At 41.0% G+C, this 566,668-nt stretch overlaps 2 protein-coding genes across 2 annotated transcripts; one reads left to right on the forward strand and one right to left on the reverse strand.

Annotated features, from left to right (window-relative positions):
• The first annotated feature begins 29,097 nt into the window (after window positions 1–29,097).
• GMDS (GDP-mannose 4,6-dehydratase) lies at window positions 29,098–462,845 on the forward strand. Its single transcript, XM_050891480.1, has 11 exons — window positions 29,098–29,406; window positions 101,815–101,859; window positions 105,539–105,626; window positions 110,205–110,314; window positions 202,971–203,163; window positions 204,014–204,118; window positions 232,499–232,626; window positions 379,636–379,754; window positions 389,045–389,141; window positions 461,964–462,032; window positions 462,418–462,845. Exons 1-11 carry the CDS (start codon window positions 29,299–29,301, stop codon window positions 462,478–462,480), a joined length of 1,125 nt encoding a protein of 374 aa, XP_050747437.1. The 5' UTR covers window positions 29,098–29,298; the 3' UTR covers window positions 462,481–462,845.
• Window positions 462,846–475,110: 12,265 nt separating this feature from the next.
• FOXC1 (forkhead box C1) lies at window positions 475,111–476,817 on the reverse strand. Its single transcript, XM_050892436.1, is given in 4 exon segments — window positions 475,111–475,207; window positions 475,267–475,972; window positions 475,975–476,085; window positions 476,088–476,817. Coding segments are annotated over 4 exon segments (1,644 nt in total).
• Window positions 476,818–566,668: the final 89,851 nt, after the last annotated feature.

Below are 566,668 nucleotides of genomic sequence, written 5' to 3' on the forward strand. Positions count from 1 at the left end.
CAGCCAAACCACACCAAATGGAAATGTACTAAAAGAGATGGGTAAAGTGAAGTACTTTTTTAAAAACAGAAAAATGACTCATGCTCATAAAATATAATTACTGTAGTAATTCTTTAAATATACTGACCAATGATTGGGGGAAATTTCAATTGACCGTTCATTAGAGTAATTTCCAGCCCCCCGCCCGCAAATTTCTACAGCCGTAATTGCTTCAGCCTACCAGCAGGCTGCAACTAGAAAGATGAAAAGGACCTATACATCCATGAACGAGGGGAGCACAGCCTGTAGCAGAGCACTTCAGGTACACTCTACATGTTGCCACGTCACGCACCAAGTTTGCAATCACCTTTGAGCAGCAACAGGCTGGGATCGAACTTTCTTTCACTAGATACACTTCAGGAAGTTGTGGTGTTTACCGTTCAGTCATGAGATGCTCAGAAAGACCAATACGTTATGAAATAAGGACAGTGGAAATTCCCAGATTTTATAAATATCTACTAAGTATACATGGATGACATGCTTTCAGTTTTGCTGGCATCACAAGCAGCTACGTAATTTTTTTCCAGTATCTTGTAATGGTTCATAATTCCCTGAGCTATTTTTGGGAAACTACCTAAGAAGACATGGGACGTAAGTCCTAAATACTGAAATGTAACTTTGTTATTTTTCACTACTCTAGGCATCATTCGCCACTGCACTGTGGACTTTGTCTGCCCCATTTACTTGAGCATAGAGCAGGTACAAAGCAAGTGTAGAAAATGCAACTAGACAGAAATGCAAAGGTATTTAATGAAGCAAGTGTGAGCAATCGATAGAAGTTGAGATACCTTCATGTCTTACATGTATGCATGCATATATGAGCACACACAGGCTGCCTGTGTTATGCCAGGCTTTTGAAAGAGCCCAGGGTCCAATAGTTGTTGTCGAGCCTCCAGAGAGCAGTATGTGTGTGTTTGTGGTTGTGTTTGAGAAGAAGAAGTGCGGACACAGTAGAGTGTGTATGTGTTATATTTCTTGCTACGAAAAATTATATTTTTAGAGTGTTGTCTACTCAATAAATAGTTCCAGAACCAAACTTCAGCTTGGCAGGCACCGGGTGGCAGATCTGTTTTCTTACTTTTCAAAATAAGTGCAGAGAAAGCCATTAGGAAACTGTCTTATTCCTGTGCTTTTTAAGTAACATAAAGAATTTAATATCAAGAGAAGACAACTGAGAAAATAGTAGTGCACAAGACTGATAGATCCAGAAGAGAAAGACTAGTGTTCTGTATTTGGCTCCCTGTGCCTGTACACTTAAGAGGTCAAAAACACAGGTATCCAGAAGACACAGCCTGCAGATTTGTACAGTCTGTACACCTAGCTGAAGCAAGATCCATTGATTTTTTAAATTTTTTATTTTTTTTTCCATTACTGGCTTTATTGGATGCCCAAGTTCCCAGTCTCAAGAGAAACCTCCCTAGCTGACCTCGATTTATTCAACTTTTGTTCCTAAGCCATGACATTTTGTGTAGGAGGTTTTGGACTATTTCTGTAAATGGTGTCATTCTCCATAGCACAAGTGAGCTCTTTCAGGTGACTCTGAAGAGGGTTTGGGAATCTAAATTCACACCACCAACACCAGTAGGAATTTTTAAAAGTGACTTTAACAGCACGGGGATCCATCCCATTCTGACAATGGGATTTTATCTTATTATGAGGTATAGGGCTTTGTAATTAGAGAGGTCATACAATGATGTTCATATTTAAATCTGGTAAGAGTCTAAAGAAATAATCCAGATTTACAAATCTTTCTTATTTAGATTCTGCACTATAAATAAGCCATAGAGGGAAATGACTAGTGAATTTCTGTGTCCTCTAACCAACTTGACCTTCAGAGTATGGAGACAGAATGCTCTCTTAAAATTGAGCCTTGTTACATTGTCTGGCCAGTTATGTGAAAACTGCTACTGTTTAAAAGCTGAGCCAAATGTACTTTAACTAAAAATAAAAAACATCAGAATGACCTAATTTCTGAAGGCATTATAAATCTTTGGGAAGCAACCTGTATTGCCTTTAGGCAATTCATATAATTACATGAGACATCTGAAAGTGTTTGGGTTATAACAATACAAAATGAATAGAATTACTTACTTTCAATTAAATTTTGGTAAAAATACAAACTCTTCTGCTGGATAGTCCAGAATGGGCAGAAACCACAGATGGTGCAAATAGGACTTGAGGGAAAAGGCTTTGCAACGAAACAATGACAAAATGGCAAACACTACACCCACACCATAGAACTATAATAAAGTGATTTGACAGTGTGCGCTGATGAAGTTGACATTTTGTGGCAAAGAACAACAGCTTCGTTCCACCCTTTCTGGCACCCTTTTTTTTTCTGTTGGTTTTTGCAAGTGTAGCTGCGTGGGAAGAAGGTCCCTTTGGTTCCAATTTTTAAAACGCTGTAACTTTCATAAACATAGCAGAACCAAGTAAACACCAGATCTTTTCAAAAATCACCTCAGGAGACCAGCATTGAGGTGTTATAAATACCTAGTAGACACACCATGTTGCAGGAATTGCCATGTCTTCTGAGTATTTACAAAATTGCACACACTTTGCTGCCTCTGGTAAGGGCAGCCTTGCAGCCTAACATAAAACTCTCAGCAGTTTTGTTCCATTTGGGGTTCTTTAATGAGCCTAAGCATTGATAACATTTCAACTGAAACATGAGATGTAAAACCAAACAACAAATAATTGCATTTTATTTTCCTAATTTCATCCACACTGTTATTTTCATAAGCTCTTAAATACACTCTGCTTAAAACAAGCAAACAAAACCTGAGTAACAGAAGCCATATCAAAGAGTTATCCTCTAAAAAATTTCCATTTGGCAGTCCTTCTGAAAGCAAAATCATTCTTATTTGTGGTAGTTTGGGCCTGGTTTTTCCACACATACCATAAATGGTGCTTGAGGTTGCCTTACCACACTGATGTTACACCAGAGGGGAAGGTCTGATCCATATGCAGCTTCACTAGGACCAAGAGGTCTGTGTTCACTGCTGTGCAACCACAGGCACGGCGGCGATGGGACACATCCGCACATGGCTTTACCCAGCACCTCGGTGTCCTGTCTGTAAAACGGGAACCTCCCGATGTGAGGAAGGTGCTGTGAGGACAACAATCCACCAGCGTTCCTCAGATGTGGTAACGACAGATGACATTTAGGCAACTATGGATGAACACCACCATTAAAGTCGCCGAGCATTTCAGCAGTTTCCATTTAAGCTGGTGCTGCAACTGAATTTTCTTTAGCAGGTGAAATCTCTCTTTCTACACTGTCAAAGGCATGGGTGAATTTTGTAGGGACAAGTTAATGACACCCCTCCACAGAGACTCACTCAGGTGGAAGATCCTGCTTCGGTTTTATGGACCTTGGTTATCTCACAAAGGATCTTTCTTCTCCGAGGGGTTGCAGTAGGTGTGGGGTTTCAAATGGCATTGCCTGCATATCAGGTTTTCACTTGCTTATTTTCTCAAACGCTTGACAAACGTCTGTAGAGCTGCCATCTTAGAAGAACCTATTTTGCATTGCCTTTACCATGGCAGAGTGGCAAATTCAGCTGCTGCAGTAATAAAGAAACAAAGGAGGATGGAAGAGAATTTTAAATGGGGGAGGGGGAAATGAGGAGCCCAGAAGACAGAGGTGAGCAAAAGCCCAACTATTCCAAATTGGACGAGTGACCTCTGCACTGTAGTCACTGCCTTTGGGAGCTGCTTACCCTCTTGGCAAATACCTCCTTGGCCTGGGTCAACTGGGTGAGGAAAAACACATGCTAAGATGGCTGAGACCCCTTGCAAAAAGAAGCGGGGGGGGACGGGACCAAAAAACCAACCTCCTTTTTGGACAGCTTTTTGGAAAGCCATAAAATCAAATGCAGTTCATAACACATGCTGTGTGATCAAGCAGAGCTTCCCCTTGCCTGCCAGAACTCTGCCCAGGGACCAAGAGGTCTTTTAAAAACTGCCTGTGGTATTCTAATGTTTGCTTTCCTATGCATTGGAATAGATTATTCTGAGGAAATGAACCCAAAACATGTATGTGATTTAATGTATCGTATTCCTGATTACTGGTATTTACACTAGATTGCTAAGAAGATTCTCCCCCCTCTTTTATTTACCAGACACTTTATTTAAAATTCTGTATTTTTTCAATGACCTGTTTCCTCAACAAAACCTTGAAAGTCTCAGATCATTACAGCATCCCAGCCTTCTCAAACAAAGCTGCCTGCCAACACAGCAATTAATTAACCTTGTTGACCAGCCATGCCCTTTTAAATGTTTCTTCCATTCAAAAGCTATCTTATATATAAAATAAATAGTTGACGATATATTGTGGAAATGGAAATTTGCATTATTGCCTGTTTTAGTCAGCAACTTTTAAGCCTTACTGCTTTACTCGTAGGGCAAAGCAATAAAACAAATGTAAGCTCATATCTAAATAAATAAATCAACCTTGTGTCTGCGAGGTAGGTAGTAGCAATGAGGGTCAGTTGAACAACTAATTGACGCCTTTTCCACAAGGAGCACTTCCTCTGGTAGAACATCCTGTCCAGACAGCAAATACAATGGGAAAACAAGACCACTGTAAAAGATGCAGAGGCTCAGGAAAACCAAAGCCTAATATGTCCATGAACAAACACTGCTGACCTGTACTGCCCTGACAAGAAAGTGTTGTGATATATATAGCTCGCTCTGCTCCAGGGTCCACCAGTGATTATCATTCAGTCTGATCTATGATTGTTTACAATACAAGTGAACCTGCTTATTTGGGTGACTGACCTTGGAAGGCATCCCACCATGACAGCCAGAGAAGGAGATTTAGGAGGTCATTAAAACCTTTTACACCTTCGCCAATTTGATGAATGAGCCCTCGCAGACGCCCGCATGCATAAAACTTGACATATTCTGTCTAGAAATAATACCCACCATGTTTGTTTACCAAAAACTGATGGACATCCTTGTCAGACTCAAGACTAAACAATTTCATATGTGTCAGTTCCAGCAATTAACTTCACTGTCTCTAGTCTTCTTTATTTAATTTAACATTTCTAAAAGAATATAGGCAATCAAAGTTGCTGGTTTTAGAACTGGGCAGATTTAAAATAAAGAATAATATTTTCAAATGTGTTTTTTTTCCTTCTAGGTTGCTTTAGCATTTCAATGGCAACTGACTTCCTACCTCAAGATAGCCCCAGTAGTTATACCTAAAATCCATAAGTAAAAATGTAGAGATATAGATTCACTGAAACCAAGAGGGATATGAAAAAAAAATGCATGTCTTTCTTTAAAAATCGCTATATTTCATCTAGAACCGCAAGTATGGTAGTGCATCAATTATTCCAAAAAGTCAATGAAAGACTAAGTCAAAGTTGTTTGTGACCCATATCTATGCATGCTTGTATTGTAAAGTCTGGATTTCCTTGAACCAGGAAACTTTTTCCTGGGTTTTGGCAGTTAAATGCAAAAAACCTTGTGGTTTCACAAAGAAAGGTTTGCGGTGGAATATGCACATCTCAATATATATTTCTTTCACAAAGTACTGAGTTAAAAGCTTGTTGTACAGCAGAAGAGTAGGGAGGCCAACTGTACAGTAATAGTCCATGCTTAGGGCTTTTAATGCGTTTCTTTGAATGAGAGAACATTGCTGGGCAAGCTTCTTTCTTTTGAAAAGGGCCAGGGGTTCCCTTTCAATTGGGCCAGAAATACTGGAGTTTTGCACAGCACCAAAAAACTAGTTGATGATGCTGAGCCTCGAATTGGCATCAGGGCTAAGTTTGAAGGACATTTCTGGTTAAGAAATGTGTGTTTCCAGGGGGCTGTCTGGTTCAGAAGAAAAAGTGCTAGGAAACAAATTTGGATTGACAGCATGACTGATTTCTCTTCATTTTCTTGCACAATAAATCTAAGTTTGGAATCAATCTTACCATGATAAATCTTATATGTATAAACATTGCTAACCAATATTTTATTAATACAGCTGGAGGACTATCCAATAAAACAAAATATTTTGCCTTTAAGATACCTTTCATCCTGGAGCACTTTACAACCCACATGCTATTTCTACAACCTCCCTGCTCTTGGGTGTGCTCAGCAGACTGAACCCACAGCACCCAGTAGGGATGCAGAGTTACACACACTTCATACGTACTGGAGGACTTACTGACACCAACAGAGGTAAAGAAAGTCTTGCTTGTCAAGAAGGTTGATCACTTACTTACTTATTTTACTGATATTTTTAATGTTCACCCAGGTCAGAGATTTTTGGTGGGACCATTGGACCACGTGTATTGGGCCACTAAAAGACTGGTGCCCAAACAGTTACTAAAGGCAGCAAGGATATGAAAGAACCGTTCACATCACTGTTGCATCAGAACAAAACTAATACTTCAGCAAGAAGAAGCCGTACTATCACAGCATAGACAATGGTGGGCTGATATCTCTTTTCTTGTAGAAGTGGGACTGAGAGGGTAAAAGTCCATGTGAGTCTGTGACATGGTACCTGCATGAGCATTGTCACCAAAGGCACTTGCATTTCAACAAGAACTGTGGGAGCCTGCGCATCCCAGAGCACTCCCTGCAGGGCACGCGTGTCTTCAGTTCCTACAGCTGGCAGTGGGAAGCAAGGATGGATGGATGCCACATCCCGCTTGTAGCATTTATTCAGGCCATTAAAAACCAAACCAGGACTTTGGAGGAGATGGGAGCAAAGCAGCCTGCCTGTTCCATCCAACGAGTCAGTGCTGTTCCATGGGGAACAGCAGGTTAGAAAATGGGCATCACAAATTTCAAAGCACATCAGAAAAGCCCACACATAGTGAATTGTAGACAGCATAACCTGGTCAAAATATGGATCTTCACAATTCTAGCAGAGTCGAAGCTAGCATTTAGGGCAGCCACAAAGGTAAAGGAGATGGGGAGGTATGCAGAAGCCCCACCATCCCTTTGCACTGGGTGTAAACCATACTTGTGATATGGAGGCCTCCTTTTCACTCTCTTCCCAGTAAAAACTCCAGTCAGGCTATGAAAAGCACTGAGCTGCCCAAACTCGCTGAATGAATGTCCCAGAGGAGTGAAACAGGGAGGTACTTCTGAAAATCCCAGTCAATGGTCTTTTGTGCATTTAGATGCTTAAATAACTTTGGAAATCTGGCTCTTAGGTGATTAAACCACCTTCTACAGGCAGTTAAGTATTCTAAATGAAACAGTTTATTAGGCATCAGCACTCTGCTCTGAGTTCATGTTCATTAACCAAAGCGTGGCTGGTTTCATGCAACCGGCTATTAAGGCCAATGGAAATGTGCTTCTTGGCTGGGAGGGGAGCGGCACCGTCCAAAGGTTCGGCCATAAGTCTGAGACTGAGCTGTGGGTTCGGTCGCTGGTTTGGCTCTGGTTGCAGTGCAAATCTGGGCAAGTCATTTCATCCCTATGTGCTTCCTGGTTGGAGCCCATAGGCACTAATGTAACACAAATAATAATAGAGAGCCATTTATAGTAGTTACTATTAAATTATAAACAAGTGATTAGGAGGTTTTTTTAAACAGTGTTTCTGTTTCTCCTCTCACATTTCTAAAAATAATCTGTAATCTTGTAAGAGTTACAAAAATGAGGAAATAAAAGAGTGAAAATAGTTGAAGTGCTTTGAGGTAAAATACTGTGTTTCCCTCATGTAAAGAGTATCTCAGTATTTTTACTGGCTTTCAGACCAAAAGTGAAGAAAATCAAGACACAGAAGAACTACTGTATGCAAAAAATAAGAACAGTACATAGGAAGGTGTGTGGGAGATATCCTGCATATGTAAGGATTACTTGGCAAAATGGATTTCTGCTGAGCTGAGCTTCTTAGTAAGAATTACTCATTGTCTTGCAGCTGGGACAACTAGGACCATTATGAACGTGCAAGTATGCATAACAGATGACTCTGAGGTAACTGGAGCAAATAATTTCTGAGGGGCCTTACAGTCTTTATAGCCCACATTTACATGAGATGTGTCTGCTTGCAAAAGAAAACAAAGTCACTGGGGTCAACTAAGTGGTCAATTAAGTAAATAAGATTGCTTGGAGTCAGCGTTCTGCCACCCTCCCTCAGGCAGGGTGTGTTACTCAGAGTTGTAAATGGTCCTTAGGAACAAATGAGAGCCACCGTGGAATCACGAACTAGGAAACATGGGGGATCCTGACTGTCACTGAATAATAATAAATAAATTCCCCAAATTATATCATTTATCTTACTTACAGTGAGTGGCAAGAAGGATTTTCAGTACAATGGAGTGACTTCTTTGAAAAAATGAGCCAAAGGGTGATTTGTCTTATTTTGAAGACATTGTCAGTTCTGTGTTATTACTTGTTCTATCAGAATGCAGCGATTGGATGAAAGTTGCTCCACTCACAACAGCAAGGCACCCGTAAGTTATTTCACAAGTGTCAGAAAAGAACAAATCGGTCATTCTGAGGATGTGCATTTTCCAGTACTATGCCTTTGCTGGGGCAGTTATTTCTACCTCTGTGAATCTGCAGAACCTTTGATGGAAAATAGGAACTTCAATCTGAAGAGGGAAAAGAAAAAAGGAAAAGCAAAACGTAAAGGAAAAGAGAAAAACAGAAACAGAGAAAGGCAAAGAAACAGAAAAAGAAACACAAAAAGAAAAAGATAAAAAGGGAAAAGAGAAAATTTTAAAAAGAGGAAAAAAGGTAAAAAAGAGAGAAAAAGAGGAAAAAAGATAAAACTTTCTTAGATGAGACCAGTAGGTGGGAGTGTTGACTTTATCCCAGAGCACTCACAAACCTTAACATGAACTTTTCTTTTCCATGAAGGTAATTCCCAAGAAATGAGCAAATTAATCTTATCTGTGTTTTGCTGCTTTTAAAGATACTGTCCTTCGTGTCACATACCAAAGTGAGCCCTCTTTCAGAAGTACTGCATTGTCTATATATTGCTTTTGGCATCATGTCTTGTTTGGGAGATAAAAGGAAACTCTCTGATTTGTCAGAGTTTCATTAAGCCAGCTTAGATAGTCACCATTCCCTTAGGTGATGGGGAAACTACTGTTCACCCTGGCAAATGCCCTTTCTTTACAAGAAATCAGAATGGTGGTAGAAAAGGGAAAAACATGAAAACACCTGTATTTACACAGAGGAAGCTGGGGAGGAAAAATGGGAGCTTTAGAAGTAAATATGTTCATATTGGTTTTGAGACTTAGGTATATTTTTGGAAGCTCGGGTCCATTTCAAATGGGGTAACAGAATGAAAGTGGGGAAGAAACATGGGAAGGAGAGCTATTTCTATGCCAGAATGGGAAAGTGGGGCTGAGTACTCTGTAATGTCAATGTCTCTAGTTCACCCTTCCTTTGGTCGAGAAGACATCTAGCACCAAGGTTTGCCACTGTGGCCATTAGTTTGGTGTACCTCTGTATTTGGGGTGCCCGTGTTTAGGTAGCTGTGAGCTGCAGTGGGATTACGTGAAAGTTGAATCCTGCCTACTGTGACTCTGCAAGCTGGAATTTAGCCATTACCTCACTGTTGCAAAGCATGGCGTATCCTAGCTCTGTCCCCCTGCCAGGGCACCAACAAGCCTTAACAGCCCTGGCCGGCTCCACCTGGGATCTCCACCCACACCTCTGCCCATGGCACAGGAGACACATTTCCGCTCTGGCCTGAGCACCGAGACCCTGCCTGAGCAGCATCATGGGTGTGTCAGGCTCCAGTCCTGCCTCTGGATGTCTCCTGGCTGGACCTCAGACCTTTGCTGTAGGCAGCCTGCCTTCTGGATGGATCTCTCAGACCCACGTTGTAGCTTGTCTCCAGCTCTCTCTCTCTGGCCCTGTCTCCTACTGCTTTTGACTGGACCTTCAGGATGGACCCAGGATCTGATCCATTACTGTCCACTGAGGTAGTGTGGACATCCACAGCTGCTATTACATCTTTGGGTGCAGCATACACTGCCCCAGGGTTGAGCACCACATGGCTGGCTGGTGACAAACTGAGGGTACAGTCCCTCCTTTAACCGCTGAACTCCTGCTTGTGTATAAATTTTAGCGCTGGCCAAGCCCCTGTCCACTCAAAATTAAACTGTGTTACAAGACTGAACTGTTTTCTGGGAAGGCAAGGGGCAGGAATATATCTAGCTCTCCATGAAGGACTGCAAGGAGGGAACACAGGAATGTATGCACACTCAAACTTGTATTTGGATGGCACAAGATGAAAGGATATAGGTAATGAAAGCAAATAATTACAGCAGTATACAAAACATAGAAAGGAAATACAAACTAAAACTTGAAATATCACCTCAAATTCCTCCACATTAGTAGAGGTTTGAATGGCTCTGGTTTTAGGGGTTTTTTTAGTTTGGGTTTTTTTCTGAGGTTACTCTACAGAGGAGACCTACTCATGGTACTAATGTCACCAGCACCAAGAACTGAAACAAAATATAAAATGGTAATTTACACTACTGAGAGAGAGCAGAACTCTACCATAATTCTGTCAATACAGGTCCTCTCTTCTGTACTAGCTAAACTCCCATTACATCCAGCCCTGCAAAGAGAGGTCTGCACAAATCTGTCGCATGTCGTGGCACCCCTTGAAACTGAACAACAAAAGGATGTTTCCCTCTGGGAAAAGAGAAGAACTTCTTTTAATACCTGCAAACAACATCTCCTACCAACACTGCATCTTTAGAGCAAGAGGGATACAGATGTCACACTAAAGTATGAGGAGACAGAATCTTTCTTCCTGCCATGAAAGCACTTCAGATATTACCTCTGTAATCTGTCTACTTCTAAGAGCGAAGGATCTGTAGTTTGACACGATGGCAGTTATGAACCTGTAAATCTCTTATGTCTCCTACTTGCTGAGTGGGACAAGTTCTTCCTTGGCAATTGCGCTTTGCAGTCTTGTCTTCCTCTGGGGTGGCTGATGGGTGCAGTACCTGCAGGGAGCAGAGAAATCAGAACTCCTGAAGAGCAGAAAGAGGCATATCCTGGCTACTTCGTAATTTCAGTCTCATCTTTAATGTTGCTCTACCAGAAATCTTAAAATAACAAGATTTAGTGTATAACATTTCCATTTGCACTAAAGGCATAAAAAGAAATAAATACCAAGATTTGCGGGGCAGGAAGAGGAGGAGAGCAGAGAGCTGAAGTGAGAAGTTCTGTGAGCAATGAACCATGGTGGCAGTTTTGTACAATAAACAACAGGAGCCTTCAAAGGACTACCTTTTTCCTCTGGAAGCCTCTCACTAGTAAGGACAATCCAACTTCTTTTTGAAATCTAATCCCTCTACCTCTTCAAAGCAGTGGACTTCAGCATTTCCACTGGCATTCACTGGTGCCAGGATTCCTGAAGCGCCTGTGCATTGCATGCCCATCGCCTACTGCAATTCCAAGGAAGCTGGGGGCTGGTAACACCTCTGCATACCATTGAAGAGCTAAGCTTTATTCCTTAAAGCCTTGGGAAGGGAACTACAGGAGCAGAAATCAACCCATATCCTCTGTATAAAACAGTTCAAACCTTTGCTACAAATCACTACATATTCCACAGTCAGCCTTTTAGATAAAACATAAAGTAAAAACATTTCAGTATGTAGGAAAGACTGTTGCTGTTTTGAAAAGAAAACGGAGCTGGTACTTCTTCTTGTCTATCTTTATTCAAGTATTTGTTTAGGCCCAAGTCTATTTATGTTTTAAATAAGTGTGTAGTACTTTTAAAAAGTATCTAAGTGATTTCCATTTCCAAAAGTCATTTAGGACTCTAAGACCACTAACCTTACAGCTGCTGGCCTTGCAAGGAGCTATTTTACTGAAGAACATTGAACATATGCTCCTAATTAATTTACACCATTCAGAAGATGCTGATACAAAATCTCTCTGTCTAGGGTAAGGCTTTATTGGTCACCATAGCATCTCAGTACTTCCCAGCTAACCTGCTTCACAGAAGAAGGACTGCTGGAGTCTTCAGATGAAGATGATCTATTCAGTCCAGCTGGACCATCTGTTTTTTCCCAATCTTCTTTCCAGTGGAGTTTACTTTGACTCCTAAAAAAATTATTAAACCCATTTTTCATGCTTGCATCTGCAGTATTATTATTCCACTTTGCTACTCCATTCACTTTAATGTTTTTCAAACTGTCTGTAGATGAAAAATTGGAAAATGGTAAGGGCTGATATTGCTGGAAAATGGTTCTTAACAGGCAATGCATATTGTGAGGGGGAAAAAATCTAGTTATGAAAGTTTTAAGTTTGACACATTGTTTTGTAATGAAATTCTGATTCAAACAGAATATATTGTCTTCAGTAATATTCACAAACGTGAATAGAAAGGGCTATGCACAACAACATGTGGTTTTTAAATCAAGGATAAAATATGTTTCCGCACATATATCAAGAGTTATTTTGTAGTGTACATAGAAGCTGCTACATATTTCTTCCAAATGTTATGAGTACTAGTCTATTAATGTCTAACTACACTGTGAGTTTGATTTTTAACAGAATATAGGTCTTTTATTTTTGCATTTTTTTCAGTCTCAGTTGTAATCTTGAAAATCAGGTCTCTAGCTTATCCTCTGAGCACTCTTAAAAATGAAATCATTAGTCACATGTTATTTATCCATATTGCAAATTACAGATATGTCACTTCTTGTAGATCAGTAACCCTTCAGTGATCCTCTGAGGCTCCACAACAGCTTGACCAAATAGCAACTGAAGTTAAATTGGTATTCATTTAAATATTTAATGTATTATCAGTTAGCTTTGAAGGCTGGGTATTCTTGGCAGCTTCTTGAAATTAAAGACAAGTCTTGCTTTTGGAGTAAAAGTGCAATTATAGTTGTCTCAAATATCTGTCAAAATGACCTGTAAAGATCAGTAGCCTAGCACAGAAGATTCACTCATAGAAAACTACACTTGGAGAGTAGTTTTCAGTAGTTGACTGTCAAAACTAGAAAGATGTACTGAGTGGGCTTTGACAGGGATCAGCCCTGGAACCAGAACTATTCAAGACGGTCCTAAGCAGTTTGCAAGACTAAAAAGTATGTGTTCAAGTGAAAGCAGGATGTGGGGGTGGGGGCAGAGGATGTATGCTACTGGGGATGATAATAATTCAGAACAATTCCAACAAACTGCAGAAATGGTCTGGAAAAAATGGGATGATATTCAGTGGGGCAAGTGCAAGATGGGATGTTATGCAGGATTTATCAGACGCATACATGCAGGATAAAGAGCAACTGACAAGTACCATTTCTCTAGAAAAGGGACGCAGAGTACCTGTGGATGATAAACCAAGTGAGAATTGACATTTCATGCTGTTGCAAAGCAGGAAAACATGGTGCTGGGTTGCAGAAATACAGGTACAATTTGTAATATACATAGAGTAATCCTTTGCTCTGCTCAGCGTTAAGAAAGCCTGCTGTGAGTTTAGTTTTGGATGTTACTACAATGTGGTTCACACTGATTGTTGTTCCCTGAACTATCTCCAGTGAAAATCTTCAAGACTCTAGAAAACATGACCTGTAAGCAAAGCTTGAAAGAACTGAAGCAAAGCTTGAAAGAACTGAGGCTGTTCAGCCTAAAAGCAAGAAGACTGGGAGGGAACATGATAAGAGTCTGAGGACATAACAGGTTGCTGCAATGAGGAAGGGAATAATCTCTTCCCTCCATCCATGGCGATTAGAATGGGAAACACTGAGCTTAAACAGCAAGGAGCATTCAGATTGTACATTAGGAAAACCTTCTCTTCTGACAGCAGTAGAGTAGCACTGGAGAGCACAGCACGGAATGGGATGCAAATCCTCTATCCACAAACAGGTGAGGTAGTCATGGCAGGGATGATGTATCTGCCCTGGGCGATGAAGACGGATTTAATGAACAATAAAAGCAGTACTGTTAAGACAGATTTTCTCACAAATAGGGTTTTGTAGTCACTTAAAAGGGGAACTGCAAATATGGGTATCCCAAATCAGTAGTGGGCAGGCTGCAGAACAAGGTAGGTGCCTCATTCCTGACATGGGAGGAAGAGTGTGGGCATGGGGACATGCCAGTTGCTTGCACAGAAGGAGATGTCAGTGCAAAAAGGAAGGGAAGATAGTCTGGAGATTAAAATCAGGGTATGGAATATTTCCTACTTGCTGCTACTCAATGTTAGCAGTGAAGGAGATAATGAACTGGCTTGCATCCAGCTTTACACCCAGCTAATTCACCAATTGGTATGCCACAGCCAGGATGCAAACATGTTTCCAGTCCACTAATTTTCGCAAGTGGTAGAAATTTCTAAGCTTCCAAAACCTTAATTTTACTATGCCGGGGCTTCCAGCTCTTTTCCTCTACGACTTTATAATATTACTCAGAACACTGAAAGTTTTAGCAAGCTCTTGTTAAAAATTGCAGCTGCCCTATCTCTCTGGCAGGTCTTGTATGTTTTCCAATTGCTTTTTGTTTCTGCCTAGAAAAAAGCAAAGAGTAAATGCGAGATATTCTGTTTGAATCACAGAGCTCAGTCCTGAAGAGCGTCCTGATAATTTCAGGGGAGATTTTTAAAATATGACCTGATGTTGATTTTAGAATGAAGTCCACACTGAAGGAAGCATTAGGTGTTGCTTATGGCATCCTCAATATGCTATGGTAGTAGTTTTAACACAGAAGTTTTCGGAGAAGAGTATTCTGTAGAGAACATGTATTGGCATGAGCAGCAGATAACAAGTCTTCAAACATTTTTCTTCACTTGCTAAGTAGGTGGAACTGTCATGAATGAACTGCTCCACGAATAAAGTATCCCATTAACTTCTGAGCAGGCTTTGTATCAGGGAAATTCTGCCTTATGGCCAAGTTAGATGCTTAATGATTGTCATATAGTAAGTCCTTCTCAGTCTTTGAGCAAAGTAATTGGAAATAAGATTTCAAGAGCTGACTAGACCCAGCTAAGAAGCTGAATTCTGATGGCTACTTAAAAAGCCAAGTTCATTATTGCCAGGGTTTCTGCTGTGTCAGTTTGACCTGGAAGCTACATTTGGAACTAATGCAGTGTGTATTTCAATATCTGCTTTCATCTATTTTCATGTTCTTCTCTGCAGGGATCTTCTCTGAAATGCCTCTCAGGTCTCACTCCTGAGTCAGCATATAAGCAATTAAGCAATTGCAGAGCTCTCTGGCAAAAGTTACTTGGAAATAATTATTAACTTTCTTGACTGGAGGTATTGAGTCAGATTAATATCCCAAAGAATTTCTGGATGCATCTTGCATGCTCCTTATGTACCGTGCTCTTTGGTTAGTGAATGGCCTTGCAGACCCTGGTCACAAAGCCAGGAGCTCTGCAAGCTGAATCCCAGTTTTTATTTGTTTCAGCAAAAGGAAGGATAGGAAGTGGAAACTAATCCTGGGCCAATTTCTACTTGGACTGGATATCCAGCCACCTCAAAAATGAAGCCAAATACAATGCAAAAGGGCAGTCTTTTACCCAACGAAAATACAGCCAGCCAGCCATCCACACCTACGCGCAGCTGAAGCTAGATAGGCCCCTCCAGTCTCACCAATGTTCTAATTAAAAAAAAAAAAAAACCACAGGGCTTAAATTCCATTTAGGTTTGTAGAATTGGAGGCCAAAAGGGACTAGATCATATGGTGTAACCTGTAAGTCACAGGCCATTAAATTTTACTCAGTTGCCCTGTTGAGCTCAATAACTTTTATTTGACTAAAGCACAGTTTGTTTTGTGGCTTCCAGTAAGGCAAGCAATCTTTATTTGAATGATAAAGAGGCAGAAAACTGTTATTTTTGTTTACGTGATTGAATGCATTGGTACATATATGTTCTTTTTTAGCATCTGAGAACAAGGTTTTCGCTCAGAGGATATGATCCCACAAGCAAGCAAGAATGTAACCTGTCACCCAGCAGACGAGACTCACAACATGATCCGTATCTTGCTGAAGGAGAAGAGTAGGGGAAAGAGGAGGGAGAGGAATGCACAGGCAGACACACCAGTCCTGGTTCAGCTGTCTCACGCACGCACACTCCTTTCAAGGTTTCCATTTTAAAAAAAAGAAAACAGGTCTTGTTATTAATCCTCTAATTTGCACAAATACCTCAGATGTGTAATGTTTTCCAAACCACAGTTTAAAGGCTCACATAATTAACACAGCAATATAAACCACTGCTATTCTAGCTGAAAAAAAGACGTGGCTGGTATTAAAACGAGATTCAAAACCAACAGACTGAAAGAGTGAATCACTCACATATTGTGTAAGTTGATTTGAATGCTTTGTGTTTTATTAACACAATAAATTAATTATGTTATTTGATAAATTAACTAAAAATAAATTATATGTACTGATATCCAGATTCAAAAGTACAAACAACATCTTTTTGGCAGGCCAATTGACTGCTCTTAAAAAAGATAAAAAAATAAAGACTCTCCTTTTAACAGAAATGGGATGCCTTATGCTTCATGCTTTATACTTTAAATCTCTTTAGAACTCCAGCCATAATTTGCTATTTTACCAATACCCCACCTAGGATTCATTTTACGTTATTTTTAGAAAACACTACGAACCCTGCAGAACTTCCATGCACAGTTATGAATCAGTACAGCTGAACAGCCACTGGAGAGCAGTCTCCAAGCTACAGTTAAGCATACTGATCATACTTCAGCTATATACCAACGAGATTTTAACTCGTGCTGTATTTCAATTGCCCATATTTATGTATCTTCTGCTGGTCTGGCCAGCTATTGTTTCCTAGTTTCCTTCCCTACAGCTTGGATAGTCTAAAATAGCCTGCAGAACTTCTGGAGGAAATATTTTAGAGCTCTATCCAGTAAAAGCTTGATACGAAGCCATTTAGCTTAATGAATGTCTTTCCATTGACTGGACTAGTTTGCTTCCAACCTCATGGTTCACAGGCTCACTGTTCTAAATGACTACACTGAAGTTTGGGTTGATGAAATGAGGTGCCTATGTTATTTATTCCTTTTTATTCAACTTGCCAAGCGGTATTTTGGTTACTGTAGTTTTTGTTGATCACTTCTCTGATGAACTTGAGAGAGAATCTGATTCAAAGCTCATGGAGCTCAGGAAGTGACAAATCTGGACCGTTGTGTTTGCTACACCAGGTGCGATATGGAGTCCAGGCCTGCAATTCTTCCCTAAGCATGTACAGCCACCAGAACCCAAAGAGCAAGCCTGACTGTGCCAGCTGTGTTGAGGAGTGAGACACTCGGAGAATTAATCTAAAGGAAGACACCTTGCTCTCTTATAATGAAAAAGATGATACACGTAACCTCATTATTTATAGCCAATAATTTAATTCCTAATTTTTAAATGAGGTCTGTGTTTCCCTGGGTCGAGTTTGCACCTGCCAGAAATTTCCCAAAAGAAAAACATGGTAAAAATACGGGTGTAAAATCCTGTTTGGAAAAATGGAGACCCCCCAAAAATCTAAATATCCTTTTCTGTAGAGATCCTGTCCTTTACACTGTGCATTGCTGGCCATCTCATCCTAGTCAATGGGAAGTTTGGTTGGATATCAGGATAAGGCCTTTACTAGAAGAATAGTGCAGGCTAACAGTAAAAGTCCAACGACTTAGAAATATAATAACGATTTGGTTAAAAGTTCCAGGAGTCTCCTACGGGCTTTGTCAGACCTCTGTGGTTTCTGTTTAAAATTACAGCAGATTTTTTCCAGTGGAGCGTAGCAGCCGAATGTGCTAGCCCCGTGTGCAGAGTGGGAGGTTTCTCACATTTCCACCTTGCAGTCAAAAAGTTTTCTGGCGGCAAGAAGTGCTAATTTAACAAATTTCTTTCCAGTGTCGTTTTGCCAGCAGGCAACCAGAAACATCCCCAGGTATTCAAAGCAGAGGTGATGTCGGGAACGGAAAAAAGCAAACTTTATCCTGAGTAGCTTGAGGCCGCTGCAGAGGCTCTGTCCTGGGAGCCCCTGCCCAATTCCGCAGAAAGCCAGTATCTGACCTGATACAGGTTTGCATTTAAATGAGTGTTGGTTCAGTTGCCAGCAGGGAGAATAAAGCATATGTATCATTTTGGATGAGGTCTCTGCATGTGTGACATAGAAAATCCACCCTGGTTAATCAGTTTTCTCCTGTATATCTGCTTCCTTTTCCTTCTTTCTGTCCCTCAGTTCTTGTTCTCCCAATGGCCAAAACAGTGCTCATCCCGAAGTGGTGACAGGAACTTTCTGTAAGTCTGATGAAATATCTTTCCCTGTTTGACTCAGTGAGTTTAATATCCTGGTGTGAAAGGCAGAGCACGATTACAAAAGCATGCCCTTCTATCCAAGCCATAGGAATTTTGTACAACTGCTGTTTGCCTGGCCAGAAGAGACAGCTCTTCAGAAACATCCTTGAAGGAAAGGAAAACAGGCTGGACGATGAGCAGGGTGGGATTCAAAGAGATTAACCACCAGAATTAAGCAGATGCTTCTGCTAACCATCTGGCTCAGCCACCCCAATGGCTAATTTGATCCAGAAAGCAGAGACACTACCTCATAGTCTATAACCCATGAGTCAGTGAAAGCATCTGATAAAGATGATCAAGTAATTATAGTCTCCAAAATTGTCAGACTTGTTGGTAGGGTCAGTGGTGGGACAGGCTTAGCTGATGCTGTCACTTCCTTGCACACATGGGCCAATTGTGTCACCAAGGCTATAGTCAAACACTTCAGCATGATGGCTCAAGTGCTGCCAAACAAATCTTTCCTCACAGTTAACCAAGAAAAATTTTTTGTTTCAATAGTCATGTAGACACTGTAAAACACAAATAAAAATACTGAACATTTTGGGCCAGATTCTCTGGTGGTCCTTTGCTGCTGGAGAGTCTAATGGGGGCAGGGGGCTGCAGCAATGAAAAGTGGTAACAACCTCAGTTACACTTAGGGATGTTATGGGTGTAGCACTGGAGCCTACAATACAGAAAATGTGTCAGAAAGAGAGTTGTGGTTAGCAGATCTGGTCTCTGGAGCCTACGGAAGCCAGAAATGAGGGTATCAGAAATGTCACTGCTAATCTGCCCTTTAAAACAAAACAAAAAAATCCCAACATACCCTCATTTCTTATGGCAATAGCCTTGAGAGTATGAGTTGGTTAAAACCAGTCACTGAGGTTGAAAATAAGCATTTGGGATTTTTTTTCCTGAGGCTGTGGCTTATCAGTGGCCTTTCTTACATCAGCACATGCCTGTCCTTTAAAATGCAATATGGGTCTGTCATTCCGGGGGAGTGCTGGGGAATTTGCTCTTTTGGCGCTGTGGCAAATGAGCAACAGATGCTTTCATCTGGATTGTAAAGGCACTGCCCTCCTCAGCGGTTTGGCAGTTGGTGCTTGAGGCCAGCTCAGATCTGGTGCCGTTGCAGGACCTTGGATCACTGCTGGGGAAAGAGATGGGTGAGAAAAAGCTGTGGGAATTGGGGGCCTGGTCCCCGTCATTCAGGAGCTCTGTTCAAGCTGAGGCACTCACCCTTGGTCCCTGTGCCTGGCCACATGCCTCGTTGATCTGGATACTGGCTCTGACTTGCAGACTTGACATCCTGGCTTGACCTTGGCTCTGCCTCACCGCTACAGAACTGTCTGGTGAACTAGACTTGGCTAGCCCTGGTTACTGTCACAGGACCTGCTCTGCTCTTCATTTTTGGGTGCTGTAGTATTGTACCCCTTGTCAGTGAGGCTGCTGCCTGGCCAGCCTGGGTGTCGCCCTCAGCTCCCTGCCTCACCCCTGCTGCTCCCTGAAACTGGGGTTGTCACAAGTGTTTGTTCAGCCATCAGCTTCATTGCTGAAAAAACAGTGTGGTGTCAAGCAACAGGGAAGTGGCAAAATGGGTGAGGCAAGAGTAATCTATGGGATTCAGTCTCCTACTCTCTGATTGCAGTTCTGCTACCTATATGTAACCCTGTCCTCCCAAAATAAAGAGAGTCCTCTAAGAGCAGAATAAACCTTTGGCTGCAGTAGAATTAGCTAGTGCCATTTATGAGAGCTTGCCTGGCACTTGAAGAGTTGTGGGAAGTCAGTGGGACTCTTCGGTATTGACTCTGGGGAGGTTAAGATCCCACTCCTATCAAAATAGTGTAAGGCTGGAGGCAACCTTGAAGCATAAAGTAGAATGCCACTCATCCAGGGCAAGGTCAACTGCAGCAGGTCATTCCTGATGAATATTCATCTAGTCTGTTATCAGAGAACTAAATTATGGAGCTGCCACAACTTCCCTATGCAAATCTGTTCCAGTGCTGTAGATCCTTAACATTAAAATTATTTTTCCCATGTTTAAATCTACTATGTCTTGCCCTATCCATAACGAGCACAGAGAATAGATTTCTCCCCAACTCTTTGTAGCAGCCTTTTATGTATTTGAGGACTGTCCTGGTCCTTCCTTCCTGGACAATATCATCCTCTCTTATGCTAAAAGACCCCACTTTTTTCCTATCTTTGTTTCCATGTCATGTTTTCTAGAGTTCTGATAATTTTCATGGCTCTTCTCCAGCCTCTCAACACCCAGCACCAAACACAGTGCCCCAATTGAGACCCTAACACTAAACAACGCATAAGGATTACTTCATCTATTTACAGATTATACACCTGTATCTGTACTGTTTGCCCATTTCAGCAACAATATGCTATTGTTGATTCCATTATAAACTTTATAATTCTTTCTACATCAGTGTTCCTTATCCTGTGTTTTTGAAACTGATGAGTCCCCCACAAATGCAGTATTTTGCATTTGTCCCTGTTGAATTAATCTGCTTTTTCCCACAGACCATTTCTTTATTTTATCAAGATCACCTTTGGAGATAGTTTTGATTTCTAATCTAACTTATTTGCATTCCTCCTCAGCTTCACGAAGTTCCTCTATTCCATCTTCTAGATTGTTAAAGAAAACACCACCTCATATAGACCCATTCCTTTGCTATTGATCTTAATTGTCAGCCACTTTTTAGCAAAAAGTACTAAATAAGTTGTCTTTCAACGTCATCTGTTAATAGACTTACTCTTCCATTGACTAGTTCACTAACCCTGTTTTTCCTATTATTAATGCACTGATAGAATGATTTCACAAGCAATGGTCTCTAGGACTAACATCTCGTTGGCCTTTCTGATGTTGCTCCTGTGTGCTGTTGAAAATCCGTCTTTAGTATTCTGATATAGTTTCTACTTCCCATATAATTTCCTCTTGTGTTTGGGATCAAAGGGACCTAACTAAGTTGATCGCTTGCTCTGCTTCCTGACCACCTTCTGCCCCTGGAAAGTTTGCAGTTGCACCTTTAATACCATTTCTTTCATGTTACATAATTTCTTTTTAAATTCCCTTTTTTCCTTGGATCAGCCTTCCAGGAAATGTTACCTAATGACCCTCTCGATAACTGAAATCGGTCCTCCTGAAATCCCGTTTGCTTTTGCTGTAGTGTTGCCTCTTTCCAGTCCCAAGGAAATGTGAATTCTGTCATTTCCCCGTCACTGGCACCCAAGTTCCACTTTGACCAGCTCCATGACGTTCCTCTGTTTGTTGGTCTGAAGCCAGCACTCTTTGTGACAAACCAAAAGAAGGGCCGCAGGGGCCTGACTCTGTCAGCACCTAGCAAACAGTTAATGCATTGTAATAGGGGTAATAAAGAAGTAATTTTATGTATCATTCTTCTGGGTTTGGTCACAACTAATCACAGAACAATTTATCCCAGGCACACAAGACTGTGAGACAGCTTTTACCCACTTGAAATATGCACATTAAAAATAACAGCATTAATTCCTACCTTACCACTTAGCTACAAATAAAATGCAAGGGAATATATAAAGAGTGTGAATAGCATATATCTAGCCAAATACATGTGTTGTTACAAAAAACATAGTTCCAGCAATGTTAAGAGTCCCCTCTGGTCCATATCTTGGGTCTCTCTTATGTTCTGCTACTGATTCGTTCTACGACTGGAGAGACAACTTGGAAAAACAACCACTGATATTTTGACCCACCTTCTAAGAGAATAATCCAGACTAGGGGACAGTGAAGTGATTTTTTTATTTCCCTGCTAAAAATTTTTATAACTTACGTCTTTCTCTGCTCTCTGCTATAGCCCAGAGTTCAGTGACAAGGAACAGATGCTCACTTACTGCCCTGTTTCAGTTAATTCTTTGAATAGCTAACGCTTGCTTAATGTGAACTCTCTTAACAGACACCATACCACCCTGTGACTGCATTGTTCTTTTCCCAAGGTGGTCTTTTTTATAGTGTGAGAAATACAGGGTTGTTGTTTTCTTTCCTGATTAGAAGTCTTTTGGACAAGATTTACGTAAAGATTTGGGTGTATATTAGACTATATTTGTGTAAGGTCAGAAGAAAGAAGAGAACTCCTGTACTATATTCTGATGGCTTTCAGAGAAGCAGTCTTTGATGTCCTCATTCATGTTAGTGAGTGAACTGAATAGTTTCAACAGGAGTACAAACTCTGCTTTGTTCAAACTTACTCCCAATAAAGAAAATGTCACTAATAAAAAGATGAATCTTGGCACACGTGTGAGGGCCACAGATGGAGATACACAAGTGTGACTCTGTGCCTGTAGTGCGAGTGGTGGCATTTGTGAAAAACCTGGCCTTCCAGTAGTTACTCTTTTCTCTTTCTTCAGGTAGACTTTCAAGGCTTATCACATAACTTTTAGTTCATTCTCTGATACCCTCTTCAGGGAAAAAGAAACCAAGTCCAACAAATAAGGATTTGACCAGCCACATTTTTATATTGAGGTTTCTCATTCCAGTCAGGCCCAGTGATTTCTTGTTGTTTTTCAAACCTATTAATTAAATTTTGACAGCATTCGTTCTGTAAGGTATGTTTTTGTATCACTGCTATCCTGCTGGAAGCACTGGATGTGAAGACCCTCATGGGGAGTGGGATGTTTGGGATTCAGCTTCCCTCTTTGGGACCTTCTCTAAAATATGCAAAGATGCTTGTCAGCTCTAGCAAAATTATGCTTTTATAGTTTTCTAAATTTCGACTGCTAGACTTCTTCTCAAAGAGCTGCCAACATCTCCCTTAAAAGTCTCGTGACTCCTTGTACATACTGAAATAATCATGTTGGGTAAAAATGTTTCTTATCAGTCATGCACAGAGAATTCTCCTTCTCCTTCCAGTTAGGAACCTGTTTCTTCTCTCAGATGTTTTAACTGCATTGGCTCCAGTCCAGTTAGCACCGACTTATAAAGCTGTAAGGGACAATTGCATACACTAACATATCGCTGGGCCTGATGCTTTTTGTACTCATGGCTCTTTACCCCCTTCTGGGAATGAAAAGGGACATTTATTTGGTGTTTCTTACAGGAACAATGCCCATAATCAGGTACCTCCAGTGCTGGCTGAGAAACAAAGGAACAATTGTTAATTATTTCCGTGTGCTTGAGGAACACGTTGCACCGAGGGCTGGCTTGCTTGCAGACCACAAGCAGCGAGGTACTAGAGTGTCACTGCCATGCTCTTTTTTAACAAAACAATATTTCTTCTTGAGTCAGGGCTTGGCTTGGATCCCTCGCGGCTCTGCCCAAGCCCCGAGGGCACCCCCAGGCCTGGCTGTCCCCGCCTGCCGCTGGGCTCCCCCCACCCTGCTCATGGCCCAGGACCCCATGTCAGCCCCTGGGGCCACCAGCTCCTGCCCCAGCGATGCTGCAGAAGGGCCAGTCTCCAGCTCCCCACAGCCCTGCCTGTGTGCCTGAGGCTACCAAACGTAGCCCACCACTGCTGCAAGGCTCCTCTTGACCACACAGAAAATGTAATCAAGGCTGAGAGGAGGAGGCCTGCCCCAGCCTTCCCTTGTGAAACGGTGAACATGGGCAGGCTCCTTCCCTTCTGCTGGGCTGGAGCGCGGCCTTTTCAGTGGGCCAGAAGTACAAAGCCTGCACAAAGCTCTGCCAACATGCCCACTTCTTCACGCTCATGTTGTTTCTGCACCAAGCACAGGAGGGATCGAGATTCGTGTGCCCGGTCATGGTGCTGTTGCAATCTTGAGTAAAACTTCCAGGTGCAAAACTTTAGGATGGAAACGAATGGTGGCACAAAGCTCAGCCTGGATCCTCCTCTTCCATCGTTTTTACTGCAGGGTAGCACCATCTCACTGTAGTGTTGGAGACACATGTGAGAGAGGAATGTGGCACTGGCACTGCCTTTGCCTTTGAAACACTATGCTGCGCAGAGTGCAGCAGAAATCACATCGTGACAGCACCAACAGGAACTGGGTCTCTGCCTTTCAAAGGATGCATCTTTTTGCCAAGAAGTTAGCAAATCTGGCCAATCTTACCCACCCCTTCAAAAGTAAGCAGGCAAGCGTTTGTGAAGAGGAAAAGGAGACTGCAAGTACTTTGTGGGCTGGGCACAAGCCACAAACGCTGAACACAAAGAGCTCCAGCTGGGATCCAGTACTGCCAGGAATTTTTCCACCCGCCTTTGTAATGCTGAGTCGCAGCACTGATGTCTGAGCTTCTCACGACTTCATTTGCCACTGAGAAGGTCTTATTTGAAAGAAATATGACAGCCTGTGGGGAGAGATCTGAAATGCAAGATTTGTCAGATGCACAAGAACCACCTGAGAGGCGAGGGATGCCAAAGCGCTGCTTATCTCCAGGCCCTGGCCTCGAGGCTCACTGTCCAGAACCATCCCCTGAATCCTCCTGTTTCTGCTCCACCTGCCAGTAGCCATGGCAGGGCATTGAGGTTGTGGGTCACTCCACATGCCCTCAAATATTCAAGCCAACAGTTAGAAAAACAATTATGAGACTTCTCCATTCATCCTCTTGTCTCTGCCCACTCTTCACTTCTCTTTATTTCCTCATAAGGTCTGGTGCTCTTCCCTCTGCGACTGCTTACTCTCACTCCAACATGTGCACCTTCTTTCACATCGTGATGGATCTCCCCTGGACTCCCCCTTCCCTCCTCTTCCACATCCCTTTCCACAGCTCTCTAGCTCCGTGAAGTCAATGAATACTATCATTTTCTGCCATTACTTTAGAACAGCAAAGTAGAAAAAGAAAAAGAAAAAAACCTCTTTCCGTAGTACCTTCTTCTGGGCCTTCTGGGACCACAGTCCCCTCACTTGCCTTGCCTATATAAACTAAAAGCTCCTCAGGAAGGAAAGTGCGCTCAGATGCACTATCCATCCTCCACTGGCTCCCCTTCTGCAGCCACGAAACCAGCCCTCGTGGGGTTTTGAACAATCCCTCGATACCACCATGGACTTCACAGCTGGGGACAGGATCCAAAGTATTTGGTACCTTAAGGTAAGAAAAGTGCAATGTATTCTGGCCAGGGTTCTTCTTTGATCACTGGACACTGCTTTGATGGAGTTCATGGCAGCATGACGCAGAAGTTGCTTAAACTATTGGATGTGGATCATTCAGAAGAGCCTCAGTAAAAGAGAAATAACCAGTTTTCCCCTTTTTGCACTGAATGATGCAGAGAAAGAGGGCTCCACTTGGTCCAATGACAACTTCTAACTCCTGTATCGAACAGGATACAGTGGTATCACATCAACTTTTACCACAGTTCTAGTATGGGTGACACTATTAATGAAATAATACTAGGGATACCTTTGTCCCACAGTGAATAACACCAGTGTTTTAAATCAGTAATTTCTACTTCTGAAGTTAAAGTAAGGTTACTTCTTTCCTGCAAGCACTTACAATGGATTCACATGAGATTCTTAAACCTCACATAGCTACCTTTCCAAATCCCAGTCAGCAATGCGGCCACATCTCCATTCAAACACTGAGATCATCAGGATTGCAATGCATGTGGTATTCAAGTGTAACAAAATTTCAGTGTGTGGGTATTCTCCCTCCTTTTACCTTTCCCTTAACATTTAAGATGATATTTTTTGTAACCTAATACACTTCAGTCTTTTCCTCCTACTATTCCTTTCTTCCTTACTCTCAGTAACATATTTTCTCTTTAATTTTCCCTCTCTGCTTCCTCCTTGCTCATTTCCCATCATTTCCTAGTTTAACCAGTTTGACTTCAGTCAGCTGTGCTCTCCATCCTTCTTTCCCTGTGATACTTGCTTTTATCCACCACCACCAAGCAAATTTCTTCACATCTGTGCTGTCTCTTTTTTCCCCAGTTCTTGGGGTGGCAGCTTTCAAGTTAACGCCACACATGCTGTTCTTTTTGTCTCCTCAGAGCTTGTCAGTCTGTTTACTCTCTGGGCATAAAACTTTTACTGGACACCCATGCTCACACAAGCGTCTCCTCTTACAGGGGTTCAAGGGGGCTGGAGGCGCAGATGTGTGTCATTCTGCTGTCTCCTCTTCACATGAGGGCCTTGCCAGTTTTAGAGGCCAGAGTCAGATCCACACAGATGCATGAAAAAGTGATTATGGTGTGGGCAGACATAGCTTTAAGTTAGGTATAACTTGCATTGGTATGCAATGGTACAGGTGCTGGAGGCAGCAAGAAGACAACAGTGCAGGCCAGCGCTCAGAGTGAATATTAATCTCTGGGTCCCTGGGGGCTGCTGGTCCAGTTTTCAGCTGCAGTCGGTCATAAATTGCTGTCGACACCAGAGCAACTTAGGTAAAATCTAGTACCTGTGCCACAATCGAGCCTTCAGTCTCTTCTGCAAATGTACCTTGGAAGACTTTGGTGACAGAACGGTCTTTGTGCATTAAACCTGGAATGTGCCCCAGTGCATGCCAGGGGCAGACCTAGCAGGATTATGGTAGCTGGCTAACGGCGTCTGCAACTACCACTGCCAGACTTATAAATGGAACAGAAATTTAAACAAGTTAAAGGCTTTTTTTTTTTTTCTTCAGTCAGCTGGAACCTGAACTGGGCTACATCCTGTCTGGCTTCATCTGCCTGTTTCTAGTATTAGTATTGACCAAAAATACAAGTATGAACCCTGCTAAAGCGTTCTCAGCACAGTCTGGCTGAGACGCTCCCCTTGCAAAAGTGACACAGACTGCAGAGTCTTTTGTTCTGAATCACTCTGGAGTGCACATGCTGAGTAGGAAGGAAAGCTATTGCCCTGAACAGGGGAAGAGCCCAAGGTGCCTGTCACCTGAAAGTACAATCATAGGACAAGGCAGTCATTCAACTGATGTACTTGATTCATCAGGCGAGTTATGAAAGGTGTGAACTGGCTTCCCCCCTCGGGTGGAGTGCCTTTGGGAATAACGGTGAAGGAAAATGCTACATCTGAAAAATAGTTCTTGTGGGATATTGGACAACTGGGGTAGGAGAAATTCTGTTTGGAGAAAGTGACCAGAAAAATCCTCTTAACTGCCTGTGGAGGCCCCAGTGATGGGGGCTCTTCTTCTAGCCCAGGTTCAGGACTTGCACTGTCAGCCCTACTTACTGCTTTCTTGAGCAGAACACAGAAAGAAGGCAAGCTTTACTTTGGAGTACATTTAATGGACTGCCAGAGAAAGCTAGAAATGACAAGCTTATCTGGCCACGAAAAGGACAATTTTTAATGTTGTAGCTCATGCATTGCTTTATGCAGCACTGATCTAGCAGGAGAGCAAATTATCTGTATAAATAAAGAGAACTTTCTCCTAACTCCTTGTAATCCCAAATCCTAAGTGTTTAAATAAAAATATGTTTTGTGCCTTATTTCTGGTGTACGGAGTCCTGAAACTCTCAGAATTTTATGTCTTTTTATGTCTCCAGTGTCATTTTAAACCTGAGAGGGTGGCATTCATATTATTTGTGGTGTCACTCCTCTTTCAAATCTGAGATTGTACACCCATAAAGCAATCACTAGTGGAATGAAATCAGTTTGCAGAAGTAGTAGCCAATGTTGCCAACTTCATAAAACTTCATGTGCCTGGGAAAAGGCTTCAGAAACAAGATGCAGAAATGGTACGATTGGGATGACGTCTTGCAACTGAGTAATTGTGACATAATACGGTTTCTCTGTTCCATCACAGATTATGAGGCTGCAACAAGGGGATTTAAACTGGGAGCATGGGGAGCAGTGTGCAAAAAAGCATTCAGGATTTCAGAGTACAGTTCCACGTGAAAGGCAGTATGCTCCCAGACTCCGCAGCTTTTTTGGGTTTTTTTAATATATTATGGGCTTTCAATGACACAGAGTACTTTCTGACCACACGCTGTAATGAGCCATAATAATAGTGAAATTGTAGTAATACGATTGTCTGCATATGCAGAGGTCCCACCATCCAAGCACACAACGAGGAAACCTTGGTGTGTCAGCCTTCGGGGATTAAAATATGGGCAGGCCCTTCTTGTAGATCCAGCGACACGCTGCCTCAGTAGAAGAGCGTGCAGATTCAGTGTTTTATGAGGAGAAGAACTACTTATTACAAACCCCTTTTCCAGAAGCCTTTGGGTCCCTTGTAAACAAGTATTTCGACAAGGGGGAAAGCCCAGGAGGGCCAGCTTCGCCCAGCTTTGTCTCCCTGACGGCTGGAGGACCCTGCGCCGCATAGGCCGTCAGTTTTGATCTGGAGCTGCCTGCTGCAGCTGGGGCACTCCCGGCTTTGCTCTCTGATGCCTAACACAGCCGGTAGGCCCCGGGGGCTGGGCAGCAGGGCGGCGACGGGCCCAGGGGCTGCGGGGGCCTACGGTGCCCCGCCGGCCGCCGGGGCGTTAATCCGCGCTACTCGGTGCCTCCCGCGCCGCCGCCACGCTCCTCCACGCCGCAGGGGGCGCTGTGCGCTCCGTGCCGCCGGCGCCCGGGGGGGGGGCGGGGCCGCGGCCCGCTCTGCTCTTCTCACATGGTGCCGCTGCCACCGTCTCCTCCTCCCCGACACGCGGTCAGGAAGTCGGTGGCTCCGCGCCTCCGACACGCCCCGCCCCCCCCCGCTGCCCGCTCTCAACCAATCACCGCGCCCGCTTTCGGCCCCGGCGCGCCGGCGCTACCGGGCGGCGAGCTGCGTCTCCTGTCCCTTTAAGGAAGTGCCGGTGCTCCTGATTGGCTGCGGGGCCGAGCGGGGCGGGGCGAGACGAGGGGAGGGGTGGCTAAAGCGGAGCGCGAGCTCGGGCCGCCCGGCGGGTGCGCGCCTGCGCGGGGGCTGGGCCGGCGGCGGCGGGGCTGCACCTGCGGCCGCCGCGGGGCGGGGCGGGAGCGCCGGCGGGCAGCGAGCGCGGAAATGCCGCGGCAGGCGGAGCAGCAGAGGTAGCCCCCGGGTGGCGGCAGCCCATGTGCGAGTCGCGCTCGGGGCGGCAGGCGTCCTCCCCTCCGTGCACCGCCCCCAGCGCCGTGAGCCTGCCCCCGGCGGCCGCGCCTCCGCCCGGGGCTATCTCCGCACCTGGGCCGCTCCCGCAGCCGCCGCCGGGAGGATGGCGGCACAGCCGGCGGAGGCGTGTGCCTGCGCCGCGGCACCGGGAGACGACGGCGAAGAGATGAACGGCAGGAAGGTGGCTCTCATCACCGGCATCACTGGGCAGGTAACGGTGGGGGCTCCCCTCGTTACCGGGCTTTCCCCGTGCGGGAGGCCGGGTCTCGCGGGGCTCCCGGCGGCGGAGGGGTGGGGGGGAGACCCGCCGTGAGGCGCCCTGTAGGCAGCCGTGGCTGAGGCCGTGCGTGGGAGCGGTGGCGGCGGAGGGCTTGGCGTGGGGCTGCCGGCCGCGTTGGCGTTTGCGGGCAGCGGCGACCCACCCTCCCTCCATCCCGGGCCCCCGGGGGCGCATCCTCGCGGGTGCGTTCCTAGCCCCTAAAGCCCGTTGTAATGGGGCGGCTGTCCCCGTGCCCGGTGCCCGCTTCCCCTCACAGTTCGTGCCGGCAGCCCTGCGGCATGCAGAAGCTCCCTCTGACAGCCCCCAGCTGGTTCAGAGACGGACAGACCGCCCCGGGGTAAAAGGCTTCTCTGGCCTCATCCACGTGTGGCTAGGGCTTGTTTGCCGGGGGGGCTGAAGTGGTTTTCAGTAGGTGCCTATGAGAGGGGTGCATCACTTGTGTATCTCGGCTTTGGGACTGTCTTATTGTAACCTTTATCAGGAATTCCTAAGAAGTCAGCTAAACCTGTACTGAGATGAGGCGCGAAGTGAGCATCGATGAGAAAGGAGCCGCACCTAGAAAAGACAGTACGAGGAGCCAGTGTTGGGACTCTTCATCGTGATGGTCTGAAGTGGTGAAGGTTGCAGTGCAGTGGTACCAGTGCAGGTGTGAGGCAGCCTGCCAGCCGGTTTGATCTGAACAGGCTTGTCACTCAGAGGGGCTCTTTGTCACCTGTCTCTTTGACGTACTGGGCAGCCGTGCGTTTACAGTCAGTACCTGCTTTATACCCCAACCTGAATGGATGACAAAAGCATCTCCCCAGGCTGCTTGTTTTGTATTCATGTGTGTTCATTGCAGTCTCCAATTCTTTTGACTGTATTACTCATAGGGGTAATGATGCTCTCAGAGTCCTGGTGCTTTGAGCAGAAGGTGCAGGAGAAAGGTGGCATGGAAAGAAAAATCAGTTTCCCTTGGAGCAACTTCTGCACTGTGAAAAAAAGATGTGCCGGTGGTGAGTTTTAACCTGGTGAGACCTGCAGGAGTGTTGATGTATGCAGTTTGTAGTTTTTGCTGCTACACTCTCAACAGGCAGCTTGGATATTTGGTTGGATTGTTTGTCCGCACAGAGGTCTGCATTGTTGTGTCTTTGCTGGCAAGTGGGTGCTAAATGAAAGCTGTCCTGGACATGCTTAGTCATATTTCAGGAACACCTTATTTGCAATGTAGATGTTGCCCACTGCCTGGAAAAAAACTGCTCTGCTTGCACATTGCTTATCTCCTGGAACGTGCTGAATGACTTCTGCTTGGAAGGTGTATCTTCTGTGATTGGAATAACCTGTTAAGTAGATAATGTTGTATAGTAAGTATTAATGCTCATCTTAAAATCCCAGTGGAACAGCTTTTTTCCTTTATGGCTTTCATTTAATCAGTGACAGCTTCATACATGGAAGAACATCTTCCCCTTCAACTGTGACTTGTCCTGGTATGCTTGTAGATCCGCTTCTGAGGTGCTGGTGTGGATTGTTTAGAGGGCCATGAGCATTGTGGAAAAGTACATGTCAAAACAAACATGTTGCTCTTTCACTCTGAGGCAATGTTAGTCAATGTTTTTTTTATGGTAGAAGACCCACCTGACCTTTTGTGAGGGAGTAAATCCAGAGACAATGTAGTGCCATAGGAGCTTTCAACTGTTATCCAAGAGAACCTGCGCCATGCTTTGAATGTTCACCTGCTGTTCGTATTTTACCTCATTATGTCTGTTCTCGTGTGTTCTTACAACACTTTTTGGTGCACACTCTTCCCATGGGTTAGCAGCTGTCTGCCAATAGCGGGCTGAGAAAATTCCTCCAAGTGGCTGTCTGACAAGGAGATATAACTATGTCTGAGAAGAGGAAAAGCTAATAATCTGTGTATACTAACATTTTTGCTTGATGTTTATTTTTAGCAAGAGCACAGTCAGAGCTTTCCCAAGGACTACTTTGGTGCTGTGTGAACAGTCTTCCAATTTGTTCACAGAAGTACATTTCTCTTCATCAAAGATAGTAAGTTAGAGGCCTGTAGCTACAATGCCCTGATTCTTTCAGTACTGTGTTCTCTCTGTTATTCTTCTCTATTTTCAAAGCAGCTCTTCCATCTTAATTTAACCTTTGTTAGGCATATTTAGCATTAGAATGTGTGGAGAAGCAGAGCTAGTAAAGGCCTGGGATACCTGAAAGTTAGCCAGTGAGGTTGGGTGCCTTAGTGACAAGACTGTACCAACCCTTGGCTTAGGATGGAAGTTTTATGTTGAGGGGGGCCTCTTTTGGGGTCCTTTAGTCCTCCATCATTTTGAGATCTGCTGCTAGGTATCCTGTCCCTCTTTTCTTAGATGCACTTTAAAGAAAGTCACCATAGTACTTGTTCCTTGCCCCTCTTTCACTCCCTTTCTTTGTTTTTACGTAATAGCTTTTGTTTTATTTGGAGAGGCCTCACCCAGAAATGGGAGACCTGGATTCTGTTTCTTGTCTGAGGATAGGCAGGTTTGCATGTCCCACCTCCCGGGAGAAAGTCCTAGTGCCATCTGGTTTTAAACTTAATTACCACGTGTAAAATGTACAAATATGCTGAAGTGGAAGCTAGAGCTCGGGCTTTGTCTTTCCCAGGTAGTTACTTCAATTACTGGGCTAAAGAGGGTTGGTCTGTTTCACATTCTTCCTTGGAACTGGAGCTCTTTCAAGGTGGGAGATAAAGGCTTGGATCCCTTCAGACTGAGGAAGGCATGGAACAGAATTCGATGGTAAACTCCCCTTATTTAAACTGGGCCCCTTCTGCTACAGCAAATTGCTTTTAGAAGCGGGTTGGCACAGTTGCATTGTGTAAGAAACCTGCTTTTGTTTGCGTTCGGCCGGTGTAGTCTGAGAGTACGTGCTGAACTAAGGCCCTGTAGTGCCTGGTTCCTGGAACAAGGGTAGGTGGGAGATAAGCATTGAGCTAACTGGGCCGTGACAGTTTTACGCAAATGTAGAGTTGTGCTTTTGTCTTTAGAGTACTCTTAGGCCAAGCAAGGTGCTGCTTGGACTGTAGCAGCCCTTCCTGAGTTGAGATGATGCCACAGCAAGTGTGCTTAATCATAGCGTTGAAATCAGACAACTCATTTTATTTTTCAGAACTTCTGTATAGCTGTGAACATCTGGATTGTCCATCTTTTCCACTGACAAAAGATGGGATTTTCTTTCTGCTATGATGGAGAAAGAGTTGAGCTCAGGTAGGGCTATATTTTGACAATGGGCAATTGACTGATGATGCAGCTTTTAACTGAAATATACCATGGAGATGTGGCACAGCTGTAACTTCTGATTTATGGGCTTCTAGTGGGATTCATAAGACTTTACAGGATGCCAGAAGAGAATGGGCTGTCTGCACAAGTTCTTCTGTATCGTGCGTGACTAAAGGCTTGTGCCGTGTGCTAGCTTACTGCACCAGTTCACAAGCCTTGCTTCTCTTCTAGATACAAGATGTTAAAAGGACAGGTCTCTGCAAGGGTGAATGTGTTACTGATAGGAAGGTGATTTTGTGACCTTTGGCCAAATAACAGAAGGAGTTTGTAATATGCATGGTGAAGCCACAAAGGAAAACAAATTCCATAATCGTATGGTCAGGACTCAAACGGCATTCTGGCTGCAAGGGCTGGACCTTAGTCTCTATGAAATCAGAGCAGATAAAGGAACCTCTACAAATTCTGCATTTACCTGTGGGGTTAGAGTGAAATCAGTATCATTCTACCACTTGCATTACTGGTAAGAGACTCTAAGCGTGTAGCCAGTGGTGGTGTATACTCCTTTTGCAGTATTGAGATTTCCCCTGTCTCCTTTCTTGCACCACAGCAGTGGGACAAACCACACTTCACTGTTTTGCTAAAATGACTTCCAGAGCAAGGCAATTGCTGTGATTGGATGGACAGAACATTTCTGAAGTGTCATGTAGGTATTGGTCTGCTGGTAGGCTACTTGTGAGCAATGCATAGCACTTTTTTCTTCCTTTGAGGAAAAGTATTTCAAATAAAACAGGCCTGTTGTGTGTATTAAAATGAAAGTATTTTTTTACAGAACTAGAATGTGATTCTTATTGGAAGAGTGTTTTCACAAAGCAAAATAGATGTGCTGGACTTTTCAAACTTTGATATCTTGAAGAATTTCTCTGTAAAAATGGGAGTTTTGAATCAAATACCGGTATAACAAATTTAATTGTAGATAGGCAGGTATGTTTTGTCTCCTAATTGGGGAAGCTACTAAAGTGGTACTTTGACACATTGTTTTCTAGGCACTGTGACTAAATATCTGCTAAAGTTGCATTTAAATATCTTTCTGGAAAGTCTGATTGCACTGCAATCAATCTGATTGTCTTTCTGTATGCTGATGCTTGTAAGAGTATTTAGGTATTTGACTTCTTGGAGAAATACCAAGAAATACTCTGGCTGAGTCTAACTACGAGGTTATATGTTGGTGTTTCTGCTTTTCCCCCTCAGTCACTGGATTATGAGCAGTGAATAATGTCTATCTTGTGTCTGGTGCTGTCCTGCTTTACTTGGAGAGACAGTAAGCTAAGAGTTTGTAGACCAAGATCATTCGACAGGCACTTATAAAGCTCAGTTTTGAATGAATCAGTGCACTAGAACTTGAGTGTCAATACGTGGCCAGAGGCTATTGCAAATTGTAGATGAAGAAAGCAGTTGTGTTTCTACCTTGTGAGAGCTATTACAGCAGCAGTACTAGCACCAGCTTCTGCTCCCTTGCTTGCAGTTCTGTCAAATTCAACTGCCACTTGGCAAAACTTAAAGTAGCAGCCTCAGAAGCTTCAACCAAACCCTGAGATAGTGTAAATACGACTGACAAGTGAGTGTGCATGCAGAAATGCAAGAACATTTTCATTAACTGGTTGATGTAGGTAGACTATGGTCTGTCTTTCTGGTATCAGAAGTTCAATCAGTTGCTTATGGTCTTTGCTATTCCTGTAACACACCAAACCCCTATACATGTGTACTGTAAGTTTTATGCAGGTGTTACAGTTTGTAGTTTGAGAAAGGCAAACTGTATTGAGGGGCGGGGGAAAGATACTGAGAAAGCAAGATTTGCTGTTGTGAATTCAGGTTAAGTTGTTTTTTTAAATCTGGCTGTTGAGAATGAAACCAAGCAAGACAAACTGTGGGGCAAACTACCAGTAATAAGAGAACATGACTCATTGCTTAGTATTTAAAAAAAAAAGTAACAAATAGCCAGTATGGAGTGTGACTAAAAACTCTTTGATACTCTGTGGCTAAAAGAACTTTGTTTCTTGGAGAAGAGCTGTAAAGGAAACAGTTAAACAACTTTTTAGAAATGCCTCTTTTTTTAAGTATCCTGATCGAGTGGTGAGGTGGGAATCTCTGTCACTGGGGAGTGTGTGTGTACCTGGAAGGCAGATGTAGAGAAACATTATAGCCTGTTGTACCAGACAGAGGACGTTGGTTTGCCGGGTGAAGGATAAAATCCAAAGGATTGCTTTTCTGCATAGAAACAGGAGGATAGTTTTTGCCGAAACTGGCTAAAGCTAAATATTAGCATTGCTGCCTTTTCAGGAAGACAAATATTGTCTTGGTTTCTGGCTAAAGCTGTTGGAGTGAGTCCAGAGGAGGGCCATGAAGATGATGAGGGGGCTGGAGCACCTCTCCTATGAAGACAGGCTGAGAGAGTTGGGGTTGTTCAGCCCGGAGAAGAGAAGGCTCTGGGGAGACCTTATGGCAGCCTTCCAGTACCTAAAGGGGGCCGACAAGAAAGCTGGAGAAGGACTTTTTACAAGGGCATGTAGTGATAGGACAGGGGGTAATGGCTTTAAACTGAAAGAGGGTAGATTTAGATTAGATGTAAGGAAGAAGTTCTTGACTGTGAGGGTGGTGAGGCACTGGAACAGGTTGCCCAGAGAGGTTGTGGATGCCCCCTCCCTGGAAGTGTTCAAGGCCAGGTTGGATGGGGCTTTGAGCAGCCTGGTCTAGTGGAAGGTGTCCCCACCCATGGCAGGGGCATTGGAACTAGATGATCTTAAAGGTCCCTTCCAACCCAAACCATTCTATGATTAGTATTGCTGCCTTTTCATTTAAACAAATATTGTCTTGGTTGAAATCAGGTACTCTATTTCAGTTGCTGTTTCTGAGTAGCCAAGGGTTGTCTTGAGTGAGATTTTCAGATGTGTTGAACATCCTTATCTTAGTTTGAGGATGCAGAGATGTAGGAACACTAATTTGGGCACAAACTGAAATACAAGAAACTTCATTAAACTTGAGAGGGTGTGTGTTGTTTTAGGTTTTTTTGGGTTGTTTTGTTTTAAATGATGAGGGTGGTCAAGCACTGGAACAGACTGCCCAGAGAAGTTGTGGAGTGTCTGTCCCTGAAGGTATTCAGAACTGAACTGGACGTGGCCCTGAGCAACCTGCTGTAGCCGACCCTGGCTTGAGCAAGGGTCTTGGACTGGGTGATCCACAGAGGTCCCTTCCAACATAAACTTGTATGATTCTGTGAATCCTCGACAGTATCAGAAGTTGAACACCTGCAATTTGTGACAAGATGGCATAAGTGGCTTGTTGAAAACTGCAGCAAATGAATAGTGGCTGTGGCACGAAACCCAAGTTTGCCTAAAATATAATACCAGGTCTTTCCCTTTTACAGGATATAAATAAGAAGCATTGCTGTTGAGTTTCATCCAAAACTCTTGAGAAAAAGGTATTTTATTGAAAAGTAGTATAACAAATACTGAAATGGGAGACTAGAATATTATCTGAAAACAGAGGTCCTATTTTTAGAAAGATGCCTGAATTTTGATTGTCTTGGCTCCCACTTTGAAGGGAGGAGGGTTACCAGATAGTCTAATTCAACTAAGGCATTGACCTCTTACCAAAGGAATCTAAGTATGTGGACCAATGCTTTACTCTTTCATCTGTTTTATACGCTACAACAATATGTGCAGACTGGTGGGGCTTTTGTCTTCTCCAAGAACTAGGAGTCCAGGACACTGGCTGCTCTCTGCCTGCCTGCAGTTAGTGGTGGTGGTCGAACATAAGTGAGCTGGAAGATACTCATGGTAAAAAGTATGGCTGATACAGTATTAGTTCATGTGTGTCTTGATGTATTAATTTCCCTTTTTTCTTTCCATCTTTGTACAGCTTTGCTCAGTGTTTGTGACTCCCAGTGAAGTCTATTCTCTAGTTGCTTACTGGAGAGGGAAGTTCTGGTAGCCTGGCTCAGCTAGCAGGTATTAACTCAAGGACCAGTGCAGGCAATCTGATTCCTTGTGTTTGAACAGGATATTTACAGGATGTGGATTGAAAAACATTGTGAACAGCAAGTGAATTATAAGGTACTGTATACTGTGATGTGTACCTGCTGTGAAAGTAGATAAAATACTGAAAATGTTTCAGGAAAAATAAAATTATAAAGTTCATGTTAACGGTGCTAAGATATGAAACAGAAGCATGGTACCCAATTTGGGTTTGGGAAGCTGACTTCCCCCAAGCAACACTTCTCATGAAAGTTTCTGATGCTGTGGATAGTCACAGGGGGCTATTAGCACTGCTGCCCAGACTGACAAGGAGAGCAGAATATCCCACTGCCAGCAGCATGCTACTTGCTTAGTCTTGGGTTTTTTTGGTTTGTGAGTTTTTTAATTTAATGAAGATTGGTGACTGTCAGTGTAGACAGAACCTGTATTTCTCTATTTCTGAAGTTTTTAAAGAGTTGAAGTGTCCTCTTCTCTATGTACCTACAGCCAATCTAAACTGAAGAGAAAACTCCTGTGAAAACCTTTCCTGTGACTTCATCCTCTCTCACTAAGTTTTGGTCTCTTTTTCTCCTCTGATTTGTCTCTTTCAGATCCTTTTGGCTGTTGAGCTTTCTGCACAAGGGAGTCAGTTTCTTAGAAAATAGATAGCTATGCAGAAGGACAAGGAAAATGGAGTACTTAAACCTGCTGATGGCCTGTGTGAAGAACACATCAAAGGTTACCACTCTGATCCCTGTAATCCAAGGAAGCTGAATAAAAGGTTTTTCAGTGCAGTTGTGATACTGGTATTCATCCTAGTGGTGCTTCCTGTTGCCCACACCTTATTTCTCTGAGGAGTCCTGAGACTGAGTTTCTTTGCACTTACCTACGCTTTCATTTAGTCTGGGAGGCAGGAAGTACTTTCTCTCTTGACAACTTCTAGCAATTTTATACCAGCTTCTTCAGACTTTTGGGTCTGGAGTAGAGGCCTGATTAAGTACCTGTTCTTACAAACTTGTCAGCTCTGCTTCTCCTACACTGTTGCAGCACAACTCAGGCTTATTTTGCAAAGTATGGTTTCCTTGAAGCACTAGGTGAACAACAACACAACAGCAAGTCAGCGGTGTTGTAGAGGTCTAATTCCTCTCACAGGTGTGTGCTTTCTTGCTCTAAATCTTTGTGCTACTTTGGTTGCTTTTTAGCCAAATAAGCAAAATAAAAGATTTTTTCATAATATTTTTGTCACCTCCTGCTTCTTTCATACGAATTCACTGATTGTTTTTTCAGGACTTCAGCTAAGGAATTCCTTTGGGTCATATGTATATGAACTGGGGGATGCAGTTATGTCCAAAATTTTCAATTAAGCAAAGGTATAGGAGGTGAGTGAAAGAGTGGAATTCTCTCCAGTCTCCTCTATTACTGGAAAGTCTCTATAGCTTGTTCCGTTTCTAGGGTGTGCACAGACTTCACAATCTAAATCCGTAATGAAGCTTTTGTAAAGCCTGCCAAACAAGTTGATGTAAACTAGCTTATCTGTTGTAACGTGTGCTTTTTACATGTGTCATTAAGCAACTGAACTTCCTCATATGCAATGTAAATGTTGCAACATTTTTTCTTTTCATTTATTCACAAATACACATGAAGTAGTATACCTAAGGCAGGCTTTCTTCTTCAGGAGTATTTCTTGTTAAAGTCTTTTTTTAATGGGAAACAGGAATTTTGCTTTGTAACTCAATGTCATCTGACAGTAAGCAAATTAGACTTAAGGACATGGCCATTGACTTTATGATCTGGTTGCAGTTAGTTCAGTGATAAATACCATTGAAAAGCATGTGATACTGTACCCTGAGACAACTCTATTGCATTGAATAATGGTACAGCTTGCATCGTGCAGTCAAACTGGTCAGCTAAAAGTTGACAATCACAACACCTTTGTAGTGATGCTCAGCTAAGTACAGTGATCCAACAGGTATGTCAGCCACAAAAATGTACTTGCCTTGGGTGTGGGATGCCACAGATCCTGGCTTTTTGCAAAGAGTTTCCAAGTAGATAAACTAGCTTGTGCTGCATTTGCTATGCTTGAACACCTTTGAAATAACAGGAAGAAAATATGCTTGCTCTAGAAAAATCTGACTGACTGTATCTTACTATATTTAATAGTTAAATTTTATGTAAGGTTTCTGCAGGGCTTTGCTTTAGCTGTCATTTGACCCATTTATTGCTGCTTGGAAATTCTTCTCAGCCTGTAGTGAAATCTAATGCAGAAGGAAAAAATTTGCCATGTTGAATGTCTAGTTGAGTGCTTTTGCTGTAATAAGAAACCTTGTCTCTGCTGCATATCTGACACCTGCATAGCTATTAAGTATGTGCCTCTTGGCTTTTTTTCCTCTTACAAGTTCCTGAGGAGATGATGTTCTTTGAATATGTTATGTATATCACATACGAATCTCTAAAGCTCCACCTTCCAGGATAGTGCTGAAGCATGTGGTAATAGATATGCTGTCAGGTCTACTGTAACTGTTCTTGTGTATTCATAGGCACTTTGAGGTAGCATGTCACCGTACTGCGATGGAGGCCTTAAACCACCCCACCCTCCACCCACCCTAAAATCAGAAAACACGTAGCAACTTGAAAAGAGTAGACAATTCTTATTTGTATCCTGTAATGTCTGCACACATTCCAGAAGTAGCTTGAACATATTTACCATTTTATGAATGGAAATAAGCCTTTCCCAAGGTGTGTAGAATGGTATATGTGTCTAGAAGGAAATAAAACCCGAAGTCAGGCAGGGAATACTGCTGGCTGCTCCTATACATACCCTGTTTCTGATTTTTATGCTTCTAGTTTGATATGCTGTGGTCCCTTCTGACTGCTACTGTAGTCCCTACCTGTACACTTCTGTTGGTGCTATTCTGGAGCTGGGAAACAACATCTGACTGTTTAGGCTGCTACTTGTCAAATTGGAGGCATGCTGTCATGGGGTCTGGTTATTTTGTTTGCTTTTTTCCTAACATTTGTTTTATGCATGCAGGATCTCTTCAGGTGCATTAGCAATGGCTGGCTTCATCAGTGATACTGGTGGTGACTTGTAGCTTCCTCTTGGTTGTGATTTCTCTTTTAGAAAGATGAGGAACAACCACTCTATCTTTGACTGCTGGTTGGTACCTTCTTTAGCAGTGATGTTGCTCTCTAAAAGCATAAACATTACTGTGGAGCAGGTTTGTTTTTGAAATGCTGAAATTTCTGGCTATGCTTTCTGGATTTCATGCAACTAAATAATTGTGGGTTTGATGTCAGTATAACTTTCCCATGATTACACAGTAGTAGTCTGTCAACATATTCCTGTCAAAATTTAGCATGCTGTTTGCCTCTGAAATTAAAATACTATTAAAATCCTACAAGACATACAGTATAAAAGGTATACAGAGCTCTTCAGACCTGCATGCAAAATATTATATTCTTCCATCTTCTAGGTGGCTTTGTGAGGTATCTGTGTTCCATGGGAAGGCTTAAGAAGACACAGCCCAGAAGCTTCTTCACTGGTGCTGATTTGGCTGTTACTGGTCAAGTTTTGCTCTGCTGAAGCCCAAGCCTGGTCTGTACCAGCAGAACTTCCCAGCCTCTTTGTTTCCAAGTTGTTGGGTTTTTTACTTCAATGATTGCAGTGATGCTGGAAGCCGTATCAGAATCTGGCTGGCCTTTGAACAGCAGCAGGGGCTCTGTGGTTGTAGGTCTGCAGGCTCAGCAGCGTACATCATTTTATTTTTGAAGGTGAAATAAAGTTGGAGAACTATTCTTGAAGATGTGAAGGCAAGGAAGTCATAAAGACTAAGAGTTAAACTTCAGTTTATGCCCTTGCCAGCCTGTTTTAGGGAAATAGTCATACTTGCAGCTGATCTGAGACTGAAAACGTAACTGTGTGGTTTTGCTTCATGTATTTGATTTCTTAAAATTCTGAAGGTCACCTGATAAGCATTAAATGTTCCTATGTTCTTATTGCAGCCCTTTATAGTTGAATACATAGTGCAACTGTTTCAGTCCTTTTTCTGCATTTTAAAATAAGAGGATTTTTTCACTGAGTTCTTCGTTGTTCAAGAATGAAATAGGAGTCTTAATACTGACTGTGTCTCCCAAATGACACTTGCTGCATTTCTGTTGGTAGTATCTTTCTACTTTCATACTCTTGCTGTTATGCTGGATCACTATTTAGTAACGTTATACAAAACACCTTTGTGGAAATACATTATTATGCTGTGATTTTTGATTTGTGAAGTGTAGGCAGAATTTCAAATCATTACATTGTCTGTTGCTTTTCTTGTTTAAAAAGTATGAGAGATCAGACTTTCTTAAAATTGGAAAGTAACTCAGATGGGGAAATACTGACTGCTAATTCCTTTTACAGTGCAATTTGGCTCTGTCACACACAAACTGTCAGTTTTAATCATATCCCAGGATCTCACATCTATCTGTTGTCTTGATCAATTAAAGGGAAGTGTTACACAGACTTGGCAAATTGAAAACAAACGGAACATTAAGATTACTAAAATTCCTGTGCTGGTTTTGGCTGGGATAGTGTTAATTTTCTTCATAGCCCCATAGTAGCTACTATGTTTTGGATTTGTGCTGAAAACAGTGTTGACCACACAGGGATGTTTTCGTTATTGCTGAGCAGTGCTTACACAGAGTCAAGGCCTTTTCTGCTTCTCACCCCACCCCACCAGAGAGTGGGCTGGGGGTGCACAAGAAGTTGGGAGGGGACACAGCTGGGACAGCTGATGCCAACTGACCAAAGGGATATTCCATACCATATGATGTCATGCTCAGAATATAAAGCTGGGGGAAGAAGAAGGAAGAGAGGGACGTTCAGAGTGATGGCGTTTGTCTTCCCAAGTAACCGTTACGTGTGATGGAGCCCTGCTTTCCTGGAGATGGCTGAACACCTGCCTGCCCATGGGAAGTGGTGAATGAATTCCTTCTTTTGCTTTGCTTGTGTGCGTGGCTCTTGCTTTATCTATTAAACTGTCTTTACCTCAACCCACGAGTTTTCTCACTTTTATTCTTCTGATTCTCTCCCCTATCCCACCATGGGGGAGTGAGTGAGCAGCTGTGTGGTGCTTGGTTGCTGGCTGGGGTTAAACCATGTTAGGTCTTTTCTTATTCCATACCATTTACATCATGCTCAGGTAGCACACTATGCAATACAACCTCATTAACCACTACCACCCTTCCCATCCTTTGATACAGTACACAGATGTCATTCCCTTAGTCTATGGACTACCCCTGTAAAACATCTTTAAAATGTCCACAAAACATCTATTGAGTTCATTTAGTCCCTGACTTTGGGTTCCATCTGTTATGGTGGTCACTCAGGACAGGAGAGGTGGTGTGTTGCGTGGAGTTACTGGGCACCAAAGCCAGGTCAGGTCACTGCTGCACTTGCACTGCTTCTTGTAAGGTTTGTCCTCCATTGGTTCAGGTGGTTCATGCTATAGTAATTCCTGTAACATGCAACTCAAATCCTGGGTTACAACAATTTAAAGGTATTTCCATTACAGTCTCCACCCCTGGTGCCTTTGGACCAGACCATCGGGTTTAACATTGCAATGAACTCATTCCCTTGCCCCTGCTCTGGCTTGGACTTATCCACAGACTGCAGTCCCTTAGGGGAGTACCTGCTCCAAGTGGAGCCTTATCTATGAGCCACAGCCTCTTCAGGGGCATACATGCTGTGGCATAGACTTATCCACAGCTGCAGTTGCTGTGAGGTGCACCTGTTCCAGAGTGGCCTTCTCCATGGGCCACAATGCCTTCAGAGATATACCTGCTCCAGTATGGCCCTACCTACAGCCACAGTCCCTTCAGAACTAAACCTGCTCCAGCATAGCCTTACCCATGGCTGCAGTCCCTCCAGGGGTGTACCTGCTTTGTCGTGGGCTTATCCATGGCCACACGCTTTGAGGTGCTCCAGCATGACCTCATGCACAGCCACTGATGCTTCAAGGTGTACCTGCTGCAGCATGGACTTATCCACAGCCACAGATGCTTTGAGGTGTACCTTCTCCAGCATGGACTTATCCTTGGGCCACAATCCCTTCAAGAGGTATAACTGCTGCAGCACAGGCATAACCATGGCCACAGATGCTTCGAGATGTACCTGCTGTGGCATGGGCTTATCCACAGCCACAGACGCTTTGGGGTGTCCTGCTCCTACATGGAATCATCCACAGGTCAGAGTCCCTTCAACTCGAGCTCACACTGGAGTTCTAGCCTGTCCAGTACAGCAGCACAGAAACAGCAGCGATGCCATGGCCATCTGCCAGCCCAGGTGCGTGGCCATTGCTGTTATCAAAATGTTCCCAGGCACAGCAGAGTAAGATGATAAGTAGTACAGCAAGCAGCGAAAGCAAAAAGCAGCCCCTAACAAGCACTAGACTCTAATATACAGTGAGGCAAGCAAGCCCCATGGCAAGCACAGGAACCTATCAATTAATAGCTAAACAGCAATAACAGCTATAAATTTGATCTAGCGCATTCCAATCAAACCTGTCATTATCTCAAACCCTTCAAGCCTCACGATGGGTGCCAAAAAGGACTGTCATGGTTTAACCCCAGCCAACAACTAAGCACTGCACAGCCACTTGCTCACTCCCCCATGGTGGGATAGGGGAGAGAATCAGAAGAATAAAAGTGAGAAAACTCGTGGGTTGAGGTAAAGACAGTTTAATCGGTAAAGCAAGAGCCACGCACACAAGCAAAGCAAAAGAAGGAATTCATTCACCACTTCCCATGGGCAGGCAGGTGTTCGGCCATCTCCAGGAAAGCAGGGCTCCATCACACGTAACGGTTACTTGGGAAGACAAACGCCATCACTCTGAACGTCCCTCTCTTCCTTCTTCTTCCCCCAGCTTTATATTCTGAGCATGACATCATATGGTATGGAATATCCCTTTGGTCAGTTGGCATCAGCTGTCCCGGCTGTGTCCCCTCCCAACTTCTTGTGCACCCCCAGCCCACTCTCTGGTGGGGTGGTGTGAGAAGCAGAAAAGGCCTTGACTCTGTGTAAGCACTGCTCAGCAATAACGAAAACATCCCTGTGTGGTCAACACTGTTTTCAGCACAAATCCAAAACATAGCCCCATAGTAGCTACTATGAAGAAAATTAACGCTATCCCAGCCAAAACCAGCACAATTCCCTAACCAATAATGCTGTGATTTTGATTTTGATTAATTGAATGAACTGTAAAATGATGGTTTAATTTATTTTTAATTAACATGAAGGTGTGTAAATCAGGGAATGAGAGTGCACACAGGCATTTGAAATACAGAACTTCCCCATCAGTTAATGTTTTAACTAGTAGTTGCAGTGTGGTGGACATACAGCTTACTCTTGACACTGCTTAAGTAGGCTGAGTTTCTCTCAGAATTACTTGGTGTGACTTCAAAATGTGATGGTGAATTTTTACTAATTAATTGAAGCCATTTCATTTCCTTTGTACAAGCCTGTGTTACTGGTGATGGATTCTGTCATGTCAGGTGGGAATGTTCTTGCTTAACTGTTTCTACACTTGAGCAAGTTGTCTAGGCAGCTGTTTCACTGAGAGCCCTCTAGCTGATGGAGAGCCCGGGCTTGTTTGGGCAAATGCAGGTGCATACCTTGGGATAAGAAGACTGGCACTGTGAATTGTACTGGTTGTACGCATATCTGCTCTGCTGACTGTGAAAGGTGCTTAGGGTGGCTGCCTGATGGGGCTTATGCTTGTGTTGTCCTGAGTAGCACTTCATCTTGCAATGAGGAAGCATTTATTTTATCTGAAGCACTCTATAGGATAAGCAAAGGTGACAAAATTTGATTACTTGTGTTGTTTCTTCTAGTAAGAAGAGCATATTGTGCAGTAAATGTGTGTATATGCAATTAAAGAAATGGGGACTGAGTGATTTTACAGGTACTGCTCCTGTGAGACTGCTGCTTTGGAGTTGATCTGAAGAGGAACAGTGCTCCCAAATCACTGCCTGCCTCCTGAGCACCCTCCGCATACAACTGCAGCTACATTGTCACTGCTGTCCTCTCCATCCCTGACCCTCTAGTCTTTCTGTTTGAGGGACTGACTGGCATGTTTGATTTCCACCTTTCTTAGCCTCAGTGGTGTGTCTTACATTGCTCTCTATCACGTGTGTACTGTGACTTTGATGTTAAACCATGCTTCCAGCCAAAAATGTAATGGTTTTGCTTCCAAAACTCTCTGGAGAGTTCAGGTATTTTTGTCTATTAGTTCACTGAGACTGTGGCATTTCAGTGTAAGCTAATGACTGTCCACGTTCCCCTTGTAAAACCTCCCTATAATTACTTACAAATGTTGGCACCTACTGTACGGCGTGTGTGTGTTGAAGGACAGGATGGGGCCAGTTTATAGCCCCGGATGGTAGGAAAAGGGGAAGGGTGGCCAAAAATCAATTAAAGAGAGATTCTTTTGAAGGAAGTACAAGCCCACGTTCCTAATGAAGGTCTGAAATCTTGTGAGCGATTCAATATGCTGAGTGAAATAATGTCACCAGTTTGATCCTGACCAGTTCTTGACTTTCAGTGGGGGTGGTTTTGATTTTTTTTTTTTTTAATTGCTTTCACTAAGAAATAATTTGAACTTATGGGAATGGCATTGGCTAGTTATGAACTCAAATCTCTCTTTAAAAAAAAAACCAAACACCTCTCAATAAGGCTTAAAAGATTACTCTTAACAGTTCAGATAGGGGTTTTTCCCTTCAGTTTAACTGTGTGTGTGTGTGTGTGTGTGTGTGTGCGCGCGCACGCGCGCGCATGCGCGCACTTTCCCTCTGGCATGTTTGGGACTGAGGGAAAGATGAAGGAGGGAAGGGTTTATAAATCTACAGAATTTGTCAGGTGCATTGCCTTTAAGTCTTTCTAGTTCCACATGTTCCTCTGATTATCTTAATGAGGAGGCTTCATTTTAATGTGGAATAAGGGGAAAAGATGTAGGAAAGGCCAGGAGGAAAAACTACTCATTTCTATCTTTACAGTAGGACTGTACTGCCTTTGACATTATGTATGTGGAAGAAACATAGCTCTGTTTATATATTAGTGTGTCTGGGAATCAGATTATTAAAATTTAGTGTTTAATTAAATAATCTTACTAAATATTACTACTAAGAGACATTACAGCTTTTCCACACTGAGGCAGTCAAGGGTGCTAGCCTTCTAAGCTAGTCTGTAATGTTTGTTGTAATTAAACTTAATAGCTAAATAGAATAAAATCCAGAAGCTCTGCAGTATGCCTGATGCATCAGAACACACTGGGAAGTTCTTTTGGATTCTGGTTGCATTCTGTTTGTGGTTTGACTCTGCCTTTTATTTAAAAGATGTTCTTTTATTGCAGCACCTCTTCAGTATTATATCCCTAACACATGTTTGAAATGCTGCATTTTTCATGCTTGTTTGGGACAGATGTGGGTCCTGTGTCAGCATAAGTAGGGCTTTTAATTTTGTGCATGCACAGGGCTAATCAGTCACTGCTTATTATTCGGTTACAGATTTCCTTGCTTGAAGAACCTCAAGTGCTGCCTTTTCAAACATAAATCTGTTAATGCCATTCTGTGTTTAAGCAAATGGTGGCCAAGTTACAAAATCTATAGCTGTGAACTGTGTATTAGCACACAGTTTCTTTGGTATACCTCTAATTCTTGAAGAACGTATGCCAAAATAGAAAATCACACACTCTTATTTCTCAGTTTCTTGCATTCTACCAAGTTTCTGTCTTGCAGTATTTACCAAACTGTCTTTTAAGGTGTAGACCTATTTGGCAATGATTATATCCAAAAACGACTTGCAAATTCTGGATCTTACTATTCAGAGATTATGTATTAAAATATAGTTGACTCTTGCATTTTACCCAGTGAAAACAGAAACCGTGCTCCCTATGGAAACAGGCGCAATATGCTTGCTTCTACTGAAGGTCGTTTTTACAGCTGGGTGTTAAAGTCATGAAAATCAAACTGCTGACACAGCCTTAATCATAGTGCCACAAGTAGCACTTCTTTGTTTTTGTATGACAGTTTCATTGGTACTATTAATAGCTGGCTCCTTACAGGTGTTCGTGTATAATAACTCTTATAAGACAACACTTGGTAAGTTTTCAAATGAATCACGTTAATTCCAGGATTAATTTTTGCAGAGAGACCTTTTGACTCTTTTTCCTTTTGAGGTTTTTGGTCATAAAAATCCATATGTTGAAAATGTTCATTACTTTTAATTCTTCAAGTGCAGCTTTGTGTTAGGGGGGAAAAGCAGAAAGAGAAACTGTCTTGCCTGTAATAGCGGGCAGCCTCACTCGATCTGATGTTTCCGTTGTCAGTCTCCTTGGAAAAAATACTGATCTCTCTGTTTTACTCGTCTGCCATTGCTGCTCGGCTGGCAGGACAGCATAGGAGGTGCAGCTGCAGCATTACCCTCTTCAAGGGAATACCAGGTGTAGCAAAACTGTGAAGAAAAGCCTGTATGCTTCTGTTTCAGACACCAGCAAGGAAAAGTGAATACAGTAGTAAAGGCTTTCCTCAGCTGTTGCTGGGTGTATATGTGGATGTCTCACGCTTTTAGCAGAGCAGATGACAGAAGGCAGAGTTCCTCTTGCAGGGCTTTCTGTTGCTCCCCCTTGGGTCTGGTGTACGTGGCGGGGTTAGGAGGACAAAGGAGTGACTGTGTACAGAATGTGAATCTGGAACAGCTTAGGTGGCTATAGTCACTCCTCAGACAGCTTGGAGAAACACCCTCTACGGAGTGAACTGTAAAACCTGTTGTTCTCTCATACGGTTATCATTGAGACCCATTTTAAAGCAGCTGAGGACTGGTGAATTGCCTCTACCAGGTAGTGCTGGTTAATGCAATAATACACCAGGCCATAATTATCTTGACCTCTGGAGAAACCGAACTGAGAGCAACTTGTTTCAGAAGTGAGCAATTTTCTGTGTGTGGCTCCTGGCATCTATAAAGCAAACAAGTCTTTGTTCAACTCCAGTTATAACCTCTTTGGGACTGCTGTTGAAACATGGCTAGCAGACGTGGTATGGTACCGATACACTTCTCTCTCTCCCTGGTCTGTACCTGAGCTTGTTGACATCTGAAAAATGCATGTGAGGTTTATTTGCAAATGATAATGTTTTAATATGGATTTCAGAGATGTATCAGATACTGTAGCATGCATGTGTATATCGTTGCACCTTTAACAAGTTTAGGTAATGAAGTATTTGATCTGGATTTAGCTGAAAGTTGTTATTAGGCTTTTAAGAGATTTCGTAGGAGGTATGGCTTAATTAGCATGGAGACCAGCCTTGCAGAACAAACACTCCTAACACACTGCTATCTTTGTTAGTACATTTAGCCACACTTAGTTCATTAATTACATGGAAAAAGGCTGACTAATCCAGTGGAAATGTTGGGAAGGTGGGGGGACTAGAGAGTGAGGAGGAGAAATCATAAAGGGAAAGTTTCTGGTTTTGCTGCCTTCTGGTGCAGGTTGTTCCAATGGCTCTATCAGCATGGCTGCTATCAAGCCCAGCCAAATCAAAATTCTCAGCTGATGAGAGATAGACGATGCAAGAGCATGTCTAGGGTAGAGAATGGAAGATTATTTGTGTTTAATGCTGGAGGTTGCTATTAAACTAAGAGCCAGGAAGAGATGAGGACTGCTAAAATCTGCTCCAGCTGAAAACCTTCTTTCAGGGTTTTTTGGTTGGTCTTCAGCTGTGGTTGACCTTGGTTGGCCATACAGGTACTACTACTGGGAGAATGGCAGGAATATATAGCTGGCAGTGGGAATGGAGGATAAAGGTAGGATGGCCCCTTTCAGTGGAAGCATGCAAGAGTGAAACTGCATGCTGTTCATGAACAGAATAAGTCTTTTTCAAGAAAGCTTGCTTATGGGCTTAAATAAACGAATTGCTTTGTCTAGGCATTGCAGTATGTTGTGAATAAACTTGATACTCCTGAAGTAATGGTTAAAGGTGAAAGACGAGAAGCTGCTTGAAGGTAAATATTATTACTATGCATCATCAGTTCTATATCAGTGGTTATTAAATCAAATTCTGACTCGATTCCTTGGTCGCTTTGCTACCATGATTTGGTTGTCATTCTCAGTACCTCAGCTGTACCTGACTTTTCTTAGGCTTCCACTTTTAAACTATTTCCTGTGAATTCCTCATGACAAGATATGAACGTTGGTAGTTGAGCTTTGTAGTGAGTAATATTTACTGCTTTAGTAAGTAATGAGACGTTATATAGAGAGAAGGTGCTTTGGGTCTCTTCCTTAAACACTTTCAAGGAGTGCCGCTGTTCTGGACACCTACGAGAGGACCTTGTTGCATGCCCAGGCCTCTTGGGAGTGGAGTTTGAAGACGAGTGAGTCAGCTCCATACTTCTTTCTCCATTATTTGAAACTGATGTCAAAAGCAGTGAAGCTTGAGATGGGCATGGAAACTTTTGTCAAGTTTCCATCACGTCTTTGTGATGGGAAAAGAAACTTCGTGTGTGTGGTGATATGAGCAAGAGGAGAAATTGTTGCTGGGGAGGGGGAGGGCAAAATGGTTTGGGGGGAAGCAGAAAGTCCAAGTCCAAAATCTGAAAGCAGAGCACTGTTTGGAGCAGGACTGGGGCACTGTTTCCCTTTTTTCCCTGCCAGGGTCAGGAGGCTTATGACCCAGAAGTGCCATAATGGCTGTTCTCCTTTTGTAAAACTTCATTTCATGTTGGTGTGAAGATTAGCAGAGAGTACCCTCCATTTCTCTATCTTGATTTTTCTCTGTAGCATGGGCCAGCACAGATACTTACTGGAGATTGTACTCTTGTTCTCTGAGAGACGGATGATGCGGTAGCAGTGCGCTCTCCCTCTTCCCCAGTTGCCTGCGGGGCTGTGGCACAGTAAAGCCCTCCACCTAGAGGGAGGAGACAGAAAGGCTGCCTGCAGCCACCGCAGCAAGGCTGGCTGGGCTGCCGTGGCTTGGAAGGTCAGCACTTTGCGTGAAGGAGGTATTGATGGTGAAGGGTTTTTTAATAAGGAGGGAAATCAAGTAACTGATAACTTTCTTGGTTAGTATTTTATTTCCAATAAACCCCCAGGACTCTCCTAGTCAATAAGGGAGGATACAATATATACAAACCTGATCATATACAAACCTCGTGTTTTTCAGGCCTCTGTATGCTTTGAAAGAAATCACTTGCTTAGAGCTACTGTCTTTGTTTTGTCCATTCCTTGATTTGAAAGCAGGCTTTTAAAGAGCAGCTGCACACCTTACTCTGGCTGAAGACAATACTTGGATAAGTGTGTTTCCCAACACACTCTGAATGCATGGCTGTGCTTGCAGAACAGACCTGGTCGTGCCTAAACCTGAACTTTTTATCACAAGTGAAAGGATGTATTTGTAAGCAGCAAGAAATTGTGTCCCTCCAGTATATTAGCTTTCTCCACCTTTTCCTTGAATCTCTTCTCCCATTGGGTCTTTCTGGTTTTGGGCTTTATTTTTTATATGACAATTAGCTGCCCACCTCCTGTGCTGTTGGGTTTTGGTTATTAGGAAAACTGCTGCCAGAATCACTGTCATCAAGCAGCTGTGGCTGCCCCCATTTCCCCCCTCCCTTTCTGAGCTTTCAGAGAAACTGATGGCTAACTTCAGAGCTGACGTCAGCCCCTCAGCTTCCCAGTTTGAGCGGGAAGGGAGAAAAACTCCTCAATGAGCAGTCTTCTCTCCAGATATGGAGTTATGAAGTATATGTCTTTCTAAACAGAGTTTCACTGTGTCACAGCTGGCATCCTATGCGGTGATGTAGCGCTGGGTAACGAGCAAAGTAATTCATGATACTTCTATCTGTCCTACTGTGGGACTTGAGAAGTTGCCAGTTTATTCCCAGACTTGAGTTTTTCACATGCTTGAAGAAAGCCACAAAGTTAGCCAACAACAATTTCGTTCTTTTCTATCAACGATTTAGTGTTGTCCAGATGTGCAGAGATTTACATACTACTTCCATGCGTGAGGAGCTGTGGAACTGTTGCATCCAAGTGTAGTTTCAAGAGGTGATAAGGTTTCTGTTCAAGCAGAAAATTGTTCTTACCTTCTTGAAAGAATATTTCAAGTCATTTGCTGAATGTTACCTTTTGAAAATTTTATATATATCTTGTTCATCTGGATACAAAATAGGTTGTTGCAGAAGGTATGTATTGCTTTGGTGCAGTGGCAGCCTTTTTTAAAAATCTTGGACCCTGATGAAGAATGGAAGTATGTGTTTCTGTTTTTTGGCAAAAAGTATATTCACATTGGATCTTATGGAAAATACATGTTATAAAGATTCTAGCTATGTTGTCTTGACAAAGAGAGAAAACTTAGTTTCATTCCTTTTTTCTTTTTCTAAAGAAGGAAATTAACTTTAATGGGAGTAGGATGAAATCCTTGTGTTCTTACATATGCCTGGAGTATTTTCAGTTTTCTTGTGTGTTCAATTTCTTCAAGTTTTGCAGCACTGGCATATGGACTTTCAGATTCCTCATATGAACTAGGCTATTTTTCTGTTCCAGCCACAGTGAGAAAAGTTTGCTTGCGGATAACTGGCGTGACAATCGAGGACAGGGAAAACAAAATGTAGTACTTTATAATATGGCAGATCGAGAGGGAACTGCTGGAGCGTATGTGGTATTTGTTAACAAGAGTTACTGCTTAAAGTTAGCTATTGCTATTTTGTATGGTCTTTGTTTCTTACAGTGTTTCACTGAATCAGTTTGAATTGCTGATGTCTGAATTAATCCTTCAGGGAGGAAAGCCGCAAGTGAGTTAATGCAGGTTAGATTTGATGACACAATGTAGTGTTGATGCAGAGCACTGGGGATCTTCTGTAGGGTTCTGCTACTGCCTTGGTGGGTGAGTTTAGTAGCACTGTTTCCTGGATTTGCAGAAACTTCCTGTTGTAAGACTGTCCCGTTTTGCCTTCTTCGTGTCTTTTGCCAGGCTTTTACAGCTGATCCTAAAATTTCCTACGTTGGCTGTCTGTTTCACAACATTTCAATCCAAATGAGCCAACTATAAGAGAAAACAAAGTGTGAGGAAGGGAGAGGATGTTTTAGTGTTGCATAATCTTTGTACCACTTTGGGGTGGGGTGAGTGGTTTGGAGCATGGTCTCAAGATCTTTTTTGCGACAAGCGATTTTGTCTCCAGTTGGGCTATATTCATAAACTCTTGAAAAAGTCTGTTCTTGGAGTCAGATAGGGACTTTGTGGTGTTGCCTGTCTGACTTCTGAGAAGGTTTCCGTGCTGACCGTGTTCCAGTCCTTACAGCTTTTTCTTCTGCCAGACTCAGCATCCCTGTGGGCCTGTGAAGTATTTTCCAGACTATAATAGCTGAGACTTGACAGGTCTTCTCTTCCTCAGTGAGCTAGGATGAGACTGGGAAACAGGAGTGAAATCCGAGAGCATCTCTCTTCTGGTTTTGGTGTTCTAGGTAGTCTGGATCAGAAGGCAGAAGAACTGTGCTGTAGTATAAATGAGGGCTGTTAGAAGTGGATCAGCATCGTGTAGGAGAAGAGAAACGGGGACTGGAAGTTTTGAAATAAAACTGAGGTAGAGGTCATCTACTGAAGTGGATGATTAAAACCCCATTGAGGATCTAGCTGAACAAGAGGCTGGGCAAGCAGGTTGGTGCTGGATGTTGGCTAAGTGGAAGTGGTAGTCAGGGAGAGAGGGCAGAGGATAGCTGTGGTGAGGGACAGTACAGCTGAGTTTGGCTGAGCAGTGAAATTGGAGCAAGAATTTAGGACCCTTTTTGTGGTGCTAGTGAAATCATTAAATTACGTGGGGGAGCAAACGGCAGCCCTTGCCCAGACATTTGGCTTCTGCTGCAGGCATGGTATGAGAGAAGAGACTTCTCCTGTAGAGAGAAGTCAGATAGACAAACTGACCCCCTAAGGCAAGGGGGAAAAGGTTTTCACTGGACTGTTGAGCTGATCTGACTTGCCTTGTAGCCACAGGCCTTCTTGTATGGGATGGAGAGGGAGAGTGGAGGGCAGCCCTTCCCTGTGTTGAAAGTGTGGCTCCACACTGAGGTTTTTGAACCTCACTCACCAGAAGTTAATGGCTTGCTCGTGGGCTTTTCAAAGATGTTTGGTACATGAGGAGCAAGGTTCCTTTAGCTGTTGCTTTGGCATGTTCAGAACATCTCCCAGTTGACCCCGAAGATGTCGCCTTAATGCCCTTGGAAAATGAGGAATGCATCATTAATGACCATAGCTCAGTCTCACATGTTATTTGCACAGTATAGGAATTTGGTGGCAGAGATGAGGACTGTTTGTTGGAGAAGGGTACCTTTCTGCATTGCACACCCAGGTCTTCCATAGCTACCACTTTCTTTCGGAGCTTATACTTTTCTGTAAGGAAAAACATAGTTAAGCAAAATTCCAGCCATTTTTTATTCCAACACTAATTTCTTTTAAAGCAACTTGTCCTTAAGCACAAGCTTTCTTTCTACAAAACTTATGTAGAAGTAATTGTAGAATCATAGAACTGTTTGAGTTGGAAGGGACCTTAAAGATCATTTAGTTCCAACCCCCCTGCCATGGGCAGGGACACCTTGCACTAGATCAGGTTGCTCAAAGCCTCATCCAACCTGGCCTTGAACACTTCCAGGGAGGGGGCATCCACAACTCTGGGCAACCTGTTCCAGTGCCTCACCACTTGCACAGTAAAGAATTTCTTCCTAATATCTAATCTAAATCTACCCTCTTTCATTTTAAAACCATTACCTCTTGTCCTATCACTATACTCCCTGATAAAGAGTCCCTCCCCATCTTTCCTGTAGGCCCCCTTTAGGTACTGGAAGGCTGCTATAAGGTCTCCCCGGAGCCTTCTCTTCTCCAGGCTGAACAATGCCAACTCTCTTAGTCTGTCCTCACAGTGGAGGTGCTCCAGCCCCCTGATCATCTTCGTGGCCCTCCTCTGGACCTGCTCGAGCTTGTCCATAGGTTTTTATTCATCCTTGTTGAGTGCTTTTACAGTATGCCAGATAAATTTGTTGCCCTATGCGGAATAGTGCTAGAGATGATCCTTTTATTCAATTTAAAAGTCTGGTTTGCTGCTGCTTGTGACCTGAGGTATCATAGCACGAGGTGTCATTACAGCTGTGGCAGTTGGTGAGGCAAGTGGGGCAGCACCTTGTTCTTAGGAATTGGGGTAATGCTTAACTTAAATAGTAACTTTAAGTATTGAGTTGTATGGAATATATGGCATACAGAAGGATTCCAGGCGTGTTTTCCCATGCTGCTTTGTGAAGGTTTCCTAGTTTTTACTTGCAGTGCGTCCTGTAGTCTGGATTCCTTATGGACAAATACATTCAATTTGAAGTACTGTGCTCTTGCTACTGATGTGCAGCTATGCACAAGAAGTGATTGTGCGATTACCAGTCTTCTTCATAACCTTAGATTCACTGCAGGCAACTTTCTTCATGGAATTGGAGTTAAATTCTTGACTGTAGAGAAATGCTGGCACCCTTACTGTTCTGGAAGCTGATGGAGGTACAAATATAATTGTTTTGCTTCCTTTTTCTGTATGTGAAGAAAATGAAATTTTGGTCTTTTAGAGGAGATTAGCCTGCAGAATGCTAATTCTGATATTGAAAGAGTAGAGTTTTATACTTGAAATGAGTTAGTGTTTTGTTGCCATTTGGATTTGACAGTATAAGGACACCTTGTTAGTTATTAATTTCAAAAACAAAACTCTCAAATTCTATATGGCTTATCACTGTGGAGACATATATGTCTATCAAGTGGATAGCCTATATATTTATATTCATCCTTTAAAAAACTTTTTGATATGCCACGACTGACTGAAGCTATCTAATGCTCTGTTTTGACTGAAGTTTAAAATGGAGCAGCAGTCTTTGCATCAGACAGCTGCCTGGGATAGGCTGTTCATGACTTGTTGATTTCTGAATAACAGCTTGTGACAATTCTTTTTTATTGCTAAAAAACAATGACTTACTGCTATTTCTGAACTAGTTAAAAAATGAAACAGACGTTGTTTGTCACAGTTCAAGTATAGAGGCTCTGTAAGTACCACGTGTGCTACAGTGATAACCTTCCTTCTGTTCTGTGTTGGTGTATTATGCCAAATACAGTCTTTGTGCTGTAGTACAATGACCGTCATCTTATGCGTTAGGGTTCTTAGTAGTGACCTTTTCAGTTTTGAACATAAATGTAATGGAAATGTTGGATTTCTCCCAAGTGTAATAAATGTATGCTACTGTTCCTGAGTGTCTTCACTTGATATCTTTGAACTTTGAGAATGCAAAATCACTCATTCTTACGTATCACAAACATGAAGCATAGCAAAAGTCTTCAGTTTTGATGTAATTAAATCTGGAAGTGACTCTAAAATACTTGATAAATAGCAACAGTGAGTGCCTGTTCAATAAGTATTTTAAAGCCACTTGTATATAATTATCAAAAGAAAAAAATATTCTGTGCAAAATAAGATACCTACAAATTAAGTTATGCTTAATAGGCTGCTGCTTATGTGGTGTGTTGGCTTATGTGCTTATGTGCTTATATTGGCCAGATTCAGTCCTCTAATCACTGTCTACCCTATTCATTAATGAGAGAGAAGAAAAGGTGTGGAAGAACCAGGTGAGAAGCAGGGCCTGAAGCAGCAGGAGTGCTTTGACTGTAGAGGGTGCTGGGGCCACTGTACTTGGTGCTAGTGGTGGATGAGGAGCTGAGAAGGGGCCCTTTGGGAAGAAATGTGAGAAGAGTAGAAAGACACTGCGATTTCCTTTTGTCTGTCTGTCTCCAGAAGTTGAGGACCCTCTTCTGGCAGCCTCCAACTAAGGTGGAAAGGAAAGAAAGGGAGAGAGGAAGGACTTCTTCCTCCATAAGGTGGATATTGAATCCAGCTGAGATTCTCTCCCTCAGCTTGCCTGTTCCTTTATTCTTCTCATCCTCTCAGCCATGACGGAGGCATTAAATGTGTCTCGGTGCATGCACTTTCTTCTTTTGTTTTCTGGGAAAAGAAATCATAGCCTCTGTCAAACATCAAGGTGCCTGGAGAGCCTTGGTCAGGGAGACAGTCCTAGTTTGGGGGAGTGATCTGCAGGGTCTTTCTCCCTTGCATGTCATCTTCTGATATCTGTTTCCCATGAGGTTGTAGCCCACAGTGTTATTGGGGTTGCAAATGCAATGCTCTGCTCCAGAGCACTATGATAGGACAAATGCCCACTGCAAAAGTTTGTCTGAAACTTTCCCTGCCAGAAGTGGATGGAGCTGTGTTGCTCTATTTTGGCTACTGGGCCAATGTAAAGTGGGAGGTTGGAGGGAGCCCACAGGGATCAGCCTCAGCTAAGCATGAGGTATCGACTTGGGCATACTTGTGGGTGATGCTAACTGCCAGTTGAAGCATTGAGCTGTCAGCTTAGTAACAAAATCTTACTTTTCTAGGTTAAATTTGGCATGTGTGGTGGCCATTGGTTCTTTCACTGTAACTGTGTGCAGATGGAGGCTGGGATTTGAACCCCTCTCAGCAATCGCTGCAAGCTGACAAATGTGAAGTAGAGAACTCATATGCTAATCAAAAAGGTGTCAGTCAAGAACTATCTTGTTTTAAATGAGCGCAGATTTTTAGCCGCACAAATATTTGAGGGCTCTGGACTGCTACAGGCATTTGTACCCTAAATGAAATGAGGTGTGCGTACAGGTGTCTAATCAGTTTTGATACTGTTCAGAAACTTCCTGTAGATTTATAATGTTGAATCAAGTGACTGCAGTATGTTGAATGTGAGTACGACTTTGTTTAACCACAGAAAATGCCTTTGCTCTAAATCTTGATTCTCAGTTTAAGATTGCGGGTGAAAACTCCCCCCTAAACTAATAAACTTGAACAGATTTTTCATAGGAAATGATCTCAGTGCTTTAATTGTAATGAAGATGACATCTTTAATACCAAAACTTATGTACATATTAAAATTACTGATTATTTTTCCACTTTTAGTAGGAATCAAAATTCTAGATATTTAGATTTATAGCAAGTCTTTTTTTTGTGAGGATGGAGCCTCATGTAAAGGCTTTCTTAATTCAGGTCTTAAGTGATTCTTACACATATGGTATACAAACAGTGAGCTATGTATTAGTGCTTCCTTAACAATACGTTTTTTTCCCCATGAATGTTATAGGATTCCTCTCAAAAGCCAATAAACTGATGAATCTGCTTTATGAACCATGTGAAAACACATTTAAGAGTTAAAAAGGAATAAGAATATTAGAGACAAAATGTTAAGAAGATATTACCTTTTTATAGTAGTAATATCTTTAGGCTAATGGAAAACTGCCTGTTTTCAGTTTTTTTCTAATTTGAAAGGCTAGTAATTTTCAAAATCAGTTAAATATGTTCATGTTAGCGTGGTAACTTGCACCAGATATGTGGTGGTCTAAGTATGAGGACTCTTAGCAGAAGAGCTGTGTCTTCAATAAGTTAATATTGAGAGAAACAGGAGTATTTTTTTTTGCTTTAACAAAGAAATAACTCTGGCTTTATTAAAAACAAACAAAAAACTTTTGACCTTCTCCGGTGGACTTTTCTGCCAGCTGTTATTGAAACTGGTGTGCCCCTGGCTCATTAGGCTGCGCAGCTGAGGCTGCAGCGCTCGCCGGAAAGCAGGGCATTTATGATCAAGTTCCTGTTATTGACTGGCTCTAGAGAAAAATGCCAAATTCCACCAGACATAATACAGTAGGTCCACTGTGGGAGACTTGTGCGAATGCTGTTTTGACATTTTTAGACTGAGATTTTTATTTTTCTATTTCTAGGGTTATTTTCTTGACAATTTTTTTCCAGGCTTTTAAGCAAGTTTTGCAAGCAGTTAAGAAAATGACCAACCTTAACACAATGTCTTAACAGGCCTGGGTAACGTGGAACAAGAAAAGTATTTGCAAATCTTTTTGCAATTGTATTATGGGATATGTGAGCTCTCATCCTTTTTTTTATACACTGAAGATGTGTGTGTCAAATGAGTGGCTTATTAGTTGTTTGGGCTTGGTTTTGGGAATACCGGTGCAGTTTTAAAAAGGTGATATGCAGTATAATCAAAATGCATTAGAAAAGCAAAGTACATTTGCTGCGGCTTTGTGACTAATTTATTTGCCACAGTTTATAAGAATCATTTAAACACTAATTCATGGATGGGCAAAACCACATTTTTTTTAACTTTAAAGATAAAATCTGTGGCTTTTCAGAAAGTGTTGAAGGCTTCCTTAATTTGAATACTTTCCCACAATATAGCATTAACATGAATTTACTGTAGTTTTTTCCTATATTGGGTGTTATATAGCGCATCATGCAGAAAGTGTTTAATTCTTCTTTGAATACTACTTTGAAATCCCTTAGAGCTGGAATTGTTCCTGAGTGATCTAAATATGTGTTTCATTTAAAGCTTCTCCATGTGAGAACAATTTATAGTTGTGGTGAACTAGAAGTCCTGTTATAGACAAAAGTGGCTCTGTTCATGGACATGCTGTCTTCCAAATATAAATGCCAACAGGTCCTTCTGTGCTGTCTGTACCTTACTTTCTCCTTATCCACACAGTGGGTATTTGGGAGGTAAATTGGAATATCTGTTCCTTAAAAGCTGGGGTGTATATTGACCTGAATCACAGTTGCAATCATGCAATTAGGAGGCCTTGATTTTTAAGTCAGATACTGAATCTTCTTGGCTTTTGTTGGTATTTCTGTATTCTTCAGTCCTTTAGAAAATGAGTTAATTTTCAAAGCCTGCACACTGTGAAACATGCTGACTATTAGATACGGGTTGTAGTCTACCTTTGATATTACTGTTCTTAACCAGGAGAATATGTTACTCTTTTTGAACACAATGTTAATATATATATAATAGGTTCTATGCTTTTTAGTATTATGAATTAATAGTCCTTTGCTTGTTTACTGCATGATAATATTTTCCTGTGGCTGGGGCCAACCTGGACTCAGTTAAAATGAATGAAGCACTAACAGTTGGAAACCCTTTTACTTAGAGCAGTTTTAACTCTCCTGGGGGAGAGGAGTGAAGACACGATTTCCAGCTCGGGAGCTGGGCTACAACCAAAAACAACAGAAAGGAAAGGTACCACCTATCAGGCAATCACCAGTGGTTTTAAGGGCGATGGGCAGGGGCTTCTTCCATGGCTTGCTTCCTTCTCTGCTCCTTTTAAAGGTGTTCAGAGTGGAAATCTTCCTGCCATCAAGTGTAAGAAGATCTCTTTAGTCATGTTTTATAGATTGGAAAGCTTGTTTTTCTTCCAGATTTTCTATTTAAAGTCACTCTCGGCTTTGAAAGAACTTGTTATTCAATTTAACAAGTTGAATAAATTCAAGTGAAGAAAATATTCTCTGTGCACCTGCCAAAGAAGCTGCTGTTGTGGGAGATTTCAATAAGTCATCCTAGGTGTCTAGCCAGCAGCTTCCTCCAGTTCGGGGATTTCTTAGTCTTTCAAATATGTAGCAATCATGTACTGCTTTAATTTTTGCAAACTTTAGTCTGGGGTAGTGCAACTAATTTTTAAGGGCTTTAATTGTATAGAAAGACTTCGGTATATATGTTTAAATTGTGTTAAAATCCAGCTTGGAAAAAAACTAAAAATGTGTCTGCCTTGGATAAAATGTGAAATCTAGCACATGGGTTTTTTATTCTTCAGAAAAATTGATTTTTAAATTAGATGCAAGGTATGTGCATTTGAGGGGGAGGAATTAAGGCAGTAAATGGTTAGTTTTACCCTCAGCTGTACAGGTCAGTTAATCGACCTTAACCAGACTCTGCACTTTGTTTTCCTGCTGTCCACGGCTTGCACTCCAATGAGAGGTGGAGGGTGTCCTACAGCCAGTAGCCTGCAGGAATTCAAGCAAATTAGTTATTCAAGCAGGTTCATCTTTGAAGCTGGATCCTCACACCAGAGCTGTTAAGAATATCTTTACAGACACTAAACAACATCTCCCCCTTCCCTTTTTTTCCTTGGAAATAGTAAATTCCCACCCCTTCCCTCAATAGAGGCAAACAAAACTTAGTGTAGAAAATGTCACCATGAGCTCTTGAAGCTTAGCTAGCTTATCTGTAACTCAAGAGAAGTCTTTTTTTAATGGCAGGTGTGTGCCACTCTTAATGATAGTCTTGTTCACAGCTTACTTCAACGGTTTCCAAATATACAGCAAATGGAAACAAAATTAGGGGTTCAACCACCTGTTCAGTCTTATGGGAGGAAGGCTGTAGGTCCAGAGGGTTGGGTAACACTTTCCTCAAAAAAGAGGAGAGAGGCTCAGTCATTATAATTAAACAGTTATAGTGATAGCAGATATTTTAGGGTAAAAGTTTTAGTATAAATGTGCACATCTTTCAAAAAGTATACATAACTTCTTGCTTTTTTTAGAAGACATTTATTAAATAAAAATACTTTGATTTAAGGAAGCATCTCAGCTAAGACATTGACTAAACTGTTGAAGTCAGATTGCTAAGACTGGGGATGTACAACACCCAAAGCTCACAGGTCAGTTTACTAGAGCTATGAGATCATCAGAAATATAATAGCTGGGCTACTGAAATAGTAATAACTTCATTTCCCTGGGGAAAAAAACAGCTGAATTCCAGATTGTCATTTAATCAAATGACCTGAAAATTGTAATAGTTTTTTTTAATCTTGCAATTTTGACAAAAGCAGAGAAACTTGCTATTGAAAATTTGTGAAATGTCCTAGAAAATGTCATCAGTGCTAGAAAGCATTTTAAAAAAGTTCATAAAAACTAATTTCAAGTTTGACTCTTACACTCTCAATAAGAAGCAGGAGTTTTAAGACTTGCAAAGGTGTAATTTTTATGTAAATAACTCCTAGTTTAGAAACAAAAGTACTTCTGAAAACCGTTCTGTTGTCTGAAAGGAATACTAGACCCATTTGAAAATGAGACCTTCCAGTTCTACTTGAATGTATTGCCTTCCTCATAATAAAAGATTGGTGTAACAGAACAAGGGAATACTGATAAATACAGAGAAAAATACTGTTGTGTAAAACTTGTGACAGGAGAGTAATAGTCAATTTGTTTCCTGCAGTGAGGTTTCTTGCTTTGCACAATAAAGAACCTTTTCCAAGATTTGATTTGGGTCACAATCATTCATTAAACCAACTTGCAGCCTTTAATCTAGAGATTGGAAAGGGGGATTTGAGGACTTTGTCCTTCTTTCCTGTTATTTGCTTTGACAGTAAGACTTTTGAATAGTTTTGGTAAGATAAAATATAAAATGGTAATAAAATAGCAGAATGCATGTAATGTGTTGGGTGTATTATAAAGACTTGTAAATTACAGCTAGGTGGCTCCAACTTTAAAAAGAGATTTAGTCTTGTATTCTCTGGAAGTACTAGCTGTGCGGACTGTTTTTCTGTTATGAGTTGTTAGCAGAACCATGCACTACTTATTTAAGTAGATGCCAGTATGGCATAAGGAGTATGATTTCAGTCAGAACTTCTGTATAGAAACAGAAGAGACAGGAAGATATAGGCAGGTGTTCACAGAGGAACTTTTAGTTAACTTCTAGATGCAAACTGTATCTTACAACAACTCAAGAATATAACATGGTGGATTTTTACAGTACGATCAAGCATCAGATGAACAGTCTGTGTTCATTGCTTTGCCACTATTAACTGTTATCTTTGCAGCCTTACCTGGGAATGAATGTCCTGCTATGCTGGTTACTGTTATCTGATTGGTTTCCATTATTTTTGCTCTCAATTGATATGGCTAGGGCAAGACAACACAGACTGTAGCTGATAAATTTATTTAATGTAGAAGTCTGGCAGAATTATAAATTGCAAGCTCTTAATTAGGCAAAGCATGGGACAGGATCCTAATGAACTAGTATAGGTAATACTTAAAAACTGACTCAAATCATGTAACTTTAAGATTTTTTTCTGATTTAAATTGGATCCTATAATTCAAGAATTCAGCTGATATCTTGATTACTGCTTTGACTAGTCATACAATATAAAACTTGAACCTCATTGCATAAGTTGAACCATGTAAGTTTTATTTTTATTCAAATAATATCAAACTCCTGTCTTGTGTTGAAATCATGTCTTGAAAGGAGTTATCGACAGCATTTTATAAAATACAGCACTGGAAGATAAAGAGTTTTGAAAAGCTGATGGTAGTTTCACGGTAAGGCTCACTTGTGTGTGTTAAAAGGAAAGCAAACTTGCAGAATGAAATATGAGATAGGCTTCTACAGTCTTACATTTTCTTAAAATTTTTTGTAAGCACAATTTCTTTTGTGTTTGTCCATTAAGGTTTTTAACAAGTTGTGTATTTGTCACTATAATGGGATGAGAAATTGAGTGATGTGACATTATTCAGATTCCCACATCTTTTTTCATTTTACTTTATCCCAGAGGTCTATTTTCAACTTGGAAACACTTCATACTGAATTGAGGACATAGTGAAGGTATTATTTTCAGTTTCACAGATGTTGAAAGACTCTAGTTAGGGAGAAAAATTGATGGGGGATTGAGGCCACCTTTGGAAACACATCAGAAGTCTAATATTTTTTCTGTATTTTTGTCTTTTCTCTTGCTTGTGTGTGTATGCAGGGGAATTATGGAAAGAGAACTCCGTCCCTTACTAGTGGGTGTGAGTCCTCTGAGCATCAGAACTGCTAAGAGCAGTGATCAGCACGAACTGCTCTGTAGTTTTATCCACATTTCTTCTTTAATTTGGGTATTGTACCACTATGCATCATCACTTTGGTTCATGCATATATGTGTAATATACTGGACTCTGGAATTTTGTCACAGTTAAAGTACAGATAATGTGAAGCTATTATTAGTAAAGACCTGTCACAGAAGAGTTTCACCTTTCTCTTTTACTCCCTCAATCCAGGAAAAATTAGGCATCGTGAGCATCTTCAAGTTCATCCTGCTGAACTCATTGATTTGTTCCCATCCTCTATGGGGGAATGCACTCCCTGCCCCGAACCCCCACAAAGATGGGAGATCTCTTTGGCTCTAAACAGTTACTGACTTGTTAGGAGCTATTTCCTCTTGGTAACTGATCATTTAGCAGTTTCTGAGGTAACAGGTAGTCTGAAGTTAAAGCAGCAGAAGTGGTGTTTTCTCTTTCAAGTGTTTGGAGAGATTTGTGGTCTTTGAATGAAAGCACTTAGGATAAACTCATCGTAGTCAAATATTCTCTGTGCTGAGAAGGCAAACCTCGTGTAATTAAAAAAAAAAAAGCTTTTTTTCTTTTCTTGTATGGAACAATTTTTTTATAGACCTTGATCTTCAGCACTGTTGCAGTCACCTTCCATATGCTTACATTTACAGGCCTTTAAATAAAAACCTTAGCTTCTGAATTTGAGCTCGATGGTGGATATGAAGATCTTTAAGATTGCTCTCCATACTGTTCCTGTTATGTTTAAAATGTATACCCAGCACCCGTTACTCGATTTGGCAGCACATCCGTTTTGGTATGGCTTTTTCTATATGCCTGAGAAATTCCTGTGAACTATGGGAATGTAGAGCCTGCTACAGCAGGGAATGTTGAGGCTTCAAGCAGATTGAGTTGGCTGAGTGTCATCAGGAAGGATGGGACTTTGGCAACCTGCACAGTCTGCAAGGTCAATTTGCTCACAGACCTATACAGAAGAAATTTATAATTATATATTACAGAAGATCTATACAGAAGGAACGTATAATTATATATTAGACACACAGCACTGCAATAAAAATACTTTTTTGTGGTAATTGAGATCTCTAGCTGGTAGTCTAAAAAGACAAGCTCCTCTATCTGCTTGAGGCTAGTTGTTCCATTTAGCCTTTAAATGCTATCACAGTGTGTTCATCTGAGAAAGTTCGTCTAAGAAATGCCCACTTTAAATCACAGAAACATCTGTTATAGTGTGTCATTAGTCTGTGATTATGTATACACAAGGACTCAGGTTAAAGCTGAAGAGTAAACATGAAACAAACTTGATTAAACCATGAAGAATGATGTGGGTGGTAACATCAGCTCTATGCTGAAATGTTTTTGCTTGTGTTGTGATATAGCTTGTATGGAGTCTGCAAACTGGAATTTGGCAGCTCCTGGCTGCTGAAGTGGGGGCAACCCACTTTAAGGTCAGGTAATCAACTTGGTAACAATTAGTTCTCTTGTTTTGGTTTTTTTTTTCCTTTGCAGGCATCTAAAATTGTAAGATATATCTAGCCATTTACTTCTTGTCTGCTCAGTGAAACTTGCAATTTGATCCTCATCTCTAACCAAAGCATCTCTGAAACAAGTTTTCACATAATCATCCAAGTTATTTTTCTTGTACTAGTTGCTCTGATTAAACAAGTAAATATTGTGTTTAGTGGTTGTCTGTAAAGGCCATATACAAATGTGTTGATAACCATAGTGGGTTGTATAGCTTTGAAACTTAGTCCTTCAAGGGAAAATTTCTTGGAGAGAGTTATTCATTATTAAACTTCTTTAGGAGTAAACTAAACTTGGGTTATTTGTATATTCTGAGACAGGGAAAAATAATCTTGCTGCCCACTGATTAGAGTACCCACCTGAGCCGTTACGGGTGATAGTTTGTATTCTCAGTTCAGATCATATATGTACACTTCAGTAATTCCACGTCTTGTATAGAAGCTGTGATGCTCGCTCCAGAATAGCAGATAACCTGTGGCTTTCGTTGTCACCTAGTAAGGTTCAGGTCTAGATTGAAGACTGCTTTGATTTGGTAGACACTGTTGTCTGTCAGACTAGAGATGTTGCTCTTTATGAAATGCTACTCCAAAGATTTGGGAGGAGTGGACACTCAAAACAAAAACCCATGTGCTCAACAAAACCACAATATTTTTCCTGGTGAAAGTTTTCTCTAGTATGTTCCCATGAAAAGTTTAGCTGGAGTTTTCCTTTTAAAATCCCTCTGCTTCGTCAGAAAACTAACTAGCTCAAGGGTAGAGCTGTTTCTATGCCAAGTAATAATCCCAGTAGTATTACAGAGACGCCATGATAAATGGTACTTTTTCACAGAAGCGGGAGATCATTTTTACCATTTTTAAAATCTCAGAGGTTTTTCTGCCTGAATACAATAACCACTTAAACTAAATTACTATCTCAAGGCTGGAAGCTATGGACAACTTCAATTAAGAGAAAATTTTTTTCCTGTGCAGTTATCTCTGCCAATAAATGTAACTGCTCAGTATTCTTACCTTATATGGCTCCTATTAAATATAGGAAGAGGCTGGACAGCCCTTTTAACCAAATTTTCTAAACCATTTGGTTTTGGATTGATTGTTTTGTTGGGTTTTGGTTTTTTTTTACAGTTAAACATTTCTGAAGTTAGACTCTAAAAGTGGCTGTATTACAAGAACTTTTGAATAATATTTGATACATCAGGGAGAATATAAACTCTGGCAAGTATAGGGATAAAACAGAGTAATTCTAACATGCATTCTGTATTGGGAGGGGTGATGGTTGTGAGGGTTTTTGGTTTTTTCTCTCCTCTCACTCTAACTGATTTATTGCCTGTATTTCTAGCAGCAAAGAATACCTTAGGCCTTATTCAATTCTGCCAATAAGATCCATCTCTGTGGCCAGAATTATATTAGTCTGAGCGGTATTTTTCATTCTTACCACAAAGAGCCTCCTAAATTGTCATTTTTAACAGTCCATGAGCTCTTAGCATGTTACTTGTGCTGCGTCTTGAAGATACTCATCTGGTAAGCATACTGTTTCAGTACTCCAGCAGTGTAACAGATACGACATAATGTTGCACCCAAGCATGGTCTTAATAATAAAATGGGTAGTTTAAATGCCATATATAGTTTTAGAAACAGTTAAGGCACTTTAGAAGTAATTACAGGTCCCTTGTGGGCAGATTTCACTTTGCTAAAATGTATCCTACCATTCATATTTTATAAAACAGTTTGTCTCTAGTTTGAGCTTTATCAGATTTATTGGCAAAACATTTTTATGAAGACAAAACTGTTGTAATAAATGTGCTCAATGAGTTGCTCTTAAATGCACTGACTTGGGACTATACCACAGCTCCCTTGCTGAGCACTTATATATCAGTTGTATATGGATAATCTGCTAAAGGGAAAACTTGTTTCTAGACTCCTGTATTCCCTACTATAGAATAAAACTATTTTTCAGTGTTAATACACTTCAGTTGAAAGTAAATATACTTTCAGCCAGCCTAGCTGACTTCTCTCAAATTACACTTGGAAAATAGAAATTAAGAATATTTCTTTTTTCATTGAACTTTGCCTCAATTCAGTACATATGTTAAAATGAAAAATAAGTGTGATATAAAAAACTTAAAGGTGCTGCTCAAAGCCACAATAATAAAGAAAACTTTCTTGAAAGTTGATCTATGGTCATGTCATGATCTAGCACTGTTGGAATATCTTCTGGTTGATGGAGAAATCAGTATATTACTTTGGTCCAATTATTCATGTTACTTTTCTGAAGCATGCATGTGAAGAAACCGTGCTGGTATGTCACATTCTTACTTCTGTGCTTTAAAAAAAAAAAGAGCACTAAATGCACAAACACATGTGTAGCTTCCCCCTGCTCCCCTGAGTTTAGTGATTTGATTGATCATAATCTTGATCAGGTTGCTTAATTTAGTGAATGTCATTATCAACTAGATTTTCATTGCCATGGGAATGTACAGTTCAGGATAATTTCAGACTATAGGTTTCCTGTTTTGTTCTTTTCTGTAAAAAAAAAAAATAATCTAAATTCTTCTGATAAGGTCAATAGCTTTTTTTTGTCAACCTCGTGTTGCTTGTGCCCCTCCGCAGCTACAGCAAAGTCACGGTTAAAAGCACAGCCATACGAATTGCCATATGAATTGCTGGTTTTCAGGTAGTCCCTTCCCAATGCCTACTTTTTGCCGTATATAACCCTTCAGAGCTGAGTGTTCATATTTCTCGACCCAAGTGCAAATGCATGCCGGTATTAACACTTCAGCCTTGAGGAAACCCATACTGCTGCCAGCAGAGGGTTGAAGTCCAGAACTGTTGTTGTACGCAAGTAGCATTGCAGAGAATTGCCCAGTTTTGAAATGCTCTTTGTAAAATTATGCCTTTCCATCAAACGGGTTCTAGGAAAATCTCAGTTCTGGAACAAAAGTAATAATTTTAAGTAACGTGTACAAAAAAGTTAACAACACACAGTAAATTAATCAGGATAAATATTTACGTAACTATGAACAGCAAAAGCCTACAATATAGGATTATGTGGCATTTTTACATGAGACAGGTCATTAAACTTACTATACTATTGCAGTTGAGGGGGAAATAAATAGTTGGTTTGTATTTACAGGTTTGGTTTCATGAATAAAACTACTGTATGAGTTTCAAAAATGTTAGATAAAAGAAGTTTCTGGCATATGTGTTCTTTAATTGAAATTGAAAAAGTGTTGCTCTCTTTAAATTGGATGTCTAGACAGGGGAGATGCATTTCCTTTTACTGAAGAGAGCTGAATATTCTCTAAATCTAGATTAGAGACTTTACAGGCAGATGAGATGTGAATCAGCTGTTTTAGAAAAGTTAACAGGCGTTTTTGTGTTGTGTAATTACTTGTGTGCAGAGGGCCCTGTGTGTATGAGCCCTTTCCTTCCTGAGCAATAGTACTATCTGAGTTACAGATTCAAAAACAAGTTTCTCGCTTTGCCTGAAAGCAGCCTTCACAATGCCTGCCTGTGGCTTGCTTATGGGAAGCATGGATATGTTTTGCAAGAAGCTGGTTAAACCTAATCCTATTTTTCGGTGATGGTTACGCAGATGGATGAGTATATTTTATGTTGATTAAATCCTGCTCTGGGATTCAAAGTCTGGCTGCTGAAGGGTTTTAACTGGGGGGTAGTCTGCCAACATTTCAGGATTTTCTTTTTCTGTGTTGTTATTGAATATTCCTTACTCCTTTTGACACAGACCTCATTCAATGCATTTCATACCATTATTTCAATAGTTAACTGAAGGACAGACAAGTGGTTTGAAAATAATGAGTGATAGTCTAATGTTCTAACATTTTAATACTCATTTTTTAGAAACATGCCTTCTATCAGTAATCATTGATTTTTATTATTTTAGGAGCAAGACCAGTGCAGAATCCCATGATGATATATTTTACAATGTTTACTTAAATTAACATGCATCGCCATTTTTAAAATATTCTTGGGTTATTTAGATTTGGTCTTAAACATCAGCAGAAAGCTCTTAAAGCTTTCTGCTCACATGAGAAAAGTTAGCAGATTCAGGTTTAACTTAAACATTAAAATCCAAAGTTGACTAATTGTTGTAATGCCATTTGCAGCTTTGCAAAACTTGGATCTTCAGAAACACCTCAACTTGTTCACTGCTTAAAGTGTGTGTGATCCTGTTTGTACAAATTTTGAATTGTTGGCACCAAGGCTATTTAACTTCTATTAAATGTGAATTGACTGTGTTAGTATCGACTGTAGTCTTTAGCCTGAATCCTTATAAGCAAGTAGAGATTTTTCATGAAATACAGCAGACAGCTACCTATCCTTAAGATTTATTGTTATTGTTGTGATTAATTCTTCTTCTTTGCATCTTTAACTTATACAGTGTCTCATCACTACTCAAATTCTTTTGCTTTATTACTTTGTCTATCATGTTATGTAAATCAAAGAAGCCAAAGAAAGGTTGTTATTTTTCTTAGCTGTTATTTTTTTGCCCTTTAACTAGTTTGCATTTTGCCAAGTTCCCATAGGGCATCCTGTCTTCCAAGCCAAGTAATTGTGGAGATGTAAAATGTCTGTGATTTCCACACAAACTCCCCACTCCAGAACTCTTGAGGGAAGATAAAGTGCAAAGTTGATCTTAAGAAAACAGTATTTTTTTAAAGTTGTAATTGTGTGGATATTGCTGTGGATACTTGGCATGAGGAAATGGTGCATCAGTTCGTGAATATGTGAATGGCAATGGTCATGGCATGTATCTTTAAAACCGCATTGATTCAGGATGTTGATGATAATTGGCATGGTGCAGATTGAAAATGTAGAAGCATGTGTTTTCTAGCCTTAGGAAAAAGTGGTTCTTTGATAATACTGTAGTTAAAGCCTTAATCCACAAACCTACTACAGATGCTTCCCTCCTATTGAAACACGGCGCGTAAAGTGATTAAATAGCTTGGTGGGTTTTGTCCTGAGTGGTTTCAGCCCAGTTTTAGATATTTAGATATCTGTATCATGGGATGATATGAATTTTCCAAATTGTTTACCTCAAGTGAGGTTATGATGCAAATAGAGACATTTTGAAGAATTCCACTGCTGTAAATCGAGTTTATGTGAAAAGCTTTTGGAAGCTATGGGAATGGGGCTGGATGAGATTTTGAGACTGAGGCGTGTCTTGGACTGCCCTCAAGCCCACTCAAAGACCTGTCCCTATTTTTTCTTTTTAACTATTTTTCACTTAACAGCTTTCAAGCCATCACTTCAGAGAAAAACTTTTTTAGATTGGGCTAGTTATTCTGTTCTCTTCAGTTGTGTGCTTTAAGTCAATGTGCATTGCAGCTTCCAATTATGTATCTTCTTGCCAGTGCCAACCCTACTTTCCTTTTGCTGCAAAAGTGGGGAAGCCTGAAACTTTAAAGGTTATAGGAAGTTTTCTGGTAAGGGAGGGAAGGAAGTGAGCAAAATGAAGATGGTGGTAGGAAATGGGCAAGAGCATGTGTTAGAGTGTCTCTATATTTGTCCTGTGGTTATCTACGTTCCACTTTTCTCAAGACTATTAAGGAACTAGAGTCAAGATTAGGACTTGTGGTTTCATGACTTCAGTAAAGGATAGAGTGGGAAACAATTAAGGCAGTAAATAAATCTTGTTTTTACTGTTCTGTCCACCACTAGAACTTCGGTGTTCCAGCGAAGTATCTGGTGTGCCTTATCCCAACAATGCTACTTATTAGTACTTTCCTAATGTCTGTGAAAAGACTATAAAACCAGTTAAGGCCTTGTAAATCTTCTCCATTACTCTGAAACTTTTGGGGCTGATGGAAAGAACATGACTTGTTGGTACTGTGTTGAGATTGTCTATATCATTTGTTTGTCCAGAAGTGGTCTGTGTGTTGTGTCCTGCCAGGATCTTGTCTGATGGCTTTTCCTGTGTTTTGAGGCTTGGAACTCATTTTAAAATGTTTGTAGTTAGCATGTTGGTATTTCTTTATACCTCATATGTAATATGTGTACAGAAGAAATTTATGAACAGTATGGATAGTATATAGTGGTAAACAAGGATCTAAAATGTCTTTAAGTGTGTGTGTTGTTGGGTTTGTTGTGGGTTTTTTAACTCTTAAAAGCTGCTGGCTTTCCATGGTGTCAGAAGGGGCAACAATGGAAAACTATAATTATTCCAAAAAGGATCTCTTGAAGTAATGGTTATAGTGGAGTGGTGAGAAGATTACATTGCCACTGGTCACACAATACTCACTTTGTATAGAAACCAGCTTCGTGTTTTGGTACTGTCTTAAGGTTTAGAAGTGGAAATAAATCCCTGTGGAATAAAATAGGTTGTTACGTGAGGGCTGACCTGCAGTAACCAATGCTGCGCCTGCCCTGGCAGTAACCTGGTTAGTTATCCCATGTGTGCAGAGAGTTTGGAGAGTTCATATGTATGTATTCCATGGATTCACTAATGCCTAGGGATCCTCTGCAGCAGCAATGCTGTCCTTTTTATCTGAGGCCTCAGAAGGCCCACATTTATTATTTTCTGGCTTTGCTTCACTTTTTGTTAAATTACATTAACCTGACAATTTAACAATTTCACAGCAAACCTTGGATTGTAGGACTTTGTTTCGAAGATATTTCATGGAAGTGTATGAAAACTATTGCATGTGAAAATATTTTATAGTCAGTGTTCAGAAAATGTAAGAATGCCTCTTCTTGAACTTCTTTTGGGGAGGAATTTATTAATCTTGCTGAGTATTTTTCCAGCTGATAACATAGACCACAATTGTCTCATCCATAAGGAGTTCTGTATGCACAGCCTGAATGTGGTTTTTAAGAAGTTGCATAGCAGGTTGCTTTGTAAGGAGCTATTGGTTGGAATAACCAAGGGCTTAAAAAAATTTGATTGACACTAGCAGTTGGCTGGTCTTACGTAGCTTAACTTCCAAAATTCATGTTTTCCTTACTAAGGGAGTGCTGCTTCATGAGCATGCTACAGTTGAACTTATGTGCTGTTTTCTTGCCCAAATTTGAACAGACCCAGCAAATCGCAGCCCTGTTGTCCTCTGGTGTGTAGCACTGTAATGCAACAAATATGCCACAAGGTGGCTCAACAATATAGCACCTCAAGCATTTCTTAAGTTTTTGGTTCACTTCACACCACAGTGTTTCACTACAGTTTAGCACTAATGTGAAAACCCTTGTTCCGCATAGTGCTGTAACCTGCTATCAAGTTTCGAGGAATACACAGTGAGTTCAGTGCATCACTGCGTGGTCTGTGTTGCACAAGTGTAGAGACAGCAAGGCGTCCTCTACACGCTCTTACAGTGTGGTATTACAGCAGATTTGTATTTCAGTCGGACTTTTTGGAATTGATTCATCTGAAGGCAATTTGTTATTCACTTTTGAAGCTTTAATTGAAACTTTGTTCTTAAGCCTTTCAAAGTAGGGGTTGGCCTACTGTTTGTAGGGAGAGAAAATGGAAATAATAGTATTTTTATGATACTGAAATGTGAGCTCTTTCCAAAAATTTAAAATACAAGTGACCATGCAGCTGCAGAAAGAAACATGATACTTGGGCTCCTAATCTTCTTAATATGACTGGGACCAAAAAGTAACTATAAAAGTGTCACCTTGTTTTGAAATAAAAATGGGAAGTTCTCAGGGAACAAGATGATCTTTCAGCCCACGCAATTTCCTCTTTGACCTAGTAAAACTTTTTTTTAATTCTGGCTTGGATACCAATAGGAGTGCTAAAACAGAAATGGCAGTGGTGCCTGAGCTAGAATGGATGCATGTTCATCTTCGGTTGATAGCAGCTAATGCTTCCTAATGCTGCTAGCGTGGGGCAGGGGGAGGTAGGTTTGCCACTGAGTTACAGAAGAGAGAATGCTGAAGATTCAGGAAAAAACGAATGTTTCCAGTATTAAAATGCAGCTCTTGTGAAAATACAGACTTATGCTGGGGAGTCCTGGGTTCCATTACCTCTCCTGTTTCTCCATGTTGCGACCACATCTTGTCAGCACCTAAGTAGTAAGTATATGATGATCTGACTGTCACCAGGTGCTGATCTTTCTGGGACTGGGAATGCAGGCCAGAACAAGTCTGGCTGAAAGAGATGGGTATCATACAGTTACCCCCTAAATCTTGAACTATTCTGATCTGTAGTTAGTTGTTTAAGCTTCACAGCCTGTAGAAAATGAAACTAATGTTTTTCCTGTAGCTGTGGAAAATGACCAGTATAATGAAATGATCATATCTTATATTGACTACCACATTACGGGCTAAAACCCATGTGATTAAAATCAAGAAGAGAAAAGGAACAGCAAAGGCATCTTGGATACTGAAAGTACTGTGCTGTTATTCTAGTATAAGTTGATGATGGACATGTTTCACTAATCACACTGACGTGGCATGCTTAGAAGTAAGAGTCAGAGACAAGTGCTTACTAATCTGTTTTAACTTCTGGTACTGAATGCACATGTAGTGTATATCTGGAGTTCATCCAGCAGTAGTGAGAAGTATTTTTAAATAGAAGTCTTCCTGCTGTAGTCAGAACTTAAGTAAGATGAAGTTCACCCAATTCTTCTAGTTTAATTTTGCATCTGGAAATAAATAATAAAGTTTTTGAACTATGAAAAGATTAAAAAATACCGGGAGGACGGCACAGAAGGCGGCAGAGCTCACGTAGCCCTGTACCAGCTTGCTGGCAGGTAGCTGCAGTACGTGCAGCCCGGCAGCTCAGGGTGGTTCAGGACAGCAGTCCCTCGCAGAGCACGTTACGGTAATCTTTCCTCCCATCAGTAAGGTTTTGTCCAGGACAGTGCCTGCATTTAAAGAATGGTTGTGGTGCCTCAGCCGAATCCAGGCTGTACAAATTGCTCTGGCACCCATGATGTCTGAATGGCCAAGAAACAGGGGTGGACCTTAAAGGAACTGGAAGCTGAGAGCAGTTTTGTAGAACTGGAGCCCTTGAGGTGGAACTTGTTTGGTTAAACATGCATGCTTGTCTGCCCTTCGTAATGGACTAGTTAACATTGATCTCAAATAGCAGAACTTTGTAAGGGGAGGATCCAGGATGCTTAGTGGTACCTTTCTAAGCATACACAAAACCTCAAGAAGGGAAATTTGGTGAATACTAAACTGTACCACAGCTGCTTTGCTCATAGCTTTATTCTGAGATCTTCCTTTTTGAACTAGCATGTTTGTTGGTTTTTTTTTCTTTCACAGCCCTGTGCTCTTGAATCTCCTCTGCGTAGCATACTGACTAAAGGATCTTTGCTGGAAGCAGGACCATGGTAAAGGAAAGGGGAAATACTGTGTCTAGACTAAACCACAGCTCTTCCTCCTCTGATGTGGCCAGTTCTACCCAACCCAAGCCTGTAATGGAGGGACTGATGAGACAGTTAAAAGCTTAGGCTATTTTAGATGCTCACTTGGGAAGCAGGCAAGGAAGGTCAAGTCTTGTACTTGCCCCCATGTAACCACATTTGTCCCACAATGAGTGGGGTTTGTGTTACTTGCCCAGGCAAGAGCAAAATACAGACTCTAATGGGGGTAAAGGGAAGTGGTATCTCAACATAAGTTTACAAACTTGGCAAGAAGCTTCAGCTGAAACGTATGAAAGGTAAATGGTTTTATATTTGAGTCTGATACGGTAGAAAGTGTTTCCTTCCCCACCCCTCCTTCCCCACTAACGTGAAGTCTCTTTAGGTGAAAGTTGCTTGGCAATACTAATGGTTACACATCCGACAAAGCCAAAAATCACTGTTTCTTCCTATTACATTACATTAGAGCAAATTCTAATATGGCTTTACTCCATGTAATTTAAACTAAAAAGTCATCCTTCTCTTCTGCTCCCTCCCTTCCTTTTTTTTCCTCTTGGTTACTATGGCCTCTGTGTACAATCTTGAACAGGCTGCTGCTAGTCAGGCTACTTGAAATTCATCACAGGGTTGGATGAAAACATTAATGATATTAATGTATCACTTTAATTCATTGATCTGCAGTGTATCAATATACTCCGTAATCATTGGTTGGAGATTCTGGATTCAGAAGAGATTTGGGGCTTTGATACGAATAAGGAGATATATTTGCATTAAGTGAACCAATTTTTCTAAGAAAAAGTGGCAGAAGCAAAACCTAAAACTTCAAACAACAAATAGTTTCAAGATCCCTAACTTGTAAGCACACCAGAATATTCTGTTGAAGGCCACTGGTATCTCCAGGCAAAAGGCAATATTGTTGTGGTGGCATTTTATATTGTTCCCGTACCTGTCCCCTTACTGGGTAATATGCAAACATCTCCTCCAGTGTTGCAGATGGAAATGACCTAGAATTGGAATCAGATACAACCTCTTATTAACTTGTAACTGGGGTAGACAGAAAATAATACTCCAATAAACAAATTATGACCAAAAATTTTCGTGCCATTTATGGAGAAAGGCCCTGGATCAGTGAATACAGAGTGTCTATCTCCTTTGGTGCCTTCATTCATTGTGCTTTAATTGCAAGTGAAAACATGCTTTTATTCTCACATTTAAGCAAGGTGTACATCTATTTTTAGTAATACTATCGGACTTTTTTGCGATAAGATATATATGTGTGTAAATGTTTGGGCATATATGTATACATGCACTATTTAGTTGTTTTTCTTTCGTAAAGCAAAAACTTGAATGTATTAGGGCCAGGATGGTGGTGGGGTTTATAAGGTGCGCTTAGTTTGTATGCTGGCTCCTGGAACGAGAAAGGAAATGGTTGAAGTCTTCTGGCAAAGTAATTTTAAAATGACTTGAGCTTTTTTCTTACCCACAGAGCCTCATACTTGTGTTCTGTGTTATAATAGAATAGTTGCCTTTTTCTTTCTCTATTTTTTAAGAGAAAATAGAAAACGCATCTCATGCATAGGCGACTGCTTAATCATGCCTTCCTGCCTTGTTATGGAAACCTGAAATCTTTCATCTCTGTTCTATTTTCTTAGACTGAAGACTGAAAAAGGTGGCAGGAATAGTTGGAATCTGCTTTCTTCTAAAACTGAAACGTCCTATTTGGGTTTTAGTTTACTGTGTTAGATTTGACTGGTTTTTGTAGCTCCTAAACAGGTTTGGTAGGTTCAAAGCTCATGTGAGTGTGGTAAGTATGTTCTGTCGCAAGTATGTAGGAAGGAATATTTTTCCAGCCTCTACTCTGTGCACTAAAGGAGAACAAGTCTTTTGGCAAAAAGAGAAAGGAAAAACTGGCATTGAAAAGAGCCAATATTAAAATGATGAGACTTGAAAGGATGCTGCAGGAAAAGCTGGAGTGAGGGAGGGAATGGGGATTCCCCTTCCCCTCCTACAAGGAAATGTTCACTATTTATTTAGTAGTAAAGGTGTTTCTCATTTTGGATAAGCAGGTTAACAGTAGTGTCCTGGTAGGAAAACCTGGCTGACACACATGTGTTGCTGTTGTTTTGTATAATACTAACTTGGATCACCACTATGGTGTGTCTGTAGTCAAATAGCAGATGTTTGTAGTCATTGTGCTTTCCTGAGAGAGGTGGGGAGAAGAGGAGAAACTAAAAGATCAGGCATATCACCTGGAGTACAAGGTCTCCTTATAAACTAGCTTGAGAGCCTGAGAAGTATTCATCACTGGATAAATATTTATGATGTATGATCTGATACAGCGGAGTTAAGTTGTGTTATATCATCTTTTTCTGGCTAAAAGGGTAGTCCTCTGAAACAGCGCTCTTCTACTTGTGTGTGTTTAAAAATAAAATACAGAAAAGTGTTTGTGTCTGCAGGATCAGGTGGTTCTGTCTGGTCTCTAAAGACAAATTAAACATACTTCGCTGTTTGAAAATAATGATGCTATAGATGTGAAGCAGTTAACCTTACAAGCAAAAATGTTATGCTTTACTGTTCCTGGTTGTAAGGTACCACAAAAAATTAAAATATATGTTAAGTACAGATTTCTGTGCCAAGATCTAGAAGTAACCAGACTTCAGTTTTGACAAGGGTAGGTTGGTTGGTTTTGTCTTGTTTTTTTAATGAAATGTTTAAAATAAAATAACTTTTATCCAGTTTTCTCCTATGGAAAACTCATACCCTGTAGTCACCAATTTCATTAAGCTTTGAATCAGGCTCTGGACATTAGCTGGCGTCCTGACACATCTTGCATGTGACACTCCACTCACAAGTACCACGGGTCTTGGAGATTCTTTGTGTTTGTGCTGTTTCATTCTGGGAAGAGAGGGTAAACAGTCTAACCTAGTTTTGGAGTAAATTATGGGAAATGATATAATTTTCTTTGACCGTTTACCTTTAAACCTGTAATCCTACTTGACAGAGTTTGGGTAAAACCAAAAAAACTAAATGCTATTGATATTAGGGGATTGGAATTTTACAATTTCCTTTTTTTTGTCAATGTGGACTTTTTGTTAGGATGGCTTTTTTTGTGTGCTTGAGACATGAAACAATATAAGATGGATGTTAATTTTGATGTTTCTACCCAAGTTGTTCCACTACAAGGACTTCTCATATGTACCCTGAAAAGAGGTGACATCAAGAGGGCTTTAACGGGGATTGTGGCTGGTTCTCTAATTCTCAAGTTTAAGTTTTATCAAAAGGCTGGTTAGTATAACAAAATAGGATAACTATAGCTTATGCTGAAATTTAAATATCACTGTCTAAGTTACGCTTAGATTAAGTCATTCTCTTTGATCTGGCTTCTTGAAGGGCAGAGGAAGAGAGGAATGATCCTTGGTACACCTATATAGGTAATTATATATAAATGCCTTATCAGACATTTTGACACCATTGAAAGAACATCAACTATCTGCCTACAGTTTATGGCTCTTAATCTCTTTTTAATCTATGTTAGGAAAACCAAAGTGCTGAAGGCTTCTATAGAAGATACTGTAATAAACTATTTCTGTTGAAGGATTTTTTTTCTTGTTTCCTCTAATGCAATAACTAGTTAAGGTGATGTAACATGCAAATTATGTTGACAATAATACTGTGGACAATAGAAAAGACAAAGGAAGAACATAGATTCTGATTTTTGCCTACTTAAAAAATCACAAATCTTCATGTATACTAGATAAAAGTAAGATGAAAAGGTAAGTTTGATAGGTGGTATTTGCATCACTAACAAAGCGATGCCTGCAAACTTCTCTAACAGTGATTTTTTGTGAAAGATTGATACCTTAATATCGTTTTAACAAAAAAGGCAATCTCAAATTTATCTGTCAAAAATCAAGTCAGTTAATAAGAGTAATGATGCTAAATAATGGTTGTGGCTTATGCTTGATCCCTGTAACACTTTAGTTAAGCAGATAATGATTTATTTGTTACATTTGTAAGTCAGAAATATACTGCTCTGACTTGTGTAGATCAGCGTGCTTATCAGGAGAATGATTCTAGTACAAGCACCAGAGGAGTACAGGCTTATTGTATACCACCAGTAAAAAATGATAGGTTGAACTGTAATAGAGTATTTTCCATCTGGTATCACTTTGGCATCTGTGGTTGTCAAGCAGTAGCACATGCCGTTAGCACTTTGCACATTCCTATGCGTACTGTGTGTGACGTATGTGCTGATGAATGAAGGAAATCAAGGAAGGTCTGTCCTCACACGTGGCTGGTAAGGAGGGGAGTTGGCTGCCACCATCTCTGTCCAAGAGCCAAAACTGGGGCTTGGGGCTTGCTGCCTCTGGTGCCTGTACACGGTTCAGTACAGTATGGGAAGCTGGTGCTGCTGCAGCACAAAGCAGTTCCTAAGCTGCAGTAGCAGTACCTGAGGAGGCCAACATGAGGAACACCTGGGCTGCTGAGCAGGGGGATCTGTCAGGTGGGTGTTTGCAGGGAGGGCTTGGATTTCAGGTTTGAGAGAATAAGGAAAAGTAATGGTGGCAACTCTGACAGCAGTGGAGGAGATCAAAGAGCTGATCCTGCAAATAGGTGGATGTAATTTCTCCTAGCACAGCTTCCTGATGCAGCTGTATGTTCCTGAAGAGCTCCAAGAAAATTAAGACCCCAAGCTTGGAAATGTTGCTGAAAATAGTGATGTTCAGACAGGATTTGGTCTGTGATGGTGGTGAAGGTGATGGAAGAGAGCAGTGGGGACAGTGTTGTAAAACTAGAAGTTGCATGTACTTGGTAAACATGAAGATTTAGAGGTCAAGTCTTGACCCTGGTAGCAGGTTGCAGTCCTGGGAACACTAAAAATTCTATGGGAGTGGTCAGTATGAAAAGGGCAGCCAGCCTCAGGAGGAAGAATGGGTGAGAGTTGATTGATTGACCATAATTCAAGGAAGATAGAGATGAAGAGAGAACAGAAGACAAATTCATTTTAAACGCAAAGGAATTATGAAGCAGAAGACTGTAGACTGGAAGTAGTAGTCCTGGAAAAGATTGGTCTGGAATACTAAAGAGCTATTAAAAAAATTTGCCTCACCAGGAACAAAGATGAATTGATGTAGACTTCAGAGTAATTAGAATCCTAGAGGCTTTCCATAAGAGGCAGGGATGTTCGGGCCTGGAATAAAAGGGTCAAGGTTGGTGTGCCTAGCAGAAAAGCTTTAAACTTGGAAACTAGAGAACAGTTTGGGGATGATACTGATATGACCTGCACATTGGGCTACTCAGGTGTAGCCCTCATCAGTAATCTTCTCGAGGAAAGCCCTCAGTCCTGGAATGCCTGGACGCACGTGACTGGTGGTCATGTGCTGCAAAACCTATTAACCCCAATTTCTGATCCATGATCTTGTCTTCAAAATGCTGTATAATCTTCACCTCCCTGCAATTCATGTCTTAGCATGGTATGAAATGATTGCATAAATTCAGATTCAGCAGAATGTAAGTGTTTAAGTTCTTTGGTTGAAGAAAGTTTTCAAAAACAGCAAAAAAATTATAGGGATAGTTCTGGGATCTGTTATTGATGTATAGCTATACTTTTAAATCTCCCATATTCATGAAACAGATTCTGACTAGAGAAGGATAACAATTAAAGGTTTGAGTGGCTATGAAGTGGTCACAAGAACACTTATGTTTGTGGGGAGAAAGGAGGACATTGATAACTATCAGAGGAGTTCTGTAATGACCTTCCTCCTGTAGGAACCAGAAATAGTCTTCTACTTTTCTTTAGCTGAAGCTGTGGGGAAAGGATTTCTTTTCTACTGCAGCACTAGAGAATGGTGTAACATTGGGTGAGGTTTGCTGATGCTGTTGATAAACCTCGTAGGGACCTTACTGAAGCTGTGAGCATGGATGCTTTGGAAATCAGGGTAATGTTTTCCTTGCAATTGGGTTGGCAGACACCATAGCAGATTCTTTTTTCCAAAAGTATGTTTTCTGTGATCTGTATTCTCCAAAATAAGCTGGGAAATGATTCATTCAACATTGCCTGACACAGGGCCACAGCAATGTCAGTGCTCTATCTTATTATCACAGGAAGAATTTGGGGAATTACACTTGTGTTAGGAACATGAGAAGGAAGGGAAGGAGGGTGCAAGGTAGCTATTTTTGTGTGCTCTTCTAGAGTTTGCAGGTCATTGCATGATGAACACCAGCTGAAGCAACTTGAATCTGTGACTCATGTGGCTTCTTCCATTCTTTTCATGCAGAAACACAGTTTCAGCTTCTTTAGAGTTCTCTAATTTAGAAACAGAAATTCAAGGTGGCTTTCACTAACATTCAGGATTTCTAAGGATAGTCTTCTTCCAGAATTTCTTTGCAATTGCAACCCATCTTTTGCTGATTTCTAACCAAGATTAGCCAGCCTCTGCTTCTTGTTTTTTTTTTCCCTTCATTCTTTCCATTTTGAGAAATGGGTCAGTTCCCTCGTGCTCCTCTGGGTGTCTTTTGACTGCCTGCATTAATAGGTAGCACTGACTTGAGTTTTGTGCTGCTGGACCTCAGCCCATTCAGTTTTGAAGGGCCAGCTCTTGGGCTGTGTGTGTATGTGTTGTGACTCTTCCTCCAGCCTGGGAGAGAAGAAGCTCCACTTGCATTATGACTTGCAGAAAAGGATCAACAGCACAGGATAAACTTATCTGCTTCCATCTGTCCCAAGTACCCATTCACACTTTAAGGTGACTGTGCTTACCATGACGGCTGTCTTTGCCCATTGGTGCTGGATGAGAATTAGCAACTTCTTTAATAATACCTTAAGTAGACCTGTTGCTGGGGGGGAAGTTTCTTGTTTCCTAATTCGAGTTCACAAATGTGTCTGACTACTGAATGAGGTGGGGTGGGAGAGAAGGAAAAGCAAAATATTTGCTTGTGGTTACAAACCTAAACAACCCTGCTTTGGCTGCCTCTTCTCTGGTGGGTTTGGGCAGTGGTTCTCTCCTCGCTTCCTCCTGAACTGACTCATTCCTAAGCCTCATCGTCTTGCAGTGTGCCACACTGGAAACCGCCCCCTGAAAAGATGAGATGGAAAGTGTAAGCTACAGTAGAATTAAATGCTGTCAAGTAGCCAGGCTAGTTGTGTTTTTTCTACAGTAATTACTGTAAACCTAGTAATTAAAGTTGAGAATAGTACAGATTCTTTTATGAAGTCTCTTTATCTGACAATTTTTGTGAGGATTTGCTGTCTCATTTTTTAAAGTCTGTACTGAACTACGAAATCTGATACTAATGACTACGAGTCACTGAAGAGTTGGTTGTTTCTGTTTTGGAGCGTACGTGTAGGTTCTTGGTATTGCAATGTAACTTAAACTCTGGTCACTTAAAAAAAGTGAAGTGTTTGATCTTTCATATTGAGTATAATAGACTTCTACAAATAAGTGCTTTTAAAAGAAGTTATTCATCTGTTGATGTGTTTGAGAATAGTCGTTCAGACAATACTGTTCCATGAAGACTGTTATGTTATTGAATATGAATCTTATTCTGCTTGATTAGATGGGTGTGCTTCCTTCTCTCTGGCATCTCCACCTTGGTGAAAGTTTAACTAATAATATTTATATTAGTCTTTTATCAAGATGTGGGATCAGTAGCTTCAGAAACAATCCCTCTCTTTGTAAAACATGTTCTTTTATGTAGAGATAAAAAAAAATTAATTTGGTACATAAGTTTCTTTAGTAAGATTTAAGTCTCCTTATTAAACATATTTTTTTGGCCTTGCAAGGCATAGGTGCATTTAAATTTCCATCTAAAGCTGTGTCTACAATCTGCATTTAGTCTTCTGGAAGCTATTTTCTGGAAGCTGCTGCTGATTATTTTTTTCTAATATTCTTAGCATATACCTTCAAAGCAGTCTGATAGTTTAGTTAAATTTCATCAAGATAAACTAGTAGTTCAGCAGATTGAGAGTTATGCCAGTGCTGGCTTCCCCTTCCGATATTCAAACAATGGCTACAGTGTGAGCTGTGGTTTTTTTCTCCTCTCTTTTTATTCCAGTTCCAGTGGGGAGATACGCTTTATACCATTCATAGAATAGTTAGAATACTTGCTTAGGATTAGCAACGTGGAAGTCATTTGGAAGCTTATGTTCTCAAGTAGTTCAATAGTAAACTCATTGGAAGAAAATTGTTCTCATTTCACTTTCTTCACAGGATAGCCCAGCTTATTTCAGCTAGTGAATGTTTTAATATTTAATGTGCCTCCATTAACTTTTAAGTGCTGAAAGTTTTGCTCTGATAATATGGTTTTGAAGCTGGCTGTGAAGTCAGCTTAAAGGAAAAAAAAAACAATCAGTTTTGTGAAACCTTTTGCACCCGAGTGGGCATAAAATTATACAGACCCTCTTTCCTGGAGGTAAACAGGTACTGTAATTGCTAATAAATTGTTAATAAATAATTATGCTAATTAATAAACTAATTAGCTTTTCTGAACATCAGATTTTTTTCAAAACATACCAAGCTTTGTCTGAAGGGAAGAACAGTCTGAGGGAAGAAAGTTGGATGGTGTGAGCACCTCCAGTATGTGAACCTTGGTGTTTTAGGGAGTCCTGGGAAGAAGAATAGGGAGGAATCAGCTTCCTGCGTGGTGAAAGCTGAAGCTTCTTTATAACTTCACTTGGTGTGTGCATGTTAGATAAATTAATGCAACAGCCTGATATTCAGCTTCTGAAATAACTTACGGCAGGCCCCGTACAGTATCAAAAACAAAAGAAAAAGTGGCACCCCCCTCACCCCCAAAGGCCCAGAAGTTCAAATGGAGAATAAAAACATGGTGTATTTTTAATGTAGCAGCTACAGTTGTTTGACTAGTTCAGGCTATTCACTCTTCAAACAATTAGCAAGTGTCTTTCATTCTCAGTTTTGTTCTCAAGGGAATTTTTCGAGCACCCCTTTATTGAAAAAGCATTTCCTTCTAGCATTCGTTTCTGCCGCGGTGGCTTTACATTTAAACGTAACTGTATGCTTCCCATCTAGTCCAGTATGAAAGCTGAAATCTAGTGTGTATGGGTTTTGGGCATATTCTCAGGAATCTCTAGCTGCCTTTGAAGGAACTAAACCTGGGATTTTAGGAAGTTTTTAGCCTCCTCCTAACTGTGGCTAGCTTTTTGTTATTTTTATACTCTGCTTCTCTTGTTCTTCTTAACTTACTAAGAATCAGACTTGGCATCGCCTTTCCCTTTTTGCAACCTTCAAGTACAGAGGAAGATCAGAGAACTCCTGGTGTTTTCATGTTTGGCCTCACAGAGGACATGGAAGAAAGAAGCAGAACATAATGGGTGGTGCATGGTGAAAAACATTTATACATCTTTCTTCTCTGTCCCGTTGGCTTGCTTTTGTGTGCTCTCTCTGCATACATATACATTCTCAGTTCCTATTTCAGTATCTTCACTGAAATCTTCGGGGACAGATTAACGCACTTTAGGACAACCAAACTCCAATTTGTGCAGTAACATTTGTTTCTCAGTATTGAGTTCCTGTCACTCTTCTTTGAATCCTATCCCTTCTTTAGGGGAAAGGGTAGGTTCTTTTTTACCTTGGAGGCTATCAGGCACCTATAATTATATGACCCGATATTGTGGTAGTTAATAAGCAGAAAAACTAAAGAGCATATTATTGTATGGCATGTTGAGTGCTTTAAGCAATATTTGCTGTCAATACGTTTGAAGATGCCTTAAGAAGATAGTCACTAATGTGAATTTGATGTTTACTTGCAACATACTAAAAAAAAAAAATGGTGTGCCATAAAATGTAGGTTCTGAATAATATATATAAGGACCAAGTACAGTTACATGCCATCAAGTTTGTCTAGGATATCAATCTGTTGACTTTAGTATTTATGAAACAGGACCAAATCTGGCATAGGTTTTTGATATCAAAATGAGCTTTTTTTTCTGCAAAGTTAGTCATAAAAGCGAAGTAGTAACTAAGGCATGCTGTTTCTGAATCTCTCTCACCAAGTAAAATAAGCACCTTCCAGCAACTTACTTGGAACAGGATCTTGACAGTATGTTTTGACTTGCCTTACACCTGCATTCAAAGGGGTATTGGAAAAACCTGTTTTGAGAAGGGGTAGGGGGAAAGAAGTGATGGCTCAATTTCAGGCAGGACCAACCCCGAGTCAGTTGATCCGATTTTGAATATTTCTGTATCAGTGTTTTTACTTGCTTATTTTAATAATTTCCAGGCTGAACAAGCAGACTGGCAATTTCTGTAATGTTCCTTAAATCTTCAAACTTTCATTCTGTAGTGAACTACTTTCAGAGCTCAGTATTGTTCTTCAGTTCTTTACTAAATCTTGGTCTCTAGACTACTGTTAATGATGGCCAAGGGCAAATTTGTAAATTATATTAACTTCCCTTCAGAAGGACTTGTTTAATACCATAGGAATAATTGCTGCATCAGAGTATTATGCATACTGCACTGGCGTGTGGCTAAGTAGTAGAGCAAGTGATTCAATCATTATTTTTTAAAACATTGCATAAAGAAGGCAACTCTTGCCTAACAGATAAACCTTTTAGCATACGTTTCTAATAAAACCATTAGCTTGTTTGCAACAAAACAGTTGCTTTCATAGATCCTTCTTATAAGAATCCTTTGCTTCCTAATAATAAGATATCAAACACTAAAGAGGATTAGTTTGTTGGCATGTTTGCCGGAACATTTCCATTAGGCTTTGCTTGGACTGTATTTTTCTGCTGCCTCCCTGTCTTTCCATTTGTCTCTGCCTTTTAATTCTGCAGTGCAACTGGGTATCAGGTTGATGTATTTTCCTGTGCTTTAGTTATCTGTAAAATTTACAGGGTTCAAGTGCATTGCGGGAACACTAGATGGCCTGCCTTCTGAAAAAAATTTGAGATTTACTTGAAAATACTGATGCGTATGCTATATATACTAAATACTATGGAAGTAGACCATACGCTAAAGATGATAGTGCAGATGGTTGAAAGAACTGTAAGTTTTCTTAGAGAAACTGTAAGAGGATATTATACTCAGGTAATCCTAATCAGTAATCTAAATTGAATGCTTATAAAAAAAATTGGCCTGGCATCCCTAGTTTGCAGATTTCCAACAACTGTTGCTAAGAGGTGGTATGTTTGGCAGCTTCTGTGTGTTAACCTTTTAATCTCATTTACAGTGGGATTAAATGCAATTATAATTTTTACGTTTTCTTGGAAATGAAATCCCCAAATGCAGAAGGTTATAATGACGCCATCTGAAGTCTATGGATGGAGACCTTTTTTATCCTGCTGCTGCTTTTTGGCTTTCCAAAGCATGAAAGCTCTGTGCGACAGACATGGCTGCCAGTTTTGTGAGTAGGGGCGTAGGTGCCTAGGATGGGCTCATCGGGGCAGTACTGAACCTGATTAAACTACTCCTGCCATTGCTGCCTGTGAAAGTGGGACATATAATCAAGCTTTTAGTTTGGGGAATAGGATTGAACTAGGGAAAACTAGCAGTTTTCAAATACTTCTGGTACCTTTAGAATTAAAAAGGAGTAGCTAGAAATGGGTTTAATATCTGCCTGATACTTTTTCCCCATTTGGATGATTATTTTGGAATTAATGATTTCAAACGAATACCCTGTTGTTCTGCACCATGCAAGCTTGCTTTGAACCATGCATTGGAGAGTGGAAGCTGAAAATGTCAGAGTTTACTTGTGGCTAAGTCTTTAGTTTAAGGGGTGAGCGTTTGGAACCAGAGAACCATGACATGTAAAATGATATAAGGGCTTGGAAAGAAAAGGAAGATACTAGTGACTGAGAGCCTGTGAACCTTTGTCTGTATTTTAAAAATTGCTTGTTTCCTTTAGAATTTCTCTTCCTTAAGTCCTAGATTCAAAAATTTTAAGATTTGAAGAAGCTTTTGCAAACACATTCTTCTAGCAAATGCCAGTGACAGTAACCTGAGCAATTTTTGGTTCCTCCTTTCCCTTTGTGGAAATGGAATGGTTATTTTAAGTCCTACTGAAGCTCATTGACTTTATTTAGAGGTAGGGGCCAAAAAAAAAAAAAAGTCCTCAATGCAGTGCAAATCTGATTACAATAACCAGAACGCTATTTTTTTTACATTGTAAAAATGATAGCTGAGTCAAACAGCTTATTTACCAGAGCAAATAACTTTGCTCTATTAAGGTTGAAGGGAGCATTTGGTATGACATGTACTCCATTAACACCTCATTTTTCTTAAGGATGGATTGTCCCTGAGGTGGTATGTTAATTGAAAAACCAGTGGTATTGCATAGGGTTTTCTTAATTTAAAAAAAACAAAAAGCAAACAAAACCCACACGACAAAATCCTAAAACCCTTTTACTGTAAGACCAACCTTTGCTGCCAGTCTGGGTTCAGGTAGGTTGAAAAGTCAGTCAATCTTCTGTAGGAATTGAGGAAACAAGAGGCTTTCTTTTAAATGCTGATGAGTTTTTTACCAGGAACATCCAGCATGAGCTGTGGACTCCTTCTCACTGGTTTCTAACACAAGCTATCCACCCAGCTTTTAATTACTGTCAGTTACAAACTGTGGAAGTTCAGCTCCCTTTGGAACCGATCCAGTATTTTGATTTCCTTGATCGATTGCCAAATTAGTGAAAAGGTTTTGCACCAGGTTAGAGCTCCTTTGCTCCTTCAGTGTTCTTGTCTCATACTGTAATTGCAGCAGAACCATATCAAGGTTTTCAGACCTGTTTTGTTGTGCAAGTTTGATTCCTTTATATTTACATACATGCCATCACAACCAAACATTTAGAAAAGATATGAGTGTAATAAGTTGCAGCAGAGTGACGGTGTGTAAGTTTTCCTGTAGAAACTCAATATTTCAGTTGGGGTGGGGGAGGATGGAGTTAGTCCTCTTTCTCCAACATCTGTTGTGTATTTTATATTTGCAGGTGTGAGAAGATGTCTACAAAAGAGTAGCTTAGATGATGTCATTATTTTAAAATTATTTTTTATTAAAGTGAGTGTTAATTTACAGCTAAACTTTGACTTGCACATTGTTTTTCTGTAATTTCAAACAGTGACTGAAAGATTGTTATATTGTGCCAAAACCAAAGGTGTCACATCAAGTTGTAGCCAAACATTTTCTGCTCTGGGGACACATCAGTGAAGAATTGCTGTTTCTCATGGTCTAGTGATACCTTTTCCAGCCTGGGCTCTACCACTGGTGAAGGAAACAAGCTTAAAATAAAAAGGAAAAAAACCAAACAAACAAAAAAAACCCCCAAAACCCCAAACAACAAAACAAACATTATTCACATGAGATGAAGGAAGATATAGCTGTCTGATTACCTGCAGATGAATCATCATGTTGGTGCATTATTCCATTAATCCTGAGTATAAAGATAGGAACTAACTGTAGAACAGTATGAAGGTAACTGGTTAAATTGGGATCTTGAAGAAAGTTTCTCTGCTTTCAAAATGGAATGATGTGGCCTTCATATGCATCTTTTAAATGAGAACACCTATTTTTTAATGCAGTGGATTATCTGGGAAGCGTTTTAAGGATCTGTGATCTGACATTGGTTCTGAAGTCTGTCTTGCTCTCCATGGTATGTGAGATAATCTTTTGTCAAGTCTATTCAAGTTTTAAAATAGACTAATGACTTCAGATGTCTTGATGAAAGCCTTGCAGGAAGGTACTTGCAGCCTCTGCTACAGACCTGTTAAACTGTGCTGTGCTCTGCGTTTCCATCCCTGGATCTTGATGATGTCTGTGATACCCAATGCTGTGCGCTCTGCCATTCAGCTGCAAGTTGCAAGTGGTGTTGATATTTTAATTCTAGATTATTTCAGAGGTGGAACCCTATGTCTGTATAAATAATTCAACCTACCATGGTACTGAAGGATCCAGTGTTACGCTAGCATTGCATTATACTTTGAAATACAAAGGAAAGATTCGATTACTTTATCTAAAAGTAATTTGTTCTGCTTGCAGTATTAACCTGCTGTGACTAAGTTTTGATCTTAGTCTTTGGTCTGCCTGCTGATGACTGCCTCTAATTTGAGGGAATGTGTTCCCTCTGAGCTAGAAATGGATAGACACATTTTAATTATTCTGGACAGAAATGTTTCTGGGGAAGTACAAAGTAATGTCCTCAAGTTAGCCAATATTGCTGGTGAGCATTGAAAAATTACTGGTCTTCAGTCTGAAGGATTGTATTTGTGCTACACTGTGTGGTTCTTAACTAGTTCATGGGATTTGGGGATAAAAGCCTTTTTGTATGCTGTTAAAAAACAAAGCGAAGGTCCCCTTCCTTTTTTCCTTCCATTAGTCTCTTTTCAGGTTGTGCTTTTCATGAGTATGAAGGCTGGTATCCTTCAGAGACCCAGCCAATTTGTACCAGTTTGGAACACTGGAATGCTTAAAACTGTTCTCATTTGTTTAACAGCAACTGAGAAGGTTAAAATACTTTTCTTGCACTTACATTCAGTTTGTTGAAGTGAAATGATCATTCAAGGACTAATAACATACAAGCCCCCTGCTTCAAGCAACTGGGAGTATTTTTGATTGAGTTGCAGTAAATATAGAAAACGTGTTTAAAGTAGTTATCTCGCGTATAGAATTTTCTGTAGTAGAGATCACATTTGTGCATCTGCCATTCATGGATCAGTAAAAACTTGGTTGTGGTTCTAGAATTTAGTAATTCTAAAGGATTCTTGAGCTGTTTTCTACCCTTCAGCAGATCCCATCTTTGGGAGGCATAACTGAATTAAAGCACCTTGGATCATTTTCTTTCCCAAAACAGGAAATGTGTGGCTGGGCTTATATAGCCTTTCTCTTGTTCAAGCCCTGCAAAGAATTTCGATGGGTCTGAAATTTTAAGAACAGTTCAGGATAGTTATGTAAAAGAGACATGTTCGTTTTAAATACATTCTAAACTTTCTCCTTACTTCTGTGTTGTCTTTTTCTTGTAAATTATGCAATGTATGGAAAGTAAAATGAAACTGAATAGTTCATACCATAACATTTTTTCCCCATAATTCACTGTAAAGTATTACACAACTCTTTCTGTGAACGCAAAATATGGCACTCTGAATCTTGGAGAACTAGAACAGTTCTAAGAATAAGGCATTCCTGTTCAGCATCTAGCATACTTAAACTTCTCTCTATTCCCCCTCCCCTTTTTGTAATAGCTTGTAGCGGTTTTGTGTGTGATAAGCTAGGCCCTTAACAAGTTTATTTTTACTGGCATAAGAAATGTAACGTACAATGGTATACATAGCAGTAGAGCTATATAAATTCTAGCTGGTTTATTTTAATAAAGTATTCCCAATTCATGGGTATTGACAATTTGCTCATAAGAGTTAAAAAGAAGCTTCTTCTCTTAAGAAATAATGATGAAAACCCTCCAGAAATGTTGCAATATTCCTGTACAGGCTTGAACTCCAGATGGAGAAAAGAGGTGGGAGGATTGCTTTAGATGGCAAGCTTTATTTTTTAGCCCAGTTGTTGTGTGTCTGTTGATATCAAGAGGAAATAGTTTTATAAAAGAGAAGGCCAGAGAAAGAAGTGATGAGATGCAATAGAAGGTCTTGCCAGCTGTTCTACAATGTACTTGATGATTGCTGACAGGGAAGCTAGAGGTTTCTTTCTGAGCCTTTCAGTTGATTTAGTACTGCTCCCTGACTCGGTTATGCTATAGGTCTGTCTGTGTTTCCATGCTCTATCTATAAAATATTATTAGTGTCAGTAAAATAATCCATTAAAATTGTGACTTAATTAAAAATTGTCCCACAAAACACCGTCAAGGGTCAGTTAGCTGAATAATTCTTGAATGAGCCACGGACAGTGGATCCAGTAGAGGCTGGTAAGGTTTATATTACCTTAATAGCCTTTTCATTTTTTAGTCAAGCTTTTCTGCTGAATTTCAGCAAATCTGTTCAATTCAAAATGTGTTGATGCAGCTACCATACTGCTTCCAGCAATCTTATCAGTTTGTTCATTCCTGTTCTGTAAAAACACATTTCAATGTGCCACTTATTAATATTTCTGCAGTTAAAAAACCCTTCCCTTCTTTCCCCCTTCTAACAACAGGGTAAGTTTGCATAAGAATTTTTGCTGGGACATGTGCTTATATACACATTTTAATCAGTTTTCATTCCTGATACCTGTTTTCAGGACTGTTTGCATATGTTGCTATAGTATTTGAGGGTGTTTTATAAGCAATGTTATGCATAATCATTCATCTTATGCTTATGGCAAAAAAAGGCTTAAAACCAAATTTAGGTTGCTTCGGTGAGATCAAACACAAATCATGCCAGAGGCAAAAGTCGAGGCCCCATAGGACTGTTCTTTGCATGTTTTAAACTAGGAGGGACAGTGCCACTAAATCTTTACCTCTTGTTACAACAACATCTTCAGAGCTTTAGTTCTTTTCAGGAGAATGACACAAAAATTGACTTTGCAATTTGCACTTTAACTGCATGGCATCAGCAAGAGTAATTTGTTTTATTCAGCCTTACTATGCATTAAAAAGGGAAGAAAGAGGATTCCTTTTAGTATCTTGCACTACTAGTCTAGCCAGTTGCATTGTAGGTTGCATTTTTATTAGGATTTTCCTCAAGCTGTAAATAAACATAGGCAAAGTGAGGAACTATCTTACAAAGATGTTATTAACCTTGTTATTAACTTCTAAGACTTTAAGAAAGCATAAATACTTGGAGATGGAGAAGATTGTAAAATAGAGTGCGTAAGATACTGGTCTTCTGTTTGTTTTTCCTGTGGACATCTGGGACTGCCAGTCCCTGTGCTGCTTCTTGGTTCCTGACCAACTTCCACAAAATGTCATTAGGACCATTGAGTTTCAACATGGTGAATTTCTCCCTGTTTGATGTGAAAAGTTAAATATAAATGAAGTGAGTGTTTACAAATTACTAGCTTTCATGAAAGGGGGAAGGAAGCAGCATGATGCTGTGCAATCATTGGGATTCTGCATCAATGAAGCATAAAACTAAGCTGTCGAGGGTATGGGGTGATCCAGTGAGAAATATATCCATTTGTTTCTGTGCGTCCTTGAATTAAAACTGAATTGTCGTAGATCAGAAATGCATTTGACTCCATGCATGAAATGTTTGTGCACAAATGATTCCTGATGCTGTTCAAGAGCTGGTGCTGTACCTAGCTACTGCTTTTATGTAAACGAACTACTAAGAAAACCATTCTTAGCAAGATAACATGAAATGCTTTTTACTGACTAGATACAAGCTTCTTGCATGTACCCTATGCATGTAAGCATGGGTACATGGAGAAAAATTTAGCTTGGCATCCTCATAGCATGAAATGCATTAAGAATGGGTAAATAGATATCTGGCACCAACATCTTTGGGGAAATACTTTCATTTTAAGGAAAGTAGCAGAACAAAATTAAAATGTGACAATAGTTGTGGGAAAACGTAACATGCACTGTCTGAATAGATCTGCACAACAACTTTCACTGCAACTGGCAATTTTACCTTTCCTGCATGTCAGCAGGAGAGTAACAATCTCAACCTTTGCTGGTCCCATCCCAGTAATTTTGGAGAAATTCTTATTTTACACTTCAGCAGGATGAGCACCCCTCCTTGCCTGCCTGTCCTTATAGTTGTTTGCCCCCTCCCTGGGACCCCTGCTGTTTACCTTCTGATGCAAACTTTAGTCACTTGTTGGCTAAATTAGTTTGCCAGGCTGAGATTGCCCTACAGAAGTACATGAGAATACCTGGAATCATTTTCTTTCAAGTTTGAACATCCCTTCACGTAAACCACTGTCTCGAGTAAAATAGAAATACCTGGAAAAAACTGGAATATTCTCCCTATGGATCTAGAACTGTTGTCATCTTTAGAAACCAGCAAACTTTCTAAAAGATCTAGAAAAGTTCGTATTCCCATCACAGGTCATCCAGATACGCACAGAGTGCTTGAATTGCATCATGTGGCCAACTGGTGCGTAGGCATCCAGCCGAAAAGAGCAGCTTTGCACTAGCTGGCTAGCCTGTCAGTTTGCCAAGTTGTTCTTGGAGAAACAAAGCAATATTGACAAACAAGATGTGCAAACATGAAGCCGCAGTTTTTATTTGGAATTCTGCCATGGGAGCAGCATGTGTGTGGCTGGAGGACTGCCTGTGTCTATGGATGGTCTGTACACAGCGGATGGCATAGATGACTGCAGTACTAATCACAACTCTGAGTGAATGAGACATATTGCTGTGAGTCAGGCAGCGTGACTGGCCTCTGAGAGGGAGGGAAGGGGTGTAGCTGTGATGCCATAGATCCTGAAGGTGGAGTTTTACCATCATCTCAAAGCAGCTTGTTGTAGACTTCTTTCTGGGTTGCAATAAATCAAATAACTTTCTCCAAAATGCCTGCTGGTGCAATGTCATGTAAGCAGAATTTTCTGTGAGGATAGAGTACAGTAGTTAAGCTAGCTGTCTGGTTGTATACACCTACTGGTTGTCAGCATGTTCACTAGTACAAAAACATTCACTAATACTCTTGAAACATTGTTCAGTGTATTTCCAGATGCCCTAAATAAATGCAATCAGCCCCTAAAGAGTAAGGATGCTCATCTAAAGGGTACCATGTAGTATAGTTTGATCAGGGCACAGGTCATATAAGCAGGTGCCTAAATAACAGTCCTGTTCTGATGCCTCTTCAAGCTTTCTAAATAATGGATAACCCTCAAGGGGAGGGATGGGAGGAAAATGGATGATGCCCCTTCTCTTGGAATGAGGCAGAGGGAGAAGACGGATGGTTTGATGCCGAGTAGCTTAGTTGATACAGTGATGAAGAACTCCTTAAAGGCTGCTCAAATTAGTTTTCCATGTGTGATGTAGTTCAGTATTGGAACTTCCTTTTTCTGTCTACTTTGAGCATATTGTAGTGACTCAGTGCATAAGCACTTAAGAAGATTCATAAGGTATAAGGTGCAATTGCTTGACTTCTATCTGTTGTCCTTCTTTGCTAGAGGTGTTGGCTCAGGCCGGGCAAAAGCCAGATGGCAGGTGAACCTGCAAATACGAAGCATGAAGACTATTCCAAATAGTCAGCTGCATGGTGGTGTTAATCTGTAATTCTTAATAGCATTAAAAGGAGGACCCATGTGCTTAATTTTAAGAACTGCTTATGTATACACATATCTGATAATCTTCTCCTAGGGAGCTTAGTGTATTGTTCAAAGAAAAGGGTTGTTTTCAGTCCCTATGTTTCTGAAAATGAGGCCCTCTTGCACTTTGCTGTTATGTTTACATTTGATGTTGAACAAAACCAAGAGTTCTCTTCCTGTGCCTGCTATAGAAATTTTAAGTGTTTCTTAAAAAAGATAGGATGTTGCCATTATTAAGTGCCAGTGACGTTTGTAATAAAAACTAGATATTATTTTCTTCACATTTGCCTTTTTGCAAGAACTGCTGTGTTTGTTCAGTTAAAGTGTACCCTCATAGCCCTTGGCAATTAAATTAAAGAATTTATGAATATTAAACAAGTAACATTGTGATACTGTGTTGTTTGGCTTTGGTAGGTTGTTATTAAGGTAACCAGGAATAAATGTAACAGAACACTTTGCAAAATAAGTGAGACAGGGAGGTTTCTGTAGTATTTCCTGTAGTTCCTAGGGTGCAAAGCGATTCAGCAAACTGCAAAGAAACCTTGAGATTAGAGGAAATTACTTTGAATACAGACAAAAATTACTAAAATGTGTCCTATGTACTCAGTCTCTCCAAAGCTTGTAAAGTCAGTTAAATTTAACTAGTTTCAGGTTTTGTGGAACAGCAAATGAAAGAAGTTAAAGAAAGAAATGTTTGTGACAAGCTCTTTAAAGTAATTTGTTTTGATGCTTCTTAAAAGCTTCTTTGTGAACGTTTTAAATAGTTCTTCTGTTTTCAGAGATCTGTGCAAAACTGCATAATTCATTGGAACAAAACTGATGTGGAAATATTTAAACTATACAGTTGCTTTACCTTGACATAGCTCTGTCCTAATCTTAATTAGGAAGCTGTTCATGAAAGCTAGCTAGCTGAAAGAATTCTTTTGATGACTGCACTTGAAGATGATAAAAGGGGTTATTGCTAACTTAAACTGCAGGTGATTTTTAATACTATATGAATTGAAGGAATGGGTATTTTGCTGGCGGTTTTGTAGTAGTTGTCTATTCCAAATCCTGTTCCTGACAGATAGGATAAGCAAACATGATTGCTCGCTTTCCCTTTCTAGTTCCCCTTAGACAAGAACCTTGGCAATTAATGAAACTGGGTGGGTTTTTTTCCCCTTTCGAAGCTGACAAGGGAAAGCTGTGAAGTTGGGTACACAAGGCATTGTACGGTATCTGTAAATATAAGGATGACCTTCTGCAACCTTCTCTGAAAAAACACTGCATCCTTTTGCTATCGCCTAGATAATCCTTATCCTGCTTGGCTTCTCGCCACCAGGAAGCTCAGTCCATGTGGCATCAGAGCGCTTGATTAGCAAGAGCGGCCACGTGGAACAGAGGTATCTGGTCTAATGTCCAATTTCAATCAATCTATACTTAAATGTTTTGAATATGGGTGCATTTATTATATCGTTAAGCATGTTCACTAACAGTTTTTGCTTACAGAGGAAGGTAGGGACTGTCTGAATGAATGAACAGAACTATTAATTCAGGTTTTACCACAGAGTCCATCTATTTAATTTATTTACAGTTATACTATAGAACATATATTGTGTATTTAAAAAAAAAAAAATCCTAGACTGTAAAAAAATACTTTTGAAGAATATTTACTCTTGCTTAAAAATATCCAACAAAATGTGAAGCTGCTTCTGGGCATAATAAAAACGTGTTGCAGAACATGGAATTCTGGCAAGTGTTATCTTTGGAAAAACTGGTTAAAAGCATTGTATTCAAATCTTTATAGACTGTGCGTCTTTCACTTTGCTAATTGTTTCTCTAGATTTTTTTTTTTTTTGTGAGGACAGTGTTTTGGAAAGCATAAGAAGAACATCTTAAGATTCCTATATTTTTTTTTTTCCCCCCAATGAATTGAAGTGTAGCTTTATGTACTTAGGACTCAAAATACATAACATACCCCTGTTAGGGGGAAGGAGAGAATGTATGTAGAGTGAACATTAGGGAACAACTCTTAAGAGCTCTCCTGTTACATTTCTCTCCTGTTACTGTTTCTTCAGTTTCTCCTGAAGAAAAGGTGACACAAATAGCCAAGTAAAGAGAGTCATTTAAAATGTAACATTTTGGTCCAAATATTGATGTTCTTTCACAAGCGTTTAGCTTTGGGATTTCTGTGGGTTTTTTCTTATTTTTTTGTTTTGAAATTGCAATTGGATATTTCCTTTTCTATTCCATGGCAAAAGTATCAGGAAGTTTATTGCTGTGATAGGGGCATTTCTGATTCTTATTTTATCCCTTCCTGGTGTAAAGAGAAATCAGAGCTGCGCTGAAAAGTGGAAAGTGTTGGGGGCCACCTTTTAAAGACCTCTGCTATTGAAAATTGGGAAGTGTGAGAACCTTGAAATGAAAAGGTGGGAATTGCATAAACAAGCGGAGTTCCTGAAAAATCTATTTGTGCTTCAGTAGATGCCAGACCAGTAAAAACTGGGCTCCCACCATGCTGACTGGGAGAGGCAATACCTAAGAGAGTAATAATCAGTTGCAACACAAGCTGTCTTGTCCTAGAACTTCAAATGTCTGGGAAACAGAGTGGTTGCTCCCATGACTTGCAGACCATATCATTGTAGGAGCAGTGCTTTTCTTCCACCCAAGCAAATATTGCAAGACTGAGAGCTGTTAAAGCTCTGACATACCAATCAAGCGTTCCTGAATACATTTTCAAATTTCTAACCGTGCAAACATTTAGGAAAATAAAAGTTGTCTTACTGTGCATTGATTCTCTACTCCAATTGGAACATGCTTTCTTTCTGGTTTTGTGTTCCTCTGTAAATAAATCATATTTCAGACTAAATTGCTATGGCCATATGTAAAGCCAAGTACAGAAGAGTGAATTAAAAACCTTTTTCCCTGTCTACACTCATTTACCTCTCCTTCATTAGGCTTTGGTCTCAAGCAAACAAGATAGCAAGTGCGATGTTTATTTTGGTTTCTCTCAAATAACTGACCTTGCACCCTGTTAGGAAACAATGTCTTGGGCTAAACTTAAAGTAACATAAACTTAGGCAGTGAGCAGCAGTGGTAGAAAGCCTGCTGAGCATCAGTGTGAGAAGCTGGTGCTGCAATGGCGAAAGCAGCTTTAACCTCAGCAGCTGTAGTAGGCTGCTGCAGCAAGAAAAATACAGGTAGCTCTGTCTGGGAGTGAGGTGGGTCCATTATTTCTGGTAGGATGTGTTGAGCTATGGTCATAAGTTCAGGTGGCCTCCCCAGTTACAGTATTAGCCATGTTACTGCTTTTGTTTTGGTTTTCCTCTGTAGGATGTTAAAGGTAAAGATGGCATGCTAAGATTTCATATTTTCCTCCTGGTGTCACTTCACAAAATTACTCGTCGGTCTTAAACATAACAGACACTGTATTTCTTCCAAAACCGTTTCTGGGCTTTATGGTTTGTTACTGGGACAACTGTGAACTTTCAAATTTTGACGTCAAAATTACTCTTTTGCGAATGTGTCCTGCAGCTTAGTCCTGGGTTTCCTGGTTTCTTTGCTCTGTGCAACTAGGTTCTGCGTGTTTGGCTTTCCACTGGGTAGTGTTTGGGGTTGGTTTGCATTTGTTGCAGCTTGAGGGGTTTCCCCCTGAGTCGGCTGCAGCAGTGTTAGTCACCGAATGGGGCTGCTGGGTTAGTCTGAGTACTCGAGGATGGGCATGTCCAAAGTGTTCATAGCTGCTGCTGAGTGGAGCTGCTGTTACTATTTTGGAAAGGTGAAAGACCATCTGATACCAGTAGCTTTTTGCAAAGCAGGAGGAAATAGGGATGGGCAAAACAATCATCTTGTGGGTTTTAAAACTGTTATGGATTTCCCATTACAAACACTATAAGTAGAGGTTTTAATTTTCTTGTGGACTGTTGTCCATATGATTTGCATTTCCATGTTTATAGACACATTCCTTCAATCCCTGTGGTTTCACTAGTGAGACAGAAAAATATAGCTAGGTTTCTCTCAAATTCGGAGTTCATAACTGGTTTGTTTGATATTAGTATACTGCAGACATTCATGTTTGAAGAAAAAAGTAATGTATTAATGGCTTATAACATGCATTCAGAAAAAGCTTGTTCTTTAAAGTCTTCAAAAGGCTCTCTACTGATACTTTTCCTCTTTATAAAAATGGTTCTTCAGACACATCTGAAAACTAGTAGTTATTTTGAGTATCTGAATGTTTGAACACATAGCCTGAGAGTTTAGGGGCATGATTTTTAATGTTTTCTAAAAAGCTATCAAGCACCTAACTGTTGTCACTGGGAAATTTGTGGTAAGTGTAGTTGGAAATAACACATTAAGTGTCACAGGTTCCTGCAGTCAGGAAAAAAACTTAGTATACTCAGTTTGATGGTGTCACTTGTTTTTCCCAAGCTGAGATGTTGGGGTATTTTGTGATAGACACAAGCTGTTTGATTAATGTAGAAGATCATATGTGTTTTAGACTGAAGATTTTATATTTTTAAATATCAACACTTTAAAAAAATCAGCAGCATCGCACTGACATACCTTACTCTTGTTGGCTTAAGTTAAGCCAAAACTCATAACTGGTTGCCTCTCCTAATGGTAAGAGGCAAATTTGAATTACACAAGTTTATTCTGTTCGTGTTGGTTTTAGAGTGGTGCAGAGGTTTGTTCTTTAGACAAAGTGTCTGTGCTGAGGTTCACAGTAGAGTAGCTATGCATATTGATGTGAATAATGTTGTTTTGGATAAACATAACTGGAGGGAGGAAGGAAGAAAAACTTGTTGCTGTTGTCTGTAACTGCAGTTGCAGCTCTTAATATAACTTAATAGTTTACCAGTGGAATAGTCTGTGAGGTCAGATGGAGCTCAGACTAGGAAATAACAGGGTGATTCACTTTTCCAAAGCAACTTTGCTTTTCTTTTACTTTTAAACAACTCTTAATTGAAAAAGAACAGAGTAATGTAATTAGAATGTTTTTGTTGTTGTTGCTAATGATAACTTTTCCTCCTGCTTAATTTTTTTATTGTACTGCAGTTAATGCATTACAAAACCCCTTCAATTAAGTGGGGAATGTTTTAAAACAAAGAAAGATTTTTTTTTAACATTTATTGCCTTTTGACTTTTTCTTTTGACCACAGGAACAAAAGGACACTTGTTTTCCTATTCTGACTTGGCCAGAATACAAATCAAAATAGCAAAATAACCACTGCATTTGGAGGGTGGCAGCTTTAATAAATCAGTTAAATACTTCAGAGTTCATAATTCTTCCTTTTTTCAGTATGGAGAATTTTTTATGAACACTTTAATGCTTTACCTAGAGTATTGCCTTGAAGACTTGAGACAAAGTGCAGCACTGTTCTGTTTATAGTAGCTGCAAAAAATTACTGATTTCCTCCATAAATCACTGGAAATGATTAGAAGTATGCATTTTTCAGCAAAAATAACATTACACTGTATTACTCTCTTGGATTTTTCTTTTTTTAAGGAAGGCTGTTTTGGAGTGCTACAAACAAATGAATAGTTTTTATTATGGATTGTTATCAAAATCATTTAGATGTTGCTTTAGAGTCGTGTGTGTTCCCTGCTCCAAAGTATCTGTCACTGTACTCCAGCTTAATAAGTCACTGAAATAGCATTAGCTTATAGCTATGCAAAAGTTTAAAATTTGATGAAACAACAATTTATTGTGCAAGGCTACTAGTGGCACTGGTTCAGCATATTTTAATGGAAGTATAGGTTATTCATTCAAACAAGGCTAAATGAAAATGATGACAATGCACTGTTGATGATGTTACTGCAGAAAGATCGCTTTAAGAAATAAAAACCATGTCCTATGGCTGAAAGTGTGCCTCTTCTCTCCACACACCGTCCCCCAAACAGATTAATTGAACCTATCAAAATTTAACTTCAGCAGAGCACAACTATAGTTTGTAGTTCAAAAGAAATTTAGAACCACTATGAATGACCTTGATAATTGACACAATCTATAGGTTGAACTTCTGTGAACTCACCTTTGTAGTGTTACTCCTAAGGGCATGGCACCAGCCTTACTCAATTTTGAATTTTATAGGTATAACTAACTTTGGTCTTGCACGTGATATGTGGAAAATTATGGCACTTTTTTCCAAAGGAATAATGAAGTCTGAAAACCTGGTATTTGTGACACACAGAAATGCAGAGCAGAACTATAAGCATGTAGCAAAGAGACAGATATTTCATCATACATGCCCATCATAGAAATACCGAAAACCCAATGCCTCCCTCAAACAGTGCATCTGACAGCGGGTGTGTTGCATTTTTATGTTGTCAGGCTTTATTGCTAATCCATTTGCAAATGGGCAGGCACGAGGAGTATGGGCGATGGCACAGTAGTCAGGCTCTCTTCCCTGCTGCGTTATCCAATGAAGTGGTGCTTTTTGAGCGACCATGTCTCTTGTGGCTGGGAGTCAGGTTTGGGAGTCAGGTTGATATTAGCAGCTCCGTTGTTTCAGAAAGTAGAGAGCTGGGCTGTTGGTGGACAGTTTCTTTAGGGATCTTGCAGCAGAATTTCTCACAATCCTTTGCATGTCTTTGGGATTTCCTAACATTGCATGTTTGTAAGGAATGTAATTTTTACCACCGTATTGTGGGGATGTTTCTTCTCAAATGTTTATACTATCCCCCTGCAATGGGAGCCCTTTCTCCTCCGTGTTACGGCCCTAATACACTTGCATCACTTGTGTTAGGTTTTTAATTCCTTTTCCCTCCTTCTGAAAAAGCACTCCATATACTTCTCCTGCAGTTCTAGGAGTAGTAATAAAAAGAACCCTATTCCTCCTGCTCTTGGTCTCTTTTCCCTTGTTTCTTCATCCATCCAGTACTTTCTTCCACTCCTCTTTATTAGTAGAGAGGAGCTGAATCCCGATTCCTGAATCTTGAAAGCTCTCTTTGTAGTATAAATGGAAATCAATAGCTTTGATAATAGAATTTATATGCATAATGCAGTCTCATATGGATAAAGGTTTAAATCACTTAATAGAGCTTACTTAATATTACTTCTTCACCTCATTAGGAAAAGATGGGAACTGTACTATCCTTACAAGCTGCGAACTCTTTGACACTTTGATTGCTGTTCTGATTGCCGTTTGCATTGACAGCTGCTGTACTTAAAAGAAAAGGAAGGGAAACGTGAAACCTGGGGGCCATGTGTGATACGGTATCGCAATGCAGGACAGCATGAATCCGCATTGTGTGCGATTACCAGACAGTAAATCAGCTGTGCTGTGCTAGAGCCAGAAACCAGTAGCTTTCACACTTGCTGCCTGTTTCCCACTCATTGTAAAGCCCTGCCCTATCACTTGATAGACCTGGAAAGGAAGCGCAGAGGAAGCGAGTGCCACTGCTGGTTCAAAATGTTCCAGGGCGACTGGAAAGTTTGAGCAATGGCTGGGGTGAGAAGAACAAGACCTTATTGACAGGGTTCAATCCTAGTCAAGTCTGTTTCCCATCAACTTCCTAAGTAATCACAGCCTTTCTTTTTTCATCTCCTTTGCACTCTCTGGGTCTCCCACTTTCACCTCCTTTTTATTTTATATATTTATTTATTTTAGTGGACTGAGCAATCAAGGAGAATTGGGAAGTTGTCTTCCCTCTGATCCACCTCTGCTAAATGCTGGAGGAATTACTAATGAAAAAGATGACAACTACATTAAAGGTAGTTGTCATCCCCCCCTTTCCCCCCATGTTTCTCCAGAGTTTCCATTGCATATTCTTTGAATTTCTCCTTTCAATAGGGTCTTGTTCTTCTCATTTGATGTACAGAAATACATACTGTTCCAGTGATGTCATGGCACACGTGGTTTGTCATGTTCCAGATCAACCGATGTCATAGACTGATGGCTCTTGGGTTATGGCACTGTGAAGTTATGTGAACACCCACATATACATGTAGTGGGAGAAGTATGTAAGCTGAGACTTTCTTTCTTGCTTTCAAGCTCTTCTAGACTGTGTAAGACTTTATGAAACATTCATACCATAAAGTCACTCATTTTTTCTAATGCTGCAGTTTTAAACATACAGCAACATGCCCCTTGTACGCTGCACTATGCCATTTTGCATAGACTCATGCATGATTTTGCCATCAATGCAGTAAGAAGTCCCCACTGGCAGTCCTGCTGCTCTAGGGCCTCCTAGTGCATCTCAAATTTCTTACTTCAATATGTTATTCTCCTTAGGCTATGAGACAAGGAAAGTTCATTTAATCTGAGGTGAGAGAGGTTTTTCTCTGGAGAAACATGCTTTTAAAAAGAGGACCAAAGAGATGTCTGTTTAGTTTTGCACTTAAATGTCTCTGGCCATGATCACGGCAGAGCAGATCCACATAATAGAGTTTAAGCATGTAAGCATAGGTGGCATCTCATGCTTTTATGATCTTTCCGTAGCAAATCAGTTGACTCTGGTGGAATACTCTCGCATATTAAAGGAACAACCAGTTCAAAAAGTCAGTGAAAAGACACAGACTCTTTGGGCATGGGTAATATTGACTGAGCTGGTTAGTGAGCACTCTTCTGGAGGGATAAACTTTGCTGCGTTTGTGATGGTGTGTACACATTTATAAGGATAATATGACTTATTGTATTTGGTAATCCTGGCAATAGTGATGCCAGGAAAATCATCTAATTTCAGGAAAACTTGCACTAGCATGTGTTCTGAAGTATTTGCTTTTCGGGAGTTTAATGATTTAAGTTTGACAATAATTTAAAAAGAAGGAAAAAAAAAAGAAAAAAAAAGAAAAAACCCCTAAACCAAAACAGCCCAAACTCTCAACCCTCAATGATTTATAAAATGTGAAAATGGCTTGTATTCTGTAGTATAAATATAGGGTGTGCTAGGGGTGTTTTTGAAAACTCAATTGGTCAGGCAGGCAGAATTATTGCTGCCTTCAGAAGGCTGGTGTAAGGAGCACATGTGTAAGGGAGACGCGAGCGTGATACTGCTACAGAGGCACATCGGTTTGCAGAGTGTGCCAAGCTTGCACCAATTTTTCTAGAATGTTTTTCCTTCCCTATCTCCAAAATAGTTCAAATTCAATAACTGTGGTTACGATATTTTGGAAAGACGTCCCCAGGCACTTTATAATGGAACTTGGGAAGAGATTCAAGAGACGGGAGTTCTCAACCAGCATTTGTAAGCAAGTTATCTTAAAATATACTGCTTCTTAATCTAAAATTAACCAAAACCCGTCTATAGTATTTTTAGGTCAGTGTATAAATCTGGAGAAATGAAAGTATATGCTTGTTACCTGGTCAACTCACTGCAAATTTTTTTTTCTTCCCCTTTTTGAGACCTTAACCAGTTCAAATCTCCCAGGCCCATTCACTGTGTTTCTAACATTTTCCTATATCTTACTCTTCCCAGGATGGATCGTACTTGGCAGAGTTCCTGCTGGAAAAAGGCTACGAGGTGAGTGACTCGGTGACCTGCTGCGGGCTGATGGAGTCGTTTGGATGCTGCAGCTCCAGCTTCCTCTGCTTCTGTCCTTCTCTGTGTATGTTTTCCACTCCAGCCCTAGATAACAAATCAAAACTCTGGAGAGGAATGTGCAACATTGCCTGTAATCATGCCAGCTTATTGTACTATTTATCATCTAATGTCCACTGGTGGATTCCCTCTTCTCCTCAGGGTATAGCGGCTTTGCATGTTTCCCGCCAACTCAGATAAGCAGTGACCTGTGTAAGCCAAAACTGTAAGGAATTAGGGAATAATTTATGATGCAATGTACCACATAAAGGAATAAGAATCTCTTGTTTGTTCTCTTTCCCTCTCTCTCTCTCTCTCCACACTAAAGGCCCTTTTATTTTGGCAGTTATACTTCAGCAATGAAAACCTTGCATTTTGCTTTCTCTGTTTAAAAAGCAAAAAAACCCACCCCAAACCCCAAAATATACCTTGGTAGTGTTACTTTCCACCCGTTCTCTTGGATTAATTATATTCTTGCTTAGGACATGATTTTCATTTACCTTTTCCTTAAAATAAAGGGAGTCTGACTCCTTACTTATTGCTGCATAATTTTCCCTGGCAAAATTGTCTTTTTTGTGGCCCAGCAAAGCAACAATCACATTATTATGGTATGATTTGATGGTTTTGAACTGTTACGGGCATATATGTGAGAATGTTTGCCTTCTCAGTCATGAAAGATGCTTCCAAAATGTATGATAATGGAAGGAAAGGGGTGGTCAAATTAATCTCCCCACAATGTAGTATTTTCTGGGTTTTTAGTAAAAGCTAATGCTCGTTCTAATATTGGATTTTATTACTTCTGTTGTAATACTGCTTCATACTTAGTGAGAAGTCTCTTCTCAGCCAGTTTGTGCTTTCCATGCTTTTGCAAGTGGTTAATCTTGCCTTGCTTATTCCATCCTTTCTCCTGCTGTGTTGATTGATCTGCTTATTGATGTTGGTTTTTTAGTGTTGTAAATTGATTATTTTTACTATTTCTCCATTCGGTTTGGGGAAAAGAGATACCATTGTGGTTGCTTCTGCCACTTTAAAGGCAAAAGCACGTGCTCTCTCCTAGTCCACAATGAAATTGGGAACTGCTAACTGCAACTAAAATGAAATATAACCCTTTCCACAATAGAAAGGTTACAATAATTGGGTAGAGGGTTTTTTCTTCTGTTCCTCAACCCTCCATCTATTTGTTGGAATTTTTTCGTCTGTTCTCAGTTAGAGACCTCTGTTCCTCAATAACTGAACACAAGAGTACACGTGATAACTGATTGCGTCCCTAACTAAGATGGTTCATTTGACTTTTTAAAAATTTCAATCTATTTAAAGATCAAGCCCTAATGACAAAAATCCACTGATCTTACATTCTTAACTAGATTAACCAGTTTGCACACATTTTGGCTTGTCACAAAGTTTTTATTTCACCTGTCCCATGCAGACAAAGGTACCTTTCATCAGTTTTTTTACAGTAATATTGCTGTCATGGATTAAGCATTTGGCAGGTTTTCTTTCTCTTGTATGTGCATACCAGAAAAAGGAGTGGGAGGAAAAAAAAGAAAAGAAAAAAAAGCTGGGTTTGCATGTTTTCTTGTTATCGCTGAATGCAACAGGCTCTCTGGATTTGTTTGTTTGCTGAAACTTTTTGAAGTCCTAGGGTGATTACATTTAGCACATCTCATCGGTCAAATGTTGGTATCACAGTCATTCAGCTGACACAAAGCTCTTGCAAGCACAATCTTTCATCAAGCTTTGAGCTGGCAAGATTTGACTTATTGGTCAATCGTTCGTGTGGACTTTAATTTCAGCATGACTTCATTCAGAGATAGATAATTGAGAGCTCAAGAAGTCTCTCATCAGGACTTTAAGCCAAAATATTTAATTTTTCTAGAAGAGTTGTAGAGCACTTCAGTTAGATTCCTTTAGAAAAATTTGCTTTAAAACTGCAGTCTGATTTTTACTCAGCAAAACAGATGTTCATTTGAGTACTCAAAATATTTCCAGCATCTTTTGCAGATGTGAAATTACTATGGAAGTGGCTTTTTTTGAAAGCATTTCTCTGTAAACCTTATGTCCCTGTAAATTATCCACACATTCTATAAATAATTATTTTGATAGGGCTTTTAACTACATCATTTTGAAAATTTATCTTCATAAATTCATTACTTGATGGAAATTTCTTTTGGGGGGCCATGTTTCTCAGTTCTGCATTGATCCTCAAAATGCAAGTATTGTACTCAGTTGTGGAAAGTTTAGCATTTGAATTGTAGAACAAGGTACGTTGTGAGCCTGTTGTGTGGCTGGGCACACGAGATTTTATGCAAGGAAATTGGGGTCATAAATTTGACTTGCAAGTTGTAAAGATGAAGCTATTCAGTTATTATTAGAGATCTTGCCACCAAAATGTCATTCTTAAAGCAGCAAACTGGTCTCACTGTGTGGTTGTGCATACCTTTTTACTCAGTGAAGTTTCAGACTTAAGACGGAATAAAAGTGTTTTCTCTGTCAATAACCATAGCTTGTGTTATGTGTAAAACAAAAATCCCCAAACAAAACCAAGCCAAACCCCCAAACACTGCCTGTTCCTGCTAGTATATTCTTGCAGGTACAAGTTAACATGAAGTGAGAGTGTGAAGTGATGGCTCAACCCAACGAAGTGTAGGTTGCATCAAAGCGTAAGGGATCGCTTTCAGAAATAAAGGGCAGGGAGAAGTGGAGGACAGTCAGATGCTGAAGCTTGATTTCACTTGTGCAAGCACAACTTCTGCAGCTGGTAACCTAAGCTAACGTGAATTTTGGCAGCAGGCATGGGGCTATCTTACATAAGGAGGAAACAGGATTAGTGTTTGAACAATTTCTCTAATGTATTAGACACAAACGGGCTTTTCTTTAATGTTAGTCAGAACCAGTGGGTTTTTTTCACTGACTTATTTATCGTGGCTGGTTAAAGGAAATTCTCAGCCTGCGTTTCAGCCTTAGGCTTGCCTGTGTGTCTCGTAACCCACCGGAGGACACTGACTCATGAGGTCCACAAAACAGCACTGAGAGTTCTGGCTGTTCTTCCAACACCCCAGAAAGTGAATAACAGCTGTTTTCTAAAATATATTTGGGCCTTGCAGCTGCTGCCCCTTCTTTCCCCTTGTCTTTTTCTTCCCTTCTCTCCTCTCTGCCCCCTCTCTCCTTTCCCTAGCCCCATCTCCTGCTGCTGTTTTTTCCATGCCCATCATCTCTGGCTCCAGAAAGACTTCTATGCAACCAGGGAAAAGTGGTTATCTTGGGATTCACATATTGCTTCTCCAACTCCAGTAACGTTGGCAAGTCTCACTCGGAGATGGTGCTCTAGGGCAATTCAGTGCGTTTTCTGTACTGTGTGTGATGCTTGGGCTGCTAGTGGTGTCAACAAGGGAGAAGATGAAACCACTCAAGGGTACTAAAATAAATATGACAGCATCAGAACTCATCTCCAAGTATTTTGTTACGATTTGGATAATTGTCTGCCCTTACGAATAGAGACAAGCTCTGATTACCTGATATAAGGGTTAGGCCCATGTATATGAAAAGAGCGATGATGATGATGAATGCTTTCCTCTTAATGTTTACCACTTTCCTTTTGTATTTTTCCTTGTTCAATCCCTAGGTGCATGGCATCGTTCGTCGGTCTAGTTCTTTTAATACAGGACGGATTGAACATCTCTATAAGAACCCACAGGCTCACATTGAAGGAAGTAAGACTTTGTTTTTATATTTAAGGCTTTTTTTTTTTAGTCTGTGGTGTGTGTTTGGTGGAGAAAGGTCCCCGGGAGCAGGAAAGGAATCCCAGTTTCCTCTACCTAAATGTTATTAACGAGCAGTTATTTTTAAGCTCTGCTTGACTTAGGATTGGTTATTTAAAACAAAAAACAAACAAACAAAAAACCTTGATAGCTAAGCTTCCCTTTTTCTGCTTGTGTTAGCTAGCTACTCTATCTCAGAAAGAAAACTGACAATTTTTCTCTGATGAAAATGTGACACAAAGTATAGATATTCTTGTTTGTGTGAGTTACCAAGAGGGGAAAATACGAGAGGGGCCCAGGAAGGCACTTTCTGTTGTGTAGAAATGCTGACACAGTTCACACATAGCTAGGCAGTAGCAATTCGAAAATGGCTGGGCCTGCAAAAAGCTATGTGAGGTTGAAAACACTGAGATATCAGAATAGTAAAATGATTTTTTTTGAGGCAGTTATCTTAAGCACTCCACTTCTGTTTCCTCATGAGCTTTTTAGTGCCTGATGGAGGTGAAGGTTTGGGGACAACCTGTATGACAGCATGAATAAGACATGATCAATTCTTACTGATGACAGGAAGAATGAATCTTTGGACCTTCTGAATTTCTGCACCTGAGGAAATGATTACCTGTTTTTCCTGAAGGAAAAGCATTGCTCTTGGAATTTTGCTGACAATTCACTGTATTCTCTGTTACTGATGATAATTTGGAAAGCTGAAATTATTACCTTTAGTGTACACTTTGCAAAAATTGTTTGAGTATTTTATCTTAAAGAAGGTTAACTTGTCACTTAATGAGAAGAAGCTCAAATATTGGATGTCTCCAGTTCAGCAGAAGGATTGAGCATTTTAACAGGCATATAGTTCTCTACACTATGCATATTTTGTAGAGTTGTGCAGGCTGACACTGTCCTAAATAGTCTGATTTAAGGTATTGTTGCCACTAAATATCTCCATGCCATAAATAAATCTCATGTCTTTTGAAGTCTGCTTCCCGCCATGGTTAAACAGAGCCTAATTTTATCAAATTGTAATATATAATGCAACTTTTAGATTTCACTTGATCTTTGCTTGTAATTTTTAAAAAACATTTAATTTCTGACATGACTTCAGTGGTATTTGCTGTGAATAGTTGCTACTTACTGTACATTGCTTCTTAAAATATCTGATTGAGAGAGGGGTAAAATTTAATAAAATGTCTTAATGAAGAATACTGAAACCTGTGCTTCCGTCCAGGACAATGTAAGAACTGTGTTTCCCATGACTTACATTCGTGGCTCACAAGGTAAAATGAAGCAAAAGAAATCAAACAGGAACCTATGCATTGTGAGGACCATCTTGTGAATACGAAAAGTGATTTGAGAAGACAATGTAGATAGTGATGAATATGTATATGAACATTTAAGGAAAGGGATGGAAGAAAGGAAAAAGAAAGCAGACCTTAAATGTTTTTCCCCACTTCTTATCTCATTTTCCTTTAACTGAGGAATGCAGCCATATGAATGGGAGGAGGAGGAGGAATTGGACTTGGAATCTCAGGAAAGGCTGCTCCATGGAAACTGTTTGGAAACAATGGGTTTCCAGGCAGTACTGGAGGAAGCAAAGAAGCAATAGTGGTTGATGTGAGCAAACCCTAATTTTGTCTTTGCCCTATGTGTTCTTCCCATGAGGAATTGATTACACATTGCAAGATGATGATCTTTATAGACAGTGAACTTCTTTATACAAAAAAAAGTAGGGAGAACAAGAAGGAAAACAAGGTGTTTCCTGAAGCGAAGCCCTCCAGCTATTGCTTGCTAAGGAGATTTTTAAATTGGATAATATTACTAAAACCCAAAAGTTTTGACATTTGATCTGTGTTTATAAATCTTTGCACCAAATAAACCTCATTTCTAGTAAGTCTTTCCACTTAGCCTATTACTCTTGAAAGACCTCTTTTTCCTGGGTCAGAAAATGAACAAAGCCTCATGCCCTATTCCCTTCAAAAAAGCCATTTGGACAAGAAGCTTTGAAGACTTGATGGTAGACCAAGACGGGCATTCCCCTTTGAGAGTTTTAAGTTTAAGGTAATCGTGGGAGGGTATCTCTGATCCTCGGCTCAGCCCAGCTGGCAGCCCACCTTCCCCTGGGAAACTCTGAGACTGCTCTCTGGCCTGGGGATGGTGGCAGAACTGGATGTCTTTGGTGTAGGAAGAGGGAGCCTGGCTGTGGCACCTCTTTCCGGCTCAGCTGCTGCTTAGGCTGGAGAGGAACCAGTTGCGCTTTCAGACCCTAAGGCTCCTACAGACCTGCTGCGGCTCCCTGGGCCTCCTCTTGTAGCAGTGTCCTCTGCTCCATCCTCTCTGAAAGGCTGGCTCAGCTGGCAGGGGGATTTTGTTTAACTCCCAGCCAAGGTAAGCAGAGGAAGAAGAGGGATCCCTGTTGCCTAGAGGAAGCTTTCTTTTCTGGTGCAGAAAGGATAGTGCATTGGGGTTCTTCCCTGCTCCCACCAGCCCACAGAGTTGTCCTGAAAAAGGTGGTAACTGCCATCACAGAAATTGGTTAGGTGGTGCTTGCTCTTGGTCACTATTTAGTGTTGCAAGAAAAATGCAGCAATTGTTAAGGTGGTCTGGACACCAACAGTTTTGAGGATTGCAGGTTAACACCAATATCCAAATAGTTTTATCCTATAACCATTTTGGATCTTTTGCATGCTGTGGCCCATAAGCAGAACTGCTTTCATGTGCTGAATGTCATTTGGGAAGCAGGACGATTGCATTCCATACAAGTGGAAACATGGTGTTGTTCCAGCACAGCCTGTATAGAACTGGTGGCAGGAATGAAGGCAGCTCACACCATGGATAATTGATGTGTATGCACAAAAAGGGTCATAAGCTGCTTGCCAGCCCTCATATTTAATCACAGTTATCTCTTTCTTTAAAAAAACAACAAAAAAAAGTTGCATTACCATTCCCTTACCTGTTAGCCACAGCTTCAACTGGGTCTTGAAGTCTCTTCAGAACTGTCCTTTTCAAGTAATGTGGATGTAAAAGCAGACTTCAAGAATATACTGTGACCTGCTGGGCTGTATCACTTTATGAACCTGAAGAGCCTCAAGTACCTGTTAAATAGGAATGTGCAAAGCTGAACACCTGAGAACTGCATGATCTATTACTTCCCTGCTGCCTTAAAGTGTTAAAAAAAAAAAAAAACCAAACACCAAACCAAACCATAAAAAAAACCCAAACCAGCTTAAATGAAAACAAAATTCACATATCTCTACAGCATTTTAAAAAAATGTACTGTAGATTCATATGGTAGTCTCTTGTAATAAACCTTGTATTTCTTGGTTTCAGGATTGGAAAAAAAAAAAAAATCAAGTTGACTATATCTGTAGATGATACAGCCCCAAAAAAGTGGTGACCATTGTCAAATGGGAAGACTGCTGAACTGTACAGAAATAGGAATTTCTTCTTTTTCCTGGAGATAGGGCAATGTAAACATAAATTTATTAATGTCAAAAACATCAAATGAAAATCTATATAAATATGGCAAGTAAATGTAAAAAGCTAATTCATCAATAGTTATAACAAGATTTTTCTTTTTGTTGAATAGATATGTGGATAGTAGTGTGGTAGTGTGATTTTTTTTTTTTATTTTTTTTTTTTAATAAGGAAAATGAGACCTGTTTAATCAGAATGAATTTAATTTCTGGAATAATTTCCTGACAGGTCGGGGTCTGAAACCACGGACAAGTTGATAAGCATTGCAATCTGCTCTTTTAATTTTGACAGGAGCTGGTCTCATGCTCTTACCTACTTTTTCACACACAAATTAGAAAGTAACTCAGTCGGGAAAGGACAGATAACAGCTGTGTGACTGACATATCTAACCACATTTGAGATTTTGTTGTGTAATATCATGAAGCATGTTTCATTGACAGTTACAATGTTCTCTGAAATTCCTTTCCAGGGTGTATCTATATTTTTTAAATGGAAAAACAATAATAATAAATGCAGTGGGTTGTACTGTAATGTTACCAAAATGTTCATCTTGTAGGCAGCTGAAGCATTTTTGTTGTGTTGTGAAATTATTCACAGTGAGGAACTTAAACATGTGCAACATTTTGGGAAGGAGAAGAAAGCTATCGATGTATGCTTAAGGAGTTATTAAAAACCTTTGTGAGTGAAAGATTGGAAGCCTAAACTAAATAATGCTTTTTTATTTTGTGGCTGAAATTCTGTATATGACATTGATTTGATTTAAACAGCCTGGGTTAATGAAGTGTAAACTATTAAACAAATTATGTAAATGTTGCTAGGTAAATCAGATTATTGAAAAGAGAATCTGAAATGGTATTCATTACTCCTGCAGGGAAATATATTTTGTGCTTAAAGCAGGGGGGAAAAAAAAAAGCAAAACCTTGTTCAGCCGGTGATCTCTTAACTATTTCTAATAAATGTTTACTTGGATTTTAAACCTGGAATAGGATTTGGACCAAGAGTGCCATATTATTGTTCTGGGACTAAAGTGTATTAACTCTGTGTTCTTAAACTCTGAAGACATGAAGCTGCACTATGGTGATCTCACGGACAGCACCTGCCTGGTGAAGATCATTAATGAAGTCAAACCCACTGAGATATACAACCTGGGAGCTCAGAGCCATGTCAAGGTGAGTACCTTCTAGCACCGGGAATTGTGAATGTGCGTTGGTGGTGGTATACTGCTTTGATTATTTTGGACTGCAGCGTTTATAGCTGTTTTAACTGCTAACTTTGACAGGTAAATGCTGCCTTAAGTCAAGACAGTTGTGTTTGCTGCAGTGCTGAATTACTGCATGAGTCTTGCTACTGAATATATATTAAGATGTCAGAATAAGTAAGGTTAAATTGTCATTATCAACAAAATCCACAGGTTTCAAAAGCTGATTTTTCTGCCATGTGAAACAACTTTTGCTGTAGAGTTTGCTGCTGATCAGTCCTAGTGGAGAAGTTATTGCAGCGTTGTTAGGCCAAACAGCACTTAGAACCACATTATTCTGTTTGCATTAATATCAATACGTGTATCTGAGTGTGTCACTTCTAGAAAGGCTTTGCCTATACCAGTTTTCATGCAGGTGGTATTCTTCAAAAGATTGACCTACAAATAGAGAAAACAGCTTTGCTACTACTTGCAGTATTATAACATTTCTGGGTTTTTGGTTGGAAAAATCAAGTTATAGAAACTGACACAGAAAGGACTTGTCGAAAATTAGTAACTTGACCCTGGTAAGTACTGCTGCATCATAAGGAAATAAAATGAATAGTAGAGAGGATAACTTTAATTTGTATTTTACATATGTTAAGCTACATTGCTGTATCATGGAGAAGCTCAGTTTACTAACAGGTAACCTCTATTTACTTGCAAAAACCTCATTCATACTTCACTTCATGATTACAAACGGAAATTGATGGCCAGGTAGCAAATTGTCATTAAAATAAATTGTGTGACAGTCACATGTCCTGTCCTTGTTGTGTGCAATGTGAAAGTATCCTTAAGTGGTAATATTCCCTGGCCTCTCTTGAGGTGAGAACCGAAGGAGCCTTTAAGCCTCATGAAAATCAGTTTGGCTTTAGTTTTGTAGGTCAGCCTTCCTACAAAAAGCAATGTGTTGTTCCTATCACTCTGTAAGCCTTGAAACCCAGCAAGAGGAAATAATTTTGAAAGACTGCAGTTATTGACAAGACAAACAGCAGAATATAGAGTTGAAATGAGAATAATTTTGCTTTTAAATTGCTTGCATTATTGAATTATCCAGTTTGCCCTGTGCTAAACATGAGTCTGGTTGGGTTTATTAGCTCAGGTACAACAATATAAGAACAAGGCTACCTGAGTCCAAGGGCAGCTTTGGTCCAGAAGGCAATTTAGCTGCTGCTTTGCAGAGTGAGGCCTGAGCCAGCAAACCTTGCTGGGTATTTGCAGTCCACAGCTAGGTGTTTCAGCATTTGTTTTCTTGAACTAGTGCATTGGATAACAATCTCCATGGAAATTACTTGTGTCCCTTAGGTGGTGTTAGCATGGTACTAACGTTCTAGTCCTAAACTGTCTCCATGTGGCTGCTGCAGCTGCCAACAGCTCAAATCACAGCACTGGGAAGGCATGAAGGGGGGTGGTGGTGGTGATGCTGCTATAAGTTCTTGCATGACACTGCCATGGGCTCTGGGAAAGTTTATTCTTCAAGTATATCACCACATAAATATTTTGAGCCAATGCAGATCTGGCACCAAGTCTTGGCTTTTGGAGATCTAATGTGCCTTGGACAATGAGGAGACATCAAAATGGCTCTCTTAGAAGCTAGCCTGAGTGCAGCAGGCCAATACTTAGGCAATGTTAGAAGTTCTACTGGAAGTCTAGATGGACTTCTTCAGGGTGTGCTTATGATGCTTCCTAGCATCTCCAGTAATACTTCTGTTGTCGCAATTGAGGAGAGAACCTAGGCACCCGAAGTCTGTTGACTGGGATGGTTGGGGGACTTGACTGTAGTATCAATAGGACTTAAAAGCAGTCCAACAGTGCTTACCATTTTAAAACAACTCCCAGTGTTAGAAGAGGGAGTAGAACTTGGCCACGTGTTAGGGGCGAATGTCTTCACCAGAGACCTGAACAACTCTTACCATTAAACTTTGGTTGTGTAAACTTACTGTTTTTGCCTGCATGCATCATGTTTGGGGAAGGAGGGAAAAGCACTTCTAATCTTAGCTTGCTTCACATTCTGGTGACTTTGAACCAGTGACGTCTTCAGTATTTTTTGGTGGTGTTTATGTTGGCTTGTGTTTATGCAGAATAAAGTTTTCTATCACTCTCACTTCCAGTTAGTTTGTGAGCCATGCTGAAATGAAGGAAAATAAAATAATAGGAAGTTGGTCTGGTTTCCTGTAGGAAACCAATGAAGATGAAATTGGTTCTTGGAATGAACCCACAGTAGTCTGGGAAATACTGTCAGAGAAGACGTTTTTCTGAATCATAAATAGTGAGGACTATGACTCATAAAGTAGGTCACTGAGAGGCTGATCTGATCTTGTACAGGGGAGAAAGTGAAAGACTGAAACTTGCTCCTTATTAAAAACAGTAAACTTAACAGAATGATATCATCAGTAGGAACAAATTATCCAGTGTGCATTCCTGTCTGTTTTGGTGAGAAATGGGGATTAGCTCTCAGCACTGTAGCTTCTCCATTGGATGTTCAGAAAACAGTAGCACATTCACTTCGTGTTACTAAGTAAACAGTTTAGCCTCATTTTCTCTATCCAGTCTTTATATGTCCTGCTACTTTGGCTTTTGGTGCTTTGGGAATCCAGTGTGTTGACCATGTTTTGTATTCATTTAATTAGGTTCCATGGGAGTGATTGTTTACAGTATATTAATTCTAAATAATAATCTATTATTGTGTATAGGTAGCATGCAGATGGGTTAATCTAAATTCTGTTATCCATAACTCTATGGATGCTCATATCCCTCTGTCTGTTGAATGTCTTGAAAATCAATTATCCAAATGCTAGGTTGGCTGAAATTATATAAATGTGTCTTCTTGCACAGTGTTTCCGTAGATGCACATACATAGATAGATATGAACTTGTAACTATTTTTTCCTGAAGGACAGTGGTCTCATCAGTATTTGACTGTGCTGTAACATTTTTTGGTTTGAGTTGTATTGAACTGGTGAAGCTGGTAAATTTTTTTTACAAATTTCTGAAGCAAAAAGTCAGTGTCACCTTAGTAAAAGATCTCTTGCTTTCAGCACTTGAAACTTGTTGCACTGAGCAGTTAAACGTAGGACTGAAGAAATGGCTCCGGTTTTATGGCTATTGCTATCCTAGTAGTCATGTATTAAATAGCTTAGTCCAATTTGGCTGTAGTACAGATAGCCACAATTGCTCAGTTTACTTCTTTAAATTGTATTGGGTAGTAGAAGATTATTTTGCCTACTTACTGTTGGCATTTGTTGCCAGAAATTTTATAGTGAATGTGTTTTATGAGATATGAAAATAATGGGTTTACTTTTCTGTGATAGCTGTTCTTACATGTGCAACATGGATGTATTATTGAAGAGTAAAAACTTACTTGCATGTAAGTACATCTAAAAAAGTCAGTAAATGCTCAGTTTGGTTTTTTTCACCTTGCAAGAAGCATACAGGGTTTTTTTGTTCTTTAGTTTAGGGGATATTAAGATTCTATTTAGTTTTTAGTCCTTGCAGACATACGGGTGCTTGGAGTCATGCAGGAATTAATTTTAAGAAGCAAACCCTACCACTGTTAGCTGAAAGGTGAAATGTAAAGATCAAGGGGCTTTTGGCATATAACCCCTCACTTGTGTAAGGATCTCTTTACACGTGTCTATTGAATTCAGCTTTATCTCTAGCTCCTCCATTTTTCCTTCTATATTTTCATGCTCTCCAAAGAGAAGGCCCTCAGTCCTGCGAGGCCTTTAGTCTCCTCTTTCCCCATGCTGGCAAAATTAAAGGACTTCCTCATTTCTGATTATTTTGTGATTTTATCTGCATCAAATACTGACCCCTAACTGCTGTGAACCAAACATGTTATGAACTACTAATTGATTTCAACCCCATGCCTGTTAATGTGACTATGTCTGTTTTCATGCTGCATGGAGGGTAAAGTGGCAGAAGGGACGATGAAGAAACAAAAGAAATAGCAACAAGGTCTTTAGAGCCCGTAGAGGAAAATTCCAGCTTATGTAAAAACCTGTGCTCACCTGTGTCTCTGCATCCTGAAGTTATAGCTTGCATGCTGGGCGGTGGGAAAGTGAGATTACTGCAGGGAAGGGAAACTTGAAGTACACAAGCAAAAGTTTACATCATATAATTTTACAGAATCACAGAGTGCTTGAAGGTTGGAAGGGACCTCTGGAGACAGTCTAGTCCAACCCCCTTACTGAAAGCAGAGTCAGCTAGAGCAGGTTGCAAAGGACCTTGTCCAGTCAAGTTTTGAGTAGGATGGAGACTCCACAACCTCCCTGAGCAACCTGTTCCCTCACCTGTGCAGTTCCATCACCCTCACAGTAAAAAAACAACACCCACCACCACAAACTTTTTCATATTTTTAAATGGCATTTCCTGTGTTTCAGTTTGTGACCATTGCCTCGCCTCCTGTCACTGGATACCACTGAGAAGAGTCTGTCTCAGTCATCTTTACTCTTCCCACCACCCATCAGGTATTTTTATACACATCAGTCAGATCCCCCTCTGAGCCTTCTTCAGGCTAAACAAACCCAGCTCTCTCAGCCTCTCCTCATATGACAGATGCTCCAATCCTTCAGCCCTTTGTGGCCCTTTGCGGTCCATTATGTCTGTACTGGGAGCCCAGAATTCACAGTGGTCTCACCACTCAGCACTGCAGAGGCAAAAGATCACTTCCCTTGACCTTCTGGTGACACTTATCCTAATGCAGCTGAAGATGCTGTTGGCCTTCTTTGCTGGCTCATGGTCAACTTGGTGTCCAGCAGGACCCTCAGGGCCTTTTCTGCCAAGCTCCTTCCCAGCTGGTCGGCCCCCAGCATGTACTGGTGCATGGGGTCATTCATTTGGAGTTGCAGGACTTTGCACTTCCGTTTGTTGAACTTCCTGAAAATCCCTTCTGCCCGTTTCTCCAGCCTGTCGAGGTCCCTCTGGAGGACAGTGTACCCATCTGGCATTATCAACCACTCCTCCCAATTTTGTATCATCTGCAGACTTGCAGAGGATGCACTCTGTCCCATTGTCAAGGTCATTGTGTACCCCTGGGGTACGCAATTAGTGACTGGACTCCAGCTGGACTTTGTACCACTGATCACAACACTCTGAGCGCAGCAGTTCAGCCAGTTTTCAATCCACCTCACCGTCCACTCATCTAGCCTACTCTTCCTTCATTCACCAACCCAGTCATCTCATCATAGAAGTCTATCAGGTTGGTCAGGCATGATTTCACCTTCATAAATCTATGCCTGACTTCTCCCAGTCACCTTCTTGTCCTGCAAACATTTGGAGATGGTTTCCCAGATTAGTTGCCCCATCACCTTCCCAGGGGTCAAGGTGAGGCTGACCAGCCTGTAGTTCCCTGGATCCTCCTTCTTGAAGACAGCAGTGACATCTCCTTTCTTCTAGTTGTCAGGAAACTTCCCTGATTGCCATGACCTTTCTGGAGTGGCTTCGCAATGGCGTCAGCCAACTCCTTCAGCACTCGTGGATGCATCCCACCAGGTCTCATGGTGTGTGTCTGGTTTGTGTAAATGTTCCCCTGATCATGTTCTGCCACGGGTGAGTTTTCATTGCTTCAGACTTTCTCATGGGCCTCAGGGACCTGTGATTTCTTAATGTCAGCCTTACTAGTGAAGACAGAGGTGAAGAGGATGTGGGATACCTGAGCCTTTTCAGTGTCCTTTGTCACCAGGTTGCCTGCCCTGTTCAGCAGCAGGCCCACATTTTCACTGATCGTCTTTTTGCTGCTGATAGACCTGTAGAAGCTCTTCTTGCTGCCCTTCATGTCCCTCACCACATTCAAATCCAGATGGGTTTTGGTTTTTCTACCTCTATACCTGCCTACTTGAACGGTCTATTTGTATTCCTCCTGGGTTGCCTGTCCGTGCTTCCACCTCTTACACATTTCCTTCTTATGCTTGGGTCAGGAGCTCCTTATTCATCATGCAGGCCTCCTGCCACCTTTACTTGATTTCGTACTTGTCAGGATAGACCATTCTTAAGCTTGGAGGAGGAGATCTTTGAAAATCAGCCAGCTCTTGTGGACTTCTCTCCTCTCCAGGGCTGTATCCCATGGTACTCTACCAAGCAGATTCCTGAACAGGCAAAAGTCTGCTCTCTTGAAGTCTAGGATTGTGATCCTGCTTTTTTGTCTTGCTCCCTTCTCTCAGGATCCTGAACTCCACCATCTCATGATCACTGCAGCTAAGGCTGCCTTGACCAGTTCTTCCTTGACTGTAAGAATCGGACGTTCATAGCATTTCCCCTTGTAAGCTGTTCAATCACCCGTGTCAGGAGCTTATCAATGCACTCCAGAAACCTCCTGGATTGCATGTGCCCTGCTGTGTTGTCCCTACAGCAGATGGAAGGATGGTGAAAGTCCGTCATGAGGACCAGCATCTATGAATGTGTGTTTTCTTCCTGTTATCTGAAGAAAGCCTTATCACTACTAAGTCATGTTGTAAAGCCTGTTTGCATTCCTGGACTCCTCCTGATCTGAGGACCATGAACCCTATGGGAAACAGGTTGTCTTTTTCATTTCCCACCATAGTCTTTTATGGGATGCTTCTTCCTGCAGTTAGTTGTAACTCTGGTTATGAACAATTGCTGGGGGAGATGTGCAACTTCATGGTGAGGAAGAAAGTGTTTGGCACATGGCATAGAAGCTGGCATCCTTCTGTTTAGGACACAAATGAATCAAATAATTAAAAATATCTATTGCTGACTTTCTCCTGCAGGTTTTATCAGTGATGTTATAGGTGCAGTCCCCTTTCCTCATCCCCTTTCTATCCATGCAGTTAGTATAGCTGAAAATCGTCTATGAGAAAGTCTGTGTAAGAGAGGATGGTGTCACTCTGAGGCAGTCTCATATGAAAGGAGGTACTTCCACTGCATGTATCCAGTGAGTACTTAGCTGTGAGGAAAGTCAAGGCACAAGCTTAAATAACTTAGCCCAGAACTAAGTCAGAACTGAGAACTGAAGTCTCCTGATTGTTGAGTTCTGGGATTCTTTCAAGGTCTGTCCTCATGCCATTCAATAGCCAGGTTGGGGAACGTGCCCTCCTTACAGAACAGCTCTCTGTTAGGATCCTTGTTTTGAAAACCCATCAGTTTGGTTTGGCTTAGCTTTAACCATCTCAGTAACGCTGAAGTAAAATAGCTTCTAGTGATTGCTGCCATTGCCTATTTGGTAGATTCGTTCTGAAAATAGATCTTTTGCATTGGAGATGTGTTTTGGTATTGTAGTCCATGTCTTAAACAGGAATGTTCCCCGGTAGTTTGTAGGGTTGGTTTTTTTATCACACATAAATACCAATCAGTAATCTTAATGATGCTACTTATGTGCTTATCTGCTAACTGTGTACTTACCCAGTTTGGTTCCAGCCCTGCAATGCTTCCTCATGGTGAAAGTTGGTTTCTTTAATTTAATACAATCTTGCTTATATGAAACTGTAGGCTAAATGATTCAGGGAATTAATTGTAAAGCTTTTCCACTATTGCGTTAGTAACAAGGCTTAGAAATGCACATTACAGCTTGCATAATAAATGTTTTATGTACTGTACCTCATGGTTCTTATTGTTCAGTATGCATTGTTGTGCTGTTATATTATTGCATAGGTTTTAAGCTTGTTATGAATGTCGAAGAAGCTCACAGCTTCTGAGAAAATTAATGTATTTTTTTGTGTGTTTTATAAAACAAGCAGTTTGGCTGTTCAGTGTAACAAGATCTAGTCTAGTTAATTGTAAAGAATATTAGCAGCACTGTTGTAGAGGTGTAATAAGACTTATTCATAGGCAAAAATAAGCCTAACAGACCTTAATTTTATGGAGTTAGAGAATTTTATAGTTATGCTTTATAGAATATTTTATTGTCTCAAGATGATATCAAATTACTTCTAATTTAGCATGTATGGCAGTTCATTTTATTAGCCAAAAAGTGAGTTTCCAAACCTGATTTGTGCTCTAATAAGACTATAAATATAGAACCTACTGCCCCAGGGTACCTCTGATTAGCGTAGGATCCCTGCATGGGCCTGTGGTACCATGTTCTGTGGCGTGCTTGGGTACCTGTCCATCTCCTGTCATTTGTTTAGAGGTGGTGGCAGCTCGTAACACCAGCCTCGTGAACACAACCTTACTAGAAAATTGTTATGCAAACCAGCAAATTCTGTATTTGCACAGTGCTTTACATGATGTGGTCTTGGTCCTTAGCCAGGGCAATTAGGCTCTCTGCCGTAAATACAAAGGAATAAAAATAAGCTGGGCTACCTTCTGTCCTGCAGAATGCTTTACTGCTTTTGCTCATGCTGGTATCATCCAGGGTATGATCCTGTAAGGTGCTGAAGAGTCTTAATGTAGCTCGGCACACCCTTTAACTGCTTTAACTTCAGGCTGTTGGAGTTGCTTGGATGCTTTCCTGGGTTTTGTGCAGGATGCAGTGTCCTTGTGGGATGGAGTGCACCAGAGGGCAGAATAAGCCTCTCAAGTGTTTCTTTCAAATGCTTATATGTGTTGTGCTGCTGTGTGTAGCTTAAACTCTTTAAGTAATCTAATTCCTTTTAAGCAATCAGGTTTTAGGTAATTTTGCACTTGAATTATTCTGGGCAATTTTTTAAATATAATACTTGCAGTACCTGTTCAAACAGATTTTGTGTGTGGCCTAGAAAGAAAGGTAATTCCAGTAATAGCTAGCAATTGGAATTTTGTATGTCTCTTCACTTGGTCCACTAAATATTTATGGCAACTTTACACAATCTTTGTAATTGCAGCTTGTATTGTCAGACTAAATAGATTTAAAACCAAGTGTTACTAAGGAACTTAGTGCAACTATTAATTTTATTAAACAGATTAACTCTAATAGTTAAATATATGTATTATGGCTGCAAATGTTATGAATACATAAAAAGAACAATGGAATAATGCACTCAGTGGTACTAGTATGTATTAGTAAATCTAAGCATGAACAAATTGCTCCCCAAACCAAGTACTATTTGTGTCAATACCAATGAGAAAATTATGGTATTATGTTTATGGGTATGTTTTAATGCCACAGATGATCTCATGACTTCTGCTGCAGGCTGGTATTGCCTCTGTGCCCTCCTATTCCACCTCTCTCATTTTCTCCTTACCTGCCCCCTCCCTCCCTCAACAAAACCCCTCCTTTTCTCCCTACCCTTGCTGTGAGGTAGGGTATGTTTTCCCCCTCTATAGAAAAATATACAAAAGTTCATATGCTTTTTGGATCACAGTGGCCTTATTTATAGTTTGTGTGAATAACTTGCTACGGTTTTGCTTTTTTTAATCTTTCATTTTGTTGTTTTTTCTTATGGGTCATTTCCAGGGTAAATGCTGAAGCACATTTCTACCAATATGTTACTTAAGTGTATCGGGAAAGCAACCATGTAAAAAAATGAAGTATTTGAGTACTTAATCAGGGATGTGAAAAGGACCAGACTGAGCCCTGAAACAGGATTTTTCCATATGGCTTGGTAATTAAAGAGCAGAATGTACGCTGTCATGAATCTGTAACTGAAGATTATAGATTCCTTTTGAGTTTTTTGCAGCTTCGGTGGGTGTCTCTTGTATGATGTTTTACAAATGTAAGTTAGGGACTTTTTTTAGCCGCTGTTCCTGTGTTGTGCAGTTGCATACAAAGCAGGCTGAATGCTGTGATGAATGAAGTGGTGTTTATCTTTGTGACCCCGATGACGGATAAAATACCACCTCCTTCATCTCATGCTTTGTGTGTGGTTTCTGCTTTAAGGCTCCGTAATTTGACTTCCTAACTGACTTCTGAATTTTAAGTCTGGCATAGTGAAGGGGGGTGGCCAGCAAGTCCACGTTCATTCAGTGCCATGGCCCCAGTTAGGTCTGGGTAGCTGTTGAAATCAAGCCCTCAGTGAGCTCTGTTGCTACATAATTAAATTACAAATTTTAAAATAATTGCTTTAAAGCAAACCTTGGAACTGGCCTCTTGTTTGAGGGTATTAATGGAAGAAGGTTGTTAAACTGGATTCCCTTTTTAGAGAAGAGTGGTTTATTATATAATTCTATTTTTATTTTCAATAACCAAATCTCTGCTGTAATTGTAGCTATTTTTAAGTGCAAAGTAATTGCTGAAGTGATTTCTGCGTCTGGGCCTGAGCCGGGAGGAGTGATCAAAAACTTCTCTGATAGTTTTCTTCTAACAGCTGCTGCAGGGGAAGAGAAAGCTGGGGGAAAGGGAAGGCAAAACCAGTTGCGGCATTTGCAGCGTTGTGTTTCTTGTGTCAAATAGATGGCAGCAGAGCGTTGTACACAATGGAGCAGCTCCATCCTGTAATGGGAATGAGAGGGGAATGACACTTCAAGCTGACTTGTATCAACTGCAGCCTTGAACAACTTGTCGTTAGGCATAAAATAGGAAAGAAAGCTACTATTGATAATGCAGGCGCATAGAGGATGAAGAAGGGTATGAGATGCTATAAAGTACTGAATTTCTGGAATAGTCCCAGGTGGCAAAACTTAATCTTTTAAGGTATGTCATCCACTCATGCAACATGATTGAAATCAGCTAACATAATATGCATGTCAAAATAAAGAGACAGAAAGAAAAAGAAAGTATTCACAAGTTGCAACTGAAAGTGATATACAGCTGCCTTGGGGTACTGTAGGAGTTGGCCAGAATGCCTATTTTTCAGTTAAGCGAGTTAGAGAAAGGAAATGTCAGTCCTCAATCAGGCAAACATTCTTTCGTAAAGTTTGCTCAAATGTCAGTGTTTTTAGAAAAAGAGCTGCAGTCTGTTCTGCTCTGATCCCCAAAATTAGATTTGCTATTAAAATGAGTCAAGCTGCAGATCTCTCTCTAGAAGTGTTTGATTAATAAAACTAGTACAGTGTTTGACTTAGTATTTATTAAGTACAAAATTAATGGCTGCAAAATAGCTGCAGTCATCTAGGCATTAACATATTTTGTTGTATGCTCATCTGCATCTAAAATTTTGTAGTAGGACGATCCCAAAATAAAAGGTGGAATTGAAGGCTTTGATGTCAATGATTGCTCAAGCCCTGGGATTTTAAGATATCGTAGTAGGATAGAAAAGAAGTTGAGAAATTATTATTACTATAGTGTGAGTAGAGTAGTCTAGAAATTATGTCAAGGCTGGAAAAGTCAATATGGGGTGCTATCTTAAAGTTATAAAACGTTCTATTTTTGTTACGGCTCTGAGTGCAACCATCCTGGCTGAGCATTGGCTTTACCATTTATATTTCTGATGGACCTCATTAGGGTTTTATTTTCTGTAAACAAATGCTTTTTAACCCAGTTGCCTGAAAAATTGTTACAACAACTTGGTGATATCTGGCAGGTTTCTACTTTGATAACAACTTGTTTCTCATATGATGTTTCTTTTTCTCAGATTTGGTACTTTAGTGATCCATCCACCCCCTTCAGCAGGCTAGCAAGAAAACCAAACCACCATGTAATTTATTTCTTACAGGTTTAAAGAAAAACATATTTGATTCACTTTGAAGTGTTGCAACTCATGCTAGCTGCTACAATTTACTGAGATCAGAGGGTAACGCAGGTCTACAGGAGTGTAGGTGATTTTCAGTATTGTTCATCATACACTACAGAAAGTGCTAATATAATAGCTCTGACTTCTAGAGCTTTTTCAGTATGGTGAAATTACTGCTCATGCAGCTGGATGAGTGGGTCTGCATGTGTTTTGGTTTGGTTTTTTAAAGTTTTATTTAATGTCTTAAAATGAAAGTGACAATTTTAAGAAAAATTTGATATAACAATTATATGCAATATCTGCTATTTGAACACTGGTAAAGCACTGCTATTAAATGAAGGAAATGCATGTGATTTGTTGGATGAGTAATAATATGAAGCTATCTTAATCCATTTTTTCTCTTGCTAAGTATTAAATTAATTTGGTATATCATGTTTTAAAATTCTTATTGTGCCTCTGAACACACTTCCGTGGAGGCATATTAAATTCTTGGAAGAAATAATGTGGTTGTGAAGTTGCTGTTCTAAGCACTAGAAATGAAATCTATGAAAAATCTCTGAATATGCAATAATATGTGCATTGCATTGATTATTCAGATAAATTAGGTTGGCAGAACAAATGCTAACTTTTTGAAATAAGCAGTTCCAAAACTCTCTGTGTAATTCTTCTTGGGGCTAAGTGCTACAGACTCCTATTTAAGCCAAACCTCACTGAAATAAATGTTTGCAAGGGGGTTGGTGGGGAGGGAGGGTTGTTGTTGTCTCTTGCCTCTTTTCCATTGAGGTAAGGATATTAGCTTGAATGACATCATTTAATTTTCTCAATTTTGAAATGGTATATTTGCATAACAAAGCAGTATTTCTTTTTTTCCTTTAGGATTATTAGGACTGCCGGGGTGTATGTGTGCGTGCATGTTTCTAGTTTTCTTGCTGAGTAACGCTAGATTTGTTCTTTGTTCTGTGTAAGTTTGGCTTTGTGGTTTATGCAGCTTTAAAAATGTATGTGTATCCTCTTGACTTCCTTCAGCTGTGGAAGAAATGCACTGTGCGTCTTAAAGCTACTCTGTATGTTTAACAGGCATGCAAAACAAGAGAAATAAAATATTTTCTGTGGTAAAATTGGTTTTGCTTATTTTCTTAGAGCATAAAACAGCATAGAGATAACTTAAAGCACACAAAACATTTCTGTCAAAGAACTGTTGCAGTGAGATGTGCACATTTAAGCTCACAGAACCTATGATTTGGAATGGCTGTGTGGTCAGGAGTGACAGAACACATTTATATCAGCAGGGATTAATTCCACTGTTACAATAGTCCATGGACACAAGTTTCTATTTTTCCTTGAACGTTTTAGAAATTGAAGATGAAACATAATTTGTTTATGAGCTCCAGAACTGTAATGAGATTTTTTTTTGCTACTTCATTAGTGTCAATAAATTTTGTGGATGTTAGGAATACACATAGTTTTTCAATTTATCCATGTTGAAAAATATATATCTGTTAGGAAAAAATGTAAGTTGTCATTTTGGGATGTTTAGGATCACTTGATATTGTGTTCATTTTTCTGTTTATAGCAATGCTCTTGAGGGAATCTGTTTAGAATATTGTGTCTTAACTGAGTGTCTCCTGTGAATAAGATGATTGTTTACTTTGTAAGCAGTGTACATCTGGTATTTATTGATAATCCATCTGAGTTAGGAATCAGATTGGTTTAAATAGTGTTGCTGCAGTTTAATCTTATTGTGATGCTGCTGTGTTATATTTTAGCAGGCAGAAAACTGTTATTCAGGAAATTTCTCAGTTCTCTTCAGAGATGATGAAGAGCTATAGTTTAGGAACAACTGAGCGTTCCCTGCTTGTACGAAACGCTTGGATCTGGAGAGAGGGAACATCTTTATCTGTGTTTGTGCCCTAACATGCAACTTGTTTTGCAGAGAAGTTGGGTATGTTTTACATAGCAGCAGATTGTTTGGAAATTTTTTTTTTTTTTAAATTCAGTACTGTCTGCTGTTGCATGAAAAACTCTTCAACTTCTGTTAGTTTTTATCGCTCTGACTTTTTTGAAGTGGAGCTGTATCGAGCATCTTTGGTGATAGACTCGGACTCCAAAAGTATAGTTAGAGCAACAGGAGGAGCAGTCTGGTGGTTTATCTTCCTATATGGCTATCCATTACTAGCTTTCCATTACCTTATTTTTTCATTAAGTATTTACTGAATATATTGGCTTGCATAATTGCATTATGAATGCCTGAACTGCATTTTTGCTGTAACTATGTGATGCTGAGAAATAGCATTTTAATTTTAGCCAGACATTCTTGCATAATGTTGCTTCATGGTGATGCAATTTCACTGGCATAGCATCAGAACAAAGGATACAGCATCAAACAAGGATGTAAAAGCAAATTAAAGGATGCTAGAAGTTTGAAGCATTGCTTTAAAGATTTTAATATGCTTAATATACTTGAAATTTTTTTAAAGCTTTGTGTGTGTGTTTGTGTAACAAGCTGTGAGTTCTGTGGAGCTTTTCTAATTTTATATTGGTGTAATATTTTTCCTTTGACTAGTCTCTAAAACTCCAGTGTGGCAAAGAACATCCTCCAGAAATGATGTATTTTAATTACAAGGCACATGCAACCTATGTATTTAGCTGAGCAGTAAAATCCAATTGCAAAGCTCTAAAAAATGCTCCTGAAAACATTGCATACATTCAGCACACCTGAGTCTATGGAGCTAGTAAAAGGTTCAGTTAGTTTACTAAAACCACATTGTCTAAAATGCTAATTCCACTGAAAAAACAAAGACTAAAAATTGCATTGAGTAGAGGATAATGTAAGATGCTAATTATTTATGATACTGATCTATTCTATACTGTAATCTCTTCCATGTATAAACTTTAATTATAGTAGCAGTCCTTGCAAGTTTTATCTGAAATAAAACGGTATGTAATTCTTCCTGCAGATTTCAAAAGGTACAACTTAATTGAAACAATATGGTATGTAAATAGCTGATAAATGAGAAATCTTTTCAAATGTACTACACAAGAAATCCTGTAAAACCTTTCAGGTTTTTTTCATGTACTAGATTTTCCTGAAGCTGGTTGCAATAATTTTAATGAAGGAAAATGGGACTGATTGACTTATCATGAGGTCTGATCCGAAGGCCACTCAAGTCACTGAAAGGGATTCTCTACAGTGCTTGGGAGTATTTCATGCTTGCAGGTTTTTGTTACTGTTCTGTGTCTAATACTTCAACTTTGTTCAGATATCAGTATTTCTAGGTGTTGTGCATTTTTTTGTCTTGTCACACTTAGATGTATCAGAGTATCATTACTGAATGTTGCAAATTCCAGTGAGTAATTGCATTTTATAGTGTAGCTATATTTGTTGCTGTGTTATTTTTATTAAATAGCTTACAGTGATGAGAAATATGCGTTAGAAAGTTGGACTGTAAATGCTGGATGCTAACTAAGATTTAAAAGAATGCCATACAAGTCAGCTGAAGACCATAACTTTGGGTAGTTTTTGGAGAATAGCATACTGTTAACCTTGTTTAAATTGTGTAAGTAGTTTATTACTTGTAATTCGTTGCCTTACATTTGTGGTTAAGTTCTTACTGAACTAGAATTCCTCTATAAATATTAGTGTAGGGTATTCTTTATTTATACTAAATAAAGCAAACGACTTGAGCTTTCTCTCCAATGCTTCAACTTAAAATAAATAATTGGAAATCTGATGATTAGCATCAAGTCATATTGAAGTCAAAATTTCACAATAATGACATGCAACTGATCAATAGAAGTAATTTATGATGGTGTCAGTGTAGATTTAGTAATCTAAGAACAGTAATATTGTTGCAATTTAATGGTTGAAAAATACATGTAACACTATCTAGCATGAAAACCTGTTCCCATTCGCAGGGCAATTTTTCCATTGATTCTGTGGTTTCCTTAATAAAGCTGAAATATTTTTAATCCAAAAAAGGTTTGCTTTAAAACAAAACAAAAGAGTAGGGGGAGGGGAAGCAAACGAAAAGTTTAATATAGTGAGACCCATGGATAAAACAGAATTGTCTGCAATATATTATCCTCTCTGTCAGCAAGTGTAGATTGAAGTTGACTTTGCTTCTGTAAGCAAATGTTAACATTTTTATAGGAGGGGTATCCTTCTTAATGACATGTTACATATGCATATTTACTGTTAGATGTTAACATGTTCACAAACTGCACTGTTAACAAAGTGAAACATGTGGCTTTCTAATGCCATGGAGTGTAAATAATTTGAAGATTTAAAGGTCACAAGAACAATATATTGAAAACATAATTACATTTCAAGGCAAAGAAGCAATTGAACCTTAATTAAACGTAGCTTAAATTTTAATTTATGGTTGGATTTTTTTTTTTAAGTAGGCAGGCACTTTTGGTTTTATGTGGGGTGTGGAAGGATGAACATTTTGTCTTTAATATTTGTAGAGGAACTTTTTCCATAATGTAATTAAATGTTGTAATGAATAAAAACTTCACAAATAATTTTTAAACTTTTTGAAGTGGCTTTCATTCACTATGCCTACGAGTTTGAGAAGAACATCCCAAGGTGCACATGGGTGTGTGGAAACCTGGCTGTCACCAGACCTTTGCTTAGGTACCATTCGGTTCATTTGTGTGTTAATCTCTACCTGCTGTATCGAATGTGTTGCAAGACCTCCAGCACAGAGGCTGCTTCTTCATGCATCTTCTAAACCCTAAGTGGGCTCTGCTGTGGTTATAACATCTCTTCTGGACAGCAGTATCATGCTGTAATGTTAGAACATAATTTAAATGAAGCACTTAAGTGGAAATATATCTTTGATTCACTTCCACTAGTACACTGTTGGACACCTTACTTCAGACTAAGCTTTCTAATGTGTTTTTTCTTGGCTTGAATTGGACCGGTGTTTGCACAGCACTGGTGGTCGTTGTTGTAGATTCTTGGTCTTCATGAATTAGTGCTAATTTTTTGCTTTCATTAACTTTCAGCCTACTACAATCTGTACAACCTATTAATTTGCATAAAATCAGAAACTATATACTTGCTAAATTAAATCTGCTCATTTAAGATATCATTTTTGTCAGTATGTTATAAAATTGTAGTTTAAAATGTTTGCTATAAATGCAGGTGGATGCATTTTAAAAACTTAAGCACAGAGGTGATTATTTGTAAGCATAACGTATAAATAAGGGGAAACTTAAATGTCTAGATTTTTTTTTCCTGACAGTCTACACTTTGTTTCCTTTACTGAAATTTTTATTAGTACATGTATTAGTGTTTTTGCCCATTCTGTCACATAACATAGGACTAGTTTTAAAAATTTTGCTTTAGAAATTGTGATTGAAAATGAGAGGGCAATAGGGAAATAGTTATTTTTCTCAATGACTGTGATTTAAAGGATCTTTGTAAAATGGTAGTTCTCCCGCAGGGTTCTAATTATTGTGTTTCTCTTAACATGGAAACATATTGTAATTATTTTTAAAATGCTGTGTTTAAAGTGAGAAATTGCTTGCCTGACAGGCAATGAAATCTGGAGGCTATACTATCTGCACTGTTGTTTTTGACTATTAATCAGATGAATTTTATCTCGTAACTTTTATGTTCTTTCTTTTCCCTGGTTTGTTTCTTTATAGCACTATGTGGGAAACTGTTATACAAAAAACACATGAAATTATTAAGAGATAGGATAGCAGCAAAGAGTGCTCTGTTAACTGTTTATTAAATTGTTTTTATTAGATAACACATTTTATGCATGTTGAACTGCATTGTTATAACAGTTAGTTGCATTGTGTGGCACAGATGAATTACTTGGAATGCCATCAAAGCTATTTTCTGTATATTAGTAATGCTAAAGTTTTCAAGTATTTGTCACGTGCTAAATGTAACGATAATAGTACAAGTGTAGTAGATTGGGTGTTTCATTACTTATTAAAACTTGTCAAGTACAAAAGCCAGACTGAATAAATTTGTCTGTTCCATCTTTTTTCTCCTTTTCTGTCACTTTTTGATTTAAGTTTTTTTTTTCTTCCTTTTTTTTTTACATGGGTGGTAAGTATGGGTAGTATGTGAAAATATTACACTTTGGAACTGATTTAAAAGGCTTTGACTAGAACCATCTGTTCCCACCTCCTAATCTTCAAGTTGCTCTTGAAAAATAGGCGAAACCTTATCCCAGGGGGGTTAGTGGATACAACTATCTACAACAATAATAAGATGCAAAAATACAAAATATACAGATACCGAAAGCTCAGTGATCTGTAGCAGCCTACTCTTGCTTCTGGATAGTTTTGCAGGTCTGACTTCCTTAGTGGGAAGGGGAATATAGGCTACACATGGGAGGGAAGCCACCTATTTGTGTGTTAAACAGTATGACAGTAGTACGATGAAATTTGGAAAAAAACATCATCATCTGCCACATGCATGTGTTTCCACTTTGACAGAGAAACTGATATTCCACACACTGCCTCCTCTCAGACCAAGTTAAGAAAATGTTCCATTATGTCACATTTAGGACTAAAAGTGGGTGTCTGAACATCACCTTTTTAAAAATAATAAATAAATAAATGCCCTGCAAGTATCAGAACAAGGCTCAGTGTAGGGATGATGCTTTGTGAGTGGTGGTTTCATGCACAAACCCCCCATCAACATCCTGCTATACCTTTTCCTTGATATGGCTGATCACTAAATAATTCTGTTGCCAACAAGGTGATTTTAAAGGTAAATGGAGACTCCTCGGGGCTAATGCCTTGTGTCAGTCTTTTTGAATCCAAAGCTCTATTTTAACTGCTATATATACGTAGAGTCCTCCACAACTTAGATTTCTGTCTTTGCCATTTGGCATCCATCTGAATTAGTTGTAGGGGCCAGTGAGATAATACAGGTAGGAATACTACCCCATATGCAAAAAACCACCCCCAAAAACCAACCACAAAACAAAAAACCCCAAAACCAAAACACCAAAAAACCAACAACCCCTAAACCTACCAAACAAAACAGGCAAATGTAAACAGCACCATCCTGCAGCTTTATCTGTCTAGCCAAAATCAGCTTCCAGATAAAGACTGTTGGCAGAAGTAGTATGGTTAAAAGATGATGGAGGATGGAAAATACTTTTTCAGAGTATTTGTCCTCTGTCAGACTGTTTAAAAAAAAAAAAGTGTCTGTTGCATCAGAAAATTGTGCAGCATTTTACAGGCACATACTCTGTTACAGTGATTTGTGACCACAGCTTATTATAACTACACAACCACATAGTATGCAAACACTGAAGCTGGCGTAATTTTTGCCTATGAAGACAGTTATGCTAAGAATTTCTTCACCCTGAGCTAGATCTTCCTTTTTATACCAAGTCAACTGTGAGAATATTTGTCTTGTTTGCTAACAGCATATCTGGGCTTCATCCCAGGTACTGGAGACATGAACGTCACCTTTCACAAGATGAACTACATGACAGCTGTAAGCCTGTAGACCATCAGTGCAGAGGTACAGTACTTAGCAAGAGTCAGATCCTAGGCTATGGTATTTGTTCCTGGAAGAGAAATATTCTCCAGGCAACTTTTAAGAACCAAATTTTTTGAATTAAATTCAATTTTTTAAATGAATAAATTTGTACATCTCTGTCAAACCTAAATAAAAGGTAGCTGTAGGCTAGTGTAGTCCCCTGCTCAGGAAAGTCCAGTTGTATATATGTGTGTAGGTGTGTGCATGGAAAGAAAGCTGGGAAGAGGCTGTTGGTTGTGTATTAAATGAAATCATAGAATCATAGAGTGGTTTGGGTTGGAAGGGACCTTTAAAGGTCATCTAGTCCAACCCCCCTGCAATGAGCAGGGACATCTTCAAATACTCCAGATTTGTTTGAATACTATAGGTGCCACAGAGGAATCTTCTTTTAGCATGCATTGTTAGTGTTGTGGAAGATTATGGAATTTTTTTTCTGTATATTTCTCAGGTGTTGCTCGGAACAGGAAGATCGCAAGCATGCAAAAACTTGTGTGCTATGCCACTGGTCTTGGTACCTGAGTAAATGTTGCTTCAGTCCCTTCTACAGGCTGTAACACAGACTATTTACTGTAATACTACTACTCTGATTTTGGCTTTATATTAAAAAAACCCAAAAAACAAAACAGAAACAACCACCTCCTGTGGAGTGGTACAGGAATAGTATTTTTCTCTTGGGTTTTTTTGTGTTTTTTTTTTTTTAATAAGAAGCTAAATGTAAAGTTATATATTCTTCATTTTGGTTTTTTTGTCTTTAAATAACTTGGTTTTAAAGTTTGTAAGTGGGAAGGTCTACTGCATAATTCCTGGTTAAATACCACTGGATTTAGACTAGCTTTGCCCCATAGCTCGGAGTTCTTCATTCTCTACCTATGAAAAGAATTGTAAAATCTTTAATTAAAAAAAAAAATTGTTACAGTATGTCCCTCAAAGCAGAAAACAAAGTCGAGTGTAAATTGTTTACTTGCCCTCAGGCTGTTTCACTACCTACAAACCACCATCCTGCTTCACCTGTGATGACTTAAGATCTTTACTGAGCAGCTGATAGTGGATACAAACTGCTGTTCTACCCTTTTACCCCCAAACCAGGAGTGTCTTCATGCATAATAATCTTTAAAACCAGAACCTCCTCTCTTCTAATCTATATGTCTAACTTTTTTCAAATCCTTCCTCTAGAGACCCACATTTTTGAGGCATGTTCCAGCACATCTGTAGCTAAGATGCTGCTGTTCCCTGAGCTAGCTCATTTAAAACAAACTTCTGCAGAGGACAGTATCCATCTGCCTCTTAAGAAATGGCTTTATTTCACAGTGAAAAGCAGCAGAGTTTAACTGCATCAACAAGGTAGGATGGTGTGTTGGTTGTCCCTTTGGACGGTGCTGCTAACATATATATGAAGTTCCGTGTAGCAAGGACTGTAGTTCCTCTGTGTTACTGCCTTTCTTGTAAGATCTGTCGTTGTGGCATCCTACGTGCGTTTTGTAAGGACCTTTCATCTTGTACGTGAAGTGAAGAAAGCAACAACTTCCATTTATGGTTTCCTACTTCAAAGCGCGAGCTGCAGTGTAGAGGTTCAAAGATGGGCTGGTCTTAGAAGTGCATATGCTTCCCCGCCAGAATGTATGTGTTACAGCCATTTAGTTGTAATAAGTATTGCATGGGTCACTTTATAAAGTATACTTGCATATTCTAATGACTAGGTTATGTTTATAAAACTGCTCTGGAAAAATAAATGCTTTAGGATTTTTCAAGTGTTGTGTTCTGTGGGAATAATTCAGACTTTGCAATGTGATAACTGTTTTTACTGTGTCAGGCACTATTATTAGCACGCTCCAGTCATGACGTGGCTGTACCCCAAGCTCATGGGGATTGCTGGCTTTTTGGGTTTGTTTTTCAAAAAAATAATTGGATTTTTTTATTGCTCCAACTTCTATGTTGATTTTCTTTTTCCCTAGGACAATAGTATACCTCTCCATTTGTGTTACAGGTGCCTATAGCACTTGATGTATCTGGTTAGATCAGTGCTCAGCTTGGTTTGTTTCTGATCATAGCCAGAGCCTGATCCTTTGACAGGAGGACAGAAGGATGGTTTCTCCCTCCTCCTCTCACTGCAGTGTTAGTAGGAGAACTGGTATATGTTTCTTGAATAGAAAACAAAACATTAGTTGTTTTATTAGGCGGTGACATTGTTTTGTGTAGTGTACCAATAGTAATTGCTAATTCAAGCAGTTAAGATGATAGTGACTCTTCTCAGAAGCATAGACATAAAAATAACGCTTTCAGCTCTAAACACCTCTAATGCAGAGTAGGCATGAGCTTGTTTAAGGCCTCTTTGCACTGAGGGCTCTTATTTCCATTGCACCTTGGAGTAGCGTGCTTATATGCTGTTTAGAAAGAGTTACTGGTTCATGTTTTAATTATTGGCTATTTGTGAATCATACATATCAAAACCATAAGTTACTGCCGTTAAAGCTTTGTTGGTCATCACTTTTGTATAACATTGATATTGCAGATTTCAGGAGGTAATATGTTGCACTCTAATTGAGCTAGTGAACTGTGTTAGGATGTGGGAAGCCTCTAACTCAGTTTATGACAATTAGACTCAGGGATTTTTTAATACATTTTTATTTCAGATTTGATGTCTTATAAGTAAGAATAGAGATTTTTTTTTAAATTATTATTATTTTGATGTAGCATTATTTAAAAAATTAAAAAGAATTTTTTTCCTAACTTGCGCTTCATGATATGCAGTTAGAGGAACTGTCCCTTTTCAGAAGGGGAAGATTGTGCCCATGTTCATAGTAATTATACATTGCTTTAATACAGCCAAGGCTGCAATATTGTTCTTGAAAGATGAAATTAAAAAGTACCTTCTGAATTATGTGACACTGCCCTTCTTAAGTGAGCAAAGCATTTGATACGCATAAAAACATAAATGCGAAGTTTTTACTATGGAAGTGAAGCATTTCTAATACATGTTAAAGTATTTTTAAATATTAGGTGTAAAAATTAGGTGTAAAAATACAGTATTTTGGACTTTCTGTGACCCTGTTGACTTCCTACAGTTAAATAACAGTAGATATAGTAGATGCCCTAGGTAATTTCATCAGTATGCATTAAAAGTAGATAGTGACTACTAAACACTTTCTTGATCTTCTGTACAATAAAACAGGAAACAATTTGGTTGGCGACATAGAGGTGGAATGCGGTACGAAAATGAAATAAGATAAAACTCCCTGTGGAGAAGCAGTCTGCATGTTACACCCTGAAGGGATGAATGCTGATACTGTGCACGAAAGGCTTCTTTAGAGAGTCTTGGAATTTCTAAATATTTATTATGGCAGTATATAATGGCTGAATTACATAATGTGTTGCTGTTTCCTGCTTTCTATATCCTGAAAATACTTGATAATTCAACCTTAAGCTTAAATACTTCTTGTAGTTTCATTAGAGTTCTGCAGATAGGAGCCTTGGAGCAATCAACACTATTGAAAAAAATATTTAGGAGCAAAAAGGAGATTAGTAGGGAACATATTCTAATGGCTAAAATACTAGGCTAAAAGTAGCAGTCCTGGGTTTTAACTCTTCCCTTGCCATTGACTGTTGGGAAGTGAGAGCAAGCTAAGGTTCTGATACTCAGGGTGGTGCAATGCTCACTTGTTAAAATCTTTGCAATTCATGATATAAAGTCCTATCTTTCTGTTATGATTTATTTAGCTGATTTATGGTGTATACAAATAGACTGAAAATTATTTTCAGTGGTTCTTGTGTTGGCAGTATGCAAGCACTTGCTGTTCATCTGCAAAAGCTTATTCAGACTTTGAAGAACAAAGCCTCTGTTCTTTTAATTTTGTTTCTCTTAAATTGTCTTGGAGAATCTTTGAGTGTTCCTTTTCTTGTTATTTGTCAGTAGCAATGGCACGGTAAAGTACAGATGTCAAGCTGTTAACAGAATTCCAAATAGAGTGCTCACTGGAACAGCGTGTAGGCAGCTCTTGAGTTATGAGAACCTGATATGTTATTCTGGTCTTACCTAAATGGTAAGATGTTTACTTAAACCTTAAAATGTTTTGGAGATGTTTGGATCATCAGCAAAGAAAATAAAAAAAAAATATCCTTTTTCTTGAATAATGGGGGATCTTGGTATCCTCAATAACTAAAAGAGGAAAAACAAACTCTGACAATTGTTCCTAAAGTTGAAAAAACTGATATTTACTAAAGATATGGACGTATGCACACATCTATGAGCAGCTACTTCATGCTCCAAAATTCAAGTTCAAAAAAAAGCTGTTTTTTCTCCAATCTCACAAGTCCAGTCTGTGCCATATTGAGGTGCAGGGAGTGATTCTGAAGTTCCTGGAGATTCTCACCATCTCATTCCAGTTGGGTGTGGGCAGACATAGCCGAGGCAGAAGCTGTGCCAGCACTTCCCCGCCTCTGCACTCACTACCAATCTGGCAAAGAACAAACTTATCTTTAACAAGACCCAGCTTGGTTTCCTGGTGTGCCACTGCCACCAAAACTCCCTTTTGTCCTCCTCTTGGAAGCTCTAAAGCCACTAGAGCAAAGATGTGTTAGGAACCTTCTCTCAGCCCATCTGGGACTTAGCCCTAGTATTGTCCTGAGAAGGTGCCACCTGCTGTTGCTTCTAATGTTGTTATGGCTTTGGGATGAGAATGTAGAGAACAGTGGGACTGCAGCCTGAGGTTTGGAATAGGTAGCTGCCTAATGCCACGATTGGATTCAACAAATCAACACAAGAATAGATGCATAAATCCTGCAAGAGGCCTGACCGAGCACGGTAAGGGGCTCTGGTTTCCATTCTCCTAATCTGTGGAAGAGCTAGTGTGACGTCGAGCTTCCCCAGATTAATTCACACATTTTTATTAATTCTTTGGGAAGAGCAGTAGCTAATTGGAAAGTCTGGGGCTAGAAATACCCTTGAATACACTTCTGGTGGTAGGATTTGTGTCCTTGTTTTGGCTAGTAATAAGACTCTTATTGCTCAAAGGATCAGTAGAACAGTTTGGCACTTGGTAGCTCATTGCCTGGAGCTTTAAGGAAGAAAACTCAAACTGTTTTTAAATCTGAAGACATATTTTAATTGAGCAATAGGGAGATGAATTGCAGGACTGCAGTGTTACAGTACCGTTTGGAGGGTACTTTTGTTTTTGTGTTTTTTTGGGGGGAGGGGGAAGTGGGTTGGGTTTTTTTTAGGTGGCAAAACAAAGCTTAAACACTACTGTGAAAAGTCACAGCTCCTGATTTACTCAATTTACCCTTGTTGTAGCTATTCTTAGGAAAGTGGACTGCCTCTTCACTGTCTGTTCTGGTGCCAATTTTGTCCTTTTGTGGACTTCTAGAGAAAAGAGTTGTTGTTATGTATCTCCATGCATGAGGAGGACTTTATTATAGATTATAGATTTTACCTGGCTGTGACACTAAGGCAAAGGTCTTTGAACATAGCAGGCAAAATGTTCTTTTAGTAAGTCAGTTGAGATGGGTTTAATAAACGGATGAGCAAGCATTTTTCTGTTTTATACCTGTGTGGGTGAACTAGAGGCTGTTTTAAAAGTAATGCCCTAGATCTCTTGGGTATAATCTGATTACTTTTGAAATTTTGTGATGAACTGACAGCTGTGGCTTGCTGGATGTTGATTCTCTGACTGAAAGCTAGTGTGCTTGGTTCGATTGCTGCAAAGCTAGCTGAAGGAGAGGGGGCTTGTTATGACTGGGCATCGTTAGTCTCATGAAGTTTTTTTGTGGTGGCCAATAACAAACAGCACAACTTTTCACGCATACCTGGCTTGTTACTGATCACATGTTCCACTGGACCTGAAGAGACTTTGGCAGTATCCAACCATTAGTCTGGTGTACAAGAAACAATCGTGTATTTATTGTTACTAAGGTGGTTTCGAAAGCTAGTCCTGGATATCTGATATAAAGCCCAATCCTTTCTTAAAATTGAAGTGACTAAGATCCTGACATCAGTCTACCAGGTGAAATTTGTAGTGGTATTTATTTTTTCATGGTACCCTGTGACATGCTGGGACAGTGGTTCCCATGGTTTCTGTACCAACAGGCCACTGTTCACCCTTTGCCTTTTTCATGGAGGACTGTATATATTTCTGCTGAGTTTTTAATTAAAAACACTTAAACGAGATCTGGTCCTGTAGACCATTAGCTGTGAGCTTGTGGATCATCAGAGACCTATAAACCAGGGTGTGGAAAGCAGTGTGCTAAGGAATTAATTTAATATAGCTGAGCAGCTATATTTAATAAGCAGCAGCAACTGCTTTGTCTCTCGGCTTCATTTCTTGAAGACGTAATTAAGAGCTTTTTCCACCTCACTGCTGATCTCTCTTTTAACTGTAACACACGGATGTTATATGGTTATCCTAAACTGTAAAGCGTTAAAACTTATGTTTTTCACTAGCAAATGCGAAAGCTTCATTAAAAATTTTGTAAATATTTTCCTTTGTCTTTAATCAAATATAATGACCTGTTGTAATCCCTTAAGATGTAAATTAGACTACCAATTAATTATGATGATATTAATCAAGACTGTAGTTCCTCCCCTGAGCTTTCTGTATTGGCAGAAGCCATCAGTACAGTTCACTCAGCTGCAAAAATCAAAACAAAACACTGCTTACTGTTTAAGGAGCAAGCTGCTACGAAGAAAATACTTCTCTGGGAGCAGATGAGCACATACACCTTCCTTTCATTAGAAAAATGCATTTTTTAGTCTTCTGATATTACTCAGTTTATGTCAGGTTACATATTTTTTTCTCTACAAGTAAGCAGTAAGCTTGTAATACTACTAATGATCTGGTCCACAATTTACTTAAATGTTTGGCACTTCGAGTAAAACCGCAACAGATGCATGGGAAAAGTAAAAACCAACCAGCCAACCAAAAAACCCCCCAAACAAACACTCTCCTCCCTCTCCTGCCAAATTATATATATGGGAAGAGGGAGTAAAGAGAACCTCTGTGTATGTAAAGGGAGATGTGGGAAATTTAAAACAATTTTATGCTTGTGATTTAAAAACAAAACATCACCTTGAAATGTACTGGCGAGTTCATTCATGAAAAAATATGGCCAAGAGAACTAGGAGAGTGTCTGGCAGGTATTTTGGATCATGGCAGATGAACAAGAATATGTAAGCTTCTTAACAGGACAAAATGATACTGAGGCATCAGCCAAAACTGTTGTGTTTAGACAAGTATGATTTTACTATTAATACACCAGACGGAATGCTGCATTAAAACTGCCTTTAACGTGCAAAGTAAAAGTTATAGATGCCAAAGATATTGTAAAGAGGTTTCCATTTTAACATCTGCAAAAGAGTAAATGTGCCATATGACAAAGCACGTTTCTTGATGCTGCTTGGAAGCAACTGTCATTCTGAGTCAATCATACAAGCACAATTAATGCTACTCTGATTAGGTAAATACAGTGTTCTACCTGGTATTATCTGTTCAGTGTATGGATGAGTGAGTTTTGCATTCCCTTGCCTTTCTTTGCTTTTCCCTTAAACAGTAACTTATGTTAGCAATAGTTTTCTTCCTCTTCCATTCCTTTTGTTTTCGGAGGATGGAGGTGTGGGAAAGGGGAAAGGGCACGATGAGGAGAAAACCAATGTTTTTATAGCTTTTATATGGTCCTAGCCCGTCACTGAAGTTCACGCCTCACTGAGATAAAATGGGAATGTTGGAGCACGTATTTAGCTGGTAGTAAAACGTGTGGGACAAGATGGATTTCACACTGTGGTATCCATAGGCTGTTGCCTCAAGGATGGGTAAAAAGGCGGCAGTGCCACATCTGCAGAACAGATGCAGCCAGGAGCAAACTCGTGCCTCTCTTGGGGTTGTTTGGACAGCACTACAGTGAGGATTCAGGAGTGCATTTGCAGGAGGCATTCCATCCACTGAGGCTAAAAAGCTTTCTGCTAGAGAAAATTGGTCATAATTTCAATGCTATGTAAAATGTTTCCATGTTTTAGAGGTATTTTTCATATATACATGCACATCCATGCTCTCAGCTAGCATAGCCGCCTTGTTTCTGCCGTACTCGGGTGAAACCGCTTGCTGTGTTAAGAGTCTTCCCCTTGTACCATATTTTCTTGTAGCTATGTTTAAAACAAAAATTTTAACCACCAGTGTTCTGCTAAGCCAGTGCTCATGTGGGGGAAGTGCCCCTCTTCCGCTTTGTAAGTGCTCCTGCTGGGACTGCTAGAATTTAGCCTATCTATTACGCGTACCTTGAAGTAGTTTTTCTGGTATTAACAATCCAGCTACTCAAAATCACGTGGTTTTAGCCATAGTTGTATTTTGTCTTTTGGTATTTAAGACCTTAGCGTGTTGTGTTCTTTCTTAGAAATCTTCTCTGCGGTCTTGAAGAGTAGACATATTTTTCTGCCTTTTTAAAATGAAGGAATCCCATCTTTTTTGTCATGGGACTCCAGGAACAGGGTGTTTAAAATGCAGTAATCTGCCTCCCCATTCTCTTGCATTTACCCCCTTATTTACTCAAGAGAGTTTGGTGATGGAGTCTTGCACTAAAATTGGGTAAGGATGACTAATCACCTTCTGGTTTTGAGATGTTTCAGTAATGCTCTTCTGCAGACTGTCATAGATAAAAACTCTATTTTTTTGTCAGATTGAGGTGATATTCTACTCACTGTAATGTTAGGAGGAATTAATGTTTCATAAAGATCTGCTAAACTCTTAACAGATGCTCTACGCACAGTCTAACTCAGTTCTCTGCAGCTGGAACACCTTTTTTCCATATATTGTAGCTTCTTTAAAAAGGACTGTCTGTGTTCACAGGTACATGATGAATATGTTTTATTTGTTGCCAAAAATGCTAAGAATTAAATTTTAATCTGTTGAAGTATGTTTTTCCTCACTCTTCTATGCAAAAACACCTGTTGAGTTTCCCCTGATTCTCAAAAACAGCTGAGACCAGTCATGAAAAGGTGTGTCCTTGACAGAAAAATTTTGAGAGCTTTTATTGAGATGAAATAATTAACTGTGGTCACAGCTCTGGTCCTAATTAAACTTTATCAAGCAACTTGTATTACAAGTAAAATAATTTTTTTTAAAAATGAATGTTCATTTGGCTGTTTTAGCATAGCATGCCTTTCAGCTGACTTCCATTAGCTTGCTGGGGTTGTTGTTTGTATTCTCTGGTTATAAATTTAATCCTACAAGCATACTGTAAGATAGTGTACAGTCTCAGAATCCTGACAAAGGAAGTATTAACCTCTCTAGACCAAGAAACAATGAAGACAGACATGTACTTGTTTTGACAGTCACAGCTGGTAAGTCATGAAATTCTTTCTTTAATGAAAGTAGATTTCGTGACATCTTCAATGTTAGAATAGGTCTGTGACTGAAAAATATGTTTCTTTTTTCCTAATTCACTTTCAAGGAAGAAAGCAATAGAATTGAATTGAAAACATACATTAAAACTTGTGACATAGACTTCTGCTATAGAAATAGAATATAAGAAATAGAATATAAGTTAGCCTGTAACAATTGTCATAGTATGGACAGTCTCATGCAGTTGAGCATCATGAATCTGATTAAAAAAAGGCAAACTTTGAAAATCACAAGAGTACAAAATTGGGGGGGGGGGGGGGAGGAAATCATAACTATAACTGAATAAAAATTTGAAGACTTTCATTAGTAACATTTTTCTAATGAGTTTTGAGGATCTCTCTGCCATGAGTGGGAATTTTAAGAAAAGTTGTGAAACCCAGGGGATCTGATAGTATGTAACTCTTCCTGGAAATAAACAGAATGGCATTCTGAAACCAGGTAAGAGCAGTCTCATCTGTACCTGTTATAATATACATATTCCTTAATGTTTTTGGATCCTCTTGTCCTTTGATTGTTTCTTTGAGGACTTACAGGTATATTGTTCTACCAGAGACGGTGCAAAATTTCTGTGTGGTGTAGGCAGAAATTAACTTTGTCACTGCAGATGGGAGTGGGAGATGGCTGCATCTCCTGCTGGAGCCAGGAAAGGCTGCTGCCTCGTCCAGACCTCTCCCTTCGGGGCCATAGCAGCCCACTTGGCTCTCCAGCCATCTGACATAACGCAACGTATGGACACGAATACCCTCACCTGGGGTTTTGTTGCTGCTCCCCAGCAATCTGCAACTCTAGACTACTGCTGCCTTTGCCTGTGCCTAAAGTCAGCCCTAGTTCTGCCCCACTGGGATACCACAGAGACCAAATGTAGCTGGAGATGTTTGAAGAGAGGCCTCCCAGGGAATCCAGGGGTGCAGCAGAGGTGTTCTTGTGAATCCCACACGCATGTGCCATGTGCATAAATTAACAGCAGTGGCTGCAGGTGGGAGTTGTATTCATTTTCTCCATGCACTGACAGCCTAGTGTAAACATTGCAGTGTAAAACCACAACTGTTAGCTAATATTGCAAGATCAGGGAGCCTCTGATAGTAAAAGTACATAAAGAGAACCAATAAAATCTTGGGAAGGCTCATATAAAATATTAAAAAGATGACCAATGAACTGTTCAGTTTTTCACCTAGCTGAGGTAGTTGGGTGTTCACTTGCCAGCTTCTCTTCGTGTCTTTTAGAACGTCTTTGTGAGATGGGGGGAAGTAGATTCAACTTAGTGGTGAGAGGGGAGCAAAGTGAAAATTTTGTTCTCTTCAGCAACTTTTTTTTTTTTTCAGATATTTCAATCTGTTTTCATTTGCAAAAGCCTGATGGAATGATCTTGAAAGAATTATACCTGTTGTTCTTGGCATTTCATGATCTTATTCCATGCGGTGTGAAGGACCTGCTGCTTGTCCCAAAATTATGAAATCAAATGGAGATTGATCTTGGATGTGCTCCAGTGTCATTCCTTAAACCTTACATTTTATGAGCTCTCCCCTTTTTCCTCTGATTTCCTTCCCCTCCCTCCTACCATGCTCCTTTGCAATGACCTTCGTAGGGCCAGGGATTTCACTTTCTCACTTTTTTTACATGAGGTGAATGTATGGCTCCATGTAGACTTAGACAGACTGTTTCAAAGTAGCAGTTTCAAAGTATTTTTACACTATGTTACCAACTGGTCTGCCTCCTGACTCAGCCAGGGTATCAGTACGTTATTCCTTTTTTTTTTTTTTTTGAGAAGTGCGGTCTCCTGTGATGACCAGAACACTGTTTGATTTAGGAGCCTTCTAATTAACGAGCATGTGCTTACATAAGGAAGAGTATGCAAATAAACATGTGACAGTTTATTAAAAAAAAATATATATATTTTTAGTGCAATTTAATTGTGTCTTACCATAGGAGTTACTTCTGATTTGAAGTCTGAATTCCAGAGCAGCTGAACTTTCCTTCTGGCTGAGACCCCCATGAGATGAGATTAATTCCACAAAGGCTACCCTGCCCTGGACATGAATTACATTTTTTTATCAGTCTGTCAAAGTCTTCTAAATCTTTGCAGTTTTCTTTTTGAATAGAGTAAATGCTTTGACTTCCCTTATGAGATAGTTGATGATCTCATTCATTCCTGACACCTTTCATCTAGTTTAGAGATATGAGTGAGTTGCCTACTGATCCTAAATAATAATAATAATAATAAAATAAAACAACTGCAAATTTAGCTCCTATGCAGCAATTATAGGATCAAAGAGCTTTGGCTTTGCTTTTGAGTCTGACTTCTGTGTTAATTCATGTAGAGCATTTTTTTTAGCTTTTTTTTTAAGTAGGTGAAAGCATCTTGAGTAGCCATTTGGTGGCTGCCACTGGATGTAGCTGTCCTGACTTCCCCATGCTGCCTTTCACAGGAGATAAAGTCATGAGATCGGGTATTTGTCACTAAGTTGTTTCCAGAAGTGTTCCTTTGGTTGCCAAACGTCCAGCTAAAAAGGTGAAAGAATTTAGTTTGTTACTGAGCACTATTATTGAACCCATGCTTTCTTGCATAATATTACATAGTATATTATGAATCTTATTTTATACTCTCCAGTGTCCAGGTGTAGCTGCTTTAAGAACTTGCCTAAGCTGTGCCCAGTTATTTTGCAAGGTATGAGGACTTTTTTTCCTTCTGTTAAATTGACATTTTTCTGTGCATGGCTATCTTCGTATTTACAGGATCTAGGATTCTGTCTTTTTTTACTGCATTTTTATCTTTACTCTAACACACCTCAAACGGACTATTTGAGGTAATATTAAATACTATCTCAGATTTGTTTAGTTCTCAGTTTTCTGTTGAATGAAGTCAGTACTCCACAGTTCATTTGATTAGGTATTTTTGTATTTTTTGATTTCCACAAATAAAAAGATTATATTTTTTGGTGAATCTGGTGACTGGAAAGGTTATGGATTTGATCGTGCCAGTTAGCGTGTTTACGAAGCTGCTTAATGCCTACAGGTCTTGCAGAGTAGGATTCTGGATAACGTTTCCATGATAAATTTACAGAATTAGTAAACCAGATTAAGGGTAATTTAAGGTTGCTGCTTCAAAGACAAGAGAGGTTCCTCTTAGAACTTAAGCTGCCCTGCAAACCTGATTACATTGCACATTTTTACAGCCTTACATGCAGCAGGACCTCTGTAGCTGTGTGAGTGGCTTCTCTGCTGGGTCTTGCAGAGGCTTCTTCGACAGGGAGCTGTTAGTCCTTCTCCCCGCTCCTTTGACAGAGGGCTCCAGCCTCAGCTGAAGCTGGAAACTCCCTGAGGCTCATCTGGAAACTTATGGCTGAGATAAAGGAGGCAGAGCAACTGCAGGATTCTTGGTTATTCAAGGATAACCTAAGGGTAGTAAATTTTAGGTAACTTAAAATGCTTTCTCGTAATTCTAAAAATTCTTCTGTATTCTCCTGTGGTTAATTTTTTTCCTTATTGTAAACTAATGCAATGAATTTGGGACGGGGCCTGCTTTTGTTTTCTTATTAGGAATGACTGTCATCATTAAATATTGCTTGTCTCCCACGATGAGGCTTATAATTCACAGCTGTAAAGTTCTTTGACATCCAGGGACAGAATGGTAAAGTATTGCCATCTATCTTTCCATTTACGTTTTCCAACTCTGATTTTTCTTGTCCCCTGAACCAAGCAGTCTGACAGCCTATGCTCTGGAATAAAGTAATTATTGTCATTGCTAGAGACTGTAATAAACCAGGGGTTTTAAAACCAGTGACAGATTGCCAGCTTCCTTAGTAAGGCACCACATCTTGTACTGAGACAAAAGTGATCTGTTATGTGACTGTCCAAGTTAAAAAAAAAAAAAAAAAATTAATAATCAATTTAGTCTGTGAAATTATATTAGGCAATCAAAAGGCAACACTAAATCATGTTGTCCATCCTTTCTGTCCTTCCCCCCTTCCCTGATCATAGGAAAAATATAAATCAGCACACAAAAAAATCCTAGAGAAATGGAAAAAGAGGTACTAACGTACAAACATTTCTCTTTGGATCCCATTTGTAAATTGCAGATAATTTTTTAAGTTGCAGGGTATGTTCCACCCTGTGTTATCTTCCATGCATCAATGATGTCTAAATTTGTTCATTACGTGTGTTTGGAACTATATTTGTAACATCTGGCTGACCAAAATGCTATTTTTGAACATAAACACAAAGGTGGTAAGCATGATTGTTATTTATCAGTTGGGTTTTTCAACCTCTCAGAACTGTCTCAACTCTCCAAAAGCTTTTCTCTTTTTTTTTCTTTTTTTTCCTTTTTGCTCAGAGCACATTTGACACACAAACAAAAGTGACTTTTGTCTTGTAATGGAAACGTGCCAAGCTGTTTGACATACTGACAGGTGGGATATTATTTAGTGCTGCTGAAATTTGGGTTGTATGGGTGCTTTGTTCCTCCTAGATTGTGTTTTGACTTGCATGTTTCTGACTGCCATTGTAGCATTAAACTTCTTTATTGGACTTGGAACATGCCTGCGAGAGTTAGCCTTATAAATGGCATTGAGGGTGTTTTTCCTACATTGTTAACATGTTTCTGAAACAAATTGTACGACAGGAGTTAAAAAGTTTTCCTTTTGTATATTTTTTTCCACAGTAAATTACCCGTTATATTTAGGTGTGCATGCTTTTTTCCCTTTCACCTTTAGTTTGGAATATACAGTCATAAATAAAATATTTAAATTCTGTTTTCTTCAGCAACATTTATTAAAATAGTGCCTCTAAAACTGCAGTCTGACAGTGGGGAAGGGAGTTTAAATTATACAACTTCAACATCTGTTTAATAAGTATTTGGAGTTTTCTTCTCTTTTTGTTGGGGTCAGGCAGTTGATTTTGGTTTTGGTACTGGCAGAGTGCACATTTGTTATATCTGTGCAAGAGTATCCCAGCAGGAAACAAGCTATGATGTTGTGTTTATAACAGTATAAGTAGGAAAGAATTGTTGGCCACCAGGAGATTAAGCAAATACTGTCATTATTTTTATGCATTATGTGGTTCTTTAGACTGTTGGTGTTGCTATACCGAGTTCTCTGTTGCATATCATGATTGAAAAGACATGTCAAAGAGAAGGTCTTCTGTAACTCAGGAATGCCAAAGGTAAGGGACCAGGTTACTTAGTTTTCCCTGAGCACTGAGACAGCTGCTCCTCCATCGGACCCCAGTACAGCCAAAAATCCTGCTTCTGTGAGACCACCGATTGACGTACCTTTAGGCTTGCCCAGGCGCCCAGCATACATTATGGACTGCATGCCATGGGGCTATAGCAAGTCTGTCTAGAAGTACTCTAGGAGCTTCTGGTGAACCTCAGTTTCATGTGAATAAGAATTTGTATGCCCATATTAGGGCTGGGCTCTTGAGTTCCTTGTTTTAGCATTGCATTAAGCACTGTCCCCATTTTTTTTGATAGTCTCAAGTTTTCAGGCAGGTAATACATGGCATAAGGCGAAGAATTACCTGGATAATTCTGGGTATTTTGAAACCTGCAAGGTAATTTGGGGTAGAAAGGGATAAAAATTAGAATCTAGTTTTCTGTTAAAATGAACAAACCATGAAGTTTTAGTTCAGTGATATTAGTGAGGTGTTAATGACCTACTCAGGATGCCTTGTGTTCAGGTTAGGCTACATTGTAATGATATAAACATGAGAAGTAGATTTAAAGAAAAAAGTGCTCAAATGCTGAAGCAGAATGGGCAGCAAGGGGCAGTCTGAGGAGTCGGGTGGATATTGAACTCCTATACTGTAGAAGACTTCTGGGTAAAGTTAGCTTCTTCAGTTTTTCAACTTACAAACAGAAAGAAGGTAAAGCTTAAAATTTGACACTAAGAACCCAGTTTTCTGTGAGTTAAGTAAAAGTCCTGAGTAGGTAAGGCAAACCAGAAACTTCTTGATTTAAAATATGGGAAGTAGACACTAATATAGAAACAGGAAACCCAGTCTCTCCTGGATCTGTGAATGTCAAGACCAAATACTGTGTAATGTTGATACTGTGGACTTAATCCAGGGTTTGTAATTAATTGCTGTATCTGCAGCAAGAAATAAATTAATACAGTATTGAGTTAGCAAGGAATTGGAAAGAGGTCCCAGGCCAGGCAGGTCACTGAATTAAAAAGAAATTGGCAGTGCGTGAATTGGTGATTTACCAAACCTAATGTGGTGTCCAGACTCTCTTTATTTGAATTACCATTGACAAATTTGGCTTTTGTGAAATTGTCTAATCCCTTTATAATCCGTTTTTACTGTTGTCTCACATATCTGTCGTGTAGCTTGTTTTCAACAGTTGCAGCCTAGGATGTGTCTTGCATTGGCTTTCTGATACTTTATTTTTAGGATGGTCACTCTTTGAACCATTTAATAAATCCTGTTTGTCTAAGATTTCAGACTAAATGTAGATAGGTATTTTAGTTATGGAATATCTATTGCTAGGTTCCTGAATATCTTCAAATATCTGGACCTTAGTGGGGTGCATGTGTTGACGTTCTCCTTTCAAGATAAATTTAAAAGGTGTTGCCAAACGTTAACATTCAGAAGTTAACTATAAAGTTTCTCAAAACTGTATAGCTTTGTGACTTGCTCAAAGTAACTTCTGTAATCTGTTAGCAGGAATTCCAGCTTTTAAATTTAATGATGCTAATGATGTTACAATGCCTGAAAAGTGCTTCACCTAGATTTGAAATCTAAGTTGATGTTCAAAACATGGGATTTGTTTTGGTGTTCCTCTGCTGAACATTCAAGTGCTCTTAACACTCTGCTTGTTAGCATTTACTGTTATTAAAATCCACAGATTAGGAGAACGCTCTAAATGGTTTTCAGGATGAATACCACAAATAACTACATCTGATGGTCCTCTCCCTCGATTACCTTTGCCTTTGCATATGTTCTTTTGTAAGTCTTCCTTGCAAAGATGTAGGCAGATGAATGAATTACCATGTAATAAGCCAGTGCATTTCTGAACTGCTGTGTGCTGCCCTTGTATGATTTTAAGTTGCTTGAACTGGCGTGGCATGGAATGAGTTGGAACCAAGCAATTGGTGCATACAGTGATGTGTGAAAAGACCTGATGTAGCAGAAGTTTGTACCTGGTTTATGCCATTGTAACTTGCCTTTTTTTGTCCACGTGCTGTGTAAGCTGGGCAAAGATCTCAGCATATTGCTGTTGTATCAGTTGGTAGAGAAATCTTTTCTGGCTTTCATTGAAATAAATTCAATAAAGAAACAGCGGATTGTAATCTGCAGTGAAAAATAGAATCAAGTGCGGAAAAATTGGCCACTGAAGCTGAATTCAAAAACAAAATTGTTACAAATAAAGTAGTGCAATGAAACAGCTGGGATGTCTGTTCACTCTTCCATGTGATCTGTGTTAAGGGTATAGTACATATGCTATATAGTTATATATGTGGCATATATGTTAGCAATCAAAAGAACATTTGAAGTTACCGTACTAGTATGAAAATCACTAAGTGGAAAGAGAAACATACAAGATGATCATATAAATCTGAAAAAATAAATTATTTCCCTGTGTCAGCAAATGTGTCTAAATGATTCTGCGCAATGCATACAGTGCTGATAAATAAGCTGGAATTAAAAAGTATGAGAAATAGAAATTTAGGTTTCATATTTGCAAACATACAGAACCTCACAATTCTGTTGAATGCAGGAAAAGATACTGACTTAAAGCTGGAGTAATGTATTAAAACCAGATCAGAAATCTTTCCATAAAAACAATTAGGATATGTCTTCTAACATTTGTTTTACAAATTATTTCACTGAGGACCATGCACATATTTAATTTATGGCAGCATGTTTTGGGCAGGAAAGTTGACTTGGAAAGGCCATCATAACAATGGAGTGGGTGGAGATACCTGTTGAGAAGAAATATTTTTTTGTATATTATTTTAATAGTTATATTGAAAACAAGAAAATTACAAGTAATCAAAATATCAAAGCTTCTTTTACACTCATTTTGAGATGATATAAAAGTGTTTTGTGAAACGGTATAATAAATTGCAAATACCATGAGGTATTTGCAATACATTACTAGGTAATACATTATGAAATACATTACTATGAGGTAAGAGAGCAACAAAAATGAAATTTCTTAGTCCATCATGCCCAGTGGCAAGTTTCCTGTTAATTTTAGATTGATGAATTTCTCCAAGGTAAGGTCCTAGACATTGTTTAATATGTATGTAGCACTTTTTAAATTTAACCTGGTTCTCCTCTCAGCAGAGGACTTTCTAAAGAGCATCTAATACCACGTCTGTACTTCCCGAAGTACAGACACTGTTGTGAGTGACACTGTTGTTTTCATGATGTTTTCATGAGACAGCTATGAAAAATGCAGCTTCCAGATCAAAGCACAATGTCAAAATTTGTAGTTTTAGAAGTCTGACGTTTCAAAACTTTGTAGCCACGTTTTAGAGACAGAGGCATTCAGCCATATAGACCTTTACAATATTGAGTAAGACCACTATGTGGCTTAACAAAATAATTGCAATTCTAAATCCTGGACAACTGAATAACTGGAACTGAAAAAGAATCTGTATTATGGCCTTTCTGATTTAAGTAGCCTGAAATTAAGTTCAGCAGTGATAACTGCAAGCAGTAAACACTGAATAGTATCTCCTGTTGAAAAATCAAATCTGAAATCTCTTTGGGCATTTGAAATGAAATATTCCCACTCATATAGATTTGAGTGAAAAAGGGAAAATCCCACTCAATTAGTTAAATAGAACAGCTCTAGTAGGGGCATGATTACTTTCAAAATTAGCCTTCAATCTTTCAGATGTTTAAATTCTTTAGAAAACCTGTCCTAAGTGGGGTTTTTTTGCAGTTGCATTGCAACCATTGCTTGAGAATTTTGTGGAGTGGGGAGTAGCCCTGTTGTTTTGTTGTGGTCATCTAACTTGAGAGTGAATCAAAAGATGCACATTGGGTACCTGAGCTCCGTATGCAGCATGGTTTTGACTACGTTTGGCTGCGAATTGTACTTGCTTTGGAGCTGTTGATTTATCTCCACTTATCTAGTAAATAGGTCAATTTCTAAAAGAAGATGTAACTTTGGAAATCTTAACTATGAATAAACCTTCTTGCTGAAAGAAAAGAACACCCTAATACTAATGAGGAGTATGCAAGGATTCAGAATACACCAACTTTTCTGTCAACTTGATCTTTTGTCTTGTTGCTTGCCTGAAAAGGCAGTTGTCACATTTTATTGCCTACTTTATTTTCCCTTATTTGTGAAAAAAAATGACAGTGTTGTGTGACAAAGTACAGTAATCTGCATGGTAAATCCCCTGACTTATTTTGTTCAAGCAAAAGTCAAAAAGAGAGGTATGCTTTCAAGACCTTGGAATTTCAGACTCAAGTATTTTTTATGCTAGAAATCAATATTTGAAGTTAATTAGGATTTTTTGTTGTGGTGTTCCCCCCCACACACACACACTTCTGATTAGGTTTTTCTCTCTGGAGCAGTCTAATTTCTGATAGAGAGGCAACTTCTTACTACCATCCATGATTTGCAGTCCATAGAGCTTTAGGACAAATACAGGAATCCCTTTGAGTGCTTGATTTGTTCTTTATCACTGGTTTTCATGAAATCTTTTGAAGGAAATTATTGGAAGCTGACTTGATCCTCAAAATGACCTCATTAAATATCCCTATTTAGTAAGAATCTTTACGTAAAGCAGCGATTTACTCATAATTTGAAAATCAGATAAGATTATAATTTTCCTTCTGTATTAGTCTAGTAATGCTAGTCCACTACTAGCCTACTAGTCTAGTCTACACTGCCACTTCTACAGCAGGATTTTGGCCAAATGTGAATCGAGACCGTGAACTTTCTTATAAAAAGTTCTTAGGTTTTTCAGCATGTATTTTTGGCAAGATTATTACCTGCTTGAAGATCCTATTTTCTGTTGCTGTTGGAAAAAAAAAAAAAAATCCTTTGATAATAGTAGCTTTAAAAGGAATTTTGTTTCATATTAAACCCCTGAAACGTTAGCTATTTCTCTGTATTTTTCTTAGAAATATTTTTTTCTCCTCTTTTTGTTGTTTTTATTTTTCCTTGTCTGGTTTGCCTTGTCATTAAACTGTGGGGCTTAAACCAATGGAGAGACAAAGTCTGAATAGAAAACAAACCAATCAGGAAAACTTAAAACCACCTGGTGGCCTATTGCTTCTGAGCATAAAACATACCTTTCAAATTATTCCCAATGGAATTTGAGGAAAACATTTTAGAAATGATGACTAGAAGTACATTTTAATGTAATATTTTAAGTGACTGGCCTTTCACCGAGTCTGGCCCTGTAAATGTGATAGATCAGTTCTGAAACACCTGCATTGAAGTGAACCAGCGATACCTTTCAACACCTTAAACCACTGGCCAGGTCCTGCATCTCAGGTAGCGAATGTAAGTAAAGGTCATGATGTCATCACTCTGCTGTGAGGGTGCCTGGATTAAAATGTCCTGCCATCCAGGGAGGGGGGAAAGAGGAAGGCGGAGGGGGAATCTGTCATCCCTGAGGTAGGATTTTGAACAGTGCAAATACCACAGTCGTCATACCCAGACATGACAGCATGCAGCAAGATTGTTACATGAAATCAGACTTACAATGCACTGTGGACCAAGTGACAATAAGGTAATTGTTGTACACTGAGAGACTAAGAAATGGACTTCTTATGCTTAATACCTACAAAAATTCCCTGTGAGAGAGGCATGTATAAAGGCAACATTATGTACTTGGTTATAGATTATTACTCTGTAGGTGCTGTGAAGTTTTTGTTTGCCAGCGTGCCAGAATGGAGGTTTGTTGTGCTCTCCGCATCTTTTTTGGCACCGTGCGTCAACTGAATTTCCCTGCTAGTCCTTTGGTAACCTTATTCCCAAATTCTGACTAGGGCTGATTTTTAGTTTTGCAGCTACTGGCTATGAATTGGATGTCCTTCTCTGGTATCATGTGCAACATGGATTTGCTGTTAGCCTGTGTGTGTCTATAGGTGGAGGCTTGCACAGACTGAGGTGACAGAAAGTCTTGACCTTTAAAGGAGGCAGATTGGGAAGGGCAAGATGATGTTGTCAGGTAATTATTGAATTTTAAAGTTGTTCATGATATGTGGAGAAAACAGAAAACAACAAGTTTCATTGATCTGTTTTTTCTCCCGATTATATGATATGACACTTGGGAATATGTTTTTGTAATGTAGATATACATGTACTATATCATACATAACAATAATAGTAAAGACTTTCTGTTGGTTGTCCTAGAAGAGAAGTGTTTGTTCTACCTGGTTAAATTCTAAACCGTATTATAAGTCATGCTTACGAACTGTGTAACAAACTCGATGTTTGATGATACACATGTGCACACTTCTAACTAATCAGGTATGCATATGTTCTGAAACTCAAAATATATTTTGCCTGAAATTTGTTAAATAGTTTAACTGATTACTTACTAATTTAATTCAGACTAGTGCTACTTTGTGGTACTACTGAAGCCGTAACCTCAAAAATTATTTTCCATTCCTCCTTACGCAAACTAGTTAAGCCTTTGGCATCCCATATTGAAAATGCAGAATGTACTGATTATTAAATAATGGAATAAACATTGAAGGATTAGATAGAAAATAAAATATAATACCTGTTTAATAACTGCATTAAGATATTTTATGAGCAAAATGAGTCTTTGCTCACTAGTTGTGGCCTTCCTATCATTGTACACCACCACTTGGATTTGGTTGCAAAGATCATGAATGGCTTGAGAGAGCATAGTTTGTTGTTTTTGGTAAGCCTGTGTGTCATTCTTCTTGTGCATAGGGTCACTTTCTCATTTCAGCTACTTCAGCATAATTCCAGAGTGACCAAATTAAATGAATTTTTCTGTGAAATTACACTTATCTATCAGTACTGCAGATTCTGCACTATTTTTTCCTTTAACGTTTGTCTGAAGACACTCTAGAAGTATCCGTACCAATGAGTCAAAAATGTTTTCTTCAGAGAAGCTTTCTTTTTCAGTGCATTACTATGCTATGAATCATTAATGCTAGAAATCTGCTATTAACTGTACGTATTTTTTTTTGCTCTAACTTGTGCTAAGGGTTATCTAATTTGTTATACTGTCAGTGGTTGAAAAGCCATGCTGTGATTTCTAAGCTATAGAGTAAGCTATAGAGATGTGAGTGAACCAAACATAACGTTAACTGAAATAAGCCCTTCTCATATTTAAATTCACCAGCCCAAAAAATACACTCAGTAACACTTTAATATTTTTTTCCCTTTGTATTCCTTGCCCTTTCTAAAAAGTGCATTGAGGGCAGAGTGGAGTTGCTTCAGCTTATTAGGACATTTTCTTCCAAAGGATTACTTTTAAATGCTATGTGGCTTGAAACAAAACTTTCAAAGAATATTTTTTTTGCCTTTGCATAGAAGTCACTCTCCTCTATAGCTTGGAAATTGGATGTTTGCTTGATATTACAAGTTGGGGTTTATTTATTTGTTTGTTATGTTAAAAGGAAAATACAGCTAGCCTTCTGCCAAGAGGAAGATTCTCCATCAACTGATGACCTCCTATCTTTGATCTCCTTGTTTGTTTTGATCTTTTTTTTGGTATGTCCCTTCGTAAATGTTTTATCATATGACTGCCACGTTTTTTTTTATCAACTGGGTATAAGCACAAATATGAATATCACCATAAATATCCCAAGTTATGTGTTTACAGAAATGTTGTTCTCTTTCCCTGGTCTTCTCTATGCTGGAGGAACAGAAAGAGAAGTGCTGAAAATGACTCATGTCTTTCAAGCCTGGCATTGGGTGTTCACACATTTAAAACTCTGGGCCTTTTAGTATGTTTACATTTCCTGAGGAAGCTTAAGAAAATCTGTTTATTTCTGCAAGGCAACCCACATGAAGCAAATTTTTTACTTTCCAATAAAAATCATGGTTCCCATTAGTATGATTTTTGGGAAGATTAAATATGTTTTTGGATGATGCCTTGGTGCAGCTTGCTTGTCAAGTCGTGTTGCTTTCTTCTGTGGAAATGCCTAATTTTTTCAGCATAACACATAGCAATGTTAAAAATAGTAGTAAGATACACAGACTACTCTGAATTAATGGTTATTACCTATACCCACTACTGTTCGCAGCAAAGAAACTTCGTATTCTGTAAAATGATTCAGAAATCACATAAACTGAAATGCAATAGATGAATTTGTATGATGGATTGAATATGTCATTGGTAGTTAATTCTTTTTCTTCTCATGTTGCAGGGCTGTATTTAAAACAATAGGGATGATGTCTTGCAAAACCCTTCCTTGGCTGTCAAAAAAGAAGTCTGTGAGACAGTAAAAAAATCCCATGCATTAATATCAGCATAAATTGTATATTTCGGTTTTGGTAATAGTTAACTCCCTCACTCAAAGAAAATAAGTGAGTAAATGTGCAGACTGAATCTTCTATTTACTGCTCTGCATTTGATTAGAAAGATTTGTTAGTTTACACTTGTAAAAAAAATTCCATATTTTAAAAATAAGCATGATTTTAAAAGCTGCATCATAAACGTAGCTGCCAGACAACTGGTACTGCGTTTTGCAAATGTTCCATTAAAAAAAAAAATCTATTTTGTGTTCTTCTCACTACCTTTTAAATTTGTATTTTATAACCATTTTGCTAGTCCTACAGTAGATGTATAATTTAATAATGTCTTTTTGGGTGTGAAATAGGGAGGAAGGTTTTGCAAATATGCTATATTGAGTTTCTGTAGAGTTATTCTCACTGTGATATGATAATGTTGCTTGGGCTATAAGAATACAAGCACAGATTTCAAATTGAACAGAGCAAATTTTAGAGCAGGGAGCCAGGAGATGTATGTTTTTATATGGATTCTGGCCAATGTCAATTGCATAAGGGCAGTAATCTGGGACGTGACTTGGGTATCAGTTTTGTTACACATTCAAACTACTTCTGAATTTCTTTTTTTTTTTTTTAATCCTTGGAATTTTTCCAAATGTAACAAAAACAAGCAATTTGGGCTCTCTGCGGCATGCCTAGCCAGTAACTGAGGCATGTATCAGAATTAAAAGGCTGGTATAAGGCTGATTTTTTTTTTTTTCTTTTTTTTTTCCTCCCCTTAAAAAGTATTCTGTCTGGGATTTCCCTTGGAAAGGGAGGGGAAATGTCTTTCATGCTTTGGATGCAGTACTGACAATCCATGTTAGTGCTTGGTGGAAAAGCATCTCCCTGCGGTGAGGTAAACTTAGTTTTAAACAGCACAGAGATTAGGGGTCACTGTAAAGTGGCAGCCTAATACTGTTGTATCCAGCAAATATTTTCTTTTCATGACTGAAAATGATAATTTTAGGGCTGTGACTCATTTATTTGCATGTATTTTTCCAACAAGAAATTCTGCTATCTTAATTGAGATAATTACTCAACTTTTTTTGAAATTACAGGATTCCAGTTTTTACAGGCATTTAATATAAATTGCAGGATTTTAATTACTGGAGAAGATTAAGGGTAGTAGAAGGTAAGCAAGGAAATTCTTCTCTTTTCACTAATTTTAAGCTTTGTGAAAGATGTTCCATTCTTCTCCACGCTGCTGCTTTCTATGTAATAGTAATTTTTTGGGGAAGTTTAAATCAACTACTGTATGGATGATAAAAGGAAAAGGCAAAAGAACCTTTGTATTATGATGGCACGTAAGAAGAAGTTGGGAAAAGCAGACCCAACTCCTCTCCTAGCAGCCCTAAGCCCGTTCTGTGCAGCATCTGCATTCCTACTGTGTTCCTGACTGCCAGTCCAGGGCAATAATATTCTCCACATTTCTCCCCTCTCTCTCTGCCTTCTGCATTGCCCTCCAGAGATCTGAGGAAGGTGGGAGTGTGGGAGATGGTGATGATGCTGGAATTCCTGCAGAACAGTGACAACCAGCTTTTGGAAAGCTGAAGGTTGAATGTAAATTTTAATGGAGTGCAGGAAGAAAGTGCCTGCTTCATGACATTGGGACAGTAGAAATTGCATACAGGCATGCCGTGCTCTAAAGACCACCCCTGTGTAGTCAGCTAATCAGCAGTAGGGATGAGGGGAAGAGAAAAATATATGTACAGAGAGGTGGTGATGTGCACGGTGCTCTGGTGCTCTCCAGCTCATCTGTTGATCCCTCATAATCATGTCAAGGTGTGATGACATGTTGTGATGCTAAGGTCCTGCTAAGAGACATCACTTCGGCTAATAAAATTTGCTTTTTCATTAATCCGAAAGAAGAGTTCCCATCTCTTGAAGGTTTGAATGTTTCAGGGACAGTGGTTGAAATAGTTTGAATTAGGAATAGGAGGAGTGGGGATAGCAGCCATCTTCCAAGTGAGGAGAGGTGTAGAGAAGCTAATCTGGTTCTGATAAATTAGACTATCACCAGATCTTCCTCCTTTAATCTAGTCATTCTGCGGGCTTCAACAGACACATTGGTTGGGGTATATTCTCACCTGCTACTTGGGTCTGATGTTTGAGTTTGGGCTTGATTTGATGAGATTTTTGGAAACTGTATTTTTATGGGCCAATGAAATACTCAAGCTTATTAACTGTAAGCAAGTGCTAGTATTTGGGAAGTTTTAAAACTCAGCAAGAATAGATTTTCATAGGGTCAGCAAATCCACATTTCTGACCTGTAACCCACCTAGTCATATCTTGTTGCTGCTACTTGAAATTCTGTAGGCAGTGTAGCTCTTCTAAAATGGCTGTACTTTTGGATTTTAAAAACATTGGCAAAAACCTGTGGTTCTCCTAGCTTCAATTTTGCAAAAATCATGAACTATATCTTAGGGTGAAGTTGAGAAAAACAAAACAAAAAACCCCACAGCCTTAGGCAGAATGCAAATATGGAAAATACTGGCTTCATAAATGGTTAATGTCTGACAAAGAACAGCTGAAAACAAAACCTTACAGTAGAGCATATGAGGCAAACCTGAGACAGGGCAAGCCTGTGCCTTTGTATGAATGAGAGCACACTGGCGGTGTGATAAGAGAAGGTGTGATTTCAAACCAGTTTCTGAGTTTTAGCAGCTAAGACTCGGTTTCAGGAGGAAGTTTGTTTCCCTGGGGCCACATTTGTAAAAATAGTCATATTTCCATGGAAGTTAGGTGTGTGAGTATCCTGGAGAATCTAGGATCTAGACTTGAATAATGAAGTAAGTAATTATGATAGGCTGTAACAGCATTATTAATCTTCAGTCTTTTTTCTCATGAGTAATAAAACTGTTAGCAAGTTTAAGATTTCCACCCCCACCCCCCCACCCCCCACCCCCCCGCTTCTTGGTACCCATTTATTCCTGTGGAAAATGGCTTAAAACAATTGCTTTGGTAGCATTTTCAGCTCAGATTGAGACCAATGTGTTGGACATAATGTTTATTAGACTCAGAGTTCTGAAGTTTCAGAGAAATTTCTGACAGGCGCATGTTGTCGGAGGACCAAAAGCGCTGATGTTCATCAGACTGCGAAGTCAATATTCATTATCTTTAAACTGACCTGGCATCACTGCAAGTTGTGTTGCTTTTATGGTTTGTAGGTACATATCTCTCCTTTTCTTTGTAGCTTACTTTGCATCATTCTCCAGTTCTTGCAAAGACATGAAATAAGATTTATCTCCATTACACAGGTACTCTGTCCTTGGAGATATTCAGAACATATCTGGACAAAGCCGTGGCTGACCTGATAGAAGCTGGTCCTGCTTTCACGGTATTACAGGTCCTTTCCAACCTGTATTATTCTGTCATTGTAAAATATTGATGCAGTTGGGATTTTATACATGAACATGCACATGCCCTTAGTTCTACTTGAAGGATTAAGAGTGTAACAAAGAGCTTAATCATTAATTGTTTGGCTTAAGAAATAGCAAGAGCATGGGCAGTGGGGCTTACTCTATATAGGGTACATAAATGAATCAAACGTACTTGAAATGAGGAGATCTTGGTTCTGCTGATGTCCTCATTTTTTCTAACTTGGCCGAAAAGGACAAATTTATATAAAGTTCAGTGCATAAAACGAAATTAAAAATAGGTCAAAACCAGAAATGAAGCTTGAAGTTAGGAAATCATGTATATTAGTGATATCTTGACAGAGAATGCTATGTATGCAGTTTGCTAGATGATAGAATGAATGCATTCATTTTATTTTTGTCTGTTTTGTGGACTGAATGAGCTTTCTATTGCTCCTTTTGCCTTGCGTGCTCCCTTTTGTGTAAGATCAGGAAGAGACAACTAGAGAAGATCATTTTTCAAAGTGAGATTTACAGGTGTTTCATTTTACTGAGATTTTAATTATATGTAGTTGTGTCTTTGAGACTGCATTTTTCACGTAACCTGTCTGATTTTATGTGTTCTTTAAGAGCATATGATATTTTTTCTGCAAGTCTTAATTCCAGAAATCCCTGCCGACATCCCATCCAGTTATGTCACAATCCTGGCACATAATTTGTTAAAAGTGTCTCTGGGCAGGTCTTTATATCTTTTATACAATCTCTGCACACTATTCTTAAAAGAAATGGTTTCTAATTCCATCTGAATATGTGTAAAGCTGCAACATAGTTTCATGTCATGAAGGTGCTGTGAGAAAATGGACTGAAATCCTTATTCTATCATGTTTGGACTTTGTTTACTACATATTTCTTCTGTAATTATTGCAGCACTAAAACCTATTCTTGTCAGAATAAGCAGGCAAGTAGCTTGTCTTTGGCTGTCGGAGAAGAAAGGTGGGATTGGCGGTAGGGAGGCTTGTTTTGCAAGATGATGTGTAGACAGCAGGTTTCACACCCAAGCATAATATTGTCATCAATGAAAACTTGTCTTGTAACTTCAAAACTAGCAGCTGAAAGATGTGCACTCCACTAGCGTAATGGAAAACCTGCTTTGTAGTATGCCTTACTGGTTTTTTGTAACACAATATAGGCTGACATAGCTATCAGAATATATTTTTACAGAAATATGTTGCCTCTTTGAGAGCTGAAATTTTGCCTGCTTCATTGGTTTATCCCTCAAAATTTATTAAATACTGAGATGGCAAAATATTTAGAGATCCTATTTCCCCTTAATGTTTTCCCATGCAGTTTTCATTTGTGTTAGTAGGAGTTACATTGAGAAGAGGACGCACATTGCAGTTGTGTGGGTTGTCTTTTTTGTTTTTGTTTTTTTTTTAAATCTCCTCTGCTAGCACAGCCATTGAAGAATTATCTGTAGTCCTCTAGTTCTGAGTTATTCCCTATTTTTTTTTAATAATAAAGTGAGCATTTGCATTTTCTGTTTAAGGAAGAGTAGGCCTATGTTGGGTAACTTTTTTTCTTCAGCTCTGTTGAAGGAGCTGAATCAGTTTGATAGCAAAATGATCAGCTGTCCAAGAAAAGAAAAATCTCACGAGAAAGCTGTCCAATAGGAAAAACACATAAAGCTAGTCAAGTGTGTTGCTGGTCACCCTGACTAGTACTCTAAGTTGCAGGACTACCTTTTAAATCTGTGAGTGGCCTCTACTTTGTTCTAGTGTTAATGTGTCCTTGGGGCTGTATTTTTCACAGAATCTAATCCTTGAAGATACAAGTACATACCTAGTGTGCTTCCCTTAGAGTGCCTGGACAACTCTCTGGCATTGCTTTGCGAGTTAGATACCAACATATTCCCCCAAACCATAATGTGCTGTGACTAATCAGTAAATCTAAGTCCAATTCAATGTCTTGGTGAAAATAGGCCTTTAAACTGTGACCTCTTGAAAGGAGATGTAATTTGGGTCTTCTAGGTATTTAACATGTTTGCATTTGTAAGAAGAAATGGAAATTGTCTGTCTTCTGGTTTTGGTCCTGCAATAACTATGGTATTTTACGTTAAAAGCTGAAGTTTTCATGATCAAAAGTAGTTTGATGTGAGTACTTCAGAAGGCTACAGGCATAACCAGCTCACAGGGGCCAGAGAACAGAGTTCCTACAGAAAAGTATGGTTTTGACACCAATAGGTATCTCTGCCCTTCCTTTGTGTTTCCACAAGTGAACATCAGGCTGGAGTAGGACCTTGATGTCCATTCTCCTGCTCAGTCTTCTCCACTCCAGCTCAGTGATACAAATGCATGCTGCATGATAGCAATAACTTTCTTCCTTGAGTAACAGAGTTTGGTGGTTGTCCCTCCCATCTGGTCATCCCACTTCAGCAGTTTCAAGAACAGCACAGCATCTTGCCTGCTAATATGGGCTGTCCTATAAGCAGCTGATGAGGCCCTTCATTATTTGTTATACAGTAATGTATAGGATATCTTGTTAGGCCTTGTTCCCACTTTGCAAAACACATTTACCCTTGACCTAGAATTTGAAATCTAATTCTAACAAGTAACAGGTGGCAGTTGACAAGAAGCCAAAGAGTATGGCTTACGGGCTGGAGGCATAAACATCACACTGCTTGTAGCCTGAACCAGAGCTTTTCATTCAAGCTTAGTACTACCTCATAAAGTACCTACAGAAAAATATATTTTTATATGAGTAAATTGTGTCACTGCAATGAAAAAAAAAAACAACCAGTTACTGGTGTACCTGGTCCTGTTGTGGTTTAACCCCAGCCAGCAACTAAGCACCACGCAGCCACTTCCCACTCCCCCCTCCTGGTGGGGTGGGGAGGAGGAGGGAAAAAAAAAGTAAAACTTGTGGGTTGAGATAAGAACAGTTTAATAACTAAAGTAAAATAAAATATACTACTAATTAATAATAATAATGTAATAATAATAATTGTAATGAAAAGGAATATAACAAAAAAAAGAGAGAAATAACACCCAAGAAAAGACAAGTGATGCACAATGCAATTGTTCACCACCCGCTGACTGATGCCCAAGCAGCAATCTGCCCCTCCCAGCCAACTCCCCCCAGTTTTTATACTGGGCATGACGTTCCATGGTATGGAATACCCCTTTGGCTAGTTCGGGTCAGCTGCCCTGGCTCTGCTCCCTCCCAGCTTCTTGCACACCTGCTTGCTGGCAGAGCATGGGAAACTGAAAAGTCCTTGGCTTAAGATAAGCGCTACTTAGCAACAACTAAAACATCAGAGTGTTATCAACATTATTTTCACACTAAATCCAAAACACAGCACTATACCAGCTACTAAGGAGAAAATTAACTCTATCCCAGCCGAAACCGGGACAGGTCCCCATAGAGAAGTTTGCAAACTCCGGGATGGCTGCACTAAATTTGTCCTCTACTCTGGCTGGTGCCATTCCCTATTATGGGTAAAGGTAGTGCTTGTGATTTTTATTTTCTTTGTCTTATTTAAAAAAAAAAAAAATACAGGACTAGCTGGAGGAAGGTCAGGGAGAATTCACCCCGGCAAGTTTTGTTGTAAAGGCTGAGTCACCTTTCATACCTGAGCATAGGGGATCATCACATCAGTGGGTTTATGATGGGTCAGTGTGGTGGGGACAGGTCTGCAGCTACTGTAACTTTCAGGATATCTTTGCTGCAAAAGAGAGGTGGTGCAGCTTTTTTAGGGCTGACCTAATGAACACAAGCACAGGTAACAACAGAGATGGGATGTTATAGACTTCTGCTTTGGGCTAGCAAGCTTTCCGTCTATCAAAGTCTGCTATCAAGGTTGCTTGTCCAAGGATTTTTGGTGCAAATGTGAGTTTGTAACTTACCTTCAGTGCTTTGTTTTTATCCATACCAGCTCAATCTGAGTATATGTATCCAGGCTACAGTGATACTTCACTTTTGCTCTGGGGACATGCTTTCAGAGCCTTTCTAAACTTCTTTTGAAATGGGAAGTTTCTCTGGACCCTGAAGCACTTGGGAACCAGAAGCACGTGTGTCTCAGATTTGTGCTGTAGCCCTGTAAACATATATAAATTTTTCACTGTATATCTTTGAAACAGATCACGTTCTTCCAAAACAAGATAATGTGCTGAAAAAATAGGGTTATTGGAGTTCACTGGGTGTTGCAAATACTGTAGCTTTTGCGTATGTACTCCAGTAGGTAGATTCTGTGTAAAAACAGCTTCTAAAAGGCTAAATTAATGAAAAGGACACCAACCCTGGCTTTTCAGCAGTCATGTGGGCTATATCTATGTGTGGGTAACACAGAAGAAAGTTCACCAGAAGTTCCTCTGCCTTTGATTATCTCTAGCCTGTTCCCTTTTCTTCTAGGAGCCCTCCTACCTCTTCTAGCTGAAGGCGAAGTTTCAAGTCCTTCTCCATTTTCGAGTCCTTCATTTAAACCATGGGCATTTACAGTGAATTATTTAATGTATTGGTGAATAAGACTTTTGGATGAGGTTTTGAAAGTGGTGTTATTTATTTCTTGTTTCAATTTGGTTTGAGGTTTGGGGGTTTTTTTGCCCTAGTAGACCTTAATATTCTTCCGATCCTTTGCATGGAACTGTAGTTTTTTCGTGACGTCCTTAGCCAAATTGTCCTTTTCCCCTCCATAGATGATCGGAGTATTCAGAACCTTGCGGTATTGCAGGCTGTACAGCGAGACCTCTGTTACTCTGTGCAATATAAAATTGATTCAATTAATTGTCTGGCTTTAGTAATAATAATCTAGTGGGGATTTATTTTGCCTAAATAAACAAAGCGGTTTTAAATTAGGCCTGCACACAATGCAGTCTCTTCAGATTTCTGTTCTGTTGCAAAAGAGAACATTTTCTAGTTTTACTGTACCGTGTTTTTAATGAAGGTAGTTAAGAAAGTTTAGAAAGTAAAATGGTTGACCACTCCCTTTTCTCGGTAAGAACAGAATAAAACAAAAACTGTAAATGTTCTGAAAGTTAGAACAGTATGCTTGTAATTAAAGTATAGGGAGGACTGTTACTACTCTTCATTTACACTTCAACTTAGCTTTCCTGAAAAATTAACATGCTTTATACTAGCAAACAATTCTGGTTAGCTACTTATTGTGAAGAGGATACTTAGAAGGATTTTTCTTTTAAACAATTCCTAATTGGCTTTTCAGAATTATACCTGTATTGCTATATTCCCTGTCTAGTAATCTTTTGATCCCTTTGCAAATGTTCTAAGTGTAGATATGTGGAAATTACTTGTTTCTTTGTTTGCTTAAATGCAGACAGAAAAATGACTTCTGATCAATTTGATCAGGCAGTGGTATGTCAAAATGCTAAGAAAAAATAAATAAAAAAGTATTTCTTATAAACTTGCATCCACAAAACTATTAAAATTTTCTGAAATAGTTCCTGCTGATTTAGCATTAATGTTATCTCTGTAGAATAGTCAGCATTAGCAGTAGAAAATCTAATGTTAAGTTAAAAGGTTTTGTAGTAGCATACATCTGGAGAAGCTTTTATTTTTTTATCTAGGAGTATGTCTTACTCCACATGTAGGCTAACATGCATGTCAATGCAAAGCCAGCTGAATAACTGTATGTTAAGTTACAGCAATAGCGTGGTTCTTTTGGGGTCAAGCAACAATTGCTAGGTAATTTATTTCTTCAATTCTCAAAGGGGGTGAGTGCCAGAACTATAGAGACACCAAGACCAGAACATTGTGGAGGAAAAATATTCAGAGCATGCCAGTACATATCTCCAGTACAGCAAACTTTCCTTATTATGTAGGTAATGATTTATTTGAGAGAGAGAGAGAGAGAGAGTTTGGAATATGCCTACTTCTAACTGAACTGGAATTTTACATTATTGTATCGGAAGGATAGAAACCCTTATATAAATTTGTGTGTGTGTAAGAACTGTTTAAACAACTTAGGTGACATGCTAAGAGAAAAATATCTTTTTATTAGTAGGATTTTTTTACAATAAGTACAGCTTGTGTACATATTTCTAAAATGTAAGATTTGTGAAAAGAGGAATAGGTTTTTTATACATGTCTGCATGACATCTGTACTTAATTAACAAGTTTATTTCCAAAAGTGTTTAGCTGAAGCTCAGAAATTAATCCCAAGAAATCTTTTTTTTTCTTTGAATTACTTTTTGTTAATAAAAAAGCAAAAAAAAAAAAATTATGCCCATGTGTTTCTTGCATGCGGTTAGTCCAGACATGCTTTTTCCAATACAGACCTTTTTTTAATGCTACACCACTAGTAACATTTTGAATTGCAGAAAACACTTTTATAAAACGTTGCAGTAAGGGAGACTTTAGCAGGGTTTTCTGTTTTTATTTTCCATATGTACAGGATATTGCTTTGACGTATCAAAGAATTGGTTCTGCTGCAAACAGAAAGAAGGAGCGTGTACTAAATGTAACTGGGGACGGGTGGGTAAAAAAAACAACTGGAGGAGGCTGTGCAAGAGATTCAGGTTGCTTCCACCAAACAAGTCTTACATTCATTCCTGAAAGTCTCAGCCCTGGCTCTTTTGCTAGCTTTCACCAGCATGGCCTGCTTATCAAAGCACTTTATCAGTGGGGAAGGGATGTGGGTTAACCACTTCACTCAACTCGAACTTCCCAGCTAGCAGTCTGTCACCCAACAGCTGTTTTTCAATACATGCACTATGTGCTGCAGAGCTGATTCAGAGCTCATGACAAGAACGGCATTGTATTATGGGGCTTGTTCAAGTTTGGGGTTAGTTTCCTATAAGCTTTAAGGGAAAAGAATCCAAGCGCAGCTCCAAGGTTCTGCTTAATTTTTTTTAAAAAGGTATTTTCCCCATCACAGTTAAGTGTATGTGTGTACGTTTAAAATATGCAATGGCCAAAATGTGGGTTTCAGAGCACTGGTATGGGGATTTTTGCTTGCTGGTAAACCGCTAGCCCTTGCCGTCTCCCCTTTCTGGAAAGTGTCAGCGTATCTGTTTCAAGTGCTAATATATCAGACCAGATCAATCAGTAATTTTGTGAGCGGTATATCCTTAATATATATACAGGGTGTGAATGTGTGTGCCTATATTTCTATTTATTTCCATTCTATTTTTTCTCTGTGTGTATATAGAAAATAAAAATAGATTCAAAGATAGACTGAGTTTGAACAATTTTTGAGGGGCAGGTTCAGAGCACATTTAGAGTGGGGAAACTAATTCGCCGGTTCCTTCAGTGTTTGCTTTCTTACTTAAATAAAAGTTAAATAACTAGCTTCTATGGGGGTGAACCTAACCCTCTGAAAATGCATAGATTTAGTGCAGATTTGGGGGAAGTGGCAGAGAAAAGCTTAATACCATGCCTGCTCTTCAGAATCCAAGTGCAATGGTGAAACTGCTGAGCTTCCCACAAGCTGCCCCTGGGCCTGGAGACCCCAGAAAACAGAGGTCCAGTGTGGGGGAGGCAGGGGATCAGCAGAGCAAACACAAACCCAAGCAGCTGGGAACCTGTGGGGTGGCAGGGCAGACTAACAGACCACCCAGTAGTTAGGAGGGTCTAGGGTGGATTAAAAAACAGAGGAATAGCAAAGGGGTTTTTTAATTCTGTGCTAGAGGGAGGTGTGTGGGATGGAATTGGGCATTGGATATTTATTAATCACCTCCTGTATTAGCCAAAGGTTAATACAGAAGGATTATTTCCAAGCAAAATTCATGTAACTTGCTGAAAATGCCTTCTTCATTCTCAGCGGGTGCCCACAGCACCTGGGCTCTTCACTAGAGTAAGGACTGAGGTGTTGCCCTGGCCCCTGTTGCTCCACTCCCTGTTCCTCCTCCTTACCTTGTACGCTGGCCTTGAGCTCATAGATGTGCTGTAAAATTTCCAAGCTGCACCAGTCCTCTGGAGATTAATAATCGCAGAAGGAAAACGACAGGAGCAGAATACCATTCTGCCAGGACAAATCCAGCCGGGGCAGTGATGAGGCCAGGTTTGGCTCCAGTGTCTCTCTGAAGCTCGTCAGGCTTTTATGTGTCTCAGCTGGGTGAAGTACACTGACAAACTGCTGATTTTTGGCAGGCTACAGCGTAACGCTTCACCTTGCAGACCACAGGCATCCCAAGAGAAGATTATCCCTGCACCACTGTGAGTGTTACGAATCTCACGATGCTGCAGTCTTCTGAACACCTTCTGTTCGGTCATCTTGATGGCAAAGCTAAGTCTCAGGCTGTGGTTTATGGTTCCTTCTGGAACAGTTTTATGATGACTTTCCAAAACTACCTTTCTATGTGAGGAATGTTGGTCATCAGAAGGCTTTTCCTGGGGATAGAGTAGGAGGAGGGAGTGTTAAATATTCAACTTGTTCAGAATTTCAGCATTTGCATGGGATACAAGTGAAGTCTAGAAACAATTTACTTTGGTTAATTTGACAGAAGTATGACAAATCCTGTTAATGAGTTATATATCAGTCTTTGAACTTGTGCAAATGAATTGTTACCAGATGGTGTTTTCATTCCTTTGCTTAAACATAGCAAATTAATAAGAAATGTGAAAGAGTGGAGAATTTTAATTGTAGTACTGATTATTTGATCCATTTCCTTATAAGTGTAATAAATAACATTCTTCTAACATCTTGGATCCAGAAGACTCAACAAACCTTCTAAAATACTCATTTTATATTCATCCAAGGAACTTACCAGAACTATTTGATCTGATTCTTTATAAACCTTGTATTCTACAAGATGTGGAAGAATGTGCAAATATGCTTACAACAGCTTGAAACAGTGATTGAGGCTATCAGTGACTAAATCTGGACAGGATGAATTTACACAGCTACAATGGAAATACTTTGCTAGAGTTTTACCTAGGATACAGTGCTATACAACCTGTACCCAAAAAAAGGCTCAGGCATCTCTAACTATTGTAATACCTCTTACCTGAAAGATGTTATTTCTGCTGGCAAATTGCTGCCTAGAGACTTCCTGAAACATTGCTTCAGTACAGATTATTTTACCCAGAGTAACTTCTCAAAGTGTTTGTGGATTATACCCTCCCAACGTCCCCCATCCAGCTACTGGTGTTGCATAACTACTGCAGTAGATGTGATTAGACAGCCTTTGTAAGGAAGTGGTCTAAGAAGTACTAGAAAGCAGCTGTGCTGCAGAAAGTTTTTTCTGTCTCTGGCTGATTTAAAGGACTTTCACATGGTTATCAACAACATTAATTAATTTAGTGTGCTTTTATATTTCTGATGAAGGTGGTCAATTTAATTCTTATAAATTGTATGGGCCTTCTTTCATGACCAAGAGAAATAGTTGCCCAGGGTGAGGTGTTAGCAGGCCTCATGCCGAAGGGAGGTCACTTTGGTGGATTGCTCTACTGCTCTTTATTTCAGATTCTCAAATGCATTTTGCAGGTGTGAATCGTACCTCAAAGGCAGGAGGAGGTAAACATGGCAGGTGAGTATTGTCAGTTCTGAGGAACAAAGTGTTAGCGATTTTCAAAGCTCAGCAAAAACAGGCAGAACAAAGAATTTTTTTTTTTTTACTTTCTAATCTGTATGGTCAATGTTCAAGGCAGGTGTGGCTGTTTGAATGTGGGGATTTCCTTTCGCCATTGCACTCTCAAAAATTTATGTCTGTTTTGGTGGTCCATGTATTCGATGAGTTTGTCCAGTGCACATATAACTACCTCTAGCTACTGATTTTAATAAAAATTTAGTTTAGACTAGATACATATATAATACAATTAAAACTGACAGATATCCTAAACTTTGAAATAGAACCATAAAGGACGATATCCCAGTTGGTCACCAAATGGGGAGTCTAGGTGGCCCAGATAAAGGGCATTGAGACAGGACCATCATCAGGTGAGTCACAAGGGTCTTTCCTTCCTATGGTGAGTCCCAGACAGGAAATCAGAAGCAAGAGGGGCAAGGAAAAAGGATTATACACCAGGACTCACCTCAGGAGCCAAACTTGTTTAAGTTAGTTGTTTGACCAACAGCTGTTATTGTTTAATAACGTGAGAAAACAGTGGGCAACTTGCAGCAAGGGAGATTGAGCAGGATTTTTCTTCTGAGGGTCAGACTGGCATAGCCCCATCAGACATTTCTGAGGAATAGAGAGTATGTCAGGAAGGCAAATGTGCTTTTAAATAGCTATACCTTAAAGGAAGAGGGCAAGTCCCAGTGATCAGGGGTCTTGAGTATTTAGATGGCCTAGTGACAACCTTGGGAAGTAAGTGGTATGATAGCAGGTTGGTACACCTTGAGCCATGGCCACTGCAAAAAAATACAGCAATGCAACTTGGTGAACCCTGAGTTTTAGGTAAGTGACCTTTGGATCCAGGAAATCATCTCTTCTACCTCCCTGCCCAGCAGATTGTAAATAGAGGATTTAATTGTTTGCTGATTGTAGGATATAGATGTAACTCGTTTATGCCTGATAGTGGGTACATAAGATAAATAAAATTATAGCCTGCCATTTTTTAGTCCCATGTTAAGTTATCATGTCATCCTTTATGATCTGTGAGCTAATAATTGGGAAGGATTAAATCTGAGAGTAAATCTTACAATTTTTTCCTGATAGATTCATTCCTCTAATTTTGAAACTAATGCTAAATTCCTGCATCTTTGAACACTATTTGTGAGCTATCTAAAGCATGCAGGAGGTGGTTCTCGAGCATTTATAGCACAGTATTAGTCTTCAAGAGGGTTGATTGTCCATGATTCTGCATGCTGTATAAAGATGGCTGTGGTATGGATGGTATAGAATACCCCTTTGGCTAGTTCGGGTCAGCTGCCCCGGCTATGCTCCCTCCCAGCTTCTTGCACACCTGCTTGCTGGCAGAGCATGGGAAACAGAAAAGTCCTTGACTTAGGATAAGCGCTACTGAGCAACAACTAAAACATCAGTATGTTATCAACATTATTTTCACACTAAATCCAAAACACACTGTACCAGCTACCAAGAAGAGAATTAACTCTATCCCAGCTGAAACCAGGACAGTGGTGGTAGATTCCTCTGGAGAGACATGCTTGGATATTGCATCAATACGCCTAGATTTTTATTAACACCTTGTTAACTTAAGAGCTGTCCAGAAAAGGTTAATAAATTTTTCAGAAAGGAAACTTTATAATTTAATTTTGCCCTGCTGATTTTTACTATTGACTAATTGTGGGAGATGGAGGTTGAACTGAAGCTTTTTACACCACAGAGCATGCCCATTAAATTTCTTTTTCAAAAGCTTGTCAAAACACAACAGTCTCATCTTTCTTTTTGCCAGGCAAATATATTAATAAAGTGGTATATTCCCCAATGCATCACCAGTTGTAATTTATTGTAAAATATTAATTATTTTAGCTGCTAAAACATTACCCTCCAGTGTAAAGAAACTGTTAAAAAAATTTGAAATGAAAATAGAGACAAAATTCTCTTTCATCTTCTGTTGAATGTCAAAGATGAGATTTTAATGTTGCTGAAAGAAGTCAAGATTGAATATAAAATTTCCTTTGTATCTGGACCAATGAACAAGCGATGATTTGTCCAGGCCTATTGTTTCAAGAATTATTGTTAACTTAAGAAGCAAAGGGTTGCAAAGTGCCCTTTGGAGAATCTCGTTCATTTTGTCATTCCTGCAGATATGAAAGAAATTCTTTATTCAGCAGGATCCTTTTTGAAAAGAGTAACGATACAAGCTTTGCCACCTTCCCTTTAGGAAGTGCTCTCCAAACAGTCGAAGGGAAACAAGAACGTTTTTGCTGCTGTGACTAAATGTAGGTCTTGTTCAAGTATTTGGCTTGCTTCGATATCTATCCCCTCCTCACCCAACTGTAAAGGTTTACCTGGGCTGCAGGACAAAAATAACACTGAATTCCTTGCCAACCACTGCAGCCTTTCTTTTAGCTGCCTGCTGCTGGTTAAAGTTAGAGCTCTCCTGGAAGTGGAGGCTCTGAGGCTCCATCACCTGTGCTACTTTCATGTAGTCTTCAAGCACAGCACCTTTCCCCACTACAGTCCATCTTTTGGTCATTGCTGCTATTTCAGTTCTTATTAAATTTAGTTGTTGATTGATTCTTCCTGTCAGTCCCAAAGCCACTGTTTTGTAACTTGGTTAATTTTAATTAAGATTTGCCAGTAATGTCATGACTAGACTGTGTTGTCCCTATGTGAGATAAAGGAGTGTTGCATGTTCTTTCATTCCTGTCCTCAGATACTAATGAAAGCATAGTGTAAAATAAGCAGAAATACCTCTATGTTTAAAATGCCCCCAGAAAATGCATATTCAAAGTAGAGGTGGGCCATTAGAGTACTTCTCGAGCTTGGTTTTGCTGTTATACTTGAATTCACTATTTTTGCTCGTTGTTCAACCATGTCTCACAATTCCTGAGGCTTCTGGGAGAGACAAAGGTTTCTCTGGAGAATCTCAGATTCTGAAATGCAGGACATCTTGTTCCACTTCTGTCTTGGTGGTTTTGGGTTGGTTTTTTTTTTGCCTGTGGTCCTTTCATCTTTCCTTTCCTCCTTTGCCTTTTGTCTTTGCCATCAGCTTCTTCCCTTTCAGGTTTTGTTGTTGTTCCTTCCTCCTTGGTGCTCTCTGCACCATCCCTGTGCGTTATCTCCCCTTCCCAAGCATTGGGATTGCTGTTCAGCCTTTCCCAACATCATTAGGTTAATTCTCACGCTTTTGATCGGTGCTTCCCTCCTAGCTTTGCTCACATGCTTCAGCCAAAGCTGAGTGCAAAGTGTGAGGAGATCAGACAGTCCAGAGACAAGCAGCATGATGTGAGAGCAGTGTCCTGGGACATGGTCAGGAAAATGGCTTAATAACAGGATGTCCCATGAAATGCAGACCACTTGAGAAGTGTGACAGCCTTTAGAGCCCTCAAAAGTTTTAACATACTTCTTGTATGCACACAGTTTCAGTAGCTTTTACTTTGATTGTCTGAATATGGGTTTGATTTTTGACAGATATTTCAGACAGCTGTCTGCAAAGATGTTCAGAAAGGGGGAAAATCCCCCTCATCCCTACTAACTTATTTTGGTTTTAGCTGCTGTAAGTCCCTTTTTTCTTGCTCATTGGTTTCCATTAAGCTTCTAAATATGTACAATATTTAGGGGCATCTCTATTCATCTTTCAGTCAGCGTTTAAGTGCATTATTTGTTTAGTTAAACATGTATTTTGCTTCTGTAAATGTATTATTTATCTGATAAATCCTATTGGTTTATTTGGAACCTTTACAGCCTGAAGGGCAAACATATCTTGGCATGGCAGTAGTTTAGAAAACATGTATTATTTACCCATCAGAAAGTAATGGGTCCTGAGGAGCCATTATGGTCCAGCTTGTAAATCCTTCTCAGTTTGCATATTATTGACCCAATAGACAGTAACAACTCTTGGGACCTGTTGTGGTCTATCCATATTCATTTGGTTGCCATACATGTGTTTAAGTCTGCTTGCTGAAAATCCTTACAAATGCTTGATTGAAAAAAATATATACAGAAAGTTATATTTATAAATGAAATTGCTTGGTCAGTTTTAATTTCCCTCTTTCCTTCTCTCCCATAAATACCTAGAGACACTTTTAAGGAAAATTGTTTGTTTTGGAATTACACAAGCACCCAGAAGAGCTTTATCCTAGTAATTATTTCTTTAAAAAAATCCCAAACACTTAAGTAATATAATATGCAGTCTGACTTTCAAGGAATTTTTAAAAAAATGTTTTTATGCCAGGTTTCAGGCTAACAGCAAATTTTTACAGCTGAATAATAAACGTTAAACACATGAGTGTATAATGGAAATGTTGACACCTCCAAGGCTAGTTGAACAAATAATTTTCTTGTAATGAGACTTTTGCTTTTTAGAGCTAGATGTTTTGAAGTTTTATTCAAACCATTTCTTTAAAACCAAAACCTCTTCAGATAGCATGGGAGTGTCGCGTGCGATCCAAAAATGATGTTGCCACCACCAGAACTGTCAGGCTGTGGCACCCAAGAAAAAGCTAGCGGTATTCCAGTGTATTAGTACTCGGTGTGTGTCTGGGTCTACATGCCTGAGTTTCTTACACTTGTTTCTGCAACATGGTGGAAGAGGATAAATAAGGATTATGGCCACTTTGGTATGCAGTTGTTCCTAACTCTGTGCCACAACAATTTCCCTGTGCAGCTTATTACTGTTTAGAAGACTGGCTGGGGAATTTGTCTTAAACGCGTGAAAAAGGCAACCAAAAAAAGGAAAAGGCTGATTTTTGAGGTGTACAGAGTGTAAGCCTTGCTCTGGCCAATTATGCAGAGATGAATTTCTATTTTAGCTAGATCCATTGATGTTCATCTTGGAAACAGGGCGTAGCATTTGTTAAGGAGCTTACTTGGCTCTGAGCTTGGATGTGCTGAGTACCTTGCAGACAAGAACGTGAGCACCACCAAGAACGGGGCCCAGCTGGATGTGATGGTCCAAGCTGCGGTGAACGAGCGTGCCTGCTTCTCTCAATCAGTTGTAAGCCAATACTGTGCAATGTCTGCTAGTGTTTTAAGCCAGCCAGAATTTGTGGTCTTCTTAAAGACTCTGGGGGGAGGGAAGGGGGGAGAAATAGTCCTTTGGAACCCGAAATGTTTTATGAAGTAATAATAATGATGTATGGGAACACTGAATCCTGGAGTTGTTGAAGGGCAATGGGAAACTTGATTGTGTGCATTAACTGGGAATTTTTTTTAAGGCAATGAGCTCCTTTTGAGCTTACCCTTGTACCTGAATCTGAATGTGCATATAAACAGATTTACATATTTATTTAAAGAATGTGTGTGTGTGCATGTGTGTGTGTATGTATATTTTAAACTAATTACATAGTTACTAAAGATTTCTGTACATTGTTACTTATGTGCCTTTTCCAGTCCTAAAGCAATTTGTCTGGGACTATACGCATGATATGCATTCTCTTGAGCTTCAGTGGTCAAATAATATGTACTCACAGAGGAGTGAAATGAGAGTATAGCAAAACAGTCTATACCTTCTATTTTTATTTAAAATTTGTGGTCAAATATTCAATCCTTGCTGCAAAGCAGAATCTGTTTTTTATTACATGTTTAAACAAATGACAAATTTTTAATGGAAAATAATAATCACTTTGTGACGGTTTGTTAAGCTTAAAGAGAGAAATTTGCAAATCCTTAGAAGACCTTAAGTCTGGCTAGTCTCTCTAGTTGTGAAGTTTAGCTTGAAGAAGAAAATGTCAAGTGTTACAACCAGTCATTCCTGCTGCCCCAAACCACTGCTATCACCTCTGGCCTACACGTAAAATCATCAGTCAGTAATTATATCTCTTGCTGCAGAGTATAGTAATCAGTGTTTGTTAATCCCCATTATACATACATAAATCAGTTTTAAAAAAAGGGTAGAGGACATTTATTTGCAGTCTGTTTATTTTAAAGTTCTTTACAGGTAATCCACAAGACGACGCCTTCTGCCAAAGCTGAAGAAGTCTATTGCTTTTTCTGTAGACTTTGCTTATCATTAATAGAAAGCAGCATGTGTACATCCTGCAAACTCATTTCCTTATTTAAAGTGGGCATCCTTCCTTTACTGAGATATGCTTCCTCTTTTAATACAGGAGTAAGGATGAAGCCTTTGTAAGTCCTTAAAGGCACATCCCTTCCAAATGACCTTTTGTCCCGTGCTAGTAAGTTGCATTGTTTAGTCGACTCCCTGTTCAGTGCAGCGACATGAGATGTCTTTGGAAATGAACAAAAAAATTTTTTCTTTGCTAATTAAATTTGGAAACATGTCATATTTTCCGATTATAAAGCATAAATGAAAGCTCAGTCGAGCGTGTTGTGCCTTTTGGTAGCCTGTTGGGGAACTGAATTCCAGGGTGTAACTGAGCAGGGTTTATTCACGCAGCTCTCAAAGGACAGTCGCTACATTTGGGCAGAACTTTGCCCTATAGATTTCTAAATCCTTCCTACAAATAAAATACTGTATTTATTTTCCTTTGACCCATATGACCAAAAGTTGTCCAAATATATTTAACAACATACAAAATTATAGGTCTAGACCTTTTCTGTATGTAAGCACCAACATATAGTCAGGTACTACTACAACATTTCTCTTGAAAGTTCAAATGCATCTTCCAGTACCCGTTTATTTGCATAGGTTTACTTTTTGTTTACTTATTGCTTTTTATGGGATTTAAGTTTAACAGAAAATTATTCTTTCTGTGAACTACTTATGCTTGATTTTCCTGACAGTGTCCCAGATCAGTTGCTGTGCAAGAGATATTAATTTCACAGGCACTGGATTCATAGTATTATTAAATTAATTGGATAGAAGTTAGGTTGTAGGTAGTTTCTCTTTAATGACAGATACAGTATTTCACTAACCAGAGATGAAGGAAAATGAAATGAAAACTTGTTAACTGCATTTGGTCGTTTTCCATAAATTTGGCAGACTGCTACTGGTGTTTTGGTTTGTTGATTTGTTGTGGGGTTTTTTTCAGGTTTTCATACTCTGTTTATCCTATGGAACATATCTGTAGGCAATTAGTAAATGCTTTCTTTAAAAAGCTTTTAAAAGGGTCTCTCCTGAACTGAGCCAGCCAGCACTGGTGTCTGTACTCAGGCCAGGTCCTGTGGAGTTGACTGGGACTGCCAGAGCTTTCCTCTGTGAAATGATGATCCTTTCTGTCCCAGATTTGATGGAATGCATATGTGTGCTTATCATGAGTGATACCATCAATTTCTAGGGGACTGTTCACACCTGTGAAATATTAGAGGGTGATAACATGAATTGGTAAATACCTTCCCCCCTCCTGACTTGAGCCCAGGCAGGGGGTCTCCATAGGTACCTTGTTAGTTACTGGAGAGAGGGATTTTGTTCTAGAGGGTGAATCAGAGGAAGAACTTAATCCCCTCCTTCCACAGCTTATTTTATTGACTATATAGTCATAGCCACTTTTATTCAGATACCTCGCTGAAATAGTCTCCTACTTTTCTGTATAAATCCTGGTGTTTAAGCTACTTGCCCCAGAAGCGGGAAACTCGCATGGTAAAGCTTCCTCATCCTAAAGGGCTTCAAACCCCCACGTTGCCTGTGCTTCACAGGAAATGCACTTACCTGTGAGAGTACACCAAGGTGGGATCCGCTCTCCAGTGTATGCCATCCAGCAGCCAAGAATTCAGGATCTTTGTCACAGGGACAAAGACACTACAAGTGAGATAGGTGAGGTCTAAAAAAGAAGAAAATGAAATACACGATGGTTTCAACCTGCAGTGGAAAGAGAAGCTGGAAGAAAATGAATTCTTCCTATTCTTCAGGGAATATTGAGAACCCAGTGTGATTGAGGGTGAAATCATATACCCACTGCAATCAACTGGAATGTTGTCATTGAATGCAAAACCCTTAACCTGTTGCTTTTAGTGACTTTCCCAAATCTGCAATGGAAGCGCATGACACAGCTGAGTCCTGGTGCCAGCCTTCCAGGACTATGTTTAAAAAAGTGAAAAATGAGAATGGAAAAACATGTATGCCTCCATGAAATCTGTGCAAGTTTTTCTGAGCTCTAGTGAAAAAGGATGCAGTTTTGAAACGTGACTTGCTATAGCCTCAATACAGTGAAGTGTTCACTGGAGTTGTTTTGTGACCAACCTATGTGTGACAAAATATATGGGAGCCTTCTTGAATGACAGTGATGCACCTTTTGGAACAGCTACCTTCTGCATGCGCAGTTTGGAGGGGACCTTTATGACCAGGTGGTTGGTGTGATTAAGTTGTGGGCGAGATCCTTGCTGGATTGCAGGTAGTGCGAATTTGCTGTTTGCAGAAGCAGGGCTGTTTCTTTAACAAGTTTGAGTGAGTGTGTGTTCTGGAGTTAATTAAGATGCTAGTAGCAAAGGAAATTCATGTGCCTTTCTGTCCTTTCTTCACCCCTAAGAAAGATGTTGAGACAGCTATCTTATTAGATCCTGTTTGACTAATGAGTGTACGTGTGCAAGGCAAAAACCAACTGGCTAGTGACCTTAACACTTCTGGCGTCCTTTGCTCTAGTGGAAAAGGAGAATAGGAAAAAAAGGGAGGGGAAGATTTTTTTTTTTTCTCCCCCCAAATCTTAGGACTGTGATATGGGGTCCTTAAGGAAAATGTTCTTTAGAATTCCTTTAAGAGGGACTTATATCTTCCATTGTATGTTAAAGGGGAAAATTTTTTTTAATGTTTTAATCAAACAAATTGCTGTGATTTCTGAAGTTGGATTGCAATAATTTTATCTTTTAGGTTTAATGTAGAAAATATTTTTATTTTTGCTTTCTGGTTCCTGAAGGAAAGAGCCAACTCAGGCCAGCTGATAGCTTGCATGAGTAAAGACTATTAAATTTGACTTAGTGCTTTACTTATTGTAGGCAGTTAGTTCAGTATGGAGAAAACTAGAGCGTGGAATGATACTGTATTTGGATCTCATGTTGTATGTATGTGTAAAAGTACTATTGATTTGTGCAACAATGCAACATTACCGTATGCACTTAGCTGTAAGCATATGAAGGTTTCAGAGGGAATACCCACAGATTTAAAGATAAGAAAATTCATAAGTGTTTTCGGAATACATATCCTTAAAAAAAAAAGTTATTTGAGCTTGTGTAGCTAAGCTTGCCAGTGCTTGCAGCATAAGCTTCAGTTTTTAGAGGCTTGTTCTATGACTGGGAGAGGTGTCGCTTCAGAGAATCAGAAAACAAGAAAGCTCTTCCCATTTAGATCAGGACAGCAGTGAGTAATTGTTCTTGCTGCTGCGTAAAGAATAGGAGCCCTGCTGTAGAGTGTATAGGGCGTTGCACCCATACACTGGACTTGAACTTGACCTAAACTGATGAAAATCAGTACTTTTAGTTTTAAATGCTTTCAGAGTCCTTGTGAACATTTAGCTTAATGCTCTGGGATGTAAAAATGTAGCCAACTGACTATCTTGGCTCACAGAGGCTGTTCATTCTGTTGGTAAAAGAGATTTATAAAAAAACGGTACATTTATGAAATAATGTATTTGTTTACCAAGTGCATTGTGCTGGCTCTGGAGAATACATTCCCTTTGATATGTGTCAGTAAATGTTTTAACCGTTCATTTAATCATGTACAGGCTTGGGGACTTCTTTTGTGAAGAAATACATACCTGCTCTGATGGTTAAATTATGCATTTGTTGAAAAAATATAAACAAAAAAAAAGCCCGCCAAACCTCTTTAAATATACCTTTTAGGACAGGAAAGAAACCTTTAATAAAAAAAAAAAAAAATCTAAATTTGAAAGAATAAGGCTGATAATACATTTTAATTGCAATTTGTATTGTCATGTTAAAAAGAATATAAAGTAGGAAAGGCTTCCCAAATCTATTCTGTTTCAGCCTCCTTGGAAACACTAAGGCCATCACTGCCTCCCTCCCATTCTCAAGGCCCTACCCCAACTGAAAAAGCCCAAGCCCCTGCAGCTCTCCCCTCACCTTGTCATGTTCTTTTTCTGTTCTTACTGGGAGCTTCAGAATGTAAAAAAAAAACAAACCCCAAAACTATCCTGTGATCAGGCACATTTTGAAAGTGAATGGGGATATAATTTGTAATTAAGCTTGATTTTGATATGCACAACAGGACAAGAGTAATTCCTGGGACCAAGAGCTTTTAAATATAGTCTGGATATTGTTTATCTATCAGTTGACTGAAACCAGTTGTAGGATTTGAAATGAGGAAATGTTACTCTTGGAAAAAGAGAAAAATACCAAAATTAAATACCTACTTTATGTAATGAAAATGTAGCATAAACAAATGAACTCAAATGCGAAGTAAATAAAATTAATCTGGTATTCTACTGCTGACCAGCCCTGCATTTGAGCTGAATAAATAGGATTTTTTTAAATGGCAGTGAGCAGCTGTTTGGCTTTCACTGTAATAGAGGGGGGAAGGAAACTTGATATTTTATTTTGAAATTATGTTACTCAGTTTCTTCGAAGTAGACTTTTTAAAGTTTACATACAGGTGGTCTGTACTGGGATTTGATAAAATAGCTTTTATAATTTCATTCCTGATTGAAGACTGGCAGCACTAGCAACCAACCTTCCTTCTAATAGTTGTTCCTTAAACAAAAGAGGGGAGGGGTTGGAAACAGTGCCTACCAGTTATCTTTGTTTCTCATGTAGTAATTTGTGTTAAGGTCCTCATTGCTCCTAAAGTCTGTTTTCTCCAACACATTTCTCCAACAATGAAGCCCTGCAGGAAGATTTTTCTGTACTTTGTTTGTCCCTGCATGTGAAATGGTGGGGACAGACATGATCCAGGTATTGAAAGTTATTTGAGCTTCTCTTTGAAAGACTGCATCACACTGCTTTCCTCTTCGCCCCATGGCATACTTTGAGCCTTTTTAAACATGAAGGACGCAGCTGAGAGTGCAGATCAGGAGCTAGAAAGCTTTCCTACTGCTCGTCATAGTTGCCTCTGTATTGCAGCTGCTTTTCATCAGAAGAGGGCCGCAGCTAAGAGGTCTTAATCTCAGTTTTCTTCCAAGGATTTCTAGGTTAGCAGGTGTTGGCCACTCAGCAACACCAAGTATATCTACTTCTTGGGAGCTGGCTTCTTATGAGGTATCATTGGTTTGTTGAAGGGTAGATATAGTCCTTTTGTCTACTTTTTATTGTACAGAATTGCATTTCATGGTTGAGATCTTGCTAGCAAACACAAGAGCTAGACTTCTGTGTGGCAGGTGACGGTCTGAATTATAAATCATAAAACATATGATTTATGATGAAACTGGGCAGCACCTTGTAACTGGGAGCAGATAAAAACTGAAAACAAAGTACAGTATAGTTGACTTTCAATGCTCCAATGAATTTGAGTAACATATAAAGTAAATCTTTCCAGCAACTTCTTGCTTTGTAGTGAACCCAAACTGATTAGTATCCGAGTCAAATTTGGATACATGTAATTTCTAGAATTCCCTTAATGAATGTGAGTTCTTCCTGAAGAGAAAGATTCTTCTATAAGTGATAAGGGTAATTTTGAAAGTTTATTCCTAAATCTAATACATTTCTGGTCTGGTCGGCATCTTATATATTTATGTTTTTAAAATGAGAGAATGCAAAGCAGAAAGAAAGAAGGAAGAGGAAATCCTGTGCAAGGGTAGGATGGAGTGTCATCCCTTCTTTGGCTGGCTTCTCTCAAGTTAAACCAGGAAGAAAAAGAAATGAAAAATGAAAAGGAGTAGTAGTAAAACATTTATTCCTTTGTCGTTCTTGTTATTTTAAGTGCTAAAGGAGGGAAAATATTTTAGGTGGTCATATAGTTTATTTTCTGTACACTTTTTCTAAGTGTATTTTTGACTGTACTCTCAGTTAGAGAAGCAATTATCTTGCCTTGGACAAAAAGATACTCTTTTTTTAATGGCTTTTGTGCTATCTTTAACTATATCAGCTGATTTAGGAACTATCCCCGAAAGTTAAATGTTTAGAGTTACAGGTTTGCTACTGCTAACAGCATGGGAAAGCAGGCTGTACTCAGTCAGTTAAATTATAACTGCAAAATCTTTGTAAGAAAGGAGTAAAATGAAACGACAGAGAGCATGACTGTAAGATTTGAAGTGAGGTTTGCAAGGTTGATAGTAGGAATAGCTTAAATTGCTTAAGTGTTCTAACTGAGATTTAAAATGGACATTAAAGAGAAGATCATTAACTTCAAAGATACAGCTTCTAAATCACATTTCTGTATGTTTTTGTCAGCATGTTGCAGATTATAGGTGCCTCAGGCCTTTTATCACTGCTCCTTTGTGCCATTGCTTTAACAGGATGGTTCTTTCTGTATGCTAAAGGAGAAGAAAATGCATTCTGCTGAAACTCTTTAGAGCAGTGGTTATAAATAGACTTGGAAATAGCAACAAGCTGGGTCCACTGCCTCTGTAATGGCCCTTTCCAAATACTTTAAAACAAATGATTCATCAAATAAGGAACACTAAAAGAAGAAATCTGCCAATTTGTAGAATTTGACTCCTCCTAATCAGAGCAAGGCAACAGGATGTTGAGTTCCTGCCCTGCACCTGATTAAAGCCAAATGCACTAGGAACAGCTGGGAATAAGAGGAAGCGCCAAGCTCTTCTCAGTTGGGGGTAGGACAGCAAAAGAATTTTTTTAAATCCCTTCCACCTTTGTTGTTCTGTTTTCCTGACTCTTTGACAGATAAGCACTTATTTCCTCTGTTATTTGGACCCCTTAGAAACCACGTACAATGTACAGAACATGGGAAAAAGCTACATGTGTATGTGCCTGGCCTCAGCAGAGTCAATTTTGGTCACGATGTTATTTGACATTCCTCATCACCATAGTATAGCCAAATTGCTAACTTTACAGACTCTAGTCGTGCAGGTGCCAAATTCTCCAAGTTCTGCCCACCCACCTTCAGCAAGTCAAAAGCTATAGGAGCAGCATGGAGACCAAGATGCGTTTTCCATCTGGATCGCCGTGGTAGTTTTCACTGCTGCGTGTTCACGCAGAGCCCCTCAATGAACGTGCTTCTCTTTCTTTTTTTTTATGGAAGCAGAGAAAAAAATGTGAAACTTTTGTCAATGCTTTCTTCCTGTGTTCTAGAAACAATAAAAAACATAGCTTTTTAAAGCTTTGGAGTACACACATGCCCTCAAATAAGCGTTAAGCAGTTATTTTTCCCCATGCAGTTGTAGAATGTGTTGCAGATTACAGCCAAACGCAAAAAATAAGCGTCTTGTAGCATATGCTGTAGATACAGTAACAGTTATACAGTGGTTTACTGCTTAAAATACAGGAATTACTTCAGTGTCAGAATCTTCCAAGAACCTTAAGACAAAGCTCCTTCTTTAACATTTCTTGAAGTAACTTCTTATGTGATTACTCCTGGGCTTTTTGCACTCATATCACAAAGCTACTTTATGCGTGCGCAGCTTCCTTTCTGTACCTTGTGTCAATAGCACAGGCTGTTTGCTCATGCAGTCCCTGGGTCTGATCCAACAAGCGATGAGGTCGGGAGCAAGACTCCTCTTGGCTTCCCTAAACTTTGGATCAGGCCTCCTGCCGCTAGCACTCAGTACCGTGGCATCCACCACTCGGCTCCTTTCTCTCTTGGCATCAGTGCTGCCAGAGGATCAGAGTAACGACCATCACTTTAATGCTTCAGAAAAGCAGGCAATTCAGAAAAAAAAATTTCTTTTTCTTTCTAAAGATGTCCCTGAAACACTTTTCTCACATCTTGAAGGAAAATGTGCCTAAAGAAGTCTCAGTCTGTATCCACTTTTCTTCTCTCATGTCTTTACTGAAGCTTGCCAGACTCTCCATTTCTACGCCTCCGTTTTTTCTTCAAATTTCCAGGTTAATGTTGGTACCGTTTTGTGACAATTGGTGTTAACGGCGTGCCTGACATATGAGTATTGGGGCCATCACTGGCTTACAATGGCACTGTGAGAACAGCTGCAGCCAAATTTTATGACCTATAGGGCTGTGTATTTAAGATCTTAGTATATGTCAACCAAAACAGTGTGTCTTTACATCAAGCAAAGAAGTGATACTTATATAAACACTTGGAAAGCCAAGAGGCTCTGCGGATGTTGAGAGAACAAAAGGACGCTTCCATAAACTTGCACTATAAAATAGAAACCTCAGGTACTTTATGTTCCTCTTTTGACTTTTCTGGGGGATGTGGGATTTTGGCTGAGGCTAGGATGACCTTCGCGTGGTGTTTCAAGGGAAGAACAGTGAGCAGGTGTCTGTCCTGGACCGCTGTGCTGCCTTCTCATGTGTGCAACCAGAGGGCTTTTCCCCTCAGGAGAGGTGAGGTGGGCTCTTTGAGCAAACAGGCATTGCTTGACGAAAACGGCCACGTTTCAGTGTTTAGCAGGTATCGTTCTGTTGTTTATGGCTTTTAGCATCTGTTAGAAAGCAACAAATCACTCTCTTTTTCCTTTGATAGTGTATAGCCTAGCTTGCCTATAAATTCATAATGTGCTTTCCTAATATAGCTTAGGAAACTCTATAAATTATTGTTCACACTATATACGACAATGCAACAAGTTGTGTTTATATAGGCTAAGTTAAAACACTGGAGCAATTAAACTCCTAGTCATCACATAATGTGTTTTTCCTGTCTTGTAGTGCCAAAAAAAGATGCTCGAAAGTATCGAGAGATGTGCTCATTTTCTCTGAGCTAATGGAACTTGCCTGCTGCTATTTTGGAACACACAATCATTATGTATTCTTAGATGTATCTATATTTAAAGCCCAAAGCAGATGTTGGATGTTGAGACAACTTGTGGAAACTTGTATGTCAAGTCTGACTTTTTTTCCCCCCCCTTCGGTTCATTTGTGGAAAGAGATTGCTTTCAGAAGAAAATGCTCTAATAGTTAGAGGTTAATTGCCCTTCACTGAAATAGTATTTTTGAAGAAGGATGTGCAAAATCTGTGAATAAGTTTATTAAAGTTTTCTATTAGATGATGTAGTTTAAATAATTCACTAGATATTCTATGTTTTTCAATGCATATTACGGTTTGAAAACAGTGCTGTTATCATCAAATTTGTTTTCCTGTTTAACTTGGGAAAAGATTTTGAAAAATTGATGGATGATACTATTTAAAAATCCTCAAAATAATTTTTAGCAGATTCACACAGATAAACTCTTTGATTTATGCAGCTGTCAGAATATGACAAGTGGATGTGTTTGAGAGGTGCTAGTGTGCACACATATATATGCAAGTATAAGTGTGTGTGTGTCTGTACATTCTCCCTAGGGTTTATTCTACCAAGTACCCCGAAAGTGGTGTGCTGTTGTTTTCAGTAAATTAGAATGAAGGCCCTCTATGTATAGTCATATATATAAAACAATAACTTTAATGCTTTTTGGCCACATTACAGATATTCCAAAGTTTACTTCATTTGTGTTCTCCAGATCCCTTCATGCCAGAGAGATAAAGCCAACAAGGAGAAAACAAATTTTTTATTATTTCACTCCTACAATGCTTGGTCCCAAAATGAGCCAAAGGAGTGTTTCTTATGACTTATTTTCCTTTTCCCAACAAATGCAGATGGCGCGCTCTGTTTTGGGGGGCTTTTTCCTCCCATTAACTCAGAAAATAAGTGCATCTCGTGATACTTTGAAACGTCTTTTTTTTCCCCTTCTTTTTTTTGTCTTTTGGGGGTGGGTGGTAAATCACTAAACTGTTATAAGTTTAGCAAAAGCGTATCCTGTGATGTTGGTAGAGACATGGTTGCAATAAAACTAATACAAATGAAAGGAGGAACTCATCAGTACATGTGAAAGGTGTCTTGTGCTTGGGAAAACCTTTCATTTGCTTTTAAATTACTGTTAACTCGAATGAAGTGCTTTCACAGTGTAAAAAAGCTATTTCCAATGTGTTCCTCTCTGCAGATGAAATTGGAACAGACACAGCAGAATTGACCTGAACTGTAGTAAAACTTTACTTGCTTAAACAGGATTTGGGGTAGATTTACTGAATATTTTGGTCTTATAAGGCATTGTGACAAATTTAATGAATTTCAGGAGCTCCAGTCCTGTTCAGCTGCGTTTTCTTTCTGCCCCTAGATGGAGGGTTTTTGTGACGTGACTCAGGAGATAAATGCAGGAGTGTAACTTTGAGACACAAACCTGGGAGGGAGGGTCATCTTGTCTGCTTGATCTAGGAGATATTTTTTTTCCCCTGCTTTTATTTTGGATCAATCCGAGTGAGGTCCCTAATTCGATAAAGATGCTGACAAAGGTAAACTGTCTTCATCATTGCAGCTTAATCTGGCAAATCAGCTCCAGAGGTTTGAAAGTGTATCTGCTTGTGAATGGATGATTAGTTGATGCCAGCAGAGCCAGAAAGAGAGGTTAGTCTGATGCAGCTGTCTTTGCTGGGGTCTCATTTCTGTCCACTTTGCCTTTTTGGGAGGCACAGCAAGGGCTTAGCTGTGTCTCACAGCTTTTGTGTGGCACAGCAACAAGGAAAGCTCTGGTGCCTACAGTAACGTGCCTTTGACTTCTGCTCAAGGTCTACGCTATGAGAGGGGTCATGACCACCTGGAAATTGGACTTCCCCTCTGCAGCTGTGTAAGTCACGGCTGCTGTGTTGCACGTGCCTGGGGTCCTGAGCTCAAGGCCCATTTTCTGAGATTTTCCAGGTACCAGTGTAAACCCTTGTCTTTAATGCAGAGTTACAGTGTAGGAACTGCCTTTTAAATGGATCTGCTCTGTACACAAATCTAAAAGACAAATAAGTTTCCCAACATACCATTTAATTTAAAAACCACAAGAAAACACTACTTCCAGTTAGCTAGTTTCCCTTATGGAAACCCCAGAGAAACAACACTCGTAGTTTCTTTAACCAGACCTTCCCACTCCCCATACCCACAACCAGAAAGCCTTATAAAAATTTTTTTTTTTTAAAGGTGAGTGCTGAGGAATCATTAGCTATCTGTCTGATGGTTTCCTGGTGTCATCAAAACTACTACTTATTAGAAGTAAAGCAGAATTATAACATAATACTGAGACATTTCCTATTTCTTCCTTCTCACATACTCTGTTTTTATCTTTCTTTATAATCATGTTATCAGGCTTCCAGATAGGTTTGTCACTCACAAATCTAGTGTTTTGTTCCTTAGTAACTTGCTATAATCTTTGAGTTGCTGTACAGTTTGCAAATAGAATTGATTGCAGTTTCTAAGTTCTTAAGTAAAAAAAGGCTTAATCAAACTAGTTTAATACCTCCTTTAACTGTATTTCACCTTGGGTTGATAAAGGTAAGCGTGCTGGGGTAAGATACAGTGTTTGGTCTAGGAAAAGGCACTGGGGCACTCTGATGTGAGGCACACCGGGGAGCACAAATACAGAGACCCCCAAGGCAGGGGATCAGTGCTACGGAGCCGATGAGCGTCTGCTCTGCGTACCTGAGAAGCTCAGCCGCAGCTTAGCCGTCCTGTGGAATATGGTCTGCGTTGCTTCTGCGGCACGGCGCTCGCTCGCGCAGCCTCCTGGTGTGCTGCGGAGTGGGGTGCAATGACTCCTGCCACCTCCTCTTCTCCTCCTCTTCCCACCAGTACGCCTGCGACCACTGCCAACCTCACCTCTGCCGTTAACAGCTGTACTTGGCCTGGCAGCGCCGGTAGGTACAGCACCGCTGTGGCTTACAGCAGGGTTGTGCGGCTCCGCTCAAGCGGGTGAGTACGGTTGGAGACAGGCTAACTCCATCTAGGGCTTGGCAATGCCCAGTGCCCCTGGTTTTGGGAATATGGAATAGGGATAGCCAAGGTGGCTCTGTGACGAGCCAGCTAGGGTCCAGCGGATGTGTTAGCCAGGCTCCATCCTCTGCAGAAGTGGGCATTTCTGTCTCTGAAAGCAGTTTAGTCACGTAAAAGGCGGGGAAAAGGGTGGTATGCTGGACAGTAGAAACTGTGGAAGAATTTACAGGTTGCAGTAGGTGCTGAACTATACACAGGGCAGTGACAAGGCAGAAAAACAGTGGAGGTGATACACCGACGGGAGACTACTGAGTAGCAATAAGGAGTCAATATTGCTTATATAAACTAAAATGAGAACACCTCAGGTCTTCTGCTTTTCAGAATGTGTTGAGAATAGGAAACGACTCAGAGGAAAGATAAAAGCGATTTTTAGGACTGGAAAACAGCCTTCCCAGTAAATGACATCAGGAGACCACTAAAGTTACCTCATTAAAGTGAATCTGAAGGAGCTATTTGATCCACTTCACACAGGGAATAAGATGTTTGGTATTACAGGGTGCTTAACCTTGCAGGCAATTATGTGGAGATCCAGTGCTGAAAACTGAAGTTAAACAAATTCAAACTAGAGAAGAGGTGCAAATTTTTAACAGTGAAGACAATTAGTATTTGAGCGGCTTACCAAAGGATGTGAAAGATTCTCCATTACTTGCAGTCCTTAAATCAAAATTGGATGCCTGCCTAAGAGATATAAATAACTACTAGCTATTTATACAGCTTGATATAAGAATCACTGAGTGAAGTCATATGGCCTGTGTTATGCAGGACTTTTTTATACTAGAAAAAGGAGAATTGTAAGTATTAGCTATAGGTGTATAATTGTTACTTATGAAGATAATAATTGCAACCAAAAAAATGTGTTCCTTCTCCTTCAGTAATAATTTTCCTTGGATTTATGTATGTATCAGTCAGAATAGCTGATGCTTCTTTCAGTTTTCTTGCCTGCAGACTTAAATAATACCAGCTATGTTTTTTTGTTTTACTGTACATGAAATTAAGCAGTTATTGATGTTTCTGGTTTTGCTTCCAAATTCTTACACTAGCATGCTTCATACTGAAGCATTTGAATTATAAACACTGAAATAGTGTTTAACAAAAAATAAAGAAAAAAAAATACCCTGTCTCCTTTTGAAGTTAAAAGAAAAATGCAAATAATATCTCCAAATTTTGTATGGAAAATCAAAACATAAAACCGATTCTATGTTTTCTTGGATTATCTGGAAGGCCTGAGTTAACTGTGGTGTGTATATGTAGTATGTTAGCCTACAGATTTCACATGCATATATCTACATAAAGAGAAAAACACATCTTAAGATGTTTCAACTGAAAGGACAAGGTAGAGATCACCTGGTTTATTTCCAAGTAATGATGATAGAAATCAAATTCTTCTGAAACTGTAAAAACAGAAAACCTACAGAGGTCTCACTGGTTTTAAAAACCTATTCTAATAATCCCAGAATTGGAAACACAACTTTAAAAGAAAAGAGCTAGCTTGCGTTTTAGTTATAGGCAAAGTAATTCCGTTTGAAATTTATAAAAACCAACTTCTCTAAAACAGGCTTTCAGAAAGTACTTTGCCAAGCCTTAGGTGTCTTCAGCCATCTGTAGTGGATTACTTCCTCTTACTGTATTTCAGCAGCAGGGTGGTGGGAAAGCCTTGGTGACAATGACGCTAATGCAATAGGCGTGATTCTTTTTTCCTTTTCAATTTATTTTGGCAATCTTGCAAGAGGAGGGTAGCAGATCTAAATCAGCTTCTGTAGCAGTGAGTGTGCTGAATGCGCTTTGATGTCCCCTCTATGTTATGTCTTCTGTAAGGTAATAATCAGGTGGGTAATAAAAAGATGATTAGGATCATGCCCAGCTTTTGATGTGCTTTGTTTTTCCAAAATGACTCCATTAGGGGTAGTGGACGTAGTAAAAGTTGGCAGAAACTACAGCTGGGCAATGGAACTCCAGAAGGGATGAGAAGACAGTCACTTTGGCACCCGGCTGTTGTTTAGGGACTGTAAGGCAGGCAGTGTTGCTGGACAGATTATTTGAACCAGCGGCTGCTCAACTCGCAACCAAACACTTCAGCTAATTCATCACAGGGCCCTTGAGCGCTTCAGTTGTGCAAACTTAAAAGGTTAAGGCAGTAAATAGTTTATTGCCACTGAGGCCCGTTGAACATTGATCACTGTTGAATTCCCTCTGGTTAGACGTAACTTCTTTTGAAATATGCTCTGTAGGTTTAGTCTGAGAGCAGGATAATTGCCGTGAGGGCTTAAAATTTGAAAGCAGACACTTCTACAGCCAGAATGCAATAGGCTGCCAAGACGGACTAGTGTGAAACAATACAGTGGTGGTTTGGTTTTTTTTTAATTCTTGGGACTTGAATGAAGCAATAGGAAAGACTGTTTTGTGAGGCATGGATGGGTAAAGTCATGTGGTGTTTGCCCCTTTCATGCCTATTAATAAAACCCTTGCCGTAGTCCTATTTCCAACCTCTCTGGGGTTTATGCTGCGATTCTGAGCAGCTGATGGTACTCCTTAGCCTAGTGTTGGGGAGTTACTTAATCAGCATGCAATTAAGGTTTTTTTCAGTGTGTGCATTGATACAGTGAGGTTACACACAGTCCAGAAAGTATTCCTGCTGCTCATGTAGCTGTACGTCTTTTCCATAGCGCACTTATTTATGTACAGGATTCTTACTCTCACCACTGCGAAGCTCTGTGTTTCTGAAACGTGGTTGGCAGTATCCCGTCAATGCATAGTGCTGGTTGCGTGCCCGACCAACTTTGTGAACATCAAGGTCTGCCAAAACATGATCTAATGGCTCCAGGCTTTGGATCCAGATTTACTAATTTCTCTAACTGGGGGAGAGGGTAATGGGTTTGGGAGGGCAGATTACAGTGGTAGTTTAAAAGTATAGAACCACCCCAAATGTATGTGTTTAAGCTTTTTTGACCATATGTGATATCACCATAGCATAGGTGAACATACCATGGTTTTGGTGATCACATTCTTCCTCCTTAAAAAGGTGAAGTCTCATAAACTTAGACCCTGACCCAACCAACAGCTCCACCAGGATGAAACCCTGAGTCCATGGGGAACTTCTTGACTTTGCTGAATCTGTGTATGCGCTTGAAGTTCAAAATTAGCTCTAGTTAAGCTGAGGTTATTTATATTTACATCATTTATTCGTTTTTTAGTAAAAGCCTGCTGATACAGACACATAAAGAATAAGACACATAAGAAATTTTAGAGGAATTTGAGCCTGTTGATTTATTGTTCTGTAGCATATTACATATGAATGTAAACTTTTAAAGAGGACTTACAGTCTGGACAACATGCTGAACAGATCTGGAGCTAGTTATCAAAGATAATATCTGCAGTCTTTTGTTCCAAAAATAAAAATGTTACTTCAGCTTGCAAAGAAAGGGAGCTGAAATGTATTTTTATACATCATAAATGGAATTTTTGAATAAGTTCAGATAAATACTTTTGTCAAAATATACTGGAATATCATAAGTTAATTCCAAACCCCAATTTTAAATGTATGAATATTTTGATACAGTTTTGAAGAAAAAAAGAAATCAAATAATAAAAATCAAATTCCTGTACTTAACAGGTTTCTATAAAGTTCAAGACCAAAGCAGTAAAGTGAGGGGGAAAAAAAACCTGGTAAGCAGTTTCTCTGTATGTGGCCTTACTCTTTACTGAGAAAACAGTACCTCAGACTTGCCAACTGTGAAATTTTTAGTTCATCTTTACCATGGAGCACATCGCATTTTTTTCCTCTTTTAGACAGAGCTGTGAACAGATGATGGATGAACTGTAGACTCATTGTGTTAGAAATACCTATTTCATTTTAAAAGCTCAGCCCCTCCTTGACAAGGCAGTCATCCCCTCTTGTAACAATAGAAGAAACATCGTGGAGTTATAGTTCAGCTCCAGTGAAAGACTTCATTCAAGGATTTGATGAAGAGCAAAGGGAAATGTGAGAAACATAGTGTGACAGCTAAAAACTTTTTGTTATCCCCTCTTTCACTGTCTTGAACTGTAAATTTTAGGTGAGAATTCCCAATGCAGGCAGCATAATTTTCAGCTGAGAGAGATTTCAAGGATGAACTTGCAGATTTTAAAGAGACAAAGTATTAATCTGAACTAAAGCTTGCACTGTGTAAGACGTGCATTTTAGAGCAACTGTTGCATCTCATCTGTTCTTAAAATAGCTTCAGTTTTGCCATTTCTGGTGGATCAGAAGAAATTAATAAATATTTGTAACAGACTTCTGAGATGCAGTGTATATTTGCTCTACTGTGTGCCGGAATGTCTTTACATACAATTTTATGAGCATACTAGTTTTTCAGATACTGATTATCATACAAATACATTAATTGAATGGGGTTTGCATTTAGAATTTTGTGGGAAGCTATAATTTCAAAAGTGTTAGTGATTGTTAAATGTTGATGAGAACGAAAGTCTTGGGGTAGTGTTGGGGATACACAAGACTCCTAGGATCAGATTGCTATATAATTTTGGCATGGTATCTAATTAGATCTCATACCTGCATATGATAAATTCCTGTGATAAAATGTTGCACAGTGTTACTGTCTACTGGCAGAGAGTGAATATTATGAGTTCAGTAAAGTCAATTAAGTATATGCATTCTCTCACCTGAGGAAGAAAAAACATTGTTTGTTTCCTCGTTCTACAGGATAAAAATTCCCTGTAAATATGTTATTAGGCTGATACATCGCTGACCTTTACAAGCATAATAGCTGTTTTCTCCATAAATTTGGCAAGCTTATAGCATGAAAAAATGTGTCTGCATCTGCATTTCCATACACTAAAGACGTAAGTAGATACCAAATAGTTTGAATTTGATATATATTAGCCAAGTCCATTTACCTGAAACTGAGGTTTATCTGTATAGCCAGTATAGCTCAGAAATTTAAAATGGTTTGATTCTCACTTTTTTTAATAAAACACTTCCTAGCATTATCCACTTAATTTTTTAGGAAGAGTTCAGGCTTTTACAAGAGAATACAGAGAGTATAAAACTTCAGTGCTCTCTAATGATATCTTTTAGCACTACAAGCAGAAAAAAACCGTGTAGTTGTTGTATGCAGGTAGGATTGTCAAACAATGTTGCAGGTTTAAGGGTAGCACAGTTTATTTGAATTTTCTGAGTAACAGCTTTTGCAGAATGAGGTTTAATTGCATTTTGTTTGTTGCATTTATTAATCCCATTACTATATTAACTGAGAGCTACTGAGAAATTTGATCTATGTATATATGTGGCATTTTTTGACTTGTATTGGTCTTACTGGCTTTTCTTTATCTCTGTTTTTTCCTTTATCATACTGACATGAGACATGTTTTACTCATGCTGTTAATTAGGAAAAAATAAGAACTCTGAACAGTTTGAGCTTAAACGGTTCACTAACGTAAACTATCAATCTTCTGTTTTTCATAACCAGAAATACACCTCTTTCCCTTTCCTTTTCCTCCCACCCAACAGAGGAGCAAAAGAGACAGTTCTCGAGGGTGTGGTTATCATGAGATAATAGCAGCCCTGAGGGACTGGAGACACTTGGGTGCATTTCATACCTTGTAGCTGTCCAAGGATGAGATTTTCACACAAAGGCTCCACCCCACTGTATTTTATTTTTTGTTGCATAAATCAGTCTATGTGCTTAGGGATCATTTATCATTTCCCTAATATTCACCAGGGTACAAACAGTACTGTTCTAGTTCATTCAACTTCCTTATTTCTGCCTTCTTCTCCTGCTCAAAAAAAAAAAAAATAGTTGGCAAGATGCTAAAATTATATAATGGCAGTTCTGTATTTAATGCAGAAATTGTACATTATCCTAAAAACCCTTCACCCTTGAGTACTCTTTGTACTTCTGAGAACATGATATATGGCTGAATAGTGCACTTAGCAACCACGACTTCATTTAAATCTTCCAGTTTCTGAGAAAGAGATTACTGCCTAGAACCTAACCGGTCTTAAAAATACATAGTTTCAGATGCAACTGCAGTTAACATCAGCTTAAATTTGTGTGTGGAGAGAGCACTCTTGCAACATGAGAGGTGTTAAAATGTATAGGAGTAGAAAGTGAAACACTTGCTGAGGTTTTGCTTTCATGCCAAAACTTTATAATTTTTTACCAGTTATAGAATTCTTCATCAACATTGACTATTTACATTTCTCAGCCTTCCCAGCACAGCTTCTTTGGTATATACTAGTGATGCAGGATCAAAAATTAACTAATGTTTCCAAACTCCCATATGACACTTTAGCAATTTCCTCTGTTTCTCTGGCTAAGAGGCAGCACCAGTATGTTTCTCCCCATGTTCTTGCGGTTCCTTGACAGAACTTCTTGTATCCCAGGTGAGGATGCTCAGAGCCCCAAAGCAGCCTGAGGTCAGCACTCTGGAAATTAGCTAAAACTCCTACTGCAGCCACAAGACGTAGCGTTCTTAGCTTATGTCAGTGTTGTGTGCAATTACGGATCTTAACTTGTGGTATTTTTTCATCCAGCCGTACTTCACAGCTATTCAGCACGTCTCCCTCATGGACAATCACCATTCATAATGACCTGTGCAGCAGGACGCTCTCAGTGGCGTGTAGAAGTTCTAAAGATTCCCCCTTTTGATATGTGCATTTGCGGGCAAGTTAGTATTATGACCTCTTCTTTGGCTTAATACGGTGTGATAAAACTTGTAGGCTGGACTTGATTTTTTTTTTTTTTTTTCTGCCTGATCGACAAGCTCTGGAAACACAATTTCCTTAGTTTCAATTAAATTCTTGTGAATACTGCTTGCTTGGAAGGACGTGGAAACTGAGTGTGCTGTGTTATAGAGGCTTGCAGGCATGTAGAGAAAACGTGTTTGGAAGGGAAGACAGGTTGAACAAATCCTGAGATAGATTTACATGTTTCGTTCCACATTTATCTCTGAGATAAATGCACCCTGCTGGCATGTGCTTATGATCCTGCCATTTCTTGACTGAGATATCCGTGAGTCATTCAGAAAAGAAAAAGCATGATTGAAAAGTGCTAATTGAAATAAAATATTTGCATACAATAGAGACATGGCATCTGCCTGAGCTATACATTCTTTTAAAACTAAAATGCAGCCGTACACAATTTTACAGACTTCACCTTATTTGTGAAATTTGATGTTCCCACTGATCGTGTCCAATGATTTGTTCACTACATTTTGGCAACTCGGTCTTGTCTTCCACATTGCTTTTCCAACATGCCTCATCCTGAGGCTGCAAAATTCACTTTGAAAGCTGATGGAGCTTTCTATGTGCCAGTCAAGTCTTACTCAAAGCTGCTTGGAGAGGGGTTTACTGGCACGCTGAATGCCACACTCCAGTATAGACGAAGAGGAGCACTGTCTTGTAGGTGTCAATATGGTCTCTTGTCACTTCTAGCACTACAAGAGACGAAGGTTCAATGCTGTCTTAGGGCACAGTCAAGTGGACTATAATATATATATATATATATATATATATATAGTATTTGTTCGTGGAGGAGAGAGGGGAAGCTCCCAAACTTGTTGGTTTTATGCAATTAGTTGACTACCATGTCCCTATTTCCTGAATGGTTTACCTTAATGTTCAAGTGAAAAGCAGCTATTATTCCTAGTCCTTTTCTTTGTGTCAGAACCCAAGAGATAGGTGAAAAACAGGGCTGAGGTTAGTGTGGTGGGTTACAATACACAAATCAATTGCAATGTTCTGCTTTGATTTATGATCACCATGCCTCACGAGTGCCAAAGCTGTCTTTTAAAATTAATGCCTATACATTATTTTCTAAGAATTGCAGTGGAGAGGCTTTAGTAGTCAATAATAAATATAAGAATAAAGTAAAGGCAAAGGGGATGCCAGCAGAAAATCTAACAGACTCATTTCTTTTCTGAGAGTATCATCCTGCTTGTTCAGAAAAGGGAAAAATAATAAAAAAGTTTAACCAGAGGGTCTCATCCCTTTAAGCTCTCTGCCCCTTGGCCTTTTCCCCCTTACCCCACATACCTGTCGAGACACATGTTTTTTTCTGATTCATCCCACAGGTTTCTTTCTAGCTAGCCACCCACATCCTTTTGAGGCAGATGAGTTGATTAAGTAGAACATTTTATGCAGGGGATTGCCTTTGAGTTCAGATTGCTCACTGTCACATAGAAAACAGCAGTGTTCTCCCTGAAAGGATGCAACTGGAGAAGATGTAAGGCTCCTGGTTTCTTAAGTATTATAACCACATTAAAATCTGAGTACTAGCAGTGGTGATAATAGTGTATTCCACTCCTGTAGCTTCCTACACAGGATGAAGAATTATCACAGTCCACTTTGAGGTATGTAATTATTGCTCTCCCCATCTTGCCTGAAATGGAAGGTTAAAATTAGGTGTTACTACAGTGAGTTTACTGAAAGCTGTTTCTACAGGTTTATTTCATCATTCCCAACAAAGCCATCATCAGCTACTGTGTTTGTGGATGCTATTAATACCCTGATTTTAAAATTAATCATATGTAGTGTCTGTACATGCACTACAGGTGAGGGTATTAGTGCTCATCTACTAGGGTTCACCCACTTTAGCATTTCAAGGTGGGGTGGGTTTTTTTTGGTTTGTTGGTTGTAATTTTAATAAATTTAAAGGATTCAGTGGTTTTCTTTCAGGGCAAGTACAAACCTCAGACTATTGTATTTATTTAAAGAATGTTTTTAAATGTCAGGTGTTCTCAAGAACAAGTAAAAGGAAAAGAATGCTGCTGGTTTTGTGGAGAAAAAAAATAGATTGGTTTTGGAATTGTTGGCCTTTCTTTGAGTAAGATTTTGGAGTGAAATTTCACAGAAGATAACTTTACGCATTGGAAGAAAAGGCAAATATTTTCCCTGTTCAAAAAAGACAACTTAAAAAAACCCCTGGTGACTTATTTCTTGACATGCTGTTGCATGTTTATTCATTTTCGCAGTCATTCCTGCTGGAGTACTGGAGCAGGAACTGGGAAGGTGGCAACTGTGGGAGCATGTCTTTTGTCAGTACATATATATCCATCCAAATTTGCCCCATACAATTAGCCATCCCAATTTAATTCTTAATGCACATGCAGTAAAAATGAGCAAAAGCCTCAGAAATTAATTACATAGAAGTCTGAGGTACGCTGAAAACATTCTAGCTAAAGAGGAGCTAGTGTAGTTTTTGGTTGCTTTATGGCAAACCAGAAAGTAGAACTAGGTCTGTGGAGGTGGAACATTACAAAGAATTGTAAGTGATTAGTACACATGGCGAACGAGGGGAGAATATGGACTTGCTGCGAGGAGAGTGAGTGGACCAGGAATAAGTCTGAAGTGATGGCGTTTGTTTAGAAAATGTGTTTTTATAGTACTTTTCTCTAAGGGTGGTATTTTTGTGAAGAACATGACTTTAGTATTTTAAGAATAAACTGAGTGCACGAATGGGGGCAGACATTGTTTGCCTGCTGAGATGGAGTACTTAGCATCTCCTTTGCCACACTGATGCAGGTGTTGGACTCTGAGCTGAGAACTCCCTGGGTACTTCAGGGCAGAGGATGTTCCCTAGATAGTTGTGTCCAAGACAAGAAGTCATGATTTTTTTCTGTGTGTGTGTATGCACATGCTTATTTATTTCCTCAAAACTTCACGTTCTTGTTTGTCTCCCTGAAGTCCTACCTGTTTTGAAAGCTTGGCCACAACTGAAGCACCACAACGTAACAAGCTGCAATGTGCGGTCAGAGCTGAGGTATCTGTCCACTCAGGCTGCGATGAATTAAGTGATTTGATTTTAGAGTAGCTGGCAGTAAAAGAGAGCTAAGATAAGTTGCTTTATCTTACATTTGCTGTGGTTTAAGAGTGCTTCCAGATAGCGTTACCTTGGCTCCACAGAGAAATAGTAACTTGTTTTCTTGCAGTGACTTGGCTGCATCTGCACCCTTAGCTTTCAAATTGAATGGCTGAGTCAGGCATATTTATGGGCAGTCTGCCTAACTGGGTTTATGGTCCCATTAATAAGTAATACATGCACATTCATCTAATTCATTTTTTTCTTGCCATATCCCTGTGAAGTAGGGAAGCTCTTTCAACCCCCAGTTAGCTGTAAGGAAGGAGATAGCAATTCTTGTTGTTGGGAGGAGGAGAAAATGCTTTTAATTTTAGAAAATGAAAAATTACAGAGATTTCGATAGAGTAAGAGGTAAAAGCTTTTGTTAAACGTTATAGAAAGTGGGTTTTTTTATGAAGTATGTGTCGTATCTCTACAGATGCTTCATTCAGAGCGTGTGCAGCTTGGTCAGAATGACTTATAGGACTTAACCAGCAGTCAGCGGTTTTTCTCATCTTTTTATCATGAGCTGTGCTACATCCGTTACTAGGTGGATATAGCACAGAAAGCCAACCCAAAATAATGACAAATATAACTTGGAGAACTGGTCAGACAATTGTCAGTAGATATTGGGGGGGAGGGAGGGGCAGGAAGTAACAAAAAAAAAAAGATTTTTTGTTAAAAAAAGTTTACAATTTTATAGCAAGTTTTAAATTTGTACTTACTTGAATTTGAAAAATTTGAGAAATTATTCTACAAAGGTTCTGCATTTGTTCAGTACATTTTATTTCCAGATTAAATGCCCTTAAGGAAAAAAGACCCTTGTCCATATTCAAATCTGTCAAAAATCTGTATATGAAATATTATTTTAAGTTTAATTCCTTATGGAGGGAGGAGCATTTTTGGTGCTTTGGGGATACCTGAGAAACAGTTGTTTGAACTGCTTCTAAGTTTTCTAAAACAATGCCATTTGGCATGAGGAATTGCAGTCTGGGAAGTAATCTTCTTAAATGGTAAATAATAAATGCTGAAAACATACAATTTTTCTCTGGTCGAAAAAGCAAGACTTCTGGCAGGAACCATAAACCTAGGGAGATTTTACCTTATGCATCAGTAGGAGTTACAAGTGTCATGCAAGGCCATCACTTGCAAAGCATTGGGGTAATTCTAGCTTCTAGGCAACACAGGAGTTGTTATCAACATTTGGGAGGGTCCATTGTGTTAGGTCATGTTCTGCAGTCTCGTTGGCTAGGAGGGCAAAGAGAGGAGAGACTGTTGTCAACAAAGCTGTGCCATAGTAGATTATGGCTTTAGTTCAATATCTATCTTGCCATCCATTGAAAGTCTATTAAAATCATAAAGCAGATAGGCAGCGAAGGTTTGTTGGTGTTTGTGGGGTTTGTTTCTTTTCTCTTTCTTTTTGATTGTGATGATGTTTTTATCACTTCTGTGCAGAGCATCCTTCTACGTTTTCTGATAGCATCAAGGAAGCAAAGATGAAAGTTTTAAAAAAAGCATCAGAAGTAACAAAAACAAAATATATTAATACTATAACTTAGTTGTCATGTTAGAATTTTAAATATCCTGTATGTTTTAAATTCATTTCTTTATATGTGAAAGTGAGTAAAAATGGTGCTATTTCTTTCAAAGTGACTGCATTCCCTGCACGCATTTTATTCATAGCTCTCTATTCCCCTGGTACATATAAAGCGAAATGAATTGGCTATCTTTTTACATCTCCTTTTGAATGTTCTCTAGTGACTCTGCAAGTTGCCCCTTTTTGTCTTTCTGCTAAATAGCATTTAAAGCTTCTGGCACAGCTGGACTTCAGTATGTAAGAAAGCTTTTAGGGTATTAGTGTCACTAGCCATTGAAGCTACAAAATTTGAAACATCGAAACCCATCCTGACTTTGCTGCATGTGCCTTGTGTTTAAAAACTTGGGTAAACATGTATATTGTTGAAACTATCTCTGAACAAAATCATGCTGAAAAGGAATAAAGAATCAATGCTTCTTTTTTAAAAGCTTCTTTTCTAATCTCTGTAATTTGAAACTAAAGACTTTGAACAGTGGGTTGGAGATTGTTCTGCAAGATAAATCCCTTGCATCACATAACCCTGACAACTCCCCAGTTCCATCAAATTAATAACAAATGGATGAGAAGATAAGCAAAACTAATGGGGAGGTTACATTTTTGTGACAAAGGTTTATGGCCATACTGAATCTCATGTTCTGTGATATCCCTCCTCCTTCTCCTCCTCCGCTTTGGTATTTTTTTACTATCAGATCTGAGCATTCCTCTATCTGAAGCTCTTCTGTGGAGGAGATATGATGAATAGCAAGTTGGACTATGTGCCTCCGAAAAGTTGCTGTGAACAGCTCTCTGCTCCCCCAGTAGAAATTGCTGATTTTCTACAAGACCAGGCCTCATTCTTGCACACTGTATGTCCGCTTTCTACTCATTGGATGGTGCTACATGTCTGAACATTGGAACACACTGCTGTAATCCCATCTCCCTGTCTTCTTAAAATTGTGCAATAATTTCGTTTGGGAGCAATCTCTGAATGTCATCTGGACCAGCTCGTTCCATAAAGCAGGGCCAGCTTAGAGCAGGTGGCTCAGGGCTATGTCTGATTGAGTTTTGAGTATCTCCAAGGGTGGAGATGTCACAGCCTCTCTGCACAACCTGTTTCAGTGTTAGACTACCCATATTGTAAACTTTTTATTCCCTAATATCTAATTGCAATTTTTCATGTTTCAACTTGTGTCCATTGCTTTTCACCTGTCTCTGAGCAACTGTCTTTTAATCCAGTCTGTTAAATTCTCTTAATCCACTAAATTAGCTAGTCAATAAGCAGAAGAATAAACAATTTACAAATTACCTCTATTTGGAGATCTGTTCCAAAACACACCTTTCAATGAATAGTCAACAGCCAAGACAACTGTACAGGATATAGGAGACTTTGTTTTATTAAAACGGAGAATTGATATTCCAATTTAAGGATTGTGGCATCAACATTTTGAAAATAATAGGCAACTGGTGATCTGTCTATACCTCTTAACTGGTCAGGCATGTACCAGTGGGCTGCTTTAGAGGCAAAGGTGAACGTGATGACCTCGTGAGCTGGATTTACAACCACACCTGCAGTTTGCTAGGGAGGAGTCACTTTTTAAAGAAACTGAGTAATGAATCCAACTATCAACCCCTACTAGTCTGATAAATATAAAACTGTAACTACTCAGGGAGTATTTCTCCATGCTTATTCCCTGCTTTGTGTTGATTTTTTTTTTCTTTTTCCCCCAACAAAAAGCAATTAGTAGTTTTTACTCATAAGAGGGAAAAAGGAAACCTGTTTTAATAATGCCAAGCTATTTCTCCTTAAAGATTATTTCAGAGAGTTTGCATCAAGAACTTGAAATTAATCAGGAGGAGAGTTATAAGAAAAACTTACCCAAGCCAAATCATGAGAAGTTGCCATATGAATGTACACTGTGGAGTATGTTAGGGGGCCTCTTGCCCCTCATCCTTGAGTATTTCAGCTGCACAAAGAAAGTTGCTGCCCCTTAGGGAAGGCTCTGCTGCAAGGTAGTTCAATTGCAAGATAGTTGGGGACTTCAGGCAGTCTAGCAGCACTCTTGTATCTCGTGTGGGCAATAGCAGTATAACTTAGCTGTTCATGAACTTTTTAGTGCTCATGGAGCTGAAAAGTAATAGCTGCTTTTGGATTCTGCAGTGCCTGACCCTTGGGGATGTAGTGAAAGGTGATGCACGTTTTTGCTGCTGTTGTTATCCTGAGTAACTTTTTCAGACTTAGAAGTACATTTTCGTTGCAAGGCTTCTGCTTCATCCCACCCCTTTTTTCCCCACACACATTTCCCAGATCTCAATATACTTGGAGAAATGAATGGTGGGGAGCCATGAATGAACTCAACTCTGCTTCACCCCTCATTAGTGCTCCTTTTGAGGGTGCAAAGGCATGTGTGTGTGTTTGGGGCAATGAACAGATTTACATTCAAGCTCCTCTTTCTTCTGTCTAATGAAAACTACTTTGGGGTTACTTGTATAAGACTGAGCTGGTCCCTGAGGCAGAGTCTGTTGTGGTTTATGGCGGGTTATAGAACATGAAGATCATGAAGGATCATTTCAGATCCCTAAAGAGCAAATAGCTTATTTTTGCACTTTGGTTTGGGTCTTCGCACTTAGAGGTGAAGGTGAAATACTGTCCCACTGATGTCAAAACCAAACTTCTAACCACTTCAAGAAGTCTCTCCGGTCATTCAGCCTGCAGTCCATAGTATGATAGAGCTGCAGTGGAACTCAATCACTGGGACCTCAATGTAAGCACTGGCAGAGAAGCACATCTTTTATTGGCTGCACTGCTTATTTCTTTGCATCACGAGTAACTTGAAAATCCAAGTTATCCAAGCTGTCTTGCTGCACCAATATTGTGAATGGCTTGGGTTAACATGAATTTTAGGAAAAAATGTTGACTTCTGCTTCCACTTATAAAACTTTTTCCTTGCTAATTCTCTGCTTATAATCATGTTGTCAAATTACTCTAATTTTATACAGATCACTTTTTTGTTGTTGTTGTTTTATTAATGAGAGAACAGGGAAAGAAATAGGAAAGAAGATAAATCTACAAAAGGCATATTCCTTTTATCCAGAATTTCAGTCATTATTTTTTCAGTCAATTTCTGTTTAGCTAAGAAGTTGAATAGGGCTTTAAGATATCAAGAGTGTTGCTTAATAATAAGCAGTTCACAGCTATTGAATTGATTATTTTTCTATATAATAAAAAATACAGAGTTGTTTGGGGGATTTTGGTATCTTTCAACTACTTTTTTATTGGATGAGAGGGCAATGAGTTAAGCATTCATTAAGAGTTAAAGGGTTGGGGGGAAGAGGAATTGTCATATTCTCCTAAAAGGTTACCTGCCTTTTTTGTAGATATATAGGTTCTTCCTCATCCCCTTGACATCACCCAGCTCCCCCCATATTCTTAAATTTCCTAAAATCCCTAGAATTTTTTTTTCCAGTGTGTTAGGACTTTATAGGAATGCTTGGCCCATAGTCTGTATTAGATTTAGCAACTGGAATGTTATGCTTTACATGCCTGTTCCTACGGGTTGAGCAGTTTGTTTACTGAGATGATATAAGTGATCCCAGTGGTTTTTATTGGCAGTAGAAGGCACACTGAATATTCAAAGCAAACAGAATTGAATTTAAAGAACACAAAAAAGTAACCACTGTGAAACTTGTGAGACTTGAAACATTTCTGAGCAGTTTTTCTGCTTTGTGATTTGCTTCTCAGGTGTAAACCTTTCTCAATGCTTAGAGACCTGATACATATCTTCTACTCTGATAAATCTAAAGAATCCACTGTAAGATTTTTCAAGAGAGCCAAGATGCTTATTTTAATGTTATAGTTAGGTTAGCCACCTTTGCTTTTACAGTGAAACAGTAATAACCTACGTTTATATTATCCTATTTCCTCCTGGGGCTTCACATAAGCTTCCCTCTTATAACACCAGCCTTCCAGAAATCCCATCTTCTGAAACTGAGAAGGCTGTAAGAAGGAGATGAAATTTCAAATCGTTATTTGTGTTCTTTAGGTAAAGCATTGAAGCATGTTCTGCTAGCACATGCTATTTTTGGTTGAAAGCTAATAGTTAATATGATTGCTGCCCATGTGTTGGATTGTTCCAAATGACAAAACAGAGATGAAATATCTCACAAAGCCAAACCTGTGTGTGTGATAAATTGATACTTATTTTCAGAATATTACCACTGTTGACAACGCTTTGATCAGAAGCAAGTATTATTAAGTCTTCAGGCTTGTATATAGTACTCATAGACATGATAGGAATGTGTTCTTGTGGAGGGTAAGACCCATATGTTTTCATTTAGATAGTTTTCAGTAAGCTTTTAAATCTTGTTAAAGACCTTGCTAAGCTTGGTTTTGAATGATCAGTTGGGAAACATCATATTTTAAACATTGCTCTATTAAATTCAAATCTCTTATAGAGATTGAATCTGGTGATTATAAAGAAAGAAAGAAATGGGGGGGGAAGCAAGAGTTCAAATTCAAAAGGTAGAAACCAGTTCACAAAACTCATTGTAATTCTTGGAGCTGCGAGAAAGAAGAGACATAATGTGGTCCAGTGTATTTGTATTGTGTGCTGTGATTCCAGGAATGTTATAACTAATGAAACTATGCTTTTCTCAAGAAAATTTTATCATCCTATGGGTGAGCCTTGCTGTGGAAATTTTTACTTGCCCAAGAATGTATTTGAAATGTACTATATTAGGGATGAATCCAGCAGTGAAGATACTCAGTATATAGAAGTGCCATGTACGTAAGGAGTCGGATTCCTTCTTAGTATTCTTTGAGGCAATTCAGCAAGGTGTTCAGGACCTGAAAACCTGGAACTGAAGTACTTTTGACCAAGGATTTAAGTGTCTCCTTATTGTTCTGTCCAGTTCTAATGGCACACTGTTATCACTACCTATTGAAAGGAATAGGCACATCTTAAGCGTATACGTTCACAGTATCTCCAGAGATCAACGATGACAACTACAGAAGCACGGTGTCTCCATTGTACATGGGAAGGGAGTGCCAAGGTCACTCAGACTAACATGTTCCAAGTAGACAATTTCTGTTTTCCTGATATGTCACGCTTTCCCTTTGTCACAAAGTCTGTCCAAAGAGAGCAAAGAAGTATTGGATCCATGCCTTCAATACTCTCTGAGAAAATTTGCAGATTTAAAGTTTCTGCCAGGCAAAGAAGCTTCCTTTTCCTACTCCACAGTCATTGCAAAAACTCCTGGTGTTTTCTTCCAAGAAAGTGGTTAGTTGCATGGCTTGCTTTACACAGTTGACAGTAACTGATAGTTTTGGATTTTTGAGGTTAGAATGGATCATCTATCTTAGGTAGCTAAATTAAAATAATTATTGTGTATATAGTTTCTCCAAAGCATGATCAAGAGCATCTCCGTTAGGCTTTCTGCTCTGACTCACCACTGTCTTTATTGGTGTACAGGGAGACGAGCTTCCTAATTCAGGCACTTAAGATAGTTGTCATAAATTAGGCTGTTTGAAAACTCTCATCTGTAGGTATTACCTAAGCTCTTTTTTCCACTGGATAAATGTTTAATGTTTCAGAAAGTGTGGCTTGTTTTTAGCCTTCATACACCTACCTTTACAATAATTTCCATCAAGTTTTTACTCTCTCGGGTAGTCCCACTGAGCTCAGTGCACCAGCGAAGATTATTTCTATGAGTAACTTCTATTGAATCTGATTCTATATTTGGTTTCTATAACTCAGACCCTGGTCTTTTTTTGTGTTGTGCATGCATGTCAATTCTCTCTTGCAAATCCCTCTTAATGAGGTCCCTGAATTTTTTTTTTTTTTTTTCACTCCAGTCTTCCTGCTGGTCTTGCACAAAATAACGTGTATAAGGAGAGGGAAATAGTGTGGTAATGAATAACTCAGCATCTTTTCCTGCTCTGCCGTGTTTTGATTGTAACTACTTAATCAACCCAGTATTTTATAAAACTCTTTTATGTTGTTGACTTTGAATTAGAATCAAATTAAAATCCGGTGTGCATTTATCTGTATTTGCCATGTTACTGCCCCTACACCGTACAGTGTCTTAACAGTCCAGCATTTTTGGTGTTGGAGGTTTTAGTGGATAAAACCATTTTTTATTTTCATGAATGCCATTCTAGTCTAACCTGCACTCAAAAATGAAATGAGTTTAGTGACCTGAGTCCTGTCCCTGGTGAACAATAGTGCGCATTACAAAACCACCAAACAGGCACAAAGCTGGCAGTTTCTTCTCGGGGACACTCAGACCCGGCCAGAGTGGACACACAATTACCTCACACCCCAGGGAGTGATTTTTCTAGGTGAAGATTGAGGTCATTCATAAGGCAATAGGCAAAAGCATCTCTTGTGAAACTGGTCTCTGCATCAGCCAGGGAGAGCAGTTCCCAGTGCTCCTTCTGCAGGCTCATTGCTCGATCTGGTTAAGAGGTTTTGTAATCTGGGATCTCTGATTTAAGACCACCTCGGTTACATTTGCTGTTTATTTTGTAGTAGAATATGTAAGCACAGATTCGCTTTTTGGGGTGATGTTTTTAGCAGTTATTTGTTGGAAACAATACCTTACTATAGGTAAATTCCTGGTTCTGCTACAATTAGTAAGTGTTTTGCCTTTAGTTAGAGAGCTGGGATGTTACTGTGAATACGTGAAGGTGCTAGCCATATGGTAAACATACTAATTTATGTTCATTAGCGCGTTATTGACTGTATCACCTATTCATTAAGATGTTTTCCCAAGAGTTACTCTGACAGCTGAGAGACCTTAAGTGGCTGCCGTCTTTGTGCCAAATGGATTAAAACAAAAAATGTTCAGCACTTCTCAGTAGATCAGTGCTCAGTTTCAGCTGGGTCATACCGGGTTAACAAGCCAAAGTATCGGGTTTCTTTTTTTTCTTTTGGTTTAAAAAAAAAAGTAAAGTTTGTTTTCATTCATACCATTAGCTATTTCAGATCACAACTATGTGAGAACATTTTTATTTTGGAGCATAGTAACACAATTTAGATTATTTCATACCTGTATTAAATTAACCGTAAGTGCAAATTCAAATTAATCTAATTATTTTTGTTTCATCTGCTGCATAAATAAGCCTTAAACCTCTAGTGATTACTGAATAGGGAAAGTGGCTTAACAGGAGAAATGAATACAGGGCTATCTGTCTGAATCTGCAGAGAGCCTGAAAAAATGCCTGGCAAGTGAGAGGTTTCCCACTGATTTCACTGTGATAGCTCAGCTTGCCCAGCTATGGTCATTTACCCTCTACTCCATTAGTAGTTACCCTGTCACTGAAGACTAATGAAGGGGGGATCATAGATTTGTACTATCTGACTTTGGTAGTGTCTCAGTAACCTCTAGCCCAGACCACATAAAGAGACTGTAACATCGCCATCACTCTAGAGCTCGTTCCTGAAAGTCAGTTGTCAGCCAGAGGGGACATAGGTAGAGTAATTCTTCCTCAGGTCAGGGTGATGGAGGAGTTTGCTCTAAAGTTCCATTCCCCTTTCCTTTTTTATAACATTGCCAGTATAAACAGGGAACATTTTTTTGAAAACTGGCATACAGAAGCAAAATCCCTGGGTTGGAGAGAGGATTTAGAAGGAAGGAGGAACGTGCTTCTGGGATGGGCACCGGTGGGAGAAAATTATTCAGAGTCCAGGAGCTCCGCCAGCATGTCCAAACAACAAACCTATACCCACCAAACAAGCAGAGTGAGCTCCCTTCCAAGCGTTTTTTCTCCTGCCTGCAGATTGGGGTAGTCACAACACATCTCTTTTACCTTCAGCTTACTTTTTCCAGTTTTTAGTTTTCTTGTGTAACTGCAAGGAATAGAATTAATATATTTTTGAAACACTCTGAAAGCTTAGACTCTAACATTGTCTTGTGGCCTATGCCACAGTCAAGCTCATCATAAAGGTAACTGAGAACTACTGGAGCGGGGAGAGAAAGAGGGGAGGCTTGGCCCAGCAGTGTGCATGAGTTTATTATCATACGTTGAAGGATATGTCAGCTGGAGGAGATGTCAGGTTTCTTTTGGATACCTCCACCCTTTGCTCTCCCACTTCATCATCCCCCTAACCTCTGTGCAAAAGCCACAGCTCTGGTACACCTTAGTCAGGTGGCGTTGGGAGTGTCATTTGATAGCAGATATTTCTAGTCTTCTCTCCATTTTGATGTATGTTTAAATTGCAAAACTTTGGACCTTGTTTAAAGTTTGTGGGGTTTTTAAATACATGTTTATGCTGTCGTGTTGTCTGTCTAACCTAATATATTTTTTTAAAACATATTTTGGACAATTTTAACCAAATTCAAGTGTGTCAAAGATATTAAACTCCAGTTAATATTGTGAAAATTGGCAGCTATGGAGATGAGAGAGAGCCTGATAATGCTCCCACTGTGGGGAGGCTTACCCCTTACTTCACATGGGAAAATAATCCTGAGAGAGAGATCAGGGAACACCAGTCTTTTGGTTCTGCTATTTATGGAACCACTTGTTTATTCTTAGAAGTCCTTTGAGGGTACTTTTGTAAACTGAGCATCTACTCTGTACAAATGTGTCTAGATGGTCTGTGACAAGTGATGTATTACTTTGTCTGGTTGTACATGATCACAGCATGTTCTGGTTCCCCTAGTAAAATTGGTGGTTGTTTATTTCTTTCTCTCCCCAAGATTTCTTTCGACCTAGCAGAATATACTGCTGACGTTGATGGGGTTGGCACTTTACGGCTCCTAGATGCTATTAAGACCTGTGGCCTTATCAACTCTGTGAAGTTCTACCAAGCCTCCACCAGTGAACTTTTTGGAAAAGTGCAAGAAATCCCGCAAAAGGAGACCACCCCTTTTTACCCAAGATCGCCTTACGGTGAGGATCGCTGATGGTGTGTGTGTAGTGTCTGTCTGTCTGTTCTCTCCACTCATGTCTCAGGGCTGAAGTCATTTGGGTGTGAGATTAGAATGACGATAGAGCTAAAGTGACTAGACATGTCGAGAGGCATACCTTTATGAATTACTGTATAAGAAGTATTTGCTGCCATTGCCCGGGGGTTGGAAATTAGCATCTCACTTCACAAGACTCTGTTCATTCAGCTCAGAGGCAGAGAGGGGGGAAAGGGTGGCTCTTCCTTCACAAAGAGTTGTGAGATACCGCTGAAGTGATAAGGTTTCATATTTTTTGTTGCCTAAATGAAAAACTCCCAAGAGCTCACTTCTTCCTTCACGAACTCGCAGAAATTTGAAACACTTCTTAAAGCAATGTGCATGGAGGACCTTGGTGATAAAGTTTCAAATCAATTTGAGTGTTAAGGCACCAGATTTTCACTTTTATTCCTCCAAAGTAATCTTTTTTTTTTTTATTAGCAGAGGTCACCACAGTGGCGTATTTCACACGCTCTGGCTGTGTTAATTATATTGTAAAAGAAAAAGTGTACGCTTGAGTGTGCATAAGAAAACAAGTGAGAAAGTGCCCTAAAGCTTCCTGGCCAGTTCAGAGGCTGCTCAGAAAAGGAGTATTTTCCCTTTCAGCTGCTGTTTATTGGGCTGGATATTCTTTCCATATGAAATGTGACACATATAGGGAATGAATCAAATGCTAATGCACTCTGCTGTTGAAATGTGGACTTCACCCTGCGTGTGAGAGAGATGGGTCTGTGTGTCTGTCTGAGCTGTGTACAAGCAGAGCGGATATACGTAACGCTTTAAAATTATTTTTGCAGGGGCAGCAAAACTGTACGCCTACTGGATTGTGGTGAACTTCAGAGAGGCCTACAATCTCTTTGCTGTGAACGGCATCCTCTTCAATCACGAAAGCCCCAGGAGAGGTTAGAAAATCCATGTGAAACTGCTCCCAACTTTGCATACATCTGACCGGAAAAATGAAACAATGCATCCCCAGGTTTCATTTAAACTTGCCAAAATTCTGTAGGGAGGGTGTCATGACTCGCAGCCTGCTCACGGCGTTTAATGCAGCCATCCTGGCAGTCTCAGAGCCTGCAGAACAGCAGCTTTCCCTTTCAAGCATCATATTCCATTTTGTAGCCCTCTGACACTGAAGGGAGGTTTGTTTAACTGATTTTGTGTATCAATGCTCTCGAGAGACTGCAATAACGTTGTAACATCCCTGAGTTTTCTTTCCCTCTTTATAATAAGTTAAGGCTAAATTGTTAAAATAACACACTAGAAGGCAGGTTTTCTAAACATTTAGGTGGGCAACTGCATAACATGCAATTTCAGGTGTGACTTGTACTCAAGATTTTTATTTGCATATAAATGTAAAATTAAAAGGCAGAAATAATAGACCCTCTAAATTCATAAGACTAATGATTACAGCCTGGTATATTTTGAAAAATTTGTGGATTATGGCCCATACCTTCTGACAAAATGGCTTTTAACACATGGCTTTAAAATGCCTTTCTGTTTAATCCTTAATAGCAATGCATCTTAAATTCCACTTAATCATCCCTTTTCCTCTTGCAGTACTTTATGAACAATTAATAGTGGTATTTAGTTTGAGTAAGAGTCCACAGTAGATTAAAAGTCTCTTATAAAATGACAGTTTTTCTCTGCCCTTAAAGTACTGTGACTGTAGAAAATGCTCTAAAATTAAATTTTAAATTAACACAGAAAACTAGATTCTCAGTGCAGAAGCCTTTTATTGCGGTCCGTTTCTAAATGAAAAATAAATTCAAGTTTTACAAGAATGCAATTATATAAATTACAGCCTGGCACAAAATATAATAATTTTAATCATACTTACAAATATAAAATAGACCATAATTGCCACTCTGCTTAAAAAAAAAAAAAAAAAAAAGACAAAAAAGGAGTCAGTATCAATAGGATTTAAATATTGATTTCAGTCTTTGGGAGTCACAGCTGCAAAACCTCATAGTACACTGGGTAGGCAGCATTTACAATAAGTGGTGCATCAAATACTTGGTGGTGCATCACTTCACTGGAGCAGATGATAATACAAGTTCAAAATTAAAAGAGAATCCAATTCACTAGATTGTTTCATTTAGACGCCCTAATGCTTTGCTTTCTTTTAAACAGTTCACTGCCATGTATTCTCGGTACACTGTAAAATGATGTCCAAATTGCTCTGAGTTTTCATTATGCAATTAAAACATTCTGACCAACATAAAGAATGAGGGAATATGCAATGACAAATATTAGCTTGGCATGATTTCTACTAACACTAAGGAGCTACAAGATGAGATGGAAATTATAGGAACACATTTACCATTTGTGCTGCTCCTCTTTATGCTTTTGCCATTTTGAAGGAGGAAAACTTCAGTGCTCGTTGCTGTTTTGATCCCTCTGACATTTGTTCCAGCTTTGACACTGCTGCAAAGGAGCTTCCAATCTGAAGTCTCTTTTCAACACATTTAATGTCCCCATGAAGAACCCAAGTCTGTGGTTTGAAGTCTCAGGCTCTACTTTTGGTTGTATTTATGTCCTGGGTTCAGTTTTAAGCCCCTTATGCCACGAACAGGAATCTTATTTTAGAAATGGTTTCGGTTGGCTCCGTTCACCTTAGTGGGAGTACACGCCATGAAAGCAACTGTAACCACAGCCCAGTGCCATTTGCTTAGGGTTTTTATGGGAGAAAGTCTGAAAATTTATACAGAGAAGAAAATGGAAGAAAAGTAGTTTTGATGTTGTTTCTTGATAGCCATTCATCACTTTCCTAATGTTTTTGAAGACTGCAAAGGCACTTTGGGAGGAAAAGAGGATTTAACTGGGATTTCTAATTCCTATGCGGAGATGGTAACATACACGGAAGTTTTAAAATGCCTTATGGTTTGGACTTTTTTTTTTTTTTATTCTACTGATTTCAGAGATTGGGAAAACCTAAATAAACCAATACATATTTTATTCCAATATTACATACCATTATTCCAGTTGGTTTAGAGTACACTGAATTGATCGAATGCAACATCCCATTGATGGTGATACTAAGTGCATCTTGTCCACACAAACCATAATGCCCAGGAATCAGTAGAGAGCAGAAGGTTGTGGCAGTGCCACTTGCTGAGGTGCAGAGTTGATCTGCCCTGGCAGACAGTGCATATTTTTTCCTGTATCTGAAGTGTTAATCATACTTCTGAAAATTTCTGTAAGCTTCCTACAGTGAATGTATTTATAAGGAAAGATAGTGAAGAGACAAATCCTAGTATTTCTTGTAGGCAGGGATCCATGAGGTATGTTACACTGTAAGGCAATGGTAAGGATGAACAGAACGCATTTTTGTACCTAGCAGCCTGTGTTGTGGACTGTGATCAAATACAGAAGTATTTGTATTTGAAGTACCGGTACTCATGGTGAAGGATGATGAATTGCAGTTGTCTGCCAAGTGGCTGTTAGCAGCTGGTCACTGAGGCTGAATTGAACAGACAATTGTAAAGAGTTTGCTTCACGATCTCTCTTCATATAGTGTTCAGATACTATACTGCTGGGGTAGCGATACACAAACCTAGTGAAAATGAGAACTGTCTAATCTGAAGAGCTGCTTCCCTGAGATAGGAATTTAGGAATATACACCTCTTATTTCAGAATACCAAGTCTTCTCCTCAGCCTTCCTGGTTGTAACTCAGAAAGGAGCACCAGCAGTTAATCTCATGTAGCCTGTATAATAATAGGGAAGTCTACACGGAGTTCATAAGGGTAAAGAGTGCTTAAGTCTAATATGAGAGGTTTCCTATTTCTCGGAATTACCAAGGCTTGAGAGAAGTGCTGGCTTTGAGAGGCTTGTTTGATTTTCTACTTTTCTCTTGCTCTAGAAGAGAAAGTCTGTAACAGGAGTAGTTCTTAAGATGTGACACCATACCGCAAATCTGAACACTTAAGTTCACTGTGTGGGCTTACTTTTAAGTCTGATATTTCATGTTCTGACAGCCACAGTGACTTTACAAAAAACACCAGTGATAAATTACAGGTTGGTTAAACCCACTGTCTGAGCCTTACATCTTAATTTGGGAATAGTACAGCATTATTAAATTGCACAAATACTTGAGTCCATACTCAAGAGATACATGTGTATGTAACAACAGAGAATATTATCTAAAATCTCATATAGAGTAAAATGAGTGGCTATGTTAGACTAATCTTAATAAAACATACATCTACTTTAAGCCTTTCTGTAGTACATTCCTTTCTAATTTTTTCTTTATATTATACGTATTTCCTTTCATTTCTTAGTCACTTTTATAGTTTTATAAGATGAAATAGTCACTTTTTGACCAGTACATGCTTTTCAGCTCACATAAATCAACACAGCTGCACTGAAGTGGATAGGGTCATGTAGATTTATGCCAGCTGAGGGTCTGGCATAGTACTTCCAGTAATGGTCTGGTAATGTAAGATAAGCATAATTTTCTTGCTTTGGGGAAAAGACCTGTATTAGCGGTATACCTTGCTAAAGTTGATTTCTTCAGTTACTTCCGTCAATTTTATCCAGGTATAGCTTGTGTTTCCTGATTTATGACAATGCCAAAGGAGAATGGGATCTTCCATTTCTGAAGCTTATTTATTGTCTAAATATGACACTAGCTGAAAAGCAAAATGCGCTCTACAGTGGTAGTAAGCTACAAGGTGGCCTCTGTGTCCAAAAATGAACAAACAAAAGAAAACCTAAAAAACTTTCCCAGAATGCTGCATCTTTTTTTGTTTGGTTTGGTTTGGTTTGGTTTTCCCCCAAGACAACATTATGGGATACCAAATAGGGGAGGTGGTGGCCACCAAGTTGCTGATGGTGATTGAACATGGCTCCCAGTATTACCAGTGTGGAAATGTTTGCCCTATAGCAATATTGGAAAGGTATTTCTGTTCAGTGAGATGACGGTTTTGACAGTGGAAGAGTGAGGCAATTAGCAAGTCTAGTTTTCAGGAAAGCTGGGGCTCGATCCAAGGCTTTTTTACACCATTGGAAAGATTCCTGTTCTTTTGTTGGGCTCTGGATCTCACTAATACCTTCTTTTCTGAGTGAGAAAGCAAACTACTTGTTGACAGTGTCATTTGTTTCTTCCCAGACAGGCCCTTACTTTTTTTTCTCCTCAGTTCTGTGTAAGAAGTTTTCTCAGGTTTACAAGATGTGCCTTTGGATGTCTGAGATAACTCTGATTTGGTTAACCACTTCATTGCTTGCCTCATCTGATCTTTATCTGCCAAGATGTACAAACATGTACAGCATGTTTCCTGACACAATGCAACAGAAGTTTTGTTTGTTTTTTGTTGGGTTTTTTTTTCCCTTAAGTAATAAATACTTTGCCTCCACACATGACATCATTGTGTAGATCATTCAGTAGGGAATTTTTGTTTGTCTGATACCAACCCTGGTAAAGCAGTTGTCATCAGACCATTGCTGTATAGCCGGAGGGAAAGGATACAACTGCTCATTTCTGTGATCTCTTTCAGCCGGGGAGGAAATGGCTAGGTGTTAGATTGCAGGCTGAATGTTGTCAAAGTACATGTAGTAAGATTAAAATGAAAAGAAATCATGATTTAAAGAGAATGGGGAGTGTTCTTTGCTTTTATTGTGCATCTGGATCACAGGTTTGCCAGGGGGAAGAGGGTAAGAAGTTCCCCTACTCACCGTAAATATGTTTGGGTGTCTTTTGAATTTATGTTTTTTGTTGTTACCTTTTTTTTAACAAGCTTTCAGTCTCCCTTTTGCCTCTATTTCATAGAGAAAGCAGAAGCAGATGGTGACATCTGCTACTGACTTTCACAAGAAATCCCTACAATCCCTACTGTAACAGCTGCTCTTCCGCGTCTCCTATAAAGAGATGTAGGCAACATCTGCCAGATTTCCCTTTCTCATTTCTTTGGTTGAGGAGACTAATTGCTAGTCTCCTTACACACTTTCTGTGCAAGAGGAACTTGGTCAACCTAGTACCATTGGAAATACTAAGGGCTTTTGCTGGTGCTCTTTCTGTAAGTTTAGGCCTGTGAAAGACATAAGTGTGTAAAATTTTCAGTGCAGAGCTATGCCTCTTTCATTCAATACAAAATTTCCCAACCCATGATTATATCTGAACAGCAAAAGTCAGCAGAGTGTTGCTTGTGTCTTTCTGACTCCTTGCTGGATGAGAAGAATGCAGGCTGGCTGGTATCATCAGGGATCGTCTGCCTAGCATATTGAAAAGTTGATGGCAAGGTACCATGGCCAATGTAAAAGGAGTTACTCAGACAGTTGTGTGCTATAGAGCAGCCAAGATCATTTCATGCTTTTTAGTTTGCATGTTTCAACAGAGAAAGCATGCAGTGTCCTGAAGACATGCATTCTTACCGGCTTTTTCTCCCTGCTGTGAGACTGATCCTGCTAAGTGATCCATGCAGGTGTTTTCTTATCTACACATGCAGTCAAACGTCAATGGGGATAAATGTGGGCATTAGGGTCTACTTGTACAGATGGATTTGCAGTAACATTGACTGTAATAATAGAGAATTGCCAGGTAATACCTCTCTGCTAATTTACCTAAATACATGTGTTTTCCCCTTGAAAAAGATCTGACGTTACAAAATAAGTGAATTCAGTTAATTCTGCTGATGTTGAACCTGATACTGACTAATTAGTACTGATCAGAGCGCATTGCAATAAATAGTGATTTTTGTCTAATTTTTATGTTGCTAATAAGTCATCTTAATCTTAAACTTCTAGTGTCACTTTCCTAGTACTAGCCAATACTGATACATGAAGGCAGTGCAGCACACCAAAATACAAGTGGGCTTCCCTCTGTGAGCTTGTGTTTTAAAAGCAGTACCAGACTTCTGAAATAAGAACTGAAGGCTGAGAACATTTCTGCATGCCCTTAGCTTTGGGCATCCAGGTAGTCCAGGTCAGTGCCATGGAACTTGTCATGTATGGCAATGAAACAATTATGTACATGAACTGAATCAGGATATAAAAAGATGTTTTTTTCAAGTGAGTCACTGATGAAGGAAGATGCTGTGTTGAACAGTATAATTACTGAAACCTTTTTGATTCAGTCTTCTCAATGACAGTTTGTGGGAATCCTTACCATCTCTTAATTTTTTTTTTCTTTTCAGTCTCGAAGTAGCCCTGATTCTATACTTCTCTATCTGATGCATTCTTCTGGGGTCTATCACCAGTTTATCTAAGTAGTTATGGATATAGCTTGTACAAAAACTAAGTAATTTCTTGCCTGTGGGTTTAGATTTTTGGAACAGCTGCATTCACAACCCAGTTGTCTCCTTGAGCAAATCATTATCTTATCAGATGCATCTTTTTGTCATTAAATCATGTGCTCCCTTGTGGCTTATAGTGTATTGAGAAGAAAGTAGATTACAGTTTTTGCTACTTTCCATGATTGATTTCAACTTTTTTTTATCTCAGGAAAAAAAAAGAAAGCAGAGCATCCACACAATTTACAAAATGTCAAAACTACTACATTTAGAAAATCTTACCGTGTAATTCTTAACATTTCTCAAGTTATATTAGCAGATATCAGTGTTAGTTTCTCAAACTAAGAATTTGCAGACTTTTTTTCTCTAATGAAATAGCAGCCCAAAACTTTGAAATAAGATGTTATGGAAGGTATGGAATTCAGCAATGGGAAATGGAGTGGTTAGAGCATGTAGCTCACGTGTAGTGTTCTTATGGCTTCCTTAATGCATAAACTTGTAGCAAGGTTTTTAGAAATAATGTGTTTTAGGTGCCTATTTCCCTATTTTTTTCCCTTTGTTACATTTATTTATCCCTGGGCAAAACACAATGGAAAATGTGACCGTTCTGCTTTTTTGCATACGTATAAATGAGAACATGAAGTGAAATACAGGCAAGAATTGGGAGTTTTATATCTTGCATTTTACAAACTAGCTTAAAGTGAATGTGGAGTTTGCAGAAGGTCAGAAGAACAGAACTGCCATAGTGGTTTCAGCTAGAAGTCCATTTAACCCAAGTATCCCATTGCCCTTGCTGGAACATTAGGGGAGAGTATAGGAGATGGTATAGATACAGAGTGGTCATCTCAGACCCTAGTAGCTGGTGGGTAAGAGACCATGCATCAATGACGCACCCCAGTCCACTGCTCCCCCAGACCAGGGCTCTGTTGGAATTCAGTCCAATCTGCTGCACGTGAGATCCTTTCTGAAGGAAACCACTTTAGCTGGGGAATAACATGTCGTTTGAATGCACAGTTAAGTCATAGCTCAGGTGTACCCAGAGTCTAGCACAAGAGAGCATACTGCAGGATACAGTTTCCCCAGATGTGGAGACTCAGCCACAGTCAACCACTTCTGTATTTCTTGGCTTTGTCACTTGAGCTGTTTTTTCTTGCAGTTGCATCTACACGATTATTTTGTTCTGTTGTGATTCACTAAGATTTCCTCCTGCATTTGCTCCTCAAATTTAAATGATGTCATTGTCTTTCTGAAATAGTCAGAGGCAAGAAAGGAAAATAATCACACAAAGAGCAAAGGTCACATCATTACTGCAAGAGGTATGTTGCATAAATGAATCTATCTTACAGTGTTGATATTCTATAAGTAATGAATCTTTAGTATTTTATTCATTGTTATTGTACTAATTATTTCCTAAACTTCTGAAGACTTGTGTCTTACTATGATTGTTCACATAAATTCTCTCAAATATATACATTTCTCGTGTGATATACTAGTGTAATTCTGCTTTGTCTACTTCCTAGTATGTAACCCAACATCAGTGATGCCAGTGTTCCCCTGGGAGTATGAAGTAACGACCATTAGAAATTGCTTACGGCTCATCTTTAGAGTGCTGGGTATCACTGCAGACCTGTTACTGAGTGCGTGAGACTCTGTAGGCCTTATTCTGCAGAATTCAAATTTTGGGCATCATCTACCAGGTGCAGAAACTTGAAAGCAGGTTCATACACACAGCTTGTACATGTACAGTGACTGCCACACTTACCAGGCCCATCTTACTATCTGAAACATTTTCTCAGCAGTGTGCGTCCTGTTTTCCTTAAAATAGCTCTCCCAAAGGTTGACAGTTCCCTCTCGTTAGAACTCTCCTTACTTTGTCTTGCGTAATTTAAATGATTATTTTAAAAGTAGATCCATTAAAAGTGCATGTTTTTCTGAGAAGGTTATTTGAAATTAACTCAGTCATAGAAGATATGGGAACCTGAACAAGAGATACTTTAATTCACAATAAAACAGTTCCACCATTAGCAGTTCAAAAAACACTGCAGAAGGAAATGTCAACTGATTATTCCTCAACAAAGTCTTCAGGATTCATTAAAAACAAATAAATGAGAAATGCAATGTAATCAGATGTCACCTCTGATAAGATTCATCATATAGTGGGATTTTATAGCAGTGTCACAGGAAGGTAAGCTACTTTATCCAAGATCAGAGAGAAGGTTAGTGCATTTGGTCAGAGCTTGGTTTGAATTTAGGAATAAGGTTTTTTTTCTGCCTTGATTGCACTAAGTCTTTACTGAAACTTCCCAGAAAGGTGTGTTTAAAAATACGAAGCAAAACCACACAGACAAACATTGCACAGATAGATAGTTTGATTTCAGACCATTACATGCATTATGTACTTTTTGGGGGTGCATGAAAGCTTTATGTTTATAACCATAACCTGTATCACTTTGAAATAGCTGAAAATCTCAACAGCAGGACAGACCGCTGATTTGTGTCAGTCTTGTTCATCTAACTGCAAGTATTTTTTGAGCAGATTTTAACCTCTATTACAAGGACTCGTTGCAGTGTATACTGTCAGTTATATGTGTTTCCCACACTGTTGGTGTGTACACACCTTGCCAACCATGCTAAAATATTTCCTTTTCAAGGATTTGCCTTTCATACACAATTAAAATTTAATTATATGTTCTACTTAATTGTTAGGCACCAATTGGCAAATGAAAGCTATGTCCAAAAGCATGAGTATTCTCAAACAGTTTACAAGTATTTATTGTAATTAAACCTGATACCACATGCTATTTAGATGTTACACTATCAGTTGCATATTTTGATCTGTATTGTATCTCATCCCTATAGAATGATAGCTGTTAAAACAAAGGTTTGTGGGTCACAGTTAGCAGGTTTCCCATGAAACCCTTCAGGGTTGCTCTTTGGTATGCAAAAACAAATTAAAACCAAGCCAACAGAGAGAATACAATATCATGTTTTCTCTGCTTTCTCTTAATTTTTGCCCTAGGACATGTGAGTTTGAGAACCACTGCTGTAGAAATGCTGCAGGAATGCTGATGGATTTTTATTTTTGATGGCGAGAGCTTTATTTCATGACATTAAATGTGAATGGATTTACAAGTAGTAAAAGAATTGTCCAGGAAAGCAACGCAGACCTCCAGTTTAAATCCTTTTTTTTTCTCATTTATATTAAAAACCTTACATTAACAGAGATTTAGGGTGTTTATTCATTGCATCAATATCCATCAATAGGTGGATTGAGAATATTTACCAGAAACTTTAAAATAAAATCCTATAGTAATCCCAAGTCTAGGCAGTGTGAATCTGGAAAATTCAGAGCTCATTTTGGATTAAAAACAAATCCAGATGACATGAGAAAAACATCAGCAACACACAGAAACATTTTACTTGGCATTTCTTTTTAAAAATTTTTGAAACAGTTGCTTTTAAGTTATAAATCTTCTTTGTGCTTTCTTGCTAACACCTTTCTCTTCTCAGCCCCACCTCATGCCCATATTCTGAGTCATGGGTAGGCATGCGTGCATCTATTAGGGATACTTGAGTTGCCTGGTATGCTATGCGCTCTCATTTACGCTGAGTTTCTATTTGCTGCAGACTGTAAAAAAACCAACAAGATCTTTTGTTAACATTATTGCACTTCTTCAAGATAAATGGAGACATTGTGCACCTTCAAAGATCAGGAACAGTCCTTAAACTTCCCAAACTTTATATAATTCTTGAAAATGGAGTAAATTGAAAATTATCCCTGGTCTTAAGCGCTTTGTTGGTTGGGGATGGTACCAGTGATATACTTTATTTTAAGCATTTATGCTGAAGTGCCATTGAATCTTGAGGAAAGCCAATCCTGTGACCATACCAGGCATTTGAGTTTGCAAATACTCCTTTTTTCCACACTGTTTGCTTGCATGAATATTGCATGCATCTGTCATTGAAAATCAGGCCAGTAATTGCTAATTTTAACATGTGTTTTCCAGCAGGAATGTGACTTCCTTTTCTCAAATCCTTGCATTGATTTTTTTATATCCTCTAGGTATGTTGTAGAGAAAGTAGGACATGGCAGAAGTGTTCTGTCCCTTCTTTAATAGGGGAATGGGATAGACAGGTGCTAGTAGTGTGATTTGCTGTCATGCTCTATTGGGGTAGTCATTCAGGTATCATGGACAAACATCTGCCCTCTGTAAGGTCTAAAACTAGGCAGTGTACGCGCCTCTCCTTCTCTGAGTAGCAGAAAGGTGTGCCGCTGTGTGTCCTGGGCCATAACCTGTCCAGATATGCTGCAGTTTCCAGGTAGTGATTTGAATCATTGGACTTTGGGTGAAAATTACATGTGCTTGTCATGCATCTGGGCTAGAAGGTGGCTCCATGGATCTCCTTTATATTTGATGTGTCCTCACAGAAATGCCGGTGTTCCTACATTTAAGAGAGTGTCTCTGCCTTCAGCTCAGCATGGTCTAGCATCACAGTCCTTGCTGTGTTCTAGTTCATGGTTTCTATTTGCAGTGCTCCTCAAGTTTCAGATACGCTGTTTTCTAACACAGTTTTAATGTTCTCATAGTCTCAAGTCTATATGATTTAAATCATATGCAATGGACACCAGCTAGCTTGTGTTTTGTTTGCATCTTCAGGTGAGGATGCTACTGTGAATGAGTCCATTAACTAGTAAACTGAGCATGTAGTACAAATAATAGGCATTTTTCTTTAAATCTGTTTGAGTTTCGCACAAAAAAAAAGTGTAGCACATATACAATACTTTTATTTTTAGCATATTTAATGGTCCCAACAGACCATGCAATATTTAAGAAAAACAGAGCAAGACTGGTGTAACAGTGACTCAGGCTTGGAACTTGAAAGCTTGATTTCATGTAACAACAGTAGGGAAATGCTACCTTTGCTGCCTAGTTCTGAAAGTGCTGGTGTTACTAAAGAACTGGCAACAGTTTTTGTCGTGCTGGTGAATCCAAGATCTATTGCCAAAATAGTGTTAGAAAAGTAACCGATAAATAATAGGTCATTATTAAATTTTTACTTGTGTCTCATAATGATGCTTTTCTTAAGAAAAGTATAATCTTCAACTGCACTTAAAGGAAAAATAAGCTCTTTGTTTTGAAATCATGGGATGAAGCAATTCTGGGTTTGAGTTCATTAGTATGCTGCAGTTATTGCACAACTTTGGTCTACTTGCAAGTAAGTTAAGTGTCTCCTGTCACTTTGGTTCTACAGGTTCTTTGTGGGTTTGGTGGTGTGGTGATATCATCTGGTTTACCGTCACATTTATAGACAATGATAACCAGGCATCAACACCCATGAAGAAACCCACAGAGTCATCAGGGAATGTTCATTCATTTTTTCCAAAATTATGTATGTGTGTGAGTATGTGGATGATGCTTGAAAATGACTGCCTGTACATGAAAGTCTGATGAAAGAATTAGTATGTTCAGTAAAATTTGCTGTAAAAGCAGAATAAATCAAAATTGTCCAAATTGATAATGTGCATGAGGGTTCATTCAAACTTAATGTTGTTTCTACTGGTTAAAATCAGGTAGTTTAATATTTAATACAAAAGGCTTGGTGTTGAATAAAAGAATTCTGAAAGATTTAACACTTTTAAAAATATGCTTTTCCTCTAGAGGACTAAGAGAGGAAAAATTAGAACATTAATCCTCAGTGGATTAAGGGAAATGCCTGTTATTATTCTGTAGCCTATCTGGAAAGAAATGCTTATGCAGCCCCGTGATGCAGTAAGTTCTGTTTGAATGTTTCTGCCTTTTATTACACACAGTGTTATAGCCGTGATCCTACAAATACTTACAGAGGCATTTTGATGCTTACAGGTTCTGACTCTAAGTCTGGTTCTGTTGATTTTTAAAAAGAAAGTTATTACTGGTAAGTGAATAATAGCTCAGTTGCCTTGATCAGATTTTCAAACCTGCTGTTTAATGAGAAGAGCATTCAGATTTTTCAAAGCACTGGGAGGCTTACGTACTGAAAAGGTGAGCACTTTACAGAAAGATTTCAAGACAGAAGCATAATGCTAATAGTTTTAAGAGGACCTGATAATTCCCTACTTCTAAAACCAGAACTAGTCAACTATGTAATGATGTAGGCGGCAGCTACCTGGAAATGTTAGCTTAGCCTCATTTCCCTTTTACTCTAAAATCATGCTTGTGGGAAAACCTGCTAAGTTTAATATAATTCATTTAAAAATGGAAGAATAATTGTGTTTCCTGTAGTACTAGAACATGGGCTTGTGATGCTTGAGAAATACCAATAATTAAAAAAACAAGTAAAACAGCATGAAGAACCAGTAAATGGTTTGGTTCAGATCTGATTTTTCTTTGACTCTGACTCAAGTCAGTTCAGTTTGGTCAGATCAATAATTATTTATCTGCCTTGGTATTTCTGAATCAGTTCAAGCTGAAAAATACAAAATTTCGAAATGTGAAGTTATGTGATAAGGGAACTTCCTCTGGGAAATTCTCTGTTAAACAATTATTCTGATCCAATATTCAGGTATTTTCTTCTTGGTTCAGTTCTGGATTAGGTTGAGCAAAGACTTTGGTTCAGGTAGCAGTTGTGGTTCAGTTCCCATTTTAGGAAAAAAAAAAAAAGCAGCTAAAACAATTTTCAGTTCAGTTTGACTCTGGGAAGAAAAACTAAACACCGTTTTCATAATTTGGCTCTGCTCAGTTACATTGTGCACTTCACTCTGCTTGGGTAAGCTGCTTTATTTGGTTGTAATATACCCCTGTCTGACGTACACTGTACAGTGCTGCAGTGTTTGACTAACTTTTAATGCCACAGAATATGTGCCTTCAAGGAGGAAGATCTTATTGGGATTAAAATAAATTGTGGGACTAATCTGTATTGATTTGGTATTAGGCTGAAGTAGTTTGGAGAGAGCTTGTGTTTGTGTCTAGATCCACATGACATTGTGCCTTTGAGAAGATCAAGGAAATGTGGGTATTTAAAAAAAAAAAAAGGGAAGAGGGACGATATAGAATCTGAATCTTGAATGTGCATCTTTATAACTTTATCATATAAACTGGGTAAAGAGAGTACTTTTTCATGAATAAAATACTTTTTACTGAATTTCATTGAAATTCTTGAGAATAACTTAAGAATTTAACTTCGTTTTAGTAAGCCGATATGCCTATAGCGCTGGCTACTTTTAAATCCCTCAGCAAATATTTTTATCATGTTTAAGTTTATTATTTCTGTATAATTACTCAGAATTTGATTGTTTTTTCTTTTTCAGCAACCTGTTTTGGGTTTTCTTTTTAATTGGCAGGTGAGATGTTAGGTGACATGAGTGGTTTCTTTAGCAACTTCTTCTGGGCTATGCAGAAACATGACTAAGAAGCATTTTTTCCTGATGTGCTACATTTTAACTATTTTAAAAGAAACAAATGGGTTGAGGGTTTAAAGATTCAATATAATTTTATCCATATGTACTTCCAAAGTGTGGATGATATTGATTGGTATTAATTGATGTGTCGCAGTTCAGCTTCATTAGGCATCTGCAGAGTTGCGACAGCTCAAGAGATGATGTTGCGGAGTTTATACAGTTCCCTTTTCCAGAACAGTGCCGTGACCACTGCTAGCGCTGTGCATGGGCGTAGGAAGAACAAAAACCAGAGCGGGCAGAACCATGCCACAGGGACTGCAAAAGGACACGATGGCCCCTTTTGTTTGAAACTTCTTTTTGAAACCCCACCCAAAGACACCAGTCCTGCATGTGAATTCACATCCCTGTCCTTCGGGCTCAGTTCTGCCCTTTCCTGACTCTGTGGGCTTTAACACATCTGTCTCTGAGGAGGAAAGCCCCTGTTTCCTCAGGAGACTTGGAGAAAACATCACAAGAAGGTCAGTTACCCTCAGCTCATTGTCCCTTTAGGTTTCTTCCATAGGAGGAGACGAGGTTAAATCTATTGTTATTTGCCCACCATGTGACATCAGGCAACTCTGCAGCTGCTTAAATTTGAATTGAAATAGCTGTGGAAAAGATGAGGACTCTCTCTCAGATGAAATAACATGTATGTTCAAGAAAATCATAAATAAGCTGATTTTTTTTTTTAGTAGATCTGTCTTGTATCATAACAATTGCCAAAGTGTTTACTCACAGGCGCAAAATACTTAGAGAGTCTCCTTAATCTCCAATTATTGTTGCCTTCTCGTCTTGACCTCTCTTGAAGTGTTTTATAAACAATTTAAAGAATAAATGAAGTATTAGAAACAGTTATTATAGAGCATTCAAAGTTATTTGCTTTCCTTGAGTGAAGGGATATAATTTATAAAGGACTGATTACTCTCATCTGTTTTCTGGGTAGCCTGTAAGTTTACTTTACCATGGCAAGGCAGAATAACAGAGAAATTGTGTCATGGGAGCCAAGTAAGATATTGTAGCAGTAGGAAATCCAATTGCCTTGTTTTGCAGCCATTTGTCTTGTCCATCGTTTCTGTCAAATGATCGTTTGAATCAAAAGCATTTAAAGAGATTTTCTTCCTTTGCAGTAATGAGAACAACAGAGACTTTTATGCTGCAGGACATTCCTACTAGGTCTTTCCTCCTCTCACATGGCTACCTGCCAGTCCTTGTTATTATTAAAAGTTGCTTCATTTAGTACATTTTATGAAGTGGCTCTGCCTGGCTTCATGGCTGTCACTGAGGTTATGAGTCAAGAAGGAGAGCAGGAGTGGGGAGCTCTGATTCAGTGGAGCTTAGCAGCAGAGAAGCAGTTTAAACTGAGAATGTTAATGGGTACCTTTTTACTTCAAACCTACTCTTTTCAAGCTATGCATTCGTACCAAAAGAAAAATACCGTGGAAAGCGTGTTTGATCTCTTTGCCTTACTGATTTTAACACGTTGCTCCTGCCTTGCCTTTTGTTTACTAAGCTCAGTACTAGCAAAACTCCCTTGCAAGCCACGAGGGTTACCTGGGTGCAGAACCTACAAACGAGAGGTTGGGGTCGAGGTTATTTGACTCTCAGAGAGAAGGGCCATTTCTAGAAGGGAACAGCTTAAGGATTTCAGAAGCTCCCTCTAAGTCTGCAGGCCGTTCCCACCTCTGCTGTGCACTTCTGTCAAGCAGGGATGAAATGAGATGCAAGGGTCCTGGAATCATCAAAACAACGCAGCCTGTTGGCTCCAACACAGCTGGAGCTGGGAAAAAGATGCCTGTTCCTCCTCTCTTACATGGCTTTTTCTATCTCTTTCCCAATCTCCCTGTGAGGCAGACAGAGTGGAGGCAGTAGAGCAGCAGGGAAGAAGAAGGGTGACAGCGACTGTCTATTACATGTCGGAGGACAATTTCGTAGTGTCCCTTTGCAATTAGAAGAACATTTGTCAACCCTGACATCTGCCAACCACAGTTCTACAGCCCCTGGAGAAGCTTATCTTACTGAATTGCCTTTGTTTTCTCAAGCAGATACGAGAGAAGGCACTGTCATTTCCAAGATCAGTATTTGAGTGAAGAAATAGGGCAGGATGTTGTTGCAGACACATATACAATTACTTCTTCATTTCTAGTACTTCTGGCAGAAAGAAGCAGGGAGGATGAGGGACATACGTTAATAACAGGTGGTTGGTATCAGCATGATATGATTCAAAATCCTACAGTAACTCTGTATCCTACGGTAATTTTCTTGCCAGTCTAACCCTTAGAAAATATGCCTTAGCAGCTCTAAGACACTTCTGAAATATTCCTTAGCTTTTACAGTCGTCATTTGGAAATAGTCAGTAAATTCTGTGGGTAAACATTTGGTACTTTATCACTGAAAGGTTTGGGGGCCTTATTCAGAAGAGTGTGGTCAGAGGAAATCAGAGTTTGAGAGCTGATTCTTCGCCTGCTGCATCTGGAGCCTATGGGGGTGCTCTGAGGAACACAAGTAGATTTGGCTCTGGCTCAAGGGAGGTCCCTTGTCATGAGATGACATATGAAGGTTATGCATATGAGTACCAAACCCTCACACTCCCATACTGTGCAGCGTTTCACAGCCGGGAGATAAACAGACTGTAGCTGTTTTAAAATAACAGCTATGTTTTTTCTGTTTATCTCTGTTTGTTGGGCTGTTAGGTCCCTTTTGTTTATTCCTGCCTTGAGTCATCTGCCAGGTCTGTGTGTCCTGTAAATCAGGTACGATACTTTCTGCCAGATATCACTTGTACCTGAAATGCTGGGCACTGTAAACTTTCTTTTAAAAGTCTCATGAATAATTGCCAAAAGGTGGTAGCTACAGTATCCCCAACAAATGCACATTATGAATGGTCCTCTTTTTAAGCCTAGAATTCCTTTAAACATGCCTGTTGGGTTTTGAGTACCTGCAGTTAAATGGTGTTGCTTTTGGCAGGGCTTGGTGAGCAAATGAGGCATAATCTCTCTGATCTCAGTAGTCTGGTCAGCCAGCCATGACATTCTCAGTGTCTTTTCTTTCTACACCCTGTCTGAACAGAGCCATAGCCCAGGCAGCTCTCAGTGGGGTTGCCAAAGATTACCATGTGCAGTGAAGCAGCAGATGGCAGGACAGTGGAAAATATGCAGTCCCAATCCCTGGGTTCACATGGGGTTCAGGGTTAAATTTCAGCTATTTCCCTGCCTGCTCCTCGAGCCCCTCGATAAACTGGCCTTTGAGAGATGAACTCTTCAGTGTACATTGGGTAACTATTTAAAATTCAGTTTTGTCCAGTTTTGGAAGTGGGTTCTAGACTGCAGCAGGAAATTTAAGAATTCTGTGGCCACAGCAGTTACAGTGTTCCTCACCATCCAAAGACGTTAGTGTGGGCATAAGAAATGAGGTAAGTATGAATACATCCTGAAAACTATGAAAGGAGGGGAAAAGGAACATTGCAAACTTGATTAGCTCAAAAATTGTGTAATGACTGAACAAGGGGTGCCATCCACAAAGTCAGACTTGTGCCTATGTGTTCTCATAAAGCCCTGGTTTGCACTTCTGTTTTTTCCCCCCACAGGCTCCCTCTTCCTTATTCCTTGCACAGGATGGAGAGTTCTCACCTGAACGACTAGATGTTCAATCTCGGGGGGGCAGAGAGCAAGAAAGGAGTTCTTTGACAGCAGATTTACTTTGTGCTCCTTTCATGACCACTCTTCAAGCCTTGCACTGAGAGTGATTTCATCCCTTTTTGACTCTTCCAGGGTACTTCTCTCTCATTGTTTCACAAATATAAAGATACTTAGCTTTCTCAAATTCCTGTAAAATGTTGGCATTTTATCCCCATTTTTTGGGTGAGAAACTAAGGCACGAAAAAAAAAGTCTGCATTGATTGATTGGTTGATGTTCAGAATAAAAGTCCCATCTGTTTGCATCTGAGGGCTTGGTAGTTAAGCACACAGAGGAATATGCGGCAGTGACTAAATGAGAACCTTGATTTAAGTGACTTTCTAAGCACCTTTTCAGAATTTGCAGAAGAAACTAGGCTTTTATTCATTTTTCCATAGCAGCATTAATCAGACTGAACTGTGAATCCATCATTTCTTTTTCTGCAGTTCTTTATCTTTGCTTAGCTTCAGACTCCATAGGACCCCCGCCTACTTCATTTCTCACAAGACAGTAGTCTCTGCTCTCAGAGTAAGTCTATTCTCTGCACAGGGGGCAATCCTATTAGGAAAAATATTACAATATGTAATTAATCTAGAGGTGTTTTGTGAAACTGTATCATTGTGCATTCAGAAACAACACTGGCACACATACTCCTAACTTTTAGTGCTAGAATTTACAGCTTTCTTCCTGAACATGTACAGAGTGTGTGTATGCGCATGTGTGTTTTTCTGAGAGCATGCACAGCTACCTTTGGGGATATTAAAATTATGTGAAAGGTCCCACTAAAAATACAAAGCCAGGAAATTCAGAATTGGGCTAACTTTCTGTCCTGGTTTCACCCCATTGTGCTCAAGTATTGTAGGCATCTCAGAACAGCAGGTGATCTGACTGCCTCTTCTGTTCCTAGAGGAAGTGTAAACTAACTTAAATGGGAAATATCACAAAAACAGGAAAACAATGAATTTCAGGAGTCCACAAAGGAAGAAGTGTTCTTAAAAATACTGATATTAAAACAGTAGTAAGCATGACAAGTGGAACGGTGGTAAATGGACATTTTATTTAGATGCTCTGGTTTTTGCCATTTAATCACTTTCCAAATGTTTTGTTTCACATTTTCTTATGCAAAATTTTTGTGGCGATTGGACGTGTTAATGGTGGATTGTTTAAGTTTGGATTCTTCTTTGTAAACTTAAGTAATCTGAGTTCAGTGAGACTGCACCAATTTATCTTGCCAGAAAACTGAGTTCTCTGGGTTTATAGCTGCATATTTATTTTTATTTAATTTATTATTTACACTAGAGAAACATTATTCCCACATGGAAAGAATGCAGGAGTGGGATTCGGTTTCAGTAGCAACGTTAGAAAAAGGGAATATTCATTGAAATGTATGTACATTTTAAAAAGCTGCTATAATTTTACTGTTTTCCTGTGTTCAAGTGATTTTCTCAGTAAATAACAGTGTCCGTTTCTTTGCCTCGGTGCCTTTTTCATTTTAAAGTGAAAATTAGCAACATGCCCAGGGTTTGTCCCAGAGGGGGGTTCACTCTCAGCAATGGCTTTTATGCAATCTCCTGACGTATCTTTTCTGCCTGTGGGAGAGCTGCTGCTCTGCCTGGTGGCATTTCCAGTTCAGGGTTTGGGTGTGGAAGCCATAGCACCCTTGCTTAACTTCAGGGTCCCCCGAGAGCGATCACGGCCTGCTGTGAAATAAGGACATAACTTTTTATGGGAAGTTTAAGCAACTGGCAGTAACTACAGCTAGGTGATATAATGTTTTTATTGGCTCTCTGAATACAGGAGGTCAACACAGCTAGGCCAAACGTGTCCAAGTCTTTCAAGAGCAGAAGGGACATGCTGTCTTTGTTGGCTTGCAGTCTTCCTGGTGTATTGTCAGCTTGTCTCTGCCTTTCCCTCCTATTCTCTTCTTAAACTGTTAGGGTTGGGGGTTTACTGTAGGTTTGGGTCGTGTCCCGTCAGTAGTGTCCCGCCTGTCATGTCCCATCCCCCCCCCCCCCCCCCCCCCCCCCCCCCGCATAATTGTTTTGAAGCTTGTTTCAGGGGAGTTTGTTGTTAAAATACTACATTTGAGGGGTGTTGCTTTGGTTTTATCCAAGATAATGACTTCCAGTGTTGTCCTGTTCTGTCCTCAGCAGCCCCACTTGTCCCTGTGCAGAAGCAGAGCTCGAGAAATGGGGACAGCCGGGGCAGGCAGAGTGGGCTGAAAGCACCGTGAGCTGATCTCATACCCCTGATCACACACCAGCTTGACTGCACGCCACAGCACACACTGTGAAGACTTTTTTTTGACTCTTCTGTCAGAGCCAAGCATTTACTTGATTGGTCTGTTACGAGTCTGAAGGGGTACCTGTAGCTGGAATAATTAATTTGTCCTCGTACTGGTAATCGCAGACCATTGCAATTGATGATTTGTACCTTGAATTGCTGGGATCATCACTGGTGTTGGAGATGTACTTCTCACCGCATCCTAGCTGAGAATCTAATTATTCATAACACAGAAGATGGAAGGAAATGTAACGCCTTGCGTTTTATGTGCCCTGTTCAAGCACTAGAAAAAATATTGCCTCCTATATTTGCAAAAGCTGAGATTTCTGTTTCTCCTTCCCTCCAGCTCTCACTAGTCCCCACCTTGTTACTTCTCAATATGCTCTTTGCCCATGGCTCTTTCCAGCTCCCTGGAAATACAGTTCAACTGTGTTTCAGGACCCCCATTTTTCTCTCTCCAAGAAAGTACCTCAGCACTGACTCAGCAAAGTTGTATGCCAGCGTGATTGGTTTTAAGGCTAGCTCTTATTACACTCTTGCCCCCAGTAGAAGTAAATGAAAGTTCTTTTTACCCCTGACTTGATGTGAAATAACACATTTTTATACTCAGAAATTTGCACGTTAAAACTTAGCACTAATATGGGTGCACAGAAAGACACAGAAGACCTGTGCAAAACTTTGATTACACCGTGACCCACCACAAGCTGATGTCCCAGCCACCTGGAAAGGCTGAGAGACCAACCAGACTTAGTCCCTCAGAGGTCAGAAGGTCCAAGAAACTGTATTAGTCAGTCATGTGTCAGCAGGTAAGATTAAAAGCCTTGCCTGCTTCATCTCAAGGGAGTGCTAGGGTAAAGGCTGAATGTCTCAGCTTGAACTATCAAACAGCACCTTTTTTGATGTGCTACTGGCTGCTGAGAGGATGGAGGAGGGGAAAGACAGGGAGAAAAGGAAAAGGGTGTTAAATTTAAGGGCACACATGTCTGAACTTTGATAGCTATTGAACAAGATAAGGTGAAATCCATTTTTTGTGCAAGTTGCCTTAGACTGCATGATATTTCCATTTTGTACAAGTGCTGGATTTTCCTTTCGGTTGCATACATTTCTAGCTATTGTAGCAGCAGTTCAGCAAAGCATGTACTTAACTCCAAATGTTTACGTATGCTTAAACAATATAAAGAGTCTGTGCTGGTGGGCAAGCACACTCATGCTTACCCATAGCTCATACACGCAAGAGCTTGTCTAATTCTGTGACAGCTTAAATGAGAGGTTTAATTCAATAACATTAGTTGTACAATTTAAAAAACACGGCTTAAATGAGTGTTAACAAATCAGAGTGGCTAAAGACATTTACCTTTGTTTTACAATGTAGTGTATATGAACTGTGATTAAGAAATCAAAGTGAATAGTTTGGAGCAAAAGGTTAAGTTTTCTGTAAGCGAAACGCTGCTCTGTTTATGTAAGTGCCATTAACAGCATAAACTTGGGAACAGGAATAACACTTTTACATATTGTTTTCAGTATTAATGTTTGGTTTTTCCTTTATAAGAATCTTTGATGCCTCACCTTTTCCTGTTCAGTGTACAGTTCCTGAGGGGAAAATATTTTAATTTAAGAAAAATTATATGGAGGAAATATACTAAAATAGCACCTTTTGCCCAGCAGTTGTTGTTGGTATGTCACCCTATCCTTTTACCAAGCCCATATGATAGATCTGAGATGTGTAAGTAGTCCTGAATAAGGGTATTTTGAATGTGAAATCTAATAGCTTTGTGTTACACATTACACATGCAGATTGTCTGCTAATTAAATGTCATTTTTTCACAGTCAATTTAGAGAACTGCTGCTGTGTAGTCATAGAAATCATCCTGTCATTGTTCTTTGGGAGGTGGAAACCTATATCTGTTTGTATGCAAAACAGTCATGAAGAGTTTAAAGCCCTGATGACAGATCCCCGGTGGAGGGTTAGCTCCACTGAATCATAGGTTAGCGCGGCTCGCTGTGCTATGACAAACGTCACCTCTGATTCTCATCCTCTGGTGCTGGTTGGTAGGTCTGTCGCCCTACTTCCATGCGCCTCTTTTATGGGGCTTACTAGTTGTTCCTCCAGGTAAGCTTCGTGCTATCTTTCCACCCACTGGGAAAAAGAAAATTCTCCCTATTTTCTGCGTTCCCTCCCAACTTCTGTACCCTGTTGTTCCTCACTAGATTTTTCTCTCACTCTTGTTTTCCCCTCAGATTATAAAAATCACTAATTTTTGTTTCCTCCATGCCTAGTTCATATGACCTGCTGTTGCCCTCAGCTGTCCAAATGTTCTCAGTGTGCAAGTGGATGTCAGGGGCAGAGGTGCTCTTGGGTTGAAGAGCATCAGCCCCCTCCAGTGTGCTGCCCTCCTGCTGCTGATGCTTCCTACCTCTGCACGCCTTTACCTTTCTGCCTCAATCTCCTCATTTTTAAAATACAGGTAGTAGTATATTTTCCAAAACCCAAGGAATTCCATCAAGAAGTGTGGTGCAAATGGAAAATGTGGCCAAGCAGACTTAGCACATTTTACTTTTGGCATTGGAAAGTTCAAAATGTGTGTCAATATATTATAAAAGAAAGTAATTCAATTGATATGCCAATGAACATCTTTGTTAGCAATATTTAAAGGAATTAATGCCACTTCATTTTATTGAAATCATACATTTTAAAGTAATACCAAATGAGGATCATTTGAATAAGGAGGAGCAATTTTATCCTCATGTTATTGGACCGTTGCTTTCTATCTGTGATCTGTGGATTTTATTGTTATGTGATTATTTCCCAGGGGGTTGATGAAGAATAACCTTTAGAAACAAGCCTGTTATCAGTAGCTTTATCTTTCCTGTTTAGAGATCTTACGCGTCCATTGGAAAACAGTTGGGGGTTAGTAAACTGAAAATGTTTGAAAAACATTGCAAATGTATTAAAAATCTGAGAAACCCACTATCATAAGGTATTACAATTTTAAAGGACAGAGAAAGAGATTGGAAATATTATGAGGAAGCAAAGTATTTCAAGCTCTGCTGTACAGGATTAAAATGTAAGGATTAAAGCACTATATCTTAGTTTCAGGAAATAAAATGATTTATTGCTCAGGTCAGGAAGATACTTCCCATGCAGTGCATGATTTTATAATGAGTTGCTTATGAATCATATCACCCTTATTTCATATATATTTCATTTTGCAAAAATCTGATTGTGGTCTTTCTGGCAAGCTCATCCAAATGTAGCTGTACTTGCTGTGTAAAATTTGCAGGATATTATGAAGAGCTAGGAAGGAAAAAATCACTTTTAACAGTGATTTTTCCTTTGTTTCCGGACAGTGATGTCTCCAATTTGTATAATTGTTGTTGTGAGAAGAACAGTTTGTTATTTGAAGTTGAGAGTGAATTCACAATTGAAATGCATGAGTGTTTAATATATACTAAGAGGCTGCTTTACTAGTTCTAGCAAAATACAGTAGTGTCAGTTGTTTCAATCAAGATACAGTTGAAAATTCCATTTAAACCCAAAATATGGAGGGTTAGTTGAAAGATCTGTAACTTCATTTTTCATCTGGTTTACATTGACATAACTCCATTGACTTCAGAATAATTGTTATTGATTTTCATCAGTATAAGCTAAAGGAGACTCCAGACTTCTTTTCTTAGAAAAACTGGCTATTGCTGTGTTTTTTAATTTCAGCTTGTTACAAAAATGGAAAAGCTTCTCAAAGAATGGAAATTATGAGCAATGTGGATTTTCAGGCAATCAAAACATTTTAATGATCTCATTAAATGTATCATTTACAACATATATATGTTAAAAGAAATATATTCCTTTGGGTTAGTAGAAGCACTGGATACACAATGTGTTTGAACATGTTAGGCTTCCACTAGAATCTATGCCAGAACTGTTGAGACTTGGAGAAAAAAAAAAACCACCCTTTTTCTTGTGCCAGCATCTTTAGAGACAGAAACCTTTTTATCATATTTTATGCAAAATGAAGAAAAAGATGTTATGGCAACTTGATAGACTGTGCTAGGACTGCATCTCAGCTGATAGATAAATATTGCTATTAAATGCTATCGGATTGACTGTTATTCTATGATATTTCTAGGATTAATGATGGATTTTCTTATGCATGAAACAACTAGTGTTATACAGGGATAACAGGCTTCCTAAGACCACAGTTTTGTCATCTGTTGAGTTTTGTATCTAGCCTTGAGAGCTTGGAAAATGAGGGTTCTTGAAAAGAAACAGTTACTGTAACAGTGGCTCTTAAAGTTGCTCCATCCATTTGGCTGCCTCTTATAAACCACAGATTCTAAAGAAAAACACCTACTTCAAACAGCCAGTTTCCTGATGATACACAAAGGGTGAAACCCCAGCGCTGATAAAAGGAATAGGGTACTGATGCAGAGACCCAGATTTTTTTTTCTCGGGGCATCCAACTTTGGAAATGTAGATGCATTGAGAGAGTGCTTCCTAAAGCAATAGTTTTAAATATGTGTTAATGAGAGACATGTCCAGCTTTCAAAACTATCTTTGCCAGATGTAGGCACTGTCCTTCTTAGAGGGATGAGCTGCGCGAGCTGTTTTCCACCCTGAGCCAGGCGGCGCTGCGGGCAACAGGCCTGGGCTGGAGAGCCAAAGCTATTGCATTATACCTCTGCTATTTCTTTTTATTGTAGTATTGTTCCTATAGTGGTTTGTCGACAAGTTATATGTTTTACAGATCAGGTCTTCTTGATGAGGAATCCTTGCGTAAAATCATATCTAGGATAAGCTGGGTTTGTAAATCAGACCTTATGGTTCCTATTGGAATGCTAATGATCTCAGAGGGAGGGCTTGGGTTTTGAAAACAAATCTAAGCTAATGCCCAGGGTTCCTGAAAAAGCTGTTAATATCATGAAAACTCATGTTTAAGGCCTCTTTTAAAATGTAAAAACTTGTCAGGCACTGCTTAACCACGGCTATTTGGAACTGCTGAAATGTGCAGACACACCAAAGCATCCTTTGCAACATCTGGCCAGATCTCTGCTGTTGTGGTACAGCAATTCCAGCGCTGTCAGTAGCGACGCAAACCAGAGTATAATGTGGTCCATCATGGTTTGGATGTATTTGCTGCATAGATAACTATGCAAGGCAGTTAGCCCAGCATGCTTGGCCCTACCGAGGGAGCAAGAATGACTCTTCTCTTAGTTACTGCAGGATAGTGAGCTTCCAGAACAGTGCCACATTCACACATTTTTAAAAAGTGCTCAAGCAAGTCAAACGACATCACACATTTAATAGTTTTGAGCACCCCATGTTCATTCGTACGAGGTGTGAGCAGGGGCGTGTTTTCCAAAACCTCTCTGAACTGAGGAAGCAGTACAAAGCCAGGAGACAAATGTGGGACTCAAACATCTCTCTTCCCCACCAATCTAAGCTAGTTTCTGTTGCTACCACCAACACGTTTCCACGTGAATTAGTAATGTTAGTAGCATAATAAAGTAGGCCTTATTCAGTTGTGATAGCTGGTGACACTTTAGCTGCTGCATCATCTTGATCCGATGAAAATCAGCATAAAGGGTGAAGTGGTTAACACACCAGCAGCTCTGTTGATACTCTTGCCGGCACTAACTGGCCATTCTATGGAGGAAAATGCTCTTGTAGGTTCAACATTAGCAAGTCCTCAATACCTCCTGAGGAAGAAGGAAGCTAACCATTTCTGTGTCTCAAAAGGTACTTTGTATTCAGTTATGTAAAGATATCTGTAGCACTCTGCATAGACCTTTTAGATAGAATCATTCCTGAGGAAAGAGACATTACATCTGCCAAGTTTCAGGCCAAAGCAAGATTTTATAGCCCGATTGCAAATCATAATGGAAATGCTGACATAGCCTTAACTATTTTGTATGACTCCAGTGGGCATCAACTTAAATTCTAGTTATGATGTGCATTTAATGGCAAGGGATCAAACATATAGTGTAATGGGATATTTTAAGATACTGTGTTTGAAGAGAATTGGTATTTAAACATTATTTATGAACCGTATCATTTAAATGCTTCTGAAATGTGCCATTCAGTCCTTGGTTGCATGAAAAAAATTCTAATCACATTTCCCAGAATGAACAGTAGCATAGTTTTCTTCCACAGCTTTAATGCTGAGGCACTTCCAAGAAGAGGGTTGGTATTATTTTGTTGAACCTTTGCTGGAATATTTCTGGAAAATAAAGGTTTTCATTTTTCACTGTGGTGCTCTTTAATTCCTCATTTCAGCCTTTTGAGGTAGATTCTCAGTTTGCTTGGAGAAGATCTTTGAAGATCGTTTCTCTCCAGTTATCAGTGACTCTGCAAGAAGACAGCAGTTACTAGGATTTGCTGTGTTGTGCTAGATGAATCTGCTTTTTCTTGTGCAGTATCTTTCATATATTTCAAGTTAAGTTGATAGCATAAAAGTTCTCTCTCTCTCTCGCACACAACCTAATACGCTTTTTTTTTTTTAATGCAGAGGAAGTGGTTGCTCCAAAATGGAAGCTGACATTCATTAGTCGTGTAGGTTGACAGTAAAACTTGCTTTAATGCAGATGATGACTAGAACTCTCACTGCTTTTACTGCAAATGGGAAAGTAGCGTTGAAAGCGGCCAGTTTTGCTTATTACTCAGTTGCAGTCTGGAACATAAAGCCATATACTTTATCCTAGAAAAAAAGCTTCTCCTTCAACTGTTATTTACTGAATAATAATGCTAACTGAAATTATTTCAGTGCAGAAGGTTAGGAAGTTTCAGAGCTAATCCTAATAAGTTTGTGTAATAGTTTTGAATCTATTTTTAATTAATTAGTAATAATCTGTGCGAAGATCTCAAAGCACTGTGATAATGTAAAAAATGGAAACAATCTTTGGAGAAGTGCCAGTCTGACTAAGCCAAAGAGATTCTGTCACTGGTTTCTGTTAAGCCAGAACTCCACTCCCGCTGCAAGCCCGTCCAGCCAGGAACAGGGGAACCACAGTACTTTGCTTTCAGAAATTAAAATAGCAGAGTCACAGTGTCGGTCCTGTGGTTTGTGCTGGTTTATCTTTGGGATAATCATATTTCTCCTGTTGAGTATGCAGGGCACAGTCTGGAAGAAGGGCTTGGGCTTTCATTCTGCAGTTGACTCATTTGCCAAATTTTTGAGGAATGTTGCTACAAAAAAGATTCCCCAGTATATTTTATTTCTGAAATTTTGCAAATCACGCTATTTTGTAAGCTTCCTTTATATATGAACACTTTTTCAGGGTATATGGAAATTATATGATTTTCATCCTTTAGAAAACAAGCGCAAACTGATGATATATTCTAAAGGGCTAATAACCGGAATTCCAGTTAGTTCAGCAGTTGACAGAAAGCTAAAATTCTGTCTTAATCCTGTGGTAAGGTCTGAATGATTTAATTGCTTCATTCCACATGGTTCTTATAGGTGTGCTCTTTTTTTTTTTTACTTTTGGCAGAGTCAGATGACAAAAAGGTACTGTAGTGCTCTTGACTTTACAGGAAAAATTAGTAGTCTGAAAAAGACATTTCACATTATTTAATAATTTTGCAGCAGCCTATCGTTTGTTTGACAGGAAACAGAAAATATTGAGATGCATATCTCAAGAGCAGAATTCCATAATGAAAAATGCTACATATATGCATTGGATGCACAAGCTGCACTACTTAGGACTTTTGAAATTTGCTAAGAGCGTTTTACAAGTGCAGTCATTTTCACTAACTTTCCTCCTTTCCATTTGGATAAGGTATCATCTGTCACCACTCAATCATATTTTTTTTTAGCTATTAAGAAGGCATGTAATTTTAATTTTTGTGGCCCATTAGTGTGCAAATGCCATTGGGCTTGTTTAGCCTGAACTCATGGTCTAAATTCAAATCCCTCTGCTTTTGAGGAGACTGTTGACCACATTTTAGAAACACAGCCGTCATAATCTAAAAATCAAGATATGAAAATAACTAGAAACAAATATTATTTAAAGCAACTCTACAGGGAGCAGAAATGGGTATACAGATTTTCCAAAGCAATACAGTGAACAAAATACAGAAATATGATAAAATAATGTACAGCCTTCAACTGATAAAGTTGAAAACACAATTTCGTGATCTCACTGGACCTGGGGTACAAAGAATCCCAAATAACTAGAAAAGTAGAACGCATTTAACCATAACAGTCCTTTGGAGAATTTGTAGTATTTGGATAGTCTCAATTTTTTTTTTATTAATAAACTAATTTATTTAGATATATGCATTCCTTAAAAAAAAAATTAAAAAAAGAAAAAAGAAACGGCAACAAAAAACTTGAGGGTGGTCTAAGATGTCTGTCTTCTTTATGTAACCTTTTGCATTTTGTGTTTAAGAACTGACATTCCAAATGATTTTCTTTGGCTTTATGCCTGGACTGAATACTGAGGCAGCAAATTAGGAATGCTTAAGAAGTCCCACAAAGAAAGATTTTTGCTGTGAAAGTGCAGCTAATGTGACACTTGCACTGGAAGCTTCTTAGCCTACTCAAACAATAAAAGATGGCATGGGTCTAGGTGGTGTGAGAGGAGTGAATGAAGACTGAAAGTACCATGTGCTGAGCTATACAAGGTGTTTCTTGTGGCCAGTTATCTGCCACTGTAACTATGCTGATACTACCTTTTATTTCTATTCCAGGGGCTAATTTTGTTACTCGAAAAATTAGCCGATCGGTAGCAAAGATTCACCTCGGACAGCTGGATTGTTTCAGCCTGGGCAATCTGGATGCTAAGAGAGACTGGGGCCATGCCAGGGACTATGTTGAGGTAAGCTGTGGGCCCTGTGCCTTCTTCTGAATCGTCTTTGTGGTGGGGATAATGCTTATTGCTGTAACTTCAGGTCATGGTCCACAGAGAGCTATCTCAAGATGGTTTTGCCTATTGAGGCCTGTTAACTTTGTCTTGCTCTTGATTTCAGACTAGGGAATTTAGTAACACAGCAGTCTACCCCAAGCATGACCTGAACAGAAAAATAAATCTTTGGGTTTACATTCCTTGACTGAATTCCTTGGGGGAGGGAGCTGACTGTAAAGAGGATCTATTTTAGAGTATTTCTCCTATTGTTTTGACAAATTTTATGACCAATATTAAGATTGCAGCAAGATGCAATATGACCTGAAGTCAAAGATCCTGCTGGAGGTTGGTGGCCTTTATTATAATGAGGCAAGAATGATGTATATATTAATGATCAAAGGTCTAGCTGGTTATACATTAGGAAGAAGCATCACAACATAGTTGTGATGGCAGGTATTGCAACACATGTGCCTGCATCTAGTGTTTGAAATGTTTTCGTAGTCAGGATTTGTTTCTAATTTTATTCTATGCATCTACTTAACCAGACAAACAAACAATACCCCTGTATTGTATTACAAGGAGACGTGAATGACCATGTAGGAAATATTGTCTTTTCCCCAGGAGACTTTTGTCCCCATTTTGGTGCTTGAAGATTTCCTGTGGTCATTGGACTATTTCTGTCTTTTAATAATTCCTTGCTGGGAAACCGGATTTGACTTCACCATTCATTGATGTAGTTTAAAAAGATGATGACTGTTTGTTTTGTTTTTCTATATTACAAAGTAAGTATTTCAGTAGGAAGAAATCTGATTTGGGATTTTTATCGTAGGTTGAGATTTAAAAGTTAAAATAGAAGCTGAGCTCTCAAATCTTGTTTACAGTCAAAAAGAAACAGCAAGAAAACAAAATCATAATACCACAATATAAACTTCTGTTCTGGATGATATTTAAAAAAGTAAACAACCATATTGCCTTGGCATCGAAAGGGTTACATCAAGTAAGAAAAGAAGGTGATTTTTGGCAGCCAGCTATAAATAAAGTTGGCTTTTGGTTCTGCGCTGCATTTGCATGTAAGGTGGTAAGGGCACCATGAATGTCATGACTATGCCTCCATGACTATTGTTTTATATTTGTGGCTACAACATTACTTGAAGCAGTTAATCCAGTAAACCATCGCAATCATCTTTTTAATGGATAAAACTCTAGTCAAGAGTGTTCATAAAGTCAGTTACCAAGTCTCAACTGAAAGGAATTAAAAGATACGCCAAATAAAATGATCAGTTGCATGAACATAATGAGCATAATTTGCTAACAGGCATTGGATATTCCATAAATACTTTGGCTATCTCATTCCAAGACAATTTGTACCAGATCATAAATCGTGGGATGAATTCTGATGTCTTCTTCCATAAGGGAAATCCAGAATAACTCTCTGGTGCCTAGTGGGTCAGACCCTTGTCCTGTGATCAAACCTTTAAAAACAAAAAGGAAATGAGAACAAGTCTATCCAGAAGAATGACTAGCTTTCAAGGCCTTTGGCCTCCGGAAGGATTGTAGTTGTCCGAGGTCTATAGAACGAACACATGTTTGTTGTTTAAGTAGCATTCCAGATCTTTCAGCTACACATTTTGGGCCTGTCCCAAAATCTTCTGGAAAGAATTCCTCACTAAAACATAGTTCATCTTAAGTATTTCTCTTCCCAGAGAGGTATCCCTTCGGATAATGGGAGTGTTATTATCAGTTCTCTAATTCCCTGAATATGGTGGAAATGTGGTTGCAGGCAGCCTTCTAATGGCTAAAAAAGAGAGTAACTTTAAACTGGAAATAAACAATTATTTGAGGCTTTAATGGACTGGGAAGTAGGGCTTAGAGATTTAACGTTGTTCAAATAAATACATAGTATGTTAGAAAGCATGATCGTATTTACAAGCATTTGGGGAGCTTCCTTAAGCATATGGCTGAACACATAGGGATATATCTTATCCTCTCCATATGTACTTTTAAATCCCATCGATATTAATACAAGTAACACATGTGCGTATAGACTAGACTATGTACTGTGTTTTCTTTCTCCTTATTTCCTTATTAGGGATAATAATAAAACTATAAATACATTCCTTTCTGTTGTTTTATAAAACATTATGGGTCAATTCCTGATCTCATGAAAGCTGATGACCAAACTCCCATTGACTTTGTGGAGAGATCGTACCCTGTATGTATTGGAGTGGAGAACGTCTGGTGGTTACAAAACCCAAGCAGAAGTCAGAACTCTTGAGCTTTAATCACATGCGTTCATCCGACTGCCACTGTGATTTTGGGCAAATGCTTCTGTATACAGTAAAGCATGGAAGTGCATGCCTGCACTGAAGCATGTAGATGCCCACCAAGGGATGGGCTGCCAGCGCGCTCAGTGCTAGCTGTGGGTTGAGGTCAGCTTTAGTAGCAGATTATTCGGAAGTTTGATGTTTAAACATAGGTTCATATCAGGGGACAATAGTTGGAATATGTGTTTGATTAGGTGTTTGAGTTGGGACTTGAACTGCCACCTGCAGGAACTGAAAATCAGGTACAGTGGCATTGTGCTGGTGAATGAAAACCGGGAAGTCTAACTCACTGGAAAGAAAGGTTTCCATTCAGTGTTTGAAGAGAACAAAATAGAAATAAGTAGGCATCAAAAATTTTTGAGGGGGGATTATTAGTTTTATCCTAAAATTATATTAGTAACTCTTAACATTTTTGCAGAAATTGCTGCTGCCTCTTACTCCCCCTTTCTCCTTTTTCACTCTACTGTGATCCAGCACAAGTCTCATGGGATGGTATTAGAGATGACGGTCAATGCCACTGAGTTGGAAGAGAAAAACCAATGTATCAGCGCTATTGATATATGAATCTTCTGTGTGCTATTTTGCTTTGTGAGGGTAACTTATACCTTTTATTTGTTGCAGAAAGTTCTAGGAGACCATCTGCTAGGTATTTTCAAATATTAGTACAATAGCAAGCCTTAACAGTCTGACTCATTTCTATGCCATTTATAAAACACAAGGCATCATACAAATTTCCTCAGACACTCGCCCAAGAGTCTTATTTCAAATAAATACAGATTCTCAGAAACATTTAACTTGGACCATTAAAAAAATGCCCATCAATCCATCAGTAGTTGGTTGTTTTTTTAATTTCCTACATGGTAAATACTGTAAATGAAGTCGTGAATGTATACCTGCAACTGAAACCTTAAAGTGTAGTTCTGGGGGACGTAATAGACACATTTATTTGTAAAGATGTAAAGGGAGAGCCAAAAAATAGAACATAATCATGTTGGAAAGTGGCTCTGGGAAAAGAGCAAGTTCGTATTACAAGTTCAACAGCTGAGGCTTTTTCTTCCTTTCCTTCAGTTTCCTCTTTATCACCCACTGATGCTCAGGTTGCCTTCTGCAGTGGCACTGCCCACACCTCAGTGTTGTGCAGAGAGCAGAAATACTGCACTGATGACTGCTGTGGAAAAGCCTATCAATATATATCTTACAAAAGTAAAAAAAACAAGTCAAAGGTCTTTAAGTATTTATACAGATCAGAAATATTTTCTTTTGCCTTCAACAGAAATCCAGCAGTATTTCAAGCAGTAATTACAGAGGACTTATAATTGGGTCATAATTGGCTCCAATTCAATTAACTACAGGTCTAGTCAAACGCTTAAAATTAAGCATGTGCCTAAATTCATGGTGAAATCAGGGACCATTTGATATTCTAAATGTATGGCAATCAGCTTCCATTAATTTATATTTAAATAATGTAAAAAAAACCAAAGCCAAAAGGAACAGGTTATAAATAATATAGTAAGTTATTGTACAGTCCAACCAAGCACATTAGGAAACTGTTTAAAGAGACACTTTCCATCTTACTTTTTTTTTTTAATTGGTACTGGTGCTGATTCGTACTTTACTTTGTGATTAAAATGCACAAGAAAATGCACAGTCATTTTTATTGTCTTAAACCATCTTGTGCATGTTGAAATTGAGATAGTAAAATTTAATCTACAGTGATGTCTCCTGCATTTGAATCTCCAGTCAGCATCACCTGGTCTTTTATTCATGATTCTTCTATTTGCCATTCTAATAGGTAGAGACTGACCCTTGGAGACAGCTGCTACCATTTCTGTTGTGGGAAATCCCTTCTTGTATGTTTGTGTGTACGTTTAAATATAAAAACTCTTGCCAGACAGAATTATTTAAAATTTTACTTTACTCTTGTGCATAAGAAAAGGATTCAGCCAGCAAGACTGTTGGCCAAGGCATTTCTAGTTCTGTTTTGTTGTTTTCTTCCAGTGTTAAGGATGTGTCGTCTTTTGAGATATGTTTTTCCTTAGTCTGATGAGACTCGAAGTTTTTTCTGACACATCCTTTCATCAGCCCAGCGGAATACTCGCTTGTGAGAGTCTTACTTTGTTGAGAATTGTTGGTTAAAAAAGGAAAGTCAGTTATATCTGTCTGTGTAACTGTCAATACCTCATATAGTTATGAGATTGGCTCATGACCTTAAAGGCATGATTTTAAATGAGGATTACCCTTTTGTTATGGACTGAAGTGAAAAATGTTTTTCCCTACTTACTGCTTTGTTTTTATGCTCAAAGTTAATCACTTCTAATAAAAATTAAGAAATAATTTTAAACCCTCAATGCTGGACTTCTTTGAGTATGAGGGTAAAGATTTTTCAGCCATCCAGGTACTCGAGTGTATTTTGTGTATTTCCAAATGAGAACTTTCTCTTTCCATCAGCTTGCTTGAACTGGGATAATTAATGGCTCTATTAAACCAAATTGATCTTAAAATTATATCCAATCTGCTCTGATTGATGTGATGATCCACTGAACTGATTATCTTATTGCTGCCATCTAGGTGAAGTAATTGTGAGAGCAGCAGGGCTTGTATGAACCTTTAGGAGAAAAGTTTGATAGACTGCTCCTTTGGAACAACTACTGAACATTCATAAAACTCTTGACAGGTACTTGCTGAAGCAGTATCTTTTCTAGAAGCATGAGTATCAGAGACAACGACTATTCCACCTTAGTTTCTTTCTAATAGTTTAAAAATCTGTTGTCCTTTTTATAAGATGTAGAACTAAACCTCATGCTGAAATGCTTTTTGAGAAAGCAACATCTTCTCAAAGGAAGTATGCACTTACAAATGGCAGAATATTCTTTGATTTCCTCATGTAAATACTTTGGACATGTGGAGGTATGATGTGTTCAGGATAAAGGAAGTCACATTTGACCATGGTAGTATGTTCAATCATCCATGCAAATAATGATCCAGTTCTCAGGCTACAGTACAGCCAATGTAAGTGGCCACAGCACAAATAACTGGTCTCAAAGGAAAGATGCCAAATCGCTTTGTGAAGTTCAGCCAGCACGGACCCACAGGCACTGGTGTTTGCAATAGAGCCACTTCTTTGTGACACAATGACAGCGCTGGAACAGCAGGTCCAAGAAGAAGTAAAGGAGATTGTCTTCCTTCTGATTGAGTCTATAGGGAAAAGACATAGATAAGTGGATTGCCAGAGTCAATTCATGATGCCATTGTTTTAGTAAATTGTTTGCACACGTTGCAACTCAACTGAAATGTTCCAACCCTACAAAAGAGTTCAAGTCTTGATATGAGGTGGTAGATGGCATCACTGCCCACAAAACAGGTGTTTCCCCAGCATGTCTCTCATGCAGAATCAAAATAGGATCCCGTGAGACCGCATTGTCATTTTTCTCTCTTTATTGCTGTCCAGGTAGGCTCCATCAGGCTCCCTGGGCTCAGTAACGTGCCTGTGGTCGCACTTGACTTCTGGCTTCAGAAACCACTCTTTTAACTCTCCGGTTTTAGTTAAGAACTTGGGAGTTAGACTGAAGACTTCAAACATTTTCTTCAAGGCTATTTCTGAGCAGTACCAAAATGAACTGTCACAAACGATACGCATATAGTGAAGCTCTCCTCAGTGTACATTTCTTCTCCACTGTCCCATGCAAGCAGAGAAAAAGTTGGTATTTAAATAATGATGTTTTCTTTCAGTTAGAGCATGATTTGGTGCCAGCAAAATGTAGGTATCATTCTCAAACATCTTCTTTCAGATTTTGAAAATATGGGCAAACCTTCCCTTATGAAGAGAGAACATGTTTTAGAACAACTGTGATAGTAAAAGTTTTCCTTTTTAATGCCAAATAAAAGCCTACATTTTGGTAAATAAGGCTGCACAATAAAAGAGCTTATAATAAATTTCTTTCAGCACATGTAGTTTAGATTAGACTTCTTGACTATTTGAAATAGTTGCAATTCCCAGCAGAGTAACACACTATCATCTTAATTTTACTCGTGTAGATGATATCTGCATTAAAGAAAAACAAAACAAAACCAAGTCCTTCATGGCTCTTGAAATGCTGATAATAATGTGTATATAATCTGTAAATAACGTGATTCTAAATAACTACAGCACAAGTGAGAAAATTCAAACATGGATGATTTTGTGGAAATTATTTTCAATTTCATGTATTTTAAGAGGTGCATGTATATGCTATTTTCTCTTTAAGTTTGATATGATTGCTAATAAGAGATTGAACAAGAAAGAAAGTTTATTACAATAGACATGAATGGTCACCATATTTAAAACATAAAAATGAGGAAAGGAAAGGGTTTTAATTACAATATGTAGGTGTTCTTTCTAATGCACATCATATGGTATTGATTTCCAGCAGCAGTGCCTACTGTAAGTGTTGCTGTTAGACCTTTTCCTTTCAGAAAACTATCCTGATCTATTTCAGAACTACAGCACCATTTCCTCTTTTTTATTTTCTTGCAGCCATTTTTTATGTGAGAGGAATACAATTGTAAAAAGATTTTTTTCTTATTTACATAAATTTTCCTTTAGCTTTCTTTTTCACCACTTTTGTGTTTGACCTATTAGTGTTTTCAGGCTTTACAAAGCCAAAAAAGTGCTTTCCTCAGCAAAACCATCTGGTTTAGTTTCCTGTGCCTCTACAATGATATGTGTATTATTATCAAGGCCACCCCGGTGGTATTCTAAGTGGTCTTGTTACAGCGGTGGTCTTACAATTCAATTGGAGTGATGGAAAGGTTAGACTAAGGCTTCTTTCAAGTATAAGGTTTCCAGATTGATAAATTATGTATTGTCATATTTTTGAGACTGACCTATTATGCCATTGTAGCTTGAATGCAGTATCTCTTCAAATAACACAACTACAAGAGTCCTCCTGACAAATTCTGCTTTTGCAGCATGTTCTTCTTGTAGAATACCAAATTAAGGCACTTTTCAGAAGTCACTTTAAATGCATGCTGTGTTCCTATGATTTTAGTTCTCTGCTCTGTCTGGCAATGTGTGGAAAAACAAGTAAAATGATGACAGGGTCCATGTTTAGGAGCTATGCTTGTACTTGTGATAGGATCGGAAGAAAACATACAGATGCCAGCAGAGAGACTGTATAATGCAGTATATATACCATCATTGCAGTCCACGTCAGTGCATGCTGCAGGACAATGTTTACTCGTTAGCAGGTGGCAATGTAACACCAAGGTGAAAACAAACCAGACTTTTTAAAAAAAGGTCGGTTCCGCCTTCCAGTCAGTCTTGTGGTGGTTTTAACTGAGGGCAACTGCAGATGAGACTGTGGGAAAGAGAAGAGTCTCACGAGGGAGATGGGATTGCCTGGACCCAGGGAGCGAGTACACCAGCCAGCCTGCTCAAGGCTGCAGCTGCGCCTGGAGGGAAACCACTGCCCCATCATGGGATGGAGCGTGTTCATCGTAAAGTGAATCTTCACAAAACTTAACACCAAAGGTCTCACAAGTCCCTCTTGAGCATATGTAAACCATGATTTTTTAAATTTTTTTTTTCCATTTTAGTCCACGCAAAGTTTATGAATTGGGCAAGTTTGGGGCAAATTTGATGGAAATGTTCTCATAAACATTCTCTAGCCCTCTGCATGCAAAATTTCAAATACTTACTGTACAACAAGGAAACCCTGTGTTCATGGAAAAAAAATTATTGAGGTTTATGGGGGAGTTAATACAAATGAAATGTATTCTTTAATCAGCTGAATCACTTCAATTTACATTTTTCCTTCCTTTCTATGCTCTTTTTCCTGTCATGAGGGGGAGAGGGGAGGAAAAAAACCCAACCAGGTGTGTCTACCTTTGAACTTAGAAATTTTTTATTCAGTCAGATGGTATTTGGCAACATTTTAAAGAACGGGAAGCAGCATCTTTATTGGTAAATGTTAGGCAACATTAATAACAGGTATTGCTACCAGCCCCACCTGTAATAACCGAGATAATTTCTCTTTATTAACTAATCTGTGATTTACGGATTTATTTGAATCTTAATGTACCACATTCTGAGAAAGCTGTATAGCATAGTTGGTTTTAATTTTAATAAGGGGAAAAAAATCCCTTAAAACAGATCATTAAAATTTAATGAAGACATTTTTAAAACCCCATAATGGTTCAATTTACACTGGAAGTCAAAAATAGTTAATGGTGTTGTTATGTCTGTGTGGTAACATCCTCACTATACAGTAATTGTTTTCATTTGAAATGAAGCCAGTAAATCATCATGGGCAGTGCATTCCCAGAACCAAAGTTTTTAGCCCTCCAAAAATTTCAGGTCATTCCACTGAAAGAAGAAATATTTCAGAGGATAAATTAAAATGTCAGGGCTCACTTTTATTGTACTCTAGCTGTTAATATTCTGTGCATTATTAAGAAGACTGGTTATCAGCAGAGTGACTGTTCTTTCCTGATCTGCGTACGGGAAAAAAATACAATTTTTTTGTTTGCTTGAGTGGGAAACATTCCCCAAACCCACAGGGTGCACTTAATATGCCACTTTTAGTTTTAGCAGAAATACTTGAATTTTAGCTGTAGGTGTTTTTGGATGAAGCCTTGACCTAACAACCAACATTAATGGTCCAAAGATAGAGCAGTTGAACTTTCCAGTTGGCCTTCTTTGGCTGACATTAAGCTTCCCCTGGGGATGGTTGACTTGGTTACCAGGTTAAGTATGTGAAGAAAGCTTATTGCTGTCATGTGCTTGACTCCTCTCTCTCTTCCTCTCAAAAATCCGTGTGATTTCTACAACAAGAGCAATTGTTTGTTTCCTCAGGAGTATGAGGAGCGTTACATTTGCAAGGTAGGTGAGCGACATTGGCGTTTTCTTATGCCCCGTCCCCAGTCAGCTCAGCAGTGTGGCTGGGATGGATTTGCCTGCAGCCATGGAAGAGGAGAATGAATTAAACAGTGGATCCCTGACATCGTCCCATGCCTGCAGCTTATCAGGGCTGTGCAAAACAGCTGGCGGTTCCCTCAGACCCTCCCAGTGCTTCCTCCTTTGTGCAGGTCGAGGCTGACTGGTGCAAGGGAGCCCGACAGCTGTCCTTCCCCACACAGTCTGCTGATGCACAGGGCAACTCCTGGTGCTAGCAACTGTGGTGGCCATTTCATTGCTTCTAGTGAAATAAGGATTTTGGTGGTGTTTCTTAAGTAAGTAGGCCCACGTATCTGCTTTCTACATTTTCTGTTGTGCAGTGGGATTAAAGGATCTCTGGTATTGGATTTGAGGAAGCAAAATTAGGGGATCCCTAACTATTCATATGAAATATTGCCTGTCTGCAAGGACAAATTATTAGGGGGGTTTTGTAGAGTTGAATGTAGTCTAGGCAGATTTTGCCTAGCCTAGTCTCTCTTGTTCAATAGCATGAGAAAAGCAAGGCAAGCTCAACCATTTGAAACCTCAAGAACTGTGACCTCCAGCTAGGAGCCCCTGCTGTGAGCTGTGGCCTGAACTGCTGGGTCTGTAGGAGTGTTTCGTGTTGAGCTGACTTCTCGTTGCACCAATGTTACTTACATTCGTGTTGTTCTTCTATTAAAAGAACAGGCACCGTTATGAAAATATGCTTACTCTCTAACTTTGCTCTTAATAACAAGCTTTGTACTTTTTAGAAGCTGATATTTCTAGTGCAAGTTGTGCATTATTATTTCTTGATGTCCAAATGTGTTTGATTTTATATTTTTTTTAATATCAGAAGAGGTTTTCTTTCTTCCAAGTGCACTTTACAGATTTCTTTAAGGAGCAGTAAATTGTATTAGTAGAGCATTAACTCCTACTTCTGCCTTAACCTCTATCAAGTGAGATGTTACTCTACACAGTAACAGTTTATCAAGGCAACCCTAATGCTATAATACCAGGCACACATGTTGCTTTTGACATAATGAAAAGCTGGTACAAATCAGACAGTCTTGCTGCACTGTGCCTTATTTTACAAGAAAAATTAATGCTTTGTGTTGCTAATGCAGTATTTTTTCCTTATGCAATACAGGCATATTTTCCCCCTCACCATTAATTTATTATGCTGCATTTATTTCCAGACAAACCCTACTTTTCTGTATCTGGTGGGAATTTCTCTCTTCCTCTGAGGTGTTTTAAATTCAACAACCATCAGGTTTTTAATATATCATATTCATCTTAAAGGGGAAATAATTGACAAGGGAAAAATATTTTAAGTATACCCTTTTCATTTTATTGCCAGTATTATTACTGATATCCAAGGTAGATACATATTAAAAATACTGCCGTTTTAAAACTGTTCATATCCCAGATTACAAGCGGATCTCAGGTTATTTGAAAGGTGTCAGAATGCATGAGATAGGATGGTCTGTAGGTTACGTGACAGACCGAGACACGACAGGTCTGTCTCCTGACAAGGGAAAGCCCAAGAAGTGCTTGGGTGCTGCTGGGCACTGTGCCTCTTACCGCCGTCATCTCCTGGTTGCCGGCAGCCTTGCTCTCGAACCCCCATGCTGAGAGGAGGTTGTATTTTAAGTGCCGTATTCAGGCTGCATCCGGGGAATCACCACTGCTCCTATTTGTGCATGTTCCATGTATATGTTTGTTTGATGTTTTATTTCAGCCCATAATACCTCATAAACCTTTTTCAGTGACTCCTGTGCCATAACCGTGGCGTGCACCGCTGGAATGTGGCTTTCTGAATCGGTAGTACTGGTAGCAGAAATGATACCGGTTTGCAAGGAGGAGCCTGCCGTGAAGCAGGGCCTGGCTGTGCTCTGCTTTCCGGGAAGGCCAAGGTGGAACACAAAGGAGCTTGCCTTCGAAGGAGCTTTTCCAGGCTAACTGTACTATCTGGTGCTTCATCTCGAGGAGAATCTTTTTTTTTTTCTTTTTAAAGTAATTCAAGAGCAGGTGAGTAACAATTTAGAACTGGTGTTGGTTGGAGATTTGTGCAAGTTCTTACAGTCCGAGCACACTTAATGTAACACTTCATATAATGTACAGCATTTTAATGGAGTCTCACAAATATGGGTGCTAAGAAAACATTTTAGAAAATACTCTATTTGATCCAGATAGCAATAAAGGGTGAGAGCACATGTGTGAAGTGCACAAGCCCCAAGAGGACTGTAGGGCTGTGCGTTCCCTCCCTGCCCTCCTGGCAAGCCTGAGGACTGAGCATGCTGCAAACCAACTGCAGGAACTGATTTGGAGTGAAATCTTGTTCTAATAATGCAATTATTGACTTCAGTGGGACTTGACTTCATCCATTGCATCTTACATTTATTGGGGGGGAGGGGGGGGGGAGGCTGGCAGAAGAGAAAGAGGCTCTGTGCCCCCACAGAGTTACGCAGTACACCTGTGATAGGGACAGCCACAATTTGGCTCTAAAAGTGACCTCAGGAGACATTAAAATTCCATTTAACGCATTACCAATGTAAACAGGAAGTATAATAAAGAGTTTTCACCTGGCCCACTCTGTGCCAGTTTTCAGCCTCAAGTATGACAGAATGATGAAATTGGTGCACAACTGCCCACTCCTTGTAATTAAGTAAATTACACTTTCCTCAAAGAAGGCTTTTTTGTTGCTGATTTTCATAAGGTTACATCTAAAGAAGGGCAGTGTAAAACCAACAGGCACATGTGTAAAAATGTAGTTGGCAAAAGAACAAGTTTGAGTAAAAAGTCCGCCCAAAATGAAAGTAAATGAATCATCATTGTTACCACATTCATTTTAGAGTGATTACAGAAAATAGTGTTAAATAATAGCAGAATCATGCACATTTGACATTTACCTTTAAAATACACTATGCGGTAAAGAAAAACAAGCCTCAGTTCCCTTGGTTTAATTTATTCATATGAGGTTTGTAACCAAATTGTGTAATGAAATTGCATGCTGATGATAGGCGTTTAGTTGCACTGATTTGTAGCAGTCTGATCATTTAAATACAATGTGTCATAAATATTTCAAGTTACGGGGAAAAAAAAATCCATATTCTGAAAACACTATCTTAACAATGTCTTGAATAGTTGTTTATGTTCTGGAGTTGCTTGTAAAACAGTTGAATCCTAACTAAGCTGATAGTTTTATTAGTAGTATCTTAAAGTGATCCTTTTTGCCTAGATATGGGGTTTCACTGGGATGCTGGTTCATATAAAGTCTCTTTCAGTGAAACACTTTATTACACTTTCTTGGAAGGAAAAATCACACAAACTTTTATATTTTATGAAGGCAGATAAAAGCTAGAAAATAAAACTGCCTGTAAACAAGAATAAAATTGTGGTGTTCAGGCTCAAGATGAAAGCTAGCATCTGGAATCCCACCCAGAACCAGCTATGCAGCAGCTAGAAGGAGCGCTGTCTGGTAGAGAAAAGCAAATTTACACTCAGGAGGAGTGCAACTGATGGTGATATGCTGCATCCTCTTATGGGGGGATGTGGGGGCAATACAAGATGAGGATTAAGACCCTAGTTGATAGGGGAATGCTGTGTTCTCATCACCTGCTCTTGGGCCAAAGTAAGCCACCACCTGCCACTGTGCTTGATTCTGCCTGCGAAGGGAGCCTGAAGTTCTCCAACCTGAGTGGGGCACAAAACAAAAACACTCATAGAAAATAGCAAACATTTACATTAGATGTTGATGATTTGTTTTCTTACAGAGTGAAGAAAGATGAGGGAAGGATGTATTCAGTAGAACAGTTTGACTTGAGAATTGTCCTTAACACTAATTTGACTTCTACTCCTGAAACTAAAAAGGACTGGCTCTGTAGGATCCCATTTACTGGCATATGAATATTCTGCATTTCTGCAGAATTAGTAATTTTGTATTGGGCACAGAGAGCCAGCTCAGCCTGCCCACCCAGTTAGGGGACAAGGCAACAAACACAGGTTCCCTGTGTAGCCTACCAGCACAAATAGGCCTACCAGCCTACCACTGCTAAAATAAATGCATCTTTTTTACAGATGATAAAACTAGTCAATGTGACACAGATTAGACTGAGAACACCCATGTAGTTCCTTCTCAATTAGCATAAGACCCACGTCATCTTAAGCTAGGTGGGCACTTGAATCTTACTGCTTATCTGCTTGGTGGCAAAGTACACCGCTGGACTGTGGCCTGAACTTACACAGGCATCTGATCAACCCAGTATGGTAGACCTTTCTTCCAGATTTCACCCTGAAACTTAAAAATTAACACATAGATGTCTTTTTACTGATGTCTTCAATCACTCGGTTTTAATGTTTTTAAAGACGACCCATGTAATATTTTCATACCTGATTTGTGTCGTCTTCTGCTTTATAACACTTACAGATGCCTTGGAGCAAGCCTGCATGTGCATGTGCGGGTTGCTGGTCCTTCTGTCTCATGTTACAGGGAATAACAGGAGTGCAAAGATTCGTCCTCCCAAGGCTTTGTGTGGGGACTGTTGAGGTAGCATCTGAGGTGTTACTGAAATTTTAGTAGCAGCAGATGCCGAGTCTTTAACAAAAACATCCTTTCTGCTAGAGGCTCACTAGGCACCGGAGCCTGATAGGTGTCAACAAATAAAAAGTGCCAGTTTGTTTAGACTAAAAATTTTTTGCTTTTCAGTTGCTGGAACTTCACTCTTTCTTCTCTTTTGATAGAGCCATAAAACCTCTAGTTCCCATAGTTAGAGGCGGAAAAAAACAACAACAAAAACTGAATTTCAGTTGGTGAAAAGGAAGTACAAGAGAGTGAGAAATCAAGGTATTTGAATTTTTAACAAAAATACTTGAAGGAAAACAATAAAATTACTTGTTTTCATTAGAATTTTCAAGATATTGAGTTTCTTTGCATGTACCCACAACAGAAATTAATTGGAAGTAGCTACAGTAGTATTCAGAATAAACTTGCTGAGTCATCTGTCCAACAGAATTTGAATTTAAATAGAACAAGAAAAGGGCCTAAGTAAGAGAGTAAGCCTGCCTTTAGAAACAATAAAGCTTTATACCTTGAGCAGGTTGGATTTGTTATTCAGTGGCTCCTATTATTGTGATGTTTGTTGCTTTATTTAGATGAAGAGTTTGGCTCTGGTTGCCTTTGTTCTTGCTGTCCAAAAGACTTGGCACATCGCATGCCGTGCACGGTACAGTTAGAGAGGGAGACCTGCAAAAGGACATCCACCCAAGGAGAGCTGGCAGACAATAGCAGAACATCCTTTTCTTTTAAAGCGACTCATCAGGAAAGCATTGGTCCTGCCTCTCTCTATTTAGCTGAATGCAGACGAGAGGCATGATTAACACTAATGAGTGACCAGGGATTTATTGTTTACTTAGAGATAAGGCATGGGCTTCCTTCGCTGGCACTTTCTGCCAAATAGTTTGATCCTCGTTCACTAAGCCTTTTATTATTTGTTGTTGCTTTTTTTGGTAGTGGTGGTTGTTGTTGCTTTAAGTGATTTCTTTCACCAGAATCTTGTCATCACTTGGCCTTTTTTAATTTTTTTTTTTATTGCAAATTGTCTGAGCTGTTTGTCATTTGGGCCACAGTACTCTGGAGGTTCTTTACGTGCATCACATGTTCTACATCCAACAGTGCTTTTTCTGTTCAGTGCTTGCCCTCCTCCCCAAAGCTGAAATAAATCAAAGTAGGTTGAGACTCAGTCGCAATAAATCAAGACCTGTCCAAAACTGGAGCCTGCCCAGTCAAAATGTCATAGCTTGGCTTTCACTGAGGATTAATTAAAGGCCTGATATAAAGCCCAGATGTGCTTCAGGAGAGTAGCAAACTGCCTGGTGGTGGCTATACTGAAAACCAAGTCTCCCCATGAATCTGCCCACCCAAGAACATGGAGGAGGATAAGGCTGAGGAAAAGGGAAGAAGGGAGGGGAGGGGAGGAAAGAAGTAAACTGAATCAGGCATAATTTTATAGCATCTATGTTGGCGGAAAACAAGACGAGCTCTATGCTAGAGCACCTCTGAAAAAAATACAAAGCATGCGTGTGTATATTTCTAACAGCGGCAGAGAACATAATTGTTAAAATGTTCAACATTAATCGGGAGTGGGATAAAACTAATACAGTGAGTGAACTTTTGCACTTTTTATGGTCAATATATATATATATGTGGTATGCCCAGTGACTGAGTTTGCTCAGTGCCTGTTTTACATTAAATTCCTGAAAGTCGTCTTGACTAAAATAGTTTAGCTGAAGATTCCTAAGGCTCTGATAGAGACAGATATGGAAATGTGCATGTATCTAAATTCAGTATATTTGAATATAAATGTGTAAAATACACTTAAATTGCATGCTGCTTGCGTTATGGCCTTTGCAAAACTCCAACTTCAGTTCCAGAGATATGCGATTTAATTGAACAGTGTGCATGGAATGTCCCCTTTTAAAAAAGTGACGTGCACTGAAAGAGTGTTGCAGCTCGGTTGTGTGACATGATATATGGCTATGCTCACTCTCTTTTGCAGGCATAGAAATACAATTTCTTGGGGAAAAAATTAAAATAATAATATCTGATTGTTTATATTGAAATTAAATAATTTGCCTGAATAAGAATAATCCAACATTTATTGTCATAACTGATTTCAGTTTCTTTGAGTTTGTTACGTGTAACAAACGTTGAGTTTGCATACGTGCTCTGATGAGATGCAGTGTTAAAATTTCATAGACCTGGACGAGTGAGCAGGAGAGATCCACTGAGCAGCGCAGGGCTGCCCTATGCTCTTCAGTCTGGTGTAGTGACAGATGTGTGGTGAGTCACTACTTATATAGCAGACAGTTGTGATGCTCTGGATATTCCTAGGTATGGGACGTTCCTATACATATATATGTGTGGACTTGTATATTCATTTACTTATATATCTTCTTAAAGACATGACATCCTTTCTAGTCCCTCCTCTGCCCAGAATAAATGAGTGCCACCTTGCAAAGCAGGCAGAAAAGGGGGAGATATGGAGCTGGACAAGAGGGGTAGATTAAGCTCTCATTTCTGCAAAATGTGAGCCAAGAGTATAACAATTCTTTGGTAAGGCCCCAAGAAGGTCTGATGAAAGCCAGGGTTTGAAGGAAGTTCAGTGGCAGGCTTCACAGTCCTGCTGCCTCTGTGGCTTGTCCTTGTTGCACGTGGTAGATACGTTTGTGCCGCCTTGGCAAAGCAGAACCGTGACGAGCCCTGGCCGTAACACATATGTCAGATGGCTAGCAAGTAACAGGTTTTCCTCTTCAGCAGTCCCTCCTCCTGTGCAGTGAGGAGAAACCCAGTGATCCTGATAACTTTCCTCTGCAGAGTCGTTGTGCCTCAGAGAAACTTGCAACACTGGTTGTGTACACACTCTTCCATAGCTCACCAAAGGACAGCTTATGTTAGGTTGCCTCATGCATGGTCCTGTCTCTAAAGGAGCCCCCAGCATTATTCTAGCCACCTTCAAGCTCTGTGCTCATATCTCAAGGCTTTTGGCGCAGCTCCTTTGTGTTCTCTGCACAGTCTTGATTTTGAGACACTCTCCATTTTCTTCATCAGACTTCACCTACGCTGTCCTCCTCATACTTCTTCCAATAGCAGTTCCTTTTTAATTCTGGTCTCTTCCACACTCCCAGATGAATGGTGCTTCATGTCTTTGATGCGTTCACCATACCTGTTTTAGATGGCAGACCCTTCATGGATCTCACTACTGTTGCTGCTATTATTGCCACTAGTTACAGGTGTTAAAAGAGTAAATATGCCAGGACTCTTAACTGGCGGCTTCTCTGATGCCAGGGAGTGCTGAGGAGAAGGTCCCTGTCATGTTGCAGTGGTTGTTAGTGTCAGGGAACAGCAGGAGCCGGGCTGCACCATGAAGGGGACAGACTGTGCGCTGTGACCCCAGCACAGGCAGTGCCCTCACCAACCGGGGCACAGTCCTGCAGCATATGAGCTGGATGGGCAGAGCTGGGTGCAGGTAACAAGGTCCCATCAACAGCTCCAGCCAAGGTGAGGTGATGAATCAGGTCCGGAGTCTATCCAGGGGGTCCAGTCAGGAGCAACAGAAGGGGCTGGAGACCATCCAGGAGAACCAGTGAGTGAGCCGGGACAGCAGGGGATGGCACAGGGCCAAGGTATGCCTACAGCACAGCTCAGGCAAGATTGGGGTGTCTGGGCCTGAACTGAAATGGAGCCCCTGGACCCATGGGTAGAGTGAGCCCTGACAGTGTGCCTTCAGTGCAAGAAGGGAGAAGAGGAGAGTTCTTGTGGAGCACTTCTGCAGTGAAGGGAAGGGAGCACCACCAGAGTGCATTTGTTTTAGCTAAACAATAATAAAATGTAACTGGAGGTAGAACGGGAAGAGTCTGGAGTTTCATTTTAATTAAAGTAGGGGGTTGACCCAATTAACACCAAATTACAGTGTTTCTGTGCCCCAGAATATTGGGCGGTGGAGAGAAGCCCCGTGCAAGCGTTCCCTCTGGAGACAGGGAGTCAGTGTGCCTGGCAGGGCCGCTTGCCTCTGGGAACAATAGCTGGCTTTCAGGCGGCCAGCCTGGCCCCGGCACTCCAGCTCCCCTCTCCTCTCGGGGACTGCTGTAGAGTCACGTTTGGGAATGCATTACTGTGCAGGGGAAAGCCTGGACAAGAGAGCACCAGAGAAGAGAAACTTACTGCTTGCACAGGGAGCTAGGTGTTGTGACACCAGTACTGCAGAGCTTTACAAGAGAGAAACACATACAAGAAGCTCCTCTGTGGTCTTTCCTTATGGCTATATCATTTTCAGTCTGTAATTTCCTATAAAAATTTCACCATGGGTTTAAATTTAGCAAAGCCCATCAAAGTCTGGGAACTTCTTAACATTTTTGTTTATAAGAAATTTTAACAAAGTTCAGCCTTTGAGCCAGGATTAGAAAACACTGAGAAGGCTGTGCTAAATTTAAAAATCTGCTTTAGTTTTAAATGCCTTTGCAAGCTGTTACTTCTGAACGTGAACTATGCCTTTGCTCTGTGTGTGTGTAAAGGAAAGAAAAAAAAGATTTAGAAGGCTAAGTGGTTAAAATTTGACAATTAGCTACTGTACATGCTCAGGAGCTTCCCCAGCTTTCCCCTCAATCCATGTTTTCTTTATCTCCTGGGTGGTCCCTACCATCCCTGTCCGTTCTTCTAGGACCCCATCCCCCCTTTTCCCCATCTTCATCCTCCCGGTAAAGGGGGCCCTCTCATCCCAGTCATTGTCCTTCCTGCTGGGAAGGCTGAGACCCCTTTGGGAGCCAGCCGGTAATGTTCTTTATTTCATACTTGCAGAACCAAAGAGAGATGAGTGGTACAGAAGATAAGACGACAGCTTTCTAGTGTGGGAAATAACGCTGAACCTTGAACCTCCCAAAGCTGGGCCCAGATGAACAGCACAAGGAGTGTGTCCTGGCTGTCAGGGGTGCTGGGTGATTTGTCCTTAGCACTTTCGGAAACAAATCTTTCCTTCCTTCCTTCGAGAACTGGCTATTCAGCTGATGCAAGTTAGTTGATCTCATTCAAAATAATAGTATTATGCTAATTTATGATGGCTACATAGCTCTCTAGGGTAAGGTGGATGCAGAACTATTAACGGTATCCTTTTTGGATGGTAGACAGCTTATTAGCCTGGAGAGCGTGTGTCTCTGTGAGACAGGCAGACAAGGAAGTTGTGTGTACTGTGCAGCAGGTTTGTCTTCATGGTCAGTCTCTGAAAGCAACTGGAGCTTTAGGTCAAGCTGTATCTACTCTAGAGATCTGCCTCACTTAAATCAGCATAATTATAGTAGTACAGTACTTCTTCCCCTCTTCCCCGCAGCCTGGAGGCAGTTAGGTCTGTGTAAAGGTATGGTAGCAGATCTTGTCCTGGGTATACACAGGCCAAACTTCTTGGGAGATGCATTATTGACTTCGGTCTTCTGTTACAGTCACTGAGGAAGTATTTTGCAGTGCTAGAAGCAGAAACAAATTCTCCTCAGTCTCTCTTCAGGGTCTCGATGACATTGTGCCCAGCAGTTCCTGTTGACTTGAAAACCCACAGAAGGGCATTACCTGAGTTTTCTTGTCAGTAAGGATAGTAATAAGGTGATTTTTGGAAGGCATAACTAATGCCTACAGTATGGAAATTGCTTGGTGTAGTAACTTATATTCATCTTGAGACAGTGTGAGTCTCAGCTCTGTCAGTTCAGTAACAGTTTTTAAAGACTGTTTTTTATCTTTGCTTCAGAACTTTGGTGTGTACAACTCATCAACTCACGAGCATCCTCAGCATAGGCATGATGGCACCTTAAAGTGAATATGAATGTATAAAAAAAATTGTACTTAAAGTGAAAATGTCTCAGAATACTATTTCCCCATTTTCTTGCTAAAGAGCACAACAATATTGATGTAAAATGCTTGTAACTGTAGTAATTAAGGAATTAATGGCTTACAGGACTTCAGTGTATTGTGATCAGTCAATCACTTAGCCTATGATGTCTCTGAACTTTTCACTATGTAAGATATTATACTGTATTTGCTTAATGCAATTATGGAATAATCCTTGGTCCAGTTTCCTGGAACAGTACAAACAGCCTTTTCTTCTCTCCATGTGTTCCTGGTTTACAGCCTAACTTGGAAGGGAGCTGTGTTTGTGAACTTTTGTTTCCCTTCACACTGGGGTCCAATTCCAACATATTTTTTTATTTGATTTTTGTTTTGAAAATGTTTGTGCTCCATTGTCAGCCCAATGTACGTTTTGTTGAAATCCTGTCCTAGAGTTTTATCTAACTGGATAAAGATTGGAAGAAATATTAATTTCATTATATGAAAGTGTTAATAGTGTTTTGTTTGTTTTCCCCATTTTGCGTTTAATCTCTTCATGCAGGTAGACGATTTCATGTTATCTCCAGTCTCAAATTACTTACTTTTGTTGGAGTTTGGACAAAACCAAAACCCTACATCTGACCAGCCCTGTCTTCAAAGCAGATCAGGCTGGATGAGCTCTTTGTATTTACTTCCTATCTCCTATTTAAGAAGGTGGGATAAATTTCTAGTTAACGTGTTAGGATAAAACTCTGGGTCTAGCACCTCATAATTTTCTCTTCCTTTGCAACCTATTAAACTGTGGAAGAGAGGGAGAAGGGGATTGTCTGAAGATATTTTTTGAACTTAAATTTGAACTTAAATATATTTTAAAGTTTTTATATTTGAAAAGTATTACTTCTATGAAAGTACAAGGATTCTGCTAATATTTTTATGGGCTGGATATATTTTGAAAAAACAAAGTAATTGGAAAATGTTGGATGTGCTGTAACCACCATCTGCCCCTGCCTTAAAAAATGTGCATGGTTCCATACACACATTTTAAATGATCCATCATATATCATCACTTACTACAGTACTTCATTCATGTAGGTGTTAGTTTTTGTGTGCAAAAGGTCAAATCTTTTCAAACTTAATTCTGAATGCCTGCGTTTTATAACAACCTAGCTTTTCTTTGAAGTTGGAATATATATTTTTAATATAATAATTCATCATTACCTAGAGGGAAGAAAGGAAAAAAAAAAACCCAACATGTTCCTGCTTCAAATCAAGTTGACTGAGGTCTTTTGGTTGATTGTTCATATTTCTAACATCAGAATTCCATAATATGGATGATATGTGTTAAAAGCTGTAGAAATGAGGTTACTCCACAGCCCTTGAATATTTCTGTCCTAAAGAAAAGAAAGAGCATTGTAAACATGAAAGTTGGGAAGGGAGGAAAAAAGTAGTTTGAATTATATGTCCTATATGCCATGTTTTAAAAAAATAATATAAGCTTGAAGTTAGCTCTTGGCATTGCTTGAGCTAATTCTTTATAAATCCCTTTAAAATGCACACTAGACCTGGAACATTTTTGCAGAGCCAAACAATATCAGTGTAAAATTATAAAAACAATATCTTTGAGTTTGTTCTCTTGGCTTCTGGGAGCTGAGTGGGTGGTGAGGAGTCCCTTCCTTGTAATAATGTTTTTACAAATAGAAATTTTGCAACAGTTTAAAGAAGGTAACTCAGATGGAAAAAGAGGAACATGTCAGTGCACTTCATTTGATTGTAATGTTTTTTATAAAACAAAAAAATCCCTTTCAGAACAGAGAATAAGTGATGAAAATTATCATGGGTGAAATAATGAAACATGTAGGGATTAGAAAAACATACAAGTAGATCTGTTAACTTTGTTTAGAATTAGTAACTTGGCTTTTTAAATGTGTTTCAGAAATTTTACACGGTGCTGCCTGTTCGTGTCATTATAATTTGGGGTCTTTTGGTATTTCCATTACCAGACAATGTTTTCTTGTGTTTTTAACCTAACATTGAAAACAGAAAAAAAAAAAAAAAATACCCAGCTCATTTTTTGACAAGCAATGTAGGAGCCCAGGTGTAAAGTTTTATACTGAATTTAGCCTGAGTTCATATTCTGTTTGTAATGTGTAATGTAAGTTGTTATTATGAGTAGTTAGTGTTCAATATACAGTCAGGATCCTTGGCTGTGCCCAGAATTTGCTCAGTTATGTCATAAGGAAGGGGCAACGGCATCCTTCTGTTTGCAGCAGTACTTTCAGGCTGGCTATAGACTGTACCACTCCCAAGTTGCTTGGGGCCCTTGGACTCATTCCAGTAGCTAGGTGATATGGGATATCAAGTATGGCCGCCTTCTCCCTCCTGCCCTCCCTCCAGGCACCGTGCCTCTTCCACAAGCTGGGGAGGACAGTGATGCTGCTCAGAGGTCTCTGTGATGCCAGGAGACTCCCCTTTCTCTATTTTCAGGTCCATTCACCAATTTTTCTGTCTGGTTTGCAGTGCTGTGGAAGTTGACCCCTTACATGCTTGTTGTGTAGTGATTCTTTTTTTTTTTTATAAACTGATAAAAAGTAGTTTGAATTAAATACCAATTTACTGTTGGCACAGAAGATCTGGCAGTCAGCTCAGTCAATAAGGCACCAGATAGGGGTTCCTTGCTGGATAAAATCTACTGGCTCAACTATTCTGTCTTGGAAAGTAGTGCAGCCCTTTCCAAAAACCAGAGAGGCAGGCCAGACCAAACATTTCTGCACTGCCCTTTGGGCCATGGCATATGTGTTGGTGGCACACATCGAGGGTCCCGCATATGGTGGTTCCAGTTTTGGACAAATTTGCATTTGGCTCAGGTTATTATGAATTCAAATTCTTTTAACTGGAATTTACTCAGGAAGGAAATTTGAAATTCACAAATTCAAAACATTGAGAAACTTCAGCAGTGGTTATTGCAAGCTCCCGATGAGAATTTGTACAGTCCTGCAATAGAGCTTGACTGGTTTCAGTCCCACAGCCCCCACAAAACATGATCTACAATGAAAGCCTATTTGGAAGAAAGGCGCAGTGGGTCCATTTGGGCTTTTTGCGTTGTGGTGCATTTAAACTGACTAGGGGTTCACTTAGGATGCCAGCCACAAATTCTGGAGCATCACACAGAGCTGAACTGGTGACAGGCTTTGTTCTCTGCTGCTTACTTCTCATCTCAGAATAGGGATCTGTAGCCTTCAGCATGCAACGTGAATTGCCTGATGTCTTAGCCTCTTCCTAGACATATTGGATTGAGTGCCAGATATAAAAGAGTTTAAATCAGGGGATCCTCAAATACACTAAAGCCTGCCTGGAATGGTATGTTGTTCTAAGAAATTTGTATGGAAACTTCAAAACTGAAGTTGAGGCAGGGAAAGGGGTAAGGTTTAGAAGCATTTGTTGCCTGCTACAGCCGGGTAACAGTGACCGTAGAAGCCAATCAATACAATAAATATAAGTGACTATGAAGCCCCTTAGAAACCATTTTCTTTTTCCTTCCTGCCCACTGTTAAAACCCAAGCAATAACTTAATGCACAAAGGATACATTTCCATTGAGAAACAAAATATAATGAAGACATTTTAAGTTTTACCCATTCTTACTTGCAATGTGTTTTGCATGTGCCGTATGACCCAATTTATTTAATTACATTATGATTCCAGATTTCAGCCTGCAGCAATATCTATAAAGTATCCGTTTCTTACTTTAAGCTTTTTAAGACCTGATGTGACCACAACTTGCAGGGAAGCTGTCAGGCTGCTGATATGGCTCGTGATGCCTGCAACTCACTCGGTCCCCGTGCCCCCAGCAAATCTTCAACTAGTATAGCAGGGAAGATGTCACTACGCAGACACATAAATTATATTTTTATTTCCAGATATACTGTAGGTACCTCTGTTGTGACTGACTTTGGAGGAACTGACTCTCCTGTGGCTAGAATTGGGGCTGGGAGGATGATGAATAATACCAAGGTCAAGATTACAGTGGAGTGATGGAAAATCTGATTTCTCCCATCATCGAGTTCATAATATTATGACTCATAGTTGGAAGAAGGTGGGGGGGAAGGTGGCACCTCTTGGCAAGAAGAGAGGAGAAACAGGCAAACCATCACTCCACCCTAAAAAGCTCTCACACTTGGGAAAAAAATGGCACAAAATACCGGTGTCTCTGGAAGTTTGCCTCAACAAATGTGACTGAGAACATCTGATCCCTGAGCATATTTTTCAGGAGAGTTTTTTCTATTTTTAAGATGCCATGGCCACCAAAGGGAGTGCTTCAGATAAGGTGTCAGAAATGTCCGAGCAAGATTTCCTTCAGTCTTCATTCTTGGTTTTTACATCTGTAAAATGAACACAGTCTGGGTACCTCACAAAGATGGTTACGAAGCTAAGCTCACTAAGAATGGTAGTTAAGCTGTAAATTGTCACATCAGTAGGTATTATTATAGCTAATTACAATTACTGTTATTCTGGAAGTAAATGTACAAATCTGCAGGATTTCAGAAAAAGTACCAGCCCTTGTAACAGATATAAAAGTTAGATGTAATATGGGTTACAATTCAAACAGAAACTTTGTGACAGCCAAGTGGCTTTTATGGTGGATTTAACGATATCAGTAAAGTGGCTCCAGCTTTTCAGGAATATGCAGTTTGACTATTTCATTGCGCTATGGGGAAAAAAAACCCAAACCCAAACAAACCCCCCCCCCCCGCCAAAAACCCAAAACAAATCCTCCTAAAGAAATTTTGGCTTCCAGTTCTGAAATCAGCCAACTTCGTACAGTCATATAGCATTTGTTTCATTGCAAGAGGTCCTAGATTAGATTAGAGTGTGAGTAAAATATTATTCTAGTTAATTTTGATATTAATATTTGTAAGGTTAATCAATGATCTTTCCAAAACAGGGTAGTCTGCAATTTCTTTTTATTTCAGTGAAGAGAATTTTGGCAACAAGGATGAAAGGGCAAGTTTATTTTTCTCTAGGTATCTGCTGATTAGTTAATTAAATATTTTCATCAGCCACAATGACCTCTGTATTTGGGCAGCATATTGGTTTACACTGGATTTCCCATAGCAGTGACTTTGTGCTGCGTTGACTTCAGGTTACAGAAATAAAGCCTGCCCCATCCATTGTAAACCTGGTTTCTTATCAGGCTGAGTAGTAGTGTACATCCTCTGAAATCTGTACCTTTGGCAGGGAAATGAAACTGAGCTGAGCTGGTCCTGCTAGCCCAAAGTTCCTGCTTTGTTAAAAGGTTCATAGCAGGTCAGGTATTTTTCAGTGTATTTTTAAAAGCTTGGTTGAGCTAATTTAATTTCTGTTCATTAATTCCTCCCCCCACACCCCCCTTCAGAATAAATGGCCCTTCACACGAATCCAATTTAGCTTCAATATACCTTATTCACATTGCCTTTTATTGCAAGCCACAGTTCAGCCAGCTGTAAGATTGCCCAGCTGCCTCAGGTTTCCCAATTTAGCCCTGGAAATGATTTCAGCATGGCTAAAACTTTTCACTGGCCAATTTGGAAACAGGATTCAACTTGTGAAAAAATGTCCCAAAATGGCCACTGAAAGCAAAATAAAACCAAAAAAACACATGCAAAGAAAGGTGGGGCATGAGGCGATCTGGCTGGGGATTTTTTTTCCTAGGGCGAAAGGATGTGTATGGGCTACATCGCAGAGGTTGAAAATTGATTCTTAGCCTTGCACTTCTGCTACCCTCTGAGGGACTTCTCTTCTTGGCCTGGGCTTAATTGCAGCACTGATATAAACAAGGGGCTTAGTGTGAAACTCTGTACAGGCAGCTGGAGGTGAACTGGCAGTGAAGACCAGGATTGAGTTTAGTATCGAGGCAAAATAGCTTGGTTTTATCTGGGAGCAATAGTAGGAAGGAAAAAAAAGGTTTGCAGCTGTGTGGTGAGAATGCATGTCTAATCAAAGAAGTCCAAGGCATCAAATGTTCATATTTACACGGCTAAGGGTAAAAAATAGTAACACTTCCATGTCTTAAACACCATTGAACTTGAAGCTATGAACAGAGGTCCTGCCATTAGATCTGAGTTGTGTTTTACAGTGTCCATGTGTGTACAGCTCAACAAAGGGTTGATTAAGCATGGATTTATTGTTGCACTTTTATAGAAAACCTTAGCATGTCTTGCAGTTTATAGAGACAGACATGTTAATGAAAGCCCTTTGGCAAACCTAAAATTCCAAAATAGGCAACACTCAGAAAGTCTGGTCTTGCAGCTAAGAAGAAAAGTATGCATATACACTGTGATTATGTAAATACTTTTTGATCTTGTATATAGATCACAATAATTAGGGAGCAGAGCGCAAGACTTATTTGCCCACATAACACTTTGTCCAATAGACTATATTTGTGTTTAAGAAAAAGGGATTATTTCCTATTGTTTGTAGCAGAATCCTTTAAAAAAATATTTTAAAATTTGTTATTAGTTGTAAATAATTAATTTACAACTTAGTGAAGGTAAGGAGAGGCATATATCTTTTGAGGCTAATGGAAGTCACAAAGATACCATCAGGAGGGAGAGGAAGAAGAGCACAGTTTTTTGTATGAGCATCCTCAGCTACATTCATACGTTTTTGTGTGGGGGGGTGGAATTTTTGCAAATATTGGTAGGATTAGAATGCAGCTCTGAAAGGAAAATCTGGTCCATTGGATATTTTTAGTTAGGAAGTGTTATTTGACTTCCAAAGGCAGGGAAAGAGAATTCTTGATGTCTGCTACTGTCAATTTAACTAATAGCTTCAAATGTATGCCTGTATGCATCATTACCTTCACCACATGCACATTTTTGTCCTTCTTTGCCTTCCAAAGCTTACGTTCCCTGTAAAATCTTGGTCACCATCATTTTAGAAGGTCTCGGCTGCGAAAACTGAAGTTCAGGGTCATGACAATTACATGTCAGCGTCTGTATATGGGTAAAAAAAGAATTAGAAAAATATGACCATCTCATAGTGTTAAGTAGATGAGCATTTCTAATGAAGAGAATTTATGCCTTTGCCTAATGGTAAGCACTTGCTTAAGTTTTTTTTTTTCTTAATCAAAGAAAAAAAAGCCATGTTTGTGATAAGTGTACAACTTCATGGTAAAAGATGATAATGATAACTTAAATCACTATATCTAAAATAAAGCAGGATTAAAAATAAAATCCCTTGTCCCTTGTGTTTAGTTTTAAACAAATTAGCCTAGGAATGTATGATATACTAAAGTAAGACAACCTTAAATATTTCTGTAGGTTTATTTCTTTAGAATTTTGTATGGAACAATTATGTAGGTAAACAATGTTTATTCTGGTTATTGCACTTGAGGAGAAGACACTCTGGCTATTGTGCTGTGTGCATGCTTATTTTTATTATAGTTTAAAGGATTTTGGTAACTCCCCCCATCAGTGAAGAAATGTAATTTTGCAAAAATGTCTAGTATGATGATCTCCGAGTTTTTTCCATGTAATGTCAATTATATGGACATCTAGTACATTGCTGCAAAAGTGCTGGGGCAATTGACACTTTGGAACAGCTGACTCATACTAGTTGTTAACTTCAGTGTCGTCTTTGAGAAGCTGACCCGTACAACTACACTGTGGGAATCAACGTCTTTAAAATTATTTGCAGATAGTCTGCACTTTTTCAGGGAGGGAAAAGCACTGAGGACAGGTTTTCAAAAGTGCTCATCATCCAATTATGTCCCCAGATGTTTTAAAGATCTCCTCGTCACTCAACAAGTTCTGGGTGCAAGCTGCCTACTACTGAGTTGTTTCTGAAGTATGACTCTGTGTGGGAAGCAATTACTGATTGTGCAAACATTTTAGATCATGAAACAGATTGTTTATTTTATGCATTGCCCATTCTCTTGGGACCCAGACCAGGATCAGAGCCCCAGTTCTGCAGGAACTCCTCAAGGAGATCATGGCAAGTCCTTTCTTGAAGAAATTTACACTTTTACACAGCCAGACTGAGCAGCATGAACATCATGAGACATATAAATAGACATGGGAAATGGGAGGGAGTGCAAAGAGAACAGGGTAAGAAAATACTACATGAAAAAGTAGAATATAGCAGACACGTGGAATAGGGCTGCTGTGTAGAGACTGAGGAGTGGGAGGGGACCTCTGGAAACAGCTGTTCATCATGGGGAAAAAATGTGAGAGCTGGTTAAAAAAAAAAAAAAGAAGTTGGACACTGATGACGACATTGTTGTCCCAAGGTCCCTCTTTCAGCTGCTTGTCATGGATCTTGCCAGCTCAGTTGTTGGCTTCTTTCTCTCAGCAGCTTTTCTTCCTCATGTTCACATGGCCAAAGGAAATGAGGAGGCTGCTTCACCTCTGGTGCTTCTGAAATGGGATCTCCAATGAACTTTTCTCAGTAGAAGACATGTTGTGTAATGTTTCATTGAATACTAGTGATGTTTCAATCCAGAAACAACAAAGCAGCAATAAAAAATAGTCAAGTATTGTTTGCTTTTTAATTAAAGATAGGTAGTTGCACACTGCAAAACAGTCTGAAAGAGGCAGTGTGCGGATAGGATAAAATAACGTTAAATAGCAAACTCACTTCATTTTAAAATCTAGGTGCAAAAAGAAGACTCAGCTGTTTTTCTGAAAACTTTGTTTAGAGCAAAGGTGTAGCTATATATTTTATTTAAGAATTATGAGTTTGTGGCTTTATACACTTTGCCACAGCCTTGGTTGCCTTTGAATGCTCTTTTAGTTTTGTTAGTAAGTCATTATTCATAATGTTTTTGCCATTGAATACCTTGTAGTTCCTATTACAGGTCCCTTAAATTGCCCGTGACAAAAGGTGCTGGCCACAAATGTATTTCAGAAATTCTATACAGAATATTGCTTAGATTTTTTTTTCTTTTTTCTTTAAGATCTGCATCTTAAAACTGCATAAAACTCCAGACTTTGTTTCTATAAGCACACCAAAATGAAAGAGAATTTGGATTTCCTGTGGGGTTCATGTCTGTTTTCCCATTTGCCTTCTTTCTTGGAAGTTAACATTTTGTTCTAGCTGTGATATGTGACAGGAAAATGGGGGAAGTGGAAATGCAAGAATCGTTGAATTCTGTGGGCAAATACCCTTTCCTATCTTCCTTAGAGATGTCAAAACATTGGCATTAAAACACTGCTATACTTTTTTTCTCTCTCTCTCTACTGAGGCACACATACCCTTTTTTCTTATCTATGAAATATGGTTATGTTATTCCAGAAATGTTTTGAATAGTGTCTTGGAGCCAGAAAGAAATGAGAAAAGCAATTTACAAGTCTGTATACAAAATGTATGTGATCATTTGATTTAATTTCTTACGCATTAAGCAAAGTTTCTTAAAAACAATTGCTAACATAGATTAGGAAGATAAAGCCAATTGGCATATTTGATGGGAAATCAGTTCATATACTCGTTTTTATGCCAAGGAGAAAGGAGGATGTTATGGAAATAATCATTTATTAAAATTAAAGCCTAGTTTAGACTGTCACAACTAAGTTTATATAGACTATTGAGGCATTCAAATCTAATCTCTCAGTTAAGATATCAGACAGAGTTACCTTTTCCATGGGAATGTTATTTTCTGCTTTTTAGTGAATGTGTTGATATCATATTAGAATAATTTCTAGGAATTTGGGGGGAGGGAGAGGAAAAAGGGAAAGGAAGTAGTAGCTCTTGAGTAAGTACTTCTTGAGTAAATTGAGTAAAACTGCAAGTGTATAACAAAATGGAAGCATTTTTCTCCTATTAGATCCAATAAACTAGTCACCTAATCTGAGGATGCTTAGATTTTTTTCTAAAATTCTAATTTTACAACAATCTCTGGTTTTCTTTTTATTAAGACATCATTTATTAAGTGTGAATGCATACCCAGCTCACTTTTTTCACAAATCTTTTTTAATGCCTCTTGAAATATCTAGACTTCGTGTTGCAAAAATATTTCTATACCAAAAGTTACTGTTTCATCTGCATAGTGCCATCTGATGGAACTATCCGATATAGATGAATCCAGGTCTTTGCTGGCATTCCCAGCTTATTTGGAAACTCTGTTGAAATTAGTTGAAATGTTGCTTGCAGGAAAGTATGGTAGCAGTAATTTCAGGGCACCTTTCACATTTGAGTTTTTCGATTGAGCATCTCATTCACTGAGATTTTTTTTAATAGAGAGTCACAAGTGAATGATATACTTGCAGAGAGAGCAGAAAAGTGCATCTCTTTCTGATTTACAGGAACAAAATAGTTGAGCCATGAAGAGTTCTGTTGTCTTTACAGACATCCAGACACAACTGCATTTTTTTTTTTTTTTTTTTTTTTAAAAAGTCATTGGATGTCCATGGAAGTTGTGAAAATCCCTTTCCTGAGCTTGGAATGGGATGCATCTTGGAAATGCGGATGCTGACTTTCAGTGGTCTTATGAAGGAGCAGATGGAATATGCTTAGTTACCTTTATTCAGAACATAAATCTAACAATCTTCCACATTTTATTTTGATTTTTAAAAGAGATTAGTGCTCTGGATCTTTAATGCTTCCATTTTGATGTGCAGACTCAGTCTGACTGTTGAAAAGGTGAGGATCATTCAATTCAGGAAATCAAGTCCCTTTTTGGTATCTGAAGTTGAGCATTCAGAAGCTGAGGTGCCTGGAATAATGGGCTGCTTTTGAAAATGCAGAGATGTTTGAAAATGCAGAAATGCTTGTTTCTTCACCTTACTGCTTTTAAATAAAATTTAAAAAAAAAAAAAAAGAAGAAAAAAAAAGAAAAAAATAACCCAAACATTTTCCAGGTAGACACTGGTTTTCTAACAAGCAGCAGAACGTCTTTGAAGAGGCTGATGCGTCTGATGACTTAATTGTTGGCTTCAGGATTTTCAGTTTTCTTTGGTTCTGATGCTCTGGGGAATGGCACAATAAGTAATTGGGTCTAGCCATATGGCACAAAGCTGGAAAAAATTGAGTTTTGCCTATTTCTGAGGACATTTTTTGTTGGGCCTGGCAAGTATGCGCTTGTACCTCTGTCAGGTATGGAGTTCTGTCTGACCTGTTAGGCTCTGGAGGGAGCACTGGCTCGGGAAATATATCAAACTATGAAGATACTTGTAACTCTGGGCTCTTCAAGCATAGTTCAGCTAAGGCGCTCTGCCATGGGCTGGGCTGCAATGCTGTCCCTCTGGTTAATGCTCCATTTGGCTGGATTACGGGAGAGAGAGCTCGGGCTGGTGTTGAGGTTGTTTCTTCAGAGTTCAGCGTCTTTCGTTTTACTTGCATTTTACCCTTGCCTGCATCACTGATCAGCCTCGATAAGAAAGGAACGAAGTCAGCTGCGAAGAGTATTAGGGGAATAATTTGATGGTCTCTGGGGCATAGCTTCAGGATCCAGTCCAGCAAAGTGCTGGGGTCCTCCTGCAGCTGCTCACTCTCCATAAAAATACAGTGTTTAAGAAAGTACAACAGGTTTTCTGTAAGGTCACTGTCATTTTTTACATTCTTTCATTGTCTGTTTTTCCCTTTTTTTTTTTTTTCCAAATAAAAAATACCCTGATGACAACTACAGAGTTTGTTGAAAACCAAGTTTTGGGTTTTGTTTATGGGAGGTTTTTTACTGCTTATCTTCCTGTTTCTTGTATCTGTTTGAATGCACGTTTAAATTAAAAGTTCCAGTTCTTTGCTGGGATGTGTGGACACATTAAACTGATATATGTGCTAGATAAAGGTGTAGTTAAAAGTGTGGGAGGACTTCATTTTTCCCAGGGTAACTTTTCTTATTTCTCTTTAAAATGAGAAGTAATTGCACTTATCTCTGTAGCATAAAGCTTATCTCCATCATAATTTAATTTTTGTCTAGTATATTCTAATAAATTATAGACCCTTATTATTTTTCCACCACAGATGCCCATTATGACATTTCTAGGTCAGATGACTTCAGATCGTAGACTGTTCCTTAAAAATTATTATGCTGTTCTATTTTACCCATTAAGTATTCAGAGCATCCTTTTAACTTCTCAGAGGAGAGGTGCCAAATTATTTAAGTATTTAATGTTTTATCGTGCACTTACGTTAATTTTTCATTGACTTCGGCGAAGCTTCCCCACACTTCACAGTTAAACCAGTATTTTGAAAGTTAACATTTGGTGGGGAGTTTATGGACAAATGATAAAACCTTGTAGCCTGTAAAGATAAATCTTGAGTAGCTGCCAGTAGGTAAATGACTAACTTCAATTCAAGCAATTTAACAGCAATCAGTTTGAGGTCAAGTAACTCTGGACAGTGTAGTTTAATGTATCGTCTTTTTTCCTTTCTCTGCAAGTGAACCACTGCTGACTTCTGCTCTCGTCATTTAACTTTTTTTAGTACATTTCCTGTAGATTGTTCCCCTCAGAAGTCAAGTAAGGTACTGCCAGGATTTGAAGGGGACTGGGAACATCAACAAATGGAAATGACACTAATGTGAACCAATGGATTATTTGCATTCCAGTGCTTAAGTTATCACTTCATAGTTATAGGCTCTGGTGGCAAGACTGGACTGTGTTATGTTAGACTCAGGAACAAATGCTAATATCTTCAATGTTTTCAAATTCCCAACCATATTTGGTCAATTGTGCTAGTGTCGACCCTTGAAGGCTGCCAAGAGTCTTGTTGGCAAAAATGCCACTTTGGTGAAGAAATAACTTCTACCACAGCTTTATTTGAAGGCCGTCCTCATTTAAAGGGGTATCATCTCACTGCTTCATGACTCAGGTTTTGTCTTGTCTTTTTTTTTTTTTTTTTTAATTAAATGTGTTCATCTCCTTAATAATGGGTTTAGCGTAAATTACCCTCATGTATTACACACTTTTCTCTACTTTGAATGTTTTAATCTTTATATAATCCTTTCAGCAGGGAAGAATCTAGTTAATCTGCTCCGCAAACTGTTGTAAATTGTTGTACAAATCCTTCTGAGGTGCATGCGTGTGCTCACGTTCTTTAAAAATAGAGGAAAATTAAAAGTTTCTTTGCATTGCTGAGTACAGCAGATTTGACCCAGACTGTTGAAGGGACAAATTCTTGTACATTTAAATATAGGACTTGCTGTAGCAGCCCAGCCCAGCTGTCATTCAGTCCAGCGTCTCTGACGGCCGCCAGCTCGCTGTGCCTACCGAGAAAGGACAAGAAACTTGGAGTGGGCAGTTGTGGAACAAGTGCATCATGGGGGAAATTTCTTCCTCTTTCCCTCTTTTAGAGTTACATTTATGCCCTGAAGCACAAGGAGTCAAACCCAAGCTTTTGTGGAGTGTTGGGTTTTTTTCAGTTGTGTGTTTTTTAAATACAGCTAATGCTGATCAGGCATTATAAGGGAAATTGGCTGTTCTGTGTTGACACATTTACCATACATAAAAAATTAAATGTAGAAAGTCTAGGTTCGAATAGTGTTGATCTGATAGAGCTAAATAACCTCTCTCTAAATAACATCTCTCTTTCTTTAGAAAGTATAAGGAATTGGGTTTTATATGTACAAGCAGAATTGGAAATCCAATGTTTAAGAAGATTTGAGAATGTAGTCCCTTATCACTGCACTTCAGGTGGAACTGAATCCCCACACAAATGGTGTCTCAGACTCCTTGCTGCTACTGCGAAGATCTTGCACAAATGTCACAACTCTCATCACCTAAGGAATAACATGTGCCCTTGTTGGAGCCATTTATTGGATTGCTGTGCAGAGAGTACTTTAATATTCATAATGAGACCAAAAAGGCTACCATTAACCTTCAAAGGGCCAATGCAGTATCAGCATAAATGTGTTAAAAGAGAAAAGGAATGTTGTCTTATATAGCAAAAGGAATCTCTGGCAAATGGAAATCTTTCAGATTTCCATTTTCAGGTAGTACAGGTCAGTAGCTGAAATTGCTTTCTTCTGTTTTTTTTTGGGGGGGGGGCGCTGGGTGTTTGCTACATTTATGTTTTCCACCTATCAATGGACCTCCTTACTTTAAAAAATAAGTAAAAGTATGAAAATCTGTTTGAAAAAAAATTGAATAACTCTGAAAGTAGCCTGGTAGTTGTGTAGTTGAGAGAGTAGGTGTGTCTGTACACAGTGTGCTCTCAAACCGTACAGTCCCTAAGTAATTTTTTGTAAAGCAGTTCTTCCATATAACTTGGTTGCAAAGAATCCTGCAGTGCTTGAGGACTTACATTTTCTGTGATGTGAGCTTTTTACAGTTACTATAAATTGACACTGATTTGACTCTTATTCTCTTACACTTTCTTCCATGTATCCAGCTGGAATATGCTTTGCGTAATTTTGTGTGCACACACTTACACACGTGCACATACATGTAAACACTGCAGATTCTTTTATTAAAAAAGCAAGCAGGAAAGCAAACAGGCAAAACAAAATTTGCTGATTCTGTTCTGTCTCCGTTCCCGCTAGAGTGCTCGCTGCGCCACACTTGCTGCTGATTCATTTTTCACATCTTGAATGATGACTCTTGCCTCGTCCCTGCTGTGCCTGAGATGAAAGCAGATGCTCTTGATCATATGGTGTAATCTGAATCCTCAGATTTCAGTTTGACCTGGCAGGATTTCTTATGAAGATAGTCTCTCTTCTACCCAGAGCTTTTGAAGAAGAAAAAAAACCTAACAACGCAGAAGCGTTGCATATGGGGTTCTGTTAGGGTTTTAAGTTTGTCAGTGATTTCTGTGTGTTTTGACTTCAGCCAGTAACTGTTCTAGCTAGGATGCTTCACATCAGTAATATCCTAAACCCTGGCTGCACGCTGAAGCAGTGAGTGCTAGGCCGCGCTCAAAACCCATGGAAGTTTCTTCAGTGACTTTTTGCAATGTTTTCTGCAAGCTTGTCTGCAACACTCATTTGAACATCGGATTACTGCGTTCAGCATTTCATTTCAGCAATGACTTCTTGTAAGCGGGGTGTCCTTCTGACAACTGACAGCTGCGTTCAGCAAAACTTCTCCTCACAAATCGGATGCGGACTCTGCCCTATCTGGGCCAATAAAGGCAGGAAATAAACTCCTATGCAGCCGCTCTGCATTTTACTGCTATAGTTTAGTAGCCTGACTGGTTTCTGCACAGCACTGAGGTAGCAAAGCTAATGTTTTCTGTGGCTGACTGTCCTGAAATATTTGGAAGAAAGTGGTAGAGCAGCCATATCTGATGGGAGAGAGAAGGGAACGTGGCTCTATGATACATCTAGCTAGAAGCTAGCTGACCCATTCAAATGTGGGCCAGCTGGCTAACCAGAGACCTTGTTTGGTCTAAATGCCATCTGTGTTGAGCAGAGTGACTAGTATTTTGCCCTTTCAGTTTGCTGAATTGCTGTCTATCACAGCAATGCAGGAGAATTGCTTCTCACGCAGTGCTAAGGATTTTCGGGTTCTCGGGATTCATTCATAGTGGTATGAATTTGACCGGGTACTGTCCTTAACATCATTTAACAATGCTTTCCACATACTTTTTGTGTCTCCTTACCCTGATCTTCAAGGTATGCATGTTCTATATGCGCATAACATCTTGCTATGACAAATATCCAGTGAACATACCAGTCCAGTAATTTGAGACAGGCAGGCTAAGAAACATAGCAGTGTGGAAGGGAGATCAGTAGGCATTAGATAAAGACATTGCACTTCAGGAACGTGTGGAGTGAAAAATATCCAGAGAGTTACTGAAAGATGAAGACTCAATTTGATCGGAATAATGGAGCTGGGAAGGAACAAACAGATACAGATGTGTAAGATGCTGTTAACAGTCAGGACTGGCCATTTTTTAAAACATGCTCAAGGGAAAATGGGATAAAGGAGACACTGGAGTGGGGGAAGGAAGAAATTTGCTTTTAAAAAAAAAAAATCCTGGTCAGAGGAAAAGAAATAGTATGATATAAGTAATGAAAATCTAATTGCATTCAAATGAGGATGACTAGTTTCGATATGATGAAGAAAGGCTATAGGTGTGTCTGATTTGTGAAGAACTTGTTCATTGCTCCACTCCAAAGGCAGAAGATGTAGGCACTTGAGCCATGAGGAGTAGCTCACTGACCACAGCAAGTGATTCTCCTTAGAGGACTATTGGCAAGATGGGACACCTTAATCGCAGGGAGACCTTAATCTGTTCTTGTTCATGTATTAATTGGGAAATGTAACCTTATAATGTCCTGTCCAAAGCTCATTTCAGAAGATTAAGACTCCACCAAACTTAAGGCACAATTTTGTGTATTTCCAATTGTTTTCTGTTGCCAGCTGTAAATCCCACAACCAGGGCTTTCATCACTGAAAACCTCCCCCTGCACCTTGGCTAAAAGGCTTCAGCCACAGTCTTATTTTGCGACAGGTTTTAATCCGTGCACTAAATCTTAGTTCAGAGGATAAACCTGGGTTACTGACTCCTACAGTTGCTAAAAAATTGCCATGGACACAATCATATACCTGCAAAATAGAAGTGGCAAAATATAAAGTGCAAATTAAGAATGGAGTGATTATCTGTGTAAAATATCATCCCTTCCACCTGGGCATGGCCATCTACCCTTCCCCCCAAATCCTGGGGTTTTCAGCTCACTTTTCTATACGTGCTTGCTATGTTCTGCTTTTAAAGTAGGAGCATCTCAAAAACAAAGTTCAGAGGTTAGTTTTGCTCATGTCAGAAATGCACTTTACATACATTTGCCAAAGTTGTGGCTCTTTGTCAGAAAACAGGAGAGCCTTAGTGTTCAAATAATATTTTGACTGTTACTGAATAGGCATCATTGTACTATTAGTCCTTTTCTCCACAGATTAGAAAAGGATTGCAAAAGAAGGTTGTTTGTTTTCCTTGATTACTAGGAGATCTGATGTTGGGAAAAAGCAGTCATGATGATTCAAGAGAAGGTATTTAAAAATATGACTAAATTTTGTGAGTCTCACTGGAAATTGTTATCCTGATGAAAAGTACCTGTGAGGAGTATGAGGTTACCCATGATATTATGATTTGTTACATTCACCGTGGATTCTTTCCCTGTGATTAAATAAATAAATAAATGGAAAGTGAAGTGGATCTTCAAAACGAGGAGATTAAAAAAAAAAAATCTCACAATTTATTTAATCTAAAAAGAGTAAGCGTTGATTTATTTGCCTTTTTGGTTTTCTGAGCTTTCGGGTAATTCTCAAGTTTTGCTTTTAAATTTTCCCTTGGAACTAGAGAGGCTTTAATTTTTTTTTGTTTTATTTTTATTTCTTTTAAAAAGAAAGCTGAGAGGCCTCTGCAATCTCATGGCTCTGGGAGGAGGAGCGCTAAGGAAAGCACCAAAGATCCTGAGACTGGAACAAAAATCACAACTCTGTTTATGTGCTGCAGCACATGAAATCTGTATTCTGCCACTTGTGGCTTTTGGTCAAACAGTTGAACTGATAGCCCATCAGTTTTAAAAGTGCGACTTCAGGAAACACTCTCTTACCTCTTCTCTTTTCTACTTAGCCATTCTTCTGCCTAATGCAAGCTGGAGCCTTCCCCCCCTACCCAAACCTGGCTTGTCTAGAAATACTTTTCCCTCAGAGTATAACAGTTTTTATAAGTTAGAACAGCAGAATAAGTAATGCCTGGATATCCAAAATTTGATTGATGAGTTATTACATTAATGCTGTAAAATGATCTTCGGCACAGTGTTCAGATAATTCTACTTTGTAACTTCTGAAACGCTCAGCAGCATGGCATAAATGCATGGGAAGAAAAGCAAACCTTGACAAAGATGAAGTGATACCAGAAGGAAAAAAAAAAAAAAAAAGAAGGACAAGGTGCCAGAAGATTGATGAAATGTCGGGTAGTTAAGGACGGCAGTGAACACTGGCGCAAAAAAAAAAAAAAAAAAAATTTGAAGATTGTTATATTATTATATGAAGATTTGAATGTGTTGCTTTTTCTTTCCCAAGTAACTGGGAAGTACTTATAAAGTACTTTTGGAAAATTCATTCTTGTGTTACAGCTATTCAAAAAGGTATTCCTGTCATTCAAACTCCACACCTTAAAAGAATTTCTAACTTTAACTTCCTACATTTTAAAGCAATCTCAATATGCAAATTCAGGCTTGGAAATAGAAACCTTTTCTGATAGACAAAACATTTCATTACATTTTTAGACTTGCATTGTCCCCTATAAAAACTTTATTGATTTCTATAGTGAAGAGGATTTCAACACTTTTGCATGGTGTACTAAATTAAGCTTTTGCATTGGAAGTCTAATGTTGTGTCAAAAGCACAAGTTAAATCTCGTGGATGATGTCACTGTGCAATTAAATGCGGAGGTTAACACTCCTCTGTGCAGGTACTTTCCCCTCAAGCTATCTGGAATAAGAGAGCTGCTATAATACAATTGTGGCTGCTGAGGAATGCTAAAGCACAGTCAATGACTCGTTGCATTTTAAAAAGGAATGTGTGTGGCAGAGAGAGGTATAATTGCTCCTGCTACATGTCTTATAGTGCGGGGGAGCCTTTGCTTGGATGGCTTGGAGTGACGGCTTTTGAATGCAAGCCTGACATCTGCTTCTTTTACCCTCTCCTCCCCTCCTGAAATAGTACAGTCACGTCCAATTGTGGCAGCATGTTGTGTTTTCTCAGTGTCACCCGTTCATTCCCATTGATTAATTTTTGTCTTTCACCAGGCATAGCTATGTCGTGCTCTCATAGCTGCAAGTACAACCTTTAGGGTAACGGTGGCTTCAGGCTGTATCTTTCTCCTCTTTGACCTTTGTTTTATCGCCTGGAGTTTCTGCAAAGTAATCATTTAATTGCCCCCTCCCCAAGTTCCCTCTTTCACCTCTCCTTACCTCCCCACTCTCCAACACAGAGTATCTGCAAATCATCACCAGTTTTTTTAACATGATGCTGCCAGATTATTTTTAATTCCTACAGTTGTTGTACACTGTCACTCCATTTGTATGAATGGGAACACCCAGACTAGATCTGTCCCACGCGATCTTTGCTTCAGCATTGGTCCATAATTTGCCGAGGCGCCTAGGTTTGATACAGCCGGGGAGTTGTTTAACTGAGTGCCACTAGAAATACAAGAGGGAACTCAGGAGAAAGAGATACACTTACTTTTTCAATGGGGTGCAAAGAAGAAAATGCAAGATAGTCACCAATTGCTGTAATGCATTACAGAAAGCCAGGGACTAAGGTTTAGAAGCTGGTCCAAGCTCTAAAGCTTGGATCTTTCCCAGATCCTAAGTGAATTCAAAGTAATAATCTTTGGTTTCACAGAATGGTTGAGGTTGGAAGATCTGGAGGTCATCTTGTCCAAATGCCCTAAAAATGTCCTTGTTTGCTTTACTATAAAGAATAATTATTTCAAAGAGTAATCCCAGCTAACTGGAAAAGGACCCCAACTTCCATGAGGTTCAGTCCATTCCAGTTGTGAGCTGGAAATAGCAGTTGTATATGCAACCAGCAGATTTTACCTGCGGTATCTCTCCTAGTTAACAGTCATACAGCTCTCTCAGTTTCTTGTAGTCCTGAGGACTTACCCACAGAGTGGCCCTGAACAGCGCTGGCTCTGTTGCAAAGGAACACAGTGCCTCCCTCTCCGCATTTCCAGCAACGAGCAACTTGCAAGAGAGAAATGCAAACTGCAAACATGTAAACAGCTGTTGGGGGAAGGGGAGGAAGCTTCAAGTAACAGAATCGGCTGCCAAATTCATCGCTGCCATGTGTGCTGTGTAATGCTTGTCATCTCAAGTGAGTCATTAAGAGGTTCCCGTTGCCCCCCCCCCCAATGGTACTTTGAAGTGCTGTGACAGCTTGAGAGCATCTATAAATTGCCACAAACAGCCCTCATACTGCGTTAGCTAATTGCTTGCTCTTTGACTTATTAGGAGTCACTGAGTTAAATAATTTGTCACATGTGTGGCTCATAATAAATAATGTGACTAGCCAGTTTGTGAGCTGTTTTGGTGATATATAGTCCCCTTTTTGAATGTTGTCACAAGCAGCTAACAAATATGACCCCATGATTGTCAGATCTTTGTGAAAATAATAAGGCCTGACAGGGCAGCAGGTTAAAAAAAAAAAAACAGCCCACCTCCTGAGGTATAACAAGAATTGCATCAATTTCTTCTTCAGGTTTTTAATAAGACATGATTATAATTTTATTTTTGAGTAGCTAATTAGAAGTGAGTACAATTTTATATTAGAATATCTTTATTTCAATTTATATAGGAATAGTTGTGAAAGAAAATAAGAGGTAACTGTTTCCTAGTTACTGAAAGTATCCTGCATCCTCTGATGAAGTCTGAAGTGAGTATCCTCTCGGCAAACTATGAGTAGCTTCTGAAATATGATTGTGGTTTTTTTTTAATAAATCTGATCACTTTCTCTACAACTTATCTAGATATGTAGAGCATATTTTTTCTGAGCCTTGATCTTGGTTCTGGTTGCATGTTTCAGGTGGCACTTTTCCATACACATGCCTGTCGGGAGCTGGGCTACTTAATTTATAAGTACAAACATGGCACTGTTGTAAGCAGTTGTGCACATGTAATGTTTGAGATGCCTTTAGAAAGAATGTGGTAGAACGGTGACGTATATATATATAAATATGTTCTTGGCATCTTCAGTTAAATAGGAGTCTTGTCTGATTTCTACGTGGGAGGAGAGTCCCCAACGTTTTGCCAAAGAAGCAAATGTGGTTTCTCTCACAGCTAAAGGGTGATTTCTTCCCAAGAGACAGGACTTGTCTTGCACATTTGACTCCTGTTGTAGACTGGAACACTGGGCTATAAAATCTTCTTTTCCCACAATTGTGCTAAACGAAGAGCGATGAGTGGTGTTTAATAAACCTTACCAGTCCCTTACAAGCCTGTTCCTGCAGTGACCCTTGCTATTGCATTCCTCTTATTTGAACTCTGAGGTGCTCATGCTGTTAAACTGGTTCCCAACTTGGCAATCACTTTGTTTTCAGTTGTGTTACTTCAGCAGAGCCCACTGCAGTTGCTTCGCATGAGAGAATACTCCACTTTGGCTGTCTCTCCTGAACATCCCAGTGGTCCCCATAGCTCTTTCTAAATGTGTTGTGCTTTTTCCCAAAGCCAACCAGCAAAAGACTTCCAAGCTAGGGGCTTGCCTACAGTTCTTTATCCTCTTGCATCTCCTACCACGTAGGTGTGTTTTGGCTGGTTGGGTGAGAAGAAGTTACTCTGATGGGTTGTTTCATCAAAAGGGAAAGCTGTTGATGGATTGTGCATATCAGTTTTGACAAGGATAAGAATTATGGTCAACATACAAAAGAGGCCAATGCTCACCAGCCTCAGGCTTAATTAATGATGTTTGTGCAACTCGCTGCAAATCACAGAGAGAGATTCAAGCCTCTAGTCTCAAGCAAATGCCACAGGGACTTGCGCCTCTGTCTCTGGCATTCCCGGGGAGGCCGCTGAGCCCACTGAGCTGCTGGCTATTTCACTGCGCCTTTTATCTATTTGCCATGGAAAATTGGGAAAGGTGTTTTGTTTGTTTTGATGCAGAAGGGCTTGGAGAATTAATCTGAAAATCTTTTGTGGGATCCTTTCCACTAGCCCAGGATTTTATCTAATTTTCAAGGGCTTTGGGAGCTTAGTGTTATTTTGAGATAAGGCTCTAGGCAGCCCTGATGACAACTAATGGGTACTTACTTTCCAGTGACTGCCTTACTTGTGTTTTTACCATGGGTCTTACAGTGTTTGAATGAGATACATGACGACTTCTCATTAAAGACGCTTCCCATCAACAAAGAAACTGAGGCTGTGTTTCTGATTTTGAATTGTGGAGAACAATGAAAATAAATAGCTTTCTCCTCCTTGTTAATGGACTCATTATATAGGAGTGAAATGCTGGGACCCCTGAAGTCAGTGAGATCAGAACTTCTTCCCATGTGGCCTGGGTTTATTTAAGGCTTTGCTTTCATTTTATCCTCTTTTTAGTTTGGCAAAAAGCCCACTTCCAGGCATTCCAAACTTGCTTATGTTTACGAAAGAATTTTCCATAATTTCATTAGCTGAGCAAGTAAACAAATATAACCGTGGTAAATATTCTAGCTGGTTCACCTTTGCAAAGCAATATGTCCAAATCCTGTAATTTTGACTGAAATCTGGTCCATCCTTCTGTCATAAACTTTTGCAAGAACTATGGTAACATCTGGTTCTAAATGAGAGAGACATTTTTAACCAAACCCTAGCATTTTCAGCTTTCTTCATTTTTCTCATTAGTTAGGAAAGTGTGTGCTTTTTTTGTTTTTCTTAAAACTTCAGCACTGGAGTCAAATGATTTCATGAAAATCCCAGTTGCCATTTGGAAGGAAAAAAAAAGGGGGGAGGATTATGGCACTCAGGGTTACAGAGCAAAACCTGAAAGCACAAAGAAGAAAAGAAAAAAAGCCATAATGTTTTTCATTTTTCAAATGAGCAGGGTGGGGTAGGGAAGCTTAAAGTGCTGATTTTGAATGCTTGCTCTTACAAATATTAAACTTCCCTGTAGGCTTTCCATCAGAATATTATCTTAACAGTTTATTTGTTAACTTCTAAACTTCTAGAAACTTTTAGCTTATTAGAAAATGACTGATGTTTATCAGTTACTGCAAGTCTGCTGCTTTCTATGTGGTCCTATTTTTCTCCTCTCTCAATTTAATATATCTGCATGCTTACATATTATCACTGGGATAACAGGCAATAAAAATGCCAGAAAGTCTAAAGGAGTGAAACAGAGAAGTCAGAAACAGCTCCCAGCTGCTGTAGGCTTGACTTGTTCATGTGTTTGGAGTTTTTTAATCCAGTGTAGCTGACTGCAGATGAGGCAAGATAGGCATTTGCCCAGGGTGGAGAAGAGGAGTATACGTATTAATCCAGAGACCTCTGTTTGCTTTAATGTTTTCTGTCATATTTGTTAGCATAATAGGACTAAATTAGTCCCTTCCTCTTGGACCTGGAAAACAGTACCAAGTGTATTCGTGGGGAATTTAGCATGGGGCTGATTTCAGTGTCCTTTTGTGCTATGCCTCATTGTGTTCCCTTTATAATTAAATCTCAGTAGTTTGATAGGTAGAGACATTTTTATGGTATTCAATAAATAATAAATAATATGTTCCGGTTCTGAACTACATATTCTACAACTGAATTTTTTGCATTTGGACAAGGCTTATGAATTCAACAGTGACTGGTTGCCAGTCACATATCCTACCTTAAGATACATATATGTGTAGATTTCATCTGTAAACCTTTAATAAAATACTTAAAAATTTAATGTCATGCTGCTAAAAATAAAATTTCTTTGAGGCCAAAAAATTAAAATTAGAGATACTGTTCCATAAGAAAGCTCAGATTTGGCATCCAAGCGTATCCAAAAGTGAAGACCTTTGGAGACCTTTTCATGTGCTTTTCCTATTTACACCTGCCTCTAACGTACACACCTAGTACTACAATGTGCTCTAGTGATGAGCTCACTAGAACTCATTCTTTATTTAGGCTTTATATTTTCACAGTCCTATTCCTGTGACAGACAAAAAACCCAGAAAAAACAGATCCTCCCACTAATTCCATGCAAATTAATTGTATTAAACACAATTTTTTGTTACAGGGATAATACAGGCTAACAGTATACATCATTGAAGGACAACAATAATACTTCAGTTTTGCCCTTTAGTTAAAAAAGATGATACAAGAGAGAGCTAACAGTTTCATTTTCGCTAAAATAAGCAAAATGTCTTTGCTATTCTGTTTTGAAGTGGAAGCATAGTACACTATCCCTCTACAGTTCTGTTTTCTGCAAAGATACACATTGTTGCTTGGCCAGAATGGTATTTGAACAGCTGGATTATTCTAGATCACCTGCTTTAACCAAGACATTGGATTAACTTTGAAGTTGTTCTGCTTTGAGCGGGGTGCTGGACCAGATGACCTCAAGAGGTCCCTTCTAACCCAGCCTGTGATTCTGTGCACTAAAATCTTGATTTGAGACTTGGATCTGCAGCACTTTTTCTTTGTGTCTGGTTACTGATGTTCTGTGCAGTTCTAGGGGCATTGTGAAAGCCAAGAATGGGTCAGGACTTTTGTGATATTCAATTCCTTTCTGTTTGCCTCCCTTTCTGCCCACTGCATTGTGGAAGTGATGGAAGGAAGCTTGTCATTTCCAAAATTTGGAACATGAAGTAATTCTGCTTTTTGGATTTTAATTTGTGATTTTGTGGCTTTGATTTAATGATTTTTATTCTTACATTTATTTTTATGGCCCTGAGAAGGATCACTATACTCAGTTGTTGTTGTGGTTTAACCCCAGCCGGCAACTAAGCACCACGCAGCTGCTTGCTCACTCCCCCCACCCAGTGGCGGGGGGGGAGAGAATCAGGAAAAAAAAAACAAACCCAACCTCGTGAGTTGAGATAAAGACAGTTTAATAGGACAGAAAGGAATGAAAAACAATGATAATGATGATAATAATATAACAATAGTAATACTAAAAGTATTAAACTATACAAAGCAAGTGGTGCACAATGCAATTGCTCACCACTCGTTGCCCGATGCCCAGTTAGTTCCCGAGCCACAATCCGCCCCTCCCAGCCAACTCCCCCAGTTTATATACTGGGCATGATGTCATATGGTATGGAATAGCTCTTTGGCCAGTTTGGGTCAGCTGTCCTGGCTGTGTCCCCTCCCAGCTTCTCGTGCCCCTTCAGCCTTCTTGCTGACTGGGCATGAGAAGCTGAAAAATCCTTGACTTCTTAGTATAAACACTACTTAGCAACAACTAAGAACATCAGTGTGTTATCAACATTATTTTCCTACTAAATCCAAAACACAGCACTATACCAGCTACTAGGAAGAAAATTAACTCTGTCCTAGCTGAAACCAGGACAGTTGTGCACACACTACTACAAATGCATATCTACTTCACATGCATGCAAAGAGTATGCCACTGCAATTTGGGGTGCATTGTGTTAAAACTGAGAACAGTTCTTCTGTTTCTCTGAGAAAGGGGGCAGGATGACTGGTCAGAAATCTATGCCATTGCACACAGGAGTCAGTTTGGGAATTTAGAGTAATGCTTTAGCAAACTTGTTCTTTTTGAACATGTGCACTCATACATGCTGTCCTCTCTCTGAGTTGTTTAACATGCCATCTGGAAAACGCTAAACAAAGCAAGATGTATACTACTACTGTGAGAGGCACTGCAGTGTGTTCAGCATCAGCAAGTATATCCAAAAATAATTAAAAAACAAACTTGGAAGACTTTTGCTACATGTGAATTATCCTGACCCTTTCCTGTTCTGCTAGCTGGTGAGTGGGCTGAGAGCACTTTGCTGAAGATTGCTCTTCATCCCCTGCAGGGCTTGCCCTGTTTCCTATTCAGGTATACGGAGCTTTCTGCCCTTACTAAATGGGAGCAAGGTCAAGTCATGCAGTGAGTAGAGGCTGAACCCTCCTTAAAAGAGACTGGGAGTGTTACCAGTGCAAAATAGTCCAGCACAAAGCATGGGTTAAACAGGCTGATAATTAAGTCCACTGAAGTATATTCTTTCAGACTTTCAAGAACTATTGATTTAACCTTAAGAACATCATTAGCTGCTGCTCTGATTTGGAGTTACAAATAATAAAACCATCTAAAATATATTTCAAGGATGTGTTCCTTAGCAGCGATTTCGTTCCAGCATGGCAAGCATACTAGTTTACCAGCTTTGTAGGTTTAATTGAGCACAATAACATCCCAAATGATACAATTAAAAAAATCTTTTACTATTCAGATGCTTCTGATTATAAACCTATGAACTTTATATGAAACAGAATTAATTGAATTGTATGTGATTACTTCAAATAATTGAAATTATAGAATTAGCATAATTGGTGTGAATTCAGCAGACAGCCATGATTCAGCTATTCCCATGGCCCTTTATGACTGTAAAGATGTTGCTTCCAACCTCTGTGGTACACTGCACAGTGAGTTTATAGACAGGAAAACAGATCTTTTTCAAAAGAGCCTTATGAGAGGTACATATAGAGCTTCCTTTAAAATGTAACAGGATGTGAGTAGAGTATCTCCATTCCCCTATGCATTTAAAAAAAAAAAAAAAAAAAGAAATTAGATGAGATTCATTATGTTCTATTTATTAACCTGGTCAAACATGACATTTTTAAACTGGACATTTGTTAAGGAAAAGACAGTCTGTCTCAATCATGTGAAAATACTCCTTTGACGACACATCCTACTAAGGTCTCATAGTATCCTCTTATTATTGCAATGGATCTGGCCTTTTCATTTTGTGTATATTTTTGCATATGGAAAACTTATGAAAGAGTTCTTCATTTATTTGTGTGTATATGTGTGTACATATATATAATTTCTGTGTGTATATACATATGAAGAATATTTTTGTGTGTAGCTATATATACAAAAGTATATACATATTATCTATATATGTATGTGTACATACATATAAATAAAACATTTGGGAGCACTTCAGCCTAATATATTTTATTACAGGTTCAGCAAGTCTAAATCATGCAAACATCATCACATATGCCTTCTATTGAGCTTGCTGCAGAATAGCAATGAGCCGTAGCCGTCTCTGCAAACAGCCATAATTATGAGCCATACAAATTAATAGTGACCTGTCTCTAAATTGTCTTCAGTAATTCTTCCGACTGACCTACTGTTAGCATCTTTTACCAATGTATGTAATGTAATTTATAGCACGGCCTAAATGTGACATGGCTTAGGTTTTTTAAAACTGTACATTTCAGTACCCTTAAGTAGCCCAATACAGTAAAATCTTTGTTCCTTACAGAATGCATGCGTGTGTACAGTATATATTTATCTGGTCTGGAATAAGCATTAATCTTTAATTACTGAATAAACATATTAAACAGGTGTGGAATAACTGAACTTTCAACTGTGCAATGTTTATCTACTAGCGCAGTGGATACATTGGCTCTGCAGTTTGAAAGGTTTCATCTTGCCGTGCCCAGGGTTGAGTGAAGGAGGGAAGGTTGGGAGGGCGGGCGGGCACACAAATGCCCCAAATCCCACATAAATCAGAAATTTCCAGTTATAAATTATGCACCATCATAACATCCCGTTAGCACGGTTGGTGAGCCAGGGCTGGAGCATGGGGTAGTTTATAGCGGAAAAATGGCTTTTCAATGGATAGCACACCCTCGGACTCCTTCTCCTCCTAGGCTCTGTGTGCTGGGCTTGTGGTGTGAGGAGATATAAAGCAGCATTTTTCTAGCTGCCTGGTGGAACAATGAGGGCTCTGTTAGCAGGAGCCCAAGCTTCTGTAGCCCCTGCCTCACAAGGTTGGAATGACTGCTTAAACCCAGGTTCAAAGCCCTTGGCCTCCAAGTGCTTTAATTTAGCACTATTTTTGCTGCGCTAGCCTCTGTTTTTTCTGCTTAAACCATCTAAGGTCTCCTTGTTTTGCAGGGAACTAAGCAGCTTCTTTTTATAATTAGATTAAAGATAATCAAATGAAGACTTGGATATTTTTTAATGTCATTTAATCTTTTTTCTTTTTCTTTTTCTTTTTTTTTTTAACTTTTGCAAAATTGCTTTTTATCACCGTTGCCTAGCTTCTTGTAAATTTACACCTCTGGTTTTTTTTGGTTTTTTTTTTGCTTCACTGTATTTCAAGCTTCTGGTTTTAAAAAAAAAAAATATCGTTTGACAGGTATTTTTCAGCATTTTTATTTGATGCCATAAAATAAACTTTTACCAGGTGTTTTTAGGTACGATTCACAGCACTTTCATTCTTTCACTGTCAGTTTTCCCAAAGCTGACTGGTGTGAAAATAAAAGAGAATGCAAAAAGAAGCACACAAAAAGTGCAAAAATGATACAAATGAAGTGGAAAAAACCCACAGATATGGAGTAAGGGGGTAAGGAGCAGCGCAGAACTGCAGCTAAAAGAGGGCCATGCATTAATAAAGGTAACAAGTAAGTGCCGGCACAATTTGCTTCTAGTTTTAAAACATAAAAACGTGATCCCAGATGTAGACATTATTCAGATAATAATCACTCAAAAGTTTGTTAAAACCACTGCTTAGTATTAAAGCTGTGAAAAAATGTCTAAGAGCTGATCTCAAGTTTCTAATAGAAAAATTGTTTTAAACTTAACTTTCACATTCCTCCATAATGCACAATTAATACAAACATATTTGAAAGAGGAGCAAAAAAATCTTATCTGGTACCAAAGACTCAAATCACAATTATGTTAGAAACCAAAGAAATTGTACATGAACAACCACATTTAAAAAAGGGGGGAGGGAGAGTGAAAGATCATCTGAATTTACAGTGTATAGAATATCACTGTGCTCTTTGTCTAGTCAAAAAACATCGTGCTGGAAAAGACAACAGGAGATTCACTACCTGGGTCTTGACAGGAATCTCTTTTACAGACGTCAGAGTGGAGGCCAAGGTAGAGATCAAATTTCCAATTTGTTAGATTAGTGGGTATCCGAGGGGTACTGGCTGATAAGTCTTTTTCTCATTTTAAAGGTGGTGCTAAAAGTCCTAAGGTTTGCCCTTCTCCTTTCTTTGTAATAAGAACATCACCAGTTTTTTGTTCTCTTTCTTGACTTTCCCTCGTTTGGGTAAATTTTGTATGATTATGATTGTGTAATGTGCTGTGATGTTTAGTTGTTTTAGATTTTTTTTTTTCCCCCTCTCTCTTTATACTGGTCTTGTGTTTTGTAAAAAGATTGAAATCATAGAATTGTAGACTGTCTCAAGTTGGAAGGGACCCAAAAGGATCATCGAGTCCAACTCCCGTGAGTTTTTAGAAGCAGACACCTTCAGACCTGGGATGTACTAGATGTTGTAAAAATAGGATACTGAAGAGTTTAAGTGTCCATAATGCTGTGCTCAAGAACAGGCCCCGTAACTTCAGTGGCACCATGGGTGAAAAAGCCTGATGGAGATTTGCAGGGCCAAATCCTGCAAATCTGTATGATTTATTCTGAGTGCATCACAGAATATTGAATTTATTGTTTGTAATACAACATTGGATATGTTTTCCTTTTTTGCTTTGAAGTCATGTTAATTTTTTTTGCACAAGGCACCTAGTACCAAGTTTCACCTCATATGGATGCACTTGTGTCTCTTGACCGTGGTTGTGATTTCATGAGGCTCTCTGTGGTGCAGAATATAGCTGTTAAAAAAGAAATTTATATGATTCCCACCACAACCAAGTATACTACAATCCATCTTTAATTTTTTTATAACTATGAAAAAATATTCTCTATATGGGTTATAGGCATCAACACTTACTCATTCCTAAATTATTTTCAAATGGTAATTTGGAATAAACATACCTTTAAAAAACAAGTAAGGACAAAGCTCGCTCAGTGTGGTGATATGATTTGATTTTGCTTTTTGAGTTCCAAGTGGAGCACATTTTTCTTACAAGATTTGACTATTCCAAATGGATTTTTTTGATCATTATTATTGTTTTTAAAGCTCTGGAAAGTATCTTTTTTCCTTTTGTAGACTCATCAAAATCTTGGACTCCTCCAAATATGACTTTATTGACTAGCATATTCTTGTGGCCAAAAAAATGGAAGAGACATGGCAACATTTGGTCTGTGTTTTCAGACCTAAATATATCTCCGTAAAAACAAAAAGCCTGCAATGATCATTTGAAATATCTGATTGCAAAACCAGTTATCACAGTCTGCTGCTTTGAGATTTAGAAAAAGTAAACTGTATTTTGACCAGTAATTTCATAAAGAAAGCGTCAAATTGAAGACATGAACAGATGTTGAAGGTGTTTGCCCATCACAGTAGTCATTGGTGTGACTGGAGGTTGCAGTCACAGTTCTTACTGCAAAGAAGCCCATCAGATTTTAATAGTGAATGTGTGTGCTTAAGATACTGTGTTTTATACTGATAAATATACCAAAAGATGGGAGTGGGAAATGAGCAATTATTAGAATTAGGAAAAAAGAGAGATTATTTCCCTGAATTACTCTTGGAGATACATGGTAGAAAAGCCTGGATGCTGGAAACAGGGGTAGGAATACAGTTTTCTAGCCCATAAAGCTACTATGTATTTTTGCAAATCAAAATAACGGCATTTCAGACGTATCTTAACATATTCTAAAATTCCAGAAAACTTATACAACTGTGACTTGAGGGAAAAATAAAGTGAATCTTGTCTTAAAAGATGGGTTAAGTATTCCTGATTTCTGAGATCACAAGGAATCTTTAGCCAGCTGGAGCCTTCAGGTTATTCAATGATTCTAAGTAGAAATATAGATGACTAATGAAATAAATAGTTGTCTTCCTCTTAATTTTTCATTTATAGGGCCATCAGTTCTTACATTTCCTGAGGCTCTCTGCATATATTATTGAGGTAGTATGTTAAAATGATCTCGCCTCATTTATCCTCCCCCACAAAATAGTTGAGATGTAACTTTCCAAAGAAAACATCTGAAACATTTAATTTTACCTGTCACTTTTTTTCATTTTCCCTGTTAAGAGTAAAACATTGGGCTGTACATTTCTAACGGAGGGTTTTCATGTGAAGGTTAGAATAAACAAAAGTATGATTTAACATTCAGAGACCAGAAAATGACTAATGGGCAACTCTAATTCATTTTCCAGGTCCTAGGTACACATAGTTGAAAGCTATAAAGGTAACAAAGGTTATCAAGACATAGAGATAAGAATTAGAAGTTGTTAAGTTTAGTGTCTAAAATCAGAGTTTCCTCATTTTTCTTTCTACTATGTGAAGTAGTAATTCCTTGGATTTACACTATTTTCACTGTCAAGTTAATACGATATTGTGATTTATCTTATTCAAGGAATAGACATTTACTTTAATTAACTTGGTTCATCTAGGAATATTTTCTATTGTCATCCATTTAGATACTGTGCATGCATGCTTGCATTATTTTGCAGAACTGTGTTTGAATATCTTCTCTATCATCTTGACGAATTTTAAAATTTAGGCTAAGCCTTTTTTTGCAAATGGTATTGGTTTAAATGTTTTGTACTGGTCTCTCTAGCACAGCCTTTTCCACTCAGAAGCATTCAAATTATAGGTAATGGTCTATCAGCTAATATTATTGTCTACTACAGCCACTGTGTTTCTGCTATAGGCAAATGCCACTCTGTCAGAATCTGTCCGACTTGACTTTTCTGTTTGAAACATTCACATTAGACATGAACCCTCAACAGATTAACTTTTCTAATGTTGTGCAAGCAGAAGTAGTGATTGAGCTCTGCTAATCATACAGTAAGTTACTTTTACTGAGTCCCAGGAGGAACTGGAGTAGGTATTTTAAAATAAAAGCTTTTATAACTAACGAGCTCTAGAAAAATGCTCTTGGATCAAGTTTTTGGAACAGATAATTCCTAAATACATGCAACTGCACATATGATACTTCTTCTGTACACATATTAAAAAAAGAATTATGCTAGGACATTTTGGTTGTTATTCCTCTTGTAACTAGGTTCAAACTGAATGAATTGGATTCAGTGTTTGTCAAACTGATTTCACTGATAAAATGGACTAAGCTTTAAAAATCATTACGCAGGTCTAAAGTCTTTACTGAAATTGTTTGCCATATCTCTTCCCGTTACTTTTTGCTCATGGCTATTGTATATAGTGAAGGAGACACTGAACTAAGAATTTGTTTGTTCTCTCTCTAACACATTATAGTCATAGCAACACTGTTGTATAAGCTGGAGCTTGTTTAATGAACAGATGTACTTTCAACCGTCAGATGGAACACTGGTTTGACTTACAGAGAATGAGTATTCTGTAGGATTGACACTCTTTCATCCTGTCATCACTGGCTTTCTCCTCATCAGTTATTTTGTGAAGTCTTGATCCAGCTTCTACTGAAATCAGTTGGAAATCGTCTGCTGTATATGGAAAATTTTGTGCTGCATCTTGTCTAAGGTCGAATTGGTTTAATGTTTCCAAATGTAACTACATTTTTATCCTCTGTAGAGAAATCCTGCCTCTAGGAACAGGTGGGCAGAGGAAGATAGTTTGGAAAAATACCTTGTGCTTCACTGTGCTCATGGCCTGCAAGTATATGGCAAAAGGAGCCTGCCCCATGCCTGGCTGAGCATAGGGAACACATCTTCAGCAAAATAGGCTGCTTGTACTGGAGGCTTAGTCGGTACATTCCTGCCCTCTATCCCCATTTGTCTATCTTGTTTAGGTTGGATTTGGGGGTTACTTTTATTATGGAGATGGTGGCATCCATGCCCACCAGAACTGCACGGTCCTCGCTAAGATCTTCCTTTGTTGTTCTGTCTTAGCAGTGACATGCAGGGGTGGCCTAACATCAGGGAGACAGGCAAGGGCAATAGCAGTCAAATCAAAACCAGCCTGGGCTAGTCATTACTGCTTATTACATTCAGTACTAACAAAGTGAGACTATTTACTTGTTATGCATTGGAAAATGGAAAAAAATGCCCATTACTTTCTAAAGGACCTTGTAACTTTCTCCTGCACACTGCTTTTCACACTCTGCCTGAACAAGCTGGGGGATAGCCAGTGAAATCCCCAAATTATAACAAGTTGCAACATGCAAGAGCTATTTACAACATGTAAGAAATTTCCATAAATGATTTTTTTTTTATTAGCTACTGCTTGAGCATATTACAGAGTTCTCACGCGTTCGTGTGCCTGCGCAGTAGCCCTTAGCAGGGATTTCACTGGCTAGGGAGTATTGCCCTTCATGCTTAAATTTTGTCCAATATCTTCTAATCCCAATTTGATTTCTAATCATTGTAAAGTTCCAACAGCTGCAAAAGACACAATGTTTTTTATTTGAGGAAGAATTTGTATCATAAAGATAAACGAATTATTTTTGGCTTTGCAAACTTTATAGACAAGGTTAATTGTTTGTTTGGCCTTCTTACATAGTTGTTTACACTCCAGATCAATCTCCTTCCTCCACACATCATACAGGTACTTTCACATCTATGTATAATACAGTAATGGTATGATGTTAGAAGCAGTGCCTGTAATATTCTCCTTAGAAGGAACTGTAAGTCCTCAGCTTTGTCTTTTGCCTGAACCTGGGCTCCATAAGCTCCCACTCCACTGACCTGAATGCCTGCTTGAGGATTCAGATTTTCTGTGATAGACATAGTTCACTTGTAGGTAGGGCATGGCTGAGTATGAGTCTGCTGTCATCTTTTTATTATTGGTTTCTAGTTTGAGACAATGAGGATTTGCATCATTTTTGTGTGTTGTATAGGGGTTTTGGTTTTAGTTCATGGAAATGGTGACTAGAGTTTGGGATAGCCATTTCTTTTTTTTGAGAGATGCTTTAAATCTAATTTAATAGACTGGTTTCTGTGTTTTCAGCTTTCCGAATGTGCAATTATCCCATTAGAACTCCACCAGAGTCAAGGCTAGTCAGAGAGCAACAATTCCATTTTAAGGGAGGGGAGAGGAGCTTTGGGACTTGTGTTCATTTTGATGCTGAACTCTTTCTCACACCCACTAGAAATTCCATCCTGAATATTTTCACTGAAACAGATACATTTCCATGAAATATTGCTTTTTTTAAAAAAAAGGTATTCTAAAGCAAGTAAGTCTCCTCTATCTGTAGACTTTTATTAAGCAAAGACTATAGGCTGAAAATGGTTTCTGGACCACAGGAATACATTTTTGTATGACTACAGTGCTGAGCAGTGTGAGAGTGGGAACGAGGGAGTCCATTTCCAGCGATGCTGATTCAGTTGAAACCCAGAACAAAGGAAGATGATCAGTATTCCCAAAAGCCATTCTCAGTAATACCTGAGGTCTGTGGTATGTTTGTTGCTATGTAAGCTTTGTTAACCTTAATAAATAAATAAATAAATACTAAATATTTCACAGAGCCTGTCATGGAATACTTGCAATGTAAAGAATCAACACACCACACTTTGCGGTTTGCATTGCTAGCAGCCCTGAGCTAAACTATTTATTCACTATGAATGCTAATGCAAATGTTGCCCTCCTTACTTACCTGTAAACTGCTAATCAAGTCAGTGTGGGTCTGAGAAGTATCCCCTTTGCACTAGTGCCCCTTGGCTAATTTGATTGAAAGTCTGATCCTGCCTCAACCCCAGGCACTGAACATTACGATAGCTGTTCCTACCGCTTGTTTTCACATAGGCAAACTTGGAATAGTTGCACTTTTTGCCTTCTTTTACTTTATCATCCCTTCATTTCCTCTGATGTCATCGTGCAACGCTGTTTGCTTAGTGACAGGATGCTGTGTTGTGCCTTAATGTTGCCCAGCTCCTTCACTTCTCTGCCAACAGCATGCTGTGGAGCAGATTTGGTCACCAATGGGACAGGGCAGCTGATTGACCTTGTACATAGGGAATTACTTTTAAAACAAATATGTATATATTACAGGAAGATTTTTATAGGCTTCTAATCCAATCAAGTTAAAGCACTAATAGTATATTTAAAGTTGTTGACTTTTTTAAAAAACATCTGGTTTTAATCAGAGTTCTTCTTGAATAAGACAGCTATCTCTTCACAATGAAAAATGGCTATACTATAATGTAGCAAAATAAATTGTTTCTTCTATGCTTTAACTGAAGTACAGCAGTTGACCAGTGATCTAAACAGCATCTCTTTTGAACCTAGCTAGAAGCTGGTCGGTTATATTTATCTTTGTGCTTTAGATGTGTCTTGAGAGCTTTGGAAATGTATTGTATTAATTTTCTGCAAAAAATGAATAGCAAAAATAATTATATTTTGTTAGTGGCCAAAAGTAATACAGATTTTCAAACCATACTCGGGAGAACATTTTCCCTTTGCTGCGCTGTTGATAGCAGTTATCTTGCTAATTTGTATTTAGTCTGCTGTTTTACTGAAGAGCCTGGTTTTCTTAAAGACATTTCAGCCTGACACAGTTTTTCCTTATTCCTCTGACTCCACGGATTTATTATTTATTATCCAGCTTGAAATCCATTTTTAAGTAATTATTTCATTGATGATCCTAGCTGAGGCTTCAGGAGAAGCAGTTTCTGCCAGCAAAGCCTAATATAGCCTTAAAGAGTTTGTGATGCTAAGTTTGGTGATGCAGTATCGACATCCACTTGCGATTTCCTAGGTGAGGTCTGTGTCTAGATGTCAGAATGGATCATGTGAAACTATGTCAGTCAATTAATCACTGCCAATGAGCCATGGCGTGCCAAAGCTCCATTTCATAACAGCCTCCTTGTTAAGTTCACAAAATCCAAATCCGCAAGCCAGACCTCCTCCTTTAAGACCTCCAATACAGGCTACAGAAACATTTGCAGGAAAATACATTTACTGCAAGAAATAAATGTTGCAGGCTTATAGGGTTGATCTATAGAGGGGGGAAAAAAAGCAAAAAGGAAAAATGTGGGGGTTAGTTTCATAACTAGTTCAGTGGAATTGATTATGCTGCATAGTTCTAGAGAAAGGCTTCTAATGTGACTATAAAATAAATCCATATTAAGCAGTACACATAGCATAATTCAAAATTAGTTGGAATCTGACCTTTATGTTTCATACCAATGACTGCTATAAGGGAGAAAGTGTCATTCATGTTTAATACTTCTCCTGCCTTATCTGTTCCTTCATCCTGATCTTACCAGATGCAAAAACATAGGGTAAGAGAGGTAGGGAAAGTCAAAACTGAATAGTAGCCTGACATACTACCAAAATAAATTAAATTCCTGTGACAAGTAAGTCATTGTTAGCGGGGGAGGGTGTGAGGGGGGAAGGGAGAGCGTCTTTTACTTCACCGGCCCATTTAGGAAGTTTGGTCACTGGTATGAAGCCATACAGCTGCACACAATATAAAGTAAGTTTAACAGCATATTTGGTGAGTTTATAACTTCCCCAGGGCATTTTAACATTAAAAATAGTGATTGTTAACCTGGTCCATCTGAACTTAAATATGAGCTTACTTTGCAAGAAATGAGGGGTAACGTCTCAAGTACTTTTCTTTGTGTTTTATTATTGCTTAAGGGCTTACATTGCTTTATAGCTGCATTTTGTCTGTTTTTGCATTTTGTACTCAGCAGAAATATTCAAATCCATCGTCTCAGTAAGGATGGCAATCCCAGCCCTGGATTAGAAATATGTTCTTTTATAGTTATGCACAGATATTAAAAAATAAACAGTATATGATAAAATGGCAGTTGTATACGACTTTGACGTTAGCAGTAAGTCCATTACATGTGTGTTATCTCTCTGGGGAGTAAAGATTTTCACAAGCAGCAAAAACTCTTTTTAAAACATTAGCGTCTCAAACTGGCAGCCAAAAAACCACCAACAAATATTGAAAGGCACGCGAGAAATCGTGCTGAAAAGAGTTACCATTGCCTTAGAGGATGAAGTAGATTACAGGCTATTAAAATGAGGTCCCATTTAGAAAAGCATATTTCTATATGTATATCAGACTGTCTTTCAAGGCAGTATTCTGTTTTCAGATGAGTATGCAACTGGAAACACCCAAGTTTTCAAAGCCATGAGTCAGAATCCAAAAAAATCATTATACTGGCTTAAAGATGAGGAGATTTTAAAAATAATATCGTTTAGGGTCTTCTTACTTCTTGCTGGTTCGTAAGACTTTAGGGTTTGTAGTGTCAGGCATTTTTCTGCAAATACAAATCCTCAAAGATTATGTATTTATCTTTGAAAACTGAGATTCTTGTGTACTTGCTGCTGGAATTGGGCTTTGGATGAAAATGTAAACCCCCCAAATACTGCAATTATTGCTAGAAACTGGCAGCGTTGTGGAGGTGCAGGAACCAGCCCGACTCTTGTGTCACATTGCATGCTTCCATGTAGTGCTGGCAGAAACGGTGCTTCTCCATCAGTGCTCCTCTCCCGAGACAGTCCCCATCAATGCTGAACAGCCATGGTGTGCCGTACAAGCGGGTCCTGGTGCTCGCTGTCGGCAGGTACTCCTTCCATAGTGCAGTCACTATTCTGATTTCAGTTTCCATGCTCTACTATTTTGCCATGTTAAGGAGCAAATTATTTAAAAAAAAAAAAAATCTTTTTAGACTATGAATGAATTCTTTCCTCCTCCTTCATAAGTTTCCTTTGCCCCTCTATTAGATGGAAGTGAAATCACACTGGGGTAACTTGCAGATGGGTTTGAGGGCCATTTAAACCTGCAAAGCTTCTGGAGCCACCGCTTGCTGTTTACAAGCCCTGTCTTCTGGTGCTCTCATACAGTAGCCTGCCACGTCACTACTTCTCATGTTAAGCAATGCTAAGAGGACCTCCATTCTTCAGACCACGGCGGCTCCTGGAGAGCCTGTGCTCTTTTTACTGGATTAGCGTAGCTTCCATATGCAGGCACTGAACGTGGAACTCGCATCCCTGTGTAAAGCCTCATGAAAATAGTTTTGCCCAAGGCACTGGTGCAGGGCCGGGAGGGAGCAGAACACCCACTTGGAGGCATTGCTCAGGGCACGCCACAGCTGTTTCCACCGCCCTGCAGGGCCTGCATCACCCTCTGCTGAAAAGTTCTTCACCAGTTTGTCCCAAATTATTCACAAATTGCCTAGCTGGCTTTCTGCTACTGCTGCAGCTGTCTTCAAGGGCATCTTCTTGCCCCTCTGCCCCGGTGGGAGACTCTTGCCTGTTTTCTTAGCTTCTCACCCACTTTATAGTGTGGAAGGGGAGGGTGTCTTATTAGACCCTGTGGCCTCACCTTCCATGGGGACCTAACATAATTCTGACTGCTAAGCACTTAAGTGGTGCAATAGTAGCAGAGTTAACCCATCCATGCCCCTGTCTTGGAACTTGGTTGCAGTCCATCCTCAGTCTATCAAAACCCAGTAATAGTGATATTCCACACCTGCTGCATGAAAATCCCAGTCCCCAGAACTTATAAAGGCCTCAGAATAGCAATTATGAATTTTAGGGGGTATAGATTTATGTGTGTGTATATATATACACACACATTATTGTGTGTAATTTATGTTTGCAGTTTAGAGCTGGTTTGAATGAATAATATGTAATTTGTCAAAGTAACAACCCTTGGCTTTGTTTTTGACTGGCTGTTACCACAGAGCTGAGGATTAGGATGCCATTTCCTAAAGCTGCCTGCTTGAAAAGAATATTCTATTCTATGTTCTATTCCATGTGGATGGTAAGAAAAGAAAAAAAATATTGTATATGCACATCAGCATCTTGACCCTGTACCAATAGAGATAACTATAGTCCTAGACTTCAGTTAAAGTAGGATCAAGTTTTGGATGAGACTGTGTTGCTTATAGCTTCTTTTCAGGGAAAGCTCTTGTAACGTTGCAGGCATGACAGATAATAATTCATCTAAAAAAATGTTGCAAAGTTGCTGGTGTATGATAAGAATTATCACCTACCTAATTACATTTGGTATAAACAAATTACTTATTGATTTAACTATTTTTGAATTGTTCTAATTATATGGAATACCCAAGCACTTTGAACTTAACTATGTTTTGGGTTTTGTCTTTGTTTTCCTGACCTCTGGTAGCTGAGATGAACACTGCCAAAGCCTCATATTTTCATAGAATCATAGAATACCAGGTTGGAAGGGACCTCAAGCATCATCTGGTCCAACCTTTCCTGGCAAAAGCACGGTCTAGACAAGATGGCCCAGCACCCTGTCCAGCTGAATCTTAGAAGTGTTCAATGTTGGGGAATCCACCACTTCCCTGGGGAGATTATTCCAATGGCTGATTGTTCTCATTGTGAAAAATTTTCCTCTTGTGTCCAATCGGAATCTCCTCAGGAGTAGCTTGTACCCATAACCCCTTGTCTTTTCCATATGACTCCTTGTAAAAAGGAGTCTCCACCTTTGTGGCCACCCTTTAAATACTGGAACATGGTGATAAGGTCTCCCCTAAGCCGTCTTTTCTCAAGGCTGAACAAACCCAGTTCTCTCAGCCTTTCCTCATATGGCAGGCTTCCCAGTCCTTTGATCATCTTTGTGGCCCTTCTCTGGGCCCTCTCCAGCCTGTCCACATCTTTTTTTGCATAGCTGGGACCAAAACTGAACACAGCATTCCCAGTGTGGCCTGACAAGCACTGAGTAGAGTGGGATGATGGCTTCTTTATCTCTGCTGGTGATGCCCTTGTTGATGCAACCCAGCATCCCATTGGCTTTCTTTGCCACAGCAGCACACTGTTCACTCATATTGAGCTTGTTGTCCACCAGGACCAGCAAACTTCATCAGGGTACACTTGATCCCATCATCCAGATCACTTATGAAGATACTAAACAGCGTTGGGCCCAAGATCGATCCCTGAGGGATGCCACTTGTGACAGGTTGTCAGTTTGAAAAGAAGATATTTACCACCACCCTCTGGGTGTGGCCTGTCAGCAGCCAGTTCCCCACCCACCGCACAGACCACTTGTGTAGACCGTAATGCATCAGTTTCTCTAGGAGGAGACTGTGGGAAACCATATTGAAAGCCTTGGAGAAATCCAGGCAGACAATGTCCACTGCTCACCCCACATCAACCAAGCAGGTTACTTTGTCGTAGAAGGTGAACAGGTTTGTCAAGCACGATTTGCCCTTGGTGAATCCGTGCTGGCTTTTCCCAATCACGTGCTTCATTTGACTTGTGGTAGCCCCCAGGAGGATTCATTCCATAACTTTCCCAGGGACTGAAGTAAGGCTGATGGGCCTGTAATTTCCTGGATCCTCCTTTAAGCCCTTCTTGTAGATGGGGGTGACATTAGCCTTCTTCCAGTCTTCTGGGATGTCCCTTGATCTCCATGACTTCTTAAAGATTATGGAGAGCGGCCTCGCAACGATGTCAGCCAGCTCTCTTAACATCCTTGGGTGGATAATGTCAGGGCCCATTGATTTGTAGGGGTCAAATAGTTTATTTGTAAACTGTTACTCCTCTAATAGTTTGCATACCAACTCTTCCTTCACTGACAGTGGGTCTGTGTTTGCATCAACCTGGATTTTTGTTCCCGAGGCCTGAGGCCTAACAGTGCTGGTAAAGACAGAGGTGAAGAAAGTGTTGAGAACGTCTGCCTTTTCAGCATTGTTGGTGACTGATTCACCTCTCCTGTTTAACAGTGGGCCAATATTTTGCTTCTGTTTCTGCTTGTTGTTTATGTACCTGAAGAACCCTTTCTTGTAGTTTTCGACATCTCTGGCCAATTTCAATGTGAGCTGAGTTTTTGCTTGTCTCTTAACATATTTGGCCTAAACTGTGCAGAAGTTTAGATGCATACTGGTCTTAACTCTTGTGAGTAGTTCTGTTGGAATAACGGGGACCACCTTTCTCTTTTTCTTTTGAAATATCAAAATGCAACAGAGTCCTATTTACTAAATAAACAATTTAACCAGTGGGTCTGAGGGAAACTGCTGGCCCGGGCAGAAAAGGAATGGGAATGCATTGAGCATTCAGATCAGCAACAGACAGAGCAGTTTGTCCAACTGCACCCTCTGGCATATGTCCAAGATTTGCAGTATGTGGATGTATCTTGGCAGATCTAATATAATTTGTTCTTAATGTACAGACAGTGAGGTGGATACAGACTAAATGCATATGATGCTTTTCAGTGGTCAGATAAAAGAAAAATATGCACATGCACACATGCACAAACGGCAGTGAACAGAATGGACTGGCAATTAATTAATAATAAATTAGTGTCCACACATGAAGGAGGAAACTGTGAATCTGCAAAGAAAATAAATGTGAATTTCAAGCCTTTGTCATACCTAACTACTTGGACCTGTCACAGGGGTTTTTGAAGCAATGATATTGTGAAGGTTTGTGTGAAGAAGACAGGCCAGGCTACAGTCCTCTCCCTGGCAGTGGGGGAAAAGAAATCCAGTCTTTGAATGAGCTCATAAGAAGATTTCTGGCCAAAGAGATGGACAAAGTGAGATGCACCAGGTTAAGTCTACATTTTGCTGAGTCTCTGTGCATCATGTCTCTAAGAGATGCTCATTTCTGTCCATCCACTTAGCACATTCAGGCTGTCATCATTTCATATTTTAAGTGGGGCAGCATCCTTTTCTGTGGGCTTGGTGAATGTGATGTGCAAAATTGTGTACATCCACTCAGAATGTTTCTGGGAAGATCATTTCCCTTGGTTGCTGCTTTCAGCGTGTCACACATGTCTTTGATGGCTCCTTTTCCTCTATCACATCAGACCAGTGTTACTTGTCTTCACTTCACAGGCCTTTCATGTCTTGTATTCACCCTATCTGTCATCTCTCCTTCACTATCGACTAGCCAACTCCTGCCTGCAGCCAGCTTCTGACACCCACATTCAGCACCCACTTCTTAAATTTTCAGACAAGCACCTCTCTCTTTCTCCCACGCTACTGGTCAAGCTTGGGAGGAGCCCACTGTAAACACTCTCAAAGCTATTTCATCACTGCTGTGCTTCAAATCTCAGCTTGTGATGCCAACAGGAATCTTCACAATGGTTAGACAGCTGATGTACTACAACCATTGCCGGTCATGATAATCAAGCTTGTTTTCCTGCATCCTTCTTCTAGCACTGCCACTTGAAAAAAACTCTGTCTGTATCGGCTTCATCTCTCTGACACCTTTTGTTTCATGTGTGTACTACTACTATGGCAAAGGTTGTAGCCTACCCAGACCAGGTCATGCTACAGTAATACAAATAAGTAATTATGTGGTTGCGTCAGGGGGTTCAGTCAATCTCAAGAAGTGCTACACTGAATACTCCTACCAGCCAGGTGCTCTGTTGACAAATATGCCTGTTGCCTCATTGTCCATTGCCTCAGGCCAGCCCAAAGGTTCCTTGTGAAACCGCATGTCGACGCTGCCTGCAGGGCTCTCAGAGTTAAAGAGCCTCACATATTTGTCCCTAGTTGGATAGAGCCGGTAGGAGGAGACGCATACTGAAGTGTGAAACTACTACCTGTGTAAGCGCTGATTTGTGGGACAACAAGGATAAAGACTTGCACATTATTCACAATAGCCAGCCTAACTGATAGGGTGCATCAGTTGATCTCGCTATTTTCCCTCCCTGGTTGATGGGAAGACAGAGATCATCATCCACAAAGTGCTTTAAAAACACTAAATCAGGCCCCTGATATGATTTACCCACTTGACTGTAGAGAAAAGATGGAAAGATGAAACCAAGGTGTTTAAAGTTGGGAGGTATGAATAACCTTTCCTTCTCATTACTGAGTGTGGTATTTCCATGTCAAGAGCATATATTAATGAAGGGGTAGACACGCCATGATGGCTCTAGCGCTTGTGCACTAGTTCATCTGCCACCTTGCAGCACGTTAGAGAGCATGATCGGAAAGCGTACAGAGAAGGGTAAAAGGAAAATGAGAAAGATGTGTTCATGAACCAAAGATCCCCAACTTGGATTTGGCATGACTGTCCATTATCTGGGTCAGGATGGTGAAGTCCCAGTCTCACCAGTGCATTTCAGAGTGGCATCAGAGGATCATTCAGGTTGAAAGGGACCTCAGGACGTCTTAATCCAACCTCCAGTTTAGGGCAGGGTCAACACTGACTTCAGCTCCAGTTGCTCAGGGCTTTGGGTCTTGAAAACCTTCAAGAACAGAGATTGTGAAACCTCCCTGTGTAACCTGTTCTGCTGTTTGTCTGGCCTCATCATAAAAATTTTTCCCAGTTCCAGCTGACCATCTTGGCAGCCCTCCATCGGATTCACTCCAGTTTTTCAACATCTTTCTTGTGCTGTTGGACCCAAAACTGGACATAGCATTCCAGATGCAGTATAACAAGTGCTGAGTAAAGGGCAATTATCACTTCCTTTGATCTACTGGCTATAGGACTTTTAATATATCTGTGGATGCTGTGAGCCTTCAGCACTGCCAGGGCACAGTGCTGGCTCATGTTCAGCCTACTGGCCACCAGGACCTGGGGTCTGTTTCAGCAGAGCTGCTAGCTAGCCATGCTATATTTCAACAGTTGATTAATCTGTCCCATTTGCATCTGACCTTGTCAAATTTTACAAGGTTCCTGTTGGCCCATTCCTCTAGCCTGTCAAGATCCCTCTGAATGGCAAAAAGTATCAACTGTTTCCCCCAGGTTGGTGTCATCTGCAGATTTGATGAGGGAGCACCCCATGTCCTCCTCCAGGTCATTGATAAAGATACTAGCCCAGGATTTCAGTGTCAAGAGTTTCATGCAGTGCTGGCTCATTTCCATAGCCCTGTTTGTAAATTTTAAAAAGTTCCATAAATGTTGCATTTTAAAAAGCCAGATCATAGGAGGCAAAAAGCAAAGGTGTCTAGTAGGAACCCTTTGATCAAGTAAGGTCACATTGCCATGAACTGTCCCAGTCCTGGACCTGACCTAACAATTTTCAAATCACACTGTGTGTCTGAATGTTAGAGGGGAAACAGAATTCCACTTTAAGCTGAGACCATCCTATACCCTTAATTATGGTCTCATTGTAGCTACCCATAATACATATATATATATACACACAGACACACATGCACATAGTTAATTTTTCCTGAAAGAATGTGTCTTATGGCGGGAACTCTCTGCGCCAAGTTTCTAAATGGAGTGAGCTTTTCCAGAAGAGTTACTGACCTCTGAAACAGGGTTTCTATCATGAAAATGCTGACATAACCTTTAACTGTAGAGCCACAAACAGCTTTGTTATATTACTTGTTCTAGCTTATGTCCTTGCTCTGGAAACAGTGGTGGCATTGTCTGCTGCTAATCGTGTTAAGGGGTCGGGGAGAGTTGGCACTGATATCAGAAGGGAAAAATAATGTAAAATTAAAAATTCACCTTACGTGAGTCATACAAACTCGGGGGATTTTTAAATGAATGGCTTTAGTTTGGGTTTCTATATATGATACTCTAATTTTTTTTTTTGTACATTACAGGTATATCAGATGTAGTAAATATTCTTTATCAATCTAATATGTTTTGAGTATTTTAAGCCCCCTTACATTTATAAATCTGACTGGTGGATCTAATCACCTTTTTTACGTGCTGTTTTTCCTCAGTACTTTATGTAAAGAGAAACCAAAACCTCACACAGCGTTTCCAGCTTTCATGATTTTAGTGTGGGTCTTGTAATATCTAGTGTTTTCTTAAAGCCCCAGCTCCTGGAGTTAGATGATTACCTCAAGATCTCAGCTTTTTTGCTTTGCAGCCCTTGAGATTTCCAAGAGAAGACTGAAAATCTGAATGCTAAAAGATCAAAAGTAACAATCAAACAAAAAAAAAAAATCTAGAAACTGCAATTCTGAATGTTTTTATGGCTTTTGCAGAGGCTTTTTAAAGGCTTGTAGTGGCAATACTTTGAATATAATCAATTTGAACAGAACTGCTTGGAATGCAAATTGCCACCAGCACTCCAATTATTAATGCTCTCACCTAGAGGTGTGCAAAGCAAAGTCCTAGGGCTAGTTGTTTCTGATTTTTACATTCAGAGACAGATGTGAATCCTGCTTTGGGAATTATCTTTTCTAGATTGTCCCAACCTAAAACCCCAGAGCTGGACCATCTTCAAAGTTCACACTGTGAGCCAAACTTTGTTTTTTGTTAACTTGTTACAAAAGCATTTGAGGGTTATCTGTAATATTTTATAGTAGAGAAAGATGACCAAAAAGTCATTTTTTTAATATGTTCTTTTAAGCATTATGAAGAGCCCTTGGTCTTCTGCTACGGATAAAGTAGTATAGTGGCTGACACCATCATTAGCCTTGTAATCAGTTCTGCAAATGGACACCGAATCTGAAAGATACGTAACACTCTCAGGCTAAAGGCTTCTGTTGAGCAGCCTGTTACTATTGTTTTCTTTCCAGAGGTGCTAATTTCCAGAGATAAAGAACTGATTGCTCCCAGTGAGAAATGCAAAGGACCTTGCAAAAGCTATTAAGTGTGGGAAATTAACAAACATGGGAAGCAAATGGCTGAATATATGAGTTTCAGTCAATTAACTTTTTAACAAACAAAACCTTCAGTAGTTCCCCGCTATTCCAGCTGTTCTGTGTTTGGTGTCAAGCTAAGTGTTACTTAATTTTGGCCCGGGGAGGACAGGAGGAATTTTGTAAGTTTTGCAGCAGTTATCTTTTTCAGGGCTGAGTAGCCTTTCCTTTTCTATCAGCATAAGAACGCTATTGCCCCAGCAGTGTGGAAAGTACGAGCTAAAACAGGCGTCTAATGGAGGGACTTCACCGGGCTGTGAGATCTCATCGGGGGTGCCATCTAAGCCGTGCAGTGCAGAAGTGAGCGCAGGCAAACCTGTGGTGTAATCTGTAAGCACAGCCCAATATGCACCATGGTCTCCCTCTGTGATGCAGTGGTGGGTTATGATCTTCTCTTTGTTGAGTACCGTTCATCTTCAGAGACTGCCCAAGTGCAGAGCAAGAGCTCCAGGGCCTTGTAGTTCATTTCATCTTGCAGCCACTCCCAGGATAACCAGAAGGGTTGGTTGTCTCTTTGGGATGGGAAGACAGGTAGTTAGAAGTAGTCTTTAATGTGTGACCTTACCAGGTTTCCAAGGACTGAAGAAAGTCCCACTAAGCAAAGGTTTATGCCTTCCATGTGCTTCACAGTCCCTACACTTTCTGTCTGTACCGTACGGTTTTAATGTATTCTGAAATCTTGCATAACCTGATCGCTGGATGAGATGATATTCATAAGGACATCAACAGCCAGCTACTGAAAAGGTTTGCCATCATAAAAGTGCTCCTTTTTGTTCTTGCTTAATAAATGCGTTAATCATAATTCAGCAGAAAAAAAAGGCCAATCTGTTACAGTAAAACCATCTGCCCTTTATTTTTGTTCAAAGAAAAAGACATAAAATTGAAGTTCCTCTAAAATTTTCCATGATAAGTGTTTCTCTGCTTCCTTTTTCAGGTTTCTCTAATTTGTACGGAGACTTTGATTGATTGAAACCCCCTAGTAAATCTCTAAGTCCTTAACCACTTACTGCTTGCTTGATATAGCATTTGCTGTTGTTTATAGTCTGCTATCCATGGGATTGGTTTTTGGTGTAATAAAGTACTAAAAATCTCATAGAGCTGGATCAACTTGGGTGTTCTGCGGTTAGCATGGTGGTTGTTATGCCTAATTCCCACAGCAGAGAGGGGGAATTAGGGGGAGCATCATAAAGAACAAAAGTTAGTGGATTGCCAGCTGAGTAAAGCCCTCACTGTGAACAGGTTTGGGTAATAGCAATATTTCTAAAGGGGAGGGTAATGACACTTAAGTGAGGTTGGTCTTAGTAAGCAGTTGCAGGTCTGGATCCAATAATGTATCATTTACTGCGTCTGGAATAGATCGCTTGAATAAATTAAGTGAACTCTTACCCTGCTGTGAGCTTTCTTGCTGTGTGCTCTGTGCTTATTAGCCTCCTAGCCCCTAGTTTGACCCTGTTCCTTTCTTAAATTAATGCATCTCCAATTCCCTAATCTTGGCCTTTTTTTTTTTTTTTTAATCTCATGTTTCTTTGTTTCCACCCAACTTGAGGAAATAGCTGAGGATTTTTCAACTGTTTACCCAGAGGCAAAATTAACAGGTGCATTCGGGGTTATTGCGAGGCTCATCAGATGCGCTGAGGGCTTGGCTCAGCTCCCACTCTGATAAACAAAACAGTATTGTAAATTAATTGAAAACTGACCAAGGTGAAAGTATCACTTAACACATAGGTATAGTTTTGAAATTTTATTTTTTTATTTTTATAGTGACAAAGGGGCATTTTAAAAAGGGCATTTCACCATGTCAGGATCTTATTATTTATGGTGAGGACAGAAAACACTAATGATCCAGATTTGGTAAGGGGGTAGTGCTAAAAAAAAAAAAAAAGCATAACTTTTTAGTGAGTCATAGCATTTTGAGCTATTATCAGCCTAGCTGACAATATGACACTGAGAGGACTTTTCAGCTTTAAAGTGGTTCGTCTTTTATTTAAAATGGAGAACACTTTTAACACAGAAATTTCCTCACCACTGTACATACTGATTTTTGACGGACATTCTTCATTTACAATACAGTTGAAAGTGCATGAAAGTGCATTTGCTGTCATTTGCCTGACTTGATTTGGAAGAATTTAGCAAGCATGGAGCAGAGGGTGGAAAAGTTAAGAAGAAATGCATTATGATATGTGTTATGTCTTCCTGCAGGGATCACTTACAGGAGATTCTAGCCAGTTCCACTTTAGATTCAAAGGCTTTTCAGTAGGGACAAAAGCTCTTTAAGATTCAGCTTCCTTATTGTGAAAAACTAAACCTCATATTTTTCAGAGAACACTGTCTCCCTCCAAGCACTTCTAGTACTAAAGACAAAAGGCCTTGAAAAGTTCTTTGTTGAAAGGAGTTTTGTAATCGTTCATGTGTCACAATATGTGAAGGCAGTCTAGTTTATAAAATATCAGGAAGTTCACAACGAGCTGTTTAGTGACCTTGTAATAATCTGTCATTTCAGTCAGATTCTGTGGCATCAGAGCCTTTTAATGGTCATTTAGAAAACTGAATTCAGTAAGACCGGAAAATAATTACTGCACTGTTTGGCAGATAAGGATATGCTGGAAGATGCAAGAATTCTTTGGGTATTTCCTTATGATGTCTTGGAGAAAACAGATTTTGCGATGGATTATAAAATGATCAGTATGTAGCAGCAGCATCAATTCCAAAAACTATTTCTCTGTGCTCTACTTGTGAGTGTTTGTTGACTGGCTTATTGTTTTGGGGGGGAATGGGTAGGGCTGCCATCTGACATCTAAACCTCTGGAGTCATTTGCAGTGTGGAGAATGGAACAGGACTGAAACATCAAGATGGCAGTAATACCTTTGTGGTGAAAAGCTGCATGGTGTTGTAATACATTGCATTTAGTATGCAGCCTTGATCTCCACACCTGTACTCTGTCTGATAACCTCTTCCAAAAAGTGGTTAGGTGTTCAGATGCCAGTGCAGGTTTGTGAAACTAATCATTAGCAGATATGGTTGTAGATGGTGTCCCCTGACCTTTTGTAGTTTTGATACATCAAGTGACTTTGGAGGCTAAACAGGGAGAACACATGTTTCAGTTTTATTGGCTAATATACAATATCAGTAGTGGTGATGATCACAAGACAAGCTGCACTCTGGAGCAGCTGAGGACAGTCCTCTTCCTTGTTTCTTTATCAATGCTGATCAGTGCAGGTCTGAAATTATTTTGATATCTGTGCTTCCCTGCAGGATCCTGTGGCAGCATAGGTTGCACTGAAAGTTGTGGGAGGACAAACTGGTTTAGGTTGGTTGAAGACAAACAGGACATTTCCTCGCTCATGATTTCTCCACTCATATCTACATTGACAGGTTTCTCACATAATGTTATCTTTTCTGTTGCTTAATTTCATGTAAGTTTTTCACCTTTAAAACTGACATTGGTTTAACTCCTGTTTAGACTCTTCCAAAGATTATCTGAGCATCCTACAATATTCCTACTAAAAGAAGAAGAAAAGAGAAAGGACACATGAAGAAGGGCTGCCTCTGTTCTGATTTTGTGGCTCAGGTGATCAGCATGATCAGAGAACAGATGGTTGCTCAGACTTGATGAGCTAGTTAAGATATACAAGCAATAGCTGAGGGATTCAGGTGTACCTATGAAAGCTAGGACAGTAGTTTTCCTTACAGATCAGGTCAGAGTGGAGATGGTGGAAGGATTAGGTGTGCTTCCAACTGCACTGGTTTTTGTAATGCTAGAATGAGAGGCTGCTTCTGTCTTCAAGTTAATCTGTTCTGTAGTTTTTCACAACACAGCTGCGTGTTTCCGCCAGGTTCGCAGATCTTGGTTTGCCTTTAATGCTCTTAATGAAGTCTGATTAGATCTGCATGTTTGTCTTGCCATCTCTGTGTCACTTAAGATGATGCGTAGGAGTGTGATTGCTTCAGAGTTGGCTTCATCTTTGACATAAGTAAAAAGAGGTAAGAGCCTCTCAATTGCTAATCTCCTTAATGTTAGAATGAAATGCTATTCAAAGCGTATCTCTGTTGGAGACCCCGTGCTTTCTTTCATGCTTTTGATCACCATGAAGTAATTCATTTAGATGTCAGAAAGGTTAATTAATGTATCACTGAAATTAACATGGACACTGTTCAGTTGCAGAGCTATTGCTTTGTGTACTATCCAGACTCAAGCCTTGCTATAATGTTTACTTTTTGCTCTTGGTCAAGAATTTCTTCCAGCTGTAAAGAACAAAACATGGTATGGTTTACATTTTTATAATTGAAGTTTGAACACGCAGCTGTAGATATAGGGATGTAGGAACATCATTTACAGGAATTTATGGACAAACTGATATGTATTTGAGTGGTGGTTTTGGTGTTTTTTTTTTTTTGTTATTTTAACTCATCAAAACACTTCTCATATCCTGGAGAATTACTTGCGTTACACCTATTTATGCACTCTTACTGTAGAAATGCAAAACACTTTGCATAACTGGTGAATTTTACCTGTGTTTTAAGCAAGAGTAAGGTGAACCAAAGGAAATCAATGTTGATAGCAGTTTCTGCTGCCTTTGATAAGGGAGCTGATTTTGTGTGTGGTTTCAGCATTGGGTCACTTAAGCATTGCAAATACTCTGCAGGTCATCATGTTTTTTTCCTCAAATTGATGCTTAAGCCTCATGCAGAACAATACTGGGATGGAGAATATTGACTAAACAGCTAAGTTAGCTCAGAAATGTCTGTGCTGTAGCATGTTGAGAGCCACTATAATCTTGGCAAATCAAAGTCATGTATTCTGGGAGCTATCCTTGTGCAAGATGGTTGCCAATAATTCATTCTTCTACAGTAATAAATTAGACTGCGCCCACATTGGGTGGGGAGGGGGGGAAGAAACATTGGAACATGTTTTTGAATATGAGTAGTTCCATAAGTAAATTTATATAAAGAGTTCAGAAATTGCAGAAAAAACAGAGCATACATTGTCAGAAGCTGTGTTCCTGTGTCTGAAGTATCTCTTAGACTTCCAGAAAGACATCATCACATGGTAAATTATCCTGCTAAGTGTGAAATGCAAGCCAGAAGATTCACGTAGCATAGATGGTTTCAAGAGAACCAACAGAAACCAGAAGCACGGAGGATGTAGGGAAAAATGTCTGAATAGCAAATATGACTAGATCAGTTGGGATTAAATGAGCTCCAGAGGTCCGCTACAATCTGAATTATTTTATAATTCTTTGATTGTTATGTAAGTTGGATGCTACTGCTTTCTTAAAATTAGATATGTCACATATATCAGATATTTTAAGATTCAGCTTCTCGTAGTGCTGTACCTCTAAAAAGACAGTTCTATACCAGTACAAAAAAAAAAATTTTAGTTAGAGTTTTCTTCTTGGTCTTCAATTTGCTCAATTTAAGTATAGAAGTGTGTTATGTATTCACTTTGGGTATACTTCTTACTTCTCCCCTCCCACACAGGTAATAATCTCATAGGTATCGTTGCCCAGTAATAACTTTAGAAGCTGTGATGAAGGATTAAATTCCTTTTGTCTTTTTTTTTTTAATGCTTTATAACTCATGCTTATAAACATGCATTGGATTGACATACACTGTATGAATTGGGGTCAGTTTTTTCTTTTTATATCAAGAGAAGGCTGTATTTCTGGTTAAAATCAGAGAAGTCTAAAAGAAATAAGTTAATTATTTTTATTTTGACCTTAGTTTTTCCCAGAGATATGAAAAGTGTCATTCATATGGCAAATGCTTGTGTAATGATAATAGTGTGAAGTGCAACCAAAGATTTTTTTATTTTTTTTGAAGTTCTGAAGTGCACAGTGCAGTTGTATTTATAATGAACCTTGTCTTACAGTGAAGTTACTCTGTAGATAGCAGAAAGAGTGGACAGATTCACTTGAGCCATGCTGCGCTACTCTAGCAGGATGCCATATTTGCTGTAGGGTTTTTTTGCTGATCTCGTTAGCCCAACTACCATTGAGATGAATGAAAGGAATTGCTTGGGGAAATAAAATACGGTATTTTTTTCTAGCATATTCGTGGGCTTGTCTGGGCCTCCATCCTACGACTTCTTACTCTGAGAGTGAGGCTTATGTTAACATTTGCAGGAAGTCTGATTCAACCGAAGGACTTGATCCTATAAATACTTGCAGTTTCTTAATTACGTACATGAAACAAGCATGTCCTTTCCTACTTCCCAAACTATTAAATGCAGGATCAAATCCCAGAACAATACCTTAAAATACCTCTGAAAAGGTACACACTCAGTTTATCAGAGTCCTAATATTTCTGTTCTGCATGTTAAAAACACGCTATCAAATACAGTAGAGTTCCTTGAAGCCATATTAAGAAGGGAAATTATATTAATTCAGTAGTGTAAAAGTCATCTTGTTCTACAGTTTTTTAAACTTTACTGTGGGTTTTAGAAATAGCTGAAGGGAGGAATGAATAGTCACTCTCAAGAGAGAATATCTGAGTTTGAATTTGCTGGTACATTCCAGTGATGCTGAATAATCATTTTTGTCTTCCTTTGTGTGGGGGGTATGTGTGTGTGTTTGCGGGCCATGAGGCATTTAATTTGCCTATTAGAAGCGAGCTTTATGTATTTATTTATGAGAGAAAAGAAAAATTATATTAAAATGGTTTTGATTTAGAGGTAATGCATACAAGTAATATGCAATTTTAAAGGCAGTATCTAGACTATTGTGCTTTTTTAAAATACATTGTATAGAGTGCAAACTACCTGCAAATTAAACACTTTTGGAAGTAAGACAAGTACATGCAAATAAATATTTAACTTGCAAACTTCTTAATACGTGTTTTGTACAGTGGCTTGGATTTTGGAGGGGAAGCAATGAGGTTAGGTTGCACGGTTTTAAGCCAGGTTGCTGATTAACTGTGTTAAAGGAATATTCTGAAGCTAGTATGTCTGCTGAACACTGCTTATAAATCACCTTATGTGTGTCAGTGGCTCTGCTCCTACAAAGACTTGCATATATGCTTAATGCTGCGCCATGTGAGCATTCCCCTTGAGGTGACAACTCATGCTGAGTAAAATCAAGGGTAATTGTAAATCTTTTCAGGCTCAGATCCTGTTTGCGAAGCTATGTATGTGCACGTACATATGCAAACACTGTAAACTGCCATGTGTTACACTTTAAAAATTCCTGTTTACAGCTGAGCAGTATTTTCCTGTGCTGTTCACCAAGTTCTTTACATTTAGATTGGGCTATAGCAGCACTGGCAGCAGAGAGGAAAGTTTACATATCTTGAACTAGGCTGGCTGCTTCTATGAAGGAAGTTTTTAGATTACGTAGTAACCTGCTATCCCTATCAGCTAAAGTAAAGATCATGTTGTACTAACTCTCAGAAGCCTTTTGGGGGAAGCACAGCATACCCAGGCCATTGCATAGGATTTTACTCCTCTGAATTCTCTCTCCAGTTCTGTGCGGAACCAGGAAGCTTCGGTGGCCACAGAAAGGCCCTAGGTATCTGCTTCAAACCCTGCTCCCAAACCTGGAGTCCTTGCAGGCAAAGTTTGCCTCTGGGAGGATGCATGTTACCCTTTCCCCCCTGCATGGGTGGCTTTTCTAGAGCCATCAGCTGCCTTTTCCCTATCTGCTACAGAGAAGCATCTGGAGGAGTTTTTGCAACTTGGAGAAGCATTAACTCTGAGAAGTTATTTGTGTTGTTTGAAGTATGGATACTCCCTGGTACTGTCGTCTTCTCACCCATGGGAACTTGACCTCATGGAAAAGCTTGTGTGGGCTCAGTGTCATCATTTAAGCATGTCAGAGAATTGTTGTTCTTCACCCTGCACTCCACTCTTGTTACCGGAGAGGAACTGAGCCCATAATCGGTAACAGAAATCTTGTTTGATGCTCCTGTTAATAAACATTGCACGCAACTGAGTTTATTGTCCCTCTGATGAAAGTCGTCCTACACAGTAAAAGTGCAGTTAGCAGATGCTGACTGCACTGCACAATTCAGTACAACAGTATATTTTTTTATTTATTTTTTAGAGTGGAAATTAAACATTACCCTTTCATTGGCAGGGAGAAGATGTATCTGATTTAGAATGACTGGAGTAGTAAGTCATGGGCAGAATGATGGATCTGAGATATACTTGAAGGGATAATTGTACACAACCAGTAAAGCTGGTAAATATTTAAGGGTCATGGGTTAAATGTCAGAGCCACAGTACTTGAGCTCAACTCCATAAAGTATCAAGAATGACTGGTAATTAAATCCAGGGTATATTTCACCAAAGGGAAATAAATTTGACAGCTAACAACCAATACTGGATTACCACCTCTCAGAGGTTAGGGATCATGCTAGTAATTGTAGGTGGTTTACAGTTGTTAACATAATAGTAATAAGTAGAATGATTGCTTACTCATAGACATCACAATACCAAGCAAAACTAAATCTTCTGTGTGTTAAAGAGAAAAAGAAGCCCGCTAATCATTACAGTGACTTCATTTTACTTCACTCAGCATTTTACTGTTTAAAATAAACATCCTTAGGCTGTTCCTGCTTGACTCTTGAAAGTGAATGTAATCATGATACAAAGTCCTCAACTCTTCCCTGAATTTGAATGTAAGGAAAATTTAAAGTTGTAATAGAAAAGTGGCTTTGTAATATATTTTTCTGAGTTGTTTTACATTTAGAAAGCAACATGGATAGATATGTCTGCATTTAATGATTGTGACAAATTCCTTTCTTTCCCTGCCCCCTCTCCCAAGCAGATTTTTACCACTGGCTAATCTTCTCTTGAATAAGCTCTCCTTGGCAATCTGCTAAGACCTTGCACTTATGGAACGTTTTAGCCAAAATTTTCAAGATACGCTTAAAACCATAGTTGATAATTAACGTGGTTTCACATACTGGAAACTAATGCACAGTACATCTGATGCAGGTTTTATTAATTGCAAGGTCTCCTGTGTTGTATTTTAGGTGATCACCTAAACTAGACACTAGTTTCTTCTCTGCAGGACTCATTGCTCAGTAGTTCTTATATTTGTCTGCAGAAGGAGGTGCTTAGCACAAGGTCTGGCTGGAGAGAAGATTCATTTGCAAGATTTGAGGGCAGAGGTGGGAACATTATTTAATATTGGAACAGAGCAAAGAGCTTTCAAAATGTTTAGTCAAGTGGTGTGGTAGCCCCAAAAACTGTCTCACATCCCATCTTCAAAGTAGTAATTTCTGTAGCTAAGACCCCATTATTTTGAGAAACTTCTCTGTTCCTGCCTGCTGTCCCATTTATTCCAGTCCATTTGGCATTTTGCATCACCAAAGGTTTGTTGTAATCATGTTCAACTTACAGAGGATTATCTATTTGTGTGGAAAGGCAAATGCCTTTTCACATGTACGAGAAGCGTGATTTTTCACAAGTATGCCAAACAGGATTTAATAATCTTTGGGTTTGAGAGGAAGAATGCAAACTATGCCAAATTTATGTAATCGTGAGAAATTGTCATGAATAAAAAGCTAACTGAAGGTATATATGTCTAGTGCTGAAAAAATTCCTGGCCCTTTTCAAAAAGCTCTTTATACCCAGGTTGACCAGCAATGGCAGAGATAGGGGGTTGACTTCAAAGCTTGACTGCTGCTTGTATTGGAGCAGGATGTGTTGGTCTTTGATAATTCAGTTCCTTCTGGCAGCTTGTGCTGCATTGCAGGTCGACAGCTCTAACGTGGACTAAGTTAACTGGAGTGGTAGTCATGTAAGCGGCAGTGAAGACAAAGCATCTTACTGTCAGCATGAATAAATTTAAGTAAATCCCTGTACACTTGCAGGTCTCTACAGTTTTTTGGCAGAATCCTTCTACTTATGGTAATAAAGAGGATACAGTTTGTATTTTCTTGCCTCCTAGAGGTAAAACTCTTTGAGAACGATGACCTTGACTCAAGTGTGCAAAATGAGATGACTCGTAACAAACTTGAGCAATTTTATTTATTTGTTTAGGGGGTTTTTGTTTGTTTTGAGGGCTCTTGGGTTTTTTAATCCTTTCCCTGTACCAGCAAGCTTCCTGCTAGTACAGAAAGTCTCTCCACGTTCCTCAGGGGACGAGTGGGTTTGTGTGAGTGGCCTCCAAGTGACAGCAACCTGTCGTTGACATCAGCGCTGCTGTTGCTCGCTTGCTGCCTTCTTCTCTTCCTCACTGTTCCTCTCTCTTTCCCCCCCCCCGCCTTTCTCCTCTGCGGCCGTTCGGCTGTGGGCAGTCGTAACGCATGGCACAGCCCTTGGTTTGTCTTTCAGGTCCTCCTGTTTCCTCCTTGTGAGGCCCAGAGTTTTCCAGTCTCTGCAGTCGTTTCAGGTCTTCCTTTCAGAAAGGCAAAAGCCGATGTGGAGATCCTGTCCAGACCTGTGGGAAAGTGCAGCCCAGCAATAGCTATTAATACTGTTCCTTTCCCACTCCTTCTGAAAGGAACTCCCAACAGGAAGGTTTCAGCGGTCTGCACAACTTTGCGGCTTCGCTTTAACTCTTTGGCTCCTACATCATTAAGCTGCCTCAACAAAGCCGCCTCGGCTTTTTTTGCCAAATGTTCATTGTCTCTTGAAATAATTGCTAGCAGAGGTTTACCATTAAGAGTCTTTACAACAGCTTTTTTCCCACTCCTCCCCAGGGAGATGTTACTAGTGCTTGATTCAGAGATTATTGATGTCGACTTCAGTATTTGGAAATATGTCTTGACTGTCATCAAGGTTAATAAAAATGCTTTAAACAATAGTATCAACAGGTTAGTTTGGCTTACCAGTAAATGGTCGCAATGTGTGAAGGGGTTTGCATGCTAACCTCTTTGGAGTGTAGTTTGTTCTGTTCCTCGGGGGTCTGCTCTCCCACAGCCTACATGTTTAATGAGATAATGCACGTGTACTGCAAAGGAAGAATGGAGCTTCTCATTGCTCTGTGGTAATTGCTATCAGCCTGCATTGTTTTTGACACGTAGGGTAGATATCCGCCTCTTCTGGCCTCTCTTATAGGAGCTCTAAATTAAAAAAAAAAAAAAAAAAAAAAAGGGGGAAGGGATATATATTTATCACTGCAACATAGGGTAAGCCACTTGAAGAGATGGTTAATTTTAGACATATTTCAAAGTGCCAACTATTCGTGATATAGTCACTGAAATACTAACTACAAGTTCTCTCTAGGGGCATTTTTTACAGTTTTTGCTGGTTTTCCCCTCTTGGAAACAAAAATAATTTAGTCGGTTTCACTTTTGTTTCTAGTCCGATTCTAATCGAGGCATCCTAGTTTTTGTGGCTGGGCACCATATTACCGCATTTGCACCTTAACATGAAAAGAAAGTATTTCATTTGTAAAACTGGAAGGCTGAATTTATCCTTCTTATCACCTTTTAACATATGTGCTTATTTTTCAGACATATTTTTAAAACTTATTTCTAGAGTTCTGTGGAAAAATTGGTTTGTGAATATAATTGTCAACACAGGTATTGGTAAAATGTCTTTCAACAACACGTTCCCAGTGGTTGTTGCATAAACAGTGAAAAGTAATAAGCATAATAACAGCACTTTATTTGCACATTCCTGGCATTTTTTAATTTAGAATGAACTAGCCCCTTTTTAAAATGTAATGGAAGATACAGGATGGTAGCAGTGTCACAGTGTTTTTATGATTAGAGTATCCCAAAAACATAACTCTGACTCGTACTATGCTTTTTGCAACTCTGATGGAGTTTTTGTGTTACTCCATTCTTCCACAATCCTTTCCTTTAAATCTCCCAAGAAAAGTAGGAATGCTGCCTAAAAACATGTACCTAAAAAGCACAACTTAAAATGCTGCTTGTCGTTTTATTAAAAAAGAACAAAAGGCACACATACATGTGCTTTGTGGAAAACTAAATTATGTAAGAAAATAAATGCTACTTAAGAGGAAATGTAACAGATGAAGTATAAAGAGTTTTACTTCCTGTATTTTGATTTTTAACCTTTCCCAAACTTTCTCTATTGTAAAGTTAAAACAAAGTCTTATCAGCAAGTGCCATATAGCAGCAGCTGGATAGCATTAGAGCCCTCTGTATGAGCTATTCTTCTTCATTACCTTTTTCATGACAGCTCTTACTTTGCACAGAAAATGTTACTTTGTATTGGAGATTTATGTAATTCAGGTGTCTTCCATTCTGAATTAAAGCATGGCTGCAGTGGAAATGAGGGGTTTACAAGTAGAGTCAGTACAAATTTATGGGAGAAAAAAGATGGGAGAAAAAAGATGAAATTTACAAAGTTCAGGGAAAAAACATGAGTTTATACAAGGACTTTAATGACTCCCCTTTCCTGGGCCCCACCTCAAATCATCCCTCCTCCCATCATTTCATGTCAGTGAAATAAGAGCATTATTTTGGTTGGTTCAGAGAGGGCGTTTGATGGCAAATCTGTTTCTGGTTTCTGTGTGCGTTAAAACTAATAATCTGATGGGAGCATTCCTGTTAGAGCAAAAATGGCACACGCTCTTGTTCATTACCTGATAAACTGATGTGGTTAATCTCTAACTTCTAAAGTTTATTTTAAATTTCTCTAATTTATTTAAATATTAATTTAAATTTGGAGCCAGCAGAGTGCTCCGCTACTAGTACAGCACTCAGCCCTGGAGGAATCAAATTACATCTTGGACTTCTTCCTCTAACACTGCCCTAAGGAGCATGGGAGTGCTGGAGAAGTGTTACCCTTATCCCCTAGAGTGAGAAGGCATTGGTTTGTGTTACAATTTCCAATGACTGGATTGGACTGGGATTTTTCTGATGAAATATTTTATCACAGAAAAAATTGTTGTTTTGTTTAAATCAAATGTTTGCAGGAGCATACCGATTTCAGTGGCAGTCAAAAAAACAGTTTCAAGTCATCATTATCTCTACCAGCACTGCCAATTTTAGACCAGTGACCTACAAGTTCAATCCCACGTTACAGCAGTACATTTTACCATATAGCTGGATATTCTGAAATGGGTATTTACAGATCTATTCCATGGGAATCATTTTGCAAGCAATGACCTGACCCTGGTCTCCCACATGCCACCTGAAACTTCTGGTCTGTGATCTGTAGAGCTGTATGCTGTTTGGTCAAAAAATAGGAAAATATTTATACAAAGGTATTACAACTCCAACAAAAAAGATGCATGGGGACAACCTGAGAATAACCACTAAAATGTTCAAAGGACACATCTGAAGGGCTCAGTTTCAAGCCCCTGATGTGTTTTCAGTGGACTAGGGATTTAAGACATGGGTAAGGGCTCGCTACACATTGAGCAACAGGTGGTTCTGGGATAGGTTTCTCTTGGGGCCACTGTTTTGTTTTGCCTTCCCTCTCTCAACTTCATAAAGCTTGGGTTCATACCATTGTAAAGTGGGAAAGTTTTAACATTGCAGAAAGGTTATCAGGAACGAGATAGCGATTTCTCTCCGAGATCTGCCAGTTACCCTTCCAGCTGTTTTGAGAGTGCATTGTCTTATTGTAAGAATGCTCTAAGCAAGACCTTTTTGCAGCACATAGCGGTGCTGATGTTAGTCCAAGAGTCTGAGAACAGTAGAGATATCTTAAGGGGAAAACCTTCCCTGGAAATTAACTTCTTTATATTCCCCTCTTTCCATGCAAGTATTAATGTTTGCTGATTAAGGGACAAGACCAGAGGAAGCCTACAATTGGTGTTTCTCGTTTGAATGTGTGTTTAGGCTGGTTTCCTAAGGAAACAAGGCTTAGGCAATCACACTGTTTTTCTGGGCCTTCCTCCTCCCTGGGGGCTTTTGAACCTGCTAGACAATTTCAAATGAGAGTCTCACAGGTAATTAATTTTCTTTAAGTCTGAAAATCAGTGGCTGGGGAAGGGAGAGGAACTGAAATTAATGCCCCACTGAGGGAACGGTAAGTACAATTTTGCTGTTGTCCATTCTGTTTAACAGGAGTTGCCTGGTTGGACGGCACACACGTATGCTCTCGCTTGGCTCTAGCAGAGGCTGTCTCTTGCCTGGGGAGGTGCTATAGGGAACATAAGAAGAGCAGGAGCTGTTGGAAGAGTGAGGGAGCAGCTGAGATGGGGAAGGACATTAAAAAATATAAATGTGTGAGAAAACAGACATCATTAATTCTGTTGCTCACAGGACAAATTGTTGCAAGAGCGGACTTCACAGGGAGACTTGTTGGTCTTCATACTTCATGGAAGTTCTTCTGTCAGCTGTGGGACAATCACACCTTTCTAGGCTGTGACAGCACAGCCTGTATGTGCCACTTGCCTAGTAATTTCTGACTGTAACGTGATAGCTTGCATAGGAATCCGGACAATACCAGGCAGAGCAGTTGCATTTCCTGTGGCTAAATCCTTTTGAGGATGGCCAAAAAAAATATATATATATTTTTTTAAGACGTTTCCTAGAGCTTTGGATTCTTGTGCATCTACTCTCTAGTCTACGCCTGTGCTTTTCAGTTCTGGTTGTTGCATCATCTCTGGGGTACTTATCTAGTTCAGGCAAGATGACTGACAGCTGTCTGTATCTGCCAGTGCTGTCACTTGTTAATCCAGAGAGCCAGACCCTCCAGCACTGTGCACCTGCAAACAATAAACTGTCACCATCGTAGTGTAATTACTTTTATTTTTTAGCATGTTTTAAAATATGTAATAGTATTTGTATGGCTCGTAAACTTAAAATACATAATACTGTCATCATGTAGGGGCCAGATGATCAGTATTGCGTTAGCTTGCCTTTTTTTCCACGCTACCATTTTTACATCTATTCATTTGAAAACTTTCCTCAACAGATGTAGCATATGTTATGGTCTGATGGCTGCCAAACTCCAGCTGCAAACTTCTTGAGGCCAAGACCCTCTTCTGAAACTCTTTGTCATTTCAAGCTCAGACATGTATTCGAGGACAGTTCTCCAGCCTTTAAAGGTCTTCGGGGACAAAGTTCAGAAAGTTAGGAAAGAGCAATCACACCCAAAAAGAGACTCTGAAGTCTGAAAATGTTTCAGTGGTCTCTGTCTTGGTCCTATTTTTAAAAGAATTAAGTGATTTTAGAATTGCTTGTTCCCTTCTGTCAGGTTGTCAATCCTGCAATCCATACCACTTCAGTCTCTCAGTTTGAATTTTCTCCATTTTGTTAAAATTCCTATTTATCTCAGGCTTTCCTTGTCCTCTGTTCATCTTTGTTGTTGCAGGGTGCTTAATTTCTGTTTAGAAGTAGGATGAAGACTCTGTCAACTGAGTCTGGGTCCTTACAATTGCTGGGAACAGGTTTTGGACTTTGGGACAGCAGGTGTCCTAAATCATCCAAAGCAGTGTTCTCTTTCTAGGGGAGTTCAGCTGGGACCCATAAATCTTTAGTCATCAACCAGGTTTCTGTGCTTTGCCCTGCTATCTCTTCTTGGTCCTGGCACCACAGCAAGTGACAGCTTGAAAAGGTTGGAATGTTCTTACTAAAAATGTTAAGTGGAAACAGGAAGGAAATGCAAAGAGTCAGAGAGAGAGAGAGAGTTTGTTTTCTATTGGGAGGTAGGAGCAAGACTCACTGCAGTCAAAGTCATTTGGCTTCCAGAGCATGCTTCCGGAAACCTGCTTGAATGAAGACCAGCAGAGTGACAGACATGAAGTGCCAATGCTTTCCTACCCAGAGGGAAAATGCAGAGAGGTGAACTAAAATAGTCAGCAAAAGTTTTGTGTGTGAGTCAGTTTATATATATATGCTAAAGAAACATCAAACCAGGGATATATCAGGTTAAGACTCCAGCTGGTCTACAGATGGAGTGAGAAGGATTAGAGAAATGTGCCATCACAGAGGATTACAAGGAAATTTTGAGAGTAACTAATATGAAAATACTGAACTTTCAACAGTGTATTAACTATTCATAGGAACTGCCATGCTGGCTCAAACCAGAATTTCATCTTGCTAAACACCCTGTCACTGTCAGTGGCCAATAATGAAAGCCTGGGAAAAGCGCATAGGAACAAGGCAAGCTTATAAGTGATCCTTCCCAACTTCCACAATGAGTAAGGTGTTCAAAGCCTGTGAATCTTTCAGGTCCTGACTTTGTTTCAGCACTTACTTATAGAATTATATTTCTAAATCTCTGTGAGATTACCTGAAAAAATAGACATAATTGTTTGTAGCCAAGATCTTGGAAGATTATCTAAGCAGGGAAAACAGATGTAGGAGCGTCTTGTGTAAAAGAAGATATTCTGTTTATCTGGGTGACATGATAGTAAAGCCAAAAGTAGATACAGTACATATCTTGGAGAACATGGCACACATGCAACAAATGCTGAATATGAGCTGCTTTTTTTTTTTTTTTTTTAACGTATTGAACACTGTAGAGCACCCTAAGCTATTCTGCAGCTCAGTGAAGTACAGAATGGTATGATTTGGTTCTACCTTTTCACCAGTCCTACATGGCCTTAAAAGCAGTATTCTCTCATCAATAAAACAATCCTGCTTATACTAGAGCGTTCAAAGTGGAATCTCAGCAAGTTTTAGCTTTGAGTTTTTAAGGGGGTGTCAAGGAGTTAGGTCTGGCTTCATGTTAAATTTCTATTAATTTGGGCAAGACAGAGAATTGTTTAAAATTTGGAATTGCTTGGACAGCAGAAATAAGAAATAATCCTGAATTTGTTGCTGGAGGTGTGAGCATGTTCAGGTCACAGGAAAAGCTTTTTTCCTTCTCTGGTTCTCCTGTTTTTCTGTGAAAATTTAGTGCTTTAATTGTGTAATTTGTCATTTTGTGATGATTTCCTCTGATTTTTAGCTGTCATTAAAAGACTTAATTCCTGAATTAATAGAATATGTATGTGAAATATTAATGAGTTATTGTTGGCTCATCAGGTCTTGTCAGGCAGATATATTTCTGCCTTGACCCATTAAATTTTGAGTAATACTATTGGAGGTCTTACCATTATTAGTACCTTCCAAAAAATTAATCGGACAAGAAATGCTAATTAACATACATTTGTAAAAAGTTAATATATCAGCACAGTTTTACTTTTAATATTTATAAAATCTAAATAATTTCTTTTTCTCGGAAGTGTGTATTTACCAAGGGTTTGGTTGTTGGCTCTTTTTCCCCAGGAGACATGAAGGAGATGCTACTATGTTTGCTTCATTCCATCATTTTTGTTATCTTCCATAATAATTAAAAGGTGGCCATTCATGGGCAGCAGTTTGCAGCATACTTTCCTGCTTTAGTCTTTTGGATTCCTTCTTAAAGAGTGCAGGTCAACAAAAATGCATGTGAGTGTGTGGGTAACTTTCAGAAAGCAGGTGTGTCAGGAACATAATCGTTTATGCTTTCGTTTCAAGAAATTTACAGTTTAATTACAACACAGCGCTCTCAGGGAAAAAAAAAAAAAAACAACTGAGAAAAGACAAAAAAGGCTTTGTAATCCTGCGCTGCGTTCAGGGTTTAGATCTCACCTTGTAAAAGTTTTTATTGCAGCCTCCTCCTCCACTTGTGCCATGAAACAGTGAATCACTCCTTCATGTCTCTAAGTACAACTGCAGCTCTCATGTTTTATCCTGACACCTTCTAGATGAGCTTTCCATACCAGGGAAAGGGAGGACATTTGATGCTTCTAATATTATTCTGACGCCTCCCCTTCTCGAAGGAGTCAACCTTGCTGGCTGCCTTGGCTGTGAATCCCAGCATGAGACCACATTCAGGGTGATTAATGTATGCAGGGACTCAAACCACCCCTCGGCTTCTTCCAGGGCATTCATTCTCATGGCATAACGTTTCATGTGTTCAGCTGTAGGATGACCTGGGCAGAGGCCCAGTGGCGCCGATAATTTTCCGTCCTTTGTACGAGTATCCAGAGAAACTAGCCCAAAGAGACTGACAGCGGCCTCCCTCATTGCTGCTAATGATCTTCAGTAGCTGAAGACTTCCTTCCTTGTGTGGCCCTCGCACCTTACTGCGTAAATGGGTAATCTGTATTGTGGCTGTGGAGACAAAAAATGTTAACTCTTCTTCCTTAGAAAATGATAACTTCTCTCCCCTTCTGTTTTTGGGGTTTTCTGGTTTGTTTTTTTTTTTTTGGGGGGGGGGGGGGGGCACATGTTGTTTTCCCAGAATGTTTTTTCTCAAGGAGCTCATCAAATGGTGCTATTACAGAAGCTGTTCAGCAGGTTTTACATTAGCTTTCCCTTTGGTGCTCCACTGTGTTTTACTTTGGCTAAATACAAAAAATCTAATTTAGCAAACTTTTTTTTTTCTCCTTCTTTGTAGTATTTATATATGAGAGCCAATACTACAGTTAAAACATTGTCTTTTAATAACCTGCCTGTTTTAAGAAAAAATACTGAATTTCACTTGAACATTTCTTTAATAACATAATAGTCAGCTTGAATAATGTGAACACAATTGTGCCCATAGGATGAGGCATATGACTGAGAGAGAATTTCCCCTGTTACTTTGCACGTGGCCGTTTCAAATTACCTTAATAACAGGGCAATGCACACAATGAGAAATGCAAAATAAGAAGGTATCTTATCCAAAGCAAATAATGGCTGCATACTCCTCAGTAGCTGAAAAAGAGGCAAATGCATAATGAAATGCAGGACAAAGCATGAAGGAATGTCTTGTTACCTAAAACACTACTTGAAGCTTAGAGAAGATCTGTATGTATAGATAAGCTTTTCTGAGGGCAATCTAGTATAGCTGGAAGCAGTAGCAAAGGTTTTGGTCTTGTTTTAAGGTTTCTTCTTACTTCCCTGTTCTGTAGATACAAAAATGGTAGTCGCAAATGGTAATTAAGCCTTGAATCTCCAACTACCTGATTTGTGGCATCTAGAAGAAAAGCTGGTCCTGAAAATCTCCATAAGGATTATGGTTAGTCTTGGAAACTCATTGGTATAGCATACTTCTCAAGACAGACGAACCGCAGGGTGTACAGCCACAAAGTGCCTGACAGCCAGCTCCATGAATTTAAGCCGATGAAGTCCACCGTGTTGTTTTGGCTGTGCAACTGCAGTGCCTGGGTTGTGCTGGGGGACGTGGTGCCTCCTCCAAGCAACCGGGGAGCGCTCTGGGTGCCCGCAGCTGTCTCTGGTTGCTTTCCCAGAGTGCGATTTCAGTCCCTGGAGGAAACTAGTAAAGGTGTTGAGATGACCTGAAGTGATGAGATCAGTGGAAGAAACAGGTGAGTCCCTTGATTTCCTTACCCCAATTGGAGGTAGATAGCTAAACTGAGACTGTGTTGGAAAATGGGATGTATGTCACTCATACACAAACTCATTCCCAAATGTGAAAGAGTGCATTTGGTTTCCCGTTTTCCATCAGTGCTATACCCTGTTTTCATCTCAATAAAGAGGGACTCTTCTCTTCCTAAAAGCAGCTCTAAAGGTCACAGATGTTACACATAATATATTTTTCAGGATTTTTGTCTGGGCCAGGCCCAGGCATAGAAAGGACAAATAAAGTTCATCTCTTGCTTGAAATGTATCTTGATTGGGAAATTGAAAGATGTTGCTGTATTTCCGGATAGACATTTGCATGTAGTTGAACTCACTGTAGTGTGGAATTCCTCAGTCTCTCTTAACTTTCCTAGGCTTATCTCCAATAAAACCAGGGACATGGTGAACGTTCCCAGGAAAGCAAAAAGCTGCCTGTATTTCTGTTTCCCAAGGAGAAGCTCCCCTCAGCTACAATCTGTGGCCCAGAGAGCCCATGGGAAAACTCTGCATGAAAGTGTTTCATGTAGAGCCAGATGCTTCAAGCTCTTAAGCGAGCAGCCTTTGATTTTACTAGGAATATTGTGACTTTACGTGATCATCTCCAGAGAGTAACTTGTATCTAAGAAATAGAGGGAGGTACACCATAAAATACTCACCACAAAGACTTGCACAGAAAATTAAACTATTGTTTATTATTGGGAGGTGGAGGGACAAATAGCAGAAATGCAATATCAGATGTAGAATCCTTATCTCTGATACCAGTAAACTTTTCTCACTCCAGTTTATTGGAATAGATCTGAAACTTCAGTATGTGTGTGCATGTGTCTTTTTTTTTTTAAATTATCTTTTCAAGGATTATGAAGGTAACAGAAAGTATATCACATCAGTACACTAGAATTAGATATCCATAAAGCAGAATAAAAGATTAAAAATTAGGAAAACGTAGCGTATACAGTTTGAAAAGCCAGAAAATATAGATGTTAACTTCTTGCCTAGTAAGCTTTCTCTGTCTTTAAAAGACAGACTTCCTGCAAATTTTGAAGTACTATAGGAAAGTTTATAGAAATTTTTTTTGTGTGTGAGGACAAGTCTGTATGTGGAACAACAGAAGTAGGCCAATGTGTGCAGTTAATGAAAAAACAAAGGTAATCAAAGACCTGTCAATAAGCATACAATCTTCAAAAAGACCTCTCTTCTGCTCAGCTAACTTCAGTTTGGTCCTGCATCTATAGCTGATTAAATAGAAAACATATTCACTAAATTCAAGGTAGCCTGTTGAATACTGACAATACGTTAAGCTAGCATTTTTCTAATTTTGCTATTTTAGTGCTAAGTTAGCAAATGAGTTCTAAAATTACTACTTATTCAGAAATAAACATGCCATTCCGCACTACCTCATGAGAACCTATCAATTTTTAAGTGTTAAAAGATTAGCTAGTCTTTAGTAAAAGCAAGGAGATTTCTGTGGATAGAAAAGAATCCACAGCAAAGAAACAGTGTTGGTCTCAGGCTGCTTTGTACAGTGTGGCTGAAATGAAAGACATTTCCAGTAATTTATTTCCCAGAGCCAATGTAATAACTCTTTGATTTTTCTGATGGTGTAAGTCTGATATCCTGGGCCTTTGTGGCCATCAATATTGGCAAAATTCAAGCCAGTTTAAAGAGCAGTTGCTTTAAGATGGAATATCCTAGAGAATCAAGTTTTCGTCTCCTAATTTACAGAAATTCCAACCAATAAATATTTACAGTAACTTTTTACTGTTATACACTGTGCATTGATGCACCAAACTTATTTTACATGTGTAAATGTTTGTACTTCCCACTAGAGTTCTTGGGATTTTTCATAGTTATCAAAGTATTCATGTGACATTATTTGCAGGATCAGGGCCTTTGCTGATTTTTTTTTTTTTTTTTTACAGGCTCTTTTTATTCTATTGTATGTTCTCATCCTTGTATCTTTGTCTTTATAATGCTTTACAATGAACATTTCAATTGCCTCCATTGTAGGAGCCTCACTGTAAGAGAGTGTATGTAAGCAAAATGTGTGAAGATTATTTTTCCTTCGTGTTTTTTTACTTTCTGGGGAAGGGGGATCCTCTTCCCAAACCGAACCTGCTATTCTGAGGTCAGTAAAGATTGAACTCAGTGATCTACGACAGGTACAGGTTTAGTGTGATTTTTTTTTAAATATGTTTTTTTCCACCTTTTAAGTAATTTAAATATTTTTAATTAAAAACTTTCATAAACAGGCACAGTGTTACCAGCATTTAATTTAGTAAATATTGCCATGTAAAGACGTTTCCTTTAATTAAGTGCTTTAAGAATAAATTAGCTATTATGTTTCTTATGAAAATAGACACAAAAATGTTCCTGTGTATATGACTGTAATACAGCAGATACAAGTGATGGATAGTTAAAGGTGCACGTGACTAAAAGACAAAGCACTAAAATATTTCCAGAAACATGTGCAATTTTATCAGTCAGAAATGTAAAAGCTTTTTTCCTAAATTCTGTTAGTAGCTAAAATTATTCTGTTTGTTTTAGTTTCACTAGACAAATTTTTTTTTCTTTGCATGTGTCTTACTGTAGGGATTTTGAGTACCTTAGTAAGTTTTAAACTCTTGCGATGAATGAAAGATGGAATCAGACTGTTTGGTTCTGTAGAAGCTAATGGCTGCTGCTGTTGTTGCATCAATTAAAAAGAACAAGTAAGGAAGAAGTAGGTTTTGGAACTGTCTGCTTTATGGTAGTTCACATAGCCGAACAGAAATCTGAGAACAAGACTTGAAGGAAAACAAAGAGCTTTACAGTATTTTTTTTTTTTTTTTTCTTTTCAGGAAAACACACAGAAGCTAATTTTAGCTTCTTGATCAAATTGACCCAGTCTTTAACCCTGGCAAACGTTACCACAACACACTTCCAATAGACAATAGTTTGCATACCAACATCACACTGGAAACAGATGTGCATGCAAGACTGGCTTTTTTGGGAGACTCTCTGAGAATTCCACTAGACTGAAAGCCTGAAAGTGCTTTCTTCCTAATTGGGTTATAAACTGGGTCTTCTTTCAAACCCAGACTGGGATCTTTTCAGAGTCACTTGCGCTCTTTAAAAACTTATTATGTCACAGCTATGTTTTGACCAGACTTTCAAAATATCATTAACTTGGAGAAAAGTTGCTTGGCATGAAGCTTGATTATTATCTTGGAAAAAAAAAAAAAAAAAGAAAAAAATTGTTAACAGCTGGGCTATTCATGGGCGATGGTTGTGCAGTTTATATATCAAAATGTTTGGAATGTGAACAATTACCTCTCTTACTTTCTCACAAAGTCTCTTATAGTCTATAAAGTCTGACTTTTGTTGTTTTTATCAAAAATATGTAGTTCTTTTCCTGCTGCATCTTCTCCATACCCCCCCTCTCTCCTCCCTGCTGCCCCATCCATTTTCCTAGCCTGATCATCAAGTTCCCACTACTACTACAGCTGTTACCATCTTCATTACCATCATCTCTGATCCACTGCCTTCTGACTACATGTAAAGTTTGGCTCTATCAGGGACAATGTAATATTGGTGATCCCCTGGGAAATGAATTTTTGAAAAACAGGGCTGTACTTCGAAGGGCCCCTCCCATTCAGATTTTTTATTTTTCTATAAATGGCAAATTTTTTAACTTTCCAAGTATTTAATCTGGATTTTTCCTGCATAACCTGGATAATCTCTAGAGTTTCTGAGACACCAAGTTAAGAGCCATTTTTTTGGGAGTGTAGAGAAATAATTTACTGTGAAGAATGGTAAAATAACACATCCTATCTCATTTTGCATTATATCTGATGGGCCACATCCTGGACATCGAGATAACTTTGTTCAGATCACTATTCTATTCAGTTGGCCTAATTTATTTTTTGTTTTGCAGTTGTATTGGGAACCCATTCCTGGACCAGAATTACATTATTTGCACTGTTAAACTCAGTACAAAAGGACAAACACACTCCAGAAAGCTTACAAGCAAGGAACAAAACCACAAGCAGACGCAGGCAAACAATAAATGGAGACAAGGACACAGTAGCAGCTACAGGACAATAATCAAAAGTATTTGTAACATGTCTGCAAAGAAGGGAGTTTTCTAGATGGTCACAAAAAGCTCTCTTCATCCACTGAGACCGAAGTGGAAGAAAAAGAAAAGTTATTGTGCAATTTGATCTGAACATATTTTCTTCTTCCATAGCTTGTTACTAAGATGGAAATCAAGAGTCTTGCATTTTTATTTGTACTACCTCTGTGGAAATCTGTGCCCCAGCTCAAGCAGATAATATAAATTTTTAAATTACAGGTACTTTTTCTTCCTGGCACTGTTGCATTTTGTGTAGAACAGTTACATGCTAGGATATATGCATGAAGTATTTTTTTTCAAAGTCATTATTATTGACTGTGAGTGTTAATGGATCATATGACATGAGAGCATTAAGCCTGGGCTCTGGAGCACAAAGGGAGGCTCTTCCCTTCCACTTTAAGTTTCGTTAATATCAACAGAACAACGGAAAATATATTCTAAATTTAGCTATTCATTCAATATGGACCCAGTCTGCAAATAGTTTTGAAGGAATTAAAATTGCATGTAGGTGTTATGCATAGGATATTTGCTAGAAGCAACTGATAGAGCTCTAACTTGGGTATTGACAGTGCAGCTCATAACAGGTAAGGCTGCATAGGGTACAATACCTGGACTGGAGGTAGTTGGAGGGGTACTAGGGTACTATAGCTATTTATTTAAAGATACTTTTTAATGTGGATGCTTATTAGGGCTAACTCTAAGCCTTTCAAAACCTGAATCTTGTGAAAAGCAAGACAACTTGAATTAATTTGATAATCAGTTGATAGTATGTTCTGCTGCTATGTCTCATCTGTTAATTTAGCCTGCTAGTCACCTCTGAAGTCATGTCCTTGTCTGTATTTGGGGGTTAGTCTGCCTTAGAAGACAGGAAAAAGTAGCATTGAGTGTAACCAGTATTAAACACATAAAATTGATCCAGCAGTGCACTGATTGAAAACCAGAAATGTATACAAACTTCAGAGGATGTTGTATTCGGGAAAGCTGTGTAGAGCAATTATTTAATTTAGGAAACCCTGGGAACTGGCAGTATTAAAATGCTACATCTAGACAAATTATGTTATTTCCAAATACGTCTTAGTTTCTCTCTTAGGTAAAGAGTGGCTGCAGCTGATCATTAAGTTTGATCAGAAGTTTGTTTCTATTGGAAGGTCTTTTTTTAGCTTTAAGGGAAAGAATGCTAATAGGCATTTAGTCACCCCCTGTCCTCCCAGTGTTTCTTAAAAGGTCAGTCAGGGTTGCATCACAGAATTGGCATGTTAGTGTTGTCTTACATCTGGAATGCGTGATACCAACATTTTTATTCAGCCTATTAAGGGTACATTGGTTAACATGAAGGTGGATTCTGCCTTGGAGACAAACGCCCTGAGAAATGGGAAGTGTTTGGTGTGCTGTCTTTCTTCCAGCTTTACCACAAGCATGACTTTAAACCTCCTTGCTTGTGCCTCCTCTAGAACCGGGTGTATGTTTGGGCCAGTGTTTGTTAGCATCATCGTAAACAACTTCCAGTGTGCCTGTCTCTGTACAAGTGTCTAGTTATTGGTCAGTGCCAGACTTGAACCTCTGGCCTGCTGTAAAAGTTTGGAAGCATCCGCTGGAAGGTAATATCATCCCCTTCAGACGTGAAGCTGACGGCACAGCTGAGTATTAGGGCTGATTAGGTGTGCCTGCTGGGGCTATTGGTAAAAGTTGGCTTGTAAGAACTTTATCCAAAAATGGGCAGAAGTTATGCAGTTATACTACAAATACAGTGTCTGTAATGAACTTTCATTTGTAATTATCATGTTTTTTGGATATTGTTTCAATTGCCAGTGCCAGAGTAAACCATAGCTTCTCTCTGAAGCACGTTGCCTCTTGCAGAGTCTTCAGCCAGTATGCAAGGAACATTACTCAAATGCACTTATTTTGTGTTGAATGTAAAGTGTGTATCTCTTGAAATATTTAATTAATTTAAGTTTGGAAATGAAATGAGAAAAATTATTGTTTCAAGGGCATTAGAATTAGCAATTTATTTTCTCATCCCTGGCAGGCCCACGTGCACCTTGGCTCAGAAGATTTGAATAACAAGTCATTATCCTAGGCAGGGGAGTCTTCCTTTTCTCAAGTTGTGTTGTGCATTTTGTGGTGAAAGAGAAGAAAACAAATCTTTAAAGAAAGCTATTTTGATTCAAGGTATTACACATTGCAAGGAAGCAGATTTTTTCAACCCCTCTCCATTTGAAGAAGTCCAGACCTATTTGAACTAAGCAGTGAGGTATATTCCAGATGATTGATTTAGGCGACTGCTTTGGATCCTGTAACTAAGTTAATTATAACTATTAATATTGTCATTACTACTTGTCAAGGAGATACTAAAAAGAATGTGTGGCTAATGAACTTATAAGTCATATCTTTGTTCCAGGTAACAGCATAATTGTGCCAGGAGCAGAGTAACTCTTGCAAGGAATGGCTGCTGTGTAGTCGTTTTGACTACAAATAGCACGTGGTTCTGCAGCACAGGCTGTCCTTGTGACTGTGTCGCTAAACCTTGAAGCTTTCTTATGATGGTCTGCTGGCCAACTTGGCCATCTGATTTATGGAGGCTTGGCTGGCTTAGAGGCCGAGGTAGCCAGCTTCCGTGTTTGCAACGGTGTAGATCAGGGCAAATGCAGGTGAAGGGAATCCATGCACTTCTAATTTTGGGCAATGCAGAGTTTACTCATTTCTCATGGGGTAGCCTACCCCTTTCCTATTTACAACAACATCTGTGCTTCTACTTAACCGCGTGTTTGAAGACTTACTTGAATCAGAGCCAGGGCAGGTCATACCGGAATGGTTTTCTCACATGAACAATATTAATTCCCCCTCCCCCCCCATTAATTGCAGTTTCTCAGTACTGCTCTGAAATTTGCAGTACAACTTGTATTAGTAAGGGTCTGGAAATAACACCAAATATTTATGTGTTTAGCGAGGAAACCTACCAGCAGAGTAATTCTCTAGAAGGAAGTATCAGCTATGTCTACTGTGAGTTTAGATAGGGTAAAAGCTATTCCAGCTTGTCAAATAAGTTACAGGAAATCAAAAATAAATAAAGAAAGGTTGTTACAAGCATGCATAGTGATGATTTTCCAGTATTTTATATCATGATTGTATTAAAGTTTTCCCATTAGAATGCCAAAATAACTTATAATTTATAAGTTAAATGCTTGCCTGAATTAATTTGAAAAATTGCTTCTGTGTTAAAATGTGAAACTGAGTTGAGTTTTATGTTGCTAAAGAAAAGCAATCAAATTTGCTCTTTGTGGAGACTTTTTATCCATGTAAACAAGGGGAAAATTTTCCAAGTACAAGGTAAATTTTTCTAGTTATGACTTATATGTCAAATATAAAAAAACCCAGTATTTCTGGCCATCTTACCTCATGAAAAAGGCAAACAGGCAGTGCATTCTTTTCTTTTTTTCCTTTGAGAGGAAAACATGGCAACTGTTGAACTTGAGGATACTTCTGGGCTCTGATCCTTCAGACAGTGAATTCAAAGGATATTATGACTCGTGACATTATTCCTGAGTATAAAATTACTCACATATGAAAGTAATGGAATGTGTTTGAAGTTTTGGGCCAGCATTTTGGTCACTCAGCAGGTGGTTAACTTGTAACCTGGAAAAACTTTGTTGGTGGTGGATGTTATGAGGAGAATAATTATAAAAGATAGTAGAAAGGCATGCACATCTGATGAATCAGCCAGTGATTTACCAGTGGTGTGCATGGGGAGGGGTGCTGTGCATAATCAAACAGTGCAAGATAATTTAAGGCAAGAAGTGAGACAAGCTCTTTGTTCTGCAGCGTGCCTTGCTCTGTGAGCAGCCCCATGAACTTACTGGGACCATTTGCCGGGTTTACGTCCTGCTTAAATGCATATAAGAACCTGGCATCGTATGTGTGTTTTATGTCTCTTTTGTAACTCTCACCACCGCAAGGGAGTTATGAGGTGATTTCTGCTCATTTTGAGTGAACAAGGCTTGTTGGGGATGAAATCATTCGCATCAATTTCAGCTGGAAGCATGAGCAAGTCCGTCATTTCGCAATGGGTATGAATCTTTCTGGCCTGAATTCTCCGCTACACTCCAGTGGCAGGAGGGGCTGATGGTGGCACCTTCCTCCTGTGCTCTCTGGCCTCCCACCTCGCCTCCTAATGAAATCAGAAGAGCAGAAGCAACCTGAATTTACACCACTGGTGTCAGGTCTGTGGCAAAGCACTCACTAGTGCAGAGTCATATGTAAAAGAGTGCTGATGCAGCACAGCTCATCAAGCATGTGCTTCTCTCCTCTGGTCCGTGCACCAGCTGTTTCATTTTGGTCCTTGCTTTAGGCATGTGGTGAATGAACTCATATTTTAGAAACAATTTAAGTAGAAGCAGATTTGGGCATAAATCTTCTCTTGAAATATTTGCTTTAGTATCAGCCCAATTTCTGCCGAGTGATGAATATTAGAGTTCTATTAAATGTACATGCAAACAGCTTGAATACAAGCGTAGACATTCCCACATCTCCGTTTCAAGCTGTGGGGAAGTATCTCCAAAGCAGCCACGCTCATTTGTTATTCTAAGATTTCGTTCCATAACACACCTTTTAGGAATTTGGATTCTAGGAGTTTGGCTCCGCTGCTTCTGCGTCTCTTTCCATCCTGCGAGCTTTTCTGCCAAAGCATTTTTGGATAAAGAAGTCTGGGCAAAAAAATAGCGGTCTGACAGCAGTGTAAGGTGTAGTGTGAGTAGTGGCCAATTAAGCACGTATGACTGTAGCCCTTAAAATTAGGTGCTTGTCTTCTGACTTCCTTATGACTTCTCATGTTGGTAGGGATGACCAGGAGTCCATCTAATGTAATGCCAGCGGGCAAGGTATGCTTACACCCCATGCAGCCCTTGGAGGATCGTATCAGTGCTGAGCTGGTGCTGTTCCAGCTGGTGTTCAGCAGAGGATTTAAGCACAAGAATAGTCTGCTGAGTTCAAAGGACCTATATGAGACCTTTGAAGAGAAAGGCAAGCAGAAATGCTTTGCTGTGTCTGGCCCTAAATGAGTGGAGGGGGAAGATGTTGCCAAACAGGTTTAAAGCTGCTCAACTCACAAGGCCACAATGGTCTTATTTAAAATAGTATAAGACCTAGTACAAATTTAGAAAAAGACTCCTTGAGCCAGCCATCGGAGCTTGCCGCCCTCAGCAGAGTCAACTGTGTTTGACTGATAGGTGCACGCCCCTTCCCTTCACACCGTGTATGCGTGGTGAGGGTGTGAGATTTCCCCAGTTATTCTTGCTCTTAGGTTGAAGCAGATGTGCTGCCTTTCTTCCTTCAAAGAGAAAAATGTCCATTTATTTGGTCTGAAAAAATTCAATTGCTGGGACAACAGGTCCTCTAATTCTTTTTGCAATTTATCATCTGTCTGTTCCTCTGGCTGCACAGCCCGTGGCCTGCAGAGGGAAAGTGATGACAAGGCCAGCTGGCAGTAAGCACTCGTTGCAGTTTAGCCCAGGTGGCCACAGTGCTTAATGGACAACTCGGCTCACAAAATGCATCGCTGGTGGTGAGGCCTTCTGATTTCATTTTTGCCTGCTCAGTCGGTTCTGGAATTCAGCTAATTGTCTGGTTAATGCACTGTCTTCTGCTCTGTCATAAGACCTTTTGCCAAAAAGCGACTTAACATGAAGAAGAGGAAATGTGGGGCGCCTCCAGAAAGCCGAAGCTGTTGGCTCCTTATATGAAAACTGTGACAAGCAGACATTAGCTGAAGTTGGATACAGCTCCCTCCCTGCTGAACAACAGATTAGGCCATGAATCTGAGGAATCATGTGGGGAAGCATCCTTCTCAATGGGACACACGTGTCTCGGAGGTGCTTGCTTCAGTCTTCACACAGATGCACAAGCCCTCTTTTCCAGGCTACTACCAGATGTCTTCTGATAGCTAGAGGAAATGTGAACCCCAAGTCAGCACTTGGTGGAATTTTTTCCCCTGGTTTGCTTCTCCCTCCTGAGAAATCCAGAAACTAAAGTTTTGAAAGTAGAAGGAAAAATAAAGGGGAAACTGAAGTTAATTGATTTACTTTCCTTCAGATTTTCCTCTACTACAAAAAATTTACAAACAGAAAAATAGTTCTTCGACAGAGATAAAATGCTGCTCTTTGGCCTCCTCAAGCTCAAATAAGAGTTTGTTTTGATAAACTGATTGATGGAGCAAATTCTGCATTCAGTACTTCTGGCCTTTATCTTGCAACTGCTCCCATGCAGGCGGATCCGTGGGCCCCCTGGGACTCCTGTTGTGAGGACTCCTCCCTTCCAGATGTCATCAGAAGGGGACCATCGCTGCTTTTTAAAATAAAATAGAAGCAGCTCTGAGAAGAACTGATCATTTTTTGCCTTGAAATTATGATAACCATCATTGCCCCATTAAAAGAAAAATCACATTTTTAAAAATTTCTCTTCACTTAAGATAATCTCAGTACTTCCAAACCAGTTCTAATGTGCAAATATTCCAGCATGTTTCTAAACCTGAAAATCATGCTGGGTAATTGGAGATGGAGGATCCATTGTCTGAAACAGGGTGTTCTAAGTATTTCATCCTTAGAAACTTGGTTGTAGTCCTCTGCACAAGAGCTTTCTCAAACGGGCAAGTATATGTGAAAAAGAAAGGGTAGGGGAAGAAATTGCATGTTGACAGTAAATATAGATTATTCAATAAAAGAGAGGACAGAATTAGTCTGAAGAATAAAATTAACATTTTCTTTTCTCTTTTATGAGAAAAGCAGTACCAATCTCCGTGCTATGTCTGCCTGGTATTGTCCTGTACACAGAGACTAACTTCATTTGTAGACAGTTGAATCCTCAGAGGGAAGTTTAAAGCAGTGGTGTCTAGACCAGTGATATGACTCATGAATGCACAGGCTATAACCAATTCCACACTGTCTTCCTGGGTCTGCAAACTGCCTGAAGCTATAGCTCAGAAAGACTTATATATGTGTGTGTGTGTGTGTGTGTGTGTGTGTGTGTTTCATTTGGGATTTGTTATACAACTGTTGATTTTGTAATCAACCCTTACTTATTTTACTACCAATTATTTTAGATGGTGGGAGATGGTTAATGAGAGGCTAGGCTATGAGGAAAGTAAAGGAAGGAGCAGAAAAAGGTGGAAAAACCTCAAGTGAAACAAAAAGGAAGGTGGAGAAACAGAAGAGGGGAGAAAGATCTTAGGAACAGTCATGAAAGTAGACTGAGGGTGGTACATACTCAGGTCCACATAATTTAAAAAAAAAAAAAAAAAAAGTGACCATGTTGACAGAAAGACTTCTGGTCTAGACCATTCCCTGACATTAAAAAAAAAATCCTTCAGAAAATACTTGATGAAGAAATAATTGTCAGTGAAGTCCTTAGTAGGACAATCAGCAAGCTAGCAATCCTCCAAAAGAATAGTAGGACTGAGCTAAGCAGAGCAATAAAAAGGCACCAAGCATTTGAGCTTACGTCAGAGCGCAATGTGGATTCTGCCATAGCTGGAGAGAAAAGGAACGAGCTAATAAAAACAACGTGCATTTGCATACAAGGGAAACCAAGCCACCAAACTGACTGGTGGAGCAGCCAGGCCATACTCCCAAGGGAACAGAAGCTTAACCAACAGATGTTTGCTCAAATAGCAAACATGTGGAATCTTCCGGTGATGGATTTATTCAAATCCAGGTGGCCAGGAGCCAGGAATATGAAAAAGAAGCAGGGTAAAAATTATATTTATAGCTCTTTACTGGTCCAGCAGATTACACTTTTCATGAATGAGAGAGACGTCAGTCAGCAAGCTCTACAAGGTCCTGATTTTTCGAGGTCTTAGAGTGACAGGACCCAATTCATTTGGACATGAAAAAAAGGTTAGCTGAATAGGAGGTTGCAAAATTCTTCCCTCATAAATGCCCTTACTGCTGCCCTTGACTCAGTTGGGATTCATGGCATGTGTGTAAGCATAGGAAATGTCCCAGCTCACACCAGATATTTTTCCAGGTTTTTTTTTTCTTAGAATAAATCTATCATATGCTCCCCATGAGCTCCTTTGTCAGATATCTTGGGCTTTCTAAACTTCTTTAGATAACCATTGTAGCTCATAGGGAATTCAAATGCTTGTGTGTCTGCTTTCAGATGACACAAAGCTGATCTAGTTCCCCTATCATATACATATGGACAAGAATGGTGGTTGATATTTCACTGAGCTTGTTTCTAAATTGTTGCTTTTTCCTTTTTATGTTGAAGTAGTACTTTGGGACCTATCTCCTAGTCCAGGATCTCTGGTCTATGGGCACAATATGTGTACAACAGAAGGATAGTCTGTTCTCAGAAGATTAGATCTAAGAGACAACAGATGAAAACAACCGCCAACAAAGTACAAGGTAACGCTGAAACTAAACTGCTCAAATGGAAAAAGACTGGCCATATCCCATTTTCAGTTTTGGAGTTCCACTATGCAAACTTATAAGCAATAAAAGTTTCCTGAGAAGAGATCCTATTTATTCTACCATAAAGTTGGTTTATTTTTACTTAAAGAGCCTAGAAAAATGACCACTGGTGGAGAGTTCAGAGAGTTTTAATGGGGCCCTCAGAATTAAGTAAAAGCTGCATTTTGCAAAGCAAACCAGCTTCTGCTTTTCAGGCAGACCACTTGGAGCTCTCAGTTAACTTGTGTTTTTCATCTGTTTGATGTGTATCTCTGTTGTCTCTTGCCTGAGATTGCAAGGTCCCAGAGGAAGAAGCTGCATTTTTAGTTGTGTGTTTGCACAGTGCTAAAAGCAGATTGGGATTCCTTTGTGTTAGGCACTACACAAATATGTAGGAAGAGAGTAGCCTCTGCCCCAAAGGACTGTCAATCTGTTATAGACAGGCCAGATAAAGGATGAAAGAGGGAATGGTTAGAAAGGTACTAAAGGTCACATCATGGCAGGGCTACGCATAGGACAAAGTCTCCTGACGTTCAGCCTGATATTCTACCACTGGACTACCCTGCTGCTGCAATTACACTGGGAGCACTTTTGCCGTGACGTGTTAATTTATCAGAGGGAAATGTTCAGTGTTGTGAGGCTTTTTCTCCCTACTTAAGAAAGGAGGAGAGTGCATGAGAAAGTGTATTTGTTTGAAAGCTTGCAGATGAGGCATAGTTTGTAAGGAGGAGGTAGTACCATGTATTGCACTAACTGAAGTAGATCAAGACCTGAAAAAAGGCTTGTATGTGTGAAAATATTAGGGTGGTTTTTTTCGAGAATGTATCATTTGGCTTCATAAAATCTATAGCTTCTCCCTAAAAACACTATCTTGCTTTATTCTTATGCCACTACAGCTGTAATGATGTTAGTTGATGAAGGCTTTTGTTGTGAATGAGGTTGTCAAAATATCTTCCAGTTTTCTACCATGGTTTTTGTCCAAAAGAATTGGCACACTTCTTAGTGGAGAGATGTTTATTTGATACTGTCCCAGCAGTGAAATGTATATACCAAGATGTTCAGGTGCACATTTATTGCATAACACTGGGGATATGGAGTCATTTGGACAGGAGATGCCAGCTTCAGCCCTAGCAAAGATGGCTTTAACACTGTACAGATGGAGCAGGCAAAACCTCTTTTTTGAAAGTCTATGTGAGAACCATGGGAGACAATATAGTTGCTGCTCTGGGAAGCTTTGCATTTCATTAAGTCAATTTAATATCCAGTGAGAACCAAATACACCAGCCTCAGCGCTTGACACTGCAAGTGGCTTGAGTGCCTCAACTGTTGAGGTGAAATCCTATTCCTGTTGAACCTCATGGATATGCCCCTGCTGACTTTGACCTCCATTAAGGTGTGAGAGAATGATCATGGGCTCAGGATTTCATCCTGGGAGCTGAGGTAATTCTAGCCTGTGAAAAGCACCCAGAATTTCGCAAGATTGCAAGAATTGCTGTGCAGTATCCTCTGAATGTTAGTGTCACTCAAAGAGACTGAGATATGCAGTGAAGGAAAAGCTTCTCTGCCTAATTTCCTAATGCTAAAAGGAAATACTGTGATGAGTTCCGCAAGCCTGTGTTGGGCAGTTTCAAAGTATTTTGTCACATGTTGATTAAGTATGTAAATGCATAATACAAAAGCATCGTTATGTGTGTCTTTTTTAAAAAAAAAATCAGTTCCTTTATTTAAAAAGAAATAAGGATCTTGTTTAATTTTCTGGGAACACTGTCCAGTGAAACATTTATCTTCCCTGTGGTCCAGTAAAATTATTGTAGAGCTGCCAAAACTCATCTTGAAAAGTAAATAGAAAATCCTGCAACTTTGGCTCATCTAAATGAGATGACTATTGTACAATGCTTCTCCAGGTTTAATTAATCTTACTTTGGACATTAAAGTTACTTGAAATGGATTTGATTTTAAGTTTTTTTTGTATACTACCAGGCACAGCTGACTTATCTGTCTTCAGTGGAGAAGTATATTAGTGTTTTTTCCATCAGTGTAAACCTCTTTTTGCTGTAGTTAATCCTTATCCGTCTATCTTTATGATTTCAGTATTGTTTCATGTAGTCCCACACTTTGCCCAAACTCTTAATTTACACATTTGGCTTGGCTGAGTCCCTTTCACTCTGCCTACAAATTTATCCCATGTCATCTCCTCATAGCAATTTATAACCTCTATAAAATGTCATGTAGAGTCCTTTTTATGTTTCTGAGTAATGGTTAGAAAGAATTGCACAGGGAATCAAAAATCTAATGAGTTGTACATTATTTTACTATTTATAACCAGAGAGCAGTCATTGACAATATTTGGCAATTTTACAGCTAAGAGCCCATACTATTGTGCTTTTGAATGTAATTTATTAAGCAAATAAAACTCTTATTGGTAGCGGGTCCTGTTAAACCTGTGGCACTGCATGAGTTCCAGGCCCATACAGCTGTGGAAGTTTCATAGTACCTGCATACATCTTGCATGTCTGGACACTAATATTTTACACTTACTTCATAGTTTTATTTATTCTATTGCTTTTATGCTCTTGATTGGGCTGTAACCAGCCATTTATAGTAGAAACCTTGGGTGGGGAAGGGGGGGGCAGTGCAAGAAATAAAATCCATTTATTCTGGGAAGATTTAAATCCCTGTTTTATGAGACATGGTATTTAGTAAGTCCAGGCAGTGGAGAAAATGGCTGAAATATTAGTGGTTTACACCAGCATAAAAATAATCTCGAAAAATAGCATTGAGGGCAAAAAAAATTGCTAGTGCAAAATCACCCTGTGATAAGTGAGAATTAATTCAGCACTGTTCCTGAACTGATTGTGGAAGTTTAATTCCTTTCTTTCCCTGACTAAATTCTCCTAATAAAGTTGTTTGACTCACTAGAAGGAAGTCTTGTAACACTGTAGGGAATTAATATAATATCATTGCATGAGTTCATAGTTGTGTGTGTAGGTAAATAAGTTTGGCTTTATTTCTTTCACAGTGATTTGTATCTAGCAGGAAAAGCTTTTCTGTTTGTCTTTTTTTTTTTTTTTTAATGCTTAAATGATTGTGGTTCTTGTTGCCCTCCTGACTCATATGGATATAAATCAGGATTATTTCCCCTTCAATTAGTGAGATTATACCAATATAAAACAAGCATAACCAAAGCCCACCTGTATCATACGTGTTAAAGAGGAGTAAGACCAAAGGCTGCTTGGTTATTCAGGTGGCTAACACGTTTGTCATTTGATTAGATCTTGCTATTTGCATAATGCCTTAAAACGAATTAAAAGAACAAGGTGTTGCACTACTTGTATAAACATTTCCTCTGGGAAATAAAAGCAGTTATTAAAAACCTTATCTCCTCAACGTCTGTCTTAATTGATGGTAATTTAACAGAAGTCAAGAGACAACAAGATAGTGGATATCAAAAAGGTGAGGTATGTGTTTGTATGCGTTAAAATGGATAGTTTGCACTGGTGTATACTACTGACTTTTCTTTGCATAGATTGCTTTTCAGTTCTTGAGAGGCCAGTTCTGTGTGTGAGAAATAGCCAAGGGGCTAGAAGATCGCTTACTGTTTCTGTGGGTTGTTTTTGTGGGGTTTTTTTGTCACCTGCAATTGCAGGTTGTTTGGGAGCTTCTCCACATTCTGCAACCAGATTTTGGAATATCTTCTGTTGTCATGGCTGCTGTTATTACTTTTAGTAATATTTGCTTCAAAACATAGTTCTGCCCAGAAGCAGTGCGGGTTCAGGAAGCACAGCTCTTCGGAAACACGCGGCGCTCGTGACGTGGCTCCTTGCTGCCGCCCAACGGGGTGTCGCCTGTTATGGAGCACATGTTTGCAGTGCCACGCTGCCTCGTCCCATGGCAGATTTAGCTTTTAAAATAATCTCTCCCTCTTTTTTTTTTTCCCAGAGAAGAAAAGGAAAGCGTGCCTTAGGCTGGTTCAGAAGGCACCAGTGGGTTGAAAAGTCTGTGAGAAGGAGCAAGCCTTCTTCCCGCATTAGTATTAACCAGCATATCCTGTTCCTTGATCATCGCCTCAAGGATGAAGGACTTTTTATATAGAGTATACCTTGGTTTGTGGCTGAGAAAAGAAGAGACTTCATCCATTTTAGGAATCTTGAAGGGGGGTGGCCGTAGCAGGGGGGAGGAAAAGTTAATAGGAAACAGATTTAGAAAAATATTGTATCTATCCTTCTGGGTGAATAAATCAGCAACTGAAACAGCTTGATAGCTGTAACCGTAACCTACTACACTGCACAGAAATAAATATTCCCTTTAGGTCACTGTCTACATACCGTATCGTATCTGTGAGCTTGGCAAAAAGTTCCTGCCATGTGCAGTAAACAGTTATGAGAGAGCAGATGGGGGACAGTAAAGTTGGGTTTTTTTAACAAAAAATAATTGGAAAAATATCATTCCTGGATGTTAGTAATGCATCACTTAGATTTCACTACACCATGTTTATGTGCTGTGTGCCTGGGATATAATTTGATTGCCTATGCAAACATACAGTTAAACCCTACCTGAAAGATCAGGTAGCTATGCTCTCCTCAGTAGCGTGAGTAATTTCATACTGAACCAGTTCTCAGTTGCATTTGTTTCACAGTGCTTGTACCAGCATAAACAGAAGGAGAAACTAGCTCTTACGATGTCCTCCACGTTGCTAGCTTATATTGGCTTTCTACACCCAAAGTCATTCCCACATCTCAGGGAAATACTTTCAAATTCATTTGAAAATGAAGCTGGCAAAGGTCTGTAGTGTTTTGGGTTTTTTTCTTTAAATTACTAGTTCCTGCTTATTTTCAATACTGCCCTATAAACCAAAATATCTATGCTTTGCATTTCACACCTAACAACCTGGTTTTCTTCATTAACTTCTTCCCTTGCCTCCCCCACCCCCGTGTATCTAAGCTGCTGCAGCAACCGTAGCACTGAACAACATTGTTAACTTCAAGTTTTCATTCAGGTTTACTGACGCAAGCGTGTTAGAGAGGGGGAGTGTTGGCCATCGCCTTTACTGTGTTTCTCTAATTATTGAACTAGTACCTCTAGGGTCCAGTAAAGCTTTGCACTGTTAGTTAGTAATAAAGTAACTGAACTACTTTTTCTTTATTCCTTTTCTATTTTTTTTTTTCTTTTTTCTTTTGACTTCTTTGGTACCTTCTGGCCTTGCTAAAGGGAGCCCCCACCTACTGCAGTAAATTGTAGCTCTAGCCTTGATAATACAGTACTTGGACAATAAGGTCTCAAGGGGTGCTTACTGAAAGAGATTAAACTGTAATTAAAATGCCCTGTGAGTAAGAAGGAAAGGGGAAAAAAAAGATTTGTGGTTTTCATAAAGCAGAAAAAAATACATTCACTGGTGTTTACAGCCCAGAGACTTTTTCTTTTTTTTTTTTTTTTTTTTTTTTCTCCCCTCTTCTCTGTCTTGACTACAAAACAATCTTATTTTTAGCTGGAAAGGGTTTTGCAGTAGTGCCATATCAATCCCACAATCCTGTTCTTTGACATAATTGCACCGAGTTAGTCCCTAGTCAGCACTAACTGACTGAAAAGCAGGAAAGAAACATTTAACACACATGCATAGAAGTGGATGAAATTTACCATAAAAGTATGAATTTATGTAAGCAGTCTGCAGTTCTATGTATATATATTTTAAATGGGGCCTTAATTGAACATGCAGCTATATAATATCCTTTTGTTTAGGCTCAGAATTATGTTGGGGGGTTGGGGGTTTTTTGTTGGTTTGTTTTGGTTTTGTTTTTTTTTTTTATTAACCCCTCCTCTTATCAGCTCAGCTATTATATATTGTGGCTTTCCAGCTATCAGTCTCCGATCAGCACAGTTAGTGCATTTTACCTTCCAAGGAAGTGCACTTTGAGCCAGCTGGAGCACGAAAAATGTAGGAGCTGGAGAAAGTCATAATTGAAACAGGCGACTGCTCCAGTACAGACAGGAAATAAAAGGAAGACGGGGCCCTTCAATGGATTAAATTAGATGTTTCAAATTCAGACAGTATCAGGAAAAAGAAGACTTATGTTAGAAAAAAAAAGGTAACAGTAAGTTCATTCAGCTGAACACTCAGCCCTCCCTTCTTCCCCCCCCTTAACATGTGTTTTTGCTGGAATCTTACTCTGATGCACTGAAGGGTAGAAACTACACAGGCCCCTCTGCTTGCCAAACAACAGAGTAGCAGGTCCCTGTACTAATGTTATACTATCCATATTTTCTCCCCCTTCAGACAGTCCTTGGGTATTCTCTTTCTGTAAATTAACTGTGAAATTACGTTGGGCTGAGGAAACAAGATTTCAGCTGCTTAGTAGTTAGAAATAAAAATATATTGTACCTAAAGCAAAAACTTAAATCGTACACATTTCCTGCATATTAGTTTGAGATATGCCTATTTCACCTCTCTCTACATAGTTTATGCTTGCGTACATAAATTATATGTACATTTCTTCCATTCAAACTAGTTCCTTCTTGCTGTACAGCCACCACCTAGTGTTGCTGACTTGCATGGTTTTATCGTGCCTGCAGAGTTTTCTCCTTAGTCATTTGTGCGTGAATATGTATAGTGCATGATGACCAAGTATGAAGATTTTTATTAGCTCAGAGTTTAAAATGGCCATATTATTCATAAGTAGCTATACGTGAGCTCTTATGGATCATTCCAAGCAAGTGCCACTGAAATCCCCATGTTATACTGCACCATTGTGCAGTCAGTGAATCTGTGATGTACATTTTATGTATGCAACTGGTTTTGGTTTGTTTGCTTTACAATTTAATAGTAAATTACTGGAGCTAAAATTTTTATTCTTTCATCTTTGCTGTAAGATATATCAAGTTTTAAAAGCATCTAAAACAACCTCAGGAAATGACTTAACACTAGAGCTGGTCAAAATTTTTTTAAATTCAAAATGTAATTTTCATTTTTATGAAAAGCATTTTTCAGTTAGTAATTGAAAATATTTTTTTTTTTCCCCAACAACTGAAATCTCTGTATTTTAAAATATGAAGCAAAACACACACCAAGGTGGGCCAGAATCTATCAAAGTCTGACCAATTGGATACATCTTGCTGTGCACCTTGAAGCCTACTCAACTTGGCACTTAAGGAAAAATGAAATCTTTGACTCAGAACAATTAGGGTTTACAAAGCGTATAAATTAGAGCAGGAATGCCTCTAATCACTCATTTACCTTATAAAATGCCTCAAGCATTTTGGATTAGAAGAGAACCATTGCAAAGATTAAGAAGAAGTATCTTAGAAGCAAATGGATATAGAGAAGCGGGGTTTCTTTTCTGTTGGTGTTTTTTTCATGTCATAAGAAAAACAGGTTTTAGGAATATGGTGTGTAAACAAAAAGGGATTTATTGGAACAACAGGAGTTTTAAAAAGTGAAACAGGCACATGGAAACCTGATAAGGAAGCTGGAGGAGTGGAAGAGGAAAAACTAGATGAATCATGAGATGAAGTAAATTCCTTAGCTGTGTTATGATTCTGTGCAGATTTTGTTTACCTCCAAAGTTCTAGAGGTGTTCAAAAGTAAAGAATTGATTTTACATATTATCTTCATTTGAGCTGTGTAGGTTGTTCCCTCTTTTAAAAATAAGATCATTCCTTTTTTCTGTCTTTTGTTAGCTTGTGTGCACACTACCCTTTTTATATCCACACAAGAGCTAACTAGATCCTAGAAGAATCAGATGACAAGGAGGTAAAACTTGGCAGAATGTTTTGCATCCTTCCATCTGGTCAGGTGAGGAGGTGTTGGAACTGTTTGACTACAGGAAATTATTTGAAATGAGGGATCAGTTGGTTAAACAAAGGTATATCTAAACTCACTATGCAAATTTCTGTATCTGTTTTCTAGATTCCTACAGTATTGTCATTCTTTCTCAGTTTCTTGGTAAGTTTTTCAATGTTTTTAAAGATAGCACTGCAGCACCATTTTTGTGAAGGAATCTCTCACTGCAACTGCTTTTGTAGTTTGTGCAAATGTCAACAGGGAGGAAACAGGCGAGTAGCACAAAGGAATGCAACCTAGATAGGACTAAAAGTTGCCTGTTGAGCTTCGGAGTTCTGGAAAGTTGCCCAGACATGAGAGAAAACCAGAATGTTTGGTTGAATTCTTACTGCTGAACCATGGGGACAAAAAGTACTGGAAGGTAGGTTCTTCTTGGTGATATCCATATATTGCAGGGGTTTTGGGGGGGGGGGGCTGGCATCAGTGGTTTTAGGTGGTTTTGGTTGTGGGTTTGGTGGGCTGGTTGGGGTTTTTTTCGTATTTGAGATAGACGGGAGGTGAAAAAGACATAATTTTTTTCTGCAGCCTAATTTTACCTAGATGTAATTCAGTATATATGCATGCTTATAGAATTATAAAATGCAAGATACTTCTGTGTTGCACAGCTCCCTGTCTGGCCATCCTTTTTTTATCTTAAAAATGAAGGACATCACACCACCTGCTTTTGCTGTTAAAATTAATCTCAGGAAGCATCCCTAAAATTGGGCTTGAAAACATGTGACTGTGGTAAAGGATACCTCATGTTATGAAGATGCCTTTTATAATCTTTGTTTACATTGTTTGAACAGTAGTCACCCAGTGGAAGTACTTTTAAAGTAAGCGTTTCGGAAAACATTTCCACTGATTCAGCTCACGACTGACTCTTTGCAGGAGAGATGTATTGTATCGTGCTACGGTAAAGTATGCTTCTGGGAAATTATTATTGCGAAATCTGTGAAAAAAAATTACATGTTTTCTCTTGATATTGTGAGCAATACTGTCGAGTGAGAGCTGTGCTTATGTACCGTGAAACATAGCGGTCATATTCAGGGCTCCGCCGGGGCACAGAATAGTGAAATAGATTTGTTTCTTCAGGCCCCAGCTTGGGTCTCTGAAAAGTGGATGCTCCATTTTAATGGCAGCCTTCTCAAGAACTTCTGTACAAAACCAAGCCAAAGCCAGGATTCCCAAAGACTTTGGGAGTGACTGTAGCTTTGTGTGGGCGTAACTAAGCTGGCTTTTCGCTAAGTCTTTGAGGAAGTGAAATGTGCCTCTGAGGCAGCACAGGTTTCGGGCACAGAGTATTTCCTTGAAGAGGCAGACCTTCAGTAGCTATGGCCACAAAAAGCCTGTGTAGGTGTGAGAGCGGGGAATCAATACAACATTTTTTACCTCGGATTTGTTAATTGTGCTGTGGGATAGTGGCATTTAGGTATTCTGCCAAAGAGACTATTTGCATGTGTAAACGCAACATACATTGAGGCTAGGGCAGTCTCCAAGTCATGCTGTCAATGGTAGGTCTAAGACTTGAATTCAGAGCTGCTTTCAAATTGGGGTGCTGCAGCACTTCAGGGACAAGGAGCTGGTGGGGCGGCTGGTGGGGAATGCAAGCAAAACAGCCTGTTCAAAGCAGTGCTTGGTGGCTGCTTCCATTTGGGACTGGAGATCGTTCGTTTGGAGAAATCCTCAGACTCATCACTTACTGACAGATGAGAGGTATGACCTTCTGCGTTGTTGACAGACTGACTGCAGTGGGATGATAAGACCTTGTAATCAACGTGAGTGCTTTGATGAGATGTGCAGCCCCAGTCCGCCAAGAAGGAAAGGGTATGAGTATAGCTCCCCAAGCTGCTGAACTCAAAGTGTTTGAGGATTTGCTATGTTCTCTGTTTGTCCAATATTCCTGCATTACCTTTGAAAAAAGCTGGGAAAGAAAGTTAGGTTCAGTCTGGTTTCAATGTTAGCTTCCTTAAAAGATTAATTTGAGCTCAGTAAACTGAGGGTGTTGTTGGGAGCACGCTTTTTTCCCCATTGTTTTACATTATATTCAGGATTCTAAACTTGAAAAAGTAGTCAAAAATCAGTAGGTTCTTTTCTGTCAAGGGTAAGGCATGTTTGCGCCTCACAGGTTTACGTCACTTAAAATAATTTATTTCTGCCATAGTCAGCATAAAAAGTTTCTGCCAGATTAACAGAAACCAGAATTTGGACCCACAGCTTGCACAGACATTTGTGCAATTCCCTAATAGTTTCTTATTCATCTACAGCGGAAGAATGAATCAAGAATTAATTAGCACATCAGGAGATTCTCACCCCAGCTTCCTGTCTTTCTTTTGTATTTCGTTATTATCCCCGCCTTCCAAATTGGTGTTCCTAGGCATGTAACAATATGCAGCTCTGGCCTGCAGAGGCTGATCGGAAATATTCCTTCATTTACTGTTCCTGTCTCACATTTTGCGTTCGACTTGTGGGTTTGGTGCCAAACTGCCAGCAGTTGCCTGGCTTCAGGAAGAAACAACAACCATGGGTTTTTCTCCTGGCTTTTACCTGAAGTCATAATTTGGGCTAGGTCTGCAGAAAGATACGTAGATCTTTGCAAACCTTTTGGCAAACTTGGCTTGAAATTTGTATTTGTAATGAAGCCGAAATCCAGAGGATATTTGGGAGTTCACTGCAAAAGTTTCTCACGTCTCTGTGGGCATATTGGCTGCAGCAGGTGCCAGCTGGATTGCCTGTTCTTCAGCCTCCTTTTCACAGGCACTTACAGAGCCAGTTTGGGGAGATGTTCAACAGCACATGTAGGAGCAAGGTGCTGGTAGTCAGTGGAAACCAGGCACCTGCTTGCCCTTTTACCTTAGAAAACTTCCCTCATAAATTTTGAGTCATGGTGAAGTCTTGTAAGGGAGAGCTATTAAGTTGAGTGAGCTTGGGTGGAAAAAAGGCAAGAAGCACCCCTGATTGGTTAGAGCAAAAGCATGTTCTCCTGCCTGAGCTTGCTGACACAAGGAAAAACTGTTTGGGGAAAGCACCAGTCTTGGATATATAATGCATTACCAGAAGATACCCACGGCATTTTAGCTGCTCTGTGGTAAATGCCTCCATGTAGGGGTTTTTTTTCTGTGATAAATGCAATGTAGCATTTTCTGTGCGGTTTTGCGTGTGTGTGCTGTTGCCAGGGTACCACTGGTGTGCCATGGAGTCATGCCCTCAATTTGTGCTAGGGTAATTTGTTCCAGTGACTGTCTCCCTGTATACTATTAAGGACTTTGCCAATCTGAGCTTATCTCCTCTCAGGTCTCTCGTGCTCAGCTGTGGTCAGTTGTGTCCTTCAAGAGGTGTGTACCGTGGTAGTTGAGTCATGCTTTCAGTTAGGTGGCATCTTTCGTAGCACCTGATGATCTTCTGGTACTGAGTTCTTCTTGATCAGCACACCAGCTCTGGCTCAGGGGAATGATGCTCCTAGAGTTGCCCTTTTTTTTTCTGTGATGCACAAATAGCATTTTTTGAGTGCTCACAATCTGATGACCTTTTGTAAAATATCAGGCCAGTTTTGTTGCTGCAGCTGTAGATGTGTATGATCTTCCATGCTTTACGTTCTTCTTGCTGGTCTTCCCCATGCCTCTGAGAGGTTCCCTTATTTCTCTCTTCTGGCCATAATGTGCTCTCTGACATCACTTTGCCCTCTTAAACCTGGCTGTGCTCACTTAAGGCTCAGTTGCATTTCAGCAGTGCTTTGTGTGGTCCCCACGTCCTTCATTATGTATTCTTGTGTACAAACCCTTCCTGGGATGAAAATTCTCAGTGTTTCAATGTGTCAGACTATTAATGACATTGATAGTCGATCTGAAAAATGAGGAGGAGAAAAGGGACTGTGGCAGACTGTGCCTTCTCAAGGGTAAAGTAAGTAAAAGGCACTGAGGAGCTGCAAGCTGACACCAAATGGTTTGATAACCTTCTGAAAGTTAATTTTCTTTTATAGCTATTTTATAGGGAAAGCAAGACATCTTATTTAAAAATATTTTTTTAAAAAAGCTATATATAAAGGAATAGAGTTCTCCCCTACTTAAAATTATTACTCCTCTCCTCCTGAGCTAGAGTGATTCTTCAGGATCTGGTTACAGTCTGCTTAAACTCAGCAGTGCTTAAATCAAAGTGATATTTAGATTCTATGAGCCAGAGTCTCCTTTCAGGCTGATAAACATCTAAAGTAACCATAGATTTACACCTAGGTAAACCCGTGACTTCTAGGGGGCTATTTTGGACTTACACCACTCGAAGTGCAAAAAGAATGTGGCAATAAATGATGACAATAAAAATGCTTTATTAAGCTGTTTTGAGTGCACTGAAGTCATAATAAGCACATCTATTTACATTAGCATCCATTAAAATGTAACACATGCATTAGCTAATAAAAAATAAGGTTTAATGCGGATGCCAGGCTGTGACACTGTTGAACCCTTGAATTTTATCAGGTCTGTGAAATAGGTCCCATTTAACAGAGCTCTGCCTCTCATGTTTTGGGTGGTATGCAGGAACCAACAAGTGACTTCTCCCCACTTTCCTGTTCTAAGCTGTACAAAGAAATGCTCGGTACGTGCAAAGGTTGCGATAGCAAAACCCACAGTCTCGCTATGATGCATTGGCACAGGAGGCCAAATGGTGCCTGTCGTATTCACACAAGTCAGCCTTGTAATTTCTCATCTTCTTTATTTATGATGGCATGAACACACTGTCACTGCTTGAATAATCATGATGAAACTACCTGAATGAGTAAGGTGATTGGGATTTGGAATTTATATGTTGCCCCAGATGGTTTGACTTCAGACACATGGTACCAAACCCGAATTTACTCTTCCATTTCCAGTATATGAATTTTACCAAAGTTCTCACTTAGTATAATCACCATTTTATATCATTGCACAGTAATAACTGTCTAATATACTGTAAATTATTGTAGGTCTCTTCCTCTAATTTGTTCACTGAGAGGAAACAGACCACTTTTATGGGAGAGAAATGAAGCAGTGTTTCTCAGAAAGGAAAGAGTGCAGATGACCATCTTATTATAGAAAAGAGGAAACATCAAAAGATGCAGAGCCATTTGTATAATCATCCCGAGCTACTGTGGACACCCTTTCAGCAAGCTGCCTTTGGTTTTCCCACCCCTTCCCTGCATGTCTCTGCACCAGGCCACAGACAGGTCGGTCTGTGCAGACCCTGGAAAAAATGCAAAAAGAGCATCGTGCCTGGAAAAAATGTCCATGCTTGTGCTCAGACATGCTGAGAGCATCGAATTGAGGCTGCACCTGAGTCGAAGCTGGGCTGCCTAGGTGCTAAGTCCACACGCAAAAGGGCTGCAGCCGTAGCTTAACTCAGCTTGCAGCAGAGAAATACGAATTTGGAACAGAACCTGGGTTCTTTTTTTTTTATTATTATTATTTCTACAAATAGCTGGGACTAGTGTTTTTGCCGGTTTAGTTCACGCCTGCATGTTTTTGGTGTGCTTCATCTAGCTGCCTCCAGATGAGTCTCCAGGTCTGGATTTCTTTGTGACCTTATGGTTGCTGATCAGGGGTGTCCTCACCACCCTCCCAGGCTGTCACACTCTTTCTTGAAGAGTTACACATGCAATGTCCAATGTTTTAAAAAGCCTGCCATTTGTACACGTGTTTTCTTAAACACTTATGCTGTAATGATTTGAAAGCTTTTGCTTTTTAAAGAGGGAATTTGGCATGGTGGACGTTATTAAATGTAGTTTCAGCTTGTGTTACACATACTTAATGTAGGTCTCCAGAGAAAGGCTTATAGACTGTATGAGAAATAATTAAGTTTTCCTTTAAGAAGAAATTGCAGAGATTAAAAATGTTAAAGTGAAAAACCACTACATAGTGCTTTAATATACAGTGCTGTCTGTATAATTGTTAAGAGAAAAATGAAATGTTGTATTTATTTTATACCTTTATTTTGTTCTGAAATAAGCATCCACTAATAGTAAATATTCCCTTTCAAAAATGTTTTTTTTCACAATGGAATATTTTATAGAATAGTTTTCTTGTCATCAGGATTTTTGTTTTTTTTCAATAAGATTTTTAGGGGAAAAACATCACCAAAGTTATGTTATTACTTTTATTTTTCAAAAACCTCCATTATAAACCAGGGAGAAAGTATCTCCTTATTTCCCCAGTTGTAAATATTTTATTTCCATCCAAGAGTACAAAAACTACACATGGAAGAGGGGAAACAGACTGCTGAAGAGACAACAACAGAAGTTCCTTTTTTTGTAGGGGAAAAATGTAGCAACCAGCATCTGCATTGTTTATTTTCCATCATTCCTGTTCAGCTGATGTACCTATCAGTCACATAGTGCCAAGCCTGGACAGCAATTTGCCATGTGGATCTTCTAGTCCACCTCCTCCTGTGCCTCGTATGGGGAGATACTCGTTTGTATGGCAGAACCTAGCACCACCTGAGGCTGCAGTAGGAGTTATGGAACAGCTGCACAGACTGCCCAGAAAAAAAGTATTTTCCCTGCGTAAAATTGCTGGAAAAAGATGAAAGTTTAGGGCCCTCAGCAGCATTTTGCAAAGGATTGGACCCTTAATACAAATGCAAGATTTAGCTAATAAAAAGCAGGATAACTGGAATCTAGGGAAAAAAGAGAATGGGGGAAGGAGCAAGAGGAGAAAGAGTTGGAGTTGCTAGTCTTTTAATCTCATTCTTCTTCTTCCTGTGTGCATTTTCTTTTTTTTTTTCTTTCCTCCTTCTTGTTTTTAAAAAGTGCCATCACTGCACTAAAGCACTGAGAAAATTGCTGTGCAGTCAAGCCCCAGGTTTATTACCATACCACATATAGGGTTACATAAAATGAGGTGGTTTTTTCCTTAAATCCGAAGATTGTTCGTTCACACAGCTCACGCATTATAATAAATGTGAACGCAGGAAAATGGTCCATGGGATCTATTCAGCCCTCAGTATGGCTGTAACTCCCAGCGAGGTGCATGGAAGTCAGGATCGTAGCATGGCAGGAGAATAGAAGCCCTTCTGTTCTGAGATGGACTTATCACATGGTTAGCAGCTGGAATTTATGTGAAGTCTTATTAAATAAAACAGCAGTAACCAGTCACCTACTGCTGCAATATACTTGAAGGTACAGTACCTGAATTTTTTCAGAAGCACTTGACCTCTCTGCTGCTTCTGCATCTCTGTATTTTCTCTTGCTTGTAGTTGACAGTTTTTGACCTTCTAGTAAACTTTTATTCTTGTTTTTATTACAACTTAGGATCATGATAATTTAAGGGTTTAAGTTATATGATTGCAGGTTCATTAAAAGAAGATTAAGACATGCCCAGAGAACCTCTATTAAATGTAAAAACACTTAACGTTAGGTTTTATTTTATTAAGTTGATTTTTATGTACATATATATTTGTTTATACACATACATATTTAAATGTGTATGCATGTGTATATACATTTTTTTGCCTAAAGAACGTCTCGAGATTGTGGGTAGAACATCTGGAATAGTTATGTAGAACAGAAGTGTAAATGGAAACAATACTGTACTTACATAACAGCACAGGATATTTCATTAAAACAATTCTAGCATATTTATAGTTGGCAAATTACAACACTTAAAGAACTGATCTCCATATGGGAGCACTTAGTCCTTTGAAATATTATATTATTTTTAATTGTGTCTCATTCGGTGAAGGGATTATAATTTTGAAGGCGGTGGGTCACAGTGCACCAAGCCACTACACAGCCAACAGAGAAATCCTTGGATTATTGATGTATCCCCTGCTAATGGTAATTTTGATGTTTTATAGAGTTTATTAGTCTTGTACAGGAGGTGCAAAGACTGGACTGTTTGTCAAAGCAGGGAGGAGAACTCTACAGAGTGGCTGTCCTGTCTCGCTGCACGTTGCCCTGAAGCAGTGCCTCTTGCTGCAGGACCTCCAAGGGCTTTAGAGCCGGACTTCTCTGACAGAAAAGGTGATGGGTTTTTTGTTTAATGCCGGTGGAACTAGAAACCTCCTGGCCAGCCCCTCCTTCATTGCCCTGCTGGAATTTCAACCCAGGGTTTTTTTTCTGAGACACCTTGCAGAGGCGTCAGCCATGGAGAGAGGTGGACTTCTCAAAACCTGGAGACTGCTCCAGAACGATGCCTCAAACCTGCGTATATGTAGGTCAGCTGGAAGGGAAAGTGATAATTAAAGTTGCCAACCTGGCTTGGATCATGGTATCAGAAAAAGACAGGCACATCAGACAGTTCACATAGTGTCATTTGCTTGCATGGAGTTTGTCCATGACATGTTTACAGTGGCTTGTGGCAGATGGAGGTGCTGGTGGCAGGACGGCCTGCTGCTGCCTCACTGCTGCCTGCCATTCCTGCCAGACACAGGCAGGCGGGGAGGGCAGCTCCTCTAAGGCAGACGAGTGACCACATCGGCATATTTTCATGTGCATACAAATACAAAGCAACTGAGAAAAGCTGTTTTGCCTGCCTTAAGCATGCATTGAACTTACAGTGATAGAATTAAGTCCACAGGAGAGGATAAGTTACAGGTGAGTGAATGGAAAGCGATGAAAGAGCAGAGTGGCACAAAATACTAGTTTCTTGCTCCCGGCTTCTGCTGGTTTTATCTCTGTGCATGCTATTGAGTGAATGGATTAAAAGTCCATTGGAAGAGTATGTCACGCCACGGTAAAAGGCTGGTTAAATTCCTAGACAGGATGCCCAGCCCATGGCCAGGATTTTCCCCGGAGGAGCCAGTTGACACACTCATACTCTCACTCTCATTCTTTCTCACTTTTAGTATAAATGGGCCAAGTCTCTCCCAGCTATGCTGAGGAAAGCCGAAGAAAGGCTCGGAAAGCAATTTGTGCTTTACTTTATGTTGTCAGATTTCAAGGCTGTAGAGTTGGTAAAAGTGTATTGTTTGCAACCTGGACTCAGCTCGCAGCAGGCAGCTCCGATAAGATACGCCTGCCCTGAAGAGAATGTTATCTAAACAGCAAGTGGTTTATTTCTCTGTAAATAAGGAAAGGAATTGATACAGACCTGTTGAAGCAAATGACTATTGTTAAAATAAATGTTTTTCCCCTTAGGGGAAAACTGGACATCGATTTTCTGGTATGGCAGATTAAACTCCATGTGAAGTATACATTAGTACGTCGCTGCCTATGTCACTCCCCCTTGGCATGCCTGGGTCATTAAAATGGTACGTGGCATGGCTGGGGAACCTGTGCCTTCTGTTTTCAAGTTTCCTGTCCATTTCAGATTTTTCAATAGAGACTATGTACTATCCTCATCTTATATGTTACAATCTCCTATCTAGTTCAGAAACCATTTAAAGATACTGTTTTGAAAAAGGAAGAAGAAAACAGCCCTAAGCTTTTCCCAGTGAAAACTTAAGCCTATGTTGCAGAAGATTTTTCTGTTACTGTCACTGTCTCCTTCATTGCTAATTAATTTTTTCCCTGTCCTACATGTTCTTAGCAGTTGTGTGGCACATCCAAGCAGGAGTAGGTCACCATTTTTTTAAGCTCTGTGAATATTAACCTCATGGAGAATAGCAGGAAAGACGACTTCATTGTAATCTGTATATTAAAAACTTGGAAGTCTCAAGTACTTGCTTAAACTCCTAATGAATGTTTCTCCTTGCAAGCCTCCCTTTAATCAGAGAGTTTAGCTATTGATGTTAATTTTAGTTCTTCCTCTGAAATGTGATGTTTCACGCTCCTTCCTTCTTCCCCTCCCAGTCACCAAAGCCCCCAAACCCGTAAGATGCCACAAAATAACAGAAAACTTGGTTTCAGATGTTCCCTTCTGCAGCATGTCACATTCAAGTTTATTCTTCTGACTTCTCCAAACCATGGCAAGGCAAACCCTCCTTTCTCAGTCACACTTGTCCATCCTGGCTTCTGGGTTCCTCATTCATGTAAGGGTCACGGGAGGCAGGCTGGGAAGAAGCTGGCAAGGTACGTGGGTGTAGGGTGTATGGTTTTACGGATCAGAATGAGAAGGGAAACCTATCGTGTCACAAGAGCCTGGGGCCAGCAGTGATACCAAATATTAAGCTGCAGTGCCAAAGCTAAATTGGTGTGCTGTTCCGGATGTCTCTCTTCATTTATTTGGTTTTCGTATGATGAAGCTTTGGAGAGCTGTCAGGGTGCGTGTGCTGTTTATGGTGGTGTTGACTGAGAATTCTCATGGTTGACTGCAGCCTGCAGTTGACTTTTTGGTTTCATGTAAGGGGTGTGAGGGTGTCTAAGAATCATTTGAGTCAGGCGTGCATCTTTTCTCTGTCATTGTATCATGGTTATGTTAGTAGTTTAGCATAACAGCAGCATACCAACTGTTCACAAAGAAAAAGGGGAAAAGTGCAGAGTATTGGCAGCCTGTCTAAAAACAATCCGAACGCTGCTTTTACTTCAGTCCTTTTTAATTTTTAACAAATACAGCATGTTTTTTGTTTAGGAATCTGCTTTTAAGTTTGCTTTTAATCACACAGACTATGAAGCTTCAGTTATGTCTTCAGTAATATTGCTGCTGCTTGCAAAATTATTCTTTCCAGGAGAAAAAACATCAATGACAAAAGCTACAGGAAAAAACATGTTTTTCAAAGGTGATTTCTCATTTTCTTGTACATACATCTGATCAGCTCTTAGCACCTTGTTCTAGGTTCCTTCCAGTAAGTTTACTTTTGAGTTCAAGTACTTGCCATCTAAATTACTGTAATGTCCTTTTTGACACCACAGCTTTAACGTCCCAGGATGTTTTCCTTTACTGAAATGTAAATGAGAAGACGCAATTAAAAAATTAAAAAAAAAAAACCCAAACACCAAAACCACCAAAAACAACAAAAAAGAAAAAGCAAGCTCCTGATACCATGACAATTAGTATTACAATGAAGCCCAACAGCATTAAAATAATTATTGGGAAGGAATTTTTCCAGCCTGCTACCTAAGGAAAAAGCCCCTTTTACCTTTCCATCATTCTGCAGTCTCCTCCAAAACTACACTAAGCAATTGTCTTTTGCAGCATACTCAGCAAACACTCAAATATGAGGCTATTTTAAGTTGATGTCTAGCGAGTTAAGTCCTCATGAGTGATCTTCAGAATTTTGCCAGCTTACAGAGTAGACTTACGAACTTCTTTGCTGATAAAGATCTGTTTGATTTTTTTATTTATTCCTATCTTTCAAGCTGTGTAAGTTAGCTGAAGATGGGATAACATCAGGAATTTATTTCTGTTATGCAGAAAGTCTCCTCTTTCTTCCTGCTGGCTTTTCAGCACTTGGTCTGCCTTAGTTATATTGGCTGTTGCTGCAGATGTGTTTGCTATCAACCTCTTCCAAAGTTACTCATTTGAGTTGGATTTTGTATACAACAGACGATGTTCCTCTTTCATTCTTAATTAAATGGTGGATATTCTTCTCCATTTGAAACACTCAAGGGTTCATTTGCTTCCTTACCCATCCATACACTAGGTTTCTAGTTCACTGTCACTCCAGATTTTCTTTCCCTTACTCTGCAGGGCTTTTTTCCACACAATCTCTATTGAATCTCTTTAAAGACACCTTCAGTTTTTTTCTGATAGAATGATAAAAGTTTTAGTCATTTGGACTTCATGAGATTTCCTCCTGTGGAAGGGATCTTGTGGCCATCTGTTGAGAAGAAGCAAAGAGCCCATAGGTCAGAGCTTGCTCAGATTGATGAGGCTTATGCTGTGCAAGCAGGCTGACATTAGCCAGTGGCTCCTTTGCAACATCTGTACCATGCAGAGGAACTGTCGAGCCAGGAATAAAACCAGCCAAAATGCCAACGCTCAGAGGCAGCTTCTGTGGCCCCAGGTCCCCATTGCAGAGGCCCTCAGCATAAAGGGCACCCCTCTTAAGTTACACAAATAGTAAGTAAGGTGTAAGGAGGCAGAATCTAACATTCCCAAAAAATAAAGGTTGGAACCAGGTGTTACGTTTGTCCCTGAGAGAACCAGCCAAGTCTATGGTTTTACAAGCTTCCTGCGCATCCCGCTTCTCCAGGACAGTAGCCTTTTTAGAACAGGCTGGGAGGTAGGATGGCTATTTTAAAGGGAGCTGCACCAAATGAGAGCACCGCCAACTCTCTCATCATTTGCAAAATCACTGCTGGTCTCATTTGGGGCTAAGGTATTTGTCTCACTGTTGCAGGAGAGTTTGGTTCGCAATTTTTGGAGATGTGCTAATGAATCAGTTGCCCTCACATCTAGTTTTCTATTCATTCAGCAGCAGCATTTCTTTCAAGAGAGATATGTAATCGTAACTGTCACTTTCCATATGTTACCTGGTGGATGTTACGCAGTAGTCATGCACAGAGCTGCTCTCGAAGGCTTGATTATGTTGTACAAGCAGCCTCAGAACAAGAATCCCTTGTGGGACTTTTATAAAATGAAACTGCATGGTGCTTTCCGGAGGGCTCTGTGCTGTTTTACAATAGTAATCAGTTCCTGTAATCTATGAGAATTCAGGCCCATGTTTAACAGTTAGCACAGCTTATGCAGATTTGAAATATCCAGTGTGGCTCATCACAGCTGGTTTTAGGAACAAGCTTTGCTTGGGGATGCTGTGTTAGGATAGTCCAAGTAGCAACGTGGGTCCCTCATACATAGGTGGGGAGGGAAGAGGGGTCCCTGACTTGAACTTTTGGGTCTCCATGAAACTTGCACTGGATGTCTGTGCTAGAAACCTTTACATATGCCTCTCGGAGTGCCGGCACCCAAAGGGGGGACAAAGAGACAGAAAACACACATTTGCATGGGAACTGAAAATATCGTGGGATTTATTCGTTTAAGTGTGTGTCTCTTTCTGCAAGCTCAGCTTGTAGAAGGTTTTGGTTTGTTTTGTTTTTACTGCTACGAAGAGTTTTACATAACAGAAGCACAGAGGTAGCAAATTTGCAAGGAGGATAAATAGCTTTGAGACTAAAATGAGAGCCATTCCTGAAATGTGGAACATTTGAGAGGTGTGCTCCCTGCAGAAGCTAAATGCAGTGGAAAAGAAAATACATCATATTTGAAATAAGAGCTGACTTATCCCCATGCTGGAAAAGATCTCAATAATCTTTTAAGCCTTGAAGACTTCAATGAGTTTCAGAAATCTCTCATCGCTGCCGGATGGACTGTTGTCATACAGGAAAATCATGAGGGGTTTGGCAGCTAAAGGAAAAGGATGCCTTCTCTTTTTGTCAGCCTGCACGCAATGATTCATCTTGTCTAAGGGAAAGGAAAACCAAAGCAGCAGGGTTCTAGTCAGAAATTAGTCACTGTGAGACAGCGTTCGATCAGTGGCCCAGGGTTGGGATTTTTTTGTTTTGTTTTCTTACCCGAAGTCATGTGACTTACTCTCCATCCTTGTTGTTCCTACCAGGGGTGTTTCTAGCGGGACACTTGGGCTCTTACTAAGTTGATGAGTTTTAATCCTTGACCTTGCAGATAAGGGAGTTTCATTGTGGGATTTGAAACTCCTAGTTGGCATCATAGCTGCTCTTCCTGTGGCTGATGGTATAGCAGAAGAGGTAGTGATGTTCCCGTCAAATAAATTAGAGATGAGAACCAACCGCAAGCTCCTCTCATGGTCTGGTCATTCACCTTTTCCCAGTTTACATGATGAGTACAAATGAACTATAGGAGTGTGACATGCCAGTTGCAGCGGGGGGAGAAGAAATTAGTTTACTACTACATTTATAGTTATTATAGCTGGAATTTTTTACAGAGGTAGATTTGTGCTAAAATATGAGATTATGAGTTTGGGAGATAAACGTTCATGTAACTACTAAGAGAAAAGTCTTATCTGGCAGAGAGGCACAGGGCAGTAATGATCTACACTGTTGCAGCCAAACTGGGCAATAGCCCCTAGCAGTATACTCACGCAATGATCAAGTCCCCTTGAAGGTGGCATAGTTTCATATTTTCATTTCCTTGGCAGCCTGTTTTATTCTAATGTATTCTGTTGACAGTGTCATAGAGATCCAGACATGCCTTATTCCCGCTCTTGCCAAGATCCCTGTTCACACAGAGGCTGTAGAGAAAGAGCAGGGAAGGTCCTCACGTGCCACTGTGGAAGAGCGCTGGGAGAGGCTCAGATTGAGTTGTGAGTTTATTGCAGAAGATTCCCTGAGTCCTTTTCATCTCACTTGAGTGGAATATCTTCTAAATAACGCTTTTTGCTGTGGCATACTTTTGAGCCATAAATATTCATGTTGAGAGCAGTTTATCAGAGCTCTGCTGTTCATGGAGATGTGTTTGTTATTGTTCATTCATCTGATGCTACGAGAAGACGGACATTTCAAATGATCTGGAAATATTTTTTGCACACCAGAGGTGGGCTTTCTAGGTGTCTGGACATTAGCCATCTGCTTACTCCAGTACACTTCTGTGGGAGACAGTTTTTAAGCATGTTGCTCCCTCAAAGCACTCACATGTTGACATGCCTTCACGCAATGGAGAGAATAGTGACTGACCTCTTGTTGAATGGTAAACCTAAAGAGGGGGGTCAGTAGTGCTTTCCCCTTGAAAATGCCTTTTCCCAACCTGAACCATATACTGTCATGATGTCTAGAGGAGGAAAGAAGGATCTTCCTCTTTTGTGGGGCACAAGAAATAGGAATAAAACCAAGGTGAGGAATGAGCATTTCAAGAATCACACCACCCAAAAGCGATGCAGAGCAAGGTAACCAGGCTAGCCACATGCACAGAAGTTTCAAAAGATTTTGTGGGCAAAATTCAGTTCTTTAAAAATCCTGTGAACCACAGTGCCCCTCTGCAGTAGCAGCCTGAATGATGTTTCCCCTTTGCTTGGATTTAGAAACACAAATGTCAAACCTGGTTTTCTTTATTTGTGTAGCAATGGAAGAAAGTTCACTCAGGAGACAGAAGAAAGAATGAGTCTGGGACATGAGGCACAGACAGAGGCTATAATGGAAATTAATTGGGTAGCATGTTAAATAATATTACTTTAATCCTGCAGCTTTGGGCAGTTGAGCTGAATTTCTATTTTATGGCATGTTTTACAAACTAAAATATTTCAGGTCTTGGAAACTGCTCGGCTTTAGTAGTTCAGCTCAGGAAATATGCTTCCCTGCTATCAAACGCAGCAGTCTGTACTCTGCATTATTAGCCATGGCATGGTGCATGCAGACAGTTCTCCTTGTTTGCTATCTCTGCTGAACCTTTCACATCAGCTCATTTATCTTTCAGGTGTTATAATAATTGACCCTCAATCAGTATTCCATTATCCTCAACAGGCAATTATCCACATTGTCACTTTTGCGTTTGCTCTTTTGACCCAGAGGTCATGGAGGCCTAGTGTAACTGAATCCAACAAAATTATTCCCTTACCTGTCATATAAATAGTCATCCTAGCAAAATGAGACCCATGGGGGCTTTTGCTGAGGTGTTGAGAAGGCCAGTCTAACTCGATCCTTTATTCTGCTCTTTAAGGAATGCAGTACTGTTTTGGCACTCTATCAAAATAAAACAAAGTTCCATTTTTTAGCCTTCTTTTTTTTTCCCCCCTTTTTTAAAGTGAGCACCCCTGCACTTACAAATGCTTCTTTGTGGCCTACTTTATTGAAATTTCCATTCAGCTCTTCCATCTGTTAGCTGTGTTTACCACTATTCCTGGGGAAAGAATTCTGCATTTCACCTTCATTTGGGGGTGTAAGGTCATAAAACTGTCTGGATTATTTCAGCTATATTTATACCCAAGTTAATATTACTTCTTTAACAGGTTTAAAGCTTTTAATTCCCCAGTTCATTATTCATGGTGAGTGAACTGAAGTGAACGAAGTTTTTGTTTTATAAAGAGGAAAGCTTTTGGTATTCAAAAAGTGTTCTGCAAATGTGAATTGTAACCCTCTTCACCCCAGCTCCCCAATTCCGATTAGGCTCATGTTTCATGCCCTCCCTCCCTCCACTGCTCATGGCCACCAAATGCCATGTTTTATTTAACTAGCTTCTGTGAATAGTTTGCGCGGATACACGCTAAGGTTATTTTTACGAATGCGCTTGTTGTGCCCGTCTTGTAAAAGCTGGCAGAATGGCAGGGTCCACTGACATGAAGTGCACACACGCAGGCGCAAATGGTAGAGCCCGCCTCATTTACATGGCCTTGAAGTATTAGTGTCAGGCTATCATGGAGCCTTTGGTATACAACTGTATCCCAGGAAGAGGGGATTATTCCTGTTGCATTGGAGCAAAACTACATCTGAGAGCAGTGGAGGGATTTTCCTGAGGTTGCAGGTGGCAAAGGAGGGAAGCAAACCTTGTTTTTCCCGGCTGTGTCCAAACTGCCGCAGCACATGGTGCAATGCGTGAACCAAATGTGTCATGGTTCCCTCCTAGCTGCTGTGTTTAGATGTACGTATTCTGAAACCCAAGGTACTTGAAGTGGAGAGGGTAAGGGGAGAAAAGAGCCTTGCTCTGTTACAAGACTTAAATGTGTTTGCATCTAGCTGCCAAGTCCCAGCCTAGCTCCCTGTCCCATCTGTTCTGTTTTGCTAGAAGGAGATAGTCAGCACCTCGAAACACTGGCCTGGCACCACTCCAGTAAGAAACTGGGAGTTGAAGTGAGAACACAAATGCAATTTATTTTTCTTTGTTGAAATGTTCGTATTTTCCCAGTGGCAGCACAATTCAATAGTTCAAATAATGTTATTGAGAGAAGAGAGTGGAGTCCCAGTGTGAATACTCTGCGCACAGGCCCTTAAGCTTAAGCCAGCAAATGTCTGGACAATATTTAACTTGCTATTGCTTTAAAAAAAAAAAAAGAAAAACACCACACAAAAAACCCCACTAGTCAGGATACTTTGGGCCTTTCTCTGCCTACTTGTTTATGAAAACAATTGCTCTTGCATCTATTATTGTATTGCTTTATAGCAACACACATTTCCCACTCAGTCATTTGGGCTTGTACTTCTTTTGTCATCTTTGTAGCATCCTTTCCTGATACCTTCGGTGGAGGCAGTGCTTTATTTTCCATTAGGTGCAAAAGTTTGATCCATGAATAAGAGGACAGGATTGGCCTACCCTCTAGAGTGTGTGCAGACCAAAAGAAGGTGTAACTGGCTGAGATGTTTTAAGTGTTGTGGGAAAAATAATGATGTCTCTATTGTTTAAAACAAACAAACAAACAAACAGAAAAATAGAAAAGATTTCTCAGGACCCAAGACAACTGTGGAAGTCTGCATCATACCTGCTGCGTATCAAACTCCATATTTGTCCTAAGAAGCAGCTATCTTAAATTTTACCCACGCTTAGGTTCTCAGGTAATTGGCAGCAGCTTAAAACCATAAAAAAAGATTTTGGCCAAGAAAACTTGTTTAAAAAAAAATAACAACTTGACAAAACAAATTATGGCCAGGAGAGTCTCTCGGAGGCAAAACTGTTTCAAGGTGAAAAGCAAGCCAAATTATCAGAAGGCTTAGCCAAAAAGCCCTAAGCAATTAAGAAACTTGTCTAGAAATATGCCGTTTCTGCATGTTCTTCTGAAGTAGGCGACGTCAGAATGATGTTGCTGGCTTTTGGGAAAGAGCAAGTTTGAGTTTATTGTGGCACTTGTTGACATTAGTACTGCAGTTTGCTGAGTCCCAAGCAAGGAAGCCACCATGAGGGGAAAAAATTGGCCCCTACTTTTCCTCCTCATCTGCTCTCACTGGCAACGGTAAGCCGAGGGGGAATTGAGCTGGCCCTTGAGTGGCTGGTTTTATGCCAGAAATCACATTTGCTTGATGCAGGGAGTATTTTAACGTTCAGCGAGACCCTTGCAATGACAGCTGACGCCCAGCTCTGTGTGTCGTTTCTGGACACATACTGCAGGCAAACCCTGAAGATTTTGTTCAGTCTCGCAGGACGTAAGGCTCGCGCTCGTCAGCCAGAGAGCTTAGCCCTGTTCCCAGTCTTTTTCGTATTAAGGCATATTAGCCTTTACTCTGGCTTTCCTGTTTTTTAAGTGTTGGGATAGTAAAGTCTTTCAGAAGTGTCCTCAACACATGATTAAAGATTCAGTCATTTATTAGCTGTCGTCTCCTATCTGAGAGGATAGGTTCTCAACTCACCTGCAACTGTTCTGAATGACAGAAATCAAATAGCAGATAATGCTGGGCTAGATCTCTAATAACTTGCATAGAAGTTTGACTTTAGGAAAAAAAAAAAGAAATTAAGCTAATTTTGTATATATACCAGTGAACATTAGTGTAATTTTTCCTTTCATTGTAAAGCAGATTCTGTAGGGTTAGCACAGACTTTTGAGTGACTATGTTGCTTTGGGAACAGACTGGTATATTGGGGCGTACAAGCCCTGAAGTTTCACTCTGGCCTTAGCCCTGATCTGTTGACTGACTTTGAATGAGTTCTCTTGTTTTTCTTTCTCTCACTTTCCCCATCAATAAAATAATAACAGATATTGCTTTTTCTTGAGCCATTTCAAGATGTACTGGGGAAAAGCATTGCAGAAGTAGAGGGCATTTTTATATTGCTTATTACAGCTAGACTTGCATATGAACTTGAATTGAGAGAGGTGATGATACCAGAAATGTTTACTAGGGGAACTGAGACTGTCCCCAGTGTTTTGATACCAAATTGGTGAATGCATAAAAATTGAAATAGCTTTCCACAATACTTATGGCAGTCTATCTCTAACTTAAATACTTTACCTATCATAATGTCTTTCAGTCTGGTCTTTAAAAAAAATGACACATATGCTACCAAGATGTAGTCTCTTCTTGCACAGGGATATGCTGAGCTGGTGAAGTTATGCTCTGCATATGCTAGTGTAATGGAGGTGAAGAGGCAGGCTTAGTTTTTTGAAGTTTTTCATATCTGCATTTTATATGTGAAAAGCTGTCTCCATTCACAGTTATATAATGGCAACAAAAAACCTCATGCATGGTAGACAAATTTTGCAACTCCATATGCACCCTTATTGAGGACTTTCATATGCTCACTATCCACTTTAATAGCACAGAAAGCGATTTTTGTAGTCGTTCATCATACAAAACGCAAGACCTTTCAGCAGCTGTGAAGTCATGGCCTGCATAATTTATGAGACCTTTCTCCCACCCTTCCACTCTCTTTCTCTGACTTAGTTGATCTTTTTTGTACTTTGCATCAACTTGCTGTGTGTCCTTTAGGCGTATGGAAGAGTAGCAGGGTAGCGTGTACTGAAACAAAGAGGTAGGGCAAGGAATGAACGTTATGCTCAGTAATATGCAAGTAGCAAAGCCAGAAATTAAGTGAGATAAAACCACATATCTCTGTTATAAATGCAGAGTAGCATGCACATAATAAAATTTAAAATAATAAAAAAAGAAAAAACCAACACAATAAACCAAAACACTGCGCGCACACACACACAGAGCTCTTCCCTTGGGGAGAGGATGAGAGAGAGAATGGAGAAACCACAAATGAGGGAGGTTAGTCATGTTGCTTAATGAACTACTGGAAGCTTTTCAGATACTATGGTGATGAGGGAAGTGTACATAGAACAGTATAATGTTCCTCAGCTGATATTATCTAGGAGTTCAAAAGAAGCAGCAGCACAGTAAAGCAGCTCTCTGGTATGTTATTAAAAGGTATCTTAAGCTTTCCTGCTTGACAGATATTTCTTGTTTTAAGTTACACTTCTACTTCCATTATTTAGACCCAAGACAACAAAACAATAATTGAGCAACTGACTAGTTAACAAAATGCATTTATGCAAACCAATTATTTTACAGTAGAGACAGTGTGTTAATGTTATACCTCTGGCAATTAAAGTCCTCAAAAATGACAGTATTCTGTATTTATCTGATCTCTATTTTTTTAATTTTATTTTTGTAATTTCCCACTGGTTTGTACAATGAACAATCAGTCACCTCATTTTGCAAGTGCACAACTGGAATGAAAATCTGCATTATTACTTTTAGATGTTAAGAAAGAAAATTATAATATTTACTCTTCTTCCTCTTAGTGTAACATAAGTTTTTTGTGTTTTGCATCATGCTGACTAAACTAATGGGAATAGTCTGTGCCATCTCAGAAGCATTTGTTCTAATTTGCTATTTTGTACAGTCTTTTGTTGGTTAGATTGCCCATAAGGGTGCTTCAGCAACATCAGCCCTCTGAAACCTGGATGAAGCCTCATTTGTATCTAAATTTAGTGTGTCTCTGCAGGGTGCCTTGTTATGTAAAGAGAAGTATGAAATTCTGATCAAAGTTCTCCTTGCAGAGGACAAAAGTTCACGATTGCTGGTAGCTGGATGTCAATATTAGAACATGGTCTTCTTGAAGAGCCCATGGAGTGTCACTGGAAAATCATGACATGAAATCCTTTCTTCTATAAAACCAGCCTGAATTTTTGGAAAAGTTTTGATACGCAGGCTTTGCTATTGCAACAGCTTAGTGTTTTACATTGATACATGTCATTAAAGATATGTATGAATCACATTTCCTGTTATGAAAAAATGTGGAAACTAGATGAGGTGTGAGCTGAATTTTAAGGCATCACAGTACTATTACACAAGGCTACCAATAGAGAGTGAAATATATGTGATGCAGTCAGAACTGCGAGGATGATGGGGATAAGTGTGTCTGCAGGAGTGGACGGCACAGTAGGGAACTACACACAGTGGATCCTGTGTACTCTGATGCCTGAGGTATTCAGCTCAGAGTTAGCTCAGATACTTCAGAGTCCCTTGGTGCCTTGTTGTCACTAAAATCAGTAGAGGTTCTTTAAAAATTGAGTCTTTTATTTTGAAGAGTGCATTAGTGAACTTATGTGAGATCATCAGCTATTTTATGGAGCTAAGTTTGAGGGTAACCTAAGAGGCAAGAATTTCTGTTTGTACAATCTGCCTTTACTTGTGATTCATCTCTGTCCTTGCACTCCTACACTCCCCATGCCAGCTTGCCAGTTATTTAACCCAGGTACTACCCGACCAGGAGCTGATACCTCTTTTTTCATGGAAAGTATGGTGGGATCTCTGATGATTTCCCATAGTCAGGGGCTGAGATTTAGGTCTCTTCCAGAACACTGCATCTCTGATGACACGCAGCTTCAAGGCTGACGCTCTGCAGGAGCCCTCACTTAAATAGTGGGATTTCAGGAATCTGGCAAAGGCTGCTATGCCCAACAAATTGCTTCTGTTATCACTAAACTCTTTCTTTGTATTTTCCTATCTTTCCTGCACCTTCGATTTAGCAGTTACCTGTGTGAATTGTATTATGTCTGTTACATTATGTTAGCTTAATTAGGTATGTTTTAAGTGTGTTTTAAAAGTGGGGTTGGGTGTAATATCAGCAATTAATCTTAAGCAGGCAATGTCTCTTACAAAGGAAGGAAGAAATCAGGTTTGGGTAATTCCGCCCCCCCCCCGCCCCCCCGTAACCCACCTCTGGCTACTTTTATGGGAGAAAAAGCATTGTGTGTGATCATTTTTCACCTCCATTCTCCTGCTCAGAAATATATCCCAATTTAAACATTAGCAAAATCAAACATTAACATGGGAGTTAATGTTTTAAAATAATGATCTCCTGCCGGAAGCCTGTTGGTCCTGACATGCTGCCAACTACAAAATCTAAATGAAGTTAGAAGCCAGAAGAAAATAAACTTACTCTATTTTCATTCTCCACTAACATCTTTTGCACTATCTGAAAACTTGATCACTATATTTTATGGTACTGAGTTCTTCTTTCAGTAATGGATTGCAGGTGCCACATTTCTGCTAAACAACATTTAGGCTACTTAGTTTTATTGTTAGGTTTAATTTCTTGAGTGAGTGATTTCACCAGGTCATCAAAGTTTCTAATTCCTGTTCTTGCAAATAACAGTGAAGGGAATTGAGACCACTGAATATGAACTTTGGAGAGATGGTAGGTATTACAAATCCATGTAAAAGAAAAGTTAGCACCAAACCATTTAAAATATATGCATGTGTCCACAAAGACACTGTCCAGAAACGCCACAGCAAATAATTGCAGTGATAACTTTCTGGGAATCGAAGAGCCACTCTTTATTTCCATAATAGCATGTAGATTGTAGTTGCTGTCGTCATCGTATAGAAAATAATATCTAAAAGTGAATTAGAGGGCTTGTGATAAAACAAGCCTGGGAATTAGCAGGAGATAATTCGAAGGCACGCAGTATCCCAGAGTTTGACCACCACATAGACATGAATGATGACCCTGAGCACAATTTTTAAAACTGAGTGGGTGATATTTGGCCTTTGGAGCAGAACTTGGACAGCCTATAGCATATCAGTGGTATACATAGCACAGCAGTGGGTTGTTTTATTCTGGAGAACACTTTACAATGATGTAAGAGGTAATAAGCAGGATTATGAATGCAACTGGGAGACATTACTGTGAATTTTAATTTTGGGTTTACTTGGCCTTTGGCACATGATTTCATTTCCCATAGACAATCTAAACTCACTATAAAGATTACCATGGGACCTGGATGCATTCACTAATGTAGGGTGTGGCCATTTCCTGTCTATCTTTTTTCAAATTATGATTAGTATCTAGTTCTCTTATGGAGGTTGCTTCACTGATCATTATTTAGCAGGTATTTTTAAAAGAAAATTGTTAAGAAGACTTAATACAGTATGTACTTTAAAAAGTTACCACCAAACAATTTAAAATATATGCATGTGTCCATAAAGACATTGTCCTGAAATGCCACAAGTAATTACATAAGAAGCATATGATTATTTTATCTATAACAACCTTTCTGTCTCTCCTTCTAGGACTAATTCACAAGGAAAAGAGTTTTCTTTTTGTAGTTTGAATTGCTATTTATGAAGCTTGATATGTGTGAGATTTTTTACAATGGAGTCAGATAATATAAAATAAAGTAAAAGCATTTACTATCTTCTTTATGGATGATGATGTAGGTCTTAAATAGCTAATGCATATGGAGGATGTAAAAACATAAAGTATTATTTCATATTAAAATGGTAATTGGAATAGGCCCTCTTAGTTTTCATTCAGTGCTTCCTCATTCAAAGGACTGTACTTCACAGGCCTCAGTTCAGGGAAGAACTTCAGTCTGGACATAAATCTAATTAAAGCCAACAGGATTTAAACCCCTTAAAGCAACAAGCATGTACTTCAGTCTTTGCTTAATTGTGGTGGAGTAAGAGTATGTTTAAAATTAAGCACATGCACAGCTATTTTGATGAACTGGAGATTTATCTTGGAGCATCAAACCTACTATGGAAAATTCATAAAGTAAGGATTGCCTCCTAATTATTATGCTCATTTTAGCAAGTGCTATAATCATAGGAACAAATTTACATAGTATTTACCAAGAGGCAAGAACATCAGTATGCTTCTAATGGCACGGAGCTGCAAACTGAACACACACAGACAATATCTGAAGAAAAATACTTATGATCCTACTTGTGAAATGATTACGGAAAGATGATGGTTTAATGCTTTTCATAGGACTGATATAGTTTACTGTTCCAAACAGCTATAAATACTTTCTCTTCACATTGTTGATGTATGGTAAAATATTATATAGTATCTAATTGTAAACATTTTCAAAGGGATTTTGGTAGATAGCACAAAGTGATATAAAATAAAAGATCTGCCAGCTTTCTGTTACCCCAAAGACAGGATATACTCTCCGACGTTTCTCTGTCTCTAACCACCTGCCCAATAGCCCACAGTAATCTGGCTGGATTAGCAAGTGTTTGTGCTGCAGTGCATCCTTCTTCTTCCTCAGTGGCGTTCCCAGGTCTGAGTCATGACTGAAGATGTGTTTAGAAAGGAGTATGTTAGGATTGCACAAGGAAAGAACGGCTTCCTTTAGAGACTCGCATATATGGACATTTTTACTTCAATTAAGAGATTAAATGTCTTGGCATATGTACAAAGAATTTGTGTTCCAGTTGAGCAGCAATGCCTGCTGGTGAGATCGGGGCGGATCCAAGATAAGTGCCTTGATGATAGCTTATGTGGGACTTCGGCAGATATTTATTCTCCCCTCATGGCTGAAGGATGTTATGGGCTCCTGTTGTCTAGCCGAGCCGCCACAGTCAGAGCCACGGGTACAACCTGTAGGACTGTTGTCACTGAAAGCTTTCTGTACATCTGGGCTGAGGTGGGGAGTACAAGGGAAGTATTCTCTCTGAACCAATTTCATCAGAGAGCGCTAGGAAATGAAAAACGGTTTGAACCGGCTACATTTTGTTGTTTGCATTTTCTCGTCTCCTTAATCAAACTAACTTCTATATGTCGTTCCACTTAGAAAAGCAGAGAACTGGGTGCCCCCCTGGTGTCATATTTGCGGCTACGCCATCGATGCGTGGTCCAACCTGGAATTAGGGGCAAGAAAGCAGATGCTGTCAGCAGACCTGGGCATGCATTGCAATGATAAGACAGCAGCATGTTTCCTGGTTTAATCCTTGCTCCTGGCAGGAAGCAATTTGCTATTGTTGTGGCCCTCCAGACCAGCCGTGGTCTGCCCTCAGCCTCTGCCAGGTTAATCTGCTCTTTGGGACACTGGTGCTGCAGTGTCCAGCTGACTGGAAGGGACATAGGATAGGGTTTCCTTGCCAGCATCTCATGCACTTGCCTTGGTAGGATAGGAGCAGCTGGTGGGGAAACTCACACAAAATTTCATACTGCTGCTCAGGTGTGTTGAGCAAACCTCAACCCGTCCGTTTGTAATTATTAAGTGTTAGTTGTTGCGCAAGCCAACAGTGTTTAAAATGAAACAAAAAAACACTGTTCCTGCACAGTAAAGCTTTCTCCAAAGCTGGCAAGTCTGAACTTCATTTTTTGAAGATGTAGTTCTGTAAGCAAACTGTTTGTTTTATAACACGTGGTTGAGTCTCTAGTATCTAATGAGATGCAACCTCTGCTTGAAGTTTCCCATGCATTCTGAGCCTTTGTAATAGCTCCTTCCTCTGTGCATTTCCTGGTACCTAGTAGGAGTTACATTCAAGCTTGGCTGTTCCCTCAGTGATCCGACAGGGTCTCTCTCCCCTTGACAACTCCTATTTCAGCAAGACTTGCATTCATTTAATATTTTCAGTACTGCTGTCCCTTCGCCAAATTTTGATTGAAATAAGCCAGCAGGAAAGCAGGAGTTATTGGACATGCAACCGTGTGCATATAAAGTGCATAAGCCTTGTTTCTTCAGTAAACAAGACTAAAAATCTAGTGAGATGTGTCTGTTTTACACTAAATATGTAAGAGGAGAGGAAAAGTTTCCTGTTGTGAACTTGGTTGACTGTACAGTAGGGGTGACTGAGGGGAAATGCAGTTTGAAGTATTTATGCTCTTGCTTTCAAAACTGGAGTGTTTAAAAGTGACGGCATGGAAAACCTTAAATCTGACCTTGACGATAAACAAACATGGTATTTTTACCAGATACTGAAGAATGGGTTTTTCATTACAACATACAGTCTTAAGTGTGACTTGTGAACCGCTTGATTTTTAGTGGCTACCATTTTGATTTCCATATCAGTACTATTGGGATGTTGTTAAACTGGACACATTAGCCTTTGTAAATTTACTAATTAACAACAGGAGTTTTGCATAGCACATCTTCAGTTGTTGAGCTCTATGCTTCTGTAGATATCATTTAACAGGATAACTATAAAATTCTTGACTTATACAACTGATAGACAGAGGCATCCTTTTGAAGCTGAATAATGTAGGCCTGTGTACAGCCACATCATTATCATTATTGTTACTACTACTGCTACCCCTACTACTATTAGGAATTTTCTGATCAGTCTATATTTTCATTTACTGATTAAATCATTAATTCTGTAGTTTTATTAAGACTTTTGCACAGTTAGGATATAAGTATTTCTTTGTCACTGATGGAAATAATGAGCTTGGCTCTGCTTTTTGTTACAGTAGTGCAAATCTTGAGTAATTGAATTGCCAATGTAACAGTGCCAAGGAAACAGCAAATTTAGGTCCAATGTGTGTTTGCTATTGTCCTTAAGAATTAGTTTACTCTTTTCTAAGTACTTCCATTCATAAATGATGTGTCATTTTAGCAACCATAATTGCCTTCTGAAACAATGTTTTCTGTTGTTTTTCTAGGGATTTCCCAAAGTTGGAGGAGTGTTTTGGTTTTGTTTAAGAAAATGAAACACAGTTTTAAACCTGGGTCAGATGCCAGAAAATGTTCTCCTCTCCTCTCCCTCCCTCTTCTTCTGCCTTTTGCTTTGAGCCCCGTATCAACTCTTTTAACTGCAGAGCCTAAACTTCTTCTTTAAAGGTCTGAGTTTGATAAAGCTTCTGGCCAGAGCCCCATTTGGTATACACCCTGTGTTTTGGTTTTTGTTTGAAGTATTTGCAAAACTAGGGCCTGTGCTTGACTCTCCTAGATTTTGGGCTGTAAAAAAACAAAAAGAAAAAAAAAAGGGGGGGGCAAACAAACAAACACACGAAAAACCAGAAGAACAGGCACTTAGGGGTGGGTTACGTGTGCAAGTTATTGTGGCTTAGTGAGTTGCCTTGTGTAGCTGAGCCAGGATAGCAGATTCACTGTGTGCTCTTAACTGGTCACAAGTACAAGTGCTTTCACTTAAAGCTCTCTAACAGAGTCTTAAGATGATACATTTACACTGGCTTCACAACAGGGGAAACAAAAGGAAACCTTAACTGACCAGCTGTCATGATTCAGTGCCATGTGACATCTCTGTGGTGTGAGTACAACAAGAACATGTATGTATTTCTCCCATGTATATGTGCATAAGACCCCTTTGATGCCTAAGGTTAAATGTGTGTATTAAAGTATTCAGGATCAGGATGTCAGCTGTGTTCTGGTTTCCCTGACATTTGCACACTTTTAATCTTAAAAAATAAAAATTCCTCTCACTATCTCTGCTTATTTTGCTTCCTATTCTTTTAACAACTTCATTTTCTCAAAGGTAGAGGAAATAAGTTGTTACTGAACTCCATTGTGATAATTGTCTAGAAGACTTTCAAAGGTACCTTTAAAACTAGAATTAGAAAAGTCAGCGTTTTCCTTTTGTGTGATATTTTTCTCTACATGTGAGACATAGGTTTGTTTCACATCTGCCAAGTTTAAATTTTTTTTAGAAGTTTAAATATTTTTTTAGAAGTTTAAATTCAGAGAGCAAGAACATTAATATGCCAAAAGACAAAGTGTTTGAAAGGTTGAAATAATACATAAATCATATCTTAAACAAAGTTATGCCTTGCTTACTCAATACAGCAATTATATTGTTTTGATTTTGTATGGATAACTGGAAACTTTAACTTGGCGACTACTTTATCCAGTCTAATAACAACCTGGCTCCTGAGGTTTCTGAAAGTCCTCTCTTGCTCTTCCATTTGTATAACTTAGGGGTAGAGGATGTAAAAAAAAAAAAAAAGAGAGAGAGAGAGAACTGGCTTAAAGGCTTCTTCCAGCGGTAGGTACTACAGTCCATCAGCAATGCTCCTCCTGCTAAGCTGGCAGCTGCTTCCATAAGTTCAGAGGGGTCACCATGGTTTCTTTCCTGTTGCTCCTCCAGGCATTGAATTGCTGGGGGAGTTGGAAAAAAGGCATCTTCCTTTCTTGCCCTGCAACATAAAGACAAAATCCTTCCTCACTATCTAGGTCTGTTCTGGTAAGGCATATAAAAGCTCAGATAAGATGAAAATTATATAGGTTTCTGTGGTACCTCTCCCCAGAAATATCTGAAAGCATGTTACAGACTAATTGACATACCAGGATATGCATATGATATATGAGGATGGATACATAGTGTGCATGCATGTCCTTCTGTGCATGCTGTTTTTGCAAATGCAAGGATTTTCTTCACCATTGACTTGCTGCTTTCTCAGGAGACAAAACTGGTTATTTGGTAAATACTTCAAAATACCATTGCTGATAATTTAGGGCAATGCAGACTAATGTATCCAGTTAAAACTCGTGGAGGAGAAAGTAGGTTTTTAAGGAAGCAGAACACAAGCTGAGCTGTCTTTAGATCAAAATAAAAGCAAGAAAATTCAGTGTCTATAGTAAGAACTCCAAGAGTCTATCACTCACCATCCACATTGTTCCTCACAGTGCAGTACACTGATGGGTCTGGTTCAGGAAAATTAGCCTGGATGAAATTGTGAAGTAGATCAGTTCAGTTGCATTAAACCCCAATGTGGGCTTGTATTAAGGACCGAAGTGTCCTGAATTTAGGTAGATAAAAGGGAGGACTCTCATTCTGACAAAGCTTGCATTTAATGCAGTTATAAGTAGATTTGTTGAGGTCACACCTTTGGTTTGTTTGGATTAATTTTCCTATTTGCACCTTTCCAGAAAGCCCTACAATAAAGACAAAAGCCTATAGCTATAAATTTAGGTCTCCTTCCTTGTGGTTCTCATTCAAATATTTGAAGTTAGTTTGATTTTTTTTTGGACACAAATATGAATTGTTATCTCTTGTTTTGGCATTAAAAAGGGGGAAGAATCTTATTTAGCAGTCTTTCTCTGCCAGCTTATCATATATTTCACACGCATTTTTTTTCCTAATTATTCACTTACCAGACTATAGCAGCTCTGAACTGTTTATATATAAAGTCTGGTGTTTGAAAGAAAGTAACTTATATTTAAAATTTCCCTCTGTTTTTTAAGTACATAAACTTTTTAAAGTACATAAACTTACATACAGTGCCAAATGTGCCCTTCCAGTTTATAATAATAGGGATCTAATTGCACCAGTTTCCCGAGGGGCACAAAAGTAGAAAAGCAGAGCCTGTGTGGAAAACACCCTTTTTTTTGCCTTTGGCTGTGACAGGCTCCTACACTCGGAATGAAATTCCATCCTCACAGAAGTCTATAGCAAAGATTTGACTGACTCCAGGGGGGCAGGATTTGGGCCCACATGCCTGATTTCAGGGTATGATTTTGGTGATGAAACAAGCTTTAGGGAGAGGGAAGGAGTATTCACTGTGGAAGGAAGAGTTGATTTTCATGCATTTTCTCCAGTCTCTCTCCCATGCTGGAATAACTTTCTCCTTTGGTGTATCTCTTCATCTTTCTGAGGAAGACTAGAAAAAGCACCTACTAAACAGACACTCAGTTCTTCTGGAAAAGCTCAGTGGGAAAATTTGCTTTGGTTTTTAACTGTGCATGTACAAACTCAGTGGCACCCATGGCAAAGCAGCAGTCCTTCTGTGAAAAGGAGACAATTATGACAGGAGTAAGAAGCCTCATTTAGCCTATTGGTGCCCCAGGATCTGTCAGCTTGAAGTCATGTTTCCCAGCAGATAGTTGCCCTCAGATCTGTAGCTGTATATTAGCATGTAGCTAAGAGGCCATGCTAATATTTCCTTCCTGAAGGGAGAGAACACGTTGGGTTGTCCTTAATGTGAACTGCACAAACTTTTGTACCTTTTCCTTGTCTTCTTGTCTTCTCAGAAGGAGGAGTATTTGTCCCAATATATCCAAAACATGCTGTTACGCAGGACTGGTTTCTAAACAGCATTTAATAAAGTAAGAGTTCACTTTCTAATCTCAGGTTTGTAAGAATAATATGGTTTTAATTCATATTGAACTGTTAGGTGATCTCAGTTTATTACTACCAATATATTTAATAATACTTTGAAGTGTGAATTCCTGGGTCTCACCAACCCAGTTTTTCCAATAGATCAAGCTCAGGCAATGAGATTTTTTCGGTACATTTTTATTTCATCTCCTGTTTCCCTAGAGTCAGCTATTATAACCTCAGCCCGAGTGAAAAATTTTGAGTTCGCTCCCCATCCTGTTTGTATACAGAGAATCGAGTCCTTGTTTTGGAGTTATTTGGTGTGGTGTTTACTACAATTCTCTCACTGCTGGAAGATGAGGTGGGATATTGCTGGGTGTGTTGAGCTATCTTTGTGTCTTACCCTGCCCTTGAGTTGCATGCGACATGCTATTGCAGAAGTGTGTGCAGCGTTCCCTCTAAGTTGTCTTTTTCTTTTTACCTCCTGAGGTAGATTTTTTTTTTTTCCTTCATCCACTGCGGGAACCTAAACAAAACTTTGTGTACACAAGTCTAAAAAAAAAAAAAAGCAAGTTTGGGACTTGGTCATTTTGCTTTGCTAACAAATGCTAAGCCTACACACATATATGTATGAATTATAATACTGTTGCATATTAAAGCGTTCATGTTTCCTGATTAAAAAACTCATATAAAGAGTGAAGTACATCAGTGTTTATCTTTTTCCATTTACTCAGCGCCCTACATAGTCACACACAGGCAAAACAGCAACTAATCAAACCTTTTACAGCCACCAAACCCACTTTTTGTCTTTATTATGAAACTAAGATTTGGTCAACTGAGGTCAAGTTGTGCACTTAACACAGCTTCCATCATAGTCAGTGAACTCTGTAGCAGAGAGTAAAGTCAAAATATAAACAGAGAACATTTCTGTAGCAGCTCTGGGCTGGGATTAACTTGGATCACCTAGTCTTCTGCTTTTAATGAAATTCTCTCCCTTGTATTTTCTTGTTTGGAAGAGAGTCCAAAGTTATCTCATGCTAATTTAGTTAGGCAGTGCCCTCCAGGGATGTCACAGGCCTCCGTGACCTCTCCAGAGAGACTCAGCAAAGGGATGAGGAGAATTAAACATTCCTGAGAAATTGCAAAGCAGCAGCCCCCAGAGATTTCGCATAGAAACGAGCTCCAGACTAGCTGCCAGAGACCCAAGTCACCTTTTCAGCACTTCCTTGACATGTCTCCGCCAGTCCCATCTGGCTTGATTCAGGGGGTCAGCGTGGGGACTGAGGAGAGGTGGCAGCTAGAGAGAGCAGGATTCGAGGGAGGTCTGACTGCAGCGGTCTCAGGCTTTAGATGTTTCTCTGGGATGTGCAGCTAGATGGTTTTATTCCCTTTCCTTCCCACATGGTCTCATGCTTCGGTCTTTTTCTCTGTGCTGGAAAGGGGAAGGATACTAAGTGAGGAGGTTTAATAATAAGTTTAGTTATTGTTTCACCATTTGATGCAACAGTTTGTTTCATACCTGGGTTTACAACCACCTCTTTGGTCTGATGCAGAAAATACTGCAGCATCAGAGAGCTACTTACACTAACATGAACTACAGGCCCCACTTTCCTCTCTTTTATGTTGACATGTTAATCTCATGTGAAGTCAGAATCAGGCACAGTTTGCAGGATGAAGCTCATTTCTTTGGGAAAAGATTCAAAGAGTTTATTTCCAGGTTTCCCTCAATTATTGTGCAAAAGGGGAAAAAATTAACTTTGCTGAAGGTTAGGCAAGAGAGAAAAAGACAGCAAGAAACCACTGTAGCTTGCTTATTAGTATCTTGATCGCCTGAGTAGTTATCTCACTTATCTCTTGCATCACAACGGAAATGTGCAGTATCTCAAGAAATGTCTATTTCATTGAGTTTTGGAATGTGTAATCTCACAATCATTTCCGTGCGCTCTCATCCTTGGGTTTCCTTGCTCCTTTAATTCGTTTTTTAATTAGTCTAGAGCTAGTCAGTATTAAGGAAGAATGTTTGAATTCCCACCTTTTAGAGGGAAAAATAACTTTTTTTCACTATGAAAGTGCAGACAAAGACATCTAATTCTATAACTAATAATGCACTTCATCATGAAATGTCTGTGTTACCCTTAACTTTCTTACAGCACTCTAGTTGCATAAATATTATCACTCCAGCTTCACAGACAGCAGAATTTAGGAGGTAAGATTAAATGCTTTAGTCAAGGCCACAAAGAGAGTCATTGTCACCGCTGAGACTGAGACACTGGAGGTGGTCTGCTCATCATTTGCTTTGATCAAACTGAAACCAATAAATAGGCTGGACCTGAAGCTGGACCCATCCAATTAGAATATGGTTTATGGTATAGCTATTAAAAAAAAAATATACAGAGCAGAGGATTGTGTTCATGTGAAATATGTTTCAGCAGTTGAATTATAAATCTCTGAGAAGAAAAAAAAAAGAATGAAAAGAGACTTGCACATGGAAACTGGCATATAAGGGATGATAATGTCGTGGTGATAAATCCATTGCGTTCTGCAATGACTCATGCCTGTGCCACTGTTATTTGCTTGAGAACAGACCTCTGGCCCTTGCCAAGTAATGCTTGTGGGAATGTTGTTCCCAGTGTCTGGCCTGCAGGGGTTATTCTAGCCTTAATGGCAGAATACCTAGTGTGTGTAGAGTCTCGTTCATGTCCATTGGGGAAGGAGGGCCCTTACTTTGTCTGGATGTGATATGAGCGATGACTTCTGACATGCATGTAGTAGAGATTTATTGCAAGCAAAAGTTGAAGTGTGATAATGCTACTGGGGTATTCTGTAATAATATGGTAAAACACTTGTCAGCACTTCATCTCAGGCAGTGAAAGTCAATTGTATATGCTACACAGAGACAGATAAAAAACATAAGTATACTTAAAACTTCATATGGTTTGCATTTTTCGTAACAGCTCTCCTGACTCTAATATAAGACACGTTTTAATTTTGTTTTGGGTAAGTGGATGTGCTTACAGTCTCACACCCACAATTCCATGGCTTTAAATAGAATCGCTCCCAGGGTGCATAAAAGAACACATGCTGTTATGTGAAGGATTTATCCAGGATGCCAGGACTGTATTTATTGCTGGGAACAAACGGAATAAAATTTTCTATTCCATTTTGACACTAGCCCACAGAGAGCAGCCGTATCTACAGTTTTAATGCAGACCCTTCCCTTTCCCTGACTTAGGATTCGGTGCGACTAACTGCCGTTGCAGAAGTAGTAATTACTAATGATGGTGGAATCAGAATGACCAGAACAAGCCTAGGGAAGGTCAATGCAAAGTGCCCTCCAAATGTATTTTTGAGCATGCTCAAAAGAAATCTTCCTGTTGCCTTTTCACATCTGCGCTGCACAGCCAGAATTCTAAAATATGTCCTTTGGTTTCTAGGATCGTTTTACCATTGACTTTTTCTAGCTGAAATACTCATGCCCCGATTTGAGATGGCATAGACCATGAGCTGGTATCTGACCCTGAGCACTGAGGAACTTGGTCAGAGCAACAGTAATGCTAACGCTGTGGCAGCAAATCTGTGAGGCAGGTTTCTCTGTCCTAGGGCTTGGGTTAAAACCACCAGACTCTTTGCATAAGCTGCTGTATCACATGGTGGCGGTTCTGGGTACTGTTGGCCTAAAATTGAACTTGTGACATGAGGTAAAAATAAAAAAGAAAATAAATCCCTCTGTATTGCATTACCATATCCCCGAGGCATCAAGGTTGTGCTCTTGTCTCTCTCTGTACTCAACCGAGAGAATTTAGCATCAAATTCCAAAATGCTGTCACCTGAAATGTTCTGGTAAAGGAAAAGAAAAATTCCACGGAACCAAGAATGAGATTACTTTAGCATCTTGATACTTTTTCAGGTGACTTCTTGCTTTTTATAGTTAGTAAAACAGTGCTTGGTGTGCATTTTTACCACAGCCTCATAATGATGACTTAATGCTGAAAATCTTTTTTACTTCCAACTCCAGTGAACTGAAAACTGGAATAAAATCAGAAGGTGAAGTTTCAATGTGTTAAAGGTAGCACGCTCTTTATTCACACAGATTATTCAGAGAAGGATAACTCTAATTTTATAAGAATCCAATGAATAGTAAATGTTTCCTCAGGATGAGTAAATTAACATTTCAAGTCAATTGTTTTAGATTATTATTCAGGAGTGTATCATCGTTTGGAAACTGGTAGCAGTCTGAGGAGAAAATGCCTTAGTGTTCAAAAGCATGAAGCAAGAATTCTGGAAATTTGGGAGGGAAATGTAAATTATAAAATAGAATTCAGGTTAATTTTATGTTATTAACTCACCCTATCTGCCTGTATTTCTTAAGAAAAAAAAAAACCCAACACTTTCTAAATTTTATCTCAGTGCTCTTGCTTTGTTACTTTTACTATCTTAAAGGCTTGCTCTTCTTCCTTCCCAATTATACCCTCAAACTTCTATAAACATTATGAAGTACTGACTTCTTATCTCTGAGCCTATCTGCCTGTGCTTTGGCAGTTCTCTGCTGCTCTTAGCACTTTTTTTACAGTACTACTACTGGTTTAACCTGAGTCAGGGCCCTTTTCTGGGTAGGCACTGGGCAGATCCCTGCAGACCTACAAACCTTAAGTGGAGACGCTAGCAAGCTGAAGAGGCAATGTTCACAAATGGGAGGAAAGGAAAGGAAGATTTGGAGACAGACAGTAACTGCCTGAATCATGGTATAGATAACAGCATTTTTGATTGTGTGGAGATCAGTAGTACTTTGATCCATAGATCATGCTGCTCCTCTGAGCCCCATCAAAAGGAGCACGTCAGCTTCTGCTTAGCTGTAAGTGTCTGAGCAATCCAGGAAAGAAATAGGAGGCAAACAGGTGTCAGAAGCACGAACCAGGATCTTCTATAGTCAGATGTTGCACTGTAAACGTTTTGTGATCAATATCTACATTGTGATCATTATTTTGGGGCTGATCATTTTGCTCCAGTAAACATGCCAGTACTTGACTTGAAAGCCTAGTCTGTTTTCTTGTGGTTAGATTGTGGCCCCAACCAGTCCTTCCTGGCATGGGTCCCTAAGACTTCTCTGCCCTCACCACAACCTGGGTACAGCCCTTTACTTTAGTGGTGAGTAATCCTGTCAAATGGGAGTCTGCTTCTTTGTGAAGAGGTATTTTGTCTTTCATTCATATAAAAATAGCAGAGAAAATTAATTCTGGAAGGGAAAAAAAGGGAGGGGGAAGTGGGTCAAATATCTTTCAGAATTGTCTGCTAGGTGGAGCCTGGGAAACATGTATTTGTTCTATAGTCTTGTCTAGGTAATACAAATCTGAGTGGTTAAAACTTTCTGTAATTCAAATTTTTCTCATTTTTCTCTGTTTAGCTTTGAATTTCTTTCCCTTTTTTCTTAAACAGAATTTAAAGCACCCCTTTGTTAGCAATTGCGACAATATCCTCCAAAATTAAAATGAAAGAAACAGAGCATATATGCATCCTTTCTGTATCTTTTCATTTAAATTACTTTATGTCACACATGTCACTTCCAATTTAACCATTTGAAGAATAAACAAACCATTGTGGACCTAAAAATCTGTTCAAATTTTTTTGGCAGGAAAAAAGGACTATATTAATTTTCATTGTTGGTGAGGTTTCCCAACAAGCAGCTTTACTGTTTCTTTTTTGCCTCCAGCTAGCAACTAAAGATCAGTTATAAAACTGTATACAAGTACTTCCATGTATTGAAAGAACAATATTTTGACACTCAGTGACACAAGGAAAAAAAAAAAAAGAAGCAGTAATCTAGTTTTTGATAACACAATGAGAACTTTGTGTTCAACTGAGGTGCATGTGAGAAACATCGTGTTGCTTTAACAGGGAAGGTTGACCTTTAAGGTTTATCTGGATTATGATTCTTGTGGTTTTTATTAATAAAACTGCCTACTAAAGTTTCACGAGTCCTCCCTGAGATCTGTAAAACAATTGGCCTATCTGCTTACAAGAGAAAAGTTAGACAGTATTTCCTAGTATTTCCTACAGATGTGAGGGCTTTTGTTTCAGAAGACATTGATATTGTTTTCATTCAAGGTGCTCCACAAAGATTATCAGGTATTTTATTATCTTAGTAACTTTATAATTGTTGGATTATTATCTTTAAATATATCAACTATACACTTTTAACTTGAAAGAAAAAAATCATGGATCTGAACACAGTTCAGCTCTGAACAAGTTCACATCTACAGCCAAACCATAGGATTTGACTAAATCAGCAAGCATACTTGAAATTGCTTCTGTGGCAATTTATCAACTGTAACTTTGAAAATCTGTGAGAAAGTTTATAAAATGAGTCGCGACATATTATCTCTGTAACTATACCCTAGGAGACTTCTAATATGTGTATCAGTAAAAGTGATTTTTGTTGTTTGTTTAATTTCTTGGGATTCTTAAGGTAAATTTTCCATTTTTTTTTAATCAAATGATGTGTTTTTCCTCTCAGAGGAAAATGTTTTCATCTTGAATCTGTTCTCATTTTATACTTTTTCTGTCGGTGATGTAACTGTCTATGGTTTGCAAACGTTGCTCTTCTGAATGGAAGCAGCTGCCATGTCATAAGTACTCAATGTCTCCTCCATGTGAGTAGAAAGGACAACGCTAAAGGAAAAGCTCTGTACACAGACATTGGAGTCCTTATGTTCAGCATTACACTGTTAAGGAAGAAGCATATCAAAATGTATTTAAACTGATGAGATCTGATAGATACTTAAATGGTGTTCAGAAGGGTTTTTCCATGAATGGAGGTTCCTTGAGCAACAGATCTTGCACCAACACTGTGATTTTTGGTGATCTGAGAAAACAGTATGATGACTCTTCAGGGGAGAGGAAAAGGCATGTGTCCTGCACTTCTTGGGCAGTACCTCTTTTGCTATAGGTTTTGAGAGAGGGTTGAGCTTATGAAAAGTGTCACTCTTGTTGCAATGATAGACAACGACCTCAGTCATGAACTGCAGTTTGGCTTTCAAATACAAACTGTAGCAGCGTAGTAAGCTTCTTGCTTATTGGGTGTGCACCCTTACTTTTTAAGTAACTGGGCAAGAAGGGTTGTATTTTAGGAAAAAAAGCATAGGAGTACATTGATTATGCATACTCCCATATTCCTGCTGTCACTGGCTTCTTGGGAGTATTAGCGTGCCTGGCAGCACATCCCTGTGGTTTTCTTTGGCAAGAGTCTCCGTGCCGTGCTGGCCTTGCCTTATAACATCGTCAGAAACAAGTACTAAAGCAATAGTCATTACTTAGACTGAACTCCCATTGTGGCAGGGAGTATGGGATCATGCCCAACAATTTTGTGTTGGCTTTCAGGCAGAGGCAGCTTATACTTTACTCTGATCACAAGACTTTTTTGCTGCACTTGAGCTTCGTTAGTGTTTTTCAGCCATGTGTGCTATGCCCCTATTGTATGCAGAACATGTGTGAGGAGGGTTTTTTCCCTCTGTTGTGTATTATATGTAAGTATTGCTGTCTCTTTATATAATCTCCTTATATAACACACTCTCATGCCTACTGGGTACACCCAGTACACACCTATGCTTTTAACAGTTGCAGAAGTCAACCAGATGTGGGTGACTCAGCCAGCGTAGCACCTCTTCTTCCTTCCCTCCCCCTCCAAAAGTAAATAAATAGATCAACTGGAAGTCAGTTTGGGTTCAGAGCTCTGAGTCGATGTCCCCAGTCTCACTTTTCTAAGGCACGATCATCAATTGTGGTCATTTCTGTAGCAGCTTGAAAAACCACAGCCAGTCAGCTGGGTTGTGTCAGGAGGAGCTGGGTGATGGCATCTGGAACTGCTTCACATCCAGGCAGGCAGGAAGTGCGTGGGCATGACATCTCCCCACGTCGCACAGTGCAGAAGATGCCGAGCAGCTTCTTTCCATGCCAGTGCAATTGAGTTGGGACAATGCAGAGAGGGAGGTGATACAATAGCCCTGTCTTTTGTGGCACAAAGGGAACAGTCCCTTATGATGCATGCAGGAACAGCAGTCATGCCAGGCCTTTGTGCTCGCCATATGGAGAGAAGGTTCTCCTTTGCTGCCACGTCCCTGTAAAGGCTCATCATGCTTTGGCCCAAAATGCTCAATTCTCCTTCTCAGTGGTGACCCCAGCAGGATAGCTAGGTTTGGGATCACTAGAGAGTACCATGTCCAACCCACTGAATTGTTCTGCCCACTTCTAGACAATGGAGTATGGAATACTGTAAAGACAGAATTTCTATAAATGGTGATAATGTACTCTTGGGTCTCTCTGGGTGGTAATGTTTTCTGACTTAGTCAGAAATTGCTCCCTAATTGTTGACAGCCTTGAGGTAACCCATGCCCTCCACAAGTGATAAGTAAGTAGAGCTAGACATTCACCAGTCTCTGCTTCTTTGTCTCTGAAACGCACGGACAATGCACCCTGCATCAGGCTACAACTATCTGTTCCATCTCCCAAAGTAAACAATACTGATTTGGTTTGATTTTTGTGTGTGTGTGTGTGTGTATGGCAAATACAAATAAGTCAGAAGTTCTCTGCATAATACCTAGAAATGTGTATGAAAGGGTTTTTTTGACAGTATAGGGCTTGGAAAAAAATGCTGTGTAGCAGTGCAGGGCAACAGTAATTAGTACCAACAGGAACATTTTCCATTTATCACATTGTGTGTCTGTTCAGTCATATCTGTTTTGGGTCTTGCATCGGATGAGACATAAGAAAAGGCTTTACTCATTCTCTTGAAAAATCATCTTTTACTTCTAGAGCAGAAATCGTCGGTTGTACTTTAAAGTCTCAGAAAGCTGGATTTGTATTACTTTTTTTCTCTTACATAGGCAGATACCTGATTACAAGCCCATTTTAACAATATACAGTGTTAGACCAGACAGTGAAAGAAAAGTATCAAATATATAGAGTTATACCTAACCTCAACTACCGAGTCTTTGTTATCCATGGATGACAGCCCAGTTAATAAATGTTTTCTCACTGGGATGCTGGACTGGAAGTTAATGGTGAAACACATCTACAACATACTCCAGACGCCCAAGACAAGCAGACACATCACGACCATAACGGCAGTGGTATGCACAGAATGTACCTATACGAGGGTTGTGTTAGTCCAGCTTGTGTTTTCTCCTTCACTAGCCCAGGTGCAAACACTATGTAAGCAAAGAAATTTGGGCAGGGAGGAGACTGGTTCATGTTTTGGATATGTTGCTTGAAAATGGTGCTTACTGCTGGCAGGGCTTTATATATAGAAAAGGGAAGACGGGAAAGATGAAAGAGGAAAGATTTTGGCAGAGGCTGTAGTTCAGGCATGCAGAACAGATATCCTAGTCCACATAATCATAAAAGTGTGTCCGCTTGCTAGACTTGCTACGTATCTCTCTCCGGTTAGGTTTCTGTCTTTAAATGTAAATGACATACTATTGCCTTTAGACTTTGTGAGTCACTAGACCAGAGCCAAAAAGAGTTCAAATATGAAAAATATGTTTTGTTACATTTGCCATTAAAGGAACAGTCTTATTCTAAGAGAGCCGAAGCCTGACTTGTTTCCATAGTGGTTTCCTCCTCCTTTTCAATATTTGCCCACATTTTGTTAACTAGATCGAGCAAAAAATTAGGGAGAGGGTGGCAGAACTGAACGCAAGTAATTTCTTTACTTGCTGTCAGCCCATCCAAAAAAGCTTTTACAAGGAAATACAGGAAAGTCCACGGTTCTCCACTCCTGCACCAGAAAAATTCCTAAAATATATGACCTTGCGATGGTTAAAATACAGCCAAAAGCCAAAGCTGGGCAATGTTTTTATCCCAGTTCAGCCATGTCATGGGTCATGTGGTTCAGCATGTGAACAGGAAGGTGAGAATGGGTGAACTTTTGCCTCAGTTGTGCAGTCCATCAGCGAATAAATGGAGCAAATCACTCTGCAGCTGTATCAGGAGGTGAACGGCTGAATACCTCTCACACAGAGGCCTTTGTGTTCTGGACATGATCTGGCATTACGATGGGACGCACTAGGCTGAGGCTTTGTAGCAATTACTAACCCATTATCACACTAGAACATGAGATCATTTATCTTCTAATTCAGAGTGTCACCTGTTCTTCATTTGCCAGTCAATAACCATTAATTACTTTCAGTGGAAATTTAAACAAAGCTTTTCCCCTCTGTTAAAACCAGTAAGCCATTCTGTAATGACAAATAAACCTATCTCCCCCTTTCCTCTCATTCTCAGCCCAGAGTCTGGTACAATATGAACTCTTAAAGGAAATGCCTAGAAATTGATAGGTCAAGGGCCTTTATTAGCCTGATGTGGGGGGAAGCACATTCCTGGCACTTGCTGTAAGGAAAGCATATAGCTACTGCTTGTACACAGATATCTCATTGGTTGTCACGGGCTGGACCTGTGGAAATAAAGATTTGAATGCAGAGCTTGTTCAAAGATTTTTCTATCTTCTGGCTTGCCTCTGCGTTTTTTTACGGACTGTTCATGCAGACCCATTCAAAGCAACAACTTTTGGTCGCCTTCCTCAAAGCAAAACAGAACTATCGCTTACTTTGTTTGTAATTTTTAGCATGTTCATTTTTTTCGTACCTGATTTGATTGAGGTAATTGTAAGTGCCAACAACTGTGAATGCTAGAAAAAATAAAAGAACCAGCAGTGATAGATTCCCAAGTAATCATTAATCTAAACATTCTTTCCTGGTAGGACTTGAGGCAAAAATTGCTTTTAGCAACTCTATCTGCATTGTTTGATCGTTGCTGAGTTGATCTTGTAGAAATTTACTGCAGTTTAAGTCGTATTTCTAAGATGGTAATTGCTTGCTCTTTGAAATGGTAGGCAAGAGTTGATACATCCAAATGCATAAAACTTAGTGCAACCAATTGTCAAAGGCTGGGGTTTTGTTAGTATTTTGTAGCTGTCTCCTTCAATGTAGTGCATGTTTTAGAGTAAAGAGAAACTTCCAATGCTATTTTATATTAATACACAAAATTAATGTGTAAGTATTTTAAATGGTCACTGGATTGTTGAATGTCTGAGCATAAGCACCTGCACTAAAATTGTGTCCAATGAATTACAATACTGAGGTGTTTAAAAGTGGAGGGATGGCAAAAAATTATTGTAAGTCTGATCCTGCTTCTACCTAGTCATATTAATACTACTTTACAAAAGTGCATAGTAAATAGCAGGTCCTTATGCTAATATTGCATATTCGGTCAACCTACGTGGCATTTGGAGGTGGGCGGTGATTTTTACCAATAAATGAGGTTTGGTTGTTACCTCTCTGTCAGATGTAACTGACACTACAGTGCTGTGTACGTTTCAAACAAAGGAAGGCGAGACCTTGAATTTGTTGTGTACAGCAAACATCCACTAAAATCAGGAGGAGAACCACTATAAATTCTGACTCTGACTGACTGACTGTCTAATCTTGGAAATCCTTATTCACTCAAATAGTGCCTTCTCATATGAGGAAGCTTGTTGTTTTCAGCTGGGCTGCTTAATGAAAGCTGAAGGTCTGTGAAATCAGGGACTAGGCTAGGAGAACCAGAACTGTCAATTACTTATTTTATATATTCCTTTTACCTTTCTGTGAAGCTGCTACTACTGTGAATCCTGCAAGCTTGTCCAGTCATGAAGAAACAGGAGTTGGCGATTTATGGCGACCTCTCAAATCAGCAGGGAAACCCCAATGTTCCAAGAAAGCTCATAAGAGAGATACGAGTTAAGACGTCTCCTCCCCACAAGAGGAGTTTCATCAGCCAGTCGGGTATTTCTGCGTCATTGGCTAGGATGTTCAACCCTGGAAAGGAAAAATAAAGTTGCTGCCATTGTCCTGCCCAGCAGGTCATATCCCTAAAGCACAATTAATGTCAAGGACTTACACAGCAGTTGCCCAAAACCCAGCCTTCCACACACGTTCGAGAAGCAAAAAGGTTCAAAAGGAACATGTTAATAAAATCTTGTCAAAACTTTGGAAGATGCATAAAATAATAACTGGGAAGAAAAATTACTTGCAAATAGAACCATTTAAGTGGAATGTATCGCCTTGCTATGTTGGACACTGATTTATTAAGAATGGGGGGGGAAACTGAATATTTCAGGTGGTATTTACCAAGAGAAACTGAGCTGTCCCAAAGCTTTTATTAATCTGATTTGCAGAGTATCCACTACCATCAAGGGACCTACTAAAGTTGTTTTCTTTAAAGCTGATGTGAAGAGGTCAATGCAAATAGCGTTGTGGATTACACTGTGAGAAGATGACAGTCCTTTTTACCATATGGAGAGAAAGTTGAATTATTTTGTTTTGCTTTTCTGGTTATTTATTAAATGAGGATCATGCCATACAGGTATTCCCTTTTCTTCTCCAAAGGAAATGAAGTGTTTACATCATTTTGATTGATCTAAAGTAATAATTATTCTGTCTGCCTACAGCTCCTAGGTAGTCAAATAGTCCAGTTGCTAGAGCAGTGGCTTGCACATCAGAAAACTGAAAGGTACCTGCCGTGATACCTCAGACAAGTCACACGCGTCTTTGCGTGCCTCTTTTTCCATCTGCTTTCCTGCTTTCATGCTGACTTAGCTGGCCAGCCCTCTGAGATGGTGCTCATCCATCATTACTTGTTTGTGGGAGGGGACTCTGTGAAAGACATTGCTGTGGGAAGTAAACCTGCTCCCCTGAAATGCAAATAAGTTGACAATCCCATGAAGTTTTGCTTCAAAACCTATTGGGTTTTTTCCGCTGCACAAACGGTTCTCTGAAAGAGATACTAATGGTTGTCTCACTTTTCTACCCGTGTTTTCTGTGTTCCTATGTCAAAAGAAAAAATTTCTGCTACGGTGGCTTAATATGTAATATTCAGCACATATTCAGCAGGAAAAACAGATTAATTTGGTCAAATACACTGTTGACTATTCTTAGTTACCTTTTAAATTACTTCTAATTAAAATCTAAACTTAGCCAAAACAAACGTGACGGAAGAAGGAGCGAAAAGGACCCATATTTTCATGATTCAGTGTGTTTGACATCGTTCTATAACAGACAGACAGACAACAGCACTCTGGACTGAAACATTACAAAATTTTGTTCTTTTCCCCATATCTATGTCAATTCATGCAGTGCTTTAAACAAGTGAATCCATGCTCTTGAGCACTAAACCAAGTCTCAGTGTTCAAAAGTAAACATATTAAAGTCTCCCCTGCAGAAATCCCTGCTGTGAAACAAATTGAAAATCAAATACAGCATTGTAATAAGAAATAATTGAACTCTTTTCAGAGTTGCACTGAACTGGTTAATAGCCACCATGTTAGGAAAGTGCTAATTTGCCCCGCTTGGGGTAGGTGTGTATAAGTGTAGTTATTTCTAAATCAAAAATGCAGTAATATAATATCATGTACCAAAGAGGCCACTTACATGTGCGCTGAATCTGACTTTCTTTGTCTTTCCACAGGCCATGTGGCTGATGTTGCAAACGGATGAGCCCGAGGACTTTGTCATAGCCACTGGGGAGGTCCATAGTGTCCGTGAATTTGTGGAGAAGTCATTCAAGCACATCGGGAAAACCATTGTGTAAGTATGAACATGAGGTAGCAGCCACGGGTTGAACATTTCTAGCCTGTTGCGTTTGCTGTGTTACAGAATATTGTTTCTCTACATTCTTCTTTTTTTCACCTCACTTTCTGATTTTGTAACATGGGAGATCTTCTGGGCATGAATGACTGCCACAGAGGATGTGCCTAGTGTTGCCCTGTAGATCATAAGAAAAAATCTAGGCGGGTGCATCTTAATTTTTTATTCCAATTCTTCGTTCTGTTCTCCCATTAACTCCCCACCTTGGGGGACAGATGCACCTCCAAAGATGTTAGTACCAGGGTGCTGTTCATCACCCTGCTGCAAAGGGGTTTTTCTGCCTGATTCTCTATTTTGTGCCCCTAGATCCCCACAGTCCTGCTCCCATCCTCTGCGATCTCAAGAGGTGACACCTGCCAACCCTGTTCTTTCCGTGTGACAGCCCATCAGCCACACCACAAGGATTATGTAGCAACCCACTCTACATTCCTATTAGCTTTTCTCCTACTAAGCCATAAAAATGTTGAGCAGTGGGTGCAGAATGTTTACAATGCATATTCCACATAGTTTGATTGAAAATACAAAATTCCTTCTCAAGGCCATATAATAAAACCAGGATGGCTTGGTGAGCACTTTCTGTAATTTATATTTTTATTGTTTATTATTTTTTCAATTTCCCTCCTTCTGTATCTTCTCTGGGCCCCATGCATCAACATACCGATCTCAGCTGGAAAAGGGAGAGGAAAGCCACAGGCTCTTCCATGACGCTAGCGCCTGGGCTGTTCCTCAGGCCATCAAAGTCACTTGTGCAGCTGGTGAACTTTTGACAGGGCCAATAAGTTTTACTTGGGAACAAAAACTTGACAAATTCAATAAATATGCAGAAGTGCACAGATATATACAATATTATTTGAACAGCCAGTGGGTGGCTGGGGAGGTAATAACATTTTCTCCTCAATGAGTTTTTAGTCTGGTTTCAATTTTTGGCATCAACTTCCAGAAAAAATTCTGATGGGGGAGAGAGAGAATGTATAAATAGAATTTCTAGCCCAAAAGCTCAGTTTTGGGAATAAGTTTCTCTCCATATTTTTAGCATCTCTTGATAGTGAGATGTCCCTGTATGATCACGTATTGTCCCATATGCCTTAACAGTAGTGAGGTTTGACAGGGTAAAGGGGAGGTAGTAGGAGCTCTAGTAATTGCTTTATCTTTCTTATTTTTTCTCCTTTTTCTATACATTTGCTTTTTGTGTTTATAAGCTAATTCTCCCTAGTAAGCATTGATACGAATATGCTGTGGATTCAGTTGCTCCATATAAGGAAGAATTCTTGTGATTTTGAGAACTATTTTGTCCCTGTCTAGTGTTGTTCGCAAAAGCAAGAACGAATGTTTGGTGAACAACTTTTTTTAAAAAATTTTGATTACCTAAAATTAGAAACTGAAACGTACAGGTCAGTACCTAGCTGAATGTCTTTATTTGCAGATGTTCTCAACATCACAGTTTCTTCTGATGTCAATAAATTTATCCGTTAGTTTAAAATTAAACTCCCTGCTTTGGTGTTGGCCTAAGAGGTCTCAGCATTTCCCAAGACTGACAAATCAGCATGTATTTTTCAGAAAGCAAATTAAACCCTTGAGAAAACATAAAGAAAAGAACCACAATTACACCCCAAAAAAGTGAAAGTACTTTTATGAATAGCTTCTGTTATAGAGAGGATATTAAAGGCTTACTTTAGATTTAGTTGGTCCTAACACAAAATTTTGTGTCCCGTTTTTTAATTTTTTGCTCACATATGGCTCCATATGGTGGACTGCATATCATTCATGTTGGTGATTACTGCGGTCAGTGTTTGGATTGAATCAATCAGCCACAAGTTTCTCTCTCAGGGAAAGTTTACAGTATAACTCCAAGTGATGAGGTAGGGCAGGTATTTTGTGTGTACAAAGGCATAGTTGCATTTTTTTTACTAATCAATAAAAGTAATTTTCCAAAACTGTGTAAGAATCCACATGACATCTAGTGACAAGGATTTTTAGGAACCTAAATCACTTCAGAAACGGGGCTTGGGCTGCTAATCCCCATGGCTCTTCTGAAATTTTTCTTCACTGTAAATAAATTATTAATTCCTTAAGCCATTCACAGGTGATATATAACTAGCTATACATATGGGGACTGAGGTGACATTTTAGGTGCTAATGATAATTTTGTTGCTGATCATTTTGACAGTGGTGTAATTCTGATCACTTTAACTATAGTCTAGCCAGATAAACCAGCCATTCTATCCCCCTGTTCCCAGGGTGGGGGTAGTTTCACAACAGACCCACCACTCATCCTGCAGTCATCGTTCATCTTTCAAATTGCACTAGATGTGAAATATTTCTCAGGATTTGGAAAGTTTTGTTAAGAAGCTCCATAAATTTTCTAGGTGTCAGCCTGGCCCATGCTTTTGCAGCACACACTCGCTCTCTCCTTACCTTCAGTGGCTTCTTGGCCAGCCAGCTGGTAACCTCTCACATTCTCTGAAACCCCCAAGGGCTTTCTACTCCCACCTCCTCCAGTTTGAATATATCTTCTTCAGGGAGTAGCCTGGCAGCAAAATCCTCCCTTTTAGCATTGTGGGACCCCACTGGTGAGTCCCATTGATCTGTTTCTTTACAATTTATGAGGCACCTAAGAACCAGCGTACCAGAGTGCAATTGTAAATGAGTTCCTGCAAGGACGGCTGCTTTCTTCCTGTCTCCCTTCCTCAAAGCTTGGTTGAGTTGTTTGGGGGGTTTTTTGCAGGGTTGCAGGTATTATGAAATTTTGCAATCTCAAAAACACATCTGGGAAATTTCCAGCAGCCCTTTCCACTGCTGTAAGTGATGGCACAGCTTCTTAGTATTGCTGTACAATGCGCCTTTCAAAATTGATGGAATGATGGAGTAAATGGCCAGGAGGGGTGTCGTGGCAAGCAGCAGTTCGCAGAGCTCATAGTGCATCTGAGAACACGGGGCACGTGTGCAGGGGCTCTTAACCATCCCTACTTTGTGCTTTGGCAGGGAAAGTTGCAAATGTAATGAAGTCTTAGCTGTCACATCTTGATATTGCAGTAGAGAACAGGAAGAAAAGCAATACTGGCTGCCCCGTCAACTAACTAAAAAAATTTATTTTATTTTTTTAGTTTTTTTGTCTTCCTAACAATTCACATTAACTTATACAGCTGAAAACCTAGGACAGCCTAAAAAGTCTTTCCAAGAAGATAACATAATACTCTGCTGGTCATTAGCACATGTCAGGACTACGTCTTCTAGCCAAAATAAGAGAGAAACTTTACTACATTTTTGTAACTAATGAAATGTACAGCTGCAATAAGACTGATTCTCTCTCTGAAATTGACTGTAAAGTGTACACAGAGGTTTATCTACCTTTTGTGGTTTTTTTCTTCTAACATTTCTTTTTCAAGGGAGAAATTTCAAATTATATTTATATAGTCCTCTGAATCATTCAAGTTCAGTCCTTTGTACTAACAGGAAAGCCTCAGAGCTACAAATATTTTCCCCCTGTAAGGATTACACTTTTTTTCTTTTACTTTCCCTTCTACTTATTACTAATTAAGTAGTATTTGGGGGAAACACTTCCCGCCTATAATTTGAACTACAGCAGGGTAAACGAAACAGGCAAACGCTTGTCTTGACTAATTTTCTGTCATTAATCTTATTAAATTAGAACAGGATTGCAAAGATAGCCTGAAACCACTACAGCACTCAGAGTTCTTTGCAGAGTGCTACAAAGACTGCTGTCTGCAAATGTGGAAAGAAAAAAAGAAAAGAAAAAAAAGAAAAAAACAGTTCAAGCAGTGGAAAGATTTATTGTGGGTTTTATTAATATAAAAATACATGCACATTTGTTACAGAAATATTCATTGCTTCCAGGATCAGAATTAATTCAGTAAAAATGAATATTTTACTCTAGTCATTTGGCTCTACATACAAATTTTATCTTAAATAACATGCCAGTTGGTCTTATAAAAGATCACCCTAAAAAGGGGAAGTTTGCAAATAAGCTATAAGGTCTAATGAGGTGAACTACTAGCAGAAGTGGAGCAGTGGCCTCTTCAGTGACAGTGAAGGTTGAACTGAGATCGAACTGAGGGAGGAGTGTTTTTCCGGTTTGTTTTGTTTTCTTTTTACCTTAAAATGGAAGGTTGGGTTACAGAAACACATGAGATTTGAAGGATTGCTGTAAGAATGAAAAGCCAACAATAAGCTAGTAATGGTGCTGTGGGGATGTGGAAGAGGAGCCATCAAAAGTCATCATCAAAACAGCTGCTGTTTCCAGGTCTGGCTTTTGCCCACCAAAAATTGCTGGCTGGCCAGTGCTATGTGTTGTATTTAACAGATCAGGAAAATCAGAAGCTTTCAGATGAAGAGGAAGGGAACAGAATCTCATACAGAAATTGGAGGCATTTTGAAGAGTGGTAGTTGAAAGGAATCCAGCCAGGTCGGTGAAGAATGCCCGCCTGGACGAACCCGCATGTGCAAGGGTCCTCGCTTAGGACTGCACCACTTTTATCACCGTTTTCACTGTAGAGTATATGTTTTAGGGGGGCATTTAACCCACCTCAGCTGGAGAATTAACTCTTCCAGATAAGCAGGCTTTTATTACTTTCTTATTGATACAAGGTTTTATCTGTAGGCAGACCTAATAACTGTTTCAGAACTCAAATTAAGGTTTGAAGACCATAACAATTTAATTATCTGGTTTTATACATCATAAGAGGTATGAGAGTTTCTCCTATAGGAAGACTGGATGAGAATTAAATGTGGTGTTTCATGGGAAATTCCACATTTTTTTTTTCTCCAAAATGAAAATAATACTCACAAATGCAATTTTGAAAAATATCTGATTTCAGGTCAGCTGGACTGCTTTGTTTTTCTTCTACCCTCCTTTTAAAGAAAGAATAACTTAAAAAGAATTTTTAAAGCCATTCTGAAAGAAAAAAAAAAATTCCATTCTGAAAACATCAAAGCATCTTTTTTAGATATTATTTATATAATTTTGTTTCAGGTTGACAGTAATGGAACTTACTTGAAACTAAAACTTTTCTTTCCAGAATGTTTTGATTTTCACAGAAGCATTAATATTCTTCGATAAAACATTTTCTTCTCAACACCAACTTTCACAATTCGGAGTAAAGGGATAAGAGCTTCAAACGATTTCCAATGAACTGAAAAAAAAGAAACCAAAAAATAGGGAGCCTAGCATGTATTCTTTTTTGAAGTCTTGTAATGTGGGAAGTCACAATTTAGATTTCTGAAACTTGAGCTTGACAATGCTGGGACTACAATAACAACAATTCCATTGTTTTAACTGTGTTCCTGTAGCGAACAAACACTGAAGATGTTATTCATCAGAGCATTTGAAAAAAATTTTAAGTACACCCCTCTATGGTAGCCTACTTGTTCTTTAGATTTAAGTACGAGATCATGGTTAAGCAATCCCTATATCCTTGATTGCTTTGATGCATCAGAGCTGCTGGCAAGGTTGGTGGTTGAGTTGGTGACAAAGGAACATATAAAGAGTCGTATTTGAATTTTCCCTACAAAAGATGACTTGCAAAAGACATTAATAGTCTGTTATATGGTGTCAGTTTTGCTGTTTATAAAGCGCTAGGACAGAATGAAGTGCTTTGGCTTAATTGCGTGCGTAGCAGCAATCAGGCCACAAATCCGAGAAGTCTACAAAAATGGTATCTTGTATTAGTTGTGGAAGAAGAGCAAAATTGTCCTAAAACTTTATTTTTAATTAATTTATTGTTCATTTTCAAATGTGAAAATATTTTCTATTGGCATATATTTGATTTAAAAGGTGTACATGATAGTTTTATCTTCCGTAAAGAGGCCCAGCATCTGTAGCTACTAGTGGTTTTGAATATTTTTTTAAAATGCTATCAGTTCTGTTTCTGTGTACAGATCAAGCAAGGAGATGAAATGCATATACTTGTGCAGTTTATCTGTGCTTTTGTAAAAGGTTTCATTTTTAGTTGATTTCTTCACCACCTCAAAAATATATGTACTTTGCCTTGTTTGCTTCTCAGTTACAGCCATTCGGACCATTTGGTCCATTGCAGTGCTATTCCCACCCCTCCACCCCCCTGCCCCCAATTACCCTGTGTCCTTCCCTGCCCACCTGACACCCCACCGAGTGGGAACCCCAGCTCTCCATCCTCAGAAAATCCTCTATACCTGTGGATGTTTTTATGGCTTGAAGCTTGCTGTCTTACTGAATAGTTGTAGGAAATGAAAAATAATTGGAATCTCCAGAGTTGAAGAGGAAAAGGAGCATTCATCACCGCTGATAATAAGTATTATAACAGTAGTGATCTGCAGATATGGAATTAACCTTCAGTTAAATGCAGTCCATTCCTCTGTAAATCCAGAGTGTAAAAGCTCTTGAGGTGAAGAACCTTTTAAACAACTAAACTTGCACATGCATTTGAAATGTGATTAACTTAGTTTTACAGAAATTTCTGAGGTCAGTGATGATAGTGGTATCCACCAGACTTGACAATGACTATCGTCCTAAGCAATCCCAAAGCACCCATCTCCAACAGTGAGGCACTCAGCATGGAAGCGTAGATGCAGAGGGCATCAAACCCACTCTGTCAGTAGCAGACACGTGGTCTTGTGCACCCTTCTCCAGGTGCAGAGCATTCTGGTGTCTGGCTGATGCCATCAGCCATGAGAGCAAACCCGTCCTTTGCTTCAGTAAGAGAGTGAAGCTCCCCAGTGTGGGGCAGGCAATGGTCTTGTTGGAGAGGCTCATTGCCTGCAGGCTCTAGGACCAGCGTTTTGTGAAAAGCCTACACTATGCCAGCAGGTGCCTGCTTGGAAGCCCTGGGCTTTGACACCAGCTGGGGGTTGGGGGGATCCACTCCCCATCCTCTATAAATTTAGCCCAGCCCTGATTAGCCAGACTTTCTTTAGCCAGGGATCCTTTGCGTTTCCCCCAAGTTACACAAGGCTGTTTTCTTGCCTACTTGGGCATCCGCCCTGAGGAGCAGAAAGCTGGGTAGTCCTTGTGGCTGGAGCTATCTAAAACCACAGCAACATGAGTGTTCCCTGTGCCTTTTCCACCACGCTCATGCTTCAGGATAACCTGGCATTACTTTTTCCAGTTAACAATTCTGACTGCAATTTGACTATAAATTAAGGAGGGTTTTGGTGGGGTTTTTTCCCTTTCCTTGTGGTTAGAGGAAGAGGGGAAGGGGAGTTGGTGAGCGAAATGGATGCTTGCTCCTGGTGTCAGGCTGGCCCCTGCACAATCCCTTTTATCAGCAGTATGGTATCCCCAGCTGTGAGCACCAAGGTGCCAGGAGTAATTAGAAGTGCGGCTATCAAATGCTACTTTGTTCACAATGAGAAGTACTTTTTTTTCCTTGTGAACTTTTCACATTACTGGGCTGAACAAAATGGGTGGAGATTTCTTCTTAAGCTATTTCTATTGTTATATAACTTTGATAGCGACATTAAGTGAGTCTTTACTGGCTCGGCCAAGCCTTCTGGAGCCTGTTGGGTGTTAAATGGGGTTCTCTGCTCAGTGACCTCCAACAACAACTGACGTCTCCTGATCTAAGCGCTTCCTGTTGTTTTACTGGTGACGGTTAGTTTTCTATTAAGCTCATTTGAGTCCTGCACATTTTTACCCTCTGCCCTTTAAAGGGAGGGACTAATGTTAGTTTTGGCTTCTGAATGAAAACTTTGCAGTTCACGCTTCAAACAGAGCAACTGCAAAAAAGAAAGAAAGAAAATTTAAATTATAAATCATCTTTAGCATCATGGCATGACTATTAACAGCTGACTTCACTGTGGCTATTATCTATTGGAAATTATTTCAACGTGAAGTGTTCCCAGTATCAAGCATCCTACAGGCTTTGCTAGTCATCCAAAAGTCATGAGTCGTGCTTAAAAAATTGTGGGATTTAAAAACTAGTAATAATGCATATTTGGTATTTCCTTCTGCCTTTCAGTGTTTTAACCTTCATGGGTACACAGAGGTCACATTTTCAGACTTTCCTCCTTAGCCCTCAGGGCTAGAAACTCAAAAATGAAGGCTGAGATTGTCAAAGAATTAAATTCTTCTAGGAGCTTCGGGGGGGGCAGGGGAGAAAGGAGAAATCAAACCTGTGACAAAATCCCAAGAGCTGGTACAATTAGTAAGTGGGAGGCAAGGGGCACTTTTCTTTCATTGCTGGTGACTGAGGCTAAATAGTCTAAATCACAGTGCTGATTTAAATTACATAGATTTTACTTAAACACAAAAAAAGTAAAGGATTTCATCGCTACACGTTTATGCCAAGCTGGTTCAGAGCCCCATGATACATACTTAGAGGCAAAAAGCAAAGAGAGGATAGAGTTTCAGTCATAACTCTGGATTTTGTACATTCAATGGATTCGGTTTGATGCACCAATGTACGTTCTTACATGTGTCATCTGAAGCATTTGTTTTGAGAGGGAGCATTGTCCTCAGGCTTCCAGGCAGCAGACTGGCCTCTCCAAAGGCAGAGCGAGTCACCCACCAAACCGTTCCTCTTCTGCTGCTACCGAAATTTTAGACCAGGATAGTTGCTAACAAAATAGTTCATGGCGCAACCAGATCGCATAAATTACAGCAAATTGCAGGCTGTTCAACACATATGAAACTAATTTGGACAAAGTAGCTGGCTTTCAGTTCACAGGTAGTAAGTACTGTTTACAGTACATGTATGTGAAGTGCCATGTTGAGCTAGGACTGAAAACTCAAGAACTGTTTTTGTTTTGTTTTTCCTAGTTAAGCACAAATTAAATTATGCAGCTTAATGCTATTCAAACAGAGCTTCACGTCCATAAAATTAACAGATTAAAGAGTTCCTGAAAGTATTGGCCAAAATACAAGAATTAAAAATATTTTCAGAAGACAACTTTGAACCTAATCCACAAATGAAAAACCTCACTGTCATATTTATTTGCAGATACATGAGACATTCTGAAATCAGGACATTTTATTTTCCCCTAGCATTATGTGTTTAATTTGGAAGTCCTGTGTTTTAGACCTTCCACTGAATCAAAAAACAAAACAAAGAGACTTCAAAAGCCATTGTTGCTCCATTCAAGTCTAAACTCTGCCTTTGTTCCTATAGCTAATGAGTTTATACTGTCCTGCAGGGAGAATTGACACCAGCCTCAAGTAAATGAAAGCAGGCCAAATGTTGGTAAGATCAGAGCACTAAAGTAATTATGGGTTGATTAAATGTTTATCTTCTTTACAGGTGGGAAGGGAAGAATGAAAATGAAGTAGGACGATGCAAAGAGACTGGCAAGATTCATGTGACAGTCAATCACAAGTACTACAGGCCAACTGAAGTGGTAAGAAAATGCCCTCTCTTAGCTTTGCAAATGAATAATCCAATCACTCAGCCAATAAATTGCTGCATTTGGCCAGCAGTCTGTGAAAATGGCTTAATTGCACTCCTGCTGCCAGCTTTTAGAGCTCTAAATTAGCCTGCTTGTTGGCCCCCTCACAGCCAGCTACCTGGGAACAAGCAAGCAGGCAGGCAGCACTGCCCAGGAGGAGCGGGTTTGCCCTGTCACAGAGATGCTACTCTGCTTCGGTCACCCTCTCTGAATGGGAGAGGGGATGCTTAGCAGGGTGAAACATCACCTTGTGGGAAACAAAGTGTAAAACAATTTATTCCTTCTGGTCTCGAATGGGTATGTGGTCATCTCTCCTCCAGCTGCAAGAAGGGAAAGCAGAGGAAGGTGGGCACTAATAGGCTTGATTTTTAAAGTAACTCCTCCTGTGTCTTCATGACAGTGTTTCAACTCCATCCAGTGAGTATCCCCTGTTCAGCTTAGATCTTGTAACTGTGGGTACCACAAAATGCCCATTTTAGAAGTGCATGTGTGCTTTGTTTTCTCCGGTGCTTTGCAGGGTCCCATTCAGTAAATGCTCATTTGCAGAACACATCTTTACTCCCAGGAACGCCTCAGTGAAGTCTGCCAGGGGTGCTCAACCAGCATACACTGCTGGCAGGACCGAGCCACTAACCCCTGTGCTCAAATCGCCTAATGAGTGTGCTAGGAGAGGAAAAAAGACCGCCAACAATATTTCCAAGTCGGGCAGGATGGTGGCAATGCACAGAGATGGTACAGGATGGAGCCTGGGTTCTGGACACAGGGAACAATAGCCCCAATTGTGTGATGTGAGAGTGGGTGTGCCCAGGAGAGGATGTTCTTGTCTCCTGGGAGGGTGATACCAGTCCCACCAGCTGCTGACACAGCATCGGCTGTCAGTCCGTCCATTCAGAAGTGCTGGCTTCAGCTGCCTGATTCAAGCAAGATGTGACAAGAGCACGTTTGTCTTGACATGGATTGCAGGGTGGGAGTGGGGAGCTGCATGTGTGGAAGTGGACATGGGTTCTAAAGTGGAAATTCAGAGGGGAATAGAGACTTTCATGTTATGCAAAAAAGGGCTGGGCCCGTGTATCAGAATCAAACACTAGGAAGTCATTAAGAGCTGTCCGTCATTCTGTGCTTTGGTAAGGTGTCAGAATGATAAGGAGGACACAGAGACAAAAGGACTTGCCAAACAGGAAAAGGACACTTGACCCAACAAGTCTGCGCTTTGTGAGACCCACTTTCCTGCTGTGTCATACCTCTTACTAACAAGTACATATTCACTCCTCAAAATTCACAGGTAGTATGTAGCTATTCTGAAGCCCTTGCTGTAATTCTACCTTATTCATGTGCTCAGATATTTTCTGCTGAAATAGTGGTGCCCATGGTCTCCTCTCTGTCCCTATTAGTTTCCTTTTGGGAATACAATTTCTGGATTTTAAATTCAGCTCACTATACGCTTGTCCATTTTGGGACAGTGCATAAGCACAGGTCCCTCACGAATGCTCATGCAGTTGCTAGTGGGTCCATACATGAGTATAGGGATGTATTCAAATGCAGGGTGGAATATGGCCTTGAAATAGCACTGCGTATAAACTCAGTAGACATCTGATGTTTATCTGAAATTATCTGGTCTGTTGTAGGCCACCTTGCCTTGGGCTCCATCTCTCTCTTCTGCTGCCCCCATCTTGCCTTGCATTTAACACAGTCCCTACTTGGTTTTTGTGGAACCCAAGAAGGCTGTGAAGCTGCTCAAGCATGATCAAGGCAGAAGCACAAAATGGGTTTTGAAGTACCTTTGTCTTAAGGAATATGCAGATGAACTGTGAGCAAACTTCTCTATGAAGAGATCTGGCATCCACTTCCTGCAATCAGTTTCCTTTTTACAGCATCTCAGGATAGGAACCCAGAATCACTTTCATTTTGTTTAATTCTGATTTTATTTCCGTTCCTTATCAAAAGCAGGCAAACTTCTGTTTGTTTCAGTCAGGGAATCACATCTGTGCAATTCCAAAATGCCAGACCAAAATCCAATCCATCGCAAGAAAGCGAAGAAAAGCAATGAGAGAACTGAAACAGACTGATGGCACGTGTCCCCTCCTGCCACCCTCACCAAGACCACTGAAGGCAAGAAAGCCTCAGGCTGACACTTTGGAAGGAGGCTTAGCCAGATCAGTTAACAGGAATTCTGCTCTTGAATCCCAGCTGACACAGAAAATCTGATGCTCAGATTCTCATGTCTTATTTGGAAACATTTCTGTCTGTCTGTCTCTCTAAAATTTAACATGGTATTCTGGAAAGTGAAAATAAATATCATTTAATCTTGTGTACAGTCAGTTCTGACAGTGCCAATACATTCATTTGAAAACACATTTGTTTTCTTCAGTTAGTGATCCCTGGGGCCAAGGCCTCCCATTGAAAAGCTTAGCTGTACTGAGGAAGAAACCTTGAAATGTGAGACTGTCTTCTGGTCAAACTAAGTAGACCCTTTGAATGCCTTGACTCTAAATCTCTTCACTCTGCTTTTGACTGCTTTGGGGCCCCCTGATATTTACTGGCCTTGGGAATTGTTCCTGCTAATGCTTCTAATGCCTGTCTCTCTCCTTCCCTCCTTGCCTCCTGCCAGCTACAAACCTATGGGTATCATTTCTTTCAGCTTGTACTGAATTCCTATCAGTAGCTTTTCTGACCCTTTTTTAATTGTATTTGGAGACTCTAACCTGCTGCAAGGATTGGGGAAAAATTATTATTTCTGCCTTTCTTAAAATCAGCAGTTTTCACAGGAGGTTCCTGACAAGTTTGCTTTTTATACTGAACTTGATACACTATGAAAGATGCTTTCGCACATTTTGCAGGCTTTTTTAGCATATGGCTAGTAAGGTCATACTTTACACTCATTTGCTGCCCTGGGCATGTAAAGATAAGTTTCCACTACAGTTTACTCACCTGTAAAATGTAGACACTTCAGAAATTATCTCAGTAGTCTTTTCTACTTTTTTTACAATCAGAATGTTCATATTGTAGGTAGGCAACTTAGTCTATACTTGGATTTAAATAATCTATTTGGTATTCACAAAAATAATATTAAAATTAATTTCAAACTTCTTTTAAAAGTTAAAACCGAAATTCAATGAGCCACCTCAGTCAGTTGGAAACAAGCAGCCCTGCAGCACAGGATGTCAGAACCATCAGGTCTCTCAACCCCTGAAGTTGGGTAATTTTAAGAGAATTAGGGCCTGTCTTTAATTTTCTTATCTTTCAGCAAGGTAATTACTATTAATTTGTATGCAGAAATTTCCTTCCAAGAATTGCACAATTCCTTCTAATCAAATTATGCCCGTTAATGTGTTTGAGTAAAATTGCCTCTATTATTTTTGCATGGCAGATATTAAGCTAACAGTTCTATAGGAGCTTGCTTAATTTCATTGCCCTTTCCTGCAACAATGAAGATTAACTCCAGGTCTCACTGGTCTGTCCTGTCATCACAGAACGTAAGATGTATATATCTCTCAGTTAGGAGTTTATGTTACTTTTTAAAAGGGGAAAAAAATAAACTTTTCAACCATATGTAAATGTTGTTTTTTCTCTCAATCTAATGCTCTGCATGTGCTACAGGGAATTCTTCCCCTTCCCTCCCACCTGTTTCTGCAGTTGTCCTACAGCTTGCTAGGATAGGAACTGCAGGTTGTATTCGTGCATCACATTTGTTATGGGCTGGCATGGCTGTAACTCTGAGGGTGTACATACATCAATGCAAATTTCCTCCCTTTAAGCAAGCCCTGGAAACTCTGTCACAATGTGATGCTAATATTTAAGCAGTCATCTGGCCTCTTATTATTCTTCTTCAAAGAAAAAAGGGCATGCTAACTTGCTAACGTCTTCCTTTTGTTATATGCCTTAAGCAATTAAGCATTTTTCTCCCAGTCCTTTCTAGCACTGATATAAATGAAACTCCATATAATGGTTAGGAGAAAAAATTCATGGCAGTGTCAAAAGATACTTCATCGTCCTGGAATTATTTCTTTAAAACTGCTCTTTCTAATTCCTAAGAAGTTCTGTATCCCTCCTTACCACGTTGTTTACTTTTCAAAGGATTGTTTGTTGTATCTAAATATCTACAGATATACATATATATATATATATATATAAAAAAAGAAATTTCCCAAGTCTTCTATGTGTTCCTTACACTAAACTTTACATCTTTACTTAACTGTATTTGGCCTCAGTTGCCCTTTTTCCTCCTTGGAATTAAGCAGGACGGCTTTAAATTTCAGTCTCTTCAGATGTTTTTTAAAAATTCAGCTCTATGTTTCCCATGTTTCATAGGATTCCAGTAAAAATTCCTTGGGGCATATCACATTCTCCCAAAGTCAGCTTTCTTAAAGTCAAAAACATTTCTGAACTCCTCTAAATGTTCCTGCCCTAAAGAGCATTTAGAGTCTAATGAAACCATGATCACAAAACCCTAAATGCCCCGCACTTCCACTTTAGTTTTCTTACAAGCTTCATTTCCTACTCTTAAGTTCAGAGCCGCCTGTGACTGTAAACTGTTCAGATGTCTGCACGAGGAAACACGTGCTTCCCTTCCTCAAGGATCTTTTTGCTCATCAGTGTCAATATGTGGCCTGTATTAATACTCATGAAAATGAAATGGGAGCATTCAAGGAAGAATAATCTTCAGATGATTTTCCTGTCTATTTTCCTCATTAGCAGCCAGGTAAAGAAGTTGCAAGTTGTCATAATTCTGACAGTCTTCTCTTATCTGTTTTTTTTTCCTCCTTGTTCTGAAAATGTATGTCAACATCTGAAAACTACTGCCTTGGTAAATTATTACCTCTGTTGTCCTTAATTCTCCTCCAAGCTGACTTTGCTGCTGTGTCAGCCAAAATGTTTATAGCTTTCCTTACTTCAAACTCAACATTATCTCTGCATTGCTTTGCCACCCTCTTCCTTTTATTTGTCCCTCCTGCTAATAAAACCCACAGTAGATTTGTTTGTTTGTTTGTTTTAGTTAAGGCCTTGCATATCAGGCATTTCAGAAGTATCTCTGAAAACATACATGTCTAATTCAGCCAAGTAAAATAATTATTAGTAGTAACTTGTCTCTGCATAGCATCTACAAGGCACTGAGCACTTAACATATTTAAAATGTTTCTCAACAAGCATGTGAAAAAGGTTTAAAAAAAAAAAAGTATCACTGCATTTCTGCTTCTGAAACACATGTATGGCAGAGCAGACAGACTACGCTACTCGAGTGAGATCATGAGGCAGTGGCAAAGTTAGGAGGAGAGCCTGATGGCGTTGTGCTCTGCTGCCATTCCTAGTGGACACAACGGTTCCTCCACAGGTAGCTTTCTACTACTTTATCTCACTCTGATTTTCTTCATCTTAGTTGTTCCTTAGAAGATAGACAGATCATTTTTGCTATCAGGTTTTCCTCTCAATATGTCACCAAACCTGAGAAGCTTCAGCAGGCTCATATCCAGTCTTGCTCACTGTCTTGTTTAATCCTTTTAACAGACTCTTAGCAGAAGCCCTAGCTTACCTCCTTTCTTGTGGGAGCAGTTACCTAATATGTGCCCCTCCAACACTCCCACACACATTTCTGACTTTTTGCTTCATAACTAGCTCATTACATCAGTATTAGACAAGCACATCCAGTAAAGGAATCCCTCTGGACACCACTGTTCGCAGTCCTCATATGCTGTGCTTTACTCGGTTGCTTCTCTTTGCGTCATCCTGCTCCTCCTCTGCTGTGCCTCCAACAAAATATTTCTCTGGCAACTTCTACAGCTGGCTCTGTTCCCCTTCCTCCTTCACCACCTCTTTCCCTGCTGTCATTCCTGAGGTTTTGAAACCAGCCATGTGTCATCTGTGACCTTCACATCTTCACTGATCTTCCTGAGAACATCAGCCTGTCTCTCTGAGTCTGCTTTCTGATCCCCTAATGCCACAACTATCCGACAAGACTAGCCAGAGGAAGAGGGTGTCCTTACCTCCTGGGGTCTAAGTTGGAGTGCTTTTGCACCCTGGGTGTTGCACCATATGTTCATTTACCAGATCAGTAGTTTTTCTTCAGGAATGTTCAGACTAGCTGAACAAATCTCCAACTGACTTTGGGCAGCACAATTTTCCACTCTGGGTGGGTAAAGAGATTGCAACCCCAATGAAAAGCTAGTGTATAAAGATAAAGATGTCATCCAGGCAAAAGGGTTGGTGGTTTTAATTCATTGCTCATTTTTCTAAATGCTGTTGACACATAGCAATTAGTGGCAATCTTGGATGTCACAGATCCAGGCTCAACTCCTGAAAACAGATTTTTAAATTAAACTTAGGTGACTGGAGGATTAAGGCTGAGGGAGAGGTGAATGAGAATAGAAGGCTGTTTACCTCCTTAATTAGGCCCTGATTCAGCCACACATCCAAGCAAGTGCTTCACTTCAAGGGCATGAATAGTTAATAGGGACAGTTTCCATACTCTAAACTAAGAGTGTGCTTACGTGCATTGCTGCATCTTAATATGAAGGAAAGCAATTCATCTGTGATGGGAACTGAGATGGCCAGCCCAAATGTTTGTGGGAACTCAGGACTGCCAGCTGATTATTCTTGTTTGCCTGCCCCGTAGGTGAGCACAGTACTCGGGAGTGGAGATGCTATTTCAGCTCAGGACAGTTTCTTTAGCCAGATTCTCTTAGGGTGGCTTTGCAGGCAAGAAGGGATTAGACCAAGTTCATGCAGTTTGTAGTTTTAATCAACTGCTCCTGCAGTGACGTTTCCGGCCCGTAATTCTTCTCTGCCTTCCTGGCAGTGGGGGTCTTACTGCCACCTCTTCACTTATTCATGTTTATTCATGCACAGAAAGTCTCTCTTTATCTCACCTCTTATCCCCTTGCCTCCCCCTTCTCTTGGCCTGCCATTTGGCCTCCTCCTCCCCCTTGTTATCGCTGTCTGTTGTCTCACCCTCATTTGGACCATCCCTTTTTTTCTTATCACTGCCTGTCCTACGCCTGTCCCATACAAACACTCCCTGTGCTCCAGCAGATGTGGCGGGAAATGCAAAGCCTCTGAAGGGAAGTCACGGGGTGGAAGAAAGCCTGGAGCAGGCAAAAGCCACGACAGAAGTTCAGGCTCAGGCAGCACCAAAGACACATTTGTCACAAGCTGGACTGTCTCCACCACCTACAGCCTATTCCCCATTTCCTACATGAGATCAGACATTCAAAAGAGCTGAACTGTGGTTCAGACCACATTTTGGAGTGCCCAGTGAGACTGGAGTACTGGCAGAGTGGCTCAGCACAAAACTGTTCCCACCAGGGCTTTCTAAAGACCTTGGTGTCAGAAGTGGTTGAGGTCACTTACGGACCTGATTGCTGGTTTGCATTCAAAAGTGGGAGCATGTCTGAAGATCTGTCTCCCTTTCAGAAGCTGTTTATTTTATTTTACAATGGGATTTTAAAAGTCAAGCAATGCGTTAACAATACTGTTCGCATTTTGACTGTGTTTCCCACCACGTTGTAACCTTTTCTTTTAAGTGTGCTGTGCCAACTCAACCCTTGCAATGGTTTTAGAATGGCAGCACAGAACCGTAAATTACATGATTTATATGAAAATAAAAATGGCTTTTGAATACAGAGGATATGAGACAGAGGTGAGGTTTCCTTCAGCAAATCTGGAATTAAGGGCTAGACTCCTGTCTAATTTCTCCAGCCTTCGTAAGAGCTTGCCTGCCTTCAGCTGTTTGTATTTTATTTTATGGGTGAGTGGGTGCACAAAGGAAGATGACAGCCACAGAGTGCTCGTGTGTTTCATCTGAGAAGCCATGAGATGGTTTTGGTGTTGTTAAAAGCAGCTTCTGCTGAGTTTGGGTCAGCAGATGCCTTGACATCAGCCTTTTCAGCATGAAGTCTTCCAGTCAGTGGTTTGCTGGGGGCATAGCTGTCTTGAGCCTGGGTATGCCATGGCACCTAATATTTTTCCTGCTTGAAAGATGGTACTTCAAGCCACTGATTCTCAAAATCCTATGCCACCTCCTGCAAAATATGTATCAGTGTTACTTTGGTGCTGCTGAAGACGTTATCAGAGTGAGTGCAGTTGTCCCTCTGAGGGACACCCCAGGACAGTGTGAAAGGGCCATATGGACCAGGTTAGGAGACATGCATAAAGAGGTAGCCAGTTCTGAGGAAGCAGGAGGGTTTGGGTGTTTGTCTCCAAAAGCTTTCATTTCATGTTTTTTAAGTGTTTCACAGTCCAAAAATGACAGCAGGTTTCTTTCACTTTCTTTTATTTCTTTAGTTATTTGAAGTTTATTCCCCTAGAAAATGTGGAATGTTTTAACTTCACCTATTGGAAAAAAAAGTCAAAAAGTATTCTGCTCAAACAAAATAGAGAACAAAATTGGCTTTTCAGTTTTTCTAAGGAAAAGCTAATTTGGGGGGGTGGGAGGGTACTTTTCTGGGGTAGTCAGGCTTTCTTTTAGATTGATCCTAGAGGTCTTCTGTCTCCCCCAAAAAATCCACAAGAAGTTTTTGTTCAGACTCGTATCTCTGTCCTTCACCATCTACAATTTCTTTCAAAGGGGCAAATGGTTGAAAGGAAGTGGAGGTTTGGAAGTGGTTGTTTAAAAAATAAATAAACCTTCACCTTTCCCCTCTATCACCTTTAGAGTCATCATTTATAAATTAACAACTTCTTGATGGAGGCATGAAGAGGTGGGACCTTTGTTATTGTTGCTACCCTGTGATGATGATGATGATGATGAGTGCTTAACCACCTTCCATATCTTCATGTCTCATCTTTGTATTCCACTAAAAACCTGTAGCAATGATTCTGACCTTATCAGAACTTAAAACCATTTTACATTGTTAATTATTTTTTAGTATCCTTAATACTTCCCTAGTGTTCAAGGACAGCTTGTATAGTTGAGTTGCAGCGGAAACTGAGCCTTGTAGATCTAAACAACTTTTAAAAGTTTTTTTTTCTTGCTGAATAAAACCCTAGAAAATTATCTCTGTGGCATAAACATCTACAGTACTTGTCATGAACCAGGAAATGGATCTTCATGCCCATCTTGGATGCTCCCCAAATTGTCTGATGTCCCAGCTGGATGGGTGAAAGAGGAGACAGTAATTATCTGCAGGGCAGGGGAGACTTAAACATTAAAGAGCTTTATGCCTAGGATCAGCTGGAATTTTTACTCATTCCTCACATATAGTGTCTGAGCTCACCAAAGCAGACAATATGAAAAATATTAACAGGATTCAAGAAGACATTAGTAATAGATTAAGAGTGCATACCTCCCTTGCAAGACTTTTTTTTCTTGATTTTTTTTTTCCTTTCAGCCAGAAAAGTCTAAAGGTGAGTAGGTGAAGTCAATTTTAATAATTCACAGACGATAATACATCTATTTCTCACTTGACAGAGCTAGTGTTTAAACTATTAGCATTGTCTGGCATAACATAAAACAGGATCAGTCACTCATCCCTTTGAAACATCTAACCTGGCCTCATTTAAATGTCTTCCTTCCAGCTTTGCCAGTACATTTTAATAGTCTTGGTAGAGCTCTCAGCTGAATTGTGACTTCAGACTTTACCTACCGGATTGTGGTTAGGAATGGAGTAAGACAGCACCATTCCTCGTCAGCTTTTTCTGTATGCAATGACACAGAAACCTCAGTGCCACAGATAGCCATTGAAATTCAAAACAGACCACTTGACTGCTGAACAGAAATGAGTTTTTAAATCAGATTTTCTTTTTGGAACACTGTTCTGTAATTTTTGAAAACACTCCTCTTTTTTTCCTTCCTCCAGATTGCTGAACTGGTACTACTTTGCAGTCATGCTTTGTATTGAATAGCTGTAAGGGGAAAGGTGGATTAACAATAATGAAAACAAAAAAATGTGTTTTAAAATGGGACGCCTGCCTGTTTTTTTACAGTAATCTGTGACAAGTTCATGTTTATAATTCACTACATCTGTTACCGAGTTAGTGCTTTGCAGACCTTAGTTTTACAAATTTCCAGATTGGGTGACTAGGAGTTGAATTGCTTTTGTTTTTATTTTTTCTTCTGTTTGACCCATAAAATACTACACTTCCACCTTCCTTCTGATTCAGAAAGCAAAAACATATATTAAAGCTTCTTTACAATAACAAAGACTTCTGACTAAAGCAATTGGCTCCCACTATAGTTTTTGCTTAGATAACAGTTGTAAATTTCCAAACCTCTAATCTTTGGCAGCATTTCACTCTTGATCCTAGTTTCTGTTTCCATGTGTTGGGGGAGATTAAAAAGCGGGTTATGAAGGTGAAATTGGAAACAGAGGAAATGTGAGCTTTTAGGAAGAGCTCAGGTGAGTGATAGGGCCAAGTTTGCTCTGTGCACTGTTTTCATAGCTACGAAACAAAGCTTACTGGGGCCTCTTCTTATACTGCAGTGTCACCACTGATCACATGTTGTGACATTCGCTCCTCACTCTAAACAATTCTTCTGTGGTGCTAATCCTATAAGGTTACCACAGTCTTTTATCCTGCACATAGCTGGCTGAAAGGGCTTGCAGATGAGTATCCAAGGTAGTATTTAGGTGGTTTTCCTGACCTCTCTTTCTCTGTCTCCTCCGCAAGGTGCTTATTGGTATTATCTCTGTATTTCACATATTTGTTAGATGCGTTTTGGACGGCTTCTAGACTTAAAATAAAGACTAAAATTAATCTTGACTGATGAAGTGAATCCCAAGAGAGTCAGACAGCTCGGGCACTGTAAACAAAATGTTGGCATGATTTGAGTCTGACTAGCCCTAAAGGTAAGCCACCCACCTCTATAATAATTCAATAGCTGTGTGGTATAATGAATGCAAGGGAAAGGTGGACATGGGAGTAAAAACAGAAACACAGGAAGGTGCATTATTCACAACAGTAGACATTCACAACAGTGAAGACTTATGGTGCACTTGAAGAACAGCCAAAGGGAGTTGGTGATGGATGACAGGCAGTTTGTCATAAGAAGTATTCCTATTTTTGCCTTCTAGTATTAGTGACCACAATTAGTTCTACTTTGGCTTAACTGCTGGATGGAGTTAAAGAAAAAGACATGATTGACTTAATTAAGTTCTTAAATATGTCTTTGTGAAGGATTTCCTACTCCAGACTAGTGTGTGGAACAATTATCTTTGATGCCCTTGATAGCATAGCTTGCCATGACTGAGAATACCCCAGATGCAAACATCTGCATCCAGCAGCCACTTCAGCTAGTCATTTGCTTTCAGAGGAAGCAGGTGTCAGGGCCGTGATTGCTGGGGGGAAACTTCTGCGAGAAACCGTCCATGTGCACAGGTACGTGGCAGTTGATGTACTTGTGGTTTTTGTGAGGATCAGCATTATATGCCAGAGTTCATCAAATGGGTGTTTTGTACATTGACGTGCAGACAACTGACTGGAAGGTTTAGCTACAGCACTGGAACAACACAGACAGCTGCCATTCATGTATCTGGGTATGACTTACCAGGACTTTGAGCTGGGAGGGACCATTTAGAAATGTGACAAAGCAGTTGGAGTCACTGTTGCTTTTGGCTGGGACTGCCAAGGATTGTCCCATTCATGGTGATAAGAGGAAAGGGTCTGCTGAAGGGATATACGCAGTGGTCAGAGGAATGTAATCAATAACTCATTTTCCACACACCAGTGAATGCCAGTGACTGTTAGAGACAGAAAGAGCCAAATGCATTAGATGTGAATGCATCCTCGGTTTCTGTATCAACTTTCCCCTTGTTACTGACTACTTTTTTTTCTGTAAAGCCTGAAGAAGTTGGGTTGTCCCTCAGGTCATCCAGTGTCTTTTTTAACTGCCAAGAACTCAGCTTGACACTGCAGTTGCCAATGAGCAAAACTTCACAAGACATAGTATATCGAGAATGCCCTCAAACACTGGGTGATGTGAAGGCTTTCTCAGGGATCCTGTGTAACCTGTCGAAGACAGTTCAGGAGATTGGCATGCTCCAGCAGATGTATCACACCTGTGTCTCTCTTCCAAAAGCCGTGAGTAGGTTTGTGAAGCAGAGGAAGGAACTTTATATCAAGTTCCTCTACAGGAAAATGTTCATTTTGGATCAGGATTCAAAGTGAATGAATATCCAGTCAGAATTTTTTGAGTTTTCCTTTCATTTGTTGCTATCAACTGGCCAAATTTTGACCTTCTCATAATAAGTACCGTCTAAACTTTTACAGTGATCTCTGTAGAGATGCACTTTGACGAAAGGCATGCTGTTGATATAAATTATTTTAACATGGGCTTTAGATATTAGAGAGATTCCTGGATAAGGAAAGGGAGGGTTAGACTTTTCTGTAAGGATACCAATTTAAACTGTAACGTGAATGGGAAGAGATGACTTGACAATGCACTGGTGGAGGTAAACAGACTCATTTCTGTGGAAAGGTTGTTGACAAGCAGTGATTTTTGGGAAGCCTCCAGACAGAGTCCAGACACTGACTTTAGGGATTTAGGCAATATAAAAATGATTATTAAAAAAAAAAAATTACATCAGCTGTGCCTGCAGGTCTTTTTTTTCTTTTTTCACATACTTTTGTTCTATTAAACATTTCCAGAAACACTTGTACAGTTAAGCCTAGCACTGTGAAAAGGACTAATATCCTTTTTTGATAGACTCTTCCTGTGTTGCTTTTGTGTCAAATCGAGTATGTTTCAGCTGCAAGTTTAGGCTTCTTCAAAAAAAAAGAATACATAGGGCCTTGAGCCTGATAGATCTCATGTGGACCTGAACTAAAATGATCGCATTGAATATCGTGTTGGTAAGTGGCCTTGCATATTCATGTGGCCATAGGCATAGATATAGAGATGGCTCCCTCCAAAACTAAGTTCCAGGCATGCTGACAAAATGTTTTGCTCATGTCCCAGATATTGTTTTGCTTTGGTTTGTTCTCATCCCCCAAATTCATTTTTATTTTGCCTAATAAGGTGATGCTTTGAGGACAGGGAGCTTACAAGCGTTCTGTTTTGTTGCTGCTTTTTTGCCCCCTCTACAAACCATCCCATTGATTGCTGCTGCAAAGCAAGCAAACAGATTCCTCTTTTTGTACCCTCAGATCCCTCCTGAAAACTCTTTTGTCACCCTCAAAAATCACCATACTAGTGATGTGCTATGACTTCTTGTGCATCCTGATGACCACTGTTGTTGTTTGTTGTTGTCTCCTCGCACTGCCCTGTATCTCTACTTCTTTGTGCTCCGTTTCATGTACTGAGGGTATGTGCATGCAACTTGACCTAATGAGTCAGGCTGAGTAAAGGAAACAATCTAGTCACAAGAGTGTGAAATGCTTCAGTGCAGCAGAAGCAGGGTAAATTAGCTCATACAAAACCCTGTGTTTGTCACAGTAGCAGTATGGCTTCATGTTGTTAGTTCAGTAATGTGCAGCATGGCCTCGGATTGTGAACATTTTGTGCAGGAAAATTTCTTTTGGTCCTGGTTTGCAGCACAGCTAGAGCAGGAAGATCCTTGATGATGGCAGAGGTTTTTAGACACAAACTGTAATAATCACCATTATATCTTTGCTAAGATTTTAGAGAAACATATGTGGGAACCTATTTATTACATCTGCTAAGATTCTGACCCATAAATGCAGACTTCCACCTGCATGCAAAAGCTGAAGCAAGCATACCAAACCTAGTTCACTGGCTGGATAACAAGACAGCTTTTCAGTGCCCTGAGACCCAAGGAGCTCATCCTTTTACTGGAAACTCCTTGGATACCATCTTTAAATATTTTACAGTATTTTTATTAGTACTTTACACTCTTTGGTGGATCAATGGAAGCCTGTTCTGAAATTTTAGGCCCTTCTTTCTTTGCATTAGAGTTTCAAATTAATGGTCTGCAACTGTAAACTCACATATTTGTACTGACACATTTTTTAAATATAAAGATCTTGTGTGCCTGCAGTTAAAGGAAGATCCAAAGAAAATGAGAATATCTGGCATGTAGCTGTGGTCTCCACTATCAGCTCATTAGCCAATTTTACAAATTTAATCTTCATGTGGAAAAAATGTTAAGATGTAGTGGCTTGTTGGCTATATCATACAAGTGTTATACTGGTAACTGTGTTACTATAAATTTCAAACCAGTGCACGTTTTCAGCAGTTGCAAGGTATCTTCACAAACATTCCTGGCAGCGTACTTTAAAAAGACACATTTTATATTCAAAATGACTAAAACATTGTAGGAGATAAATGTGATTTCATCTAGCCCTTATATGGCTTGTGTGGCACCTGTTTTTTTCTTCTTTCAAAAAGATGCAGTTAGTATCTAACAGATCCAAATAGACCTATCCTGTAGTTTTTCTACTAAAAGCAGAAAACTCAGGGTTAGGGATCAGATGGTTTAATGTCACTGATTTGCTCTGTCCCCTTGGGTGAGTTATACACACTTTCTGATGCTAAAGACTCAGAAAGTTTCGTGTGTAGAGAGTTTGGGAACTCATTTTCATTTACACTGTGACCTTCTTATACTACTTCTACATTAAAATGGGCTTTACAGGGGAAGTTTATTATTATTAAACTACTTGAGTGAAGGCTCAGGTATCAGCTCAATTCTGCTACTGGCACATGTCATGCAGAGAGTGTACAGTATTTCTGCAGGGCTGAGGCTTGTCTCCTGTCCTGTGTCTTCTCACCATGTGCTTGTGCACAGGGTGACTATACCTCTCTATTGAGATACATTGTCTTCATACTTTATTATTCTCCCTAGCCTTCCACTTAACTCTCTGTACTGTGATCATCTAATCGCCCATCTTCCTATATCATCATTAGTCATTCCAGCATTTTCCTTCCTCTTTCCCCACAATTGCCTGTTATCACTCAGTTCTGCCTTTTCAAACATATTTAGACATTGCATTTTTACTCAGTTACATCTCTTCAGAGCTAAAATACTGCTGGTTTACTTATGCTTTTTTTTCCCGAAAGAAATATGAGACTCTTGCCCCAGAACACAAATTCCCCACTCCTGTTACTCCCCAGCGCCTACTACTGCTCTCTGCTTTTGCTGCCCACCTAGCTGAACACGCAAGTGTCTTCTTGATCTTTCTGCAGAAACAGAACTTTAGGTTTTATTCTAGGAGATGCCTCTTAAAAAGATCCCCAAGAATCCCAGATTGCGCTTACCCAGAACAAAAGCAAAAAAGCACATGCCTAGTACTCTACAGGCAAAAAGGGGGGAGAAAGTCCAACTTTTTGATGCTTTTTTTCCCAGATATTGGTAAGCAAGTGAAACAGAACTTGATTTGGTGTTCATTCTTGATGAGATGCACGTGCCGTGCACATACATGTGCTTTGTCTCTCATTCTTCTCTGTTTAAATCCCATTTAAACAGTGCTTGGTGACTGCTGGGAGTTGTAATCCATGTGCAACTCTGTCATGAGGCAAACACCAGCTGGAGGGACGGCTCTGCAGAGCAGTCTGCAACCGGTTGAGTTGCTGAGGAGTCATAAAAGAGGGAAAAAGGGGTTCACGAGAACTCAGCCAGTGCTTTTGGAAAGTGTTTCTTACACTCTCTTACGAGCTACAAAGTCTGTATCTTGTACAGTTTCTTATGCTTAGCCAGAGACAAGATTACAAAACAGAAAATGACAGAACTTCACAGCCAAATTGGTACTTTCTCAGATTTTTTTGACAAGGTATTTCACACAGCTTTAGAGCAGACTGAAAGCGCCTATAAAAATCTGCTGTTTACTACATAGAAAGAAAAACAAAATCTTTTGCTTTTTATTGAAGGAAACTTTTTTTCGCCTGCCAGAATCACCGACAATGTGACTATTTCTACTTGGTTCTCTACTGCTGATATGTGTTTCCATTACCCATCTCTCAAGTCCCTGTCTGGGTGTATTTGCAGAAGGTTATCTGAAGAAGCACAGATGTCTGCAAGTTTACCATTCTTTTAATTAAATAACGTGTTAGGGTATATTTATAGCTTTGCTGATTCAGAGCCATAGATTAACAATTCCTGTACTCCAATACTACTGAGTAATTGCCCAGAGCACTATCCTAACACTTCTGTAAAACAAAGCGCCAGGGACTGTTAGTGTAGAAAACTGTAGAATTTTATAAGGGAAATTTAATAGGGAGCACTATTAAAAATAAATACCTCTGTTTATGGGTATTGGCTAATGAGTGGAACGCTAAAAAAAGATGCTAAGCAGCAACAGCTTCAGGAATAGAAAAGATAAATGATGACAGATAATTGTGAGTGGTGAATATATCATAGTTGTTATTAGTGTTTTTCCTGCCTGATTTCCTTGGTGTTATGCTCAAAAATAACCAAGTAATTGGTACCTGTATTGTAGCAGAGCAGATCTAGGGAATGTTTGATGATGCTATGAGTTATAACCTGCCTACAAGGATATTTGGACTTTGGCATCTTCGAATTAAGTACATTCCATTATTTATCTTTCCTGCTTGTAATCTTTTGTCAAGGCAGCACGCTAAAAGGTTAGTGAAATGAGAACCTTGGAACTATTGTTAGCGGAGAACGAGAAGGTAGCCATACAAATGTTGTGCGTCCTCTTCGGAAAATACGTTGAATTGACATAGTTTTAAGTTGTGGGCTGTGAAACAAATCTCTTAACACTTGACATACACTACCAGTGGAGCCATTGGTTCTTGAGGTGAAATTGATTTTAATGTACTATGGTCCTGGCGCCTGTCGTAGACCACCTTGCAGCATACAGAGGCCAAAGAGGTAAAGTATGGAAATGATCACAGTCAAGTGGAGGCTGAAATCCTGGCCACAGCCTTCAGTGGAGCCCAGGTTTCATTTGCATGGTGTATTTTCACAAAAGGGATCCCGCTGCCTGGAGAGTGAATGCTCTCAACAAAATGCTTTATGCCTCTCAGTAAGTGTTTTCAGTGGGGTGATTGCAAGGGGAGGGAATGGGAATCCCACCCCACGTCTGAGCAGGGTAAGAAAGGGAATTGCAGTTACAATGTCTTTTGTTAAGGTAATTTGAAGAACCTCTCTCTCTCTCTCTCTCTCCCTCTGTCAGTTTGTGAACCTTTGCCTCTTTCCCTCTGCTTTTTTCTGATGAAATGCTGCAATTAGAAGGCTTATGAGTATCGCTGTACAGCTGCTCTGAAGTGTTGGTTTAAAGAATGAGTTAAAGAAGAGCTTTCCCCTTCTGACTGCAAGAGTGCTATAGCTCCATTGCCATTCAGATGCTTTCACTTACTTGCTGTGACCAATCAAAAGTCAGGTCTGAAGCAAAAAAGCGAGTGATACCATGCTTAATTCACTCCCAAACTCAGTCCCACATTAATAGCTGACAGTAATCATCCTAATATAAGAGTAGAGGCTTAGAGGGACACTGGACCTCAGAGCTGCAGACAGATCCCTGGGATCTTGAGTCCTGCTTCAGGGTGGAATTTCTGAGCGAGGCATCCCCTCCAGGGTTACTCACAGAGGAAGGAAGGGGTGGCTGGTGTCTTGGCCCTTAGGGTTGAAATGCTTGCCAGCAAAGCTGGAGCACTATGAAAAGGTCTGCAGTTCAGCAGGGTTGTGGTATAAATACTCCCCCACATCCAGGATCAGTGGAAAGACAGAGACACTGAGTGAACGCTTACTTTAGCTGTAAATTTTCATCCTTTGGAAAACAAGTATTTTATTTCACCAGTCTTACCCTATTCAAAGGTTCATAATATCAGCGTGTCAGAAGTGACCTTGGTTTTCCAAATCGGCTGATACTGACTGACGGGCAGTTTAACATAATAAAAACGAAAAAATTAGTAAACTGGTGTTTTATTTGGGGGTGCTATGAGCCGAGAATAACAAATTCTACTTAGGCAACACAGAATAGTACAAGTACAAAATCATGCCTGTATTCAGTAACAATTCTGACCTTGAGCTGGAGAAATGTGACATCTGTGCAGACAAGCAGAAGAGTCATTGTACACTTTCAGAGTTAAATTGATTCAAGTTTTTCAGTGTCCAAGCTACTTGCATTTTGAGGTGAAAAGGATAATATTTCTCCAAAATAAAAATGTTATTTGGGAAAGCAAAACAATAACTATTGCTTCAGCGAGATTTTCAACTTAAGCAGCTTTTTGTGACTTTAAAGTTCTCTGTATATTCAGTCCTAAACTCTTGATCCAGGATTGGTGTAACATAACATACATTATGCTTGGCTTCTTAAACAAGTTTTTATTAAGTTACAGTGCTCTTTGCAACCTTGGAAACTTTTTAATTCTTACTTTACATTTGTGAGTTCACAGCTATCTCCGCGTGCGATGCAAATGTTGGCCGTAAAATGAGCAAGTAAAACACCTCCCTGCAATTAAGAAAGGAGGTGGTTTCCTCAGTGGAAATAATCTGCATTGGCCATAGCAAAAGCTACAATTCAATTCAAGCATCTCATTTGACACTTCAGATTGTCTTTGCATATATGGGCTAGAGTCCAACAGCATTAGGAAATCCTTGGTGGATAGTAATCTGGAACACAAAAAGCAGCAGTCATACTTCAACACAATTGATAGCCTCTACTTACTAGCAGTCTTCGGGCTAAATTATCATGGAGATGCAATTAACTGTCTTTCACTGAGAGGGTGGGTCCTTCCAGATCTAGGAGAAGAGGTCATAGATGGGGCAGTGTGGCTATGTGGTTAAGCGTAATTTGACTTGCTCAGAAAGTGGTCCAGACTCCGGGCTTTCAGCCTCGACACATGCAAAGTCAGACAGTAAGAAATGCCATATACCACCAGGCCACCACATCTGCCACCAGACGTGACCCATCCAGACTGCAAATTCAGGCTTTTTTTTTTTCTTTCTTCCTGTGTTTTCTGTCAAGCAAGTAACTTTGACTTGCATCTCTGACTTGCCCTGAGGAAAGGGACACCATCAAGTGGGCAGTCTTTAGTCTTGTTGACTCTGTGGAGGGGAAATAGATTATAATCTTTGCTCCAGGTATTTGTTGTACTGAATTCCCTCTATGGGCTCCTGAGTATTTTATTATGCATTTCACGGGGCTCCTCAAGCTAAAAGCTCCAAAGTGCGAAGGAGTTTCATTATCAAAGCTGTGATTGGTGCCATGTCCAAAATGTGAAATAATCAAGTTAATAATTTGTTTACTTGTCTGGGACAAAGCAAATAGAGAGTGTCATTTCTTGTTGAGAAAACACACTTTCTTGGCAGAGCTTAACACAGATGTTTCCAGCAGAATCTTCTCTCTTTTGAGTCTGTCTAGTGCAGGAAGAGTAGTGTTGGCTTCCCAGTTCAGTTTGAGATTTGACAATGCCCAAGGGAAGGGATGCGTCAGTTTTAAGGAATCCCCCACGCCCCACAAAACTTGGAAATTTTACATTTATAACATCATGTCTGCCTTGAGGAGGCAAAATGTTGTTATCAGGATTAACCTTTAGCTAGTGTTTTGTATTATTTTCAGATGGGCATGTTTGACTCAAAAGTCAGCCTTACTACTACTCTATCAATTCTCAATATTATTTGGGCAGCAGCATTTAAGTATCACCTTATGTATAAATAAGCAAGGTACAATCAAGTTTTGAAGAGATCTGAGGATCTTTAGCTGGTATTAATTGCTGTACCTTCTTTGACTTGTTTTTCAGTGCAGTTTTAAAGGCAGGCATAAGGATTTGGGATAGTTTTGTTGACACAGACCATTCAGAGCTTCTCTTCCTGGAAAATATCCACAGGCTGAGCAAGCTTCATGAACCTTGTTGTTAAACACTTTATGCCTCCTCCCAGTTGCACAAATGTTAGGGTGTCACTTGGTTATATTGGATGTTCTCCCCTTGCAAGAGTTTAGACATCAATTTCTTCCATATTTATTACAATTTTTTTTTCCCTTTTTGTATGATGCAGGGGAATCAGAGTAGTGTATTTGGGATCCAAAGTAGCCATGGGATGATAGAGATTGCCACAGCTACAGAGACTTAGCCATTTGCTTTTCACACTTTCTGAAGTGGGTTCGGGGCATGGAAATGGGAGCTCAGTCTGTCCCTCAGTTATTCAGTATGTTGTATCGCATCCACCTTGTCCTTCACGTCCTGTGAGTACTTGTCTTGAAGTCCTGGCCTGCAGAGATGCATGCTGAGCTGCACCCTCCCGCTGCATTTTCTGATTTCTCCCTGGGGTGTTGCGAGCCCCGGGAAGTGGCAGTCAAAGCGGTGACACAAAGTCCCAAGCAGGACTCACATGGAGTCTCAATGAAGTTGCAGTGCTCCTATTCTGCGGAGACAATGTTTCTCCGATCCTGGATTGAGCACCAAGAAGAACTAGCAAAAAGAGAAGGTTGTTGTTGGTCTCAAGAGAGGAAAGAGCAGAGAGAAATAGGGTTTGTGCATGGGTGGGTTAATGGAAAGAGCTGGAATAGCTTTACCTCCACTCCTATCCTTCAGAAGCCATTGGAGACTGAGTGGTACAGGCACTGTAGACTTGCAGAAGTTAAAAGTGTTTTTGAGGGCAAGGAGGAGAGCAGTACAGCTATTATTTGATTCTGGAGGAACATATTCTCAGCATCCCTAGATATAGAAAATTCCTTGAAAAATCCCAGCAGATTAATATTTTCCTGTCTGGTGAATCTGGCACAAAAACTAAGATCTGGGAATTAGGATCAGTTTTAAAATTTTACAGATCATGAGAAATCAAACCATAGGAATGTCACTAATTCATTTCATGAGGTGTTCATCTCTGCACTGCCAGGAGAATAAGTGCTATATTTAACTAAGCAACAGCTCTTCAGCCAAAAACAGCAGATAGCCCTAACTCATTAGTTAGTTAAGCTTCATTTCTCACTCCCACTCCCTTCCATCACGTCTCTGGTGGCGCAAAGCCCATTGTAAAATTGAAAGTGGCCTTTCATATGTCTAGGCTGCACCAAAGGAGCAGCATTAAATGCCTTTGACATATTCCGCTTTTGTCACTAAGATTTATTTAAAGGATAGACAATTTCCATCCCTGCTGGCCCTTGCTGCTTCAATCCAATTATTTCTCTAAATGTGCTAATAGTCTCAGATTTCCAGTTTTCAGAATGAAATAAATTAAGTCATCAGTGTAAAATGATGGTGTGTGAGGGGTGTCCCTCCGCATTTTCAGCCTGGAGTGAAGTGCTGTTCAAGGGGCAACGTGAATCCCAAGAATGAAAGTTAAGGCTATCCTTTTCTTGAATTGTGGTGTGCTGATCAATTCAGATCTGACTGAGGCAGACTGTGAGGGCTGGCTGTGTTTAATACATCTCCAGCCTTCAGAAGGTGCAACCAAATCTGCCTGCTTCTGAGTGCCATGCTTGCCATTCAGTTTCCATGTATGTAAGCCATTCATCTTTCCCATATCTTTGCTGGGATTTTCAATACAATGTGGCCTTTCTCCTTGGCAGCTTCACTTCATCACTTGAAGAATCAGAACCTTAAAGAAACCCTGTGAAAATCTGTGTAAAGAGATGGCTTCATAGGCTAACTTGGCAGTACTTCTCTACACGAGCAGCCTTGCTGAGCTCAAAGTAGGTTGTGGGCATCCCAAAGGACGGAAGAGCTCTAGGGCTTATAAGGGGCAAGGTTGATTAGAACTGAGACTTACAGCTAAAGGGTCCCTTTTCCCAGCACCACGGCTAGCTTGAGGTGGTAACATGAACAAACTGAAAAATTATGAGTAGTGAAGCTTTGTCATAGTTGTTCACCTTTGCAGACTAATGGAGAAAATCTGTTGTATGACAAGGTGGAAGAAAACAGATCCAGCCAGTGGATGGGGGGAAGGCGTCTCTGCTGATGCTCATCACAGAAAGCCGTATTAGTCAAGGAGCTGCTCAGGTTGCACTCTCAGAAAGTTTGTCCTCAAATGGCCCGAGGAAGTAGAATCATAGAATCATTTAGGTTGGAAAGGAACCTTAAGATCATCAAGTCCAACCATTAACCTAACACTACTAAGTCCACCACTAAACCATGTCCCTAAGCGAACATCTACACATCTTTTAAATAGCTCCAGGGATGGTGACTCAACCTCTTCCCTGGGCAGCCTGTTCCAGTGCCTGATAACCCTTTCAGTGAAGAAAAGTCTACATTAGGCCAAGTTTAGATTTCAAAGCCCCACAGAAAACAAGCTCATAGAAATAGAAATTCTGTTGAAAATATGAATGGGCAGGAGTTTTTGGAATCAGGAATTTTCATGAGTGGTGAGGATCACTGTGAAAACACAGGTTTCATTCTTAGATGCACTCCCAGCAGCGTACTTTGGTCTGTGCTTCAGCCAACACATATCCATTGAAGTGAACATACTGTTGCCAGGAGGAAATGGTTGTTTGAGTAGAATGATGCTTCACTTAGTGGCTGAGCTCAGGGAAACATCTAAAGAAACCGGGAGCACAGTGACCAGCTGCTGAGAAGAAACCATTTCAAGAGACTGATAGGCTTGGGCTTGAGGTTCCCCCTGCTTTGTTTTTCTTGTTTTATACTAGTGCATCTGATGCTGTTCATTTTAAATGTTCTCAGACTATGTGGCTGCTTCTTACTGAAATATATTATGCATATGTAGGTATTTCACCTACCAAAAAAATTTTGCTGATTTTTTTCATAGAAGTGATTCATGTGCACATATTTACCCCCAAGGAATTCTAGTTGCATTGCGTATTGTAAAGTCAGAGGAACCTCAGCTGTTTTATAGACTTGGATTGCATTTGTTGGTCTTAAAGAGCAATTGTTTGCCATAATCTCTTTGTTCTTTTATCTGTACCTTTCCACAGTATTTCCTTTTTTTTGTGTCCTTCACAACTTTTCTATCTTAGCTGATCCTAGCATAGAAGTACTCTTGTTGTATCCTGTTTCTCTTTCCAGCAGGTATGCTAGCATGGTTTCTTTGGCTTACTACTTTACAGGTCTGCAACTTGGTCTTGGAATTTCAGGCACTTAAAGGCTTGAACTTCCCTGCTTCCATCTCATTTGTATCCACCTAAAACAGGGCATGATCAAACTCCACCTACTTCTCACTTTTCTGACTCACTGGTATATATTTATGCCTGAGTTTTTCAGTAGATTTAAAATAACAGCTTTTATTTATGGACATCCCGTCCTTACCTTTTTCTGTGCCAAAATGATGCAATAGTAAGAATTGGCAGTTTTAGCATTTCCCTTGTATGAAGGTTCCTGGTTTGTTTGTATCTGCTAAGCACCAGTGTACATGCATTGTACAGATCCATCTAGTTTTCAGGGGAAATTAATTTGCTCTGGTAATCAACAGGTGTCACACAAATCTGAAGTACAACCCCTTCACTGCTGGCAACTATACGTCCACAGGCATATGTGCCTATATTTTTATACTCCTAATGAGTTATCATTTGCTAGCAGAGGTGTTTTATTCTTTTTTTCAGGAGCATTATTATCGCTTTACCCTGGAGTAAGTAAGAGCTGATCATGTCCGACTAAATCTTCTACTGGTCACAGTCCCCAGAAGTGTTTGTTTACGATCCACAAAATTTGGATCACTTTCTCTTGTCTTTTCCCTTGCTAAATATGTCTGCCCAGGCTAATTTAAACTTAAAGAGGATCATCAAGTGAACCACATTTACCAATATGATTGTCCCCATGGGGAAATTTGGTAAATGTTGCAATGCCTCAAGAAATGCTGAACAAACTAGTCACCAAGCAACATCTTCAGGGTCTGTCCCGCGTACTTCAGGCACAGTTGCTCGATGATCGCACAAAAGTGTGGTCTGTCGCTTTGGTTGCCGTAGGTCTCCGAGCCTTTTGGGCTTTATGACAGTCTCGGCACAGTTCGTATGAGGTGGAGGAATGAACAGTACTGGCGAGAGCGGCTGGGATCGGCCAGGTGGGAGCCACAGCTCTGCAGCAGGAGCGAAGCCCAGCTTTCCCTGCAGGAGGGAACCAGAGCTCTCCAAGAGCGGTTGTGTCCATCGAGTTGCAGAGGAGCGGAGGGCAGCTGCTGAAGTCAAATTTCATATCTGCTTGGGCTCAAATTTACTAGTGTTTTCCCACCCGGGGACTATTATTTCCTCTCTGCAAAAGATTTCTTACATATCATATTTATAAATGTGTATAAACACAATATGTGTATCAGTAGAGGGAGAGAGAGATATAAATATATACATATGTGTGTGTGCGCCTATATATGTAAATATATGTATGTATAATACACACAAAACTTAAGTATACATTAACCAAGATAAGCTGTGTTTGCCAGTGCTTTAATCTCAGTGGGAGACTGTTATTGCTGGAGTCAGACTCTTGAGCACCAGCTGAGGATAGGAAACGAGATTCTGGCATGCAGGGTGTGGGAGGAATATCTCTTTGTCTGCCCCCCCTTATTTTGTTTCAGAGTACATACACAAATAACATTCACATGTGGCCACGAGTGATGTAATGCGTGCAACTGACTCCAAAAGAAGCTTTTCTTGTGAGCATAGCCCCTTCAGAGCATGTATCACTTTATACCACTATTAAATAATATGTTGTCACGCCACAAGGTAATATGAATCATTTCAGAATGCCATTTTTTTCTGTGAGAAGTTGGAAACCTATTCATATTTATATCATCCCTATTTGTTTACATATAGAAGAGGATATGTTTGTCTGTGTAAGTCTGTATACGGCTGTATATGTGCATATAGACAGAGAGGCATGAGACAAATTTCTTCCGGCTTGCCAGATTTTTGTATTTTAATCTGTTTTCATTGCCTTTGCCTTTCACTTAGAATACCAGGAGTCTTGTGGCACATAGATGCTGCTGTCTGTAGCTTGATCATCAGGTTAATGCTGTGATTTCCTGTCTCAGGAGTCTGTGGCTGCAGGGCACCCAAAGCGCTGTAAAGCCTATTTTCTTGCAAACATGTTTGTGCTCCGGCGCAGTCCTCACAGTACAGACCCATTTCCAGTTGTTTAAATTAAATACCACAAAGGCAAAATTTGCCTAAATTGCGAATGCACTGGGTGGGAAGTGGAATAATAGAAAAATGGCAAATTTCTTCAGGCCCCAGGGGAAATATGAAGCCAGTGTTTGGAAAGTAATCACGAAACTGCAGCATCTATTATTAAAAAAAATATTTAAAAATAAAGTCATATAAGGTTTGTTCACATTGGCCCAAGAAACAATGGTTCACATTTTCCCTCTGGCTCATGGAAGGTCACTGGGAGAAGGCCCTGTATGAAGTGCAACTGTACTGAAGAAAACAGTTACATCAGTGTGAAACAGGGTATGTGAAATCAGACTCAGAGCCAGCATGAAAACCTTCTTAGCAAGGGCTGTTTTAACACACATGGAAGGTATTAGCACAGTCCCTCCCCAGATAGCACAGATAGTGTCAGAAAAAAACTGGCTTTCCTGGATCAAGTATAGATTGCCAGGGCTTAAATTGCATGATAATGAGCCTGTATTACTGCTATTTATTTTAAGTACCGCCAATGTATTTGGCACCACAAAAGGCAAAAGTAAAGAATGTCTTCATCCTAAAGAACTTGTCATATGAAAGCAGACAAAGGTAACGTGGCATATGAAGGTACATACAGGAAGTATTGTAGTCAAATGTAAATTATTTTCCTTTATGGTAAAATGACACTCTGTGTGAATAAATTCTCTGTGGCCCCAGATAGGTCTCAGCTCCCAATAATCTAATCCTATAATACATTCAATTGGTTTGGAAATACAAATGAGGTATTTTAAACCCCCCCCCCCAAAAAAGACGTGAAAGGTGCTGGATATTGGAAGCAACCTTAAAAGACTGCCTCAGACTGATCAGCCTAATGAAAAAAACCCCATCCAACCCATTCTTTTAATTTCTTTTCTATGATTTTCATCAATTCAAATAACAGGTCTCCATTATCTTTAATTTCTGATTAATTAGATCATTATAAAAAGTACTGGAAACCATAAGACCCCGAGGATCCTCATGACTTACACAGTTTGCTGTTAGCAGCTTGTGCTTGGATTTTGCTCTCTTTCCCTTGCAACATACCCTTTCTAATTGCTGCAGGTGGAGTTAGAGCTGGTCTTTAACACACAGCCAGCCTGGTTCTTTCCATTTGGATTGCAATTTAAAAATGAAAGCTAGCTTTACAGGGCCCTGTGAACTTCTCTGGCAGGTTAGTAGAAACCCTGTCATTATCTGCAATGGGCATGGGAAGAGATCTTCAACGCTCAAAGCATTACTTTCTTTTTGGCTTAGAAGTGTATGTGTCTCAAGTCTGCATGGTATACCTGTTATGAGAGCAAAGTGAGACAGCTGCTTGAAAGGAAGTGATGGTGGCAAGAGAGGATCTGTGAAGCATTGCCTGTTTGTACGCTGCTCTGGAAGATGGGGTATGTGAACAGTGTTTGTACGTCCTTGGGCTCGGCTGGAAGCCAAATCCAGTGGGCCGTTCCCGAGAATCACACCCTGGTGTCAATTGTCTGCATATAAAGGATAGTTGTGGGCAAGAGTTGGGCTTTTGTACTATTTTGTTGACTTAGCTTTCTACCCTGCATAGGAATGCTCTCCATCTAGAAAAAATAAATCCTATCTCTTTTTGCCAGAGTCTGTTTTTTGGTTGACTAAGTGGCATCCTGACTCATTTGTGATTAGGGGAGGGTGTAGGTTGGAAGAGGATTTACTGAAGAAATTGTATTATCTTAAAGTAGATCTATACAAAGAAATATTTAAGCAATACTCTGCCTTTGTATAGTTTCAACCTACAAACAAGTTTCAAAAGGAGTTTTACAAAAGTCTCTTCAGTATTTTCAGAGTGATGGGATAGGCGGCATATTTGTTGAATCTGAAGAGTGTTAGATGGGATTAGCTTAACATTCAAGGCCAGAAAGCCACCTGATACCAACCTGGGAGGAAAGGCTCAGAGTTCAAAGTGATCTTGACTATTGGAGAAATGGTCTGACACGAATAGGGTATGATACAATGAGAACGCATGCAGAGTACTGTACTTAAGGAGGAGATAACAAATCTGCCAGTATAGGATGAAAAACAAGAGCTAAAAGACATTTTCGAGGAAAAAGTTTAGGGAGATCATAGGGGATTGCCAGCTAAAACTTGTCAGTGTTGTCACAGTATTGTGGAAAAGCAGATACCCTACTGGAACTGATGAACAGGAACATTGTGTCTAAAACATGAAGTGATCCTTCTACTCAGTGCTGCCAAGGCGCAGGATGGTGTCTGGTTTTGCAACAACAGGATGGTGTCTGGTTTTGCGCACCACGTTGCAGAAGGACGTAGGTTGATTGACTCAGGGAAAAGCAGCAAAAATGATTGAAAGTTTAGAAAACATAAGTTTTAAAGAAAGATGGGGTTACTGATTTGTTTAGTACAGAGAGGAGGCACGAGAAGCCTTTCAATAGGTAGAAGGATACTATCAAGGGGAAGGGAGCAGGCTATTCTCTGGATTGACTGAACGGGACAAAAAATAACAGCCTAAATTGGAGCAAAAATGGTGTAAGTTAGATATGAAAAAAATGTTTCCCACTGCAAGGGTGCCTGGGAAGTTAAGGCAACTGAACCCAGATCTCACGTGTCTTTTGATATATGTTGTAACTGCTCAGCTGTTGCACAAAATCTGAATATTGTCTCTTGTGGCCACAGCAACTGCTATGTGCTGGTTTCAAGTTGGTCAGTGCATGCCCACGGTGCGTATAAGCCATAAGGCATGAGAGCACTTGCGTTTAGGTACTTACCCATCTTAAGATGGAGTTTTATTGTGAATTGGATATGTTCCAGCCCACAGAAGTGCAACTGGGCTCATACACACCCACATTGGCCCAGCTGAATTTAGGACACTGGAAAATAGACATCCTGAATCACTGCTTGAGGTATTATTGCCTACAACAGTCTGAATCTTGTCTTCAAGAGAGGCAGCAAAGTACCCAAACAGTGAGGTAATCATAAAGCCATACTGTTACTTAATAATGTTATGCTTCTGAATTGCTTGGGAGAGGTAATCGAAAACTGAGATCCTAATAATGCAGCTGTACTGCAAGACAGAGTCATAAGTAATAACGTATTTATGCACAAGCTGTTACCTTTGCACTTCTTGTCATATATTGGGAAGATTTGAATCAACAACTCTTGTTTTTTGAAGTCCTTTGTGTTACCATAATATGTTATTTTTCTCATAACGTAATCCAGATGTATACTAAGTAAATTACCGAGATATCACTAGAACTTTAGGGGAAATACATTTATAGCTAAAACAAGAACAATCTAGTTTGGAAAACCAAAATCTGTTCCCCAAATATGACAAACTGTAGGCCAGTTAAGGTGAACTATTTCCACCCATTCCCCCCGCCCTTTTTTTTCCCTAAGAGTGATAGAATATGAATTAAGAAGCACAAAGCTCTTAGGCACTTTAGATTAAAGCTAAAACATAGTAATGATAGCTTGATGATTGAATGACGTCTGCCAAACTTCCTCAGGGACTTCAATAATATGAGGGTAATAGATCATTAGAAGTGTTGAACACTGTGTCTGACATGTTTAAATTTATGTATCACATTCCTCTAAAATAATAACTAGTAAAAGGTTAAAAGCTTTGGAGGGATGTGGGATATGCATGCAAAACCACAGAATAGGTGATAGTTTGAACTGGTGGTACCAGTTAAGTAGCTCAAGCTTACCTACTAGTATATTTTAAATATGTTAAAAGGGAACTTAATTATAACAACTTTAACCATATTTCCCTTCAAATTCCTTTTTAGAATGTGAAAGTGGTTTAGATGAATGTATTTCAGTTAGCTACTGATGTGGGCTAGGATCCACTATTGGGAACCAGCGCTCAGCTTAGTGGATGGTAATCCATGAACTACTTTAAATCCATCATTTTGGATCATGTCCTTAGATCTGTACAGTCAAAAATTTTATAATAACTTTGTTAGTTTATGTCAGCTAAAAGAAAATCAGTAGTCTTGGGCATTGGGTGCTAAGAATGTTACAATTCATCCTCTGATTAAGTTCTTTGAAGGAGAAGACACCTCAAAGGAAAATGTAGCTTTGTTTCCAATAAGATGACCACCTTGCCTTTAGGTGCAGCAGGTCTCTGCAGAAGCAGTGCTGGCTGCTCTTGGGGAATCCTGAGGTAAACAGGAGCATCTCTTGTTCAAAACATGGAAGGGCAGTTCTTGCAGTTTTCCCTCATTAAACTGGGAAAGTCAACGATGAAGCTATGAGTAGCTTGTGGAGCAAGGATTAAAATAAGCCAAATAACAGAGGTCTGTAAAATAACCCAGTTGACATATATATCACAGTTTGTGGAAAAGTACATAAAAGAACTTCCATGTTGGACTGTTGATGTTTTTGATGAACTGTTTTAAAATGTAGTTCATGCTTGACACACACAGCAGCTGATGGACTCAGAATATGAGCACTACAGCCAAAAAAAAGTAACATAAATGCAATAATTCACACTAAGGTGGGGCCAGTCAGGTGCACTGTGTTGTTCATGCCCTTGCATTGTGTTGTCATGTACTGATAATGTTGTAACAACGGACAATGGCCATGCAGTATCACACTGTTGATCCAAGGATCTGGCTGTATTTTTGGTGGATTGATGATAGGTGGACCCTGATCCGTTTTGCCCAGAAGAATCCCTTTCCTCTCCTCCCCAAACTTATCAAATCTCCTCTTTCCTTCTTGTGACAGGCCTGCCCACTGCTCTCTCTGTGTTACCGTCAATGGCTAATGTATGGCAGCCACAGTCATGACCGTGCCATATATCTGTAACTGGGAGGGAATGACATCAGGCCAGACTGCCTGTCCTGTGTTGTGGGTGTTCCCTGGGAGTGCCATTTGCCTGGGCTCTCAGCTCACTAGCAAAGCTCAAGAGCCTTTGGGAATCCCAGAATTTCTATTCTTCATGGAGTAGAAGGGTGGATATTATCTAGACTTGTGCTCATATTTCATGTGAAGTATGTGGTATAAATCCTCCTCAGGTTACTTTTTGGCCATGGAACTATGCAGTAACAATAGATATAGATGATGCCGTACATCGTTCTAACAAACGTAGCAAAACTTTGAGTTTTGTTTCCGTCAGACTGCTTTCATAGTGTAGTATCATGTAACTTCTCTTCATTTAACATCTGAAGGTCATAAAGTACATGTGGCTTAGCTTTTTTTCTTTATGTAACTTTGATCAGTAACAGCATAGTCATTGTACCGGAAAACAATACCGAGAGACAGAGGACAGGAAGAGAAATAATGATGGCTTTGGAAAAGTAAGGATTTTGAGAATACTACAGACATAGTTGCTACTGCTCTTACTGAAAATATGGTCATTAGCTTCAGTGTGACCAGGACTGGGACCCTGAGATTAACTAGAACTGGCCTTATTTATGCAAATGTCTGTTAGGTGGCTCACTGTTTATTTGAATGGGATTTTTATTTAAAAGGGACTCTAAGACAGGTCTGTTCCTATTCAAGTCCTTTTTCCTTCTTCTTTTTCTTTTTCTTTTTCCTTATACATATGAATTTATGACAGAACTAAGTGATGGCCTGTTTCTCCTTCCTTGTCCTTGCATTGCTCTCTACGCTCTGGCAGGCCTGCACACCATTGGCAGCAGCCGGCCACCTGACTATGTAAATGCGGCCCCGGAGCAGGGCTGCATACCACGGGGTAGGTCTCTGGCAGGAGGCCTCCTCCTGCTTCACTCAGACATGTCAGGACAGCAGCTTGAAATGCTTTGTGAAAATACAAAGCGGAATGAAAAGCTTCTCCCACTGCTTTTCAAACACTGCAGTAGAGATGTCTCCAAAAGGTGGTACCAAGGATTACCCCAATGCTGTTCATGTTCAGAAGTGCCAGGGGCGCAGGCATGCTCCCTTGGCAGCTGTGTGGATATCCCAGAGCTTCACATCCTAAAACGCAGAAAAATTAATACCTCAGCAGGTATTCTACCTTGCTGAAAGTCAACAATGAAGTTAGGAATGACAAGTAGAAGAAAGGAGAGGGATTTTCTTGCTCCTGAATGTTTTGTCGAAGATACTATGCTGTATGGCAGCAGTAGAAGGCTTATTGTAAAGGTGAATGAAAGCCTGTATGTACCTAAAGCAGTGAAACAGGAATTCAGGAGATAATATTGTTAACATAATCTCTGTCAGAACTATCATTGTCTGAGTTACCCATGACATGAGTTGAACCTCTCTAGAGACAATCATGGGAATTGTTCAATTCTGCTTTACTTCCTTCACATAAGGAGGTCACCAAAGTCAACAGTACTTCATTGCACAAGCAAAGAGAGCAGAATTTAGCCTCTGTTGTGGACACACAAATTTGAAAATATGAGTCCCGTATTCTTGAATAGCAGTGGCTTTCTTGTTCAGGTCTGAAGTTCTTATTTTACTCCTTTTTTAATCTAGTTTTTATCTAATAAATACTATCAGTTAATTGCCAGGAGTCACATTCCTTTTTTCCTTCTTCTTCTAAATTGAAAATAAAGCTGTTATGTATTTCCCTGATATTTCCCCTTTTGCTCCTTTTGAGCTGCGAGGTACAAAGTCGTTCCTATCTTCGGGTTCAGAAAGCAATGTGTAGCATCATCTCAGAGTATGAAATCACTGGATGGAAGAGTCAGTGTTTATGTTGTTAAATGGAAGGGGAGATTTTCAATAATAGTCATTAGTTCAGCCCTGATTAAAATTATTATGTTTAATGTTTATTAAATGAGAGTAGAGTTATTTAAAAATGTAATTCTTTTGCAAATCTCTGTTACAGAGTATATCTGCTGATTTAAAGGCATCCTGATGAATATTTGCCTTTGTAAATCTCATATGAATTTGAGGCATGGCTAGTGGGATGTCAGATCAATGAAATTTTTAGCTTATCTTGGTAGCTGGCAAGAGACAGAATTCTATCTGCATATTTCAGGACTAATGAGAAGTTATGTGAGCATTTTCTTTCAGCCAGCTCTCTGAAAAGTCCATGAATAAGAAAAGCATTACACAGCATAAAAAACTAGTGCTGTATAAAAATTGAGATGGCATCCTATTTTGGAGGCAATACATGAGATAATAAATAAAATGGAAAGGTTAATTCAAAATGGGGAAGCCGGTGCAGCGTATGTGAAGGAAAGCTATGAAACAGTAGAAATAGTATTGCACAGGTTGGATGCTTTCTCCAGAAGGAGGACAAGTAATGTGCTTTTTGCTTCATTTATGTATTCTTCATATGTCACAAAATATTGTAGTCATGTCTGCTTTCTTTTGAGGTTTTGAGGTGTTAAGTCATGACAGCAATTGTGGCTTGCTTGAGAATCTTGCTGAGAATCTATCTACTGTGTGTTTTACTTCTGTGTCTGATTAACCCCAGGACAATCCATTGTAGCATAATCTTTTGGGTCAATTCTGGTGATGTATTTGCAGTCTCTCACTTTGAGGAGAGATTACTGTATTGCCATTTTGATTGTAGTGTTTTAGGGATCTGTTCGATGTTGTACAGCCTGAAAAAAATCACAGAGGTATATCAAACATGGTCGTACAGGGAGCTCTTCACACATACATACCTAGCCTGGGGAAGCTACATCTGTAGGTCTTCTCTATGTAAATGAAGAGACGTATGTTCTTCTAGTCCAGTTTCCAGCTCTGAGACACACCATGAAAGTGCCTGTTTTCGTCTCCGGTGTAGCTTTGTGAGTACTCTCTTACTTTCTGACTCCAAAGTGATTGCTTCAGGAGGTCTGATCCAGAGATCTCTCTCTCTTATTTCCTCTACTCTGGCCTTTTTATGTGTCAAAGAAAGAAGCTGATAAACACTGTGCACTTGAGTATGTGTGTATGTAGAGAGAGGAGGAACAGCTCTTTCTGACTACTTAAATGCCACTTACACTTTTGAAATTGCTAGGACTCGAAAAAGTTTTGGACTGGCCACCTTCACAAGGATGAATTTCATCCATAGAGATCTCTAGCAGTTCAGGAGTTAAATGCTGTGCTTTCCCAGAGAGTAGAATTTCCTCCTCCCTCATGTCTAATTGAAGGGTACATATCTACAATCTACTTTGAACAGATTTTGCATTTGCTGCACCCAATGTAATATGTCAGATTAAAGCCTAATTGATATTAATTGTCAGTTTGACAGGTATTTACGTAATACACCTGTGATTTGTCCATGCTGCGACATCAAAGAACAATGTAGTCCATTGTCAATCTTGTTTTTTTTTTTTTCCCTCTGGAAGACCAATTCATTGTTCAAGAGTAAATATGAAGTATCTTTGAGGAGGTTTGCACTGGCATGTTTCCTGCCCAATTGTGATCTGACTAACAATAGAACCAACCTATGCTGATTTTGTAATGGCAATTCCAAAATGATCAGAAATCACTTTGAAGCACGTGTTTTCTGATAGGCAAGTTCCAAACTCTCATCATTCTGCTATGAAACAGTCCTTTTACATTTTGTAGCATGTGGGATCTGACTCACTTTTGCATTATGCTCTTCAGTTTTATCTTGATATAACCCCCATTGACTTAATTACACCAGCATAAAGACGGAATGGGGAAATGGTGAATCACACCCACTAACAAGTCCATCGTGAAAATATGGAAGTCATCCTTTTGTCTTCAGGGAGGTTTCTCAGATGGACTACTCACCAGAATGAGGTGACTCTGCTAGATAGAGTCAGATATTCTTTGCTATTTTTAGCAACTTGCAAGAAAACTGAGGTGCATTCACCGAATCATACCTCAGTGCAAAAAGCAGGTATGCATCAGAAGTCTGTAAACTAGAAATGGGAAATTACAAAGTAGGAACCTGATGTTGTTGATAAGGCAGGGCATGGTGCTTCGATCAAAGACACTATTGAATATAATTCTGACATTATATTTATTTTTGGCCAGCATGCACCATATGCAGTGTACAGTTACCTATAGAAGAGATGAGGAAGAGAGAAAATAAGTCAGGATGGTAACTTAGGGCCACACTAAAATACAATGGAGGAAATGCAAAAATAAATGTATTTTAACCATCAAAGTGCTAGGAGAAACTACCGTCCCTGTACCGCAAGGGACATGAGATCTTGAGGCTTCAGAAAGATTTGGGATCATGGCATTCTTGAAGCAGGGGCTGCAGCATGAATTCAAGAGGAGAGTGCAGCAGAGAGCATGAGTTGCCCTTACCAGCCATGGGATCTCTGAGGGCTGTTTGGAGGCCTGAGTTTTCATTGAGACATGTAACATGATTCTCCATACCCCAAGTTATGTCTAGCAGGCAGGATTTAACCTTTAACTGGCATGGTTTCAGCTATATCAACAAAAGATCTCGGTCTTCTGCCACAAACAAACAACTCTAAATTAACTGGTCTAAATAATTGAACAGGGGTTTGTTTGTTTGTTTATTTCAATTACTGTTTGTGGTAGCAGTGGGTGGAAATGAAATCTTGCCACTGCTTTCTGCTGTCTATCAGATTTGGAGCTTTGTTCCTCTCTGAACCTTTGTATTGCATGCCATTCTTCATCATATTTATCCACTACTTCTTGAATCTCCCTTTATTTTTCATTCCTGAGGATCTAGTGTATCACACTGGGCATTGTAGTACTCTTGATCCAAGAACACTATCGGCTTTTTCAAATCTTCTGTGAGATCAGCATTTTTTTTCCTAGTCTTTATTGGTTAATTCTTTTTCCTACAGTTTTGAGTCCTTTATGTTCCTCTGAATGATTTTTTGCAGGCAATGTCTTTTCATTTTCATCATATTCCATCATCCTGACCTCTCTAACATTATTGGCATGTCAGATGTGCCAGTTTTGGTTGTCCTGAAGATGTCCTTTGTTTAGAAGTCCTCTGATTTTCTTGAAATGCTACATTTACATGTACTGTTGTGACTACAACTATCTTTTATTTTAAATGTCATTGTCACCATGCAAAAATTATTATAGAAAATCTCATATGAGCCTGGCTCTTCTTCAGTTTATCTTGCCAGGCAGCTCTTCCAGGGCTTAGTGTTTACTCCCATGGCATCAGCATCAGGTATTTGTTCTTTTGCTTTGCCCTCTCACTTTGCATAAGCTAGTGATTTCTTTGCTATATATTTTTAATTCCTGCATTATTTCTGTGAGCACCCCAGCCTACTAGAATGCCCTCTGGTCCATGGTCCTGTGCATGTTTTACTCTGCAAGGTCGATATGCTGTTCCCAGTTCTGCTTGTTGTTGCACTGACGGAGACGTAGTCCTTCGACTTTCTTCCTCGTTCCTAAGTAATAAATGAAGCCCTAGTTTACATAAGTAACAGCTGAGCTTTGAGCCTCTGTTCCACTTTCCATTCTTAATTTGGTTTCTGTGACCTAGTATTTGTCCCATGCTCAGCCACCACCTCATGGCTCTGGAGCTGAGTCATGGTCCAGCTCGACTCTTGGGAGTTTTCCCAGTGTTCAGTATTGCTGCTGAGATTTTATTTTGGATGTCGTTTCATTGGTTCAATGTAGGAGTCTGCAAGAGCTGGAAGTGTTCCTGCAGCTACCCAAAGCCATGAAGGAGTTAGGCAGCCAGGCCAGCTGCCTGTAAAACACCTGCCCAGTTGATGCATATGGTACAGAGATGTTTCCTGACCCTGCCTCATCCAAGGCTGTTGCTGTGTATTTAACAACTGGCACTGCATGTGTGCATGTGTGTCCATCTGAGAAGGCAAAACCAGACTGTTAAAGGCTGTTAAAGAGTTTCATCAACTCTTGTTGGCTGAAAGTGTGAATAAGCGTTTTTTAAGATGGGTGTCCAGGCTGTTTACATTGGCTTTTGAACTACAGCCAAATTAAATTTCTGAGGAGATTGCTATTGCTTTCTAAAGATGTAACCCCCTATCTTTGTTCATCAGCTCAAAGGTATTTATTAATCATTGTCTGTGTTTGGCAGAAGAACAACAACTAAAATAGGAGCTTTGTATTTTACACAGTCCTGGTAAATGCGTATTAAAATACAACATCCTTTTATTTGAACAATATTCATAAGAGAGAATATTAATTATTATTAATGTTAGAATATTACTGTTTTGCTTTATGCCTTAGGAGATGACAGTCTCTGCAGTAGCATTAATTAATACGTAGCTTGGCTGTGTAGGCAGAAAGCAAAAAATCTCCTAGCAGATTATTCAACATTAGCATACAGTCTTCCATCTCGTACTGTACTTTCAAAGTGATTCTCATCCACTGTACTGCAACCTTGCAATAACCTTATGTTAACAAATTTATAACTTGGAAATTATTCTGCTGACATCAATGGTGTTACACCATGCAAAACCTGTTTAAAATTAGATCCAAGGTATTTCATTTTTTAAATTTTAAAACGTGTTCTAAATAGTATTCACATGCTTCAGTAATTGATGGTTTGGGATTACTTTTCTTTTTCTAGTTAAAAAATGAAGGTTTTTTAAAGGTTGTTAGTCTGTTTTTCCCTCTCTTCTTTTTATACTCAAGATTGTTCCCTTAGGCAAAATCACTGATTTCCTATCTTCCCCTTGCAATCCAGTTATATTATGAACCAACAAACTGAATTGTCTGCCAGTTCATTCTTGAATATGGATTCTTTTTAATGCAAGCAGAGCATGCAGGAATCTCCTGCTTTACAAAACAGAAACTGCCTGTCTGTCTATCTGTCTGTGTACACAGAGTATTATACACTAGAAAAACAGAAATAAAAAAAAAAATAGAGACCACACATAAGTTAAAGGAACTTTATTAAGGTACAAAGTCAAATATCTTGAAGCTAGGTAATGCATGCATTGCAGGATCTTAGTTTGGCCCTCTTCGTATGTTGAGAGAGGGGTTACCTGCTTGCTATGTCTAGCCAATACCGAGAGCATGTGAGATGTTTCAGGGAGGTTGGACTGTCCAGAAATTTAAGCTATACGTCCCTATCAGGTCTCTGCTGGGCATGTGCAAACTGCCACATTTCTGTTTTTTCAAAGGCACGTGAGTTGACCAGGCTGGAGTGAACTTTCACCAGGATGGCAGAACACATGCACCTGGCAAAGCTGCCAAAATCCTGCTTTTTTTGAGTCACGGTTGTAAAATAAGGGAGGGCTAGAGCTTTCTAAGCAGTCCACGGTTTTCATCTGGCAGCAGCCGAGGCATTATGGAGAAATAACGCCGCAGGGGAGGCACCTGGGAGCCAGGGACAGAGCCACCAGGTCCCGTTCTTCCTCTGTTCCACCCAGGCTGGTACAAAAAGAGGCCAGAGGGCAAGAGGGACCTTTCCAACACACGAGGTCGCGGGACGCAGCTTTTCACCCAGTGTCCGGGGCTGCTGGATCGCCGCTGGGCTGCCTTCATTGAAGGCTGGATAAGGCCCTGGCAGCTCTGTGATGGGAGAAAGCTGAGCCCACCAGCAGCCCAAAACAAGCAAGCACTTTTCCTGTAAGAAGTTTTCTTGGTAATCTGCTGAGTGACACAGTGGTTAGTACCGTCCTTACGGGCCTCCTATCAACTACTGCTGCTTACAAGGAAGCCCGTGTCAGATACTTCAGGTGAGCCGATGCCCTGGAGTCATCTCAGGGGCACGCGTTCATCGGGAGGAGAGCCTCCTGGAAATGAGTGAGCTTGTCTAAAATTTCCCCAAGCCCCACGGCGGTGCTGTGACAGCCAGGCAGCTGAGCTGAGCCAGCCTTGGGAGCACGGGAGCCAGGAGGAGGAAGTGGATGGGGGGTCAGGGCGGCAGCGGGGGGCTCAGATAACAACTGCTCGTGGAAATCCAACCTACATGGGTTGTGCGTGTCGCCAGTGTGAAGATACATTTTTAAAAATTGTTTAAGTAGCACCGGAGGCAGTGGTGTGACCTGCAGATGACTTCTCCATTTGGAACCTTGGAATGCAGAATAAAGGGGGAAAAAAAGAAAAAAGCCGTGAAAGAGACATATCTATGACTACTTCAGCTGTTCTGTAGAGAAACTTTCATTCCTTACAATTAAAAGGGAAATTTCCTTATTTGGCTTATTTTTAGCAAGTTATTTCCAAGTTTGACATTGCATTGATTTCTCCTATCTGGATTTCAGATTGTTCTGAACATTCAAGTATGCTGAGCTTTTATTGTAAACTCTTCAAGAAGAGTTTTTGTTTTTTGTTGTTTTTGCTACTCATTTTGCAGCTTCCAGAACAATAGACCTTGAGCCTATGATAGCTAGTAATTTGCCTGTTGTTTCAGGTGTTACCAGTAACAATAAGTCCTCTCTCTTCAGTTTCTATATGTTACTTCTGTTTTATAGCTGTAAAGAATCACAATTGCACTGGGATTTCTTTTTACAGAGAACTGACTTTAATAATCTTTTTTCACTTATATCTGATAATGGGATGACCAATGTGCTGTCCTGACTGTTTTCCAAAGCCAAACAGAATCTGATGATGCTAAGTGTTAACTCTTAAACTACCGCTCTTATAACCTCACACATTTCTTTGCAGTCACTTTTGGTGAAAGATAGCCACATGACAGTCCTTAAGAGTCATGTCTGTATTTTACCCGGTGTGATTATATGTTATGCCTTCATTGAAAAAAAAGATTCCTCAGTTTTTAACACAGACAAAACAATCCCAAAGTCAAGGTGGAGGGAGCATAGCATCGTTCTATTCATAAGCCAGTCTCATGATTTTTGAAGGTTTGGGTTTGACAGCTGGCCAAGCCTTTGTATCTGGCCTGCAAAGGTTCATTCTGATTTTGAGGGGGTTTCATGCATTGCAGAGAAGGTAGCCTGCAGTTGTCCCACCCATTGGGGGGACCCTGCACAAACGTACTTCAGTATCCTCTTTGATTTAGAGGGATTAATTTGATCAAGTCCTAATGAATCTCCTGAGATAATATCCCCTGAAGAAAGCAGGAAAGTCCCTAAAATAAGAGGGTAGTGATGGGTTTGCAACATTACACATAGCAAAATTATTTTCATGGGTAGTAGAAGCATGAACAGGGGAAATATTTTTGCCTTCATTCTACTAGGATTGCTGCACCTTGGTCGCTCCATGACATCAACAGCAGAACTCCTGCCTGGAGAAGAAAATAGGAAATACGGAGTACTTACATTTTTCCAGTGAAAATACTTTCTCCCCCAAAAGACCATTTTGGTCTTCCCTATTATAAAATGTAAACACTTCTTTATAGTTTGAGTATAACCACACTTTAAACAGCTGCTGCCTCTCACCTGTGCTGCAGCTTTATTTCTGCACTGAATGAAGCTCTCTCTTCACAGACTGCACATCAATTGCAATTTTTTAAGTGCTTTGGGATCCTTTGGGTTGAAAAGTATGATATAAATTTAAGATATTAAATTGTTAAGAAGAATAAGAGCATTACCAGATGCTGATGCTCATGTTATAGTCATGCTGGTAACAGCAAGTTGGAAGATACCTACACTTCATCTCTGGTGCAGGTATCACATCGCGAAACCCTTTTCATTAATCGCACATTAAAGGTCACGAGGATGTTTAGCCCCAGCTAATCCCACTGTACAGCAGTCCAGAACCTGCCTGATCTTATAGTTAGGAATTTTCTTCTAACCTCCCACAGTATTGACATTTTTGGCAAGCTCATATCCATCTGTGCTTATACCACTGGCCTTCACTTAAATAGTTCTTTCATTTGGTGGTGCTGTAACATCTCCTCCCAAGTGACTGTATAGCATGCAGTTATATCACCTCCCAGGTTTTAGTATGGTTGACTAAACAAACAAAATTCATCCTTGTGTTCTTATAAGATGTTTCTGCACCCCTTGACCATCCTTCTAAGTTTTCTCTATGTCTGCTCCAATTCTAGTTTGTTTTCTTTTAACACTACCAACACTAATATTTAAATACTACACAATATTTGAAATAAAAGACACATCAGTGTCTCATACACTAGCAGTAATACTCCTCTACTTTGGCTGGAAACACCTCATAATACACATACTAAGATTGTGTTTCCCTTCATGGTTGCATCACACTTCTGATTCACAGTCACCTGTGATGAACCGGTACCTCCAGGTTCTTCTTTACACCAGTTATTTCAAAATACAGTGAGCTTTTTGTTTCTAGTCTCTAAGTGAATTATCTCAAGCTTTTTCCTCTTGACTCTCAACTCCTTTCCATGATGGCAGCCTTCATGCTGAGCCAGTTGTTTCTTTCTAACTTGAGCCTCCTCTGTACTGATGTTTCTCAAATTTAAGCCATCACCAACTTTCTTCAGCTTGTTTGTAATATTTTTGACACTATAGAAAGTGCCTGTAATGATTCTTAAGACTGATAATGACACACCCCACCAGTAACTTCATGTGGGCCTAAGACTTCCCCTTTTGTGACCTGTTGCCATCCCCCTTTATACATTTTATTATTGCTCTGCTGTACCTCATCTTCTCCGGCTTAGCTGTTACTCCGGTTACTGGAAGGATAAATTAGCCTATGTTGTGCCCTATCATGTCACAGCTAGATCACTCTTAATAGCAAATCTAGGGTGAAAGCTACTCAGATGCTTCCACATTGTGCTGTAAACTATGAGGCAGAAGTATCTTTTATAGTGACAGGGCATGGCTGGGTAAATCAATGTTACCTTAGAAAGTTTGCAGGCAAGACTTGATACTTTTCTCTCTTTTTTCTCCTCTCTGGATTGAGAGTCAAGGTCACTGGGTTTGTTCTGTCTCATCTGATCCCAAAAGGAGAGAAACAGAGATGCTTTCTGCAAGGCAGGCAATTTGTGCAAGTCTTCTTTTAAGGTTGTTTTAGTTTTTGTCATTTAAATGTGTGCTTTACTTATTTGCATAAAAGGACCCTGCTTTAATTTGAATCACCAAAAAGCTCTGCATCAAGTCCTAGATTACTTTCTTCCTCTGTATTATGTAAGATTATGCACCAGATTTTTTTTTTTTCCTTACCTGCATTTTCTTCCCGCAGTGGAATACTGGCATTTGTTTAATTTAACAAAAGTCGGATGCTGCTGCTGCTAAGAGTAACCAAGGTAGCAACTCAGGTAAATTAGTTCTTGAAAAAACTTCTCCATAATTATTTAAGTAGCAGTAGTTGTTGGTTGCATTGGGGGTTTTTGTTTGTTTTGGGTTTTTTTGTTGTTGTTTTTTACATGCATACTCTTGCTTTGTTAGATTTCAAAACAGTAAAACAAGTTAGTAAATTTTTGTTGGCTTTTTATGTGCTGTATGTTTCAGTGCTCTGAGTCATGTTCTGCATGAATATCCATAAGCATGAAATCATTACATTTTGCTTAATGTGCTTCCTCTTTGCACTTCTAGCAGCAGTTCCACTGACTGGTTTGTTACGTTAGTATAACCAACAGATGGCACAAAGCTTCTGTTTTAAAATGAGTGCCAGTCTTGGATATTTCTTTAATTTTTTCTTGTTCTCTAATTCTGGGTCAGAGGTTCAGTCTTGCAGAGCATTGACTACTTCTGCACTTGTGCTAAAATTAGCAGGAATACTCATCTGCTCACCTTCAAGTGTGTTTTTCTGCATCAGGGCCAGAGCACTTGCAACCTGGCGAGATAAAGATCCATATTCTGCTGGTTTGTCTCCCGTTGTTTACCAACATTTGCAATACCCAACCACTGCTTTATCATTCCATAGGAGGCAATACAGCTGACTTAAGCATGACGTTACTTTCACTCTTATGCTTAGAGTTATAAGCATGTCCCCCTTTATTCAGCCTAGCCAAGCTTTGTTGGCCATATGCTATACCATATGCTATAGCTCATGTGCTGGTACATAGAAACTTTTGATAGAATTAACTGAATTATCCTCAATGTGAAATAGACCAAGCTTTATTAAAAATAAATCTGAAATGGCAAGGTAAAGATGCTCTATGTTTTATGGGAGACCTAAGATGAGTGATATATCTGAAAGGGCTTTGAGTTGTGGAGTGCTGGGGGGGAGTTCTTTTTAATTGGTGGTAAATTCAGTTTGGGAGATTTTTTTCCCTTTGTTTTGTCTTTTAACTCTAAATCTCAGTATTCAGGAACAACTGTGTGAAACAAACACAAATCTGTTGTATTTTTTAAAACTATTTTAGTCCTGTTTCCAACTCCTCTTGTGCTGACATTCTACAAACTGGTTTTCTAAAAGGACTGTCACCATCAATTTTGCTTTTTTAAAGGACTTTAATTCTTTCAGCATGTTCATATGGTTTTATAAAGCCCCAGATACATGGCAAATCCCCTTGGTGTTGTAAGACAAGATTGCTGTTAAAAAATGTTTAGGCTTAGTCAGCTTCTTCTCACTACTGAAGTCATGAGGGACTCTGGGAAATGGTGTTTATACTAAGCTTAAATTGATAGGGCAAGTTTAATGCAATCAGGTCAAAGGTACAACTGCTTAGCTAGTCTCATCAACCACTCGGGTTTCAGCATCAGTTTATAAGAAAAGGCCTGTAATGATAACATCTGGCTGCGAGCGCACGGGCTGCATTCTCCGTGCAATGATTGAATGTAATTTAATGGTGGGGAGGAGCAAACTGAAGGGCAGCTTCATTCCTGAATTATGATCTCCAATAGATAAGGTACAACCGCCAGACTTTGATCGCCCCTGTTATCAATTCACTTGATGAAGAGCCTTTCTCCAGCATAACCTAGACAGAGGTGTCCTCCTCGAAGGAAGGAGTGCAGTCCATTGCAAGGGCTTGTCAGGGGATGTCAGGTCCAGGACAGTTTCATGGTTTCCTAGTGCATACGTGTGTGGCTGATTGCTGGTCAAGCATTGCTTTCAGCGACTGCCGAGTGACCCAGGACAACGCTGAGGAAATGTGCTAGACAGAATAACGAATTGGGCTGCTCTTCTAACGTGAGAAAGCATAATGTTCAGTTATGTATTTCCTGTCTCGTACTATCCAAGTTGGTGTGTGGCAACCTAAATATTCAAGATTACTGCCAGGCAGGCCCCAAAATATACACTTGCTAGGAGAAGGTAGATACCCAAGACATCCCGAGGGATTTTAGTCATAGGCAAGTCTGGTCTGCTGATCTTAATTCAGACCCGAAGAAGGGCTTTTGCATACAGAATATGTCTGGCTTTGCCAGCCAAATAAGGTTGTCAACAAAAATGTATTGCCTTCTTTGCTTTATTTGTACTATATGAAATTTCCTATCGTATCATTTTTATTTCTTTTCTGAGCAAGCTTCTAGATTTGGACCCGCACTGGCTGAAATTTTCTGTGTTAGATGTCTGCCTCAAGCTGAAGAATTTGGGAAATTTCAGCCAAAATAATATCCAATAATCACTACAGAAAAAAAATGAAATGGGTTGTTGTCAATGGACATCTGTAACACCCTGCTTTGAGGTGGGGTCTTGAAATGTGGCGACACTGTGGCTTGTATGTCATTGACATACATTTTTTTTTCCCGTGAAAATCACTGCATGTTATGAGATTTAGAAAGAAATCACAGTTTACACACACTTAGGAAAAAGTCTTTAATTTTTCCAGGTAAAATGTCAGAATATTTAATTCATATTCAACATATTCAGGCTTCTGATGGTGCTAAATGAGATGTGTTATTTCTGGGGATCATCAAGCATGCTCCCTCCACCCTGCCAATACCATCAAGTTGAATTGAATGAATCTGAGCCAACACATGGCATTCTCTGTGGTTACACTGAGGAACCACTTGGTACAGAAGATCAACATTGTCTCTATTCCCAAGTACATTGCTTACATTGAGGCAGTACAGACCTCAAAGCCTAGCAGGTTAGTGATTATCTGACCTAACTGTTTTCAGCAAAGGTCCCATGAAATTTTCTTTGGTTGCACACAAAACAGGGAAGCAGGTTCTCAGTTGCATCTGTCACCCAAAAAAGGAGTATACTCTCCTTTGTCTCAAAGAGCATGTGTGGATGGGCTGTCTGTGAGTGACAACATTAAGAAGATCCATAACAGCCAAGGTGGGACCCAAATGTTGAATATACCCAGCCTCATTTCACCCTACAAGTCCCTGTAATCACATATGGCACAATGTGCCTTTACTCTGGATGGGGGCATGCATTTTTTCCGTTTTCTCCGCACATGCATGTGAACTGTTTCCATGTTTGTGTAAGGATGTTCTTTATAATGTGTTTACATTGGGTTTGCTGATATTCAATGTGTATTCAGTGGGGATGCCTTTCATTCATGTCAAATGAAAATAGGATAATTCTTGGCAGTCAGCAGACCTCTGTGTTTTTCAGACATTCATTAAGTAAGAAACTCCTTTTGAGGAACCAAAACCCAGGGAGACTGGACAACTTGCCCACAGATCAATGGCAGGACAGACCATGGGATCTGACTCCCAGCCCTGCTCTAATCATGAGGTAGCATAGTCCTGCTCCCGGGCCGAGGCACACCCTGTTGTAAGATGAGCTCTTGTACATGATAACGGGTAGCATTTTACACTCTTTTGTCTTGATATGTATATTTTACTGTGCATAATTATAAATCAGGTAATAAACCACTTTCTAATGGCACAGAAAGCAGTCAGGCAAAGCTTGGCTTACAATTCTTCCACAGCTTTGAATTGTCTCAGTAGTTTTCAGTGCTTAGCTTAGCACGTGTAATGTGTCTTCTCATACAGATGGGATGAGACCCTACTTAAAGCAGTAATGATTATATACATCATACTTCTAAATGTATAAACTGCTTTTGAACATACTGGAAAAGCTAAAATACCAACTGTTAAACCAATGAATCATACTTTGTAAGGGAGTGTTTTTATATATAATATATAAAATCCAACTGTGTATGTATAGGGAGGGTGAATATTTACACATCACATGTGTAAGATATAAATGATCCTGATGAACATGACTGAAGTAAATTATGTTAATGCTCCAGTTAGAACTATTTCTACATTAGTTTCAAAATGTTTTTGTTATATTGTAGATTCAATGTCAGGAAGATGAAGGAATCTGGGCTTTTAACTGCAACCTCCACACTGCAGCGTGACTCTATGGGGATGTTGAAAATTAAACATTTGGTTTAAGCATTAAACACTAAAGTTTTCTTTTTAATTCCGAGGCCTGTATAAAAGCAGATTGGGAAATGGTTTACAATACTTCCTATTGGGGGCTTCCACACCAACGATGTCAGAAATTACATCACTTTTCTGCTATTTGTTTTTTATTTCTTTTCAAAAAGAAGTCTTTAAATAGCCAGCATGTAATTTTCCTGGTGATAAGTGATAACCTTTAAAACAGGCCTATTTTTCTTTTAAGAGAAGGATGCTTCCGTCCCGCCTCCAAGTTAGTTGACTTTATCAAGGGAAGCCGCCATCTGTTCCCAAGTCTTGCCAGTCCTGAAAGGTGTGGAAGGATTCAATCACTAGAGGGAGTCGTTGTGTTCTCAGTTACCCTTCTCTGTAGTTAGAGCTTGTGATGGATGGTCTTGCAGCTGGTCCCATGGTGAATGGTCCCATGCAGCTACCTGCAGGAAGGATGGTCTAACCCATGCTGTCAGCTCCAAGTAAGGAGACCCTGTTGACTCTTTTCTTATTTCATGCTCCAAGTGTCTCTTCCCAGGTGAAGGACCAAGGAGAGAAGGCAGCCTTCATGCTCCCTCTGCCTCCACTGGCATTAGGCCCCATCTTGAAGGCTTTGTACTTGGGAGAGGGAGTAGCTAGCACACGGTCTTGCTATATAAGGGTGATGGGACAAAAACCAGGGTGGGAGGAGAAGTCCCAATGGATAAGGGGGAGTGAAAAACCCTTCAGAGAAACGGGTAAGGGAAGAAATGGCAAAAGTCTGAAAGTCCCAGTAGGATGAATGGAATAGACGGTAAAAGAAAGGCACATGAGGGAGAGGGGTAGATTAATGGAGGTGATGTAGAGGGGAATATGGCAAGTGGAGAAGAGGTGTGCAACAAAGGAAACAAAAACAGCCAAGGGAAGATGAGGAGAGATCATGACTTCTTAAAAGGGAAGATATTTGAAGATCTTAGGGAGCGTAATAGGACCATTTTTAACAGAGTATTTGTGGCACTGAAGTAAAAAGTTACATTAATCAAAAAACCTTCACTGTCCATCAGCGAGAGCTGAAGCGCCATACTTAGACTAACTTTATATAGCAAATTGAGGAATGTAATGATTGAGGACAAAATGGAGTTTGGAGGACCAGTTTGAATATGTGATGGACAAAGGAGACAATAAGAGAAATAACCTGTTTAGGTTTCACATCATGTTTACAGTAGGCTCTGCCTTCCACTGGCCAGAGTAAGCAGTGTCCCCAGCTATGGCTAGATACATAACAAAATCTACAAGGGTAGGTTAATCCAGCTTTATGTTCCCCTCAGCCTGAGCTGGGCACGTTGACTAAGGGCGCTCTAACACACAGTTGTTTCCAAAGTGGCGTGAGCTGTGCGAGAGGTTCATGGTTGCTTTTTCTCCTTGGGCCAGGTCCCTGTGACATGCCCATCTGTGGTCTCCAGGCTCTTGGAAAGGTAGTCCTGCTCTGGGAAACTTCTCTCATTTTCAGCTACTTGAGTGTACTGCAGCCTGTACTCTTGGATAGTCTGCTGTAGTGTTTCCATGCATGAAAATTATATGGGAAATATACAAAAGCTTGTGGATTTGGTACAGGCTTATTCATATTTTTAAATAGAATGTAATTTGCTATTGGCAAATTAATCTCATTTATCCTAGTTTCATTTGTTTAAACCATGTGAGTAGAGTTATTCATGTGCAAAGGAGTTGGCAAATGCTGCCAAATCCGCTAATACATCTGGCTGCTGAACATAGCATTTGGAAATGGAGTTATTTGCCATCCTCATTTTGTAGTATGCTAATTTCCATGACAACCCACTGTGATATTAGAGAAACTTATGACTTTGCCTGGAGAAAAAGCAAAAAGAAATTATTAACCTGCCAATATCACACAGGGACTACCAGAAAACTGTCTTGAGCAAGACAGATTTGCAGCACTGGACTCTTTTGTCAGTGGTGGAAGTGGTCCCACTAACCTGTTGTACAATATATTTAAAATCCAATTCCAAGTCTTTGCATTCATCTTTTCATTTTTTCAGCTTTCAGTTAGGAGAAGTTATTGACACCGCTCCAGCTCTTTTGTGCATATATGCATGTGGCTACAATAAATATATAAATCTTAATCATACTTAAGAATTCTAGGTTAGGGGATCCCATGTGCTGCAGATGACACTAAAGTGGCTGCAGCATTTCGATTAATTTCTGTAGAATATCACAGTAGGATTATCTTCATAAGAGAGCTGTGGGCTGCCCTGGCAGCTTGCCAGAAGCCCAAGGGCTGTATCATATTTACATGAAATGGAGCATATTGCCACCCTTGGCATTAACAGAAAGGCGTGTCCCAAAGACCATGCAGGTCCTAACGCGCTATGAGCCATCTTAATCCAAGCAGACAGGCCAGGAACTGTATATTTTCTACAGCCGATGTACCTGTCTGCCTACCATGGTGACAGCAAGCCTCATTCCAGCTGCACTATTTGTATGCTAACAAGCAGTTAAAAAAACCCAACAGTGCAGCCAGTATAATTATCTTTTATCTCACATGAGTTCAAAAGGAGGGCTTTCCCACTGCCACTCTGTTTTCATAGCCGTCTGCTCCAGAACCATTTTGGCTGTCGGTGTTTTATGTGGAAAATTAAAGGGGGAATGACTGTCATAGCTTCCTAATGACATCTTGGGATTATTTTATATGCTAAGTCATTCATATCTTTTACAATTTAAAAGCATGCTGACATCATACACGTAACAGTCACACAGGACTACCTGCATGTTTGCAAATAAATGTTAGAATTCATGGCAATCTTTTTTTCTCATGCCAAAGATGATTAAATAATTCAGGTCCATTTTCTTCAAGCACTTTCTCTGTAAATAGAAATGCCTCTGTCTATATCTGTTAATGGCTAATAGACAAGAGTCCACAGACAACTGTATGTTGCAAGCTTTTATTTATTATTTATTTACAAATTACAATTGAAGAATCATAAAAATAATTATTATGGGAAATTATTTTCTACATACATTTGCAAAAAATAAGTAACATTTCAACTCTGCCTAGGGCCCCCTTGTAAAGAACAGTATTGAACTATTACAACTTTAAGTCAATAACATATCTTTTCTTGGTACTACTTACTGTGTAAGTATTGCCTAGTTATCTTTTTCTGTCATGATGCTGTGGCTTTTTGGCTTGTTGATACTCTATGAAGTATATATATTTCACACACTCCAACAGCTTTGTATCACAATAGCATACTTCATTAGCTAATGAAGACTGAAGCCAGGCAATTTATTTACATTATATATGCAGCTGATATTCAGTAAACCTGAAAAGTGAAACAGAAATATGCTAAAACATGCTTGTATCATTTTACTACTTCGATTATATCTCTGTGCATGACTGTATCCTCATGTGACTCTGATACAGGGTGTACGTCTTCTTTCACTCATGTTAATGTATGTGTAGTCTGCTAAATGGAAGACTTATTGGTTTGTGGGTGTGTTGTTTTTTTTTTTTTAAGCCTAACAAGAAATTATATCAATTTAAACCACTTTAAGGACTTCAAAAAGCCAAACTGTACCATGAAGTATCTTTATATACAATTTTGGATCAGTTTTAGGGAAGGAAGTTGGTGCATCAATTAACTGCTAGAGCTCATGAAATTGCATATCATGTAAGATCAGTCTACAATGTATCTGAAATACCTGAAAGTCCAACAAGCTTGAAATCAAGCCAGTGTCCTGACCTGTGAGTGGTGTTCAGCTCTGGCTCTGTAGCGCACAATGTCAAATGTACCTGGTTGCATGAAGGTGACAAAGCAAAATCTACCAGTCCCGCAGGCGTTTGACTTTGGACAAAAATGTCAACCTGCATCTCTTGGAAGCAAGTCATGTCAGCAAAACAAAGCTAGCTCATCACATTCTTAAAAGTCTAATTTAAAAATCAAACTTAAACAGACATCCCAGCATTTACTTTTATTAGGTGTACTTATGGCGTTTGATGAAACATTTATTCCCTGTCCATGACTGGTTGTGTCATGTCTTGCTGTATCAGATAACAGTGCTATTCACAGCGATGGGGGCTTCATGCTGTGTGCCTTTCCAAGTGTTTAGCAGTGGACACCCACGATGAAGCAGCAGTTTACTTCCCAGTTCGTGTGCAATATTCCACTAGCAGAGTAGGTGTTCTCAGTAATGATTTTGGCAAACATAAGGCGCGGTCAGAGTTCTCTTTGCAGAAGAATGGGGAATGCAATCCTCAGTTGCTAGCAGGTGAAATATGGCTCTCTTAATCAGAGTGATCCACTGCACATCTATTTCAAATCTGACATATAATTTAAACTTGTGTGTCTGCTGTTTCTGATTACAGTGCCGTTCAGAGTATTTGGGTTTCAACACGGTAAGATGGCTGCAGTTGAAAGGGAACTATTTCTTTCCCACTTCCCGTGAAGCAGTGGTCCCAGGGATGTACTTCAGCCTACTAAACAACAGGCCCTATTTATCTGAAACAACTCAAGATAAAATACAGCCAGTTGGCATCACATGTCACATCTTTTCGAGCACAATATATTTTAAAGAGAATAGGCCAAATTCCTTCCCAGAGTAGCTCCACAGAAACCCGTTGGTTTGATTCGGCAGGTAGCCAAATATAAACACTGTTGTAGAAAAGATTTATTTGGAATCAAACATGGAAAACTTTTGAGTTAGGATGATATCTGAAAATATTTGCTCAGTGGAATTAAGACATTTGAAATACTTGGCTAGATTCACCTCAGGGTTTATACTAGTTCTAGTGTAAACTTCACAGTGGATCAGAGCCACAGATACCCACAGGACCATACAGGCAACACTGGGGAAAAGTGACCAAAGTCCACTTTGCTTCAGGGATTTGTCTGCAGTTGTCTGCAGGTGACCCCCAAAGTAGGACATGCTCACTGGGAAGATGAAGTGACTGTGAGGTGAGCAATGACCTAACATATTGCCTTTCCTTCAGGAGATGCCACCTTTCTGAACACACATGGAACTCAAGTGGGAATTAAAGCTGCAGAAATCAAAGTCCTTTCTCCACCGGCTTCCATCTACTAATAATTCCTTGCTGAAAATAGGTTTCTTTAAAGGTCTGGGGTTTCTTTTTTTCCAGTTCATATTTGAATGACGCAACGGCAAGAGACACCCTAGGGTGTTACCACACTTGGAGAGTTGACTTCAAGGCCAGCAACACTCCCTGCATGCAACACTATCTTGCAGTATTGTCTCATACCATTGTTCTCTGTTGCTTAAATATTTGGAGAGATCCGTCATGCTTTGTCACTGCACTTCAGCCTTTTGGGGAGTATGGAAGACAGATCTCTAGTGCTGAGTGGAATAGTTCAGTAACTTGAAAATTCTTCACCCATGATTTGTCCAGACCAAGGCATGTAGCAGGACATACCAAATGCCTCTCACGCTTTTAGTAAATTATTCAGTGGTACCCCCCATAATGTACGATTTATTTGGATTCATTACTGCTTCAAACTGCATTTTAGGAAAAGTGACAAGATTGAATTCATGGAAACAGATCCTAATTTTTAGACCAATATAAACCACTAGGAGCTCTGTTAAAGGCAGAACTGCCAAAAATCAAGATCAGGTCTCTCTGGTTCTTGGCATAGGGGAAGCTGTTCGAGTTTGGTTCCCATTAGTTATTTAGCACTTTTAGTATTTTTGTTGCTTCTGTTGCTTCATTCAACTAATTGCCAGGATCTTGAAGAATTTTGTTCCGTGGAGACAAATGCTATATTATTTTTTCCAAGTACTGTTAAATCAGCAGGAGTTACTTGTATGCAATGTTATAATAGCAATTGAAGTAATATGATATTATGTGTTTATGCCTCAGTTAAAAATGTCAGTGGCCAAGCTATGTCAAAATGATACTGTGATTCTTCAGTTGCCAATGAAAAAGTAATCATATACTCCAATTTGTTTGAGCATTGTTCCCCACACACACACCCACTCACAGGTCCTACTTATTAAATGCTGCCTTCTTTTTGGCTTCCAGTAATGAAAAGTAGAAATGCGTCCTCGCATTAGTGCCCATTTTAAACACTTACTTGGCATAAGTATTTCCCATCTCTGTTTGCAGGCAGTTGTAAACACTACCCATCATCGTGCACAAGGACAGCAACAATCTCTGTGATAGCCAAAGCATGCTTTCAGGTCCAGGCCTTAACAAAAGTGTAGTAAGTTGTAAAAATGTGGGCCAACCTTTCAGCATCATGAATAAGAGCAAGCAAGCTACGAGGCAGAGAGTAGCAGCCATATGTTCATTACCTTTGACTTTAGGCCGCTTGGCAGAGATGTGTGAAGTGTCTCATTCAGCTCTTCACTGCTGTGCAAACATCTGTGCTAAAATTTAAACTTCCATTATATAAAATTTTAACAGAAAACAGCATTCTCTTAAAGCAAGACTGAAATCTCTGAGATCTGGCATAGGAATGGACTTTTCTCTAAGGTTCAGAGTAACCCCTGAGTCATGCAGCAGATGGATCCACTTAGCCTCAATTAAAATATGAGGAGAACATTGGGCTGGTTTGGCAGAGAGATATTGCTGCAGGGGTGGGAAGAGGGCCTTCAAGGAGAAAGTGTAGTAGTAAACCCTACTGCAGAATCTCATGATATTGAAATGTATGTCTTGTTATTGAAATTAACTATCATGAAAGAGAGATTTTGAATGTTGTACTAAGAGAAAGGTGCAGGACCTTCCCCAGCTGCAAGCAGTATCAGGTAATATCCCCATTAAAAAAAAGATACAAATTTATTTCCATTTGCTTGGGGTTCATCAGAGAGTGTCCAAATTTTTATCATATCAACAATTAAAGACATAAGCAGATAAATGGAAGCTAGCTCCTTCAAAGCATTGTAGAACAACCATCAAATCCCAGTTTGATTCTCTGGCAAAAGGAATTTCTGCTTACAAACACAGGAGCTTCTGTCTTCCTACATGTGAGGACACTGCTTACATACTGTAGAGAACTACTGGAATACAAAAATTAATAACTGTATTGAAGAAAAAGAAAGGTGGGTAATTTTTTCTTTTTTCTGATAGCTGGTGCTTGCAGTAACAGAAGCATCTAAAAGCATGTGCTTCCAATGTATTTCTTGATTTTGTAAATATAGGCCTGTTTTTCAGAGGTTAACTTTACAATGAAATATGAATTTTTAAGTTGAAATATTTCTTAACTTGAAATAGCAATCCCTCATCTGCAGGATGAAATAATAGTCCATTAGATAACCTGAAGATTGTACAAACGCAGTAGCAACACTTGCATGCATCTTGCTTACCTTCTGTGGATATAGGTAAGACATTCATTGCTTTTTTAAACTCCCAGTTTCTAGTTACACCCCTGTCATGGTTTAACCCCAGCCAGCAACTAAGCACCACGCAGCCGCTCACTCACTCCTCCCCACTCCCAGTGGGATGGGGAGGAGAATTGGGAAAGAAAGTAAAACTCGTGGGTTGAGATAAGAACAGTTTAATAACTAAAATAAAATATAATAATAACAATCATAATAATAAGGTACAATAATAACAATTGCAATGAAAAGGAATATAACAAAAAGAGAGAGAAATAAAACCCAAGAAAAGACAAGTGATGCACAATGCAATTGCTCACTGACTGATACCCAAGCACCGATCCGCCCCTCCCAGCCAACTCCCCTGAGTTTATATACGGAGCATGACGTTCCATGGTATGGAATACCCCTTTGGCTAGTTCGGGTCAGCTGCCCTGGCTATGCTCCCTCCCAGCTTCTTGCACACCTGCTTGCTGGCAGAGCATGGGAAACTGAAAAATCCTTGACTTAGGATAAGCGCTACTTAGCAACAACTAAAACATCAGTGTGTTATCAACATTATTTTCATACTAAATCCAAAACACAGCACTGTACCAGCTACCAAAAAGAAAATTAACTCTATCCCAGCCAAAACCAGGACAATATCCACCCCTTATTCTGTACCATTTACGTCATGCCCAGGTCCCACACTTCCAATACATCCCAATTAACCACCACCACCTTTCCTGTCTCTTGATATAGTTTAATAGTTGCTGTCTCTTTTCCGTTCTGCAATTCAGGCCCTACTTCATCCCCCAAGTGCATTTGTTTCTATCCAATAAGTACTTTATTACATGTAGTATGATCTAGGTCTTGATGGGGCATTGCTTGCGTACAACCAGGCAAGTGTTAAAGCTCCTTTCATCGTCTTAATGACATGTAAGCATCTCTAGGACCTTCAGTGAGAACACCTACCTCGCAACAGAGAGACGTCCCATTTATTTTGCAAATGCAGTCCCTATTCCTGCCCATTTTGTCCTTATGGATCCAGAGCACAGCACTTTTCTCCATCATTTAATCTTTGTTTCTCTTCCTCCATGTTGTTCCCCAATATCTGTAGGGTAAGATACCAAGGAAAAAGATGGGCTCAGTCCCTTCATTTCTGTTTCTAGCTACTCAGCACAAGTAGCTCAGTGATTTAGCAGACACATAGGCACAGTTGGCTTTGGGGACAGATATCTGCCACTTAGAGTCCCCTTAGGAGCTGGCTGTATCTCTACTGGAACTATTGCAAAAGAAAAATGCATTTGTGTAACTGAGCAAAGCACAGTGGGAGTTTGGGGCTCAGTCCAGGGTGTGTGAGTTCACTAGCCTCATGGAGGGACAGCCTGGATTCCCCATCAGTTGGTGCAGAAATAAGATTATAGATGCAGGTTAAACAGTTCTCTGCTGCCGCTTGGAGGAAGGGTGAGATTTGGGGTGAAGGGCTGGTCAGACCGCTGTAAGTGCAGTGGAGGAGGCCTGGACTGTACAATAAGACACTTTGAAAATCTGTACTCGTGGTGCATTAAGAAGGTGGGAGCTTGATAAGGTCTGTTGAATTTCAGCTGGCAAAATATGTTCCTTTACAACTCTCCTACCCCAGGCTGGTGCACTCATAATTTTCTGAAACAATTGTTGTTTACACTAAAGTTTTCCATGCTTGGTCTTTCTCCAAAGTCAAATTTCATTGTCAGGTTTTAGCAGAAACCCTGCTGCTGCTGCTTGGGTGGGCACATGTAGGGAAGAAGGATCTTTTTAAAACATCTGAATTTTATCATGCAGTCAGAAAAAAATGGCTGAAGTCTGGTACTTGGAATGAATGAAAGTCTTCGCTAATACCAAGCACAGCTGAGCTTTTGCAGGGCAATATGAATTATATATTGCTTTAACCCATTTGGTTAAGGTCAAGAATGAAGTGACTCAATGTCCTGGGTGGTTACAGAAATGCTGTTCCTCCATGCAGAACTGATTTGAATATTGAGCTATGGTTCAGTGTTGTTGATTTCAACATGTGATGGATCAACCCCACAATTTAAGAGCAACCTCAATTGTCCAGAGAACTTGCAAACCCTCCTGGCATAGTTGTGCAAGACCAGAGGGTTAGTTTGTTTTGTTTAATGGGGTTGTAACCTTGCCAAGCAGAGGGCCAGACTGCACATCAGTAAGGACAACTTTTTTTCAATTTTAGTGCTCTGCTGAGATCACAACAACCTTCAAGAACAGATATTTAAGTCTTTTTTAAAAATTGCTTTTGGTAACATGTCTCTTTAGGGTGTTGAATTACAGCAAAGCTCACATTTCCACTATATACTCTTAGATAAATCAGGAATTTTACTTGAGGCTTGCTCTGCAACCTTGGAAAAGTAGTTTCACCTTTTTGTCTGCCTCTAAGAGGACAAGAATTAGAAATGACCTGACAACAAATACTATGTAAAGATGAGAAATTACTGTTGTTATTATAGAAATATGGAGCTATGTGAGTTACTACAAATACTTGTTTTACTACTATCGTTACCATTATTGAATTAGTAGTTGTGGAAAAGACCTGTAATGTAACAGGAAATAGAGGACTGAAACGAATAGTTTGTTTGACTGAAGAGAAAGGTGTTAGACAATTAAGAATCCTCTTTATGGTCCAGTCCAAGAAAAATATTCAATAAAGTTATATTGGTGGTAATATAGTTATCTTCCTGGTAGCAAAATTGGAGGTAATTCTGCTATCATTTCTCATTATTCTTATTATCTACTACCACATAAGTAGCAATCCAGAAGTGCCCTGAGTCAGTTTGTACCCAAAGCGAACATCAGCATCCTTCTTGAAAGCATTCCAGATGTAACCAGGGTCGTAAAACAAAACAGAAAGTTGACGGTTTTATTGTGATGCACATTACAATCAAGTAGTTATCTGATGGATCATCTGCTTTTTATGATCCATGATGAGAAATATAGCTGTCATATGAGGAATAGATTTCTCATCATAAAACTTACCTCTGTAATTTCAGCACCTGAATAAGTGCTGCCTCAGGTGCTGATTGTGCTAATAAACACTGTCTGAAGAGTGATTTCCCCATCTGTTTCTCCTCCTTCCATCTAAATGCACAGTTTGGCAACAAGTGTGTTTCTGCAGTTCCCTCTCCTTCAACAGCTGCTGCTATTAAAAATCTCATATGAGGAGGTTCCTGTTGGATAGCTGGTGATGCAGGAGTTCACCTGGGGAAAGAAAAGCCTTTGCAAGGTATGTAGGTCAGTGTTTCTGTAGATAGCTAGTGAAGCAATCTGTCATGCTCTCTGGTGGAGCAAATCGCTTCAACTCACTGCTGCCATTGGAAGGGGCTGAATTCATGTAAGTCATTTAACTCAGGTTTCCAGTGTAATTAGTGAGAGAAAAGCTCCTAGTTTATGTAGATTTTGTACCTCTGCGTTGGTTAGGCTCTTAACTTGGCATCTGGGTTAGATGTCTAAAATTACAGCTTTCAAACCCCTCGTGCCATATTTATGTACAGCATTTTCTTGATGGGAGAAAACAAGATACACATTGAGGGCACAGATCAAAACATCAGGTCCCCAGAAAGCTGCAATGGTTTCACCACTATCCGTAAGACTTCTGGTATAAATTGCATGGATGTTAAAAGCGAGGAAACCTCTTCGTCTAACGTGATGATTGAACTACAGGAACAAATTTTCCTCTTGGATTTGTGTTGCAGACCCCCTGTGTTAGGGAGAGGTTATACGTTTCAGCGTGCTGACAGACACTATTACATACTGTGCTTTATTCACCCCTGTTCCGCTGGCCTCCAATAGCCCTGTGTGCCTCTGAATCCCTCTGCCTTTGGCACTTTTGCTGGTGAGACTCCCAGCTGGGGGTGTGGTTTAGCTAAAATGGGTGCTTTTCACCAAAAGAATAAATTATTCCTATACTACTGTCTGAAAAGGGTGGATCTGGAGCCAATTTAGTGAGCATAAGTTACAATTGACTTTGGAAGTAATAACTTATGGTTTGAACTTCCTTAGATGTATAGCCAAGGAGCTGTCTGACTGCATGTGTTTTTACACATCTTTCAGCTAAATTAGAAATCCAAGTGCAAAACTTAATGTGCGGAGATATCTTGGAGATTTGTGACCTTCCCAGAAAGACTTTAGGTCCATAAACCAGCCAGAGGGTCTCCTGGTTTCATGTACCTTTTTTTTTTTTGCCACATATGGCACATTGGTAAATAGTAAATGGAGTTTATTGTATCTTAATTAATGAATCTGAGTATAATTTGTCCCAGTCCTGGCAAGCAAACTCTGCTGGAAAGCTGATTAGTGGAGGGAGCCAGCTTAACTGAACATCCTCTCCAGAGATGTGACCAAAGATTGAAGTATATATATTCATACGTGTGAAAGGTAGAAAAGCTTAGGAAAGCGGAAGATGGGGATTGCACTGAGCTGGGGAATAGGAAGACAAGGGGTGGAGCCTTTAAGCAGATGGGGAGGAAGGTAACGGTGAAAAAGGAAAAAAGTGTAGTAGAAAAACATCAAAGGGAAGATAAAAAGAACCATGAATTGGAGATACTGAGAATGTCCAAGGACACTTGATCTGAGGAGGAACCACGCTGGGTATGCATCCTATGTTATCTGTTGATGCTGAGAAAAAAGATCTTAAACCAAACCCTGAAGTCAAGGAGAGAATCTGCTGTTGAGTTTAGTGGTCTTTACGTCAAGCTAGTGGAAAAAGGACTAAATCAAGGAGATATATAAAGAGCAGGAATAATGGCAGATGCAGACAGTTCATTTCTTCCTACTGTCAAATTTGTGAGTTTACCTGGTGGGATGCTACCAGCAGTGATGATGAACGTTACAAAGCTTGGCTGTATTTAGGCGACTCGGCCACTGCTTGGCCAGGCTCCTGTTGATTTCAGTGGGAGTTTGCATGAGAACATGCAAGTCCCTCCTGCCCAGAAATGGGAATTCCCTGCCAAAGTATTCTGTTGGATAGCTTGAGCAGGTGTATGGAATTGCTGGCGTACTTTTAGTACACTAGTTAGCACCTCTGACGCAGTAAGCTAAACAATTTCACTCTTGAATATAGAAAGTGAAGCACTTAGATTTGTGGGAAGAAGAGCTTTATTTCAGAGAGGTCCCGAAGTTTGTATGAAAATACATAACTTAAGGCACACACCTGAGCAAAAATTACACAATGAGAACAAGAACCATCTCTAAATGTGCTTTTAATATGTGGATTTGAATGTGTTAAACATTACGTATGTTGCTGTACTTATTTTTCTTCTTATGTAGACAGGCACGAGTCTTCCCTACATTATACTTTGTCTAATTCATACCCATGCAAAACACGGACCAAGTAGGAGTAAATCGAGTTGGTTGCACCTTTTGGTTAGATACGTGAACAACTACTCTAGATGTAAAGCAGCTGAAAACGATGCTCTCTCTACCTAATATTTGCATGTCTGCTAACATGAAGGATCACACATTTCACACACCTCCTACACGATAATAATTGCAGATGGCAAATGTCCCGTTACTCATGTAGCTGGTCATTTTTGTATGCAATTGCCAGAACAGCATGCTCAGTTCCAGTAACCATGTGCACAAAAATAGGCTGCAACAACCTGCTTAGGATTGTTAATAACATGGTCCAAAGTCTCAGTTTTTATTGCTGTGTTGTTTTACGCTGTTTTTGTAAGAGAACTGAGCTAGGAATGAGTTTGGTTGTTGACTGTTCGAGCAAAAGGAGGCATACATCTACATGTACTGCTGGGGCTGCAGGACTGCAGAATTTCTGCGTTGACCTGCATATGATTTAAATACTGAACTTGGTATAATGAGCTGATGGGCCAGAAGAGAGATACTGCACCCAGTGACCAGCTGTAGTGTATGGTTCAAACAAGGAACAAACAGCTTCTGAAATTTTGCATTTAAAATACACACATCTTGAACTAGCAGTGTCACAGTGAGGCATAAGTCTTTGCCATAAGCGATTCAAAATCAGGCTGCAGTAGTTCAGAGAATACTTACTTGGCATTTCTCTTTTTTGCATATCACTGTTCTCATCAGTTCTAATACACGTTTTTTTTCCCACCCCTACAAACTTCTTTGCCTGAAAGGACTCATGAAGGAAATAATTAAAAAGTACACAGAGGAAAACTGTCTGAGCAGAAGGGGCAGAAATCCAAGGTGGTTTAGGGAGGTGCCCCAAACACTCTTTTGGATGATTATTAATTTTTTTCTTACTATTATTTTATGACGCTGTTTGTGTTTAATTACTCATGTTTTCCTAACCTGTGTGACAGGCATAATTTGAAGAGCAATAGTAATGATCAAGCCATGGAAGTGCCAGCTGCTGCCTACGTGCTCAAGCAAGCATAGAGCAGGCAGTGTCAGGAGACAGTGCTGTCTCTTGATTAGATCTGAACTTCTTTTTCATGTTGATGAAAATGATCCTGACTGTTATTATTTAAATATAAACAATGCCAAAAGATGCTATGAAAAGTCAGAGCTCTCTCAGTTCACTGCCTGTATAGAATAGTAAGTTCATGGGACTTTACTGCAGTATATGCTGTTAAAATATATACTGTTTTAGTTTAAAAAGATACAATTGGTTTATTTGGGTCTTTTTAGTGTAAACTGCCAGACAGCCCATCTAGGTTAATATGATTTTTTTTTTTTAATATCACTGAACAATTTCAGTCTTTATATTTTCAAATCAAACCTCAAGACCACAGAAATTAGCAGTTCTGCCATATACTGTGTGATATTGTATTGTGAAGCTCATTTAGAAGCTGTAGTATCATTTTGGTTTGGGTTTTTCTGGTTACTAAAGCTTTTGGTTGTTTCATGCTTCAGTTGTGTGCTACTGCAGTGAGATGTTGTGGGTAGCACTGTTGAACCAGGTAGTAGTACACCATCAGAACATGACGTCTTTCCTGATACTTTTCTAATAGTGAGTGGAGATTTAATTATTAATTTGTGGATACCTTGGCTATCAAGTGTTGAGCAGCTTTTGTGATAAGTTTGAATGCTTTTATATTTCTTTTTTTTTAAAAAAATGCATGGGATGATGCACTTCTAAAAAGTTTTGATGAAGTCTGATGTCTTTTGGAGTGAAAATGAAATCAGGGGAAAAGGAAAGCATTCTACTGTAGGCTGCAGCATCAGTGCACTGCAGGGTCCTTCCTCGCAAATGATAGAGTGAATCTCTGCCTGAACAACAGTGAAGTGAAATAAATTTCTGTTTGTTCTGTGTTGCCAACCTTTGCAGCCCTGTAATTAATATCATATTATCCTTTTTTAATTTGTTTGTTTTCATAAAGCAGAAAGTTCTGGGATCCTGTGACTACACAAATCTCAACTTTTTGACATGTTAAGTTTTTTCTCTGACCTTTTATATGTAGAGAAAATCTTTGAAAAGATGAAAATTAAGTCTTTAGAGCACAGAAGACAAACCAATTAACTCATGAGTTCTGTTACTCCCAAGTCAATAATAGGGGCCTGGAGAGGAAAAGTTGAGCAAGCAATGATAATTTTTTAATATTACTAGGGTGTTTGATTTTTATGTGAAAGAAGCTATAAAAGAAAATCCAGGGGCAGAAATAGAAGTGAAACTTTAGACAAACAAGAAATACGTGGTTAAATAAGTCACCTGCTGCATCAAGGTGCTATGTGCCCACTCATCCTTGGAGCAGTTTGCTGCTGGGGGGCTGCTCGCTCCAAATCAACAGCAAGGACTTATTCAGGGCAAATTATGCCAGGTGCACTGTGATGTGAATGCTTCGGCTGTTTTATCTGTACCAAGCTATATATCAGAGGGAAGCGGGGGATACAGCCTGGGTTCTCTTCTTGCTCCTCCCTCTCATTCCAAGGTGTTGATCAAGTCCCTAAATCATCCTGCCTCCGAGCTTTGTAAAATGGGGATGACAGTGCTTTATTGCCATTGTAATGTCATTACTATTGCTTAATTATATAAAAATCTGTATCTTTCTTCTTTGGTGGTCCTTCATAGTCATTGTAGTGCTGCTGTGAAGCAGTTCTATTTTGTCTAAATGGTATTACATCTAGTTGAAGTCTTGCTCAGGTTACAAGTGGAATGAAGCTGCCAAGATGTTTATCTAGCTTTCTTCAGCTGCTTTTTAGATTCTCAGTAGATACATGACAATTCTGTCATTCATGGCTTTGTGTTCATATGTATTGCCCGTTACGTTGGAATACATCAAACAAAGTAAACCAAGCCACAAGGTTTATTGGTGACCTGCACTGGAAAAGAGATGCGAGCCATAGATGAATTCTAACAGAATATTCCAGGAGGTGATGTTTGACTTTGATAGATTTTCAGAGAAAGGCTGCCATTTCTGTGTTTGCGCAATGTATGATGAGACCCTTACCTGGCATCTCTGCCCTCCCAAAATGTGAATGAAAAGTAGGATTGCTTGTCTGAGGAACAGCTCTGTCCTTCATATCGAAACTTAGCAACAGACGATTCCTGTGTGAATGGTCTCAAGAGACACTTTCCTTCTAAAAGAATCAAGTGATGGATGAGGCATCTCGTATTTTAAACATTATACAGGTGAAAGCATTGGAGTATTCTGAGCCCATGCCTACTGCTGTGTATGTCTGACTAGTTTGCTTGCTTTTTAATTGTGGAACTAAAGGAGGTTTGGTAAGTAGGGCAGGACCATTAGAAAATGCTAACTGTTTTCCTTCTGTAACACTCTTTCATATTTGACTGCTTCAGGGTGAAATAATGAAGAATTTTTTGGTAACAGATCAAAAATTCCTCTCTTATTTAATTGAAAGTGTTTAAGAGAAGAAGGTCATTGAGAGGACAGATTTCAAGAAGTGGTATTTGCATTTGGTGATGCTTTGGAAAGAAACAGAGCATATTATGCATGCTTTTAAAGTATATATGGTGAACGCACTGCCAAATCTGTGGAATTTTATAGGAAGCTACTGCGAACAGTAATAGCAGTAAATGAATCTGCTTTTTACCCCTACTGAAACTGGCACTGTAAGCTTTAGGAAGTCTTTTTGCTTTTTTAAAATTTATTTCAACATAGTTTCAGCCCTGCCAGCTGAAACACCTCTGCTGTGTTAGTGGTAATATAAATTGTCTCCCAAACCCTGCAATATTCTACACAAAATTCAGAACCTGAGTGAAGAGAAAGCTGGCACTGGTATGTGATGGAGCACCACTGGAAAAGAAAAAGGAACAAGTCTGTGAGGATACATAGAGAATACCTGGGAAAAAAATGGAAAATTATTCAAGTGAGAAGATCACTATAGCAGAAATGAGGAGAAGAGAACAAAATCTCAGTGTGAGGTGACATATTTTGAGGGTGAAGGAGAGATGGGGAAGTAAGGCCAGGTTTAAGAGGATGTTTGGGAGGAACAGGAGAATGATGCTCAAAAGAGAAATGGGAGGAGCTTGAGTGAAAGAGAGAGACTGGGTGAGACATCAAATTAGGAAAGAAAAATATCTTACAATAAAAAGAGATAAATGGGATTTTACAGGAAAATAAATTAACCAAAACATGGGAAAATTTAAACAACAAGTTTTAAAAACATGGAAAGTGAGAGAACTTAAATACTAAGGAAGGGGAAGGATGGAAGAGAACAAAATACTGATCTTTAAAATCGAAGGAAATAGTTATATTAATTTTATTAATTTCTTGGAAGATTTTGTGGTGGGTTGGATGTCTGCTTTGAGAGAAAGTGAAAGATAGAATAGGAAAAACTACAATTTTTTTTTTTCCAGGCTTTCCTGTGCAGGAAATGTAATAGGAAGTTATTTTTATTAACCAAGATCAGAGAACATGCAACAACAAACTACCAAGAATGGTGTGGAAAATCCGGTTATTTTTCCAGTCAAACCAGAAGAACCTGTGGCCATTGACCAGCAGGAGCCTAAGGGTCAGATTATTAAGCAGCAGGATCAGTGAACTGAATGGCTATTGGAATCTGTGCGTCTTTAAATACACACCAACCAACTTACTTTACAGACAAAAAAAATCTTCAACGCCATGTAGCTGGTATTTGTAGCCATTCATTAATTGCTTTGTGGTCTGTTTTGTCTACCTAATCAACACAAAAAGCAGACTTTGATTTCATTTGCAAATGTGAAACCAATTGATTTTACGGCAACATACTGCTTGCTGAGCAGTATTTTTCAATGAAGACAGTCAGGTTACACTGGCCACCAAAAAATGATGATGCAGAAGAGCCACAACAGTGAGAACCTTGGTTAGACAGAGGGGAGTGTCTTTTGCAAAGTGTTTTGGAGGTTGTCAGGTGGAATGCACCCCTCAGTTCAGCGTAGCCGTGATGCTGAGTGTGCTGGGAGGGCTTTATCCTTTCAAAAGCTGTCAGATGCTGCGGCAATACTCAGCCCACATCCCTAACACACTTGCAAGGGACTGTGAGACAAGGGAGTGGCGAGCACAATGTCTTTATTTGCAGCAATAGCATGCTTTTAATCTGTAAAGGAAATATTCAGCTGGCTACCTTGCCTGGACTTACCAGTGACCAGTGTTTTATCTTAGCAGTCTTGGTTGAACACACATGCAGAACAGAAATACGTTTGTTTATGGGCAGGAAATGCATAAGCCTTTTAATGGATAAAGTGTGAGTTTGAAGCATTAAATGTGACCTGCTTTGTTGTATGCCAGTACCTGCAAAGGGTTATTCTTTGTAGCGTCCTGCTTGGACTCAAGCACTAAAGCTTTCATCAAAGTAAATCTGATTATTTTGCACATGGTTTTCCTGAAAGGATGTTATGATTTTCTAGATGTTTGGTGGCTGGTGATAAATTAGGCTTTTATGATGTCATGTGAAAGGCCACTGCTTGGACTTCCTTCTCTATCAAGCGCGCTGGAGAATACATTTGGGACGCACTCAGAATCAGAAATTATCCTACCTTGTTTTATTTTAACCCTTTTGTGGACCATTGCTTGCTTTGTAACTAGAGGTGTTCGGGCAAGGATAGCTTCACTTGTGCAGACAGGAGCCCCATGGTATCCTGTCCTGAGTCCCCTCCATATACTATGTTTGAAATGGATTTTTTTTTCCCTTGGCTAACAAAGCCTCAGCTCATGAGCTCCCTTTAAGCTTTTCACAGCTTAAATTCTTTCCATATATTGTGTCTTGAAAAGGGTTTTCAAATCAGATGGGGGTTTTAGTGAGAAATTGGAATGCAGTGAGGGGTGGAGGGGAAGGTGATGCGTCCCATAAATTAGGTCAGGTTTATGACCGTACAGAGGGAGGCTGCTTCTAAAAAAACAGCCAGCAGTAAAAGGCAGTACGTAACTGCTTTGTCCAGAGAAGTGGCAGCTCCCTTCTTCATCCCCCATACTGCAGGGAGGGAGTATTTTACAACTGTTTTTCAAACAATGAGAAATGTCTAACCATCCTCCATGCTCTTTTGTACTAGTCAATCCCTAGTGGGCAGAAAGACAGGAAGAGAGAAGTGTCCATCCCCTCTCTGTGCTTTTTGCCCCCCAGTCTTACCACAAGCTTCAGGGGGACAGAGGTTCATATATCAATATAATAGATAAGGAAGGGAGTGTCATCTCTCCTGCCCAACCTGAGTCACAGCCAAGCCTTCAGAGTAGTGAGATGAGCACTGAGCACAGGGCAAAGACAGCAATTGCTGTTACAGGTGGGTTAGAATTTTCTGATGATACGCTCTTTAGATGAAAAATGACATTTTGAGTAAATTAATATTTTTATTAGGGCAAATATAACAGCACACCCTTCCAAAAAAAAAAATTTAGTATCATTTTGATTTTAACATAACAAATGCCTTGATTTTTTCAGAGATGTGAATATCCATAGGGGTAGTAAAATCACCACAAACAATGCATCCTGTACAAGATAAAGAATTCATCCTATGGAGTAGTAATATCCCGCTAATCATAGACCTGCATTCATTAAATTGCTGCTTAATGCTCTAAAGCTAGATAAATACCTATAGGTAGAATACAAGATCACTGTCCTAATGTTTATTGGTTTGTTGCTTATCATTTGGTATTTGACTAGCAATGACAACTAAACCTATTAACATTTCCAATATAAGTTGTTATAAATTAAGTATTTTTTTGGTGGAAGAAGAGAAGAAACTAAGTAGCCTTGCAGCATGGATTTCCGGGGTTATCAGTTTTCCTATTCATCTTGACATGTCAGTCAGTGAAGACAGCTAACCCTAGGGGCCATATTCCACTTCCAGTAAGAAATGCAGACGTTACTGCACAATAAAGCCCGCTGAAATCAAACAGCTTCACAGAGTGATTTCCTGATGTTTGCAGAAAATGTGAAGAGTAGGGAGTGATGAGAAAAATAATCAGAGTGGATTCAAAAAATTGTGAGAATTGCATTTAATAATTTTAAAAGGTACCATGCCCTTGCCTAAATACATACTGTGTGTGGCAATAAAACCATGTATGATGAAGACATGATTATCTTAAGTCTCCCCCGAAAAAAATTGTTGTCAGAGTAGAGAACAGGCCGTGGTGAAGCAAGAAGAAAACAAATTTAATAGTGAACAAAAGCAGGACTTGGAGGTACCAGTGAAAAGAGAAGGAACCTGTTCTTTTCCTATACTGCAGCTGATCTCCAGCCATATGAAAGAGGTTCATCCCTCACAGGGTCTTCGTTTTTACTGATGTGAAGGTGACATACGGGCATTCTCTCTACCATCTGGCCAGGGAGCCTGAAGAAACACGCTCACATACAACCTCCCCAAAACCTCTGCTGTAAAGAGAAAATGCACAAATGCTTCTAACCCATGTCGTGCAAAATCCAGGTTATTCAGACACCTCTTTACACTCAGGTTAGCTTGAAGCACGCAAGGGTCGGCTCACACGTTGTTTCCTATCAGCAGCCAGGCTACAGGGCAGTGACGGCCAGTGGGATTGGTACCACCTTTAACCAGCATTTGCAAAGAGCAATCCTATTTTGTTACAAGAGTTGGAAAAGCTTAGTTTGGTTCGTAATAACATATAGCATTTAAGTATTAGTTTGCATTTTAGCAAACATGCTGAAGATTTTTAGCTGTGATGTGTGCGTTTGGATGACTGGGTAGGCCATATCAGAAAGAAAGTGTCCAGCGCTAATACCTGAACTATCATAATTATGGTCTGTACATGCCAAATGGAATGGGTTTGATCTTCTTCCTCTCCTCCAGAAGTTCCCTGCGTTTTCAGCAGAGGCATTCCTGTGAACTAGAAACGATCGCGCCATTTGGAAGCCTCTTCGGTGTTTTGCAGAGCCGTGAGCTGAGGTTACAATTACACTTGCATCCAAGCTGGGGAACACCTTTCAGATCTTCCCAGGAGCGCAGAACTGGGCCTCGGGACAAACTGAGAGGGAGGGAAGCACCCGCCTCACCGCAGGCAGCTGCAGGAATTTTGCTCTTTGCATCAGCGGGGCTTTCCCTGCTGCAGGGGGAACACCCTTCAGACTGCCTCACACTTGGGATCCTGAAAAGCACTCGTGGCCCAACATGCTGCGGGGTGCCCTGGTGCAGAGCTACGCCGATCCCTGTGCGGGACGGCTCCTGATGAGCGAGCTCAGCTCCGGATCCAAAGCGAGTGAAATTCAGCACTGGCTTCAGGCGTATCGGGCTGTAATTCGGGAGGAATTTTATCTGGCTCGAGGGACGGCACTGGCCAAGACGTCTTCTCAGGCTTCACTTGGCAAATGGACGGGTCTGAGTAATGCTCAGCCCTGCGAGGGGCTCTTGTGCCTGCAGCTCCGCTGGCGCTTGCACCGTGTCTGAGGTCTGCACATGCTCTCCTGCCAGGGACGCGCGCGGGCTGTGGCCTCGCGTCGATGAACCGGGGCACCGCCTCCGTCAAAACGATTAGGGGCCGGCGACAAGGCTCCCGAGGCACCCGGGGCCGGCTCCCCCTGCTTCGCCGTTTTATCTGCGGTGTCGGTGGGGCTGCCAGGGCCGGCGCTGAGTGAGCCCATTTCCCCAGAGCGGAGCATTGTTCCCGGCCTCCAGCCGCCGCGTGGCCCCGCTGACGGACAATACCGCCCGTCCCCAACTTCCTAAGCAGACCAGACAGCTTGCTGTTTTCTTCGCGTCTCTTATCACCCCCTGTCATTGAAAGAGAGGTCTGGCTTCAGCTTCGGTTTGGCCTGATAGGCAGCAGCGAAGTGGAAAAGGCCCAGGAGAGGGAGGGGAAGAGGAGGATGAGGGAGAGGAGCTCCATTACTGTTATTATCGCCCTAATGTTTATTGCCGCTCCGAGTTCATTTGCCTTAACCCTTTGGAAGCTGGTCAAATTAAAGATTATCAAACCGATAAGATAAAGCCGCTGTTCTAACGCCCCTGGTCCCTGGCGGAAAAGCGAAGGCTGTGCTCAGGTTTTATTGACTGTGCGGCTTGTGTTGATGCCTTATTGCTGGAGTGCAGCGGAATCCCAAGATAAGACCTTACCCTAAAGATGCCTGGCAGTTGCAGCCTGCTGAGGTCTGTCAGATGTGTAGGGGGCTCAGCACCGCGCAGAATCAGCCCTTTCCTCAAGTCGTTCTTCCCCTTCCCCCTCGACATGGTTTTAGTAAAAATGGAGCTTTCTGAATAGGGAGGGGATTTGCATAGGAAAACGTGCTAGGGGAAAAAAACATTATGCCTCTTATTTTAAATGGCATTTAGTTACACGTGAGTTTCAGTCTATTGGTTGCTTTTGCCTTTTGCCTTTTCCTGTGGTTCTTTGCAAACAATACTGTCTTTCTGCAAAAGACTGCTGACCCAAGAGTGGAAAGCAGTCTGTTCATGCTGCATTAAAACAAATTTAGATCAGAAACCAAATTCACTGGCATTCTTCTATTCCCTTGGTACCCTAACTGCTCCACAACTTTGCTTTTCTAAGAATAGTGGATAGAAAAAATGAAAACCGAGCGACAACACATTACAGCTCGTCTTAAATTCCTGAAGATGTTTACTGTGTTCCTCGTTAGGCTTGGGCTTTGCTCATTGATATGTTTTATCTTCGGTCTCCTCGTATTTACTATGGAGATAGGAGTCTCTTGCTTTATGATTATACTGTTTTTTTCCCTGTTACTATAGATATTATAACAAACACTACCCTTCGCAAAGAAATCAAGCCAGCGCGCTCTGCCTCGTGGCTCTCCAGAAGTACTTACAGAGCAGTGCACAGCAGACGCAGTGCTTATTACTGTGACTCCTTCTGGGGTTTGATCCGAGCTTAGCTGAAGCATGCATTGAATTTTGGACGAGCAAGGTGCATGTTTACAGGCTCTACAGCTCTGACTTAGTGAGCTCTTACTACTTTTCTTAATGGAGTGCACAAGGAATAGCTCGGCTGCAGTCACAGAAACTGCTCTCCAACATTGCATCCGGGTTAAGACACGATGTCCCCGGGCCTGGTGGCAAGTGCAGGAAGACACTAGCGAATGGCTGATAAGGGTGATGGTGGAACTGCCTAGTGAGCAATGCATGCAGTCTCCTGACTATTTGCAACAAACACTTTAACAAGGCTGTTCTCCGAGCAATGAGCTGCAGCAGATACCCATATATCCTGTGGGGCTGATGTTACTGCTGAGATGTGCTACGTGAACCCTCATTAAAAATTGCTATGAAAAATGCTCCACAAAGTGCACAAAAGGGGAGACTATTTCGTAAGATAAACTTTGATAGATACATTACCGAGAGAGAAATTTTTAGCAGGGCCTGTTGCAATAGGACAAGGGGTAATGGTTTTAAACTAAAAGAGGGTAGATTTAGACTAGATATAAGGAAGAAATTTTTTACAATGAGGGTGGTGAAACACTGGAACAGGTCGCCCAGAGAGGTGGTAGATGCCCCATCCCTGGAAACATTCAAGGTCAGGCTGGATGGGGCTCTGAGCAACCTGATCTAGTTGAAGACATCCCTGCTCATTGCAGGGGGCTTGGACTAGATGACCTTTAAAGGTCCCTTCCAACCCAAACCATTCTATGATTCTATAATGGTGAAAACGCAAAACTGCAAGCTAACGTTGTCTAATTAAGTAGCTATGTTTATTATTTTTTCTTTTAATGGGATGAGTTAAGGCTGAAAGGCAACGGTTTTAAGAAGGAAATAAGGAAAATATAACACAAGCAGGGTTTGCAGGAAACTTTGGCCCCTAGACTCTTGAAATTCTTCCTGGTAAAACTTCTCAAGCAAAAGAGTGCAAGACTAAACACGCAAGCCAGAGCCTCCACCGAGCTGGGTCTGTGCTCTTTGCTTATGGGAGCTCTGATGTAACAAATAATCTTCCAAGAGGTCGTGCCGATTGTGAACGTAACGCTGGCCGCTTTTCAGATGCAGTAAAACTGTTGTGTGCTTAGATCAAGTCTGTTTATTTTTAGAGGTAAAGCCTTGTCTCTGCTGCAGCAAGCGGAGCTGGGCACAATTCCATCGCAGGTGTTTTACTGAGGACTTGATCTCAGTTTTATTCTGGTGCGAGAGAGAGCAAAAGCTGGCACTCGGCGCTGGCTTCAGTGAAGGCACATTTTAAAGGGAATCAGCTGAGCTGTAGTAATAAAGGAAGCCTTGGCCTTCTTTCAGGCCACACTATCTCCTTTTTCTCACATTGTCTTCAGGCTTTAAATTTTCAATTAAAGTTAATTGAATGAGACAGTGATACGTTGCACAGTGAAACCAGATCAATCACTGCGCGAGTCAAAATAGGAATCGTGATGACACTCAGAACAAGAGTCTGGGAAATGTGATATTTACATTAAAGTATTTTAAATTTTTGTCTCATGGTTTTAAAACCAATTTTAAAAATGCCTTACCGCATTGCATAACAAATTTCTCTCTGCTTATCTGCATGTATTTGTGTGCATGCATTTGGACAATAAAGCTGAATAATCATAAAATCAGATTTGGTAATAATGGGGTATTTTCTACACAGTTACGCAGCTTCATTTACAGAAAAGGTAAAACAGAAAAACTCACATCAGATAAACTCGTTCTTTTCTCTGACAGGCAATCATATGACAGTGAGGTGCATATAAAGCCGTAGGAGAGTTTACTCTCATATTAAGTGGCAACAGAGAATTTGACTGCTGTCTTTTCCATCTTCCTTCCCTTTAAATATTTACCTGGATGTTGTTTCCAACTCTTAGCTTGCAGGTAGAACTTGTCATTATTATTCACCTGTGTTAACTGTATTTGCATGGAAAATAAGGGCTTGTTCCTCCCAAAATGGCTAACTAAAAGCAAAGGCTTAATTTTATGTTCATGATCTGAGTACTGTAAAAACAACAGAAAGCCTTCATCAGTGTTTTCAGGTTTGCAGACTCTCAGCTCAGTATCTAAATCCTCAGGGTTTTCGCAGAGTCAAAGGGCTTTGTTTTCCTGTCAGTATGGAAAGCACAACGCCACAGAAAAAGTTATCCTGCAGGAATACAAAACATGAAGTGGTGTCATTTCATCAGGTGCCTTTCCATCAGGAATAGGGATACTGGGCAGTTTACATTCAGCAGCAGCAGCTGTTTAACACCCCCGAATGCCCCCCCCACCCTCCCCCCCCCCCCAAAAAAAAATCCAGGTTTTCTCCAGTGGAACCTCACCTCTTCTTTCTTTACTTTCTGATCTGGTTGTACCTCCAGAAAGTGAAGCCCTGACACTGAGAAATCAATACACTTTAATGATGAGCATGCCAGAGGTTTTTTTGGGTTGTGGGTTTTTTTGTGGACTTTTTCCTTTTGGAAGCCTGACAGATGCATCTCTGGTTTCAGTGAAAGACTTAAATAATATAAACAAGCAGTCATTCTGTTCCAAGAGAAGCTTTTTTAATATTCTTATTTTATTGTAATTACCTTATTGTTTTCATATTATGAGCTACTTGTAGAAAAATACAGGAAACATGACTGCAATACAATCCTTTAATCAGGAATAGCTTTGTTCCAGTCATCATTTCCATTCAGTGTTGAAACTTTGACTAATAAGAATACAATCAAACCTTGAATTTAGATGTAATATGGTGTATTAATATTATGGTTTCATGTGATCTCTGTACCTAGTAACTTCTGTGAGAGAACCTTTTAAAAAGTGCCTAGGAGACATTTTGTCCATAATGCTATTTTCAAGTAAATCTATCTACAAAGTACTGTTTTTCAAAAGTACACAAACTTCTTCAGGAGAGCCATTTAAAATCTTTTAACCTAAGTCAGCTGGGGAATTTGTATTATCATATATATTAAATCTTCTTTTTTCTCTTTTTTTTTTTTTTTGCTCACAGATTATGCCATAATAGCTCTACTGCATCATTATTAAAGCATGTGAACTTTTAAAGGAAAAATACTTTTTTTTATACTTAAATGGATTTAATACACTAGTTGATTGTGTTATCTCTATGTATAATCCGGCACTGCAAATAACTTCACTTCTACTGATTTGCAACCTCCCCCCAACCTTACTTTGGCCTATTCAGCAGCTGAGTGTTTATGTTTTTGAATGAAGGGCTGGAATTAGGTAAAGTATTTTTTTAGATAAACTGTTTTAACAAAAAGCATTTGTCCAAGAAAGTTAAAAGACTGCTCCCAAGCTGTTCAACAGCAGAATGCAGCTACATACAGCAGGCAATGGCAATTCACTCTGTTCTTCCCAGTCCATTTTTTTTAAACGGGAAGCCAGTATCCTAGATAAGGCTCAGTTTCAAAGGATGTTTTTGATATAAAGATTGTGGATGTAAAATTATTACTTACACAGCATTTATAAAAATGAAACTCTTAAGTTTTATGATATGGCTTTTATGACTTAAAACTAGGTGGTATTAAAACGCTTCACTTCTAGCTAATGGCTTGAATTAGGACTGAATAAAAGGCAATTGTTTTTATACTGAAATTATTACTTTAAGAAGGATTTCCTTGTTTCCAGGCACATATATACACACATATATAATGTAAATTAAACCGAACTCCAGATAAAAGGCATACCTCCGTGAGCACATTAGGGTCTGATCCAAATTTTATCAAAGTTAGTGGGCGTCTTTCCCATTTCAAACCTGATTTTGCAATCCATATTCACACGACCCTCCAGGGGATCCTTCAAGTTGATGCGGTTTTGCATGACTTGGCCTCAAATGTCTGCTGCAGTTTCTAAAAACCCATTATAGAGCTGCAGTAGGAAATCATTTAGTCTAATTTAAGGAAATCATGGCATTTTTTTATTTTCATATCATTTTGTTCTGATCCGTCTGTTTACTCTTTTCTGAAGGCAGGCTGAAATGTTTTTAGCCTAAAGACTGAACTAGTAAAAATGCTGCCTGGAATAGTTTCGGCAGACGTGTTTGTTCCACATCCCCTTCTTCAGTGCAATATTTCCTTTGGTGGATTTCCTCTGCTCCTGGAAGCGAGCTGTCTAGCTTTCTGGAGCACAATTATGAAGAAGAATTTCCTACATTTTACTGCACAGGATGAGGTGATTTTGGAAGTTAACATGACCTGAACCACACATGCACAAAAGATAGCATCTGAAAAATGTAGTATGCGGGCAGTACACTCAAAAAAACTACAGCCAGCAAATGCTCGTTAGCTCCACCACTGGTCAGAGAGTGGAAGAGGGAGAAGAAACGCAGTCCATGCATTTTTCTGGACAGCCTGCTGTGTTACCACCATAAAGTCAAATGCAAGAGCAAAATTCAGGCTTAGCCTTGTAGTTCTATAACAAAGTTGGTTTTGTTTGGTTTTCTTTAAACCTAGACAGATATAATTTTAGTATTTACTGCTACAGAGAAACAAAGCTTTTGAGGAGAGATGATATATTTTATTAAATCAACACATACAGTTAAAAAAGCTAACTATTTAAACACAGTATTCGAATTTTAAAGGAAGATGCAGTCAGTTTTTTCATTCAGTCAGAAATGCAGTCAAAGGAGCTTTTTTTGTTGTTTAATTTTGGTACGTTATTTTTGATGACTGGTTGTGGGATTGTCTTGGTGTGGTAGCACTTTTAAGAATACTTGAACAGTAAGGTGAATATGACCAAAGTCTTGGTTTCTGTAATGGTTTCAAGATAATTTCTTTTCATTTATGAGTTATTAAGACTTCTCTCTCCATGTGGATGCTCAAAACACTATAGAAAAAAAGATGTAGGAGTTTAAAAGCTGGATGTTTACTACTGTTGCATGTTACTACCCATATTCATAACAGTCTTTCAGCATCATCTGTCTGTGATCACGTTTTTATTTGAAAGAGACTAGTTGTCATGTTTGCTCTGTGATTTACATTACTTAAACAAATGGGGGAAAAAAGAATTTGAAACAGCTCGTTCAATAGCATGACTAAGACATATGACAACTTCTTATAAAATGTTCACCATCATACGGCCATAAGGCTGGAGTTCAAACCCCGCGCGCACACAAAAACAAAGAATAACTCTTACGGTCTGAAATAGCCTGGTGAAAGGATGCTGCCTCCTGGTGATTTACAGGCATATGAGCTTCCACTAAAATTGCGTCTTAAAGAGAAATATTTTGTCCTCCGAAGACTCTGATGGTGGCCCCGGCCGTGCTTGGCTTGCGGGGAAGCGTGAGCAACGGGGAGGCCATTGAGGTGGGGAAGGTGGACGCTTCTCACAGCACCTCTCTCTTCTTTTCCGCAGGATTTTCTGCAAGGGGACTGTACCAAAGCCAGACAAAAGCTGAACTGGAAGCCGAGAGTCACGTTTGATGTGAGTGGCCTTTCTGGCGTGCTTTGTACCTGCCGGGTGTTCGTGTCCTCTAAAAGCAATCCACGGGGAGGGGAAAGGAGGGGGGGACCTCTGTGTGGGGTGACTCGGGCACACTGAGAAATCCCGTTTTCGGTGACCCTGCCTGGGTTCTTGCTTTGAAGACAGCAGCCACCACAGCAGCGATGGGCACCCCCAGTGCACAGCAGCGCACTGACACACACGCCAGGGCCAGGGCCGCTGCGGGAAGAGCCCAGCAAAGCCCCGTCTCCTCCTTATCCTGCTGCGGGGGGCCGGGGGGGGCTCGTTGTGCTCCGGGGTGCTCCTGACGTGCTGCCCGTTCTTCCCCTGCACTGGGGCCCTCATCTGCCTCTCTCCCTCCCTGCAGGAGCTGGTGAGGGAGATGGTGGACGCCGACGTGGAGCTCATGAGGAACAACCCCAATGCCTGAGCCCTGGCTGGGCCCGGCGGGCGCCGCGGGACCCATGCCGGGGGCGCGCCCCACAGCCAGCAATGCCATGAGCTGCCGGGGCCAGGGTGGGCGGCCACCCCTCCCCATGATGGTTTTATTGCTGGCCTGCCTGTGCATGAAAGCCCAGTTTTATCCCCACGTCCATCCTCCACACCCTCCCAGTCCCTCTCGCCCCACACATCATCCCAGGGTCAGCCCTGCCGGGGCTAACTCCGGCTCCTGCCATTAACTGGGGAGGGGTCACCCCTCCACCTTGCCCCAATACTGTACCTGAAGTACTGATCGGCCAGCAAGCCCACTGATTTCCTTTTTTTAATTAAAACTCATCTTTCTATTACCTAGGACCTCCAGCGCATTTTTAGTGCTTTCTCCCCTTCTTTGAAAAACAAAAGCATCCCCTGTCCCCAACCTCCTCTCTCCTCCAGCAACAACAGCAGCAAACCTCTGGCGCTAATGTGGGCTCACCATCCCTCCAGCCCTTGCTTCACGGCTTCCCCTCTTCTGCCTTTCCTGAACACTCCTTGTTTTTCTTTCCTGCAGCCTTACCTCCACCCCAGCAGCCCATTTCCACCACTTGAACTCTGTAAAAGTTTGGATAACTTGATATAACTTGCAGTGAAATCGCCTTTCGACCATGCCGAATTAATTCCTAATTGCTGGAATCGCTTTCAAACCAGTCAGAGGGGGCTTGTAAGCGTTTTTCAGATCTTCATTTCAGAGTGTGCATGAGTCTCAGACAGCCTTTCTGTCCAGCACCTTCCCGATCCACGGGTTTAGGGTGTTTTGGGTTTTGCCCCCCCCGCCGAATCAACCCATTCCCCTTCCATCCTCTTCCTGCTTACTATAATTAGACCTCGGACAGGAGCTTGAACCATCTCAAAAGATGATTTTAAGAATTAAAAACAAAATAAATAAAAAAGCTTAAAAAAAAAATAGAAACTTCAAGGTGAGTAAATATTTTTGCACTTTTCGTGCCAAGGTACCCGGGTTATCCAGAGGTCATCGAGCCCATACATTTCCCGTTGGCTGAGGATGTTCCACCCACCAATTACTCCCATCATTTTAGCTTTATGCCTTGAAATGAGCAAGGGGCGAGATACGCAAGGGGAAGATACACAGCAGATGTACACCTTCTCCGAGTGCACCTCTTGCTTTTTCACTTTGTATGGGGGGCAACACCCCTGTTAAAAGGGGGGGGCGATGGGGTTTGGGGGGCTGGGGGGCAGCGGCTCCGGCTGTGCCCAGGAGCGGCTTCGTGATGGAAGTGGCGCGGGGGTTTCGGGACGGGGCCCGGGAGCAGCCTGCGAGGAGCCGGGCTGCCGGGGAGAGAGGGCTCTTCGTGCGCCTGGCGCAGGGGAAAATGCGCGGCGCGGAGGGGCGCGGAGCGGTGCGCGCCCGGGCAGCCGGGGCAGCCGCTTCCTTCGGGGCTGTCCCCGCGGGAGGGAGGAGGAGCACACGGGGACAGAGGAACGCGGGAGCCCGGCCGCTGCGTGGGCTCCCTTCCTACAGGTGCACGGAGGACGCGCCCTCGCAGGGTGGAGAGGAGGGGAGCAGCGGAGAGGGGAGACGTCCCTCTTGCGCTCGCTCCAAGCAGCGCCCCACGCGTGTGAGGCTCTCCCGCCCCCACGCACAGTCTCCGCGGAGCATCCGGCACAAACCAACGCCGAGCGGGGCACGGACGCCCCGGACGTCCCGTCCCTGGAGCTCCCCGCGGCGTCACGCACACATTGCCACTCACCCGCCGCGTGTGCACCTCCACGCGTGGGTATATTTATACAAGGCCTCCTGGGGTGCTTTTCCCCTCGAACGGGTACGACTCCGCGGCTGCGCCTTTTTTTAGAGTAGAATAACAATAAACCCCCTCCCCGTGGGTGCGTGTCCTTTGCATCAGCTGTCCACCCTCGCAGCCTTCACACCGCGTGGGTCCGCTACACGGCCCCGGCAGTACGCGCTCGCCCCCTGTGCCGCGGGCACCCACCCGCGCGTGGCCGCACGGCTTGCGGCTGTGCTCTGCGGGCCGCCGCCGCCGCGCACCCCCACGGCCGAGGGGCTCCCCCCGTGCCCAGCGGTGGCCCCCCCCGCCCCGGGGCCGCGGCGGGTGGCGGCGGGGAAGGGGCGACCTCCGCCTGCCCAGCCGCACCGAGGGCTGCCCCCTTTGCAGCGCCTCGGAGGAGCGGTCACGGGCTGCGGGTGGCGAATCTTTGGTGGCGCACGTAGTAAAAAAAAAAAAAAAAAAAAAAGTATTAAAGCACTTGTATGACAAGGTATTTTGGTATTGCTGGGAACTATTTTTTGCTTACAGTGATTCACTGGGAGGCTTGCTGGTACATCTGAATATTAGTTCACACATCTCTGCAGAGGGCTGGGAACCTCCACGTAAGCTGCCAGCTTTCCTTCGACCTCAGGGGTTTTTTTCTTTGGCATGTCTAACTGTGGCGCATTCAAGAGAAGCACTTTTATTCTCCGTTTTCGGTCTCTATATTGGGGAGCGAGCGGGGAAAGGGATGGGAAGGCAAAAACTGGTTTTAGACCAAGCGGTCCCTCTGCGGCGACCTTGTGCTGGATGTCTTTTTGCTGCTTTTGTAAAAAAAAAAAAAAAAAGCTACTGGTCGTGACAGGACAGAACGTGCGTCCCAGCACTGCCCTGCTGCTTTCTACAGTTTGGCAAAGGTCTGAACTGCTTTTCGGTTTCCTCACCACCACCTTCCTGCCCGATTTTGAATTCCTCCTGAAGTACTGCTCTTTGCAATGACCACGGGATCACTTCTCGAAAACGAAATAAAAATAAAACTACGCGGCGATTTAGGGAGATGATATCTATATATGTAGGTAATAAACCAGTTACAGACTAACGTTCTGTACATCCGTTTAATGTGTACGTCAAGCGTTTTCTGCGTACAGGTACGGAAAGACACATCCCCCCTGTCCCCCCTACGCCCGTCTCATGTCTCATCTGGGGTCACTACAGCTTCGTTTATTTAAAAGGGCAGCTCCAGTAGTAAATAACCGAGCATGCCCCCAGCCTCCCGTGCCTTTCACAAGCGTCCCACCAACAGCAGCAGCAGCGAACAAAGCAAACGGCAAGGTGGGTTTTGCTTTTGCTCGCCGGCACGCCCAAGAAACGCTCAGCCCGGTTCTGCCGGCTGCGGAGCGGCAGCACCGGCAGGGAAAGGCCGGCTGCTCGCCGGGGCCAGCGTGCGGCCGCCCTGCCTGCCAGGGGCCGCGGAGGGGAGCGCGGACCGGGGAGCCTGCCGGCGGCCCGCCGCCCGGCAGCCTGTCCCACCGCGTCGTGGGAACCGGAGAGGGTTACCCTGCGCCGCTACTACGGGGAGAAGCGGGATAGTAGTGGCGGCGCGGCGTGGGGGGGGGGCTGCCCGGGCGTGCGCCCCGTCGGGAGGAGGGGTTCAGGCAGGCAGGGAGAGGCGAGCGGGCCCAGCTCCTGCCCAGCAGATTGCGGAGGGATGGGCCCCGCTGGGGAGAGCCGGCCTGGCCCTGCCTGCGGTTCCCTGCTCCGCAGCGCCGGGAGTTACGAGCCGCTAAGGCAGGGCTCGCTCCCCTGCGCCCGCCGCCTGTCAGCGCCGCCGCCCGCCGCCCCACATCTCGCAGCCGTAACTCAGCCCCTCGCCTGCGCCGTGCGGGCCGCTGCCCTTCCCTCGGAGCCTGTCTTGCCAAAGGTAAAACTGCCACGAAAGCCTGGGTTCTGGCTTTTTTTTATTATTATTTCTAATTATTTTTCCCTCTCCTGAGACCTTTCAGGGGCGCTCGGGACCACCGGCCACTCGTGGGCTGCAAAATCCCCGCAGGGAGCAAGCAGCGTGGCAGGGGCCTGCGGCGGGGTCGCCCCACAGGAGCACAAGCCCCCGCCACCTCTGCAAGAGGGCCGGGGCGGGGGTCGGCCCTGCCCCAGGGCCCGCCGGCGGCGCAGCCGGCCCGCCCCGCCGCCCTCTTCCCCGGCCCCGGCGCGGAAGGCCGGCGAGACAAAGCGACGGGGGTTTCCTCGGGGTCGCGGAGTAAAACCGCCAGCGCCATCTAAAAATACACCTCCTGCTCCCAGCGTCGGCCCGAAGGCTGAAACCAAAGGGGGGAACAGACCCGCTACTCGGGCACGCACACCCCGGGGTAGGGAGGTGGTGGCAAATGGCTCCGCGGCCAGCTCTGGTCGCGCACGGAGACGGATCGATTGCTCTAGGTGTATTTAGAAAAATAAAATTTAGGTGTAAGTTGGAGGAACGGAGGAGCCCCTCGCCTCCCCCCCCGCCCCTTGCACATAAAGCAGCCGCGTCTCCCCGGGCGGACATAAGGGTCACATCCTCTTCCCTCTCCTCGCCCGGCCGGGAAGGCGGGCACGGGGCTGCCCCGGGGCAGCGCGGGGAGAGGGGGACCGGCCCCGCCGGCCGGGGGTCACCGCGCCCCCCCCCGCCTCTGGGCGGCAGGTTTGCAGGGGTGGGAAGCGAGGGGAGGCCCCCAGCCGGCTCGCAGGGCCGCGCTCCCTGCCTCCCCTTGTGTCCCCCCTTCACCTCTGATAGTTCGCTGGCGGAGCATTGTCTCCAGACACAACAAACCCAGAAAGGAGCGCTGGAGCAGGCAGAGCTCCAACGTTTTGACGGGTGGAAGAAAAACATCAACAGATACTTTGCAATTATTTGGTGATGGGGGCTAGGGGAGGCGGGCGGGGGAGAGGTCGGTTCGCAGCAGCAGCCTCTAATTGCAACCTTTGCTTTGCTAATGAGCTCGCACCGGTTCTATCCGCGCTCCGTCTCCCCCCCCCCCCCCCCCCCCGGGCGGGAGCGCTTGGGGGGCGGGGAATGGCGTCGGGAGAAAGCCGTAATTTTTCTGCAATTCGTTATTCGGCTTTAAATCCGTCCCATCCTTGAGAGGCGAGGTTAGGAGCGCTGGCCGCGAGCGCTTCCATAAATCCTCTCTAAGAGAAGACGGCGAGCAGCCTCTCGCTGGCAGAGGCGAGGGGTGGGAGCGCCCGGCTCCTCCTGCCCGTCGCCCCGCAGCCTGCGCCCCGTCCTGCAACGCGGGCAGCCGGGCACCCCCGTCCCAGGGCGACGGGGCTTGGCAGGGCGACATGCCCCTCCGCTAGCTGCCAGCTGCAGACCTGTTCCACACAGTCCGAGCGGGGAAATACGTATCTATACACACACACACACATATATATATATACAGAAAAAGAGTTCCAGTAGAAACTCGCATCAAAAAGGCAGTGCGAATGTATTTGTACTGGGCAATCTTGCAAGCACCGACATTGTTTAAACAATTCTTTTCTGCTTTGGACGATATTATCAGTACTTTTACATTATCGTTCAATGGAAAACATTCTTCTTTTTCCTTATTTCAAATATTTATTTTAAAAAAAATTAAACTCGGCCGCTTAAATGTTCTGGCAAGTAAATAAATTCCAGGAACGGTGGGGGGAAAACGGCTGTGGCGTTTCTTCTAAACCGAGCGCTTGCCTTCCGAGGGAGTACGGCTGTAGCGATATGACCTGTTTATTCATCGATTCATATAATATATAAATATCCTGAACTCATGAGTGTAATAATTTGCCTTTTTTCTACTGGAGGAAATTCAGCTATTTTAAGAGTTAATGGTTCTAAATGTGTTGGTTTTCCTGCATTCTCCCCAGAGGTGATGGGGGCTGGAAAGGAGGGGGGATTCCAGTTTGGGGGTTTCATTGTTGTTTTAATTCTGCTGAACGCAGCCTAAAGCAGCTGACCTGAATGTGGGGTAATACACTGCACAACCAAGCCCCCTGACACCTAAAGGTCAGGTGAAAGTCTCCAGCAGGTAAGTCGCGGGCCGGCTGCCTGTCCAGCTCGCTCTCTGGCTCACAAATTGTTCCCTTCTGCCCACCCAAGTCGTTTCAAGCTGTGTTTATTTAGGGGGCAAAAAAATTGCCGACCACCCAATTCCCATTCAGTCGGAGAGCTGCTGAGCTCTCACCGGTAGCCCGGGCCGCCTTCCCCCCCATCCCAGTGCTTTTTAATAGCTATTATTTTGCTGCACACGCATACCAAGGAAGGCGCAAGTTACGGGCCTAGAAGGTCGCGGGGGTGTGCGCAACAGATGCCTTTGCTTGGGGGGGGGCGAGGGAGAAATCCCCCCCAAACACCCTGCCGGCTCACCGGAGGGAGGGAGCGTTTGCCGGCTGCCTCCCCGGCCCGCGCAGCACAACACACCGGCGGGCTGGCGAAGCAGGCGAGGCCGGGTCAGGACGAAAACGAGCCCCTCGGACCGCCGGGGCTTCCCTGCAGGGCCGTGCCGCCGCCGCCTCCCTGCACACCGCGGCCCCCCGACGGCCCTGTTCCGCCGCGCCCGGCACCCACTGCCCGTCGGGCGTCCAGCAAATGCCACCTCCGCAGCCGCTTCCCGAATCTCTGCACGCCAGCAGCGTTCCCACCAAAACTAAACCCAGGGGGAGAGGGGTTAGCTGCAAGTGACACCGAGGGTCCCTGCTCCTGCCGGACCAGCCGGAGCGACCCTCGGGAGAACTGGGGCTTACTTCTCCGGCCCTCCAAGCAGGCCTTTTAGAACGCCTTCTTGTGAAATGAGGGGGGTCCTGCTCTCCTCCCCTAAGCACCCGGCCGTTTGCTACCGCTGTCTGCATTGCCAGCCCCCGGGCTAGGACGAGGAGACCTGCCCGTTGGCCCAGGTGCGTGTGTAAAGTTTTAAGGGGGGGGGGGGGGGGGCGCAGCATTGCTGCGAGGGGCTCCCCGGTGCCTCCCGCAGCGCCGGAGTGCGGGGCTGCAGCCTGGCCCCGGAGAGACTCCCCCGCGCAAGGAGCCGGCCCTCCCCCGCCGATGCGGCTATTGTTTCGTTCAATTAGGCTGCGCTTGATAAAAAACAATCGCTCGTTAACCCTCGCCCTCCTCCCTCCCGGCTGGTGTGTTGTGAATGGCGACATCGTCTCCCTTGACCCCCGTCTCCTTTTCTGTCTTTCTGTCCCCTGAAAAATGATTCCGCGAGCTCTGATTGAATTTTATTCCTTCCTGACCTGGCCCGTTTTTATTGCATGGACACCATCAATCTTGACCTAACGCGACGTTTGTTTATTACTTTGGAAAGAAGCGAATGGCTTTATGAGCCCCAGCGTAATTAAACCAGGAGGGCTATGTTCACCGCGGCACCGCACCACCTTTGGGGCGGATTCACAACACAGACAAGCCGCCGGGGAGGCGAGGCAGAAGGGAAAAGGAAAGAAAAAAAAAAGAAAAAGGGAAAAAAACACCCACACGGGAAGAGTAAGTGGCATCCTCCCAGCCCGTGAGCTTGTGTGCGAGATGCCGGCGGACAGAAACCCATGCACCTCCCAGGGGAGCACCCAGCAGCTCCCTCACGCCACACTTCAGGCCCACTCGGTCGACGCGGAGCGCGTCTTGCGCAGCTGGCCGCGTAAACCTGTGCTCGCCCTTCTCGCTACCCCGGCTGCGCGCCTGGGCGCGCCACCTGCGCCCCCGCGCAGCGACAGCTCGGCTTCGGGCACCCCGACGGCGCCCACCGCCGCGCTCCTCATCCCCCTCCCAAAAAAAACCTACCCGCGCATCTTAAAAGGACGGAAGCATTTGGCCAACACGCCCGGCCCCAACACAGGGAACCGGGGGAAAATGGACTGACCACACCGAGGGGTTTAAATTACTTTACAAGCGAAATTAATTGAAAGCGAATGTTCAATTAGCGGCTGCTGTTGAAATGGGTGATTTCGGGAAGAGGATGGTGGAGCGGTTCTAGGAGCCGCACCGCAGCGCTCCCGTACCTGCCTGTGCGCAGCGGCGCCATGTGCGCGCCTCGGCGCTGCACGCTTTTGCCTACGCAATCCAAGACGACGTAATAAAGACTGCGCATTGTTACCTCACGCTCATCTTCACGTGGGCGCCGAGACGCGCTCAGCCCCCGACCGTGCGCGACCGCTCCTTTCTGCGCGGCGGCACCACGCTGCCTCCCGCAAAACCCGCACCGGCCTTTGCGTGCGCCGTTTGCGACTCGCCCGCAACGTGCAAGCAAAGCCTCCGGAGCCCAGAGCGAAGCTTTAAGTTCGCCCCGCTCCAGCAGCGTATTTTTTGGGAGGCGAGGGCAGAGGACAGCGTGCCGCCGGAGTACAGCCGGCTGGTCAATACGCTGCAACCCCAGGGTTACCGATAGCGTTGCAAAATTAAGCCCGACTATGAAAATATTCCTGTGCTAACTCCGAAGCGCCTTTCCCGAACTTCGTGGCTATCAGAAAGGGCCCCAGATATTGTAAAACGCCGATTTGGAAAAATACCCTTAACGTCTCCATCCACAACACAGTCTCACCACGTTCTCCATCTGACCTGGCCTGTGGAGGTAGGGAAAGGTTTTCAATCCATGTCCTCTCAACTATTTGCATGCCCTTCTCTGCTATTTTTGGTTATGACCTTTGCAGAACATAATATGAACTGTAATTGCTTTAAGAAGAAATTCTGAGGAGGAAACTTAGAAAGGAGAATATGCCTCTTCTCCACGTTTTCCTCAGTTTAAGTGACAGATGAGCGAATACAAGTAAGAAACCACCAGAACCAGCTAAACGGAGTGGTCCCTCAAATGAATTAAAAAAAAAAAAAAAAAAAGAAACACCGTGGGGGTTTTTTCCTAGACGAAAGGCAAAGCAATAGTTTTTAAAAAATTCAGGTAGAGCTAAAAATACAAGACAAAGCGCCGTGCTAACCTGGCACCTAATGGACCGCTCTGCAGGCAAGGCTGGGGCCGAGCGTCCCTGCTCGCTGTACGGGCTGCCACCAAAGATGCAGAGGCCTTACGGAGGCACCTTTCAGCTGCTGCCTGGGCGCACGTCCCGTGCCCACCTCCGCGCAGGGTCGGACCGCATCTCTTTTGGCGTCCGGGGCAGGCCCAGTTCTGCTGGGAGACAATCACAGGTCAGAAGGGACGCTCGGGTTTGCCTCCTGCTCTCACGGGGAGGGAAGCACAAGAGGGACAAGGGTCCGTGCCCCGCGCTGGGCCCCGCTGCCCGCAGTTCGTGCCTTACAGGCAGGAGCGCTGCCCGCAGGCGGACGCCCTGCTCCATGCCCGCCCCGCTGCTCTGCCCCAGCCCGGGAAGGTTTCTAGCAAGCCCGCCGGGCCTTTCTCCCCCAGCAGCAGCAGCAGCAGCAGCAGCAACGTCTCACACCGGAGGCCCTGGCCCTGCGGAGCGCGGAGCGGCGCGGCCGGCCCACCTCCGCGCAGCCCCGCGCAGCGCCGCGCAAGTATTCCGCGGTACCGGCCTGCGCGCCGGACGGGCCGCCTCCCGCTGCCAAGCCCGCACGATTCACTGCCTACCGGGGGGACCCTCAGCACCGCTAATGTTATTTTCGTTGTGAACAATTTCTGTGCGGAGAGGGAGGAAAAAATGGTAACCATAATAAAATGCTGATTTTTTGAAAACCCAAGCCGAAGCACGCTCAACCAGCCCGTCGCAGTGAGAACCGGGAGGTGACCTCCGCCGCGACCGCGCACGTCACTTCAGGAAAGGGATCCCCTCGGGGGCAGAGGATCCCGGCACGACCTACCTGGCGGCCGAGCGGGACCTTTCCCTTTGCCCCCTCCCTGACTGCGAGCCGCCCCCCGGCCAGGCGAGCCCCCTCCACCCGCCCCTTTTGCAGCCAGGGCCGCGAGGAGCGCAAGTTGCGCGGCCGCCCCGCGGTGCCGGGGCCGCGGAGGGCAGCGGGCCGCCCCGGGGCGGCCGGGGCATTAGTAGTAATTATACACGGCACTTGTTCAAGCTCCGCACAGGCACCCCCACCCCCCCAAACCCCCCAGCTCCCCTAATCGAGCAGCACCACTGACAATGCAACGGGTGATTAAACAAGCCGAGCTAACAACTGCTTTCCCTCCGATTTATTTTCGCCACAAACACCCTACCGCTGGAGACCGCTGAGAAAACCCAAAATACAGGAAAGCCGGCGCCTGATCGCAACAAAAATAATAGGCAAATAGCACATGCAATCGCCTCTCTACCCTCTCCCTTCTTTAATTTTTATTTTAAATACCGGGCGGGGGGCGGGGGGGGGGGGGGGGAGGCGGGAATGGCGTTACCGTGCAGCCACCTCGCTGGCCAACCTAGCTGCCGGGGGCAGAGGGAGCTGCCGCCGCCGGGGCTCCTCTTTCCAAGGATGGGGAGCGACGAGCGAGGCGGCGAAAGCCCCGCCGTACCCCTGGCCCGGCAACCCCGGTCACAGGGAGAGGGGAGACGGGAGCCGCCAGCTCAGCTGCCCCCCGCTCGGTACCGGGAGAGGGACGGTGGGGAGCGGAAGGTCAGCCCGACCGGGAATAGGTAACATTTTATTCCCCTTTACTGGTGAAAAACGGGGAGCTGCGATTAAAACGCGCCCCCGGGAGCGAAGGCGTTCAGCTTTGCTCGTCCTTCGCTTCAGCTTTACCATAACCGGACGATGGAGCCTTTGAGTTTCTCTCACCCGACTTAGCAAACAAATGAATATAAATAAGGCCGGTAATCTCTGTAGAGGTACTAGCACGAAAAAGCAAAGACTATGCGATACTTAAATAAACATATTTTAAGCCAACGTTATAAAATGACACACCCGCACACCCCCCCGGTTCATTCGATCTGCTGAAGGTGTTTTCTGAATATTAGATGATTGCTTTGGAGGGGAAGCGCAGCTCAAAAGCGAGGTAATAAGGTTTAACTGTAAATACCTTTGTATTTATTTACAGTGTAACCCTTAACAATGCAACAGCAATTACTGCTAAGTGTTGCCTTTAGATAAGAGATACTGATAGGAAACTGTATTATCTTGAAAGCAAACTTTAGGCCTTAAATATCTGTAATCAAATAATCTTCTTCCCAAGTCTGACTGACAAGGCAGATTCTTTTAAGTTAATGAATTTATTGCATTTTGGTGGTTATTTACAGAGGGGGAAGGTGATCCCCATCGCCCGTAGGTTCTTAATTGCAAATTGTCCAGAAGGTGAGATTCTTGATCTGACAAGACGTCAGTCTGTGCAGCACTCATCTACTACCGTGGTAATATTTCTCTCTCCCCCCCCCCCCCCCCCCGATTTAAAGAAAAAGGAGGGAGGGAAGGAGACAAAAAAAAAAAACAAAACCCCAAACAACTATATAACAAAAATTCGCCCACGCAAACTTTTTCTAAAATAATTTCAGTCCGAGCAATTAGGGCACTTCCAAAAGACCAGTAATGTCCCTAAAGGACAGGAGTAAAGCAGAGCTATGAAGGTGTAAGGGTAGACTGCGCAAGCACCCTTTAATCCGACTACTACTTTTTTTTCTTTTCTAAAATAAAATAGTACTTTACTTTAAAAATATATATTACAGAAGCGGCTTCACGGATGTGATTGCGCGCATTGCTATCAATTCTATGAGGCAGTGATTTATATGCTTACATTATATTTAAGAATATACGTACTATAGAATATCTGGCATCTACTATACACTGTGGAGTTTAGAAATATATGCCATGCGTATATGAAGCTATAAATAAATACGTAATCCTTCTTTAAATATAGATACATATGTAAATCCTATATATAAATACATTTGAAACACACACACAGAGATCGATAGCTCGATATATACACAGTTACACAAGGGCAGGAATCTAGTGCATGTACTTCTACCTCGGAGTTATCGCTTAATATATCCTTACATAGGCATATTATTTAAAAAGCCGTAGTGTTGTCATACTACTGTGTATGGTCAAATGTTTCCAGGTCTTGCCCATTAATTGCTAAGAAAACGTGTTTGTTTATTTGCCAACTCAGAGCTGCCATGGGAAAGTATTTTTTTCCTAGCGGATAAGGCGAGCTGACTAAGTGGAACATATTGCAGAAGAGACTGAAAAGGGATTTTTCGACCTGGCAGTTCCTAAATGGTCTTTGGAATTTGTGCGGAGGGGAACGAGCTGTTCCAGCGACAAAGTTAGTTATGAAATCCCTTTTCCCTCTCTTTCTCTCTCTCTCTAAATGAAAGTATTAAAATATACAGACGTGTAAAGGATCATTCCAACTGAATGGTAATTTATTAATAAACAAACAATGCAATACCTTCAGAATATTTTCAACAAAAAAAAAAGAAAAATATTGATAGAATAAGATTAATACAGTTTCCCTTTTTATATATAGTGAAAAAATCAGCGTTTCAGTCAATTTTAACGTCACTTTTAAGGGAAGGGGGAAACACTTTCTGGCGTTTGGTCCGCAACATCCAACTACAAATTAAAAATAAATTACTATGTCGCAATTTACATTTTAAAACAAGTCCTTGTAAAAGAGGAAGGGGGGAAAAAAAGAAGCTGGTACTCTACGCTGGACTTTTCGCCCCCTTTTAAACACGGGGCATGACAATACCTTAAGAGGTGGGGGGGAGAGAGGGGTGGGGGACGGGATAAAAGTATTTCTCAAAGCAATTAAAAAAAAAACTTACGTGTTATTGGAGTAACACTGTCCTTTAACAAACCAAGACATGCTTTGGGGCTGTCTCTGTACAAAAGCTTTTCGCGTGCGCTCGTTTCCCTCCGCGGGCGCGGCGGGGGCCGGCGGCGCGGTGCTGCGCGGTGCTGCGCGGCGCGGCGCGGCGCGCTGTCCCCGCGGTCTCCCCGCGGCGGGGCGCGCTCAGAACTTGCCGCAGTCGTAGACGAAGGCCCCGGAGGTGCGGTAGAGCGGCTGGCTGCCGGGGAAGGCCATCTGACAGCTGCCGCCGCCCCCCGCCCCGCCGCCGCCGCCGCCGCCCCCGCCCCGCCGCCGCCGCCGCCGCCGCCGCCGCCGCCCGGCGAGGCGCTGAGGCCCAGCCGCGGCGCCTCGAAGACCTCCCGCGGGGCGGCGGCGAAGCCCTGCTGCGGCCCCGCGTAGCCCGCCGCGCCCGCCAGCGGGCCCAGCTCCCCCGCCGCTGCCGCCGCTGCCGCCGCCGCCGCCGCCGCCTGGTTGAGGTACCAGGAGGCCAGGCGGCCCTGGTGCGGGTGCGGGTGCGGATGGTGCCCCTCCTGGTGGCCGCCCGCCGCGCCGCCCAGCCCGCCGTGCCCCAGCGCTCCGCCGCCGCCGCCGCCCCCCGCCCCGCCGCCGCCGCCGCCGCCGCCGCCCGTGGGCATGGCGTAGTCGGGCAGCGGGTCCTCGGCGGGGCTGGCGGCGGCGGCGGGCAGGTGGCCGGGTCGGTCGGCGCCGCCCGCCGCCGCGTAGAGGCTCATGGCCTGCATGTTGCAGTGGTAGGTGCCGCCGGCGGCGCCGGCGGCCGCCTGGCCGCAGGGCGAGCCGTAGACGGAGCTGTGGCCCGGCGAGTAGCCGCCGAGGGAGAGGGCGGGCGGGATGCCGGTGCGCGGGGCGGCGGCGGCGGGGGCCAGGAGGCCGGCGCCCAGCTCGGCGGCGGCCTGCGGCGAGCCCCGCAGCGAGGTCATGATGTTGTCCACGCTGAAGCCCGGGCCGTGGTGGTGGGGCGGCGGCGGGGGCGGCGGCGGGGGCGGCGGCGGCGGCTCGGGGCCTCCAGGCTGAGGGAGCGGCTGGAGGGGAGGGTGCTGCGGGGGCTGCCGCCGCTGGAGAGGCTGCTGCTGCTGTCGGGGCTCTCGATCTTGGGCACGGCGCCGAGCGGCGGCGCGGCGCCGGGGGGGACACGGCCTGCGGCGGCGAGGCCGTGCCGTTCTCCGTCTTGATGTCCTGGATGCGGACGGGCGGCGGCGGCGGCGCGGCGCTGCCCCCGGCGGGGCCGCCCTCGGGCTCGGCGGCGGCGGGCGGCGGCGGGCGCGGCGGGGCATGGTCCTTGAGGTGCAGGCGGTCCTTCTCCTCCTTGTCCTTGACGGCGTCCTTCTTCTTGAAGCGGCGGCGGCGGCGGAGGAAGCTGCCGTTCTCGAACATGTTGTAGGAGTCGGGGTCGAGGGTCCAGTAGCTGCCCTTGCCGGGCTTCTTGTCGTCGCGGGGCACCTTGACGAAGCACTCGTTGAGGGAGAGGTTGTGGCGGATGCTGTTCTGCCAGCCCTGCTTGTTGTCCCGGTAGAAAGGGAACCGCTCCATGATGAACTGGTAGATCCCGTTCAAGGTGATCTTCTTATCGGGCGCGTTCTGGATGGCCATGGTGATGAGGGCGATGTAGCTATAGGGCGGCTTCACCATATCCTTGGGCTGCGGCGGCGGCGTGTAGGGCCCGTAGGCGCGGGCCATGCCGGCCGGGTACTGCTCGTGGGCCGGGTGGGAGTACATGCTCATCGGGGCCGGCATGGCCGTGTAGCCCCCGCCGGCCGCCGCCGCGGCGGCGCGGTAGTAGCTCTGCTCTCCGCCGAGGTACGGCACCACTCCCAGGGAGTTGGGACTGGACACGGAGTAGCGAGCCTGCATGTCCTCCCGTCAGCTTTCCCCCACCCTCCCCGCCGGACCAAACAGCGCGTCCCTTCCCCCTCCACCCCTCCGCCGCTCCGCGGACCGAGCTGGACCGGGCGGCCGGGCAACCCCCACCCCCCCACCCCCCCGGCGGAGCGCGGAAAAAGGGAGGAAGAATAGCGACGGCAGCGCCGAAAGTCTCCTCTTCTTCGCCCAGGAAAGCCCACCGGCAAGCTCCCGCACTCCACGCGGAGGGGAAAAAAAAAAAATCAAAAAAAGGGAAAAAAAGGAGGGGGGTGAAAAAGGGGAAAAAATGTTTTTAAAAAGAAAACGGGGGAGGGGAAAAAAAAAAGTAATCGCAGCGGAGAAAGCAACTTCCAAACGCAGAAAGAGTATTAAGAAAATAAAACCTTTGCAAAGAGGCTCCCACGCTCCCAGTTCCTTGTTCCACGGGGATCTGCAACAAGTTGTCTGCAAAGGAGGGACAAAAGTAGAGGGATGTGTTTTGTTGGCTTTTTTTAAGCGAGCAGAAGAAGGAAAAAATCCACCTTCCCGATCTCCCAGTGCAAAGTCTCCCTCTCTCTCTCCCTCTCGCTTTTTTTCAGTCTCTTTTTCAGTCGCAGGCTGCTTTGGGAAGCATCGGAAAAACTCCTGAACTTTTGAGCATCCGTCACCACGGCGAGAACTTTTTTACGCACTTACAGTTTTCTCCCTTTTTTTTTTCCTCCCTCTCCTCTCTCGGTCTCCTTTTTTTTTTTTTTTCCTCTCTTTTTTTTTTTCTTTTCCTCCTTTTGCAGGCGGCCCAGCTCCGCCCCGCCGAGCCGGGGCGGCCAATGAGGGCCGGGAGACACCCGGGGCTCTGAATGAGGAGGGAAAAAAAAAAGGAGCGAGCGAGCAAAAAAAAAAAAAAAAAAAAAAGTAAAAAAGAAGGTGGGGGGGCGGAAAAATCCGCAGCAGCCCGGGGAGTTGCAGCTCTCGGGGACCGGCCACACACGCTCGCCGGCACACGCGGACGTCTTGAGCGCCGCGGAGCCCGGGCTCGCGCGGGCCGCTGCGCACCCGCGGGGCCCCGCCTGCGCCCGCGCATTTTGCGCGCCGACCCGCGCGAGCCCTAGCAGCCCCCTGCCCGCCCACCCACCCGCGTCCTTACGCGCGCGGTCACCCTCGCAACACGCGCCCCGGGCACACGCACGACGTGCATGCCTGCACTAATGTTTGTGTGTGTGTGTGTGTGTATATATATATATATATATGCATATGCTTTCCCGGAGCTCTCGCTACCCACGCGCGCACCCCGCGCTCCACCACGCGTGTTTCCCCGCCGCTTTTACTTTTTTTTTTTAATTTTGTGTGTGTGTGTGTGTGTGTGCTCGTCGGTCTGTTTTCTCCGCACGCTCCCGTCGGGCCCTCTCCTCCCTCTCCCTCCGGGCTGCCGCCCGTGTCGGCGGGCAGGCTCCACGCTGGTGTGCCGGCTCGCTCCCTGCCCTCCCCGGCCAGGAGGCTCTGCCTCCCCCCCGGCTGCCTTCCATCCCCCACGCCCGCGGGGACGGAGGGCAAAGTGTGTGGGTGTGGATGCGTGTGTGGAGGGGTGCGTGTGGGTGTGGGTGCGCGCGGGGTGGGATGCCCCTGCCCCAGCAGCACCACCCTGCCTGCAGCCAGCTGCCTGCCTGCCTGCCTGCCTGACCAAACGCTTCTGAAGAGATTGCATTCCTCCGGTTGACAAGGTTTTGACGAGTCCTCCAAAGCTCCTTTTTATTAATCAGCCACCAAGGGCTTTCCTCTCTCCGTCTGCAAATCAAGCGCCCGCTGCCTCTGCTGTTTATAAACACGGGCGCATTTCTTTGTGCAGGGTCTTTAGCTCGCTCTTTCAGGTAATCTTTACAGACCTTATGGGATGTGATACGGAAAGCGGGTCCTCGCTTTATTTATTTATTTATCTATTTGTTTATTTAGAGACGGAGAGGGCATACTTTTGTTCCTAATCTGCTTCGGAGCGGACTCCGTGGTATGTCAGGTGTGTCAAAAGAGAAAAAAAATAATAAAAAAAAGTACAATAGAATGAATGTTCCTTAAACTGTTTGGCCGGTTCTGCTATGAAGATTTGATTTGCGTTGCTGTTGCCTTTGTCTAGATATCTGAAAGACTATTTGGGCTCTAATCAGAATAACACTTTAACGGGAGCTCAAAGGGAGCAGAGAGTGAGGGCTTGGTTATTTATTTTTTAAATTTTCCTTTTAATTTGCTGTTATATTTTAAGAAAGAAGATTTTCTTTTCGTACTTTAAACGCGGGGAGATTCGTATACATATTTGCACAGTAGTATATTTTACCAGTACTTCAGATACTCGAAATACAACCCAGTGCTCTTCATTCACTTCGTAGCCTATACCTCTGGAACTTCATTAGCGTTAATAATAGACTAGTTGAAAGGAACAAGCTGAAATCTATTTTAAGGGGTGGAATTTGTACGGGAAAGACGTGTGTGTTTGTGAGATGAATTACCCACCCCGATCTTGTGACACTACAAATACGTCAAAAGACCCTTTTGGCTTCACTGATTTCAAACCCCCTTTCCACACTTTTTACTGTGATCGATTGCTTTGAGGATCGTGTCTTTGGAGCATGTTAAAGGCGCATCATTTGCTTGGTGGTATTTTAGCAGGTATGGCTTTTCCTCTGAAACACCAATCCGTTGGTTATTAAAAAAAATTAAAATATGGATTTTAAATGAGATGCAAGTAATGTGAAGGAGTTAATTTATATAGCCTAATATCTGCTCCTTTTCATATTCAAACATAACGGGTCTCCTTTTGGTAATAAATGTCAGTCTTTTAATGGTGAATACATTATCCCGTTTAGCCTGTTGTATTTCATCGTCTGGAATCTTTCACCTGCTCCTGCCTAATTACACGTTTTTCCCTTTCCTCCCACCACGGCAGAATTAATAAATGTGCAAGCACTGGACTAGATGTCAATTCCAACACTTTATATTTTCAAAAGCTCTTTCTTGCTTTGCTGGGGGGGGGGGAGAAAAAAAGAAAAAGAAAAAAAGAAAAAAAGAAAAAGAAAAAGGGCATTTTAGCACGTTTCCATGCAGCCCAGGTCATCCGGTTTTCCCACGGTATTACCTGCCGTTAAAAACAATTTCCATGGGCTTCCCGCTCGCTCCCATGAGCGGCCGTAACGTGCCGCTCCGAGAGCCGGACCTTTTACTGACTTTTCCATTTTCTCTGGACAGTGTTTACGGTAGCGAAGCTGTTTCTCAAGCAGAGGCTGGAGTAACACCGAGAAGTTTCAGCACAGGGAAGGGGGGGGGCATTAATCCGCTGCATTTTGCATCTGATATATTTTGCAGTAGCCACTCTGATGCTGTAATTGCGAACTGACGCAACTAACGTGTGTTAAGTTACATGCCTCAAACCAGCAGGACTCTGGTTTCTCTAGTCGAGGCACAAAAGTTACCATTGTGAAGGTTCACAGAGTGATTTGGGGTTTGTGTGCGTGTTGGGGAGAAACAACGGTGTTAGGGAGGCCGAAAGATCCGTTTTCCCCCTGGTGTGTTTGGATACCACCCAGAAAGAGTCCTTTGGCGCTGGGGTTTCACCCACCCGGTCGCACTGCAGAGCCGCCTTTCCCCGGCGCCCTGCCTTTGCCGTAACATCCAGCCTGGCCTCCTGATGGGAGAGCCACATTTGAGGTGCACCGCCTGGGTCTGCCGCAGAAACGAAGCAGGACGGCAGGAGCCGTGGCCACCGTGCCCCCCGCCCCCCCCCGGTCCCGTGCAGACCCCCGGGCAGCGGGCACGGCCGCTGCCGCCTCCTCCCCGAAGCCGGGCGAGGGGCGCCGGCGGCGGGACGGGAGCCCCGACGGGCAGCCCCGGGCTAGGGGAGCCGCGCTTTTCTTGAAACCCTCCGAGGCTTCGCGTGTGTGGTCATTCGCAACCTTATTTACGGAGATGTCAGAAAGAAAGATGACATCGGAGCGGTAGGCGGAGGGGCTACCATTTGACCTGGGCAAAGCCCAGGTGGACCCAAACAATTCGCTGTGGGTTGTCCTCTTCTCTCAAAGACCTGGAGGTGAACTGCTTTCCAGCCTCGGGCTGTTTATGTTTAGACGTAGTCAGAGCTTCGCTTCTCTCCCTTTCTTTTGGCTCCAACATCACAGCAGTATCCCTGTAACTCCGAAACCAGCCACCCAGCCCGGCTCTTTCCATCTCAGGATGCAGCTTTCCATGTTCCTTAAACAGCGGGCGACACCGCAGGAGAAAACCGCTGACATCCTTTCGGGGGGCAGGGAGGGATCGTATCAAATCTGTGCTTCACCGGTAGAAAAATCTATTGTGCCGAAAGTCCCCTCTCTGTTCGTAGCCGCTGGACATAGGTGACAGCCATCCCTCCCGTCCTCCCTCCCTCCCGTCCTTGCAGCCAGCACCTCTGCCATCTCAGCCTGTGCAATTAAGCCGAACTCCAAATGCAAGGTCTGTTTGCGTGCCACTCAGTTAAGCAAACAGGCGTGATTGTTATTTTATTAACGTGGGTTAACAATTCCATAAATAAGCCGAGGTAGTTTTCCAATCCAGGGCGTCTTTTATCTTAAGACATAAATAACACAACTTAATACGAAAATGAGCGCTCCATTCCCTCTGGCATCTTTTAGGCTCTCGTTCTTGAATGAGAAATCAATTATCCTTTGCAGTAAATGCGGCAGCGGTCATCGGCTTCGTGTAATTCACAAGAAAAATGCCTTAATTTCACGTTCGGTATCTAAAAGCGAATTTTGCATTTAATTTACAAGGGAGAACCGAGACCATAAAGAGGTTGGAGCCCGCGCGTTTCATCTTCCCACGATAATTATCGCGGTCATACATATAATTCGTCTCTGTGACACAGGTTGCATCCCAGAGATGTCGCGGCACTAGGAATAAAAACAAAACCCAGGCTGTGGGAAACTACTTGTGTTGTTTCTGCTATTCAGGTAGAGTACTATCACACACACATACACACACAGAAAAAAACCGCAAGCGCGTAAGAAACCTTTAATTTGGTAGGTTCTCTACCTTTGGCATCTCACAGTAAAATACTAACATCTGGGGTGTTGGGGGTGTTAAAAACTCACTCCTAAACCGACAAGAAGATAGCCAGACATGGAATTTTTTTTTCCTTTTTCTTCTACTTTCCAAGGTCCCTTGTCCCTTTTGTGTTCCTTTTCCTCCCTTATTTCCTTCCTTTCTCTGGGAGGGGCAGCGAGGGCGGAGGGGGGCCTGAATCCACTGGATTCTCTGGATTCATATAAATGAAAACACACGGAGCAACGAAGCTGGGAGCATGAACCTTTGCAGCCCTGTCCTGCTCCATCTCCACCTATTGCCTTAGCAGACGGGAGGAGAGAGAGAGAGACTTATTTGTATAAAGGGTTTATTTACATTAGAATGAAGCGACAGTTCCTAGTCTGGGAAGTGATAAGTACTTGGCAAGTCATTAGGTAGCAGATAGAGATCAGCCCCTGGATACATTATTCCCTGCCTTTTGCATACTCGTTTTTGAGGGCTGAGAGGTTTTTCGGGAGGGCGTGCGGCAGAGGTGGGGGTGCGGAGGGGGGGGAGGGTGGTGGTGTCGGTGAGGGCACGCAGCCCTGCTGAGAGCCGCGACCGGGCGCTGCCCCGCTGCGGGCGGCCCTTGGCGGGGGGAAGTCGAAAGCCCTCCGCCCTCCGCGGAGAGCTGCGCGGGGGCAGGCCGCCCCTCCCGGCCCTCAAGCCGCTAGCGCCCAAGCGGGACAGCGGACAAGCAAGGGAAGCCGCAAAGCCGCTTCCCCCCCCCCCCCCCCCCCCCCCGGGGACGAAGGGGCGACGATGCCGCCGCGCAGCGCTCCGCACCCGCGGCCGGCGGCCACCTGCGCGGCGGCCGGGCGCTGCGCGGGCCGTGGGCGCCCCCTCCCGGGCCGCCCGTGTCACTGCCGCTCCACTCCGCGCCGCTCCGCGCCGCTCCGCGGGTCCCGCCGCCCGCAGCCTCCGCGCCGGGCACCTGCCGGGCGCCCTGCCCGCGTACGGCGGGTGTCCCCCCGCGGAGCGGCCGCGCTCTCCCCTTGCCCACGCCACGGGGGAAGAGGGATTTTAAAAAAAAAACCCATCCCAACCCTTCCCGCCGCTTTTCTGCCGCCGCGGGGCTGGTGGCAGCGCGGCCACGCGGTGCCGATTTCGCGAGGCACAGCTTGCCGTTGGAGGCGAGCGCTCGAGCAGTGCCAGCTCTAGCAAGGCCATTATTTTCTGCGCTCTGCCAAGGAATGTCTTTATTGGTTGCCAGGCTTGCCAATAAAACTTGCGAATGAAAAAGCGTTGGTTTCCAGGAAAAGTACTTCTGTTTTTTAACCTCCCCCTTGCTGTCTAATTACTGATGTGTTCAACCTCCGAAGAACAGCTTCATAAAACTGTCTGGTAAATCCGGAGGCAGATGCCTTCGCACAGTTGTACGGTTCCAGAGATGTGTAAACACACGTGCGCGCACATACACACACACACATGCTAATATATATGCATAGCTAAATGCACGGATGGTTTTCAGAGTTTTACAAGGCATTTATGGGTATTAAGTACAATCGCACCAAAGAACTAGTCTCCTTTAAGGCTCCTAGGAGCTATGGTAATACAAGTAATAAAACTTAGATATCTGCATATGCGCTTTTATGAAGCCACAAATGCTCTCTTTGCACAGTTATTTGCGCACTGCTGGAAGTAACGCATTATAGTTGTTTACATACAGGAAACATGTCTCACTCTGCAAAAAGTAAAGTATAATAAAAAGAGGTGAAAGAATAGTTTAAAAAGTAGAGCTCTCAAGATGTATCTGCTATTTTCCATAAAACACAGGGAATGCACATAAGAGATGGATTTTTAAATGTGCCCTGTGCAACAAACACATGGAACTTGCAGCTGCAGGAGTCCCACAGGCTGTGACCTCAGGCAAGCCCTCTTTCTAGTAGGGCTCTGTCCTCAAAACCAAGCAGTGTACCATTTAAAGGTAAAAGAAGCCATCATTCAGTTCCTGAGTACCTCATCTCTGCAGTTCCCAATTCTTTGCCTCTCTCTCCTGCCTCCAGAAGGCCACGTGCAGTACCATTTCTGCAAATCTAAAAACAGGCTGGTAGGCATGATTTGAAACAGAAAATTTGCGCTGAAGCAGAAAAGAGCTCTGGCAGCATGTATTTCAATGTCACTTCAAACAGAGTTCTTTGTTCTCGAAAACCAAATAAAAGCAAAGCTTTCAGTCATTCTTTTTTATTCAGGTGGCGTTAGCCCCCTTCGCTCGACCATTGCGTGTTGGATGTGTGGCTCTGGCATACTGCCTGCCCCGCTGCACAGCTCATGCCCCAATTCCTGCCCCAGTAAGACTGGCTGGCCAGCTGTGATGGCAAAGTGGCTAATGTTTGTGTGTGAGGATGGCATCATCCAAGCCAAACAAGGTCAATTCCCGTATTTTGCGAAGCAGAAGAGATTGCAAGCCTATATCCAGTGCCCGATGATCAATTTGGAGGTGCTTCACTTGATAAAAACAAATACAGGTCTTTTAAGATGGCATAGCGTGAAGAAAAAGACACTTGATGGACTATTTTAAAAAATTATTTAAGTTTTCTATTTAACTTGATAACACCTAAAATAGAGGCAGAGATTCTTAGCTGATGCTTACATTAAAAAATAATTGCACATGTATAACTATGGGGTATAAAGTGTGGTTGGTTAGGTAGATAGGCAGATATATAGCTTTCCTTTAATACACACTTTTTCCTCTAAAGAGTTGTGGATGCTGCAAACATTGAAACAGTAAGTTACAAACAGAACACTTGTGGTAGGACACTTTGGTTGGTAGCTTCCCCCCAATTTAGATAGGCTTGCCAGGTAGCAGAAAAAAGCATTTCCCTATTCACTGAAGCGTTCTGGAGAGCTGCAGCACGCTCCCTGCGTGACGGGGAGGCCCACGGAGGTAGAAGGAGGGTTTGCATGGGATGGAGACTGAAGCTACTGTAACCGTCCCTGTGGCAAGAACACCCACAGAAACAGGTAATTTGCCCCTCCCACATCAACTAACAGCCAGAAGCAAAAAATGTTAAAGTAACTTACATCATCGTTTGCCTGTATCATTACTAAGGAGGAACTGAAAGCTGTTTTATGAGGAGCAGACAGACAGGACTAGCTTGAGCTTGAGACATAAAAAACCCAAACCACTAAGATACCTGAAGGCATCCCAATTAAGTGATATTACCATCCCGATCAAGATGCAGTCATTGTTAGTAAGCATCCCTGATTTTTAACAGAGATAGACCAATTAGGTAGATTTCCTGATTAGGTGCACTTAAATTAAGTGGAGAGAACCGTGTGGAGGAAACGTGGATGGCTTTTGTAAGGGCCAGCTTCAGAGGGGCACTTTGTCACTTGCAACAGGGCGTAAGTGGAGTTCAGACCGCGTAGCTCAAAATCACAGCAATGCTCCTTTGCCCCACGCTGAGCAACCATCTAACCTTGAAGGCATCCAGCCTTGGTCGGTGCCTCCGTCTTTTACCTGCGTGTTCCCTGGGCACCGGTAGCTCTGCTGCTGGGCATGCCCGCAACCGCCTGAGTCAGAGCATCTTGGCACCTGTTTTCAGCCTAAATCCCACTGGGATCCAAAAAGTAGGCAGAGTGGCGTCTAAGTACCTGCAGGGGCTGATCCAATAGATAATGTCTTGGGCTTTGGGATAAATTTGAAAGGAAGGCCCTTATCAGCTCTGCACCGCATATCTCTGTGTTTTACGGGTCTCAACTCTGACCAGAGCCTCATGTTTTTTGGATGGAGTGACTGGAGGTGACACATTTTGGCAGTAGTCACATAGCTTTTTATGCCATTGCCTCTCTCCTTGTTACTCAGGCCTTGAGCTTGAAGGTCTAAAGCACAGGTTCTGGAGGAAAAAAATGCAGACAGCAAGACTTCCAAACACTGGTCCTTTTTAAAGCCCTGAGCTGAACCTGCCAAGCGTGCTGAGTGAAGAAGGAGAGAAGGGTATTAGGCTTACATCTAGCTGTGCTGTCCTTAATATTCACCATGGGCACAGCTACAACTGAAACAGCTCTTTGGTTAGAAGAGAGCTCTGTGAAAGGAGGTTGCAGTGGACAGGGATGGCCTCGCTGGGCCATGGAAAGAGCTTCGTGTCTCTCCATGTATCTGTTTCACTCCAGAGGCTGGGCTTGTCTTGCATCTACACACTGAGTAAGGGAAGGAATGCGAGCCCTCCACCACACCTCTAGCTTTCAACATTTGCTGAGCCTGTTTGTCTATTTTGTGTTTTTTTTCCCTATGACTTTTGAGATTGTAATCTCAGCAGGGTAAGGACTGCCTCCTGTTCTACATTTGTACACTGTCTAGCTCCTGACTGTGCCCGGGATCTCGAGCTGATGTGCTAATAATGAATAAGCATAATTATCTTGGAAGATACTCTTCAAGGATTCATCCGGAACCCATTGGACTGGGGATAATATAGACCACTTCCTTTGGAAGAGAAGGGCTTACGGTAACCACTCAATTAAAACTACCGCTCTCTGCAGAGGTGAACACAGGTGTTGCATTCAGTGGTGTTCATCACGGATTTGCATAGGCTGAATAGTACATCGTGTCCCTCTTCCTGCTAAATTTAGGGGAATGGCAGCAGCCGTCTAAACCTCTTTGAAGAAAAAGATGACACGGAGTTTTCTTGCTGACCTGCAGCAAAGGTGTGCTCTTGAGGTGTGCCTGTTTTTCAATTTGCCTACCCATAGAAATTCCAAATGTAGTAGTTTCACGCAGTTATTTCATCTCAGAGGTCTCTTGCATGTGTGTCATCCTGACCTTGCACGGCTGTGCGGCACGCAGTAAATCAGTCCAGAAATTCATGTTTGAATTAATTTTTGAAATTCGTGTTTGAATTTCTTCTTTTTTTTTTTTTTATTTTTCTTTTCATATTTTGCTTTCCCTTTCAAATGAGGCCAGATCCTCAAGCCATTAAGCTGAATTGCATCAGCTGTGGCTCTGGCTTGGTGAAATTAAAGGTGAGCACCTGTGCCAGCTCAGCACCACCATGGTGAATGAACTCACAGAAGTTAAGTCACTGGAGAGTGAGCAAGACTAGAGCTTGGGTGCTGGTGCTGCTAGATTTCATGTATGTATATTATGTGCCAGGTAGCACCATGGGGTGGTGGTAGGGAAAACTGCTGCTTTGGGCAGCTTCAGCATTAAGACTGGTTTCTTATTCTGCTCAGTTTGAAAACCGTCCATCACAAAGTGCAGTGTGCAATGGTGGCATAGTCCCTTTTTTTTTTTTTTTTTGTAGAGTTAAGTATACTTGTTAACTCTTCAAAATAATGTTATCTCTTCCACTGCATTTCCCATTGAAGTGAATGGAAATGTTCCCATTGACTTTAAAGCACAACTTCCTCCACCTCCTCCTTCTTAAAAGACTTAATCAAGCATGTTTAGTAGAAACCTATGAGAGCTGTCTAATGACTGGCTCGCTTTGTCCAGAGAAAAATGTAACTATAAACTGAAACATGATGCTGAAAACTAAGTTTAGTAGAAAGTGTTTAGTCTAGTGCTAGATGAATGATGGAAGCTTGTATTTGTGAATAATTTATTTGACAATTGGTGGGAAAAAAAATGACTGAATAAATTCTTTGCTCGTTTTCCCTTGCCTGTCTACAAAACTGGCTGAACAATGCGCAAACAAATTGCTAATATTTATTCAGGAGCAAAGAGGTCAGCTTTTGTCAAAAGTGTTTTTAGCTGTGACTTGGACTAGCACCAGACTAGCTTAATTTTCTTGTGTTCTCTGCGTAGTAAACAAAGTTCTGTTAGTTACTGAATTCACTGCAAATTTGCATCTCACCAGCAACACTTATATTCTGTTGCAAATCCTGTGTTGTAAAGACTCTGCAAATACTGGAGCTTGGCTTTCATGCCTGCGGCTGACCTCCCGAGACTTTAGAAACCTCAGTGAGTTTCACTTTATAGCCCAGACAGCAGGTGCTGCCCACCTTCAGCCCCTTCGGAAAGGGGCTTCTTCACAGCGTGTCCAGCATTGTAGATGGCAGCTACGTACCGGGCTGAATGAGCAGAAGCTCCACAGCTAAAGAGAAGGTGTGTTTCATGACCAGGAAGGCTGCCATCTCCATATATGATGATGCAAATAGTTGCTGATTGCCAGACAGAAGCTGCTTATTAATTATTTTTCCTCTTGTTGAGAGAGGAAATACAGACAGACGGTGAAGTCTCTAAAGAGCTGTCTTTATTAGCTTGACCTGACAGCAGTACAGAGGTGTTTTGCTTGGGGACAAAATCCACGTTTTGCCTTGCAATTTAGTGAGCTTGTCTGCATCACCTCCTACGCTTCCTCCTACAACCTTTCCCTTCCCCTATGACATACCCAGGCTTCTTTCTTGCTAGTCCTTCATCCTCTGCTACCTTTCTACCTTCTCCCATGCCACCAAATAAGCTTAAATGCTCTAAAATAAATATATATTTGTAATACTTTTCTGTCCTCCTCACGCCTTCAGAAAGACTACAGACAAATCTTACTTTCTGCGCAAAACACTGAAGGTAGAAGAGCATGCCTCTTTCCGTAAATGACCTCTCTGATCCCAAATTCAGTGCTGTTGCTGTCAGTAGGTTTCAGGTTAAGACAAGGGCTTCTGTAGGGCTGGAACATGACTGTGGATTTGCACGATGGGTTCCCAGAGAGGTGTCAGGCACCTTCAGGCCCCATGGGAGTCAGGGGAAGCTGTAGGTACTTGAACATCTCTTGAACTGGGTCCTGTCAGCTTGGTACCTGCCCACACCTCCTGCATATGCCATCAGCTGCAGCTGTTGCCTGTACTTATGCTTATCCTCTTTGAGAGGGTAAGTTTTCAGGTGCTTACTTCACTTCAATATTTTCTATTCAGGTGGGAACAGCCCACCCTTTTTGTGGCTTCACCTCTTCAGGACTGCCTGTGTGTGTGAGAGTGCAAAAAGGGGAGGCAAGATGCGTCCTTCTAAGTGATGGTCACCTGCTCTTGCAGGAGTTGTGTTCCCCAGGCTTTCTTAGTTCCCATCTGTTTGCAAAAGCTGCCTGACAGTGTGAAGGAGATGCATCATAGCATCATTTTTTCTTGGAGTGTGGGATCTACTTGCTCCCTCATGCAGAGAGGCTCAAAGCTGGTCAGGGCTATTGCAGGACAGGGAAGGGAGGGTATGAGACATGGAAACAGCAGGTCATAGGATTTCTTTTCAACCTTAGCTCAGGCGAGCTCCCAATGCACGTAGAGAAGCACTACCTGATTAAATGCTACAGCCCTTGGCTGTACGTGCTGTGTCACAGAGCCCAGAGGTGCACAGAAATACACTTAACTCCATGCCACAAACTGAAGCGGTCACTCACGGCTTTGTTTTCAGACGTGACCCAAATTCAGAACAGCCTTGTTTGTGCTTGGCTACAGAAAGCCAGCTAGGTGTCAGCCCAGCTCCTGGCATAATTTGGAGCAGTTGCAAGGTGGTAATAAACTATATGCTGCTCTTACAACCTCCTCCTCCCACCTGTTTCTGAGAAGAAAGAAGAATGGAGTAAACCCAGGGGCTTTTACCCTGGCTACTCCCCCTAGCCCTGGGGGCTCAGTGGTGGCGGTACCAGACAGATACTGCAGAGGAATAGTGCAATGTACGGGGAAACTGTATTCAGGCTCACGCCTTTTTGCAGTGCTGGAAGGTCAGAAGGTGTCCTTAAGTAGAAAGAAGAGCCCAAACCCCTGGTTGCCCTGGCCTTAGTCAGGGAGAGCTCTCTCCTAAAGCCCCAAGTGTGAGCTGAATAAAACAGAAACACAGGCTTCAGGATTTGATGCTTGTGGGGCTGCTCATAAGTTGTTTGTCTGAGCTGAGTTCTCAGGTGAGTGTGTTTCCTGCTGTGTGCTGCTTGCAGCATCAAGCCCTGGTAAGCTGCTGAGAGTCACTGCTGCTCCTCCTGGAGCCAGAGGCAGCTCAGGGTAATCAGCACGTATAGGAATAAGCTCTGACAGTGGAAGCCTGGTAAGAGTACAGTTTAATTTCACTGTGGTATGCAGCACTCCAAGAAAACTCCCAGACTTGGTCCTTTTCCTTCAAGCACAACCCCTTATCAAGGTCCTTGGCAGCAATTCACTTACAGAAAGGAGCAGCTGTCATGGTATTCCCACATACAAACATGGAAAAACAACCCCTCCCTACTTTCAGTGCAGCAATGTTATGTAGTAAGAATAATTACAATATTTAACACTTGTATCTGCGCTTTTAATCTTCAAAGCACTTAACGAGCACTAGCTACAGGTAATTGTAGCTGCAGAGTGATGTGGCCATTTGCAAAAAAGAGAATTGTGTGCATGACTGCTCCAGTGGTCCTGCACAGGGTGGGCACAGTGCAAATAGGACTGCAAAGGCTCGATGACATGGACTCTCTCAGCTGCCGGGGTTGATTTTTCCTATCACTGGTCGCTGCCCTCCTGCCGGAGGTTACTGGCTTCTCGGGTCTGTTGGTGGAATTGCTCACCTTACAGTTTCCCAACCCATCTCAGTCCCAATGAACTTGGTTAGGAAAGACCTATATGGCAAGCCACATTAGCTGACCTGGCTTGTTTTGACTGGAATGGATGAGGGAGTGTTCAGATGAGCAGCTCAGCTGGCAGACCTGGGAAAGTGGTAACTCCTGGCAGATGGGCAGAAAAGAAGGTGACTGTGGAGAGGCTTGTAGGGGGGCTGTAGGAGGTTGGCAAATGTGGCAGCTGGTACAGGAGGTGTGTGTCTGACAAAGAGAGATGAGCCCATGCTGGTTCCTCCTCCTTTGGTTTGTCTCTGAGTCCTAAGGAACTTGGTATGAAAAGCCTCACTGGAAAAGGCATTATTTGTTTCCTTAGCCTTCTTGCTGTATCCATATGGCTCATGGCTCACACTGGAAAACTAGAAGGAGTATTGGAGAAATTGGTGCTGCTTTTAATGTTTTTGCTTTCAGACGTTTTTTTGTGAAGAGGAAGGACAAAATACAGCTGTTCAGTCCTACCATTTTTATGGCCATCCATTATTGCCTCCATCTGCAAAACTGGCCATTTGCTCTTGCAACGGTGCTCCTGCATTCTCTCTTGTTTTGCTTTCTTACCAAGTTTGCTCATCCAAAAGTACTCAGGTAAAGCCTCTGTTCTTGCTTAGAGTAGGCAAATGAGATTAGTGGATGTGAAATGCGTCATCAGAGCGTGCAGCTCTACGAGGTACCAGCTGCCAGCACCTGGGAACCTAGAGCATAGCCATACACAGGGCATCCTGACCATCCAGTTCAGCTCCTTGCCTTCACAGGCAGAAAGGCTTTATATTTATTAATGTAAAGTGATCACACAGACAAATGAAGGCTGTGTTGATCTGGTCCCTTCCAACCTCAACAACTCTGTGAGTCTGTGTACTGACTGTACTATTTAGATAAGTTTGAGGCCCACATACCTTGCAATTTGATTTTAAACAAAGCAAATCCAAACCTAACTGCTGGAACCTTTGTTTTCACTGGAAATCACACTCTTATCTGTGCAGTATGAATGTCTGTCCTTCCTGCTGCTTAAGAGGAAAATTAAGGTAATATATATTGTAAGGTAATAACAATACATTAACAGGAATTGGTTCATTCAAAGGGGTTAGCTTGCGGTTTGCTTTTATTTTAACTGTTCATGCACATTATCATTTCCCCCTTGAGGATTGTTTTGGGGAGAAAGATTGTGAAACTCTGAGCTAGTTCTCTTGTGCTGCAGCTTTGTTATTGTGTGCATAACTCCAGAAAATGAAGTCTCTACTTCATGAAAATATGCCCCATAACAGTGTTGTCTCTGTCCCTTTGGTTAGTGAGATTTAGTCATATAATTCTTCCAGATTTCATGATTATGAATTGGATAACATTTTTCTTTTAAGGACTCCACTCCTGAAATGAATTGATGAGATGAGAATCTTGCCATTCTCTTAAAAAAAACCTAAAAAGTTTCTAGACCTTCATTACAGAGGAAAGCATCCTATGAATGTGAGCATACCTCAGAAGCAAAGAAAAAAAGCCCTGGAAAGAAACGCATGCACAAACCAACCTCTGAAGTTTAACCTTGTGACTCTTAAGTTCCTCCTCCTTTTTGAGGCCTCAAATATTGTGATTTGCAGTGCTGTGGAAGGGGTCAGCTCTCAAAGCCAGCTGCTTCCAGGCAAGAAGTGCCCTGGGAGAAGGAGCAAACCTAAGCTCTGAGCTCAGTAACTCAGTCTCCTGCCTGTACGGTTCTGTGGCAGGACTGTCTGCAAGACCAGGGAAAAAAAAACTGAAATCCTCTCCCTTGCTCGCCTAGTTCCAATTAAGTGCAATCAATTGCTCAATCAATCTTTTACTCTTAATAAAGTCAGTTATCTTTTTCCTTCTAATTCCCCTCCAGGTTTTTTAACAATTGTTCAGACAGACACAACAAGCAGCTTTTGTAAAGGAAGAGTGTAGGCGTTTCCTTTGGCTGTTTTCACTTTCTGCCTATGATGATGTTATGCTCCGCACCCTCCCCAAATCCTAATCATATACAATGAGTGTGCTAGGAGCCCATTTTTTTTTTTTCCAACTGGCATGGATTGAGTACCCTAATTTGACAGCAAAATCATGCCAAAATATTTGGGGGGGGGGGAGGGGAGAATAGACATTTTGTCATCTTTGTGTTGCTGATGAGTCAGACCATTTAAACTAAGGAAAGGTTTAAAAAAGGGAAGGGAAATGCTCTCCAGCCTTATCTACTCCAACATTAATTTGGGTAGAAGGTAGGAGTGGAGGAAGTCTGAGTAAATCTGTTCCTTGTTCAAGTTGTCTTTAGTTTGTTACCATCGTCTGCAAGCCGAGTGAAGATGCGTTGAATTGTTGCCCACCGTTGAGTGACTGTGACAGAGAGGGAGAGGTCCCACGTGTGCTCGCCTCAGTTTTGTGTGTGTGCAAAAGTCATGCATGCTTGATGTGCTTATGTAAAAAAGGCCAGCGCTGGCTTCAGTTGTATTGCTTTAACTCCCCTGTATTGCCATGTGGGAGGGAGACTATGTTGTACCCACACAAAGCGCATTTATACCTGAATAAACCTGTCCCTGGTAGGTTTAACTCTCGTGGCTTAAAAAACAAACAAACTGTCCTTAACTGACATGGTCACACAACTGCAAATATTATCCGTGCATCAGGCCACGTCTGGAAGCAGAACTGGTTGGTCCCATTCAAGGTGGATGAGAAGATTAGATTGAGTAGATACCAAGTAACTTAAGAAAAAGGGAAAGAAAAAAAAAAAGAAGAGGTGTAGTCAGGAGAGTTACGAGTTACCTGAACGGGAAGAAGAGGGAAGAGGGTGTGGTACTGCGGAAAGTGCCAGCAGCACAGTCCTTATTTAAACTTTACTTAAACTTGCCCATGTGTTGACTTTAGCGTAGGGACAGTCAAGTCAGGCCTATATGCTTAAAGGAAAAGAGAGGGTGAATGTCAAGAAAGTGGTGTTACCTCACTGTGAAATAAAAACAAAACGATTTAGAGGGAAGCCTGGTGTCCTAGGGGAACTGGTGGAAATCACGTTACACAAGGGCACATTTGCACTGCAAAAACTCCTGCTCCTGTCAACAAACTCAAGCCAGCCTCGCGCCTGCCCACGGTCTTGTGGGCACTGACTGCTTGTGCACAGGGCCGGCTTCTCCAGCATGTTTTGCAGCCCATAGCGAGCCCTGTGCTCCTGTGTTTACATTGCTATTAGTCCCCAAGTAAGGTGATTTGAAGCTAGCTCAGCTGGGCCTATCCTGCATGCAATTGCTGTGGTGCAGACATGCCCTGGGAAGTTTAAAAGTAGGTAAAACCCACACGACTATGCTAAAGGTGGTAACAAGATAATGAGAGGGAAGTGCTACCCTACCTGATGGGCCATTTTCAACTCTATTTTTGAGGCTAACCCTGCTGGAAGGTGAGGAAAAAGTTTGCTCATTTTATTATCCAGCTGCTTCTGTCCCTGGTCACAGTCTCCATCTGGCTCAGTTGAAGGCAAATCCTCCAGCATAGCTCAGAGGAAGGCTGCTCCAAATGATCCCAAAAGACAGTGTCTCCGAGGTGCTAATATGGCAGTGGAGACCAGTTGGATACTGAGATTTCTCATGAATGCCCCTTTGCTTGGCTTTAGGGATGGAGAAGCTGTGTAGGAGCTGCTGTGCTGGTTGCAAGCCAGGAGGCTATCTCCTCGCACTGGGGTGATCCTCCCTTGGCTGGGTCTTCTGGCCTCAGGGCTGTTTGCATTGTGAGGATGGCACAAAGCAGCCTTACTTCAGGGAAGGATTGGGGCCCGGGCCTTATCTCGCTTTGATTATATTAAATAATCTATCTGTCTGCCATGTTATTTACATAACTCTTATTTAAATAGTTTTACATCAGACACACTGAATCATGAGACTGAAAGTCTAGACGATGCTTGCTAGGCTCAGCCTGCCTTTAACCCTCCTGTATTGCCATTTTTCTTGTCTCTCCCTTCAGGAATACCCTGCTTGGTGCTCCGCATTTGGTCCGTGAGGGACATATGAAGTGCCTGGTGGTCCCAGGACTTAAGTGAGCAAACTTAAATTACTGAGGGGAGAGAGCGAGAGCACAGAAGGCAGAAATAGGGGAGGGGGAGAAGGCGGCAGGGAGGAGGGAGATGGCTGTGAGTTGTTTGTCTGGTTTTACTAGGTCAGCTCTGAGTGAGGCTGCAGGGCAAATGGCTTTGGACAAACTTAGGAAAGGACTTTACCCCTGGAGCTTGCCTTCTGGCAGGCGCTGCCCTGGAAAGCTGCCATAGGAGATAATTCACTTCAGGAAGAGCAGAAGAAGGAGGTATAGAGTTACCTCGTGCTAAGTGGGCTTATAGGCAGAAGCTGGAAGCTGGGAATTGGGAGAGAGCAAATGGAATAAAAAAGACATTTGTCATTTTAGAGAAAAGCCAAGAAAGCCCATTTATTTCCCTAGGTTCTCCCCACTCCTCTAAAAGTGCATTATAAATTACTAATAATTCATAAATGGCTTGTGTTATGGCATGCTTGACAAATTCATCTGTCTCTCCTTCTGAAGGCACATTCCAGGTTTTATGCCTTGCTGTCACAAGCCTTGTTGTTATGATTTCATTATATATTGATTTTGATATATGTTTCCTGCGATACTGTGTGCACTGGAACCGAATCTCTGCTTTGGAAAAACAAGGGGACTGAGGGTTCTGGTTCCTCATCTTTCGCTTCCCCGTGAAAAAGATTTTGTCAAGAGTTGCTCCAGCCCTGGCTGCCGCTTCCAGAGGGCTTCGGGATGGCAAGGCTGCGATGGAGCAGCACTTCCACCTAGTGGTCTGCAAAAAATAAGGCAAGTGCTTCAACCTGGGGACTTCCAAGTCACACAACAAAAGCTTGAAGCCAGTTTCCAAAACCGTGTATCTTGCCCTAATATGTAGCAATGGATTATTCATAGCCCAGAAATAACAACACAATAATCCGGTTTTTTGTATTTGCAAGTCAATTCTTGGACTTAGTTCAGTGGGAATCGATGTAATTTGTTAGACCACAAGTTCAGAGATGCCGGGACAGCAAGGTGAAGCAGAGAAGATCACGTGTTCCTAAATTGAAGAGCAATGCAACACAGCACTGTGCTATGCTTACAAAGTGCTCTGCACCCATCTATGCATCCCGCGGTGTTTGACACAGGTCCGTATTCACCCTTAGTTTACAGGTGGAGAAAACAAGGTATGAGGGAGTATGGCAGATACTTTAACAAATAGCATCTGTTTTGAATCCTTGTTTTTGGGTGCTGCGTGTAGTTACTGTTCTTCAGAGAAGCTGAGCAGTTAACTGAAGTTGGTAAGGAATTAGAGCGCGTGTGGATCCAGCACGGCAGGATCCTGGTCTGCAGGATACTGTTCCAGTGCAGATAAATAACCACAACAGCAACAGTACAGTATAATGCAATACCAGAGGAACCTTAGACCCTCTGAAAACCAGACCTAGTGTCTCAAGCCAAGCTCTCAGAGAACTGACACCTTTGAGATGAGCAGATACTTTTGAACAAGTTAGAGGAGCCAAGCTGAGAATAATTCAGTGGAGTTAAATCACATCGGCGTGCCTGTCGGTAGCAAAAGCCCTATAAAATTCTAAGGGGAAGGCCCAGGTTTGCTGTCTCCTACTGCCGTTGCCAAGATGTGCTGCCTCCTTTCAGCAACTAGCTGTTGTGAAAGAGGAACTTGCTGTTCTGCTAGGGCTGTTTCCCAACAAGGAGGCTCAAAGGGTGGAATTGTTATTGTGGAGGCTGGGGAATTACACACACACACATAGGCACACACACACATAGGCACACACACATACCCACGCCCCCCTCTGATTCCTGTGAAGGGAAGTTGTAAGTTCAAAAGTGAGGATCAGAGCAACTGAGGTGATTCTGCTGTGAACGGCAGTATGTGATTGACATCTCTGGGCTGATTCAACATCCAGGCATGATACGAGGTGTGTTTAAGTTATTTTAAGATGCTGTGGCCTGCCTTAGGGTATCCTGAAATTCTGATACCCCGCCAAATAGATTTGACTCCCTGAGGGAGGGGGTGATCTTCTGATAGCCACACCCTCCTGATTGGCTGCCCAAATGCAATTATATTAAAAAAAGTCTTTATTGACAGAGAAAAATGAATAATTTGTACTGGAGGAACACACAGGTCATTGTTCCTCTTCTGCCGTGTGACTCATCCGGATCAAGCTGTCTGTTTAGTGTATCTATTAATGCAGCAACTTGGAAAAGCTAACCCATAAGTTCTTCTTTTGTTTCCTAAAAAACAATCGCTGGGTGCCTTTTGAAACTTTTCAATTTTTTTTTAAGCCTGCCGTGTTTTGGAACGAGAAGAGTGCAGGCACTTTCTTGGCAAATCTTCCATAACCTTTTCTGTTCCACCCTTAAGACAGTACCTTCTTTTTCTCGGCTTGCAACAGAAGTGCTTTACACCTCTGAAGAGAGGAAACCTTAACGACATGCCTGTGAGGCGAGCGAGTCTGAAGGCTACCATAATGTCACGCCTTATCATTACCTCAGGTCCGAAATACATTCCTGAGGTCCAGACCCCAAGTGTGACCTCCCGCGACCCGATCCATCAGCACTCAGTAGCGATCTTCCTGGGACAGGAGCAAGATGTAAGCCTTTACCCCGGGCACCCCCTGTCCTCTCAGAAATACGTAACGTTTGCACTCACAGCCCCTTGCGCCATTGAGGTGGCTGCGGCGTCAGGGTAGGGGCCAAGTGGATGCAGATCCACCCGTGCTGCTCTTTGCTGCCCATCCGCCTGTTGCACAAGTGAGCAGCACCGAGCAGGGAGTTTGCAAGAGCACGTTGCCTCCCCCAGCCTCCCCCCTTGTGCAGCTGCCTGCGGCCTGCCCCTTTGGCACAGCAGAATTGCCCCATGTGCAATGCAGCTGGAGAGGGCTCTGCCCGCAGAGGAAGCACGACATTCATCCCTAAATGCAGGAACACTTCTGAGTGCTTTTTCCCTTGGGTTTGGGGTTTTTCTGTTGTTGTTGTTGAAGGTGGCTGACTGTTAGCTCCTAAGTTCTTTCAGACGAGGTACTAATCAGAAGTAGGCTAATATGCAAATAAATATATTACCCCCAATTAGAAAAAAAGGACTTCAGAGAATGCATTTATCTCAATACTGCTTGGGTAGTTGAAGCAGCTGCAAGAAAGCTAATAGCAGGGTTGAAACCAGACTTGCCAGCAATTTCATTCTTGGCCAGACAGTCAATTTTTTCATGCTTTTGTCTGGCTGTCTCTCTGTAGGGCTGCACAAGGAGAGCAGTTTTACTTTCTTTCGTTATTATACGTATATTTTTCTGCTGAATTCATCTATGACTGCCATAATAACTCAGTGGCACTCTGTTTCCAAGGAAGCTTGAGTGACTGAATAATGAAGATGAATCAGGATTCCAGAAAAAAAAGAGAATTCTTCTTTTCCGTGCAGCCCAAACCCAATAATCTGCTTTTGCCAACCTGTCCCTATGAAATAAAAAAGAGGCATTCATTTGTACTGCCTCATTTTCCTCTGCGTACAGTGAAAGGATTTTTTGTTGCGATCTGTCACCCTCATGTGCACTCTCTAAACAGCCTGTGCCCCCTTCTACTCCAGGCAGTACGGAGAGCAGTTATTTTTAATAGGAACTCATTTAACATACCTATGTGTTGGTTTGTAGCAGAGGTCACACTCTCTGGACTTCGTTTCAGCTGGGATCCTCCTCTGGACAAAGGTGATGTGTCTTAGAGCGTCTTTGGCTTGGCAGGAACATTTATTAAAATACCACAAGTTCAGACAATGCTGGTTACGAGGAGTGCACAGTGCGTTATACGTGGGAGGACTGGCGCAGAGTTTCCAGTAAAAATGAAGTGACTTAGAAAACTCTTCTTCACCCTGGCACATCCCAGGGAGCTTATGCTGTGTCTGTGTGTCTGGTGGAGCCTGCTCACACTCGGTGCACAATGTGTGCTTGTACATGTCTCACAGAAAATCTTGGGAATCGTTTAGCTCCTCGCTCGCACAGAGCACAGGTTTCAAAGTGTCCCAAAGAGTATTCTTTTGTGTCCAATGAAAGCCTGTCTCAGATTTTAAGCATAGCAGGGGCCAGAGTTTCAGCTGCTGTAAATCAATGGAGTCCCAGGGAAGCTGGTGCAACTCCGCCAATTTACGTCGGCTGAAAGTTTGGCCCTCGACTATCCCCGATACTCTGCCCTGAAGATGTAGGCAGCATGGGCAGGAGGCAGCGCCCCGCGTAATGACAGCCTGTGGAGCTGTAGCACAATGCCCGCAGTGAGCCATGGAGCTAATGCAATGCGGTTTCATCATCCGTCCAGGCAATATGAGGACACCGATATTGCAAGACAATTTCAGGCTGTTGCCACAAGCTATTTTGCTTCTCTTAGAGACTTCAACTGTCACAGGAGCAGTGGTCTCTTCTCAGCCTTCCTTGGTGGTGAAAAAAGAGTCTGTTTCTTATTCCCTCTTTCTCTGGCTGCTCTGCATTTCACAGGATGGGGAAGGTTTCCTCTAGCTTTTGTTTGTTCTTTTTCTCAGTGCTACATTTAAGCTCAAGTTAAGCCCAGGGACTTTTTGTGATCCTGGCAGTAGGTCCCAAACAGTTGATGAGGGGCTTGAACAAGAACTGCCTCAGAAGGTGGAAGTCGATGGCTTCAAAGGATTGAAGGCACTTTGCACCAGCCGACCCTCCAGTCCTGTCCTTTTCAGTAATTCCATGGGACTTGATTTCATGGCTGAACCTCTTTGGCTTTTGCTCTGTCTCTTGTCATCTTTGAATTCACTGTTCGACTGACAGTGCAAAGTATACGTCAAATTTGAGGTAAAAAATAATACAAGTTAAAGAAGAGGGAAGTATTTTCAGCTTCATTCCTTAAAACCAATGGTATAAGATTTTTTTAAACTTTGTAGCCACTTGTAGGTCATTTTCCAACTGGGTCAAGTCTACAGATAATGTACCTAGTCAAAAGTTAATGGAGCTATGCTCACTTGTACCTGCTGACCCAGTGGCTTCCCATTTTTTTTTTCTCCTGTTTTTGACCCATAAAACCCTAAGTGGGTTGGGATCTGACAGCCTGAGAGAGGACACTTGACTTGTCAAGGCAGTTTTGTTGCTGATAACACTCAACGTACAAAGTTATAGTACTTTGGTTTTCACGTGCACACCTGCCTTCCCCTATGTCTAAGATTGAAAAAGAGCCTAGGGAAGGCTGGAGTCAGGAGACCAACACGAAAGGTTTAAGAAGATACAGCTCTGCCAGAGAGAGCTGTGACTTCACTTCAGATTAGGTGTTCATCTGTGCTCCAGTGACCCACCTTTTGATAATACCTCCCTAACTCTTGAGACCAGTGTAAGGACAAAATATAGTCACATTTGTGAGCTGCTTAGAAGTCAGGGTGACTAGTCTGTGGTTATAAAGTATTGCCTGCTTTTGGTTGTGTCTTAAGGCTCTGGGTGACTTCTTTCTTCAGTTAAGTGTCTATGGGACAGGACACAAACATGTGAGTCTGAGAACTCAGACCTTCTGTCCCTATCTGCTATTGAAGCCAAAGAAAACTCTGAGTGAGGTTGTGGGTACAAGTGCTATTTTCATCTGGGATGCGAGTTCCTTAAGCACTCTGAAAATCCCATTCTGTGCCTGAGTCAGCAATGCGGCATTTGGCCCGTAACGAGGTACCTACTCACCGATCCTTTTGCCAGCAGCAAGCAGACAAACCCAAACCTTTCAGTCTGGGCTGTGATTTCACTGATGTCGTGTTAGTCTGAAATGCAGATGAATATGACTCTGTTTCAGATACCAAGTTGTCTTCCAGCACCTGAAGATGTACATTCATCTTCAGCAGGAGTGGAGGATTTCAGTGGCTAGGAGTACTGTGGGATTTCCCTTTATCCATTTATGCCGGTTATATTGGCAATAGTGGTGGATAAAGGCAAGCAAATAGGGTCCTGGCACCACAGTTACTGCTTTCCTGAGCTTATAAGCTAGGTAAGTGATGGAGATATCCTGAACTGTAAACAGTGTGATAGTGAAAAATGGCAGATCAGTGAGTGGGTAGATGTATTGTAGAGGGAGAGAAGTGGCAGAGCCCCACCTGTAGCATGGACACTTTAGTTCACACTTATATCAGCCACTTCCCTCTCTGCGGGGTGAGCTCAGCTCAAGGAGAATGTTTAGAAATAAACGTGGGAGGAGAGAAGACAGATCTGTAAGGTGCTGCTTTGAGGTCTCAGGCTTGCTCATCTTTCCCTTTCCTATTTCACTAGGTCTCTTAAAAGAGGTTATATGTCCCTTGCCCCCATTGCCACTGCCTCCAGGTGCCTCGCTTTCCCTGCCGGGCTGAGCAGATGCCAGGGCTGCTGTAGCAACCTGAGGAAAGTCTGAGTTGGTAGATAGAAACTGTCAGTCCCTGGGTGCATTCCCCTTCTCCCCCACCTGCCTTGAAGCCTTTTCTTCAGCCATTGCCACCGCCTGAGCCACTACTCCAGCTAGGGGAATGAGCAGGTCATGGCTGTGTTATTTGTGCTGCCAAGTGTTATCAGTCCTGGGGCAGGAGTGGGGAAGAAGGAGAAGGCTGAGCCCTGCTTATCTGGGGTCTGCTCTTGTCCTTCCCACATCCTCCACAGCCTCAGCTCCCTTTGGGAGCAGCTGCAGTGGCCTAAGGAGGCTCAGGTAGGGGGAGGGAAGGTAAGCAGCATCTCTAAAAAGCCAGAGGAGGCTCTGAAAAGTGGCAAAGGGGATGTGGGAGAGCGACAGGGTTCAGGCATGCCCACCTGCCCTGCACCTCCTCTCTTCGCAGCCTCCACCCACAGGTGGTGGGAAGGTGCAGGAGGTCGTGCCCCAGGCAAGCTGTCCTCCAGCTGGGGAGGGTAGATCCTCAAGGCTGGGCTGAGAAGGACTTGGTGAGAGAAGAACATTTGCTTGGAGATATTCAGAACTGGACAAGGCTCTGAGCACCTGGATCTGATTTTGAAGTCACCTCTGCCTTGAGCGTGGACTTGGACTAGAGATCTCCATAGGTCCCTTCCAGTTGAAGTTGTTCTGTGACTTGTCTTCTTTTCCACTTAATCTTTGACTGTGAAAATCAAGTGCTGAGGTTAAATTAGAGTCTGTGTTTGGAGCTGGCAAGTAACAGTACACTTTTTTTTTTTGTCCTGAAGCTATAGCTGGAGGGAATGTACCTAATTCAGTCAGCTTTGTTTTTTAATGTCTGCATTTGACACAAGGCACATGCATTTTATTCCTTGCTTAGCATCTGTTCCAAAGCTATTGCTCTGTGTTCACAGCTAGGATGTTCTGCAAAGAGCTGCATCTATGGGAGATGTTGCCATTTTCAACTGCAGATTGCTGTTACCTTCTGAAGGTCCCTGTCAATCTCCTGGAAGATTTGCTTAAGTAAAAGCTCCCTGAACCATTTCAGTCAAAATGGATTGGTTTAGCCAAGCCCTGCAATTTAAATCCTTTGAGCTACTCAGGTGCAATGTGCTAAGGATGGCTGAGGACTTCCTTGAGCTGAAAGGACAGTAACTGCTGGCAGTTGACGTGTAGTAAGGGGACTGGAGATTGCACCTTTTGTGGATGGCACAGCTGGGGCTGGAAGAGGATATTTAGCCAGAATGGCTGTAAAGTCAGACTCAATTACGGGCCTACTGCTCCTCTTGTGATACTAGTCTTATGCTGGTAGACAACTCTGATATTGAGAGAATCACTCCTGCCATTACAATGAAGTGAGGAGCATGAGGGCAGTCATTCCTATCTGCCATATATTTTGTTCCATGTGTAACTCTGCAGGCCTGAGAGGGAAGCTTTTTGTCCTTAAAATATATATCCAAAGCTGCATTCAGCTGCTTCCAAACCTCAGTGTCAATTGGGAAGCAAATTCTGAATGTCGTTTGCCAAAGCATGTTAGTAAAAACGGTATGTTTATACTGAGAACAATCCGTGGGTGAAGCAGTCTTGAAGAATCTGAGCAAACTTCAGAAGTAACCTTAAGACCAAAGAAATTCCACTGAAGAAAGTAATCATCAAGTATATTCTCCTGCCTATCCCAAGCAGGTTGGATAAAGGCAAACGTGCTGATCGGTCTCAGCTCACCTTGGGGAGATCAAGTAGGAAGGAAATATTCAGTAGGTACCTTTCTTACCTTCCCACACAGAGGACGCAATCTGAATCTCTTTTAGCTTCATGGTTGCCACATTCTGGGACGCTGTTGTATCATTAGTCACATGGGGAAAAGACAGATGCCGAGACTGAGTCTATGCTAGTAAATCCAAGCATGCCTGGCAGCCTTCCTTGGCCCTGGAAGATGATTGTCTATGCAAGTAAACTGCTAGCACATTCTCTGGCATGAACATGGCCCATTGCAACTGACACTCTCTCTGAACAATTTTTGGGCCTGGTCTGGCAACAGGAGTGTGCCCAGTAGGCAGTTTGCTTGCTGCCACCTTGTTTAGGAGACTCATTCACTAGCACATGGTTCTCCGCCAGCTGGCCTGGATGTTTAGTTCTAATGCAATAATGGTCTAGTTTACTGGTATGGATATAGCCTGACTATAATCCAGCATGGGGCATGCATGTGCCATACTGGAATTCAGCATGGAGCATGTTAGCTATTCAATGGCCCGTGCAGATACGTCAGTAAAACTCCTGGACTTTCATGTTATGTTACCTTGGAGGAGAGAGAGGTGGGACAATGGGGGCACATTCTGCCATGGTGGGTCTTGGGAACACACTAACGGGGAAGGGTAGAGGTGCCCAAAGCCCCGGTGTGTTCAGTTGGCCCTTGCCAACCTAGGATCCTTGCAAATGAGCACAAATCCTGCCCGACTCACAGAATGATGAGAAGCAAAAATCACAAAGGGAGTGAGTTTTCCATGGTGCTATCTCATTCGTAGAGGTTTTGCTATAGGCAAGGGCAGAGCTGGGACACTTTGCCCATGACACCAAGTTGGAGGCTTGACTGTGCCATCACTGCTTAAGTACCTCGGGACAGGTTGTTGAAAATATCCACCTAATGAGGCTAAGCTCAAGACTTCTGTCCAAAATGTGCTGAGGCACTTGTATCACGCCTTGACCCTCACAGCTGTGTTCCTAAGTTTTGACGTGTTTTTTGTACTTTCATCATCTTAACGTCTCCAGAGTTGTAGTGCTATATTGACTGTATAGAGTATCTTTGGGGTTGGGAGACAAAAAAACCTGTAGTATTCAGAGATGTGTTGGTTTCCAGGTAGTGCGTGGTTGAGGGTGAAATGAATGTCTGGGACAAGGATCTGAGTGTGTTTCAGAGGAAAAGAGACATCGTCATTACTTTTGTCCTGCAGACACAGAGAGCAGAAGGGGAAAGCCCAGGATGTGCTCAGGGGTTGTGCTAGAGGCAGGGAGCCTGTGTGAGGCTGGAAGAAGAGGCAAAGAGAGTGAGCGTGGGACAGGAGCCACTGCACTATTGACACTGGAAACAGAGGACTGGGAAGCCAGGCTGAATATGAGAAAGGAGCTATGAGCTGGTAGTGGGAAGCCAGAGACAAATAGTAGGCTGCAGCCAGAGTAAGGAAGTTTTGTAGGCAATTTATGGCTCAGACATTCATTTGATGTCTGTCTGGTGGCCTTCAAGCTGGTTATGGGACAGGGTCCATTTCCTGTGCACACCAGCCGTGATGTGCTGGGTTCTCCTCAGCTAGGCAGTGGGTCACAATGCTCGCTGCCTCTCACCCAACATCTGCAGGTCTCTGGGACCTTGCAATAGCTCATAGTGCAAGAGCTCACTGTGCTGAGGAAAGCTTTTCCAGCAGGGAGGCTTAATTCTGCATCCGGCACTTATACAGCCCAGTCTGTAACGCACATGGACTCCACCATGAATTGACGCTCCTGAGCTATCTTGTCGTGCATGACAGCTACCTTTGCCTAGCTATCTCTTCTTCTTTTGCACACGTAAATAAATCTGGGCTGCAGTAAACCGTACTCTATGTACAGTGCAGTAAACCGTACGCTATGTATAGTGCAGTAAACCGTAATTTACGTACACAATAAAGCAGCACAGAGCATTGCAGATGATTTGTGGTCATTAAGTAGTTGAACTTAATTCTTCTCATTAGGCTAAAGAGGCAAACTGCACATGCAATACTGATTTCAGTCTTTCCATCATCTGTGTTGCTTTCCTGTTCAGTTGTAGGTACTTTTCTCCTGCTGCGATCTCCACGTCTCTATGAATTTCTACAGCATTTGAAATACTGTATAAAGAACGGACAATCCATTTTCTGGGTGCAAGATATTACCATTGTCCTTCTGTGCAAAGTATCTTCCAAGGTACCATTAGGTTATCCAGACGTGATAAGAAACCAGTCTGCTTGCTGACATATTGTAATTATAAATTTGCATCATTTGGATAATGCTTGTCTAATTCTCAAATCCTTGTAAATTGATTTCCATTTTCCCTATAAACTTCTTGTTTTCCCTCTTCTCCCCCAGTCTTGGTGTCAACTGTTAATATAATTAATGTTTTTTTCTACTTCTGCTTCCAGATAACTGCTGAAAATATTAAACAAACCAGAGCTCTGGCAGGACCCCGCTAGACGCTTCATCCAAACATATCATCTTACAACTCTGATAAAAGGATCTGTTGGATTTTCTTGCGGATGAGATAGGACATTTGTGTTCATTACAACCAATGTTAATGTGAGTAGAAAACACTGAGATCTAAATTAGGTAGATGATAAGTCGTTACAATGAGCAGCATGAGAAATGGAGAGCCATGGACAATTTGCATTGAGTGCGGACTTTATTTCGTGCTGGGTTGTGCTAACACAGTGTGTGTTTGCAAGTTATTGAGTAACAGGCGGTAGGAACTGTTGGACTGTGAAGACTCTTGTACTGCCCTATTTATTGGTAGAGGGCTGGGGAGAATTGCTCTGAGACATCTCTTCCTGGGCTGACTGGTACACGCAGAAGAAAAAGGGGAATGAGAAGAACAATACCCATTCACCCCCTCACAAGATTTGGATACAGGCTTTTATTTGGGTTTCTTTTTGACTCTCCCAAACATCTTCAATTGGCATATTTTCCACTGCCATTTAAAAATACTGCTTTGTAACAATAAGATTCATAAAAAGAATAAACAAGACAATAAAAATATATTAAACAAATAAATCTGATGGATTAAAAAAAGTGAGGCAGTGCTCACACACTGTCTTCACCTCGCAGTTCAAAGCCACTGCCGAGTGCCTCAGCACACTGCTCAAGTGGAAGTCACGAAGAGCACAGATTGCTTGGCAGGGCATCTGCCGCACAGAGGCTTGTTCCTCAAAGGACTGCAAGTTTGGCCCTCAAATACTGCTTTCTCCTTGTACGTCTCCCTGCGTTTTGCCTGCTGGCAGGCAAGCTGCCTTTCGTTAAGGCCTCCCTTCCCATCTAATTGTGTCCCTTGCTTTGGGCCTGATCCAAGGCCAACGGGGAGACTTTCGCTGGCTCCAGTCAGCTTTTGGAGCAGCCTCTTTGAAGGGAAAGGCTGGCAAAAAGGCTGTGCGGAGAGCTGTGAAGTGCTCATGCATGTTCTCTTTGAGCTTAATGGTGCTCTGCGCTCTGAAGTGTTCATGTATGAGTATAGGGTAAAAAAGAAAAAAAAAAAGAAGAAAGTGCTAAGCCAGGAGAAAGAGGGCAGGGGAACCTGATCCTGCATGAACTGGAGTGCAGCTGCATAGCCTTGAGCGTTATTGTGCATAGTAGCAAAAGTGAGGCCCAAAAGGGGAACGCTTAACTAAGTACCTCACCAGCACTACAAGATGCTTACACTCATGTCTCTTCAGACATGCCTGCTGTGAGGCTGGGTGGGAGTATTAAGGGATCCTGAGATTTAATGCTTTATGGTGAAAAGGACCAAAACAAGCGTTTAACTTGCACCTGCACAAGAGCCCCTGCTGGGACTGGCATGAATACATTCTTAGCATGTGTGATGCTGCGTGGCCATGGCTTTTCACGGTCCACTGGATATTTTCTAGGCTAGCAAAATCAGCGTTTCTTGAGTAGTTGGGGTGATAAACAACCTGAATTGCATTAAATGAAAAAGGCATTCCAAAAGCAGACAAAGAGAGAACAGGGCACGCTAAAGTCAAGTAACATGCTAGAAAAATACTTCTTTTGTACCATCAGCAGTGATGGAAAGGAGCAACAGCTGAATGTGACCAGACAGTAAATATTATAGAATCAGTATTAGTGAACTGAGAATTTGTATGGAGCCAAAAGATTTCAGTAATGTATGTGACAAGCAGGAACATTTTTCCTCAAGCGCTGTTCAGGAATTTGAATTGCTGTTCAGGGATGCTATCTAACATTTTGCTGCTTTTCAAAGTAGGAGGTGCAGCTACATACAGATGCAGAAAGAGAAGGATGAAACACATCAGCAAGTAGGATCCCTGCATCAGATTTATCGTGTATCTGGGTGTGCCAGGGCTGAGCATGGGGTACATCTCTATTTGTTGCTGCCTCCCAGTAAAGAGCACTTCTCTGCAAATATTGACCAGGGCCTCAGTAATGGACCCAGGACAGAAATTTTGAAGAGCATGGTGTATCTGAGACGTGAAAGACATTTGCTCATGGACTGAACCTAAACTGGATTTTCCCATTCTGGGTTCAAGAAATCCAGCTGGGCTGCTTGAAGGCAGCTGTCATGGACAGCAGGAAGAGTGAACTTCCTTCCCCAGACCGAGGGCTCACATGGTCCTTAGCCCAAGGGTATAATGAAAGCTGGAGGAACCGCACTGACAAACGTGATGATGTGGAAGGTTTCCCTGACTAAGAAACCTTTGACTGTGAATGAGCTCCATGGGGAACCCAGAGTTAGGCTCCACCGAAAATGAGAGGAAAGTCAAGCAAATATGGAAAGGAGAGGTAAAGAAATAGCCAAAGATAGTATCTAAAAGAGGGAGGAAAAAATACAAGTATTAAGTCAAGGGGAAGAAAAATGAATGAAGACCTGGAAAGGAAAGAACCCAGAATTAATGGTTACTCCCGGGTGCTGTCATTTTATTTCATTTTCAGTCATTTTCAGTCAATTTACTTAATGCTGAACTGGCTGTCTAGTGAAATTGTATAGCTTTTGGGGACTTTTTTTTTTAATATTAACCTATGTTTGAAATTAAAATTAAGAGACTGACATGTTTTGTTGGCTCTGTTATTTGGATGCTTATATACGACACATTCCTTCAGGCATTGTTTTGTCAGTGGTCATTAGGGTAATGTTTTCATGGTGCGCGCGTGTGTATGTGTGTGTGTGTGAGCCAGGGAGGAAGAAGAGGAGAAAGTGCAGCTTTTCCCAAATGGGGGTCATGACCCACAAGCTTAGTAGGTCAGAGTTGAGAATTTAAAAAAAAAAAAAAAAAAAAAATTAATTTCCTTTCTTCCATGGGATGGGGACTGAATGTAAATGCGACAGGCACACAATCTGCTGGCTGCTCTCGATTTTCCTATCTTCAGGAGTTTTTTTTACCAGCTATGCTGAAATGAAAAATGTGAATGCTAGTAGCTCATTACAGTTCAGGAAATGAGATGAGGACATTTTTCCTGATGCCAAGAGTCTTTATAGGGCAAACAGGTTGCTCCTTGACACATGCTTCTAGGCTGCTGCTGTGCCCCTCAGTAGCTCAGTGCTGGCAACTTTATCATGTCTTTGCAGTGCAGCACAGATGCCCTGGTTATTAATCGTGCTGTGCTGGCACAGGAAGGACAACTGCACGAGGGCTTCTGCTTTAAAACCAGATAAAGTCCCCACAGCTTGAGCAGAGGAAGAACCTCTTAGAGCTCTTATGGTAACAAGGGCAGTAGCGGCTTCCCAAAACCAGGGAGAGACACACACATATGTGTGAGCCCACCTCGCAACCAGAGGGCAATTGCCATACATGCCCCAGCCATTGCCTTCCCCATGCTACTCGCTCCAGAAAATTCTGGTGGTTTTAACAAATGCAGATTTCATAATGTTTGAAGTGAGGATTGAATCAAAGAACTGGGAGCTGGACATTAAAAATATTGTTGTTTGGATTGCCTATATAAGGGTTCAGTTGCTTATTTCTGGCACGCTACTAAGCTTGCTGGAGAAAGCCAGCACAATCTCTGAGCCTGGGAGAAGTGATGTGGTGGTTGTTTGTTTGTTCAGAAGTATGTATGCAGCTTCCAAGAAAGCCAGCAGGGCTGCACATGTGTATCTGCAGAGAAGAATTCCCATCTCCCGTGTAAAACACATCCTTCTTATTATACATTTGCTGGAGAGACAATCCACTGTTCCCTATTCATCAAAATGTTTCGTGCTAAGCAGTGTGAAACGGTCTGATGAATGGCAGGTGATTTAAAACTTCTTTGGTATCAGTTGAAAACTGATGGCTGTTCCAACCAGGCAGCCGTCTACACCAGATGCTGATGTAGGACATAAGCATCTGACCCCTCTAATAAATATGAAAGGGCTGGGCAGTATGACGGACATGATGTGCGAGCCAGCAGAGTGACTGCAGCTTGTGGGTCACACCTTACGCCAGCCTCGGCAGCCAGGCGTTGGGTCTCACGATGAAGCCAAGTCTGCAGATCTGAAGAGCCCTTTTCTGGGCTGAACCAGTGGATAATGTGGAAAAGGGGTGCAGTGGCACTGGTTTAGTGCTTCACATATATATCGAGGAAATTCACACCTCCTTGTGCAAATAGATACCTACATTAGGCAGACTTGATGGTGGTTGGGTCCTTCACCGTAGGAGGGAGCTGCAAAAGTTTTGCCTAAACTTCCCCTCTCCCCCCCCCAGTTTGGATTCATTTAACTGATGCAAACCTCAATGACACCTGGAGTGAACTTTAAGCAATTGCACCTTACTTTGCATTGCAATGGCCTGGAAGCACCACGTTGCTGTGACTCAGCAGAAGGGAGTGGACCTTTTCCCTGGAGAGGCAGTAACCTCCACCTGAGGTGTGGTATCTTTTTTATCTGCTCTTGACAGTTCTCTTACAATCGGTGAAATACATTCTTCTTCCAGTTTGAGTAGATGGTTTAAACTGATTTGCTTGTTTAAGCTAATTTATGCTAATCTGAAGTAGCCCTATTTCTACCCAAAATAGCACCTAACAGCTTTTCCATAGATTTAATGAAAATTCTTTACAAAATCGGGCTGTAAGTTAAATTAAAAAGCCCTGGCAGCAAATACGCACAAACCTGTCAATAATGCTGTGCAAACAGTAATTTGTTGCCTTTCATAATATAATAAAAACATACTCATGTTTAAAGGACTACAACAAAATTGAAGGCTTCAGGATATAGTGGTTGAAAAACAACCCATGATGCCTCTGAGAGGAAATACTTTTATTTCTTTAAATAAAAAGGAGAATGAAAAATGCCATACAGCCTTGAAATTATGAATAGAAATTGCAGAAAATTACGATGTGAGTATATGCATTTGTTGGTGTTGACTCAGAGAGGTCTTTTGGCTCTTCAGTGGCTCACAGCTGGAAAACGTTTAGAGATAGGGAGCCTTGTTAGCCTGTTATTAGTTTCTCCTATCATGTCTCATGGGTAACATCAAAAATACAATATGGCTTTATTCCCCTTTGTCACTCCATTAGATTTCCATTTAAACTTCCATCCTACCATGAGCTTTAAAACAGAGCCTTGATTTGCATATTCTCCTGTACTACAGCAAAAGCTGTAAGAAACATTACAAAAATACAAACATAGCTTTGAATTATGACCATTTTTAGATGATTCAATTAGCTGCTAATAGGTGTTCACAGTGGTATTTTGTAATGGGAAGTCAGGTTGTAGTTAATGGTTACCATAAGTTAGAATGGTGTTAAAAACAGCCGTCCTGTTTGGCTCAGCCATACAATCAGAGCTCTGTCTTTAGAAATTAGTATGGTATACTGAACAGGCAGGAACCTGGGCTTTTGCTGGTAATTTTATTGCTTTCCCTCTAGTGCTCAGTCCATACGAATAGGAATGGCTCTGCAGAACTGTGCAAAGAAGAGCCCTATTAACCCCCGACGATCCTCTGGAGGAATTTTGCATCCCTGTAGGGTGCTTGTTACTGCAATTACGTCTTCCATTATGGATTTTCTTCGGAATGTGCAATACACATACAAAAATCAGATAGCTGTGAGTATGACTTAGTTCATCACAAGCATGAAGAATGAATCCGTTGATGGTTTAGAATATTAAAACACTGGTAGCCACAGTAGAAAGTTAGAGAAATGGAAAAGAGACTCGTCATCTGATCTTTCCATCTGTACTACATTTCAAAGATAATTTCACTATTCTGTCCAAACACGTGCTACTGTGTTACAGAATGTTCTGTCTTAGTCAGGATATTAAGTGACATATGATTATGAAAGGAAAGGATATTACATGAAAAACATACAGTGCGCAGACAAGCCAAATATACAGTGGTATTAACCATTGCAGGCACATTCACATATCAGCGTGTATAAATATAGTGGGGGCGCGTCTTGCAATATGTCTGGTATGTGAATCTGCTGATCCTACTAATTAATATTTGGTTTTTGTATTACAACAGCATCTAGAGATCTTAATTAATGCTCTGCTGAGCTTACTGCTGTACACGTATAGCAAAAGGCAGGCATTGCCCCAAAGAGCTTCCAGTCTATCCAGATGGCATAAATGAACAGGGATGGAGACAGGAGCAAAAGTTCAAACTTAGCCAAGGGTTTGCTGAGCTGAAAGTGGGATCCTCAGCTCTGAGTGAGGTACCTGAGCTCCACAGATGATGCACAGAAAGAACATGGCATTTAAGACAAGGAATGGCAGCAGCTAACACACTAAGTACCATGCCAGCTAGTTGGTAAAATGTGGGGAAGGTTTATTCCTCAGACAGCCCTCTTTCCCCAGGCAGGATTCAGAGCCCAGAGGCCTTTTCTGGAGCCAAATACCACAGCCTTGTCCCTAGATGTCAGTCCCAGCCGAGGCTAGGGGACAGCTGGGTGCATGCCCCACTGCTGCTTGAGGACCTCTGAACTTGCATCTCTCAAATGAGCACCCAGCGGTGAAAGGGCGTCTTCAGGAGATGAGAAGTGGTGACGTTGCCTCTCAGCCCAGCTAGTGCCTTTCACCTAGGACAGCATCATGGGAAAGCCTTGGAGAGCGAAAAGAGAGGAGACTGGAAGCTCCAGCTCCTCATCCCAATGCAGCTGTGCTCATCCTCCCTTGCTCCAGACATCCTTCCTCCCCCACATCCCGCTACTAGAGCAGAGTCCTTGGGGCAGCCTAGTGAAAATCAGTGGAGGGCCTTACAAACTGGAAAACATGAATATTGAAATAAAAAGTTAATGAGTGAATCTGCCAGAGGCAGGAGGAGGAAGGCTGAGCAATGTGCCTGAGAGGCAATTTAACAGGGAGGGACTAGGCCTAATTAATCTCTAAGATGAGGAGGTGGGTCAAGCAACAAGTGTACTACTGAGCATGCCTCAGGCTGAGCCTCTCTTTCAACACCTGCTTTATTAATACTGTGAGAGCAGTGGCACTGTGTATGGGGAAAGACTGGGTTTGGGGTGTGGTGGTGCTCCTCTTCCTTCCTTAAGCAAAGACGTCCCATGCAGGCAGACCAGGGTAGCTCTTCTGCTTAAGAGGCAACCAGGGCAGGGGTTTTAGTTGCACCATTGTAGGCTATGAAGTTGCTTGTAGAGATTGACTGAGTTAGGTGGGAGTGCTGCTATAACACAGGGGGAAAGAGAGAAAAACTCTTAAGCTCTGGACCACAATCATGACATTCAAAGCAGAAGGATGGGTTATATTGCTAGTTGTAAGTCCATGAGGCTCTGCCACAAAATAAGGTGAGACAGGATTGTCAGCTCCCACTGGAAAACATAGGTTTGAGATGCATGCTTTTGGAAAGGTGCTGGCCTTTCTCTAGTGTGCTATTACAAGTTGCAAATTTAGCTGCTATTTCTGCTGACTCTGCTTGGCTGGGTCAGTGTTTTGGGCATGAACAAGCTATGTGTATGCAGACTTGCTTGCTTTTTGATTAAAAAGGTAAGCTGGACTGGAACATGTTGTATCTCCTCAGGCCCTTTGAGTGGCAGATAGAAAGAAATGGGCTAAAATTCTGAAACAACAGCAAACCTCCAGTGAGCTGGCAGCCATCAGCTCGAATGAGCAGTTACTGCGAAGGCCCTTGTCCACATAAAGAAATGTGAGCAGCTGACAGATCGTTCTGCTCACTTACTGATCCTGCTGTGAGACTGCTTCTTTCTAAATTTTTTTATGTGGGGATTCAAGGGCTTGTTGCTTCATCTTAATGTCACTTAATATGACTATGGTCTTAAAGATTTGGAAATGCTGTTGTAACTTTTAGGGCTGGTCAAAATACAGGGCAGCCTGGAAGGACCTCATGAATGCGTTTGGAAATTTTTGGAACAAAGCCTAAGGAGATAGTTTAGCTCTGTGAATGTTGAGAGAACCACTTATGGTTCAGCAAGCTCCACAACTGGTTTCAAGGGGGATATTAAAAAATCTGAGAAGGTTCAGAGGAAAGTTACAAAAGCAACTGAAGGAGTGAAAAGGAACAAAAAAAACCCCTCGTGACAGAAAAAGATGTGAGGGGAGTTCTACTTACTTAGCTTTCAAACAAGTCACTTGTTGCAGGCTGAAGGTACCTCAGTAGGATCAGCGATAGGAAGGGTTCTGCAGTTCAGTAGACATAGGTATAACAACAATATGGTGTTGGCCAGGAGTTGAAGCTGAGCACCTTCAGATGGAAAACCAGGTGCACATTTTTAACAGTGAGGGTAATTAACCATTGGAACAACTTACTAAGGATTGTGGTAGATTTTCCATGATTGCATGTTTATTGTGGTTGTTGTTCAACCACAGCTATTGAACTTCAAGTATGAATTACTTAGCATAATCTTATAGTCCACGTTGTTCTAGATGTCAGACAAAATGATCTCAGTATGTCCCTCTGGCCTAAATATCCAAGCATTTGTGTAGGATGGGGAAGTTTATTTCTGCATCCTAGCACAACAGCCACAGGCACTGACGTGGCTGCTACTGATATTATAGAAAGGGCAGACTTGTAAGAGTTTGAGTCTCCAGGCACGCCAGCTCAAATCCAAACAGGCTAACCAGGTCTAGAGAGGGACGGTACTGAATGTTGTGTTGAAATGTAGGCAGACTGCATTTAATCAACATATTCCTGGATGGGTGCGCTACCTGCAAACTGGAGCTGAGTAACCCAGATCTCAAAAGAGACTCTCTGGCCCTTGGAGAATGGGTTTAGTCTGGAAGATACAGTTAAAAAAAGGAGTGAAGTCCTCAGAAGTGAAGTTGGCTTCCCACTGTTCGTGCTCTGTTTCACACAGCTAGTGCTGCTGAAATGAAGCTACTCAGCTGCTGACAGGCAGGATGGGACACTGAAGACTTTTATAAAAAAAAAATTTCACATTTGGGTCCCACCCCTTTGGACTTGGTAGCAGAGTCAGAAACACTCCTGAAGAGACCTAGGCAGCAAATTTCTACATAGCGTGTCTTTCTGAGCCAGAATCTCATTTACTGTTTTCTGAGGAGAACCCTTTGAGCTTCTGACAGCCTTTGAGAACACTGGAGGGTGACTTGGGACTGTGGCCCTCATGTTACCGTCTCATTTTACATACGCATATCCGCAGAGGGGTAATATTTGAAAGGAAAAATTATACAAAGTCTTTGAAAGCAAAGCTGCAGAAAAATTATATCTTACAGCTCAAATCTGCCTTTGAAGCCAGAAAACTCCAGTCTGCTATGGCACCGTGCAAACAGCATCTGATGTTTTCTTTCAGTTGACCACAGCGTGAAGAGGGAGAGGCTGTGCACAAATGGGCATTGCCTGTAAAATTTTACTCATGCCAGCCTGCCTGCAACAGTGACAGTGAATGCACGCTCCTGTGAAAATCTTCAGCTGTCTGGCTCCCCTGCCTTTTAAGACACGTTGCTCTTCTTGGTGGCAGTCTCAGCATGCTGTAGGGCTGCGGTAACAAAGTGAAGGTCAGTGAACTAAAGCAAACAAGCCCGCACACGTCCATGCTCAGCAAACCGCCTGCCAGGGCTTGAGGTAGAGACCAGTAGACGGTCGGCCTGCTGACGATTCCCTGCTTTATTCTGCTGCGTTACATGGAGCCAGAGTCCAAACGACGAGAGGGTGAGCAGCTTGTCTCCGCACTGGAGTGTCTGCGGGTGAATTCTGAAGGATTTCTGTATCTTGGGGTTTGCGTCAAGAAGTGGGACAGCTGGAAAAGGAATTGGAGCAAAAATATTCTAATCAAAATAGTTGTGCTCCTGAGGATGTTAAATCTTCTTATAATCATTTATGAAATCAAAGACTGACTTCCTCTCTAAGTGGAAAGTCGCTTCCACCAGATGGGGGTGGGAAACAGGGGACTGAACCTGATTAAAAAAAGATCACCATTAAATGTCATTCTCCAGGAGAGAGACCTGCTGAAATGAAAGAGATTTATGTGTGAGATTTAAAGTGTCCATGGTGTGGGAAGACTACACCAGAAGGAAAGTTTGTTTGATAATTACACTGGGAATACAGGAAGGAAAGCCTAATTCCTGTGCTGTAAGGGAGGCACGGGCTGACAAGTATAAGAGAAGTGCAGGAATCCACATACAATTATTTATTGAGGAGTCCCATCTAGGTGTGTATGGCTGCACGCAGTACAGCACAAGAGAAACATGTGGAGATGTGGAGCGCAAATTCCTCGTGCCTACAGGGAGGTAGAGAGGAAAGACTGATCATGTGCGATTAGACACTGAACGCTGGCTCTCAGGAAACAGGGGGTCAGTTCCTGCCTTGGCTGCAGACTTCCTAGGGCTAGACATTTAATATCTTTGGTCCTGGTTTCCCATCTGTAAAATGGGAATAACATTTCTTTTGGCCTTATTTGTTTAGGTTGTAAGATCGAGAAGACAGCTTTGTCTTCCACTGCGTGCATATGCAGTGCCTAGCACGATGGGGGCCCCAACTGTCCTTCGAGCTGCTAGATGCTGTGTTGATACCAGTGTGAAAAGGGGAGGGAGAGACTGGGAAGAAAGCTAGGTTATCAAGAGAGTCTTTGCCACCGGCAAGGCAGAGAGCTGTGTCCCTGACAAGGAGAAGTATGGAAGAAGATGGAAGTTGGAGATAGGGAGAAGATAAAAGGTTGGGATGGGGAAGTGGCTGAAGTTGAAGGTTGGATCTTCCAAGCTCATTGAGGGTTTGTTTTGAGGGAGATTATGAGAATCCGAAGTCAGCACTTGCAGATGAACCTTGCTAATAGCTGTGCTGGCACAATTCTCATGCAGCCCTTGTCACTTAATAGTAGCAATAACAAGGATGGGATCACACACTATGGGAAGCAAGGAGAGTGCAGGCAGTGCTCTCTGTTAGGACGGGTCTTGGGACTAGGTTCAGTGTGGTTGTCCTGCCATGACCCTTCCGCCTGACATGACCCTTATTGTCACAGAAGTAGTGCTTCAGGGCACCAGGATGGTGAGGCAGAGTGAAGTGCAGAAGGTGCTTGGGACGAGAGACTCTTCTCATCCACATACAGACCAGAGAGGACTTGTCCTGGTCAGGCGTCTCACACTGTTTCCAGATTAGGCTTGATCTATGTCGTTGCAGAGTTGGCAGCTTCGAAAGGGAGTTACGTGATACTCTTGTGTGGAAAGATTGCCGAGGGAGGGATGGAAAGGAAGAGAGGTAACAATAGAGCTGCTCCCAGCATGTCTGGACCATTGTTCTCAACAGCGTGGGCTTCTCGCGACACTTGTGGAGGGACAGGGGTGTCTGAGAGTCTCATGTCAGACACACGGTCCTAAAAAGTGACCAACTCGCTTCAGTCTATGCTCTAAACTGGAATCCTGAGAATGGCCTGCCTGGCGGGGCTCTATTGGTGCCCGTGGATTTGTCTGACACCGGAGACAGATCCCTCTCTGTCAAGAGAAAGTTGATGATTGTTGTTTCTAATTTGTCTAAAAACATGTGTATCAATGGCTCAACCAGATCTCAATTTGGAAATTAAATACACCTTTCATTTGGAGGGGGGGAAAAAAAACTTAAAAAAAAAAAAAAAGAAGAAAGAGAGAGCAAGAAAAAATTTATTACTTGGATATTCCAGGAGTTGCTATTTTCCCTTCTTTTTCCCTCCCTCTCTCTCTCTCTCTGAAAGACCTGCCTAGTTATGAGTTTGAGAGTCTCAGGACTTGTCTACACAGGGAAATTTATCGGCCTAATTATGCCAGTATAATTAGGCTGATAAATTTGCCTGTATATACAAGCCTTAATTTTAAAAGCTCCATTGTCTCTGAGTGCAAGCCTAGTGAGCAGTTGTATTTTAGGCCCCTGAACTATGCTTGCCAGCTGTGGGCTGACTGCCGAAGTCTTTGACCGAGTTTCCTCATTTCAAAGCAGTGGGGTTCTTTGGATACTAAAAGCCTGTATTAAATTAAACAGGAAGGTATCAAAGGAGTCATATTTTGCTGAAGCGACTTGCAGTTTCTGGTGAAATGTATTGACAAGGTTATATAGGTCACCGCTGCCTCCTGCTTGGTGGAATGTCAGACCTGCTCCCGTCTGCGTCTCTGGTCGCTGGTTTATCCACGCAACCGTCACCGTTAGCAGAGATTCCCCTTTAAGTAAGGGATGGAAAATTTGTGGGTTTGAAGGTGAATACCCAGAGATCTGTGCTTCCTATGGCATAGGTGCATGGTAGAGATGATACTTACAGAGATTTGTGTAGCACATGAATTTTGTTTTGTTACATATAGTTGTCTTTCTGTGCAATCACAGAATCATTGGCAAGGAGGCAGAAAAACTCTGGCAGTTTTGGAGAAGAAAAACGTATATAATTGTGTAGCTGATTAGCTCTTTCTCGCTGTGGCTGTATACAAAAACGTCTTGGTCTGCACATACAATTAGCTAGACAGCTGTGAAGCTGGGTATTTACAAAGTGAACACACAGTGTGGTCTTGTGGCTCAGACGTGATCGCTTCTCCACAGCTATTTAAAAAAGTGAAAACCCAAATGAGTTAGACTCCATTGCAAAATGAGCTGGCTGAAATAATAGCCGTCCCCTTCCCAAAAATAGACATTGTCCAAAATAAAGGGCTGAGCTACCTTCAACATGCAGAGGAGTTTTGCTAGTGGATGCTTTGTGAAGATTTGCATTTCTCTGGCAGAGAAACAGGAGAGAGCTCCTCAGGAGCATGGGCAAAAGAAACCACGTTCTAGAAAGTGATGAGTGTTTAAAATAGACCTGAGAAAAGTGGGAAGAGCCTCAGAGCAAAGGTCTGACCTGAAATGGGCCTGAATTTGTGAGTGATGATCCACATACTTGTGTTTAATTTCCAGTGTGGGAGACTCTTGGGTGTATCTGTGTGCATGCAGAATTACAGGATGTCACAGAGAGACTTGTACGTTGATGCCCTGGCCCATATGATGCTTGTGTGGAGCTGTGTATCCTCCTTTCGGAGAACTTTCTGTTGGGTGGCTGCTCTGTTTTCTTCCTACTGGAGATGTCTCCTGAATTCCTGGGGATGGATCTGGATTGAACAGATATTCACAGGAGCATTTTGCATTTCTAAGCCCATTTAAGATTCTTTTCTTTGTGTTAGGATGAAGCTTTGGGGCCTGGTCATGGTGCAGAGAGAGCGGGATTTAGGGAGGAGCAACCTAAACTTGGAGTCCTGCTGGACTAAGTTGGGCAGCAGTGCAAGTCAGGTCATATGCAGGTGGGAGGAGGAAGGGGTGCACATCTTAGTTTCACCTTGAGGCTCCTCTAAATCACACCAACAGGCGTGTGTTGACTCCCCTTTTGCAGGAGTAGATATTTTCACATTTTCCAGCGCTGAACGGTGTCGGGTACTTCTGGGAATGGAAAGCGTGAGCCTGACCTTGCTCTTCATGCACCCATAGGAGGGAAAACGCAGTGCAGATACCCCACCACTCATGCATGGACATGTTTTATCATTGAATCAAGTATCTCCACAAGCTGCAGACCCAGTGAAACCTGGTTTCGTGTGGATTTGTGTCTGTAGGGTGTACTCCGGTCTCATGAGAGTGGAGCCGATCCTGCTGCCTTTCCTACAGTTGCGTTGCCAATTCCCTCTATTTGGATGTCTGTTTTCATGGAGCTTGTGGGAACTTTGTGTCTCAAGAGGTGTTTGCCCCTCTGTCAAACTTGGTTGAAATTGGAAAACAGGTTGAAAAATTACTAGGGAGACACAGGCGCCCATGCCTTAAACATATAGCCTGTGTGCATGATTCATCCAATTAATTTTTATAGGTGGTGCTGAAAGATCTCATTGAGGTGCAGATCCAAATAGTTCACAAATGCCCCGGCGAGTGCAACAGGACAAGTGGAAGATGAGAAACAACACGTTGATGTAGCAGACAGGCGTAGGAGGGGCACGAAGTAGCGGTGGGATGATGGGGATGGCCATCAACGTGATTCTCTCAACGGGAAGTGCGTCCTCTGTGCCCAGGAATTTGAGAGCTGTGGGACGCCTGCTTTCGGAAAAAAAAATGTTTTGCTACTGACAGGAGAGGACACGTGCTTTTTGGAGTTCCTTTCATCTTCCCAGCACAAGAAACCATTTTGTAAAGGGAAGAGATTACCTAATCACGCTTTGGCGTTTTCCTTTGTCCGCTTATCTTACATTTCCTAGCCATTGATGGATAGGTAAAATCTTCCAGTCGTGACGGTATGAAGTCCTACGTACCTGGGTTGGTATGCAGAGCTGATACAACATGAGCTCTCTGTGCTTGGGCGACGTTAATGTGCGTTAATGACAGAAGGGTCTAGCAGCAAGGTGCAGCCCAACCTTTTTCACATGTGAAGATGCTGAATGGAAGTTTTAAGATTTTTTTCACCACCATTTAGAAGATCTTCCTTCTCATCTGTTGCATACTGATAGTTAAATAAGATTCCGTTAATGATCTTTTCCTGGTTAATTGTTACAGTCTTCTTTGTCTTCTCTTTTTTTTTTTTTTTGCTGCCTTTAAAACTGTGTCTGTGACTGTAATCTGTGCAAAGTTGTATAAAATAAGAATCCTGTAAAGACTGAAGGTTATCTTGTTTGCCAACTTCTTATATACCTAAAGTAAATAATTTAGCTTTCTCTTTTTTTCCTTTTTTCTTTTTTTTTTTAAATTTCATTATTAGCAGATCTGTGGGGAAAAAAAAAAAGGAAACACATGCTTTCAGATGGGACAGCAGAACATTAAATATGCAGTGTTGCCATAAATCTTTGCGGTGAAATAGAATCACCTGTCAAGGCATTTAGTTTATTTTTACTATTCATCATTCATATTCCTATACCAGCCAGGTGCCCCACACAAATCAGGGTTCTTTTGTGCTACAAACGATATAAACACATAGTGAGATGCAGCTCCAGGCTCAAACGCATTACAGTATAAATATCCTGGCAATAATTTTTCATCAGTTCTCTGTAACCTTAAAAGCACCTTATCGTTTGCTCTTGTGGTAGGTTCAGTGATGGTCCTTCCCCAGATAATTCCAGAAGTAAAATTACAGTATTGGTGTACTGGTGTTTTACTGGAGAAGTGTTTCAAAATTCTAAGTTAAAGAGCATCCCAGTAGCATTTCTCTCTTTTACTAAGTCGGTACAATGGAGAGTTTTATCTTTCTTCTAGATGGCATAGCATCTAGGAGCGTTTGCTCTTTGAAAAGTACAGAGAAAAATGTGAGTTTCCACATTTGGGCTGCATAGGGTTCAAGGCTATTTATTCACTGTGTTTGGCTGAGAAATTAATTTTGTGAATCTTTTACGCATGGTAACATATAAACTAAGAGCTCCTTTTTTGACAGTATTTTTGCAATGGATCAGTACTAAAAATCATAAGACATCCTGGGGATTTTACTAAACCTTCTCAAACATTAAGTCTCATGAAAAATGTAATGGATTGTGTGATCTCGTATTTGATAGCATGCCCTGGGACTTTTTTTAAGCCCTCTACAGCAGTCTAATTAATTTATCCCCATTTCAATAATGTTATATATTTACTTTTCCAAGCAAAATGTGCTGTTCCCAATAAAGTGTCTGTAACAATTTACATCTGTTAATTTGAACTAGTTTAAAGTTACAGTTTTACTCCAATTAGATGATTTTCTAATAATGTGATTATTTCTTAATTGTACTTGAAAGAAGATTTGAAACGGTTAAAACACTGTTCATAGTGATGTTCTGGAAAAAGTAAGTATAATGAAAAATGGTACATGCACTTTATTGTCTTACACTGTACAACCTTGCTGTATTTTTGGTGCTTTTCCACTATTTTTTCCTTGTGGATGTAAAATTTTATTTTATTTTATTCCATTTTATTTTATTTTATTTTGACATCTGTAGCATTTCCCCTTCATCTACACAGCTTTTCACTGCAGCCAATGTGTCACATAACTTCTCTTACGGGTCTCCCAAAGTCCTGGGGGTCAGGCTGCAAAGTGAAAAATGCAGAGATCTAGGAATGGCTCAGCCAGCTGAAAGTTACGGGAAGGGAAAGGCTCCAGTTTCACTGAAGGAAAAAAAAAAAGGGGGAAGAAGAAGAATGGCTCCTTTCAATGCAGACGGAGGCAGTCTGGCTGAGAGTCAGTGAGGTTTAAAAATCCAAGAGGTCCAATAACTGAAAATCTGTATAGATTCAAAGCAATATTTTAAATACCGCACAAGTGCAGATAAAAATAAAAAGTGTATGATGGTTTTTCCATCCTCCTGGTGCATATAGCCAACCACGTTCCAAAACCAGGCAGTATTTCTTTCCCCCAAACCCTGAGCACATGTGGCTAAGTCCAGTCCATGTCATCAAAGGATGTGGGTGAAGACCTCCTGTTGAAGTAACTCCTTCAGTCACTTTTCGTAGGGATGGGGATGATAGCCGGTTGTTCCCAAGCGAAAACCCCCAAGATGCTACTTTTGTTATTTTGTTAAAATATGAGTGTTGCTGTAATGAAATGGGTGCCAAGCTAGGGATCCCGCAGGGATGCAGCCATTAGCATCTCCAGGTGAATTACTTTTGCTGACAAGGCTCCAGTTTGTGATTTCATGACAAATAAAATGACATGAAAAACTAGGGCCATGGGGTCTGGAGCACCTGGTTGTTGGTTTGTACAAGAAGCTGCCTCTCCTCCTCCTTTCTCATCCCTCTCCTACTCTTTGGGTCTCTTTCTCTGTCTGTTTGACTGCCTTTCTCTCTTTTTCATGCTCTTATTCACTGTTCCAGATCCTTCCCACTGTCCCAGACAGGCTCCAAAGCCTTGTATGAAAATGTAGGGAGAGGGCAAAAGATCAGTGAATAAAGCACTGAGTACTTACCTCTTAGAGCCTGTTATACTGTCAGCTCAAAGTTAAAGTGCAATAAATCTGGTGGTCTCACGTTGGTCCCCTGTGTGCTGCAGTCCACCTCATAAAACTACTACATAATTAAGTACAGTGCAGTACAATTGGCAGTCTCTGCTCAGCCCAGGCCTAGCAGTGAGCATATAAACCCGCTCCCGGTCCCTGAAGGTGGAGGCTGGAGGTGACGGGGAGGTGGGGGACGGCTCCGACTGCCAGCGCAGCCCTCCTGCCTTCCTGTGAGTACAGGGGAGCTTGGCATTCCCGGTGCTGATATGCCCCGGGAGCGCAAATATTTAAAGAAAGAAAAGATGAGACTTGGCAGAGCAGGTGATGCCTGCAGAGGAACGGTAGCAGCCTGACGAAGGTGGCTTGGCTGGGGATGTATGCCAGCTGGCAATGACAAATGGGGGTTGCTTCGTACTGGCTGGGGCGACCCCCTGGGGCAAACCCGGAGTGGTGAGCAGCCGCCTCGGGCAGGCGACAGCAGCTCGGGAGGTCCCTGCGGAAAGCCGAGGGGTGCCAGGACAGGACTTTCTGGGGTGGTCGGCACCGCTGCCTGCATGCGGGTAGGGTGGGACGTCCAGTGCTGCCGCTGCCTCAAAGCAGAGGGGTGGCCCTGGGTCCCAAGGGTGTCAGGGCAGCACCTGCTGCGGATGCTGAAGCATCCTCCAGGAGCAGAGGGAGGGTAACAGGGAGACTGACTAACAGAGCTCCATCTTGTGTCTTCTTTTGTTTCCTTGGTTGCCTTTCCTGCCATCAAGTTCTGAATATTACAAACTCCAAACTTTGCTAAATAAGCAGTTTTCCTTCTCTGGAGGGAAGCTGTGCTGCCCGGACTGTCTGAAGTCCCCCTCATGCTCTGTGCCTGGGGTATCTCGTGCTGCTCTGCAGAGCGGCAAGGAGTGGCAAAATCTCTCTGTTATGGGCTTAGCACCCAACTTTTCTCTTTAACAGAAGGACCCTCGTGACTGTGCAGGACAGAGGCGTGTGTCGCTTTCTGGGAGTGAGTTAAATCTCCTTTTTTTTAAAAAAAAAAAGGGAAAAAAGAAAAGAGAAGTGTTTAATCCCTAGTTTGGCACGTTAGCTCCAGCAGCAAGGGAACCGGCCGTATCCTGCTGGTGCCCTCTAGTGCTTTGCTCCCTGGTTGCAGGTGCCATGCTCGGTGCTGTGGGGCTTCCACCAAAGGTTGCCCGTAAGGGAGAAAAAGATTTTTAAGCTGTATCTGCACGCTTTGGGGCAGCAGAGGCAATGGCGGGGAGGAATCCCTGAATACCAATAATCCTTAGTTTTCATTTGTATTCGTGATGCTGCTGTTTTTTCTCTATGTCCTTTCGCAGCCGGAGGTGTGCGGATGTGTACTTTGCCCATCCCTGTGTCTATGCAGTGATTCGGCTGTTTTGGGGAAGGACTGGTTTTATTTTGCGCACTTGCACTGTGTGACTAGCTGATCCTGCTCTACCTCATGCCTCAGGTGAATTTTATTTTCCAGACTATAACTCTTCACAGAATCAGAGTGGTTGAGGTTGGAAAGGACCTCTGGAGGTCATCTGGTCCAACCCCCCTGCTCAAGCAGGACCACCTAAAGCCAGTTGCCCAGGACCGTGTCCAGATGGCTTTTTAATATCTCCAAGGATGGAGACTCCACAACCTTGCTGTTCCGGTGCTCCATCACCCCTACAGTAAGAAAGTGTTTCCTGATGTTCAGAGGGGACCTCCTGTGTTTCAGTTTGGGCCCATTGCCCCTGGTCCTGTCACTGGGCACCACTGAGAAGAGCCTGGCTCCATCCTCTTTGCACCCTCCTATCAGGTATTTATATTCAATGATGAGATCCCCCCTAAGCCTGCTCTTCTCCAGGCTGAACATAATTAACTGTCTTTTTCATGAAAGAAAAGTATGGAAACAGTCACTGGTAGCAGTTAGGTACCTAAAACACTTTGGAGGGGCTTGATTTGTAAATTGTCAGTCCTGTGATGTGAAACAAATGGCCCAAAATAAAATCTAACTCTAAAAGCTCATCATACTTCTGGATTGACCTGATCCACCCATGACTCCAGATCTGCATGCACACTTAATGGGTAGACTTCATTTCACTGTAGATGGGATTGACTCACACCCCAGATATAAAAAGCCCAAATGCTGAGAGGTTCAAGATCTGCACTGAGTCAGCTCCAAAAGGTATGCCGAAATATCATATTGAGGGCAGGACATTGGCCTTCCAATTCTTTCAAGAAGTTTTTTTCCTCCATTTTGTAAGGAGGAAACCAAAGTTACCGACCTGTTTTTCCAGAAAGCAAACTTTTTGGTTAAAGTCACTTTTGGTATTTGGGGAGAAGTATTTTGAATGGTTAAACAGTGGATTTCAGCTGTAAAGCTCACTAAAGTCCTCTTCTGTCAGTTTGTCTCACAGAAGACAAGTTGCCCGGGTTGTGCTTTGGCCAGATTCTGCCAATGAACTGTTTATTTGTAACACTCATCTCTATTATCATTATTGTAGTGAGTTTTCACTAGATGGTCCTTGTCTTGTAAGCCTTTTCGTGAGCTGGAGCACAGCTTCAAGCTCTGCTTTGAGTGAAAGGTGGGAGCAGCGGGGGTTGTATGACATGTACATGGACATCATCCACAATGACTCCAACTTACGCCAGCAGCCCTTGCTCTGTGACAGTACTTTCTGGCACCACCTTGACTTTCTTACCCCTGCCAGAGGTGCTGTATTTCGACACAGGCGCGGTGGGCAGCAGCAGCATGACTGCCCCTTGCCATGGGGCTGTTCTGGCACTCATGGCAGCCTGATGTTCTCAGCATGAAACAGTTGCCTGTTTGGATGGGCCTTGGAGCTGCACCTGGATGGAGTGACTTGTTGGAGGTACCTGAGTTGGCTTTGGGTAGGTTTAGACAGCTGAGTGCACAGAGATTCAAGAGCCAGAATTAGGAAGGCAAGTCCTGTTAGCACCGTGCTTTGCTGGAGCTACTTGGCCCTCTGAGGTGCTCTGGGTGAGCTCTTTGTGTGGCACCTCACAGGGATGAAATGTTGAGTATGGCTGTGAGTGCATGTCTGATGAGGGAGCCAGGTATGCTGTAGACATCTGTGACAGGCGTGAGCTCCTCGCCATGCCTTGTAGAGCTCCCAGGTCAGGAGAGGACAGCCAAGAAACAGGTATAAAGTGATGATATCTTGCAAGACTGACAGTGGGGCTAGTTTTGTCTAGCAGGAGGTGTCAGAATGGAAATACTTACAGCGAAAGTCCTGCATTTGGTTTGCTGAAAGCAAGTACTCGTGCGTAAATCTGAGTTTTTCCAGATTGCCCTGGGACAGCATTAAGCCTGATTATAGCACACAAGATCAAGTCACAGTATCAGTGCAAAGTGTTTCCTTGTCAAATTACAATAGCCTAATGCAGTTCTTGGGTGAGATAAATTTGGCCTGCTGAAGCAAAGTTACCTGCTGTCTGAAGCCACAGCATTATTGCAATTTGGGGCTGGAGCTAAGGCCCCTTTTGGTGGCTTCAGTCCCCTTTGGTAGCAGAGAACAACTTTAGACCAAGTCTAAAGAAGCGGAAAGACTCTTTGCCCTGTAGAGGTGCCTGCTTTGGGGGTTTCTTGCTGCCCCTTTCTGCCATGTTGCAGAGGACCTTATAGTAAAGGGTGCCCCTGGAAGCCAGGGGCCAGGTGCCCCTTGGCCCCAGGAAACTCTCCCTGGTAGTACGGTCTGGGCAGCAGGCAGCTCTGTTTTATGTCAGAAGACTGCCCTGGCAGCCAGGATAAAATTATATGTGCATACCTGTGGCCTGTGAGGATGCACAGAGGCTGGACTGAGCAATCCAGCCCTTGGTGTCCATCAGGATTTTGGGTTCATGTACATTACAGATAAATGTAAAGATGTCAGACTAAAGTGCGACATGTGGGCACTTTAATTTTGGGAGAAGGTTCCTTGTTCTGATTAGCGTAATCCACTCTCAAAGGGGATTCCTGAGCAATTCCTCCTGAACAAAACTCTGTAGAGAAATGCCCTTGAGATATCAGTTCCTGCTCTCCTATCCTCTGTGGGACTGAGAATCAATTACGGATACATGGAGCTGACACCACTAGCCTGTAATTGCCAGGTTTAATCTCATGTTGGGCCAAAGTAATAGAACACTCCCTGTAATGGGTCTAAAAAGTTACTGGGGGGGTGGCTGAGTTTCCCTGTGATCCAGACCTTTTAAAGTTTGACTCTACACAAAAACTCAGTTATCCGTTCACTTCTACTGTAGCCATTTCATTCCTACTTTTCTTAATCATTCCAGGCTTTTTCTGGAAAATACCTCTGAAATGGTAGTTCCCACTGAGACAAACGAGAGCCCATTCATTGGCGGGAGATATAGGCAAGAGAGACAAGCATTGTTTAAAAACAGGTTTAAAGACATTCCATATTTCCCTTCCCGTTTGATAGATGTCCATCTGGCTACCAAATGCATCATAACCTTTCTGGGCTGTTGCTCCAAAAAGTCAGTCCGGCTGGCCCAGAGGTGAGGGTGAGGAGCTGGTGCCAGCAGGACGGGTACCTGCCTCCCACACATGGGTGGTGGAGCCCAGCACCTCTGCTGCCCTAAAAGCCAGACTTTTTAACCCGCAGCTGAGGATTAAAGACCCCAGCAGCCAGGCAGAGGGGGGGACGCCATCTTGATGTTGCCATGCTGGGTACTGGAGTTTTAATGCCTAACTCTGAATTTCCTACCCCGTTGGGGGTTTTTTTGTTTTGGTGGGGCTCTCTGGTGACGTTAACATTCGTGTAATATGGTTTTGGTTGTGTGAATACTGCCACGCTGTCAGCTCGACACCAAAATGCCATAAATCTGGTGGTCTCGTGCCTGTCCCCCATGTGCTGCAGTCCACCTCATAAAACTGCTACTTAATGAAGTACAGCGCAGCACAATTGGCAGTCTCTGCTCAGCGGCGAAGGCTAAGCACATAAATGCACGCCTGCCAGGCTTGTGCCGGGAGGTACGGCCAGGGACCTTCCGCTGCTGAAGTGGGGAGAAATTTCTAAGTAGAGGTAACTGAGAAATCTCTTTAAAACTGCAGAAGAAAGTTTTATAAATTGTTAAAAACCTGCCCCTCTAATCACGGGCCAGCGTTTCTGGGCCTTCTGGGGAGAGGACACCTTTCTTTGAATAAAAGACTGTATACTCAGAAAAATTTAAGAATTAATTACGATGGATTTGGGAAATGAAAATGAAAGAACATTAATAAATTTTTAGTATGCAATGAAAGCAATACCTTAAGGTTACCCAGAGGCCTTGCTTCCATCTATCTCATTCACAATAAGTAAGAAATCATTAAAATTTATATTTTAATTTACTGTAGAGCCAATATCTGAAGGGACTTTACAAGCATTAGTGTATTGTTTCTCCTACTGCTCTTAATTCTTTCTTTTTTTCAAGTATGCAAGCTGAGTGTTGGAGAAGTTAAACGTTTGAAGGTTACATAGCAAATCATGGGTAGAGCTTCAGTCTCTTGACTCCTACTGACGCTCTAAACTAGTAAAATGCCTTTATTGTTGACCTACAAATTATAAGTATTTTAATTAGAGCGTTCTCCCTCCCCTACTTCAGGGCATTTTGCCTTCCACCTCAGCAGCATGGCCATCACTGTGATGCCAGTCCTTTCTCTTACATCAGCTTATAATTAATCTCTGCAGTCTCTTTTCTACAAGGAGGAAGTTACACTTGGTTCCCTCATGCTCTCCCCACGAGTCAGTCTGGATCCATCCACACATCATTTAGGAGAGGCAGGCAGTATCCATGCAAGCTCAGGGCTGCTTGGGTTGGAGCCAGCAAAACCTGGCTGGCTTGAAGCAGAGCTGGAGAGGGTACAGGTCTTTGCAAGGGGCCCTGGTGACTGGTTTTGTGAACTGGAAAGCGTAGGCATCCAGACTTATTCTGGATATTTAGAAACCATGCGTTTGGAGGCCAAATTTAGAGCTGTGGCTTTTGTCTAAGCACAACCATTATTTGAGTAAAAATGTTGCTGCTATTAAAATAATAAGGCCTGAATAGTTGTGAAGTTGGCTTTTTCTTTGCTTTTTGGTGACGTATAATGACTGAATAACTGCTGACATGTGACGCTCACCTCGAGCTTTTCTTCAGACCCTGACGTCCTGCATCCACTCAGTCATGAGCACTGTGTTACCAGCGTTTGTGCCGTGCCCATCTGTCCTGGTTTCGGCTAGGACAGAGTTAATTTTCTTCCTAGTAGCTGGTATAGTGCTGTGTTTTGGATTTAGTAGGAAAAGAATGTTGATAACACACTGATGTTTTTAGTTGTTGCTAAGTAGTGTTTATACTAAGTCAAGGATTTTTCAGCTTCTCGTGCCCAGCCAGCAAGAAGGCTGGAGGGGCACAAGAAGCTGGGAGGGGACACCATCAGGACAGCTGACCCAAACTGGCCAAAGAGCTATTCCATACCATATGACATCATGCCCAGTATATAAACTGGGGGGAGTTAACTGGGAGGGTGGATCGCGGCTCGGGAACTAACTGGGCATCGGTCAACGAGTGGTGAGCAATTGCATTGTGCACCACTTGCTTTGTATAGTTTAATTCTTTTAGTATTGCTATTGTCATATTATTATTATTATCATTATCATTGTTTTTCATTCCTTTCTGTCCTATTAAACTGTCTTTATCTCAACTCACGAGTTTTTTTTTCCTGATTCTCTCCCCCATCCCAGGGGTGGGGGGGCAGTAAGCGAGCGGCTGCGTGGTGCTTAGCTGCCGGCTGGGGTTAAACCACGACACCATCCTTGTAGGCTCTGAGCAGTAGTTGCTTGTGAAAAACAAGAGCGAACAGCAAGGAAAGCCTAGTGTTGTCAGGCTGGAGAAAGCATTGGTTGAACCACCAGGCCCTGGACCTGCGGCAGTGGAAGCGACGTATGAATTGTGTCCTGTTGTCATCTCAGCTTCTTTTCCAGACACTTTTCCATTCACATGAAAGTCCTTTGGAGTCAATGGAGATTTTGCTGTAACAATAACAACAGAGTAATTCCCAAAGTTGCAGGCATGAGAATTTTATTTAGTTACAGCTTTATTCTTTGTGAGGTCTCCAAGGAAGGCAATTGTTCTTCTGTCTGCTATTGGAGGTGGAGATCTGGGGACAAGTTGTGGATTTCCTCTGCCTTCTGGTCTTGGTGGTTGAGGGAGAGATCAAGGCCATTATTTTCCTTTCGCTCTAGTTTCAGTGCAAACGCATCCAGAGTTTACTAAGTAAACAAAAAGCTTTCCTTTCCAGTGCTTGTTCAAATGGATGCTTTTCGGAACAATCCACACTAGTGGAACCAAAAAATACCCAGTATGGGTACAGTTGTAGACATCCGTAAAACCGAAGGAAAAAGAAGAAACTTTAATTCACAGAATGGGGTTTTGCACATTGTCTGAAAGCTATTGCAATTTCCTTGTTACATATACACAGTAAATCTACAGTGGGAAGAGCAACTCAATGCCAGTGAGGTATTTACCATGAAGCTAGACCGCACAACATGTCAAAGCAGTTGCTCGGACCAATTCGTGTTCCCCCTCTGTTGCGCTGCGACTGGTGCAAAGGTGGTGGATCTCAAAAGGGAGAGCCCTTTCCTTCAGATCTTGAAGGACTGGGGAGGAATGAGGAACAAGTAGCACATCTGCCAGCAGCAAAATGGTAAACTGACACTGGAACTAGGCCTTTCTGTAAAATAACACTTGCTAATATAGTCATGTGTTACAGAGATTGAAAATCAGATTAAGGTAATTGAGAGTAGTCAGGCAGCATAGCAGTGTGTGCAAATGGTTTAGTAAAAAAATTGTAATGAAAACATGGTTGTTGGGATTTGGCTAGCTTTTCCATTAGAAAGGAAAAATGAAACTAAAAGGTGGTTTTCTCCTGTGTTCTCCTGTGGGTATGAGTGCATAGGAAATGACCCAGCTGATGAGGCCAGATGGCAAGGATAAAAACCAGAGTGCAGGTACTGTGAAGCGCTTTCCTGGGATGATGACTGCCATGACACTGTGTTTTGCCACCAAACATGCTTCCTTCTTGGCTAGACCCCAGGCACCTTGTGCCAGTCCCATGTTGCTGATGAGCTGCCGGCACCCCACACAAGCCGAAAGCTGGGGTGCAGGCACGGGTGCGATGGTTCCTGGTGCAAGGGCACCACATCAGCCACCATCGCTAATGTCTGATCACGCAGGAGGAGGCGTGGAGCCTGGGAGGGAGCCATAGAGGGCCTGCCAGCCAGCGCTGGGATCGGGGATGGTCACACAGTGAAATGCCTGTGCTACCTCCCGTGGGCGCTGGCTGAAGCGTGGCTGGATTTCGGTGGCCAGGCGCCGACGTCCACTGGAAACTATGCTCCTAAATGTGAACCATTCCCCTGAACTTTCTCCTGGCTTAGGCCTTCTGCTGCTCCAGAAACACTGTTTCTGCCTCAAAAATGCCTAGCAGATGCTTCATAAGTAGCCCGGATGACAGAATTATCATCATCATTTTCTTTCCCTGCAGTATCAGGCTCCGTCATGGGAGGAACTCTGCCAGCATAGAGAAAGGCAGCATCCTTGCCTCACAATTTGGTTATGAAAACGTAGTATCTAATCATCTGGGCCCAGCGTGGCCTGTCAGTCTTCGCTTTGGCCGCGCTCCCGGTGGATGCCTGCCCTTTGTTCACTGCTCCCACGCTCCTGTCGGAGTGGGTGTGCAAATGACTCAGATAAAATTTGACTGACTGGTAGAAATCTGGTGTAGGAGTAATTCAAGACAGGGACTTTGGGGAGTCTCTTTTGTTGTCGAACATCGGCAGATGTGGCAGACAGCTTCATGAGAATGCTCTTTCACCAACTTGCTAATACCCTGGCTAGAATTCAGTATTCACTGACTTCATAGTTCATTACTTAAGATTAATCTTTGCTTTGGAAAAAGTTGGTGAAAAAAAAAAGGTAGCTCTTCTTTCTAATGCTGTATAGGAAAAAATAATTTAACCATAGGAGCTAGATCTTCCGCTGGCAGAAGTCAGCATGAGTCCATTGTCCTAATTTATTGTTATGGTCTGAATACATCTGAGATGTGGAAGAATTTTTTTATGTTAAATGGAAAATGTTGAAGTCAGTGGCAGAAGTCTTGTTAAAAAAAAAAAAGCACAACAAAAAAACTCAAAACACATGTTCCAATTTACAGGTCAGTTGATATCCTCCCCTGAGGCTGCCTTAATTTCTAGTTCGGGCATGTCAATAAATCAATGCCACAAGCCATCAGCGAGGCAGTATCCAGCAAAGCAGCTGCCATTTGAACACCATGCTCGGAATCCAAAAATGTGTAGCCAAAAATCTCTCAATACATTTTCTTACTTCATTAGTTTCTGCTTTACATAAAAATAGCTGTCGTTTTTGCAATGAATAATCACGTCTGCCTTAAGATAGATAAGTCTACATGATATGTTTGTTAAATAAAGAAGAGGAAATAAGTTCCTGTATGGAACCTGTAATGCAATTCTGAATTACGGTATATTTTTTTCTTGTTATTATATGTTTCATTCTTTAAGCACAGATTTTGTGCTTGCTATATGTAGCTGCAGAGGCAGTAGATAAAGCAGCATCATTATGCCAAAAAAATAAGTGATGATTTTATGCGTATACATGACAGGAGAATACTATTGCTATGATTAATAGAAGGTTGTGACACAAATAAGACTCTCTGGAGAGTAGACTTTCTGCCTCATGTTATGTGCATTTTTCACTGCTATGCAGAGTGGCTATAAAATGCTCTCTTATTGGATCCTTAAGGTTTGATTTTCCTCTAATTTGTGCTGAATGTACTTGAGCAGGTGAATACAAATCGCTACCATGACTGGATCCCTGCCTTCCACTGAATCTGCAGAAGTGCAAATGACTGCATGGTCTGCAAGGCCTTGGGAGTCGAGCCTGGTTTGTGCTGGCAGGTGGGGACCTAGGAAAGGGAGCTCCCCCAGTGCACCCCAAACTCTTCTTGCCCCAAGAAGACAAAGATGTCATGAAGACAGGGACAGAGAAGCATCAGAATTTCTTCAGCCTTCAAAGACTAACACAGGACCCTCTCAGATCTCTAAAAAGATCTGTAACGTTTGAAAACTGAAATGTCCAGCTTCAAAAAGGTATTATGGGGCACGGCCTGCATGGTATCTGTCATGCTGGCTACTTCCTGCGGAGATTAAACTAAACAAATAGTTCCCGGAGCAGAGGAACTAACACAACCTGGTTTCCTGCTAACCTGTCTCACAAGGTCTCTTCCCCTCTGGATTCTCTGTCTCAGACAGAAAAAGCATATGATAAAGCTTTTCTCTTTGGGGAGACATAAAAAACAACAAATACTTTTCTCCTCTTGGTCACCGAGGTGCAAAAAAACCTTAATGTACTGGAGACTGCAACCCCCACTGTCAAATCTGGTCAAGACAACTAATGAGAGTTAGGAGTGGGGAACAGAAACAGACAGACAGACGCAGCGTGACTGCATAGACCTTGTTTCCTTAGGAAACTGGGCTCAAAACAAAGCACACAAGTCTGGTATATTTATAGCGAAAGAGGTGGGGGGCTTTCCTTTCCAGAGGAAATGCACTGCTTTCCTGGGCCTGATCCTCACTTTACTGGAAGCTACATGAGTTCATGCCGCCTGCAGATCCTGTCCTGCTTTTCCCAACCTGGAAGCCTGTACAAGTTCTAGAAGAAGTTAGCAGTGCCTGTGGAGGTATCAGAAGATACCTCAAGCACTCCAAGGGAACATTTATTTCAGTATTAATGTTATGTATAAGATAGGTCTAAGGCATTTATGATATATAAAAGAGTCAGTCAACTGAGATAAAAATCAGCAAAAGAGAAAGGACCATACGGAAGATAAACTGCCCAAGCTTCATCCCATACTGCAACTTAGCAGACACTTCACGTTACCAAGTACAAATTTGTACCTTTTGAGTGGTATGATGGTAGCTGCCTGTAAGAGTATGGCGCTCTTCTTTGTAGGTGGGAAATGGAGAAAGCAGAGGGCAAGGCTGAGGCAAAGTCAACCCAAAGTCCAGAGACCAGGCAAATTGTTTCTGCTCTCAGATTTGACGATCCCTCCCAAAGGAGAGAAGAGCTGCATGAGCTAGAAGAGGCAGTATTGTTCAATGAGCTAAAGCACTTGGAAATCTAGAATTTTTCTGCTCTACCACAAACTTGGAAGTCTCTACATGCCTCAGGTGCAGCCCAACCTCTCAGGAAGCCAAGAGACATGTAAATATTGGGATACTGAATACTAAAGACACCTATTAAATCTAGTCCCTGACAATGCAACATTGTTCTCAATTTGAAATTTGTTGGAGTTCTTTTGCATTTCAGGTTCTTGTGTTTAGAATTGGCTGTGGAAAGGTTTTCTGCCTTGTACTCAAAATACCCAAACCGGGCTTAGGTTACTAGTTAAACATTATGAAGTGTTTTTTAAAGACCTGTAAAATACAGAGTTACTTGTTATATAGCTAAGCTTTTATTATTTGGTCTTTCATCCAGAAGTATTTGAAAAGCCAAGAATAAAATGTCTTTCCTCCTTGATACACTGATCTTGTGTCTACTGATCGCAAATGCAGATTAGAGTAAAACTCTCCACCCTAACTGATACTGTGTGTTTCTTGACAGCCCCCTATAGCCTGTACTACATAATTGCCTATAGGTTTTCTTCTCAGGGTGTGATTTCCAAAAGTAAAACAAAGCAAAGCATTCAGAGATATTTCTAATCTGTCACTCTACCTCCTCTACTACTCCCCTATGGATTCTTACAGCCATACCTTTCTGGCCCTTCTGTGGAGCTGAATGTGAGATAATCTTAATTGATTATTTCAGTTAATTCCAAGATGATTCTGAAACAGGCTTAACCATAAAACAAAGCAAAAGAATTGTTTGAATTTCTCACAGTTTGGTCTTGCAGCAGCATGTGCAGGCCTGTTTCCATGTTTTAAGGTAGTCATTGTTTTTCAATGACTGTTTTATGCCCATGATCAATATACATCCTTAACCATAATTTATAAGAGATTTCACTGTGCATCTTGTCCAACATTTCCTGACTTGTACTGTCAACAGTGCAAAAGTATCGTGGTGTTTAATGAATGTCTGAGGAGTTAACCCATTTGCTATGAATAGCAAAAGTTAATAAAAGGTGTATCTTCTCTTCCTTTGGTACCTATTGTTCTTCCTGACACTGACTTTTTGTTGCCTTTCATTAAGATCTATTTAAGAATTAGGAGTCTGACTGCCTTTCTTCGTATAATGTCAGGTACTTTATGGCTCAGTGGGGAGGCGTGCTGACTTTCGGCAGTGGAAGTGCTAACACATTCTGGGAATGGTGTCATAGAGGTAATTGAACAACATGCTTTCTGTTTCACTGGGGTTTTTTAAAGTCAAGTCTGAACACATTTCTGGACAACTCTGTAATGAAGATTAAAAGCAAAGGCCTGATCCTTCTCTTGCTTCTGCTGGACTAAGTGGAGAGAAGCTTTGTTGGAGTGAATGCAGTTATACGAGTGCAAGCGAATCATAAGACTTGGTGTTTTGAATTTTGCATAAAAGGTGTTTTTAATAGCCTGCAGTTTTCTTGGCATGAACTGCATTCATGACTCAAGACATACATGGTGGGCTGAATTTATGCTGTGTGCAGGTTTCATCCAGGTGGAATTTAATGCAAAACTTGCAAATGTTCACACATGTATCCACTGACCTCTGCTGCATAACTGCCACCAGAGTCACAAATAGGACATTAATATCTCTGAATCAAGGTGCTATCTAAGACTATTAGTGTTGGCAAGGCCAAATACAGAAGCCTTGTACAGCCACTTGTGCAACACATGACTGGAAACATGCGCTCCACACCACATTCAGCCTCTCCTGTTAAATCCATGCCTGAGTGAGGATGTGATTTATTGCATAGTGACCAGGCTAACGTGTGTATCTGTACTCAGACTTGGAGTGAGAATAACAACATGTAGACAATAACGATGGAGTTTCATTCACAGACAATAGGTTTGGAGCCCTTCAATAAAACAGAGCTCTGTGGATAAAAGGGGTATTTAGGAAGTTTCTGTGTATGTGATATTGGTGCTTTTGTCGCTGACTTACTTCCAATAAGACAAATAACAAGGAAATTACAGCATTTTACAGTGAAATAGTATTTTAAAACCCTTTTATTTCAACATCAAAGCATACATAAAAGAATAATTTGTTCCCAATGGAATATCAAGACAAGACAGGACACTTTGCTGTCTTTTAAAGGAAGAGTTTTTTTCTTGCCAAGAACTTGAAGAAAATAGATCTGCTCAAAATGGCAAATTGATGCTTTTTGGCCTGTTAGCAAACTAATGCGCTCAATATGAGGAAGAGTCAAATCATTATTTGATTTGAGAAAGAATAAAGATTAATGAGGTAAATTACATGGAAAAGAACTAGAAATACTCACTATTAAATGCATATTGTAATTATATTTGTTCCTTTGAAAGCTTAAAGGAATACCAACATTCAATCAAAGAGGAAACCATAGCAATTTAAGAACCGGGAATAATTTTCCTCATTAAATCAGCTCCAAATCCCACTGCAATCAGTACAGAGCCTTTCTTCCACTCCTCCTTTCTCCTTCTTCTCCACCACCTTCACTGCATTAAAAGGGTGGCGTTGGGAGGTCTGTACGAGCAGCACGCACCCATGTCTTGCCCTTGTGATGTCTTGCCTGTTGGTAGGAGCACATTCGTGCAGGGTCCCATTCTGTGCCTGAAGAGGCTTTGGAGGAGGCTTGGCTGTAGGGGACTCAGGCGAGCCTGGTCCAAAGGGCTGCCCTTAACGGACAGCGTGGACACGGGCTGGAGGAGAAAGACTTCCCCGCTGCGTACTGCGCCCGCCAGTGTGCCTTGCAGCCGGGCCGCACGCTCAAAGGACCTTTCCTGCAGCAGCCGGCACGTGCAGAGTGTCAGCCGCTGCGCTCCTGCGTGCACGTGTGGGCATCCATCGCCACCCCTGGCGCTTTGAACAAGCACTTTGTAGATGAGCAGGGAAGAGGTAAACCGAGTGCGTGGCGGGGGGGAAGGAGGGTGGGGAGGAAGGAAAAGAAATGTGAGAAAGCTTTAGATGTAGTCCAAGTGTCCATCTGGTGGGTCCTTCTGATGTTCCCTTGCCAAAGCCCTCCCACTGAGCATGTCTCAGAAGGATCCCTCCTTTCTCCCTCTCCTGCCAAAAACTGAGTCAGAGGCTGGTTTTGTTAGAAAGGGGCCATGAAAGCTTTGTTCAGCCTGTCCCTGTAGGGTGTTCGTTTCTTTAGGAGGATATTTAGGCTGTCTGAGACTTGGTTGTTCTTATTCACACAAAGCTGAACCGCCTCAACCTGGGAAACCAGTGCCTCCGAAACTCAGCTGGAAGGTGCCATGCTAGAAAAAGCCTGGGGTTGCTTCGGCTCCTAAGCCGACCACTGAATCAAGGGGCACTTTTCGTTGCTGATTAGTGTTCCTAATCATGTTTCAGGTTGCTCATTTATCCTGACTTAACGAGGGAGAAGGAGCAGAGGGAAACATCTGCTGTGGGCACAGCAGCTAGGCTTTTGACCCACTGCTGCTCCAGGGGAAGAAAATACCTTGTTGTGTGCCTGGTCTTTTCTCAGCAGACCTGGTGAGGGACGGGAGTTCAGGCTTCACCTATGCACCTCTTCCTCTCACTTTCCCGGGGCTCCCCGGAGCCTGCGTCCGCAGCTGTGCTGCTTCTGGTCGTGTAGGTGGCTTTTGCAAGGGCTTGAGAGGGTATCTTGTCTTCCCATTGCTCCCAAACCCAGTGGAGCTCCCAATTGCAGCTGGGGCTGCAGGAACTAACTGTAATGTTGTTGGGCTGCTTCTAAGTCACCAAATTGGAAAATGAGCTTTGCTGTTTACTAGGCTGGATTTTGACTTATAAAATTCAAAACTCTTTTTTTTGAGGAGGGGGGGGGATTACATTTTGCAGGTGTTCATGGGACAGAGGGGTTTAATGTAATACACACTGGGAGAAGAATATATGGCATAACAGAGCTCTAAGGAGCCATAGAGAGAAAGATAAAAGAAACTGAAATACTGGAATGAATGAAACTGATTTCAGAAAGACTTTAATGAAAGTCTGGGGGATTTAATAGTTACATAAGGGAATAAGAAATAGAATAGAATTTTGCTATTCTACTTGCTTTAAAAAACACAAAAAAATTGCTTATTTTTTTTCCATTTTACTTTCGGTTTGGAACCTACAAGTTCAAATTAAATTTAAACAGATGTGCACCAGCTATTTAGTTTCAAACTCCTGAAGAAAGAGCATGTCTGCATTTCCACTGACATAAAGTGACACACAACCACTATAAAATGAAAGCCATTGTACAACAGAGCTATTTGTCTTGCTCATTTAAGATAGAGAAACAGTTTAAATGAAAATGTAAACAGGCCATTAAACCTGACTATAAGAGGATGCCAAAAAGGTTACTTTAAAATAAGTAGTAAGGCTTGAAATCAGAAAACAGAAAATGAAAAATGAAGCACTGTGAGTGTTAAGACCTCATCCCTGGCTAGGAGGGAAAATGCAAAGTGGGGATGGAGGGAGATACAGTAGGATTTGAAGAGAGTCTTGCATGCAGTAGTTATTTTAAAGAATTAAAAAGAAAATATATGGAATTTTATATTATTGAATTGCTGGTGGGAGGTTTCTTTTGTTAATACAGTGCTCAGTTTGCTTCTCAGTGAGGGTCTCAGAGTCTGTTCACAGAAGAGAAATACACACACTCTTTCCTGTGAATGATGGGAACACAGGGGCCTCAGCACTGCTCTAAGTCAAAGCATCTCCAGCAATGTCTGTGGAGCTACGCCAGCTTGTATGTGCTGAAGAGCTGGCCTAGAGTCTCCAGCCAACTGAGTGGCTGTGTAGGAATCCATTTTGGTTTGCTCTTTTTGTTGTTTTTTGTTTTTCCAGTGCTCAGCAGCATGCTTAGGTAACCTTGGTGGGCATTTGGGGCACACAGCCTCTGCCACAGCTCAGCTCGTAAGTGGATCTGGGCGCAGCCACCACGCACAGAAAGAGGAGTGGGAAGGGGATGCACGTGTGTGGGCAACCATTCAACGGCCCCATGCCGATGCAGCTAAGAGCATGGGCTGCATCTGGTGGCAGAGAGGAGGCAAGAATCTTACATGTCCCGTAAGCCTCCAGTAACTCTATTCCTGCCGTTCAAAAGGTCTTTCTGTTTTCTAAGTCTTTTTCCACATATATGTGTATCTTTTCTTCCCTTAGCCCCTTTCTGCGCTTGATTTGAGCTCTTCTAATCTTGAATGATTTCCTTGTCTCTCTTTTTACCCTGACATTCCTGCTTCCTTATTTTTCCTTCCCTTTAAAGAGAGTAGGAACGTTTCTAAATGGCTAAGTAACATTATTCAGTGGGAGCTTTCTCTTTGCACTTCCTCCTGGACTGCTCTAAATTGTGTTTGCTTTCCCTCCCTAGTGCTCCAACAGGAATAGTCTCCTACTGTCCCCTCTGCCAACACTTGAAGCCTTTCTCTGGTCATTTCTTGCTCCAGTTATCACATCCCAGTCTCTGGGCTCAGCCCATTTTGCTCCCAGTCCCTCGGTCTGTTCCAAATCCCTCCGGCAAGCTTGCCACCTCGTACCATTCATTCCCTGTCTCCTTGGCTCTGCGTCTCTGTGCTGTCTTCATCTCTTCTTTTCCCTCCAGAGGTGTTTGAACTCCTTAAGCCCTTTGCATTTCATACCTTACCTAAAATAGTGCTTTTATTTCTGCTGTGTTCTTTCCTGCCCTTGGTGATCTGCCGTGACTGTTCCTTTTGTCTGCTTTCCCCACTCCTGCCTCAGGGCCCCTTTCCATGCTGCCTTCTGATTAATGTGTGTCAGTGCCCTCCATTTCCTTCTCCAAATCACTTCTTGAAAGCCCACCTATTCTATAAAATGCAACCATTTGAAAGTTGCTCTTTGGGGCTGGCAAGGAGCAATTCCACCTTATTTGATGGCGTGAAGCCAGTACAAAACCAGTATAACTATTGCTTTCACACTTGGTATAGCCACCATTACCCCTTTTGCTACAATACCAGGCTCTGTGTTGCTGATTTTCACCTGTGCCATAGACATCCCTTAAGACATTGAGAAGCAAGGGAGGAAAAATGGCTTGATGGCTTCTGCGCTTCCTTAATTTCCTGGGCTTGCATGGGGAAGAGTGGCTGCAGCTGGGTCACTGAGGTTTTGCACCACACGGGCCATCACCCCAGATGCCATAATCTCTTCCAAGCGTCCCTACTTCTTTTCCAGACATGCCAGTTGTGCTCCATGGCAGAAAAGTTTAAAGGGTGTGAATTCTTCCCACTGCAGAGGCCCTGCACCAAGCAGGCATTTCCCTCACATGGAGGAAGCCCCAGATGGTCCAAGCTGGGGAGTGGGTCTTTGGGCCAAGGCATGACTTTCGATTTTTGCTTAGTACTGTGTTTCTCTAAGGGCAGCAGGCAAAGTTTCAGTGCTTTATAAATATGATTAGCTCTAATAACTCAGTAATAATAATGCTTTTTTGAATGACTTTATTTTTATGAGTGTAATTATGTTGCTTGTATTTAATAAGTCTAACTTAAAGACATCTCTTTGCAAAATTCCTCAAATTAAATTGCGGTTATCCCTTTTCCTATGCAATGGATTATGAGTGTATATTGGATCTACTGTTACATTTTTTTCTTCTCTCTAATCCAGCCAAACCCTTATAAGCAGTATTTTACTTATATTAGAGCTGTGTCTTGTTGATATTAAGGGCACTTCAACCTGACTGTGTTTGGGGGTATTTATTTTGGCTGTTGCATCATCACATATTTAGATGAGAGGAAATAGCTATGTGCCTTCTAAATTGCTAACACTAAGGGGAGCACTTAATCTTTAGAATATCTTAACTATAAATCCAACATCAACACGTGTGTCAGAAAACACATGAATTCTTTATGCCTAAATATACAAGGATCATAATTAATGCTTAATGCAAAACGCACACGAGGTGCATGGAAGTGGAATGCCAGTTGCTTTAGGTCCCATTAAGGAACCTAAAAATTTACATTTAACGATATTCCTGAAAAATCCTTTGTATACCTCCTGAGCTATTTGTGTTTCTTTACTGCTTGCTTGCTGTAAGTCTCCAAAGGTCAAGCACTGTGCCTTTTTGCCCACTCTCCAGCCTTCAAGTCAGAGTCACCCTTGGGAAAGTGAACGTGGGGATGGAGACAGTGGGAGCAAAAAGAAGAGCCTGTGCCTTGCCGACAGCTCACTGCTAGCTGAGCCAGCCAAAGGGATGCAAGCGGATTTACACAAGTGGCAGGACAAAGCGGCCCATTTCCCTGCTGCGGGCAAAGGCAAGACAAGGACTTATGGATCCCAGTTCTTCAAAGTCTTCTTCCTGCTGCTCCCGAGGCCCCTTCAGAAAGGCAGCTCCTCACTGGACCCAGTGCCCTGTGGCTTGCGTAAGAGCTGAGACTGCACGGGCAGTCCGGTCGTGCTGCTGGGAGGCTGGCCTCGGCAATGCTCGGAGGGACCGGCGGGTCCCCTCTGCCCCGGGACTAGTGCAACGCTGAGACTTCAGAAGCAATTGTCGTGCGAAAAGCTGAGCAGATTCAGCCCCAGATATATACCAGTGCTCAGCAAAACCTCCCTTTGGAAGGCAAGTCCCCCTTGACCCTCATCATTGTAAACGAAGGTGCTGAGAAACCTGTGAACGCTGAACTGCGTGCCCCTGGTGATTCAGTGTATGGCCATGGCCCCTGCCCTTCAGAGTCACCTGGTGATGTTTCTTTTCCCTGGGGAAAGGCTTTTATGTAAATACTGCTTCAGCAGCTGTTAAAACAATGCCTTCTCGCATTCACGGGTATGATGGAGATTGCTCCTTGAACATGGGCACGCTCCTTGGATTTGCTTGTGTTTTGCTTCCTTCACATTTTCTTTAAGTATGATGCACACATAATATTCTCTAAAATGTACTGTGAACTGAAGGAGCCGTTTTAATCTCATTCCACAAATATGTTTTACTGGGTCTGTAAGACCTCTTTGAAGAAAGCTGTCTCAATAATTCTATTGCACTTTCCCTGGATCCATTATTTATTCAGTAGAACAGAAGCTGTATCTTCTCTATAATAGCAAGAGTTTGTGAGTGTTTGGTATCTTGTTACACATCTACTTCAAAATGGACCTTTTCTATACTATTTATTTACTTTTTTTAGCATTGCAAGACAAAGTTCAGTATCACCAGTGAAATGCCCAGAAAGTTCAACGTTATGTAAGGTTAAAAGTCTTTGACATCACAAGCAGCACTCAAACACATTTTGACTCTTCTGAGCAAAGCAGCATCTGTCAGAATCCTGCGGCCACCGATGCCAGAGCAGGTGCAGGGATGTTTATTCTGTATGAAAACATCTCTTTTTTTTTTTTTTTTTTTTTTGGTTCCTGAGATAACTTCACTGGAATATCCTATGGATAAATTGTTGATCACACACCCATTTTTACTGTGGAGGATGTATCTGCCATGACAGTATTGTTCTGGCAGTGTGGACAGATACACAAAGTGTATTAAAAAGACTCACAGGCTGCAACTTTATCTGTTGATGAGCTGGGAAAGGACTCAACTATGACACTGCAAGTACTAGTAGATACAGCAGTTTGACTGTTCTGTTATCTCCACAGTGATATTTTATAGTCCACTGTTCCTGGGAAGCAGCATTCTTAATCCCCTTTAAGTTGTAAAGGTAGCACTCATGAGCATTTTTGTGGGGATGCTATAGCCAGACCAAGAATAAAGAACCACAAGAAACCAGAAGAGACCTTTATTTAAGGGCGCTTCAATTCAGATCAGAAACTCTATGAACAACTTTCCTGGGCTCGGAAGGAAAAGTGCAGTGATTAAATGCAGGCACTATCCTGCTGCAAGCTTAAAACTCACTCTCCTGGGCTTTGTCTTGCAGTGCAGTATGCCTGTATTATCCACCACTTACAAACTCTGCAAAATCTTTCCTGACCTCGCAGGGAGAATGCAGGGCTGTGTGTTATGGGATCCAGATGAGACTTCTGGATAGTGAATTAAGAAAATCAGATTTAATTTGGGAAAAGGATGATGATCGTCACCATCTATTAGGAAGTTCAGCTACCTGGTTTTACTGATGCAATTGAACAAAGGTGGTTAGTGTCTTGGTTCAAAGCATGTACCTTGGCAAAAGAGAGTTAATGCTTCAGCTTTCCTCCCGGTGATAAATGGCCACTGCCTACTTTCAGTAACAGATATACTGGAAAATAAGCAGAAGCATTTTGCTTAATTAGGTGCAGCAGCTATGATTTATTTTGTGATTGTGGTGCATGGGTGGATTATACAAGGAGGTGAGCTGATTTTGGAACTTCTTAGCACCATGTTATGGCTTACCAGTGTTATAACTGAGGAACACCCGTAATGGCAACTGTCCTTCTCTCATGCCTCTCATTTTTTTTTTAGATACACTTTTCTTTATTTCTATTCCACTTGATGTTATTTGAGTCTCTTGTTTTGTTTTCATTTAAGAAGGAGTCTTGCAATGATTCAGCTCTACTCCTGACTGTTGCCAAGTGCAGTTTTAGACACAGCGTGAACCACTCTAGGTCCCGTGACCAGGAATAACTCACAGAGTGTTTAAATTATTTGTTGACCACAGGTACGTGATGAAGAGTGACTTGAGTGGGCTGCCATGCTGCCCTGGCCGCATGGTCCCGCACTGGCATTCAGAGCAGTGGGAACCCAAGCTGCTGTGCAGAGAGCTGGGAAAGCAGCAAATTCTGGCACCTGCCATGAGTTTGCTCTAGCCGACAAATCCAAAGCAGGTTTTTTGGTAAATATTGGACTAAATAAAGACTGCTGGGATTTAATTTTACTTGAAAAATACAGGACAAAGCAAAGTATGAAGTAATGGCCTCCCATTCCTTCACTTTGCCATCACTCTGTTTATATAGCCCAGGAAGAGATGTCTCATTTTAGAGGAAAGACTGCATTGCTGGTAACAGGAAGACGCCACTTGCATCTTTTGGCTGTGTTGCCTCAGTCCATGGTATGCATCATGGGACCTGATCATTCTGGAGTCTCTCCCGCTTACGTGGGATTGGGCAGGTTTCAATTCTATGATGTGATTCATTCTGCGTAGATTTTCAGTAGTCAGGTGCTATTTTAAATAAACAAGCACGTCTTACATCCCACTTACAGAGCCTTTCTTATTCCTGAGCCCATACAGTCACTGTATGAGAGCAGGAATCTGTGTGCTTCCTTATGATGCAATTTCCCTCAGTGCTACTTTTGCAACAGTGCTTGGATTAAACTTAACCAGAACACTTTGGAAAAAATTTAGACCTTCTTTCAAAACACAACAGCTGAGTATTATGGGAGCATCACATCCATCCTAAATTATTAGAGGCAGTACTGGCAATGTACTTGGTGACAGACTCTCACTTGACCAAACAGAAGAGCTGTGGTGGGTAGACAGGCTGGATGGGCTACTGTTTATTTGCCATTATCATTAGGCTGCATTAAAACTGACAAAAAGTGCTTAACACATCTGTCAAAATTTTTCATTTTCCCACACCAAAATGTGCTATTATTGCAGATTTTGCCAGGTGATATTGATAAATATAGACTTTAGAGTTAATTTCTCTAGTGTGTGAGGAAATGTTTGGTCTTGGGAAGAGATGCTGTGTGGTTAGCAGGTTTTGTTATTCAGAATTATGTGAAGAGGCAGCAGTCCAAAGTGGACAATGTAAGCAAAGGAGAGTTTGCTGCTTGCCTGATTCTCTGATTAGAGGAAACCTTTGAGGCAGGAATTGGTTTTCTTTGACATTCCTGAAAGAATAGTTTACTTGCACATTTTCTGACCCACTCTGTGCCAAGACTGGCATAGATGAGTAAATAAAACGGTTGATGTTTTGAGGCTAGCTAAGCTCAATATCACTGGGAGGAAATAAAATGGTGCTGCCATTCAGTGCCAGAAGAGGTATATCATGTGACAGAAGAGGTGTACTACCAATTGCATCATTAATAGAGGTATGCTTGATGTGTAGTCCGTATCTCCCAGGACACAGTCTGGCTAGTATGCTAGTCTGATTTCATTACTCCCGTCTGATCTTGAGGCCTCAGCATATTCATACCCTTTTTTTCAGTGAAGGCAGGAGTTGATATTCTAGACCCATACAAACAAATTTGCTCTCAGTGAACCACAGCGTGCCATATCACCATCTGGAGTGCATTTCTGAGAGAGCAATCAGTGCTGTTGTCTATCACGTCTCTCTACCAGCAGCTGTTTCCTGCCAAGCTTGTTGCCTCCAGGTCTCCGCTGTTGTCTCCTCAGTTGGGTCTTTCTAGGCTGTGCAGATCATGAGCAGCCAATCTGGGACAGCTGTAAAGCATACAGACCAGTCACTATACAGAGTCTAGCAATGTGTCTGTTTCTGACTTTGCCTGGTCCCCCTATGACCTTGATTCCAAGCATTAATGAAAATATACCGTTAATATTGCATGACTTAATTTTCCCTTGGGAATTCTGTGGGAAAAAAGCACAGTGGTGAAAATCCATGGTTTGCTGGCACATAGATGGATAGGTATTGTCTGTATAGCTTCTGTCTTCTTATAAGGTGCAGCACTGGTGTTGAAGAGAATAGGCTGGGATTGTATCAGTCACCAGTAATTTGTACTACCCCTTCCCTCAGAAAAAGATTCAGCAGTAGCATCCTGTTCAAAATCCTAAAAGTTTGGAAAAAAGATTCCCACCTGTTTCAGATAAAATACTAAACTGTGTTTTACCTGCTACACAGAAGTCTCCATTAAAAGTCATAATCAAATGAATACTGAAAAGCTTAACACTTATACATGCTATGACCATAAGATGGAGATATTGGGCTACAAAAGAAATTATGTACTTCATTCCCTCACCACTTTGGTTAGTGTGGGCTTATTTAAAGAAAAATGATGATGATGATTAGCTAAAATTAGTATTGTGGTAGGGATTAGAGACCAGCCAAACCAGGATGGCAGAATGCTAGAAATATGAAGTCTTGTTTTAAAGTGCACTATTAAAAGTGAAAATGTGAGCTGCTATTGTAATAATTTCACCAGTGGATTAAGGTGTGCCTTTGTGTCACAAAAGTATGTTGAAACTTCATACTTCCAAGTAGCAGAGGTACCCTCCTTTCTAATGAGTGGGAAACTATATATAGCTCTCAAGGCAGGTAAAATGGCTTACACAAGGCTTATAGATTACACAATCTATACAGTTAATTTACTACTCTAAGTACATCATCAGAGCACAGGGTCTAGCCAGCATTTCGCTCTCTGCAAGAGGCTCCAGGTCTGCAATAATTGGGTGGAGGAAATTTTCAGTGGCATTAAAAGAGAGGGAGGAAGGGTTTGCAGGGGAAACTGGAAGGGAAGGGTTTCAGCCAGCCACCCTCAGGGTGCACCTCAAACAGGCAACCTTTGCCAACCTCTAGGTAGTCATTTTATTAGTGAGAGGATAATTTTACTTTGAAAAGTGTCTTAAAAATAGCACCTTCTTACTCAGCTGGTCCACTTCTCTCTGCAGGCTTTCATGTCTGGCAGTCTGTTGTCCCCTTCTTAATTTGCCCCAGGCTGAAAGAGCAAGCTGGCCCCAATTCTTGGTCATGTGTTCCCCTCAGAAGTGTTTGGAAAGTTTAAGTCAGCTGTACTTGGTCTGAACTCAATGAATGCAGTATTTTTGCACAAGCAGAAACGAGGGCTTAATTTGGTTCATGGAAATTTTCAGTTATTAGCTGTTAATTATTAATGGTGGAAGATGATGATTAGATAAGGGGAGGGATGGTTTCTTAATAGCAAAGGTAATTACTGGAGAGATAACTTCATCAAGGGTATAGCAGATTTACCATCAGTTGAAATCTTACACCCCAGTCCAGGTGCCTGTCTAAAAGTGATGCTTTGTTCAGTTAGCATTTCTGACTTGTGTGTATGAGGAAGCCATGAATGAAATTCTGTGGCCTGTGTAGTGCAACAGATTAGACTAAATGATCACAGGGGTCACAGGATCACAGAACAGCTGAAGCTGGAAGGCAGCTCTGGAGACCGTCTAGTCCAGCCCTCTGTGTTCAAAGCAGGGCCAGCTATAGCAAATTTCTCAGGGCCACGTCCTGTTGAGTTTTGAGTATCTCTAAGGATGGAGACTCCACTACCTCTCTGAGCAGCCTGTGCCAGTGTCTGACCACCCCCATAGTAAAAAAATATTTTTTTCTTATGTTTAAATGGAATTTCCTGTATTTCATTTTGTGCCCATTTCCTCTTGCCCTGTCACTGGGCACCACTGAGAAGGGTCTGGCTCCATCTTCCTCACTCCCTCCCTTCAGGTTTTTTTATAGATTGATGAGATTCCCCTGAGCCTTCTTTGCTCTAGGATGTACAGTCCCAGCTCTCTCAGCTTCTCCTCATATGAGAGATGCTCCAGTCCCTTCACCATCTTTGTGGCCCCCTGATGAACCTGTTCCACTATGTTCATATGTCTCTGGTACTGGGGAGCCCAGATCTGGACCCAGCATTCCGCATGGTCCAGTGCTGAATAGAGGAGAAGGATCATATCCCTTGACCTGCAGGTAACACTCTTCCTAGTGCAACCCAGGATGCTGTTGACCTTCTTTGCCACGTGGGTTCATTGCTGGGTCATGGGCAACTGGACGTCCATCAAGACCCCATGGATCCTTTTCTGCAAAGCTTATTTCCAGCTGGTCAGCACCCAACCTGTACTGGTGCATGGGATTATTCCTCTCCACATGCAGGACTTTGCCCTTCCCTTTATTGAAGTTCATGAGGGTCCTGTTGGCCCATTTATCCAACCTGTTGAGGTCCCTCTGAATGGCACCACACCCCCCTGGTGTATCGGCCACCACTCCCAGCTTTATATCATCTGCAGACTTGCTGAGGGTGCATTCTGTCTCCCATCGTCAAGGTTATTAATGAAGACGTTTAACAGTATTGGACTCAGTATTTACCCCTGGGGCACACCACTAGTCACTGGACTCCAGATGGACTTTGTGCTGCTGATTACAACCCTTTGAGCCTGGCAGTTCAGCAAGTTTTCACTCCATCTCACTGTCCACTTATCTAGCCCATACTTCATCAGTTTGTCAGTGAGCATGTTGCAGGAGACAGTGCCAAAAGCCTTGCTAAATTCAAGATAAACAAAATCCACTGTTCTCCCCTCACCCATAGAGCTAGTCACTTTGTTGTAGAAGGCCATCAAGTCAGTCAGGCATGATTTCCCCTTTATAAATCCACACTGAATACTCTCAATCACTTTCTTGTCTTTAATATGTTTGGAAATTATTTCCAGGATAATTTGCTTTATCATGTTCAAAAGGATCGAGGTGAGGCTGACTAGCTGGTAGTTCCCCAAATCATCCTTATTGCCCCTCTTGAAGCTAGCAGTGACACTTAGCTTTTTCCAGTCCTGAGGAACTTCCCCCAGTTGCCATGACCTTTCAAAGACTATCAAGAGTGACCTCACAATGATATCTGCCAGATCCCTCAGCACTCGTGGGTGCATCCCATCAGTGCCCATGGACTTGTGTGGATCCAATTTGCTTAAATATTGCCTAACTGGATCCTCCTCCATCGAGTAAGTTTTCCTTACTCCAGACTTTCCCGTCAGTCTTGGGGACCTGGGATAGCTGAAGGCCAGTCATACTCGTAAAGGCTGAGGCAAAGAAGGCACTTAGTGCCTTGGCCTTTTCCATGTCTTTTGTCACCAGGTCCCCTGGCCTGCTCAGCAGCGGGCCCACATTTTCCTTAGCCTTTCTTTTGCTGCTCGTATACTTGTAGAAGCCCTTGCTCTTGCCCTTCATGTCCCTCATCACATTCAACTCCAGATGGGCTTCGGCTTTCCTAAGCCCACCCCTGCACACTAGAACCATGTCTCTGTGTTCTTCCTGGGTTACCTGCCCCCTCATCCACCTCTTTTAACTTACTTTTTATGTTTGTGTTTAGTCAGGAGCTCCTTGTTCATCCATGCAGGCCTCCTGCTGCCTTTGCTTGATTCCTGACTTGTTGGGATGGACCATTCTTGAGTTTGGAGGAGGTGATCCTTGAAAATCAAACAGCTCTTCTGGACTCCTCTCTCCAGGATTGTCTCCTGTGGGCTTCTTCCAAACAGATCCCTGAATATGCCAAAGTCTGCTCTCCTGAAGCCCAAGGCTGTGATGCTGCTTTTTGCCTTGTTCCCTTCTTTCAGGATGCTGAACTCTATCATCTCGTGGTCACTGCAGCCAAAGCTGCCCCTGACTTTCACATCCATGACCCATTCTTCCTTGTTTGTAAGTAACAGGTCCAACAGAGCATCTCCCTTCATTGGCCCCTTGACCACCTGTGTCAGGAGGTCCTTTCTGACCTTAAAGATTCATGACTTCCTGAACAGGGAAACTCTGATTTTCAGCGCTGGTCTGATTTGCCATATTAGCAATAGGTAAAAAGATGTCTACCGGTAAGTGGATCAGAGTTCATGGGGAGAACAATGACAGTGAAACCCAGAAATTTACTTTTACATTCATTCTTCTGGCTAGAACCACACTCTAGCAATTCTGTTTCACAAAGCAGAATTAAAATTTTCTTCCCTCTTCTGTGTTAATAGCAGTAACTAACATTGAGCCAAGGAAATAAATACCTGTGACCCTGAATTTAAAGAGAAATTATCTTGAGAAAAGTAATCGACTTATGGCAGAGTGGAAGGATGTTGAACTTAATAAGACCAGAGCTTGTTCGAAGTTTAGCAAGTGCATAAAAATGCTCTTATAAGAAGGTCAAATGATGTAATATTTTTACATAGTTGCTTCTATAAGTGTAATCACACAAATCAAATTAGGAGTTATCTAAAAGAATTTTGGGTTTTTTGATATAACAGAAGAAGTCAGGGGAATACAGTTCAAAGAAATTTGTAGAATATACCACATACTTTGGGGTAAGGAAAATATTGGTCTATTCGGTGTGTCCTTTAGAATGTAGGTAAGGTACATAGAGACAATAAATATTTGCATTGCCTAGGTTGGGTAGGTGCCGAAGATGGAAGCCCTGTGTCCCTAGACTGTGTATGGAGGCAGTGGGGAGAGACAGGATCCCCTTGGAGAAGCCAAGTTTGTGTCTGCTCTGGAGAACTCAGTAGTGCCATCCAGTTTCCTGTATGTGTGTATGATCATCCAGATTCAACACAAGGTGAGAGCCCCCCTTAATCCTCAATACTTCCTTCTCGTGATCTGCTTTTCATAAGAAAGTAGCCTGGGCAAGGAGGAGTGAGAGCCCCTTACAGCAGATGGCCAGCCTGGATGCCTGAGGCACTGGGAACATGGGGTCCTCCGAGAACCTAAGTGCGGTTCCTGTGGTGAAACTCCTTCGAGGACCCTCCCTCCTTACACTGATCCTCTAAAACCATGCAAGTTAGGCAGCACAAATATGCAAACAGGTACAGTGCCATACACTGACCCCGTGGGAGCTTAGTTCTGCAAATCACAGTGCTTATTTCTGCCTGTCAATCTGGACTTAGGTGTCTAGCTGCAGTTACTTTTTTTTCTGTGTGAAGATAAACCGTACTATTGACATTGGAAATTGCTCTTGCCAAAGAGATTTTGAACTTTAGGCAGCCAAGTTGGGGAGTATTGGTGTAAGCAACCCATCTGGAGTCGTATGATAGATGGGCAGCACAGCCAGGAAAAGCACCCGGGTGCCCTGACACTGGGCCCATGCTGCCTCCCCTCTTCAGCCACTGCACTCCTTAAGGTATTTTATTGCTTATGTCTTTCAGGACATGTGAAAAAGGCTTAAAATACACAAGACAAATTATCCGACATGATTCTCTGGAAAATGTTGTGTATCTTAAATGCAGCCAAAGTGCAGAGTGTATGCCAGTTGTAACAGTAATCACTCATTTTCTGTTTTGACCTAGCTGAGAAATTACAGACTTGGAAAGGAGTAATTTGAATGTAAGAATCTCTGCTGTTTCAAAGGTTTTCTTTCTTTTTCCCCTTCTGGGAGCAGCATGTGCTGTGTGAGTTGTTTCTCCACTTGTTCAGCACACATCCTACTTCATCTGGCCCTGCTCCCCTAAGGTAGTTAGTATATTGGAGATACATAATTATATCATATCTCAGTTTCTGCCACTCAAGCTTTGTCTCAGACATTCACCCAGATGCCAGAAGTGGAACTGGTAAGGGTTAAATGTTAGAAGATCAGTGAATTGCAGAAGAATTTCTCACTGTTTCCAGGTCAAGTATTCACAGGTTGTTTTGTTTTGAGCTGTGGCTTCTAGACTTGGATCATGTCAACATACAGAACAGGGCTGACACGGAGACATCCATTTAATAAATATTTACTTTTATATGTGTGTGAGAGTGTGTGTCTGTGTGCGCGTGTGTGTGTATGCTTGCATGTGTGTGTGTGTTCACTGTGCTCACATCTAATGTCCATCATTAGTAGATGGATTTATCCCACTCTTTGACTTGCCCGCAAGACAAGCCCAGGACACATATTTACTAGAAACAATACTCTGGAATGCATTTGTGGTTGTAGAGTGCATTTCATGGTATCCTGCTTTAAACTTGTATTAGTACTACTATTTTTAACGGCAAGGTAGCTGCATCACTCAACTGTTGGCACAATGAACTGAAATAGAAAAAAATGCTCTTTACACTACAGTCTCCACTGATACAAGAAGTTACGTTAAAAACATTTCCTCACATTTATTGTCTCCTTAGAAATTAAATTAAAACATTTGAAAGGTTTTCATCCTTCCACTAGTTTGTTTTGAAAAGCTTGTTGTTATGTGAGCTAAAAAAGGAAGTTGAGAATTTTTTATGACGGGTACAAAAACCATTGATAGGTCAGTATGCAATGATTAAAATGACATACAAAGATATAGGCAATAAAAGACAGTTATTTTCAAACGCACATGAAAAAATCATAGTTAAGATGAGACTTAAATGCACATGTTGGGATAGTGTATGTGGAGCTATGCCAGTGTGCAATAGTAGTTGTAATTCATGCTTCTTCACAACAATTTTTTTCTGAAAATCCAAACAAATCACTTCAAAATTTCACAATCATTTGTCATGGTTAGGGTATTTTATGTTCATTAGATTTCTTGGATCAGACTGTAATTTCCTTTTATTTATTTATTGCAAATTTAATCTATCGCTTTTTGTATTGATAGGTATATTCTAAATCTGAACTGTAAGGTCCAAATGTGATTAGTGAAGCCAACAAGTGATCTTTCAGGTTTTGCAATGGCACAGCTCTTTCTAGCAGGAATACTGCCACTTCCTTTGAATAGTTGTTTATGCAGGTCTTTATTTTTAATATTCTCTGTAGACCTCAGCTGTCTTTAGATTAAGCCAGGAAAAGCATGGCTAGTATGTGACTGACTTTTCATACCTTATGAAAAGGCCCTAGATATTATTTATTCATCTGTGGTATAAGCCACTGTTCTTCTGTGCACGTTTGCCTGCCATGAATTGTCCTCGTCTGATCCTTGTCTTTTAATCAGAGCTGTATTCCACCTCCGCCCAGGCCCCGTCCATGGTAGCCAGGCCACGAGATGTTTGCCAGTGGAAAGTCGAGAGCAGCCTGCAACACGCAATTTTAACTTCATGGAGCGAAATGAGGAAGGTTTCTCTTTTTATGTTACGGTCTCTCGGGCAACTGTTTTGTGCCACCCTTGCAGTAAAGCTGATTGACTCCGATCCTCAGATTCATTGTGTAATTTATCCAACAGCCATTCACCGCTTTATATATGACACAACAGTAAAATTTTTGTCTTGATTATGATCCCTTAATCTAAAATGACCAACCATGATCCGTAATGGCCACTAATGTTTAAACTTATTCAAACCACAAAAAATCACTCTTCAAACCATCGTTATTTAGAAAGTTATGAATTTGCTGCAATCATGTGAAACTGGCAGGCTATTTAGAAAGAGCAAGCTTCACCTGAATTACTAGAGTTAAAATCTTTTCCTCCAGGGAAATGTGACCTAGAGAAATGTTTCACATTATCCCAGGAAAAAGAGCCATGCTGAAAAGATTAGAAACCATCCCATGCACACATGCACACATATGCTTACATGCACGCACACTCTCCCACCCCTAGCAGTACTGTGGGTAGCAGAAGGAGCAGTGCACTTTCACAGACTCCTGCCTTGTGCTCAAAGGAAATACAGCAGACATTTAAATATTTCCAAACCAAACAAGACATCCTGAAGGATTCTCCTCCTGTGGCCTCATTATCTGCTTACATCTGTGTTTTTAAAAATGAAAAGAAAGGCTGAAGCAGGCAGAGCCACCCTAGACAGGAGCAGAAAGGGGAAGTGGAGAAGAAAGGAGAAAAAGGTTAATATCTTAACTCAGGCTGTCCTCCCTTTCTGAGGAGACTGGGTTTAAAATATGATGGTCAGAAATTAGAATAATCATTAAAACAAAGCATCTTTCTTTTCTAAGGTATCAGTCTAAGTGTATAGCTTTTAAATGTATAGTAAGGCTGGTCCTGTAAAGACAGTGGCAAGACCTGTTTGTAAGTACCTGATCACTCCTCTAGGGTTTAGGGACCAACTCTTCCCTAAAGCTGCACCTTTCCATTTGCTTTCCAATAGGAAGATCTGGGGTGCGACTCTTCTGCCTATGTGACCCTGGGGGCCTGGCAGGGCCTGAGGCTGATGTGATGAGCAAGCTGTTGACATGAGCAATAAGCTGATTCAGACAAGACCTTTTTCAGTGAGTGCCAAACATCTGAGCCCCATCCAAGCCTGAGAAGAACCTTCCAAAGGGTGTTCCCTACATCACCTACCTTCACAGTGTCTCCTCTTGTCCCTAACCCTCCCTGGATCTTTGCTTTAGTTTTGGGTATCTTTACACTGGATAAAAATACAGCCTGCCCCGTTCTCCCTGATGGTCTTGTGCACCTACTAACATGAAAGGGTACCTGCTGAAAAATTCCCAATCATTTTCAGTGTGTGGGGAAGGAACTGCAATAGTGACTGAGCATTGCGGACTTACTGCCTGTAAACATTCAACTTTGGGGAAAAAAAGAGTAATCAGCAAGGAATTTGGCTTCAAAGTCAATGGCACGATACTGTGTGGTCAGGCTGCATTCTCCAGTGCCGGCTGAGTAGTCCCAGAGAGATTGTGCCTTCCTGATGCAAAGTGTCTGGAAAGCATCTCCAGGACAATCGCTCCAAAGATGCCGTCTGACCTATAAAACTGGTTAGCCACAACCTGTGAGCGGGGCCAGCTGGGATGGCAAAGCCAGCTCCAGTGTCACCCTGGGAAAGGGCTGTGGGCTGCACCTGTGGGCCAGCCCCACTGTTTGACCCTTCCCACCACTGCTGGGAAGCTGTAATGTTGGGAGTGGATACAGGGCTTGCAGAGAGAGGGAACAGAGGGCAGGTGTGAGGGAAGGGATTCAGATTTGGCTGAGAGTGAGGTGGAGAGAGAAAGAGAAGAAGCCTGAAGCAAAGGAGATGAGAAATGAGAAAAGGAGGACAAGAATAGCATCCTTGTCCCTCACCTCAGCCATGTTCAGCAGCTCTCCTCCCACCGGATATGTGCTCTGTTTTTTCACCTTGAGAATACAGTCATCCTGTAAATGAACTATATTTATTTTTAAACATAAAAAGCATCTCTACCTATGACATGCCTGTAGGTATTTGCCTTAGCAAAACCAAGAGCAGCTCTTAATGCTATAATATCATGGCCTTCCTTGATAGATACGTGTATATGAGTCAGCCAAGGTAGGCTTTTTGGCACTTTGTATTACAACTGAATGCAGTACAAGCTCTGAGGACCAGCTTCGATGTTGCTTTATGTAACGAGTAACCTCCTGCCTTGCATCTGAATTACCCTGCTGCAGAGGCAAAGGCTGCTTCAGGCACTCCAGGGAACAGGCTGAGGTAAGGGCAGAGCAGAGCTAAGGAGAAAGGCATGCAAGTGGCCATGGGCACAAGGACGCTGCTCCCCTGGGCTAGAGAGAGCACAGGTGGAAAATGTTGGCCTGACCAAATGAAAAACACACAAGGAGTCAGCCCAAGGACAGAAACTGGCTCTTTGCTTCAAAACCCTGCTTACCTTTGCCCTGCTGTTCCTCCTGCGCCTCCACTCCGAGCAGTGGAGTTGAATTCAAACCAGCCCTCTTCTCCAAACTGGGTGCCTCGAGATATTCTGGATCCCAAAGGCCCTGGGAGTGACAGGTGACAAACAACCTTCAATTTTAGGCAACAGGCTTCTGATCCAAGGACAACTTATCTTGCTGAAGTGGCACACAGTTCCCATAGCAAAGGTATCTTGGGTTTCCCAGATGAAAGCTGAGGTTCACCTTGAGAGACGACATGCAGTATCCCACTCTGACCGCCCCGCTGTGCCACTGCTCATTCTGTTGATGGTTGGTGCTGTGGCACTAAATCCTAATGGGGATCTGTCACACCTGAGTCTCTTTCTATGGCTGGGAGGCAGTTTCTGGGTACCGGCTGTCCAAAGGCTACAGATGAGCATTTTTACAGCCTCAAACTAAACACCGCGTCTCTCCTACTAGGAGAGTTGCCATCACTGAAGTCCAGGATCTACTGGCTGCTGACATTTACATGAGAATTTATGGCTGTAATAAATTATGCTTCAGATTTTCCTTATTTGGAATAATTTTGGAGTATCTTTTCCACACATTTTCTATGGCAATGTAATAGACTATATTTTAAAGGATCAGGAAGATATTAATGTTACCTTTACTGCATAAAGAGCTTGGATACAAAGCTTTCCAAGAAAGGAGTTTTTGGACAATGCAATGTTATTTATTTACTTAAGCCATTTTATAATACTCTGGCAGTCTAGCCCAATGGTGAGGTCCCAGAGAACTTTGATTTTTAAATTTTTTTTAGTCTCTGTGCACAGGATGTACTTATTTCACTGATAAGACAAAAACAAGGCTTTTCTGAAGGAGCAAATCTATATTCTTTCTCAGTGACTTTATCTCTGCAGACAGACTACAGGTATAACGGAAACAGGAATACTGAGGTAGTTAGGGCAGCTAACGCTCATCTTTGAAGGAATCTGCAAATTTTACCCATGTGTGAGCTAAATGCATTTTCATGTGGTAGCTAAAAATGCTTTTGATAGGAGATACCATACATTGAGATCCCCATGTCCCCTCTGTGCAGAGAAACAATGTGAACTTCAGTAAGGATCTGATATGCTTGTAGCAACCGTTTTAGCTACCTAGAAATACCTTAAAGAGAGGAAAATAAAAGGCCCAAGGGGATAAACAGCAAATGGCCTATCCAGGATAAATGAAGGATCATTTTCATCCCCATGCAGATTTCTCTTTCCCCCCATCCCCTCCTGCCTTTCCATTTTATGCATTTCTGCATTTCCTTTTCTGGATTGAGGTTTCAGGGATTGATGGTTGTTCCCCTCCTGTAGTGTACCAAATGGGAAGGACTTCCCCTCCCACAGGTCAGCCATCTTAGCTTCCCTCTTTCATTCAGAAAGGCGTTCCCAGCATCATCATTTTATTCACCCCTTTCAGCCTCCTTGGCTTCCCTCTGTCCTAGCCTGCCCTTTGCCTAATGCTTTCCTTTCTTTGGATTTCCCACTCTCTTTCCTCATCAGAGTGACTCCAACCACGTCTCTTTTGTCCTCTTTTATCTCCTTTTTGTGCAGCTGAATTCATACCTCTTTCCCAGCCCTGACCCCATATGTGTTTCCCCATCCTATAGGTCAAAAACCTTTCTTTGTAGGCTCACTTTTTGTAAAGCCACCCTCCTCCTCTAGTCATCTCTCTGGGCTTTCCTGCTTTCCAGACACATTATCGGTGACACGTCCCCTAGGTGTTACCTCACAGGAGCAAGTGGATGTCATGCTTTCCACGTCCCCAGACGATTTTGGGTCTGCAGGCTGTAGAACCACAAGTAAAAAAGGGAAAAGCCCTGTCAGCTGTGATGAGCTTGGTCACATCGGCATGCTACAGCACTGCCATCTGCCCATGTCAGCATGACCCCTCCATGGCCAATGTGTCTGCTGCCCTCTGCATGCCTCGGCAGCCTCTCCACGGGCACCCCTGCCCTGTGCTCTCCATCCTTTCAGACTGGGACCATCCCTTTTGGACTGGTTCCCTGGCTTCAAACCCCCGTGTCTCCCCATGACTCATTTTGCCAAGCTGGTTTGACTTGGATCTCAGCTGGAAGTCCCCCCTCTCGGGACCTCTGTAACCAGACAATGCGTCCAGCGACGCGGTTTGGCCTTTTCAAAACAGAATAGGGTTTAAAAATCAACAGGAACACATTGCTCCGATAACTGGGTTAAAATAACAAAAGAAAACCCGCACGCGTGAATATGACTTAAGCTTCATTCTTCCCTCGCAAATTTTGGGCAAGTTCCACGTAGTCTTGGCACCTCGGCGCTCGGTCTGGGAGAGGCAGGACACGGCTTTCTGTCTTTCTGTCGGAAACGGTGTTAGACAGGAGTGTCTGTCAGCTCTGGGTCCGGATAGGGCTGGTGACACACCAGCTCGCTCACCAAACCGGCCAGCGCCGGGAGGACCAGCTGCTTCCCGATCCCCTGGGCGTTGCTCACCATTTCTGTGGGCATCTTACAACCACCCTTATTTCATTTCCTGCATGTTTCCTCCTACCCGCCTCCTTTGTTTTGCTCTGTACAGAGAATAACAGCAAGGAAAGGCGCAGCGACAGATCTTATATCAAATACTTTTTGTATTTTCTATGGGGTCTTCATACTTGCTGGTTTTCTTTCTCATTCTCATCTCTTCTTACTGGGTTCTCCAGATCACTGTTAGCGCCTATTATTAACAGATGCATTTAGTAACAAAATACTGATATCTGCAGGTATATAGTGTTCCCAGTGCACTGGACAAGGTGATTTTATAAATAAAATTGTTATTGATAACAACAGCTTATTATATTTACAATACAGTATCTGATCAGACTGTAAACTTCTCAAAACTTTTTTAGTAGGTTTTTCTTTCAGTTATGCTAACTCTGCCCAAGTAATCACCCAAAACTAATAAAGCTTTTGCTTGTTTGCTTAGTTTGCACTAGTGTAACTAAGATGAGAAGAAGTTTATTCATGGGCTTGAAATGCATTGCGTACACCCTGGGAACTAATCTTCCAATTGCATCTAAATATTTCCAACCTGATTTCTGTACCAAAAAAAAAAAAGGAAATAATTATCTGAACTCCAGCATCCACCATCTTTGTATTAAAGGCCTTTGATAAGATCTTGGTTAAGTGTTTGCTAAAGAAAATAAGGCTGTCACATGATGAGAAGCCAAGAACCAAAAGCTAGCTAAGAGATTGGAAGCAGTAAACAAGAAAAAATGGCAAATTTTTGTCCCTGAAAAAAGGTTGGCAGAGAAGTGCCAAGGTCTGGTATTGTTTAACATAGATATTGGCAGCCTGGAAAGGGGAATGGGAGTAAGGAAGTGAAATGTCTAAATTCCGATGAAGTTATTTATGTTAGTCAAAGCCTGGTACTTCAATGGGGGAGGCATGTCAGTGGGACTGAAGCAAAGCAGGCGAAGGACCAATACGATGGCAGATAGAGCTGAATTGGTGGCACATGCAAAATAGGACATACTAGAGGGGAAGGCAAAATATTCGTGTGACTCTGAGCACTTGAAATGAGCTCTGGAAAAAGACTTGGGGTTTATTGAAGGCAACTTAATAGAAACTTCTGCTCCCTGTGCGGCTGTGAGCTGCACATGGAGAGTGATGGGGACTACACAGCATCACACTAGAAGCCAGCAGTGCAATCTTGTCTATTACTTGTTCTTCAGGACCTGGCATCTTGGCCAGGATTCATCTCACCTAACTGCAGAGCAGTCATCTTCACCTGAGCCTATCTCCTGAACTCTTTTACAGCCAATGGAGAGAAATGTGCATGCTGAGGTTAAGATTCATGTTCTCCTAAAGCAGAGATCTCCAAGAGGTCAAATCAGTCTTCCTCTGATGCCTATTTTGACCACTTTCTCTGTAAAAGGAGTTTTGACAACTAGCTTTAATGTCTATGCTATAGAAAACTACAGTCTACTGCCTAAGCAGGTTTCACTTCTTGTGAGGTGGGGATTAAAGGAATCACAATAAGATGCTAGGGATCAGAATGTCTGAAGGTGGTGGTTAGCTGCCTCAGGAAGGAGACAATAGCAGATGTGGTAAAACCACTTAAAAATTAATAAAGACCTAATTAAGATGAATCAGGAGCTTCTGTCTTGGCATTAAAGTTAAAAGAAATACAGACAAAATGCACAGAAAGAAACCAGTCTTTTAAATACCACCTGAACAGCCTCTGGTACCCCCCAGCACAGGATGCCAGAGAGGCCAAGAGCTAAGTTCAAAGCTGAGTGCAATCTTCAACCTCAGAGTCGTTGGTGTGGATGCAGGTTGTTTCATACTTGCCTGCTGCAAAATTTCTTGCGTCTTCTGAAGCACCCAGTGCTGGTGAAATGGGCTGAACAGGTTGAAAGAATATCTTATATGTGTGCAGCATTCACCTATGGGCTTGGAAAAGAAATTCATGCTGAATTTGGTAGGCAGTTCTTAGACTGCCAAGTGGGTATCTTGGGAAATGGATGCCCTGGCAACGTTAGGTGCAATGACTGATCTTCCTAAAACAATGAATGACATTCAGGATGTAGATCACACGCTCCAGAGACACTTCACCATGAGCAAGCAGGGGATGCTAGACTCCTTAATGCTTTTTTTAAGTCCACCAATTTTCTGTTCCCCTCTCAAACACAGGATCCTGGACCACATGGGCTTTGCATCTGGACTGATGAGGAGCTTGCTACATTTCCTTAGTGACATGAGTCCACCTGAAAGAGCATGAAAGCATGTGCACTTTATGGGGCAGATGGATTTTTTCTAGGCTTGTACCTACTGCCTGTGTCTGTAAGGGTGTGAAAGAGCCGTGTCAAGTCCTCTTTCTGGTGGAAGGAACCGACCTTGTGAATGACAGCTGTGCAGGCAAGAGAGGAATTTATTACCATCTCCACAGAGCAGGCTATGCAGAACACATGCTGTAAGTGGGGGCTTTCCCAGCTCTGGGGGGTCCTCTGTCTGCTCTCCCTGCATTCAAGTCCCTCCTGAAGTGCTGAGCTTGGGACTTTTGTTAGCTGCATGTTTCTTCTGTTTTTATTTTACTCTGCTTTCAAAGGACTAAATAGTGAGAAAGGGCTCTGGCTGTTTCAAACGACGTACAGGAAATGGACAAGCTGAATAGTGTGTTTGCCAGCACACGAATCTTTCTGGCATATCTAAAGCCTGTCTGGACTATGGATTAGCCTCATTTTTAGCCATTACTACCCAACCATCAAAGGCTTTTCCATACAGAAGGAGAGCCATGATTTGCTGTGGTGCATGCTCCTGACTAATAAATATGTCCTGAGATGCCCCTGGATGGGAAGGTCTGTTTCATATGAGCATCTGTTTTCTGTTTTTCACCCTTGGAGTGTGGTTCGTGCTTGGGGACCCTGGGGATACTTAGATCCAGAACCAACTACGGGCAGGTGGAAACAGCTCAGATGTTTTATACCCTTCTGTACTGCTCTTAGAGCCATCCCTGGGGAGGCAGCCAGCCCCCAGGTGACGGGCAGTGGTGGCTGAAAAGGAAGACAGGGCACTCCTGGGACAGACAAATGTCAGCTGCTTACTGCAGATGCTTTTCTACTCAATGAGAGCATGGCCTTTTGATCACATTTACCTCTGAGGCTGAAGGATGGGGCCAAGAAGGAGCTAATCGAATACTGTACTGGCTGGTAGAAGAACTTGCCCATCTCTGCTGGGCTAAATACCAGGTTTGTCCTTCTTTTGCTCTTCCCTATGCCTCCTGTGGGCTGATCTGCTGAGCTACTATGAGTCGGCCCTCATCTATTCTGGCCATCTTCTCTTTTGACCTCTTCCTTCAGCAACTAAGTTGGAAAGTTCCTGGTATTTCCTTTAGGGAGTGGGAACTTAGGAGGAGAAAATCAACACGCTACAGTAAAAATGAAAGTTTCAGGAATCCTAGTTCTTCTCTTTGGATTTGGGAAATGAGCACATGTGGATGTCTTTTCTTTTACTGAGGGATGCCTTTAAATCCTGGTGCTATAGTAGGGCTGCAGTGCGAGCAATTCATCTGTAACAAAAAGGAGGAAATCAGTGGGAAAATGTAGAGGAAATGTCAAGGGCTTGCAGAGATCTACATATCTGGTGTTATAATACTAGAACAGAAACAGCGGTGTATGAATCATTGATGGCCATTCCTTGCCCTCGTGGTTTTGGTAACAAAGGCCATTGTCTGAAGTAGAACAGGAGCAAGGCTTGTGTCCGGGGACTGAAAGAAAACTAACTTGGCAGAGGGAGGAAGCTTCTGGGGTAATCAACAGGCATGGGAAGGTGAGAGGGGACAGCAAAAGAAGCTTGAAAATATCAGAGCTTTAAGGCCAAAGCATGCTGAGGGAATACCACTCTGCACTCTGTTGGCCAGATTAGGGTCTCGCTGCTGTCATCACCTTCCTGGATATTCACCACTGTTACCATCACAAGCACACTGACATCAGGCCTCACTGCTCCAGCTGAGCTCCACCTTTGTCCACTTTGTGCTCTTGCTGAGGGCAAGCACAGAGCTGTGGTCCTTTCCTCTCTTGCGTGAAAGATGAGGCTTCGCTGGCTGGAGGCTGCAGTAACACGCAGCGTGCCAGCTGCACTTCCCACGGTGTCTGTGGGGCTGAGCATTTGCTGTCTTTGGGGGAGCCTGCAATTGGGAGCTGCCAGGGACAAAGTAGTCTCCTGAAATCCAGGCTGTTGGTTGATTTTCATAGAAGAAATAATGCTTTTAGAAATAAAAGATATTTGAAAAACTACCAGCTCTGCACATCTCTCCATACTGCCTACTGCTGGGAGCTTGAGCAAGGCTGGGATGATTCAGACATGTCTGTGTCTCAGATAGGTTTCCCTAAACAGCTCTTACTGCTTTCTTGACAGAGCCTCTGAGCCTGCTGAGTAACTTGGCTGAGTCCTGGGCCCTGGTTCTGCTTGTTCAGACTACTTTGGACACTTTCAATGGGGAGTCAAGCCAGATTCCTCCTACCCCCTGCTCCTCTGCTGTCCTGGGACAAGCCTCTGTTTGTTTACTGGAGGTCACTTATCTTGAGCTATTGCTTTTTTCCTGTCCGCTTCTCCTTGCTGCCTCACACTAAGTGAAACCAATATATTGATGTATTCAAATGTGTTCCCAGTTCCCAGATCAGCATGGGAGTATTTGTGAATGATTGCAGCACAGCTCTGTTTCTGCCTCAGGAGGGAAAAAGGGGTGCACTGCAGTGAGGGGAACTTCTCATGTGTGATAGCAGGATTTAGTGCATGATATGAGGAGAGGAACTTGATGTCTATTTTTAAGGGACCTAAGTCTGCCTTTCATAGTTACATAATGGAGCTTCCCATGATGGCTGCAGAAGTTACCCCTGTTCTTGCACCTCTTTTATCAATGATTACCCCGACTTGATAACATTCACATCGCTCCCCAGTATCTGCACCCTCTCTACTATGGCTCTGCCTGTTAAATCACCTGGAATCAGAGTACACTTCCTCCAGCATTTCTCTGGTGCTCCTTGTCCGCTCTAGTGAACAAGTCTGCTCTCCCTTCATTAATGGCCAAGTGACCATCTAGCCTTACCAGCACTGAGAGACCATGTGCCAAAGGAGACGTGGCAGAGGCTGGAAACATTTTTGTGTTTCAGCAATTTTAATGTTGAAAGCATTTTATTCCTTTTTTAAAAGAGTGAATCATGCTGCTGACTCTATTCTTCACTGCATCTTCCCCCTCCCATTTGTTCATATTCTCTCCACCACAAAGCATGAGAGGCACTGTCCTGTAACCAAATGGCTGTCTCTAAGCCACCAGCAAATGCTCTGCAAGCCACCAGTGGTCAACAAATCTCTGGGAGGAAAACCTCCAGATGAAAAAAACCATGAATGCAAGAAGGCCCAAGGCCTGATTTTAAAGCCTTGATTCCACAAGTAAAATTGTCCAGGAGCTTCCAGTATGATCATGCTTTAGATCCAGTTTCTAACATTCAGCTATCTCACAGGGAAAAGCTGCAGCCCTTTAACATAAGGATTGCCTAGTCACAGACACTGCCCTGTTTAGTTTCAATCAGCTTTGGGGAGTTGATACCCCTTTAAAGTTGGTTGTATTGGCATAGCTTGCAGCTGTACATGTATAAATGAGGGATTACAGTGATGGAGTGTCCATAAACACCAGTTACGCAGTTTGAACTAAATCACACCTTTCATCATATCAGAAAACTGTTGTGCATGAAACCCAGTCTCAGAGAGTAATTTTAAACTAGTTTGAACCGATACAAAAATGAAACCGAGAGATTTTTCATCGAGTAAAATGTGTTTGGTATATGTTAATCAGGACAGGTATAAACCAATCCAAAGAGGATCTCTGAAAATGAGGTAAGATTGTGTACATAAAGGATTTCAGTAGCTCAGCTAAATCAGTTATAAAACTTCTAATTTAAACTAATGCTGCCTATATTTGGACAGTGAGAATTAATGGACTGCAACTCTGCTGCAAGGAAAATGTTACCAGTGGGGATCTAGTCCAAGAAATCTGTCCTTTATCAGTTCCTCAAAAGTAGCTCAGTCTCTTTGAATTATCCCAAAAAATCAAATTACCTGTGAGCCCAATGGTTCTTTGCACAACGTTGCAAATTCATTTTGCAATGGTTAAAATAACCAATGTAATGCAGTTAACATTTCTCCATAATCTCCTAAATAAATCTAAATCCACTGTTAAAATACCTCTAATTCCAGCTGCAGTTTGGTAGTGGTGTCCCAACAAATTTTAAAACCTCCTCCTCCTCCTGGCATATTTCTTTTTAGAAATGACCAATGGAGAAGCCAATAGATTTCTATAAATCACTGTTGGATGAAAACAAGCATAAAAGGGAGGCTTGAAGTTGTTTAATATTACAGATGTTTTGGAGCTCTATTCAGTAGTTGGCAAGTCACACGAAACTGCTCTGAATTCTTTATAATCTAGACACAAAGATCATTGAACTCTGAGAGAACCTCTGGGCTTTTATTCAAAAACATGTTGGCTTCTATTTACCTCTTTCTTCATTTGTATCTATCAAATAGCTCAATATATAAATAAAGCCCGGGTGTTCTTATTAGCTAAGGCAGTATTTCATGCAGATTAATGCCAGCAGGTTTTGTAAAATACATCTCTATTCAAAGCTGGAGTGTGTTTTGAATTAATTTTCATCCTGTATATGAATTAGGTATATTCTACTCCAGTTCTTACACAGGGCTCAGCTGCAGCATATAGGAGGAACCTGCAGTGTTTAATTCTAGTCCCATCATCCTTCTTCAGCAAAGCACTTTTAACCCTAAGCATCTGCGTAATCCCGTTGACTTTAATGGCAGTACTCACGTGCTCAGGTATATTAAAATTATAATTGAAAATAGCACCTTGCTTTCTCAGGGCCTCAGTGACATACCTAGCATTTTATTGAACAGGCTTATTTAAATATTACCTCATGCATCTGTTATGAGCAAATCTTTCTTGTTCAATAAAATAAGGCTTATTGTTATTGAGTAAAAAAAAAAAAAATCTTTACTTTTCTTTGCCTCCAAAGCAGGCTAAAACTCTCACACTAACCTGAAAATATTGTGTTGGCTAAAAGTACTTTGCCAGCTGAGCCAAAACACAGTAAGATATTAATCTGATGTTGGTCTTAATAGAATAATGGGCAAGGGGATTTAACAGGATTAATAAAATGTATGTTTTAAAGAAGGCTTTGGTCAGCCACCAGCTAGAAATTCAACATCCCACATACGATATCTCTGCATTTGGCTAATTTTGCCAATATTAAATTGATTGTTCAAACGATCCCAGCTTTGGAGTGGTTGAGTGGATTTTTTCTGTGTAACATAAACACCCTCACAAGCAAAATCCCTCCACTGAGGCAGTAAGACTGTGATGAAACCAGAGAATGGAGAAAATATATATATAAGATTCTAGCGGATAACACGCAAACTGTTTGAGGCGCTGCGGCGTGATTTCATTCCCATCCCGCGGAAACTCTGCCTAGTGTGCTCTAATAATGGAAATGTTTGGATTAGTCTACGTTCAATCCATTTGCCTCAGCTCCTCACCAAATGTGAGCTACGCCATCAGCCTAGATGACTAACTATTTGCAATTTAGTTGTAGCTTTCTTGTAGCTGTGGCGGTCTGAGGTCATTAGTGAGGTGAGGTTTGTGGGAGATGCATTACTAATGCATTAGACCAACTGATCTGGTTGGAAAAACTACTGCAGCTTTTTGGATACTCAAGCTCTTCATGGGGATAAACCAGAAGTGTACTTAGAAGCTATCTGCTTTCATCCTCCTTTGTGCTCACCTGTAAGGACAGAGTAGTTGTACGGGCTGAAACCCTAGGCTGAAAGTCAGCAATGACCATATTTTCAGACTCAGTGGAGGTGCGTGACTGTTGTTGGGTGCTACTTGGACTACAGCACTGCTAAAGAGAAAAAAGGTATGACTTAGGCATCTTGTAATCCACACACAGAGGAAAAAGCAGGCAGGGCCATGTTAGCAGGCAAGGAATGAAAAGAGAACAAATGATAAAGAGGAAGAGAATAGACTATTGTCATAGAAAAGAGCAATAACTAAGAAAGCTGCAGAGACACAGACCTTCTTGTGTTTTATACCAACTGATGCTCATTTTAACATAGCAACTACAGGTTTCCCTACAGGGTGACTAGCAAATACACACTCAACTTTGGGTATGCCCTCCTGGGTTCTTTCACAATGCTCAGACTAAATATACACATCTAGACTTCTGGTTTTGTTTTAACACCAGAAATTTCAGCTTTCTCTGATGCTGTAGGTCTCCGGGAGTCTCAGAGATGAGTACTGCATCACTATTGCTATGATTAGAAGTCTCAGTGTGCTGGATCTCTAACAAAGAATTTCTTTTTCCAAAATATGAAGTATTTGCGCATGTTCAATGACTGTTAACAAATGTAAAAAGACGCAAAGGATTTTTAACTGTATGGCTAAAACGTAAATACCTTGTCCTTGCAGTGGCATAGCTCTTGGTCTTGACTCCCACTGGCTCTGCGGCCACTGGAGTTCTTTAGACTAAACAAGAGCTGAATTCCTAGGGTAGAAGGTACTGTAATAAAATCAAATATCAAAACAAAATCAGATCAAATTAACTTAAAAATCTGGCCACTTTTTTCCTCCCTGTCATTTGCTGGTCACCCTTAAATACAGAAGAAGGAGGCTGGGTTCATTTTAGTGACAGCCTCCCAGAAACATACCGGTGTCTAAAGAGTACTGCTTCTGAAACGTCCTTTGTTTGGGAAGCTTTAACGGGGAAAAGGGAACCTTAGCCTGTTAAACGAGAATAGTCTTAAATCATTACGGGAGAGCACGGAAGCCCAAAACCGAAAGATGCCCTAGCGAATCCTTCCCCTCTCTTAGGAGAGCAGCCAGTGCGAGCATTACTCACGTTTTCTGGGACAGAACGGCATTCAGAAGGTGGGGGGGGGGGGGGGGATGGGGGGGGGGGGCGGGAAGCGTAATGCCCAAATTCAGTGAAGCTGCGGAGCTGGGACGCGGCCAGCCAAGCGGCGCGGCCGGGGAGCGGGGGCGGCTTGCGGGCGGGCGCTGCCGGGCCGGGGCCGCTGGAGGGCACTGGCGCCCCGCGCCCGGCCGCCGGGGAGGCGAAAGGCAGTTTTTTTCTCTTTGAGGTCCTGTCATTCCTGTGTAAACAAGTTACGTTCAAGTGTTTAGGATATAAATTACGACCATGCAGGCTTGCCTCGGAAAGAATGTAAACACAGCACTGTGGTCGGAGCAAACTCTGAAACTGACTTTATAATTTATCACAGGCCCTGAGAAGCTCAGGGAAGAAAAGGGCATGTTTGAGCATAAATACGTATTTTAAAAGATGAAGAGTTTTATCTCTATATATAATTACATAGATATAATTTTATATGTGTATGTGTATGTACGCATTTATATGTATATGTACACATAGACCTATACCGTTTTGCTGAAACCGTCGCGCTTTTCAGCGTTTGGGCGCGGGCCCGGGGAGAGCTGGGGCAGCGTGGCGGGGCTGCCCCAGCTTGCGGGGCGCGTTGGGGTACGGGGGCGCCTCTGTCCCTTCCGTGGGACGGGACGGGCTGCACGGGGGGCGGCGGCGAGCTGCGCCCGCCGGCGGGGCCGCGCAGGGCTGCCCCTGGGCCGTGGTCGTGGCCGTGGCCGTGGCCGTGGCCGTGGCCACCCCCCGGGCCGAGGCGGGCCGTGCCGTGCCGGGTGGGTTCGGCGGGCATCCCTCGGCCGGGGCGGCCGCGGGGGCCGTGGGGTCGGCGCGCCCGGGGGCGTCTGCGGGATGCGCGGCGAGCAGGTCCCGGCGCCCGGCTCTGACCCTCGGCCGCTCACCATCCGCAGGGCACGGCGGCATTCTGGGGACAGGGTATGTTTTGCTTGGGGTACTTTGGCGACCCTTTTTTGTTTTGTTTCTTTTTTTCTTTTCTTCTTTCTCCCCTCCCGCCCCGTTCACTGGCCACGCTGTTCTCGATGCCTCCCCCCAGTCCTTATCAAGCCACGGTTTTATCGCGGATGCCTCTCGCCGCCCACCCATGATATGCCCTCCCGGTTGCAACCCCGCGTTGCACAGGGGCTCCTGCCCCCGCACCTGGCAAAGCCCCGTCGGGGCACAGAGGGACTCCGACGGGGCTGCGTGGGCAGGCGGGACGGGGACACGGGGACACCTGGACACAGCCCTAAACAGCGGGGAGGGCGTTCGGGCCCGGGGGAGCCCTCGAAGAGAGGAGCAGGCGGTCTGGACCCTGCTGCTT

Source organism: Gymnogyps californianus, chromosome 2, assembly GCF_018139145.2.
Source record: "Gymnogyps californianus isolate 813 chromosome 2, ASM1813914v2, whole genome shotgun sequence".
In the NCBI taxonomy this organism is placed as follows: Eukaryota; Metazoa; Chordata; class Aves; order Accipitriformes; family Cathartidae; genus Gymnogyps; species Gymnogyps californianus.

Bases quoted from the DNA above. Each gene is read 5' to 3' on its own strand.
- GMDS (XM_050891480.1), top strand. From the start codon at position 29,299: ATGGCGGCACAGCCGGCGGAGGCGTGTGCCTGCGCCGCGGCACCGGGA. The intron at 203,164-204,013 runs GTGAGGATCGCT...TTATTTTTGCAG, and splicing joins TTACCCAAGATCGCCTTACG to GGGCAGCAAAACTGTACGCC. The intron at 462,033-462,417 runs GTGAGTGGCCTT...CCCTCCCTGCAG, and splicing joins AGCCGAGAGTCACGTTTGAT to GAGCTGGTGAGGGAGATGGT.